The sequence below is a fragment of the Homo sapiens genome, chromosome X (genome assembly GCF_000001405.40).
Source record: "Homo sapiens chromosome X, GRCh38.p14 Primary Assembly".
Classification (NCBI taxonomy): domain Eukaryota; kingdom Metazoa; phylum Chordata; class Mammalia; order Primates; family Hominidae; genus Homo; species Homo sapiens.
The window spans coordinates 77,815,364-78,392,079 of record NC_000023.11 but is presented as its reverse complement, the minus strand read 5'-3'; the positions used below and the strand labels follow the sequence as shown (position 1 = coordinate 78,392,079).

The 576,716-nt window shown below is 39.3% G+C and overlaps 7 protein-coding genes, 2 long non-coding RNA genes and 4 pseudogenes across 15 annotated transcripts, besides 11 other annotated features; 5 read left to right on the top strand and 8 right to left on the bottom strand.

Annotated features, from left to right (window-relative positions):
- Positions 64,248-64,297: an enhancer, noted in NCBI's record as "active region_29787". NCBI's record gives its function as "activates an Ori minimal core promoter by ATAC-STARR-seq in GM12878 lymphoblastoid cells {active_cell/tissue: GM12878}" and the evidence as "EXISTENCE:reporter gene assay evidence [ECO:0000049][PMID:35858748]".
- On the top strand, positions 64,469-120,612 carry CYSLTR1 (cysteinyl leukotriene receptor 1). 4 transcript variants are annotated; one of them, NM_001282187.2, is made up of 4 exons: positions 64,469-64,775; positions 77,063-77,145; positions 108,540-108,626; positions 118,307-120,612. In NM_001282187.2, exon 4 carries the CDS (start codon positions 118,334-118,336, stop codon positions 119,345-119,347), a length of 1,014 nt encoding a protein of 337 aa, NP_001269116.1. In that variant the 5' UTR covers positions 64,469-64,775; positions 77,063-77,145; positions 108,540-108,626; positions 118,307-118,333; the 3' UTR covers positions 119,348-120,612. The 4 variants fall into 4 exon arrangements, with proteins under 4 accessions (NP_001269116.1, NP_001269117.1, NP_006630.1 ...); NM_001282188.2 differs by lacking the exon at positions 77,063-77,145 and adding an exon at positions 73,411-73,470; NM_006639.4 differs by lacking the exon at positions 77,063-77,145.
- Positions 69,016-69,105: an enhancer, noted in NCBI's record as "active region_29786". NCBI's record gives its function as "activates an Ori minimal core promoter by ATAC-STARR-seq in GM12878 lymphoblastoid cells {active_cell/tissue: GM12878}" and the evidence as "EXISTENCE:reporter gene assay evidence [ECO:0000049][PMID:35858748]".
- LOC107985669 (uncharacterized) lies at positions 170,907-188,517 on the bottom strand. The gene is made up of 2 exons (XR_001755899.2): positions 188,428-188,517; positions 170,907-170,993 (listed from the first exon to the last, which is right to left on the bottom strand). It is a non-coding gene; the product is annotated as an uncharacterized LOC107985669 (long non-coding RNA).
- Positions 178,481-178,681: a silencer, noted in NCBI's record as "peak7397 fragment used in MPRA reporter construct". NCBI's record gives its function as "represses an SCP1 promoter by STARR-seq MPRAs in K562 erythroleukemia cells {active_cell/tissue: K562}" and the evidence as "EXISTENCE:reporter gene assay evidence [ECO:0000049][PMID:32103011]".
- FNDC3CP (fibronectin type III domain containing 3C, pseudogene) lies at positions 221,943-226,384 on the top strand (annotated as a pseudogene).
- Positions 233,109-234,308: an enhancer, noted in NCBI's record as "CDK7 strongly-dependent group 2 enhancer chrX:77413269-77414468 (GRCh37/hg19 assembly coordinates)". NCBI's record gives its function as "activates an origin of replication core promoter dependent on BRD2, BRD4, P300/CBP, MED14 and CDK7 cofactors, with strong dependence on CDK7, by STARR-seq in HCT116 cells {active_cell/tissue: HCT116}" and the evidence as "EXISTENCE:reporter gene assay evidence [ECO:0000049][PMID:35650434]".
- Positions 252,430-262,332, top strand: TAF9B (TATA-box binding protein associated factor 9b). Its single transcript, NM_015975.5, has 7 exons — positions 252,430-252,519; positions 253,156-253,237; positions 253,982-254,118; positions 254,197-254,331; positions 255,090-255,165; positions 258,632-258,742; positions 260,307-262,332. Exons 1-7 carry the CDS (start codon positions 252,469-252,471, stop codon positions 260,468-260,470), a joined length of 756 nt encoding a protein of 251 aa, NP_057059.2. The 5' UTR covers positions 252,430-252,468; the 3' UTR covers positions 260,471-262,332.
- Positions 252,432-252,741: an enhancer, noted in NCBI's record as "active region_29785". NCBI's record gives its function as "activates an Ori minimal core promoter by ATAC-STARR-seq in GM12878 lymphoblastoid cells {active_cell/tissue: GM12878}" and the evidence as "EXISTENCE:reporter gene assay evidence [ECO:0000049][PMID:35858748]".
- On the bottom strand, positions 262,785-287,832 carry PGK1 (phosphoglycerate kinase 1). The gene is made up of 11 exons (NM_000291.4): positions 287,675-287,832; positions 282,163-282,213; positions 278,181-278,336; positions 277,920-278,064; positions 274,665-274,768; positions 273,910-274,029; positions 269,131-269,245; positions 268,706-268,885; positions 267,029-267,206; positions 266,655-266,753; positions 262,785-266,290 (listed from the first exon to the last, which is right to left on the bottom strand). Exons 1-11 carry the CDS (start codon positions 287,737-287,739, stop codon positions 266,250-266,252), a joined length of 1,254 nt encoding a protein of 417 aa, NP_000282.1. The 5' UTR covers positions 287,740-287,832; the 3' UTR covers positions 262,785-266,249.
- Positions 285,416-285,505: an enhancer, noted in NCBI's record as "active region_29784". NCBI's record gives its function as "activates an Ori minimal core promoter by ATAC-STARR-seq in GM12878 lymphoblastoid cells {active_cell/tissue: GM12878}" and the evidence as "EXISTENCE:reporter gene assay evidence [ECO:0000049][PMID:35858748]".
- Positions 287,886-287,945: a silencer, noted in NCBI's record as "silent region_20909". NCBI's record gives its function as "represses an Ori minimal core promoter by ATAC-STARR-seq in GM12878 lymphoblastoid cells {active_cell/tissue: GM12878}" and the evidence as "EXISTENCE:reporter gene assay evidence [ECO:0000049][PMID:35858748]".
- Positions 326,791-327,080: an enhancer, noted in NCBI's record as "active region_29783". NCBI's record gives its function as "activates an Ori minimal core promoter by ATAC-STARR-seq in GM12878 lymphoblastoid cells {active_cell/tissue: GM12878}" and the evidence as "EXISTENCE:reporter gene assay evidence [ECO:0000049][PMID:35858748]".
- Positions 337,086-337,596: an enhancer, noted in NCBI's record as "NANOG hESC enhancer chrX:77309981-77310491 (GRCh37/hg19 assembly coordinates)". NCBI's record gives its function as "activates a minimal SCP1, AML or CMV promoter by ChIP-STARR-seq in primed H9 embryonic stem cells {active_cell/tissue: H9 hESC(primed)}" and the evidence as "EXISTENCE:reporter gene assay evidence [ECO:0000049][PMID:30033119]".
- ATP7A (ATPase copper transporting alpha) lies at positions 341,685-481,387 on the bottom strand. Of its 3 annotated transcripts, NM_000052.7 has the most exons (23): positions 481,245-481,387; positions 420,319-420,459; positions 403,349-403,838; positions 402,122-402,847; positions 393,396-393,602; positions 388,844-389,007; positions 382,817-382,978; positions 380,828-380,904; positions 380,406-380,631; positions 378,968-379,201; positions 377,327-377,418; positions 376,199-376,326; positions 371,682-371,836; positions 371,001-371,135; positions 362,636-362,830; positions 360,498-360,680; positions 358,259-358,475; positions 353,098-353,244; positions 351,347-351,489; positions 349,292-349,495; positions 348,646-348,763; positions 346,508-346,610; positions 341,685-345,786 (listed from the first exon to the last, which is right to left on the bottom strand). In NM_000052.7, the coding sequence occupies exons 2-23, from the start codon at positions 420,436-420,438 to the stop codon at positions 345,510-345,512; spliced, it is 4,503 nt and encodes a 1,500-aa protein (NP_000043.4). In that variant the 5' UTR covers positions 420,439-420,459; positions 481,245-481,387; the 3' UTR covers positions 341,685-345,509. The 3 variants fall into 3 exon arrangements, 2 of the variants coding, with proteins under 2 accessions (NP_000043.4, NP_001269153.1); NM_001282224.2 differs by lacking the exon at positions 378,968-379,201; NR_104109.2 differs by lacking the exons at positions 362,636-362,830; positions 371,001-371,135; positions 371,682-371,836; ... (8 more) ...; positions 402,122-402,847; positions 403,349-403,838.
- Positions 416,129-417,642, bottom strand: LOC124905201 (uncharacterized). The gene is made up of 2 exons (XR_007068274.1): positions 417,272-417,642; positions 416,129-416,569 (listed from the first exon to the last, which is right to left on the bottom strand). It is a non-coding gene; the product is annotated as an uncharacterized LOC124905201 (long non-coding RNA).
- On the top strand, positions 422,442-424,131 carry PGAM4 (phosphoglycerate mutase family member 4). Its single transcript, NM_001029891.3, has one exon. The coding sequence runs from the start codon at positions 422,442-422,444 to the stop codon at positions 423,204-423,206; it is 765 nt and encodes a 254-aa protein (NP_001025062.1). The 3' UTR covers positions 423,207-424,131.
- C4orf46P2 (C4orf46 pseudogene 2) lies at positions 426,866-429,539 on the bottom strand (annotated as a pseudogene).
- COX7B (cytochrome c oxidase subunit 7B) lies at positions 484,704-492,612 on the bottom strand. The gene is made up of 3 exons (NM_001866.3): positions 492,487-492,612; positions 489,313-489,437; positions 484,704-486,896 (listed from the first exon to the last, which is right to left on the bottom strand). Exons 1-3 carry the CDS (start codon positions 492,524-492,526, stop codon positions 486,819-486,821), a joined length of 243 nt encoding a protein of 80 aa, NP_001857.1. The 5' UTR covers positions 492,527-492,612; the 3' UTR covers positions 484,704-486,818.
- Positions 492,409-492,658: an enhancer, noted in NCBI's record as "active region_29782". NCBI's record gives its function as "activates an Ori minimal core promoter by ATAC-STARR-seq in GM12878 lymphoblastoid cells {active_cell/tissue: GM12878}" and the evidence as "EXISTENCE:reporter gene assay evidence [ECO:0000049][PMID:35858748]".
- MAGT1 (magnesium transporter 1) lies at positions 496,512-566,333 on the top strand. 2 transcript variants are annotated; one of them, NM_032121.5, is made up of 10 exons: positions 496,512-496,771; positions 516,483-516,652; positions 521,155-521,272; positions 534,583-534,723; positions 535,207-535,347; positions 536,490-536,579; positions 538,116-538,179; positions 550,760-550,834; positions 561,185-561,275; positions 562,845-565,716. In NM_032121.5, exons 1-10 carry the CDS (start codon positions 496,574-496,576, stop codon positions 562,858-562,860), a joined length of 1,104 nt encoding a protein of 367 aa, NP_115497.4. In that variant the 5' UTR covers positions 496,512-496,573; the 3' UTR covers positions 562,861-565,716. The 2 variants fall into 2 exon arrangements, with proteins under 2 accessions (NP_115497.4, NP_001354845.1); NM_001367916.1 differs by having other exon boundaries at positions 496,645-496,771; positions 562,845-566,333.
- Positions 496,649-496,898: an enhancer, noted in NCBI's record as "active region_29781". NCBI's record gives its function as "activates an Ori minimal core promoter by ATAC-STARR-seq in GM12878 lymphoblastoid cells {active_cell/tissue: GM12878}" and the evidence as "EXISTENCE:reporter gene assay evidence [ECO:0000049][PMID:35858748]".
- RN7SL460P (RNA, 7SL, cytoplasmic 460, pseudogene) lies at positions 506,446-506,703 on the bottom strand (annotated as a pseudogene).
- RNU6-854P (RNA, U6 small nuclear 854, pseudogene) lies at positions 554,685-554,791 on the bottom strand (annotated as a pseudogene).

Sequence of the window (576,716 nt, the reverse complement as noted above, 5' to 3'; positions counted from 1 at the left end):
CCTTTGAATTTCCACTGAATTAGTTACAATGTCTCATTTTCATTTCTGATTTTATTTATTTGAATCTTCTCTCTTTTTTTTTAGGCTGGCTAAAGGCTTGTTAATTTTGTTTAATATTTCAAAAAAATCTTTTTTTCATTGATCTTTTTGATTTTATTTTATTGCAATTTCATTTATGCCTGCTCTGACCTTTATGATTGCTTTTCTTCTTATAATTTTGAGTTTGGTTGGCTCTTGCTTTTATAATTCTTTAACATGCATCTTTAATTGTACATTTAAAGTTTTTTCTTATTTTTGATGTAGGCAAGTACAGCTATAAATTTGATGTAGGCACTTACAGCTATAAATTTCCCTCTTGGTATGGCTTTTGCTGTATCCCAAAAGTTTTTCTATATTTAAAAACATTTTTATTACTTTTTAATTTTTTGTGGGTACATAGTAGGTGTGTATATTTTGGGAGTACATGAGATCTTTTGGTACAGATATGCAATGTGAAATAAGCACATAATAGAGAATGGGATATCTATCCCCTCAAGCATTTATCCTTTGAGTTACAATCCAATTACATTTTTAAAGTTATTTTAAAATACACAAATATATCATTTTAGACTATAGTCACTCTACTCTGCTATCAAATAGTAGGTCTTATTCACTCTCTTTTTTTGTACCCATTAATCATCCCCAACTACCCCTAACTCCCCCACTATACTTCTCAGCCTCTGGTAGTCATTCTTCTGCTAAGTCTCTGAATTTAAATGACTGAGTTATCCATTCATCTATTGATGAACACTTAAGCTGCTTCCAAATCTTAGCTATTGTAAACATTGTTGCAACAAACATAGGAGTGCAGATATCTCTTTGATATACTTATTTTCTTTTGTTTGGGTATATACCCAGCAGTAGGATTGCTGGATCATATGGTAGCTCTATTTTTAGTTTTATGGCAGACCTCCAAACTGTTCTCTACGGCGAGTGTACTAATTTACATTTCTACCAACAATGTACCTTTTCTACACCTCCTCGCCAGCATTTGTTATTGCCTGTCATTTGGATATAAGCCATTTTTAACTAGGGTGAGATATCTCACTGTAGTTTTGTTTTGCACTTCTCTGGTGATCAATGATGTTAAGCAGCTTTTCATATGCCTGTTTGTTATTTGTAGGTGTTCTTTTGAGAAATGTTTATTCAAATCTTTTGCCCATTTTTTGATTGGGTTATTCTATTTTTTCCTGTGGAGTTGTTTAAGCTGATTATATATTCTGGTGATTAATCCCTCGTCAGAGTGGTAGTTTGGAAATATTTTCTCCCGTTCTCTGGGTTGTCTCTTCACTGTTTATTGTATTTTTCTACTGTGCAGGAGCTTTTTAATTTGATATAATTCAATTTTTACTTCTTTGATATCAATGATATTAAGCACCTTTTCATATGCCTGTTTGTTAGTTGTATGTGTTCTTTTGAGAAATGTCTATTAAACTCTTTTGCCCATTTTTTGATTGGGTTATTCCATTTTTTCCTGTGAAGTTGTTTAAGCTGCTTATATATTCTGATGACTAATCCCTCGTCAGAGTGGTAGTTTGGAAATATTTTCTCCCATTCTGTGGGTTGTCTCTTCACTGTTGATTGTAATTTTTTTTTTTTTTTTTTTTTTTTTGCTGTGCAGAAGCTTTTTAACTCGATATAATCCAGTTTGTCCATGTTTGCTTTGGTTGCCTGTGCTTGTGGGGTATTGCTCAAGAAATCCTTGCCCAGATCTGTGTCCTGCAGATTTCTCCCAATGTTCCATTGTAGTAGTTTCAAAGTTTGAGGTCTTATATTTAAGTCTTTTATCCATTTTGATATGGGTTTTGTATATGGTGAGAGATAGGGGTCTGATATTATTTTATTTTCTCATAGTAGTTTCATAGTTTGAGGTCTTAGATTTAAGACCTTTAGTCCATTTTGATATAATTTTTGTATATGGCAAGAGATGGGGGTCTAGTTTCATTCTTTTGCACATGGATATCCAGTTTTCCCAGCACCATTTATTGAAGAAACTGTCTTCTCCCCAGTGTAGGTTCTTATCACCTTTATCAAAAATAAGTTTACTGTAAGCATGTGGATTTGTTTCTAGGTTCTCTGTTCTGTTCCATTGGTCTATGATATGGTTTGATTCTATGTCCCGACCAAAATCTCATGTCAAATTGTAATTCTCAATGTTGGGGGAGAGACCTAGTGGGAGGAAATTTGATCATGGGGGTGGATTTCCCCCTTGCTGTTCTCATAGTAGTCACTGAGTTCTCACAATATCTGGTTGTTTAACAGTGTGTACCACTTCTCCCTTTCCTCTCTTTCTCCTTCTCTGCCATGTGAAGATTCTGCCTGCTTCCCTTTTGCCTTCTGCCATGATGGTAAGTTTCCTGAGACCTCCCCAGGCATTCCTCCTGTACAGCCTGTGAAAATGTGAGTCAATTAAACCTCTTTTCTCCATAAATTACCCACTTTCAGTTATGTCTTTATAGTACTGTGAGAAAGAACAAATACAGAAAATTGATACCTAGAGTGGGGTGTTACTATAAAAATACATGAAACTGTGGAAGCAACTTTGGAACTGGGTAATGGGCAGAGGTTGGAACAGTTTGGAAGGCTCAGAAGAAGACAGGGAAATGTGGGCAAGTTTGGAACTTCCTAGAGACTTGTTGAATGCTTGTAACCAAAATGCTAATAGTAATATGGACAATGAAGTCCAGGCTGAGGTGGTCTGAGATGGAGATGAGGAACTTATTAGGAACTGGAGTAAAGGTCACTCTTGCTATGCTTCAGTGAAGAGACTGGTTGCATTGTGCCCCTGCTCTAGAGATCTGTAAAACATTGAACTTGAGAGAGATAATTTAGTGTATCTGGTGGAAGAAACTTATAAGCAGCAAAGTGTTCAGGATGTTGCCTGGCTGCTTCTAAAAGCCTATTCTCATTTGCACAAATAAACGACCTAAAACTGAAACTTCTATTTAAAAAAAAAAAACAGCAGAGCATGAAAGTGGACAAATTGTAGACGGACTGTGTAGTGGAAAAGAAAAACCCATTTTCTGTGGAGAAATTAAAGCCAGCTGCAGAAATGTGCATAAGTAAAGAAGAGCCAAGACAATGGGGAAAATGTCTCCAGGGCATTTTAGAGACCTTCATGGAAGCCCTTCTCATCACAGGCCTGGAGGCCTAGGAGGGAAAAATGGTTTTGTTGGCCAGACCCAGGGCTCCACTGCTCTGTGAAGCCTTGGGACATGGTGCCGTGTGTTCCAGCTGCTTCAACTTTAGCCATGGCTAAAAGGGGCCAAAGTGCAACTTGGACCATTGCTTCAGAAGATGCAAGCCCCAAGCCTTGGTGGCTTCCATGTGGTGTTGGGCCTGCAGGTGCACAGAAGGCAAGAGTTGAAGTTTGGGAGCCTCCACCTAGATTTCAAAGGATGTATGGAAATGCCTGATGCTGGATGTCCAAGCAGAAGTCTGCTGCAGGGGCAGAGCCCTCATGGAGAACCTCTACTATGGCAGTGCAGAGGAGAAATGTAGGGTTGGAGCCCCCACAGAGTCCCCACTGTGGCACTGCCTAGTGGATCTGTGAGAATAGGGCTACCATCCTCCAGACCCCAGAATGGTAGATCCACCTACAGCTTACACTGTATGCCTGGAAAAGCCACAGACACTCAATGCCAGCCTGTGAAAGCAGCTGTGGGGTGCTTTACCCTGCAGAGCCAAAGGGGCAGAGCTGCCCAAGGCCTTAGGAGCCCATCCCTTACATTAGTGTGTCCTGGATGTGATACATGGAGTCAAAGGAGATTATTTTAGAGATTTAAGATTTAATGACAGCCTTATGAGTTTTGGACTTGCATGGTGCCTGTAGACCCATTGTTTTGGCTGATTTATCCCTCTTGGAATAGGTCTATTTACCCAATGCCTGTACCTCCTTTTTATCCTGGAAGTAACTAATTTGTTTTTTGTTTTATAGGTTCAAAGTTGGAAGGGACTTGCCTTATCTCAGATGAGACTTTGGATTTAGACTTTAGAGTTAATGCTGGAATAAGTTAAGGCTTTGGTGGACTGTTGGGAAGGCATGATTGTGTTTTGAAATGTGATAAGAACATGAGATATGGCAGAGGCCAGGGGCATAATGATATGGTTTGGCTCTGTGTTCCTACCCAAGTCTCATGCCAAATTGTAACTCCCAATGTTGGGGGAGGGACCTAGTGGGAGGTGATTGGATCATGGAGGTGGATTTCTCCCTTTCTGTATTCATAATAGTGAGTGAGTTTTCACAAGATCTGGTTGTTTAAAAGTTTGTAGCACTTCCCCATTTGTTCTCTCTCTCTCCTGCTCTTCCATGTGAAGATTGTGCCTGCTTCCCCTTTGCCTTCTACCATAACTGTGATTTTCATGATACCTCCCCAGCCATGCCTCCTGTACATCCTGTGGAACTGTGAGTCAATTAAACCTCTTTTCTTTATAAATTACCCAGTCTCAGGAATGTCTTTATAGTAGTGTGAGAATGACTAATACAGTCTGTGTCTGTTTTTATGACAGTTGCTCTTTGGTTACTATAGCTCTGTAGTATAATTTGAAGTCAGGTAATAGTTTTAGTATATTGTACTTCCATAATAATTTGTTTTAAGAAAATTTTCAATTTCTTTCTTAATTTATTCATTGACATTGTCATTCAGGAGCATATTGCTTATTTTCCATGTATCTCTGATTTCCAAAATTCCTCATTATTAATTTTTAGTTTTACTCCATTGTGGTCAGAAAAGATGCTTGATATTATTTCAATTTTTTTTAAATTTTAAGACTTGTTTGGTAACCTAATATATGGTCTATCCTAGAGAATGATGCATGTGCTGAGGAAAAGGATGTGTATTCTGCAGCTGTTGGATGGGAGTGTTCTGTGAATATCTATTACATCTATTTGTTCTACAGTGCAGATTAACGCTGATGTTTCTTTGTTGATTTTCTGTGTGAGAGACCTATCTAATGCTGAAAGTGGAATGTTGAACTCTTAAGCTATTATTTTATTGGGACCTTTCTCACTCTTTATCTCTAATAATATTTCTCTTATCTATCTGTGTGCTCCAATGTTGGGTGCATATATGTTAAAAATTGTTATATCCTCTTGCTGAATCAACACCTTTATTATTATATAGTGACCTTTTCCCTTTCTTATAATTCTTGTCTTGAAATCTATTTTGTCTGATATAAGTTTAGTGACTCCTGCTATTTTTTGGTTTCCATTAGCATGGAATGTTTTTTCCATTCCTTTATTTTCAATCTACATGTGTCTTTATAGGTGGAGCATGTTTCTTTTAACCAACAGATCAATGAGTCTTGTTTTGTTATTCATTCAGCCAATCTATGTCTTTTGATTGGAGAGTTTAGTTCCTTTGCTTTCAATGTTATTATTAAGCAAGTACTTAATCCCGCCATTTTCTTATTTGTTTTCTGGTTGTTTAATTTTTTTCCTCTTTCTCTCCTTCTTGTCTTCCTCTAGTGAAAATAACTTTTTCTGGTGATGTAATTTAGTTTCTTTATTTTTAATTTTTTTTCATATCCGTTGTATGCTGTTTGGTTTGAGGTCACCATGAGAATTGTAAATGCTATTTTATAACGTATTATTTTAATGTGATAAAAGCTTAACACTATTTTCATAAACAAATAAAGATGCAAGAAGAAAACTAACAAAAACTCTACACCTTATCTTTATCCCCCCCACTTTTTAACTTTCTGTTGTTTCTATTTATATCTTATTGTACTGACTGTGTCTTTGAAAGCTGTTGTAGTTATTAATTTTGATTGGTTTATTATTTAGTCTTCTACTTAGGATAAGAATATTTAAACATCAGAGTTACAGTATTATAATATTCTCTGTTTTCTATCTACTGTACCTTCAGGTGATAATTTATTGATCATTAATGACCTTTTCTTTCTCATTAAATTACTCACTTTAGATTTCTTGTAGGACAGTTCTTATATTGATTAAATCCCTCAGCTTTTGTTTTTCTGGGGAAGTCTTTTTCTCCTTCATATTTGAAAGATATTTTCTTTGGATACACTAATCTAAGGTAAAAGATTTTTTCCTTCAGTTCTTTACATATATCATGCCACTCTCTCCTGGCCTGTAAAGTTTCCACTGAAAAGTCTTCTGCCAGACATATTCAAGCTCCATTGTATGTTAGTTCTTTATTTTCACTTGCTTCTTTTTAGATCCTTTCTTTCTTCTTGATTTTTAGGAGTTTGATTATTAAATGTTTGCAGTAGACTTCTTTGGGTTAAAACTGCTTGCTGTTCTATAACCTTGTATTTAGATACTAATATCTTTCTCTAGGTTTGGGGGGTTCTCTGTTATTGTCCTCTTGAATAAACTTTCCACCCTTATCTTTTTCTCTACCTTCTCTTTAAGGCTAATAAATCTTAGCTCTGCCCTTTTGAAGCTATTCTCTATATGCTGTATGTATGCTTCCTTGTTTTCTATTCTTTTTCTATTTTTCTCCTCAGATTATGTATTTTTAAACAGCCTGTCTTCAGGTTCATAAATTCTTTTTTTCTGCTTGATCAATTCTGCTATTAAATGACTGTTACATTCTTTAATAGGCCAATTTCATTTTTTAGCTCCATAATTTCTGCTTGATTCTTTTTCATTATTTCACTCTCTCTGTTAAATTTATCTGAGAGAATTCTAAATTCCTTCTCCGTGTTATTTTGAATTACTTTGAGTTTCCTCAACATAGCCATTTTGAACATATCTCTGTTTCTCCAGGATTGGTTCCTAGTGATTTATTTAGCTTAATTGGTGAGATCATGTTTTTCTAAATGGCATTGATGCTAGTAGATTTTCTTCAGTGTCTGGGTGTTAAAGAGAAGTCATTATTGTAGTCTTCACTGTGCGGGCTTGTTTGTACCATCCTTCTTGGGTCAGCTTTTTAGATATTTGAAAGGACTTGGGTGTTATGATCTAAGCTATATTTGCTTTAGGGGGCAACAGTACTGCAAGAACGGTAATGCTGTGGTTCTTGCAGAGTCATAGAGATACCACCTTGATGGTCTTGGATCAGATCTGGGAGAATTTTCTGGATTACCAGACAGAGACCCTTGTTCTCTTCTGTTAGTTTCTTCCAAGCATACAGAGTCAGTCTCTCTCTCTCTATCTCTTTCTCTCTGTTCTGAGCCACCTAAAGCTGGGGGTGGAGTGACAGAGGCACCCTTGTGGCCATCACCACTGTGACTGCACTGGGTCAGACCTGAAGCCAGCATAGTGCTGGGTCTCACCCAAGGCAGGCTGTAACAATTCCCTGGTTGCTGCCTTTGTCTGCTCAAGGCCCTGGGGCTCCATAATCCACAGCTGGCAAAGCCAGCTAGGCTTGTGTTTTTTCTTCAGGGCATCAAGTTCCCCCAGTTCCTGGGTGTGTCCAGTAATGCCATCCAGGAGTCAGGGATTAGAGTCAAAAGCCCTAGACATTTCCTTCACATTGTAATATATTGCAGCTGAGCTGACACTCAAACCACAAGATTCATTCTTTCCCACTCTTTTCTCCCCTTTCCAAAGGCAGAGGAGCCTCACCCCATATCCACTGCCACCACAAGCCATAGGACTACTTTTAGCCTACCAGCCAACGTTCCTTTAAGGCCCAAGGTCTCTTAAGTCAGCTTATGGTGAATGCTGCCTGGCGTAAAACTCATCCTTCAGGGCAGTGGGTATCCCGCTGGGTCAGGGAAGGCCCAGGAATTCCATCCAAGAGTCAAGTCCTGGAATTGAGGACCCCAAGAGCCCACTTGGTGCTCTGATCCCCTGTGGCCATGCTGATCCCTAAGGTGTCAGACAAAGTCCCATTTACTTTTCTCTCTGCTCTTCTCAAGCAGATGGAATTTTGCCCCATAGCCACCACAGCTAGTAATGTGCTGAGTCTCACCTTAAGCCAGCAAGTCTCAGAGGCTCACCCAAGGCCCTCAATGTAGTACCTGGGTATTGCTGCTGGTTATTCAGGGTACAAGGTCTCTTCAGTTAGCAGGTGATGAATGCTTCCAGGACTGGCTCCTTTAGTTCAAGGCAGTGGGTTTTCTTCTGTCCCAAGGGGTGTCTAGAAATATCTGGGAGCTAGGTCCTGCAACAGGAGCCTTGAAATTCTGACTAGTGCCCTATCCTGCTGTGGCTGAGCTGATACCCAAGATGCAAAACGGCGTTCTCTGCACTACTCCCTCTCCTCTCCTCAAGTGAAAGTAAGAGGTCTATTTTGGAGCTACAGCTGTGAAGCCTGAGGTTAGGAGAGGAGTGATGCCAGCACTCCCTTGGCTTCCCCAGCTGGTGTCTCAGTATTTCACATGCCCCACCCCCACTCCACTATCTCTGGGCCTACTTCAGCACTAGGACTTGCCTAAGAGTTGCAGTCCTTATGGCCTAGACTGCCTTTCAAGAGTGCTCAGAGACACAGGATGCTATAGCCCTCGGTGGAGAAGTTTGCAGGCACTCAACTTCAGACCTCTGGGATCATATTGGTGATTCCCATCCAACTAGGGCTTGTTTAGGTGCTCCCTCCATGGGCAGGCTTCAGCTGAGTTTGGTCTGGTTTTCCTTTCTGCTCTAACAGGAAAGCACTGAGTTCAATGCCTCACAATTGCTGTCTTCTCCCTACCCCAGCGCCTACAGATGCTCTCTGCATAATGCTGCAGCTGCGGGTTGGGTTAAGAGTGACATTGGTAATTCAGGACTGTTTTTTTCTATCTCTTCAGTGCCTCTTTTAGTGATATTAAGTTAAAACCAGGTACTATAAGTGCTCGCCTGATTTTTGTTTTTTTCTGAAGGTTTGTGTGTGTGTGTGTGTGTGTGTGTGTAGATAGTTGTTAATTTGGTGTCCTTGCAGGCGGGTCAATGGGTGGCAAGACAAAGTCTATTCTGCCATCTTACTCCACCTTGTCTCCCCAGATGACTTTATTTTTTAATACTTACATCTGCTTTTTGTGATTTTATGACTTTTTTCTTCATTTCTCAAACCTCATTCATTGCTTATCTTGAGCATTCCTCATAACAACTTTTAATTTGGCATTATCAATTAGTTATAGGACTAAACCAGATACCCATACTTGACAAGAATTATGGCCCCTACTATGTTAAACAGAAGTGGTGAAAGTGGCCATCCTTGTCTCTTCCACTTCTCAGGGGGAATGCTTTCAACTTTTCCCATTCAGAATAATGTTAGCCGTGGGTTTTTCTCATAAATGGCTTTTATTACCTTGAGGTATGTCTCTTCTATGCCAAATTTGCTGAGGGTTTTAATGAAGAAATATTAATTTTGTCAAGGGCTTTTTCTGCATCTAGTAAGATGATCATAAAATTTTTGTTTTTAATTCTGTTTATGTAACATATCACACTTACTGACTTGTGTATGTTAAACCATCCCTACACCCCTGGTATGAAACCCACTTGATCATGGTGGATTATCTTTTTGATATGCTGTTGGATTTACTTAGCTAGTATTTTGCTGAGGATTTTTGCATCTATGTTTATCAGGGATATTGGTCTGTAGTTTTGTTGTTGTTGTTGTTATGTCCTTTCCTGATTTTAGTATTAGGGTGATACTGGCTTCATAAAATGATTTAGGGAGGATTCTCTCTTTCTCTATCTTTTGGAATACTTTTGGCAGGATTGACACCAATTCTCCTTTAAATGTCTGATAGAATTCAACTGTGAATCCATATGGTTCTGAAGTTTTTTTAGTTGGCATTTTTTAAATTAATATTTAAATCTCACTACTTGTTATTTGTCTGTTCAGAGTTTCTGTTTCTTTATTATTTAATCTAGGAGAGTTGTATATTTCCAGGAATTTATCTATATCCTCTAGATTTTCCAGTTTGTGTGCATATAGGTGTTCCTAGTAGCCTTAAATAATTTTTGTATTTCTGTGGTGTCAGTGGTAATATCTCCCATTTTGTATCTAATGGAGCTTATTTTGATCTTCTCTATTTTTTCTTGGTTAATCTTGCTAATGGTCTATCAATTTTGTTTATCTTTTCAAAGAACCAGCTTTTAGTCAGAGCAATCAGACAACAGAATGAAATAAAGGGCATCCAAATTGGTAAAGAAGAAGACAAACTGTCTCTGTTCACCAATGATATGAGTATATACCTAGAAAAACCTAAAGACTCATTTAAAATGCTCTTAGATCTGATAAATAAATTTAGTAAAGTTTCAGGATACAAAATTCAATGTACACAAATCAGTAGCACTGCTATACACCAACAATGACCAAGCTGAGAATCAAATCAAAAACTCAATCACTTTTACAACAGCCACAAAAAATAATAATAATAAAATATTTAGGAATATACCTAACCAAGGAGGTGAAAGATTTCTACAAGGAAAACTGCAAAACACCACTGAAAGAAACCATTTATGACACAAACAAATAGAAACGTATCCCATGCACATGAATAGGTAGAATCAATATTGTGAAAATGACCATACTGCCAAACGCAATCTACAGATTTAATGCAATTCCCACCAAAGTACCTACCATGATCATTCTTCACAGAACTAGAAAAAAAATCCAAAAATTCATATGGAACCAAAAAAGAGCCTGCACAGCCAAAGCAAGACTAAGTGAAAAGAACAAATCTGGAGGTATCACATTACCTGACTTCAAACTATACTACAAGGCTATAGTTACCAAAACAGCATGGTACTGCTATAAAAGTAGTCACATAGACCAAAGGAACAGAATATAAAACCCAGAAATAAAGCCAAATGCTTACAGCCAATTGATTTTTGTCAAAGCAAACAATAACATAAAGTAGGAAAAGGATACCCTGTTTAACAAATGGTGCTGGGATAATTGGCAAGCCACATGTAGAAGAATGAAAATGGATCCTCATCTCTCACCTTATACAAAAATCAACCCAAGATGAATTAACACTTAAATCTAAGACATGAAAACATAAAAATTCTAGAAGATAACATTTGAAAAGTACTTCTAGACATGGCCTTAGGCAAAGAGTTCATGAGCAAGAATCCAAAAGCAAATGCAACAAAAACTAATATAAATAGATGGGACCTAATTAAACTAAAAAGCTTCTACACAGCAAAAGAAATAATTAGAAGAGTAAACAGAAAACCCACAGAATGGGAGAAAATATTTGCAAACTGTACATCAGACAAAGGGCTAATATCCAGACTCTACAAGGAACTCAAATCAGCAGAAAAAAATAAATAATAATCCCATCACAATGAGGGCAAAAACATGAATAGACAATTCTTAAAAGATGTACAAATGGCCAACAAACATATGAAAAAAATGCTCAACATCACTAAGTATCAGGAAAATGCAAATTAAAACCACAATGAGTTACCATCTTGTTTTGGCAAAAATGGCCATAATCAAAAAATCAAAAAACAATAGATGTTAACGTGGATGTGGTGAAAAGGGAACACTTCTACACTGCTGGTGGAAATGTAAACTAGTACAACCACTATGGAAAACAGTATGGAGATTGCTTAAAGAACTAAAAGTAGAACTACCATTTGATCCAGCAATCCCACTACTGTGTATTTACCCAGAGAAAAAGAAGTCATTATACAAAAAAGACACTTACATACACATGTTTAGAGCAGCACAATTCACAATTGCAAAAATATGGAACCATCCTAAATGCCTATCAACCAACAATTATATAAAAAACATGTGGTCTATGTACACCATGGAATACTACTCAGCCATAAAAAGGAATGAAATAATGGCATTCACAGCAACCTGGATGGAGTTGGAAACCATTATTCTGTGTGAAGTAACTCAGGAATGGAAAACCAAATATTGTTTGTTCTCACTTATAAGCAGGAGCTAAGCTATGAGGATGCAAAGGCATAAGAATGACATAATGGACTTTGAGGACTTCAGGGGAAGAAGGGGGCTGAAGGATAAAAGATTACACATTGGGTACAGTGAACACTGCTCACGTAACAAGTGCACCAAAATCTCAGAAATTACCACTAAAGAAGTTATTCATATAACCAAAACCAACCTATTCCCCAAAAACTATTGAATAAAGTAAAATAAAATAGATGAAATAAAATAATTATGGCTCCTGCAAATTTCTCAGATCTTATCTACTTCTACTCTCTCCACAAGGCCCCGTGTTCTTGTCAAATTTTCAAATAGACTCATATATACATACACATACAAATATATATTTCATATATGTATAATCCATATACATATCTCCATGTATTGTTACCCACTTGGCCTGGAATGCTTCCTATCCTCTGCCTGACTAATGTTTCCTTTTTCAAGACTCTGATACAGCATCACCTCCTTCAAGAACTAGGCCCTGATCATTCTGAGCTAAGTGCCTCATCTCTGCAGCCACAGCACTATATTTTAACATTCTCTACACTACTATAATTGTCTACTCAAATGACTGTTTCCCACTCTGAACTGTGAGCTCCTAGACAACAAGGACCTGGTGCAGTGTTCTACATGTAATAACCAGAGGAACCTAAGAGTGTTTCTATATTCGAGGTGCATATGTTTCAGTACATTGCATTTGTCTATCCATCTTTTCTTGATGTTATGTCCTAAGGCTATTGTAATTTCAGGACTATGCCAGAAGCTAAACATAGAATAATGACAATGGAAGTGGTATGAAAAGAGAGGTGAATCAGAAAACTATTAAGATATTATCTGCTGGAAACTTTTTACTTCTTTCCTAAGTCTTGTGTGTATACTGGAGGGGTAACATTGCTAAACAGTTGAGTTAGGGAAGTTAGAATCTGTCTGATATTACACTTAAGCTTGTGGGAAAGAGCTTGTATCATATTCCCAATTGAAAATGAAAGAGATTAAAAATATAGTTAATAGAGTAGTGAGAATTGAAAGCAATGATTTGGTAACTACATAAAGGGATAGCTGAGATTATGAAAGCTGATAGATCCTTGAGGGAGAAGAGAAAACTGGATATTGAACTTTAGGAGAATACCAACAGTTAGTCAGCAATGAAGGTAAAAAGCAATCAGAGACAGAAAAAAAATGAGAGAATAACGTGGCACAGAAAGCCAAGAAATTTTGCAAGACTTCCGGTATTTAAATATTATATAATCTTGATTAAGGTAAAAGGGCCAGTGGCAGCATTCCAGCTTCCTCTCAGCACCATTTCCAAGAAATGTCAGCTTACCAGAAACACTTAATAAATTGTTTCTTGTTTTGAATGGTTAAAAGACAATAGCAAAGCCTTAACAGATTCAATTGCTTATTTATAAGATGTCTGAAAGACCACAGTGTGGGGTGAGGGAAGCTCCATTTGTCAGGTAGCAGAAGCACTTCTAAACTTGGTGGAGTTCTTAGAACACAGTTAAACACCAGGCATCTGAAGGAGTTTTCAACAAATATGAAAAAAGCTCTGCTGCAGTTTCTCAATAGCCTGCCTACCCTTTCACCCAGTAGTACATCCAAAGAGCATTCATTTGGCATAGAATCTAAAAGCACCACAGAGATTAAAACAGTTATTAAATAATTTTACCTAGTCTCCACATGTCTTAATCCTCAGAAACAGAAAAATGCTGAAAAACATTTCCCAAATAAAATTTTGGCATGTACCTCTGGTGTAAAATACAATCTAGATTTCTCTGCCAATCTAGGCTACATGGAGATTTCTGCATTTTGAGTAGATAATGCATTGCCAAGAGAAGTTGGGTATTTGGTACACAAGTCTACAGTAAGCAACCTGTTTAACCATATAGACTGCTCTCCAATATTTTTCACCCTGATGATTTTTCAAGGATGCCCTTATGTATATTATTATTCACCCATCAAGGCATCTGGGCCAATAGCTTAAAAACATGGTCAAAGATGGGCCAGGCGTGGTGGCTCATGCCTGTAATCCCAGCACTTTGGGAGCCCAGATCACGAGGTCGGGAGATCGAGACCATCCTGGCTAACACAGTGAAACCCTGTCTCTACTAAAAATACAAAAAATTAGCAAGACGTGGTGGCGGGCGCCTGTAGTCCCAGCTACTCAGGAGGCTGAGGCAGGAGAATGGTGTGAACCCAGGAGGCGGAGCTTGCAGTGAGCCAAGATTGCACCACTGCACTCCAGCCTGGACGACAGAGCGAGACTCCGGCTCAAAAAAAAAAAAAAAAATCCGTCCAGGCGCGGTGACTCAGGCCTGTAATCCCAGCACTTTGGGAGGCCGAGGCAGGCGGATCACAAGGTCAGGAGATGGAGACCATCCTGGCTAACATGGTGAAACTCTGTCTCTACTAAAAATACAACAACAACAAAAAATTAGCCGGGCGTGGTGGTGGGCGCCTGTAGTCCCAGCTACTCGGGGAGGCTGAGGCAGGAGAATGGCGTGAACCCGGGAGGCAGAGCTTGCAGTGAGCGGAGATAGCGCCACTGCACTCCAGCCTGGGCGACAGAGCGAGACTCTGTCTCAAAAAAAAAAAAAAAAAATGGCGAAAGATACACTTATTCTCTTTACCTTCTTTTGGGCATATTTTGACATATTATACTTCTTCTAGGCATGTTATTTACATGCTCCTACTACCTTAGGACCTAGGTAATTTCAATTGCTGTAGTATGGTGTTAAAGATACAAGAATTTTCTCAAACTGGATGGTTGCTTCTATAACCATTGACACTCTAACTTCAGTCAACTATCCTCCAAGTATGAGTCATAAATCACAAAAAGGTCATAGTATAAGTCATCCCCACAACTGAAGAACAACCTTAAAAATGTAGCCTACTGATGAAGAGTCAGAAATACCGTCTTTGTATACTGGGGGTAGAATATTAATCTAGAATTCCCATATATATCATGGTTTCCCTTCTCGAATGCCAACCTGGTTGTGATTTTGGTCCAGGAAGACATAACAGGAGTGCCATTTTAGTTTTCTCTACTGATTGTCCGTACACTTGGCTCCCCTGTACTCTTTGATTTATTTAAATAGTTGCTCAGCATGGCTTAATAGGCTCCCTAATTCTATTGTCGTCATCCAGATATGTGGGAATTTTGTCTATGGCCACAGGCTAAGGAGTATGGCAATTGTCTTTGGTTCTCATAGTAACACAAGACAACAACAATCTTGGACCAAAATTTGTTCCCATAATTGATCCATATTTATTTATAGGAAAACAGATACATACAACATATCAGTATACTGATGTTGATTTCAGCATTATGTATAATATTGGAAAGAGTCTAACTGTTCAACAGTATAGGACTGTTTAAATAAATGGTGCTATATCTATAGAATAAAATAATAGATCACTATAACATTATATTGTTATGAAGCATTATTTGCAATATCTAAAGATTGAAAATAATGGTCTGCAACTATAAGACTATTTAAATAAGTTATGATACATTTATACAATGGAATAAACAAAACATAAAAATAGATGAGAAAGCCCTCTAGGTATTACTATAAAAAAGATCTATAAGATACATTGTGGCATGAAGAAAAAAATGTGCAAGACATCATATTTAGAATGCTACATTTTGTTTTAAAAGAGGATATACAATTAAAATATAATTTTATACTTGCTTTTATTTAAATTTTTTAAACTGTGAAAATATGCACAAAAGATCTAAGTAACGTACTTATCTGTGGAAGAGCAAAGAATTGGAAGCTGAATGAATAAGGAACAGTGATAAGAAAAAGAAACACATGTCACTATTAGCCTTTTTATGTCATTTGACTTCTAACTATGTGACTCTATTTTATATTCAAAATATTAAATAAAAAATTATTATAGGAAAACAGCCTGTTGCATGGCAAGAGTAATGCCATCTTGAAATGAAACTAACATAATGACTAATGTTTGACTCCTACATACCAAGGCATTTTCACAGCAAGATCAAGAAAAAATACTGTAGCATAAATAACCCCTCATAAAGATGCTTATCTAACTTCCTCATGGTTCACAAGTTTCACAAGAAGGTCTGAGACATAACCAGCTGCACACATTTTACCAAGAAAAAAAGAGTTTGCTATATAAATACTTTCTAGAAGGCAGATGCAGAGATAAATTTTCTTTTGGCCACCAGAGGCATTGCTTCTGTTCCTGAGTCCCTATTAAAATGTTTCTTTCTGAGAAACTGGATTTGTAAAGCCTCTTTCTTTAACCTCTCAGCTCCCTCAGACCTTGGGTGTAAGCTTGCATGTATTTGCTCACCACAAGTGAGCTAGCCAGTAGCCAAGAGACCAAGAAATGGACAAAGGGTATGAAGCATCTGTGAGAGAAATTCCAGGGTAACCAGCCATTTCTATGTGAAATGAATGTTCATAAATGTCTAGGCATTGAGGAGTTCAGTATTTATTGTAATTTTCACCATCTGGGCTTGTTTTTACCTGTCCTTCTTGGGAAGGCTTTCCAAGTATTCAAAGGGAGTTGAGTGTTGTGATTTAGGGATTGAGTGTTCTGATCTAAGTCTTTGATCATTGCAGCCATATCTGCATTAGGGGGCACCCCCAAAATAATGCCATTACTTTTTCAGACTCATAGCGGTACTGTTTTGGTGGTCTTTGGTAAGATCTGGAGGAATTCCCTGGAGATCCTCAATAGCTGCACTTATTTCAACATGCCCCTCAGGCAATTTGTATCATTTAAGGTTGACAACCCACCTAGGGGCAGGAGATTGTGCAGTTTTCCATTTTACCTCTCCCCTGGGAATAGCCTTTACTACTACACACACCTTTGATCTGAATTCTCCTACTGAAGTTTTCAAAGTCTTTCCTAACAGAATATCCATGCCTAAAATATTGTCTGGAATGGGGGAAATAAACATTATATATGGAGTAAGGGCATCTTTCTCAATACCTAGATGTTTTAAAATTCTTTTACCTGGATTGTTTGTTCCCCATAACCATCAATGGCTGCCTATTGACCAGAGTGTCTTTCTGGATTTCCATGGGTTAAAGTACATTCTCCCTAGTATCTACTAAAGCAGTAGTCTTCTCCTTATATGGAGGACACCAGTTAAAAATCACTCTAAACTCACTGGTGTATTTGGGGCATCCCTGTACTCATGCAGTAGTCCACAAGCACCTTATCCTCCTGATAAATCTTTATTAGGTCAAATCTTCCTCATAACTGCAGAACGAGCATCCACATGTATCAAGACCACCCAAGAAAACATGACCTCACCAAAGAAACTAACTAGGCACCAGTGACCAGTTGTGGAGTGAATAGAAATATGTGAACTCTCAGAGAGAGAATTCAAAATAGCTGTTTTGAGGAAGCTCAGTGAAATTTAAGATAACACAGAGAAGTAATTCAGAATCCTATGAGATATATTTTTAAGAGATTAAAATATTTTTTAAACCAAGTAGAAATACTAGAGCTGAAAAATTTAATTGACATTCTGAAGAATGTACCAGAGCCTCTCAACAAGCAGAAATGATCAAGCAGAAGAAAGAATTAGTGAGCTCTAACACAGGCTAGTTGAAAATACACAGTGAGAGGAGGCAAAAGAAAAAAACACTGGAAACAACCCAGATGTCTTTTAGCTGGTAAATGGATTAAACAAACTCTGACTATCTATACAATGAAGTAATATAGAAAAATAAAAAGAATTCACTACTGAACTATGCAGCAACATGGATGTATCTTAAAATATTTATATTGAGTAAAAAAGCTACAGTAAAAGACTACAAACTTACTTTATGATTCTATTGTCATTCTGGAAAAGGAAGAACTGTATTGACAGAAAATATCAGTGACTGCCAGAAGCTGGGACTAGGAGCAGCACAAGGGAAGCCAAGGAGAAGGAGATGATGGGATTATTCCATATGTTGATTTTGGTGATATTTACATAATTATATGATTTTAAAAACACATAGCACTCACAGAACTTTGTGATAATATATAGCCTGTAAATTATGCCTCAAATTAAAATTTTAAAATGTTAAAATGAAATTAAGATGTTAAAATGAAATTAAAATTTTAAAATATTCAAAATCCAAATATCTGACCTTGGCATTTTGGTTACACTAAATGCTAACTTTGGCAATGAGACTACTGCCTTAGTAGATACTGGGGAGAATGTACTTTAACCCATGGAAATCCAGAAAGACACTCTGGTCAATAGGCCACCATTGACGGTTATGGGGAACAAACAATCTAGGTAAAAGAGCTTTAAAACATGTAACCAAAATGCCAAGTTAGATGTTTGGAATTTGAATATTACAAAAACAAAAGAATGCCACACCTAAGTTGACAAGGTAAATCTTAAATAGAGAGGTTGGTTTTTAATTCTTTGCTTCATTATTCAAGTCAAGCCAAATCTTATACATAAGTATTTATTTTTTGTTTAGTCCTCCCTTACTTTTCCCTTCATTCAAATTGAGCTATCTCTAATTTCCATGACCACCCAGACAGAAATAAACACATACACATGCAGGTACATACACACACACACACACACACACACACACACACACACACCCTCCCTGAGCTTCAGATTCAGTACATAGCAGAGTATCTTGCTCACAGTAGATATTAAATGTTCTTGGTGGTTGATTCTAGGCCCCACTAACCTTTCTATCCTTTGCTTACAGAACAGTATGATGCATCCTGACTATTCCTGGTCCTATTTTTGTTTGTAAACACACTGCCTCTCTCTACTTTCTCTCCAAACCAGGAGATATTCTTACCCCCACTCCTTTGCTCGAAATATTTATTACCCATTATGAAGATGTCTAAATTCCAAATCAGCATATATCCAAGGAAACTGCATAAGAATATTGCCTAGGAAAATACGAAAGAAAAAAGAAAGTATTTCCCCTACTACAGCAAATGAGGTAAAGGTTTAGTTGTCAATGTTTGTTTGTTTTTATTTCATTTGTTTTGTTATACCTCTATGGCTTCCTGTGAACTAGACAGCAGTTGTGGGCATACCTGATGGAGCTGAAAAACACAGCATGGGAAGTTCATGAAGCATACAGAAGTATTAATAGCCAAATCAATCAAGTGGAAGAAAGGATCTCAGAGATTGAAGATCAACTTAATGAAATAAAGCATGAAGACAAGATTAGAGAAAAAAGAGTGAAAAGGAATGAACAAAGCCTCCAAGAAATATGGGACTACGTGAAAACACAAAACCTATGTTTGATTGGTGTACCTGAAAGTGACAAGGAGAATGGAACCCAGTTAGAAAACACACATCAGGATATTATCCAGGAGAACTTCCCCAACCTAGCAAGACAGGCAAACATTCAAATTCAGGAAATACAGAGACAATGACAAAGATACTCCTCAAGAAGAGCAACCCCAAGACACATAATCGTCAGATTTGCCAAGGTTGAAATGTAGGAAAAAATGTTAAGGGCAGCCAGAGAGAAAGGTCGGGTTACCCCCAGAAGGAAGCACATCAGACTAACAGCAGATCTCTCTGCAGAAACCCTACAAGCCAGAAGAGAGTGGGGACCAATATTTAACATTCTTAAAGAAAAGAATTTTGAACCCAGAATTTTATATCCAGCCAAACTAAGATTTATGTGAAGGAGAAATAAAATCCTCTACAGACAAGCAAATGCTGAGGGATTTTGTCACCACCAGGCCTGCCTTACAAGAGGTCCTGAAGGAAGCACTAAATATGGAAAAAAAAAAAAAAAACCGGTACCAGCCACTGCAAAAACAATCCAAAATATAAAGACTATCGACACTATGAAGAAACTGCATCTACTAATGGACAAAATAAACAGCTAGCATTATAATGACAGAATCAAATTCACACATAACAATATTAACCTAAAATGTAAATGAGCTAAATGTCCCAATTAAAAGACACAGACTGGCAAATTGGATTAAGAGTCAAGACCCACCAGTGTGCTGTATTCAAGAGACATTATCTCACATGCAAAGACACACATAGGCTCAAAATAAAGGGATGGAGAAAGATTTACCAACCAAATGGAAAGCAAAAAAAGCAGGGGTTGCAACCCTAGTCTCTGATAAACAGAATTTAAACAAAGTTCAAAAAAGACAAAGAAGGGCATTACATAAGGGTAAAGGGATCAATGCAACAAGAAGAGCTAACTATCCTAAACATATATGCACCTAATACAGGAGCACCCAGATTCATAACAAGTTCTTAGAGACCTACAAAAAGATTTAGACTCCCACACAATAATAGTGGGAGACATTAACACCCCACTGTTAATATTAGAAAGATCAATGAGACAGAAAATTAATAAGTCTATTCGGGGCTCAAACTCAGCTCTGGATGAAGTGGACCTAATAGACATCTATAGAACTCTCCACCCCAAATCAACAGAATACACATTCCTCTCAGCCCCACATCACACTTATTCTAAAATCAACCACATAACTGGAGGTAAAACACTCCTCAGCAAATGAAAAAGAAAGGAAATCATAACAAACAGTCTCTCAGACCACAGTGCAGTCAAATTAGAACTCAGGATTAAGAAACTCACTCAAAACTGCACAACTACACGGAAACTGAAACACCTGCTCCTTAATGACTATTGGGCAAATAACAAAATTAAGACAGACATAAATAAGTTCTTTGAAACCAATGAAAACAAAGGCACCATGTACCAGAATCTCTGGGACACAACTAAAGCAGTGTTTAGAGGGAAATTTATAGCACTAAATGCCCACAGGAGAAAGTGGGAAAGATCTAAAATCGACACCCTAACATCACAATTAAAAGAACTAGAGAAGCAAGAGCAAACAAATTCAAAAGCTAGCAGAAGACAAGAAATAACTAAGATCAGAGCCGAACTGAAGGAGATAGAGACATGAAAAACCCTTCAAAAAATCAATGAATCTAGGAGCTGGTTTTTTGAAAAGATTAACAAAATAGATAGACCACTAGCCAGACTAATAAAGAAGAAAAGAGAGAAGAATTAAATAGACACAATAACAAATGATAAAGGGGATACCACCACTGATCCCACAGAAATACAACCTACGATTAGAGAATACTATAAACACCTCTACACAAATAAACTAAAAAATCTAGAAGAAATGGATAAATTCCTGGACACACAGACCCTCCCAAGACTGAACCAGAAAGAAGTCGAATCCCTGAATAGACCAAAAACAAATTCTGAAATTGAGGCAGTAATTAATAGCCTATGAACCAAGAAAAGCCCAGGACCAGATGGATTCACAGCCAAATTGTAACAGAGGTACAAAGACGAGCTGGCACCATTCCTTCTGAAACTATTCCAAACAATAGAAAAAGAGGGACTCCACCCTAACTCATTCTATGAGGCCAGCATCATCCTGATACCAAAATCTGGCAGAGACACAACAAAAAAAGAAAATTTCTGGCCAATATCCCTGATGAACATCAATGTGAAAATCCTCAATAAAATACTGGCAAACCGAATCTAGCAGCATATTAAAAAGCTTATCCTCCATGACCAACTCATCACTGGGATGCAAGGCTGGTACAACATATGCACATCTATAAACATAATCCATCACATAAACAGAACCAATGACAAACCCCTTCATGTTAAAAACACTCAATAAATGAGATATTGATGAAACACATTTCAAAATAATAAAAGCTATTCATGACAAACCCACAGCCAATATCATACTGATTGGGCAAAAGCTGGAAGCATTTCATTGGAAAACTGGCACAAGGCAAGGATGCCCTCTCTTACCACTCCTATTCAACATAGTATTGGAAGTTCTGGCCAGGGAAATCAGGCAGAAGAATGAAATAAAATGTGTTCAAATAGGAAGAGAGGAAGTCAAATTATCTGTTTGCAGATGACATGATTGTATATTTAGAAAACCACATCATCTCAGCCCCAAAACTCCTTGAGCTGATAAGGAACTTCAGCAAAGTCTCAGGATACAAAATCTGTGTGCAAAATCACAAGCACTTCTATACACCAATAATAGACCATCAGAGAGCCAAATCATGAGCAAACTCCCATTCACAACTGCTACAAAGAGAATAAAATACCTAGGAATACAACTTACAAGGGATGTGAAGAACCTCTTCAAGGAGAACTATAAACCACTGCTCAAGGAAATAAGAGAGGACACAAACAAATGGAAAAACATTCCATGCTCATGGATAGGAAAAATCAATATCGTGCAAATGGACATACTGCCCAAAGTAATTTATAGATTCAATGCTATTCTCATCAAGCTACCATTGACTTTATTCACAGAATTAGAAAAAAACTACTTTAAATTTTATATGAAACCATAAAAAGCCCATATAGCCAAGACAATCCTAAGCAAAAAGAACAAAGCTGGAGGCATCACGCTATGTGACCTCAAACTATACTACAAGGCTACAGTAACCAAAACAGCATGGTACTTTTTACCAAAACAGATATATAGACCAATGGAACAGAAGAGAGGCCTCAGAAATAACACCACACATCTTTAACCATCTGATCTTTGAGAAACCTGACAAAAATAAGCAATGGGAAAAGGATTCTCTATTTAATAAATGGTGCTGGGAAAACTGGCTAGCCATATGCAGAAAACTGAAACAGTACCCCTTCCTTATTATACCTTATACAAAAATTAACTCAAGATGGATCAAAGATAGATTTAAATGTAAGATGTAAAATCATAAAAACCCTGGAAGAAAACTTAGGCAATACCATTCAGGACATGGGCATGGGCAAAGACTTCATAACTAAAACACCAAAAGCAATTGCAACAAAAGCCAGAATTGACAAATGGGATCTAATTGAACTAAGGAGCTTCTGCACAGCAAGAGGAGCTATCATCAGAGTGAACAGACAACTTACAGAATGGGAGAAAATTTTTGCAATCTATCCATCTGTCAAAGGGCTAATATCCAGAATCTACAAGGAACTTAAACAAATTTACAAGAAAAAAACAAGCAACCCCATCAAAAAGTGGGCAAAGGATATGAACAGACACTTCTCAAAAGAAGATATTTATGCGGCCAACAAACATGTATAAAAAAGCCCATCATCACTGGTCATCGGAGAACTGCAAATCAAAACCACAATGAGATACCATCTCATGGTAGTTAGAATGGTGATCATTAAAATGTCAGGAAACAACAATTGCTGGAGAGGATGTGGAGAAATAGGAATGCTTTTACATTGTTGGTGGGAGTGTAAATTAATTCAACCATCGTGGAAGACAGTGTGGCGATTCCTCAAGGATCTAGAACCAGAAATACCATTTGACCCAGCAATCCCATTACTAGATATATATCCAAAGGATTACAAATCTTTCTACTATAAAGACAAGCACACATATGTTTACTGCAGCACTATTTACCATAGCAAAGACTTGGAACCAACCTAAATGCCTATCAATGATACACTGGATAAAAAGAAATGTGACACATATACACCATGGAATACCATGCAGCCATAAAATAGAGTGAGTTCATGGGACATGGATGAAGCTGGAAACCATCATTCTCAGCAAACTAACACAGGAACAGAAAACCAAACACCGCATGTTCTCACTCATAAGTGGGAGTTGAACAATGAGAACATATGGGTACAGGGAGGGGAACATCACATACGAGGGCCTATCGAGGGGTTGGGGGCTAGGGGAGGGATAGCATTAGTAGAAATGCCTAATGTAGATGACGGGTTGATGGGTACAGCAAACCACCATAGCACATGTATACCTATGTAACAAACCTGCACGTTCTGCACATGAATCCCAGAACTTAAAGTGTATTAAAAAAAGGAAAAAAGAATAATAGTTATTATCTTATATTTTTATATTTTCTCACATCACCAAACTCTGAAATTATGAGTGTAAATGGAAAAAGAAAGAAAATGAATACCCTTTAGAGATACCTTTTTTCTAGGCAATCTATAGTTCTTTCCTTAATTTATATTCACCTCATTTTAATTTGCTCTACAAAAAGTTAGGAGTTACCACTTTTATTTTACCAAAAGTATACTGGCTCTTGTCCTCTGCTGGTCAGGATCCTGTATTAATTTCTGTTCTACACTGGTGATGCTGAGACATGAAATATTTTATCTCTGGGACCAATTTTCAACTAGGTTTGAGGTGATGAAAGTTCTATGCTTTCCTCAGGGTTAGTAGAATCAGACCCCAGACACCCTAGCAGTCGCATACCAGTAGATTAAGATAAATATTAAATACCAAAATGTCTTCAGTGATAGTAGAAACAGGGCCTCTTTTGACTCTATCTTTTATTTGTGGGTTTATAAGGACCTGATGATGACTCAGCCTCAATACATCATTGCATGGCTTATCTGAATCAATCTGTAAAAGTGGACACAAAATAGAAGGAAGGCGGGCCTGAAATAAGGTCCTAGTCCTGTCTCTACTCTTGACAAACTGACTTACTTTGTGGAAATCACATTCTTTTCTGAGCCTTTTTTCCCTCTTTATCTAAAAATAAAAGAATTTAATACACAGTCATTTTCAGCTCTAAAATTCCATAGTTTGGCTGGCTTGGTGAGTGTATCTTTCCCTCTCCCACGGTGTGTCTTCTGAAACCATACACTTAGTGAACAAGTACAGCCTTTCCCTCACAAAGAACAATTTTTTCTGTCATGAATATATAATTTCCATGAGGACGGGGACAAACTATGCAATATCTAGATGAATAAAAGTTTAACTTGCAAAAAGTTATTAAATACTAAACCTTGAAAAGTATGTATTTTATTTGTACAACACAGCAGTCCCTAATTTAGAAAAACAAAACTAGCAAACTGGTTTTTGGCAGCTCTAAAATCCATTTGGTTTTCTTCCATTGGTTTTTATACCACAAGAATATAACACAACGCAGGTTTAGCCAAAATGGGATTACTATGGTATCAGTAATGTCATTTTTTAATATTTAAATTCAGTGACACCACCAAACAAGGTCAACAACGTATACCATATATAGGTGCCTATGTGCAATGTGACTTGAGTAATAGTGGAAACATCCCATACAAATGCTCCTTCTCCCTCTTACCTGCCATCCCTCACTAGTTCAAGGCCTGAAAATGTCTGTACAAGGCAAATGGTTCCAAAATTTTGAATTTCATGAACCAATAAAATTTTCAGAAAAAAAGTTGGATGGAGATAGGGATTGGCCACTGATGGCCAGATTTTTATTTCACCAAGTAAGAACAATAAAAAGTGAACTACTTCTACTATTTACCATTATTTCATAAAAGTTAGGACATCCTAACACAAAAAATGTAGAAAGCATATTATCTCATCATTTAAAAGATACAATTATGCATCACTTAATGATGGGGATGCCATTCTGAAAAATGCATTGTTAGGTAATTCATCATTGTTCAAACATTATAAAGTATATTTACACAAACTTGGATGGAATCGCCTACTGTGGTATAGTTTATTGCTCCCAGGCTACAAATCTGCTTGGATCATGGGTGCACCAGAATCTCAGAAATCACCACAGAAGAACTTATTCATGTAAACAAACACTACCTGTTTCCCAAAAACCTATTGAAATAAAATAAAAATAAAGATATGCAAAAAAGAGTTTAGTTGTTTACATAAAATATGGAAAGATGGTCAAAATATATGTAAAAAAAGCCAAGGTACAGACTGTGAAGTGTAGTGCCACTTGCTAAACACACACACATGCACATACTTGCACACATTCTTACACATGCTTATGAATGCATAGACTATTTCTGGAAAGACAAGAAACTTTACAATAGGGCTAGGGAGGGAAGAGACTTTTGCTTTTTAATATCTTTAATTTAGTTTGAATTATTTCTTAACATGTCCATGCACTACTTTTATACGTTAATACATTTTTTAATACAAGTGACCATATTTACTCAGTAAATACTAGTAATTATTCTTGACCTTGCAAGAAACTTCTAAAGGACAGCTTGAATACAAAGATGAGAAGAGGCCTTTAAAATGACCACAGTGCTTCAAGAGTCTGGTTGCATTTTAATACCAATAATTTATAACCAACATAAAGCCATTTTGCTTGGCCTAACAGAAAAAACATATAATTCTATGGTAGGCATACACAGCACATTTGTTGTAAACTTTGGAAGCAGACCCCCTGGATTCAATTCCCAGCTACATCACTAACTAACTGAGCAAACTTAGGCAAGTTACTTAACCTCTTTCCTTCAGTTTTCTCAACTGTAAAATGAGGGTAAAAATTGTACTCTGTTTAGATTGCTTTGGGGATTGAATGAGTTCATATGTGTAAAGCAAATGATATTAATTCTTGGTATTTAGTAAGACCCACTAAGTAATAGCTAATGTAACAGGATGCTAAATCTGACTTTCGCTGTTGTGTCAGTTTAATAGAAGGTCCAAGGCCAAAAACAATGTAATGGGCAATGAAGTGCTAGGTATTCTAGAAAGGCTTGCACAAGGAGTGGCCAAAACTTGATTCTGCCAACATTCACTCACCTCCAGGATACACAAGGATACATAAGAAAAGGCTAAGAATTTGTTGAGAATATAACGGAACAGTAGTGTAGATTTATTTAGAGAAAGTTCTTAATCACAATTATTTTGGTGTGATATTTCTGCAAGTGATTTTTGTTCTTTTTACATTTAGATTTTTCTGTATGAACACATATGTCTTATATAATAAAACAATGCCATTTTTAAAAAGTCATAAACATGCTATTTTTATTATAAAAATATTTTTAAATCATAAATAGTAAAAATGAATATAACAACTTTATGTAACTTACTGCATCTGTTTTATTTCTTGAGACTCTTTGCATCTCCAAACTTCATTCAAGTCTAAACTCTTTTATCTCTAAACTGTGCCCAATAAACTTTCTTGTTTTTGAAGATTGAAGAATTGTTTAGAAGCTTAAAGTTTACCACACTAACTTAAGCACGTGTTTTACAATAATAAATAATTACATAACTCTTGACCCTTGTGAGTGACTTTCACAAGAAAACATCTTAATGTGACTTATCAAAATTTTGGACAAACTCATTAAGTATGATTTATTTTAAATCCTTCTTAATGGTAGACACTGTGGACCATCAGGAGGTGGAGAGAAGGCGTGTGTTTAAAAAAAAATCTATTGGGTACTATGCTCACTACCTGGGTGATGGGATCCATACCCCAAACTTCAGCATCACGCAATATTCCCATGTAAAAAATTTGCATATGTCCCCCTGTATCTAAAATAGAAGTTGAAGTTTAAAAAATAAAAAAAGTTCCTCTGCATCTAAGTAAGTTTGTGAAATATAACCTGCTTTTTTCAAAAAAGGCTTTGTCTGTTCAGACATATGTTGGGCAAATGGCCTTTGATAAAATAAGAGACTCTATTGGTCTTTGATAAAATAAGAGACTCTATTGTCTTGAGTTTTATATACCCACCCTGATATTGAATATTTTGGTTGCTTTGTTCACTTAAGTTACACACTGAAAGCCTACTATGTACCAACCACTGAGTAAGGTAGCAAGGATACAAGACAAAACCACAGCACCTTCCCTTAAGTTCACAATCCCATGGGGAAGAAAGACATGAATACTAGCCATTAAAACACAATGTGGTAAGTGTTGTAATGGATAGTGTAAAGATTTCCTTCGCATGTCATGATGTCAAGATTTTCCTCACTGCCTTTTGATACCTTTTGTTTAGAAGGGTAGATGTGTAGCAATAAAATGTAGATGAACACAGCAATGAGCAATCAAGATGGGAGAGGAAGAATTGAAAACATTGGGGAGAGGAGCCTTTCTCAGACTGGTGAATAATTGAATGTGGGCAAGGAAAAAACCTCCCATACCAATTAGAGTCCAGAACAAGTCCACAGACTGACATAGTCAAGAAAACCTTGGCCTAATGAGAAAATACTATTCTAAGAGCCAGGGTTGAAATCAGCTGCTGTCCAGGCAAACAGTGAGGGAATCATCAAAAACAGTAAAAGAATAGAAACTAAACAATAAGACTGTCAGAGAAGTACCTGAGGAGAGGATGAGAAAGAGGGAGAGGAAGATAAGAGTCCAGGCAGATGATCATAATGGGATTACATTGGTGAAATAAAATTGATTTCAGACTCTCTAAAATAGATTCCTCTCCATTTACCTTGTCAGTCAGCCTCACTTATAAGTGGTGTGCTAAAATTTCCTAGCTCCTCATTTTTCCAGGAAAACAGGAGGACTATTTCTAGTGCTTTTATGGGACTGCTAGGTCACTATATAAATAATATGTGTGAAAACTTGTGCCAAGATTATTATCTTAAGCTTACAATCATTATTATTAACAAAATAGGTAAGACTACTAAACAGGATCCCAAACCCTCCCAAATTCTCTTCTACCTGCTGGCTGATACTTAAAATTGAGCTTCATTACCTTAACTCAAATTATTAGATTACTTACTATGTGCCAGGGACTGCACTAGAAATACAAAGACACCTGAAACCTATTCTTTTTCTTTTTACTTTTATTTTATGTTCGGGGGTACATGTGCAGGTTTGTTATATAGGTAAACCTGTGTCATGGGAGTTTATTGTACAGATTATTTTGTCACACAGGTACTAAGTATAGTACCCAATAGTTATGTTTTCTGACTCTCTTCCTCCTCCCACTCTCCACCCTTAAGTAAGCCCCAGTGTCTGTTGTTGTGACACAAAGTAAGTTCTCATGAGTTCTCAGCATTTAGGTACCACTTATAAGTGAGAACATGTGATATTTGGTTTTCTCTTCCTGCATTAGTTTGCTAAGGATAATGACCTCCAGCTCCATGCAAGTTCTGGCAAACGACATTATCTTATTCTTTTTCTGGGCTGCATAGTATTCCATGATGTATATCTACATATTTTTATTTATCCAGTCTGTCACTGATAGGCATTTAGGTTGATTCCATGTCTTTGCTATTGTGAATAGTGCTGCAATTAACATTCATGTGCATATGCCTTTATGGTAGAATGATTTCTATTCCTTTGAGTATATACCCAGTAATGGGATTGCTGAGTCAAATGGTAGTTCTGTTTTTAGCTCTTTGAGGAATTGCCACACTGCTTTTCATAATAGTTAAAGTAATTTACACTCCCACCAACAGTGTATAAGTGTTCCCTCTTCTCCACAACTTCTCCAGCATCTGTTATTTTTTGACTTTTTAATAATAGCCATTCTGACTGGCATTAGATGATATCTTATTGTGGTTTTGATTGGCATTTCTCTAATTATCAGTGATATTGAGTTTTTTTTCATATGCTTTTTGACCACATGTATGCCTTCTTTTGAAAAGTGTTTATTTCCTTTGTCCAGTGTTTAATGCGTTTGTTTATTTCTTGTAAATTTGTTTAAGTTCCTTCTAGATACAGGATATTAGACCTTTGTCAGATGCATAGTTTGCCAATATTTTCTCCCATTTTGCATGCTGTCTGTTTACTCTGTTGTTAGGTTCTTTTGTTGTGCAGAAACTATTTAGTTTAATTGGATCCCATTGGTCAATGTTTGCTTTTGTTTCCATTGCTTTTGGCATCTTTATCATGAAATCTCACCCATTCCTATGTCAAGAATGGTATTGCCTAGGTTGCCTTCCAGGGTTTTTATATTTTTGGGTTTTACATTTAAGTCTTTAATTTGTCTTGAGTTGATTATTGTATGTGGTGTAAGGAAGGGGTCCAGTTTCAATCTTCTGCATACGGCTAGCCAGTTCTCCCAGCACCATTTATTGAATAGTAAATCCTTCCCATATTGCTTGATTTTGTCAGCTTTGTCAAAGAACAGATGGTTGTAGGTGTGTGGTCTTATTTCTGGGCTCTCTATTCTGTTACATTGGTCTATGTGCCTGTTTTTGTACCAATACCAAGCTATTTTGGTTACTGTGTCCCTGTAATATAGTTTGAAGTTGGGCAATCTGATGCCTCCAGCTTTGTTCCTTTTGCTTAGGACTGTCTTGGCTATGTGGGTTCTTTTTTTTTTTTTTTGGTTCCATATAAATTAAAAAAATTTTTTTTTAGTTCTGTGAAGAAGGTCATTGGTAGCTTGATAAAAATAGAATTGAATTTGTAAATTGCTTTGAGCAGTATGTCCATTTTAATAATATTGATTCTTTTTAACAATACTAGATACCAGCTTTATTGGCTTCAAAGCACTATACATTTTCTATTTTTTTATTTCCAACATTTATTTTAAGTTCAGGGATACATGTGAAGGATGTGCAGATTTATTTCATGGGTAAAAGTTTGTCATGGTGATTTGCTACACAGATCATCTTGTCACTCAGGTATTAATCCCAGCATCCATTAGCTATTCTTCCTTATGCTCTTCCTCTGCCCACCACCCTATGACCAGGCCCAGTGGGTATTGCTGCCCCCGCCATGTGTCCATGTGTACTCATCATTCAGCTCCCACTTATAAGTGAGAACACGCAGTGTTTGGTTTTCTGTTCCCACGTTACTTTGCTAAGGATAATAGCCTTCAGCTTCATCCATGCCCCTACAAAAGGCATGATCTTGTTCCTTTTTATGGCCACATGGTATATATGTAGCACATTTTCTTTATCCAGTTTATCATTGGTGGGCATTTAGGTTGATTGCATGTCTTTGCTATTGTGAATAGTGCCACAATTAACATGCATGCATGTATCTTTATAATGGAATGATTTCTATTCCTTTGGGTATATACCCAGTAATAAGATTGCTGGGTCAAATTTTAGTTCTGTCTTTAGGTCTTTGAGGAATCACCACGCTGTCTTCCACAACTGTTGAACTCATTTGCCCTTCCATCAACAGTGTATTAGCATTCCTTTTTTTCCACAAACTCACCAGCATCAGTTGTTTTTTTTTTTTTTTTTGACTTTTTAATAATAGCCATTCTGACTTGCATGAGATGGTATCTCATTGTGGCTTTCATTTGCATTTCTCTAGTGATCACTGAAGAGCTTTTTTTCATATTTGTTAGCCGCATGCTTGTCTTCTTTGAGAAGTATCTGTTTATATCCTTTGCCCACTTTTTAATGGAGTTGTTTGGTTTTTTTTTTCTTGTAAAATGGTTTAAGTTTCTTACAGAGGTGGATATTAGACCTTTGTCAGATGGAGAAATTGCAAAAATTTTCTCCCATTCTGTAGCTTATATGTTTACTCTGTTGATAGTTTCTTTTGATGTGCAGAAGCTCTTTAGTTTAATTAGATTCCATTTGTCAATTTTTGCTTTTCTTGAAATTGCTTTTGGCATTTTTAATCATAAATTTTTTTGCCTGTGCCTATGTCCTGAACATTGCCCAGGTTTTCTTCTAGAATTTTTATAGTTTTGGGTTTTATATTTAAGTTTTTAATCTACCTTGAGATGATTTTTGTATGTGGCATAAGGAAGGAGTCCAGTTTCAATCTTCTGCATATGGCTAGCCAGTTCTCCCAGCACCATTTATTAAATAGAAAATCTTTCTGTTCCATTGGTCTATGTGTCTGTCCTTGTACCAGTGCTATGCTGTTTTGATTACTGTAGCCCTGTAGTATAGTTTGAAGTTGGGTAGCATGATGTCTCTAGCTTTGTTCTTTTTGCTTAGGACTGCCTTGGCTATTCAGACTCTTTTTTGTTTCCATAGGAATTTCAAAATAGTTTCATCTAGTTCTGTTATGAATGTCAATGGCTGATGTTGGTGTACAGGAATGATTTGTGTACATTGAAACTTTGCTGAAGTTGTTTATCAGGTAGAGAAGCTTTTGAGCTCATACTGTGGGGTTATCTACATATAGAATCATGTCATCTGCAAGCAGGAATAGTTTGACTTCCTCTCTTTCTACTTGGATGCCCTTTATTTCTTTCTCTTGCCTGATGGCTCTGGCTAAGACTTCCAATAATATGTTGAATAGAAGGAGTGAGAAAGAGCATCCTTGTCTTGTGCTGGTTTTCAAAGGAAATGCTGCTAGCTTTTCCCCATTCAGTATGATATTGGCTGTGGGTTTGTCATGGAATGTTCTCATTATTTTGAGGTATGTTCCTTCAATACCTAGTTCATGGAGGGTTTTCAACATAAAAGGATGTTGAATTTTATTGAAAGCTGTTTCTGCATCTATTTAGATAATCATGTGGGTTTTGTCTTTAGTTCTGTTTATGTGATGAATCACATGTTGATTTGCATATGTTAAACCAACCTTGCATCCCAAGGATGAAGCCTACTCGATTATGGTGCATTAGCTTTTTAATGTCCTGCTCCATTCAGTATGCAAGTATTTTGTTGAGAATTTTGACATCAGTGTTCATCAAGGATATTGGCCTGATGTTTTCTTTTTCTGCTGTGTCTTTGCCAGGCTTTGGTAGCAGAATGATGCTGGCTTCATAGAATAAGTTAGAGAGAAGTCCCTCCTCCTGAATTTTTTGGAATAGTTTCACTAGGAATTGTACCAACTCTTCTTTGTACACCAGGTAGAATTCAGCTGTGAATTCATCTGGTCCTGGACACTTTTTTGTTTTTGTTTTTGTTTTTGGCTGGCAGGCTATTTGTTACTAACTCAATTTTGAAGCTTGTTATTGTTATTTATCTTTTCAGGTAATTAATTTCTTTCTGGTTCAGTATTGGGGGGTGTGTATGTGTCCAGGAATTTATTCATCTCTGCTAGGTTTTCTATTTGTGTGCATAGAGGTGTTTGTAGTAGTTTCTGATTGTTGTTATTATTTCTCTGGGATCAATGGTAACATCCCCTTGTAATTTCTAATTGTCTTTATTTGAATCCTCTCTTCTTTAATAGTCTAGCTAGCAGGCTATTTATGCTATTTTTTTTTTCAAAAAACCACTCTTGGACTCATTTATCTTTTGGATGATTTTCTGTGTCTCAGTTTCCTTCAGTTCAGCTCTGATTTTAATTATTTCTTGTCTTCTGCTAGCTTTGGGATTGGTTTGCTCTTGCCTCTGTAATTCTCTTAGTTGTGATGTTAGGTTGTTAATTTGACATCTTCCTTACTTTTTGATGTGGACATTTAGTGCTATAACTTTCCCTCTTAACACTTCCTTAGCTGTGTCCCAGAGATTCTGGTATGTTGTAATTTCTGCCTTAATTTCATTATTTACCCAGAAGTCATTCAGGAGCATGTTGTTTAATGTCCATGTAATTGCATGGTTTTGCACATTTTTTTAGCCTTGCCTTCTATTTTTATTTCACTGTAGTCCAAGAATGTGTTTGCTGTAATTTTGTTTTTTTTTTTAATTTGCTGAGGATTGTTTTATGTGTTGTTGTGTGGTCAGTTTTAGAGTATGTGCCATGTTGTGATGAGAGGAACATATATTCTGTTGTTTTAGAATGGAGAGTTTTGTAGAGGTGTATCAAACCCATTTGGTTTAATGTTGAGTTAAGGTCCTGAATATCTCTAATTTTCTGCCTTGATGATCTGTCTAATACTGTCAATGCAGTGTTGAAGATTCCCACTATTGTTGTGTGGGAACCTAAATCTCTTTTTAAAATAGGGCAACAGAGTTGTGAGGCACCTTTCCAAGCCCTACCTCTGAAACAAAATTTCTAGACACACCCTGGGCCAGAAGAGCATTCACGGCATTGAAGGAAAGGACCCAGTCCTGGCAGCAGTCATCACCTGCTAATTGAAGAGCCCTTGGCCCTGAATAACCAGCAGCACTACCCAGGTACTCCATCAAGGGCCTTGGATGAATCTCTGAGAATTCCTAGCTTCAGGTGAGACTAAGCACATTACCAGCTGTGCTGGCAATAGGATAAAACCTCTTCTGTTTGAGAAAAGCAGAGGGAAAAGTAAAGGAAACTTTGTCTGCACATGAGGTACCAGCACAGCCACAGTGGTTAGGGCACCAAGTAGTTTCTTGGGATTCCTGATTCCAGGACTTGACTCTTGGATGGCATTTCTGGACCTGTTCTTGGCTAAAAGGGAGACCACTGACCTGAAGGGTGGATCCCAGGCCAGGCCAGGAAGCATTCACCACAAGCTGACATAAGAGCCTTTGGACATTAGGGAACATCAGTGGTAGTCTGGCATTACTCTCTGTAGCCTGTGATGACAGTGACTATGAGGTGAGGCTCCTCTGCCTTTGGAAATGGGAGGAAAGAGGAAGAAAGACAATGTCTTGTGGTTTGGGTGGCAGCTCAGCACCCAAACACAAGTACCATACCAGGTAGACCTCTATGGTTTTTTACTCTAGTTCCTGACTCCCAAACAGTACCTCTGGATTCATGCAGAGCCTGTGGAAACTTGCAACCCTGAAGGAAAGGACAGAAACCTGACTGGTTTTGCCACTTTCTGATTGTAGAGCCCCAGGGCCTTGAACAAACATGGGCAATAGCCAGGGAGTTGTTATGGTAGGCCTTGAGTGAGACTCAGGGCTGTGCTGGGTTTAGGTGACTCAGTGCAGTCATAATGGTAGTGGCCACAAGGGTGCTTGTGTCACTTCACCCCCATCTTTAGGTGAATGAGAACAGAGAGAGACTCTGTATATTTGGGAAAAGGTAATACAAAATAACAAGAGTCTCTGTCTAGTAATCCAGAAAATTCCCCCTGGTCTTGTCTAAGAACATCAAAGCAGTACCTCTATGAGTCTGTAAGAACCACAGCATTACTGAACATGGGATGCCCCCTAATGCAAACGTAGCTTAGATCGTAACACCGAAGTCCTTTCAAATATCTGGAAAACCTTGCCGAAAAGGACAGGTACAGACAAGCTCAGGCTGTGAAGACTACAATAAATAACTAACCTAACTCTTCAATGCCCAGACACTGAAGAATATCCACAAGTATCAAGACTATCCAGGAAAACATTACCTCATTCTATGACCTAAATAAGGCACCAGGAACCAATCATAAAGAAACAGATATATGTGACCTTTTAGACACAGAATTCAAAACAGCTGTGTTGAGGAAACTAAGATAAATTCAAGTTAACACAGAGAAGGAATGCAAAATTCCATCAGGTAAGTTCAACAAGATTTTGAGATAATTTTAAAAAATCAAATGGAAGGCCAGGCACAGTGGCTCACTCCTGGCCTGTAATCCCAGCACTTTGGGAGGCTGATGCGGGTGGATTACTAGAGCTCAGGAGTTTGAGACCACCCTGGGCAACATGGTGAAACCCCACCTTTACCAAAAATACAAAAATGTAGCCATGTGTGGTGGTATGCATCTGTGGTCCCAGCTACTTGGGAGGTTGAGCTGGGAGGATTGCATGAGCCCAGAGGGGAAAAGGTTGCAGTAAGCCAAGATCACACCACTGCACTCTAGCCTGAATGACAGAGTGAGACTCAGGCTCAAAAAAAAAAATCAGGCAGAAATTTGGGGGCTGAAAAATGCAATTGGCATACTGAAGAGTGCATCAGAGTCTTTTATTAACAGAATTGATCAAACAGAAGAAAGAATTGGTGAGTTCAATAAAAGGTTATTTGAAAATACACCATAAGCAGAGATTTTTAAAAAAGAATAAAAAAACACTGAAGCACGCCTACAGGACCTAGAAAATAGCCTCAAAAGGGCAACTCTAAGAGTTAATGTTACCAGGCGCATTGGCTCATGCTTTAATACCAGCACTTTGGGAGGCCGAGGCAGGCAGATCACCTGAGGTCAGGAGTTCCAGACCAGCCTGGCCAACATGGAGAAACCGTGTCTCTACTAAAACAAAATTAGTCAGGTGTGGTGGTGCATGCCTGTAATCCCAGCTACTCGGGAGGCTGAGAAAGGAGAATCACTTGGATCTGGGAGGTGGAGGCTGCAGTGAGCTGAGATCGCGCCATTGTGCTCCAGCCTGGTAAACAAGAGTGAAACTCCGTCAAAAAAAAAAAAAAAAAAAAAAGTTAATGACCTTATAAGGAGGTAGAGAAATAGGTAGGGATAGAAAGTTTATTCAAAGGAATAATAACAGAGAACTTCAAAAACCTAGGGAAAGATATTAATATCTGAGTACAAGAAGGTTATAGAACACCAAACAGATTTAACCCAAAGAAGAATACCTCAAGGCATTTAATAATCAAACTCCCAAGGTCAAGGATAAATAAAGGATTCTAAAAGCAGAAACAATTAACATTCAATGGTGCTCCAATATGTCTGGCAGCAGACTATTAAGTGGAAACATTACAGGTCAGGAGAGAGTGGCATGATATATTTAAAGTACTGAAGAAAAAAACTTTGACCCTAAAATAGTATATCCAGTAAAAATATTCTTCAAATATAAAGGAGAAATAAAGGCTTTCCCAGAGAAACAAAAGCTAAGGAATTTCTTCAACACCATACCTGTCCTACAATAAGTGCTAAAGAGAGTACTTCAATCAAAAATAAAGGGCATTAGTTATAAACAAAGAACCATCTGAAGGTACAAAACTCACTAGTAATAGTAAATGCACAGAAAAACACAGAATATTGTAACACTGTAAGTCTTGTGTGTGAACTACAGTTATCTTACGTAGAAAGACTAAATGATGAACTAATCAAAATAATGACAACTTTTCAAGACATGATAAATACGATAAGATATAAATGGAAACAGAAAAACATTAAAAGGAGAAGAGATGAAGTTAAGGCATAGAGTTTTTATTTTCTTGCTTGTTTGTTTTCCAATAAATTGGAAAATATTTTTAAAAATGGATAAATTCCCAGATAATAAAACCTACCAAGAGTGAACCAGGAAGAAATTCACAACCTGAACAGGCAAATAACAAGTAACAAGAATGAAACTGTAATTAAAAGTCTACCAGTAAAGAAAAGCCCAGGACCTGATGGCTTCACTGCTGAATTCTACCAAACATTTAAAAAAGAACTAATCCCAATTCTATTCAAAACCACTCCAAAAAGTAGAAAAGGGACAAATATTTCCTCTCATTCTATGAGGCCAGTATTACCCTTATACCAAAACCAAAGATATATTTTTAAAAAAACTGCAGGTCAATATCTCTACTGAATATTGACATAAAAATCCTCAACAACAACAACAACAACAACAACAAAAGCCATCCAAATTCAACAGTACATTAGAAAGATCATTTATCATGACCAAGTGGGATTTACCCCAGTGATGCAAAATGATTCAACATGCTCAAATCAATCAATGTGATACATCATATCAAGAGAATGAAAGGTAAAACTATATGATCATTTCAATTGATGCTGAAACATTCTCAAAAGAAGACATACAAATGGCAAACGGGCATATGAAAAGGTGCTCAACATCACTGATCATCAGAGAAATGCAAATCAAAAATACAATGAGATATCATCTCAACCATTTTAATATGACTTTTATCCAAAAGACAGGCAATAACAAATTCTGGTGAGAATGTGGAGAAGAGGGAACCCTCATATGCTGTTGGTGGGAATGTGAACTAGTATAACTATAAAGAACAGTTTGAAGGTTTCTCAAAAAACTAAAAATCAAGCTACCATATAATCCAGCAATCCCACTGCTGGGCAAATACACAAAAGAAAGTAGCTGCATTGCTCACAGTAGTCAAGATTTTGAAGCAACCTTCATGTCTATCAACAGATTAATGGATTAAAAAAATGGTACATATACACAAAATGGATTACTATTTAGCCATAAAAAAGAATGAGATCCTGTCATTTGCAACAACATGGATGGAACTGGAGACCATTATGTTAAGTGAAATAAGCCAGGCACAGAAAGACAAACATTTTATGTGCTCACTTGTGTTACCTAAAAATTAAAACAATTAAACTCATGGACCTAGAGAGTAGAACGATAGTTTCCAAGGCTGGAAAGAGTAGTAGGGGGAATGTAGGTGAGGTGTAGATGGTTAATGGGTCCAAAAATATTAGTTAGAAAGAATGAATAAGACCTACACTTTGATAGAACAGTAAGGTGACTACAGTCAATAATAACTTAATTCTACATTTTTAAGTGACTAAAAGAGTGTAATTAGATAGTTTGTAACATAAAGACTAAATGCTTGAGAAATGAATACCTCATTCCCCATGATGTGCTTATTTCACATTGCATGCTTGTATCAAAACATCTCATGTACCCTATAAATACATACATCTATTATGTACCCACAAGAATTAAAAATATTTTTTAATTTTACAAAAATATCCAATAAATTATGAAAATAAATCATAATAAGTCGAGACTTGTGTTGCCATTTATTTACATATTAATCAAAATGTATCACATGCCTGCATCATGACAGGTCCTGTGCCATGTGATGGAATATGATAAGACAGACATGGAGACTGCTCTCATGGGGATTATATTTCAATGTGAGGAAAGCTATAACTAGCAAGTAAACAAATTGAAAGATAATTAGAAACCGTGGCATGTACTACGAAGGAAATACAGAATGATGACACAGAGCATAACTGTTTAAGGTACTTTGGATATTATAACATAGAATCAAGTTATGATAATCAAAAGAGGGTGGTACAGAGTAGACTAATTAAGAAAAATATAAAGTTCAAGAAGAGAGACTCAGAGTGAAATCAGCAAAATGGCAATGTAAACAGCTCCAAATGCACGGTATCTTTACAAAAACATCCCCCCCCGCCCCCGACAAAAAAAAGAAACTGTCAGAAACAACTTCATTAAACCTCTGGACACTAGTTAAAACTACAGCAACCAAATGAATGCTGAATCAAGAAATAGATAAAAAGAGTAGGAAAAAAATCTTTGCATTTTTTACTTGCCCTTGCTCCACCCAGTCTCCAACTAAATGACAGTCTTAAAGATGGATGTCTTATTCTGAGTGTGGGACCCTGTTACCTGACTCTGGAAGAAACATAGCAGACCTTAATCATAAATTATTTGTCTCTTCTAACCTACTTGTGAACTACCTTAAAGACTGACAAAAGATATTCATCTTTATTTCACCTAACTCAGAATTTACTCAGGGCAGAAAAGAAGCATACATCTATAGAATAAAAGGCAAATAAAAACCTGAAACTACCTGGAGAAAAATAAAGCAGTTAAGACATATAATAGAGCACATAAAACAGAAGGAAAAGCTGGAAAGAGAGCTTCACTGGGAAATTAGAGTATTCTAAAGTGCCCCTGAATACTAAGGATTTTAGAAAGCCATGTATGTGCCCAAGGTATAATATATAATCAGAAAAGCCCCAAGAAGACCCTAAGTTTTCACTGCTCACTGATTTCTTTACTCACATGCAAACAGAAAGTAAAGTATAAGGGACAGTTGTAAACACTTTAGCTAAGTGTTAAACAAGTGTCTGAACAACATGCAAAGCCTGAGAGAGAAATTTTTGTTTTATTTTGCTTTTGTCATTCAAGGATGTCTATCGAAACACTAACTGAACATAACTTAAAGGAACAGAAACTTCAATGATCTCAGGGAAGACAATCTCTACAAAATGAGTTGGAAAAAGTCATAAACAAGTGGATGATTGCAGACTTTAACAATTTAAAATAGAAAATCTTGGGGAGAATAATCTGATTTCCAGAGTCACCATATTATAATATTGAAATGGCCACTTCTCAACAAAAAGAATCACAAAGTATACAAAGAAAAAGGAAAGTATAATCTATTCAAAGAAAAAAATAAATTCATAAAAGCTATTACTAAGGAAGCCCAAACATTGGCTTACTCTAACAAAGATCTTAATTCTATTGTCTTAAGACAATATATATCAAAGAATTGAAGCAAACTGTGGAGAAAGAAGAAAACCAGGAAACCAATATATGACTATATGACAATTAAGAATATAAATAAAGGAATATAAATTACTTTTTTGAATAAAATAAAAATTCTGAAATTTTGAAATAAGAAATTCACTACAGAAGTTTAACAGAGGGTTTTCACAGCAGATTTGACCAAGTAGAGGAATCAGTGAACTTGGTAAGACAATGGAAATTATGCAGTCTGAGAAGCAGAAAGAAAAATGAATTAAAAAAATAAACAGAGACTAAAAGACTTGTGGGACACCATCAAGCAGAGCAACTTAGGAGATCGAGACCGTCCTGGCTAACATGGTGAAACCCCGTCTCTACAAAAAAATACAAAAAATTAGTCAGGTGTGGTGGTGGGTGCCTGTAGTCCCAGCTACTTGGGAGGCTGAGGCAGGAGAATGGCATGAACCTGGGAGACAGAGCTTGCAGTGAGCCAAGATTGTGCCACTGCACTCCAGTCTGGGCGACAGAGCGAAGACTCCATCTCAAAAAAAAAAAAAAAGAATATAACTTTTACACATTACACATTACACACTAGAAGAAGAGATAGAGAAAGAACAGAGAGATTATGTTAGAAAAAAAGACTGAAACTTTCCTAAATTTATGAAACACATGAATCTACACATTCAAGAAGCTCGATTAACTCCAAGTAGAATAAACACAAAGAGATTAACTTGAAGAAACATTATAATCAAACTGCAAAAAGAAAAATACAAAAAAACTTGGAAGCAGCAAAAGAGGAGTGAATTGTCACATCCATGGAATCCTCAATAAGGCAAACTGCTAATTTATCATCAGTAACCCTGGAAGCCAGAGACAGTGAAATGACACCTTTAAAATGCTGAAAGAAAAAAACTGTCAACCAAGAATTCTGTATCTGTAAAAATTATTCTTCAAGAATAAAGGATAAATTAAGACTTTCTCAGATAAACAAAAGTTGAGAGATTTGGGTTAACCAGAGCCTTACAGATTGAACTGAAAGGACACTAGACATTAACTCAAAGCTATTCAAAGGTATAAATATCACTAATAAAGATACTACATAAATAAATAACAAAAGCCTATATTATCATATTTGGGGTTGGTAAAATCACTTTTTATTTCCTGCATAATTTAAAAGACAAGTGCATAAGGACCATTTACAAATATATTTTATTGGGCACACAGTATGTAAAGATGCAAATAATGACAATAACTTAAAGGGGATAATGGAGATGTATAGGTGCAGAGTTATTGTATTCTATTGATGGTAAGTTGGTGTCTATTCAAACTAGGTTGTAATAAATTTAGGATGTAAAATGTAATCTCCATGTAACAACTAAAATATTGAGAAAATATTTACATAATAAAGTGAGAAGAAAAATTTTAAAGTACAGTAAAAAGTCAACTAAATACAAAAAGGGCAGTGATAAAAAATGACCAAAAATTATGAGAGATCATAAAAACAAATAGCAAAATGAGAGAAATCTTTTCTTATCAGTAAACAGAAGTAAATTACACTCTCTAATTAAAATGTATAGATGGGCAGAACGGATACAAAGAAATAATCCAAATATATCCTATCTAAAAGTGATTTACTAATCCATAAATATATACACCTACTATGTACTCAAAAAAATTAAATATTTTTTTAAATTTAAAAAATAAAAATAATGTGATTTATTTTATAGATCCAAACACACAAACAGGTTGAAATTGAAAGGTTGGAAAAAAAGACATTTCATTCAAATAGCAGCCAATTAGAAAACCCAGAAATAAATTCACACTTTTACAAGCAGCTAATTTTCAACAAAGGCACCAAGAACATAATTTTGGAAAAGGACAGTCCTTCAATGAATGATTCTGAGAAAACTGGATATCCATATGCAGAAGAATAAAATTATACCCCTTATTACTCATCATTCCAATGTTAAACTCAAAATTTATTAAAAAACTCAAACATAAGACCCAAAAGTATAAAACTACTAAAAGAAAACATGGGAGAAATGCTTCACATCATTGGTCTGGGCAAAAGTTTATGGATACAACCTTAAAAGTGCAGGCAACAGGGCAACCCCCTTTGGGTCCCCTCCCATTTTATGGGAGCTCTGTTTTCACTGTGTTAAATCTTACAACTGCACACTGTTCTGGTCCATGTTTGTTACAGCTCAAGCTGACCTTTAGCTCGCCATCCACCACTGCTGTTTGCTGCCATTGCAGACCCGCTGCTGACTTCCTCCCCTCTGGATCCAGCAGGGTGTCTGCTGTGCTCCTGATCCAGCGAGGTGCCCATTGCCGTTCCCGATTGGGCTAAAGGGTCACCATTGTTCCTGCACAGCTAAGTGCCTGGGTTCAGCCTAATCAAGCTGAACACTAGTCGCTGGGTTCCACAGTGGTCTTCTGTGACCCATGGCTTCTAAGAGAGCTATAACACTCACCACATGGCCCAAGATTCCATTCCTTGGAATCTGTGAGGCCAAGAACCCCAGGTCAGAGAACAAGAGGCTTGCTGCCATCTTGGAAGTGGCCCACCACCATCTTGGGAGCCCTAAGAACAAGACCCCCCACCCGGTAACATTTTGGTGACCACAAAGGGACCTCCAAAGCGGTGAGTAATATTGGACCACTTTTGCTTGCTATTCTGTCCTATCCTTCCTTAGAATTGGAGGAAAATACTAGGCACCTGTCAGCCAGTTAAAAATGATTAGTGTGGCCACTGGACTTAAGACTCAGGTGTGAGGCTGTCTGGGAAAGGGCTTTCTAACAACCCCCAACCCTTCTGGGTTGGGAGCATTGGTCTGCCTGGAACCAGCTTCTGCTTTCAATTTTCCTGGGGAAGCTGAGGGCTGACTAGAGGCAGAAAGCTGTCATCCGGAAGTCCCAGCATTAGCCAGTTGAGATCATGGCACAGCCAGGAGTCTCTACTCAACAGTAACCCATGTGTGTGCCCCTACCTTTCCTTCTGACCCATACCTCCTGGGTCCTGACCATGAATTTCTTGAAAGTATAGCCCCAAAATTCTCCTGACCTCTGAACCTGCTTCCTGAGATCCCTGTCTCCTAGATACTAATGCTTCAGACTTTCACTTCCTCTCCCAAGTATTAGAGCAGTTTGTATCTCCAAAGGGATCTAAGGAAGCTCTATGCTGTGTCCTTAGGCCCCTAGGCTATGAACCCAGGGAGTCTTGTCCCTCGTGTCCCTCCCACTTTAGGCATACAGCTCTCAAAATGGGCAGTTATGTGGGACCCATGCCCCACCACCCTTGCCAGGGCCTTAGAACTGATAGCCCAGTACTTTAACAACTGGAACTGGGTCTACAACAACATAATAGATCAGGATGAAAGAAAATTGAGTAAATAAAAGAGAGGTGCATATTCCTATAGTGGCAAATGGGGCAACGAGCAAACATCTTTCTACTGTGTTTCCAAAATCCATCTACAAAGACAGAAAGGAGAAAGAGAGAAAGAGAAAGATAGAAGTGGTAAAGAAAAAACAGTGTACCCTATTTATTTAGAAGCTGGGGTAAATTTGAAACTTATAATTGATAACTGAAGGTTTTCTCCATGACCCTATAACACTCCAATACCACTTTGTTATCAGTGTAAACAAGGGTGTAGCCCAAAAGCACTGAGGCCACTGACAACCAGTAGCCTTCCTATCAAAAATCCTTAACCCAGGAACCCACAGATGGCCCAAATGCATTAAATCTGTAGTGGCAACTGCTTTGCTAATGGAAGAAAGTAGAAAATTATCCTTTAGAGGAAACCTGTTTGTGAGCACACCTCACCAGTTCAGAACCATCCTAAGTCAAAAAAGCAAAAAGGTAGCTTACTAACTCAAAAATCTTAAAGTATGGGGCTATTCTGTTAGAAAAGGGTAATTTAACATTAACCACTGGAAACTCCCTTAACCCAGCGGATTTCCTAACAGGGGATTTAAATCTTAAATATCATACAAAGGTCCGAGCAGACCTAGGAGGAACTCCCTTCAGGACAGGACAATAGATGGTTCCTCCCAGGTGATTGAGAGAAAAACAAAATGGGTATTCAATAATTGAGGGAAACTCGTAGAAACACAGTTAAGAAAATTGCCTAATAATTGGTCTGCTCAAACGTGTGAGCTCTTTGCACTCAGCCAAGCCTCAAAGTATTTACAGAATCAAAAAACTCTATCTCAATCCTGACTCAAAAGGTTACCTACACCCTTTCTGAAATGAATTTGCATAAGAACTGTTGTTTGTAGGAATGCATCTTGATGGGGCAACTGTGTTATTATGAAATACTCAGGAACCCAGCCCAGCTCTAGAACTCACCCCTGAGCCAAAGGCAATGTTGGGCATACTGGTAAAGGACCACTAGAATCCAGCAGCCTAGATCCCTTTCTTTGTGGTGAAGGGGGGAAAACAGGTACAGGACTGCTACATCAGTGAGCGTAACTAATCTGATAAGCAGAGGTCCATGGGTGGTTACACACCCTGGAAAGGAATAAGCATTAGGACCATAGAGGACGCTCTAGGACTAATGCTCATTGGAAAATGACTAGGGGTGCTGGCTTCCCTATGTTATTTTTTTTCAGATAGGAAACATTCCCCACGAGGCAAAAACGCCCCTAAGATGTATTCTGGAGAAGTCAGCCCAGTCAGAGTGTATGTACCTTTTTCCCTGTCAGACTTGAAGCAAATTAAAATAGACTTAGGTAAATTTTCAGATAACCCTTATGGCTATATTGATGTTTTACAAGGGTTAGGACAATCCTTTGATCTGACATGGAGAGATATAATGTTACTGCCAGGTCAGACACTAACCCCAAATGAGAGAAGTGCCACCATAACTGCAGCCTGAGAGTTTGGCGATCTCTGGTATCTCATTCGGGTCAATGATAGGATTACAACAGAGGAAAGAGAACAATTCCCCACAAGCCAGCAGGCAGTTCCCAGTGTAGACCCTCACTGGGACGCAGAATCAGAACATGGAGATTGGTGCCACAGACATTTGCTAACTTGTGTGCTAGAAGGACTAAGGAAAACTAGGAAGAAGACTATGAATTATTCAGTGATGTCCACTATAACGGGGAAAGGAAGAAAATCCTACTGCCTTTCTTGAGAGACTAAGGGAGGCATTGAGGAAGCATACCTCTCTGTCACCTGACTCTATTGAAGGCCAACTAATCTTAAAGGATAAGTTTATCACTCAGTCAGCTGCAGACATTAGAAAAAACTTCAAAAGTCCACCTTAGGCCCGGAGCAAAACTTAGAAATCCCATTGAACTTGACAACCTCGGTTTTGTATAATAGAGATCAGGAGGAGCAGATGGAATGGGACAAACGATATAAGAAAAAGGCCACTGCTTTAGTCATGGCCCTCAGGCAGCAGACTTTGGAGGCTCTGGAACACAGAAAGCCTGGGCAAATAGAATGCCTAAAAGGGCTTGCTTCCAGTGCTGTCTACAAGGACACATTAAAAAAGATTGTCCAAATAGAAATAAGCTGCCCTCTCGTCTATGCCCCTTATGTCAAGAGAATCACTGGAAGGCCCACAGCCCCAGGGAATGAAGATCCTCTGAGTCAGAAGCCACTAACCAGATGATCCAGCAGCAGGACTGAGGGTGCCCAGGGCAAGTGCCAGCCCATGCCATCACCCTCATAGAGCCCCGGGTATGCTTGACCATTGAGGGCCAGGAGTTTAACTGTCTCCTGGACACTGGTGTGAGCTTCTCAGTCTTACTCTCCTGTCCCGGAAAACTGTCCTCCAGGTCTGTCACTATCCGAGGGGTCCTAGGACAGCCAGTCATTAGATACTTCTCACAGCCACTAAGTTGTGACTGGGGAACTTCACTCTTTTCACATGCTTTTCTAATTATGCCTGAAAGCCCCACTCCCTTGTTAGGGGGAAACATTCTAGCAAAAGCAGGGGCCATTATACACCTGAACACAGGAGAAGGAACACCCATTTGTTGTCCCCTGCTTGAGGAAGGAATTAATGTGCATTAATACTCACCATTCTAACTGGCGTGAGATGTATCTCATTGTGGTTTTGATTTGCATTTCTCTGATGACCAGTGATGATGAGCTTTTTTTCATATGTTTGTTGGCCACATAAATGTCTTCTTTTGAGAAGTGTCTGTTCATATCCTTTGCCCACTTTTTGATGGGGTTGTTTTTTCTTGTAAACTTGTTTACAAGTTCCTTGTAGATTCTGGATATTAGCCCTTTGCCAGATGGGGAGATTGCAAAAATTTTCTCCCATTCTGTAGGTTGCCTGTTCACTCTGATGAAAGTTTCCTTTGCTCTTCAGAAACTCTTTAGTTTAATTAGACCCCATTTGTCAGTTTTGGCCTTTGTTGCCATTGCTTTTGGTGTTTTAGTCATGAAGTCTTTGCCCATGCCTATATCCTGAATGGTATTGCCTAGGTTTTCTTATGGTTTTAGGTCTACATTTAAGTCTTTAATCATCTTAAGTTAATTTTTGTATATGGCATAAGAAGGGGTCCAGTTTCAGTTTTCTGCATATGGCTAGCCAGTTTTCCCAACAACTTTTATTAAATAGGGAATCCTTTCCCCATTGTTTGTTTTTGCCAGATTTGTCAAAGATCAGATGGTTGTAGATGTGTGGTGTTGTTTCTGAGGCCTCTCTTCTGTTCCATTGGTCCATATATCTGTTTTGGTACAAGTACCATGCTGTTTTGGTTACTGTAGCCTTGTAGTATAGTTTGAAGTCAGGTAGCATGATGCCTTCAGCTTTGTTCTTTTTGCTTAGGATTGTCTTGGCTATGCGGGATATTTTTTGGTTCCATATGAAATTTAAAGTATTTTTTTTAATTCTGTGAAGAAAGTCAATAGTAGCTTCATGGGGTTAGCATTGAATCTATAAATTACTTTGGACAGTATGACCATTTTCACGATATTGATTCTTCCTATCCATGTACGTGAAATGTTTTTCCAATTGTTTGTTTCCTCTCTTATTTCCTTGAGCAGTGGTTTGTAGTTCTCCTTGAAGAGGTCCTTCACATCCCTTGTAAGTTATATTCCTAGGTATTTTATTCTCTTTGTAGCAATTGTGAATGGGAGTTCACCCATGATTTGGCTCTCTGATTGTCTATTATTGGTGCATAGGAATGCTTGTAATTTTTGCACCTTGATTTTGTATCCTGAGGCTTTGCCAAAGTTGCTTATCAGCTTAACTAGATTTGGGGCTGAGATGATGGGGTTTTCTAAATATACAATCATGTCATCTGCAAACAGAGAAAATTTGACTTCCTCTCTTCCTATTTGAATGCATTCTATTTCATTCTCTTCCTGATTGCCCTGGCCAGAACTTCCAATACTATGTTGAATAAGAGTGGTGAGAGAGGGCATCCTTGTCTTGCACCAGTTTTCAAAGGGAATGCTTCCAGCTTTTGCCCAATCAGTATGATATCGGCTGTGGGTTTGTCATGAATAGCTGTTATTATTTTGAGATATGTTCCACCAATACCTAGTTTATTGAGAGTTTTTAGCATGAAGTGGTGTTAAATTTTATCAAAAGGTTTTCTGCATCTATTGAGATAATTGTGGTTTTTGTGATTGGTTCTGTTTATTTGATGGATTACATTTATTGATTTGCATATGTTGAGCCAGCCTTGCACCCCAAGGATAAAGCCAGCTTGATCATGGTGGATAAGCTTTCTGATGTGCTGCTGGGGTCGGTTTGCCAGTATTTTATTAAGGATTTTCACATCAATGTTCATCAGGGATATTGGCCTGAAATGGTCTTTTTTTCTTGTGTTTCTGCCAGGTTTTGGTATCAGGATAATGCTGGCCTCATGGAATGAGTAGGGAGGAGTCCCTCTTTGTCTATTTTTTGGAATAGTTTCAGAAGGAATGGTACCAGCTCGTCTTTGTACCTCTCATACAATTCGGCTGTGAATCCATCTGGTCCTGGGCTTTTTTGGTTCGTAGGCTATTAATTACTGCATCAATTTCAGAACTTGTTATTGGTCTATTCAGGGATTCGACTTCTTTCTGTTTCAGTCTTGGGAGGGTCTATGTGTCCAGGAATTTATCCATTTCTTCTAGATTTTTTAGTTTATTTGTGTAGAGGTGTTTATAGTATTCTCTGATGGTAGTTTGTATTTCTGTGGGATCAGTAGCGATATCCCCTTTATCATTTGTTATTGTGTCTATTTGTTTCTTCTCTCTCTTCTTCTTTATTAGTCTGGCTAGTGGTCTATTTTGTTAATCTTTTCATAAAACCACCTCCTGGATTAATTAATTTTTTGAAGGGTTTTTCATGTCTCTATCTCCTTCAGTTCGGCTCTGATCTTAGTTATTTCTTGTCTTCTGCTAGCTTTTGAATTTGTTTGCTCTTGCTTCTCTAGTTTCCTTAATTCTAATGTTAGTGTGTCAAATTTAGATCTTTCCTGATTTCTTTTGGGCATTTAGTGTTCTAAATTTCCTTCTAAACACTGCTTTAGCTGTGTCCCAGAGATTCTGGTACATTGTGTCTTTGTCCTAATTGGTTTCAAAGAACATCTTTATTTCTGCCTTCATTTGGATATTTACCCAGTAGTCATTAAGGCACAGGTTGTTCAGTTTCTAGGTAGTTGTGTGGTTTTGGGTGAGTTTCTTAATCCTAAGTTCTAATTTTATTTCACTGTGGTCTGAGAGACTGTTTGTTATGATTTCCATTCTTTTGCATTTGTTTAGGAGTGTTTTACTTCCAATTATGAGGTCAATTTTAGAATAAGTGTGATATGGTGCTAAGAAGAATGTGTATTCTGTTGATTTGGGGTGGAGAGTTCTGTAGATGTCTGTTAGGTCCACTTGATCCAGAGCTGAGTTCAAACTGTGAATATCCTTGTTAATTTTTTGTCTCATTGATCTGTCTAATATTGACAGTGGGGTGTTAAACTCTCCCAGTATTATTGTGTGGGATTCTAAGTCTCTTTGTAGGTCTCTAAGAACTTGTTTTATGAATCTGGGTGCTCCTGTATTGGGTGTATATATGTTTAGGATAGTTAGCTCTTCTTGTTTCATTGATCCCTTTACCATTATGTAATGCCCTTATTTGTCTTTTTTGATCTTTGTTGGTTTAAAGTCTGTTTTATTAAAGACTAGAATTGCAACCCCTGCTTTTTTTTTGCTGTCCATTTGCTTGTTAAATATTGCTCAATTCCTTTATTTTGAGCCTATGTGTGTCTTTCCATGTGAGATGCATCTCCTGAAGACAGCACACCGATGGGTTTTGACTCTATCAAATTTGCCAGTCTGTGTCTTTTAATTGGAGCATTTAGCCCATTTACATTTAAGGTTAATATTGTTATGTGTGAATTTGATCCTGTCATTATGATGCTAGCTGGTAATTTTGCCCATTAGTTGATGTAGTTTCTTCATAGTGTCGATGGTCTTTACAATTTGGTAGGTTTTTACAGTGGCTGGTGCCATCTTTCTTTTCCATATTTAGTGCTTCCTTCAGGAGCTCTTGTAAGGCAGGCCTGGCAGTGACAAAATCTCTCAGCATTTGCTTGTCTGTAATGGATTTTATTTCTCCTTCACTTAGGAAGCTTAGTTTGGCTTGATATGAAATTCTGGGTTAAAAAAATTTTTTTAAAGAATATTGAATATTGGTCCCCACTCTCTTCTGGCTTGTAGGGTTTCTGCCGAGAGATCTGCTGTTAGTATGATGGGCTTTTCTTTGTGTGTAACCCGGCCTTTCTTTCTGGCTGCCCTTAACATTTTTTCCTTCATTTCAACCTTGGTGAATCTGACAATTATGTGTCTTGGGGTTGTTCTTCTTGAGTAGGCTGTGCGTACTTGCAGATGACATTATTTATATAGAAATTACAAGGAATCTTAAAAGGTCCTAGAACTAATAAGTGAGCTTATCAAGCCCATAGGATACAAGGTCAACATATAAAAATCAACCATATTTTTATACTAACAATGAACTCATGAAACCAAATTTTAAAATACAATCACATTTACAATTACTCCAAACAAAATGAAATACTTAGTTATGAATCAAAAAACACATATGCAGGACTATTATGCTAAAAATTACAAAGTGTTGACCAAAGAAGAACAAAGAAATTGATGAAGAGACAAATTATGTTCATGGAGTAAATGATTAAACATAGTAAAGATATCATTTTTCTGCAAATTAATCTATAGGCATAACACAATATCAAAATCTCAGCAAGGGTTTTTGTAGACAGAGAAAAGTTTATTCTAAAATTTATGTGGAAAGGCATGAGACTTAGAATAGCTAAGACAATATTGAAAAAGAAAAATAAAGTGAAACAATCACTCTACCCAATTTTATGAATTTATAAATTGCTAGATTAATAATCACAATGCGCTATTGGCATATGGATAGACATGTAGATCACTGCAAATAAACAGAAAACCTAGAAGTAGATCCATACACTTATACCCACCTGATCTTTGACAAAGGTACAAAAGCAAGTCAGTGAAGGAAGATAGCCTTTTCAACAAATGACACCAAAACAATTAGAATCCATAGGCAAAAATAATAATAATAGTCTCCATCAATGCCTCATACCTTATACAAATATATATATATATATTTTTTGAGATGGAGTCTTGCTCTGTTACCAGGCTGGAGTGCAGTGACATGATATCGGCTCACAGCAACCTCTGCCTCCCAGGTTCAAGCAATTCTACTGCCTCAGCCTCCCAAGTAGCTGGGATTACAGGCACAAGCCACCACGCCCAGCTAATTTTTGTATTTTTAGTAAAGACAGGGCTTCACCATGTTGGCCAGGATGGTCTCAATCTCTTGACCTCATGATCTACCCACCTCGGCCTCCCAAAGTGCTGGGATTACAGGTGTGAGCCACCACACCTGGCCACCTTATACAAATATTAACTCAAAATGGGTCACAGAGTTAAATATAAAACATAGAACTATAAAATCTTTAGAAAAAAGCATAGGAAATCATCTTCAGGATCCAGGGCTGAGCAAAAATGTCAAAGTTGACATCAAAAGCATAAGCCATAGGAGAAAAAATTGATAAATTGGACCTCATTAAATTAAAAATGTTTGTTCTGAAAAATAACCTGTTGAGAATAAGAAAAGACAAGCTACAGATTTAGAGAAAATATTTGCCAAGACATATCTGACAAAGGACAGGTGTCAACAATATATAAAGGATCCTCCAAATTCAATAATAATAATAGCAATCCAATTAGAAAATGGACAATAAAATTATAAATGAAAAAAGAGTCATTATAACTGTTACCACATAAACAGAAAGAACCATAAGAGATTGCTATAAACAATTATATGCCAACAAATTGTATAATCTACAAGAAATGGATCAATTCCTAGAAACATAAAACCTATGAAGACTAAATAATAAAGAAATAGAAAATGTGAACATACCAATATGGAGTAATGAAGTTGAATTGAATTGCTAATCAAAAACTTCCCAATAAAGAAAACTTTAGGACCAAATAGCTTTACTGGTAAATTCTATCAAACATTTAAAGATTAATTTTTAACAATCTTTCTCAAGATATTCCAAAAAAATTGAAGAGGAGGAAACATTTTTAAACTCATTTTACAAGGCCAGAATTACCCTCATACCCAAACCAGATAAGAATGCTGCAATAAAAGAAAATTCTTTTTTCAAAGAAAAAAATCCAAAAGACAGAAACTTCGAAAACAAGGAACATAAGCCCATACAGATGAGGAAAACAAAATATGCAAGAACTTTGGCAACTCAAGAAGCTACAGTGTCTTCTTACCTCCAAAAACTGCACTAGTTTCCCAGCAATGGTTCTTATCCAGGCTGAAATGGCTGAAATGTCAGAATTCATAATATGGATAGGAACAAATATAATTGACATTCAGGAGAAAGTTGAAACCCAATCCAAAGAACCTAAGAAATAAAAACAAAAAAATACTGGAGATAAAAGATGAGATGATCATTTTAAGAAAAAAAACACAGATGATAGAGATGAAATACTCACTTCAATAATTTTATTATATAATAGCAAGTATTAACAGGAGAATCAATAAAGCCAAGGAAACAATATCAGAACTTGGAGAACAGTTTTTCAAATAAACTCAATCAGACAAAAATAAAGAAAAACCAAAAAGAAGAATAAAGAGAACTTCTAAGAAACATGGGATTATGTAGAGAGACAAAATCTATGACTCACTGGCATCTCTGAAAGAGAGGGAGAGAAAACAAGCAACTTGGGAAATATACTTGAGGATACTATCCACAAAAATTTCCCCAACCTCACTAGGGAGGCCAACATTTAAATCTAGGAAATGCAGAGAACCCCAGCAAGATACTATACAAGATAACCATTCCCATGACACATTGTCATCAGATTCTCCAAGGTCAATATGAAAGGAAAAATATTAAAAGCAGCTAGAGAGAAGGAGCAGCTTACCTACAAAGGGAACGTTATCAGGCTAACAGTGGACTTCTCAGCAGAAACTCTATAAGCCAGAAGAGATTTGGGGTCCATATTCAGCATTCTTAAAGAAAAGAAATTCCAATCAAGAATTTTCTATCAAGCCAAACTAAGAATCATAAGTGAAGGAGAAGTAAGATCCTTTTCAGACAAGCAAATGCTAAATGCATTCATTATCATCAGACCTGCCTTATAAAAAGTCCTTCGGGGAGTGCTAAATATGGAAAGGAAACACTGCTACTTGCCACCACAAAAATATACTTAAGTATGAAGACAATGGACACTATAAAGCAACCACACAGTCAAGTCTGTATAATAACCAGCTAACAATACAATAACAGGATCAAACCTATACATATAAATATTAACCTTTAATTTAAATGGGCTAAATATCCCAATTAAAAGGCACAGAGTGGCAAGCTGAATAAAGAGGCAAGATCCAACTGTATGTTATCTACAAGAGACCTGTCTCACGTGCAGTGACATCCATAGGCTCAAAGTAAAGAGATGGAGAAAAATCTACCAGGCAAATTGAAAACAGAAAATAGCTGCAGTTCCTATTCTAATTTCAAAAAAGTCAGACTTAATACCAACAATGTTTTAAAAAACAAAGAAGGGCATTACATAATGATAAAGGATTCAATTGAATAAGAACACCCAACTATCTTAAATATATATATACCCAATACAAGAGCACCCAGATTCATTAAGCAAGTTCTTAGAGACCAACAAAGACACTTAGATAACCATACAATAATTGTGGGAGATGTGAACACCCCACTGATGGTATTAGATCATTGAGGCAGAAAACTAACAAAGATATTCAAGATCTGAACTCAACATTTGACCAAATGAACATCTACAGAACAGACCAAGTAGACATCTACAGAACTCTCCACCTCAAAACAACAGAACATACATTCTCTTCATCTGCACAGGGCATCTACTCTAAAACCGACCACACAATTGGCCATAAAACAATCCTCAGCAAATTCAAAAAACGAAACAAAACAAAATCATACCAAACACATTCTCGTACCACAGTGCAATAAAAATAGAAATCAATACTAAGAAAATTGTTCAAAACCATACAATTACATAAAAATTAAACAACCTGCTCCAGAATGACTTTTGGGTAAACAATGAAATTAAGACAGAAATCAAGACATTCTTTGAAATTAATGAGAACAAAGATATAATACATCAGAATCTCTGGGACACAGACAAAGCAGTAAGAGGGAACTTTATAGCACTAAATGCTCACATCAAAATTTAGAAATATCTCAAATTAACAACCTAACATCACACATAGAAGAACCAGGGAAACAAGAGCAAACCAACCCCAAAGCTAGAAGAAGACAAGAAATAACCAAAATTAGAGCTGAACTGAAGGAAATTAAAATGCAAAAAAAAAACCATTTAAAAGATCAATGAATCCAGAGGTTGCTTCCTTGAAACAATTAATAAGATTTTTAGATTACAGAACGCTGGCTAGATTAATAAAGCATAAAGAGAGCAGATCTAAATGAACATAATCAGAAATGACAAAAGGGACATTATCACCAACCCTACAATAATACAGAAAACCCTCAGAGACTGCTACAAACACTTCTATGCACAAAAATAGAAAACTTAGAAGAAATGGATAAATTCTTCAAAAGATACAAGATCTCAAGATTGAACCAGGAGGAAATTATATACCTGAATAGACCAAAAATGAGTTCTAAAATTGAGTCAGTAATAAAAAGCCTGCCAACCAGAAAATGCCCAGGACCATATGGATTTACAGCTGAATTCTACCAGATGTATAAAGAAGAGTTGGTACCATTCCTACTAGAACTATTCTAAAAATTTGAGAAGGAGGGACTCCTTTCTTAATTCATTCTGTGAGGCCAGCCTCATCCTGATACCAAAACCTGGCAGAGACACAGCAAAAGAAAACTTCAGGCCAAGATTCTTGATGAACATATATGTAAAAATACTAAAAAAAAAAAAATACTAGGAAACCAAATCCACCAGCACATCAAAAACTAGTCCACCATGACCAAGTAGGTTTTATCCCTGGAATGCAAGATTGGTTCAATGTACACAAATCAAAAAAAGTGATTCACCACATAAACAGAATGAAAAACAAAAACCGCATTATTATATCAATAGATGCAGAAAAAGCTTTTGATAAAATTCAACATCCCTTCATGTTAAAAACCCTCTACAAAGGAGGCATTGAAGAAACATACCTCAAAATAATAAGAGCCAACTATGACAAACCCATAGCCAACATCATACAGAATGGGCAAAACCTAGAAGCATTCCCTTTGAGAACCAGCACAAGACAAGGATACCCACTGTCACCATTCCTATTCAACATAATACTGGAAGTCCTGCACAGAACAATCAGGCAAGAGAAAGAAATAAAAGGTAACCAAATAGGAAGAGAGGAAGTCAAGCTAGCTCTCTTTGCAGATGATACAATTTTATACCAAGAAAACCCTATAGTCTCTCCCCCACAGCTCCTAGCTCTGATAAACAAACTTCAGGAAAGTTTCAGGATACAAAATCAATGTACAAAAATCAGTAACATTTCTATACATCAGCAACATCCAAGCTGAGAGTCAAATCAGAATGCAATCGCATTTACAATAGCCACAAAAAGAATAAAATACCTAGGAATAAAGCTAACAAGGAAGATGAAAGATCTCTACAATGATAATTACAAATCACTGCTGAAAGAAATCAGAGATGACACAAACGGAAAAACATTTCATGCTCGTGGATAAAAAGAATCAATATTGTTAAAATGACAATACTGCCCAAAGCAATTAACAGTTTCAATGCTATCCATATCAAATTCCCAGTGGCATTCTTCACAAAATTAAGAAAAAAACATTTTAAAATTCATATTGAAACAAAACAGAGCCCAAAACCCAAGGCAATCCTAGGCAAGAAGAACAAAGCTGGAGGCATCAGATTACCAACTTCAAATTATACTACAAGGCTACAGTGACCAAAAAAGGATGGTACTGGTACAAAAATAGACACATAGAACAATGGAGCAGAAAACAGAGCCCAGAAATAAAGCCACACACCTACAACTATCTGATCTTCAACAAAGTCGAGAAAAACAAGCAATGGGAAAAGGAGTCCCTATTCAACAAATTGTGCTGGGATAACTGGCTACCCATATGCAGAAGAATGAAACTGGATCCCTTCCTTAATCCATATACAAAAATCAATTCAATATGGATTAAAGACTTAAACATAAGACCTAAAACTATAAAAGCCCTGAAAGATACCTAGGAAATACCATTCTGGACATAGGCCTGGCAAAAATTTCATGATGAAGATGCCAAAAGTAATTGCAACAAAAAGAACAATAGACAAATGGGACCTAATTAAACTAAAGAGCTCCTGCACAACAAAAGGAACTATCAACAGAGTAAACAGCCAGTCTACAGAATGGGAGAAAATATGCATTTGACAAAGGTCTAACATCCAGAATCTATGAGAAACTCAAATGAATGTACAAGCAAAAAACAAACAACTTCATTAAAAGGTGGACAAATGACATGAGTAGACACTTCAAAAGAAGACATACATATGACCAACAAGCATATTAAAAAATGCTCAACATCACTAATCATCAGAGAAATGCAAATCAAAACTACAATGAGATACCATCTCACACCAGTCAGAATGGCTGTCATTAAAAAGTCAAAAAATAACAGATGTTGGTGAGGTTGTGAGGAAAGGGGAATGTTTATATGCTGTTGGTGGGAATAAAAATTAGTTTAGCCATTGTGGAAAGCAATGTAGAGATTTCCCAAAGAACTTAAAATAGAACTACCATTTGACCCAGCAATCCCATTACTGGGTATATACCCAAAGGAAAGTAAACCATTCTTCCATAAAGAATATAAACCATTCTTCCTTACACATATGAATGCCTATGTTCATCACAGCACGAGTCACAATAGCAGAGTCATGGAATCAATGTAAATGCCCATCAACAGTAAACTGGGTAACAAAAATGTGGTGCATATATGCCATGGCAGCTGTAAAAAAGAATGAGATCATGTCCTTTGCAGCAATATGGATGGACCTGGAGGTCATAATCCTAAGCGAAATGAGGTAGAAACAGAAAACCAAATACTGCATATTCTCACTTGTAAGTGGGAGTTAAAAATTGAGTACACATGGACAGAAAGAAGAGAACAACAGACACTGTGGCCTCCATGACTGTGGAGGGTGGGAGGAGGGAAAGGATCATAAAACAACCTATCTGGTACCATGCGTATCACCTGAGTGATGAAATAATGTGTACATCAAATCCCCATGACATATAATTTACCTATATAACAAACCTGCAAATGTACTCCTGAACCAAAAATCAAAGTTAAAAATACAAGAAAATTTTTGAAAAGGAAACCATAAAGAGTCCATGAAAAAAAAACTGTTAAAACTAATAAATTCAGTAAATTTGTAGAATACAAAATCAACATACAAAAATCAGTTGTATTTCTATATACTAACAATGAACCCTCTGAAAAAGAAATTAAGAAAACTATCCTCTTCATGACAGCATCAAAAAAATACTTATTTATATAGAATGCTATCAGCACTTCCTGCTTAAAACAGGAAGGAAGAGAAGAACTGATAGTTATAAACCCAAAATGAGTAAAATGAGGCCTTTTAATCTCGGGAACAAAAAGACAGACTCTTACAGCTACCATTTTGACTACTCATGACTGCAGCTTGTTTGTTAGTTTGTTTAAATTATATTGGACTCAAGACAGCCTGGAGATTGAATAATTGTCAGATTCAAGAATGTGCTTCATTTAGAAATCAAAGTGAGCGTTAGAACCATTTCAGAGGAGAAAGGATGCCAATAATATCTTGCTGCAAAAAAAACGTTCAATGTTACCTAACAAGAGCATTCCATAACTGACACTAAGCTGATAAATAATAATCTTAGAATTTTATAATGCATTCCCATTTTCAAAGTGCTTTCACAGACCTCATTTGATCAACAGTGAGAATCATAAAAGCAATAGTTGAGGCTCTATATTAAGAGATTTGACAAAAGTTATCAGTTTGAGTGCCTGAACACCATAATCCTTCACTCCTCATCCTATTAAGTGTGTTTTCCTATTCTCCTGGTTCTATTATTTCCACAAAGGAAAATGTTCAACCAACCAGTAACCACATATTTGCCCCCCAACCCAGCACACAACACACAATTTGGCCCACAGTTTTTCTGTATGGGTGAGAAATAAATTGTTAGGCATGGAAGAAAAGGCAATCTACAAACTGACAAAATGAATCTGAGGTTAATCCACAGATGCATGACCCAAATCAAAAATGATGAAACTAAACAAGCTGAGCCCTTGTTCTATAACCATAGCTATTATACTTCTAGGGATCCAGCTTAGCCCCATGAGACACATATTTTTATGTGTTCTCTGAAGTCCAGGAAAAAATATCTGCATTTTTGTTTGTTTTAGTCAAGGTCAAAGCCTTGACCAGGCAATACAGACAGAATAGGGATGCACATATTTATTAGGAAATAATCGACATCAGGAAAAGCACTTCTGATCATCTGTAAGCAAAACCAAAAGAAAAATCACCAAACAAGGATAAAATGAAAGGCCTGTGGAAATATTATACCCCCCAAAATATCAAGATTATGTTTTGTATTCAAATTTGTAACCAATGTTCCCTGAAGACTCACCTATACAAACTATCAAGTCAGCAGAGTTAAGATGTAGGAAAGTTCTTAATGCTCCAAACCAGAAATCATTCTTTCAGACAGTGTCTAATTCCAGTCTGGCAACTTTAAAATATAAATAACTCTGAGAGAGCAAAACCATAGTGTAAATAAAAATAAAGCTACATTTACTGGAAACATAATTTGTGCCAGGCACTGTTACATTTAAGGCTTTTAACCACCCCATAACATAGTCAAATTATTGGCCCCATTTTACAGACAAGGAATCTGGGGAACCAAGAGCTGGAAGTTGGATAACTTGTCCAAAATCACAACCAGTAAATGGTGAAACAAAGATTCCGCCCAAATCTATTTACCTCCAAAGCGTAAGCTATTAACAACTAGGGCATACAACCTCTCAGAATGCTGTTTCTTCTGCAGCACTCTACCTCCTCTAGGGGAGGGGATGCTGAAATGAAAAAAGAAAAAGAGGGAGTAGGTGAAAATATATTTGATTTGCTTCAAAAATTTTGCCCAAGCTAGTACTGTTGGTATTTTTTGAAAGCCAGGATGTTTCATCAAGAGAGGTGAAGCTAGGTTAAGGGCTGGGCCCTAAAATCAAATATTTAAATCAATTTCCCTTGGCTAGAGGGTTAGCTGGTCCCTGCTGAGGTAAAGGAAATATGCCAAAGACAACTTCAGAGCATGTCTCTGGGGAATTTCCCCTGTTACTAGGAAACAACAGAGAGGTTGTTTTTACAGCTATTTACAGTTCACAAGCACTTTCATGTGCATTAGCTCACTGTTCCCAGTGCAGTACAGGGTGGATAGCATTATCCCTTTAGTCTTATTAATTACAAATGAGAAAACTGAGACTCATAAGATGTAAGTGACTTGCTGTGCCCCAGGTCATACCAAAAGTGATGGAGCCAAAATAAACCTAGGTCTTGGGATTCCAATTTCAAGCCAAGTGAATGTTTTCCATTTACCTTCAGAGAACTCCAACAGCTAAGGCAGTTTTACAAATAGTACTTCAATTGTCCCTAAGCCTTGTTCTTACACCACTCCCTAACACACAAAAACAAGCAGGAAATACATACAAATAACACCTGGCAGATGCTGCTGTTGTGGTAAACATGGCTCCATATGTAAAAGTGGTCCTTTGCAACTAGATACTCAATGGCAATAATTCCCTGCCCTGGGAGGATAACACCCTTCAAGACCCCAAGTTATCTCAAAGTTACCCAAATATGTCTCTCCAAGAAAATATTTATAAGAAGGCATGCAGTATTTTGGGTGAGAGAAGGCATTGGGTAGGAGAGGAGGATGAAGACATAGGCAATAAAATAATTTTATCTGCATAATACCTTACGGTTTATAAAGCCTTTTCATGTCTTTCATATTATTTGATTTTTAAATTCTGTGAAATAAACAGAGCCAAGATTATTGTGATTATTTTTTCTAATAAGAACACTAAGACTCAGAATGTTGGAATAATCTATCCAAGGATGGAAAAAAAGTCATCTTGAGGGAGCCTCAGGGCTTTTGAGGGATCCTCTCTGGATTCAGTTTCCTCACCTATAATATGAAAGGGTGGGACTAGATTTATTTATTCAACAAATCAAACAAAGCAACACTACAACTAATTTGCATCATAAGTTTCCTCATATGTAGAATAAGAGGAAGACATGGATGCTCTCCCTGGTTCTCTTCAGCTCCAACATTCTATGGAAATAGAATCTGCAGGACTCTAGAACTCACCCAGATTTGCAGGGCAAGCTGAAATTTGGCCCAGGCTCTCTGTCTCCCAAACCTGCCTGGTGAGTAAGAGTGGGGGGGTTGACTCTATAATCTAGACATCCTCTCTGTATCCTTCCCATGCCCACCAACCCAGGGCGTTAAAGTCACCATTACCTGCATCTTCTCATTGTATAATCCATGGTATGTTTTTCACATCCAGTTCTCCCCATCGATAGTGGATGATCTCTCCTATGACAGTCAGTCTTTGGGCCAATTCTCATTAATGAATCTGAATTTTTTCAGAATTTTTATTTATTTTTACTTTTATATTTATGTTCAGGGGTACATGTACAGGTTTGTTACGTGGGTAAATTATGTGTTACTGAGGCTTGGTGTACAAATGATTTTGTCACCCAGGTAGTAAGCATAGCACCTGATAGGTAGTTTTTTGACCCTTGTCCCCTCCCAAACTCCCCCCTCAAGTAGTACCCAGTGTCTATTGTTCCTATCTTTATGTCCATGTGTGTTCAATGTTTAGCTCCCACTTATAAGTGAGAACATGCATTATTTCTAAACTTGACACATTTTTAAGTGATTGTAGATAATCTCCCTAATTAAGGAAAGGCCTAGCTCTCACTGAAGGTCTTTGCCTAATTCCTCCATTACTGTTCCTCTCCTGTAGCAAAAGTTGAGGTAAGAGCAAGTCTAACTGGCTCCAGTTCCTAGGCTTGGAGACCATGAAGCAGGTTTCCTGACCACACACACCCGCAGACTCTCTGTCACCTCAGCTGCCAAAATTTCCTCCAACCCAGCCCACTTCCCCATCCATACTCATCTCCAGCTGAACTCAGGGGCAAACACTAAGCAGCAGGAAGTAAAGCTGGAGCTCATCATAATCATGACACCTTTCATTTGTATAACTTTTTTGTTTTTTTTTGTTTGTTTGTTTTTTTATTGAACCTTTATGAATATTTTCTCTTTTGGTCTTGTCAGGAGAGAAAGGCAAGAACTGCAAAAATTTATGTAAAGGAGCTCTCTCATCCATGCTAACCAGATCCCACGCCCCCCAAAACACTTTAAAGCCCACAAATAGAGTCACACACACTCAATGTGCTTGAACCATGCTCAGAGATCCACACTGAATATAAATAAATATGTAGAGGTAGAAACAAATCTGCTTCCTCTTCATAGATGCCCAAAAGCCTGTATTCTTTTCCCAGCTTTGGCACTTAATTATATGAACTTGTACTGATATTCTTTACCCCAAGCTAGGTATTAATTTTAACAACTGTCCTAACTTTGTGCTGTTCAATGCAGTAGCCACATTCACATGTGGCTATGTGGCTATACTACTGAGTGCCTGAAATGTGGCTAGTGTAATTAAAATACAGAACTATTTATTTATTTTATTAATTTACAGTTAAATCTAAATAACCAGGTGTGGCTAGTGGTTAGTGCATGGCTAGTGGTGACAGCACAAAATAATGTACATAGTAATGTAACATTATTTAGATGATCTGTACCATCCTTCCTAGGTGGTCTGTGCTGTTCTGTTCACAGGGTTCATTCAACCTCATCCAGCACTCTCAGTTAGAGGGCCCTTGCCTCACTAAAAATGACAATCCAGGGTTGTTTTATACCCATGGAATAGGCCCTGGGGCAGGAAAAAGGAAAGTTGTAATAGCCATATTTCTACAGCCAGCCTGATTTTTTTCATTGTCTCCGTGTTTCTATAAGCTGGAACTAAAAGTTGAATCATGGCTATTCTAGTCTCTGTGAATGAATGTGATAAAAGAAAATCCTTAGACAAATTAAAGTTAACAGAGTTTAATTGAGCAAAGAACAATTTGTGAATCAGGCAGTTTCCAAACCAGAAAAGGTTCAGAGAGGCTCCAGTGCTGAGGTATGGTTGAAGATTTATAGATAGAAAAAGGAAAGTGATGTACAGCAAGTCAAAGTGAAATACAGAAACAGCTGGATTGGTTACAGCTTGGCATTTTCCTTATTTGAACATAGTTGGAACAGGTGGTTACCTTCGTTTGGTCAATCTTGATGACTGGTACAAGAGTAGGTTACAGTCTGTTTATACTTCTAGTTAGGTTTTAGTTCACTATGTACAGAGAAATCTTTAGGCTGAACTTAAAATATTTCCAGGAGACAGCTTTAGGCTAAACTTAATTTAACAAGCATATATGTCTGTATAGAGCTGGGCTTTGAGTATAGTCATGCTCTTTACCCTTCCAAAGTGCAATTAGTATTGGCTGTGAAAAAATTTCAGTCCTGGAGAAAGAAAAATTACTATTTTTGATTTTGTGGTAAAATAATGGCATCTTGAGAGAGCCTCTTTCTAGCCTGCTTTTTCATCTATAATATGAAAGGGTTGGACTAGATTTATTTATTCAACAAACCAAACAAGGCAATGAGCTAACAGCTGAGGACACAATGATGAATCAGACATGTCATACCCTCACAAATTCAATTTAATATAAAGTCTGAACCAGATGATGATTTTTCATTACCTCTTTCAGCTCTGAGTCCACATAAGCTATGAATCCTGTCACTTACGTGTGAACGCTGTTGTGACTGAAAATTCTTTATCTTGCTACCCAAGTCTTACTTCATTGAGACAGATTTCCCATCCAACTACATGTTATCCCCCCTCTCCCTCACCACTCCCTATTTGGTCTTCCTTACCTCAATAAGAAAGTAAGAACTGAAGGAGTCTGGGAAAATGAGCAAGAGTAGAGAGACAGCAGCAGACAGGTATCATTCTGGGCACTTCAACCTTTCCTAAAGTGAAAGAGAATGTGAGAGTAGATATGTAATGAAGATGGATGGATGGGAAGAGAAAAGATAAAGAGATGAAGCAAGGAGACAAGGAGTCTGATGTCATTTATAGCAAATGTGGTGTAAATTGATCCAGCTGTACAAGGCAAAGACCCATTTGGGAATGGGTGAATCACTGCCTTCCCCATTGCTCAAGAACAGAAAATTAGCTAATGAAAGAAACAGGTAGGGGAGCACAAAGAAGAACCACAGGAAACACCCTCTCTGCCACAGCTATTTCGGTGCCAACTTGAAGCTCAAGGATTGAAGGGGGCCTGCCCCTCCACGCCTGTGGGTATTTCTCATCAGGTGGTACGAGAGACTGAGAAAAGAAATGACACAGAGACAAAGTATAGAGAAAGAACAGTGGGCCCAGGGGACCGGCAGCCTCAGCATGTGAGGACCTGCACCAGCGCTGGTCTCTGAGTTCCCTCAGTATTTATTGATCATTATTTTTACTATCTTGGCAAGGGGAGTGTAGCAGAGCAACAGGTGGGGAGAAGGTCAGCAGGAAAACGTGAGCAAAGGATCTGTATCATGCATAAATTCAAGGAAAGGTACTGTGCCTGGATGTGCATGTAGGCCAGATTTATGTTTCACTTTATACAAACACCTCAGTGTAGCAAAGAGTAACAGAGCAGTATTTCTGCCAGCATATCTCGCCTCTAGCCACAGGGCGGTTTTATCCTATCTCAGAATAGAAAGAATGGGAATGGTTGGCTTTACAGGAGACATTCCATTCCCAGGGAGGAGCAGGAGACAGAAGCCTTCCTCTTATCTCAACTGCAAAGAGACCTCCCTCTTTCACTACTCCTCCTCAGCAGAGACCCTTTACGGGTGTTGTGCTGGGGTATGGTATCAAAGCAGAAACAATTTTTCCTGGTACAGATCAAAATGGAATTTCTTGTGTCTTCCTTTTCTACATAGACACAGTAACAATCTGATCTCTCTTATCCCCACAAAGGATCTAGCTCCTTTCTCTTTTCTTCATTTCCTGAGTATGAATTGCCCTTCCACTGTAGCTCAAAATGGCTGTAACATTTCAGACTGGAGGAAAAGTGATAATTCACTCTGTGTCTCACTTATAAATTTTCCTGTAGATATTTGGGGATCCAAACTCAGTTGAAGAAATACTAGTTTGAATGTCAGTTTAGTTACTAAAACTCCCTAGGAGAGGATTAGAAAGTCTAGTCTTGAATCCAAATGTTAACATCCCTTCAAATGTGGTTGGATAGCCTTTTCCTCCAACTATCACCATCACCACCACAATCCAGAACTCTGTGAAAAGAGATAAAGATTCAAGGGCCTTAAAGCGATTGTCCCAGGTTGGTTGTGAGGTAATTCTTGTACCTAAAGATACAAAATTTGAGTAAATGACTTTGTTCCTACAGCAGGTAGCAAGCCAGAAGGCTACTGCTGGGCTCATATTTTACAAGTACCTAAAACTAGTTGTTAGTTATGGGGCATGTTTACAAAGTGTTAACATCAACATATTTATGCCCATCTCCATATAGAATCTTCTTAATATAACTCAAGATAATTGATGTAACAAATTCACATCATGATCTTACCAATTTGGTTTTTAACATCAAAGTGCTGCCCCAGGCTTCAATCAGCACATACCAGACTGCTATGTCCCTTTTCTCCAGAAGCCATATTGAGCACCCCACAGCTCTAACACCTCAGAGCCTAGCCAAAGGCCAAGAACACTTGCCTGATCCCCCAAATTTCCAACACAGGACCATTGACAGCAAGCCCAGTCATTCCAGATCATCTTCAGTGGGACAAAAAAAGAAAACAACAGTTTTAATCCAATGGAGGCAATTTATTGTTATGAAGATTTCAGGAAACAAAGCTCAAAAAGGAACCAGAAAGGAAAAGGCTTTTTAGAATGTGGATAGAGCCACAAGTGTCATTAAGGAGAGAGAGAGAGAAACGGAGAGATGAAATTTATGTTACTTAAGATCAAGTTTCACATAATGCCAGTTATATTAGCATATACTGGCAGGATTATCTTTCCCCACCTACAAATAGTCTAATGACCTCACAGTCACAGAAATCACAGAGAACTAAGCTGAAGAGAGAACACTCGTCCCTGCTTCCCATCTTAGAGCAGCTGAATAATTTCCTGAGAATTCTATTCCTGAAGCTAGGAAGAAAAGTTTATTTATACATACACGCAACCTGCAAGTCTCCAGTTTCTATTCTTCCTTCCTCTTTGACCCTTCCCCTCCCCCACTTTGCACCAGAGAAGTCAGACTCCGGGAGTGCTTTAACAGTTTGAAGGCTAATCTGAAAGAGGAAGAAGAATCTGTATATCTGTATATATTGGCTAGCAAATGTGCCCTGCTCTCTCCCCTCTTAAAAATAGCAGCAACCCATCTTTGCAAAGAAGCTTGCCTATAGAGCAGGCACTCTGTGAATGGACTGTGCTTTTACGACCCTACAGGGTATCAAGATACTGTGCAGCTCGCCAACAAGGATTAATTGCAAGGACTGGTAGATCGAATTTACTGAAGACTTGGAGCTTGCTTCTGAGAACAAACGCAAAAGGACAGTAAACTGTGGACCTTGAAGTTAGCAGGTAAGGAGACTCAGTATTCAGTACTAAGACCAGAACAGTATGTAGTAAAATGTTGCTGATGGTAAATTTTAGCAAATTCCCAGGAGTTTGGGGATAAGTTATCTGCCTTGCCTGCTTTAAGTTTGGGTGCTAGTATGAATTCTTTCTGCTTTATTTCTTAGCCAGAAATCTGATAATATGATCAGTCTGTCAACAAATATTGCTCAGTGCTTCTGCTAGGGCTCAACGTGGCAAAATACAGAGGAGACACACTCCGCAAACCTCCTGTGCCTTTGTAATTTAAGCCAGAAATGTAAGATACATTTTCAAATCCCCATTTTGAGGGTTCAGTGGAGTTTCTCTAATGTAGTGACATTTTCCTTCAATATGGAAAATAAATATGTAGTAATTACTGAAGGTAAACCAGTGGAGAGTAAAATTTTCACAAGGTAGTTTCACATTTGTTATCCCACCTGAACCTTTCAACATCCTATAATTTAGACAAGGTAGGTGTTACTGTCCATGTTTATGAATGAGAAAATTGACTCAGAGAGGCTAAAAAATTTTCTTGAAACACACCGTACAACTAGAAAATGGCCAGTTCTGGCCAGAGACTGTAAAAATAAAGCTCTCTCAACTATAAATGAATAGAAGAAAATTGCATGATCTATTTAGTAACTCAGACACATCTGGTGTAGACTAAGTTTACACAGAGCCAAAGATTCATACATTTTAATAAAATCTTTAGCCAGGAACATTTTTCTACTTAGCGACAAAAAAGGCTGTTTTCAAGAGGAAACAAATGGGTTTGTAAGTTCCACCTACTGAATTCAGTGGTTCTGCTTTCCAGTATTCTGATTATTTTGAAACCTAGAGAGAAACTATGATACCATATGTCTAACAAATGATTATTTTAAAAGAAATTGTAACTAAATCTGGACTAGATTGTACACTGTTTTAAAAACAAAAATATTTATATTTTTACAATGCATTATAAAATACAAAGGACTGTATTACATTTAAAATACATTAGGAAAATTTGTTACAAGACAATTTTAACTTTATTACAGAAGTCTTAATCATTCAGAAATGTTTTCTGTTGTTGTTTTACTATTAATGGCTCAATTAGAACTAAAAGCTATCTGTTTTTACATCATAAACAACCTCAAGTGCTATATTTACATTCATCCATGATAAAAAAATTTTCCCCAGTTCCCCTAAGTATTGACTACACCAGCCAATCAGGGTTCCTCCAAATAAAATAAGTCAGTTTGGGAGCCAGTAAGCACACAGATAATGGTAGGTTAAGAAAAGTTTGCTATTTGCTTTTAGACTTAATCTAGCATGTTAGTGTATTCCTAATCAAGAATCATCAATTCTCATTTTCTACTACCTCCCCTTAATGAAATTTTGATGCATTTAGAAACTATTTATCTGTCATAAAAGCAAGACTCTTCCACAGTATAGAAAATTATAAATTTGTATTTTCAGTATAATTGACCAATAATAAAGGATAATAAAGGGAAGGTGCTGATTCTTAAGGTACATACCCAACCTTGTGAATTCAATACTATGAATGGTAACTATCATAATCTCCCAAATAACATTGCCCTGTATGGACCTCTACTTTGGTCCATTTTGTTATTCTCATGTTCCTAACACCTAACAGTGGCTGCTCTAAACTATCTTGCTGCATGGATTTCAATGGGAGAGAAACGGGGTAACTGGGATAACTGGGAGTTCACCCTTGTTTTGACATGTAAACAACTGGGTGTTCTCTGGCAAGTTAACAGCCATTAGTATTTCTTGGTTCCTTTGTGTATCTAATGCAGTAATGAGCTGATAGGAATATTTTCTAAATCTCTTAAAATGATAAATATAAAATCTGAAAGCGACTTGAAAATACAAACCACCATCAGAAGGATTTTGTTTAAATTCCATTCATTCCAGGTGGATAAACATATAACAAAACTGACTGCATGGGGAGACAGTAGGGCTAGCTACTTTCTACTCCCTAGACTATATTGCTAGGTCAGGGACATCACTCTAAGTCTCAGCAACCTCATCCTACTCTTAGGACCTGTCAGTAGCATCAAACACTCTGGATTATAGTTGTCACTAGCCCTACAATACTTATGCACACCTCAATGTGAACTCTAAAAGGAATAAAATATTTAAGAGTAGTATTTAAAAAGTATTTCTGTGAAAGCACTATCCACCTTTTGTTGTTACTACTTTAACCAAGCCCATTGATTCTTAGGATTATATGCTAAGGATTAAAATAGTTTTTTGCAGCAAGTTTTGAATGCAACACAATATCCCACTACTCTTTCATAAAACCACTTGTTCAATCACAGATTTGGTTATAATACAAATCACGTTTTTAAAATATATAAGTATGTCTAGTTGTGTGTGTGTGTGTGTGTGTGTCTAAAATAGAAAGACCTAAAGTCACTTTTATCTCTCACTCCAGTGTTATTTGCGTTTCAGGCCACATGAACATCTATGTGGTATGATTTAAGGGTCAGTGAGAAAAGCTTTCCCAGTTCAATCAGATATGAACAAACTGTTGAAAGATATATTTATATTAGTCAACCCTACAAAAGATAGATTAGTCAGTATGCCAATTTGTTGCTTTGCAGTGCAGAAATAAAACTGTTGGCTGGGTGTGGTGGCTCATGCCTGTAATCCCAGCACTTTGGGAGGCCGAGGTGGGCAGATCACAAGGTCAAGAGATTGAGACCATCCTGGCCAATATGGTGAAACCCCATCTCTACTAAAAATACAAAAATTAGCTGGGTGTCATGAGGCATGCCTGTAGTCCCAGCTACTCGAGAGGCTGAGGCAGGAGAATCGCTTGAACCCGGGTGGTGGAGGTCGCAGTGAGCCGAGATCGCGCCACTGCACTCAAGCCGGGCGACAAAGCGAGACTCCGTCTCAAAAAACAAACAAACAAACAAACAAAAAACTGCTAAGAAGTCTGATAGACTCATAGCAAGAAGTACATATCCTCATCCCTACAGAAAAGGCAATAAAGAAAGCCATTCCTTTATCTAATTTGATTAGATAAATCCAGACATCTTAGGTCCATTAATTCATGTTACAATCAAGGTGCTAAAACACCCTCAGATGGCAATTACTTTTGCCTTTAATTAAGATTTCTTTATGGATTAGTAGAAAAGGCCACTGTATAAATTCTTCTATCCTGCTGCTTCATTCTGTCTCATCCCACTCCATCTCATCATGACCTCTCCTTTCTCTGTGCCCCACAGTCCTTCTTCTAGATTGGGGTGGTGGGTTCATATGGAAGAAAAGAGAAAAAAATACTTTAAATTTGGGGGATAAGTTAGGAAGAGGTCCTTATAGAAATAGAGGAAAAGAGAGAGAAGAGTAAACATAAGCCCTTGGACATTTAACACATAGTTGATTTTCCTTTTGATGAATAAAATGTCATTATCTTGCTTAGAGTGCTTTCAGAATCAATACAACCCAGACATTTGAGCTCCTACATATGTGGAACTGATAGAAAAGAAACAGGAGTTCAGATCTAGACTTGAGGTCCTTGAGCTAAAGAAAAAATAGGAGACATTTGGGCATTCTTTTATTTTTCATCAATCCCTTTTCCCTAAAAGGGAAAGAAAAATCCAGTTTTGAATAGCATTTCAAGATGTCTAAAGTATATGACTTCTTAAGATTTCTCATAAATTTCAGATTAACAGTGTTTGTTTCTACAAAGGGTTGTCTTTGTGTTGTCATGGATTCACCAAGCTAAGTAGAATTGAGCTAATAATAACAACACTCAAACATCTCAGATGTGTCTTACATACTTATTCCAAAGTTCCTAGGAAATACTCAGGCCTCAGAAGGTAATAAGGCTTCTTTTCATTCCAAATTGGTTACCATTTGTGTTTGATCTGAATTTGAATTCTTACTTAAGACAAAGGGCCTTAAATAAAAAGCAATCTCCTAGAGAACAACTCTTTTGCAAGAGCCAGACATCTAAATGCCAAGATGATAGAAGCAGGCCTCAGAGTTAGCTGTAAGCAATGACCTCAGAACATCAGAGGATTCCAAGCTGCTGGTAATTAGGTAGAGAGTTATAGAGGTATTCCTGGAAAAAGGCCCTCTACTTAGTGCTTTACAAAAAGTTCAAAAGTATGTGTGTAGGTTGCAACACATTTCTATCACCCAAACTAGGGGTGAAAGTATCCTCCACTATACACTGTCACCCACACTCATGCACTCCTCAAGATCTCTATTGCCTTTTGTTAACTTTCATTTCCCTTAAGTTCTGGTCTTATGCATCCTTTTAATCTGATTACACAGGATAAAGCATTTTTGGCACAGTACAATGGAAGGGGACACACTGTCATTAGTTCTGAATGCCACAGTCCAAGGTCCTTTTTGGTTTGACAGTGTCATGTGCTTAGATTCCAACTGTCTGACAACAGAATGGCCTGAATTGATGGGTTTGACGTTCTCCTCTTAAGGAGAATAAGAGACTACAGAAGAAACACCTGAGAGCTGTCAGCAACGAAGTATCAGTTCCCCCATAGTTTTTAATACCAATGAGAATACATATCCTTGGAAATGTATTCCCAAAAAGCATATCCCTGTGAGCAGCACATCCCTGGAAATATGAAGTAAGAAAGCTACTTATTGTAATGATAGGGCTAAAGTGATCACAGACGGAAGGATCATTCTGCCCTCCTCCCCCAAATCTTTTACTACGATGGAAGAAAGTCACTGGGATCATTAGCATAGCCTGATGGTTTGTAGATTAAATCTCCATAGAGGATGAGTAGCTTTACTGTAGTCAATCAATAAACAATCACTCAATAAACATCAAATACACATTTTCCTATGTGCAAAGAGAGATATGATTGTGGGGTGGTGTGGTCAAAGTAGGTGAGCCTTATATGAATAAGAAAGAGAATAATAAAAATTTACATTTTAAAGAGCTTTGTAATTTACAAAACATTCATATTTGTTGACTCTCCTATTCATTCAGATATTGATTCAACAAACATTAATGAGTGTCTACTGTATCAAAAGATTAATACAGCATTGTCCCTAACCTCCCTGAGCTCAGAATTACAGGATGGCACAACCAACTTTTTTTCATTTGACAATAATAGGCTACATGGAGAGGAGGAAAGAGGGCACTGGGGAGTTGGTCAAATAAAAACAGGGCTCCACTGAGCTGCACCCTCTTTAAATATGTTTTCTGCATCCTGCCACTGCTCAGCAGCAGAAGAGGAAGTATCGGTTTTAGGAGCCCTGAGTCCCAGCCTCCCCACTTCCTCTTCTGCTTTGGCCCTGCCTTCATCACCCCACTCCTGTTGGCACTCCTCCAACACATACAGACTCTCCAGTGCATGCTAGCATTTACTAGAAAGGTAAAGGAAATCTTGGCAGGCGTATAACTTAATAGAATCATGAAAGTACATCCAGATACTGATTTAATCTTTTTGTCTCTGCTATTGGTTCAATCCAAAAACACCCATCAGTCTCATTCGGACCCTATAATCAAACACATCCTTGAGTCTTTGCATTTCCATTAGTCTCTGAAATATGGCACTTTTGAACTCTCCTCCAGCCCCACCAGACCACTTATGCCTTTTTTTTTTTTTTTGAGACAGGGTTTCACTCTTGTTGCCCAAGCTGGAGTGCAATGGTAAAATCTCGGCTCACCACAGCCTCCGCCTCCCGGGTTCAAGCAGTTCTCCTGCCTCAGCCTCCTGAGTAGCTGGGATTACAGGCATGTGCCACCACGCCCAGCTAATTTTGTATTTTTAGGAGAGATGGTGTTTCTCCATGTTGGTCACGCTGGTCTCAAACTCCCGACCTCAGGTGATTCACTCACCTTGGTCTCCCAAAGCGCTGGGATTACAGGCATGAGCCACCGCTATGCCGTCTTTGTTTTAAGATCTTTGCCTCCCTTTCTGCCCAAATGTGTAGATTCAATCTGCTCCACCCCCTTTCCTTTCTTCTCTGGTGATTTGTAAAATGCCCATCCATGAGTCATGGTCCCCTGCACTCTGTGAATTTTCAGGCTTCTTTTAAATAGATTCTACCCTACTAGATATATCCACATTTTACTATCACTTTACACCATTATTTAGATTCTTGCATAACAGCACCTGCACTTACACACACACACACACACACACACACACACACACACACGTGCTCCTTCCTCTGATCCTAGACATCCACCCTGGGAAATTAGATGCTCTATTACTCAAAAGCTCTTAAGACCACAAAGTTACTCTTCAAAGTTGCCCAATTAGGAGAGGAAAAGAGCAAAAAATGAAGAAAGCAACTCACTGCTACTAATGAGCTATGAGCTTACTGTCTAAATGGGTGTGACAGACATGTAAGCAAAAAGAGTAATTACAGCAATAACAGAAAAACAGAGAGCCAAATCATGAGTGAACTCCCATTCACAATTGCTTCAAAGAGAATAAAATACCTAGGAATCCAACTTACAAGGGATGTGAAGGACCTCTTCAAGGAGAACTACAAACCGCTGCTCAATGAAATAAAAGAGGATACAAACAAATGGAAGAACATTCCATGCTCATGGGTAGGAAGAATCAAGATCGTGAAAATGGCCATACTGCCCAAGGTAATTTATAGATTCAATGCCATCCCCATGAAGCTACCAATGACTTTCTTCACAGAATTGGAAACAACTACTTTAAAGTTCATATGGAACCAAAAAAGAGCCCGCATTGCCAAGTCAATCCTAAGCCAAAAGGAGAAAGCTGGAGGCATCACGCTACCCAACTTCAAACTATACTACAAGGCTATAGTAACCAAAACAACATGGTACTGGTAGCAAAACAGAGATATAGACCAATGGAACAGAACAGAGCCCTCAGAAATAATGCCACATATCTACAACTATCTGATCTTTCACAAACCTGACAAAAAACAAGCAATGGGGAAAGGATTCCCTATTTAATAAATGGTGCTGGGAAAACTGGCTAGCCATATGCAGAAAGCTGAAACTGGATCCCTTCCTTACACCTTATACAAAAATTAATTCAAGATGGATTAAAGACTTAAATATTAGACCTAAAACCATAAAAACCCTAGAAGAAAACATAGGCAATACCATTCAGGACATAGGCATGGGCAAGTACTTCATGTCTAAAACACCAAAAGCAATGGCAACAAAAGCCGAAATTGACAAATGGGATCTAATTAAACTAAAGAGCTTCTGCACAGCAAAAGAAACTACCATCAGAGTGAATAGGCAACCTATAGAATGGGAGAAAATTTTTGCAATCTACTCATCTGACAAAGGGCCAATATCCAGAATCTACAATGAACTCAAACAAATGTACAAGAAAAAAACAACCCCATCAAAAAGTGGGCGAAGGATATGAACAGACACTTCTCAAAAGAAGACATTTATGCAGCCAACAGACACATGAAAAAATGCTCATCATCACTGGCCATCAGAGAAATGCAAATCAAAACCACAATGAGATACCATCTCACACCACTTAGAATGGCAATCATTAAAAAGTAAGGAAACAACAGATGCTGGAGAGGATGTGGAGAAATAGGAACACTTTTACACTGTTGGTGGGTTTGTAAAGCAGTCCAACCATTGTGGAAGTCTGTGGCGATTCCTCAGGGATCTAAAACTAGAAATACCATTTGACCTAGCCATCCCATTACTGGGTATATACCCAAAGGATTATAAATCATGCTGCTATAAAGACACATGCACACATATGTTTATTGTGGCACTATTCACAATAGCAAAGACTTGGAACCAACCCAAATGTCCAACAATGATAGACTGGATTAAGAAAATGTGGCACATATACACCATGGAATACTATGCAGCCATAAAAAATGATGAGTTCATGTCTTTTGTAGGGACAGGGATGAAGCCGGAAACCATCATTCTCAGCAAACTAACGCAAGGACAAAAAACCAAACACTGCATGTTCTCACTCATAGGTAGGAATTGAACGATGAGAACACATGGACACAGGAAGGGGAATATCACACACTGGGGCCTGTTGTGGGGTGGGGGGAGGGGGGAGGGATAGCATTAAGAGATATACCTAATGTTAAATGACGAGTTAATGGGTGCAGCACACCAACATGGCACATGTATACATATGTAACAAACCTGCACGTTGTGTACATGTACCCTAAAACTTAAAGTATAATAAAAAAAAGAAAACTAAACAACTTTAAAAAAAGAGTAATTACAGCACTGTAATAAATGAACCATGCACATGGGAGTATTCATAGAGAATGATAACTTCAACCTAAATCTTGAAGTATAAGTATAAATTTGCCAGGTTCACCTCTTGATTATTTAAGTGTGAAAGAGGATGCATAGATCACCTTCAAGTAGCTAAGGCATAATGAGATAAGGATGCTGAACTAAGTTGGTTAAAAAAAAAAAAAAGAAACAAAGGGTCAGGAGGCATTGCAAAATAAGAATCAACAGGACTCGAGGGATAAAATAAGGATAGGGTGGAGTCAAAGATGACTGCCAGGTTCTATGCCTGACTTACTGGAAGACTATTACTGTCATTGAAAAAATAGAAACATAAGGTGGGGAAGTTAATTTTGAAGAGAAGGTTGTTTTATCTGAAAATATGTTTGAAATTTTTTAAAGGACAAGAGATCCAAGTAGAGCAATCTAATAAGCAGCTGAAAATGATAGACTAAAGTTTAGGTAAGTCATTTGTGGCTGTGGTGGACAGAGATTTGTTATTTGCATGAAAGTTTTCTTTTTATTTTTAACTTCTTCTTAAGTTCAGGGGTACATGTGCAGGATGTGCAGGTTTGTTACATAGGTAAATGGGGTTTGTTGTACAGATTATTTTGTCACCAAGGTATTAAACCTAATATCCCTTAGTTATTTTTCCTGATCCTCTCCCTCTTCCCATCCTCCGCCCTCCAATAGGCCCCAGTGTGTGTTGTTCCCTTATATGTGTCCATGAGTGCTCATCATTTAGCTATCACTTATAAGTGAGAATATGCGGTGTTTGATTTTCTGTTCCTGCATTAGTTTGCTAAGAATAATGGGCTCCAGTTCCATCCATGTCCCTACAAAGGACATAATCTCATTCCTTTTTGTGTCTGCATAGTATTCCATGGTGTATATGTGACACATTTTCTTTATTCAGTCTACCATTGATGGGCATGTAGGTTGATTCCATGTCTTTGCTATTGTGAATAGTACTGCAATGAACATACACATGCATGTGTCCTTATAATAGAAGAATTTATATTCCTTCAGGTATATACCCAGTAATGGGGTTACTGTGTCGAATGGTATTTCTGTCTCTAGGCCTTTTAAATTTAATTTTAATAGTATTGGGGGAACAGGTGGTTTCTGGTTACATGCATAAGTTCTTTGGTGATGATTTCTGACATTTCAGTGCTCCCATCACCCAGGCAGTGTACACTGTACGCAATGTGTAGTCTTTTAGCCCTCACTCCCTTCCCACCCTTCCCCGAGTCCCCAAAGTCCATTATATCATTCTTACATCTTTGCATCCTCATAGCTTAGCTCCCACATATAAGGGAGAATATATAAATGTTTGGTTTTCCATTCCTGATCTACTTCACTTAGAATAATGGTCTCCAACTCTGTCCAGATTGCTGCAAATGCCATAATTTCATTTATTTTTATGGCTGAGTAGTATTCTATGGTGTAGATATACAACATTTTTTATACAGTCATTGGTTGATGGGCATTTAGGCTGGTTCCATATTTTTGCAAGTGTGAATAGTGCTACTATAAACATGCATGTGCATGTGTCTTTTTCATATAATGACTTCTTTTCCTTTGGGTAGAAACCCAATAGTAGTATTGCTGGATCAAATGATAATTCCACTTTTAGTTCTTTAAGTAATTTCCATACTGTTTTCCATAGTAGTTGTACTAGTTTACATTTCCACCAGCAGTGTAAAAGTATTCCCTTTTCACCACACCCATGCCAACATCTATTATTTTTTAATTTTTTAATTAAGTCTTGTAGGAGTAAGGCAGTATCTCATTGTGGTTTTAATTTGCATTTCCCAGATAATTAGTGATGTTGAGTATTTTGTCATATGTTTGTTGGTCATTTGTATATCTTCTTTTGAGAATTGTCTATACATGTCCCTTTTCCACTTTGTGATGGGATTATTTGTTTTTTTCTTGCTGATTTATTTGAGTTGTTGTAGACTTTGGATATTAGTTGTTTGTCAGATGCATAGTTTGCAAATATTTTCTCCCATTCTGTGGGTTGTCTGTTTACTGTACTAATTATTTCTTTTGCTGTGCAGAATTCTTTTAGTTTAAATTTGTCTCATCTATTTATTGTTGTTTTTGTTGTATTTGCTTTTGGGTTCTTGGTCATGAAGTCTGCCTTAGCCGACATCTAGAAGAATTTTTCCAATGTTATTTTTTAGAGTTTTTATGGTTTTGGGTCTTAGATTTAAGTATTTGATACATCTTGAGTTGATTTTTGTGTAAAGTGAAAGACAAGGATCCAGTTTCATTCTTCTACGTGTGGCTTGCCAATTATTTCAGCAACATTTTCTGAATAGGATGTCCTTTCCCAGTTTATGTTTTTGTTTGCTTTGTTGAAGATCAGTTGACTGTAAGTATTTGGCTTTATTTTGGGGTTCTCTATTCTGTTCCATTGGTTCTATTGTGCCATATAGTTCACAAGAGAAGTGGGGGATAGCTGGTAGTGAAAGGCCTCACCCACCTCCCACACAGTTGGCAAGGCCAGCCTCGCTCCTATAGTGCTCCACTAATGGTGCCAAGTTTAGATCCAGGCAGCTTGCTTTTGCAGAACTCAGAACTTTTCCCAGGCCATAAGCTTCCCCGCTGAGCAAGCAAACTTGGCTTTCAGGTCTCACCCCTTCCTATCTGCCCACAGTGTCAGCTGTGGCTCCTGCATTCATATCTGCAGCAGTTCCCATTTGCTCCCTGGCTTTTGCTCAAGAAAGTTAGTGCCCAGTTGAAATTGTTGCAAAATCCAGTTGGAAACTTCTTACACCCTGTGACCCCTCCCTAATTCCACTGGGTGCGTTCCCCAAAGGCCCCTGTGACATACAGTCAGGGATGGCTTCACTGGGCTCAAGCTGGATAATGGGAGCGCCTATAAGGCTCTTCCCACTGCTACTTTTACCTTGATGGTCTTGGATAAGATGTGGGAAAATTCTACAGATTGCCAGGCAGAGATTCTTGTTCTCTTCCCTTACTTTCTTACAAACAAATGTAGTCTCTCTGTCTCTCCATCGTGAACCACCTAAAGCTGAGGGTGGAGTGACACAAGCATCCCTGTGGCTACCACCACTATGACTGTGCTGGGTCAGCACAGCACTGGGTATCACCCCAGGCCTGCTGTAACCACTCCCTGGCTACTGTCTATGTTTACTCAAGGCCCTGGGGATCTATAATCAGCAGGTGGTAAACCCAGCCAGGCTTGTGTCCCTCTCTTAATAGTAGTAAGTTTCCCCATTCTTTGGGTGGGTCCTGTGGTGCCGTTCAGGAGTCAGGGACTAGAATCAAAATGCTTAGATGTCTACCTGGTGTGCTATTGCACTGCACCTGAGTTGGCACTCAAATTACAAAATGCAGTCCTTCCCACTCTTCCCTCCCCATTCCAAAGCAGAGAAGCCTCATCTCATGGCCACCATAACTATAGACCCATGGAGACTACTGCCAGACTACCACCAATGTTCCCTTAAGGGCCAAGTTCCCTTCAGTCAGCTTGTAGTCAATGCTGCCCAGCCTGGGACTCACCCTACAGAACAGTAGGCTCCCTTCCAGCCCAAGAAACATACAGAAATGCCATATGAGAGCCATATACTTGATTTGAGGACCCTGCGAGGTCATTTGGTGGTCTACCTCCCTGTGGCCAAGCTGGCATATAAGGTGTAAGACCAAATTCCCCTCACTTTTTTCTCTCCCTTCCGAAGCAGAAGGAATCTTGCCTCAGCCACCAGAGCTTGGAATATGCTGTTTCACCTGAAGCCAGCAGCTCTGTGTCACCAAAGACCATCAGCAATGTACCTGGATATCATTTCTGTTTATTCAAGGCCCAAGGGCTCTTCAGTTGGCCGGTGATGAGTGTTGCCAGGACTAGGTCCTTCCCTTCAAGGCAGCAGGTTCCCTTCAGAGTATGTCTAGAAATGTCATTCAGGAGCTAGGGCCTGGAAAGGGGGCCTCATAGCTCTAACAGGTGCCCTATCCTGCTATGGATGAGGTGGTATCCAAGATGCAAGATAAAGTCCTCCCCACTTTTCTCTTTTGTCTCTTCAAGCAGAAGGAAGGCATCTATTTTGGACTTGCAAGCTGTGCAGCCTGGGATAAGAAGAAGGATGATATAAGCGCTCTCTTGGCCTGGTTGGTGTCTCTGTAGGTCACATGCTTCTCTAGTCCACTGTATCTGGGCACAGTTTAGCACTAGGACGTTCCTAGGAGTTGCAGTCCTTGCAGCCTAGGCTGCCTTTCAAGATTATTTAGAGCCCCAGGGCACTTTACCCCTGGTGGCAAGGCATGCAGGAACTCAAGTTCTGACTGTTGGAGTGAGTAATTCTCCCCTGACTAAGGCTGGTTTAAATGCTCTCTCTGTGGGCAGGTGTCAGTTGAGTTTCATCCAGTTCTTCTTTCTGCTCTAATAGGACAGCACTGAGTTCAATGCCTCACAATTTCTGCACTCTCCCTCTCTGGCACACAGAAACACTCTTCCCACCACACTGTCACTGCTAGGGAATAGGAGATTAGTGGCATTGGTAATTCAAAGCTGTTTTTTCTACCTTTTTAGTGCCTCTTTCTGCAATATGAAATTAAAACCAGGTACTATGAGTACTCACCTAATTTTTGGTTCTTGTGAAGGTGATTTTTTTGTAGCTAGTTGTTAAAGTGACATACCTGCAGGGAAGACAATTGGTGGAGCCTTCCATTCTGCCTTCTTGCTCCATCCTCTGATACAATTACTATTTTTGAAAAGTACAAAGAAGAGCTAGAGACAAATTAAGTGAAAACAGAAATTTGAATTCTGTGGGTGAATCATCAACTCTCTAGTCAAGTGTTCTCCAAGGTTCTAACATCCTGAGAATACACTGTACTTCCTTCCTCCTAATTCTTCCACATCTGACCTTTCTAACCCTTTATTTACTGTGCCTTCTGAAACACCCTTTCCATTATGAGTAAATTCTCCTATGTCCTAAACCTCTTCAAATAATTCTCTCACCGTGTCCTTGCCTTAAGCTAACCTTGGTCTTTCTCATCAAAAGTGTGCTGCTTATTTTTCTACATCCCATATACTGTGAGCCAGAATCTATTAGCTGTCTCTTGGCTCGCTGATGCTACTCTAAATCATTACTTTTCTACCATAATGCAAAAAGACATTCATCTATGTCACCCTCTAATCTTTCTTATTCACATCGTCTGTCAACCTCTTAGACAGTTCTCCTCTCTACCCCCTAAATTATATGATCACTTTGGTAACGTCATCTTCCATGTGAACAACCAACCCAACAAACTGACTTCAATTTTTCTTACCACCTTATCTGAAACAATGTCCATTCACATTCCATCTTGGTTACTCATTCCATGCCCACGTCCAGGGCCTTATTTGTCACCACAGAACTGAAATTTGGAACTCCAATGTACAACACTCTGACTAAAGCCCATAGACTTTCAGACACCCCCTTTTACCACTACACCAGTTCATACATCTCAGTGAGTCTTCAAGTCTTTTGTGCTCTCCCTTTTCTGCCAATCTATTAAATTTCTTCATAATTTTACTTTTAGCTATTATTTTGGTTGCATTCTATTGTTGCTAATTTTATTTTTTCTGGTTTCAACTTTTATTTAGATTAAGGGGTACATTGTGCAGTTTGTTATATGAGTATACTGCATAATGCTGAGGTTTGGGGTACAAATGATCTCAACACCCAGGTAGGGAACATAGTACCCAATAGGTATTTTTTCAGCCCATGCCCACTTCCCTTTCTCCCCCATCAGGTAGTCTCCAGTGTCCATTGTTCCAATATTTATGTCTATATGTATTCAATATTTAGCTCCCACTTGTAAGCAAGGAAATGTGGTGTTTGGTTTTCTGTTCCTATGTTAATTTGCTTAGAATAATTGCCTCCAGCTCCGTCCATCTTGCTGCAAAGGACATGATTTTGTTTTTTTATATAGCTGCATAGTACTTCATGGTATATATGTACCACATTTTCTTTAACCAGTCTATCATTGATGGCCATTTATGTTGATTCCACATCTTTGCCATTGTGAATAGCAGTTTGATGAATATGTGCATGGATGTATTTTTGATAGACTTAATTATTTTCCCTTGGCTATATAGCCACTAGTGGGGTTGCTGAGTCAAATAGAGTTCCATTTAAAGTTTTTCAACAAATCTCCAAACTGCTTTCCATAGTGACTGAACTAGTTTGCATTCCCACTAACAGTGTATAAGCACTCTCTTTTCTCCACAGCCTCACCAGCATCTGTTATTTTCTAGCTTTTTACTAATTGCCATTTTGACTGTTATGAGATGGTATTTTACTGTGGTTTTAATTTGCATTTCTCTGGTGATTAGTGATGTTGAGTATTTTTTATGTTTGTTGGTTGCTTGTACATCTTCTTTTAAGAAGGGTCTGTTCCTGTTCTTTCCCCATTTTTAAATTGGATTATTTTGTGCTTGTTGATTTATGTTCCTTATAGATTCCGGATATTAGACCTCTGTCAGGTGTACAGCTTGCAAATATTTTCTCCCATTCTGTAAGCTGTATATTTACTTTGTTGGTAATTTCTTTTGCTTTGCAGAAATTCTTTAGTTAAATTAGGTTCTACTTGTTTATTTTTGTTTTTGTTGGAATTGATTTTAGGGACTTAGCCATAAATTATTTGCCAAAATCAATCTTGAGAAGGGTGTTTCCTAGGTTTTCTTCTAGTATTTTAAGGTTCGAGGTTTTCCATTTAAAACTTTAATTCATCTTCAGTTAATTTTTGTATATAGTGAGAGGTATAGGGTCCATTCTTTTGCATATGGCTAGCCAGTTATCCCAGCACCATTTGTTGAATAGGGAGTCCTTTCCCCATTGCTTATTTTTGTCAATTTTGTCAAAGATCAGATGGTTGTAGGTGTGCAGGTTATTTCTGGGTTCTATATTGTGTTCCATTGGTGTATGTGTCTGTTTTTGTACCAGTATCATGCTATTTTGGTTACTGTAGTCTTATAGTATGGTTTGACGTTGAGTAATGTGATGACTCAAGCTTTGTTCCTTTTGCTTACAATTGCTTTGGTAAATTAGGCTTTCTTTGGTTTCATATGAATTTTTAGAATTCATTTTTCTAACTGTGAAAAATAACATTGGTATTTTGATAGGGATAACATTAAATCCATAAATGGCTTTGGGCAGTATGGCCATTTTAACAATATTGATTCTTCCACTCTATGAGCATCGAATATTTTTCCATTTATTTGTATCATCTCTGATTTCTTTTAGCAGTGTTTTGTTATTCTCTTTGTAGAGCTCTTTAATCTTCTTGATTAGATAAATTTCTAGCTATTTCAATTTTTGTGGCTATTGTAAATGGAATTGTGTTCTTGATTTGGTTCTTAGCTAAAATGTTTTTGGTGTACACAAATGTGACTGATTTTTGTACATTGATTTTATATTCTGAAACTTTACTGAATTTTTTGTTAGTTCTGGGAGTTTCTTTGCAGTGTCTTTAAGGTTTTCTATGTATATAATCAGCAGCAGCAGAGAGATAGTTTGACTTCTTCTTTTCCTATTTGAATGCCTTTTATTGCTTTGCCTTGCCTAATTGCTTTGTCTAGGACTTCTTTGGAAGCATTCTTAACTTCCTTACTCCATTGTCCTTTCATAACATTTGCTCTGTGGCCCCCGGTTTTAGATCAATTGAAACATTTGTGTATTTTCTCTCCTACACCCAGGGTGCTTGCTGAGCACTACTGGAATAAATCACACAATCATGCAGACTGGGGCTGTTAAAAATTCACATTCTCAAACCTCAATTGGGCCATCAGTCCCTTCTTGGTCATATTTCTCTCCCATTCTACAGAGCCAATTATTCCAACCTCCACCAATCTTTCAATGAGCTGAACCCTACTGCAGCCCATTTCTTTTTCTCAGCAGATAATATTGTCTCTTATTTTATCAAGAAAATTAAACCTCTCAGGGATGGGCAACCTCTATATTTACAGCTCTACTTCCTCTTTCCCTTATATATCAGTATTCTTTTCTCACTCTGCATGCTGTAGTAGCTTTCAATTCCCTAGAAGATAAACTCAAATTATCTAGAATGGTATATAACACCCTTTAGGATATACTTTCTGCATTTCTTTTCTACCTAATTTCTCACTTTTAAGCCCCATAGTCCAATCACACACACACACACGCCCACACACCCACACACGCCCAAACACACATACACGCACATGCATACTACTTTCATCTTATATTTTAGCCATATCAAAATGTTAGATGTTCCTTAAATATGCCAGGCTACTTCACACCTCCATTCCTTGCTCATTCTACTTTCTCCTCCTACCTAGGATACTCTTCCCCATATGCCCCACCCTTCTCTCTTTCATAAAGCCTTTTCTACAAATACATGCACCCATTTACTACTTTTATGCTCTGTGTCCTTTATCAACTTCTATCACAGCAGCTGTAATAATGCAGTGCATTTATTTGTTAACATACTTGTGTCTTCTTCTAGTAGACTGTAAGCCCTTAGTGGGCAAGGTCTGTGTCTTGTTTTCCAAATATCTAGCACCGAATTGATACATATTAAGTGGCTAATCCATCTCCTTTAATATAACTAGTATTTCAAAGCAATACAGAGCATCTAGAAAGTTTTTAGGGAAGAGGTGATATAAGAGATTGTCTTAACGATGGTTAGAATTACATATAATAGTGATGACGACAAAGGGCATTTTATAAATGGCAATACAGCATTTTGCCATCCCTAAAATGCCCTGAGCAAAGAAAAAGAGACAAAAGGAGAGATGGAGCTATTCATAGCATAATTTGCATGATACACATATGGTAAACAACAGGAAAGTAACTCTATGCAGTTAGGAGGGAATATTATTGTAGTCTTGAATAGTTCTTTGAGGTTAATTAATAGGCCACTGGAGACCTCTGAGAGGGAAAGGATATGATTTGAACTGTGCTTTAAGAATAATTCATCATAAGTGATAAGGACAGATTGAACAGAAGATAAACAAGAAAATTAAAAAGAAATTTGTAAATTTTAAATTCAGCAAACAGTATTCCCACATTGTAAACAAAGAGCAAAAATAATGGATCAATCCTTGCCTTTTGTGCAGTCCTTTGTACAACAGTATATTTAACTGTCATGATTTGTAGCAGTATATGAATTTGTCTTGTGCCAGTGTCTATTGAAAGGCTTTGTGGAATCTGAAACTTAATTATATGGTTTGTCTTTACTCTGCCACTAATTCTGTCTGTTACTTTCAGCAGTCATTTTAACTTTCCGGGTCATGAGGGGAGTGTATTAGATGTTCTCCAAGTGCTCTTCCATCTCTAACATTCTATAAAACTAAGTCATTCAATCCCAAACAGAGATTTTTATAGCCTCTTCTGGTAGCTTCCTTTCACTGAGTAACTCTGCTTGATAATTGTTTTCAGTAACCTGACACATACCCCTTTTTATTACCTGTTCAAAGTGACTTGGTTCACCTCACAGTTGTGTGGGAACATAGCTGTCATCTCTTTTCATATTATTCACTTCGTGATCATATTTGGTCTCAAATCCTTGTGAAAGCCTGAACACCAGAACACTGATAAGTTACTCTTTGTCATGCCATTTCTTATTCTAAAGGGTGCCCAGGAATTACTGGAAGAATTTTTCAAAGAATTGAATACACCTTAGAGAATCAAATTTCATATTATGCTAATAGGTTTATAGTAACAGGAGGGGTCCTGAGAAGTCATTCAGTACCATCGAATGGGACAGGAATTATACCTTTTCCTGTAAACAATAAGGGGCTTCTAAAAAGGGAGAAGGTGTGATCAATGTGGTGTTCAATCAGGACTACCTCTTCATTGCTGATATACTTTGCACACTTATACCAATTTTTCTTCTCTCTCTCCCGCCTTCTCTCTCTAGCTCTACTTGCAACTAAACAGTACATTTCTTGACTGGTATTTGACAAACTACACAAATTTACTTGGCATTCACCTTAGTCCTACCTCCTATCTCATTTAATTTTTCAGTTATTCAGATTTTTAACTTCCATCCACCAGTTGACAACATCTGCATAAAATAATGACTCTCTTTCCTTGCCTATAATTGAGGATATTAATAACGCAGTGGTAGACAAAGCCCAATCCTGTGAAATATAGCTATATCTCTCCCAGGGAAACACAGATCAGGTGTCATCCTCACACATAATCCCTGCCACCAATTCAATGCCAAGCAGTAACACCTAGTGAGGGCTTACCATGTCCCAAGCCCTGAGTTAAGCTCTAAGAGAGCACAAAGATGAGTGAAACCTGCTCCCTGTCCTAAGGAGTTTCAGTTAAGAAGCACTAAGCCAAGTACATAAATGGACATAATAGAGGCTTAGAAAAATATTTTTGAATGAATGCATATAATAACACTAGGCAGAAAGTAGTAAGTTCTATGGTTAGACCATATTTTATAAAATTTAAAGTTTCAAATCAGGCTGGTGGGCTCTTTACAATTCCAGCTTGATTTCTTCTTAGTACATCTTAGTATTTAATATAAGCTGATCTTGTCAGTATCTTTACCAAAATCTTTCTAGATATAAAAATTAAACTTAGAGGCTCCATTTCCAGCCCTATTATTTAAACTTTCACTTGAACCTCAGGAAATTTAGCTGAATTAATTAAATTAATAGTTTGGGGTAATTAAGGCTTAGGTAAACAAGATTCAGCAGACATTTCTTTTTATTTATGACAAAACCATAAATGATTAATCATATAATCAAAATCAGTTTAATTCAATCCAATTTAATTCAATTAATAACTTTTCACGTACCATTTACATACACAGTTATAAGGCCACTTCCATTTCATTCTACTCACTAAGAATGGATACATGGCTATGTATTTCTAAGAGGAATGTAACTACATTACTGTTTTCTGCAACACTTGGGGAAATAAGGTACAGTCTGCTCCTCCACACCAATCAGGCAACTGGACAGTTTTGTTTCCCCATTGATTCCCTCCTTAATGGTACCATGTGCTTTTTTTTTTCAAGAGCTTCTTTCAGCACTACAAAAACCTCCCTTTACCTTGGAAACCTCAACTGCATCCCCAGATTTTGCTATACTTTGGCATAGAAACCTCACCTGGACTCAGGCCAAAGATCCCTGATAAACTCTTTTTGTTTGGAGCATTTATATGCAGACTCTACTCTGTTTCACTCCCACCTTGCCAGAAATATGTCTGAGATAAGTAAATATTCACCTGAAGCACCTTGACTAATCACTCAAACATTTTTATTTACAAGTCCACACTTCTGCTGCTGCCACTCTTAGGGATTTTTATAGCTTGGCTTTAGAACACATTTTCCTCCTCAGAAAATCCCTCCTAGACATTCACTCTTTGGTAGGCAAAATTCAAAGATGACCCCAAGTATTCTTGTCCCCTGATGTACAAGTCCTGTATAAACTCCTCCCCTTGAGTCTGAGTGGGACCTGTGGATATAATGGGATTTCATTTCTTGATTAGGTTACCAATTCATTGATTTTCAGTTTATCAAATAGTGGATTATCCTGGGCCTACTATTCAGATGAGCCCTTTAATAGGAGGTCTAGACATCAGAGAAAGTATCAGAAAGATTTCGAGGAGAGATATCTCTCCTGATGGCCTGGAAGAAAACAAACAGCAATGTTGTAAGATAATAAGACCATGTGTCAAGGGCCTGAAGGTAGCCTTTAGGAGATGAGAGTCATCCCTGGTCAACAGCTAGCAATAAAATGGGACCTCAGTCACACAACTGCAAGGAAAGAATTCTGCTAATGACAAATCATCTTGGAAAAGGACCTTAAGCCTCGGAGGAGATACTAGTTCTGGCTGACAATTTGATTGCAGTGTTGTGAGATGCTAAGCAGAAGACCCAGTTTTTAACTAAACTCCCAACCCACAGAAACCATGAGAAAATAATTGGATGTTGTTTTTAGTTGGTGGTAATTTGTTACACTATAGAAAACTAACACACCTTCACATCTTCTTTCTTTCTTTTTCTCTTTTTATTCACAATGACAATCCAAACAGAGGTTGAAAAGTCACGTTAAAAGTTTTAATCCTTGTAATTTAGTTAAAAATTTATTACTTCATTGAAAATATTTTCTCCCAGATCACCACTGGCCTCCTAATTACCAAGTCCAATTGTCATTTTACAAACTTCATTCTCTTTGGTCTTTTGGAACATTTCAAACCAATGACCACAATCTTTCTTAAAAACCACTCCTTTGGATTCTACAATACTACACATTTTTCATTTTTTTCCTCTCTGATACCCTTTTGCTGTCTTTTCTCCTTTATTATCTTCATTTTACAGATGAGGAAACAGTATCAGAGAAGTTAAGTAACTTGCCCAAGGTCACACAGCTAAGTGAAGAAATAATGATTCAAACTCAGACCAATCTTGGACAAAGACTATTGTGTTATTGCCACTTTATCCATATTGTATTTGCTTCATTAGAAAATTAAGCTAATTTTTCTCCTTTCTTAAAGGAGAAGTCATTTACTATAAAAAGAAGTCTTTATTTATAAAACAGGGCACTTACTATAAATAAGAGATGGTATAGAATAAAACTAAAAACCCTCAATGGAGGCTGGGTGCAGTGGCTCGTGCGTGTAATCCCAGCACTTTGGGAAACTGAGGCAGGCAGATCACCTGAGGTCAGGAGATCGAGACCAACCTTGCCAACATGGTGAAACACGGTCTCTACTAAAAATACAAAAATTAGCCGGGCATGGTGGCGGGCACCTGTAATCCCAGCTACTCAGGAGGCTGAGGCAGAAGAATTGCTTAAACCTGGGAGGCAGAGATTGCCGTGAGCCAAGATCATGCCATTACACTCCAGCCTGTGTGACAGAGCGAAACCTCCTCTCAAAAAAAAAGAAAAACCCTCAACGACCATAAGTTCTAGTGTTTTGATTTTTAGATCCCACAAATAAGTGAGAACATGTGATGTTTGTCTTTCTGTTCCTGGCTTATTTCTCTTTTCACTTAACATAATGATCTCTAGTTCTATATATGTTGTTGCAAATTACTGGATCTAATTTTATGGCCAAATAGTATTCCACTGTGTATATGTACCACATTTCCTTTATCCATTCATCTGTTGATGAACACTTAGATTGCTTCCAAATCTTAGCTATTGTAAATAGTTCTGCCAAATGCCCATTGGCAGATGAATGAGCAAAGAAAAGGTGGTATATGCATAAAATTGAATATAATCCAGCCACAAAAAAGGAAGGAAATTCTGTAATATGCAACTGCATGGATGAGCCTTGAGGGCGTTATGCTAAGCAAAATAACCCAATCACAGAAAGATAAATACTGCACTTATTCCACTTAAATGAAATATCTAAAATAGTCAAATTTATAGAATCAGAAACTAGAATGGCATTTGCCAGGGGCTGCTGGGAAGGTGAGGAATGGGCATAAAATTTCAGTGAAGCAAGATGAATAAATCTTAGGATCATCTTCTAAGCAATGAAATATCCATTTTGATGTTGCTATTTATCCAATCTAGAAAAAAAATAAATTTTTTTCCTTATAAGTAATATCTTGGAAGGTACTCAAGTATATCTGATGTCTCCAACAACCCTAATCAGGGGAGCTGTCAGGGACAACTTTGATCAGAAGGGTGAGGGTGGAAGTTTGTTTGCTTTTAGGGATTTGGACTCTAAAACAATCTGAAGAGATTGCCTTAATTCTGGAATTTGGTTCCCAGAAGACTGTGAGAAAATTTCCAAAAATATACAAAAAAGAGCAATTGTTTTACTAAAGTCAAAGGCTTTATTTATTGCACTTTGTTGGAGCAAAACAAGTTACAAATGTTTTTACTTGGGGCAAAGAGGACTCATTTGTTTAAGTTATTAAGGGCCCAAGAACCAAAATGGTCCACATTAAGGAAGAGATATACTTTCCTGGGAATCAAAGCCTGTTAGAAACTCTATAGAGTAGATTTCAGGCATCAGCTAAGATATGAACAAATGGATCATTGGATTTGGAATCTTGAAGCCATACTGTTTCCAGACCAAACTGAGGGTCGGGCTGATATTTCTCCTGGCCCAATAACAAGATGTAGATGCACTGGGGGAAGAGAGCTTTTATTTCTGTAACCGATTACAGGGAGAAGGCTTAGAAATTATCACCAGACCAACTCAAAATTACAAAGTTTTCCAGAGTTTATATACCTTCTAAGCTATATGTCTATGTGTAAGTGTGCATTCATCTAAAGACATAGCAATTAACTTATTTGAATCTATAACTAAGGTCTGAGTTTTGAAGATCTTCCTCTGGAGCCTCAGTAAATTTACTTAATCTAAATGGGTCTAGGTGCTGAGGTGATTACCCTTATCTTGTCTCCTGCTAAGTCACGGAGGTTTGGGGAGTTCCTTTAGACCCCAATAAACTTCTTTGTGGAGGCCTGGGGAGTTTCTTCAGACCCCCAATAAAGTTTGTTTAATCCTAAATGGGTCCTGTTAAGAATTCCTTCATTATTTTGTCATGCTTTAAGGCCCAGGAAAAGCCTAGGCAAAACTCTTGGTGGACTCTTTGTTAAATTCCAGCTCTCACATAAGGGCACTGGCTTTTAATATTTAACTTAACCACTCAGTCAGTATTGAAATAGTTATTACGGAGGTCTGAGTTAGTGAAACCTGGCACGCCACAATACGATCAAGCAGGATGGACTTCTCATACAACAAATGATAAAAATGAGCTATCAAATACGATTTCAGGAGTTTCTCTCTTAGAAGGCCTGAAGAATGGTGGTGCTATAGTCAGAACCAGAGATGGCATAACTTGTAAAACAAAAAGGATAAGTCCAGGAAGAAAGACCTGTGGGCTTTGACAAGTGAGACAACTTTAAATCATAAATTTAGCACTTTGTTTAGAAATCACTTTCAAATCTAGAACTGTGCTGCCTTTAGAGTGCCTGACCAAGCCTGTATTCTGAGCACAGCTAATACACTCAAAGAAGAATTGAGTCTTTCTCTCAGATATCACCTAGAAGAAGTTCAGGGAACATCTAGTAGTCTTAAGTCAAGATCACAAACAACTTATGTCCGTGTTTCTCTTCATTGAAACTATAAATCTCTTATCCTACAGCTCTCAAAAAACAGAAATACCCTGATTCACAGATTTATAGTATGGTAGGTTAGAAGGGACTTCAGAGATCATATAATTCAAGCCCTATTGTATAACAGATAAGTGAAGAGATCATAAAAAAAGAAGTGATTTGCCCAAGATCACTCAATTAATCATCCACTGAAGCCTGAGGTATAATCCAAATCTTTGGCCTAATAGTCCTATGAATTTTCCACTATGTTTATTGTCTTTGTCCACGCAACAATTGTCACTGATTTTGACAAGACATCAATTAAATCATACAGAAAATGGATTAACTCAAATAAATTAATATTTAAAGGGCACTGTACTACATACAGCAGGATATACCAAAAGAATGACTTATTCATTGCCTTGACAGTCTAGTGGGACTGGGGTAGGATTAATGGGGAAGTTTAAATTGAATGACCAGGGACTCGAGGTGGAGCAAGATGGTAAAATAGAAGGCTCCACTGATTGCGCCCACACACACCTCACAAGGACACCAATTTAACAACTATCTACATTAAAAAAAAACCTTTGTAAGAACCAAAAATCAGGTGAGCTCTCATAGCACCTGATTTTAACTTTGTAATGCTGAAAGAGGCACTGAAGAGGTAGAAAAAACAGTCTTGAATTGCCAACTCATCCCTCCCACATCTCCTAGCAGTGGCAGCATGGTGCAGAGAGTATTTCTTTGTGCTCGGGAAGAGAGAGAGCAGCAATTGTGAGGCATTGAACTCAGTGCTGTCCTGTAACAGCAGAAAGGAAAACTGGATCAAACTCAGCTGATGGCCACCCATGGAGGGGGCATTTAAACCAGCCCTAGGCAGAGGGGAATTACAGACTGCAGCAGTCAGAACTTGAGTTCCCACAAGTCTTGATGCTGTGGGCTACAGTGTTCTGGGGCTTGAAGTAATTTTGAAAGACACTCCAGGCCACAAGGACTGCAACTCCTAGGAGAGTCCTAATGCTGAACTGGGACCAGAAACAGTGGACCTTGGGGGTGGTCTCATGACCTACTGAGACAACAGCTGGGGTGGCTAAGAGAATGCTGGCATCATTCCTCCCCTAACCCCTGGCTACACAGCTCATGGCTCCAAAACAGACCCCTTACTTCCACTTGAATAGAGGACAGAGAAGAGTTGGGAGGACTTTGTCTTCCATCTTGAATACCATCTCAGCCACAGAGGATAGGGCACCAGTCAGAGTCGTGAGGCCCTTTTCCAGATCCCAGTTCCTGGACATTTCTAGATACACCCTGGGCCAGAAGGAAGTCTGTTGCCTTGAATGGAAGGACCCAATCCTGTCAGTATGTACCACCTAATACCTAAAGACCTCTTAGGTCCTGAATAACCAGCAGTAATACACAGCTACTATGTCAAGGGCCTTTGGTGACACTCTGAGACTTGCTATCTTCAGATGAAAATTGGCACATTATCAGCTGTGGTGGCTATGAGGCAAGACTCCATCTGCTTGAGAAAAGCAGAGGGAGAAGTAAAAATGAACCTTGTCTTGCACCTCAGGTACCAGCTCAGCCAGAAAAAAAATGTAGGGCCCCAATGTGGTCTTTAAGTTTCCCTGATTACAAAACTTGGCTCTTGGATAGCATTTCTGGACCTTCCCTGGGCCAGAGGGGAGCCCACTGCCATGCAGGGTGAGTCCAAGGCTAGGCAGCATTCACCACAAGCTGGTAAAGAGCCTTTAGGCCTTAAGGGAACATTGACAGTAGTCTGGGAGTACACCCTTTGGGCTTGAGGTGGCAGTGACCATGGGGTGAGGCTCCTCTGCCTTTGAAAAGGGGAGATGATATGGTTTGGCTGTATCCTCACCCAAATCTCATCTTGATTTGAAACTCCCACAATTCCCATGTGTCGTGGGAGGAACCTGGTGGGAGGTAACTGAATCACGGGGTTGGGTCTTTCCAGTGCTGTTCTTGTGATAGTAAATAAGTCTCATGAGATCCAATGGTTTTATAAAGAGGAGTTCTCCTGCACAAGCTTTCTCTCTTGCCTGCCACCATGTAAGGTGTGGCTTTTGCCTTCTGCCATAATTGTGAGGCCTCCCCAACCACTTGGAACTGTGAGTCAATTAAACCTCTTTTTCATTATAGATTACCCAGTCTCAGGTATGCCTTTATCAGCAGCATGAAAACAGACTAATAACAGTAACTTGGTACTGGAAGAGTGGGGTGCTGCTGTAAAGATACCCAAAGATGTGGAAGCAACTTTGGAACTGGGTAACAGGCAGAGGTTGAAACAGTTTGGAGGGCTCAGAAGAAGAAAGGAAGATGTGGAAAGTAGAACTTCCAAGAGACTTGTTGAATGGCTTTGACCAAAATGCTGATAATAATATGGACAATCAAATCCAAGCTGAGGTGGTCTCAGATGGAGATGAGAAACTTGTTGAGAACCAGAATAAAGGTGACTCTTGCTATGTTTTAGCAAAAAGACTCGTGGCATTTTGCCCCTGCCCTAGAGATTTGTGGAACTCTGAACTTGAGGGAGATAATTTAGGGTATCTGACAGAAGAAATTTCTAAGCAGCAAAGCATTCAAGAAGTTACTTGGGTGCTGTTAAAAGCATTCAGTTTTAAAAGGGAAACAGAGCATAAAAGGTCAGAAAATTTGCAGCCTGATGATGCAATAGAAAAGAAAAACCCATTTTCTGAGAAGAAATTCAAGTCAGCTGCAGAAATTTGAATAAGTAATGAGAAGTCAAATGTTAATCACCAAGACAATGGGGAAAATGTCTCTAGAGCATGTCAGAGACCTTTGCAGCAGCCCCTCCCATCACAGGCCCAGAGGCATAGGAGGAAAAAATGGTTTCATGGGCCAGGCCCAGGAACCCCTGCTTTGTGAAGCCTAGAGACTTTGTGCCCTGCATTCCAGCCACTCTAGCCATGGCTAAAAGGAGCCGAGGTACAGCTTAGGCTGTGGCTTCACAGGGTGCAAGCCCTAAGCCTTGGCAGCTTCCATGTGGTGTTGAGCCTGTGGGTGGACAGAAGTCAAGAATTGAGGTTTGGAAACCTCCAGCTAGATTTCAGAGGATGTATGGAAATGCCTGGATGTACAGGCAGAAATTTGCTGGAGGGGCAGGGCCCTCATGAAGAACCTCTGGTAGAGAGAGCTCATACAGGGGAACTCCAATTTAGAAAAACATCATATTTCATAAGACTTATTCACTATCATGAGAACAGCATGGGATAGACCTGCCCCCATGATTCAATTACCTCTAACCAGGTCCCTTTCATGACACATGGGAATTATGGGAGCTACAATTCAAGATGAGATTTGGGTGGCAACACAGCCAAACTATATCACTGTTTGTTTGGAAGAAAGTAAAGAAAGAGAACAAGTCTCTGTCTGGTAATCTAGAGAATTCTCCTGGATCTTGCACAAGGAACCTCTATGTGTCTGAAAGAACCAAAACATTGCTGGGCTTGGGGTGCCCCCTAAAGCAGATACAGTTTAGATTTCAACACCCAAGTGCTCTCAAATATCTGGAAAGCCTTCCCAAGAAGGGCAGGTAAAAACAAGCCCAAACTGCAAATGCTGAAATAAATACCTAATTTTTCAATGCCCTGACACAGATGAACATCTACAGGTATCAAGACCATCCAGGAGATCATGACCTTGCCAAATGAACTAAATAAGTTTCCAAGGACCAATATTGGAGCAACAGAGATACGTGACCATTCACACAGAGAATTCAAAATAGCTTTGTTGAGGAAACTCTAAGAAATTCAAGATAACACAGAGAAGAAATTCAGAATTCTATCAGGTAAATTTAACAAAGATTAAAATAATTTAAAAGAATCAAGTAGAAATCCTGGAGCTGAAAAATGAAATAGACATGTTGAAGAATGCATCAGAGTCTTTTAATAGCAGAATTGATCCAAAGAAAGGATTAGTAAACTTCAAGACAGGCCATTTGAAGATACATAACCAGAGGAGACAAAAGAAAAAATAATAAAAAACAATGAAGCATTCCTACAGGATCTAAAAAATAGCCTCAAAAGGGCAAATCTAAGAGTGATTAGCTTTAAAGAGGAGGTAGACAAAGAAATAGGGGTAGAAAGCATGTTCAAAGGGATAGTATCAGAGAACTTACTAAATCTAGAGAAAAATATCAATATCCAAGTGCAAGAAAGTTATAGAACACCAAGCAGATTTAACCCAAAGAAGACTACCTAATGGCATTTAATAATCAAAATTTTCAGAGGTCAAAGATAGAGAAAGGATATGAAAAACAATATGAGAAAAGTAACAAATAACATACAATGAAGCTCCAATACCTCTGGCAGCATACTTTTCAGTGAAAATCTTACAGGGCAGGAGAGAGTGGCATTACATATTTAAAGTGCTGAAGGAGAAAAATTCTACCATAAAATAGTGTACCTGGTGGAAATATCCTTCAAACATGAAGGAGAAATAAAGACTTTCCCAGACAAAAAAAAAACTGAGAAATTTTATTATCATCAGATCTGTCCTATAAGAACTGTTAAAGGGATTACTTCAATTATGAAAAGAGTACATTAGTGAGCAATAAATAATCACTTGAATGTACAAAACTTACTGGTAATAGTAAGTACACAGAAAAACACATAATATTATAACATTGTAACTCAGTGTGTGAACTACTCATATACTAAGTAGAAAGATTAAACAATGAACCAATCAAAAATAATAACTACAACAACTTTTCAAGACATATTTTGTACAATAAGATATGAATACAAACAACAAAATGTTAAAAAGTTGTGGGATAAAGTTAAGGCATAGAATTTTTATAAGTATTCTTCTTGCTTTTTCGTTTGTTTGTTTATGCAAATAGTGTTAAGTTTTTATCAGGTTGAAATAATAAATTATAAGATAGTATTTACAGGCCTCATGGTAACCTCAAACCAAACAATGTACAATGGATGCACAAAAAATAATAAGCAAGAAACAATCATATCACCAGCAAAAATCACCTGCACTGAAAATGGGAAGAAAAAAAGAAGGAAGAGAAGAATATAAAACAACCAGAAAACAAATAACAAGATGACAGGATTATCTCCCTACTTATTAATAATGACATTGAATGTATATGAACTAAACTCTCCAATCCAAAGACATAGACTGGCTGAAAGGATGAAAAAACAAGATCCATTGACCTGATGCTTACAAGAAATACACTTCACTTATAAAGGCACACATAGACAGAAAATAAAAGTATGGAAAAAAGACATTCCATGCCAATAAAAAACCAAAAAGAGCAGGAGTCACTATACTTACAACAGACAAAATAGATTTCAACCCAAAAATATAAAAGACAAACAAAGTCACTAAATTATCTTAAATGGGTCAATTCAGCAAGAGGATACAACAATTTTAAATATATATATGCATCCAACAAGGGAGCATCCAGATATATAAAGGAAATATCATTAGAGATAAAGAGAGACATAGGCCCCAGTACAATAATTATTGGAGACTTCAACACCCCACTTTCAGCATTGGACAGATGTTCCAAACAGAAGATCAACAAAGAAAATCAGACTTAATCTGCACTACACACTAAAAGAATCTAACAGATATTCACAGAATATTTCATCCAAGAGCTGCAGAATACACATTCTTTTCCTCAGTACTTAGATTATTCTCAAGGATAAACCATATGTTAGGTCACAAAACAAGTCTTAAAACATTCAAAAAATTGAAATAATATCAAGAATCTTCTCTGTCCACAATGGAATAAAACTGGACATTAATAACAGGAGGAATTTTGGAAACTATACAAATACATGGAAATTAAACAATAAGCTCCTGAGTGACCAGTTTGTCAAGGAAACAATTAAGAAGGAAATTGAAAAAATTTTTGAAACAAACGATAATGGAAACACAACATACCAAAACCTATGGGATATAGCGAAAGTGATACTAAGAGGGAGGTTTATAGCTGCCAGCACCTACATTATAAAAAACAGAAAACTTCAAATGAGCAATCTAAAAATGCATCTTAAACAACTAGAAAAGCAAGAGCAAAGCAAACCCAAATTAGTGGAAGAAAAAGAATAATAAAGATCAGATAAGAAATAAATGAAATTGAAGTGAAAAAACAGTATGAAAGATCAATGAAACAAAAAATCAGTTTTTTGAAAAGTTAAGCAAAATTAACAATCCTTGAGCTAGACTAAGAAAAGAGAGAGATCCAAATAAATAAAATCACAAATGAAAAAGGAGACATTACAACTGATACTGCAGAAATTCAAAGGATTATTAATGGCTACTATAAGCAAGTATATGTCATGAAATTGGAAAATCCAAAAGTAATGGACAAATTGCTAGACACGTGCAACCTACCAAGATTGAACCAGAAAGAAACCCAAAACCTGAACAGATCAATAACAAATAACAAGTTTGAAGTTATAATAAAAAGTTTACCAGTAAAGAAAAGCCTGAGACCTGATGGCATTACTGATGAATTCTACCAAACATTTAAAGAACTCATACCAATCTTCAAACTATTTCAAAAAATAGAGGAGGAGGGAACACTTCCAAATTTATCCTAAGAGGCCAGTATTACCTTGATACCAAAACCAAACAAACATACATCAAAAAAGAAAACTAAAAGCCAATATCTCTGATGAGTATTGATGCAAAAATCATCAATAAAATACTAGCAAACCAAATTTGACAATACATTACAAAGATCATTCATCTTGACCAAGTGGGATTTATCCCTGGAATTCATGGTTCAACATGTACAAATCAATCAATGTGCTACATCATATAAAGAGAATAAAAGACAGAAAACATATAATCATTTTAATTTTATGCTGAAAAATATTTTGGTAGAATTCAGCATCCCTTCATGATCAAAACTCTCAAAAAACTAAGTATAAAAGAAACATGCCTCAAGTAATAAAAGCCCTATTACAACAGACTCACAGCTAGAATTTTACTGAATGAGGAAAAACTAAAAGTCTTTCCTCTAAGATCTGGAACAAAACAAGGATGCCCACTTCCACCACAATTATTCAACATAGTACTGGAAATCCTAGCTAGAGCAATCAGAAAAGAAAAAGAAATAAAGAACATCCAAGTTAAAAAGGAATAAGTCAACTTATCCTTGTTTGCAGATGATATAATCTTATATTTGGAAAAACCTAAAGATTCCACAAAAAAATCATTAGAACTGAAAAATAAATTCCATAAAGTTGCAGGATACAAAATCAACATACAAAAATCAGTAGCATTTCTATAAGCCAACAGTGAACAATGTGAAAAAGAAATTTTAAAAGTAATCCTATTACAAGAGCCACAAATAAAATTAAATACCTAGGAATTAACCAAAGAAGTGAAAGATTTCTATAAGAAAACTATAAGATACTGGTGAAAGAAATTGAAGAGGATACCAAAAAATAGAAAGATATTTCGTTTTCATATTTTGGAATAATCAATATTTTTTAAATGTCCATACTACCCAAAGCAGTCTATAGATTCAATGCAATTTCTATCAAAATATCAATGACATTCTTCACAGAAATAGAAAAAACAATGCTAAAATTTATATGGAAACACAACAGACCCAGAATAGCCAAAGCTGTCCTAAGCAAAATAAGAAAACTGGAGGAATCACATTACCTAACTTGAAATTATACTATTAAACCATAGTAACCAAAACAGCATGGAACTGGCATAAAAACAGACAGGCAGACCAACGGAACAGAATAGAGAACCCAGAAACACAATCACTCACCTATAGTGAACTCATTTTCAACAAAGTTGCCAAGAACATACACTGGGGAAAAGACACACTCTTCAACAAATGGTGCTGGTAAAAATAAATATCCATAGGCAGGAGAATAAAATGTGACCCCCATCTCTTACCATATACAAAAATCAAATCAAAATGGATTAAAGACTTAAATCTAAGGCCTCAAGCTTGAAACTACTACAAGAAAACATTGGGGAAATGCTCCAGGACATTGTTCTGGGCAAAAAAAATATTGAGTAATACCCTACAAGCACAGGCAACCAGAGCAAAAAATGGACAAATGGGATACTATCAAGTTAAAAATCTTCTACATAGCAAAGGAAACAATCAACAAAGTGAACAGAAAACCCACAGATTGGGAGAAAATATTTGCAAACTACCCATATGACAAGAGATTTATAACCATAATATATAAGGAGTTCAAACAATTGTATAGGAAAAGAAATCTAATAATTTAATCAAAAAATGGGCAAAAGATTTGAAAAGACATTTCTCGAAAGAAGACATACAAATGTTAAATAGGCATATGAAAAGGCATTCAACATCATTTATCATCAGAGAAATACAAATCAAAACTGCAATGAGGTATCATCTCACCCAAGTCAAAATTGTTTATATACAAAAGACAGGCAGTAACAAATGCTGGTGAGAATGTGAAGAAAAGGAATGTCTTATATACTGTTGATAAGAATGTAAATTAGTACAACCACTATGGAGAACAGTTTGGAGGTTCCTCAAAAAACCAAAAATAGAATTCCCATATGATCTGGCACTCCCACTGCTGGATATATACCCCACCCCCGCAAAAAAAAAAAAAAAAAGGAAATCAGGATATCAAAGAGATATCCGCACTTCTGTTTGTGGCAGCACTATCACAATAGCCAATATCTGGGAACAACCTAAAGGTCCATCAACAGCTGAATGGATAAAGAAAAAGACGGTACATATACACAATGGAGTACTATTCAGGCATAAAATAATGACTTTAATACTGTCATTTGCAACAACATGGATGGAACAGAAGATCATTATTTAAGTGAAATAAGCCAGGCACAGAAAGATAAACATTGGTTCCATTCCAAGATGGCCAAATAGGAACAGCTCTGGTCTGCAGCTCCCAGCATGATCAATGAAGAAGATGGGTGATTTCAGCATTTCCAACTGAAGTACCTGTTTCATCTCATTGGGACTTGTTGGACAGTGGGTGCAGCCCATGGAGGGCAAGCCGAAGTGGGGCGGGTTGTCACCTCACCTGGGAAGTGCAAGGGGTCATGGGATTTCCCATTCCTAGCCAAGGGAAGCTGTGACAGACTGTACCTGGAAAATCAGTACACTCCCACCCAAATACTGTGCTTTTCCCATAGTCTTAGCAACTGGCGGACCAGGAGATTCTCTCATGTGCCTAGCTCGGCAGGTCACACGCACACAGAGCCTTGCTCACTATCAGCACAGCAGCCTGAGATCAACCTGTGAGGCTTCAGCCTGCTGGGTGGAGGGGCATCCACCATTGCTGAGGCATGAGTAGGTAAACAAAGCAGCTGGGAAGCTCGAACTGGGCAGATCCCACTGCAGCTCAGCAAGGCCTACTGCCTCTATAGACTCCACCTCTGTGGGCAGGGTGTAGCTGAACAAAAGGCAGCAGACAACTTCTGCAGACATAAATGTCCCTGTCTGACAGCTCCAAAGAAAGCAGGGGTTCTCCCAGCATGGTGTTTGAGCTCTGAGAATGGACAGACTGCCTCCTCAAGTGGGTCCCTGAACCCCGTGTAGACTAACAGGGAGTCACCTCCCAGTAGGGGCCGACAGACACCTCATACAGGTGAGTGCCCCTCTGGGATGAAGCTTTCAGAGGAAGGATCAGGCAGCAATATTTGCTGTTCTGCAATATTTGCTGTTCTGCAGCTTCCACTGGTGATACCCAGGCAAACAGCGTCTGGAGTGGAACTCCAGCAAACTCCAGCAGACCTGCAGCTGATGGTCCTGACTGTTAGAAGGAAAACTAACAAACAGAAAGGACAGCCACACCAAAACCACATCTGTACGTCATCATCATCAAAGACCAAAGTCAGATAAAACCACAAAGATGGGGAGAAACCAGAGCAGAAAAGCTGAAAATTCTAAAAATCAGAGCGCCTCCTCTCCTCCAAAGGAACGCAGCTCCTCACCAGCAATGGAACAAAGTTGGACAGAGAATGACTTTGACAAGTTGAGAGAAGAAGGCTTCAGAAGATCAATAATAACAAACTTCTCCGAGCTAAAGGAGGATGTTTGAACCAATCACAAAGAAGCTAAAAACCTTGAAAAAAGATTGGACGAATGGCTAACTAGAAAAAAGAGCATAGAGAAGACCTTAAATGACCTGAAGGAGCTGAAAACCATGGCACATGAACTACATGATGCATGCACAAGCATCAGTAGCTGATTCAATCAACTGGAAGAAAGGTTGTCAGTGATTGAAGATCAAATGAATGAAATGAAGCAAGAAGAGAAGTTTAGAGAAAAAAAGGGTAAAAAGAAATGAATAAAGCCTCCAAGAAATATGGGACTATGTGGAAAGGCCAAATCTACGTCTGATTGGTGTACCTGAACATGACGGGGAGAATGGAACCAAGTTGGAAAACACTCTTCGGGGTATTATCCAAGAGAACTTCCCCAACCTAGCAAGGCAGGCCAACATTCAAATTCAGGAAATACAGAGAATGCCAAAAAGATACTCCTCAAGAAGAGCAACTCCAGGATACATAATTGTCAGATTCACCAAAGTTGAAATGAAGGAAAAAATGTAAAGGGCAGCCAGAGAGAAAGGTCGGGTGACCCAAAAAGGGAAGCCCATGAGACTAACAGCGGATCTCTCAGCAGAAACTTTACAAGCCAGAAGAGAGTGGGGGCCAATATTCAACATTCTTAAAGAAAAGAATTTTCAACCCAGAATTTCACATCCAGCCAAACTAAGCTTCATAAGTAAAGGAGAAATAAAATCCTTTACAGACAAGCAAATGCTGAGAGATTTTGTCACCACCAGGCCTGCCCTAAAAGAGCTCCTGAAGGAAGCACTAAACATGGAAAGGAACAACCAGTACCAGCCACTGCAAAAACATGCCAAATTGTAAAGACTGTTGATGCTCTAAAGAAACTGCATCAAGTAATGGCCAAAATAACCAGCTAACATCATAATGGCAGGATCAAATTCACACATAACAATATTAACCTTAAATGTAAATGGTCCAAATGCCCTCAATAAAAGGACACAGACTGGCAAATTGGATAAACAGTCAAGACCCATCAGTATGCTGTATTCAGGAGACCCATCTCACGTGCAAAGACACACATAGGCTCAAAATAAAGGGATGGAGGAATACTTAGCAAGCAAAGGGAAAGCAAAAAAAAAAAAAACAGCAGGGGTTGCAATCCTAGTTTCTGATAAAACAGACTTTAAACCAACAAAGATCAAAAGAAACAAAGAAGGCCATTACATAATGGTAAAGGGATCAATTCAACAAGAAGCGCTAACTATCCTAAATATATATGCCTCCAATACAAGAGCAGCCAGATTCATAAAGCAAGTCCTTAGAGACCTACAAAGAGACTTAGACTGCCACACAATAATAATGGGAGTCTTTAACACCCCACTGTCAATATTAGACAGATCAATGAGACAGAATGTTAACAAGGATATCCAGGACTTGAACTCAGCTATGCATCAAGCAAACCTAATAGACATCTACAGAACTCTCCACCCAAATCCACAGAATACACATTCTTCTCAGCACCACATCGCACTTATTCTAAAATTGACTGCATAATTGGAAGTAAAGCACTCCTTAGCAAATGTAAAAGAACAGAAATCACAACAAGTTGTCTCTCAGACAACAGTGCAATCAAATTAGAACTCAGGATTAAGAAACTCACTCAAAACTGCTCAACTACATGGAAACTGAACAACCTGCTCCTAAATGACTACTGGGTACATAAAGAAATGAAGGCAGAGATAAAGATGTTCTTTGAAACCAATGAAAACAAAGACACAACGTACCAGAATCTCTGGGACACATTTAAAGCAGTTTGTAGAGGAAAATTTATAGCACTAAATGTTCACAAAGGAAAGCAGGAAAGATCTAAAATTGGCACCCTAACATCACAATTTAAAGAACTGGAGAAGCAACAGCAAACAAATTCAAAGCTAGCAGAAGGCAAGAAATAACTAAGATCAGAGCAGAACTAAAGGAGATAGAGACACAAAAAAACTCTTCAAAAAAATCAATGAATCCAGGAGCTGTTTTTTTTTTTGAAAAGATCAACAAAATTGATAGACCGCTAGCAAGACTAATAAAGAAGAAAAGAGAGAAGAATCAAATAGACACAATTAAAAAACAATAAAGGGGATATCACCACTGACCCCACAGCAATACAAACTACCATCAGACAATACTAAAAACACCTCTATGCAAATAAACTGGAAAATCTAGAAGAAATGAATAAATTCCTGGACACATACACCCTGCCAAGACTAAACCAGGAAGAAGTTGAATCTCTAAATAGACTAATAACAGGTGCAGAAATTGAGGCAATAATTAATAGCCTACCAACCAAAAAAAGTCCAGGACCAGATGGATTCACAACTGAATTCTACCAGAGACAAAAACAGGAGCTGGTACCATTCCTTCTGAAACTATTCCAATCAATAGAAAAAGAGGGAATCCTCCCTAACTCATTTTATGAGGCCAGCATCATCCTGATACCAAAGCCTGGCAGAGAGACAAAAAAAAAGAAAAAAAGATTTTTAGACTAATATCCCTGATAAACATCGATGCAAAAATTCTCAATAAAATACTGGCAAACTAAATCCAGCAGCACATCAAAAAGCTTATCCACCACGATCAAATCGGCTTCATCCCTGGGATGCAAGGCTGGTTCGACATATGCAAATCAATAAACATAACCCATCACATAAACAGAACCAACAATAAAAACCATATGATTTTCTCAATAGGTGGAGAAAAGGCCTTCAACAAAATTCAACAGCCCTTCATGCTAAAAACTCTCAATAAATTAGGTATTGATGGGATGTATCTCAAAATAATAAGAGCTATTTATGACAAACTGACAGCCAATATCATACTGAATGGGCAAAAACTGGAAGCATTCCTTTTGAAAACTGGCTGAAGACAAGGATGCCCTCTCTCACCACTCCTATTCAACATGGTGTTGGAAGTTCTGGCCTGGGCAATCAGGCAAGAGAAAGAAATAAAGGGTATTCAACTAGGAAAAGAGGAAGTCAAATTGTCCCTGTTTGCAGATGACATGATTGTATATTTAGGAAATCCCATCATCTCAGCCCAAAATCTCCTTAAGCTGATAAGCAACTTCAGCAAAGTTTCAGGATGCAAAATCAATGTGCAAAAATCACAAGCATTCCTATACAACAATAACACACAAACAGAGAGCCAAATCATGAGTGAACTTCTATTCACAATTGCTACAAAGAGAATAAAATACCTAGGAATCCAACTTACAAGGGATGTGAAGGACCTCTTCAAGGAGAAATACAAACCACTGCTCAATGAAATAAAAGAGGACACAAACCAATAGAAGAAAATTCCATGCTCATGGATAGGAAGAATCAATATTGTGAAAGTGGCCATACTGCCTGAGATAATTTCAATGCCATCATCATCAAGCTACCAATGACTTTCTTCACAGAATTGGAAAAAAACTACTTTAAAGTTCATATGGAACCAAAAAAGAGCCAGCATTGCCAAGACAATCCTAAGCCAAAAGAACAAAGCTGGAGGCATCACACTACCTGACTTCAAGCTATACTATAAGGCTACAGTAACCAAAACAGCATGGTTCTGGTACCAAAACAGGTATACAGACCAATGGAACAGAAGAGAGGCCTCAGAAGTAACACCACCCATCTACAACCATCTGATTTTTGACAAACCTGACAAAAACAAGAAATGGGGAAAGGATTCCCTATTTAATAAATGGTGCTGGGAAAACTGGCTAGCCATATGTAGAAAGCTGAAACTGGATCCCTTCCTTATACCTTATACAAAAAGTAATTAAGATGGATTAAAGACTTAAATGTAAGACCTAAAACCATAAAAACCCTAGAAGAAAACTTAGGCAATACCATTCAGGACAAGGGATTGGCAAAGCCTTCATGACTGAAACACCAAAAGCAATGGCAACAAAAGCCAAAATTGACAAATGGGATCTAATTAAACTAAAGAGCTTCTGCACAGCAGAAGAAACTACCATCAGAGTGAACAGGCAACCTACAGAATGGGAGAAAATTTTTGCAATCTACCCATCTGACAAAGGGCTAATATCCAGAATCTACAATGAACTTAAACAAATTTACAAGAAAAAAATAAACAACCCCATCAAAAAGTGGGCAAAGGATATGAACAGACACTTCTCAAAAGAAGACATTTATGCAGCCAACAGACACATGAAAAAATGCTCATCATCACTGGCCATCAGAGAAATGCAGATCAAAACTACAATGAGATACCATCTCACGCCAGTTAGAATGGCGATCATTAAAAAATCAGGAAACAACAGATGCTGGAGAGGATGTGGAGAAATAGGAACACTTTTACACTGTTGGTGGGAGTGTACTTTAGTTCAACCATTGTGGAAGACAGTGTGGCGATTTCTCAAGGATCTAGAACTAGAAATACCATTTGACCCAGCAATCCCATTACTGGGTATATACCCAAAGATTATAAATCATTCTACTATAAAGACACATGCACACATATGTTTATTGTGGCAATATTCACAATAGCAAAGACTTGGAACCAACCCATATGTCCATCAATGATAGACTGGATAAAGAAAATGTGGCAAATATACATCATGGAATACTATGCAGTCATAAAAAAGGATGAGTTCATGTCCTTTGCAGGGACATGGATGAAGCTAGAAGCCCTCATTCTCAGCAAACTATCACAAGGACAGAAAACCAAACACCGCATGTTCTCACTCATAGGTGGGAACCAAACAATGAGAACACTTGGACACAGGGTGGGGAACATCACACACCAGGGCCTGTCGGGGGGTGGAGGGCTGGGGGAGGGATAGCATTAGGAGAAATACCTAATGTAAATGATGAGTTGATGGGTGCAGCGAACCAACATGGCACATGTATACCTATGTAACAAACCTGCACGTTGTGCACATGTACCCTAGTACTTAAAGTATAATTAAAAAAAAAAAAGAAACATTGCATGTTCCCACTCATTTGTGGGATCTAAAAATCAAAACAATTTAACTCATGGATATAGACAGTTGAAAGGTGGTTACCAGAGGTTTGGAAGGGTAGTGAGAGGAGGTGGGGATGGTTGATGGACACAAAAACATTAGTTAGAGAGAATGAATAAGACCCAGTATTTGACAGAACAACAGAGTGACTATAGTGAATAATAATTTATTTGTACATTTTAAATAACTAAAAGAGTAAAATTGGATTGTTTGTAACACAAAGGACAAATGCTTGAGGAGAAAGATACCCCATTCTTCATGATGTGATTATTATGCATTGCATGCCTGTATCAAAACATTTCATGTACCCTATAAATATATACAGCTATTATGTCCCCACAGAAATGAAAAATAAAAAAATTTAAAAACATAAATTGAATGACCACAGAGAACACTAATGACAAAGCAACAAATGGAAATTATCAAGAAAGGTACAGACAAAATACTGTGGCATTTCAAAGAAGAGAAATGTAAAATTGGGTTAAAAGGATCAAGAATGGCTTACTACTTCACTAGAAACAAAAAAGAAGTATTATTACAATTTCACTTAGTAGAAGATACCAGTCTGGGGACTACCTGGAGACACTTTTGGATCACTAGCTGTTCCTGGACCTCACTTAGCACGATAGTATATAATTGATTCTTGTTCATACAATTCTATTGCAGCAACAATATAGTTGTATGGTATATGTGTTGGCACCTTATTTTTTTTTTCAAGAGACAAGGTCTCAGTCTGTCACCAGGCTGGAGTGCACTGGTACAATTATGGCTCACTGCAGCCTTGACCTCACGGGCTCAAGTAATTCTCCCCGCCTGAGCCTTCTGAGTAGCCAGGACTACAGGCACTATGCTGCCATACATGGCTAATTATTTTATCATTTTTTTTTTGTTCTTTGTTTTTTTCTGAGAGAACTAATTTTTTTTGTAATTATCTTACCATTCATGTCCCTTAAAAACAGCTGTACTGAGGTAGAACTGACATGCAGTAATCTGCACACATTTAAAGTGCACAATTTGATGAGTTTTCACACATGTATATACTTATGAAACCATCATCATAATCAAGACAGTGAATATATCCATCACCCCAAAGTATCCCCTTTGTAATTTCTCCCTCCTGTCTCTAGTTATGGGCTCTCCCCTTCCTACCCTGTTCCTATTCCCAGGGATCTGCTGATTTGCTCTTCATCACTATGCACTAGTTTATCTAGAATTTTATATAAATGGAATAACACAGTATGGATTCTTTTTTGTCTGGCTTCTTTCACTCAGTATAATTGTTCTGAGATTCATCCACATTGTTGACTGTATCAATAATTTCATTTTTAGCAAAAACTCCAGCGTTTTAAAGGTATAATTTATACATCATAAAATTCGCCCATTGTAAGTGTACAATTCAATTATTTATAGTAAATTTCCAGAACTGTGCAGTCATCACCACAATGCAATTTTAGAACACTTTCACCACCCCCAGAAGATCCTTTGTGTCCAGTTGCAATTACTCCCTGCTCCCACGTGTGGATTCAGGCAACTATCACCTGTCTCTATAGTTTGTCTTTTTGGGATATTTCAGATAAATGGAATAAGCAAAATGTGGTCTTTTGCATATAGCTTTTCCATTTAGCAAATGTTCTTGAGTTGATACATGTTGTAGCATGTATCAGTACTTCCTCGTGACTTTGAGTAAAGCAAAAATTTCTTAGATATGGCACCAAAATCACAATCTATAAAAGAAAAGTTGATAAATTGGATGTTATCACAATGAAAACTTCTGTTGTTTGCAAGACACTGTTAGGAGAATAAAAACGCAACCCATAAAATAGTAGCAAATATTTGCAAAGCATATATTTGATGTAGGTATTGTGTCCAGAACATATAAAGAACTGTCATACACAATAATAAGAAAATAAACAACCAATGAAAAATGTGTGAAATATTTGAATAAGCATTTCACCAAGGGAAATATATGTATGGCAAATAAGCACATGAAAAGGGGCTCAATATCATTCACGCAAATCAAAATCAAAATGAGATATCACAACACACATAGTAGATGGATATAATTTAAAAGACTGACCATACCAAGTGTTAGCATATGGAGCTATGGAGGGGATACCAAGTAGTATACCCACATTACTCACCTTAAAAAGCTGTTTGTCAGTTTTTTTAAAAGTTTAAACACCGCATGTTCTCACTCATAGGTGGGAATTGAACAATGAGAACATATGGACACAGGAAGGGGAACATCACACTCTGGGGACTGTTGTGGGGAGGGGGGAGGGATAGCATTAGGAGATATACCTAATGCTAAATGACGAGTTAACGGGTGCAGCACACCAGCATAGCACATGTATACATATGTAACTAACCTGCACATTGTGCACATGTACCCTAAAACTTAAAGTGTAATAATAAAAATAAAATAAAATAAAAGTTTAACATACACCTACCTTGTAATCCAGCTACCCAAGAAAAGTGAAAACATGCCCATATAGAGACTTGTACATAAATGTTTGTGGAAGCTTTATCTGTAATAGTCAAAACTTGAAAGCAACTCATATGTCCATCAGTGAGTAAATGTATAAACAATTTGTATATCTATATAATGAAATCCTATTCAGCAACATTTTTTTTATTTTTTGTAGAGTGGTCTTGCTGTGCTGCCCATGCTTGTCTCAAATTCCTGACCTCAAGCAATCCTCCCATCTCACCCTCCCGAAGCACTGGGATTACACAACTAACCTGGGGCCTGACATTCTTAGAAAACCTCTGGGCTCTCTTATTTACCTTGCACACTAGAGCTTGACCAGGTTATAGGTTCAATAGCTGCTAAGGGCTGATGCAGAAAAAGTATCCTCTTCCTTATAAGAATAGGGGCTTCTTAAATATTTGTTAACCTGAACTGAATTGGACTTAACATGAGCCGAATAAAAGATCTGAGTAGTTCGTGAATTAAACAATTAAAATCAAAATCATACAACCACATTTGACTTCATTAACTCACCTTTACCCTCCCTATCACCCAGATAACAATGGTAGAGCCCAGTATTGGCAGAGCTCCTGTCAGAGACAAGAGTCCTCAAGGAACTGAAAAGGAAAGAGAAGCAAGGAGTGAAAATATTGAGTGCCTACTATGTGCAAGGCTAATTCATAAAGGAACCATAGAAGACCCTTCAGAATCCCAAACTTGAAAAATACTACACGGTTGCCCAGACAATGTGACATTTACTCGCTTGTGTATGTAAAGATTGGACTAAATTGTAATTGCACAGCCACCATGGAAATGGATAACTAGATAGTGCATTAAGCTGGTAATATTAAACTTCTCATAGGTGGGTCTTAGAAATTCATAAACTTTCTTTCTTGTCCCACGCTAGGGAAAAATATAAGCTTTGTCTAAACACAAAACCAGGACAGAGCCAAGTTAATTTTCTGCACAGATGAGTAGAATCATATAATTTCAGGATCAGAAAGGAATTTTTTTTTTTTTTTTTTTTTGAGACGGAGTCTCGCTCTGTAGCCCAGGCTGGAGTGAAGTGGCGCGATCTCGGCTCACTGCAAGCTCCGCCTCCCGGGTTCACGCCATTCTCCTGCCTCAGCCTCTCCGAGTAGCTGGGACTAAAGGCGCCCGCCACCATGCCCGGCTAATTTTTTGTATTTTTCAGTAGAGACGGGGTTTCACCGTGGTTCCTATCTCCTGACCTCGTGATCCGCCCGCCTCGGCCTCCCAAAGTGCTGGGATTACAAGCGTGAGCCACCGCACCCAGCCAGAAAGGATTTTTATACATTCAACATTCAGTCACTAGAACTTTATTGATGTACGGAGACCCGGGACAAGCTAAACAAACTTAAAAAAAATATGTTTATTGCCTGATTGACAAAATATAAAAGACAACTCTGAGTAATTTTGCACCAGCAACACCAGCAACTTTACCCAGACTGTAGTAGGTTACATATGTCAACTTCTTACCTAGAGAAAAAGGAACAATTTGGAGAGGGAGAAGAAAGTGGAGAAGATCTAAGAAATGATTATCTGAGTACAAGGGGGGTTCGAACTCCAATATTGCAGCTGTAGGTTCAGGTTTCTACTTTTAACACTAGACTATATTTTTTATTTTTGCATTTCTTTTATTTTCCTTTTTTCTTTTTTTTTTTTTTTTAGTAGAGTTCTTTTAGAAAGTTCCAGCCTGTTTCTACTGGTTAAGAATAAACCGAAGGGGCCAGGTGTAGTGGCTCATGCCTGCAGTCCCAGCACTTTGGGAGGCTGAAGCGAGCAGATCACCTGAGGTCGGGGAGTTCGAGACCAGCCTGGCCAACATGGTGAAACCTCATCTCTACTAAAAATACAAAAATTAGCTGGGTGTGGTGGCGTATGCCTGCAATCCCAGCTACTCAGGAGGCTGAGGCAGGAGAATTGCTTGAACCCGGGAGGCGGAGGTCAGAGTGAGTGGAGATCACGCCACTGCACTCCAGCCACTCCAGCCTGGGCAGAGTGAGACTCTGTCTAAAATAAATAAAATTTTAAAAATTTTAAAAAAAGAATAAACTGAAGGAAAGTGTTTATTTTGTTAGCGCTTGGACCACAGATAAAGGAATAGTAGCTAGCCTCTGGAGGCCTTGCAGGCAGGAATTAAAGTTGCCATAGGACAACAAAAACTTAGAAGAAAAGCATTCAAGTTGCTCCTCCTTCAAGAAAGCCCATCTCTGCTCATCTCTTGGAGATTTATTATACTTTGTTAGATTATTGAACATAATTTAATTGAAGAGAAGAGATATATGCTTATGAAAAGTTAACTACAAACAGTTAATCTCCAAAAGTATATAATATATGCCAAATTAGTGATATAAACATTATATGCTATTATAGTTTATAAGGAGAAGAGTGCAAGGTTCTTTAAGCCATTCGTCCTTTAAGGAAAACTATTTCTAAGCCATCCCAGACAATATACTTGATATTTTTAATGTTCTAACACCTATTCCCAGCAATCCAGATCCCTGGATGTAAAGTTCCAAATTACTTCCCCTCTTAACTTTATAACCAAGTGTTTAGAAGAGAAGATAGAGGAAATACCCTGGTTTCATAGAGAGAGGAATATTTTATAATAGTGTGTTCATTTTTAGATACAGATGCTACATGCACACAGCAGCAAACATCTGTGATGAGCCCTTGTCTGTATTCCAAGTTTCCCCCTGGGACTGTAAAAACAGATGGAGAAAAAAGAAGGAGACACAGAATTCAGTGACTAGCCCTAAATCTGTCAGTAAAGATTTGATGCCCCATTACACACTCTGGATCTATACATAAGGCTGCTAAGTTCTTATGACCCTTCTGGACTGCTTCTACAGTTGTTAACTGCCTTTTCAATCTTATGATTTCAGCGTGGGCTTCCTCTAATATTACACCGTAAAAGGCATTGATCACCATAAGAAGGAACATTTGTGAAGGTACTCCAGTGCCAGAAAGAGGTATACCTGAATTTTCCAAATGAACTTTGCTTTTTCAACTTGCAGTTATCTTAACAAAGTAACTTACTTCATTATTCTCATGAAAATAAAATCAATTCTATTTATGTTTGTTGCTAGCTTTTATTAACCCATTTGTTTTCTGCTAAGACGGCTTTTACAATACTGTATTGTAACCTCTTCACACTTCTAGGCTATCATTCCTATCCCCCACTAGAAAATGAGCTGCTTGAAGGCAGGGATGAGGTCTTAAGTATCTTATATTTCCAAAGAAACTCTCTGTATTCATCTAGTGGAGGGTAACATTATTGGGGGATCACGGTAAATTCTAAAAAACAAATTAAATGCTGTTTCATACAAGTAAAGCCATAATCTGTGAAATGAGTGGCTTGTAGTAAATGATCTCTACCATTCTAGGATTCACTACTTGCTTAAAAGTTTTACAATCTTCTTTTTATGGCTTAATACAAATTGTTGACTTCATTATAAATAAACAACTGAACCTAAATATTGAAATTTTAGAAAAGTTTATTTTGGTCTGCAAGGACTGGGAAGTTATTAATGAGACTATAGACCATCTGTTTCTTTGTATATTTTTATAGTTATTTATCAGTTTTATTTAGCATCTTTCAAAGATTTGAGAATTTCAAATTTAATTATAACATGTAATGGACAAATGATTAGTCTATATCAATGATATGGGTGGGATTTTTTATTTTTTAGATACAGGGTCTCACTGTTTTGCCCAGGCTAGTCTCAAACTCCTGAGCTCAAGCAATCCTCCTGCCTCAGCCTCTTGAGTAGCCAGGATTACAAGCATGTGCCACCACAACTGACATTATCTGTGTTTTTTAACATTATGGTTAGCCTTATGACTTAGTAGTTTCCTTGATATATTAGGAAGCAACTTTACTTACACAGCAACTTCAGACTCTGACATTGGAAAGATTTTAATTTATATTGGAATGAAAAGATAACTCCAAATAGTTTTAAATGACAAATAATACCTTCAAATGTTAAACTTGTCCTATCATTAATTTAGTATTCACTCAACACTTACTGAGCATTTATGGGCAAGATACATATGTGCTAGGCCCTGTGTGGGATGCTTTTTTATATATCAACCAGATAGTCTGGGAGATAAGATATACAAATCATTGATTTGGAAGATAGATTTAAGTTTCTCTAGAAGTTCATCAAAGATAGAAATTACTTCAGAAAGAGGCTGAGGGAAGACTTAGTCAAGAAAGTGTAATCTGAGCTGAATGATGAGTAGTTTTTGCATATGCAAAGAAGGAGGAAAGGACATTTCAGGAAGGAGGAAAGGCCATTTCAAGAAGAAAAAAAGACAGTGAAAAAAGCCAGGTGGGAAAGCTTATGGCACATGTCACTGGCATACTAAAATAGTTGTTTCTTCTAACTATACAGTGTACAAAAGAGAGAAGTGAGAGAGAAACTTGGAAAGGTAAATTGCACCCAGACTGTAGAGAGCCTTAAATATCAGGCCAAGAAGTCTAGATGTTATTCTGAAGGCATTCTAAATCACTGAAGATTTTAAGGAAGACATGTCATAATTGAAAACTACAATGTGTAAAAAATTATTCCGGAAAGGGTTTGTAGCAAGATAGATTGAGAGTTGATAGTGGTAGGAAGGCCTGCTGGTAATTATCTAATACCTTTCAAGTGTGGCTCATCTATAATATGAACAAGTTCTGAGGAGTTAATGTACAGTATGGTGGCTGTAGTTAATATTATATTATTTACTTGAAATTATTATATTATTTACTTGAAATTTGATATGGAAGATCTTATTTCAAAACCACAATGAAATACCATCTCACACAAGTTGGAATGGCTATTATTTAAAAATCAAAACATAAGGCAGGCCAGGCATGGTGGCTCACACCTGTAATCCCAGCACTTTGGGAGGCCAAGGCAGGCAGATAACCAGAGGTCAGGAGTTCAAGACCAGCCTGGCCAACATGATGAAACCCAGTCTCTACCAAAAAAATACAAAAATTAGCTGGGCGTGATGGCACACGCCTGTAACTGTAATCCGTTACTCGGGAGGCTGAGGTGGGAGAATAGCTTGAACCTGGGAGGCGGAGGTTGCAGTGAGCCGAGATTGTGCCATTGCACTCCAGCCCAGGTGACAGAGTGAGACCCTGTCTCAAAAAAAAAAAAAAATTAAAACATAATAAAACATAGCAGATGCTGGTGAGATTGTGGAGAAAAAAAAAACACTTATACACTGTTGGTGGGAGTGTAAATTAGGTCAGCCATTGTAGAAAGTAGTGTGGCAATTCCTCAAAGAGCTAAAAATAGAACTATCATTCCACCCAGCAATTCCATTACTGGGTATATACCCAAAGGAATATAAATCATTCTACCATAAAGACGTGTGCATGCATATGTTCACTGCAGCACTAGTCACAATAGCAAAGACATGCAATCAACCTAAATGTCCCTGAATAGAAGACTGGATAAAGAAAATGTAGTATGTATGCACCATGAAATACTATGCAGCCATAAAAAAGAATGACATTATGTCCTTTGCAGGAACATGGATTGAGCTGGAGGCCATTATCCTTAGCAAACTAACACAGAAACAGAAAACCAAATACCACATGTTCTCACTTATAAGTGGGAATTAAATGGTGATAACACATGGACACAAAGAAGAGAACAACAGACACTGGGACCTACCTGAGGGTAGAGGCTGTGAGGAGGGAGAGGATAAGAAAAAATAAGTAATGTGTACTAGGATTAATACCTAGGTGATGAAATAATCTGTACAACAAATGATTGTATAGATAAAAAAGAACACATGACACAAGTTTACCTATATAACAAACCTGCCCATGTACCCCTGAACCTAAAATAGAAGTGAAAAAAAAGAAAGTAGATCTTAAGCATTCTTACCCCCCCCCCAACACACACACACACAAATGGTATATGAGGTAATGGATGTGTTGATTAACTTTGTTAGGGAAATGATTTCACAGTGTATACTCACATGAAATCATCACATTGTACAACTTAGAATACGCAATTTCTATTTGTCAATTATATCTCAATAAAGCCGAAAAGGGCTATTACCAAAATTTTCAACAGCACTATCTAGTGCATTACAAGATAATATTGCCCAGTTTAGAAAAAACACTTGACATGGAACTAAGAAAAAGATTAACTTTAGGCAGTTTTTTTTCTTCCACAACTACACCTGAGTTCACAACCAATGGTGAATGAGCCAGGTAACTAGAAAGCAAACTGAGAAATAATGCAGGAGTTTGGAATAGGAGTTACATTTTTGTCTATGGCCTCAGAATGATTCTTCTTCAATTTTGGGGGGTGGGGAGGATTCAGGGGCTACATGTGCAGGTTTGTTACATGGGTATATTGTGTGATGCTGAGGATTAGGGTACAAATGGTTCCATCACTGAGGTAGTGAGTATAGTGCCCAATAGGTAGTTTTTCAGCCCACAATCCTCTCCCTTCCACCCTACCTCCTATGGTAGTCTCCAATGTATACTGTTCCCATCTTTATGTCCATATATACCCAATGTTTAGCTCCCATTTACAAGTGAGAACATGCAGTATTTGATTTTCTGGTCCTGCATTAATTTTCTTAGGATAATGGCCTCCAACTGCATACATGTTGCAGCCAAGGACGTTATTTAATGCTTTTTTATGGCTGCCTAGTATCAAATAGTGTATACATACCATGTTTTCTTTATCAGTCCACCATGGACAAGCATCTGAGTTGATTCCATGTTTTTGCTATTGTGAATTTTGCTGCAATGAACACATGAGTATATGTGTCTTTATAGAAGAACAATTTATACACCTGTGGGTATTTACCCAGTAATGGGATTGTTTGGGTAAAATGGTAGTTCTGTTTTATGTTTTTTCAGAAATCTCCAAACTGCTTTCCAGTAGCTGAACTAACTCACATTCCCACCAGCAAGGTATAAGTGTTCCCTTTTTGCAAACTCGCCGACATCTATTATTTTTGTTACTTTTTAATAACAGCCATTTTTACTGGTGTGAGATGGTATCTCACTGTGGTTTTGACTTGCATTTCTCTGATTAGTGATGTTGAGCATTTTTTCGTATGTTTGTTGGCTGCATCTATGTCTTGTTTTGAGAAGTGTCTGTTCATGTCCATTGCCCATTTTTTTAACAGGTTTTTTTTTGCATGTTGATTTAAGTTTCTTATAGATTCTGGATATTAGACCTTTGTTGGATGTATAGTTTGCAAATATTTTCTCCCATTCTATAGGTTGTCTGTTTACTCTGTTGATAGCTTCTTTTGCTGTGTGGAAGCTCTTTAGTATAATTAGATCCCAATTGTTAATTTTTGCTTTGCTGCAATTGCTTTTGATGTTTTCGTCATGAAATCTTTGGTAGGTACTATGTCGAGAATGGTATTTCCTAAGTTTTCTCGTAGGCTTTCTTTACTTTTAGGTCTTATGTTTAAGTCTTTCATTCATCTTGAGTTTATTTTTGTAGATGGTGAAAGGATGGGGTCCAGATTCAATCTTCTGCATATGGCACTAGCCAGTTATCTCAGCACCATTTTTTTGAATAGGAAGTCACTTCTCCATGGCTTGTTACTGTTGACTTTGTTGAATATCAGATGGTTGTAGGTGTGCAGATTTATTTCTGGAATCCCTATTCTGTGTCATTGGTCCATGTGTCTGTTTTTGTACCTGTATTATGCTGTTTGGTTACTCTAGCTTTGTACTGTAGTTTAAAGTAGTGTGATGCCTCCGGCTTTGTTCTTTTTGCTTAGTTTGCTTTGGGTGTTCAGGCTCTTTTCTGGTGCCATATGAATTTTAGAAGTGATTTTCTTAATTCTGTGAAAAGTGCTGTTGGTAGTTTCATAGGAATAGCATTAAATCTGTAAATGGGCAGTATGGCCATTTTAACAATATTGATTCTTCCCCTCCAGGAGCATAAAATGTATTTCTATTTGTTTATATCATATCTGGTTTCTTTGAGCAGTGTTTTGTAATTCTCATTGTAGAGATCTTCCACCTCCCTTGCTAGCTGTATTCCTAAGAATTTTACTCTTGTTGTGGCTATTGTGAATGGGCTTGTGTTCTTGATGTTTTCCATGTTGCTTGCTCTCTCTCCCTGTCTTTCTGGGATGCCAATGAGTCATGGGTTCAGTCTATTTACATAATCCCATATTTCTTGGAGGTTTTGTTCTTTCTTTATGTTTTTCCTTATTTTTGTCTGACTGAGTTATTTCTGAGAACTGATCTTTGAGCTCTGAGATTTTTTCCTCACCTTGGTCTATTCTGCTGTTAATATTTCCATTTGTACTATGAAATTCTTGAAAAGAGTTTTTCAGCTCTAGAAGATCAGTTTGGTTCTTTCTTAAAAGGGCTATTTTATCTTTAACTCTTGTATCATTTTATTGGATTCATGAGCTTCTTTGAATTGGGTTTCAACTTGCTCCTGAATTTCAATGAGCTTTGTTGCCATACAGATTTTTGAATTCTATGTCTGTCATTTCAACTATTTCAATCTGGTTAAGAGTCATTCCTGGGGAGCTAGTGTGGTCATTTGGCAATAAGAAGATACTCTGGATTTTAGAGTTGTCAGAGCTCTCCCACTGGTTCTTTCTTGTTTGTGTAGGCTGATGTACCTTTAAGGTTTGATGTTGCTGTTCTTTGCATATGGCTTTTTGCTTTTATATTATTTGATGCCCTTGAGGGTTTGACTGTGGTATAACTTAAGTTTAGTCAATTGACTTTGTTTCTGGATACTTTCAGGGGTCCGAGATTCAGCCCACTCCTCCTGAGCTGTGTGTTTTAACCTTGGTGGGCTGGGACCAGGCCCACAATTTTTTCACTGGTCCCTCAAGATTAAGGACCTGCTGTGCTGGAGGAACCAAGGTGTTCCCAGTATACTGACAACAACACATCAATAGGGACTGCCAGCAAAAGCACTTCAGGGGTGTGGGGGGTTGGCAGTAGGGTCTTTGCACATGTACTGGTGAAGTGGTGGGGAGAGGCTGCAGGCAACTGCATGCTAGTGGCAGTCTATCTACAAAAGCTCTCCGACTGTTATGCAGGGTCATCTGGTGAAAGAGCTATGGTGGTGGCTGCTAGCAAGTTCTTTGGCTGGGCAGCTGAGGCTGTGCTGCAAGCAGGTGTGGCCAGGCAGGGACCCTGGGAGAGTCCAGCAAACAAGGGGGTCCTCAGATCATACTACCCCTACCCTATGAGCAAGATAGCCCTACTCTGTCCAGGTCTGGCAGCCAACAAAGGATGAAGCTACTTAGAGGAGTATGGCGATCCTTGGGGTATGTGTAACCGTGGCCATGCTCCACTATAGTCATTCTGGTGCCAAATACTCTGGGCTCTGTGAAGGCTGGATTTCTGTCTCTGCCAACTCTCTGAGAAGTTCTCCCTGCTAGCTCAAATGTCCGTGGAGATCATGAGGTCTCCTGCAGCTAAGATTCCAAATGTCCATGGCCCAAATGTCCTTGGGGCACTCCATGCCTATTTCACTCATCTCTTCCCCAGGAGCTGCTCTGGGCCAGGAATGAGTCTTAGTACTTGGTACCCCTGTGCAGCATTCTCAGCTTCCTCCCCTTTCAGCCTTGGGTCTCCATCCTCCATCTGTCCACTTTCAATGCCTTTTTTCCAAGGATCAATTTGTAGTGTGCCAATCTCCTTCACAGTCTGGTCTTTTGGTGGAAGAAGCTGTTTCTGACTGCATATAATTGGCCATCTTGGCTCAGATAATCTATCCAATTTTTATCTTATGCCAAAAGTTCTTGGTAATAATAATAATAATAATGACTTTTTTAATGAAAGGGAAAAAATTGAACAACCAGCTGGGATGGCTAGATGGATGGACGCTACATCCTCAATAGCAAATATAATTGTGAGCGGTAGTAAACCTAGGAAGTTACATCCTACCTGCAACAACTACCATAGCTATCTGTTTCTGTATCCCTAGTAAAGATCAGTCCCCTTCATGGCTGGCAGTTTTTGCATACTCAAGCAGTCTTCCCACCTTGCAAACCCCAACACGTCTCTTACAAGGGAGCAGGAGTTGTGTAAAAGGCCAACATCAGACTTCAATCAAAGATTATCTGATATGTTACATACTGAGTCCCTTCAACCTTTGTAAAGAATAAAAGAGGATAATCTAGAGAAATATGAGAGAAATCACTACTTCTACACTACAGTATCTCACCTCAAGCCTTCTCTGATCAGAACTTATTGACTGCCCTCAGTGACAGAGCTGAAATAGACTAGAGTAAGTATCAACTATAAGAGAAATCCTTCCTATAAGAGAAATAACTGTATATTGCTAAACAGTAAAGTCTAGGAAGTCTAGAAAGAGAACAAGAATGAATGGCTACAACGTTTTTCTCACCAAACAAGTATATTCCAACTACTTGTACTACATATTTCTTCAGAGCCTTAAATAATGGTGCAGATTTTAGAAATGTATTTTATCACTCTAAAACATTTTTCTCATCATTAAATAACTATATGGCTTCTAAGGTTTCTCTTACCATGGAGTTCTGCAGTTATAGGTAGAGTCAACCATGTTCTAGATTAATACTCTCCCCCAGGGGAGGGAGTTTCATTAACAGCAAATTAGATTATTTTCCATAGGTATGGGTGGCACTCAACAGATATTACCAAGGAAGCCTTCTTCTCGAGGGAACCAAGCATTTTCTTTTTTTATTATTATTATTATACTTTAAGTTCTAGGGTACATGTGCACAACGTGCAAGTTTGTTACATATGTATACATGTGCCATGTTGGTGTGCTGCACCCATTAACTCATCATTTACCTTAGGTGTATCTCCTAATGCTATCCCTCCCCCCTCCCCTCACCCCATGACAGGCCCCGGTGTGTGATGTTTCCCTTCCTGTGTCCATGTGTTCTCATTGTTCAATTCCCACCTATGAGTGAGAACATGCGGTGTTTGGTTTTTGTTCCAGTTGCAATAGTTTACTGAGAATGATGATTTCCAGTTTCATCCACGTCCCTACAAAGGACATGAACTCATCATTTTTTATGGCTGCATAGTATTCCATGGTATATATATGCCACATTTTCTTAATCCAGTCTATCATTGTTGGACATTTGGTTTGGTTCCAAGTCTTTGCTATTGTGAATAGTGCCGCAATAAACATACATGTGCATGTGTCTTTATAGCAGCATGATTTATAATCCTTTGGGTATATACCCAGTAATGGGATGGCTTGGTCAAATGATATTTCTAGTTCTAGATCCTTGAGGAATCGCCACACTGTCTTCCACAATGGTTGAACTAGTTTACAGTCCCACCAACAGTGCAAAAGTGTTCCTATTTCTCCACATCCTCTCCAGCACCTGTTGTTTCCTGACTTTTTAATGATTGCCATTCTAACTGGTGTGAGATGGTATCTCATTGTGGTTTTGATTTGCATTTCTCTGATGGCCAGTGATGATGAGCATTTTTTCATGTGTCTGTTGGCTGCATAAATGTCTTCTTTTGAGAACTGTCTGTTCATATCCTTTGCCCACTTTTTGATGGGGTTGTTTGTTTTTTTCTTGTACATTTGTTTGAGTTCATTGTAGATTCTGGATATTAGCCCTTTGTCAGATGAGTAGATTGCAAAAATTTTCTCCCATTCTGTAGGTTGCCTGTTCACTCTGATGGTAGTTTCTTTTGCTGTGCAGAAGCTCTTTAGTTAATTAGATCCCATTTGTCAATTTTGGCTTTTGTTGTCATTGCTTTTGGTGTTTTAGACATGAAGTCCTTGCCCATGCCTATGTCCTGAATGGTAATGCCTAGGTTTTCTTCTAGGGTTTTTATGGTTTTAGGTCTAATATTTAAGTCTTTAATCCATCTTGAATTACTTTTTATATAAGGTGTAAGGAAGGGATCCAGTTTCAGCTATCTACATATGGCTAGCCAGTTTTCCCAGCACCATTTATTAAATAGGGAATCCTTTCCCCATTTCTTGCTTTTGTCAGGTTTGTCAAAAATCAGATGGTTGTAGATGTGTGGTATTATTTCTGAGGGCTCTGTTCTGTTCCATTGGTCTATATCTCTGTTTTGGTACCAGTGTTTTGGTACCAGTACCATGCTGTTTTGGTTACTGTAGCCTTGTAGTATAGTTTGAAGTCAGGTAGCGTGATGCCTCCAGCTTTGTTCTTTTGGCTTAGGATTGATTTGGCGATGTGGGCTCTTTTTGGGAGCCAAGGATTTTCATCCAGATTTTATTATCTAAAACAATTCAGAGATTTTCCAATAAATAGGTATAAATATAGATATATTCATACATGTGAAACTGCTTCTTAAAGCTTTTCTCTAATAGAAAAACAAGTTCATTTGAAAGGAAAACCTACCGAATTGTACTACAGTAGTATGATTTAAAATACAGGAGGGCTGTTTCACCTAGGTCTTGAAGATTTAGAGGAAGTCCATCAGAAAAACATGGGTGGGAAAGGACAAAAAAAAAGTTTTCTGGATACCTGTAGGATACGGACTCTTCTCCGGAGGATAAGGTACAGCTGAATCCCTCCTCAATGCCTCACTACTCTTGCTTGCTGCTGTGGTCAAAAAGTATACATAGTGACACTATGAAATAAAACATTAGTACTTCCTGTAATTTATGGTCTAGTTAAAATTGACAATTTTTTTTATTTATTATAGGCACAAAGCAGACATTCGTAGAGAAACATGGATGAAACAGGAAATCTGACAGTATCTTCTGCCACATGCCATGACACTATTGATGACTTCCGCAATCAAGTGTATTCCACCTTGTACTCTATGATCTCTGTTGTAGGCTTCTTTGGCAATGGCTTTGTGCTCTATGTCCTCATAAAAACCTATCACAAGAAGTCAGCCTTCCAAGTATACATGATTAATTTAGCAGTAGCAGATCTACTTTGTGTGTGCACACTGCCTCTCCGTGTGGTCTATTATGTTCACAAAGGCATTTGGCTCTTTGGTGACTTCTTGTGCCGCCTCAGCACCTATGCTTTGTATGTCAACCTCTATTGTAGCATCTTCTTTATGACAGCCATGAGCTTTTTCCGGTGCATTGCAATTGTTTTTCCAGTCCAGAACATTAATTTGGTTACACAGAAAAAAGCCAGGTTTGTGTGTGTAGGTATTTGGATTTTTGTGATTTTGACCAGTTCTCCATTTCTAATGGCCAAACCACAAAAAGATGAGAAAAATAATACCAAGTGCTTTGAGCCCCCACAAGACAATCAAACTAAAAATCATGTTTTGGTCTTGCATTATGTGTCATTGTTTGTTGGCTTTATCATCCCTTTTGTTATTATAATTGTCTGTTACACAATGATCATTTTGACCTTACTAAAAAAATCAATGAAAAAAAATCTGTCAAGTCATAAAAAGGCTATAGGAATGATCATGGTCGTGACCGCTGCCTTTTTAGTCAGTTTCATGCCATATCATATTCAACGTACCATTCACCTTCATTTTTTACACAATGAAACTAAACCCTGTGATTCTGTCCTTAGAATGCAGAAGTCCGTGGTCATAACCTTGTCTCTGGCTGCATCCAATTGTTGCTTTGACCCTCTCCTATATTTCTTTTCTGGGGGTAACTTTAGGAAAAGGCTGTCTACATTCAGAAAGCATTCTTTGTCCAGCGTGACTTATGTACCCAGAAAGAAGGCCTCTTTGCCAGAAAAAGGAGAAGAAATATGTAAAGTATAGTTTAAACCCATTTCCAGTCCAAACCAATGAAAATAGTTTCCCAAATAAGTATTTTGTCAAATCATTTACAAAAAAAATAAAAATTTTACTTAATATTTTACAAATACTTAACTATTTGGGCCTACAACTCTATCTCATTTATGCATCCACATGATTAGATATTTATAGATATTTTAAGTGCTAAAAATTCGGTCCACAACTATGAACTGAATTATAAATAATTTTGACCACTCACCAGAATTTGGAGAATATTTTTATCTTTGCACTATAAAATATGTCTTATATTAAAGTTTTCCTCTTCAAATAAAAGCTTTACAAACGATAAAATATATAAAATTAGTCAATAAAAATACATGCAAGCTAAAAGTTATAAAATATAAAACTAGATATAAAATTGGCAAATAGTTCTGAATCATTCTAACATATTCCTTTGCATGCATGCCATCAGATGAGAACTGGAGATGACTCAGGAGCTACATAAAACGTACTGTCACCCTTCTTTGTAGTACTGATTCGCTAGGCAAATTAGGGCCATTTCTTCCAAAAGAGAATGTAAAAGTGCTAGAACAGACTAGTATTCAGCTAAAGGGTCCTAAAAGCACCATACAATGTTCAATATGGCAACAGGAGAAATCTGGTCAAAAGCCAGTTTGTCTCCAGTTTTCTTCTGCCTTTGCCTCAGGCTCCCAAAATTGAATAGTGGAGTTTTAGCTGCTCAGTGAGGTTCCTGTAGAGATTTCTCTCCATCCATGACATATAATTCTTCCTTAAGAAGCCAGACAACTGGCACTCCTATATATAAATAGAAGTAATTAAAAACTTATCTGAAGAAGAGAAAAGGAAAAGGAATCTACTTTTCTATATGCCAATTGCTGGGATCAAAATAAACTACAAAGGATTTATGAAGAAAATTGTGAATGTTCACATTACAAATTCTTTTAAGAAGTGCATACATTTATGTATATGTATACAACTATATGTAAGAGATTTTGCTGTATGATATGCATTATGGGTGAAAGTTCACGATAAGTTTTATTATTGCTTTATTACTTTTTATTGGTATGTTGACAGGAATATCATGGATATGTTTACAGTGACTTTTATATTACAGTGGACGCTTTGATCTTAAAACAGCCACAACAACTCATCTACGGCTGAAATATAATATGCGTGGACAAGCTTTTGCTGAAGTGTAGTGTGTCCTTTAAGTTTGTTTTTTAAAAAGTAACTTACCTCAGAAGAAATAAATAACTATAAAGAAAAAAGAAAGCTTTGGGAAAATTTTCTATCTGAATCTGCCATGTGTACATTATTTCTATTTCATTTCTAATGTTGTAGTCCCTTGGGGAAAAAAATTACAAAACATAAATGGAAAGGACCTCTAAGGCATAGTAATAGCTTGTGCCCATTTATTTTTAATATACCTGTGACCTGGCCGTTTCTATGCTCTTACCCTATACTATTTTTCCCTTGCTGGAGACAAAGATCAAACATAATATTTATCACAAAATTCAATCCTCATTTCTCATTTACTGGGCCTTCTGCTATCCAGCAAGCAGCATAGTATGGTAGAAGAGCACTAGATTGGAATCCAGAAGACCTGGATGCTAACCTGGTCTCTATTGCTTACAGTTATGTAACTTTAAGCAAATGACATAAACTCTAATCCTCAGCTTCCTTATTTGTAAAATGGTAATAATAATACTTATCCTGCATTTTTTATAGGGCATTTGTAAAACTCAAATGAGATCAGGAATGTTAAAGTTTTTAAAAACATATAACAAGATATAATGTTTAAGTATTTAGAGGTAGTTCTGTTACTTAAAATTACTGAGTCATATTTACTACATGGATTCTCAGATTTGAAAGAATTTGAACAAAAATAGCCATAGTTAAATCCTACTCCACATCAAAGAATCTTGTGGGTTATTTATTTCTTCCAGGCTTTTGCCTATGTTATCATTTCCAGTCATAGTCCCACTTCCTCCCACACAGCAACATACCATAAAACCTTCAATTACTTGCAAGCCCATCATAAATTTGCTTTTTTTCATGTCTTATGTACTTATAGTCTCTACCACACTGCATAGTACTTAATGTTTTCACCAATTTTTCCACATGTTAATATTGTCTCCCAAAGTGGAGTTATCACTTTGTGGAATTATAAATTCCTTGAGGTTGAAAATTATGTATTTAAGTGGTAGTATCTAACATTTAATAAACTCTAATTATATACTATATTCTATTTTAAGTGTTTTACCCATATCAATGAATTTTATGCTTACAACTGCCCTGCAAGGTATGTACCATTATTATGCCTGCTTTGCTGAATTAAAAACTGAGGTGAGGTCATGGAACTTGCTCAGTCAGTCAGCTAGTAAGCACCAGAACCAAGGTTCAAACCCAGGCAGTCTGATTTCACAACCCATGTACTTAATTTGCTATAATATCCTGCGGGACCATTTTCAGGCAAAAAGCTTCAGCTGTGGGAGACAAATAGGTTCTACAGATCTGTTTTTCAACATTATGCCTACAGTTAACAATACAATATTGTATATTTAAAAGTTTGTTAAGAGGATATATTTCATGTAAGGTGCTCTTACCACAGTAAAAGATATACAAATACAGAGAGAAAGAGAAATATAGAAAATTAAAGTTTATTTTTTAATGATGTTTAAATGACTTATTCATTTATTTTAAAAACTAGGTTTAATTAAACTACATGCTTATATCTTTTAATTATATAAACACATGAACCATGACCTAAAGCCTATTATTTTAGTTGGAAGAACACATTAAGAATATTATATCCTGGCCAGGCTCAGTGGCTTATGCCTGTAATTCCACCATTTTGGGAGACCAAGGCAGGCAGATCACGAGGTCAGGAGTTCGAGACCAGCCTGGCCAACATGGTGAAAACCGCATCTCTACTAAAAATACAAAAATTAGCTAGGCGTGGTGGCACGCACCTGCAATTCCAGCTACTAGGGAGGCTGAGGCAGGAGAATTGCTTGAACCCAGGAAGTAGAGGTTGCAGTGAGCCAAGATCGTGCCACTGCACTCCAGCCTAGGTGACAGAGCAAAGCTCTGTCTCAAAAAATATATATATATATAATATATATAATTTTATATATATTATATATAATATATGTTCTATATTTATATATATTATTTATAATATATATTCTATATATATATGATATATAATATATATCCTATATTTATATATATTATATATAATATATATTCTATATTTATATATATTATATAGAATATATATTATATATAATATATATATTCCATATTTATATATATTATATATAATATATATTCTATATATATATAATATATATTCTATATATATGATATATAATATATATATTCTATATATTATATAGAATATATATATTTTATATATTCTATATAATATATCGATATATATTACATGAATATATTTTATATATTTATATTAAATATATAATATATATTTATATAATATACATTATATATTGATATATTATATATATTATATATAATATATCATATATATTATATATTATATATATTATATATAATATATCATATATATTATATATTATATATATTATATATAATATATAATATATTATATATATTATATAATATATATAATATATAATATATATTATATATTATATATTATATACATTATATATTTATATATTATATACATTATATATTTATATATATTATATCCTAGAACATTGACATTAGAAGGAGCTTCACATTTGTGATTCCTAATGGCCTTCACAGTCATTCTTTTGGTTGTAAATGGTCCTTTTAAATATTATCAGCTATCTAAACTCTCATTATATACTTAGTTTTTTATTTTCCTCAGCCAATATGGTTTATGTATATCAAAAACTATTTCAAATCTTGAAAGAATACTCTGCATTTTCACCTACAAAATAAACATAAATAGTTCTGTGTACTCATCTTAACTGTAAACTTTGGTTTTCTTGGTTGTCATAACCTCCTAGCCTTTCACCTTAGTGACATAATTTTGCATTTTAATTGTCCTTTTAAGATAATTAAATATATGTATATATATATTTCAATATCTACTTCTTACTAACACTTTAGTGACTCCAAAGGTAGAAATTTGGAAGCTTGAAAGGTGAGATTAGATCTCAGCAATGTAAATTTGTGGGCTCTTTTTGGTAAGCACTACTGCACAGAAGGTAGGAAAAGAAGCTCATTTATCACATTCTACCTCATATGTACAACCCAGGTTAGATTGGCTTTGCCTGATATTAAAATAGCAAAATGTTTCTGAGAACCAAATCCAAAACATTTTCTTTGATCCACCAAGAGCTCTGTTACTCCAGATAAATCACAAGACAACTTCTAACTCCTCATTCATCTGCTTATTAGTTCCCTTTTCTCTGCACTATATGTAATCCCTTCACATAATCCCCTCCATGGTAACTCTGCTAAATCACAAAAATATATTTCTTTTCTAAATTACAAAGGCATAACTTAAAGTTTATCAAACAGATTTACATGGTACACTGGCTCAAATGACATTTAAATTTGTATCCCCAAGAAGCTGACCCTTACAGTGTCTCTTGATAGCTAGTCACTTGATCTAAGAAATCTTTTGCATGTCACTAGCACTATCTTAGAACTTTAACCCAATTAAATTATCCTTATGGAAAACTGTCCTTTTGGTGCACAAAGTTATTTACTGGCTATCCAAATGGCAAAACAAAGTAAAACTATGCCCTTGCCTCATTGCATTGCACTCTGGGTAAATAAAAAGTAGCATATTCGTTTCTGAATACCCATAACTGCTTTTGGTTTGGTGTTTTTTCACCTTCCTAACTTGAAAGTGTAATGATCTCTTGAAGACCCAGACAGTTATGAAAATTAAAGAATGAAAAATAATGTTTTACATCCCATTAAAAACCAGATTATTCTTTCTGGAACTTGGCAAAGAATAATTCAAATTACTACCTAATTCTAGTTTCCCTTTTAAAAAAAAGTTCAAACAACTGACAAGAAACCAAGAAAATTTATCCCCTTTTACTCTTCCAAATAGTTTTCCCTTTTACTGGATAAAAGTTATAGTAGCTCAGCTAAGATTTAGCTCTTTATTCGCTCCACAGGAGTTTTTGTCACTAAAACAGCACCAACAACTTTTCATGTATATCAGGTTTTGAATTTAAGTCTAATTATAAAATCATTGCAAATCAGATCCTATAGTCCTGCAGGGCTTGATTTCTGACTCTGTGTCTTTTCCCACTATGCCATATTTAGTACTCAGCATAACTGGCATCTTGAATGAACCCTTTCTTCCCCTGTTTTGGGAAGGTCCTGTTGACAATCTATATTCTAATATTGTCAGAATATTGGAAGAAGCCTAAAATTCCTTGATTCAAGGGAGTGATAAGCTAGTGTATTAACAGAGAAATTGGGCCTTTCTCAAGGCTAAAATAATTAGGGACCCTTAAGGTGAGTGTTCATATCATTATAAAATCCCAGGAAGCACCATGGAATGTTTGAAAGAGGCAGTTGAGGTGATATTAGGACAATATATGTACAGGGGCACTCAAGGGAGTGCCCAAATGGATGACAGGAGATCTGGTTAGTTTGTACAGTCTTTTCTCTTGTCAAGTGCATTATTTATCAATAAACTTTAGAATATCCATTTTTTTGCTTACTTGCCAGAAAGACAAAATATTGACTAGTTGATTAGAATATCATCTGCTTCGTTATTTCACTTTTTACTATATATTATTCAACTGGTTTTCTGGTACAGATTCTTTTCTGGTGAGTTTGGGCAAGACGAGCTAGTTTCCCTGTAGCCCAAACCCCATACCCTTTCCTCTCAGCTCCAAACCATCCCTGAAAACATAAATTGACAAAAGATAGAAGTTTCTAATATGAATGCATTGGAAGCCTCAACTCTGGGATAGAGAAATACTGCAACCTCAAAGTCTTGTTTATTAAGCTATTCCTCAATATTGCAAATATGGTTATGGTACTTTAAAAGTAGACACTATAAAAAAAAGTAGATACTATAATCACCTTGACTGTGTCTCCATATAACTGTTGAATAATTTGACTAATTAAGAATCTTACAATCTGGGAATTGAAAGAGACCCTAAAGATTGTGTAGTTCGGACTCCCATACATTGTTTGATTACCCTCTAGGGCTTTCTGCCAAGTGGCTACTTAACCTGTTCTTAAAAATGACAGGAACTCGCTCTCACTCTCCGTCTCCCTCTCCCTCTCCCCACGGTCTCCCTCTCCCTCTCTTTCCACGGTCTCCCTCTGATGCCGAGCTGAGGCTGGACTGTACTGCTGCCATCTCGGCTCGCTGCAACCTCCCTGCCTGATTCTCCTGCCTCAGCCTGCCGAGTGCCTGCAATTGCAGGCGCACGCCTCCATGCCTGACTGGTTTTCGTATTTTTTTGGTGGAGACAGGGTGTTGCTGTGTTGGCCGGGCTGGTCTCCAGCTCCTAACCGCGAGTGATCCGCCAGCCTCGGCCTCCCAAGGTGCCAGGATTGCAGACGGAGTCTCATTCACTCAGTGCTCAATGGTGCCCAGGCTGGAGTGCAGTGGCATGGTCTCTGCTTGCTACAACCTCCACCTCCCAGCCGCCTGCCTTGGCCTCCCAAAGTGCCGAGATTGCAGCCTCTGCCCGGCCACCACCCCGTCTGGGAAGTGAGGAGCGTCTCTGCCCGGCCACCCATTGTCTGGGATGTGAGGAGCCCCTCTGCCTGGCTGCCCAGTCTGGAAAGTGAGGAGCGTCTCTGCCCGGCCGCCATCCCATCTAGGAAGTGAGGAGCGCCTCTTCCCAGCCGCCATCCCATCTAGGAAGTGAGGAGCATCTCTGCCCGGCCGCCCATCGTCTGAGATGTGGGGAGCGCCTCTGCCCCACCACCCCGTCTGGGATGTGAGGAGCGCCTCTGCCCAGCCGCCCCGTCTGAGAAGTGAGGAGACCCTCTGCCCGACAACCACCCTGTCTGAGAAGTGAGGAGTCCCTCTGCCCGGCAGCCACCCCGTCTGGGAAGTGAGGAGCGTCTCCGCCCAGCAACCACCCCATCCGGGAGGGAGGTGGGGGTCAGCCCCCCGCCAGGCCAGCCGCCCCGTCCAGGAGGGAGGTGGGGGGATCAGCGCCCCGCCTGGCCAGCCGCCCTGTCCGGGAGGAAGGTGGGGGGTCAGCCCCCCACCCGGCCAGCCGCCCCGTCCGGGAGGGAGGTGGGGGGGTCAGCCCCCCGCCCGGCCAGCCACCCCGTCCGGGAGGTGAGGGGCGCCTCTGCCCGGCCACCCCTACTGGGAAGTGAGGAGCCCCTCTGCCCGACCACCACCCCGTCTGGGAGGTGTGCTCAGCAGCTCATGGAGAACGGGCCATGATGACGGTGGTGGTTTTGTGGAGTAGAAAGGGGGGAAAGGTGGGGAACGGATTGAGAAATCAGATGGTTGCCGTGTCTGTGTGGAAAGAAGTAGACATGGGAGACTTTTCATTTTGTTCTGTACTAAGAAAAATTCTTCTGCCTTGGAAAAAAAAAAATGACAGGAACTCAAAACCAGAAAAGGAGAAAAAAAGAGTGAAAGATCAAAAAAAAAAAAGAAAAGAAAGAATTGGGGCAATGAATAGACAACAGTTATAAATATAGTAGTTATTAATCCAACTATATTGATAATCACCTTAAATGTGAATAGTAGTCTAAATACACAAACTAAAAGACAGAGACTGTGAGAGTGAATTTCTTGAAAGACCAACTCTATGTTTTCTACACAATACTCACTTTAAATATAAAGACAGAGATAGATTAAAATTAAAATAATGGAGAAAATATACCATGATAGCACTAATCAAAAGAAAGAACATACATATATCAATTCTGAAAAGGAGACTTCAGAGGAAGGGAAATTATCAGGTATTAAAAGGGGCAGGAGTTTCCAAGATGGCGAACTAGAAACCGCTGTGGTCAGAGGCTCCCACTAAGAAGAATGAAAAGAGCAAGTGAATCCTGCACCAGCAACTGAGGTATTCAAGTTCTCTCATTGGGACTAACTAGGCAGATGGCACAACCCATGGAGAATGAGGAAAAGCAGGGTGGTGCGACAGCCCACTTGGGAGCTACAAGGGGCAAGGGGAGCTCCCACCCCTAGCCAAGGGAGGCAGTGAGCAATTGTGCTACCCCACCCAGGAAACCAGTCTTTTTTCCATGTATCTGTGCAACCCGTGGATCAGGAGGTCCCCCTCATGAGCCCATGCCACCAGGGTCTTGGGTCCCAAGCACAGAACTCTGCAGATTCTCAGCAGCCATTCAGCTGGAGACTGCCTAAGATTATTGAATTCCCATGGGAAGGGTTGGCCACCATCACTGTGGCTGCCTGCTGCCTAAGACAACTGAGCTCCTCAACGGAGGGGCGGCAGCCATCACTGCAGCTGCCTGTTTCCTGAGAGGGCTGAACTCCCAGGCGAAGAGGCAGCAGCCATCACTAAAGCTCCAGTCTGCCATTTTTCCCCTGCCAGAGCCAGGGAGATGGGGCAGTTTGGACCCAGGAGGAATTCTCCACGATGCAGCACAGCAGCTGTGGCAGATCGTGGCCAAACTGCCTCTTTAGGCTGGACCCTGACCCATCCCTCTTCACCAGGTGGGGCCTCCCTGTGGAAATTTCAGCAACTCCAGTGAGGGGATTATGAACAGAATTCTGATCTCCCTGGAATGGACCCCCGAAGGGGAGGGTGGCCGCCATCTCCACAGATCAGCAGAGTTAGTCTTTCCCCTGCTGGCACTGAGGAATCCAGGCAGTCTGAATGAGTGGAATTTTTCCCCAGCACAGTGCACCCCCTCCCCCAATGGACAGCCAGAGTGCTTCATTAAGCAGGACCTTGAACACATGCCTCCTGACTGGGTGAGGCCACTCAACAGGGGTTGTCAGACAGCTTACATAGGAGTGTTCCCACTGGCATCAGGTTGGTGCCCCTCTAAGATGGAGCTCCCAGAGGAAGGAGCAGGCTGCAATCTTTGCTATCTGCAGCCTCCAGTGGTGACACCTCCAGGTGCAGGAGGGACCCAGGTGAATAGGGTCTGGAGTGGACCCCTAGCAAACCACAGAAGCCCTACGGAAGAGGGGCCTGACTGTTAAAAGAAAAACAAACAGAAACCAATAACAACAACAGCATCAACAAAAAAGTCCCCACAAAAAACCCATCTGAAAGTCAGCAGCCTCAAAGATTGAAGCTAGATAAACTTATGAAAATGAGAAAGAATCAACGCAAAAACACTGAAAACTCAACAAGGCAGAGTGTATCTTCTCTTGCAAATGATCACAACACCTCCCCAGCAAGGGCACAGAACTGGGCAGAGGCTGAGATGGATAAATTGACTTAAGTAGGCTTCAGAAGGCCACTAATAATGAACTTCCCTGAGGTAAAGGAGCATGATCTAACCCAATGCAAAGAAGCTAAGAACCATGATAAAACACTACACAAGCTGTTAACCAGAATAAACAGTTTAGAAAGGAACATTAATGACCTGATGGAGGTGAAAAACACAACACAAGAACTTCACAATGCAAATACAAGTATAAATAGCCAAATAGACCAAACAAAGAATTTCAGAGCTTGAAGACTATCTTGCTGAAATAAGACAGGCAAACAAGAATAGAAAAAAAAAACAGAATGAAAAAGAATCAATAAAACATCTGAGAACTATGGATTATGTAAAAAGACTGAATCTATGACTGATTGGGGTACCTGAAAGAGACAGAAAGAACAAAATCAAGTTGGAAAACATACTTCAGGATAACATCCAGGAGAGCTCCAACCTAGCTAGAGGGGTTAACATTCAAATCAAGGAAATCCAGAGAACCCCAGTAAGATGCTCCAAGAGAAGATCAATCCAAAGACTCATAATCATCAGATTCTCCAAGGTCAAAATGAAGGAAAAATGCTAAGGGCAGGCAGAGAGAAAGGCTAGGTCACCTACAAAAAGAAGCCCATCAGACTAACAGTGGACCTCTTAGCAGAAACCCTACAAGCCAGAAGAGATTGGGGGCAAATATTCAACATTCTTAAAGAAAAGAATTTCCATACCAGAATTTCCTACCTGGCCAAACTGAGCTTCATAAGCAAAGGAGAAATATTTGTTTTTTCAGACAAGCAAATGCCAAGGGAGTTTGTCACCACTAAGCCTGCCTTGCAAGAACTCCTGGAGGAAGCACTAAATATAGAAAGGAAAAATTGTTACCAGCCACTACAAAAACACACTGAAGTACAAAGACCAATGACACTATGAAGCAATTACATCAACAAGTCTGCAAGGCTGGGCGTGGTGGCTCACACTGGTAATCCCAGCACTTTGGGAGGCTGAGGTGGGCAGATTACGTGAGGTCAGGAGTTCAAGACCAGCCTGACCAACATGGTGAAACCCCGTCTCTACTAAAAATACAAAAAAATTAGCCAGGTGTGGTAGTGCATGCCTGCAGTCCCAATTACATGGGAAGCTGAGGCAGAAGAATTGATTGAGCTTGGGAGGCAGAGGTTGCAGCGAGCTGATATCATGCCACTGTACTCCAGCCTGGGCAAAACAGCAAAAATCCCTCTCAAAAAAAAATACATAAATATATACATGCAAAATAACCAGCTAGAACCATTATGATGGAATCAAATTCACACATAACATATTAACCTTAAATGTAAATTGGCTAAATGCCCCAATTAAAAGACACAGAAGGGTAAGCTGTACACAGAGTCAAGATCCATCAATATGGTGTCTTCAAGAGACCTATCTTACATGCAAAGACAAACAGAGGCTCAAAATAAGGGGATAAAAAAAATTTACAAAGGCAGAAAAAAGATGTTCTTTGAAACCAACGAGAACAAAGACAGAACATACCAGAATCTCTGGGACACATTCAAAGCAGTGTGTGGAGGGAAATTTATAGCACTAAATGCCCACAAGAGAAAGCAGGAAAGATCTAAAATTGACACCCTAACATCACAATTAAAAGAACTAGAGAAGCAAGAGCAAACACATTCAAAAGCTAGCAGAAGGCAAGAAATAATGAAGATCAGAGCAGAACTGAAGGAAATAGAGACACAAAAAACCCTTCAAAAAATCAATGAATCCAGGAGCTGGTTTTTTGAAAAGACCGACAAAATTGATAGACTACTAGCAACACTAATAAAGAAGAAAAGGGAGAAGAATCAAATAGACGCAATAAAAAATGATAAAGGGGATATCACCACCAATCCCACAGAAATGCAAACTACCATCAGAGAATACTATAAACACCTCTATGCAAATAAACTAGAAAATCTAGAAAAAATTGATAAATTCCTCGACACATACACCCTCCCAAGACTACACCAGGAAGAAGTTGAATCTCTGAATAAATCAATAACAGGCTCTGAAATTGAGGCAAAAATGAATAGCTTACCAACCAAAAAAAGTCCACGACCAGACGGATTCACAGCCAAATTCTACCAGAGGTACAAAGAGGAGCTGGTACCATTCCTTCTGAAACTATTCCAATCAATAGAAAAAGAGGGAATCCTCCCTAACTCATTTTATGAGGCCAGCATCATCCTGATACCAAAGCCTGGCAGAGACACAACAAAACAAGAGAATTTTAGACCAATATACCTGATGAACATCGATGCAAAAATCCTCAACAAAATACTGGCAAACCGAATCCAGCAGCACATCAAAAAGCTTACTCACCATGATCAAGTGGGCTTCATCCCTGGGATGCAAGGCTGGTTCAACATACGCAAATCAATCAACATAATCTAGCATATAAACAGAACCAAGGACAAAAAAATATGACTATCTCAATAGATGCAGAAAAGGTCTCTGACAAAATTCAACAATGCTTCATGCTAAAAACTCTCAATAAATTAGGTATTGATGGGAAGTATCTCAAAATAATAAGAGCTATCTATGACAAACCCACAGCCAATGTCATACTGAATGGGCAAAAACTGGAAGCATTCTCTTTGAAAATGGCACAAGACAGGGATGCCGTCTCTCACCACTCCTATTCAACATAGTGTTGGAAGTTCTGGCCAGGGCAATCAGGCAGGAGAAGGAAATAAAGGGTATTCAATTAGGAAAAGAGGAAGTCAAATTGTCCCTGTTTGCAGATGACATGATTGTATATCTAGAAAACCCCATTGTCTCAGCCCAAAATCTCCTTAAGCTGATAGGCAACTTCAGCAAAATCTCAGGATACAAAATCAATGTGCAAAAATCACAAGCATTCTTATACACCAATAACAGACAAACAGAGAGCCAAATCATGAGTGAACTCCCATTCACAATGGCTTGAAAGAGAATAAAATACCTAGGAATCCAACTTACAAGCTACGTGAAGGACCTCTTCAAGGAGAACTACAAACCACTGCTCAATGAAATAAAAGAGGATACAAACAAATGGAAGAACATTCCATGCTCATGGGTAGGAAGAATCAATATCATGAAAATGGCCATACTGCCCAAGGTAATTTATAGATTCAATGCGATCCCCATCAAGCCACCAATGACTTTCTTCACAAAATTGGAAAAAACTACTTTAAAGTTCATATGGAACCAAAAAAGAGCCCGCATCACCAAGTCAATCCTAAGCCAAAAGAACAAAGCTAGAGGCATCACGCTACCTGACTTCAAACTATACTACAAGGCTACAGTAACCAAAACAGCATGGTACTGGTACCAAAGCAGAGATATAGATCAATGGAACAGAATGGAGCCCTCAGAAATAACACCACATATCTACAACTATCTGATCTTTGACAAACCTGAGAAAAACAAGCGATGGGGAAAGGATTCCCTATTTAATAAATGGTGCTGGGGAAACTGGCTAGCCATATGTAGAAAGCTGAAACTGCATCCCTTCCTTACACCTTATATAAAAAGTAATTCAAGATGGATTAAAGACTTAAATGTTAGACCTAAAACCATAAAAGCCCTAGAAGAAAACCTAGGCATTACCATTCAGGACATAGGCATGGGCAAGGACTTCATGTCTAAAACACCAAAAGCAATGGCAACAAAAGCAAAAATTGACAAATGGGATCTAATTAAACTAAAGAGCTTCTGCACAGCAAAAGAAACTACCATCAGAGTGAACAGGCAACCTAAAAATGGGAGAAAATTTTTGCAATCTATCCATCTGACAAAGGGCTAATATCCAGAATCTACAATGAACTCAAACAAATTTACAAGAAAAAAACAACCCCATCAAAAAGTGGGTGAAGGACATGAACAGATACTTCTCAAAAGAAGACATTTATGCAGCCAAAAAACACATGAAAAAATGCTCACCATCACTGGCCATCAGAGAAATGCAAATCAAAACCACAATGAGATAGCATCTCACACCAGTTAGAATGGCAATCATTAAAAAGTCAGGAAACAGCAGGTGCTGGAGAGGATGTGGAGAAATAGGAACACTTTTACACTGTTGGTGGGACTGTAAACTAGTTCAGCCCTTGTAGAAGTCAGTGTGGCAATTCCTCAGGGATCTAGAACTAGAAATACCATTTGACCCAGCCATCCCATTACTGGGTATATACTCAAAGGACTATAAATCATGCTGCTATAAAGACACATGCACACGTATGTTTATTGCGGCACTATTCACAATAGCAAAGACTTGGAACCAACACAAATGTCCAACAATGATAGACTGGATTAAGAAAATGTGGCACATATACACCATGGAATACTATGCAGCCATAAAAAATGATGAGTTCATGTCCTTTGTAGGGACATGGATGAAATTGGAAATCATCATTCTCAGTAAACTATTGCAAGAACAAAAAACCAAACACCGCATATTCTCACTCATAGGTGGGAATTGAACAATGAGATCTCATGGACACAGGAAGGGGAACATCACACTCTGGGGACTGTTGTGGGGTGGGGGAAGGGGGGAGGGATAGCTTTAGGAGATATACCTAATGCTAAATGACGAGTTAATGGGTGCAGCACACCAGCATGGCACATGTATACATATGTAACTAACCTGCACATTGTGCACATGTACCCCAAAACTTAAAGTATAATAATAATAAAATTTAAAAAAAATAACAGATGCTGGTGAGGCTGCAAAGAAAAGGGAATGCTTGTAAACTCATAAACTGTTGGTGGGAATGTGAATTAGTTCAACCAGTGTAGGGAGCAGTTTAGAGATTTCTCAATGAATATTAAACAGAATTACCATTTGACACAGTAATCCCATTACTGGGTAGACACCCAAAGAAAAATAAATTGTTCTCTAAACAAGACACATGTCTTCATATGTTCATTGCAGCACTATTCACAATAGCAAATACCTGGAATTAACCTAGGGGCCCATCAATAGTAAGTTGGATAAAGAAAATGTGGCGTATATATACACCACGGAATACTATGTGGCCATATAAAAGGATAAAATTGTGTCCTTTGAAGCAACATAGATGCAGCTGAAGGCCATAATCCTAACCAAATTAACAGAGGAATGGAAAACCAAATATCACATGCTCTCACTTATAAGTGGGAGCTAAACATTGGGTACATATGGACATAAAGATGGCAGCAATATACACCAGGGACTACTAATGGAAGAAGAGAAAGCAGAAAAAGGGCTAAGAAACTACCTATTGCATCCTATGCTCACTTCGTGGGTGACAGGATCATTTTTAACCCAAACCTCAGTGTCACAAAATATAGCCATGTAACAGCCTGCACATGTACCCCCTGAACTTAAAATAAAAGTTGAAAAGATATTTTTAAAAGAACTGGTTCTTGAAAAGTAAGTAAAATTAGAGAGACAGAGCAAGATGACAGAATAGACAGCTCCATCAATCGTGCCGCCCAGAAGGACACCACACAGAAAAAAAAAAAAAAAAAAACACCTGCATAAGAACCAAAAATCAGATAAGCACTCATAGGACCTTGTTTAAACGTCATATTGCTGGAAGGGGCACTGAAGAAATAGAAAAAACAAACCTGAATTGCTGACACCACCCCATCCCCACCCCAGAGGTGCTGAAAGCATCTCTGGGCACTGGGGGAGGGAGAACACAGTAATTGTGAGGCATTGAACTCGGTGCCCTCCTGTTAGAGCAGAAAGAAAAAGCAGATCCAGCTCAGCTGATGCCCACCCACAGAGGAGGCATTTAAACCAGCCCTAGGCAAAGGAAAATCCCTTATCCCAATGGTCCAAACTTGAGTTATGCCTGAAAACCTCGCCACCGAGGGCCAAAACAAAGTAAACAAAGTTTACTTGTTCCCTAAGTAAACCTGAAAGGCAATCTAGGCCACAAGGACTGCAACTCTTAGGTGAGTCCTAGGCCTGAACTAGGCCCAGAAACAGTGGACTGGGAGGGCACATGACATACCGAAAGACCGGCTGGAGCAGCCAACGGTGTGCTGGCATCACCCCTTCCCTAACCCCAGGCTGCACAGCTCCCAGCTCAAGAAAATATCCCCTCTTTCCGCTTAAGGAAAAGAGACAGAAAAGTGGGGATGACTTTCTTTTGTATCTTGGATACCAGCTCAGCCACAGCAGGATAGGGCTCTGGTCAGAGTCATGAGACCATCGTTCCAGGCCCTAGCTCCCAGATGACATTTCTAGACACACCCTGAACCAGAAGAGAACCTGGTGCCTTGAAGGAAAAAACTCAGTCCTGCCAGCATTTATCACCTGCTAACTGAAGATTTCTGGGGCCCTGAATAATCAGCAGCAATACCAAGGTGCTACATCCAGGGCCTTGTGTGAGCCTCTGAGACTTGTTGGCTTCAGGTGAGACTCAGCACATTACCAGCTGTAGTGGCTATGGGACAAAACTCCTCCTGCTTGAGAAAAGCAGAGGGAAAAGTTAAGGGAACTTAGTCTTGCACATTAGTTACCAACAATACCACAGGGTGTGGTAAAGCACCAAGCAGGCTCTTAGGGATCCCCATTTTCAGGACATGAGTCTTGGATGGCATTTCTGGACTTGCCCTGGGCCAGACGGGAATCCACTGCCCCGAAGGGTGAGTCCTAGGTAAGGCAGCATTCACCACAAGCTGACCAAGAGACCTTGAGGCTTAAGGAAACATCAGTGGTAGTCTGGTAGTATTCCTCGTGACAAGAGTTGGTGGTAGTCACAGGGTGTAACTTCTCTGCCTTTGGAAAGGTGAGAGAAGAGTGAGAAGAACTGCAACTTGTAGTTTGAGTGCCAGTTCAGCCACTACACAGTAAAATACCATGTAAACTGCTAAGGATTTTTACACTAGTCCCTGACTCCCTCCCAGATGGCACTCCTGGACCCACCCAGGGCCTGGGGGTCCTCTCCAACCTGAAGGTAAAGACATAGGCCTGGCTGGCTTTGCTACCTGCTGATTTTAGAGCCCCAGGGCATCAAGTGAACATAGGCAATAATGAGGGAGTGGTTACAGCAGGTCTTGGGTGAGACCCAGTGCTGTGCTAGCTTCAGGTCTGACCCAGAGCAGTCATAGTGGTGGTGGCCACAGGGGGTTTTGTGTCACTTCACCCCAAACATTACATGACTTAGAACAGAGAGGGAGACTGTTTGGGAGAAAGTAAGGGAAGGAAACAACAGTCTCTGCCTGGTAATCCAGAGAATTCTCTGAAATCTTATCCAAGAACAACAAGGCAGTACCTCTATGATTCCGCAAGAAACACAGCATTACTAGGCTGCGAGTGCTCCTTAAAGCAGATATATCTTCGATAACACATAAGTTCTTTCTAATATCTAGAAAGCATTCACAAGAAGAACAGCTACAAATAAGCTCACACAATAAAAATTAAAATAAATACCTAACTCTTCAGTGCCCAGACACTGAAAAACATCTACTAGCACCAACACCATCCAGGAAAATATGACCTCACCAAATGAAATAAATAAGGCACAAAAACAGGTCGAAATCCTGGGACCAATCCTGGAGAAACAGAGATATGGTACCTTTCAGATAGAATTCAAAATGCAATTAGCTTAGTGAAGACTGCATCAGAGTTTTTTAACAGCAGAAATGACCAAGCAGAAGAAAGAATTAGAAAGCTTGAATACAGGCTATTCAAAAATAAACAGAGGAGACAAAGAAAAAAGCATTAAAAAATGAAGCATGCCTACAGGATCTATAAAATAGCCTTTAAAAAGCAAACCTAAGAGTTACTGGCCTTAAAGAGGAGGTAGAGAAAGAGATATGGATAGAAAGTTTATTAAAAAAAAATCAGGTAACTTCACAAACATAGAGAACGATAGCAACATTTATGTACAAGAAGGTTATAGAATACCAAGCAGGTTTAACCAAAAGAAGATTACCTCAAGGCACTTAAATCAAACTCCCAAAGGTCAAGGACAACAAAAGGTTCCTAAAAGCAGCAACACATAAGTAACAAACAACACACAATGGAGCTCCAATAGGTCTAGTAACAGACTTTTTGCTGGAAACCTTATAGGTCAGGAGAGAGTGGTGTGAATTATTTAAAAGTGCTAGAAGAAAAAAAATCATTACCCTAGAATAGTACAGCCAGCAAAGATATCTCTTAAGCATGAAGAAATAGAGATTTTCCAGACAAACAAAAGCTGAGAGATTTTATCAACACCAGACCTATCCTATAAGAAATACTAAAAGATTTCTTCAATCTGAAGGAAAAGGATGTTAATGAGCAAGAAGATATCACATGAAGGTAGAAAACTACTTGCAATAATAAGCACACGGGAAAAAAAACAGAAAAGTATAACAGTAATTGTGGTGTGTACACTTTTCTTAAGTAGAAAGACTAAATGGTGAACCAATCAAACATAGTAGCTTCAACAACTGTTCAAAACATATATAGTTAAAAAAAGACATGAAGAGAAAAAAACAAAAAGTTAAAAAGTAGTGAAAGATAGTTAAAGCTTAGAGCTTTTGTTTTCTTTTTAAGTGTTTGTTTATAAAATCGGTGTTAAATTGTCATCAGTTTAAAATAATGGGCTACAGGATAGTAATTGCAAGTCTCATAGTAACCTCAAATTTAAAAATATACAACAGATACAAAAAATCAAAAGTAAGAAATTAAATTGTACCACCAGAGAAAATCACCTTCACTAAAAGAAAGCCAGGAAGAAAGGAAAGAAGGAGGTGAAGAAATAACAAAATGGCAGGAGTAAGTCCTTACTTATCAATAATACCATTGAATTTAAATGTACTAAACTCTCCCATCAAAAGACATAGACTGGCTGAATGAATAAAAAATAAGACCCAATAGACTGTTGCCTACAAGAAACACACTTCACCTATAAAGACAAACTTAGACTAAAAATAAAGGGATGGAAAAATATATTCCATGCCAGTGGATACCAAGAAAGAGCAGGAGTTACTATACTTATATCACATAAAATATATTTCAAGAAAAAAACTATAAGAAGAGACAAAGAAGGTCACTATATAATGATAAAGGGGTCAGTTCAGCAAGAGTATATAACAAGTTTAAATACATACATACTCAACCATAAAATACCCAAATATATAAAGCAAATATTATTATAGAAAAAGAGAGAGTGTCCAATACAATAATAGGTGGACACTTCAACTCAACACCTCATTTCAGCATTAGACAGCTCTTCCAGACAAAAATATCAACAAAGAAACATCAGATTTAATTGATGCTATAATACATATGGACCTAATAGAAATTTACAGAACATTTTATCCAAAGGCTGGAAAATAAACATTCTTCTCCTCAGCACATAAATCGTTCTCAAGGATAGGCCATACGTTAGGTCTCAAAACAATTCTTAAATCATTCAAAAAACTCGAAATAATTTCAAGTATCTTCTCTGGCCACAATGTAATAAATCTACAAATGAATAACAAGATGAATTTTGGAAACTAAACAAACATATGTAAGTGAAAAATGTTCCATGTTCATGGATTGGAAGAATCAACATTGTCAAAATGTCCACACTACCCAAAGCAGTCTACATATTCAATGCAAATCCTACCAAAAAACCAAAGACATTCTTCACAGAAATAGAAAAGAAGATCCTAACATTTATATAGAACCACAAAAGACCCAGAATAGCCAAAGTTATTCCTAGCAGAAAGAAAAAAACTGGAGCAATCACATTACCTCACTTCAAATTATACTACAGAGCTATAGTAACCAAAACAGCATGGTACTGGCATAAAAACAGACACATAGACCAATGAAACAGAATAAAGAACTCAAAAGCAAATCCACATAAATACAATAAACTCATTTTTGCCAAAGTTTCCAAGAAAATACACTGGGGAAAAGACAGTTTCTTCAACAAATTGTGCTTGGAAAAATGGATATCCACATGCAGAAGAATGAAACGTGACCCCTATCTCACACCATATACAAAAATCAAATCAAAATGGATGGAAGATTTAAATCTAAGAGTTCAAACCATGAAACTACTATATGAAAACATTAGGGAAACTCTCCAGGACATTGGTCTGGGCAAAAATTTTCTAAATAATACCCCACAAGCACAGACAAATCAATTTAAAAGCTCCTGCACCACAAAGAAAACAATATAGTGAAGAGACAACCCACAGAATGGGAGAAAATATTTGCAAATTACCCATCTGACAAGGGATTAATAACCAGAATATATAAGAAACTCAAACAACTGTATAGGAAAAAAAATCTAATAATCCAATTTTAAAATGGGCAAATGATTTGAATAGACATTTCTCAAAAGAAGACATACAAATGGCAAATCAGCCTATGAAAAGGTGCTCAACATCATTCATCATCAGAGAAATGAAAATCAAAACTAAAATGAGATATCATCTCACCCCAGTTAAAATGGCTTTTATCCAAAAGACAGACATTAAAAAATGCTGGAGAGGATGTGAAGAAAAGGTAACACTCATACATTCTTGGGGGGAATGTAAATTAGTATAACCACTATGGAAAACCATTTGGAGGTTCCTCAAGAAACTAAAAATTTAGCTACCATGTGATCCTGAATTCTTACTGCTGGGTATATACCCAAAAGAAAGAAAATTGGTATATTGAAGAGATATCTGCACTCCCATGTTTGTTGCAGTACTGTTCACAATAGCCAAGTTTGGAAGCAAACTAAATGTCCATCAACAGATGACTGGATTTAAAAATGTCGTATATATATACAATGGAGTACTATGCAGCCATAAAAAATGAGATCCTGTCATTTGCCACAACATGGATGGAACTGGAAGTCATTATGTTAAGTGAAATATGTTATACATAGAAATACTAACTTTGCATGTTCTCATTTATTTGTGGTTGCTGAAAATGAAAACAATTCAATTCATGGACACAAAAAAGTAGAAGAATGTTTACCGGGAGCTGGAAATCTTAGTGGGGGGTGGGGAGCAGGGGGAAGTGGGAATGGCTAATGGGTACAAAAATATATAGTTAGAAAGAATGAATAAGACCTAGTATTTTGGAGCTCAAAGGGGTGACAATAGCTAATAATAATTTAATTGTACCTTTTAAAATAACTAAGAGAGTATAATTAGATCATTTCTAACAGAAAAGATAAATGTTTAATGAGATGGATACCCCATTTTTCACAATGTGATTATTGTTTGTTGCATGTCTTATGAAATTTTTAATGAATCCCATAAATGTATACACCTATCATGTACCTACAAAAATTTTTTGAAAAAGAGAGAAAACATTAATACAAAAATATATAGAGAGAGATTGGCAGAATAAATGTTTAAAATGTGATCCAATCATATGCTGCTCACAAAATCTCTCCTTATCTGTAAAAACACATAGATTGAAAGTAAAGAGATGGAAAAATTATTCTATGCAAACAGAAGCCAAAAGCAAGCAGGAGTAACAACACTCATATCAGATAAAACATGCTTTAAATCAAAAACAGTAAAAATAGTAAAAGAAGATCATTATATAATGATAAAAGTGTCAATTCAGCAAGGGGCTATAAGAATTTTAAATATATATGCACCCAACACTGGAACATCCAGATTCATAAAGCAAATATTATTGGACCTAAAGGAAGAGATAGACAGCAGTACAATAATAGTGGGAGACTTTGATTCCCTACTCACAGCATGGGACAGATCATCTAGATGGACAATCAACTTTAAATCAAATAAACCTAACAGACATTTACAGAACTTTCTACCCAACAACTACAGAATATGCATTATTCTCATCAATATAACATTCTCCATGATAGACCATATGTTATGCTACAAAACAAATCTCAACACATTTTTTAAAATCAAAATTATATCAAATATGATCTCAGACCACAGTGAAATAAAAGTAGAAATCAATACCAAGAGAAACTCTGCAAACTATACAAATACATGGAAATTAAACCACATGCTCCTGAATGATCATTGGATCAATGAAGAAATTAAGAAAGAAATTGAAAACATTTTTTAAAGCAAACGAAAATGGAAACAGAACATCCCAAAACCTATGAGATATGGCAAAAGCAGTGGTAAGATGGAAGTTTATAGCATTAAATGCCTACATGAAAAAAGAGGAAAAATTATAAATGAACAACTCAATATTGCACCTCAAGGAGCCAGAAAAGCAAGAACAAACCTAACCTAAAGTTAGCAGAAGAAAAATATAACAAACATCACAACAGAACTAAATGAAATAGAGATGAAAAAAACAATACAAAGGATCAACAAAACAAAAAGTTGGTTCTTCAAAAAGATAAACAGGCCAAGCACAGTAACTCATGCCTGTAATTCCAGCAATTTCAGAGGCCAAAATGGAAGGATTACTTAGCTCAGGAGTTCAAGATAAGCCTGAGCAACAAAGTGAGACTACCATCTCTACAAAAAATAAAAATAAAAATTAGCCAGGTGTGGTAGGACCTGTAGTCCCATTTACATGGGAGACTGAGGCAGAAAGATTGCTTGAGCCTGGGAGGTTAAGGCTACAGTAAGCCATGATTATGCTACTTCACTCTAGCCTGGGTGACAGAGCGAGATGTTTTCTCAAAATAAATAAATAAACAAAATTGATAAACTGCTAGCTAGACTAACCAAGAAAAGAAGAAAGAAGATTCAAATAAATAAGATCAGTTACAAAAAAGAGACATTACAATTAATACCACAGTAATAAAAAAGATCATCACAGGCTATTATGAAAAAGTATATGCTCACAAACTAAAAAGCCTAGAGGAAATGGATTAATTCCTGGAAACATATAATCTTCCAAGATTGAACCAAGAAGAGATAGAAAAGGTGAACAGTTCAATAATGAGTAGTGACATTGAATCAGTAGTTAAAAAACCTCCCAACGAAGAAAATGCCAGACCAGATGAGTTAACAGCTGAATTCTAAAAAAGTAAAATAAAAGGAAAGCTAATAACAATCCTCCAAAAACTATTTCAAAACACTGAGGAGAAACGAATTCTCCAAAGCCGGTATCACTATGATACCAAAACCAGGCAAGAACATACATGAAAGAATAAAACTGCATGCCAATATCACTAATAAACATAGGTGCATAAATTATCAATAAAATACTACCAAACTGAATCCAACAGCACCTCACAAAGATAATACACCATAATCAAGTGTATTTCTTCCCAGGAATGCAAGGTTGGTTCAACATACACATATCAATAAATGTAATACAACACATGAACAGAATAAAGGACATAAACCAGATGATAATCTCAATAAATGCATAAAAAGCATTGATGAGATTATTTTCTATTTAGAAAACACTAAAGACTCTGCCAAAAAAAAAAAAACTCTTAGATTTGACATGTCACTTCAGTGAAGTTTCAGGATGCAAAATCAATGTGCAAAAATCAGTAGCATTTCTATACACTAATAATGATCAACCTGCGAAAAAAATCAAGGAGGCACTCCCCCTTACTAAAGCTACAAAAAAAAAAACCTAGGAATATATTTAATCAGGGAGTTGAAAGAGCTCTACAAAAAAAAAAACTACAAAACACTGATAAAAGAAATTATAGATGAAAAAAAGTGGAAAAAACATTCGTTTTCATGGATCAGAAGAATTACTATTGTAAAAATGAACATACTGCCTAAGGAAATCTACAGATTCAATGCAATCTCTATAAAAACCAATATCATTTATCACAGAATTAGGAAAAACAATCCTGAAATTCATATGGAACCAAAAAAGAACTCAAATAGCCAAAGCAATCCTAAGGAAAAAAGAAAAAAAATAGCTACAGGCATTCCATTGCCTGACCTCAAATTGCACTTCAAGGCTAGAGTAATTATAACAGCATCATGCTGGTATAAAAATAGATGCATAGATCAGTTGAACAGAATAGAAAACCAAGAAATAAAGTCACATGAATACAGCTAACTGATCTTTCACAAAGTTGAAAAGAACATACACTGAGGAAAGGACACCCTTTTCAATAGGTGCTGGGAAAATTCGATTGCCATATGCAGAATAATAAAACTGGACCCCTATTTCTCACTATGTACAAAAGTCAACTCGAGATGGATTAAAGACCCAAATGTAAGACCTGAAACTATAAAAATACTAGAAGAAAACTTAGTAAAAAGTCTTTTGGACATTGGTCTAGGCAAAAAAATTATGAATAAGACCTCAGAAGCACAAGCAACAAAAACAAAAATAAGTAAATGAAACTTAAACTGAAAATATTCTGCACAGCAAAGGAAACAATAAACAGAGTTAAGAGACAACATACAGAATGACATAAAATATTTGCAAACTATGCATCCAACAGGGGACAGATATCCATAATTTACAAGGAACTCAACAAAATAAAAACAACCCCATTAAAAAGTTTTAAAAGGGCATGAATAGATATTTTTCAAAAGAAGACATACAAATAACCAACAACCATATGAAAAAATGTTCAACATCACTTATTATTAGAAAAATGCAAACTAAAACCACAACGAGGTATCATCTTATAGGACTTAGAATGGCTCATTAAAAATGACAAAAAAAATAACATGTTGGAGGATTTGAAGAAAGAAAATGCCAATACACTGTTGGTGGGAATGTAAATTAGTACAGCCTCTATGAAAAACAATATAGAGATTCTCAAAGAACTAAAAATAGGACTACCAATCAATCCAGCAATCCCACTACTGGGCATTTACCCAAAGGAAAAGAAATAATTATATTTAAAAGATAGCAGCATAAATATATAATATATATTATATATTTATAACAGCACTATTCACAATAGCAAAGACATGGAATCAACCTTAATATCCATCAATGGATGACTGGGTAAAGAAAATGTGGTATATATACACAATGGAATACTATTCAGCCTTTAAAAATAATGAAATAATGTCTTTGTCAGTAACATGAATGGAACTGAAAGCCATTATCTTAAGTGAAACCACTCAAACACAGAAAGACAACAATCACATATTCTCACTTATAATGGGAGGTAAATAACGTGTATATGTGAATGTAGAATGTGGAATGATAAGACAATGGAGACTCAGTGATAAGGGGGTTTGAGGCAATGAAGGATGGGAAATTACTTAATTGGTACAATGTACATTATTTGGATAATGGACACTCTAAAAGCCCTGACTTCACCACTACACAATCTATTCATGTAACAAAATTACACTTATACTCCATAAATTTATATAAGCAAAAATTATTACCATTACAATTTAGAGTTTTACTGTAGATTTTAATTAATATTTTATAGGTTATTTATGGATTTATAACTTATAAACCACTAAATATCAATCAATAATTAAAGCAGATACTAAACCTTTTATTACTAAGCCATTGAAAGAGTTATTCCATTTTTATTAACTATTTATAAATTATTTTAGTCCACAGAGACAACATATTATTCAATTTCAAATAAGATTTGAAATTATGATTGTAATGTATAAACAATATTTGTAAAAAAATTTTTGAATAGTTAATGCACTCATATGGTTCAAGAATCAAAAAACAGAATGAGTATTTGGTGCACAGACTTCTCCACCTCTCTGTCCAGCCACCCATTTTCCCCTTCTGGAAGCAGACAATGTGATCAGTCACCTGTGTATCTTTTCACAAACATATTAGCAAATGCCTACATATATGTGTTTTTATACATTCACTCTATACCTTTTTCAGAAAAAATGGTAGAAGACTGTAAATATTTCCCAATTTGTACATGTGTGTTCAATTAACAATGTGTCTTTTTAAATATTTTAACTTTTATTTTAGTCAGGGGTACATCTGCTGGTTTGTTATATAGGTAAACTACTGACTCAGGGGTTTGGTGTACAAACTATTTCATCACCTGGGTACTAAACATAGTACCCAACAGGTTTTTTTTCCCAAATCTCTTTATCCTCCTTTCTACCATTTCTACAATGGTAGAAAGCACTGTGGCAGAAAGCTTATACACCAGCAATGTATAAACATTCCTTTTTCTCTGCAACCTCACCAGAATCTGTTATTTTTGTCTTTTTAATAATAGCCATTCAAACTGTGTGTGAGATGGTATCTCATTGTGGTTTTGATTTGCATTTCTTTAATGTTTAGGGATATTGAGCATTTTTTCATATCATTCTTGGCCGCATGTATGTCTTCTTTTGAATGGTGTCTGTTCATGTCCTTTGCCCACTTTTTAATAGGTTTGCTTGTTTTTTGCTTGAACATTTCAGTTCCTTATAGATTCTGAAAATTAGACCTTTGTCAGATGTATAATTTACAAATATTTTCTCTCGTTCTGTAGGCTGCATGTTGACTCTGTTGACAGTTTCTTTTGCTGTGCAGAACTCTAGAGTTTAATTAAGTTCAATTTCTCAATTTTTGCTTTAGTTGAAATTACTTTTGGCATTTTCATTATGAAATCTTTGCCAGTTCCTATGTCCAGAATGGTATTTCCTAGGTTATATTACAGGGGTTTTATAGTTTTGAGTATTATATTTAGGTCCTTAATTCATATTGAGATGATTTTTGTATATGGTATAAGGAAGGCGTCCAGTTTCAATCTTCCACATTGATAAGGTTTGGCTCTCTGTCCCCACTCATCATCCCATATCGAATTGCAATCCTCACGTGTCAAGGGAGAAACCTGTAATCCCCACGTATCAAGGGAGGGAGGTGATTGGATCATGGGGTCAGTTTCCCCAATACTGTCTTTATGATACTGATTGAGTTCTCATGAGATCTGATGGTTTTATAAGTGTCTGGCATTTCCCTTCCTGGCATTTTTCTTTTCTGCCACCATGTGAGAAAGGTCCTTGCTTCTCCTTCACCTTCCACCATGATTGTAAGTTTCCTGAGGACCTCTCCTACCAGCCATGTGGAACTGTGAGTCAATTAAACCTCCTTCCTTAAAAAATTACCCAGTCTCAGCTGGGCTCATGCCTGTAATCCCAGCACTTTGGGAGGCCGAGGCAGGCGGATCACCTGAGGTCAGGAGTTTGAGAACAGCCTGGCCAAAATGGTGAAACCCTATCTCTACTAAAAATAAAAAAATTAGGTGGGTGTGGTGGCATGCACCTGTAATCCCAGCTACCCAGGAAGCTGAGGCAGGAGAATCACTGGAACCCAGGAGGCAGAGGCTGCAGTGAGCCAAGATTGCACCACTGCACTCCAGCCTGGGTGACAGAGGAAGACTCCATTCCAAAAAAAAAAGAAAATTACCCAGTCTCGGGTATTTGTTTGTAGCAGTATGAAAACAACCTTTACATGCATATAGCTTGGCAGTTATACCAGCACCATTTATTTAATAGGGAGTTCTTTCCCCATTGCTTGTTTTTGTCAGCTTTGCTGAAGATCAGATGGTTGTAGGTGTGTGGCATTATTTCTGGGTTCTCTATTCTGTTCCATTGATCTATGTATGTTTTTGTACCAGTTTTGATCTATGTGTATGTTTTTGTACCAGTAGCATGCTATTTTTATTACTGCAGCTTTGTAGTACAGTTTGAAGTCAGGCAATGTGATACTTCCAGCTTTGTTCTTTTTACTTAGGATTATCTTTCCTATTTGGGCTCTTTTTGGGTTCCAAATTAATTTTAGAATAGTTTTTTTTGAGTTCTGTGAAGAATGCCCTTGGTAGTTTGATGGGAACAGCATTGAATTTGTACACTGCTTTGCTTTGGACAGTATGGCCATTTTAATTATATTAATTTTTCCTATCCATGGGTAAGGAATGTTCTTCTATTTGTCTATGTCATCTTTCATTTCTTTGAGCAGTGTTTTGTAATTCTTATTGTAGGGATCTTTCACCTCCCTGGCTAGCTGTAGTCCTAGGTTTTTTTATTATTATTATTATTATTATTGTTATTATACTTTAAGTTTTAGGGTATTTTATTCCTTTGTGGCAATTTTAAGATTTCACTTCTGATTTGGCTCTTGGCTTGGGGGTGTTCATGTATAGAAATGCTACTGATATTTGTCCATTGGTTTTGTATCCCAGAACTTTGCTGAAGTTTCTTATCAGCTCAAAGAGCTTTTGAGCTAAGACTGGGGGTGGGGGGTGGTTCTTGGTATAAAATCATGTCATCTGCAAACAGGAATAGTTTTAGTTCCTCTCTTCTTATTTAAATGTTGTTTATTTCTTTGTCTTGCCTGATTGCTTTGGACAGAACTTTCAATATTATGTTGAATAGTAGTGGTGAGAGTTGGCATCCTTGTCTTGTGCCAGTTTTCAACAGGAAAGTTTTCAGATTTTGCCCATTCAGTATGATATTGGCTGTGGGTTTGTCATAGATGGATCTTATTATTTTAAAGTATGTTCTTTCAGTGCCTAGTTAATTCAGGGGTTTTAATGAGAACAGATACTGAATTTTATTAAAAGCCTTTTCTGTATCTATTGAGATAATCATAGAGTTTTTGTCTTTAGTTCTTTTATGTGATGAATCACATTTATTGATTTTCCTATAGTGGATTAACTTCTTGATGTGATGCTGGATTTAGTTTGCTAGTATTTTGTTGAAGATTTTTGCATCTACGTTCATCAGGGATATTAGCCTGAAGTTTTCTTTTTTCTTGTGTCTCTACTAGGTTTTGGTATCAGTATGATGCTGGTCTCATAGAATGAATTGGAAATGAATTCCTCATCCTCAATTTTTTTGAATAGCTTTAGTAGGAATGTCACCAGCTCTTTTTGCACATCTAGTAGAATTTGTATGTGAATCCATCTGGTCCTAGGCTTTTTTTAGTTGGTAGGATATTTATTATTTATTCAATTTCAGAGTTCATTATTGGTCTGTTCAGGGATTCAATTTCTTTTTGTTCAGTCCTGGGAAGACGTATGTGTCCAGGAATTTATCCATTTCTTTTAGATTTTCTAGTTTGAATAGAGGTGTTCATAGTAGCCTCTGATGGTTATTTGTATTTCTGTGGTGTAAGATTGGTAACATCTCCTTTGTCATTTCTAATTATCTTTATTTGGATTATCTCTTTTTCTTCTTTACTAGTCTAGCTAGTGGTCTATCTTATTAATTTTTTCAAGAACCACCTTCTAGACTCATTTATCTTTTATAAGGCTTTTTGTTTCTCTATCTCCTTTAGTTCAGTTCTGATTTTGGTTATGTCTTCTCTTCTGCTAGCTTTGAGGTTGGTTTGCTCTTCCTTCTGTAGTTCTTCTAGTTGTGATGTTAGGTTGTTAATGTGAGACCTTTCTAACTTTTTGATGTGGTTGTTTAGTGCTATACATTTCTCTCTTAACACTGCCTTAGCTGTGTCCCAGAGATTCTGGTATGTTGTGTCTTTGGTCTCATTAGTTTCAAAGAAATTCTTGATTTCTGCTTTAATCTCATTATTTACCCAAGGGTTATTCAGGAGCATGTTGTTTAATTTCCAAATAATTGTATGGTTTTGAGTAATTTTTCTGGGCTTGATTTCTATTTTTATTGTGCTATGGTCCAACAGGGTGGTTGATAAGATTTTGGTTTTTTTGAGTTTGCTGAGAATTGTCTTATGTCCAACTTCATGGTCGATTTTAGAGTATGTACTTGTGGCAATGAAAAAAATGTATATTCTATTGTCTTTGGGTAGAAAGTTTTATGGATGTCTATTAGGTCCTTTTGGTCAAGTGTGGAATTCAGATCTGGAATCTCTTTGTTAACTTTCTGCTCAATCATCTGTCTAATACTGTCAGTAAGGTGTTGAGGTCTCCCGCTATTATTGTGTGTAAGTCTAAGTCTCTTTGTAGGTCTCTAAGAATTTGCTTTATAAATCTGGGTGCACCTGCATTGGATGCTAAGAGATTTAGGATAGTTAGGTCTTCCTGTTGGATTGAATGCTTTACCATTATGTAATGCCCTTGTCTTTTTTATCTTTGTTGGTTTAAAGTCTGTTTTGTCTGATATTAGGATTGCCACCCCTACTTTTTTTCTGTTTCCCATTTGCTTGATAGATTTCTCTTCATTCCTCTATCTTTGAGCCTATGGGTGTCTTTGCATGTGAAATGGGTCTCTTGAAGACAGCATACCATTGGGTCTTGCTTCTTTATCCAATTTGCCACTCTATGACTTTTAACTGAGACACTTAGTCCATTTACATTTAAGGTTATTATTGATATGTGTGGATTTGATCTTGTCATTGTATTTTTAACTGGTTATCATGCATACTTGCTTGTGTGGTTGCTTTACAGTGTCACTAGTCTGTGTACTTAAGTGTGTTGTTGTAGTGGCCAGTAGTGATCTTTCCTTTCCATATTTAGTACTTCTTTCAGGAGCTCTTGTAAGGCAGACCTGGCAGTAACAAATTGCCTCCAAATTTGCTTCTCTGTAAAGGATCTTACTTCATCTTTGCTTATGAGGTTTAGTTTGGCCAGATATGAAATTATTGGTTGGAATTTCTTTTCTTTAAGAATGTTGAATATAGGCCCCCAATCTCTTCTGGCTTGTAGGGTTTCTGCTGAGAGGTCCACTGTTAGTCATGGGTTTCTCCTTTTAGGTGACCTGTCCTCTTTCTCTAGCTGCCTTTAACATTTTTCTTTCATTTCAACCTTGGAGATGATTATGTCTTGGGGATGGTCTTCTTGTGAAGTATCTTGTGGGGTTCTCTGCATTTCCTGAATTTGGATGTTGACCTCTCTAGCTAGGTTGGGGAAGTTCTCATGAACAACATTCTGAAATATGTTTTCCAAGTTGCCCCCTTTCTCCCCATCTTTTTCTAGGACCTCAATGAGTTATAGATTTGTTCTCTTTACATAATGCTACAATTCTCTGGGGTTTTGTTCATTCATTTTTGTTCCTTTTTCTTTATCCTTGTCTGACTATCATATTTCAGAAAGCCAGTGTTCAAGTTCTGAAATTCTTCTCTCAGCTTGGTATATTCTGCTGTTAATACTTGCAATTGCATTATGAAATTCTTGTAGTGTCTTTTTCAGTTCTATCAGGTCAGCTACATTATTTCTATATTGGCAATTTCATCTGTCAGCCCCTGCATCATTTAATTGTGATTCTTAGCTTCCTTGCATTGGGTTTCAATGTTCTGAATCTCACTGCTCTTCATTCCTATCCATATTCTGAATTCTATTTCTGTCATTTCAGCCATCTCAGCCTGATTAAAAAACCTTGCTGGAGAATTACTGTGATTGTTTGAAGGAAAGAATGCACTCTGGCTTTTTGAGTTGCCAGAGTTCTTATGCTGTTTCTTTCTCATTTGTGTGGGTTAATGTTTCTTCAGTCTTTGAAGTTTCTGTCCTTTGGATAGATTGCTTTGATTTTTTTCTTCTTTGATGCCCTTGGAGTTTTGATAAAGATATAAGGTGGGTTTCATTGACTGGCTTCAATACTAATCTGCTCCTGGGTCTTGGAGGAACCCCCTCCAATTACTGTCTTTGGGCCCATGTTTCTTTTCTTGAGAGTTCTGGTCCACAGGGCTCCCTCAGGCTGGGGATAAAGTTGCCCAAGTTGTGTCCTTGTCAGGTTGCCCCTAACTTGCCATTTTTTTGCTTCCTGGGACAACATATGGTTATGTCCACCCACAAAGTTCAGCTGGATGTGAAACTGCTGGGTTGGAAACTCCAATGGATGTGGCCCATCTGGCTATGGGAATGAGTGTGGGTGGGGTTGCCAGTCTTACTGTTTAGGTTTTTCCAGGGCAATAGGGGGCTGTGCCCCCTGGGCACATTCAGGCAGATGTAGAACAGTTGGATTGGATGCTCTAGTAACTGTTGTCCACCTAGATATTAGTAATGGGGTTCCATAGGTTTATGCACCCTGACACTGGGACAAGAGAAGGCTGCACCCTTCAGCTGAGTTCACACAGAAGTGGGGCTATTGGGTCAAAAGCTTGATGAAGTGTTGCCCACCTGGCTACCAGCAGTCAGGGCAGTTGGGGACTCATTCTTTATCATCCAGGTGTTTCCTGGAACATCAAAAAGCTGTGCCCTCTAGTCAAGCTCACACAGAAGCAAGGCCACTGGGATAGAAGCTGTAGTAGGTGTTGCCTGCCTGGATACCAGTGGTGGGGGTAGGTGGGCTCTCATGCTCTGCTGTCTGAGTGTTTCCTGTGACAACAGGAAGTGGCACCCTCCAACTAAGTTAACTAAAAAAGCATGCCTACTGTTCTGGAAGCTCTAGAAGGCTTTGCCTACCTGGCCACCAGTGGCAGAGGCAGGTGGGGTCTCGGGCTCTGCCATCCAAGTGTTTTCCACTACAACAGTAAGCTGCACCCTCCAGCTGGGTTTATGCAAAAGCAAGGCTGCTACGCTGGAGGCTCTAACAGCTGTCACCCCCACTGGCTACTAGTGGCAGGCATGGGTTGGGTCATTTGCTCTGCCATTGGGGTGTTTCCTGTGATAACAGGAAACTGGCCATCCAGCTGAGTTCACATAAAATTGGGACCACTGGGCTGGAGGTTCTAGCAGTTGTTGTCCACCTGGCTACCAATGGCAGGGGAGGGTGAGCTCTCATGCTATGCCGTTGGGGTATTTCTTGTGACCACAGGAGCTATGCCCTCCAGCTAAGCTCACACAAAAGCAAGGCTTTTGGGCCAGAAGCTTTAGAAAGTGCTGCCCACTCCTACCAGGGCAGAGTGGGTGGGGTCTCATGCTCTGCCATTAGGGTGTTGCCTGTGAAAAGAGAAAGCTGCTCCTTCCAGCTGAGTTCACACAAAAGTGGGACCACTGAACTGAAGGCCCCAGCAAGCATTACCCAGCTGGATATCAGTGGCAGAGATGGGAAGGGTAGCCAGATGAGTTCAGGCCAAAGCAGCACTGCTGGGCTAAAAGCTGGTGCTGAGCCCTGGCCCTGAGCAGTGGTGGAGCAACGTGGCACTGCACCTGTGGCCTCTGTTGGAGATGTGGCACCACTGCTGGTCTGCTCCAGGGCCCAAGGCTTGTGGAAGTCCCACTGGACTCAGGAGTTGCCCCCACAAAATGTCCAGGTGTCTCTCTGCCTCAGTCTAGAATCATGGTGGGGGTGGGTGCGTGGGAGGGCCAGGGTGGTTCTCCCATTCCAGTCTTACACAGGTGCCTCTGAAAGTGTGAATCCCCCTGAAGGCTCTCATTCACTCACCCTTTCCTGTGTTGAAGAGGTTTTCCTGGCTCTGTGCTGAGCCCAGACAGGCTGACGCTCAGCTTTGCTCCTCTCTGTTCTCTGTGTTTCTTTGCTGCCCTGGTGGATCCTGCTGTGGTTTCTCAAATAATAGGCCTGCAGAGTCTATGTTCAGTAGCCCTTCAATTTTCTCTCTGTGAGAGTGGTGAACATGAGCTCCTTCTAGTCAACAGTCTTAGCCCTGCCACCCCGAATATTTTAATTAGTAAAGGAACATTATTTATGCTTCAGCTAATTAAAATTCAATCAACCTTAGTTTAAGATTGAATTTATATATTTTAGGAATCTCCTGTTTAATGGTTAAATTATCTGTCAGTTAACAAATCTCTCAATTCATATTCTCTGAGTCTTTCAGAGAAATAGTCCCAAACTAAGGCTAAATCCAATCTCTTTGTCTAGGTGGTTTCTGTAGCCCGCATGACAGATGAACCTTCATCTAGAAATAATACTCCTTTCTCCCTGCTTTTCACAGCAAGTTTACAGATCAATGGCTCTAGAGGCTGAAAAAACAGCACTGGAATATAGGAGTACTCACAGTAGCATTTTGTGACAGCTAGTTGACACCTCTACCTTAATCCCATGATGACTCTAGGACTCTTCCATAAAGGACCCACTAGTCCCAAATGCTTTCCAATCCATTTTGGCCTGCCTCCCTACCAAACATTCTATGCATGTACGTAAGTTATTAGCTACCCAGAAAGAACATTTAGGCTACCCAGAAGATGACATAGACAAGAATATTCTTCCATGAACTTAGAAATCATATGTTTCCATGAGTGTAGGGGAAGATAGAACTCATTAAAACTCAATTTAAGTACTTTTTGTAGTGATTTATTTTATAACCTCAGTTAAGCCAGCAGTAGTTTTTTTGAGCAGTCATTTTATTACTTAATTTGTTAGCCTTCATATGCAAAATATGCTATAGCCAGACATGCACAGCCCAACGTGTACAGTAAATCAATTATTTAAGAGTAGTTACAGTCTAGAGTCTATAAAAAGTGACCACAATGATTCATAAAACACAGTTGTCTTTAAGAGCATATTTACCTTATCATGAAGTGAAACAAACTGATATGTGAAAATTGACCATGAATTCAGAAAATAAAATAATACTGTCAGGTATATAAGATCCCAGCCATGGCTGCATTCTCAGTGACAGCCACCAGTAAATTTGTTCTCTGACAAATATAAAGACACATATTCAAGCCTTTTCCTGAACTACACTTACATTGCTGATGATTGTCAATAATACAGAGTAAAACACCATTACAACATGGTTTTTAGAGAAATGGAGCAAGATGGCAGAATACAAGGCTCCACCAATCATCCCCCTCTACAAGTACACCAAGTTAACAACGATCTACAGAGAAAAAAAAAATCTTTATAAGAACAAAAAATTAGGTGCACATTCATAGAACCTGATTTTAACTTCATATCACTCAAAGAGACACTGAGGAGATAGAAAAAACAGTCTGAAGTCACTGATGACACCCCTCTCTTACCTCCAGTGGCAGCATGGTGTGGAGTGCAACTCTGGGCACTAGAGGAGAGAGAACACAGTAATTGTGAGGCATTGAACTCAATGTTGTCCTGTTAAAGCAGAAAGAAAAACCTGATCAAACTCAGCTTATGCCTGCCCTTGGAGGGCACATGTAAACCAGCCCTAGCCAGAAGAGAATCACCAATCCCAGTGGTTGGAGTGTGAGTTCCTGCAAACATCACCGCTGAGGCTACTGCACCCTGTGTCTCAAAGTAAATTTGAAAAGTAGCCAAGGCCATAAGAAATGCAACTCCTAGGTGAGTCCTAGTGCTGAACTAGGCCATAGACTGTGATTTGTGTGGGGGGACATGTGACATACTGAAACACCAACTAGGGAAGTCAAGGAAATGCTGGCATCACCCCTCCCCTAACCCCAGGCTGCACAGCTCACAGGTCCAAAAGAGACCCCTTCCTTTTTCTTGAGGAGAAGAGATGGAAGAGTGGGAAGGACTTTGTCTTGCATCTTGAATACTAGCACAGTCACAGCAGAATAGGGCACCAGATAGAGTCATGATGCCCCCATTACAGGCCTTAGCTTCCAGACGACATCTCTAGACACACCTTTTGCCAGAAAGGAACCTGCCGCCTTTAATGAAAAACCTAGTCATGGCAGCATTCATCATCTGCTAACTGAAGAGCCCTTGGGCCGTGAATAACCAGCAGTGATACCCAGGTACTATATCAAGGGCCTTGGGTGAGCCCCTGAGGCTTGCTGGCTTCATGTGAGACTCAGCACATTACTAGCTATGGTGGCTATGAGGCAAAACTTCTGCTTGAGAAAAGCAGAGGGAAAAGTAAATGGACTTTGTCTGACACCTTAGGTACCAGCACAGGCACAGTGGGACAGAGCACCAAGCAAGTTCCTAGGGTCCCTGATTCCAGGTTGTGACTCTTGAATGGCATTTCTGGACCTGCCCAGGGACAGAGAAGAGCCCACTACCCTGAAGGGTGAGTCCCAGGCCAGACAGCATTCACCACAAACTGACTTAAAAGCCCATGGGCCTTAGAGGAACATTGGCTGGTAGACTGCCAGTACTCCTCATGGCCTGAGATGGCAGTGGCTACAGAGTGAGGCTACTCTGCCTTTTGAAAGGGGAGTGAAGAGTGGGAAGGTCTGCATCTAGTGGTTTGAGTGTCAGCTTAGCTGCAATACAACAGAGCAGCAGGTAGACTTCTAAGGTTTTTTACTCTCATCCCTGACTCCCAGACAGCATTTCTGAACCCAAATGGGGACTGGGGCCCTCACTGTCCTGATAGGAAAGACACAACCCTGGCTGGCTTTGGTACCTGTTGAATGTAGAGCCCCAGGGCCTTGAGACAACATATGCAGTAGCCAGAAAGTGGTTACAGCAGGCATTGGGCAAGACCCAGTGCTGTGCTGGCTTCAGGTCTGACTCAGATCTGAAGGACAAGGATACCCACTTTCACCACTGTTACTCAACATAGTACTGGAAGTCTTAGCTAGAGCAATCAGACAAGACAGAGATTAAAAGGGCATCCCAATTGGAAAGGGAGAAATCAGATTATCCTTATTTGCAGATGATGTGATCTTATATTTGATAAAACTTGAAGTCTCCACAGGAAAACTATTAGAACTGATCAACAAATTCAGTAAAATTTCAGGACAAAAATTTAACATACAAAAATCATCAGCATTTCTATATGCCAATAGCAAAAATGTGAAAAAGAAATGTTGAAACTAATCCCATTTTCATTAGCTACACATAAAATTAAATACATAGGAATTAACCAAAGAAGTGAATGATCTCTGTAATAAAAAGTAAAAATACTGATAAAAGAAATTGAAGAGGAAACAAAAAAATAAAAAAATTATATGTTCATGAATTAGAAGCAGCAATATTCTTAAAATGTCCATACTATACAAAGCAATCCACAGATTCAGTGCAATCCCTATCAAAATACCAATGACATTCTTCACAGAAATAGGAAAAACAATCCTGAAATTTATATAGAACCACAAAGAACCCAGAATAGCCAGAGCTATCATAAACAAAAAGAACAAAACTGGAGGAATCATATTACCTGACTTCAAATTTTACTACTACAGAGCTATAGTCACCAAAACAGCATGGTACTGGCATAAAAACACATACATAGATGAATAGAAACGAATAGAGAACCTAGAAATAAATCCATCCATTAACAGTGAACTTATTTTCAACAAAGGTGCCAAAACATACACTGTGGAAAAGACAATCTCTTTAATAAACAGTGCTTTAAAAAGTAAATATTCAGGCCAGGTACAGTGGCTCAAGCCTGTAATCCCAGCACTTTGGGAGGCTGAGGTGGGTGAATCTTCTAAGGTCAGGACTTCTAGACCAGCCTGGCCAACATGGCAAAACCCCAACTCTACTAAAAATACAAAAATTAGCTAGGTGCGATAGCAGGCGCCAGTAATCCCTGCTACTCAAGAGGCTGAGGCAGGAGAATCCTTCAACCCGGCAGGTAGAGGGTGGAGGTTGCAGTGAGCTGAGATTGCGCCAGTGCACTCCAGCCTGGGCAACAGAGTGAGACTCGGTCTCAAAAGAAAAAAAAAAAAAAACATAAAAATAAAAAGTAGGGCCGGGCACGGTGGTTCACGCCTGTAATCCCAGCACTTTGGGAGGCCGAGGCAGATGGATCACCTGACGTCGGTAGTTCGAGACCAGTCTGACCAACATGAAGAAACCCTGTCTCTACTAAAAATACAAAATTAGCCGGGAGTGGTGGCGCATGCCTGTAATCCCAGCTACTCGATAGGCTGACGCAGGCAAATCGATTGAACACAGGAGGTGGAGGTTGCCGTGAGCCGAGATCCTGCCATTGCACTCCAGCCTGGGCAACAAGAGTGAAACTACGTCTCAAAAATAAAAATAAAAAATAAAAATAAATAAAAAGTGTATATTCATATACAGAAGAATAAAACTATACCCTTATCTCTCACTATATATAAAAATCAAATCAAAATGGATTAGAGTCTTAAATCTAAGACCTCAATCTATGAAACTACTACAAGAAAACATAGGGGAAACTCTACACGACATTCTGGGCAAAAATTTCTTGAGCAATACCCCCACAAGCACAGGCAACCAAAGCAAAAACAGACAAATAACATCAAGTTAAGAAGCTTCTGCACAGCAAAGAATACAATGAATGAAGAGACAACCCACAGAATGGAAGAAAATATTTGCAAACTAACCATTTGACAGGGAATTAATAACCAGACTATATAAGGAGTTTAAACAACTGTATAGAAGAAAATCTAATAATCTAATCAAAAAATGGGAAAAGATTTGAATAGGCATTACTCAAAAGAAGACATACAAATTGCAAACAAGCATATGAAAAAGTGCTCACCTCATTGATCATCAGAGAAACGCAAATCAAAACTACAATGAGATATCATCTCAACCCCCATTAAAATTACTTATATACAAAAGACAAGCAATAACAAATGCTGGTGAGGATGAGGAGAAAAAGGAACTCTTGTACACTGTTGGTGGAAGTGTAAATTAGTACGACCACTATGGAGAACAGTTTGGAGGTTCCTCAAAAAACTAGAAATTGAGCTACCATATGATCCAGCAATCCCATTGTTGGGAATGTACCCAAAAGAAAAACAATTAGTATATCAAAGGGATATCTGCACTCCTATATTTCTCGTAACACTGTTTACAATAGCCAATATTTGGAAGCAATATAAGTGTCCATCATCAGATAAATGGATAAAGAAAATGTGGTACATATATACAATAAAATATTATTCGGCCATAAAAAGAATGAGATCCAGTCAGTTCAAACAACATAGATGGAACTGGAGATCATTATATTAAGTGAAATGCGCCAGGCACAGAAAAGCAAACATCATATTTTATCACTTATTTGTGGGATTTAAAAATTGAAACAATTGAACTTACGGTCATAGAAAGCAGTTACCAGAGGCTTGGAAGTGTTGTGAGGGCCTTTGGTGAGCTGAGAATGGTTAATTAATACAAAAATAATAGTTAGAAAGAATGAATAAGACCTACACTTTGATAGCACAATAGGGTGATGATAGTCAATAATAACTTAATTGTATATTTTAAAATAACTTCAAGAGTGTAATTGGATTGTTTGCAACTCAAAGGATAAATGCTTGAGGGGACAGCTACCCCATTCTCTAAGATGTGCTTAGTTAACATTGCATGCCTATATCAAAACATCCCACATACACCCTAAATATATGCAACTACTATGTACCCACAAAAGTTAAAAATAAAAAAATTAAAGATTCCTGAAAATATAATTGTAACATAAAAAATAAAATCATTTAGAATGGTTTGCTAGTCAATTTTTTCCACTTTATAAAATCAAATTATGTTTTCTATGTATGTAAACATAGTACATCTATTCATTATAGTATAGTGTCCTCCTTTGATGCCAACATTACAAAGGTATGAAAGCAATTATTTTTATAACTGAATATTTATATCTCATTGAAGCTTATTCCTAGACACTGTTCTGTATTTGAAGTAATTTTGATTCAATTTATTGTCATATCTGCATTGTAAAAGTGACAGGTTTCAGGCTAAACATCAAGAATACATAGAGGATAAGAGCTAAGCTTCTTAACATTACATATATAGGTCTCCATGATCTGACCTCTGCCTAATTCTCCAGCCTCATCTCTCACCTTCTCCTGCTTCACACTTTAAAATTCCAGTGAAACTCAACTGCTTACATTACCTCTCCACATGTACAGTACCTCCCTTCTAAATCTTTGCTCATATTGCTCCCTCCATCCCTCCATGCCACCATATCAAGGTAATGCTGGCATTAGGGAATGAGGTAGAAAGTGTTTTCTACTCTTGGCCGGGCGTGGTGGCTCACACCTGTAATCCCAGCACTTTGGGAGGCTGAGACGGGCAGATCACGAGGTCAGGAAATCCAGACCATCCTGGCTAACACAGTGAAACCCAGTCTCTACTAAAAGTACAAAAAAAAATTAGCAGGGCGTGGTGGCAGGCACCTGTAGTCCCAGCAACTCAGGAGGCTGAGGCAGGAGAATGGTGTGAACCCGGGAGGCAGAGCTTGCAGTGAGCCGAGATCGCGCTGCTGCACTCCAGCCTGGGCGACAGAGTGAGACTCTGTCTCAAAAAAAAAAAAAAAAGAGAGAGAAAGTGTTTTCTATTCTTGAGGCTGTTGAGATGGCCAAATAGGAACAGCTCCGGTCTGCAGCTCACAGCAAGATCGTCCCAGAAAGCAGGTGATTTCTGCATTTCCAAGTGAGGTACCTGGTTCATCTCACTGGGGCTGGTCAGACAGTGGGTGCAGCCCATGGAGGGCAAGCTGAAGCAGGGTGGGGTGTCACCTCACCCAGGAAGTGCAAGTGGTCAGGGAATTTTCTCCCCCACCCAAGAGAAGCCATGAGGGACTGAGCCTGAGAAACTCTGCCACAGATACTGCGCTTGTCCCACGGTTTTCACAACCCGCAAACCAGGAGAGTCCCTCCGGTGCCTACCCCACCAGGGCCCTGGGTTTCAAACACAAAACCAGGCAGCCATTTGGGCAGACACCAAACTAGCTGCAGGAGTTCATTTTTTCCATACCCCAGTGGCGCCTGGAACGCCAGCAAGACAGAACCATTCACTCCCCTGGAAAGGGGTGCTGAAGCCAGGGAGCCAAGTGGTCTGGCTCGGCAAGTCCCACCCCCATGGAGCCCAGCAAACTAAGATCCACTGGCTTGAAATTCTCACTGCCAGCACAGCAGCAGCCTGAGATCTACCAGGGACGCTCAAGCTTGGTAGGGGGAGAGGCATCCACCAATGCTGAGGCTTGAGTAGGTGGTTTTACAATCACAGTGTAAACAAATCCACTGGGAAGTTCCAATGGGGCACAGCCCACTGCAGCTCAGCAAGGCTGCTGTGTCCAGATTGCCAAATTTCCCTTCTCTGTGCAGGGCATCTCTGAAAATAAGGCAACAGCCCCAGTCAGGGACTTATAGACAAAACCCCCATCTCCCTGGGACAGAGCACCTGGGGAAAGGGGTGGCTGTGGGCGCAGCTTCAGCAGACTTAAACGTCCCTCCCTGACGGCTCTGAAGACAGCAGCAGACCTCCCAGCTCAGTGTGCGAGCTCTGCTAAGGGTCAGACTGCCTCCTGAAGTGGGCCCCTGACCACCATGTATCCTAACTGGGAGACACCTCCCAGTAGGGGCCGACAGATACCTCACACAGGAGAGTTCTGGCTGGCATCTGACAGGTACCCCTCTGGCACAAAGCCTTGAGAGGAAATATCAGGCAGCAATCTTTGCTGTTCTGCAGACTCCGCTGGTGACACCCAGGCAAACAGTGTCAGGAATGGACCTACAGCAAACTCCAGCAGACCAGCAGCAGAGGGACCTGACTGTCAGAAGGAAAACCAACCAACAGAAAGAAACCAACCAACCATTCAAAGACCCCATTCGAAGGTCACCAACATCAAAGCCCAAAGGTACATAAATCCACAAAGATGGGGAGAAACCAGCACAAAAAGCTGAAAATTCCAAAAACGAGAACACCTCTTCTCCTCCAAAGAATCACAACTCCTTGCCAGCAAGGGAACAAAACTAGATGGAGAATGAGTTTGACAAATTCACAGAAGTAGGCTTCCGAAGGCAGGTAATAACAAACTCCTCTGAGCTAAAGGAGCATGTTCTCACCCAATGCAAGAAAGCTAAGAACCTTGAAAAAAGGTTAGATGAATTGCTAACTAGAATAACAAGAGTAGAGAAGACCATAAATGACCTGATGAAGCTGAAAACTACAGCACGAGAACTTAGTGAAGTATACACAAGTTTCAATACCTGAATTAATCAAGCAGAAGAAAGGATATCAGTGATTGAGGATCAACTTAATGAAATAAAGCATGAAGACAAGATTAGAGAAAAAAGAACAAAAAGGAATGAAAAAAAGCCTCCAAGAAATATGGGACTACATGAAAAGACCAAGTCTACATTTGACTGGTGTACCTGAAAGTGACGAGGAGAATGGAACCAAGTTGGAAAACACTCTTCAGGTTATTATCCAGGAGAACTTCCCCAACCTAGCAAGACAGGCCAACATTCAAATTGAGGAAATACAGAGAACACCACAAAGATACTCCTTGAGAAGAGCAACCCCAAGAAACATAAACATCAGAATCACCAAGGTCGAAATGAAGGAAAAATGTTAACAGCAGCAAGAGAGAAAGGTCAGGTGACCAATAAGGAGAAGCCCATCAGACTAACAGCAAATCTCTCTGCAGAAAACCTACAAGCCAGAAGAGATCGGGGTCCAATATTCAACATTCTTAAAGAAAAGAATTTTCAACCCAGAATTTCATATCCAGCCAAACTAAGCTTCATAAGCAAAGGAGAAATGAAATCCTTTACAGACAAGCAAATGCTGAGAGATTTTGTCACCACCAGGCCTGCCTTACAAGAGCTCCTGAAGGAAGCACTAAAGATGGAAAGGAATAACTGGTATCAGGCCCTGCAAAAACATACCAAATTGTAAAAAAACATAGACACTATGAAGAAACTGCATCAACAAATAGGCAAAACAACCAGCTAGCATCATAATGACAGGATCAAATTCACACATAACAATATTAACCTTAAATGTAAATGGGTTAAATGACCCAATTAAAAGATAGACTGGCAAATTGGATGAAGAGTCAAGACCCATCAGTGTGCTGTATTCAGGAGACCCATCTCACATGCAAAGACACACATAGGCTCAAAATAAAGGGATGGAGGAATATTTACCAAGCAAATGGAAAGCAAAAAAAAAGCAGGAGTTGCAATCCTAATATCTGATAAAACAGACTTTATTTTTTTTTCTTTTCCTCTGATTTTTTTTTCTATTTTTTTTTAATTATACTTTAAGTTTTAGGGTACATGTGCACATTGTGCAGGTTAGTTACATATGTATACATGTGCCATGCTGGTGCGCTGCACCCACTAACTCGTCATCTAGCATTAGGTATATCTCCCAATGCTATCCCTCCCCCCTCCCCCCACCCCACCACAGTCCCCAGAGTGTGATATTCCCCTTCCTGTGTCCATGTGATCTCATTGTTCAATTCCCACCTATGAGTGAGAATATGCGGTGTTTGGTTTTTTGTTCTTGCAATAGTTTACTGAGAATGATGATTTCCAATTTCATCCATGTCCCTACAAAGGACACGAACTCATCATTTTTTATGGCTTCATAGTATTCCATGGTGTATATGTGCCACATTTTCTTAATCCAGTCTATCATTGTTGGACATTTGGGTTGGTTCCAAGTCTTTGCTATTGTGAATAATGCTGCAATAAACATACGTGTGCATGTGTCTTTATAGCAGCATGATTTATAGTCCTTTGGGTATATACCCAGTAATGGGATGGCTGGGTCAAATGGTATTTCTAGTTCTAGATCCCTGAGGAATCGCCACACTGACTTCCACAATGGTTGAACTAGTTTACAGTCCCACCAACAGTGTAAAAGTGTTCCTATTTCTCCACATCCTCTCCAGCACCTGTTGTTTCCTGACTTTTTAATGATTGCCATTCTAACTGGTGTGAGATGGTATCTCATTGTGGTTTTGATTTGCATTTCTCTGATGGCCAGTGATGATGAGCATTTTTTCATGTGTTTTTTGGCTGCATAAATGTCTTCTTTTGAGAAGTGTCTGTTCATGTCCTTCGCCCACTTTTTGATGGGGTTGTTTGTTTTTTTCTTGTAAATTTGTTTGAGTTCATTGTAGATTCTGGATATTAGCCCTTTGTCAGATGAGTAGGTTGCGAAAATTTTCTCCCATTTTGTAGGTTGCCTGTTCACTCTGATGGTAGTTTCTTTTGCTGTGCAGAAGCTCTTTAGTTTAATTAGATCCCATTTGTCAATTTTGGCTTTTGTTGCCATTGCTTTTGGTGTAAAACAGACTTTAAATCAACAAAGATCAACAGAGACAAAGAAGGGCATTATACAATGAGAAAGGGATCAATGCAGCAAGAAGAGTTAACTATCCTAAATATATATGCACCCAATACAGGAGCACCCAGATTCATAAAGCAAGTTCTTAGAGACCAAAAAAGAGACTTACACTCCCACACAATAATAATGGGAGACTTTAACACCCCACTGTCAATATTAGACTGATCAAAGAGACAGAAAATTAACAAGGATATTCAGGACCTTGCAGACCTGGACCAAGCAGACCTAATAGACATCTACAGAACTCTCCCCCTCAAATCAACAGAAAATACATTCTTCTCAGCACCTCATCGCACTTATTCTAAAACTGACCACATAATTGGAAGTAAAACACTCCTCAGCAAATGTGCAAGAATGGAAATCATAATGAACAGTCTCTCAGACCACACTGCAATCAAACTGGAACTCAGGATTAAGAAACTCACTCAAAACCACACAACTACATGGAAACTGAACAACTGCTCCTAAATGGCTACTGCATAAATAATGAAATGAAGTCAGAAATAAAGATGTTGTTTGACACCAATGGGAATGAAGACACAACACACCAGAATCTCTGGCACACATTTAAAGAAGTGGATAGAGGGAAATGTATAGTACTAAATGCCCAAGAGAGAAAGCAGGAAAGATCTAAAATTGACATGCTAATAACACAATTTAAAAAAAATAGAGATGCAACAGCAAAGAAATGTAATATCTAGCAGAAGACAAGAAATAACTGAAATCAGAGCAGAACTGAAGGAGATAGAGATACGAAAAACCCTTCAAAAATCAATGAATACACAAGCTGGTTTTTTGAAAAGATCAACAAAATAGATAGACCGCTAGCCACACTAATAAAGAAGAAAAAACAGAAGAATTAAATAGAGGCAATAAAAAATGATATAGGGGTATCACCACTGATCCCACAGAAATACCAACTACCATCAGAGAATACTATAAACACCTCTACACAAATAAACTTGAAAATCTAGAAGAAATGGATAAATTCCTGGACACATACACTCTCCCAAGTCTAAACCAGGAAGAAGTCAAATCCCTGAATAAACCAATAACAAGTTCTAAAATTGAGGCAGTAATTAATAGCCTACCCACCAAAAAAAAAGTCCAGGCCTGGACAGATTCACAGCTGAATTCTACCAGAGGTAGAAAGAGGAGCTGGTACCATTCCTTCTGAAACTATTCCAAATAGAAAAAGAGAAAATCCTCCCTAACTAACTCATTTTATGAGGCCAGCATCATCCTGATACCAAAACCTGGCAGAGACACAATAAATAAAGAAAATTTCAGGCCAATATCCCTGATGAACATCCAAGTGAAAATCCTCAATAAGATACCGGCAAACTGAATCCAGCAGCACATCAAAAAGCTTATCCACCATGATCAGGTAGGCTTCATCCCTGGGATGCAAGGCTGGTTCAACATATGCAAATCCACAAACATAATCCATCGCATAAACAGAACTAATCACAAAAACCACATGATTATCTCAATAGATGCGGAAAAGTTGTTCATCCCTGGGATGAAAGGCTGGTTCAACATATGCAAATCCATAAACATGATCCATCACATAAACAGAACCAATCACAAAAACCACATGATTATCTCAATAGATGCAGAAAAGATATTCAACAAAATTCAACACCACTTCATGTTTAAAAAGCTCAATAAACTGGGTATCAATGCAAAGTATCTCAAAATAATAAGAGCTATCTATGACAAACCCACAGCCAATATCATACTGAATGGGCAAAAACTGGAAGCATTCCCTTTGAAAACCGGCAAAAGACAAGGATGCCCTCTCTCACCACTCCTATTCAACATAGTATTGGAAGTTCTAGCCAGGGCAATCAGGCAAGAGAAAGAAATAAAGGGTATTCAAACAGGAAGAGAGAAAGTCAAATTGTCTCTATTTGCAGATGACATGATTGCATATTTAGAAAACGCCATCATCACAGCCCAAAATCTCCTTAAGCTGATAAGCAACTTCAGCAAATTCTCAGTATACAAAATCAATGTGCAAAAATCATGAGCATTCCTATACACCAATAACAGACAAACAGAGGGCCAAATCATGAGAGAATTCCCATTCACAATTGCTACTAAAAGAATAAAATACCTAGGACACAAAAAAATGGAAGAACATTCCATGCTCATGGATAGGAAGAATCAATATCATGAAAATGGCCACAATGCCCAAAGTAGTTTAAAGATGCAATGCTATCCCCGTCAAGCCACCACTGACTTTCTTCACAGAATTGGAAAAAACTACTTTAAACTTCATACGGAAGTTTTAAAAAAGAGCCCGCATAACCAAGACAATCCTGTGCAAGAAGAAGAAAGCTGGAGGCATCACACTACCTGACTTTAAACTGTACTACAAGGCTACAGTAACCAAAACAGCATGATACTGGTACCAAAACAGATATATAGACCAATGGAACAGAACAGAGGCCTCAGAAATAACACTACACATCTACAACCATCTGACTTTTGACAAACCTGCACAAACAAGCAATGGGGAAACCATTCCCTGTAAATAAATGTTGTTGGGAAAACTGGCTAGCCATATTCAGAAAATTGAAACTGGAACCCTTCCTTAGACATTATACAAAAATTAACTCAAGATGGATCAAAGACTTAAATATAAGACCTAGAACCATAAAAATCCTAGAGGAAAACCTGGGCAATACCATTCAAGACATAGGCATGGGCAAAGACTTCATGTCTAAAACACCAAAAGCAACAGCAAGAAAAGCCAAAATTGACAAATGGGATCTAATTAAACTAAAGAGCTTCTGTACAGCAAAAGAAACTATCATCAGAGTAAACAGGCAACCTACAGAATGGGAGAAAATTTTTGCAATCTATCCATCTGACAAAGGGCTAATATCCAGAATCTTCAAAGAACTTAAACACATTTACAAGAAAAAAACAACCTCATCAAAAAGCAGGCAAAGGATATGAACAGACAGTTCTCAAAAGAAGACATTTATGCAGCCAATAGACATATGAAAAAATGCTCATCATCACTGGTCATTAGAGGAATGAAAATCAAAACCACAATGAGATACCATCTCACACCAGTTAGAACGGCAATCATTAAAAAGTCAGGAAACAACAGGTGCTGGAGAGGATGTGGAGAAATAGGAACTGTTTGTGGGAAACAGCTGGAGATGATGTGGAGAAATAGGAACTGTTGGTGGTAGTGTAGATTAGTTCAACCACTGTGGAAGACAGTGTGGCAATTCCTCAAATATCTAGAACCAGAAATACCATTTGACCTAGCAATCCCATTACTGGGTATATAACCAAAGGATTATAAATCATTCTACTATAAAGACACATGCACACATATGTTTACTGCAGCACTATTCACAATAGCAAAGACTTGGAACCAATCCAAATGCCCATCAATAATAGACTGAATAAAGAAAATGTGGCACATATACACCATGGAATACTATGCAGCCATAAAAAAGGATGAGTTCATGTCCTTTGCAGGGACACAGATGAAGCTGGAAACCATCATTCTCAGCAAACTATCACAAGAACAGAAAACCAAACACTGCATATTCTCACTCATAATTGGGAGTTGAACAATGAGAACACATGGATACAGGGAGGGGAACATCATACACTGAGACCTGTTGGGGGTGGGGGGCTAGGGGAAGGATAACATTAGGATAAATACCTAATGTAGATGACGGGTTGATGGGTGCAGCAAACCACCATGGTGTGTGTATACCTATATAACAAAACTGCACGTTCTGCACATGTACCCCAGAACTTAAAGTATAATTTTAAAAAAGTGTTTTTTACTCTTAAATTTTTTGAAGAGTTTGAGGATTGGTTTTCCTTTATATGTTTAGTAGAATTCACCAGTGCAACCATCTTGTCTAAAACTGTTGGCCAGGCAGAATGGCTCACGCCTGTAATCCCAACACTTTGGGAGGCCAAGATGGGAAGATCGCTTGAGCCCAGGAGTTTAAGACCAACCTGGGCAGCATAATGAGACCACATCTCTATGAGTAAATGAATAAATATTTTAAAAATGAAACTTTTTGTTGTAGAGAGGTTTTTGATTACTGATTCCATATTCCTACCAGTTACAGTTCGATCCAGATTTTCTATTTCATTATGATTTAGTCTTTGTAGGCTGTTCTTTTTAGGAATTTGTCCATTTCATCTAATGTATTCATTTTGTTTGCAAATAATTGTTCATACTACTGTCTTATAATACTTTTTATTCCTATAAAATTGGTAATAATGTCCCCAATTTTATTTCTGATTTTATTTATTTTAGTCCTTTCTTTTTTTCTTCATCAATTTTGCTAAAGGTTTATCAATTTTATTGTCTTTTCAAAGAACCGCCTCTTGATTTTGTTGATTTTTCTCTATTGTTTTTCTACTCTGTTTTTTCTTTGTTTGTTTTTTTTTGAGACAGGGTCTTGCTTTGTCACCCAGGCTGGGGTGCCATGGCATGACTGTGGCTCACTGCAGCCTTGACCTCCTAGGCTTGAGTGATTCTTCCATCTAGTCTCCAGAGTAGCTGGAACTACAGGTATGTGGCCATCACACCCACCTAATTTTTGTTTTTCATAGAGACAGAGTCCCACTATGTTGCTTAGGCCGGTCTCGAGTTCCAGAGCTCAAGCAATCCTCCTGCCTCAGCCTCCCAAAGTGCTGGATTTACAGGTGTGAGCCACCATACTCAGCCTCTGTATTTTATCTCTTATCTAATCTTTAGTATATTCTTCCTTCTGCTACTTTTGAGTTGTTTGTTTTTCTTGTTTTAGTTCCATGAGATGTAAAGTTAGGTTGTTTATTTGAGATCTTCTCGTTTAATGTATTAATAAATATTTACAGTTATAAATTTCCCTTCTTGGCACTGCTTTCACTGAATTCCATAACATTTCTTATGTTCTGTTTTCATATTCACTTTTTTCACTTTTTTAACTTTTATTCTGGGTTCAGGGGTATATGTGGAGATTTGTTATATAGGTAAACTCGTGACATAGAGGTTTGTTGTGCAGATTAGCACCCAGGATTAAGCCCACTACCCAATAGTTATTGTTTCTGCTCCTCTCCCTCCTGCTACTCTCCATCCTCAAGTAGACCCCAGTGTCTGTTGTTTCCCTCTCTGCACCCATGAGTTCTCATCATTTAGTCCCCACTTATAAGTGAGAACACATGGTATTTGGTATTCTGTTCCTGCATTAGTGTTAGTTTGCTAAGAATAATAACCTCCAGCTCCATCCATGTTCCTGTAAAGGATATGGTGTCATTCATTTTTATGGCTGCATAGTATTCCATGGTGTATATGTGCCACTAGTATTTATACAATCTGTCATTAATGGACATTTAGGTTGATTCCATGTCTTGGCTATTGTGAATAGTGCTGCAATGAACATTCTTGTGCATGTGTATTTATGGTAGAATTATTTATATTCCTCTGGGTATATACCAGTATGGGATTGCTGGGTCAAATGGTAGTTCTGTTTTTAGCTCTTTGCAGAATTGCCATACTGCTTTGAACAACAGTTGAACTAATTTACACTTCCACCAACAGTGTATAAGTGTCCTCTTTTTTCCACAACCTCACCAGCATCTGTTCTTTTATCTTTTATTAATAGCCATTCTGACTTCTGTAGGATGGTATCATGTTATCTGTGATTTTCGTTTCTCTAATAATCAGTGATATTGAGGTTTTTTTCATGTGCTTTTTGGACACGCGATATGTCTTTTTTGAAAATTGTCTGTTCATGTTTTTGACCACTTTTTAATGGGGTTGTTTTTCTCTTGTAAATGTTTAAATTTCTTATAGATGCTGAATATTAGACATTTGTCAGATGCATAGCTTGCACATATTATTCTGTAGGTTGCCTGTTTAATCTGTTGATAGTTTATTTTGCTGTGCAGAAGCAAAGCTCTTAAGTTTAATTAGATCTCATTTGCCAATTTTTACTTTTGTTGGAATTGCTTTTGGTGTCTTTTTCATGCAACCTTTGCTCATTCCTATTTCCACAATATTATTGCCTAGATTTTCTTCCAGGGTTTTTATATTTTCAGGTTTTACATTTAAGTCTTTAATTTATCTTGTGTTGATTTTTGTGTATGGCACAAGGAAGGAGTCTAACTTCAATCTTCTGCATATGACTAGCCAGTTATCCCAGCACCATTTATTGAATAGCGAGTTCTTTCCCCATTGCTTGCTTTTGTCAGCTTTGTTGAAGATAAGACGGTTATAGATACGCAGCCTTGTTTCTGGTCTATTTGATTTGTTTACATGTCTGTTTTTGTACCAGTACCTTGTTGTTTCAGTTTCTCTAGCCCTATAGTATAGTTTGAAGTCAGGTAGTGTGATGCCCCCAGCTGCTTTTTTTTGTTTGTTTTTGTTTTTGTTTTTTGGTTTTTTGGTTTTTTGGTTTGTTGCTTAGGATTGCCTTGGATATTTGGGCTCTTTTTTGGTTCCATATGAATTTTAGAATAGTTTTTTTCTAGTTCTAGGAAGAATGTCATTGGTAGTTTGATAGAAATATCATTGAATCTGTAAATTGCTTTTGGCAGTATGGGCATTTTAATAGTATTGATTCTTCCTATCCATGAGCATGCAATTTTTATTTGTTTGTGTTTTCTTTAACTTCTTTGAGCAATGTTTTGTAATTCTTGTTGTAGAGATTTTTCACCTCTCCAGTTACCTATACTTCTAGTATTTTTTTTTTTTTTTTTTTTTTTTTTTTTTGCAATTCTCAATGGGACTGTCTTCCTGATTTGGCTTTCAGCTTGGCTATTGGCGTATAGGAATACTACTAATTTTTGTACATTGTGTATTCTGAAATTTTGCTGAAGTTGTTTATCAACTGAAGGAGCTTTTGGACCAAGACTATGGGATTCTCTTGCTATAAGGACTTCTTTTAAACTAATGGGAACAAAGATACAACATACCAGAATCTCTGGGACACAGCTAAGGCAGTGTTAAGAGGGAAATTTATAGCACTAAATGTCCCCATTAATAAGTTAGAAAGATCTCAAATTTACAACCTAATATCACAAGTGAAAGAAGGCCAGGCGTGGTGGCTCATGCCTGTAATCCCAGCACTTTGAGAGGTTGAGGCAGGTGGATCATGAGGTCAAGAGATCGAGACCATCCTGGCTAACATGGTGAAACCCCATCTCTACTAAAAATAGAAAAATTAGCTGGGCATGGTAGCACATGCCTGTAGTCCCAGCTATTCAGGAGGCTGAGGCAGGAGAATCACTTGAACCCAGGAGGCAGAGGTTGCAGTGAGCTGAGACCGTGACACTGCACTCCAGCCTGGCAACAGAGTGAGACTCCATCTCAAAAGAAAAAAAAAAGAATTAGAGAAGCAAGAACAAATCAACCCTGTAGCTAACAGAAGAAAAGTATAATCAAAATCAGGACTGAATGAAGGAAATTGAGACTGGAGAAACCATTCAAAAGATCAACAAATCCAGGAGCTGATTCTTTGAAAAAATTAATATAATGGGCCACTAGCTAGACTAATGAAGAAACAAGAGAAAATCCAAATAAACACAATTAGAAACGATAAATGAGGTGTTACCACTGACCTCACAAAAATAAATATAACTGTCAGAAACTACAAACACCAATTTGCACACAAAGTAGAAAACCTAGAAGAGATAGATAAATTCCTGGACACATACATTCTTCCAAGACTGAACCAGGAAGAAATAGATTCCCTTAACAGAGCAATCATGAGCTCCAAAAATTGAATCGGTAATAAATTACCTACCAACCAAAACAATTACAAGACCAGATGAACTCACAGTCAATTCTACCAGATGTACAAGCAAGAGTTAGTAGCATTACTGCTAAAACTATTCTGCAAAGTTGAGGGGGAGGAGAAACTCCCCCCCTACTCATTCTATGAGGCCAGCATCATTCTGGTAACAAAGCCTCACAGAGACATAACAGAACAAAAGAAAACTTCAGGCCAATATCTTTGATGAACATTGATGCAAAAATCCACAACAAAATACTTGCAAACCAAATCCAGCATCACATCAAAAAGCTACCCCACCACAATCAAGTAGGGTTCATCCCCACAATGTAAGGATGGTTCAACATATGCAAATCAACAAATGCAATTTTGACATAAGCAGAACTAAAGACAAAAACCACATGATTTATCAATAGATGCAGAAAAGGCTTTCAACAAAATTCAACATGTCTTCATGTTAAAAACTCAATTAAACTAGGTATTGAAGAAACATAACTCAAAATAATAAGAGCCTTCTATCACAAACCCACAGCCAACATTATAATGAATGGGTCAAAGCTGTAAGCATTCTCCTTGGAAACCAGCAAAAGAAAAGGATGCCCTCTTTCACCACTTCTATTCAACATAGTATTGGAAGTCCTGACCAGAGAAATCAGGCAAGAGAAAAAGATAAAGGGCATCCACATTGGAAGAGAGAAACTTAAACTATCCTTGTTTGCAGATGACATTTACATTTTTCTTAAAGATATTTTCTCACTTACCTTATGATTTCTTCTTTCAATCTTGATTTTTTAACATGTGTTAATTTCCATATTTCTGTAGATTTTCCAGGTTTCCTTCTACTATTGATATGTAGTTCCATTCTACTGTGATTGGAAGAGGTAATTTGTGTAATTTTAGTATTTTTTTAACTTGTTAAGACTTGTTTTGTACTGAAACATATGGTCTATCCTGCAGAATGTCCCATGTGCATTTCAGAAAAAATGTATATTCTGTTATTGTTGGGTAGAGTGTTCTGAATGTGTCTGTTAAATCCAATTTGTTTATAGTGTTTGAGTCCTATATTTACTTATTGATGTTCTATCTGGTTGTTCTATCCACTATTGAAAGTAGGACATTAAAATCCACCACTGTTACTGTAGAGTTATTTACTTCTTCCATCGATTCTGCCCATGTTTGTTTCATATATTTGGGAGTGCTAATATTTGGTACATATATGTTTATAATCATAAAATCATCTTGGTGAATTGACACTTTTATCAATATATAATGTCCTTCTGTGTATCACTTTATTTCAACTTAAAGAATTCCTTTTAGCAGTTCTGATAGGGCAGGTCTAGTGGCTATTCATCTCCTCACCTTTTACTTAACAGAGAATTTATTAATTTCTTTCTCATTTTTAAGAACTGTTTTGCCATATAAAGAATTCTCAGTTGACAGGTTTGTTTTTATTTCTATCAGCACTTTAAATATATCATCCCACTGTCTTCTGGCCTCCAAGATTTTTGCTGAAAAATTTGCTGATAATTATATGAAAGATCGCTTGTATATAACAACCTGTTTCTCTTACTGCTTTTAAAATTCCCTGTCTTTGGCCTTTGGCAGTTTGTTTGCAAGTGTTTCAGTGTAGGCCTCTCTGGGTTTATCTTAGTTGGAGTGCATAGAAATTCTTGGATTTCTAGATCCATGTATTTACTCAAATTTGAGAAATTTTCAGCCATTACTTCAAATAATTACTCTTCCTATTTCTGTCACTCTTCTCCTTCAGAGAAAACGGCAATGCCTATATAGGTTGGCTTTATGGTGTCCCATAAGTTTCTTGGGCTCTGTTTACTATTCATTCTTTTTTCTTTTTGCTCTGCATATTCAATAATTGTAAATGTCTTGCCTTCAAGTTCAATGACTCTTTATTCTGTCTGCTTGAGTCTGCAGTTAGACCTCTCCAGGGAATTTTTCAATTCAATTGTAGTATTTTTCAGATTCAGAAATTGTTTGCTTTCTTTTTATAATTGGATATCTTTGAAGATATTCTCCTTTTGTGAATATATCACTTTCCTGATTTCTTTTTGATCCTTATCCGTTTTCTTTTAGCTCCTTGAGCATATATACAACTGCTGTTTTCCCCTCAACAAACTAGGCATTGAGAAAACATACATCAAAATAATAAGGGACATATATGACAAACCCACAGCCAACATCATACTGAATAGGGAAAAGCCAGAAGCATTCCCCGTGAAAACTGGAACAAGACAAGGATGCCCTCTGTCACCACTCCTATTCAACATAGTACTGGAAGTCCAAGCCAGAACAATCAAGCAAGAGAAAAAAAAATAAAAGACATCCAAATAGGAAGAGAGGAAGTCAAACTATTTCTGTTTGCAGGTGATATGATCCAATACCTAGAAAACCCCATGGTTTCTGATAATAAGCTCCTTGATCTGATAAGCCACTTTAGCAAATGTTCAGAATACAAAATTAATGTACAAAAGCAGTATCATTCCTATACACCAACAACATCAAAGCTGAGAGGCAAATATAAATGCAATTCTATTTACAATAGCCAAAAAAAGAATAAAATACCTAGAAATAGACTAATTATAAAACTCTACAATGAGAATTACAAAACACTTCTCAGTGAAATCAGTGATGACACAAACAGATGGATAAACATTCCACGTTCATGGATAGGTAGAATAAATATGTTAAAAGGGCCAAACGGCCAAAAGCAATTTACAGATTCAATGCTATTCCTATCAAAGTACCAATGTCATTCTTCACAGAACTAAAAATAAGTATTCTAAAATTCATACAGAACCAAAAAAGAGCCCAAATACCCAAGACTTTCCTAAGCAGAAAGAACGAAGCTTGAAGTATCACCTTATACAACTTTAAACTATTCTACAATGCTACAGTAACAAAAACAGCATGGTACTGGTACAAAAACAGACACATAGACCAATGTGACAGAAGAGATAGCCCAGATAATGCCACACACCTGCTACCATCTGATCTTTGACAAAATCTACAAAAATAAGCAATGGACAAAGGATTCCCTATTCAATAAATGGTGATGAGATAATTGATTAGCCATATGCAGAAGACTGAAACTGGACCCCTGTTTTATACCATATATAAAATTAACTCAAGATAGATTAAAAACTTAAATCTAAAACCAAAAACTAGAAATACCCTGGAAGATAACCTAGGAAATACCATTTTTGACATAAGACCTAGCAAAGACTTTATGAAAAAGACACCAAAAGTATTTGCAACAAAAATGCACCTTGACAAATGGGACCTAATTAAACTAAAGAGCTTCTGCACAATAAAAGAAACTATCAACAGAATAAACAGACAAGCTAGAGAATGGAGAAAATGTTCACATACTGTGCATCCATTAAAGGACTAATATCCAGAATCTATCAAGAACTTTAACAAATTTACAAGTGAAAAGCAAACAACATGATTAAAAAGTGAGCAAAGGACATGGAAAGACAGTTTTCAAAACAAGGTATTCATGCAGTCGATGAGCATATGAATAAATGCTCAACATCACTAATCATTAGAAAAATTCAAATCAAAATGACAATGAGATACCACCCCCCTCCAGTCAGAATGGCTATTATTAAAATGTCAAAAAATAACAGATGCCAGTGAAGTTGTGGAGAAAAAAGAATGCTTATACACTGCTGGTGGGAATGTAAACTAGTTTAGCCATTGTGGAAAGCAGGTTAGTGATTTCTCAGAAGAACTTAAAACAGAATTACCATTTGACCCAGCAGGACCATTGTTGGGTGTATAGCCAAAGGAATATATTGCTCCCCTGTAAGAAGCAATAATGTTAATTACCCACAGGTTCTGTTGGCTCCAGGCTTTCAGCATTATGTTTGTATTGAATAAAAGCAAAGAAATCCAGCTTATCGGGACTGCTCACTCTTCAGCAATCCCCTAGCTGCTTTTTCACTTCATACTTGTGTCTGAGTACTCCTTTCATCCGTCACTTGGCCAGGGTCTGCAGGATGGACTTGGCAGGTGGTATTCATGTAAGGGATGCTGCAATAGATCGTGACGGAACCCTCAAAAATGAAGGTGAATAGACTGCATAGTCAGTAAGTCATTGGTGCCCACTCGGGATTTCCAAGCTAGAGGGAATTTTCAAGCTAGGGTTTCATCATGGGACAACAGTTATCAGCTCAACAGAAACAGTATACAAAAGTATTGAAACAGCTACTTAAAGCTAGTGGAGTCTCAGTCTCGCAGGCTTAATTAAGGGACCTAATGCAAACTGTTGTTTCCTATAACCCATGGTTCCTGGAAGAAGGCAGGCTAGACCTAGAGCTCTGGGAACAAGTGGGGAGAAATCTTAAACAACATCATGCACAAGGGCAACAGGTCCCAGTAACATATTTAACATTATGGGCCTTAGGGCTGCTTTGGCCCCACTCTATGCAGAAAAGCCTAAAAAGGGAAGAGAGGAGGAACCATCACCTACCTTACTGCCTCCTCCTCCTCCTTCAGCCCTGCCATTACTGGGTAAAGATACCAAAGAGGAAACAGATTTTTCCTGAGCCCCCTCCTCCAATAAATTGGAAAAAAGACAAGGGATACACTACAGTCATGGGACCTTGTCTTAGGCAAGCGGCGTTAGAAGGGGAGCACCTGGCTTGTCGCATGATGCAAGATCAAGAAGGCAATTGGGTACAGAAGCCTATTACTTTTAACACTTATAAGGAAATAAGAAAAGGAGAAAATGGAGCTGCTAGCCAATTTAGGAAAGGTTTAATTGAGGCCATAGCAAATTTTACTGGCTTATTGGATACGGGGGCAGATATTTCGACCATTAGTGATCAAAACTGGCCAGAAACTTGGCCTTGGGTCACTCAGAAACAAAAAATCGTCGGCACTGGGGAAGTACACACAGCCAAGCAGAGCACGTGCCCCCTAACATCTAGTGATTCAGAGGAAAGGAAAGCAGTCATACAACCTCTAATCATGCCCATCGCTGTTAATCTTTGGGTATGGGACTTATTAGCCCAACGGGGGGTCACTCTGCAGACCCCTTTCTGATAATGGCCACTGTTGCAATTCCTCCACTACCCCTAACATGGCTCCCTCAAAATCCTATTTGAGTAGAACAGTGGGCTTTAAAGGGAGAGAAATTACAAAGAGCCCATGAATTAGGGAACAATTAAAAGCCGGCCATATAGAACCATCAAACGTCCCTTGGAATTTGTCCATTTTCGTCATTCCCAAAAAGTCTGGTAAATGGAGACTTTTGCATGACTTATGTGCTATCAATGCTAATTTGCAACCTACGGGACCCCTTCAACAGGGCCTCCCTTCCCCCGTGGTGATTCCTTGAGGTTGGCCTATGGTCATTATTGACTTAAAAGACTGCTTTTATACTATTCCCCTTGCAAAACAGGACAGAGAAAAATTTGCATTTACAATACTAGTTATCAATAATGAAAGGCCAGCTTGCCAATTTCATCGGAAAGTACTTGCTGAGGAATGCTAAATAGTCCTACCATGTGTCAGTATCATGTAAATCAAGCTTTGCTCCCCAGTAGAAAGGAATTTCCTAATTGCAAGATTATCCATTTTATGGATGATATATTACTGGCAGCCACAACAGAGCCAATACTTTTAAATATATATGCCTCTGTCAAAAATAATACACACTTAAGAGGTTTAATCATAGCACCTGAAAAAGTACAGATGTGCTCTCCTTGGAAATATCTTGGATACATACTAACTACTCAGTCAGTGAGACCTCAGAAGGTTAAATTAAATACTAACAACTTACACACTTTAAATGATTATCAAAAATTACTGGGCAATATTAACAGGCTTCACCCCACCTTGGGCATAACTACTAACAGATTACAAAACCTGTTTTGTATCCTAAAGGGCAATGCGGCCCTGAAGTCCCTCAGGTGTTTAACCCCTGCTGCAAAAAGGGTAATTGAGGAAATAGAGCAAGCTATTCCTCAGAGGCAACTAGATCGCATAGACCCATGATATTCGGTCCAATTGTTTGTTTTTCCTAATAAACATTCCCCAACAGGATTAATAGGACAGATGGCCCCAGGGCTATGCTTCCTAGAATGGGTTTTTTGCTCTCATACCAGGACTAAAACACAATCTCCCTATGTCCAGCTAGTTAGTAAAGTCATCTATACAGGCCACAGATGATGCAATCAATTGCTAGGTTATGACTCTGATATCATAAGAAGTCCCTTAAGTAAAAAACAATTCGAAGCAGTCCTGCTCCTATCTCTAGAGCTGCAAATAGCACTCTGATTATGTGGTCCTTGTAGAACATGCCCTTCCCACTGACAAACTACTCCAGTTCTTACGTCGTACTCCTGTAGTTATGCCTACAAAGGTAGCACACTCTCCCATACCTAATGCTTTAACACTTTTTACTGATGGCTCTGGGAAAAATAGAAAAGCAGCTATCTGGTGGGAACCACATAACTCCCTCACTTGATCTGGATTTACTAGTACTCAAAGAGCTGAGGTTGGAGTCCTAATATTGGCCCTAGAAAACTTTTCTGCTCAGCCCATCAATATTGTTAGTGACTCTCCTTACCCCGTTTATTTATTGCAGAACCTAGAAACAGCCCTCATTAAGTCCACTCTTGAGCCCACCCTGTGTGCACTTTTTCTTTGACTTCAGCAATTGCTAGATCAACGTACACATCCTATTTTTATTACACACATTTGGGCCCACAGCTCACTGCCTGGCCCACTGGCTTATGGCAATGATCAAGCAGATCTGCAGGTTATGATATCACTGCTTGACCAAGCCACCCAATCACATCAATTCTTCCACCAAAACTGGAGAAATTTATCTAAACAATTTCAACTTACCCAAGGACTAGCTAAACAAATTATTTTCCAATGCCCAGATTGCCAGCTCACAGGCACGTCCCCTCCTTCAACAGGTGTTAACCCTAGAGGACTAGAACCTAATCAGTTATGGCAAACATGTTACGCACATCCCTGAATTTGGAAAACTAAGATATGTACATGTATTCACTGATACCTATTCCCACCTAATTAGCACCCATGCTCTTCCTGGAGAGTCCACCCAATATGTCATTAAACATCTTCTCTTAACATTTGCATTTATGGGGCAGCCCACAAAAATTAAAACTGTTAATGATTTGGCTTATGCCAGCTCACAATTTCACCAATTTTGTCACACGTGGAACATCCAACATTCCACAGGCATCCTGTATAACCCCCAAGGACAGGCCATAGTAAAATGTGTCCACTCCACCCTTAAAAATATGCTCAGAAAACAAAAAAGGGGGACTGTGAGTAAGGACCCTGCAACACTATTGGCACAAGACTTATTTACCCTTAATTTTTTAAATTTAGATGATAAATTTCAATCAGCCATAGAAAAGCACTTTGCAAAAATCACTCAAGATATAAAACCTTCAGTGCTATAGAGTGATGTAAATAGTAATGAATGGTGTGGCCCAAATGATTTGCTAATGTGGGGAAGAGGATATGTTTGTGTTCACACCCCCTCAGGTCCTCTTTGGATTCCAGTACCATGCATCAAACCTTACCATAGTGTGGCTAAGACCCAACCCGATACCAGAAATGAAGGAAATGACCCTGCAGAACCTGCAGCTCCAGATGATGTGGCTTCCTCGGACAACAAAGGCCCCAGACATTATGCTGAAGACAACTCAGGAGGCTAAGTGAATCCTGCTCTAGACACAGACACCATTCACTGCAGATAATTTGTTCCTTGCTATGCTTTCTGTTTTACATTGCAACCCTCATAGGGTATTAACCTTTTTTAATTATCTCACTTTGCCTGCTACCAGTACCTGCTACTCTATTAGGCCCATCTTCTAGATCTGCTTTCCTTATGCTGAGTTCCTGAGTGAACACCCCCTTCCTAGCCTCTAATAAGGTAACTACTTGGCTATGAGGGATTGACATACCCCCAGTGGGGCTCCTTAGTAAGGGCACACATTGGACTGAGGTGCCAAGTAACATTACATATCACTCCTTAATTGGAAAAAAACTAATGCTGATTATATTCATGTTTGTCTCATGTTATCTACTAATTTTAAGATGCAAAGCCAGAAAATAAGCTGTAACTGCTACACCTGACAAACCTGTTGCTGCACACATCTGTACTCTTCAATCAACAAGACCTGATGAAAAAAAGGAGGGGGGGAGATGTGGGGAATCGGTTAGAGTGCTGGAAGAAGCTATAGGGAAAGAAGCAGGCCTCTTGAAAGGTTAGAAGGTTCTGCAAAGCTTTTTGGGAGAATAAGCTGAAGGCAACTGTTCTCTTACCCTGAGGCAGAGGGCGAGAAGTAGGTGCAAGGAAATGTAGAGGAGTTTATCTAAATAGCCTTGTTTACTTATCTTGTCTGGGAACTGACCTTTGACCATCAGTGTGCGAGACTGCTCCCTGTAAGGGGGAGCGATAATGTTAATTACCCACAGATTGTGTTGGCTCCAGGCTTTTGGCATTATGCCTGTACTGAATAAAAGCAAAGAGCTCCTGCTTATTGGGACTGCTCACTCTTCAGCAGTTCCCTAGCCACTTTGTCACTGTATACCTGTGTCTGAGTACTCCTTTCATTCGTAGCTTGGCCAAGGTCTGTGAGATGGACCCGGCATAAAGTCATCATTAGTTTTATTTTTGGCTGTTTGTTTGCTTATACAAACAGTGCTAAGTTTTGTTTTGTTTTGTTTCATTTTGGGGGTTTGAGGGCTTTTTTTTCAAAGCTTCCCTGAAGAAAAAGTGTTAAACTGTTGTCAGCTTAAAATAATAAGATAATATTTGTGAGCCTCACGGTAACCACAAATCAAGAAACATAGAACAAATGCAAAATAACAAGAAAATAAATCATATCACCAGAGAAAATTGCCTTCACTAAAAGGAAAACAGAAAGAAAAGAAAGAAGAAAGAAAAGAACACAAAACAACCAGAAAACATATGGTGAAATTGCAGGAGTAAATGCTTACTTAATAATAATATTAAATGTAAAGGGACTAAACTCTCCAATCAAAAGACAAAGAGTGGCTGAATGGATAAAAACACGAGACCTATTGATCTGTTGCCTACAAGAAATATACTTCATCTATAAAATATATAGAGACCACAAATAAAAGAATAGAAAACTATATTCCATGCCAATGGAAACAAAAAAAAAGAGCAGGAGTAGCTATACTTATATCAGGAAAAATAGATTTCAAGAAAAAGACTATAAGAAGAGACAAAGAAGGTCACTATGTAATGACAAGAACTAATACCAATCGTACTGAAACTATTCTGTAAAATAGAAGAGAAGCAAATGCTTTCAAACTCATTGTAGGAGGCCAGAATTACCCTGACCTTAATACCAAAGACACGTCAAATAAAGAAAACTGAAGGCCAATATTTGTGATGAATATTGATGCAAAATCCTCAATAAAGTATGAGCAAACCAAATTCAACAATACATTAGAAAGATCATTCATTATGACCAAGTGGAATTTATCCTAGGGATACAAGGATAGTTCAACATATGCAAATCAAGCAATGTTGTATGTCTTATCAATAGAATGAAGAACAAAAACCATTTATTTCAACTGATGCTGAAAAAGGTTTTGATATATTCGACATCCCTTGATAATATAAAAGATCCTCTCAAAAATACTGGACAGAGAACATACCTCAACATAATAAAATTCATGTATGACATACCTATAGCTAGTATCATACTGAATGGGGAAAAACTGAAAGTCTTGCCTCTAATATCTGCAACAGAACAAGGATGCCCACTTTTACCACTGTTATTCAACATAGTAGTGGAAGTCCTAGCTAGAACATTCAGACAAAATAAATAAATAAAGGACATCCAAAGTGGAAAAGAAGAAGTCAAATTATTCTTGTTTGCAGATAATATAATCTTATGTTTGGTAACATCTAAAGACTCCACCAAAAAACTATTAGAACTAATAAACTATTAATAATTCAGTAAAGTTGCAGGTACAAAATCAGCATACAAAAACCAATAGCATTGCTATATGTCCACAGTGAACAATGTGAAAAAATAATCCCATTTGCAATGACTACAAATAAAATTAAATATCTAGTAATAACTTAAACTGAATGATTCCCCATAATAAAAATTATAAAACACTGATGAAAGAAATTAAAGAGGACACCAAAAAGTGAACAGATATTCTATTTTCATTGATTCAAAAAAATAATATTGTTAAAATGTCTACATTACCAAAAGCAATCTACAGATTCAGTGCAATCCCTATCAAAATACCAAAGACATTCTTCACAGACATAGAAAAAAAATCCTGAAATTTATATAGAACCACAAAAGACTTAGAATAGCCAAAGTTATCCTAAGAAAAAATAACAAAACTGGAGGAACTACATTACCTGACTTCAAATTATACTGCAGAGCTATAGTCACCAAAACAGCATGGTATTAGCATAAAAACAGAGACACAGACCAATAGAACAGAAAAGAGAACCCAGAAACAAATCCACTCACCTACAGAAACTCACTTTTTATGAAGGTGGCAAAAATATACACTGAGGAAAAGACAGTCTCTTCAATAAATGGTTCTGGGAAAACTAGATATCCATATGCAGAAGAATGAAGCTGGACTCCTATCTCTCACCATACTAAAAAAAATCAAAATGGATTAAAGACTTAAGTTTAAGACTTCAAACTATAAAACTGCTACAAGAAAACATTGGGGGGACTCTCCATGACATCAGTCTGAGCAAAAATTTCTTGAGCAATACCCCCACAAACACAGGCAACCAAAGCAAAAATGGGCAAATGCGATCACAACAATTTAAAAAGCTTCTGAATAGCAAAGGATGCAATCAACAAACTGAAGAGACAACCCACACAATGGGAGAAAATACTAGCAAACTACCCATCTGACAAGGGATTAAAGGGGATTAATAACCTGAATATCAAATTATTTCTTATCAACTCTATAGGAAATAATCTAATAATCTGATCAAAAAATGGGCAAAAGATCTGAATAAACATTTCTTCAAAAGAAAACATATAAATTGCAAACAGGTATATGAAAAGGTGCTAAACATCATTGGTCATCAGAAAAATGCAAATCAAAAGTACAATGAGATAGTATCTCAGCCCAGTTAAAATTGCTTATATACAAAAGACAGGCAATAACAAATGCTGGTGAGGATGCGGAGGGAAAAAATAAAACCCTTTTACACTGTTGGTGGAAATGTAAATTTGTACAACCGCTATGGAGAACAGTTTGGAGGTTCCAAAAAAATCTGAAAATAAAGTTATCATATGTTCCAGTAATCCCACTGCTGAGTATATACCCAAAAGAAAAAAAAATCAGTATATCAAAGATGCGTCTACACTCCCATGTTTACTGAAGCACTATTCACAACAGGCAAGATTTGGAAGCAACCTAATTGTCCATAAACAGATGAATGGATAAATAAAATGTGGTACTTATACACAGCAAAGTACTATTAAGCCATAAAAAAAATGAGATCTTATCATTTGCAATGACATAGATGGAACAAGAGGTCACTATGTTAAGTGAAACAAGCCAAAGACAGAAAAACAAATATGGCATATTTTGATTTATTTATGGGATAAGAAAATAAAAAAATTAAACTCATGGAGATAGAGAGTAGGTGGATGGTTATCAGAGATGGGAAATGGTAGTTAGGGTGGGGGAAAGGTGAGGATCATAATGTGCACAAAAAAATAGTTAGAAGGGATGAAGACCTGCTGTCTGCTAGCACAACAGGATAACTATAGTCACATACACAATTAAACAACAATTTAATTGTGCATTTTAAAATTTTATTTTAAGTTCTGGGATACATGTGCAGGACGTACAGGTTTGTTACACAGGTAAACGTTTGCCATGGTGGTTTGCTGTACCCATCAACCCATCACCTAGGTATTAAGCACCGCAGGCATTAGCTATTTATCCTGATGCTCTCCCTCCCCCCAACCCCCTGACAGGCCCCAGTGCGTGTTGTTCCCCTCCCTGTGTCCATGCTTTCTCATTTGTCAGCTCCCACTTGTAAGTGAGAACACAGGGTGTATGGTTTTCTGTTCCTGTGTTAGTTTGCTAAGAATAATAACCCTCAGCTCCATCCATGTCCCTGCAAAGGACATAATCTCAGTCCTTTTTATGGCTGCATAGTATTCCATGGTGTATATGTGCCACATTTTCTTTATCCAGTCTATCATTCATGGGCATTTGGGTTGATTCCATGTCTTTGCTATTGTGAATAATGCTGCAATTAACATATGCATGCATGTATCTTTATAATAGAATAATTTATATTTCTTTGGGTATATACATGGTAATGGGATTGCTGGGTCAAATGGTATTTCTGCTTCTAGGTCTTTGAGGACTCACCACACTGTCTTCCAAAATGGTTGAACTAATTTACATTCCCACCAACAGTGTAAAAGCATTCCTATTTCTCCACAGCCTAGCAGCATCTGTTGTTTCTTGACTTTTTAATAATCGCCATTCTGACTGGCATGAGATGATATCTCAATGTGGTTTTGATTTGCATTGCTCTAATGATCAGTGATATTAAGCTTTTTTTCATATGTTTGTTAGCCACATGAATGTCCTCTTTAGAGAAGTGTCTGTTCATGTCCTTTGCCCACTTTTAACGGAGTTTTTTCTTGTAAATATGTTTAAGTTCCTAATAGATTCTGGATATTAGACCTTTGTCAGATGCATAGATTACAAAAATTTTCTCACATTGGCTAGGTTGTCTGTTCACTCTGATGATAGTTTCCTTTGCTGTGCAAAAGCTCTTTAACTTAATTAGATCCCTTTGTAAATTTTGGCTTTTGTTGTCATGCTTTTGAGGTTTTTGTCATAAAATATTTGCCTGTGCCTATGTCCTGAATAGTATTGCCTAGATTTTCTTCTAAGGTTTTTATAGTTTGGAGGTTTTTTTATTATTATTATTATACATTAAGTTCTGGGATACATGTGCAGAACATGCAGGTTTGTTATATAAGTATACACGTACCATAGTGGTTTGCTGCACCCATGAACCCATCATCTACATTAGGTATTTCTCCTAATGTTCTCCCTCCCATAGCCCCCCACCCCCAACCAGCTCCAGTGTGTGATGTTCCCCTCCCTGTGTCCACGTGTTCTCATTTTTCAACTCCCACTTATGAGTGAGAACATACTCTGTTTGGTTTTCTGTTCCTGTGTTAGTTTGCTGAAAATGATGGTTTTCAGCTTCATCAATGTCCCTTGCAAGGGCTTGAACTCATCCTTTATTATGGCTGCATAGTATTCCATGGTGCATGTGTGCCACATTTTCTTTATCCAGTCTATCATTGATGGAAATTTGGGTTGGTTTGAAGTCTTTGCTATTGTGAGTAGTGCTGCAATAAACATACGTGTGCACGTGTCTTTATAGTAGAATGATTTATAATCCTTTGGGTATATACCCAGTAATGGGACTGCTGGGTCAAATGGTATTTCTGGCTCAAGATCCTTGAGGAATCACCACACTGTCTTCCACAATGGTTGAACTAATTTAGACTCCCACCAACAATGTAAAAGCATTCCTATTGGCCGGGCGTGGTGGCTCATGCCTGTAACTCCACCACTTTGGGAGGCCAAGGCGGGCGGATCATGAGGTCAGGAGATCAAGACCATCCTGGCTAACATGGTGAAACCCTACTACTAAATAATACAAAAAATTAGCCAGGCATGGTGGCAGGTGCCTGTAGTCCCAGCTACTCGGGAGGCTGAAGCAGGAGAATGGCGTGAACCCGGGAGGCAGAGTTTGCAGTGAGCCAAGATCATGCCACTGCACTCCAGCCTGGATGACAGAGCGAGACTCTGTCTCATGACGAGTTAATGGGTGCAGCACACCAACATGGCACACATATACATATGTAACTAACCTGCACGTTGTGCACATGTACCCTAAAACTTAAAGTATAATAAAAAAATAAAATAAAATACATCTATATTTATATAACAAAAAAATAAAAAGCATTCCTATTTCTCCACATCCTCTCCAGTATCTGCTGTTTCCTCACTTTTTAATGATTGCCATTCTAACTGGTGTGAGATGGTATCTCATTGTGGTTTTGATTTGCATTTCTCTGATGACCAGTGATAATGAGCATTTTTTCATGTGTCTGTTGGCTGCATAAATGTCTTGTTTTGAGAAGTGTCTGTTCATATCCTTCGCCCACTTTCTGATGGGGTTGTTTGATTTTTTTCTTGCAAATTTGTTTAAGTTCTTTGTAGATGCTGGATATTAGCTCTTTGTCAGATGAATAGATTGCAAAAAATTTCTCCCATTATGTATGTTGCCTATTCCTGCTGATGATGGTTTCTTTCACTGTACAGAAGTTCTTTATTGTCATTAGATCCCATTTGTCAATTTTGGCTTTTGTTGCTATTGCTTTAGATGTTTTAATGATGAAGTCTTTGCCCATGTATATGCCCTGAATGGTACTGCCTAGGTTTTCTTCTGGGGTTTTTATGGTTTTAGGTCTTACATTTAAGTCACTAATCCATCTTGAGTTAATTTTTGTATAAGTTGTAAGGAAGAGATCCAGTTTCATTTTTCTACACATGGGTAGCCAGTTTTCCCAACAAAATTTATTAAATAGGGAATCCTTTCCCCATTGCTTGTTTTTGTCAGGTCTGTCAAAGATCAGATGGTTGTAGATGTATGGCGTTATTTCTGAGGGCTCTGTTCTGTTCCATTGGTCTATATATCTGTTTTGGTACCAGTACCATGCCATTTTGGTTACTGTAGCCTTGTAGTATAGTTTGAAGTCAGGTAGTGTGATGCCTCCAGCTTTATTCTTTTTGCTTAGGATTGTCTTGGCTATACAGGCTCTTTGTTGGTTCCATATGAACTTTAAAGTAGTTTTTTCTAACTCTGTGAAGAAAGTCAATGGTAGCTTGATGAGGATAGCATTGAATCTATAAATTACTTTGGCAGTATGGCCATTATCATAATACTGATTCTTCCTATCCATGAGCTTGGAATGTTTTTCCATTTGTTTGTGTCCACTCTTATTTCCTTGAGCAGTGGTTTGTAGTACTCCTTGAAGAGTTCCTTTACTTCCCTTATAAGTTGTACTCCTAGGTATTTTATTCTCTTAGTAGCAATTGTGAATGGCAGTTCACTCATGATTTGGCACTCTGTTTATCTATTATTGGTGTATAGGAATGCTTGTGATTTTTGCACATTGATTTTGTATCCTGAGACTTTGCTGAAGTTGCTTATCAGCTTAAGGAGATTTTGGGCTGAGACGATGGGTTTCCTAAATATACAATCATGTCATCTGCAAACAAGAGACAATTTGACTTCCCCTCGTTCTAGTTCAATGCACTTTATTTCTTTCTCTTGCCAATTGCCCTGGCCAGAACTTCCAGTACTATGTTGAATAGGAGTGGTGAGAGAGGGCATCCTTGTCTTGTGCTGGTTTTCAAAGGGAATGCTCCCAGCTTTCGCCCATCCAGTGTGATATTGGCTGTGGGTTTGTCATAAATAGCTCTTATTATTTTGAGATACTTTCCATCAATACCTAGTTTCTTGAGAATTTTTAGCATAAGAAGGTGTTGAATTTTATCAAAGACCTTTTCTGCATCTGTTGAGATAATCATGTGGGTTTTGTCATTGTTTCTGTTTTTGTAACGGTTTACATTTATTGATTTGTGTATGTTGAAACAGCTTTGCATCCCAGGGATAAAGCTGAGTTGATCATGGTGGCTAAGCTTTTTGATTTGCTACTGGATTCGGTTTGCAAGTATTTTATTTAAGACTTTTGCATCAGTGTTCATCAGGGATATTGGCCTGAAATTTTCTTTTTTGTTGTGGCTCTGCCAGGCTTTGGTATCAGGATGATGATGGCCTTGTAAAATGAGTTAGGGAGGATTCCCTCTTTTTCTATTGTTTGGAATAGTTTCAGAAGGAATGGTACCAGGTCCTCTTCATACCTCTGGTAGAATTTGGCTGTGAATCTATCTGATCCTGAGCCCTTTTTGTTGGTAGGCTATTAATTACTGCCTCAATTTCAGAACTTGTTATTGGTCTATTCATGCATTCGAATTTTTCCTGGTTTAGTCTTGGGAGGGTGTATGTGTCCAGGAATTTATCCATTTCTTCTAGATTTTCTAGTTTATTTGTGTAGAGGTGTTTATAGTATTCTCTGGTGGTAGTTTATATTTCTGTGGGATCAGTGGTGACATCCCCTTTATCATTTTTTATTGTGTCGATTTGATTATTCTCTCTTTTCTTCTTTATTAGTCTGGCTAATGTTCTATTTTGTTAATCTTTTTAAAAAACCAGCTCCTGGATTCATTGCTTTTTTATGAAGGGCTTTTCATGTCTTCAATCAATCGTAGGTTTGGGCGTTTTATGAATTCCCATATTTCTTGAAGGCTTTGTTCATTCCTTTTCATTCTTTTTTTCTCTACTCTTGTCTCCATGTCTTATTTCAGTAAGATGGTCTTCAAACTCTGATATACTTTCTTCTGCTTGGTCATTTTGGCTGTTGATACTTGTGTATCCTTCAAGAAGTCCTTGTGCTGTGGTGCTGTGTTTTTCAGCTCCATCTGGTCATTTATGTTCCTCTCTAAACTGGTTATTTTAATTAGCAATTCCTCCAACCTTTTATCAAGGTTCGTAGTTTCTTTGCATTGGGTTAAAACATGCTCCTTTAACTCATCATAGTTTTTTATTATCCATCTTCTGAAACCTACCTCTGTCAATTTGTCAATCTGATCCCCTGTCCAGTTCTGTGCCCTTGATGGAGAGATGTTGCCATCATTTGGAGAAAAGGCACTCTGGACTTTTAGGTTTTCAGCATTTTTTCGTTGATGCTTTCTCATCTTCATGAGATTGTCTAGTTTTGGTTTTTGAGGCTGCGGACCCTTGGATGGGGTTTTGTGTGGGCCCGTGTGTTGTTGTTGTTGATGCTGTTGTTGTTGCTTTCTGCTTGTTTGTTTTTTTTTTCTTCAGTAGTCAGGTTCCTCTTCCATAGGGCTGCTGCAGTTTGCTAGGTGTTCACTTCAGGCCCTATTCATCTGATTCACTCCCGTGCCTGGAGATGTCACTTAAGAAGGCTGGAAAACAGCAAAGATGGGTGCCTGCTTTTCTTCTGGGATATCTGACCTTGAGGGGCACCAACCTGATGCCAGTAGGATTGCTCTTGTATAGGGTGTCTGACAACCCCTGTTGGAGGGTCTCACACAGTTGGGTGGCACAGGGAGTAGGAGATAGGAACAATAGGCACTGGGGACTACTAGAGGGGAGAAGAAGCGAGGGGGCAAGGGTTGAAAAAGTACTCGTTGGGTACTATGCTCAATATCTGGGTAACGGGATCATTCGAAACCCAAACCTCAGCATCACACAATATACCCATGTAACAAATCTGCACATGGACTCTCTGAATCTAAAATAAAAGTTGTAATTATTTAAAAATTACCTATTGTGTATAATCTTCACTATTTGGGTGACGAGTACACTGGAAGCCCAAACCTCATCATTATGCAATATATCCATCTAACAAACTTGAACTCGTACCCCTTGAATCTAAAATTTTTTTAAAAAGAGAAAAATAATAAAAGGCAGCATAATCATGGTTTCATATATTATTTTGCCCTTAACGGGGGGAAATTCTGTGATTTGCCTCAAAATGGATGAATCTCTAGGACATTATGCTAAGTAACATAAGCCAGGCACAGAAAGACAAATGCTGCATGATCTCACTCATATGCGGAATTTAATAAAGCTGAACTCATAGAAGTAGAGAGTAGAATGATGGTTACCAGAAGCTGGAGGATAGGGAGGGAGTGAATGGGGAGTTGTTGATGAAAGGGTGCAACGTTTCAGATGGACAGCAAGAACAGGGTTTAAGATCTGTACACCAGGGTGATTATAGTCAATAATATTGTATTGCATATTTTGAAATAATTAAATTGGCAAATTTCAAATGTCTTACCATAAAAAGATAGGTAAGTGTGGTGACAAATATGTTAATTAGCTTGATTTAAGCGTTCTGCATTTTATGCATATGTCAAAGCATCACATGGTACCTTATAAATGTATATATTTATGATTTGTTAATAAAAGTATTAATTTAGAAAAGAATTTAAACTTAAGGGTACAAAGAAGAAAAGAGGAAACGAAAGTAGAAAATGACACATTAATATTAAAAATGGACTGAGATTCCTAACCATTAAGATGTTTATTCATTGGCAACAAAACCAAACTCTTGATCTTACCTTTATCTGCATTATTTGGTGATGGTCACTTGTTTTGTTTTCCACTTGGTTTCTGCTTGATTTCTTCACCTCCTATAGCACTCTGTTTCTTTCTATGTCTAGTCTCAATCTCAGTACTGGCAGTGTTGGAGTACTGAGAGCATTACCAATGTCAGAAGTGTTGGGAGCATTTTCAGAGATGGAAGTGTTGGGAGCACTGTGAGAAGCGGAAGAGCTTGGCGTACTGTCAAAACTTGATGGTCTGCGAGTACTATCAGATGATCTGGGAGTTCTGTCAGAGGTGGCAGTCTTGGGAGTATGATTAGTGCTAGAAGGGTTCAGAATGCCATCAGAGGTAGCAGGGCTCAGAGTAGTGTCTGAGATGGAAATGCTAGGGACATGGTCAATGGAAGAACTGCTGGGAGCTTTGTCAGCAATGTTAGTGCTTGGAGGGCTGTGAGCAGTGTAAGTACTGGGAGTATTGTCAGTGTAAATGTTTACATTGCTCGCAGTGTAGGTACCTGGAGTATTGTCCACAGTGTAAGCATTCAAAGTATTGTTCACAGTGTAGGTGCTCAAAGTATTGTCAACAGTGTAGGTGCTTGGAGCATTGTCCACAGACTAAGTGCTTGAAGTGTTGTCAACAGTGTAGGTGGTTGGAGCATAGTTAACATTGCTTGGAGTACCAGAAATATTGAAAAAATCATTAGTTTTGTTCACAAGTAAAGAAGTGTTGTTAGCCACATAGCTATTCCTTTGTCCACCAACTTCTCTAGTTTTTTTTCTTCATATGTTCTCCCATTTTAGCAGCTCTTTCATCGAGTTGGTTATAATTTGCTATTCCATGGGAATAGGTTTCTAAAAGAGAAAATGGAATTCTGTTTAATAACTATAATAATTACATATCTCAAGGCTTTTGTTTTTAGAGACAGGGTCTCACTCTGTCACCCAGGCTGGAGTGCAGTGGCGCAATGTCAGCTCACTGCAAGCTCCGCCTCCCAGGTTCACGCCATTCTCCTGCCTCAGCCTCCCGAGTAACTGGGGCTACAGAAAAGAGGTTATTTTTTGACAATAGATAATATATTGACATGGTTCAAAACCATAAAGTATAAATAAGTGTATGATTAAAAGTTTCCCGGCAGGGTGCCATGGCTCACGCCTGTAATCCTAGCACTTTGGGAGGCCGAGGTGGGCGGATCACCTAAGGTAAGGAGTTTGAGACCAACCTGGCCAACATGGTGAAACCCCCTCTCTACTAAAAAAAAAATACAAAAATTAGCTGGGCGTGATGGCGGGCGCCTGTAATCCCAGCTACTCGGGAGGCTGAGGCAGGAGAATCGCTTGAACCTGAGAGGCGGAGTTTGCAGTGAGCTGAGATCGCACCACTGCACTCCAGCCTGGGCGACAGAACAAGACTCTGTCTTAAAAAAAAAAAAAAAAAAAAAAAAAAGTTTCCCTCCTAACCCTATCTGTTCAATACCTTCCCAACAGATAACTACTGTTCTTACTTTCTTATGAATCCTTCCAGAATTTCTTTCTGCCTATACAAGCAAGAATGCATATTCTTATTTTTCTTTTTTTATTACATAAAAGGTAGAATTGTATGATTTTGTAACTTGAACTCAGCATTAATCTTGAAGGCCTCTCTGTATAAGCAGACAGAGCTTCTCTATTATTTTTTTTTTGCATAGTCGAAGAGAGCTCCCTAATGTGAATGTACTATACAGTCACCCGTTGACAAGCATGTGGGCTGTTTCCAGACTTTTGTGGTTATAAACAGTATTGTAATGAATAATCTTGTATATTTTTCATTCCAAATTTGTGAAAATATATCTGTAGGATAAATTTCTTAAAGTGGAATTGGTGGGTGAAAGAATTATGCATTCGTATTTTCATTAGATATTGCCCAATAGATAATTCCATTAAGAATTCAACCACATTAACTTTATTTATTTAGTATGTTATTCATCTCCACAGCTGTGCAATAAACACAACGAAATAAGCCACTAAGGCAAACACTATGAAGAAGCAGAAAAAGTCATATTTTCAATTATAAAAATTTCCTAGGCTATGGAATATCTTATTCGTCTTTATAGGAGTCATAACTTCCTGCTCATTTTAGGCACTTTACAAATATTTAAGGAATTTCTTAAAAGTGCCCCTAGTAGTCTAGGAATGAAATACTTCTGAACTGAAAATGCAAAGTAATTTTAGGAACTAAAGCACACACGTTATCAGAAGACATTAGTGTAACAATTTTAATAGATAAGATGGGTGAAAGTACTGAGAAACCAAAAAAAAAAAGATTAGTGAATATTAAGAGATCCAAATTCGCTGGATGAATTAAACATCGTTTATAAGGCAATCTAAAAGAGGACTGGTTTTAAAGCTTTGGTTAAATGCAATAGCTTTTAGCAATGATGATAACAGTAAAATAAATAAATAAATAACATGCCAGAAGTTCTGATATAGTGACATAATGAAAAATGTTAAATGATAACTTAGAGCTAAACATCAAGTAAAAACCACACTAGCATATCTGAGACGTAGCCAGGAAGAAGATAGACTGATGGCAAAGTACCAGGTGGTGACATCAGAGGTACATCAGCTGATCCTAAAAGAGAATTATTTTAATAAATACTGTAATAACATTAAACAAAGTCCTTTACAGGAGTCAGTTAACTTTGCACAGTCAAAACCAGCTCCAAGCTTTAATAATAGTCAGCTATTTTGAAAATATGTGTTGTTAACTCACAAACATGAGTCAGAGTGTAGATGAGTTGATGAAAATTCATCACAACCAATGGGAAAATAACCAAGGCATGGTTTAAATTTAAATTATAAAAAATATTGGTAATTCCTACTGCTAAGGAAAATCAACTATCATACCAGCCTTCTGGTATAATTGTACCTTTACTTATCTATTGTTTCTCACCCATCATGGTCATATATTGGGTAATAAAAAGTTTATTCTGGAACATAAAATATATTTCTTATAGTGACATTGCCTAATAAAACTTAAATTTTCATTTAAGGCTTTCCATAAATTATACTAAAGTGGTTTTTAGAAAACAGTATATTATAAAGAAGGACCCAATAATACTCATGTGATGCCCTACTTTCATACTATGTATTTTTATTATCTTAAACATATGATTGCATAGTATCTAAAATACAACACAGAATGGAGACTTTTAATGTTGTAATTCTTTTGTTTATCTGAAATTATTATAACTAATGCTTAGTTCTAGAAATGTGGCTTTCAAGTCCTAGAATGGTAATTTACTTTTAATAATGGGAAAATAATAAATATGAATTCATGACAAATTTTGTATAGCAGCAATATGAAATCCATTGCTAGGTGATAATGTTTTTAGAAATTCTTGAGACAGCTCAAAATCCCTTTAGGATACAAAATAATTGGCATAAAACAGTCATCTCATTGAAATAATAATAAAGCTTATATGAAGCAAGTATTTATTTTATATTACTACTGAAACAAGTCTATATGCTATATATTTGCTGTCTACCTATCTATAGAGTGTGTGTGTGGGGGGGGGGGGTGTCTGTATAATCACCCCTTCTACATATTGTTGTATCCTAAGTGTCCAGTAGAGGGCTGGTACATGCTAGACACTGAGTAAATACTTGTTGAATGTATGAATGAATGAGCTGTCTGAAGGCCTTAGCAGTCATCTCCTATAGGAGAATAATCTAAAACTATAATCAGCTATCACTATCTCCAAAATCTGGACTTCAAATAGAATTTTGGAATTAATCTCCTTCAATTTTTAAAAGTACTTTACTTTTGTAGGTCTCTAGTAAGATTAGCATGATTAGCCCTGGTTATTCTATTGATGCTAACCTCCTATGAGGATTATATTTAAGAGCATTTAATCTGTCTCAAACAGTAAGTGGGCTACAGTAAAGTCATTTCACACTAATATTTAAGTTCACTCTATTTGGTATCAAATAACACATGCCTAATTATGCTTTAACTGATCTTGAATATTCTGAATATTCTCATCATCAGACTTGATGGTAAGGGTCTCCCCAGGGTAAACTTGAACCAATATAATCTAGAAATAATTCTTTAATGACTTCCTTTTCTATTACTCTATGAAAAATTATTATCTTTCTGAATGATATTTGGACTCACTAATTATGGGGGTCTCAAAGTGTTCAAGGAGAAGAGTACAATTGGATCAATGGACATTTAGATGAAATTTAATATCCATTAATAGGACCAGATCATTCCCCACCCAAGTAAAATTTAACATAATAAGGTCATTGAAAATGGGTGCATTAGCCAGGTGCAGTGGTTCATGCCTGTAATCCCAGCACTGTGGGAGGCCAAGGTGGGTGAGTTGCTTGAGCTCAGGAGTTTGAGACCAGCCTGGGTAACATGGTGAGAGCCTGTCTCTACTAAAAATATGAAAAATTAGCCGGGTGTGGTGGTGTGTGCCTGTGGTCCCAGCTACTATGGAGGCTGAGGTGGGAGGATCACTTGAACCCTGGGGATGGAGGTTGCAGTGAGCTGACATCATACCACTGCACTCCAGCCTAAGTGACAGAGTGAGACCCTGTCTTAAATAAATAAATAAATAAATAGAAAATGGGTGCATTCCATGGAATACTATGCAGCCATAAAAAGGAATGAGATCATGTCCTTTGCAGGGACATGGATGAAGTTGGAAGCCATTATCCTCAGCAAACTAACGCAGGAACAGACAACCAAACATGCATGTTCTCATTTATAAATGGGAGCTGAACAATGAGAACACATGGACACAGGGAGGGGAACAAGACGCACTGGGGCCTGTTGGGAGAGAGAGGGTGGGGTGGGGTGGAGAGCATCAGGAAAAATAGCTAATGCATGCGGTGCTTAATACATAGGTGATGGGTTGATAGGTGCAACAAACCACCATGGCACGTGTTTACCTATGTAACAAATCTGCACATCCTGCACATGTACCCCAGAACTTAAAATAAAATAAAATGGGTGCATTAACATAGAAAGATCAACTCCTTCTCTGTCCTGAAAAAAACCCCACAAGATGAAACACAAAACAGAGCTTCATATCTGAGGGTAAAATTCAGACATAGTTGTTGCATACAGTACTGAGGACAAGAAGACCATTTGGTATATCTCTTGGGATGAATCAACATTTGTGAATAATTAGCAATATACTGTGTTGCAACAGTGGTGTCTAGATGACTAGATACCAGGACACCAGTTTAAACTGTCTAGACCAGTTTAAAGCTGGACATCTACAATAAGACAATCTCTAATTAGGTTGGGCAGTCAAATTTCATCTTTATAACTCATAGGGATGGATGCATGCTTATTTTATTTACACATGACTTCTGAGAGTATTGCAGGAGTTTTAATCAAAGAAAGCAAATAATAAAAATAGTAGCAGTAGTAATAATAATAACATATATTGCTCTCTTATGACATGCTAGGTACTGTTCTAAACATTATTCATGCATTAGCTCATTTAATCCTTACTATAACCACATGAAGTTATTTTGTAAATGTTTATTATGTTATCATATATTGAGCATCTATTCTGTGATTTGCTTGTTCTGCGATTGTGTGGAATGTACAGTATCTTTCCTTTGCCATCCACCTGCCTCCCCTGAAGTTGCAAAGGTAAGTTTTTCTTCTAAGGAAGGGCATTTAGAAATAAAACAAATAAGGCAATCAATGTAGGTATTTCCCGAGTTCTGGCTTGTACCCTGCACATAGTCCTCCACCCTTACTCTTCGGCCTGCTATTATCATCTGGTGGCCAAAACAAAGAATTGACTTCAGATTTTTTTCCAATTCATTCCCTAACCTAATTCACTCTGTACCCTATTGTTTTCTATATTTATTTTTATTACTTAGTTAATTCTACCACAGACAAGATTTTTCTCACATACCATCTTAATTGTTTGGTCTTTCAACTCTTGCATAATTCCCACAAAAAATTTCTGTCTAATCTGTGAACCTCAAGAGAGAAAAAAAACCTTTTCTTTTTTTGGGGGGGAAGGATGAGGATATTTAATGGCAGCAATATAAGTAAAAATTTTTTTGCCTCTGCATATACTCTTTTTTTTTTTTTTTTTTTTGCTATTACAGCATACTTCTTTTTTTTTTTTTTTAATTCAGGCTGCTCTTGGATCTGTTAACGAGTCTGGGTGCAAGTGGAGGGTACGGTTTGCAACTTGGGGTTATGAAACTAACCACTTCAAACACAATTGTGTGTTCTGAGCCTCTTATGGTTGTTACTCTAAAAATGTAATGACAATTGTAAACTTTCAAATATTTATCCTAACATACATGATAAATTGCAAACTTGGGTTTCAGACATATTTCCTATGAGCTAAGTATAAGAAATTTACTAATAAAAATTTTCTAATAGAGCAAAGTTGAGTCCCTGCAAATAATGATTCTCAAAGCACTCTTACCTGTTCCAAATGAAAGAAAATGAACTAATGCTAGATATTGAGGAGGCTATTTTGAAGCTTGAAGGCAAGGTCACTTTGTTGGCAAATAGTAAGGCAGACTGAAGGAATTATAAGTAGTAACTGATACAGACTGGAGAGTCTGGGGGATATGGGGTGGTGTACTTTGTTTAGAATGAAGTTCTTACCTTAAAAACTAGGCCATGGATGGTTGTAGATCAACTAGGGTAAATGTAACTCCATCACCACTGTGAAGATAATCTTTGTTTACAATGGATCTCACACATATTTAAAAGCTAAGTAAGCAGTGCTAATCGTATATATTCAACTGACAAAAAAAGAGAAGCACAATTGAAATTTGGATAACTTTAACCCATTTTATGTGCATGCAAGATAGTGATTTAATAATTCATTACACTTTATTTGCATACCAAATTAATCCAGCTTTAAGAAATGAAATTTTACTATTTTACCATTGCGCATTCTTCACACTGTAATAGTGCAGACTTCCCTTCAACTAGTTTATTTTAAATAATATAGATATGAAAAGCCTCAAAGAAACCATGAATCATGAAATTTATTCATTCAGTCACCAAGAAAAATTTTCCTGGGGTGGGCACCTATCTGCTACAATGAATAGAGTGACTGCTCCCAAACAAATGCCTTCCTGAGCAAACAGTCACAAGTACCTAGGTGTGTTCTACCACCTTAAGAAACTCCTTCAGGCTACAGACTCTAAAATGTCCTCCAAAAAAAGGTAAAAAGATTGATACTTCCAAGCACAGGCCACTCAGGGTGACCAGAGGTATCGGAAATAATATTTTCAATTAAAAATAATAATTTTTATAAAGTGCATAATACCAGACAAATACCACCATGCAAATTCATACAAAAGACAATTTTACAAATAGCTTTTCATCACGTTACACCTTCCCATCCCCCTATCCAATATAGAAGGTTACATATTGTAATGCTTAGACTTAAAAATTTTAGCTGCTAGTTATAAAATAAATAAAACTGATCATTAAATGCAAATCAAACCACAATGAGATACCATCTCACACCAGTCAAAATGGCTATTATTTTATTGTTTTTGTTTCTTAAATTTTATTTTTACATAAGTTGTTGTGGTACAGGTGGTATTTGGTGACATGAGTAAATTTTTTAGTGGTGATTTGTGAGATTTTGGTGCGTACATCACCTAAGCCATATACACTGCACCATATTTGTAGTCTTTTATCCCTTGGCCCTTCCCACTCTTTCCACCCAAGTCCCCAAAGTCCATCATATCATTCTTATGCCTTTGCATCCTCATAGCTTAGTTCCCACATAACAGTGAGAACATACAATGTTTGGTTTTCCATTCCTGAGTAATTTCACTTAGAATAATAGTTTCCAGTCTCATCCAGGTCACAGCAAATGGTGCTAATTCATTCCTTTTTACGGTTGAGTAGTATTCCATCATATATATATATATATATATATATATATATATATATATATATATATATATATATATATATATACCTACCACAGTTCTTTATCCACTCATTGACTGATGGGCATTTGGGTTGGTTTCACGATTTTGCAATTGTGAATTGTGCTGCTATAAACATGCATGTGCAAGCATCTTTTTCGTATAATGACTTCTTTTCCTCTGGGTAGATACCCAGTAGTGGGATTGCTGGATCAAATGGTAGTTCTACTTTTAGTTTTTAAGGAATCTCTGCACTGTTTTCCATAGCAGCTGTACCACTTTACATTACCACCAGCAGTGTAGAAGTGTTCCCTGATGACTGCATCCGTGCCAACGTTTACTGTTCTTTGATTGTTTGATTATGGCCATTCTTGCAGGAATAAGGTGATATTGCATTGTGGTTTTGATTTGCATTTCCCTGATATTTAGTGATGTTGAGCATTTTTTCTTTTCTAATTTTTAAAGATGTTAAATTTCATTGTCCCAATACCTCTTATTGAATAACCCACATTTTCCTCATGGATATGGAATTTCACATTTATTAAATATCTGTTTTATTTTTATCCATTCATGAACGTTGGTTCTGTTTCATTTCTCTGTGTGTATACTTATTTCCACGCCTAAGAGTTTTAGTTATTCTAGCATTATAAATTTCAATATCTAGGAAAGCACAAATCTCCTGATGGCTTTTCTACTTTTGAATTTCCCTGACTTATTTATGTATATTTATTCTTCAAAAATGTCTTTATTATTATTATACTTCAAGTTTTAGGGTACATGTGCACAATGTGCAGGTTAGTTATACATGTACACATGTGCCATGCTGGTGTGCTGCACCCATTAACTTGTCATTTAGCATTAGGTATATCTCCTAAAGCTATCCCTCCCCACTCCCCCCACCCCACAACAGTCCCTGGAGTGTGATGTTCCCCTTCCTGTGTCCATGTGTTCTCATTGTTCAATTCCCACCTATGAGTGAGAATATGCGGTGTTTGGTTTTTTGTCCTTGCGATAGTTTACTGAGAATGATGATTTCCAATGTCATCCATGTCCCTACAAAGGACATGAACTCATCATTTTTTATGGCTGCATAGTATTCCATGGTATATATATGCCACATTTACTTAATCCAGTCTATCATTGTTGGACATTTGGTTTGGTTCCAAGTCTTTGCTATTCTGAATAGTGCTGCAATAAACATATGTGTGCATGTGTCTTTATAGCAGCATGATTTATAATCCTTTGGGTATATACCCAGTAATGGGATGGCTGGGTCAAATGGTATTTCTAGTTCTAGATCCCTGAGGAATCACCACACTGACTTCCACAAGGGTTGAACTAGTTTACACTCCCACCAACAGTGTAAAAGTGTTCCTATTTCTCCACATCCTCTCCAGCACCTGTTGTTTCCTGACTTTTTAATGATTGCCATTCTAACTGGTGTGAGATGGTATCTCATTGTGGTTTTGATTTGCATTTCTCTGATGGCCAGTGATGGTGAGCATTTTTTCATGTGTTTTTTGGCTGCATAAATGTCTTCTTTTGAGAAGTGTCTGTTCATTTACTTCGCCCACTTTTTGATGGGGTTGTTTGTTTTTTTCTTGTAAATTTCTTTGAGTTCATTGTAGATTCTGGATATTAGCCCTTTGTCAGATGAGTAGGTTGCGAAAATTTTCTCCCATTTTGTAGGTTGCCTGTTCACTCTGATGGTAGTTTCTTTTGCTGTGCAGAAGCTCTTTAGTTGAATTAGATCCCATTTGTCAATTTTGGCTTTTGTTGCCATTGCTTTTTGTGTTTTAGACATGAAGTCCTTGCCCATGCCTATGTCCTGAATGCTAATGCCTAGGTTTTCTTCTAGGGTTTTTATGGTCTTAGGTCTAACGTTTAAGCCTTTAATCCATCTTGAATTAATTTTTGTATAAGGTGTAAGGAAGGGATGAAGTTTCAGCTTTCTACATATGGCTAGCCAGTTTTACCAGCACCATTTATTAAATAGGGAATCCTTTCCCCATTGCTTGTTTTTCTCAGGTTTGTCAAAGATCAGACAGTTGTAGATATGCGGCATTATTTCTGGGGGCTCTGTTCTTTCCATTGATCTATATCTCTGTTTTGGTACCACTACCATGCTATTTTGGTTACTGTAGCCTTGTAGTATAGTTTGAAGTCAGGTAGCATGATGCCTCCAGCTTTGTTATTTTGGCTTAGGATTGACTTGGCGATGCGGGCTCCTTTTTGATTCCATATGAACTTTAAAGTAGTTTTTTCCAATTCTGTGAAGAAAGTCATTGGTAGCTTCATGGGGATGGCATTGAATCTATAAATTACCTTGGGCAGTGTGGCCATTTTCACGATCTTCATTCTTCCTACCCATGAGCATGGAATGTTCTTCCATTTGTTTGTATCCTCTTTCATTTCATTGAGCAGTGGTTTGTAGTTCTCCTTGAAGAGGTCCTTCACATCCCTTGTAAGTTGGATTCCTAGGGATTTTATTCTCTTTGAAGCAATTGTGAATGGGAGTTCACTCATGATTTGGCTCTCTGTTTGTCTGTTATTGGTGTATAAGAATGCTTGTGATTTTTGTACATTGATTTTGTATCCTGAGACTTTGCTGAAGTTGCTTACCAGCTGAAGGAGATTTTGGGCTGACACAATGGGGTTTTCTAGATATACAGTCATGTCATCTGCAAACAGGGACAATTTGACTTCCTCTTTTCCTAATTGAATACCCTTTATTTCCTTCTCCTGCCTAATAGCCCCAGCCAGAACTTCCAACACTATGTTGAATAGGAGTGGTGAGAGAGGGCATCCCTGTCTTGTGGCAGTTTTCAAAAGGAATGCTTCCAGTTTTTGCCCATTCAGTATGACATTGGCTGTGGGTTTGTCATAGATAGCTCTTATTATTTTGAGATATGTCCCATCAATAACTGATTTATTGAGAGTTTTTAGCATGAAGTTTTGTTGAATTTTTTCAAAGGCCTTTTCTGCATCTATTGAGATAATCATGTGGTTTTTGTCTTTGGTTCTGTTTATATGCTGGATTACATTTATTGATTTGCGTATATTGAACCAGCCTTGCATCCCAGGGATGAAGCCCACTTGATCATGGTGGATAAGCTTTTTGATGTGCTGCTGGATTCGGTTTGCCAGTATTTTATTGAGGATTTTTACGTCTATGTTCATCAAGGATATTGGTCTAAAATTCTCTTTTTTTGTTGTGTCTCTGCCAGGCTTTGGTATCAGGATGATGCTGGCCTCATAAAATGACTTAGGGAGGATTCCCTCTTTTTCTATTCATTAGAATAGTTTCAGAAGGAATGGGACCAGTTCCTCCTTGTACCTCTGGTAGAATTCGGCTGTGAATCCATCTGGTCCTAGACTCTTTTTGGTTGGTAAGCTATTGATTATTGCCACAATTTCAGAGCCTGTTATTGGTCTATTCAGACAGTCAACTTCTTCCTGGTTTAATCTTGGGAGGGTGTATGTGTCGAGGAATGTATCCATTTCTTCCAGATTTTCTAGTTTAGTTGCATAGAGGTGTTTGTAGTATTCTCTGATGGTAGTTTGTATTTCTGTGGGATTGGTGGTGATTTCCCCTTTATCATTTTTTATTGCATCTATTTGATTCTTCTCTATTTTCTTCTTTATTTGTCTTGCTAGCGGTCTATCAATTTTGTTGATCCTTTCAAAAAACCAGCTCCTGGATTCCTTAATTTTTTGAAGGGTTTTTTGTGTCTCTGTTTCCTTCAGTTCTGCTCTGATTTTAGTTATTTCTTGCCTTCTGCTAGCTTTTGAAAGTGTTTGCTCTTGCTTTTCTAGTTCTTTCAATTGTGATGATAGGGTGTCAATTTTGGATCTTTCCTGCTTTCTCTTGTGGGCATTTAGTGCTATAAATTTCCCTCTACACACTGCTTTGAATGTGTCCCAGAGATTCTGGTATGTTGTGTCTTTGTTCTTATTGGTTTCAAAGAACATCTTTATTTCTGCCTTCGTTTCGTTATGTACCCAGTAGTCATTCAGGAGCAGGTTGTTCAGTTTCCATGTAGTTGAGTGGTTTTGAGTGAGATTCTTAATCCTGAGTTCTAGTTTGATTGCACTCTGGTCTGAGAGACAGTTTGTTATAATTTCTGTTCTTTTTCATTTGCTGAGGAGAGCTTTACTTCCAACTATGTGGTCAATTTTGGAATAGGTGTGGTGTGGTGCTGGAAAAAATGTACATTCTGTTGATTTGGGTTGGAGAGTTCTGTAGATGTCTATTAGGTCCATTTGGTGCAGAGCTGAGTTCAATTCCTGGATATCCTTGTTAACTTTCTGTCTCATTGATCTGTCTAATGTTGACAGTGGGGTGTTAAAGTCTCCCATTATTATTGTGTGGGAGTCTAAGTCTCTTTGTAGGTCACTCAGGACTTGCTTTATGAATCTGGGTGCTCCTGTATTGGGTGCATATATATTTAGGATATTAGCTCTTCTTGTTGAATTGATCCCTTTACCATTATCTAATGGCCTTGTCTCTTTTGATCTTTGTTGGTTTAAAATCTGTTTTATCAGAGACTAGGTTTGCAACCCCTGCCTTTTTTTGTTTTCCATTTGCTTGGTAGATCTTCCTCCATCCCTTTATTTTGAGCTTATGTGTGTCTCTGCACGTGAGATGCGTTTCCTGAATACAGCACACTGATGGGTCTTGACTCTTTATCCAATTTGCCAGTCTGTGTCTTTTAATTGGAGCATTTAGTCCACTTACATTTAAAGTTAATATTGTTATGTGTGAATTTGATCCTGTCATTATGATGTTAGCTGGTTATTTTGCTCGTTAGTTGATGCAGTTTCTTCCTAGCATTGATGGTCTTTACAATTTGGCATGATTTTGCAGTGGCTGGTACTGGTTGTTGCTTTCTATGTTTAGTGCTTCCTTCAGGAGCTCTTTTAGGGCAGGCCTGGTGGTGACAAAATCTCTCAGCATTTGCTTGTCTGTAAAGGATTTTATTTCTCCTTCACTTATGAAGCTTAGTTTGGCTGGATATGAAATTCTGGGTTGAAAATTCTTTTCTTTAAGAATGTTGAATATTGGCCCCCACTCTCTTCTGGCTTGTAGAGTTTCTGCCGAGAGATCTGCTGTTAGTCTGATGGGCTTCCCTTTGTGGGTAACCCGACCTTTCTCTCTGGTTGCCCTTAACATTTTTTCCTTCATTTCAACTTTGGTGAATCTGACAATTATGTGTCTTGGAGTTGCTTTTCTCGAGGAGTATCTTTGTGGCGTCCTCTGTATTTCCTGAATCTGAATGTTGGCCTGCCTTGCTAGATTGGGGAAGTTCTCCTGGATAATATCCTGCAGAGTGTTTTCCAACTTGGTTCCATTCTCCCCGTCACTTTCAAGTACACCAATCAGACGGAGATTTGATCTTTTCACATAGTCCCATATTTCTTGGAGGCTTTGTTCATTCCTTTTTTTTCTTTTTTCTCTAAACTTCCCTTCTCACTTCATTTCATTCATTTCATCTTCCATCACTGATACCCTTTCTTCCAGTTGATCCCATTGGCTCCTGAAGCTTCTGCATTCTTCACATAGTTCTTGAGCCTTGGCTTTCAGCTCCATCAGCTCCTTTAAGCACTTCTCTGTATTGGTTATTCTAGTTATACATTCATCTAAATTTTTTTCAAAGTTTTCAACTTCTTTGCCTTTGGTTTGAATTTCCTCCTGTAGCTCGTAGTAGTTTGATCTTCTGAAGCCTTCTTCTCCCAACTCATCAAAGTCATTCTCTGTCCAGATTTGTTCCATTTCTGGTGAGGAGCTGCGTTCCTTTGGAGGAGGAGAGGCACTCTGCTTTTTAGAGTTTCCAGTTTTTCTGCTCTGTTTTTTCCCCATCTTTGTGGTTTTATCTACTTTTGATCTTTGATGATGGTGATGTACAGATGGGTTTTTGGTGTGGATGTCCTTTCTGTTTGTTAGTTTTCCTTCTAACAGACAGGACCCTCAGCTGCAGGTCTGTTGGAGTTTTCTAGAGGTCCACTCCAGACCCTGTTTGCCTGGGTACCAGCAGCGGTGGCTGCAGAACAGCGGATTTTTGTGAACCGCGAATGCTGCTGTCTGATTTTTCCTCTGGAAGTTTTGCCTCAGAGGAGTACCCGGCCATGTGAGGTGTCAGTCTGCCCCTACTGGGAGGGGCCTCCCAGTAAGCTGCTCGGGGGTCAGGTGTCAGGGACCCACTTGAGGAGGCAGTCTGCCCGTTCTCAGATCTCCAGCTGCATGCTGGGAGAACCACTGCTCTCTTCAAAGCTGTCAGACAGGGACATTTAAGTCTGCAGAGATTACTGCTGTCTTTTTGTTTGTCTGTGCCCTGCCCCCAGAGGTGGAGCCTACAGAGGCAGGCAGGCCTCCTTGAGCTGTGGTGGGCTCCACCCAGTTTGAGCTTCCTGGCTGCTTTGTTCACCTAAGCAAGACTGGGCAATGGTGGGCACCCCTCCCCCAGCCTTGCTGCCACCTTGCAGTTTGATCTCAGACTGCTGTGCTAGCAATCAGTGAGACTCCATGGGCTTAGGACCCTCCGTGCCATGTGCGGGATATAATCTCCTGGTGTGCCGTTCTTTAAGCCCGTCAGAAAAGCACAGTATTGGGGTGGGAGTGACCCGATTTTCCAGGTACCGTCTGTCACCCCTTTCTTTGACTAGGAAAGGGAACTCCCTGACCCCTTGCGCTTCCCGAGTGAGGCAATGCCTCGCCCTGCTTCAGCTCGCACATGGTGCGCTGCACCTACTGTCCTGCGCCCACTGTCTGGCACTCCCTAGTGAGATGAACCCGGTACCTCAGATGGAAATGCAGAAATCACCCGTCTTCTGCGTCGCTCATGCTGGGAGCTGTAGACCGGAGCTGTTCCTATTCGGCCATCTTGGCCCTTCCTCCTGCATTTTTTCATACGTGGTTGGCCATTTGCATATCTTCTTTTGAGGATTGTCCTTGTCTTTAGCTCACTTTTTGATGGGATTGTTTTTTTTCTGATTCGTTTGAGTTAATTGTAGATTCTGGTTATTATTCCTTTGTCAGATGTATAGATTATGAAGATTTTCTCCCACTCTGTGGGTTGTCTGTTAACTCTGCTCACTCTTCCTTTTGCTGTGCAAAAGCTCTTTAGTTTAATTAGGTCACAGCTATTTATCTTTGTTTTTATTCCATTTGTTTTTGGGTTTTTGGTCATGAAATCCTTGCCTAAGCCAATGTCTAGAAGGATTTTTCCAATGTTATCTTCTAGAATTGTTATAGTTTCAGGTCTTAGGTTTAAGTCCTTAATCCATCTTGAGATGATTTTTGTATAAGGTGAGAAATGAGGATCCAGTTTCATTCTCCTGCATATGGCTAGCCAATTATCCCAGCACCATTTGGTTGAAAAGGTAGTCCTTTCCCCACTTTATGTTTTTTGTTTGCTTTGTCGAAGATTAGTTAGCTGTATTTGGGTTTATTTTTGGGTTCTCTATTCTGTTCCAGTGGTCTACGCATGTATTTTTATGCCAGTACCATGTTGTTTTCGTGACTATGGCCTTATAGTATAGTTTGAAATCAGGTAGTGTGGTGCCTCCAGATTTGTTCTTTTTGCTTAGTCTTCCTTTTGCTACGAGGGGTCTTTTTTAGTTCCTTATGAATTTTAGAATTTTTTTTCTAATTCTGTGAAGAATGATTATGGTATTTTGATGGGGATTGCATTGAATTTGTAGAATGCTCTTGGCAATATGGTCATTTTCACAATATTGATTCTACCCATCCATGAGCATGGGTTGTGTTTCCATTTAGTTGTGTCTATGAATTCTTTCAGCAGTGTTTTGTAGTTTTCCTTGTAGAGGTCTTTTGACTCCTTTGTTAGGTATATTCCTAAGCATTTTATTTTTTCCAGCTATTGTAAAAGAAGTAGAGTTCTTGATTTGATTCTCCACTTGGTCGCTGTTGGTATATAGAAGAGCTACTGATTTGTGTACATTAATATTGTATCTGGAAACTCTGCTGAATTCTTTTATCAGTTCTAGGATCTTTCTGGAGGAGTCCTTAGGGTTTTTAAGGAACACAATCGTATTGTCAGCAAATAGGGACAGTTTGTCTTCTTCTTTACTGATTCGGATGCCCTTTATTTCTTTCTCTTGTCTGATTGCTCTGGCTAGGACTTCCAGTATTACGTTGAAGAGGAGTGGTGAGAGTGGGCATCCTTGTCTTGTTCCAGTTCTCAGTGGGAATGCTTTCAATGTTTCACCATTCAGTATCATGTTGGCTGTGGGTTTGTCATAGATGGCTTTTATTACATTAAGGTATGTCCCTTGCATGCCAATTTTGCTGAGAGTTTTAATCATAAAGGGACGCTAGATTTTGTTGAATGCTTTTTCTGCATCTATTGAGATGATCATGTGATTTTTGTTTTTAATTCTGTTTATGTGGTGTATCACATTTATTGACTTGTGTATGTTAAACCATCCCTGCATCCCTGTTATGAAACCCACTTGATCATGGTGGATTATCTTTTTGATATGTTGTTGGGTTTGGTTTGCTAGTATTTTGTTAAGGATTTTAGCATTGTAGAATGAATTAGGGAGAGTTTCTTCTTTCTCTGTCTTATGGTATAGTGTCAAAAGGATTGGTACCAATTCTTCTTTGAATGTCTGGTCGAATTCTGCTGTGAATCCATCTGGTCCTGGACTTCTTTTTGTTGGTAATTTTTATTTTTTTATTTTTTTATTATTTTTTATTATACTTTAGGTTTTAGGGTACATGTGCACAACGTACAGGTTTGTTACATATGTATATATGTGCCATGTTGGTGTGCTGCACCCATTAACTCATCATTTACATTAGGTATATCTCCTAATGCTTTTTCTTCCCCCTCCCCCTACCCCACGACAGGCCCCAGTGTGTGATGTTCCCCACCCTGTGCCCAGGTGTTCTCATTGTTCAATTCCCACCTATGAGTGAGAACATGTGGTGTTTGGTTTTCTGTCCTTGCAATAGTTTGTTCAGAATGATGGTTTCCAGCTTCATCCATGTCCCTACAAAGGACATGAACTCATCCTTTTTTATGGCTGCATGTTGGTAATTTTTAAATTACCATTTCAATCTCACTGCTTGTTATTAAGATTAGATACCTGTTCAGGGTATCTAATTCTTCCTGATTTAAGGTAGGAGGGTTGTATTTTTCCAGAAATTTATCCACCTCTTTCAGGTTTTCTAGTTTATGTGCATAAAGGTGTTCATAGTAGCCTTGAATGATCTTTTGTATTTCAGTGGTGTCAATTGTAATATCTCCTGTTTCGTTTCCTAGTGAGTTTATTTGGATTTTCTCTCTTATTTTCTTGGTTAATCTTGCTAATGGTCTATCGATTTTATTTATCTTTTCAAAGAACCAGTTTTTTGTTTCATTTATCTTTTGTAATTTTTTTTGTTTGAATTTCATTTAGTTCTGCTCTGATCTTGGTTATTTCTTCTCCTGGGTTTGGATTTGGTTTGTTCTTGTTTCTCTAGTTCCTTGAGGTGTGACCTTAGATTGTCAGTTTGTGTTATTTCAGTCTTTTTGATGTAGGCAGTTATGGCTATGAACTTTCCTCTTAGCACTGCCTTTGCTATATCCCAGAGGTTTCGGTAGGTTGTGTCCTTATTGTCGTTCAGTTTAAAGAATTTTTTAATTTCCATCTTTATTTCGTTTTGGACCCAATGCTCATTCAGGAGCAGGTTATTTAATTTCCATGTATTTGCATGGCTTCAAAGGTTCCTTTAGAAGTTAATTTCCAGTTTTATTCCACTGTGGTCTGAGAGACTGCTTGATATAATTTCAATTTTCTCAAATTTATTGAGGCTCGTTTTATGGCCCATCGTATGATCTATCTTGGAGAAGATTTCATGTGATGTTGAATAGAATGTGTTTTCTGTGGTTGTTGGATGAAATGTTCTGTATATATCTGTTAAATCCATTGGTTCCAAGGTATAGTTTAAATCTATTGTTTCTTTGTTGACTTTCTGTCTTGATGACCTGTCTAGTGCTGTCAGTGGAGTATTGAAGTCCCCCACTATTATTGTGTTGCTATCTATCTCATTTCTTAGGTCTATTAGTAATTGTTTTATAAATTTGGGAGGTCCAGTGTTAGGTGTATGTATGTTTAGGATTGTGATATTTACCTGTTGGACAAGGCCTTTTACTATCATATAATGTCCCTCTTTGTCTCTTTTAACAGCTGTTGCTTTAAAGTTTGTTTTTTTCTGATATAAGAATAGCTACCCCTGCTTGATTTTGGTGTCCATTTGCATGAAATGTCTTCTTCCACTACTTTATTATAAGTTTATGTGAGTCCTGATGTGTTAGGTGAGTCTTCTGAAGGCAGCAGATAGTTGGTTGGTGAGTTCTTATCCATTCTGCAGTTCTATATCTTTTAAGTGGAGAATTTAGGCCATTTACATTCCATGTTATTATTGAAATCTGAGGTATCACTGCATTCATCATGCTCTTTGTTGCCTGTGTACTTCGCTTTTTTTGTTTTGTTTTTTTAACTTGTATTTTTCTTCTATACGTCCTGTGTGATTTATGCTTTAAAGAGGTTCTGTTTTGATGTGTTTCTAGGATTTGTTTCAAGATTTAGAGCTCCTTTTAGCAGTTCTTGTAGTGGTCGTTTGATAGTGGCGAATTCTCTCAGCCATTGTTTGTCTGAAAAAGACTCTATCTTTCCTTCATATTTGATGCTTAGTGCTGGATACAGAATTTTTGACTGATAATTGTTTTGTTTGAGGAGACTGAAGATAGGGCCCCAAACCCTTCTAGCTTGTAGGGTTTCTGCAGAGAAGTCTGCTGTTAATCTGATAGGTCTTCCTTTATAGGTTACCTGGTGCTTCTGTCTTACAGCTCTTAAGATTCTTTCCTTCGTCTTAACTTTGGATAACCTGACGACAATGTGCCTAGCTGATGATCTTTCTGCAATTAATTTCCCAGGTGTTCTTTGTGCTTCTTCTATTTGGATGTTTAGATCTCTAGCAAGACTGGGAAGTTTTCCTTGATTATTCTCCCAAATACGTTTTGCAAGCTTTTAGAATTCTCTTCTTCCTCAGGAACACTGATTATTCTTAGGTTTGGACATTTAACATAATCCAAGACTTCTTGGAGGCTTTGTTCATATTTTCTTATTCTTTTTTCTTTGTCTTTGTTGGATTAGGTTGATTTGAAGGCCTTGTCTTCAAGCTCTGAATTTCTTTCTTCTACTTGTTCAATTCTATTGCTGAGAGTTTCCAGAACATTTTGCATTTCTATAAGTCTGTCAATGTTTTCTGCATTTTTTTTTTCTTTTTTTTTTTTTTTGAGATGGAGTCTCTCTCTGTCACCCAGGCTGGAGTGCAGTGGTGTGATATCGGCTCACTGCAAGCTCCACCTCCCAAGTTCACGCCATTCTCCTGCCTCAGCCTCCCGAGTCGCTGGGTACAGGCGCCTGCCACCATGCCTAGCTAATTTTTTGTATTTTTAGTAGAGACAGGGTTTCACTGTGTTAGCCAGGATGGTCTCGATCTCCTGACCTTGTGATCCACCCGCCTCAGCCTCCCAAAGTGCTGGGATTACAGGCGTGAGCCACCATGCCCGGCCTTTTTCTTTAAGCTATCTATTTCCTTGGATATTTCTCTCCACTTCTTGTATTGTTTCTTTTTTGGATTTCCTTGCATTGGGCTTTGCCTTTCTCATCTGCCTCCCTCATTAGCTTAATAACCAATCTCCTGAATTCTTTTTCAGGTAAATCAGGAATTTCTTCTTGGTTTGCATCCATTGCTGGTGAACTAGTGTGATATTTTGGGGGTGTTGACGAGTCTTGTTTTGTCATATTACTAGGGTTGGTTTTCTGGTTCCTTCTCATTTGGGTGGGCTCTGTCAGAGGGAAGTTCTAGGGCTAAAGGCTGTTAAGATTTTTTTTGTCCCACTGTGTGTTTCTTTGATGTAGTATTCTCCCCCATTTTCCTATGGATGTGGATTCCTGTGAGCCGAACTGCAGTAATTGTTGTCTCTCTTCTGGGTCTAGCCACCCAGCAGGTCTACCTGGCTCTGGGCTGGTACTGGGGGTTGTCTGCACAGAGTCCTGTGATATGAACTGTCTATGGGTTTCTCAGCTGTGGATGCCCGTGCCGTTCTTGTGGACATTGTGGGGAGGGGGTGCAGTGGACTTCATGAGGGTTCTTAGCTTTGGTGTTTAATACTCTATTTTTGTGCAGGTTTGCCTCTTGCTGGGAGGTGGCACTTTCCAGAGAGCAATTAGCTGTGGTAGTATGGAGAGGGACCTGCGGTGGGTGGGACCCTAAAAGTCCCAAGATTATATGCCCTTTGTCTTCTGATACCAGGGTGGGTAGGGAAGGACCATCAGGTGGGGGCAGGGCTAGGTGTGCCTCAGCTCAGATTCTCCTTGGGTGGGTCTTGTTGCGGCTGCTGTGGGGGATGGGGGGTGAGATTCCCAGGTCACTGCAGTTGTGTACCTAGGAGGATTATGGCTGCCTCTGCTGAGTCATACAGGTTGTTAGAGAAGTGGGGAAAGCCAGCAGTCACAGGCCTCACCCAGCTCCCATTCAAACTGAAGGGCCCGTCTCACTCCTACCGTGCTCCACCCCCAACAGCCCAGGGTCTGTTTCCAGGCGGTGGGCAAGCCAGGCTTGAAAACTTGCCCCAGGCTATCCTCCTCCCAGCTGCGAAAGGAAACGGCTTGGTTTTTCCCCTGCCTGTGATGTCTGCATACCGTATTTGCACCTTCCCTGGAGTTGTGTCCAGGAGGCTTCTCTCCTCCTTCAAATTGTTATACAGTTCAGCTAGAGATTTTCTTCTCCTTGTGGAGTTTTATGCCCTGTTCCTCTGGCTGCCCTCCCCATGGATCCCTGCGGTGCCAGGCAGGAATGGCCTGCTTGGGGACCCAGGGAGCTCCCAGGGCCTTTCTGCTGCCTCCTCTACCCCTGTATTTTGCTCAACTCCCTAAATTGACTCAGCTCCAGGTAGGACCAGAAACTTCTCCCACAAACAGAGCTTCAGTTTCTCCAGTGGGGGTGTGTGTTCGGGAAAGGAGGCTCTCCCTGTCCCACTTCTGCAGTTGGGGCACTCACAGTATTTGGTGTGTCTCAAGAGTCCTACAGGAGAAGTCGGCTTCCTTCAGAGGGTCTGTGGGTCCTCTGCTGGTTTGTTTTTGCAGTTGATCTGGAGCTAAATTTCACAGTGCGAGCATCCGTATGCTGCTCTGTCCAAAGCTGCAATCTAGTCCTGCCTCCCATCCACCATGATGATCCAGAATGGCTATTATTAAAAAGTCATAAAATAACAGATGCTGGCAAGGTTGTGGAGAAAAAGGAATGCTTATACACTGTTGGTGAGAGTGTAAATTAGTTCAGCCATTGTGGAAGACAGTGTGGTGATTCCTCAAAGAGCTAACAACAGAAATATCATTTGACCCAGCAATCCCATTACTGGGTATATACCCAAAGGAATATAAATCATTCCATCATAAAGACATGTGCACACGTATGTTCACTGCAGCACTATTCACAATAGCAAAGATATGGAATCAACCTAAATGCCCATCAATGATAGACTGGATTTTTAAAATGTGGTACATATACACCATGGAATATTATGCAGCCAAAAAAAAAAAATGAGATTATGTCCGTTGCAGGGACATGGATGGAGCTGGAGGCCATTATCTTTAGCAAACTAACGCAGGAACAGAAAAACAAATACTACATGATCTCACATATAAGTGGGAGCTAAATGATGAGAACACAGGGCCACATTGAGGGAAACTACACATTGGCACCTTTTGGAGGATAGAGGGTGAGAGGAGGGAGAGGATCAGGAAGAATAATAGATACTAGGCTTAATAACTGGATGATGAAATAATCTGTACAACAAACCCCCATGACACAAGTTTACCTATGTAATAAACTTGCACTTGTACCCCTAAACTTAAAACTTAAAAAAAGAAATAAAACTTTATACAACATATAACCAATTACATTCAAGTTTTTCACTTTGAGCCTCTAAATAAAGATGACAAATTCTAGCAAAAAAAAAGTTGAGGATATTGTGTTTGTTAAGGTAGAGTACAGACAACTCCACAATCTCTGACTTACTTATTAGCTAGTTGTTTGGTGGGAATAGGAATTTCTCCTTCTTCCCCACTTGGGATTTTTTTTTTTTTTCCTACTGTGCCTCTCTCAGCTTGCTGTCTTTCAGATTGTACATAACTCTGCAATGCAGAAGCTATTAGGAGTGGCTGGGTGTGCTCTTGCTGTGTCTTCCACTGTATCCCTGCCCCCAACTTGTTTCTATCTTTGAGCACATTTCTAAGCTCATCTTACTATGACTATAGCCTCCAACTTATAACTAGCTCCTATAATGAAATTCCCAGGAGAGCCAAAGTCTTAAATTTCCATTGCAGTGTAAATACCTCACTTGTGTACCCAAAGGCCTACCATCATGGGAAATTTTATTTTTCCCTAAAATGACCTAAGTGGAAAATGAAAAGGAGGATATGGAAGAGTCTTTCCTTCCTTGAGTCTAAACTTACCTAATAGGAAGTCTGCAAACTAAAGAAAATGGACCAGTTGATATTTAAGGCCCCCCTCAGCTCTAATCTACTTCTGATCCAGTGAATTTTGTGGCTTGGCCTGGCGACCTACCACTATTTGGAAAACTATTTCTGTAGAAAAATGCATTCAGTTGGGAAAAAAATTACAGAACTTTAGAACTCAGAGTAGGTGTAAGTTGGGGTTTATATGTTTAGATAGCATATTTGAATTGAATTATAAGAAATAAGATATGATTTAAAAGAAACCTTCTTATATATGTTATTATATTTTCCATTTTTACCACGGTTAGATATTGCCAATTCAATGTTATAGGAGATTTAGTATGGTCACACATCTCAGAACCATGTAGAGTCCCTGAAATAACAGCAGATCTTGTTTGACTATCAGAAACCTAAAATAACAAAAATTCAAGTAGCATACTTAAAAATTATACTCTGTAAGTTATGATGCAGTCTTTAAGTCTTATTTGATGCTAAGCATATTGTTCTCCTCATATTAGGTGCTTAAATACTGTGATTAAACAATGGACCATTAATTTTATTTTTAACAATGTCACACTTGATCCTTACTTATTGAATTGCTAAAGGAGATTATCAAAGTTTTAACCAGGTAAAGCTTGAAATTAAAACTGTAGTAGAGAATGTGTATGTTTTACACTGACAAATTAAAAAGAATACTTAAATATGCACTTTAATTACTTACTACAGGTTTCCCAATGTTGAAACAACATGAGTTTCCATTTTCTGCTTTGCTCTAAAAGTAAAAAAAGAGCAACCCAAAACAAAATATTACATTGGCAAAAACAAGGGAAAGGAGTTAGATGTCTGTTATGCAACTATAAATACATAATCACCAAGAGTTCTTCCAAACACCTAATAGCAACTAACATTAAAATATTTAAAATGCGAGGGTAGTCTAAAGGATATACTATTAAACAAATTTTAACAAAAGTCCCCAGTTTCAATAAAATCATGTTAACTCGTTAGGACTGTAGAATAACTCACAATCTTTTTACTAGCAGGCAACTAGAAAAAATTATGTGGTATACATATTTTGCATGAAATTCATTTATTCACGATTTTAAGAGGCAGCTTAGATGGAGAACCAGAATATGTAGGGATAAGTACATGAAGGATAAAATTCCTTTCAGTTGAGAACTGAAGCTACAGAACACCAAAATTTGTTGTTGTGGTTGCTATTCTCTAGCCTTTAAATGAGATCCTAATAACTAAAGGATATTTTGGTTTTCTGAATGTAAACAAAATTAACATCCAAAATATAGATGAAAAAGGTGGCTGACTGAGGCAGCTGAGATGTGCCTCTTCCATGAAGAGGAACCACAATATTGACTAAATTTTGATACTTTAAACAGATCTTTTGAGAGCAAACACTGAAATTTAATAGACAGGCAATAGAAGACAGTGGTTGAGGAGGGAAGAAGCAGGATTGCCTGCTCAGTGTTACTGGGTACTGGGAATGGATCCCAGACGCAGACTGGGCTCAAGAAAGGGGCAGTTTAAGGAACCAGGAGGTTTTCCGCATCTATTGAGATAATCATGTGGTTTTTGTCTTTGGTTCTGTTTATATGCTGGATTACGTTTATTGATTTTCGTATGTTGAACCAGCCTTGTATCCCAGGGATGAAGCCCACTTGACCATGGTGGATAAGCTTTTTGATGTGCTGCTGGATTTGGTTTGCCAGTATTTTATTGAGGATTTTTGCATTGATGTTCATCAAGGACATTGGTCTAAAATTCTCTTTTTTTGTTGTGTCTCTGCCAGGCTTTGGTATCAGGATGATGCTGGCCTCATAAAATGAGTTAGGGAGGATTCCCTCTTTTTCTATTGATTGGAATAGTTTCAGAAGGAATAGTACCAGCTCCTCCTTGTACCTCTGGTAGAATTCGGCTGTGAATCCATCTGGTCCTGGACTTTTTTTGGTTGATAAGCTATTAAATATTGCCTCAATTTCAGAGCCTGTTATTGGTCTATTCAGAGATTCAACTTCTTCCTGGTTTAGTCTTGGGACATTGGTCTAAAATTCTCTTTTTTTGTTGTGTCTCTGCCAGGCTTTGGTATCAGGATGATGCTGGCCTCATAAAATGAGTTACGGAGGATTCCCTCTTTTTCTATTGATTGGAATAGTTTCAGAAGGAATAGTACCAGCTCCTCCTTGTACCTCTGGTAGAATTCGGCTGTGAATCCATCTGGTCCTGGACTTTTTTTGGTTGATAAGCTATTAATTATTGCCTCAATTTCAGAGCCTGTTATTGGTCTATTCAGAGATTCAACTTCTTCCTGGTTTAGTCTTGGGAGAGTGTATGTGTTGAGGAATTTATCCATTTCTTCTAGATTTTCTAGTTAATTTGCATAGGGGTGTTTCTAGTATTCTCTGATGGTAGTTTGTATTTCTGTGGGATCGGTGGTGATATCCCCTTTGTCATTTTGTATTGCATCTATTTGATTCTTCTCTCTTTTCTTCTTTATTAATCTTGCTAGCGGCCTATCAATTTTCTTGATCTTTTCAAAAAACCAGCTCCTGGATTCATCGATTTTTTGAAGGGTTTTTTGTGTCTCTATTTCCTTCAGTTCTGCTCTGATCTTAGTTATTTCTTACCTTCTGCTAGCTTTTGAATGTGTTTGCTCTTGCTTCTCTAGTTCTTTTAATTGTGATGTTAGGGTGTCAATTTTAGATCTTTCCTGCTTTCTCTTGTGGGCATTTAGTGCTATCAATTTCCCTTTACACACTGCTTTGAATGTGTCCCAGAGATTCTGGTAAGTTGTGTCTTTGTTCTTGTTGGTTTCAAAGAACATCTTTATTTCTGCCATCGTTTCGTTATGTACCCAGTAGTCATTCAGGAGCAGGTTGTTCAGTTTCCATGTAGTTGAGTGGTTTTGAGTGAGTTTCTTAATCCTGAGTCCTAGTTTGATTGCACCGTGGTCTGAGAGACAGTTTGTTATAATTTGTGTTCTTTTACATTGCTGAGGAGTGCTTTACTTCCAACTATGTGGTCAATTTTGGAATAGGTGTGGTGTGGTGCTGAAAAGAATGTATATTCTGTTGATTTGGGGTGGAGAGTTCTGTAGCTGTCTATTAGGTCCACTTGCTGCAGAGCTGAGTTCAATTCCTGGATATCCTTGTTAACTTTCTGTCATTGGTCTGTCTAATGTTGACAGTGGGATGTTAAAGTCTCCCATTATTATTGTGTGGGAGTCTAAGTCTCTTTGTAGGTCACTAAGGACTTGCTTTACGAATCGGGGTGCTCCTGTATTGGGTGCATATATATTTAGGAGAGTTAGTTCTTCTTGTTGAATTGATCCCTTTACCATTATCTAATGGCCTTCTTTGTCTCTTTTGATCTTTGTTGGTTTAAAGTCTGTTTTATCAGAGACTAGGATTGCAACCCCTGCCTTTTTTTGTTTTCCATTTGCTTGGTAGATCTTCCTCCATCCCTTTATTTTGAGCTTATGTGTGTCTCTGCACGTGAGATGCGTTTCCTGAATACAGCACACTGATGGGTCTTGACTTTTTATCCAATTTGCCAGTCTGTGCCTTTTAATTGGAGCATTTAGCCCACTTACAATTAAGGTTAATATTGTTATGTGTGAATTTGATCCTGTCATTATGATGTTAGCTGGTTATTTTGCTCGTTAGTTGATGCAGTTTCTTCCTAGCATTGATGGTCTTTACAATTTGGCATGATTTTGCAGTGGCTGGTACCGGTTGTTCCTTTCCATGTTTAGTGCTTCCTTCAGGAGCTATTTTAGGGCAGGCCTGGTGGTGACAAAATCTCTCAGCATTTGCTTGTCTGTAAAGGATTTTATTTCTCCTTCACTTATGAAGCTTAGTTTGGCTGGATATGAAATTCTGGGTTGAAAATTCTTTTCCTTAAGAATGTTGGATATTGGCCCCCACTCTCTTCTGGCTTGTAGAGTTTCTGCCGAGAGATCCGCTGTTAGTCTGATAGGCTTCCCTTTGTGGGTAACCCGACCTTTCTCTCTGGCTGCCCTTAACATTTTTTCCTTCATTTCAACTTTGGTGAATCTGACAATTATGTCTTGGAGTTGCTCTTCTAGATGAGTATCTTTGTGGCATTCTCTGCATTTCATGAATTTGAATGTTGGCCTGCCTTGCTAGATTGGGGAAGTTCTCCTGGATAATATCCTGCAGAGTGTTTTCCAACTTGGTTCCATTCTCCCCGTCACTTTCAGGTACACCAATCAGACGTAGATTTGGTCTTTTCACATAGTCCCACATTTCTTGGAGGCTTTGTTCGTTTCTTTTTATTCTTTTTTCTCTAAACTTCTTTTCATGCTGCATTTCATTCATTTCATCTTTCATCGCTGATACCCTTTCTTCCAGTTGATCACATTGGTTACTAAGGCTTGTGCATTCATCACATAGTTCTCGTGCCATGGTTTTCAGCTCCATCAGGTCCTTTAAGGGCTTCTCTGCATTGGTTATTCTAGTTAGACATTCGTCTAATTTTTTTTATAGTTTTTAACTTCTTTGCCATGAGTTCGAACTTCCTCCTTTAGCTCAGAGTAGTTTGATCTTCTGAAGCCTTCTTCTCTCAACTCATCAAAGTCATTCTCCGTCCAGCTTTGTTCCATTGCTGGTGAGGAGCCACGTTCCTTTGGAGGAGGAGAGGCGCTCTGATTTTTAGAGTTTCCAGTTTTTCTGCTCTGTATTTTCCCCATCTTTGTGGTTTTATCTACCTTTGGCCTTTGATGATGGTGATGTACAGATGGGTTTTTGGTGTGGATGTCCTCTATGTTTGTTAGTTTTCCTTCTAACAGTCAGGACCCTCAGCTGCAGGTCTGTTGGAGTTTACTGGAGGTCCACTCCAGACCCTGTTTGCCTGGGTATCAGCAGCGGTGGCTGCAGAACGGCGGATATTGGTGAACCGCAAATGCTGCTGCCTGATCATTCCTCTGGAAGTTTTGTCTCAGATGAGTACCCGGCCGTGTGAGGTATCAGTCCACCCCTACTGGGGGGTGCCTCCCATTTAGGCTACTTGGGGGTCAGGGACCCACTTAAGGAGGCGGAGACTGGGTAATTTATAAAGAGAAGAGTTTTAACTGGCTTACTGTTCTGCAGGATTTACAGGCAGCATGGTTCTGGTATATGCTAGGCTTCTAGGTTGGCCTAAGGAAGCTTACAATGGCAGGAGGTGAAGGTGGAGCAGGCACATCAAATGGCAAAAGCAGGAGCAAACAAGAGAGTGGGTAGGGAAGATGCCACACACTTTTAAATGAACAAATGTGAGAACTCACTCACTGTGGTGGTTAATACTGAGTGTCAATTTGATTGGATTGAAGGATGCAAAGTATTGATCCTGGGCATGTCTGTGAGGGTGTTGCCAAAGGAGATTAACATTTGAGTCAGTGGTCTGGGAAAGGCAGACCCACCCTTAATCTGGGTGGTGGGCAGCATCTAATCAGCTGCCAGCCCAGCCAGAATGTGAAGCAGCCAGAAAAACGTGAAAAAGTTAGACTGGCTTAGCCTCCCAGACTACATCTTTCTCCCATGCTGGATGCTTCCTGCCCTCGAACATCAGACTCCAAGTTCTTCAGCTTTGGGACTCAGACTGGCTTCCTTGCTCCTCAGCTTGCAGATGGCCTATTGTGGGACCTTGTGATCGTGTGAGTTAATACTACTTAATAAACTCATATATATATATATATATATATATATATATATATATATATATATATTAGTATATATGTATATTAGTATATATATATTTACTAGTATATATATTAGTATATATATATTAGTATATATATTAGTATATATATTAGTATATATATTAGTATATATATATTAGTATATATATATTCTAATAGTTCTATACCTCTATAGAACTCTGAGTAATATAGATTTTGTTACCAGGAGTGGTTCTAGAGTATCAGAATATTAAGGATGGAGTTCTTTCATTGATTTGGGGGTTTCTGGAGTTGGCTGCTTAATATGATTAGACCCCAAAATGCTAAGGACTCTACTTCTAATAGTATGGAGAACACTGAGAGTCCATGGCATGAACTGTTTAGAGAGTTATGCAAAATAATGCATTTGACACTCCTGATTCACCACTCATGAGAGGTAAGGAGTTTAGTGACTCTATACATAATACCTTTCACTATATGTGGAGAACCAAGGAACATAATGAAGTTGGCTGGTTGCTCCTAAGCTCACTGGACAAAGTGATGAAAGAAAATGATGAATTCAGGGATTCTAACTCCTGGCTTCAGAAGCAGTTACTGAGCCTCAAGTTTGTTCAGATTGCCCTGAGTGAGAGTATTATCTTCTGTAGAGAAAGAGCTAAAATTGTGGAAAAACAGATACAAGCTCCTATCATGTGAGTGGCTGACCTGAAATGAAAGGTGCATGCACAGCCTTGCCATGTGTCTACTGTTAAAGTGAGGGTATTGATTGGAAAAGAATGAGACCATGCAACTTGGAACAGGGACTCTGATGAAGCTGGGGACACTGAGCTTATAAACTCTGATGAACCTTTTTTGCCAGAAGGAACAGCTTCTCCACCCCTAGTCGTGGCAACATCCCCTCCCCAACCCATGCTGCCATCAGACTTTCCATCTTTGTCTGAGATAAACCCTTCACTGCCTGAGGCAACAGTGATGGCCTCCCGTAAGGTAGCTGCCAGACAAAATAATGTTTATTTTCCTCAGGAGCCACCCCCAACATCCCTGTTTGCTTCTAGACATATAACTAAAGTCCCAGCAGGCCCCTAGAGGTGAGGTTCAGAGTGTGACCCATTTGGAGGTGCACTACACTCAAAAAAAACTGCTTGAGTTTTCTAATCTATATAAGTGGAAATCTGGATAACAGGAATGGGAATGGATATTAAGGATGTGGGATAATGATGGAAGGAACATAGACTTGGATGAGGCTGAATGTATTAATTTGGGCCCAGTAAGTAGGGATTCTGCATTTAATGTTGCAGCTCAGGGAGATAGAAAAGGTTCTAATAGTCTATTTGCTTTGTTAGCTGAAATATGGATTAAAAGATGGCCCACTGTGAGCAAGCTGGAAATGCCTGATCTCCCTTGGTTTAATGTAGAGGATGGGATCCAAAATCTTAGGGATATTGGGATGGTGGAGTGGATTAGTCACTTTAGACCTACTCATCCCAGCTGGGAGGATCCAGAAGATATATCCTTGACCAATGCCTTGCAAAATAGATTTGTGAGGGCAGCACCTGCATCTTTGAAGAGCCCTGTAATTGCTTTTCTCTGTATGTCAGATCTAGCAGTGGGAACTGCAGTCACTCAACTACAAAATTTAAGTACAATGGGAATAATTGGATCCTGAGGTGGCAGGGGCCAAGTGGTGGCACTCAGCTGTCAAAGGCAAGGTAGATGTAGGTACCATAATGGACAGCAGAGGCAAAGCAGCAATCAGAATAGTCTGACTAATGTAGAGCTCTGCCATTGGCTAATTAATCATGGTGTTCCTAGAAGCCAGATTGATAGGAAGCCTATTGCATTCATACTTAATTTATATAAGCAGAAAACTTCCAGGTTGAATGGACAAAAGATTAATTTTTAAGTCTAAGTATTACAATCTGTAACCTTCTATATTGGATAGGGGGATGGGAAAGTGTAACGTGATGAAAAGCTATTTGTAAAATTGACTTTTGTATGAATTTGCATGGTGGTATTTGTCTGGTATTATGCACTTTATAAAAATTATTATTTTTAATTGAAAATATTATTTCCGATACCTCTGGTCACCCTGAGTGGCCTGTGCTTGGAAGTATCAATCTTTTTACCTTTTTTTGGAGGACATTTTAGAGTCTGTAGCCTGAAGGAGTTTCTTAAGGTGGTAGAACACACCTAGGTACTTGTGATTGTTTGCTCAGGAAGGCATTTGTTTGGGAGCAGTCACTCTATTCATTGTAGCAGATAGGTGCCCACCCCAGGAAAATTTTTCTTGGTGACTGAATGAATAAATTTCATGATTCATGGTTTCTTTGAGGCTTTTCATATCTATATTATTTAAAATAAACTAGTTGAAGGGAAGTCTGCACTATTACAGTGTGAAGAATGCGCAATGGTAAAATAGTAAAATTTCATTTCTTAAAGCTGGATTAATTTGGTATGCAAATAAAGTGTAATGAATTATTAAATCACTATCTTGCATGCACATAAAATGGGTTAAAGTTATCCAAATTTCAATTGTGCTTCTCTTTTTTTGTCAGTTGAATATATACGATTAGCACTGCTTACTTAGCTTTTAAATATGTGTGAGATCCATTGTAAACAAAGATTATCTTCACAGTGGTGATGGAGTTACATTTACCCTAGTTGATCTACAACCATCCATGGCCTAGTTTTTAAGGTAAGAACTTCATTCTAAACAAAGTACACCACCCCATATCCCCCAGACTCTCCAGTCTGTATCAGTTACTACTTATAATTCCTTCAGTCTGCCTTACTATTTGCCAACAAAGTGACCTTGCCTTCAAGCTTCAAAATAGCCTCCTCAATATCTAGCATTAGTTCATTTTCTTTCATTTGGAACAGGTAAGAGTGCTTTGAGAATCATTATTTGCAGGGACTCAACTTTGCTCTATTAGAAAATTTTTATTAGTAAATTTCTTATACTTAGCTCATAGGAAATATGTCTGAAACCCAAGTTTGCAATTTATCATGTATGTTAGGATAAATATTTGAAAGTTTACAATTGTCATTACATTTTTAGAGTAACAACCATAAGAGGCTCAGAACACACAACTGTGTTTGAAGTGGTTAGTTTCATAACCCCAAGATGCAAACTGGACCCTCCACTTGCACCCAGACTCATTAACAGATCCAAGAGCAGCCTGAATTTACAGTGGAAAGTAAGGATTTTACTATCAAAAGCACCTGATCATGTTTTTATAATTTAAAAATACTCTTCCTACAGTGTCCTAAATTGTATAGAATGATGCATGCCTCATCCGACTTATTTCCCTAGCACTTTGTATTATTCATAATAATCTTTCCCTTCTATATACCAAGCATCAAGGAAAATTGAGAAATGTTTGTAAGAATTTCAATAATTAATAAAAGTTGGAGTATCGATTTCTACAACTTAATTATTTATCATTGTAGTTACCAATAAATTTACCTCTCAATTTGCTTAAGTTCCAATTTTTTTCATTGTATACAATTTGGAAAACATAACAACACATAGAATCTAAGGATGTCTTGTAGAGTGTAAAAAGTGCGTTTTAGCTTTAAAATCTGGATTGCTTCATAAAATATAAGCAGATTAATTTTAGAGTAACATATAGCTTTAAATTTATATACATATGCATACATGTATTTAGCATATATATATGTATTCCATGTAAAAACAGCCCCTCATGACTTTTTAAAAACATTTTTAGGGTTTCAATGATAATCGTTCCAAAATAAACAGCTTCCTTTTGGAATGGGATGAAGTATACAGTTTTATTTTTAAAAAGCACTTGTTTGTGGATGATTATTAATGTTATGATGAATTTTTGTTGTTAACTGTAGCATTTTATGATATTCTAGTATTTTGTGTCTATTATTAAAGGCAAAGGTGAAGACTTCAAAAGTTGCTATATGAGTACCATGAAACAGCACAAGATAATTGAACTGAGTATTTCTACAAAATACTCATTCAGATTAGCTACCAGAAACAACTTTGGCTTGAAGTATATTTAAATATTTACAATATTTAAGTCTATACTTCAATAAGAATCTGAGACTAATTTTCCATCTTAATCTATTCTTCAGTGATTTCAGTTAAATAGCAGTCTTCCATACATCAGGAACTATGCCTGCAACACCTCCACCTCCTAAGCTAAAAGAAGCAGGAAAGGAATCTGTTGTCAGTAGACTGGTGTGCCCCAACACAAACCCAAATGACACTCCTACTTATGTACTAGAAATGGAGGAAGCAGGATCTGTAAGCTTTTCTTTCATATGCTTTAATCTTCAACCTCAGTTTTAGGTATATGTTATATGGATTCCGCACTTGAGAAGATTTTTAATTTAATCAATTTGCTTTCTACTCAATCGATTCATTCAGGAATTGCATGATTCCCAAGTCCCTGTGTTCTGCAGGGAGCCAATGCAGAGCCAAGGTTGGGCCAGGAATTGCGTGATTCCCGACTTCCTGTGTTCCTGATGGGGCCAATGCGGAGCTGGGGTTAGGCAATTCTGCACAGAAAGATCTAAAAGTACTCAAGTCTCTGCAAATTAGCTAGAAGCAGCAGCAGCCATAACAATAGCATAGAGACTCAGAGAAGCGTGTTAGTTTTTAACTTTGGGCCTATACCAGACAATCTTGCATAGTCACATAAATCTTCAGCACCTCAACATATTTCTACCCTTTGTTCATATAACTGGATTCCTGATAAGGGTGGGCAACTATTTCATTCCATCCTGAACTTTCAAGTCTGTACTGAATAGGCTGGTAAATTTGTAAAGCAGCTGTAAATTACATTATGTATATTTTACCACAGTTTACATAAAGTAGATAAATGTTGAGAAGTGTTCTATGTTGCAAGTAACGTGCTAAGTGCTTTCACATTCATTATCTCATTAAATCCCCCCAAAGGAATGAGGCCGTCAAAGTAGAAATTATCTCCATTTTTTATATAGAGAAACTGAAGTTCAGAGAGACTAAGGGACTTGCTCAGAATCACCCAGATGGAAAATAAGTTGAAGTTGTAATGCAGGCTTGCCCAGTTCCAAAGTTCATTGTATTTCTAGGGTTTAGATTTTAAGCCGAAATACAATGGAGAAGACCTTTCATGCACTACAAGAAGTCTTCAGAGAAGTACTACATACAAGGGTATGTGGCTATACTTTATAAATTTGTGTCATATTTTAATATAAAATTATACTTTTCACCAGAGAAATGAGTATATTTTGTTTGAAATCAAACCTTATTTTGCATTTAGTTCTTAGAAATGCTCACTCAACTTACTTTATATTTGCAAACTGAACATTTTCAAATCAGACGTTTATTTGCAATGGTCAACCATATCATCCTCTTTTATTTAAACAGATCTTTGCCTGCAATATGGAAGGAAGAAGCAACAGCAGTGGAGAAGTAAAATATACAACCTGTCCAGATAAAACCGGATCCCCTAGAAAACCATATATAAAGGGAAAGGTCCATGCACACAGTGTAAAAATTGGATGGAGTAAGTAATGTTTTTGTATTTAAAATTTTCCCTCTGTCTTAATATTAACTATTGAGAAGAAATCTTCCTCTCATTGTCCTCAGCTTTATAAAATGTTCTTTTAGTCATTTATATGTGAGATATTCTGCCATATAAATGAGTTTAGTTGTAAACTATATTATTTTTCTAGTTCTCTCTTGCTATCTCATTAATTTGCAAATGAACACATTATTGAGCTTTATGTGTCCTTAAATAAGATTACATCTAATATGGAGGCCACAATTAGAAGGCCACATCAATGATAAATGTCAGCTTAAGAAATTATATTCATACAAATTATTTTCTCTCTAAACTAGAGAAATCAACTTTATGGCACATATACTTAGCTTTTCAATCTCTTGCAAATAACTTTACAATATTTATTTAAATGCTTCATTTCTAATATTCCAAACATGTAACTCGAATTATGTTTTTATTATCTTTATTAATATGTGGTTATTAATACACTATTGTTTCATGTTTATATTTTTTCCTCTGTGAAAAATGTTTCTTAACTCATGAGATAACATTCCAGTGGGAGACTTTTAAGTTTATTCAAGAATAATTTTGATTTTATTTCTCTTTTCAGAACCATCCAAAGATAATGGTGGAACATACATTTCAAGTTACAGTTTAGAAGTTAGTGAAAATTCAGATGGTAAGGCATCATGATTTTTAAAAATATTTTATTTTGAAACAATTTTAGACTCACTAGAAGTTGTAAAAAAAAAAAGGTATAGAGAGTTCCCATGTAAAATCTTCACTCAGCTTCTCCTAAGATTAATATTTTACATAACCATAGTACAATGATCAAAACTAGGAAATTGGCATTGAGATAATACTATCACCTAAACCCGAGAAATTACTTGAATTTCTGCAGTTTTTAGTAATAAATCATGTTTACTGACTGATATCTTACGATTTTATGGTTAATTCACGGGGCATATATTATTTTACTATTGAAATAGATAACTGGACCAACTTCATTTCCAAAATTGTTATTCTTAGTATATACATGAGATATCATGGAAACCGGTAACATTTATAAGCAAGCTGGGCACAGCGGCTCACGCCTGTAATCCCAACACTTTGGGAGACCAAGGCGGGTGGATTACTTGAGGTCAGGAGTTCAAGACCAGCCTAGCCAACATGGTGAAACCCCGTATCTACTAAAAATACAAAAATTAGCCAGGCTTGGTGGCGCAGGCTTGTAATCCCAGTTACTTGGGAGGCTGAGGCATGAGAATCGCTTGAACCCAGGAGGCAGAGGTTGCAGTGAGCCAAGATTACACCACTACACTCCAGCCTGGACGATAGAGCAAGACTCCGCTCAAAAAAAAATTTTTTTAAATAAGCTACCTATAAATAAATTGAATAAATTTGCTTTTATCCCTTCAGTGAATCTCTGAAACATAATTTACAGTGGCAACAAAGGAATTTCTACATAATCACCTGCAACATGATACTGCATATAAACTGAGAGTCTTTTATACCTCACTTATAGGCCAGACAGGTGAGAAAAGAAGGATGGAAAACATTTTAAATTGAAGACTGAAATGAGCTGTATCATATTACTAAATGTTTTACAAAACTGAACTTGAATCAGTACAGTCATAAGGTATTTTTTCTTTCTCTTAGCCTTCAGATATATTGACTATTCAAACACCTACTCTTTCTCCTGCATCTTGCTGTCCTCCACCCTTGAATGGTAAGACAAAGTCCAGAGAAACCAATCTCCTATGCAGTGAGGCTTCTTTGTGTGATTTGTATGACTAAGCCTACATTTCCTGTTTTGTAACTTTTGGTTTTTTATATATTAAATGATACTAAAGCAGAACCAGTGATTTTCTTTTAGAATATAATCAAATATTGGTCAGCCAATTGTTTCATTTTTTACTTTGTTCATTTTTTAGACTCCGGGTCTCACTCTGTCACCCGAGCTGGAGTGCACTGACAGTAATCATAGCTCATTGCAGCCTTGAACCCCTGGGCTCAAGCAAACCTCCCTCTTCAGCCTCCTGAGTAGCTGGGACTACAGGCATCCACTGTCATATCCAGCTACATTTTTTATTTTTTGTAGAAACAGGGTCTCACTTTGTTGCCCAGGCTGGTCATGAATTCCTGGCCTCAAGTGATCCTCCCACCTCATCCTCCCAAAGCACTGAGATTACAGGCAGGAGCCACCGAGCCTGGCCAGTTGTTTCTTACTTAGTAATTGAAACCACAAATTTTTTTGAAGTCTGTAAATAAAATTTAAAAATTAATTGACACAAATTACTACATTTTGAGTCTTCTGTTACTTTGTTTTAACAGTCTTCTCAAATTATTTTGTATAATTCTAGAGAAGCACCTTTAAAACTATTTACAAAATACTTTAAGTTTGATTTTGTATATTTTTATAGACAATTATCTTGCTAATGGAAACCCTGAAGAACTTGTATATGTCAAAAAAGCAAACGGTAACCAAGATGACACACAAGGGCACCCTGGCTCTGACGTGAAATACAGATTGAGTAAATTAATTCCCGTAGAATCCACAGTTTCTAGTTAAAAACAGCAAATAGGGATAGAGAAGTTATATTGTTAAGTTGTCCCATTTGTAGTCCATTTCACTTTGGATGGATATATGCTGCTACTTCCCGTCAAGGTGGGAAGTGATCATGCCTGCACAATCATTTGTATGTTTGCTTATTTGTTTGTTTGTAGTTTGGATCTTTCAATGAAGTGTGAAACCGCCATCAGTCCCAGGCCCTCCTTCTCAATGTGGTACACCTGTACTAACCTGAAAGGGTCCAAACTGTGCTGTTGTTAGTTGGGGAGTATGTTATCAATGTATTGTTATTAACTTATGATTATTATAAAAGCACAGTAATTTTTTTAGAACCTTTTTTGGAAACTCTGGAACTCCCTAAGGAGTCAGAGTTTAGAATTAGAATCTCACAAATCTTGGATCATGGTTTCTGGAACACACCTAGAACGTAATACTAATGGTATTAGGAAGGCTATAGCAATACTAATCCTGCCCTACAGAGCCTATATTTGAGGAAAGTAATACATTTGGAAAACCAAGTAGAATATCAATAGGTCACTAATTTAATTTTTAAAACTAAAATAAGAGATAAAGTTAAATCAATTTATAGAACTTAGCATTTTTTAAAGCTTCATTGGGAAATCTCTGGTCATGTTTGCTTGCATGTAACTATACAGTATGACACATAAGAAATGTGGCTATAAGTTAATGAAGCTTTAAAAAAAAAAAAACTTTTGGTCAGGCGCAGTGGCTCACACCTGTAATCCCTGCACTTTGGGAGGCCGAGGCAGGCGGATCACCTGAGGTCAGGAGTTCAAGACAGCCTGACCAACATGGAGAAACCCTGTCTCTACTAAAAATACAAAATTACCCGGGCGTGGTGGCGCATGCCTGTAATCCCAGCTACTCGGGAGGCTGAGGCAGGAGAATCACTAAATCACTTGAACCCTGGAGGCGGAGGTTGCGGTGGGCCAAGATGGCACCATTGCACTCCAACCTGGGCAACAAGAACAAAAATCCATCTCAAAAAAAAATAACTAAATAACTTTTTTACATCCATGTAAATATTTTCCCATTCAAACAAAGCTCTTAAAAAAATGACCTAATTATTTAGCCACGTAAGTATCTTTAAATTTTTCTTCCCTTTTCCCCAGACTCTAGCAGGGTATGTGTAGCGTTAACAAAAAGCCTTAGTCTCTTAATAATAGATGACAGGTATGATTATATCACTGTATCACTGTATAAATACCAGAGAATACTGGGGTTTGTGTTTCATCCCAGTAACCAATAGTAATATAAAGCAACATTAGTATATATGTTTGCTGTTTTTTAAGTAACTCACTTAAAAATAATTTTAATAAATTTTTAAAAAGCATTCATCTAATATGTGAATTAGATGATCCTTTTTCTTAATTTTATTTGAGCCTTTTAATGTTAATTATAGTATACTGCCTTATGCTTAACTATTTCTACACTTGTCTGTATCTCATAGCATTTAATAGATTATAAGCTTTGGCACTGAAAGGATCATGTTGTAACTCTCGACAGTATCTAGTATAGTGACTACCTAGAGAAAGAGCTCAATTTCTCTACTGCATCTTTCAGATTCCTGTGTGCAATGGTGCTGAAATCACTGATTACAGGCTAGAGTGTGGACAAATTGAAAAATCAGTGCACTTGATTTACACAGGCCCTTGCTTGAGCTATGAAGTTAAAGGTCTCATTCCTGCAACTACATATTTTTGCAGAGTCCAGGTAAACCTGACAGTTCCTCCAATGTAAACAAGACAACAGCTCATAACCTATGCTATCCACAGTCATAATACTGGCAGCATTTCCAGTGTGGAAACCAGAAGATAATCACAGACTTCCAAATGTTAGCTATTGCTCATATTCGGTGACAACATTCTGAGCTGCTGCACCTGGCATTGAAAGTCTTACATAATCTAGCTCCTACTTTCCATTCCACCTTGATCTGCCATTATTCTCTCTACAGTTCTGTGTTTCCCAAATTTCCCTGAACCTAAGAATCATCTGATATGCTTGTTAAAAACACTGACTCCTATACCCTCACTCAGACCTATTGAATCAAAATTTCTAATCCAGAGGTTTGCTAATCTGTATATTTAACAAGCACCCAAAATGATAATTATCATCAATTAGGAAAAACTGCATGAACTCTCTATTCCAAACAAATAAGTCTACTCCAACATCACCACTAACAAATATGCTATGTGCATTTGTTCATACTGTGCTCTCTGCCTATCTTGTTCCTTAAAACCAAGCTCTTGTATAAATGTTTCCCTGATAACCAAAATGGAAGTGATCTCTTCCTCTTCTGAACTACTAGAACTGTAAGATTCATAACCCGAACCCTGATACTTGACATCTGATGTCCATCCCTCAGATTGCCTTTCATAACTGAAAGTTGTCTTTTTTTAAAAAAAATCCTTTGTCAGATTTGTTGGGTGTCACTATTTTTTGTGTTGGAAAAAATGCTGTCACAATATATATTTATTAATTAGGAGGCCATTGCAATAGCCCAAAGGATAGGTGATGAAAGAAGACATACAAATGGCCAACAGGTATATTTTTAAATGCTCAACATTAGCAAATCAAAACCACAATAAGATATCATCTTAAACCAGTAAGAAGGCTATAATTAAAAAGACAAAGAAGGCCAGGCTTGATGGCTCATGCCTGTAATCCCAGCTTTTTGGGAGGTTGAGGTGGGAGGATTCCTTGAGCCCAGGAGTTCAAAATCAGCCTGGGCTCTGCTGACTGTTCCTTTTGCCATGCAAAAGCTCTTTAGTTTACTTAGGTCCCAGCTATTTATCTTTGTTTTTATTGCAATTGCTTTTGGGTTTTTCATCATGAAATCCTTGCCTAAGCCAATGTCTAGAAGGGTTTTTCCAATGTTATCCTCTAGAATTTTTATAGTTTCAGGTCTTAGGTTTAAGTCCTTAATCCATCTTGAGTTGATTTTTGTATAATGTGAGAGATAAGGGATCCAGTTTCATTCTCCTACATGTAGCTAGCCAATTATCTCAGCAGCATTTGTTGAAAAGGGAGTCCTTTCCCCACGTTATGTTTTTGTTTGCTTTGTCAAAGATCAGTTGGCTGTAAGAATTTGGCTTTATTTCTGGATTCCCTATTCTGTTCCATTGGTCTATGTGTGTATTTTTATATCAGTCCCATGCTGTTTTGGTGACTACAACCTTATAGTATAGTTTGAAATCAGGCAGTGTTATGCCTCTGGATTTGTTCTTTTTGCTTAGTCTTGCTTTGGTTATGCAGGCTCTTTTTTGGTTCCATATGAATTTTAGAATTGCTTTTTCTAACTCTGTGAAGAATGATGGTGGTATTTTGATGGGGATTGCATTAAATTTCTAGATTGCTTTTGGCAGTATGGTCATTTTCACAATATTGATTCTACCCATCCATGAGTATGGGATGTTTTGTGTCATCTGATTCTTTTAGCAATGCTTTGTAGTTTTCCATGTAGAGGACTTTTGGCTCCTTTGTTAGGTATTTTTTTTTTTTTTTTTTTTTTGCAGCTATTGTAAAAGGGGTCAAGTTCTTGATTTGATTCTCTGCTTGGTCACTGTTGGTGTATAGAAGAGCTACTGATTTGTGTACATTAATCTTGTATCCAGAAACTTCGGTGATTTTTTTTTTTTTTTTTGAGATGGAGTTTCAGTCTTGTCACCCAGACTGGAGTGCAGTGGTGCAATCTCAGCTCACTGCAACCTCCACCTCCCAGGTTCAAGCGATTCTCCTGCCTCAGCCTCCCAAGTAGCTGGGATTACAAGTGTGCATGACGACGCCTGGCTAATTTTTGTATTTTCAGTAGAGACAGGGTTTCACCACGTTGGCCAGGCTGGTCTCGAACTCCTGACCTCAGGTGATCCACCTGCCTTGGCCACCCAAAGTGCTAGGATTACAGGCATGAGCCACCGCGCCCACTCTGCTGAATTCTTTTATCAGTTCTAGGAGCTTTCTGGAGGAGTCCTTAGGGTTTTCAAGGTAAACTATCATATCATCAGGAAACAGGGACAGTTTGACTTCCTCTTTACTGATTAGGATGCCTTTTATCTCTTTCTCTTGTTGGATTGCTCTGGCTAAGACTCCCAGTATTATGTTGAAGAGGAGTAGTGTGAGTGGGCATCCTTGTCTTGTTCCCGTTCTCAGGGGGAATGCTTTGAACTTTTCCCCATTCAGTATCATGTTGGCTGTGGGTTTGTCATAGACAGCTTTTATTACATTAAGGTATGCCCCTTGTATGCCGATTTTGCTGAGAGTTTTGATCATAAAGTGATGCTGCACTTTGTTGAATGCTTTTTCTGCATCTATTGTGATGATCATGTGATGTTTGTTTTAAATTGTTTATGTGGTGAATCACATTTATTGACTTGTGTATGTTAAACCATCCCTGCATCCCTGGTATGAAACCCACTTGATCACGGTGGATTATCTTTTTGATATGTTGTCAGATTCGGTGAGCTAGTATTTTGTTAAGGATTTTAGCATTCATGTTCATCAAGGATATCAGTACGTAGTTTTCTTTTTTGGTTGTATCCTTTCCCGGTTTTGGTATTAGGGTAATGCTGGCCTCATAAAATGAATTAGGGAGGGTTCCTTCTTTCTCTATCATGTGGAATAGTGTCAAAAGGATTGGCACCAATTCTTCTTTGAATGTCTGGTCGAATTCTGCTGTGAATCCATCTGGTCCTGGACTTTTTTTTGTTGGTAATTTTTAAATTAACATTTCAATCTCACTGCTTGTTATTGGTCTGTTCAGGGTATCTAATTCTTGCTGATTTAAGCTAGGAGGGTTGTATTTTTTCCAAGAATTTATCCATCTCTTGTAGGTTTTCTAGTTTATGTGCGTAAAGCTGTTCATAGCAGCCTTGAATGATCTTTTGTATTTTGGTGGTGTCAGTTGTAATATCTCCTGTTTCGTTTCTCAGTGGAGTTATTTGGATTTTCTCTCTTCTTTTCTTGGTTAATCTTACTAATGGTCAATCAATCTTATTTATCTTTTCAAAGAACCAGCTTTTTGTTTCATTTATCTTTCACACTTTTTTTTTGTTTGTTTCCATTTCATTTAGTTCTGCTCTGATCTTGGTTACTTCCTTTCTTCTGCTGGTTTTGGTTTGCTCTTGTTTCTCTAGCTCCTTGAGGCATGACCTTAGATTGTCTGTTTGTGCTCTTTCAGACTTTTTGATGTAGGTGTTTAGGGCTATGAACTTTCCTCTTAGCACCATATTAGCTGTATCCCAGAGGTTTTGATAGGTTGTGTCATTATTGTCATTCAGTGTGAAAAAGAAAATTTTTTTTTTAAGACAGAGTCTCACTCTGTCACCCAGACTGCAGTGCAGTGGCACGATCTCGGCTCACTGCAACTTTCACCTCCCAGGTTCAAGCAATTCTCATGCCTCAGCCTCCCAAGTAGCTGGGAATACAGGCACCCACCACCACACCTGGCTAATTTTTGTATTTTTAGCAGAGATGGAGTTTACCATGTTGGTCAAGCTGGTCTCGAGAACTCCTGACCTCAGGTGATCCGCCCACCTCCATCTCCCAAAGTGCTGGGATTACAGGCGTGAGCCACCACGCCTGTCCTGAAAATTTTAATTTCCATCTTGATTTCATTTTTGACCCAATGCTCATTCAGGAGCAGGTTATTTAATTTCCATGTATTTGCATGGCTTTGAGGGTTCCCTTTGGAGTTGATTTCCAGTTCTATTCCACTGTGGTCTGAGAGAGTGCTTGATATAAGTTCAATTTTTAAAAATTTATTGAGGCTCGTTTTATGGTCTTTCATGTTGTCTATCTTGGAGAAATTTCCACAGGCTGTTGAATAGAACGTGTATCCTGTGGTTGTTGGATGAAGTGATCTGTATATATCTGTTAGGTCCATTTGTTCCAAGGTATAGTTTAAATCCATTGTTTCTTTGTTGACTTTCTGTCTTGATGACCTGTCTAGTACTGTCAGTGGAGTACTGAAGTCTCCCGCTATTATTGTGTTACTGTCTATCTCATTTCTTAGGTCTATTAGTAATTGTTTTATACATTTGGGAGGTCCAGTGTTAGGTGTATGTATGTTTAGGATTGTGATATTTTCCTGTTGGATAGGCCTTCTACCATTATATAATGTCCCCCTTTGTCTCTTTTAACCACTGTTGCTTTAAAGTTTGTTTTGTCTGATATAAGAATAGCTACTCCTGCTTGATTTTGGTGTCCATTTGCATGAAATGCGTTTTTCCACCCCTTTACTTTAAGTTTATGTAAGTCCTTATTGTCAGGCCTCTGAGCCTAAGCTAAGCCATCATATCCCCTGTGACCTGCACATACACATCCAGATGGCCGGTTCCTGCCTTAACTGATGACATTCCACCATAAAAGAAGTGAAAATGGCCCCTCCTTGCCTTAACTGATAACATTCCACCATAAAAGAAGTGAAAATGGCTGGTCCTTGCCTTAAGTGATGACATTACCTTGTGAAATTCCTTTTCCTGGCTCATCCTGGCTCAGAAAAGCTCCCCCACTGAGCACCTTGTTACACCCACTCCTTCCCGCCAGAGAACAACCCTGCTTTGACTGTAATTTTCCTTTACCTACCCAAATCTTATAAAAGAACCCCACCCCTATCTCCCTTCACTGACTCTCTGTTCAGACTCAGCCCGCCTGCACCCAGGTGATTAAAAAGCTTTATCGCTCACACAAAGCCTGTTTGGTGGTCTCTTCACATGGATGTGAATGAAACTTATGTGTTAGGTGAGTCTTCTTAAGGCAGCAGATAGTTGGTTGGTGAGTTCTTATCCATTCTGCAGTTCTGTATCTTTTAAGTAGAGCATTTAGGCCATTTATGAATGTTAGTATTGAAATGTGAAGTACCATTGCATTCATCATGCTCTTTGTTACCTGCGTCCTTTGTTTTTTGTTTTTTAACTTGAATTTTTGTTTTATAGGTCCTGTGTACTTTATGCTTTAAAGTATTCTGTTTCGATGTGTTTCCAGGATTGTTTCAAGATTTAGAGCTCCTTTTAGCAGTTCTTGTAGTGGTGGCTTGGTAACGGCAAATTCTCTCAGCATTTGTTTATCTGAAAATGATTATATCTTTTCTTCATATATGATGCCTAGTTTTGCTGGACACAAAATTCTTGGCTGAAGATTGTTTTGTTTGAGGAGGTTAAAGATAGGGCCCCAATCCTTTCTAGCTTGTAGGGTTTCTGCTGAGAAGTCTACTGTTAATCTGACAGGTTTTTCTTTATAGGTTACCTGGTGCTGTGTCTCGCAGCTCTTAAGATTCTTTCCTTGGTCTTAAGTTTGGATAACCTGATGACAATTTGCCTAGGTGAAGATGTTTTTGTGATGAATTTTCCAGGTGTTCTTTGTGCTTCTTATGTTTGCATATCTAGGTCTCTAGCAAGGCTGGGGAAGTTTTCCTTGATTATCCCCCCCAAAATGTTTTTCCAAGCTTTTAGAATTCTCTTCTTCCTCATGAATACCAATTATTCTTAGGTTTGGTGAATTAACATAATCCCAAACTTCTTGGAGGTTTTGTTCATATTTCCTTGTTCTTTTTTCTTTGTCTTTGTTGGATTGGGTTAATTTGAAGACCTTGTCTTCGAGCTCTGAATTTCTTTCTCCTACTTGTTCAATTCTATTGCTGAGACTTTCCAGAGCATTTTGCATTTCTAAAAGTGTGTCCAAAGTCTCCTGAATTTTTGTTTTTTCTTTAAGTTATCTATTTTGTTGAATATTTCTCCCTTCACTTCTTGTATCGTTTTTTGAATTTCCTTGCATTGGGCTTTGCTTTCTCTGGTACCTCCCTTATCAGCTTAATAACTAATCTCCTGAATTCTTTTTCAGGTAAGTCAGGGATTTCTTCTTGGTTTGGATCCATTGCTGTTAAACTAGTGTGATTTTTGGGGGGTGTTAATGAGCCTTGTTTTGTCATATTACCAGGGTTGCTTTTCTGGTTCCTTCCCATTGGGGTGGGCTCTGTCAGAGGGAAGGTCTAGGGCTGAAGGCTGTTGTTCAGATTTTTTTGTCCCACTGAGTATTCCCTTGATGTAGTGCTCATCCCCTTTTCCTGTGATTGTGGCTTTCTGTGAGCTGAACTGCAGTGATTATTGTCCCTCTTCTGGGTCTAGCCACCCAGCGAGTCTACCCAGCTCCTTGCTGGTTCTGTGGGTTTCTGCAGAGTCCTGTGATGTGAACCATCTATGGGTCTCTCAACTGAATACCAGCACCTGTGCTGATAAAGGTGGTGAAGGCTGCAAGAACCCTCCGTGAGTGTTCTTAGCTTTAGTGGTTTAATGCTCTATTTTTGTGCTGGTTGACCTCCTGCCAGGAGGTGATGCTTTCCAGAAAGCATTAGCTGTAGTAGTGTGAAGAGGGACCAGCTGTGGGCAGGGCCCTAGAACTCCCAAGATTACATGTCCTTTGTCTTCCACTATCAGGGTGGGTAGGGAAGGACCATCAGGTGGGGGCAGGGCTAGGTGTGTCTGAGCTCAGACTCTCCTTGAGGGGGTCTTGCTGCGGCTACTGTGGGGGATGGGGTAAGGTTCCCAGGTCACTGGAGTTGTGTACCTAGGAGGATTAGGGCTGCCTCTGCTGAGTCATGTAGGTTGTCAGGGAAGTGGGGAAAAGCCAGCAGTCACAGGCCTTACCCAGCTCCAACCCAACCGAAGGGCTGGTCTCACTTCCACCGTGCTACCCGCAACAGCCCCAAGTCTCTTTCCAGGTGGACAGGCTTGAAAGCTTGCCCGAGGCTTCCACCTCCCATCCGCCGAAGAAAAGGACTTTAGTTCTTCCCCCCACCTGTGAAGTCTGTAAGCCGGATTCACGCCCTCCCCTGAGTTCTGGCTAGGAGAATTCTCACCATGTTCAAATTGTTGCAGAGTTCAGCTAGGGAAGTCCTTCTCCCTGGTGGGGTCTTACCTCCTGCTCCTCTGGCCTCCCTCCTGATGGATCCCTGTGGTGTCAGGCAGGAATAGGCTGCTTGGGGATTCAGCAAGCTCCCAGGGCCTCCCTGCTGCCTCTTCCACCCCTGTATTTCACTCGGCTCTGCTAACTTGAATCAGCTCCAGATAAAGTCTGGAAAGTCTCTCATTAAAAGACCTTCAAACTCTCCAGTGGGGGTATGTGTTCCGGAAAGGAGGGTCTCCCTTTCCCACTTCCACAGTTAGGGCACTCACAGTATTTGGGGTGTCTCCTGGGTCCTGCAGGAGCAGTCTTCTTCCTTCAGAGGGTCTGTGGGTCTTCTCAGAATTGCTGTTTTGTCCTTGCAGTCGATCTGGAGCTAAAATTCACAATGCAAGCCTCCACAATGCTGCTCTATCCAGAACTGCAATCTATCCCTGCCTCTCATCTGCCATGATCCGCCCTCTCTCAAGAAAAGTAAACTCTAGGGGGTGGAGCCAAGATAGCCGAATAGGAACAGCTCCAGTCTACAGCTCCCAGCATAAGCGACGCAGAAAACGGGTGATTTCTGCATTTCCAACTGAGGTACCGGGTTCATCTCACTGGGGAGTGTGGGAAAGCGGGTGCAGGACAGTGGGGGCAGCACATCGAGCATGAGCCAAAGCAGGGCGAGGCATCGCCTCCCCCGGGAAGTGCAAGGGGTCAGGGAATTCCCTTTTTCTTAGTCAAAGGGATGACAGACGGCATCTGGAAAGTCGGGTCACTCCCACCCTAATAATGCACTTTTCCAACAGTCTCAGCAAACAGCACACCAGGAGATTATATCCCACACAAGGCTCAGAGGGTCCTACGCCCCTGGAGCCTTGCTCATTGCTAGCACAGCAGTCTGAGATCAAACTGCAAGTGGCAGTGAGGCTGGGGGAGGGGTGCCTGCCATTGCCAAGGCTTGAGGAGGTAAACAAAGTGTCCAGGAAGCTCAAACTGGGTGGAGCCCACCACAGCTCAAGGAGGCCTGCCTGTCTCTGTAGACTCCACCTCTAGGGGCATGGCATAGCCAAACAAAAGGCAGCAGAATCCTCTGCATACTTAAATGTCCCTGTCTGACAGCATTGAAGAGAGTAGTGGTTCTCCCAGCATGCAGCTGGAGATCTGAGAATGGACAGACTGCCTCCCAAGTGGGTCCCTGACCCCCGAGTAGCCTAACTGGTAGGCACCCCCCAGTAGGGGCAGACTGACACCTCACATGGCCAGGTACTCCTCTGAGACAAAACTTCCCGAGGAACGATCAGGCAGCAACATTTGCTGTTCACCAATATCCACTGTTCTGCAGCCTCCACTGCCAATACCCAGGCAAACAGGGTCTGGAGTGGACTTCCAGCAAACTCCAACAGACCTGCAGCTGAGGGTCCTGACTGTTAGAAGGAAAACTAACAAAGAGAAAGGACATACACACCAAAACCCCATCTGTACGTCACCATCATCAAAGACCAAAGGCAGATAAAACCACAAAGATGGGGAAAAAAACAGAGCAGGAAAACTAGAACCTCTAAAAATCAGAGCACCTCTCCTCCTCCAAAGGAATGCAGCTCCACACCAACAATGGAACAGATTCACCAAAGTTGAAATGAAGGAAAAAATGTTAAGGGCAGCCAGAGAGAAAAGTCGGGTTACCCACAAAGGGAAGCCCATCACACTAACAGCTGATCTCTTGGCAGAAACTCTACAAGCCAGAAGAGAGTGCAGGCCAATATTCAACATTCTTAAAGAAAAGAATTTTCAACCCAGAATTTCATATCCAGCCAAACTAAGCTTCACAAGTGAAGGAGAAACAAAATCCTTTACACACAAGCAAATGCTGAGAGATTTTGTCACCACCAGGCCTGCCCTAAAAGAGCTCCTGAAGGAAGCACTAAACATGGAAAGGAACGACTGGGACCAGCCACTGCAAAAACATGCCAAATTGTAAAGACCATCGAGGCTAGGAAGAAACTGCATCAACTAATGAGCAAAATAATCAGCTAACATCATAATGACAGGATCAAATTCACACATAACAATATTAACCTTAAATGTAAATGGCTTAATTGCTCCAATTAAAAGACACAGACTGGCAAATTGGATAAAAAATCAAGACCCATCAGTGTGCTGTATTCAGGAAACCCATCTCACACGCAGAAATACACATAAGCTCAAAATAAAGGGATGGAGGAAGATCTACCAAGCAAATGGAAAACAAAAAAGGCAGGGGTTGCAATCCTAGTCTCTGATAAAGCAGACTTTAAACCAAAAAAGATCAAAAGAGACAAAGAAGGCCATTACATAATGGCAAAGGGATCAATTCAACAAGAAGAACTAACTATCCTAAATATATATGCACCCAATACAGGAGCACCCAGATTCATAAGGCAAATCCTTAGAGACCTACAAAGAGACTTAGACTCCCACACAATAATAATGGGAGACTTTAACACCCCACTGTCAACATTAGACAGACCAATGAGGCAGAAAGTTAACAAGGATATCCAGGAATTGAACTCAGCTCTGCACCAAGCGGACCTAGTAGACATCTACAGAACTCTCCACCCCAAATCAACAGAATATACATTCTTTTCAGCACCACACCACACCTATTCCAAAACTGACCACATAGTTGGAAGTAAAGCACTCCTCAGCAAATGTAAAAGAACACAAATTACAACAAACTGTCTCTCAGACCACACTGCAATCAAACTAGAACTCAGGATTAAGAAACTCACTCAAAATCGCTCAACTACATGGAAACTGAACAACCTGCTCCTGAATGACTACTGGGTACATAACGAAACGAAGGCAGAAATAAAGATGTTTTTTGAAACCAACAAGAACAAAGACACAACATACCACAATCTCTGGGACACATTCAAAGCAGTGTGTAGAGCGAAATTGATAGCACTAAATGCCCACAAGAGAAAGCAGGAAAGATCTAAAATTGACACCCTAACATCACAATTAAAAGAACTAGAGAAGCAAGAGCAAACACATTCAAAAGCTAGCAGAAGGCAAGAAATAATTAAGATCAGAGCAGAACTGAAGGAAATGGAGACACAAAAAGCCCTTCAAAAAATCAACGAATCCAGGAGCTGGTTTTTTGAAACGATCAACAAAATTGATAGGCCACTAGCAAGACTAATAAAGAAGAAAACAGAGAAGAATCAAATAGATGCAATAAAAAAATGATAAAGGGGATATCACCACTGATCCCACAGAAATGCAAACTACCATCAGAGAATACTACAAACACCTCTATGCAACCAAACTAGAAAATCTAGAAGAAATGGATAAATTCCTCGACACATACACCCTCCCAAGACTAAACCAGGAAGAAGTTGAATCTCTGAATAGACCAATAACAGGCTCTGAAATTGAGGCAATAATTAATAGCTTACCAACCAAAAAAAGTCCAGGACCAGATGGATTCACAGCCGAATTCTACCAGAGGTAGAAGGAGGAGCTGGTACCATTCCTTCTGAAACTATTCCAATCAATAGAAAAAGAGGGAATCCTCCCTAACTCATTTTATGAGGCCAGCATCATCCTGATACCAAAGCCTGGCAGAGACACAAAAAAACAAGAGAATTTTAGACCAATATCCCTGATGAACACAGACGTAAAAGTCCTCAATAAAATACTGGCAAACCGAATCCAGCAGCACATCAAAAAGCTTATTCACCATGATCAAGTGGGCTTCATCCCTAGGATGCAAGGCTGGTTCAATATATGCAAATCAACATATATAATCCACCATATGAACAGAACCAACAACAAAAACCATATGATTATCTCAATAGATGCAGAAAAGTCCTTTGACAAAATTCAACAGCCCTTCATGCTAAAAACTCTCAATAAATTAGGTATTGATGGGAAGTATCTCAAAATAATAAGAGCTATCTATGACAAATCCACAACCAACATCATACTGAATGGGAAAAAACTGGAAGCATTCCCTTTGAAAACTGGCACAAGACAGGGATGCCCTCTCTCACCACTCCTATTCAACATAGTGTTGGAAGTTCTGGCCAGGGCAATCAGGCAGGAGAAGGAAATAAAGGGTATTCAATTAGGAAAAGAGGAAGTCAAATTGTCCCTGTTTGCAGATGACATGATTGTATATCTAGAAAACCCCATCATCTCAGCCCAAAATCTCCTTAAGCTGATAGGCAACTTCAGCAAAGTCTCAGGATACAAAATCAATGTACAAAAATCACAAGCATTCTTATACACCAATAACAGACAAACAGAGAGCCAAATCATGAGTGAACTCCCACTCACAATTGCTTCAAAGAGAATAAAATACCTAGGAATCCAACTTACAAGGGATGTGAAGGACCTCTTCAAGGAGAACTACAAACCACTGCTCAAGGAAATAAAAGAGGATACAAACAAATGGAAGAACATTCCATGCTCATGGGTAGGAAGAATCAAGATCGTAAAAATGGCCACACTGCCCAAGGTAATTTATAGATTCAATGCCATCCCCATCAAGTTACCAATGACTTTCTTCACAGAATTGGAAAAAACTTCTTTAAAGTTCATATGGAATCAAAAAAGAGCCTGCATTGCCAAGTCAATCCTAAGCCAAAAGAACAAAACTGGAGGCATCACGCTACCTGACTTCAAACTATACTACAAGGCTACAGTAACCAAAGCAGCATGGTACTGGTACCAAAACAGAGATATAGACCACTGGAACAGAATAGAACCCTCAGAAATAATGCCGCATATCTACAACTATCCAATCTTTGACAAACTTGACAAAAACAAGAAATGGGGAAAGGATTCCCTATTTAATAAATGGTGCTGGGAAAACTGGCTAGCCAGATGTAGAAAGCTGAAACTGGATCCCTTCCTTACACGTTATACAAAAATTAATTGAAGATGGATTAAAGACTTAAATGTTAGTCCTAAAACCATAAAATCCCTAGAAGAAAACCTAGGCAATACCATTCAGGACATAGGCATGGGCAACGACTTCATGACTAAAACACAAAAAGCAATGGCAACAAAAGACAAAATTGACAAATGGGATCTAATTCAACTAAAGAGCTTCTGCACAGCAAAAGAAACTACCATCAGAGTGAACAGGCAACGTACAGAATGGGAGAAAATTTTTGCAATCTACTCATCTGACCAAGGGCTAATATCCAGAATCTACAATGAACTCCAACAAATTTACAAGAAAAAAACAAACAACCCCATCAGAAAGTGGGCGAAGGATATGAACAGACACTTCTCAAAAGAAGACATTTATGCAGCCAAAAGACACATGAAAAAATGCTCATCATCACTGGCCATCAGAGAAATGCAAATCAAAACCACAATGAGATACCATCTCACACCAGTTAGAATGGCGATCATTAAAAAATCAGGAAACAACAGGTGCTGGAGAGCATGTGGAGAAATAGGAACACTTTTACACTGTTGGTGGGACTGTAAACTAGTTCAACCATTGTGGAAGTCAGTGTGGCGATTCCTCAGGGATCTAGAACTAGAAATACCATTTGGCCCAGCCATCCCATTACTGGGTATATACCCAAAGGATTATAAATCATGCTGCTATAAAGATGCATGCACATGTATATTTATTGCAGCACTATTCACAATAGCAAAGACTTGGCACCAAGCCCAATGTCCAAGAATGATAGACTGGATTAAGAAAATGTGGCACATATACACCATGGAATACTATGCAGCCACAAAAAGGATGAGTTCATGTCCTTTGTAGGTACATGGATGAAGCTGGAAACCATCCTTCTCAGCAAACTATTGCAAGGACAAAAAACCAAACACCGCATGTTCTCACTCATAGGTGGGAATTGAACAGTTAGAACACATGGACACAGGAAGGGGAACATCACACACCTGGGCCTGTTGTGGGGTGGGGGGAGTGGGGAGGGACAGCATTAGGAGATATACCTAATGTTAAATGACGAGTTAATGGGTGCAGCACACCAACATGGCACATGTATACATAGGTAACAAACCTGCACGTTGTGCACATGTACCCTAAAACTTAAAGTATACTAAAAAAAAAACTGAAAAAAAAAGAAAAGTAAACTCTATACACTGCTCATAGAAACACAAATTATTAAAGCCACTATGGAAAACAGTATGGATATTTCTCAAAAAAAAAAAACTCAGTATCAAGGCCTGGATGAGATGAGAGACTATTATACTAAGTAAAGTAACTGAGGAATGGAAAACCAAGCATCCTATGTTCTCACTTATAAGTGCGAGCTAAGCTATGAGGATGCAAAGGCATAAGAATGACACAATAGTCTTTGGGGACTCTGGGGGAAAGGGATAAACTACAAATAGGGTGCAGTGTATACTGCTCTGGTGATGGGTAAACAAAATCTCACAAATCACCACTAAAGAACTTACTCATGTAACCAAACACTACCTGTTTCCCAATAACCTATGGAAAAAAAAAAACTGTTTTAAACCACTAGGTCATTCACATGGTATGGTTTCCTCATACATTAGACCGAGTTTCAACCTCACTTATTCCATTGAGGAATACATTTGTTTGATCCCGTACTCTATTTTTAGAGTTAACTATCAGCCTGATTGTGAATACATTCAATTTCAGTATGTTTATAGCAGCACAATTCACAACTGCAAAAATATGGAACCAGCCCAAATGCCCATCAATCAATGAGTGGTTAAAGAAACTGTGCTATATATGTACATGATTGAATACTACTCAGCCATAAAGGAATGAATTAATGGCATTTGCAGCCACCTGGATGGGATTGAAGACTAATATTCTAAATGAAGTAACTTACGAATGGAAAGCCAAACATCATATGTTCTCACTCGTAAGTGGGAGCTAAGTTATAAGGATGCAAAGGCATAAGAATAATACAATGGACTCTGGGGACTCAGGGAAAGGGTCCAAAGGGGATAGTGATAAAAGTCTACAAATTAACTTCAGTGTATACTGTTCAGGTGATGGGTGCACCAAAACCTCACAAATCACCACTAAAGAACTTACTCATGTAACCAAATACCACATGTTCCCCAAAAACCTATGGAAATAAAAAATAAAAGACATAGAGTGGCTGAATAGATAAAAATAAAGCAAGACCTAATAATCTGTTGCCTACAAGAAACACATTCCACCTAGAAAGACACACATAGACTGACAATAGAGAGATGGAAAAAGGTACTCCATGCCAAGGGAAACCAAAGAAGAGCAGGACTAGCTGAACTTACTTGAAAAGAAATAGGGTTCAAGACAAAAACTACAAAGAAGGTCACTATATAAAGATAAAGGGGCCAATTCAGCAAGAGCTTATAACAAATTAAAATATATATACACCCAACACTGGAGCACCCAGATATCCAAAACAAATATTATTAGAGCTAAAAAGAGAGATAAAGTCTAATAAAACAATAACTGGATACTTCAACATCCCACTTTCAGTATTGGACAGGACTTCCAGACACAATATCAGCAAAGAAACATTGGACCTAATCTGTACTACAGGACAAATGAACCTAATAGATATTACAGAACATTTCATCTACAGAACATTTCATCAGCTGCAGAATATATATTCTTCTCCTCAGCACATGGATCATTCTCAAGGATGTACCATATGCTAGGTCACAAAACACACCTTAAAATTTAAAAAAATGAAATAATATCAAGTTTCTTCTCTGACCACAATAGAATAAAACTAAAAATTAATAACAAGAAAAATTTTGAAAACACATGATAATGAAACCATAACATACCAAAACCTATGGGATAAAACACAAGCAGTAGTGAAAAAAAAAAGTTTATACCTATATGTACCTACATCAAAAAAGAGGAAAAAATTCAAATAAACAACAACAATCCATCTTAAAAAGAACTAGAAAACAAGACAAAACCAAACCCAAAATTAATGGAAAGATAGAAATAATAAAGATTGAAACAAATAAAAATTAAATGAAACTGAAATTAAGAATACAAAAGATTAATGAAACAAAAAGTTAGTTTTCTGAGAAGTTAAACAAAATTGACAAACCTTTAGTCTGACAAAGAAAAAAAGAGAAAAGAGCCAAATAAATAAAGTCACAGATGAAATAGGAAACATTACAACTAATACTGCAGAAATTCAAAGCACCATTAGTGGCTACTATGAGCAACTATATCCAAATAAATTGGAAACTATAAAATAAGTGGATAAATTCCTAGATGCATTCAACCTACCAAGATTGAAACATAAAGAAATCCATAACCTGAACAGATCAATAACAAATAATGAGATCAAAGACATAATAAAAAGTCTCCCACGAAAGAAAAGCCCAGGACCTGATGGCTTTACTGATTAATTCTATGAAATATTTAAAGAACTAATACCAATTCTACTAAAACTATTCTGAAAAATAGAGGAGGATAGAATACTATCAAACTCTTTCTATGAGGCCAGTATTACTCTGATACCAAAACCAGACAACGACACTTCAAAAAAAGAAAACTACAAGCCAATATCTTTGATGAATATTCATGTATAAATCCTCAACAAAATACTAGCAAACCAAGTTGAACAAAACATTAAGAAGATTGTTCATCATGATCAAGTGGGATTTATCCCTGGGATGCAAAAATGGTTCAACAAACACAAATCAATCAACGTGATAGATCTTAGCAACAAAATGAAGAATGAAAACCATATGAGTATTTCAATTGATGGTGAAAAAGCATTTGATAAAATTCAACATCCCTTCAGGATAAAAACCATCAGAAATATGGGTATAGAAGGAACATACCTCAACATAATAAAAGCCATATATGACAGACCCATAGCTAGTATCATACTAAATGGGGAATAACTGAAAGCCCTTCATCTAAGATATGGAACAGGACAAGGATGCCCACTTTCACTACCATTATTCACCATAGTACTGGAAGTGCTTGCTAGAGCAATCAGACAAGAGAAAGCAATACAGGGCATCCAAACTGAAAAGGAAGAAGTCAAATTATCCTTGTTTGGAGATGATATAACCCTATATTTAGAAAAATCTAAAGATTCCATCAAAAAACCATCAGAACTGACAAATTCAGTAAAGTTGTAGAATACAAAATCAACATACAAAAATCAGTAGCATTTCTATATACCAACAGTAAACAATGTGAATAAAAAATAAACAAAAAAAATCCTATTTAAAATTGCCACAAATAAATTTAAATACCTAAAAATTAACCTAAGAAGGTCTATTAGTCCATTTTCACACCACTGATAAAGACATACCCGAGACTGGGCAATTTACAAAAGAAAGGGGTTTAATGGACTTACGGTTCCACGTGGCTGCAGAAGCCTCACAATCAAGGTGGAAGGCAAGAAGGAGCAAGTCATGACTTACATGGATGGCAGCAAGCAAAGACAGAGATTGTGCAGGGGGACTCCTCTTGATAAAACCATCGGATCTCCTGAGACTTATTCACTATTGTTAAAACAGCAGGGGAAAGACCCGCCCCCATGATTCAATTACCTTCCACTGTACCTTCCACAACACGTGGGAATTGCAGCAGTTACAATTCAAGATGAGATTTGGGTGGGGACATAGCCAAACCATATCATTCCAACCCTGGCCCCTTCCAAATCTCATATCCTCACATGTCAAAGCCAATCATGCCTTTGCAACAGTCTCCCAGTCTTAACTCATTTCAGCATTAACTCAAAAGTCCACAGTCCAAAGTCTCATCTGAGACAAGGCAAGTCACTTCTGCCTATGAGCCTGTAAAATCAAAAGCAAGCTACTTACTTCCTAGATACAATGGAGGTACAGGCATTGGGTAAATACAGCCATTCCAAATGGGAGAAATTGGCCAAAAGAAAGGGGCTACAGGCCCCGTGCAAATCCAAAATCCAGCAGGGCAGACAAATCTTAAAGGTCCAAAATGATCTCCTTTGACTCCATGTCTCATATCCAGGTCAAGCTGATGCAAGAGGTGGGTTGCCATGGTCTTGGGTAGCTCTAGCCCGGTGGCTTTGCAGGGTATAGCCTCCCTCCTGGCTGCCTTCACAGGCTGGCAGTGAGTGTGCAGCTTTTGCAGATACACAGTACAAGCTGTCAATGGATCTACCATTCTGGGGTCTGGAGGACAGTGGCCCTCTTCTCACAGCTCCACCAGGTGGTACCCCAGTAGGGACTCTTTGTGGGGACTCTGACCCCACATTTCCCTCCCATACTGCCCTAGCAGTGGTTCCCCATGACAGCTCCACGCCTGCAGCAAACTTCTGCCTGGAGATCCAGGCATTTCCATACATCCTCTGAGATCTAGGCAGAGGTTCCCAAACCTCAATTCTTGACTTCTGTGCTCTTTCAGGCTCAATACCATGTGGAAGCTGCCAAGGCTTGAGGCTTGAACCCTCTAAAGCCACAGCCCAAGCTCTACATTGACCCCTTTCACCCATGGCTGGAGTGGCTGGGATGTGGGGCAGCAAGTCCCTAGGCTGAACACAGCACAGGGACCCTGGACCTGGCCCACAAAACCACTTTTTCCTCCTAGGCCTCTGGGCCTGTGATGGAGGGCCTGCCCTGAAGACCTCTGACATGCCCTGGATACATTTTCCCCATTGTCTTGGGGATTAACATTCAGCCCCTTGTTACTTATGCAAATTTCTTCAGTGGGCTTAAATTTGTGCTCAGAAAATGGGATTTTCTCTTCTATGCCATTGTAAGGCTGCAAATTTTCCAAAATTTTATGCTTTTCTTCCCTTATAAAACTGAATGCCTTTAACAGCACCCAAGTCACCTCTTGAGTGCTTTGCTGCTTATAAATTTCTTCCACCAGATACCCTAAATCATCTCTCTCAAGTTCGAAGTTCCACAAATCTCTAAGGCAGGGGCAAAATTCCACCAGTCTCTTTGCTAAAACATAACAAGAGTCACCTCTGCTCCAGTTCCCAACAAGTTCCTCATTTCCATCTGAGACCATCTTAACCTGGACTTTCTTGTCCATATTGCTATCAGCATTTTGGGCAAAGCCATTAAACAAGTCCCTAGGGAGTTTCAAACTTTCCCACATTTTCCTGTCTTCTTCTGAGCCCTCCAAACTGTTCCAACCTCTGCTTGTTACCCAGTTCCAAAGTCACTTCCACATTTTTGGGTATCTTTTCAGCAGCACCCCACTTCTGGTACCAATTTATTGTATTAGTCCATTTTCACACTGCTGATAAAGATATACCTGAGACTGGGCAATTTACAAAAGAAAGAGGTTTAATTGGACTCAGTTCGACGTGGCTGGGGAGACCTCACAATCATGGCAGAAGGCAAGGAGGAGCAAGTCACGTCTTACATGGATGGCAGCAGGGAAAAAGAGAGACCTTGTGCAGAAAAACCGTAGATTTTTAAAACCTTCAGATCTCATGAGACTCATTCACTCTCACAAAAACAGTGCAGGAAAGACCCACCCCCATAATTCAGTCACCTCCCACCGGGTTCCTCCCATGACATGTGGGAAATGTGGGAGTTACAATTCAAGACGAGATTTGGTTGGGGACACAGTCAAACCATATTACTACCCAAAGAAGACTACCTCAAGGCATTTAATAATCAGAACCCCAAAGGTCAAGGACAAACAAAGGATCCTAAAAACAGCAAGAGAAAAGAAACAAATAACATACAATGGAGCTGCAATACATCGGGCACCAAACTTTTCAGAGAAAACCTTACAGGCCAGGAGATCTGTAAGGTACAAGCAATCTACAGATTCAACAAAATTTCCATCAGTATACCGATGACATTCTTCACAGAAACAGAAAAAACAATCCTAAAATGTTTATAGAACCAATAAAACTCCAGAATAGCCAATGCTATCCTAAGCAATAAGAACAAAACTGGAGGAATCACATTACCTGACCTCAAATTATATTACAGAGCTACAGTTACCAAAACAACATGGTACTGGCATTAAAACGGACACATAGACCAATGGAACAAAGTATAAAATCCAGAAACAAATCCACACAAATACAGTGAACTCATTGTTGACAAAGGTGCCAAGAATGTACACTGGGAAAAAGACACTCTCTTCAATAAATGGTGCTGGGAAAACTGAATATCCATATGCAGAAGAATGAAACTAGACTCATATATCTCTTGCCATATACAAAAATCAAATCAAAATGGATTAAATACCTAAATCTAAGACCTGAAACTATGAAACTACTGAAACAAAACACTGGAGAAATTCCAAGAGGCATCAATCTTGGCAAAGATTTCTTGAGTAATACCCCACAAGCACAGGCAACCAAAGCAAAAATAGGCAAATGAGATCACATCAAGTTAAAAAGCTCCTGTACAGCAAATGGTACAACCAACAATGTGAAGAGACTACCCACAGAATAGGAGAAAATATTTGCAAACTACCCATCTGACAAGGGATTAATAACCAGACAATATAAGAAGCTCAAACAACTCTATAGGAAAACAATCTAATAATCTGATTTTAAAAAATAGGCAAAAGAGTTGAATAGACATTATCAAAAGAAGACACAAAAATGGAAAATGTATATGAAAAGGTGTTTGACATCACTGACCATCAGAGAAATACAAATCAAAACTACAATGAGATATTATCTCATTCCAGTTAAAATGGCTTTTATACAAAAGACAGGCAATAACAAATGCTGATGAGGGTGTGGAAAAAAGAGAGCCCCCTACACTGTTGGCGGGATTGTAAATTATTAATACTCAACCACTATAAAGAAGAGGTTTGGAGGTTCCTCAAAAAACTAAAAATAGAGTACCATGTAATCCAGCAATCTGACTGCTGGGTATATCCAAAAGAAAGAAAATCCATATACCAAAGAGATGTCTGCACTCCCAGGTTTGTTGCAGTACTCTTCACAATAGCCATCATTTGGAAGCAGTCTAAGTGTCCATCAACAGATGAATGGATAAAGAAAATGTGGTACCAAAACAAGGATGCCCTCTCTCACCACTCCTATTCAACATAGTATTGGATTCCTGTCCAGAGCAATCAGGCAAAACAAACAAAGGGCATCCAAATAGGAAGAGAGGACTTCAAACTGTCCCTGTGTGCAGATGACATGATTCTGTGTCTAGAAAATCCATAGTCTCAGGCCAAAAGCTCCTTTAGCTGATAAACTACTTCAGCAAAATTTCAGGATACAAAAATCAATGGACAAAAATCACTAGCATTTCTACACACCAATAACAGTGAAGCCAAGAGCCAAATCAGGAATACAATGCCATTCACAATTGCCACAAAAAGAATAAAATACCTAAAAATATAGCTAACCAGTGAGGTGAAAGATCTCTACAATGAGAACTCCAAAACACTGCTTAAAGAAATCTGAGATGAGATGATACAAACAAATGGAAAAACATTCCATGCTCATGGATAGGAAGAATCAATATTGTTTAAATGGCCATACTGCCCAAAGTAATTTACAGATTCATTGCTATTCCTATCAAACCACCAATGACATTCTTCACATAACTAGAAAAAGATGTTTTTTTCTTTTTTCTTTTTTTTTGAGACAGAGTCTCGCTCTGTTGCCCAGTCTGGAGTACAATGGCGTGATCTCAGCTCACTGCAACCTCCACCTCCCGGGTTCAAGCAATTCTCCTGCCTCAGTCTCCCGAGTAGCTGGGATTACAGGCACCCACCACCGCACCTGGCTAATTTTTGTATTTTTAGTAGAGACTAAAAATCTCTACTAAAAGTGGGTTTCGCCATGTTGGCCAGGCTGGTTTTGAACTCCTGACCTCAGGTGATCCACCCGCCTCGGCCTCCCAAAGTGCTGGGATTACAGGCATGAGCCACCATGCCCGGCCAAAAAAACTATTTTAAAATTCATCTGGAACCAAAAAAAAAGAGCCCGAATAGCCCAGGCAACCCTAAGCAAAGAGAACAAAGCTGGAGGCATCACATTACCTGACTTCAAACTATACTACAGGACTACAGTAATCAAAATAGCACAGTGCTGATACAAAAACAGACACATAGACCAATGGAACAAAATAGGGAACCCAGAAATAAGGTCATACACCTACAACCATCTGATCTTCAACAAAGCTGACAAAAACAAGCAATGGGGAAAGGACTCCCTATTCAATAAATGGTGCTGGGATATCTGGCTAGCCATAGACAAAAGATTGAAACTGGACCCCTTTCTTATACCATATACAAAATCAATGCAAGATGGATTAAAGACTTAAATGTAAAATTCGAAACTATAAAAATCCTGGAAGACAACACAGGCAATACCATTCTGGACATAGGAATGAGCAAAGATTTATAATAAAGATGCCAAAAGCAATTGCAACAAAAGCAAAAAATGACAAATGGGATCTAATTAAACTTGAGAGCTTCTGCACTGCAAAAGAAACTATCAACAGAGTAAACAGACAACCTACAGAATGGGAGAAAATATTTGTAAACTATGCATCTGACAAAGGTCTAATATCCAGAATCTCTAAGCAACTTAAACAAATTTACAAGAAAAAAACAACCCCATCAATAGGTGGGCAAAGGATACAAGCAGATACTTTTCAAACGAAGACATACATGTGGCCAACATGTATATGAAAAAAGCTCAATATCACTGATCATTAGAGAAATGCAAATCAAAGCCACAATGAGATACCATTTCACACCAGTCAGAATGGCTATTATTAAAAAGTCAGGCCAGGCACAGTGGCTTATTTCTGTAATCCTAGCACTTTGGGAGGCTGAAATGGGCAGATCACTTGAGCCCAGGAGTTAGAGACGAGCCTGGGCAACATGGCAAAACCCCACCTCTACAAAAAGTACCAAAATTAGCTGGGCATGGTGGCACACACCTATAGTCCTAGCTACTAAGGAGGCTGAGGTGGGAGGATTGCTTGAGCCCAGGAGGTCGAAGCTGCACTGAGCTGTGAGCGTGCCTCTGTAGTCCATCCAGGGTGACAGAGTGAGACCCAGTCTCAAATAAAAAGAAGTCAAAAAATAACAGGTGTTGACAAGGTTGCAGAGAAAAGGGAACACTTATATACTGCTGGAGGGAGTATAAATTAGTTCAACCATTCTGGAAAGCAGTGTGGCGATTCCTCAAAGAGCTAAAAACAGAACTACCATTTTACCCAGCAATCGCATAACTGGGTATATACCCAAAGGAATATAAATTATCTACCATAAAGACAAATGCAGGCCAGGTGCAGTGGATGCCTGTAATCCTAGCACTTTGGGAGGCCGAGGCAGGTGGATCACTTGAGGTCAGAAGTTCAAGACCAGCCTGGCCAACATGATGAAACCCTGCCTCTACTAAAAAAATACGTAAATTAGCCGGAAATCACTTGAACCTGGGAGGCAGAGGTTATAATGAACCGAGATCACATCACTACACTCCAGCCTGCGCAACAGAGCAAGACTCCATCTAAATATATATATATACACACACACATACATGCATGTGAAAGTTCATTGCAGCACTATGCACAATAGTAAAAACATGGAATCAATCTAAATGCCCATCAATGGACAGATTGGATAAAGAAATGTGGTACATATACATCATGGAATACTGTGCAGCCATAAAAATGAACAAGATCAGGTCTTCTGGGAACATGGATGGAGCTGAAGGCCATTATCCTTGGCAAACTAATGCAGGAACGGAAAACCAAATACCCCATGTTCTCACTCATAAGTGGGAGGTAAATGATGAGAACTCACGGACACAAAGAGGGGAACAACAGACACTGGGGCCTACGTAACGTTGGAGGGTAAGAGGAGGGAGAGAATAAGGAAAAATAACTATTTGGTACTAGGGTGGCAAAATAATCTGTATGACAAACCCCTGTGACACAAGTTTACCTATATAACAAACCTGCACATATACCCCTGAACATAAAATTTAAAAAAATTTTAATGTGGTACTTATATGCAATGGAGCACTATTCAGCCATAAAAAAGAATGAGATCCTGTTATTTGCAACCACATGGATGGAACCGAAAGTCATTATGGTAAGTGAAATAAGCCAAGGACAGAAATACAAACATCACACGTTTTCACTTATTTGTGGGATCCAAAACTCAAAACAATTGAACTCATGGACACAGAGAGTAGAAAGATGGTTACCAGAGGCTGGAAAGGATAGTGGGAGGGTGGAGACGCAGGTAGGTTTATGTGTACAACAAAATAGAAACGATGAATAAAACCTGGTATTTGCTAGCACAACAGAGTGACTATAGTCAATAATAACTTAATTGTAAATTTTAAAATAACTAAGAGTGCAATTGGATTGCTTGTAACACAAAGGATAAATGCTTGAAGAGATAGATACCCTATTTTCCATGATGTGATTATTTCACATTGCATGCATGCATCAAAACATTTCATGTACCCATAAATATATACACTTACTATATACACAGAAAAATTAAAAATTAAAAATATATATAGATAGCCGTTTGTCTTATATTTACATTCCTTTTAAAAGTCTTATATTTCTGTATATGAAGAATACACAATACGACGTACAAAATTTAAATGTGCAAGAGTTAAATTGTTGAGGACAGAAATATAATGAAAAATATTGTCAGATTTTCTCACACATATTATTTAACTTATCCTACTATTAATTACTACTAATGGCCACTGTTTAGTCCTAGTGTTTTGTTTAAATAGCACTTATGTAACAGAAAATAATACATAAAAAACATATAATTTCAAGTGAACACTTATTCTTAAGTAATGATACATATGGACAATTATTTATAATATGTTATGGGTTTTCTTCATCTAGCACATCTATGTCCTGGGTTGGCTCTCTGAAGGTTGGCCACCCTAAGACTATAGTACCATTCTAGTGGGAGGAAAAATATATAAACAAGATACTATTTGTAAATTGCACAGAATAGAAACTGATAAACAATGGTGCCATCTGTGAAAGTGACATCAGTGGCTGGAACAGGTGAGAGAGGCTTTCTTTTACTAGGGTATTTTAAAGTAGTCTTAAATGTTGTACCTTGCAAATATACCACGTATTTTTATTTTATTTTATTTCTTTTTCTGAGATGGAGTCTCGCTCTGTCGCCCAGGCTGGAGTGCAGTGGCGCAGTCTCGACTCACTGCAACGTCCACCTCCTGGGTTCCAGCGATTGTCCTGCCTCAGCCTCCTGAGTAGCTGGGACTATAGGCGTGCCCTGCCATGCCCGGCTACATTTTGTATTTTTAGTAGAGACAGGGTTTCACCACATTGGCCAAACTGATCTCAAACTCCTGACGTTAAGTGATCCGCCCGCCTCGGCTCCCGAAGTGCTGGGATTACAGGCGTGAGCCACCGTGCCTGGCCCCCACCTATTTTTAAATGTACCTTGCAAATATTCAAAAGCAAGGGACTGTTACTAGTTTTACACAGAGGTTGGCCACAGTAAGAGTGGAGAAAGGCACTAGCTCAGCGTGGGAGCACGTGCTCTCACTGGAAACAATGTATTGAGAACACATGGTTCTTGGTTGGGGGGAGTTCCTGCCCAAACTTCAAGATGGCGGCCAGGTGGACTGCTGATTCTGATGAGTCTGATGAGGTGAGCTGCGCCACAAAACTGAAGGACCCGCTAAGCCTGGGAAATTAGTATGTATTTGTGTAAGTGTTTGTGAGGAGAGCCACTGGAGGGTTTTAAGGAAAATAATGATTGGATTTATGACTGAAAGGTCCGTCTAGCTGTGTAAGGAATGTGGGGGGACACTATTTGGGGAGCATATTTCTGTAATCTTGGTAAGGATGTTGGCTTGGACTCGTTAGCATAGTAGCACTGGATGGAGATGTGGAGACATGGATAGAACTTTGGGAGGTCACCCGGACAAGACTTGTTGCTAGGTTGAGTGTGGATTGTGAGGGAAAGCGCCAACATGGCTGCCTGCTCCGTTTCTGGCCTGGGTGAGTCACGGTTCCTGTTCCTGAGGGAGAATCCTAGGGCGTTGGTGGATGTGGAGGGTAAGAATGAGTTATCTGCGACATTTTAAGCCAGAGATAGTTAACTGATGCACATTTTTTGAAAGTCACTGGGGCTGGATGGTAGGTTCTCACGAAAAGTCATTCGGGCTGTTCTGTGGGTGAGGGGCTGGGAAGGGTGTAACTGGGAGGCAAGGAAGGGTCCTGTGTTGGCCTCAGCGGGGAGACAGGAAGCTGCTCCAGGGCCAAGAGAGGCTAGAGGGTCTCTAACGGGCCGAGTGAAGGCTTTAGTTTTTCATCAGTGTGAAATGGGCAGCCACGGTAGGGCTTTGAGTGTGACAAGGGCTGACCAAAGTCTTGCTGTGGGGAGAGCAAGCTATTGGGTAGGATTGTCAGATTTAGCTAATAAAAATCCAGGACACCCGGTTAAATATGAATATCAGAACAATTATTTCGTAGCATAAGTATGGCCTGTGCAAATCTGGGATATACTTATACTAAAAATGTATTCCTTGTTGATGTGACATTCAAACGTAACGGGTCCAACTGTGTTGGACCAAGCAGCCCTAACACCGACTGGGTCTGGAATTCCGGGAGGCCGAAAGGGGCAAAGGTGGTAGCCGTGGAGGTGTGAGGAGGGACCCCCGCAAAGGTGAGGTTGGCCCACTTGGTGCCCTTTGCCGGGAAACAACTCTGGGAAGTCGAGCTTCTCGGCCCCTCTACTTCTTTCAGGCCCCAGCAGGCTCCATGGGGAAGGATTACCTGCCTCTTCCAATACTGAACTCGGGCACCCCAGCGCGTCTCTTCCCCTGGCCAGCGGCTTGCTGAAACTCCCGCCCCCGGCGGCTGGCACGTAACCCCGCCTTCCGTTTCCCTCCTCCCGCTCCCCGCAGGGGTGGAGCCTGAGCGAGGAGCCCGCGAGCTCTCCTCTCTCCTCTGTCTCCGCGGATGACGAGTGGCTGGATAACATGGAGTCGGGCAAGATGGCGCCTCCCAAGAACGCTCCGAGAGATGCCTTGGTAAGTGCGAAGGATAAGCCGCGGATCGCGAAGCCAGGTGCAGCCAGGGACCTGCGAGGCGGGGCCACGCTGAGGGCCTGAGGGTCGGCTCGCACGCTCGTTTCAGTCTAGTCAGGGCCGTCAGGAGGAGAGGGTGATGGGGATGCGCCCTGGCCCCCGGGCCCCTATCTCGCCGCTTGGGCCAAGTCTTGCCAGAGGGTCGCGGTCCAGTGGAGCTTGCGGAACGGCTGCCCAGCTTTGTGTCCTGGGCTTCGGGCCCCTGCCTCCCCCTCGTCTCTAGCTATCTGCCAGCCCTGACTCCGCGTCCAGGGTTCTGATGCTACCTTAACCCGCCGCCACAGCCAAAAATGACAACCAGCTGGAGCTACTTACCTCTGCTGGAGAAGCCAAATTCTGTCTTCTCTTTGCCCCACACCCCGCCCCCAACCCCGCCAAAAAATAAAAATAAAAGTTTTCTGCAAAAGCGTACTATGCGATTTCGTGTGATCACTGACTCACTTGGGAGGGCAAGGGTGAGTAGGACTTTGGAGCCCAAAGAAGGGGAACCTTGTATCATAAATATAAATACTACCCTTCAGTGCAGCCTTGATTTCCAGTACCAAATTCTGCATCTGGTGTTTTTATTTGAATCCACAGGTGATGGCACAGATCCTGAAGGATATGGGAATCACAGAGTATGAACCAAGGGTTATAAATCAAATGTTGGAATTTGCTTTCCGTAAGTTAATGAAACACCAAAAACTTGCCTAACTTGTGAACTTGAAAAGATATTTTTATTGTAAGAACATTTTCTTTTATTTTCTTTTTTGAGACAGGGACTCGCTGTTGCCCAGGCTAGAAGGCAGTGGCGCGATCTTGGCTCACTGCGGCCTCCGCCTCCTGGGTTCAAGCGATTCTTGTGCCTCAGCCTCCCGAGCTGGGACTACAGGCACTTGCCACCACGCCCGGCTAAGTGTTGTATTATTAGTAGAAAGGGAGTTTCGCCATATTGCCCAGGCTGGCCTCGAACTACTGACTCAAGTGATCCCCCCATCTCGGCCTCCCAAAGTGTTGGGATTACAGGCGTGAGCCACCGCACCCAGCCTTGTAAGAACATTTTCAACCAAATTATGTTAACAGTATCATAGAATTCAGCCTAAAGAACGAAAGGAGCTCAAGCTAGGGGACAGTAGTATTCACACTGTGATATCTGTTTAAAACTGATCATATAGACAGGACAATTACTTATTAAAATCAGCATTTAGGCTGAGCACAGTAGCTTACACCTGTAATCTCAGCACTTCGGGAGGCTGTCGCGGGGAGGCCAGGAGTTTCCTGGGCAACATAGCGAGACCCTGTCTCTACAAAAACCCACAAAATTTATAAACCGTCTACAAATTAGTGGAAAGTTTTATTAAGACAAGTAGCCATAAATATTAAGCTGTCTTCATATGTTTAAGAAAAGATTGTTTTGTTCTTATAGGTTATGTGACTACAATTCTGGATGATGCAAAAATTTATTCGAGCCATGCTAAGAAACCTAATGTTGATGCAGATGATGTGAGACTGGCAATCCAGTGTCGTGCTGACCAATCTTTTACCTCTCCTCCCCCAAGAGATGTGAGCAAACTTTGATTTGAAGTTATTTTTACTTACAATTTTTAAAACTGTAGTTCTAATAAGGATTTTTTTTTTAAGTTTTTACTGGATATCGCAAGGCAGAAAAATCAAACCCCTTTGCCACTGATTAAGCCATATGCAGGACCTAGACTGCCACCTGATAGATACTGCTTAACAGCTCCAAACTATAGGCTGAAGTCCTTAATTAAAAAGGTAAGAAATTTTAGTCAACTTTTCTTTTTTTAAAAGGTGGAATATGATAGGGGACTTTGTGAAAAGCAAATTCCTGTAGCTAGTATAGTAGATTAAAGGTTAAGATAACTTACTAGAATTTTTTTAATTTTAAAAAATTTTCGAGCTAGATGGAACTTTAGTGTTCATCTAACTCAACAGTCATTTTTCACATCAGGAAGCAGGGCCTGAACTCATTTATGAAGTTAGTAGCAAAGCTAGGACTGATTCCAAGCCTCATAACTCCCAGTCTTTCCACTATATCATAGTTTTTTAGTGAGGCCTAATAACAGAGGAAATGATACCATCAGGAATTAGGCCAGCTTTCTAAAATATGACATAAAGCTCTCCCACCACTGAAAAAGTTCTCCCCATAATAGGCTGCCTTTTCTGAAGTTCCACTATAAGAGTTTTATTCTTTTTTGGGTTAAGAAATTGACCAGTTAAGATTAAAAATCACAAAGTAGTTACAGTCTTATTTGAATGGGGATAACCGCTATCTTAAACTTTAATACTGCATAAGATTTTATACGTATTCATATCTATTTTTATATAGATAGAGATGTATATATGTTTATACAAACCCCAGATTAAATGTTGGATTTAGAACACTGAGAGAACAAAAACAGGACTTTCTTGCCATGGATTATCCATAATCATTTACATCAGCAATCCTAATTTCATTCCTGGTAAATTTAGGTGTCACATCTTAACATTAATTTGTTTTTTAAATCCCCTAGGGACCTAACCAAGGGAGACTAGTTCCACGATTAAGTGTTGGTGCTGTTAGTAGCAAACCTACTACTCCTACTATAGGTAAGTGAGAGGAGACAATGGCATTTCTGGCTGGTAAAGCAGTGCCTCAGCACTTGGTTTTGAACTATAATGCAAGTCAAAAAGTGAATCAGAAATTCTTGTGTATGTGTTACTATTAATAATTTTACTCATCCTCTAGTAAAGCTATAAACATACATGTTACTGGATTTCAAAATGAGAAAGCCACAAGGAACGTCTGATCTCAAATGAATATAAAATTGGACATTGCCCCCATTGTTGTTGGTATAAACTCTGATACCAAAAACAGGAGTTTACTCTTAGCTGTGTACTTTACGCCTTCTATAAGGTGCCACACACACTTATGGCAGTAGACTACTTATTAGAAATTTAAATTTCCAAATACATTGATGAGAATACAGTAGAAAGAAGATTAAGGTGTACAAAAATCTTAAGGATTTCAAAGAAAAAAATTGTTTTTAATACTAACCTTTTTAAAACATAGTACTGATTGTTTTAGATTGGTCAGTGGGAGCCCCTTCAAGCTGTTTCCTGTGTCCTTTTGACGTATCTGCATCATTCTGTGATCATTTCTTGCTTTCTGATGCAACAAGATGTTCCAAACTCATCTTTATATTTTTCTGCCTAGGTCCTAGAATCATCCACTTGTCCAAAGAGCTCTAGTTCCTTTTAGTGGAGAATGGTATTTAGAAACCATTATTTGTTTCTTTTTAATATTGTTGTTTAGATAATAAGGAAAACAAATAATGGACTTAGATTTCCTGTTTTTTTTTTCCTACATTCCTGCTGGGTTTCTTGCATAGTCTAGTATTCAAAGTATTTTCAGAAAAGTCCCTTTTCACCAGTATTAATTTATTGGCTCTTATTGCTTATAACTTGAGTCCTATAGCTGTCATATAGCTCAGGTATAAACAGCATTTGATTTTTGAGGTGTGTAAACCCTCTCTTCATATTCTCAGGATGTAAATTTGCATTTCAGCATTGTAAAACCAGTTTGGGTATAGTATTAGTTGTACATGTCTAATTACCTACCTGTGACCTTTGTGGACAGAAATCTGCATTATAATCTTTGTAAATTTTCATCATATACTGTTTGTCTGTGGGTTCACATTACTTAAATGAATACCAGCTTTTTTAAACCCCTAGGCTGGTAATCAGTTTCGTGTGTTAGGCAGGTTAACCAATTTTAGTTATCAGTTGTGATTTTTATTCCTAGCTAGACATTTGTTGTACATACTGTTCAGAGATTGTTAAAATCTAGAGTCAGGGCACTACCAAAAAACGCCTGATAGTTTTAAAGATGCAAGTTTTTTTTTGTTTTTATTTTTTATTTTTTGAGACAGACTCTCACTCTGTTACCCAGGCCAGGCTGGAGTGCAATGGCACAATCTTGGCTCACTGCAACCTCTGCCTCCTGGGTTCAAGCAATTCTCCTGCCTCAGCCTCCCGAGTAGCTGGGATTACAGGTGTGCGTCACCACACCAGGCTAATTTTTGTTTTTTTGTGTTTTTTTTTTTTTTCAGTAAAGACGGGATTTCACCATGTTGGCCAGGCTGGTCTTGAACTCCTGACCTCAAGTGATCTGCCTGCCTCGGCCTCCCAAAGTGCTAGGATTACAGGTGTGAGCCACCACGCCAGGCATAAAGATGCAAGTTTTAAAATTTAAAAAAATTAAAATGAGTTGGCCAGGTGCGGTGGCTCACACCTGTAATCCTAGCACTTTGGGAGGCCAAGGTGGGCCTATCACTTGAGGTCAGGAGTTCAAGAGCAGCCTGGCCAACATGGTGAAACCCCGTCTCTACTAAAAATACAAAAATTAGCCAGGCATGGTGGCGGGTGCCTGTAATCCCAGCTACTCGGGAGGCTGAGGCACGAGAATTGCTTGAACCCAAGAGGCGGAGGTCACAGTGAGCCAAGATCATGCCACTGCATTCCAGCTTGGACGACAGAGTAAGACTCTGTCTCAAAAAAAAAAAAAAATTAAAATGATTTATATAGACTTAAGACCTGAGTATTTACTCTGTTCAATTGGGGGAAGCTCCATCTACAGTCTAATGTGTTCAGTTTTAAAGCCTGAACTCCATACCTACTAAAATGTATTAACAATCCTTAGGCCAAGAAAACATCCACCTACTGTGAGTTTTCTTTTTTCTTTATAAAATAAAATACTTACATTGCTTCATTACGCTTCACCAAATTCTTTGAACTGATCCTTAACACATGGGAAAACTTACCTAGGGATGGAGATATTTTAGAGGAAGGTCTCACCTTCTGTGTTTGGGAGAGAAAGCAGTAAAACCCGGATTTCTCAGTACCTTTGGGCTTTATTCCCTTAGACTTTCTTCACCTTTGTCTCTAGAAATGATGATAATTGCAGTGTCCTCAGCAACTCTATCTCTGGGTAGACTGCTGGTTCCAGGGGGAAGGGATGTATTGGAAAGCCTGCATCCCCAAATGAAAAATTGGAAATGGATACATTTCCATAAATGTATTTTTTAAGAGAGCAATGATGTCAGTATATATATTAAGTCTTCGAGTCTTACAAAATACATTTATTAAGCAAACATTTGTTGAGTACCTATTAGGAGCAAGGTAAAAGAGCCATGTGCTCACAAGGATGAAAAATGTTAGTCAAGGCTTGTAATCTAGTCAATGAGATAAGATAATAATGACTCCTATGACGTTAAGGGAACTTCAGAGGCAGGATATAAGACGTTTAACTGAGAAAATTAAGGAAAGTTTTATAAAACGGGGTAGTATTTGAGCTGTACCTTGGAATAATGGGTAGAATTTAGATGACTGGGGGTTTAGACTAGGTTATCTCCAAGATATTTTTCTGCTTAAAAAGTATCTGAACACAGAAAGGGAATAAATTTTCTGGGCCCACCTGGAGACCTCAAGGGGTGTATTTGATCTCTGCTTTAGTTTCATGGGCATAGATGACATCTTCTGATTCTCAGCAGGTGACCAAGATTAAAAGTGCCAACTAAGGTAATAAATAGAAAACCTGGGTCTTTATTCTGGTAGGTTAAACTCTCATCTTTATGTCTTCATCCAGCTATACCTCAGTGCTTACTGTGTACTAGAGGCTGTTTGAAGAGTTTTACAGGGATTATTTTTACTTAATTTTCACAATAATTATATGAAATGGGTGATATATCCCCCATTTTACAGAGGAGAAAACTGAGGCACAAAAATTTAAATAAACTTGCCCAAGGACACTCAGCTAGTAGGTGAGAGCCTGTATTCAAACTCAAGCAGGTAGGCTACAGAGCCTACATTCTTTACCACTATTCTATACTGAATTTTGTAACATCTAAACAAGCTTGTAAATTTTTTTAAGGTTGTTTTGCTCTTATTTCTAATGACTTTTTCCTCACCTTTTATTAGTTTCCTTTGCTTTGAAGATAGTTTGCGGTAAGCTGAGTGTAGAATATAAATCTGTATAAGTCACCTAACAAACATGGTCTGTTTATTGTAACTACAGCAACCCCACAAACGGTGTCTGTCCCAAATAAAGTTGCAACTCCAATGTCAGTGACAAGCCAAAGATTTACGGTGCAGATTCCACCTTCTCAGTCCACACCTGTCAAACCAGGTAATGTGATTGGGAGTGGGGGACAGAATTTGTGAATAATTTGAAATTGTAGGACCGTTTGTATTCCTATAGCAAGAGGTAAATTGTTTTAATACCCAACAGGAAGGTGGCAGTAATGCTGCAAATGAGGGTTCTTCAGAGGGACCTATGAGCCCTCTAAAATTCTGTGAAATTTTACATAAAGTAGTCTCCCCCCTTATCCTTGAGGGATTGTTCCAAGACCCCCAGTTAAATTTACAACCTTTAAAGTTAAATTTATAAACTTTCTAAATTATAAGGTTTAATTTATAAATTAGGCACGGCAAGAAATTAACAATAATTAATTAACAATTACAACAACATACTGTAATAAAATATATGTGAGTGTGATCTCTCAAAGTATCTTACTGTACTGTACTCATCTATTTTTGGATCGCAGTTGACCACAAGTAGCTGAAACTGCAGATAAGGGGGGACTACTATATATGTAACGTTTTGGGGAGGAGGGAAAGAGTATTCAGTGTGTTCATCAGATTTTCAAAGAACACCGTCAGCTAAACAGTTAGGGTCCACAAATCTAAGTCGTCTTCAAGGAAAAGCAGTTAAGGTAAAAGCTCAAGAAAGCGACAAAACTTAGTGATGAATATGTGTATGCAATCCAGAACATAAATGTAAATTCAAATGAAATTGTACCTTTACTTCATAGGATACACACACACACACACACACACACACACACACACACACAGATTGGAATAAGAATTCTGTCATAGCACAGTTTACTAATGTGTATGTCTAGATTTCATATCTTCTGAAACCTAACCACACACAATAAGCAACTAACGTAAAATACTGGCCTATTAGGGAAGTGATTCCTGACCTTGAACATAGGCCTTTGTTTAATATGTTGCATGATGAATCCAGTGCAGTTTCCCATGACTAAATTGAAATTCTAGGTTGTTAAAATACAACAGAACTTCTTCAACCTTGTACTAGATATGTTTAATCTTTATCTATACATAGATCAGAACATCACATTATATCCCGTACATATACACAATTATTGGCAGGGTACAATGGCTCACACCTGTAATCCCAGCACTTTGGGAGACCGAGGCGGGAGGATCACTTGAGGCCAGGAGTTCGAGACCAGCCTGGCCAACGTGGTGAAACCCCGTCTCTACTGAAAATACAAAAATTAGCCAGGTTTGGTGGTACACGCCTATAATCCCGGCTACTTGGGAACCTGAGGCACGAGAATCACTTGAACTCAGGAGGCGGAGGTTGCAGTGAGCCAAGATCACGCCAGCTTGGACGACAGAGCGAGACACTGTCTCAAAAAAATAGTAATTTAAAAATAAATACACAATTATTATTTGCCAATTAAAAATAAAGATTTTTTAAAATTTAATTCAACTCATTGCAGTATAAGTACCTATGTTTCTTCTATGATATAGTTGCACTTCATGCTATTGAAATTGGTATTAGAATTACATTCAGCTTTGTTGTATACTTTTTATCATATGTTTCAGATTCTGGGTAATTCATAGCTTGGTTTTGGGGGGGCTTTCTTCTCTGTTTACAGTTCCTGCAACAACTGCAGTTCAAAATGTTCTGATTAATCCTTCAATGATTGGGCCCAAAAATATTCTTATTACCACCAACATGGTTTCGTCACAGAACACAGCCAATGAAGCAAACCCACTGAAGAGAAAACATGAAGATGATGATGACAATGATATTATGTAAGGAATATAGTCTAGTCTAGATGCATTTCAAAAGGAAAGTTGGTTTTGAGCCCAGTATACTGAACTAGAATATTCTAGATCTTGTTTTACCTTAAAAGACTGAAATGTAGCTGCAGTATTTTTCGTCAGTTAAAACTGTTAGATCTCTTTAGTAAACATACAAATGTGTTTTTCAGTAGGCTTCAATTACAAACAGTTAAGTACTTGTTTCTTAATAGTTTCATTAATGTTGAGTCCTAATATGGCAATTCTGTTTTTGAGACACTTTTCTGCCTTCTATCACTGATAGTAGCATTTAAGTTTCAGATTCTACAGCCTAGTCAGCAGATTTATCTTTGACAGCATAATTTCTGATCTACATTTAAATACTACTTTATTTTATAAGGTAATATAGTTACTTACTGTCACTAGCTAATTTTTTTTTTTTTACCAAATCTCTCAATATAGGAAACATTTTTTGGAAAGGATGGATTTAGAGGAGAGATTCTAAATCCATTTTGGATGTATTTGTTTCTTTGACTTCCTTAACTTCCAAACTCAACTCCCTTTCTAGATCCCATTCATTTTCTGCACCTCCCCCATAGGCTTGTTTCTCTCCATTGCTATTAAATGTAGAAGGCCATACCTGGAATTTTAAAAATATTATTCCTGGTAATACAGCTCAGTGTCATTTTCCTATTTTTAAAACATGCTCTACATGCCTAATGTTTTGTGATTCACTTTAACCTGATGGTTTGCATTTGCTGTTTTTCACTCTTATGTCAGAGCAGTTGGGTTTTACCCCTTAGTTTTTATGCCTGTTAAGCTTTACTGTGCTTTTGACAGGTAGTTTTGGGTCAGTTATATTCAGTTTTAGTATTGTATTCCAAGTTGATAACTCTTCCATGTTTCACATTTCTAAATTTAACAGAGATGCTGTAGCTTAAAACATGTTTTGATAAGTAATTACACTGGACCTAGGCAAAACCACTGAAGAACAAGTGTTCCTTTTTACCACATACATATTATGTTTTGATCACTGCTGCTTGAGCCCCGCTATTGGTATAATTCAGATCATTTTAGCTTGTTGCTGAGGATGTCACATATAAGACAGGATCAAACCTGAAAGACACTAATGGTTCATCCTCTATAAGGCCAACAAAGAAAACAAATTAATGTGATGTAACTTGCATTTATGTGCACTCTGCATAGGTTTCCCAATAATACTGTAATGTTGCTGAACACCTTTCCCTGTTTTCCATTTATACACATATTAAAGTCATATTGGGAAAGATGGCAAAGCTTTTGAGAATATAAACACACCTGTTTTGTTTTTCTTAAGTTCAACATACTTTTGTAGAATTTGTAAAATAAATGTTCGTATCATAATTGAGAATTTATAGCCAAGGATCCTCAAAACAGAAGTTTCATCTTAGGATAGTGTTTGATATATCTAAGAAAGTCCAGTAACAGAGAAGAAATGTCTCAAATGTCTCGTATCAGTTTTAGTGTTTTTCAGTATTAGGGAAAGGTAATATAAAAACAGGTAAAATGTATAAAAATAGACCTGATCAACATCATAGGAGATAAATATTCATTATATAGCATAGGATATTATTACTTGAATGTTCTCAGGGAGGCAGCAAGTCAGAAGGCCTAGGTTCTAGTCCTAGCTCCATCATTTACCAACTGTGTGACCTTACTTCACCTCTTAGCCTTGTTCTCCTCACTAGCAGTAGGAAAGTAACACCTACCCTGCCTACCTCACAGGGCTGTTGTGAGGGTTCAATTGGTATATGTGAAAATTCTTTCAGAATTGTAAAATGCTATATGACTGTAAGGAATTATTGCATTTGTTCCAAGGTTAATAAAAATTTGAGCTTATCAGTGTTTTCATTTTTTAGGATTCAAGGGAGATGAACAAAGCCCAGTAATTCTGATGGCCAAAGACCAGTAAGATTTGTTTAATGGTTATATATCAGAAAATCACTTGCTTTTATCTGGAATCAGCATGTGACACCATCATAGTGAAGCAAATTGAAAATGAGTAGAAGAATATGGGTTTAAATCTGTTGTCCTTCAGCTTCTAGGTGGAATTTTTAAAAAATAATATGTGCTGATGGTAAATGGGATGAGGACACTGTTACCTCCAGTTCTTCCTTTTATGGGTAGCAAACAAGTGTCTATGATCTGAGTACGAATATAGGAATATAGCCAGCATGGGGCGGGGTGAGAATGGAAGATGTGATGCACACTATGTTCTAAGGGATCCAAGGTGACAGGGAATATTCAAGAGGCAGGAAAGAAAACACTAATCAACTACAGAACAGCAGGTATGCCACCATTTACATTTTAATATATCTATATACAGATAGATAGATAGATAGATAGATAGATAGATAGATAGATAGGTACACACATGGGTATGCTCTTTATGCAGAGTCTCACTGTTGCCCAGGCTGGAGTGCAGTGGCGTGATCTCGGCTCACTGCGAGCTCCGCTTCCCAGGTTCACGCCATTCTCCTGCCTCAGCCTCCCGAGTAGCTGGGACTACAGGCGCCCACCATCACGCCCAGCTAATTTTTTGTATTTTTAGTAGAGACAGGGTTTCACCGTGTTAGCCAGGATGGTCTCAATCTCCTGACCTCATGACCCGCCTGCCTGGGCCTCCCAAAGTGTTGTTGGGATTACAGGCGTGAGCCACTGCGCCCGGCCTCTTAATGTATATTAAATAGCCTTAGATTGAAAGAAACTGGTCTTCCAGAGGTTGCTTCTGGGGAGGGAAACTGGTAGGTAGGGGACTGAGGAAGGTGTCTTCATTGTATACTCCTTTTTGATCATGTGTAAACCCCTGTGCTAGAGGGAAATTTTGGAAATGAAGAAAACAGGAAAACACTGAGCTAAAGAACCAAATTGTTCACTTACGACATGGGAATTATTTTTTTCTGCATATAAACACACATATATAGTCTAGGGTTAAAGGTGAATTTACAACTTAAAGCATACACCTTTGCAATATTTTACCAATAATTCATAATTCCAAATTAGAAAGCACATCCTTATACTGTTTTGTGGGGTTTTTGTTTTGAGGCAGAGTCTCACTCTGTCGCCCAAGCAGGAATGCAGTAGCGTGATCTCAGCTCACTGCAACCTCCACCTCCCGGGTTCAAGTGATTCTCCTGCCTCAGCCTTCTGAATAGCTGGGACTACAGTGGCACACGCCACCACGCCCGGCTAATTTTTGTATTTTTGGTAGAAACGGGGTTTCACCATGTTGGCCAGGCTGGTCCCAAACTCCTGACAGGTGATCTGCCCGCCTTGGCCTCCCAAAGTCCTGGGATTACAGGCGTAAGCCACCATGCCCGGCCCCTTATACTGTTCTAGCTTATATGCACACAAGTTATCTACTATCTTCTTTGGTTAGGTTAAAAATTCCTTCAGAACATAAATGCTCTTATATTCCCTCTATCACGTCTTTAAGCACATAGAAGGAACTCAAATATTTGCCTAATTGACAAGTTGTTTATGACTGGAGATTCCCCCATTCATTCTTTAGGTTAACAACCCAAATAAATGAGGGGTGATCCTGGAAACAGTCCAGTAGAAAGTACTTAAAAGGTACAGTCAGAGATTGTTGGATAGATAATGTTGGCAATTGTAGAGTCTAGGTGCTGGGTTTATGGGAGTTTATGCTTCTTTCAGTTCCATTTGAAATAATTTTTAAAACGTTGGAGGAAAGGTAATCAGTAGGAAAAAGTCACAAAAATTGGACTAGAATTCCTGAGTACCCATAGAGGTATGCAGAAACATGGTACAATTTAAAATTAACTACAAATATGGGTACAGTATTAACTAAAATACAAATGAAGAAAAAACTTGAGCTTTCAAATTTCTGTTTTGTTTAGAGCAACCACCAAAATTTTCTTTTGCTATTCTATCCAGGGTTAAACAAAATAGTCTAGAAGCATCATGTCAGGGATAGAGTCTAGAAGCATCTATAGCCTAGAAGCATCATGTCAGGGACGGAGGCACATTGGAAAAGCATCAGCCACTGGAACCAGACAAACCTGGACTTGAATCCCTGCTGTTACTTACTAGCTCTGTGGTCCTGTCCAAAAGTTTATTTCTTTGTCCCTAAAGGTGAAATACATATCTTTCCAGCACAGAATTTCTGGTCAGACATGGCTTTTTCAAATCATGTTTACCTCTGCTCTCTCCCAAAACTCCATTAAAAGGACAGGAAAGAAATAGGAAGGTAAAATTATAAAGATGATGAAAGAATCCGAATGGCCATTTAGATTCTCAATAGTGACAATGAAACAGTGGCTTCGAGTCTCAAAAAGTGATACTCAGGCTAAAATTCTATATATAGCCAAACTAGGAATCAAGTATAAGGGTCGAATAAAGACATTTTCAGACTTACAAAGTCTTAGAGATTTTGCCTCCCAGGCACCCTTTCTCAGGAAGCTAGTAGAGTCTTGTGTTCTACAAAAAGTAGACCAAGAAAGAGGGAAAAGGGGGAATCCAGAAAACAGGAGTCTAACACAGGAGGTAAAAGAAATCCCCAAGAAGGTTATAGGAAATACCAGAGCAACAGCTAGCTGTACACCCTGCCTAGAGGGCATCAAGTACAAATTGGATAAAGGAGCACTAAGGACTCCTGCAGGGATAACTCTAACAAGGATTATTCAATATGTTTTAATATATTGAGACACTTATGCTTCTAGAAGATTTGGGAATGAATCACTGATGGGTATACACAGAAAATTTTTTGAAACACTGTTAATGCCAAAGACAATAAAAGTTACATAAGTAAATTTAATCATAGCATACTACATAGCTCAGCTGTATTAGTTATGTAGACTTTTGATCTAATCTATAATTGTGACAAAACTATACCGAGAGAATGAAGAAGTGGAAATATATGTGGAACAGAGCCTTCCTCCATGGTATGAAATAGATTTCTTTAAAAAATAAAAAAAAAAGAAGTGAACAATATAAGCATATTACTTAGAAACATGGAGGTATATACCTGAAAAACTCAAGAGTTGAAAGTGGTCACCTCTGGGGAGTGGGAATCTTGAATGGGAGGAATGGGCTGGGGCTTTTTTGTTATAAGCCTTGACTTTTTAAATTATGATCATGTGTAACTGATAAAAATAAAAGTTAGAATAAAAGCACTAGCACAATGTCTGCCATAAAGTAGGCCCTTGATAAAGAATGGACATTTATCTAATTGTCCCATCTCTCCACTGCTGCTGCCCCACTTCTTGCATTCAGCAATATAGACATCTGATCCGTTCCTCAAGATTCTATTCTCACCCTTCCTAACAAAGTATGACAGGAAAAAAAAAAAAATCACGGTTTCAATGGACACTTTTATTGTTTACTTAATGGATCATCAATTTTGTCTCACTACCTACAAATGGAATTTCATCTTGTTTCCATGCTGAGTAGTGAAACAGTGACAAAGCTAATCATAATAACCTACATCAAAAGAGAACTAAGCTAACACTGCTCACTTTCTTTTTAACAGGCAAAATATAAATATATGCACTCTAGAATGCACAATGGTTTAGTCACTAAAAAATTCAAATGGGATCTTGAAGAATGTATGCAAATCCAGGGTGCAGTGAAGATGAGCTGAGATGCTGTGCAACTGTTTAAGGGTTCCTGGCACTGCATCTCTTGGCCACTAGCTGAATCTTGACATGGAAGGTTTTAGCTAATGCCAAGTGGAGATGCAGAAAATGCTAAGTTGACTTAGGGGCTGTGCACAGGAACTAAAAGGCAGGAAAGTACTAAATATTGCTGAGAGCATCCACCCCAGGAAGGACTTTACCTGTTTTTGAGAGAGCACACATACATAGACAGCATTACTATAGGGCCCAGTAAGCCAGATTTCCCCCACTTTATCTTCCCAATAACATGCCAGCTCTTTTTTAGGATATATGGCCAGGAGCTGGCCAACTTTTACATTGTGGATTCCAGGTCTACTAGACCATAACTCTCAGACCAAGTTTCTATCTGTCCCTCCCCGCCTCAGTGGATGCCAGGAGCTTTATCTGAAGTTCCTCTGTACTGCCCAGGTAGTAATGACTGCTAATGACAACACTACCTTCTAACTTTCTCCACTCCATTCTACCCACCTCTCACTGCACAGTCCACCCTTATCCCAAACAAGCCAAAAAACAGAAGACCCTCACCTTCCAGGAGCTCCAAACTGGCACCACCCCCAGTGCTCACATGGCTGACTTTATCCTCCGTGTTCCATTTGGCACAGCAAGTGGCAGTGTCTCCACCACCTGTTGAATGAAAGCCAGGTAAAAAGGGAAAAGAGAGAAAAGAAAAAAAAGGGATTGGCACCAAAACTGTAAGGCAGTGTGCTCCCCAACCCAAAAGGTAGCTGATAAACCCCCAACTCTATCTTACCAAGAGGCTCCTCTGTAAATTACCTACCTGTTTACCTCTTAACATTTACCCAGAATAAAGAGACATAGAAGAAGTTCTCCATTCCACCTTCCTCTGATCAGAATTCTGCCAGCTTATATGGGTATTAGCTTTGTATAGGACCGCTTACCTATGATGGTGATGCAGCCCCTAGAAGTGGCTTTCACCACCTCATCCATGAGAGCTTTGGTTCCCCGGGCAAAAGCTTCCCATTCAAATACCCCCACAGGACCATTCCACACAATCTGCTTAGCCCGAGTGACAGCCTCAGCATACTTCTTGCTGCTTTCAGGACCACAGTCCAAGCCCTGAGGGGTAGAGGTGAAAGAGAAGATGAGCTATCAAGAAAAGCTACTTAAACACCACCTCCACCAAGACCAGAACTCAGGGCTGCACACCAAAGTTTCTTCTAGAAACAAATAGTACCCTTCAGTCTTTATAAACCTGTTCATGCCCTTTATACTCAAAAATTCTACTGTATGGAAGATCAAGTCTAACGGAAAACCTCAAAAGTTATTTAATAAAGACATTCTTAGCCACACTATTTATGTTAGTGAAAACTAGATCAATGGTTCTCAACCAGGTCAGTTCTGCCCCTTCATAATAGATAGGCATGTGGCAATGTCTAGAAATATTGTTGTTGCAACTTGGGAGGGTGCTACTGGCATCTAGTGGCCAAGGATGCTTTAAACAACCTTACAATTCAACAGTCCCCCACAAAACAACAGATGTCAATAGTGTTGGGAATGACAGTAAACTAGATCAGTAGTACTCAAACTTTGCCATGCATGAGAATCACCAGGAGGGCTTATTCAAACAGACTGTTTGGCCCCACCCTCAGTTCCTGATTCGGTAGGTCTGGGGTGGGACCCAAGAACTTGCATTTTTAACAAGTTCCAAAAATGATACTGATACTGCTGGTCTTAGGAACATACTTTGAGAAACACTGAACTAAATAATACGTGAATGCCTGAAAAGAAAAATAAGCAAACTAGCATGTAAAAACATGATACAATTTTATACAGCAATCAAAATGATATTTGGAGCACCCTAAAATCAACTATATTAGTCTTTAATATACACTTACATTTCTCCCTGCTTGTAATCAGTATACTTAATTTTTTCATATGAGAAAGTTTTCTTATATAGCTTTCTAGATAGCAACATAATCCAAAACAACCCAAACCATGAAAGTACATGACACTATCTCCAGTACGCAGTAAGTACTTAATACACATTAAACAGATGAAGAAAAAACAGATAAAACTAAAAATGGGCCGGGCACAGTGGCTCACGCCTGTAATCCCAGCACTTTGGGAGGCCGCAGCAGGTGGATCATGAGGTCAAGAGATTGAGATCATCCTGACCAACATGGTGAAACCCCGTCTCTATGAAAAATACAAAAATTAGCTGGGCATGGTGGTGCACACCTGTAGTCCCAGCTACTGGGGAGGGTTAGGCAGGAGAATCACTTGAACCTGGGAGGCAGAGGTTGCAGTGAGCCGAGATCATGCCACTGCACTCCAGCCTGGTGACACAGCGAGACTCTGTCTCAAAAAAAAAAAAAAAAACAACAACAACAAAGTTTTGCAACACATTACTGCATTACTGAAGGCCAGTAATCCAATAGCACTGCTTTTCTCCCATGGATTCTTCCATGAGGGACTCACTGCAACATGCAGAGCCCTCTCTGACAGATCTCCTATAGAGATTGTTTTAAAATGCTTGTTGATTGGCTGAATCAATGAATAAATGACACCACAGAGTTTCTGTTCACTCACACTACCAACCCACTCAAGTGACTCACCATCCAGCCAGCAGGTATGCCAGAAGCCACAGTGGCTTGGCCAGTCTTGGCATTCTCATCAAACTTGTCAGCAGTGACAAAGTCAACAGGCAAGGTAATCTTCACACCATTCTTCTCAGCTTTGGACATTAGGTCTTTGACAATCTTGGCTCCCTCTTCATCAAACAGAGAAGTGCCAATCTACACAGGGGAGCCAAAATGATGGAGGTCAGCATCTATACTAAGAACAAGACTGCCTCACAAAGCAGACAGGAACCAGACACAATACAATATAAAGGAACAATGCAAAGACGAAAGACTTGCCAAAATAAATAAAAATGGGAATTTTCAGGGCTCATGTCAAAAGACTGTTTTCTTTTTACATTTATACAACCTGCTATTATCATGGAGAGCTATTTCACATCCACTTGGCATTTGTTTCCTACCTCCATGTTGTTGAGCACCTTAAGGAAGGTAAAAGCCATTCCACCACCAATAATCATCTCATTGACTTTGTCCAGCATATTATTGATGAGCTGGATCTTGTCTGCAACTTTAGCTCTACAAGAGAAAGCAAGAATCATCACTTAAAGAAGAATGGACTAGAGAAGTGGTATTACATAGAAACTGAGTTTCTATTTCAAGGCACAGGAACAGAGAAAGTCTCAAAGTGACAAAAGTACTGCCTAACTTTGCCCTATGTTTCTCCAACCCAAAAACTCAATCCATTTCTAAGAAATCCTTTTAAGGTATGGCTCCAGACATCAGTGTATCTTTTTAAAAATTCCTCACCCCACTTACCATCAATACATTTTTTTTTAATTCTACCTAGAAGCTGATGGACAACAGATTTAAATCCATATTCTTTTTTTAAGCAGGGCTCAGAAGACCTACTCTTGTCTAAGGAAACTATGGGTTCCACATCTATTTTGCACATTCCCCAACACACACACACACACACACACACACACACACACACACACACAAATTCAGAGCATCAAGATTGCTAATTGTATCTAAGCACGATTGCTAATTGTGGGATCCCAGAGCCACTCAGAATTATCCTAACCTTAGAGCAGGGATTGACTGGACTGTATACTAAATAAATATATACTGAACAAAAATATATATTCCTAAAGTCATACCCTATGCTCAGTTGCTGGGACATTTTTTTCTCTCTCTCTTTTCAACACAAAGTCTCACTCTGTTGCCGAGGCTGGAGTGCAGTGGTACAATCATAGCTCACTGTAACCTGGAACTCCTAGGCTCAAGCAATCCTCTTGCCTCAGCCTCTCAAGTAGCTGCGACCACAGGCGTACAACACTACCCCTGGATAATTTTTCTTTTTAAATTTTTTTGTAGAGACAAGGTCTCACTATGTTGCCCAGGCTAGTTTCAAACTCCTAAGCTCAAGTGATCCTCCTGCCTTGGCCTTCCAAAGCACTAGGGTTACATGCCTAAGCCACCATGCCCAGCCTGGGACATTTTCTTTATGGCATTTATTTTTATTGGGTCACCCAATTCAACACATTTACTGGGCACCTACTCTGTGCCAAGCACTATTCTAGGTCTTTGAGAAACATCACAGGGCAAAGGCAACAGAAAGATCCCTACCCTTTGGGATCTTATTTTCTAGTACATGGAAATAAGATAAATACACATGTATCTTGCATCTCCCTATGAGACAAAAAAGATCCAAACTAAAGAGAAACAAAGTAATAGCCTGCCTTCCATAAACATTCCCATATAACTAAATCCCACTTACGTGGACAAACCACCTTGTGTCTGTTTCCTTCTTCATTCAATAAACAAGATAATGCCTATCCAGTGAGAAACCCTATGCTAGGATTTGTGAAAAGGAGGTATGAAACAACAGTGATGTGGGTGAACAGATGGCAAGAAACTATTTACTATTTATTTCAGTTGTAAAGATTGGTTACCACCAAGGGTAAAGATAGATTGTTTTAAATACACACACACACACACACACACATACACACACAAAGGGAAGAAAGCAGTTAGAAAGGAGTTCAATTTCTTCTAAAGAATAGCTTACAGCTCAAATGCCTGTTTCTTCAACAAATCAACAGAATGAAAGTAATAAATAGGAGATTATTACAAGAGATACCTAACAGCCAAAGGCAATGCATGGACTTCATTTGAATCCTTATTCAAACAAACCAACTGTAAAAAGACACTTCTGAGATGATCAAGAACATCTGAATACAGATTGGGTATTGGATGATAGTAACAAAACTGCTAAATTTGTTAGGTATAATATGGTGATTATTTAAAAGAAATCTGCTTAGCAGTTACAAGATGTATACAGGAGTATTACAGGTTGAGTATCCCTAATCCAAAAATCTAAAATCCTCCAAGATCAAAACTGTTTGAGCTCAAAGGAAATATCATTGGAACATTTCAGATTTCATATTTTCAGATTAGGATGCTCAACTGGTAAGTACCATGCAAATATTCCAAAATCCAAAAATAAATCTGAAATCCAAAACATTTATGGTCCCAAGCATTTCAGATAAAAGATACTCAACCTATGTAAGTGAAAGTATATGATGTCTAAGGCTAACTTAAAAACATTCCTGACAGCAGGGCACAAGCTCACGCCTGTAATCTCAACACTTTGGGAGACCAAGGCAGGCAGATCGCCTGAGCCCCAGAGTTCGAGACCAGCCTGGGCAACACAGTGAGACCCTGTCTCTACAAAAAGATTCAAAAATTAGCCAGGCATGGTGATGCATGCCTGTAGTCCCAGGTACTAGGGAGGCTGAGGTGGGAGGATCGCTTGAGCCTGGAAGGTCAAAGCTGCAGTGAGCTGTGATCATGCCACTGCACTTCAGCCTGGGCAGCAGAGTGAGACCCTGTATCAGAAAAAAAAAAATCTATATATAGATCTAGATCTAGATATATAGATATGTCTATATATCTAAAATATCTATATATGTACACACACACACACACATATATACACATATTTATTTCACTTGTATTCACTTTGTCAGGAATATATACGTGTGTGTGTGTATATATATGTGTGTGTGTGTGTGTGTACATTCCTGACAAAACAGAGTTAGGACATAAAAGAAACAAGATTAGCAAAACTGTCAATTAATTGTTGAAACAGGGTAATGGATACCTGGGAGTTTACTACACTATTCTCTCAACTTCCATACATATGAGTGTTTCTTACAATAAAGTTTGTTTAATAAAATATAAAAGTTTTCCCAAAAACTGTTAATGGCCTAGGGAAACTACACTACAAGAAAGGTGGCAAAAAAATCTCACATCCAATTCCCCGTAACAGCTATTTCAGTCTGAACCTAAAAACCTAACCATAAGGTAGCACTAGGTGGCACTCACTCCCATATTCCAGGTCTACAGAAAGTTGAAGAACAAAGCCCAGGAATAGATACCTTTTTCCAAGAACAAGACACAACAACCTGTATCTACCTGAGTTATTTTTAAGACTCTGAAACTGGGCTCATAAAGCCTAGAAAGCAACTGTATTAGCCCATTTTCACAATGCTATAAAGGACTACCTGAGACTTGGTAATTTATAAAGAAAGGTTAAATTGACTCACAGTTCCGCATGGCTGGAGAGGCCTCAGGAAATTTACAATCGTGGCGGAAGGCAAAGGGGAAGCAAGTCACATCTTACATGGTGGCAAGAGAGAGGCGAGCGAGGGTGGAACTGCCAAACAACACTATCACAAGAACAGTATGGGGTGAACCGCCCCCTTGATCCAATCACCAGGTCCCTCCCACAACACGTGGGGATAATTCGAGATGAGATTTGGGTGGAGACACAGAGCCAAACAGTATAAGCAACTATGCTACCTGAAATTGACACCCAACTCCAGAGTCAATTTTCATCAGGAGATAGTATGTTCACTCCCCTGGGGGAAAAAACCCTGCTCATAGAAGGGTAATGGGCCTCCAGCCATAAAGAGACTGCTACCTAGATCACCACACCAAGTCACAGGAAATTGTCTTATCCAAGCAGTGCTAGCTCTCTCACCTAAAATTTATCCTCCTCTCAACCCTCAATTCTGAAATTTCTATTTTTAACTAACCCATTGGAAAATCATTATCTACTTGCTGCCTTTCCCTATAGGAGAAAAGATAAAATAGGTATGTAATCTGGAGAAATGAGGTCTAAATTATATATTAAACACATATGAAGAGGTTTTCATAGTTATACCCTGCCAGGTTATATGGTTATACCCTGCCAGATTATATGGTTATACCCTGCCAGATTATATGGTTATACCCTGCCAGGTTATATAGTTATACCCTGCCAGGTTATAAGGCTCAAGCACTTCAAAATTGCTAAATGAGCACCTATGGTGGATCTTTCCCATTCTTCCCTGCAGAGCCATCTTCTATCCTTCTCTACCCTGTTGCATCACAGGAGGAGGACCTGCATGGACTACATCAAGGAGCTTTCTTGCGCTCTGGCTTCCATTTGGGTTTCAGCCAAATTGAGGGTGGGAGGGGGTGCAGCAGCAGGAGACTGAAAGGAGATCAGAATATTTATTGCCCTGGCTCCCCCTCCCTACCAGATCTTGTGTCCTTTGACCAAAGGCTACAGTTCCCATCAGATAGCTCTCTCCACACCAACTTTCCTCTCTGAATTCTGATAACCATTCCCCTCCCTTTGTCCCTTCAGGCATAGAAATGGTGATGCCTGTTGGTAGCCCCAAATTACTGTACTGTCCCTTTGTGGTTTCCCTGAACCCTACCCACACCTCTGTATGTAGTTCGTTCGTTTGTTTGTTTATTTATTTATTTATTTATTTATTTAGAAACGGTCTTGCTCTGTCACCCAGGCTGGAGTGCAGTGGCGTGATCACAGTGCACTGCAGCCTCTACCTCCCAGGCTCAAGTGATCCTCCCACCTCAGCCTCTCTGGTAACTGGGACCACAGGTGCATACCACCACCGCCCAGCTAATTTTTTTTTGTAGACATGAGATCTCACTTTGTTGTCTGGGCCCATCTCAAACTCCTGGGCTCAAGCAATCTTCCTGCCTGGGCCCTCCCAATGTGCTGGGATTACAGGTGTGAGCCACCATGCCCAGCCTGTAGTTCCTTTATTAAATTCTCCTCAGTTACCCAGTGTGACTGAGCTATATGACAATAAACCACCCAAGTTATGGCCTACTACCAGGCAAACAATACTTAAAGCATGATCTTAAAGAGTTCTTCATACCCGCCCAGGATGGCCAGGAAGGGTCGCTCTGGGCTCTCCAAGGCCTTTGCAAAGTAGTTCAGCTCCTTCTTCATCAAAAACCCACCAGCCTTCTGTGGCAGATTGACTCCTACCATGGAGCTAGAAAAGATCAAAGACATTCAGATTCTAGTCAATCCCTATCATTCCTCCTAGTCCTAGAGGCCAGCTCCTTATCACTAAAATATTTCTACTTCTGGACTGCAAGAAATCATGGTTTTCATCCCTACATTGCAACAAAAAACACTTAGGTACAAGATAAGATTTTTAACTAATAGTGCAAGGTCAAAGGGAAAGAGTAAAAAAGTAATGAACTTAGGTAGAATTTAAGATACCCAGTTAACACTCTTCAGGCAGGCCAAAGGGCAAATCACAGTAAGTAATTGGCCGGTTGATGATAGCAGAAGAGGATTCCTCAATTTGCTTCCTACTGACAGCATGAGAGTCTGATCTTATAACGTTCATAAAAGGATAACTCTGTACAAAATATCTAAGGTGAGAAAGAGCAACCTCTTCCTGAAACTCCACAAAAAGCCCTACAATTACCAACATTTTTTTACCTTTATTTCCTCTTTGGATGAGAGCTACTCAACAAGAGCCATAGTGGCAGTTCCAATTAGAGAAGCTGAAAGGATTACAGTATAATACAAAACTCTCCAAAAACAACCCAGAGCTTGGGCTACTCAAGTAAATAGGAATACTGTTCTCAGTGTGGTAGTCTACAAGGTTCTTGGTACCTGTGGGCTCTGTGAGCAGTGCCAAAAGCATCATTGACATAGACATCCCCTAGCTTGGAAAGTGAAGCTCGGAAAGCTTCTATTTTGGCTGGCTCGGCTTTAACCTATAGAGAAAAACAAAAACAGAAAATGTGATGGCTCCAAAGACAACTATAAAAGCATTTCATACACCAAGAGTCCTCTTGAACATCTCTAAAGACCCTGAGTAGGTGGGACAGCGATTTTTTACAACCAGCAGTAGGATGTGTTCTTTCTTCCAAATATTCCAGATACTTTGGTCATTTCTGCATGTTTCTGCTCTCCCTTAACTTCCCTCAAATTGCAAACCTAATATTCCTGAACGATGGCTTTACCTCTAATCACATGAAGTTAACCACACCCCACTAGCCTCTCCCCAGCCTTCAGCTCAAGGTTCTGATTATCCTTCCCTCTCCTTGACTTAGTTCCTCATTTTAAACATTCTCCTTGTGATAGTATCATACTTGACTCAAGCTGCTGGCTACCAAGGCCTTTCTGCGAAGTGCAAGGGGCTCTCACACATATTCCTCATAAAAGCAACAAGGGCAAGCTGGGACAGAGAAGGCAGATGGAAACATGACAACAGAAAAGAACCTCAGAAACACTTCACATTGACAAAAAGGTATTTTATGACCTTCTCTGGAAGCTAGGCATCTGAGAAAACAAGAAATATACTTCTACAAAAAGAGAGGAAGAAAATGTAGAAGTTAAACATAGAGCTTTAAAATGTCAGCTTGCCATCAAGGCATACCCCAAAGGGGACAGAAAGCAAGATGGGAGGATAAGCAAACCAGAGAGTCTCTGGCAGGAGATTAAGCAAAGAGGCACAGGAAGCAAGCCAGATGAAAGGGGACAGGACACAGAAGAGTACATAGCACAAAGCAGATGTTCATTTTAAGTCACTGCCCACTCCTATGCTCCTATGTATCAAGGAGGTGAAGGGGACTGCCATAAAAAATGGGGCTTTTCCCTAAAGATCCAAAGAATTGCAGAGGCACTAATGCTAAAATTGAAGATTGTGGCACTCCCATAAGCTCTGTAGACTACAATAACATCTGCCACTAGTGATTGGAAGATGACACATGTAGTAATGATAACAATGCTCAAATGTAAGGAGACCTGAGTTCTATGTCCAGCTCTGACACTAATTCATTGTGTCACCTTTGGGAAGTTGCTCTGAAATTTTCCCTTCTATCAAAAAGGCATAATAACCCCTCCATTTACGAACTATTTAAGGAGGCCAGGGGCAGTAGCTCACACCTATAATCCCAACACTTTGGGAGGCCAATATGGGAGGATCACTTAAGCCCAGGAGTTCGAGATGAGCCTGGGCAACATAGCAAGACCCCGTCTCTACCAGGAAAAAAAAAAAAAAGTAAAGGTCAGTTGGACATGGTGGTATGTGCCTGTAGTCCTAGCTCCCTACAAGGATGAGGCAGGAGGATCACTTCAGCCCTCAAGTTTGAGGCTGCAATAATTAATGTCATGCCACTGCACTCCACCATGGGCAACAGAACAAGACCCTGTCTCTTTAAAAAGATATTTAAGGAAAAACAGGGTAAATTGAAAGCTCTTCATGAAAAAAGGTGCCATGGAAATAATATCAATCAGAACCCATTTCTCATTTACTGATCTGCAAATAACTAGAAGAAAGAGAAGGCCCTTAAAAGATCAATGTGGGCACTTTGGATAAAGGGAAAATGTTTATGTCCTCATATCCTCACTTTGTTTTTGTGGTTTTTTTGAGACAGAGTCTTGCTCTGTTGCCCAGGCTGGAATGCAGTGCTGCAAACTTGGCTCACTGCAACCTCCACATCCTGGGTTCAAGCAATTCTCCTGCCTCAGCCTCCGGAGTAGCTGGAATTACAGGCACTTGCCACCATGCCCGACTTTTTTGTATTTTTAGTAGAAACAGGGTTTCACCATGTTGGCCAGGCAGGTCTCGAACTCCTGACCTTGTGATCCACCCACCTCGGCCTCCCAAAGCGCTGGGATTACAGGCATGAGGCACCGCACCCAGCCTCACTGTTTTTTTAATCCATTTTGAACTTGGGACTGACTCCTGAAATTTCAGGTATTAAAAGCCATTAGATAGTGAATGTCAAGTCAGTTTACTAAAAAAGTCATAGACTACATAGTCAGCTCATCATTTCCTAAATAAAAAGTTTTGCTTCAATATGCCCTTTGCCTCCTGCCACTTCTAAGCCCTAGAGTTCATGCATCATGAGTTCCAGATTAAAAGGACACCAAATTTTAGGTCAGCATTTGACTCCTAATACTGCAGCAAGACCATGCCAAAAGCAGGATAAGGCAAGACCAGCATCTTTGGTGCTAAAAAAAGAAACTGCTTGAAAGCAGGCACTCCCAATGACCTTAATAAATGTGAGAAGCCAAAGGAGACTGAGACACTAGACTCAGAGCATCTTGTTCTCCGAGATACTAAAGACCAGAATAGTGGAAAGTACTAAAAAATGCCTTCAGCTTCCTTTCTAGTCAATGGGCAAATTCAAAATCATCTGCAAAGAGCCAGTTTTATCATTGAATATTTGAATTCTGGTTGTCAGTTCACAGTAATCTGTTTGGTGAGTTATCTATGGCTGCTTTTGCACAACATCGGCAGAGGTGAGTAGTTCCAACAGAGACTATATGCAGATGGAAGTGACTGCACAACACAGAAAGCCTAAAATATTAACTATCTGGCCATTTATAGAAAAAGTTTGCTGATTGAATGGGCTGAGCTCTAAAGACCAACAGCACCACTGCCTCTAACTTTAATCGTATGACTGCCTTTCAGAAACTTAAGTTTTTTTTTTTTTGAGACTTAGTTTCTTTATGAAATAAGTCGATACCTGTACCTCTATCTTAAAGAGAGATTTAAAGGAACATACTTTACACATCTTAAGAAAATGCCTTAAATCCAAGGTGACATCATCATGACCATCATATTCACTGAATACTCTTTCACCTCAAAGGTGTTCACATATTTTTCAAACATATTTAAACACCACCTGAACATGAAGGAGGGCTTCTGGGATGCTGGTAATATTCTATTCCTTGACCTGGGTGGTGGTTACACAAGTGTGTTTACTTTGAGATAACCCATCAAGCTGTGTCGGCATTGTATGCTTCAATAAAAGGTGTCTAAGTTAAAATAAATGAGCTTTCTCTATTCTTCAACCACAGTCTCTTACAGACTCAGGCCCTCACCCCCAATAATGTCAAAATCACAGGTCCTACCTTGTTCCCAGAAGCATCTTTTCCCTTCCCTTCTTCCTCCACATGAAAGCGGAGGTTCTCCAGCAGGATGACAGACCCAGCAGCTGGGTTGGCACAGGCTTTCTCCACTTCTGGGCCTACACAGTCCTTCAAGAACAGAACATCCCTGAGAAGAGGAAGAGATGAAGACACTTGAGCAGTATGAAAGTTAAAAACCAGTAACAACGTGCTTGACAACTTCCCCCGCCACAAAGTCTACCAGCACCAGAGCCTGGCACTTACTTGCCCAGCAGAGATTTGAGTTCTACAGCAACTGGCTCTAAGGAGTACTTGTCAGGCATGGGCACACCATCAGGCCGGCCTAGGTGGCTCATAAGGACTACCGACTTGGCTCCATTGTCCAAGCAGAATTTGATGCTTGGGACAGCAGCCTTAATCCTGCAACCAAAGAGAGACAACAAACAGAATGAAGTTACTCCTAGAAATTAGTGGGAACTAGCTTATTGATAACCTCATAAAGCATAAAGCTCCTTTTCTTCTCCAAGTTCCTTCAAATCTACTATCAGTAATTCAATGGTGGTCCTTAAGAAGTTAAATGCAATGCCAACCCTCCACCTAGGATTGTACAATCTCATTATGTATCTGCCCCTTTCACAGACAAGAGTTAACACAGCAGGCCTGAGGCTACTATCTACAGAAGGACCTGTCTGCAAGATTAGATCCTGGCTGGTATCTGGGAACTTGGCTTTCAAAGTTAACTGACAAGACCAACAAGGGCTATTCACTCTTCCTAGACCGTCTATACAAACATGGTGATTTATGCTGAACACCTGCCCCACTCTAGAAGTCTAGAATTTTTTTTTTCTTTTCCTTTTTTTGTTGAGACAGGGTCTCACTCTGTCACCCAACAGGCTGGAGTGGAGAGGCACAATCTCAGCTCACTGCAGCTTCAACCTCCCCAGGGGCTTAGGTCATCTTCCTACCTCAGCCTCCCAAGTAGCTGGAACTACAGGAATGCACCACCATGCCCAGCTAATTTTTGTATTTTTTGTAGGGGTTTTACCATGTTGTCCAGGCTGGTCTTGAACTCCTGGGCTCAAGTTATCTGCAGGCCTCAGCCTCCCAAACTGCTGGGAATACAGGCGTGAGCCACCACACCCAGCAGAAGTTTGTAATTTTGGTAGTTGCTAGGCAGAGGATCCCTATGTTACCAGTTCCCAACAAAAATCTTGGGATCTGAGTCTCTAGCATGCTTCTCCAGGCAGAAACACTGCAGACAATTACTGCATTTTTCACTGCTGAAGAAAGGAAAACACTTGATGTGTCCCCTCACAGGAAACTGGAAGCCCATGGATTTCTCTAGACTCCCCCATGTCTTTTCCTCTTCCTAATCTTGTCATGCATTCTTTCACTGTAATAAACTTTAGCCATGAGAACAACTCTGAGTCCTAGCAAATCATCATGAGATATGTGGGTGATCTTGGGGACCCCTGAAAACACTTCTTATATGACTATGGAAAATACATAAAATTCTCAAATCTTGAAACCATCAAAGGAAATTTGGGGAAAAATAAAAAACATGTAGTAACTTTTCTGCACCTATTAATAGATCCTAAGTCACTTTTTTATGTAGGAAAAAATAATTGCACTGTCTAGAGCTTGGTTTCCATAATGTATCACATTCATTACATTATAAATTAATCAAAAAATTAACTCCCTTTAAACATTTAAAAGTTTTGTTATAAACCTGCTACTAACTTGCCATTTTGCCAGTTTATAAGAAATTAAAATTGATCAAGAAAAGCATTTATTTATTCATCAAATATTTATTGAATGCTTCTTTTGTGCCAGGCATCATTCCAGGTTCTGAGAATGAAACAGAAAACTTTTTTAAAAACTCTCTGTTCTCATGGAAGTGAAATTCTAATGGAGAGAGACAATAAACATGTATGTGTGTGTGCGTACATGTAATATATCAGATGGTGAGATACAGAAAAAAAACAAACCATTGTTCCCCATTTTTGTTCCCCTACTTTTGAGGACAAAAATGACCGGGGAACAATGGTAGAGGAGATTTTTAGACAGGATGGCCAGGGAAAGTCTGATATGATGACATCTGAGCAAAGAATGGAATGATTAAAAAAGTTATACTTTTAAAATATCTTATGTTATTAATATTTAGCAGATATAAGAACTCCTTTATATCAAATTTAAAAATCTGTATCAGGTACAAAGTTTGTGCAATGGAACCAATTAGTTTTCAGGACTATCCCTTATCAGCAAGTTTTATTATTTCTAATGCTTCATTTTGTTAATCAACTCCATGGATTTCCGGAAATGAAAAGATTTCCAAACATGTTTCTTTACTCTTAAAATAACTTGATAGGCATATTTCCAATCGTTTCTGTGTGTTGCACAATAATGAAGATCAAGCGGGATCAGATCTGCCTTATACAAAGACCCTGCCACTATGGTACAGCAGGGATGTGCTTGGCAAAATGACAGGCTCTATTCTAGGACCAATACCTGAAAATGTTCTGGGCTAGACCTGCACTGTCCATTACGACAGTCATTTAGTCATGTGTGTCTGTTGAGTACCAGATATATAACTAGATCAAATTGAGATGTGCTGTAGTATAAAAACACATGCCAGATCTTGAAGACTTAGTACCAAAAAAGTTAAATGTCCCTTTAATTTAATTAACACAATTTGGCTCACATTGTATTTCTATTAGATACCACTGGTCTAGATCATTAGAAAGCACCTTGCCAACACAAACCCTTCATTTAAAATTTAAAATAGGCGGAGCACAGTGACTCATGCCTGTATTCCCAGCACTTTGGGAGGCCAAGGTGGGCGGGGTCCAGGAGCTCAAGGCCAGCTTGGGCAAAAGGGCAAAACGCTGTCTCTACAAAAAAAATATGAAAAAGTAGCCAGGTGTGGTGGCCCACGCCTGTGGTCTCAGCTCCCTGGGAGGCTGAGATGGGAGGATCGCTTGAGCCCAGGAGGCAGAGATTGCAGTGAGCCAAGATCGTGCCACTGCACTCCAGCCTGGGCGACAGAACGAGGCCCTGTCTCAAAAAAAAAAAAAAATTAAATAAAAACCTTCTTGATGGATACCCCATTTAACCTGATGTGATTATGTATTGCATGCTTTTATCAAAATATCTCATGTAACCCATATATATATATATATAAAATCTACAAAAATTAAAAATTAAAAAAATTAAAAAGAAAGTAAAGACAAAAATAAAGACCTTTTATAATCTAGTCAAAAGCAAGAGCAGTACTCTCACTTAAAATTTGTTTCTGAATCTAGGATCCAAGACACTGGAGCAGCTAAACTGACTGAAAACGTACTTCTGAAGTCTTTCCTGTTTGTTTTTTTGGAAGCAAAAACAAATGAAAATTCTCAAAAATTGACTTATCTGAGCCATTTGAATGGGGGCTTGTAAAACTACATATAACCTTAGTAACTACTGGTACTTTTAAAATCCTTCTCTTACATAGTTCTTCATTTTGCAAGAGAAGCCAAGTAACCTTAAATTTTTATATTTTTTGTGTGTGTTTTATAGAGATGGTGTCTTACTATATTGGCCAGGCTGTTCTCGAACTACTGGCCTCAAGCAATCCTCCTGCCTCGGCCTTCCAAAGTGCTGGGATTACAGATGTGAGCCACCGCACCCAGCCAACTTTTATATTCTTTAAAAATGAATAACTCTGCCAGGTATGGGGGCTTACACCTGTGGTCCCAGCACTTTAGGAAGCCAAGGCAGGAGGATCACTTGAGTCCAGGAGTTTGAGAACAGCCTAGGCAACATAGTGAGACCCCATCTCTACAAAAAAAAATTTTTTTTTAATTTAACCAGGTGTAGTGGTGTGCACCTGTTGTTCCAGCTCCTCGGGAAGCTGAGGCCAGAGGACTGCTTGAGCCCAGAAGGTTAAGGCTGCAGTGAACCGTGATCACACCACTACACTCCAGTCTGGGTGACAGAGTGAGACCCTATCTCAAAAAAAGAAAATGAACTCCAAATTCTTCTAATTTTCAAAAAACAAGGGAAGGGGAATCACTTTCTTAAGATTTTGCTTATATTTGTATATTCTCATAAATAAGAAAGCAGATCAGAGAGTGGGTTGATAGAAAGCCAAAATCATTTGTTTTAAGTTGCTACAGTTCCATAATACAATATGAAAGGAAAAACATTTCATCCTGTGTACCTACACACATCTTAAACCCAGCCCAAGGATTAGCAGGGACCTTACCTCTGGTTGTTTGTTATCTGGTTGTTCTTCATAGGAACATTGAAGTCGACTCTAAAAAAGAAAGATGCAAGACCATGATCAACTTACTGTTCCATCAAAGACTAGGAGATGCATTTTTAATGAACCAGTTAAATAAGTCAGAAATTCAAATCTCATCTTAAAAATAATCAGTGGCATTAAAAGTCAAAATAGTGGTTAGTCATGGGGAGGATGGCGGGAGTGGTGACTGGGATAACGACACCAGAGGCTTTGGGGTTCTGGTAATGTTCTATCTCTTAACCTCAGTGACCATACAAATGTGCTCATTTTGTGGTAATTCTTTGAACTTGTGATTTGTGCCCTTTTAGGTATGTATTCATACTTTAAAAAGAATTTTAAAAAAAAAACCTAACTTAAATCACAGGAACTAGCCCTGAAGATCTGGGAAGCTAAAGCTAGTTCCACCTAAAAAGATATCTGTCTGGGCCTGGCACAATAGTATCCGGGTAGCAGCTAGAGGGGTGAGGAATAATAAGGAATGCATCTTGATCCTAATTCCCTTGATACTATTTCTGGGTCCTCGTGAAACTAACATGACTCGAGAAAAAAATTAAAATAAAAATAAAACACACTAAGAGAAAATCATTCTTTTTGGAGAAAGCCTGGGGCCTTAAGACTAGGGGTCCTTCAAGCAATACACACAACATAAGACAGCCTCTTTCAAAAAGCCTGAGAAGAGAGGGTGGGACATGTGCCCCAGCCCACCTGACAAACAGGCAAATTAGAAGGGAAGTAATCAAGACGACACAAGAAAATAATGTACTGCAGTATCTCTTACCCAACAGATTACTATGTTATCATTCTTAAGAACCAATTATTCTGAACTCCTTGGAACCTCAGCCTACTTCAATGTGAATGAAAACAATAATGTATGGCAGCTATTTTTAAGGTTTAAGAGTTGTGCCTGCCATGATTATTTTTAAGTGATTTTTTTCTCATCGGGATGACAGTATCTACCTCGTAGTTACTGAGAGAATTAGTAAGTCAGCAATTTGTAAAGTGCTTAGAAGTGTACCTGACACACAGTAAATGCCATAAAAGTGTTGTTGTTATATGTTTCTCCAAAATGTAATTCTGTGATTTGACAAGTAAATCAACCACTACTAAAAACAGCTAACATCACTTGCAAAGGGACTACAGTGAAGTATGACCTAATCAAGAAGACTGCTGCTATCCTTGATTATAAGCCTCCATCTTTTTCCTCTGCCTTTTTAAATACCCCTTCCTCTCTAAGGCTAAGGCAATTACAAACTCCTACAGACATACTGAGAAGACCACCAATTTCCTATATCCACTAGGCCTGAACTCCAATCTACCTCACTGAAGAACAGCCTTTCCAAAGGTAGGCTGAGGAAAAATAATTCTATAGTAAAACATGTTTTAAAGTCTTCAAAATTAAAGGCAGTAAGCCTCTGATGAAAGAAATACACTCTACTTTGTTTCAGGCCACTTGATTCTCTGTCTTCTTTAAATATCCTGAACAAGGAGCCTGCCAGCCTTAAAGTACATTCCAAAGAAGAGAGAATATCCCATTACCATGGGTCATTTTCCCCCATGCAACCTCCCAGAAGGCCTATGCTCAAAAGGACTAATGGCAAAAGGATGGGCACAAGCCACTTCTTGCAGTGCTACTCTCTACCCCCAACCCTTACAGGGAGGAATATCTTTGGACAGAGACACCTAAGAAACTGTCTCATCTATCCAAGCTGCCATGGTGTCAGCTTACTAATGAATTAGACTTGGTTGATACTCTCTCCTCAATGCCCTCTGGATTACCTCCCCTTATCTCCTACACTCACAACAGCTCTGCTTTTAGCTTCTCCTCAGAGGACTCCAACACAGGAACTGCTCTTGCCTACAGATTCTACTTGTTCCATTTTACATAAAATATGCACAATTTTCTTTTTTTTTTTTTTCGTTTCCTTATAACACCCCTGAGCTTTGCTTCAGGCACAAAGTCAGTTATTACTACATATCCATCAGAACGAAAAATAACTAAAATAGCTGGTAATGAAGCAGAGAAACTGATTACTCAAATACTGCTGGTAGAAATGTGAAATGCTGCAGCCACCTTGGAAAACAGTCTGGGGATACCTCAAAAGGACGTGGCCCAGCAATTCCACTCCTAGGTGTTTACCCATGAAAAATGACAGCGTATGTCCATACCAAGACTTGTATACAAATGTTCACAGCAGCTGTATTTGTAATAGCCCCAAATCAGAAACAACCCTAATATCCTTCAATGATAGTTAAACAAACTATAATACAACCACACCATGGAATACTACTCAGCAATACACAGGTATGAACTTTTGATACATGTGACAATGTGGATAAATTTTGAGGACATTATGCTAAGTGAAAAAAGTTAATCCCAAAAGGTTATATACCATGTGATTCAATCTGTATAGTATTTTTGAAGTGACAAAATTTTAGAAACAGTGGACAGATCAGTAGTTACCAGGAGTCAGGAAGGGGGGTGGTTATTATTATAAAGAGGTAGCATGAAGGAGATCTTGGTGGTGATCTAATAGTTCTGTATCTTGATTGTGGTGGCGGTTACACAAATCTACGCACGTAATAAAATGGCATAGAACCATACACACTTTATACCAATGTCAATTTCCTACTTTTGATATTGTTCTATAATTAGGTAAGATGCATCCATTGGGGGAAAATGGGTTGAACACAAGACCTCTCTAACTTTGTAACCTCCCATGAATCTTTATTTCAAAATAAAACATTAAAAAATATACTGATTTAGCTGGAATAAGAATATCAAGTCTCTATCACCTGAAATCTCAGGTCCCAGGTCCAGTTCCATTAAAAACTCTCAAAGGAACCATGTCCATCAATGCTTCACTGCCCCAGATGGAAAACTGGGATATTGTGGGTGTCTTAGTGACTTTTTCTCTGCTCTCAATTTTTTCCTGTTTCTCTTCCCACTACATCAAAGCAGTTTCTTTACAAGTTACAAGTTGGAGAAAACCAGTAAGGTTTAAAAAAAAAGGCAGGAGCAAGCAAAAAGGAAGTGCTTTACAAGCAGGCAAAGGATGACTGGCAACCTATGAGAGAAAGAAAGGAAATTACCACAAAAATAAGCAGAAGTGTATTCAAAGAGGCTGTAAAGTCAACTGCGGAGTCCTAAAAAACTAAGATGGAACCTGGTAATTAACAAGTCAGAGGTTTCTGGCTATCCCATGTTACCTCAACAAATCAATTTCCCTTGGCAATCCAAACCAGTGGACCAGAAGAGTCAGCAAATACCATAGTTCACTTCTGCAGGACAAAGACGACAAATGAGGCAGCCACTACTCAGGAAGCCCCATTCCGGAAACACCGCCAGCAACCACCACGTTGAAACAAAAAGGAATTGAGCTGACACCACATGGCTGCCTAAGCACCTCCAAAAAAGTAGGCCTACAATGTGACTCTCTGTTCAAAAGAAATACATTAATAATCAGGGAACCATGTAACTTCCTGTCCTCAGCCTAAATAAGTAGAAGGTATCCAGGTTACGGGAGAAAGTTCTATTTCAACGTATCCTTGGTCATTGTCTCGAATATTCAGAGGATCTAGTTGATAGCCAAGGAGACCTAAATTCTACTCCTAGCTCTGCCACCAACTTGGTAGTTCAGTAACCCTGAACAGGTCATTTTCCATCAGCAAAACAGGACTAGCCAATCATTTCAAGGCTTTGGGTTAGCGTGTGCTAAATGAAACTTTATTAGGTCCAGAGGGAGAAAAGTTAAGCAGCTCCTCCAATCCCGCCCCCAGCTAGCTTCCTCAAGCCAGTTTCCCTAGAGAGAGAGGAAATAAAGCCCAAGACTGCAATTACAGGAAGGTTATCAGCATAATGTCCCACTCCTTGTCTGTTAGTTGGTCCATGCATCTGGAAGAATCAGCGTCGAACACAGGGGAGATGCAAGGAACTAATTAAAACCTAAAAGCTAGTTGCATGCCAATGTCCACCTGTCCTGTTTTTTACAGGGTCTATCCCCTTTTTTTAGGATTGTATGAGGGCCAGAAAGGGCACTCCTCTAGTACTAACATGGCTGTGACTCCTACTTTGTCCAGATTACAAAGGCCTATGTCATTTGGGGAAATGTGGAAACCAGGTATTTTTCATGGACATAAATTATTGGGTTCTTCTATCTCCACAGCAGGGCAGCGGTTACCTGCAAAAATATTGACCAAAGTGAAATTAGAGAGAAGAGGAGAGCTACATGTCCTTTTAGGGTACCCATACAGTTCCCTAACTCAAACGTGTCCTCATATGTTTAAAGTTAGAGTAAAGGGAGATCTCCTACTGACTTACGTGTCTGTTAATATCCAACACAAGCCCTCATTTGAACCAGCCCAAATTGGAAAAGGGGCTAGATTACACCAGCCAAATAAATACCTACCCATCAATCAACCACTTCCCAAAAAGGTCAAGGTTGCAAAATGCTATCAACAGAAACCTTTATGACCCCTCAAAAACACCACTCTTGGATCCTGTTAAGGTATATGAACAGTCAAGTCCATCAGTTACATACCGACTCATCCTCCTGCACCTTGCTCCTGGTATGCACAAATATATCACACGTGACAAAAAGGATAAATGTAAAAGCTGCCCACTCTACCAACAATTCTGGCAGATAAGAGAGAAACCGTGTTGGCAAGTGACTAGAGATCCACATGCGCAGAGTAAGAGACCCAAAGTGCACGAGGAAACTTCCCCCAATTTTAAAATTCTACTTTTCTAGCCACACGTGGGGATGAGATTGGAGGCCAGCAAGTATGAGCAGCCACACCCTGCTCTACCATTACCTAGTATGTCACAATCCTGATGCAAATCCTGTGCCCAAGAGTCCAACGATACCGCGCTGCAGGGCAGCAGACGCCTGTTACGTAAGCTCTGCAGGGCCTCCTCCAGTTCGCCCCGCCCTACCCTCCCACCCCAATTCTTTAGTGGCGGGGGGCGGGGGGGTCTACTCCTGAAGTTAAATCAACATCCTCTTGGAAAAATATCCTTTTGTGCAGGAACCTGTGAGATGTGGGCCGTTTCTCATTTGGCTGCGACGGTCTAGGAGCGTGGGGGAAGGGAAAGTAAAATGACCTTTCAAGGTCCCTTCCTTGAAGCCTAGAGATTTGCAGGATAAGCATTAAGTCCCATCTCGCCGACTGGGAGCTGGAGGCAACGGAACTGCATTTCACCAATAGGAAAAAGGACAAAATGGGTCCCAGCGGCAATCTCAGCCCTTCCTCAGTGGGATCCATCCCCGAAGGGTGACTTCGGGTGCTTTCTGGGCTGGGGAAAATGCGGCTAGAAACCACCAAACCCGTGAGCAGCCTCGCCCTCCAAGCCTAGGACCCCTGGGGCCCAGCCAAAAGCTAAAAGAACTTAGAGCAGACGAGAGAACAAGTCGGCTCCGGCCAAAGAGGTTTGCGACAGAGCACAGAGAGCACGCGGGCAAACGTGCAGAATTACCTCATAACGACCCGCTTCCCTTTAACGTCCAGCTTGTCCAGCGTCAGCTTGTTAGAAAGCGACATTTTGGAAATACAGCTGGGGAGAGAGGTCGGTGATTCGGTCAACGAGGGAGCCGACTGCCGACGTGCGCTCCGGAGGCTTGCAGAATGCGGAACACCGCGCGGGCAGGAACAGGGCCCACACTACCGCCCCACACCCCGCCTCCCGCACCGCCCCTTCCCGGCCGCTGCTCTCGGCGCGCCCTGCTGAGCAGCCGCTATTGGCCACAGCCCATCGCGGTCGGCGCGCTGCCATTGCTCCCTGGCGCTGTCCGTCTGCGAGGGTACTAGTGAGACGTGCGGCTTCCGTTTGTCACGTCCGGCACGCCGCGAACCGCAAGGAACCTTCCCGACTTAGGGGCGGAGCAGGAAGCGTCGCCGGGGGGCCCACAAGGGTAGCGGCGAAGATCCGGGTGACGCTGCGAACGGACGTGAAGAATGTGCGAGACCCAGGGTCGGCGCCGCTGCGTTTCCCGGAACCACGCCCAGAGCAGCCGCGTCCCTGCGCAAACCCAGGGCTGCCTTGGAAAAGGCGCAACCCCAACCCCGTGGAATTCGAGGCTGCCCTACCAGGATCAATGCAAATGCCACCTCCTTTTGGAAAATCCTGGTTTCCTAGCTCCCTTCATGGAATTCTGCTTCTTAAGGCTTACTTAGTAATAGAGACCTCTCAGAAGTTGGAAGAGGCCCAGGTCCACTCTGGCCCCCACCTTTTTTAAAATAAAAAATGCAATGTAATTTTTCTGGTTATGGCATGATTGATGCTAATGGCAAACACGTGGCATTTTTCATATATTAACCAACGCTCACAAAACGCAGTAGTGACTACTGTTATCCTCATTAGGCAAATGAAATAACTGATGCACAGAGAAGTTTAGTGGGCCAGGCGCGGTGGCTCACGCCTTTAATCCCGGCACTTTGGGAGGCCAAGGCCGGCAGATTGCTTGAGCCCAGTGGTTCGAGACCAGCCTGAGCAACATAGCAAAACCCCATCTCTACTAAAAATACAAAAAATTAGCTAGACGTGGTGGCGGGCACCTGTAGTCCTGTTACCCGTGGAGGGTGTCCAAGTTCTTAGCGTCTTGAACTAAGAACTGGACGAAATGCACAAAGCAAAGAAAGAATGAAGCAATAAAAGCAGAGATGTATTGAAAACGAAAGTGTAACCGCCCAATGGGTTCACCTTGTCCGCTGCCTAGACAGAGCTGATTTATGAAGACGGGAATTGCAATGGCGAAAGAATAATTCACGCTGAGCGCTGTGCGGGAGACCAGAGTTTCATTATCACTCAAATCAGTCTCCCTGAGCATTCTGGAATCAGAGTTTTTAAGGATAATTTGGCAGGTATGGGTTCGGAAAGTGGGGAGTGCTAGTTGGTCGGGATGAAGATTAAATCACGGGGTCGAAGTGAGTTCTTGCGAGTTCTTCCTGGGTGGGATCGTGGAGCTAGTTGAGCCAGATTATCAGTCTGGGTGGTGTCCTCTGCTGCATGAGAATGCAGGGTCTGCAAAATATCTCAAGCACTGATCTTAGGATTTGCAATGGTGATGTTATTCCCAGAAGCAATTTGGGGAGGTTCAGATTCTTGCAGCCAGAGGCTGCATGGCCCCTAAACTGTAATTTATAATCTTGTAGCTAATTTGTTACACCTACAAAGAAAGGCAGACTGGTCCCAGCAAGAAGGGGAAAGGGCTGTTATCAATTTTGTCTCAGAGTTTACACTATAAATTCTTTCCCAAGGCTAGTTTGGCCTATACCCAGGAATGAACAAAGACATTTTAGAAGTTAGAAGGAAGATAGGGTAGGTTAGGTCTGATCTCTTTCACTGTCATAATTTCCTCAGTTATGATTTTTGCAAAGGCGGTTTCAAAAGTATACTCCACAAGGTGAGAGCAGGCCTGAGCAAGCAGCTCAAGAGCTTGGTTACAGAATTTTCTGGGGTCTAAATACCCGGTAGAGGTTTCCCATTAGCCACTTGGTGTATACCCCATGCAAATGAAGTAGTGGTCCATGGTCAGTCTGATTGGTTGCAGAAAGTGACCAATCAGAGGCTGAAGTGAAGTTACAAAGTTACACTCCTATACAAATGAAAACTTGGCCTGCCACCAGCCTGATTGGTTGCAGGAAGGGACCAATCAGAGGTACTTTCAATTTCTCATTCAACTGACTTTTATTCACAGTGCTGGGAAAATATATATACTGACTGAGGAGATATTCTAGTTAACCAAGTGTGATGATGATATATCACTCAGATTCCCTCTTTCAGAACTGAGGCACTTATTATTAGCTGCTGGGAGTATTAGTTGCTGACAGCTCACAGCTGAGTTTCTCCCCAGAAACTGCCCTCTGTTGAAGGAAGCTGCCTTGCCTAAGGTTATACCGACTTCCCAGGGGCATCCATTAGTGATTGCTTAATGCCGTTCCAAAGGCCTGGCTTCTTTGCTTCATTTCAGGACGTCTCTAAAGGACCAGCTCTGCTTCAGAACTGTCTGTGGGGTTGGCTGAAGCCTCTATTGAGACTTCTCCCTTTTCTATCCAAATCTGATTTCCTTACTCCTTTACAGGACTTGTTCCCAGAAGCAACCCCCAGTGATCCACCTGCACACAAATCTCAATCTCAGAGCCATTTCCCAATTCTAAGATGGTGCCCATGATCTCTGCCCTCTAGTGTTCACATCTTTCTATAATTTCCTCCCCTTGAATGTGAGCTGGAACTATGACTGGCTTCTAACCAATAGAATGTGGCAGAAGTGATGAGATATAACTCCCATGATTAGATTATGATGTATATAGGAGATTCCATCTTTCTAGTTTGCTCTAGAGAGACACCCTTGTTGGCTTTTTTTTTTTTTTTTTTTTTTTGAGACGGAGTCTCACTCTGTTGCCCAGGCTGGAGTGCAGGGACACAATCTCGGCTCACTGCAACCTCCGCCTCCCGGGTTCAAGCAGTTCTCATGCCTCAGACTCCTGAGTAGCTGGGATTACAGGTGCATGCCACCACGCCCAGCTAATTTTTGTATTTTTAGTAGAGACGTAGTTTCACCCTGTTGGCCAGGCTGGTCTCGAACTCCTGACCTCAAATGATCCGCCCGATTCGGCCTCCCAAATTGCTAGGATTACAGGTGTGAGCCACCACACCCAGCCCAATGTTATTTCTTTAAACCAATGAGAATTCTTGACAAACAACTTTGCAATCACCCCCACTCCTGATTCATCCTTTTTTCTTAAAAAATTTGAACCTCCCCATTGTTCTCCAGAGTACTCTTCAAGGCAACCTGGAAGTGTGTCCCAGGCTGCAGTTCTCAACCATGGCCCAAATGACCTTTCCATATTTTGCCTACACTTCTTCCTTTTAGGTCGACATGATCTATGGAGAAAAATCAGTTGAAGATATCTGTAATGTTAAATTTGTTAACCATAAAATGCAACTGGGAGACAGATTGCAGGCAATTTTATGAAAAAACTTAATAAGACCATATTGAAAAAAAATACATTTTTCAGAAAAATACCAGTAACATGGTATTAGAGACAGATATAGCTAAGAAACTGATCAAAATATGTGTATGCCCCAAAAAAATCTGCTTGTGGTTATTTTTTTTGGAGGGAGCGGGGAGGGTTGTTTGTTTGCTTGTTCTAAAGACAGGACCTCGCTCTGTCTCCCAGGCTGGAGTGCAGTCCAGCAATCAGCTCACTGCAATCAGGCTCAACCTCTGGGGTTCAAGGGATCCTCCTGCCTCAGTCTCCCAAGTAGCTAGGACTACAGGCATGAGCCACCACGCCCAGCCTCCTTAAACTCTTTAAAGTATCCCAGTTTAGGTGATAAATCATATGGTCTCTCTAAGGCTATAGGATCTTTCTTTTTGTGGCTTTTTCCTATCCTTTAGTTTAGTTATCTATTACCCAGATCCCCTTTTATATATAAGTGTAGTCTTCTGTAAATATAAAAGACCCACTTAAATTGTCTATTCTTTATCACATTCAAGGGAGATATCAAAGGAAGGGAGATAGGAAGTTCAGAGGTATAAACGGGGTCGGGCTTTTGTTCCCTGAGAGGCTTCTTTTTGCCAATTAATTCATTAACAAGCCCCAATAGTTGCCTCAGAAATAGATTGATACCTCCAGGGACATGTGAGTAAAGCAGTGAGAAAAGAAAAAAAAACGCACACATACAGCAACATATACAGAAAAAGAGAAAGAGCATGCAAGAGCTCTAAAAATAGTAAATACAATTCTAATCAAAGAGAATCCCACAAATATGAAGGTAAGAGGTAGAGCCTATATGAATCCTAGACTCCTCTGCACCAATCCTCTATTGTGAATTCCTGGAGGAAAGTTTATGCCATTATTTACGTTACAATGCCCCAATACCTTCTACATTGGGGTCTTTACCATCAGGTCACCATTGTAACAGAGACCATTTTCCCTTTCTTTACTAATAGAACTCCTAAATTTTAATCAAACACATGGCTCTCCAACAAGAGACTACATTTCTCCATCTTCCTTGTGGCTTGGAGTGACCATGTGAGCAAGTTCTGGGCAACTGATATAAGCCATTTCCACATAGTGACCCTAAAAAGGAAAGTTCATGCTGTCTTTAGGCCCTTTTCTGCCTTCTGCTGACTGGGAGATGGCAGAAGCTGGGGCAGCCACCTTGGCCTCAGTGATGGTAGTGCTTCCTCACCAGCCCTGGACCACTCACCTCTATACTGTTAACATGACAGAGAAATCAACTTCTATCTTGTTTAAACTACTTGTGTACAATCTTTGTTACAGTACCAGTCCCCTCCCTAATAAAACTATGGTGAGCTAACCTTGCAAAATGAAAAAAGCACACATTGAGTCACTGGAACATGAGTAGAAAGACCAATGGGACAGAATAGAAAGTCTATAAATAGAACCAAATGCATGTAGAAAATTAGTACCGAGTCAAATCAGTGGGGTAATAATGGACTTTTATTTTAAATCAATGGTCTTGAGACAACTGCATAGCTATATAGAAAAGATAAAGTTTGATCTCTTCTTCACACATATGGCAGGCAAACTCTGAGTGACACAAAGATCTAATAGATTTACCCTTTGAGCCAGCAGTTCCATTTCTGTGAATCTAATGTAAGGATAGATCTCTGGACTTTATGTATTTCTGTATGTACATTTTCTCATTTGTCATAGCAAAGGACAGGAAAAATCCCAAGTGTCTGTCAATAAAGGACTAGTTAAACTATGGTACATGAATACAATAGAATACTGTACTATATGAAGCTTAAGAATGAGGGAGCTCATTCCATATCAAGGCTGCAGTAAGCTGTGATGGCGCCACTACACTCTGGTTTGGGTGGCAGAGAGAAACCCTGTCTCCTGTCTCTACAAATATATATATATATATATTTGTATGTATATGGCTTCTTGGCTTGTGTTTGCATAATGAAACACTGGCAGGACACAGTGGCTCACGACTGTATCCCAGCCCTTTAGGAGGCCAAAGCCGGATAATCGCTGGAGGCAAGGAGTTCGAGACCACCCTGGGCAACATACCAAGACCCCTGTCTCTACAAAAAAAAAGAAGAAGAAACACTGAAAGGATATATAAGAAATGAATAACATTGTTATTTATGGGAGTAGGAAGTGTAAGTTAGATGGGGACAGGAGTAGGTATGGGGGTTCTAAATGTAAATCTTGTTAGTTTATTTTTTGAACCATGTTAATGTATTACTTATTCAAAATAAGTAACTTAAAAAGAAATCGGGGTTAGACAAACAAGATCATCCATAAGCTACATTAGGAAAGCCCAAGATTTTCTGAGAGGCCAAAGCTATCAGTAGTCGCTGCTACTTAAACAACTCACTGAATACCACTGTGCCCCCAGTGAACCTACAGAAAAGGAAATCAAGAAAAATGGCATGTCTTTGGGCTGTAAACTGGCTAGAGAATCCAGATACCATGAAACAACAGTAGAAATTCATACAGAAGTTGATGGGTTTAGCATTCTCTATGGTGGTAGATGAGACTTCTTTCTGTCCCTTTTCTTGTCATCAAGTATGGTTTCATGTGCAGTCACTTTAGACCACATAGTAAAATGGCAGAGATCATCAACAATGAGATCACAAAATGCAATGAGCTTTTGTTGAATCACTTAGCCTCTGGGACATGTGCAAAGACAGCTAGATGTGTAGAGAGAATTCATAATGATGGCTAAGTAGCTGCCTTGCTCAGATTTTCTGCACTGAACTACCAAGGATACAAATGTTACCCTTTAAGGCAATGATTGAGTAAAAGGTTGGAATGCTCTGGCTAAATAGTGAATTGGGGAGTTATCATATTAGGTAGTTACCACCCAGTAATACCTTATTATGCATTAACTAGTTAACTAGAGTTCTGAAATGTGAACAATAAGTTATTAGGTTTTCATGCTGAAATAAAGGCTAAAAGGAATAGTGCAATGAATAGTATCAGAAGAGGGCAGGCTTGGGAGAGTAACAGTAATGGGGGTTTAGGGAAGGGGATGAAGCATGAGAGTCTGGGAAATGACAAGGTACAGACCTGGTCATGGAGGAGCCATTACAAAAACAGCCTAGTTCCATGTAGCTTGCCACACAGATGTCCAAGCGCCACCTAGGTTTAGTGTTTTGTTTATTTATTTGTTTTGTTTGTTTTTGTTTTGAGACGGTGTTTTGCTCTTGTTGCCTAGGCTGGAGTGCAATGGCACGATCTTGGCTCACTGCAACCTCCGCCTCCCGGGTTCAAACGATTCTCCTGCCTCAGCCTCCCAAGCAGCTGGGATTACAGGCACCTGCCACCATGCCCAGCTAATTTTTGTATTTTTAGTAGAGACAGGGTATCACCATGTTGGACAGGCTGGTCTCGAACTCCTGACCTCGTGATCCACCCGCCTCAGCCTCCCAAAGTGCTGAGCCACCGCTCAGCCACCGCTCCCGGCCTCACCTAGGTTTATTAAATCATATGTCCTGTGAAATTCCAAATGGAACAACAATGTAATGCACTTAAAGGGAAGTTATAAAACTTCTTAAGTACCCCCAGGTGAATCTAATGCACAATAAGCCTCGCAAACTGCAACTTTCTGGTATCTACTGGCCATGACAGTTATATTTCTCACTGCAAATAAATTTATTTTTTCTGTCAGGCAGTTTCTCGAGGGATCAACCCTGGACATGCCTAATTCCCCAATGAGAGTGGGGTAGCCAAATAGCTCATGATCGAAGACTGGAATTAACACAAATGAAAACAGAGAGGGCAAAATAAACATTTTAAGAACAGTTTAAAGTAAGGCAAGTTTGCACAGACACTGGCCTAATCATAAGATGAAGGAATTGAAACTGGCTTTGCAAAAATTATATCAGTGTGTAATAGAGCAGCTTAGCTTCAAACCATGTTTTAAAACTTTTTTTTTCTTTTCTTCTTTCCCCCCAGTCTCAAGACATAGCTTTGACATAAACTACAGAAGTGTTTTCTTTTTCCTTGAAATACAGCCTGGGGATGTGCTTTAAAATTCCACTTCCTCCCCTTTCCCACCTTATGCTCCCATGCCTTATGCATATTTATTTACCTGGATGCTTGTTAAGTTCACACTGGCTCACTTACCTGGTCATATATTTCCTTAGAAGCTTCAAGGACTGAATCCTGACAGGAAACAGGCACCTCCAGGATTCTCTCCCCAGCAGAAGATTACTTCAAGACCGGAGTTCCCTCTGGACTGACTGCAAGATTGAATGTGATTGATTTGTAACCTGTCAGGTCCACAATGGTGCCATGGAACAATAATTCAAGATAAGCCATCAGAGCAAGTCACACCATTTGGCACCTCCTAGCCCCCTTCCTCTCTTGCATTCCAAGCCCCTCTTCTTAAACCCTTGCCGTCTCTCCAGAAATTGGAAATTGGCAATTTTTGGAAAGGATTCCAGCCACTTTCCCCCTCGCTGGCAACGGATAATAAAATTCACTCTCTTTTTATCATACCTGGCTCCTGTTATTTTAACTTCTTACTGCAACCATCAAGCAGCCAGACCCTCTTTTGGTTATAAGACATACTCACAAATTCCAGCAGAATCTACTATTATGGTTACAAACTAAAGGATAATGTTCACATATGCATAGTATTAAAATAATTAGTGGTCATACACTGAACCATCCACCACATCACATTTCTCTCACTATTAGCCATGTTATCATTAAACATAAAGGACAATAAATTAAATATATGTAATTTAAGTACTTTTACCAATGGAGGTGAGCAATGTTAGATAATTCAAGCTATCAAATAATTCAAAACAAATATCATTTTGGCTGTGGAATATATTTTAAAATGTGCTCTGCTTTAACAAAACCAAATATATATCAAAGCTCAGATGATAAGAGGTAAGTGTTTACTCGAATTACAAAAGATTTTTTGCGTTATAGCAAGTGTGCTTAGAGTATGATTCTGTTTATAATAATTCCTCTTGTTGCCATCACTTTAAATCTGTTAAATTTATTTTAATTATTTGGGGAGTTGAGGAGCAAGTAATGACTGAAAGGGACACAAGGAGGCTTCTGGGTGCTAACAATGTTCTGTTTGCTGATTGGCTGCCCATTACATGGGTGTTTTCAGTTTCTGGAATTTCATCAGCTTACAATATGTTTGCTTTTATGTATGTATACATCAATCGAAAGGTTAAAAATAAAAGATGGAGGCTGAGTGTGATGGTGCACTTCTGTAGTCCAGTGACTCAGGAACCTGAAGCAGAAGGATTGCTTGATCCCAGGAGTTTGAGGATGCAGTGAGCTATGATCGCACTACTGCACTCCAGCATGGACGAAAGAGTGAGACTTTGTCTCTAAAATAAAATAAAGGATGGACAGAAGTATAGCAGAAAAACAGTAAGAACACACAACAAAACATAAACAATGCTAGGGCATTATATCTAAACAGATGCTATCTCATTTTCTTTTCTTTTCTTTTTTTGTTTGTTTGTTTTCTTTGGAGAGACAGTGTCTCGCCCTGTTGCCCATTCTGGAGTACAGTGGCATCATCATAGTTCACAGCATCCTGGAACCCCTGGGCTCAAGCCCTCCTCCAGGCTCAAGCCATTTTCCTGCCTCAGCGTCCCGAGTACCAAGGGCTATAGGCACACACCACCACAGTCAGCTAACTTTTTAATTTTGTAGAGACGGGGTCTCGCACTATTGCCCAGGCTGATCTTGAGCTCCTGGCTGCAAGCAACCCTCTCTCTTCAGCCTCCCAAAGTGCTGGGATTACAGGCATGAGCCACCACACCCAGCCGATGCTGTCTCATTTTCCTGTGAGTTTCATCAAAACCAAACAATCCTGTCCCACTCACCAATCTAGAAATAACTGTGAACTGCATGTGGAAGAAAATTTGGATATGGATGTGAATGACTGAACAAATGGGAATTAAATTTTTGACAGTACTTTCTTTTTATTTATTTTTTTTTTTTCAGACAGAGTTTTGCTCTGTTGCCCAGGCTGGAGTGCAGTGGCATGATCTCGGCTCACTCCAAACTTTGCCTCCCGGATTCAAGTGATTCTCCTGCCTCTGCCTCCCAAGTAGCTGAGATTACTGGCATGCACCGTCATGCCCTGCTAATATTTGTATTTTTAATAGAGACAGAGTTTCACCATGTTGGCCAGGCTGGTTTCAAACTCATGACCTCAGGTGATCCACCCGCCTCGGCCTCCCAAAGTACTGGGATTACAGGTGTGAGCCACCACGCCCGGCCAACATTACTTTCAAAAACAATAAGACAAAGCTTTTCGGCTATATGTATCCTCTCAGATTTTCTAGAAGAAAATTATATTGTTTGCAAACAATGACAGTTTTGTCTCTTTCTTTATAATATTTATACATTTTTCTTTCTCTTTCACATTGACTGGAACCTCCAAGAAAATGTTGACAAGAAGCAGTGTTATTGAACATCTTGCTTTTGTTTTTGACTTTATAGATACTTTCACCATCTACATAAAAGTTTCCAACTTTTTTTTACCATGTCCCACAGCAAAAAACAAACAGAAAACATTTTAGTTTTGCAATCCAGCACACACACACACACACACACACACACACACAGACACATTTTCAAGAAATAATGCTTACCCTTTCTACATGCAACACACTCTAATATTTTATATTCTAGTACATGTTTTCATGCTGAGTGCATTAAAGACATTTAGAGGCTATTGGGGAAGTATGCATATGACTAGGTTTTAGATGATATTAAGGGATTGCTGTTAATTTAGGTATGATAATAGTATTGTGATTATGTGAGGAAATGTCCTTGTATTTTAGAGATGCATACTGCTGTGGTCTGAACGTCACTTCCAAAACTCATGTTGAAACTTAATCCCCAATGTGGCAGTATTGAGAGGTGAGGCCTTTAAGAGGTGATTGGATCATGTAGGCTCTACCCTCAAGAATGGATTAATCCATTCATGAATTAATAAATTAATGGGTTATGAGTTATCATGGGAGGGGAACTGGTGGCTTTGTAAGAGAAAGAAGAGAGACCTGAACTAGCATGCTAGCACAGTAAGCCCCCTTGCCACATGCTGCCCTGTGCCACCTTGGAACTCTTCAGGGAGTTCCTGCCTGCAAGAAGGCCCTCACCAGATGTAGCTTGTCAATCTTGGACTTCTTTGCCTCCATGACTGTAAAATATACATTCCTTTTCTTGATAAGTCGAGGCAGAGCAAGATGGGGGAAGAGAAAGCTCCACGGGCCATCCCCCCCAGTCTGCAAAAACACAAAATTAACAACTATCTACACAGAAAACAACACCTTCATAAGAACCAAAAATTAGATAAGCACTCCTAGTACCTTGTTTTAACTTCGTATTACTGAAAGACGTACTGAAGAGATAGGAAAAACAGTCCTGGATCTATAACGCCACCCCTCCCCTACCCTGGTAGCAAAAGCATGGTGTGGAGAGCATCTCTGGGAGGTGGGGGAGGCAGAGCACAGCAATTGTGAGGCACTGGACTCAGTACCATCCTGTTAGAGTAGAAAGGAAACCTGAATCAAACTTAGATGACACCTGCCCACAGAGCGAGCATTTAAACCAACCCTAGCCAGAGGGGAATTGCCAGTCCCAGCGATCCCATCTTGAGTGCATGCAAACCTTGCCACCGAGGGCTACAGCACTCCGTGTCTCCAAGCAAACTTGAAAGACTGTCTAGGCCATAAGGACTGCAACTCTTAGGCAGCCCTAGTCTTGAACTAGGCCTAAAGGCAGTGGAATGAGGGGGCACGATGTGTCATACCGAAACACCAGCTGGGGCAGCCAAGGGAGTGCTGGGATCACCCCTCCCCTAACCCCAGGCTGCACAGCTTGAGGCTCCAAAAGAGACCTCTTCATTCCACTTAAGGAGAGGAGAGGGAAGAGTAGGGAGGACTTTGTCTTGCATCTAGGAAACCAGCTCAGTCACAGCAGGATAGGGCACCAGTCTGAGTTGTGAGACCTCTGTTTCAGACCCTAGCTCCCAGATGACATTTCTAGAAGGGAACCTACTGCTTTGAAGGAAACGACCCAGTCCTGGCAGCATTTATCACTTGCTAACTGAAGAGCCCTTGGGCCCTGAATAACCAGCAGCAATACCCAGGTACTACATCAAGGGCCTTCAGTGAGCCTCTGAGATTTGCTGGATTCACATGGAACTCAGCACATTACCAGCTGTGGTGGTTACCAGGAAAAATTCCTTCTGCTTGAGAAAAGCAGAAAGAAAAGTAAGGGGGCTTAGGTACCAGAACAGCCACAGGGGGGTAGTAGAGCACCAAGCAGGCACTTGGGGCTCTGATTCCAGGACTTAACTCTTCGATGACATTTCTGGACATGCCCTGGCCCAGAGGGAAAACCACTGCCCTGAAGGGGCAAGCCTGGGCAGTCCCAAGCCAGGCAGCATTCACCACAGGCTGACTTAGACCTTGGGGCTTAAGAGAACATCGGCTACAGCCTGACAATACTCCTCATGGCCTAGGGTGGCAGTAGCTACTGGGTGGGGCTCATCTTCCTTTGCAAAGGGGAGGGAAGAGTGGAAAGGACTGCATCTTGTGGTTTGAGTGCCAGCTCAGCCGCAATACAGTAAAACAACAGGTAGATATCTAAGATATTTGATTGTTGTCCCTGGCCCCTAGACAGCACTTCCAGACCCAACTGGGGCCTGAGGAACCTTGCTGCCCTGAAGGAAAGAATACAGGCCTCACTTGCTTTGCCACCTGCTGATTGTAGAGGCCCAGGGCCTGGAGGGAACATAAGCAGTAGCGACGGACATAAGCAGTAGCGACGGAGTGGTCACAGCAGGCCTTGGGGAAGACGCAGTGCTGTGCTGACCTCAGGTCTGACCCAAAGCAGTCAAAGTAGTGTTGGCCACAGGGGTGCTTGTGTCACTCCATCCCCAGCTTTAGGTGGCTCAGAACAGAGAGAGAGACTCAGTATGTTTGGGAGATAGTAAGGGAAGAGAACAAGGGTCTCTGCCTGGCAATCCAGAGAATTCGCTCAGATCTTATGCAAGACCATCAAGGCAGTACCTCTATGAGTTTGCAAAAACCACAGCATTACTGAGCTTGGAGTGCCCCCTAAAGAAGATATAGCTTAGATCACAACACTGAAGTTCTTTCAAATATCTGAAAAGCCTCCCCAAGAAGGACAGCTACAAATAACCCCAGACAGTGAAGACTACAATAAAGACCTAACTCCTTAATGCCCAGACACCAAAGAATATCTACTAGCAACAACAACATTCAGGAAAGCATAGCCTTACCAAATGAACTAAATAAGGCACCAAGAATCAATCCTGGAGGAACATATATGTAATCTTTCAGACAGAGAATTCAAAATATCTGTGTTGAGGAAACTCAAAAAAATTCAAGATAACACAGAGAAGGAATGCAGAATTGTATCAGATATATTTAACAAAGAGATTGAAATAATTAAAAAGAATCAAGCAGAATTGCTGGAGTTGAAAAATGCAATTGGCATACTGAAGAATGCATCAGAGTCCATTAATAGCAGAATTGCTCAAACAGAAGAAAGAATTAGTGATCTTGAAGACAGGCTATTTCAAAATACACAGGAGACAAAAGAAAAAATAATAAAAAACAATAAAGCATGCCTATAGGATATAGAAAATAGCCTCAAAAGGGCAAATCTAAGAGTTATTGGCCTTAAAGCAGAGGTAGAGAAAGACATAGGGGTAGAAAGTTTATTCAAAGGGATAATAACAGAGAACTTCGCAAACCTAAAGAAATATATCAATATCCAAAAACAAGGTTATAGAATACCAAGCAGATTTAACTCAAAGAAGATTCCCTCAAAGCATTTACTATCAAACTCCCAAAGATGAAGGATAAAGACAAAATTTTAAAAGCAGCAAGAAAACAGAAACAATTAAAATTAAATGGACCTTCAATACATCAGGCAGCAGACTTTTCAGTGGAAACCTTAAGGCCGAGAGAGTGGCATGACATATTTAAAGTGCTGAAGGAAAAAAAAAATGTTTACCCTGGAATAGTACGTTTGGTGAAAATATCCTTCAAACATGAATGAGAAATAGATTTTCCCAGAAAAACAAAAGCTGAGGGATTTCATTAACATCAGACTTGTCCTATAAGAAATGCTAAAGGGAGTACTTCAATCAGAAAAAAAAGGACATTAATGAGATATAAGTAATCATCTGAAGGTACAAAACTCACTGGTAATAGTAAGTACAAAGAAAAACACAGAACATTATAACACTGTAACTGTTTTGTGTAACTACTCTTATCTTAAGTAGAAAGACTAAACAATGAACCAATCCAAAAATAATAACTGCAATGACTTTTCAAGACTCAGACAGTACAATAAAATATATATAGAAACAATAAAATGTTAAAAAGTGGAGGTATAAAATTAAGGCATACAGTATTAGTGGGTTTTTTTTTGCTTGTTTATGCAAACAGTGTTGTCATTAGCTTAAAATAATGGATTATAGTATCTCCAAGCCTCATAGCAACCTCAAACCATAAAACATACAATTGATACACAAAAAATAAAAAACAAGAAACTAAATCATATCACTAGAGAAAATTATCTTCACTAACGAATTCAAGAAGGAGAAAAAGAAGCAAGAGAAGACCACAAAACAACCAGAAAACAAATAACAAAATGACAGGAGTAAGTCCTTACTTATCGATAATCACATTGACTGTAAATGGACTAAACTCTCCAAACAAAAGACATAAAATGGAGGCTAGGTGGGGTGGCTCACGCCTGTAATCCCAGCACTTTGGGAGGCTGAGGAGGGCAGATCACTTGAGGTCAGGAATTTGAGACCAGCCTGGCCAACATGTTGAAGCCCCATCTCTACTAAAAATACAAAAATTAACTGGGTGTGATGGCAGCCACCTGTAATCCCAGCTACTCGGGGGGCTGAGATGGAAGGATCACTTGAACCCAAGAGGTGGGGAGGTTGTAGTGAGCTGAGTTTGTGCCACCGCACTCCAGACAGAAAATGGCTGAAGGGATGACAAAACAAAAGCCATTGATCTGTTGGCTACAAGAAACATACTTCACCTATAAAGACACATGTAGACTGAGATTAAAAGGACAGGAAAAAAACATTCCATACCAATGGAAACCAAAAAAGAGCAGGAGTAGCTATACTTACAGCAGACAAAAGAGATTTCAAGACAAAAACTATAAGAAGAGAAAAAGAAGGACACTATATAATGATAAAGGGGTCAATTCAGCAAGAGGATATAACAGTTTTAAATATGTATGCACCAAACACTGTAGCACCCAGATATGTAAAGCAAATATTATTAGAGATAAAGAGAGAGAAAGGTTCCAATACAATACTAGCTGCATACTTCAACACCCCACTTTTAGCATTAAACGTATCTTCTGGACAGAAAATCAACAAAAAAAAATCAGACTTAATCTATATCATAGATCAAATGGATCTAATAGATTTTACAGAACATTTCATCCACAAGAGCTGCAGAATACACATTTCTTTCCTCCCCACATGGATCATTCTCAAGGATAGACTATATGTTATGTCACAAAACAAGCCTTAAAACATTCAAAAAATTGAAATACTATCAAGCATCTTATCTGAACAAAATGGAATGAAACTAGAAATTAATAAGAGGAATTTCGTTATACAAATACATGGACATTAAACGATATGCTCCTGAATGACCAGCGGGCAATGAAGAAATGAAGAAAGAAATTGAGGCCAGGTGCAGTGGCTCACACCTGTAATCCCATCACTTTGGGAGGCTGAGGCAGGTGGATCATGAGGTCAGGAGATTGAGACCATCCTGACTAACACAGTGAAACCCCATCTCTACTAAAAATACAAAAAATTAGCTGGGCGCGGTGGCACACACCTGTAGTCCCAGCTACTCGGGAGGCTGAGGCAGGAGAATTGCTTGAACCCAGGAGGCAGAGGTTGCAGTGAGCCGTGAGCGTGCCACTGCACTCCAGCCTAAGCGGCAGAGCAAGACTCCATCTAAAAGAAAAGAAAAAGAAATTTTAAAATTTCTTGAAATGAATAATAATGGAAACACAACATACCAAAGCCTATGGGATACAGCAAAAGCAGTACTAACAGGGAAGGTTACAGCTATAAGTGCCTACATCAAAAAAGAGGAAAAACTTTAAATGAACAATCTAACAATGCATCATAAAGAACTAGAAAAGTAAAAGCAAATCAAACCCAAAATTAGTAGAAGAAAAGAAATAATAAAGATCAGAGCAGAAATAAATCAAATTGAAATGAAAAAATAATACAAAAGGGCAATGAAACAAAAAGTTGGTTTTCCAAAAAGTTAAACAAAATTGACAAACCTTTACCAGACTAAGAAAAAAAGAGAGATGGTTCAAATAAATAAAATCAGAAGTGAAAAAGGACACATTGCAACCAATACTGCAGAAATTCAAAGAATCGTTAGTGGCTACTGTGAGCAACTATATGCCAATAAATTGGAAAATCTAGAATAAACGGATGAATTCCTAGATACTAGACCCTAGAAATCCAAAACCTGAAGAAAGCAATAACAAGTAATGAGATCGAAGCCATAACAAAAAGTCTCCCAGCCGGGCAGAGTGGCTCATGCCTGTAATCCTAGCACTTTGGGAGGTTGAGGTGGGCAGATCACTTGAGGTCAGGAGTTCGAAACCAGGCTCTACTAAAAATACAAAAAAAATAGCTGGGCATGGTGGTGGGTGCCTGTAATCCCAGCTACTCGGAAGGCTGAGGCAGGAGAATTGCTTGAACCTGGGAGGCAGAGGTTGCAGTGAGCTGAGATCGTGCCACTGCACTCCAGCCTGGGCAACAGAGCAAAACTCCTTCTCAAAAAAAAAAAAAAAAAAAAAGTCTCACACACACACACACACACACACACACACACACACACACACACACAAAGCCTGGGAACTGATGGCCTCATGACTGAATTCTACCAAACATTTAAAGGAGAATTAATACCAATCATCCACAAACTATTCTTAAAAATAGAGGAGAAAGGAATACTTCCAAACTCATTCGACACATTCAGTATTACCCTGATCCCCAAACCAGACAAAGACACATCAAAACAAGAAAACTACAGGCCAGTATCTCTGATGAATATTAATGCATAAATCCTCAACAAAATACTAGCAAATCAAATTCAACAGTACATTAAGATGATTCATCATGACCAAGTGGGATTTATGCCTAGGATGCAAGGTGATTCAACATTCACAAATCAATCAATGTGATACATCATATCAACAGAATGAAGGATAAAAACCATATCAGATCATTCAATTGATGCTGAAAAAGAAGTTGATAAAATTCAACATCGCTTCGTGATAAAAACTCTCAAAAAACTGGCTATAGAAGGAACATACCTCAACATAATAAAAGCCATATATAGCAAACCCACAGCTAGTATCATACTGAATGCGGAGAAACTGAAAGCCTTTCCTCTAAGGTTGGGAACATGGCAAGGATGCCTACTGTCACCACTGTTATTCAACATAGTACTAGAAGTTCTTGCTAGAGCAATCGGACAAGAGAAAGATATAAAGAGCCTCCAAATTGAAAATGAAGAAGTCAAATTATCCTTGTTTGCAAATGATATCGTCTTATATTTGGAAAAACCTAAAGACTTCACAGGAAAACTATTAGAACTGATAAATAGTTTAGTAAAGTCACAGGAAACAAAATAAACATACAAAAATCAGTAGCATTTCTATATGCCAACAGTGAACAATGTGAAAAAGAAATTTTAAAAGTAATCCCATTTAATGTTATGCCACACATAACACTAAATACCTAGGATTAACCAAAGAAGTGAAAGATCTCTATAATGAAAATTATAAAACACTGATGAAAGAAATGGAAGAGAATGCCGAAAAAGGGAAACATATTCCATGTTCATGGATTGGAAGAATCACTATTGTTAAAATGTCCATACTACCCAAAGCAATCTATAGATTCAATGCAATCTCTATCAAAATATCAGTGACATTCTTCACAAAAATAGAAAATCCTATCCTAAAATGTATATGGAACCGCAAAAGACCCAAACAGCCAAATCTATACTAAGCAAAAAGGACAAAACTGGAGGAATCACATTACCTGACTTCAAATTATATTACAGAGTTATAGTAACCACACATATCAGCTCTAACTAAACTGGAGATAATTATTGAGTACTTAAGATTGAACAAGCATTGTGCAAAATGCTTTACACGTTGTGTTAGTTTTCTCAAGCTGCCGTAACAGCTGGATGGTTTAGACAACAGAAATTTATTTTCTCACAGTTCTGGAGGCTAGAATTCCAAGATCAAGGTGTTGATAAGGTTGATTTTACTCCCAGGCCTCTCTCCTTGGTTTGCAGGTGGCTAACTTCTCACTGTGTCCTCATATGGTCTTTACTCTGTGCACACACAACCCTGGTGTCTCTTTGTGTGTGCAAATGTTCTCTTCTGATAAGAACACCAGTCAGATTGAATTAAGGCCCACCCTTACAGCCTCATATTAACTTGATTACTTCTTAAAAGCCCTATCTCCACATACGGTCACATTCTGAGATACTGGGGGTTAGAGCTTCATCATATGAATTTTGAAGAGACATAATTCTGCCCATAACACATGTATTATCTGGTTATTCAACAATATTATGAGGTATATTCATTCCTCATTTTACCTCTGAAATTCTCCCTTTCCCATCAATGCTTCCTAACCTTCTACCATCTCCCTTTATTTCCTCTTCACATTCCCGTCCAGACATAGGCCCACAGTAGTCTGCTTATATAAAAATGTTAATATCACAATTATTTATTTCACATATTTGTTCTTGTTTAATATCAGGAAGTGCATGGTTAACTCTATCACTTTTGCTTATTCTGATACATTTCCATCCTTGCCTGGGTGCAAAACCTATGGAAATCAAAGGAAGACCATCTGTTGAATTGCACAGGACACTGCACACCACAGCTGACAAGAGATGCCTGTCAAGGGCACTGGATATGGGCCTCGAATCTGCAGCTTCACAGAGCTTGAAGAGAGGGTCAACTCTGCCACTTAGGAACTTCTCCATGATTTTCTTCATGTGTGGTAATTTACCTTTATTTAAAAAAAATTAATAGACTTCATTTTTAGAACAATTTTAGCTTTATAGAAAAATTGAGCAGTAAGTACAGAAAGTTCCCATAGACATCCCCCTTTGCCCACACCCTCACATATACATAGATTCCCCTACATTAATATCTTGCATTAGTGTGGTACATTTATTACAAGTGATGAATCTATATTGAACACATTGTTATTATTATTATTATTATTATTATTATTATTATTATTAACTAAAGTGTATAGTTTACATTAGGGTTCACTCTTTGTGTTGTATGTTCTGTGGGTTTGACAAATGTATAATGACATATATCCACCATTACAGAATCATAAATAATATTTTCACTGCCCTAAAAATCCTCTTGCTCCACCTACTCATCTCTCCCTCCCTGTTCCCTAACCCCTGCCAACCACTGATCCTTTTACTGTCTCCATAGTTTTGCTTTATCCAGAATGTCATACACTTGGAATCATACAGTGTTTTAGTTCGTTTTCTGTTACTATAGCTGAATGCCCGAGACTGGGTAATTTATAAAGAAAAGGAATTTATTTCTTATAGTTCCGGAGGCTGGGAAGTCTAAGGTTGAGGGGCCACATCTGATGAGGGTCTTCTTACTGCATCATAACATAGCAGAAAGCATCACTTGGCAAGAGGGCAAGAGCATGCCAGCTCAGGTCTTTCTTCCTTTTCTTATAAAGCCACCAGTCCCACACTAATGACTTTATCTAACCCTAATTACCTCCCAAGGCTCCACCACCAAATGCCATCAAAATATGAATTTGGGGATTAAGGTTTCAACACATGAAATTTTAACGACACATTCAAACCATAGCATACAGTATGTACCATTTTAAGGTTGGCTTCTTTCACTTAGCAATACATGTTTAAGGTTCCTTCACATCTCTTTGTGCCTTGAGAGGTCATTTCTTTTTATCATTGAATAAATAAATATTCTATTATCTGGATGTATCACAGTTCATTCATCTATTGAAGGACATTATGGTTGCTCCCAAATTTTGGCAATTATGGGTGAAGCAGCTATAAACAAACATTTGTGTGTAAGTTTTTATGTGGTTGATTTATCTTTTATTTAAAAATGAGAGTTTTTCTGAAATACTTTTTTTTTTTTGAGGTGGAGTCTCACTCTGTTGCCCAGTCTGGAATGCAGTGGCCCAATCTTGGCTCACTGCAACCTCCACCTCCAAGATTCAAGCGATTCTCCTGCCTCACCCTCCTGAGCAGCTGAGATTACAGGCGCGCCACCACACCCGGCTAATTTTTTGTGTTTTTAGTAGAGAGGGGGTTTCACTATATCGGCCAGGCTGATCTCAAAGTCCTGACCTCATGACCCGGCCGCCTCGGCCTCCCAAAGTGCTAGGATTACAGGCGTGAGCCACCGTGCCCGGCCTGAAATACATTTTTAATGTTAGTTTTTCATTACAAAATAATACATGCTTGCTGCCACAAATTCAAATGACATGGAAGTAAATAAAGTAAAAAGTGAAAGCTGGTCCCTGATTCTGCTGAGAGATCATTAAAGAAAAAATAATTGGCCGGGCGCAGTGGCTCACACCTGTAATCCCAGCACTTTGGGAGGCCGAGGCGGGCGGATCACGAGGTCAGGAGACCGAGACCATCCTGGCCAACATGGTGAAACCCTGTCTCTACTAAAAATACAAAAATTAGCTGGGTGCGGTAGCTGGCGTTTGTAATCCCAGCTACTCGGGAGCTTGAGACAGGAGAATCGCTTGAACTCGGGAGGCGGAGGTTGCAGTGAGCCGACATCGTGCCACTGCACTCTAGCCTGGCGACAGAGTAAGACTCCGTCTCAAAAAAAAAAAAAGAAAAGAGAAAAAGGAAAAAATAATAAACGATAATAAAATAAGATGGTCCCTAACATCACTTTCCAATCATTCCTTTTGTAATATAAAATAAGACTGTGCGCACTGGCTCACGCCTGTAATCCCAACACTTTGGGAGGCTGAGGTGAGAGGATTGTTTGAGGTCAGAAGTTCAAGACCAGCCTGGGCAACATAGGGAGACACCATCTCTACAAAAATTTCTAAAAATTAGCCGGGTGTGGCCGCCTGTGCCTGTAGTCCCAGCTATTCAGGAGGCTGAGGTGGAAGGATTGCTTGAGCCCGGGATGTCAAGGCTGCAGTGAGCTGTGATCGCACCACTGCACTCCAGCCTGGGAGACAGAGAAAGACTCTGTCTCCAAAAAATAAATAAATAAAATATAGATATTCATTATAGCAAATTTGGAAGACACAAAAAGTAAAATGAAGAATTGTCCCCCAGTTCCACCTCACAAAGACACCCACTATTACTAATATATTGGTGTATTTCCAGTGCTAAGGGCTTAAACAAATATATATAATATATAATATAAATAAAATATTTTATATATTAAATAAAATTATATAAATTTTTATATAAAATTTTATATAAAAAATAAATAAAATTTATATATATTAAATTTTAAAATATATATATGTACACACACACACAAACCATACACACAAATAATACAGATTGAAGAAAAATTAGAAAATACAGGTATATTAACAGAAAAATTTTAAACCACCCAAAGTTTCACCATCCAATGATCATCTCTGTTAAAATTCTGGGCTGGGCACGGCTCACGCCTGTAATCCGAACACTATGGGAGGCCAAGGTGGGCAGATCATGAGGTCAGGAGTTCAAGACCAGCCTGGCCAACATGGTGAAACTCCGTCTCTACTAAAAATACAAAAATTAGCCAGGCGTGGTGGCACACCCCTGTAATCCCAGCTTACTCAGGAGGCTGAGGCAGGAGAATCACTTAAACCCGGGAGGCGGAGGTTGCAGTGAGCCGAGATCACGTCACTGCACTTCAGCCTGGGCGACAGAGTGAGACTCCATCTCAAAATAAATAAATAAATAAAAATTCTAGTATATATCCTTATAGATATGCTCCTTCACATATAGACATATAAATGCATGTACATGAAAGTGAAATCATGCTTGACATACCATTTTTGACTTGCTTTTTTAGTTTACAATATACTGTGACATCTTTCCATTTCAATAAATATATAAATTAATACTGTCATTTATGAAGCCTCTGTCACATTCCATTATATGGACATATAATTTATTTTATCAGTGTCCTGTGGCTGAACATAATTACAGCTTCCAAGTTTTCACCATTGAACAACGCTTCAAGAAATAGCCCTGTCTTTAAGTATTTTCCAGTTACTTCCTTACTATAAATTCCTGCATTCAAAATACTAGGTCAAAGAGTATGGGCATTGAAAAAACAATGGAAAACACATACATATATACATAGATTGACTAAAATTCAAACAAAACAAAAGGATAAGCAATGAAAATAAGTCTTCCTCTTACTCCATACCTTCCAAGTGCCTCTTCGTTTTTCACAAAATTACAGGATAATATACACATGGTTTTGCTATTTTTCACTCAATATGTGTTAGAGAGATGTTCACGGTAGTACACATAGATCTTATTTTTCTTTTTTCATATTAAAAATAAATAATGATCCTTGAATTTATTATGCTAAGTGGAATAATCCAGATACAAAAGGACAAATAGTGTATGATTCTGCTTATATGAGGTACATAGAGTCACCAAATTCATACAGATAGAATGTAGAACAGTGATTACCGGGGGTTGGGGGAAGGAGGAATGGACACTTATTGTTTAGTGAGTACAGAGTTTCAATTTCAGTTTAAGGATAATAAAAAGTTCTGGAAATGTAACCGAACACAGGTCCAGTTGCTTGCTGCTTGCAGAGTCCAATCATTACAAGAGCGAGGGCTGGGCACAGTGGCTCACACCTGTAATCCCAGCACTTTGGGAGGCTGAGGTGGGTGGATCACCTGAGGTCAGGAGCTTGAGACCAGCCTGACCAAGATATAGTGAAACCCCATCTCTACTAAAAATTACAAAAATTAACTGGGCATGGTGGCACACGCCTGTAGTCCCAGCTACTTGGGAAGCTGAGGCAGGAGAATCGCTTGAGCCCAGGAGGTGGAGGTTGCAGTGAGCCAAGATAGATTGTGTCACTGCACTGCAGCCTGGGCGACAGCGCAAGACTACATCTCTCAAAAATAAATAAATAAATAAATAAATAAATAAATAAATAAATAAATATAATAACAAGAACAAGGTCTGTTAGGAAAAATAAGTGACTTTATTAGCCAAAACTAGTAAACCCCACCTGTACGTCACCATCATCAAAGACCAAAAGTAGATAAAACCACAAAGATGGGGAAAAAACAGAGAGGAAAAACGGAAAATTCTAAAAATCAGAGCACCTCTCCTCCTCCAAAGGAACGCAGCACCTCACCAGCAACGGAACAAAGCTGGAAGGAGAATGACTTTGACGAGTTTAGAGAAGGCTTCAGGAGATCAAACTTCTCCGAGCTAAAAGAGGAAGTTCGACCCAACGCAAAGAAGTTAAAAACCTTGAAGAAAGATTAGACAAATGGCTAACTAGAATAACCAATGCAGAGAAGTCCTTAAAGGACCTGATGGAGCTGAAAACCATGGCATGAGAACTACGTGAGGAATGCAGACGCCTCAGTAGCCGATTCGATCAACTGGAAGAAAGGGTATCAGTGATGGAAGATGAAATGAATGAAATGAAGCAAGAAGAGAAGTTTAGAGAAAAAAGAATAAAAAGAAACGAACAAAACCTCCAAGAAATATGGGACTATGTGAAAAGGCCAAATCTACGTCTGACTGGTGTACCTGAAAGTGACGGGGAGAATAGAACCAAGTTGGAAAATATTCTGCAGGATATTATCCAGGAGAACTTCCCCAACCAGCAAGGCAGGCCAACATTCAAATTCAGGAAATACAGAGAACGCCACAAAGATACTCCTCAAGAAGAGCAACTCCAAGACAGATAACTCTCAGATTCACCAAAGTTGAAATGAAGGAAAAAATGTTAAGGGCAGCCAGAGAGAAAGGTCGGGTTACCCACAAAGGGAAGCCCATCAGACTAACACGGATCTCTTGGCAGAAACTCTACAAGCCAGAAGAGAGTGGGGACCAATATTCAACATTCTTAAAGAAAAGAATTTTCAACCCAGAATTTCATATCCAGCCAAACTAAGCTTCATAAATGAAGGAGAAATAAAATCTTTTACAGACAAGCAAATGCTGAGAGATTTTGTCACCACCAGGCCTGCCCTAAAAGAGCTCCTGAAGGAAGCGCTAAACATGGAAAGGAACAACTGGTACCAGCCACTGCAAAAATATGCCAAATTGTAAAGACCATTGATGCTATAAAGAAACTGCAACAACTAACAAGTGAAATAACCAGCCAACATCATAATGACAGGATCAAATTCACACATAACAATATTAACCTTAAATGTAAATGGCTAAATGCTCCAATTAAAACACACAGACAGGCAAATTGGATAAAAAGTCAAGACACATCAGTGTGCTGCATTCAGGAAACCCATCTCATGTGCAGAGACACACATATGCTCAAAATAAAAGGATGGAGGAAGATCTACCAAGCAAATGGAAAACAAAAAAAAGCAGGGGTTGCAATCCTAGCCTCTGATAAAGCAGACTTTAAACCAAAAAAGATCAAAGGAGACAAAGAAGGCCATTACATAATGGTGAAGGGATCAATTCAACAAGAAGAGCTAACTGTCCTAAATATATATGCACCCAATACAGGAGCACCCAGATTCATAAAGCAAGTCCTTAGAGACATACAAAGAGACTTAGACTTCCACACAATAATAGTGGCAGACTTTAACACCCCACTGTCAACATTAGATAGATCAATGAGACAGAAAGTTAACAAGGATATCCAGGAATTGAACTCAGCTCTGCACCAAGCAGACCTAATAGACATCTATAGAACTCTCCACCCCAAATCAACAGAATATACATTCTTTTCAGCACCACATCGCACGTATTCCAAAACTGACCACATAGTTGGAAGTAAAGCACTCCTCAGCAAATGTAAAAGAACAGAAATTATAACAAACTGTCTCTCAGACCACACTGCAATCAAACTAGAACTCAGGATTAAGAAACTCACTCAAAACTGCTCAACTACATGGAAACTGAACAAGCTGCTCCTGAATGACTACTGGGTACATAACGAAATGAAGGCAGAAATAAAGTTGTTCTTTGAAACCAACAAGAACAAACACACAACATACCCGAATCTCTGGGACACATTTAAAGCAGTGTGTAGAGGAAAATTTATAGCACTAAATGCCCAAAAGAGAAAGCAGGAAAGATCTAAAATTGACACCCTAACATCACAATTAAAAGAACTAGAGAAGCAAGAGCAAACACATTCAAAAGCTAGCAGAAGGCAAGAAATAACAAAGATCAGAGCAGAACTGAAGGAAATAGAGACAAAAAAAAACCCTTCAAAAAATCAATGAATCCAGGAGCTGGTTTTTTGAACAGATCAAGAAAATTGATAGGCTGCTAGCAAGACTAATAAAGAAGAAAAGAGAGAAGAATCAAATAGATGCAATAAAAAATGATAAAGGGGATATCACCACCAATCCCACAGAAATACAAACTACCATCAGAGAGTATTATAAACACCTCTATGCAAATAAACTAGAAAATCTAGAAGAAATGAATAAATTCCTCGTCACATACACCCTCCCAAGACTAAACCAGGAAGAAGTTGAATCTCTGAATAGACCAATAACAGGCTCTGAAATTGAGGCAATAATTAATAGCTTACCAACCAAAAAAAGTCCAGCACCAGATGGATTCAGAGCCGAATTCTACCAGAGGTACAAGGAGGAGCTGGTACCATTCCTTCTGAAACCATTCCAATCAATAGAAAAAGAGGGAATCGTCCCTAACTCATTTTATGAGGCCAGCATCATCCTGATACCAAAGCCTGGCAGAGACACAACAAAAAAAGAGAATTTTAGACCAATATCCCTGATGAACATCGATGCAAAAATCCTCAATAACATACTGGCAAACCAAATCCAGCAGCACATCAAAAAGTTTATCCACCATGATCAAGTGGGCTTCATCCCTGGGATGCAAGGCTGGTTCACCATATGCAAATCAATAAATGTAATCCAGCATATAAACAGAACCAAAGACAAAAACCACATGATTATCTCAATAGATGCAGAAAAGGCCTTTGACAAAATTCAACAGCACTTCATGCTAAAAACTCTCAAGAAATTAGTTATTGATGGGACGTATCTCAAAATAATAAGAGCTATCTATGACAAAACCACAGCCAAGATCACACTGAATGGGCCAAAACTGGAAACATTCTCTTTGAAAATTGGCACAAGACAGGGATGCCCTCTCTCACCACTCCTATTCAACATAGTGTTGGAAGTTCTGGTCAGGGTAGTCAGGCAGGAGAAAGAAATAAAGGGTATTCAATTAGGAAAAGAGGAAGTCAAATTGTCCCTGTTTGCAGATGACATGATTATATATTTAGAAAACCCCATCATCTCAGCCCAAAATCTCCTTAAGCTGATAAGCAACTTCAGCAAAGTCTCAGGATACAAAATCAATGTGCAAAAATCACAAGCATTCCTATACACCAATAACAGACAAACAGAGAGCCAAATCATGAGTGAACTCCCATTCACAATTGCTAAAAAGAGAATAAATACCTAGGAATCCAACTTACAAGGGATGTGAAGGACCTCTTCAAGGAGAACTACAAACCACTGCTCAATGAAATAAAAGAGGACACGAACAAATGGAAGAGCATTCCATGCTGATGGATAGGAAGAATCAATATCATGAAAATGGCCATACTGTCCAAGGTAATTTAAGGATTCAGTGCCATCCCCATCAAGCTACCAATGACTTTCTTCACAGAATTGGAAAAAACTACTTTAAAGTTCATATGGAACCAAAAAAGACCCCACATTGTCAACTCAATCCTAAGCCAAAAGAACAAAGCTGGAGGCATCACGCTACCTGACTTCAAACTATACTACAAGGCTACAGTAACCAAAACAGCATGGTACTGGTACCAAAACAGAGATATAGAACAATGGAACAGACAGAGCCCTCAAAAATAATACCACACATCTACAACCATCTGATCTTTGACAAACCTGACAAAAACAAGAAATGGGGAAAGGATTCCCTATTTAATAAATGGTGCTGGGAAAACTGGCTAGCCATATGTAGAAAGCTGAAACTGCATCCCTTCATTACACCTTATACAAAAATTAACTCGAGATGGATTAAAGACTTAAATGTTAGACCTAAAACCATAAAATCCCTAGAAGAAAACCTAGGCAATACCATTCAGGACATAGGCATGGGCAAGGACTTCATGACTAAAACACCAAAAGCAAAGGCAACACAAGACAAAATTGACAAATGGGATCTAATTAAACTAAAGAGCTTCTGCACAGTGAAAGAAACTACCATCACAGTGAACAGGCAACCTGCAGAATGGGAGAAAATTTTTACAATCTACCCATCTGGCAAAGGGCTAATGTCAAGAATCTACAAAGAACTCAAACAAATTTGTGAGAAAAAAAATCAAACAACCCCATCAAAAAGTGGGCAAAGGATATGAACAGACACTTCTCAAAAGAAGACATTTATGCAGCCAACAGACACAAGAAAAAATGCTCATCATCACTGGCCATCAGACACTTGCAAATCAAAATCACAATGAGATACCATCTCACACCAGTTAGAATGGTGATCATTAAAAAGTCAGGAAACAACAGGTGCTGGAGAGGATGTGGAGAAATAGGAATGCTTTTACACTGTTGGTGGGACTGTAAACTACTTCCACCATTGTGGAAGACAGTGTGGTGATTCCTCAAGGATCTAGAACTAGAAATACCATTTGTCCCAGGAATCCCATTACTGGATATATATCCAAAGGATTATAAATCATGCTGCTATAAAGACACATGCACACGAATGTTTATTGTGGCACTATTCACAATAGCAAAGACTTGGAACCAACCCAAATGTCCATCAATGATAGACTGGATTAAGAAAATATGGCACATATACACCATGGAATACTATGCAGCCATAAAAAATGATGAGTTCATGTCCTTTGTAGGTACATGGATGAAGCTGGAAACCATCATTCTCAGCAAACTATCGCAAGGACAAAAAACCAAACACCGCATGTTCTCACTCATAGGTGGGAATTGAACAATGAGAACACTTGGACACAGGGTGGGGAACATCACATGCCTGTCATGGGGTAGGGGGAGTGGGGAGGGATAGCATTAGGAGATATACCTAATGTAAATGACGAGTTGACAGATGCAGCACACCAACATGGCACATGTACACATATGTAACAAACCTGCACGTTGTGCACATGTATCCTAGAACTGAAAGTATAATTTAAAAAAAATCAATATGTCAGTATGTTCGATTATTTGCCTTCTACTTTTAAACTTAACTTTCTTATAAAGCAACCTTTTTCCATCACCTGCTCTACCCTGACTCACTCTGATTACCTGCTCCACCCTGACTCATTTTGATTACCTCCTCCACCCTGACTCATTCTCCACCCTGACTCATTCTGATTTCCTGCTCTGCCATTACCATTTTCCCACCAAACCACTCACCCCATCACTCTCTTTAAATTAGCCAATCGGAATTAGATTAGCCTGTGTGGTCTAACCCTAGTCAATAGGGGAATGACACAGCAGCAGGGGCCACGTGCATCAGGAATAAGAACTCCTTCCCCTCCCTTGTCCAGGTGTATGCTCACCGTTGTTCCATCTGTGAGAGCGCACCCTTCTATAGAAGTAAATTGCCTTGCTGAGAAGAAAAAATGAAAACTTTTTATTCAAGTGCTATTTCTTTTGCAGCACCAAAACTTTATTTATAACACCAAGATAATTGAGGTATTCATAAGAGTATAAATGTTTTAAATGCATACATTCATTTGTTAATTCACTCCACACACATTTGCTAAGTATGTACTTTGTTTCAGCTACTATGCTAGGTGATGCTCACATCAGCAAAGCATGTGAGGGATGGTCCCTGCCCTGAGCAATAATTTACAGAAAGATGGATTAACATACACTAGTAAGTTATGTTACATGGAAATAAGCTCTCTGATAAATGAATAAGGAAAACATTATAGGAGTTGAGGTCTCCAAGCCCAGATCAAAAACAATTTAAGATATTAAAAAGACTTCTTAGATATAATTTTGAAAAAAAACTGCTGGTAATCTTTGAGAAATTATAACAACTAAAGATTTTTGTTTAGTGAACCAAACATGTCACAGAATTGCTCAAGCAGCTAATACAACCTTGGATTAAATTAATAATATATTGTTCCCCTGGTCAGACCATACCTAGAATTTTTCTGTTCACCATGTTTTAAATTAAATAAGCTCATTTGGAAGTTTGCCAAAATGAAATGGGTATCTAAAGAAAGGTGACTAGCATGAGGAGGGTTCTGGAAAGGAAGTTATTGTGAGTGACCATTGTGCCCTGATGTATGCCTAATGCTCTGTCATTCCATCCCATTATTACCCCCTTCCCCCTTTTCATTCTCTTTTTTTTTTTTTTTTTTTTTTTTTTTTTGAGGAGTCTTGCTCTGTCTCCCAGGCTGGAGTACAGTGGCATGATCTGGGCTCAATGCAACCTCCGCCTCCCGGGTTCAAGTGATTCTCATGCCTCAGCCTCCTGAGTAGCTGGGATTACAGGTGTGCACCACCACACCTGGCTAATTTTTGTATTTTTAGTAGAGACAGGTTTTCACCATGTTGGCCAGGCTGGTCTTGAACTCCTGATTTCAAGGATCTGCCTGCCTCAGACTCCCAAAGTGCTGGGATAGCAGGCGTGAGCCACTGTGCCTGGCCTTTTTTTTTTTTTTTTAACACAGAGTGTTGCTCTGTCTTCCAGGCTGAAGTGCAGTGGCATGATCGGCTCACTGCAACCTCTGCCTCCCAGGTTCAAGCAATTCTTCTGCCTCAGCCTCCCAAGTAGCTGGGGTTATAGGTATATGCCACCATGCTCAGCTAATTTTTGTATTTTTAGTGGAGATGGGGTTTCAGCATGTTCTTCAAGCTGGTCTCAAATTCCAACCTCAGGTGATCCACACGCCTCAGCCTCCCAAAGTGCTGGGATTACAGGCATGAGCCACTGTGCCTGGCCAGTTTGTTTTTAAAGAAGGAAGGGACCCACAAATATAAAAGTGCATAGGGTCTACAAAAGTTATAATGTGGCCCTGGTAATGAGTGGCTGAACTGGGATCCAAATGCAGAACCTATGCTCTCAACCTCTATATGAAAAGCAAACCAGCTAAGGGGACAAGAGAAAGATAGACTCAGAGCATCATGCTGGCTGTCTTCAGCTAGCCAGAGGGTGGCCATAGAAAGAGAGTACCTCTGTCCTTATTTGTTGTTTCATTTCTGCCTTTCTGCTTCAGCTGTGCTTACTGAAATCTTATCCAAGCTTCAAGATACAGCTGTTACTGTCTTTAGGATACTTTACCTAAACCACCTTTGCTGGAATCAGTTTCACTTTCTTCTGTACACCTGCAGCTCACCTTTGTACAGTCAGGCACTGCATAACACCATTTCAGTCAACAACATATCACATATATTATGGTGGTCCCATAGGATAATAATGAAGCTGAAAATTTCCTATCACCTAGAGATGTCATAACTATCATAACATCATAGTGAGAGGTGAAACCAGCTGAGCTTCTGGGTTGGATGGGGACTTGGAGAACTTTTGTGTCTAGCTAAAGGATTGTAAATGCACCAATCAGCACTCTGGGTCTAGCTAAAGGATTGTAAATGCACCAATCAGCACTCTGTAAAATCACACCAATCAGCACTCTGGGTCTAGCTAAAGGATTGTAAATGCACCAATCGGCGCTCTGTAAGATGGACCAATCAGTGCTCTGTAAAATGGACCAATCAGCAGGGTGTGGGTGGGGCCAAATAAGGGAATAAAAACTGGCCACCTGAGCCAGCAACGGCAACCTGCTTGTGTCCCCTTCCACGCTGTGGAAGCTTTGTTCTTTCACTCATCACAATAAATCTTGCTGCTGCTCACTCTTTGGGTCTGCACTACCTTTGTGAGCTGTAACACTCACTTTGAAGGTCTGTGGCTTCACTGCTGAAGTCAGCGAGACCACAAACCCACCAGGAGGAGCAAACAACTCCAGACACACCAACTTTAAGAGCTGTAACACTCACTGCGAAGGTCTGCGGCTTCACTCCTGAAGTCAGCAAGACCACGAACCCACTAGAAGGAAGAAACTCTGGACACATCCAAACATTAAGAACTGTAACATTCACTGTGAGGGTCCGTGGCTTCATTCTTGAAGTCATCAAGACCAAGAACCCACCAGAAGGAACCAATTCTGGACAGAATAGCACAATGCGTTACGCACGTATTTGTGGTGATGCTGAAGTAAACAAACCTACTGTGCTGCCAGTAGGTTTGCACACACCATTGTATACAGTACATATTACTTGATAATGATGATAAACAACTATGTTACTGGTTCACGTATTTACCGTACTGTCCTTCCCATCATTATTTTAAAGTGTACTCCTTCTACTTATATATAAAAAAGTTAACTGTAAAACAGCCACAGGCAGGTCCTTCAGTAGGTATTCCAGAAGAAGGCATTTTTATCATAGTAGGTGACAGCTCCATGCATGTTCTTTTACCCCCAAAGACCTTCCAGTGGGACAAGATATGAAGGCAGAAGATAGTGATATTGATGATCCTGACCCTGTGTAGGCCTAGCCTAATGTGTGTGTGTCTTTTTTTTTTTTTTTTTGAGACAGTCTTACTCTGTCGCCCAGGCTGGAGTGCAGTGGCCTGACCTTTGCTCACTGCAACCTCTGACTCCTGGGTTCAAGTGATTCTCCTGCCTCAGCCTCCAGAGTGGCTGGGATTACAGGTGCCCACCACCACACCTGGCTAATTTTTGTATTTTTTTTACTAGAGACAGGGTTTCACCATGTTGGTCAGGCTGGTCTCGAACTCCTGACCTCAAGTGATCCACCTGCCTCAGCCTTGTGTCTTTGTTTTTTTTTTTTTTTTGTTTTTTTTTTTTTTTGAGACGGAGTCTCGCTCTGTCGCCCAGGCCAGACTGCGGACTGCAGTGGCGCAATCTCGGCTCACTGCAAGCTCCGCTTCCCGGGTTCACGCCATTCTCCTGCCTCAGCCTCCCGAGTAGCTGGGACTACAGGCGCCCGCCACCGCGCCCGGCTAATTTTTTGTATTTTTAGTAGAGACGGGGTTTCACCTTGTTAGCCAGGATGGTCTCGATCTCCTGACCTCATGATCCACCCGCCTCGGCCTCCCAAAGTGCTGGGATTACAGGCGTGAGCCACCGCGCCCGGCCCGTGTCTTTGTTTTTAACAAAAAAGTTTAAAAAGTAAAAATAAAATATTTTAAAATAGAAAAAAGCTTATAGAATAAAGATACATAGAAAGAAAATATTGCTGGGCACAGTGGCTCACACCTGTAATCCCAGCACTTTGGGAGGCTGAGGCAGGCAGATCACGAGGTCAGAAGTTCAAGACCAGCCTGGCCAACATAGTGAAACCCTATCTCTACTAAAATTACAAAAATTAGCTGGTCATGGTGGTGGGCGCCTGTAGTCCCAGCTACTTGGGAGGCTGAGGAAGGAGAGTCGCTTGAATCCGGGAGGTGGATGTTGCAGTGAGCTGAGATCATGCCATTGCACTCCAGCCTGGGCGACACAGTGAGACTCTGTCTTAAAAAAAAAAAAAAAGAAGATGAAGAAAGAAAATATCAAATATTTTGTAGTGCTGTACAAGGTGTTTGTCTTTTAAGCTAAGTGTCAGTACAAAAGGGTCAAAAGTGAAAAATATTTAAAAGTTTATAAAGTAAAAAAGTTACAATAAGCTAAGGTTAATTTATAATTATTATTATGATTATTTAAAAGAGACTTACTCTGTTGCCCATGCTGGAGTGCAATGGCATGATCAGCTCACAGTAAACTAAAAGTCCTGGGCTCAAGCAATCCTCCCACCTCAGCCTCCCGAGTGGCCTGGACTACAGGCACCCCGCTATTTAAAAAAGTTTTTTTGTAGAGACAGGGTCTCACTATGTTGTCCAGGCTGGTCTTGAACTCCTGACCTCTAGTGATCCTCACGTTTCATCCTCCCTAAATGCTGAAATTACAAGTGTGAGCCTGTGGCAGGCCAGGTCTCACTAACATAGGCCTCCTTAACAAGTGTTTCAGCACTGACTGAGTGGTTAAGTTAAATATTAAAAGCTAAAAGAGCCAGTGCCCTTATACAAAGGCTGAGATGTAACAAAAGTCCACCAAGAGTTTTGCCTAGGCCCTCCTAGGCCTTGAAGCATGACAAAATAATGAAGGAATTCTTAACAGAACCTGTTTAGGATTAAACAAGTTTTATTGGGGGTCTGAAGAAACTCCCCAGACCTCCACAAACAAGTTTATTGGGGGTCTGAAGGAACTCCCCAAATCTCCATGATTTAGCCAGAGACAAGATAAGGGTAATCACTCCAGCACCTGGACCCATTTAGATTGAATAAATTTACTGAGGTTCCAGAGGAAGGTCTTCAGGACTCAGACCTTAGTTATAAATTAAAAGAAGTTAATCACTTATTTCTTTAGATAAATGCACACTTACACGTAGAAATACAGCTTAGAAGGTATATAAGCGCTGGAAAACTTTGTAATTTTGAGTTGATCTGGCAATATTTTCTAGGCCTTCTCTGTAACCAGGTACAGAGATAAAAACTCCCTCCTTTCCCAGTTCATCTGTATCTCGTTAGCCTGTGAGAATAAGCAGCCCGACCCTTGGTTTGGTCCGGGAACAAGCTACCACACCCAGCCTCATTTATTATTGAATAAATAAAATTTTAAAAATAAATTTAGCAAAGCCTAAATGTACAATGTGTATAAAGTCTACAGTAATATACACTACTATGTCCCAGGCCTTCACATTCACTCACCACTCACTGACTCAGCCAGATCAACTTCCAGTCCTGTAGGCTCCATTCAAGGTAAGTGCCCTATACAGGTATACCATTTTTTGTCTTCTATACTATATTTTGACTGTACATTTTCTATATTTAGGATATGTTTAGATACACAAACACTGACCATTGTGTTCCAATTGTCTACAGTATCCAGTACAGTCATATGCTGTAAAGGTTTGTAGCCTAGGAGCAATAGACTATGATATATAGGCTAGGTGTGTGGCAGGCTATACCATTTAGGTTTGTGTAAGTACACTCCATAATGTTCACACAAGGACAAAATCATATAGTAATGCATTTTCGGAACATATCCTCATTGTTAAGTGATGCGTGACTGTAGTCACATTATAGCATGTAGCATAGTCTGCCATATATAGTAGCCATTATATGAATGTTTATTTCTCTTAAGAGTCCATAAGGTACAGGGTATATCCTTTTCTTTGTATATACCAAATAGAATGGTTTGAACGTAATACAAGTTCAGCAAACACGAGCTGAGAATATTTTCTTCCCCAGCTTCCCCAGTTTATTGTTAAGTTAAACTTCTTAACAATCAGAGACAATCCATATTGGAATGATCTACTTTTGAGATACCAAGCTCCTGACACTGAAAATTTTCAAGCAGGGCAGGGAGGGCATACAAAGGATTCCTCTATTGGTTGGAAGGTTGGACTAAAAGTCCATTAATTGCCTTTCCAACTCTGAGTCTGTGGTTTTAGAATTCTTCTTGTAGCCTCAAGAAGCAGCACAGTATTATGGCTGAAAGTATGGGGTCTGGAGCTAGACTGCAAAGGTTTAACTCTGGGCTCTGCCACTTATTGACTTTGTAGCCTTGGGTAAACATTTCACCTCTCAGAGCCTCAATATCTTCATCTGTAAAATGGGGATAATAATTGTACCCACTGCATAACATTGTTATGAGGATTAAATGAGTTAATACAGGTAAAATATTTAGAACAGCACCTAGCACAAAGTAAGAACTATGTAAAAGCTTTTCAAATAAATAAATATATTTATGATTGCTTTTCTGCCCCCTTAACTTTGTCCACTTATATTTTGAAATCCAAAGCTGAAGCTTTAAGAAACCTGGACAAAAGTATAGCCCAAAGAAAGCTGAATTCCCTACTCCGGTACCTATAGTCCCTGATAATATGACCCCATATCATTCTTGCTATTTGAACAGCTTTGCAAGGACCTTCTTTTGCCCATCTGAAACGTCAGAATCCTATTTCAGAACCTAAGGAGAAGGGGAGACATGCTAATCCCTTTCTTGTTTTCTTGGTCAGTGTCGGTGTTGCTGCAGCTGAGGAGAGAGGCCATTTCTCCTACTCTCCCCTGTCTCCAAAGAAAAAGGAGGAAGTGAAAACTGAAAAATAATAGACTGATTGGGGCCACTGGCCAGGCCTGTAGGTTAAAGATTAATCCCCACCCTAACCACTTGTGCTATCTATAGATCACAGAAAATGGTATGGAAAAATACTTGCCTTGCTCACAATCCTCACCTAGTCACCTACCCCATGCTTGCTCAATCTATCCCGACCCTTTCACATGGACCCCTTAGAGTTGTAAGCCCTTAAAAGGGCCAGGAACTCTTTCTTTGGGGAGCTCGGTTCTTGAGACGCAAGTCTGCCAATGCTCCCGGCCAAATAAAGCCTCTTCCTTCTTTAGCCCTGTGTCTGAGGGGTTTTGTCTGCGGCTCATCCTGCTACACAGTAAGAAGAGGCTCCCTCATCTTTTGATCTAAGATGTACTTTCTGGTTTGGCAGATGGTCAAGAAAACTAGATTCCAGTCTTAGCTACAGTGAGTCATCTGGAGCAAATCGTTTATTTGCCCTGCATCGATATGTCCATCAGAAGGATCTCACTTCAGCCTGGCTGGCTTTCAAAACCAACAGCATTAATGTGAGGGTCAGGGAAGTGACAACTCTGGTGATCATAGAAGAAGAAAAGGGCCATGCACAGTGGCTCACGCCTGTAATCCCAGCACTTTGGGAGGCCAAGGTGAGTGGATCATCTGAGGTCAGGAGTTGAAGACCAACCTGGCCAACATGGTGAAACCTCGTCTCTACTAAAAATACAAAAATTAGCTAGGTGTAGTGGCTCACACCTGTAATCCCGACCACTTGGGAGGCTGAGGCAGGAGAATCACTTGAAGCCAGGAGGCAGAGGATGCAGTGAGCTGAGATCACGCCATTTCACTCCAGCCTGGGCGACACAGCAAAACTCTGTCAAAAAAAAAACAAAAAACAAAAAACAAGAAGAAAAAGCCAGGCATGGTGGCTCATGCCTGTAATCCCAGCACTTTGGGAGGCTGAGGCAGGTGGATCACCTGAGGTCAGGAGTTCAAGACCACACTGGCCAACATGGTGAAACCCTGTCTCTACTATAAATACAAAAATCAGCCAGGCTTGGTAGCACTCACCTGTAGTCCCACCTACATGGGGGGCTGAGGCAGAAGAATAACTCAAACATGGGAGGTGAAGGCTGCAGTGAGCAGAGATCGTGCCACTGCACTCCAGCCTAGGCAACAGAGTTAGACTCTATCTCAAAAAAAAAAAAAAAAGAAGAAGAAGAAGAAAAGCTCCCTCAAATCATGCATATCCAAGTTCAAATCCTGGTTCTGCCTGACATTGTGTCTCCTTGGGGAAGTCAGATCACATAAAGCTCAGTCTTATCTGTAAAAGGCAATAAGAATCTCACAAGATTTTTGTAAGGATTAAATATGGTGAGATAAGAAATGTAAATATCTAGCACACAGTCCTGCAGTTGATGTTACCATATGTACCTGTATTCAATATACTTTCCGCCAAATGTATATGTACATTACTCAGTGTCTATAGCATACTGTTATTATGACAGGAAGCCAAGAGAAGGAGATATGAAATGACAGATTGGCTTAACTGCAAACACAAGTTTGTATTATCTCACCACTGCTCCAGAATTCAATATTTAAATGAATGAACTAAATTTTGCCCCTGAAAAACACTATTAAATCACTTTTAAAACAAGTATGATAAAGAGTTGAGACCCCCCCCACCAACACACACACACACACACACAAATTCACTGTGTAATGGAGATAGTTTTACTGTCTTGTGCATCTTAAACATTGGCAAATGTAGGTAGTCTCCCCTCATTGGTCCTTCCCTCATCCCTGCCTGTCCCCTTAACATTTTGAGTGATAACAGGCATTGTTCCTGTTCTAAAATGTAGAAATGAAAGCAAAAGAAGCCCAAGGTCATATACCACGTGTCTAATGGAGTTGGGCATAATAGGGAGAAGGTGAAAGAACTAAAATAACTAGAGATGCCTAGTTTGAAATAGAGAAGGTTCAGGGGCTAACATAACTGTATCTTGGCAACCATCATCCACCATTCACTATTTCTGCAGAACCTCTTCTTCCAGGCCTCTGTACAAAGAAGGCCAACTGCTTCTTCTAGATTTTTATTTATTTTTTATTTTTAATTAATTAATTAATTATTGAGATAGAGCCTCACTCTGTTGCCCAGGCTGGAGTGCAGCAATGCGATCTCAGCTCACTGCAACCTCCACCTCCCAGGTTCAAGCAATCCTCCTGCCTCAGCCTCCCGAGTAGCTGGGATCACAGATGTGTGCAACCATGCCCAGCTACTTTTTGTATTTTTAGTAGAGACGGGGTTTCACCATGTTGGCCAGGCTGGTCTCCAACTCCTGACCTCAACCAATCCGCCCGCCTTGGCCTCCCAAAGTACTGGGATTACAGGCATGAGCCACCGTGCCTGGCCTTCTAGAGTTTTTGTTTTGTTTTGTTTTGTTTTGCTTTGTTTTGTTTTTTGAGACAGAGTCGCACTCTGTCACCCAGGCTGGAGTGCAGCGGTGCAATCTTGGCTCACTGCAACCTCCGCCTCCCAGGTTCAAACGATTCTCCTGCCCCAGGCTCCCGAGTAGCTGGGATTACAGGTGCGTGCCACCACGCCTGGCTAATTTTTGTGTTTTTAGCAGAGACAGGGTTTCACCATGTTGGTCAGGCTGGTCTTGAACTCCTGACCTCTTGATCTGTCCACCTTGGCCTCCCAAAGTGCTGGGATTATAGGCATGAGCCACCACACCTGGCCTAGATTTTTAAGGGAGGAGAGAGATGGGGGACCAATAGCCAGACAGACCCTAACTTCTCTATCAAGAAGCACAGCCATCACTTTTTAACTCGGCCTCAATTCCATCACAGAGACAGGCCCTGGGCCAGGAAACTCCATGTAATCCTAAAACTCCAACCTATAATCCCAACAAGGAGATGAAAGGCCCATGACAAAAACTTCCCATAATCCCAAGTAACTTGCCCCTAAGGAGAGAATGTGCTTGTGGTTCTCAATCCTGCCTGAACATCAGAGTTATCTAGGGATACTGGGCCCCATCCCAGAATTTCTATTTTAAAACAAACAACTTGGGTATGCAGCCCAGGTTGAGAACTAAAGCTCTTAACCCAGTAGTTCTCAAACAATAGCATGAATCAGAATCATGCTGGAAGGCTTGTTGAACTGTGAATTGCTGGGCTCCACCGTAGAAGCTGTAGATTCACTTGTCTGGAGAGCAGCCCAAGAACTTGAATTTTCATCAATTTCCCAGGTGATGTTGATGTTACTGGTTCCAGAGACCACACTCTGTAAACAACTGGCATAACCTATCAGAGTTTGGCCTTGATATCTTTTTTCTTTTCTTTTCTTTTCTTTTCTTTTCTTTCTTTTCTTTTCTGTTTTAGACAGAGTCTCACTCTGTCGCCCAGGTTGGAGTGCCACGGCATGATCTTGGTTCACTGAAACCTCCATTTCCCAGGTTCAAGCAAGTCTCATGCCTCAGCTAGTAGCTGGGATTACAGGCATGCGCCACCATGCCCAGCTAATTTTTGTATTAGGTTATTGCAAAAGTAATTGTGGCTTTTGCCATTAAAAGTAATATTTTTAGTAGAGACGAGTTTTCACTATGTTGGCCAGGCTGGTCTCGAACTCCTGGCCTCAAGTGATCTGCCTGCCTTGGCCTCCCAGAGTGCTAGGATTGCAGGCATGAGCCACCGTGCCTGGCCCGGCCTTGATTTCTAACAATTCCCATGGCTTCCTCCTCAGTTTGCCCCTGCACCAAATCATTGCTGAGGATATTAGAACTAACCCCAACCCTCAGTTATCAAGTCAGTCTCTACCTTGTGTATCACTACAGAAAATAATCAGCTCACAACCCTCCCAAGGTCACCACAGCTTAAGCAGAGGGAAACACAAACACACACATCCCTCAAGCTAAATTTTCCCCTCAACACTGAAACCTTCACAACTGGCTTCTGAAGAGAAGGGCTGACCCATCAGGGAATAGCAGTCTTTGACCTCACTCTTTCACTGGAGCCTACATAATACAGAGTGCACAGATTTGTCAGCAGTCAAATCAAACACTTTTCCAGCAGGAGATAAACTTAACTCTGAGATCAGAAACCTCATCTTGTCACACTTACGAGGTTTATCATACCTCATGAGAACTTCTGAGTTTCTTTCCAAGGCTGATGACCCCATTGCTTTTGCCAGCATCCTTCAAAGGCATTGTGAACTTGTAGACAGGGGCAGAGAATAAGGGTCTGTGGAAAGCTCAAAATGTGTAATGGAGTCATAGTGAGAGTTTAAAAAAAAAACATGACTCATATGGAACTCATGACTCACTCTCATGAGGAGTGTGACATTCCTTCAAATAACGCCTTATACCATCTGTGAAAAGGGACTTTAAGAGTCTCAGTCAAAAGCTCATTATAGGCCAGGCACAGAGGCTCATGCCTGTAATCCCAGCACTTTAGGAGGCAGAGGTGGGTGGATCACCTGAGGTCAGGAGTTTGAGACCAGCCTGGCCAACATGGCAAAACCCCATTTCTACTAAAAATACAAAAAATTAGCTGGGCATGGTGGTGGGTGCCTGTAATCCCAGCTACTTGGGAGTCTGAGGCAAGAGAATCGCTTGAACCCGGGAGGCGGAGGTTGCAGTGAGCCGAAATTGCACCATTGCACTACAGCCTGGGCAACAGAGCAAGACTCTGTCTCAAAAAAAAAGCTTGCTATAAAGTGTAAATAGCTTATTTTTTAAAAAATATTCTAGGCTTTCTCTGTGGAAGTGGAAGGAATGGATACTTCCATTTCCACCCTTGGCAGTTTTTTGACAGTGCTACTATTTAGCATTAGCGTGGGAATGGAAGAAATGAGAAAGGAGGTGACCCAGGGTCCATACTCTAGTCTAAGGGATCTAATGGAACTTGATGCCCAGAAAAAGCACTTCAGAATTGCTTAGCATTGACAATTTTCAGTCTTGTCACACGATTTTCCATGACGTTTTACAGAAGAGAAAAGGAGGCCCAGAGAAGTAGTGAGACTGGAGGACAGGAGAGTTCCCTGACTCCCTCAAGGGACTTGCAAGGGTGTGGGTGGGGGGACTCATTTTGCTCAAATTGACCTCAAACCCCTTGAGGGAGGGGGAGCACGCAGGTGAGTGGGTGCAGGAGCCAGGTCAAGTGCCTTTAGATGCTGGCAGGAACAAATCCTGTACCAGCTTGCAACAGTGTCTAGCAGTTGCCCATGACCTCTGGAGCCCCAGAAGATGTGCGTTATAAATAATGCCCTTTTAGCAGTTGCCATCTGTGGACAAATGGCTTCCCTGAAGCCTGGCCTTCTTCCTGCTCCATCCCCCTTTCAGCTCCCCTTCTGCTGAGGGCCACTTCCACTGCTTAATAAAGTCTTCACATTCAACACTCTTCAAGTCCATGTGACCTGATTCTTCCTGGACACTTGACAAGAACCCAGTTACCAAGAGGGTATGTATGACTGAAATTCAAATCCAAGCCTCCTGACCTCAAATCCAGTGCTCTTACCACCTCAGCAGAGGTGGTGCAAAACAGAACTTGATGCCTGTTCCCCAAAGGCTACTGCATAGACTGTGGGTAATTTGAGCCCAGAGTTCTGTGTAGAATTCTACCTGCTCCTTTTAACTGCCTGCTCCTGGCATATCTGAGGTGTGGTGAAACCCAATCAAGAATGACTGCAGTGGTCAAAATGGAAATTAACCCTAAACTTGTATATGCTGTCTTAGAGAGTTTATTAGACTGAGCTTGGAATTACATTTTTAAAGCATTATAATAACTTGTATAGCAGATTTTGCACAGTAGTTACGGCAACACCCATCTTGGGATGTATGTGGGGACCTCAAACTCTTAAGAAATGCTTAAGCTGCTGGGTATGGGCAGAAAGGTATAAGTATCAGGGATCAGAGGCTTATTGGGCAATATTAAAATAAATGCTTGTCTGCCTCTATGTAATGCCAGTGTCTATGGTGGAATTTCTGAAGTGAGTTACTTTGAAGAAAAAATTATTTTTTCTTGATCCCTCAGTCTCTAGCAATGCTATCTATTTCTTGGTACCATTCTGAGAAACCAAGGACTTCTTCCCATAATGCCCTGTATATTGCTGGGATGCAATCAAGAGTCAAGGAAAACAACATACCTGTTAGAAGCTCTTGGTACATGTGATGGTTAATACTGAGTGTCAACTTGATTGGATTGAAGGAGGCAAAGTATTGATCCTGGGTGTGTCTGCGAGGGTGTTGCCAAAGGAAATTAACATTTGAATCAGTGGGCTGTGGAAGGCAGACCCACCCTTAATCTGGTGGACACAATCTAATCAGCTGCGAGTGAATATAAAGCAGGCAGAGAAATGTGAAAAGGCAAGACTGGTCTAGTGTCCCAGCCTACATCTTTCTCCTGTGTTGGATGCTTCCTGCCTTCAAACATTGGACTCCAAGTTCTTCAGTTTTGAGACTCAGACTGGCTCTCCTTTCTCCTCAAGCTTGCAGACAGCCTATTGTGGGACCTTGTGATCACGTAAGTTAATAAACTCAGATATATATATATATATCCTATTAGTTCTGTCCCTATAGGGAACCCTGACTAATACAGTACACTTGGTACACGTTCCTGTTGTTCCTCCTTCTGTAGTCAGATTTTTTCTAAAATAAGGACCTTCTCTTGGGAATCTTCAAAGCCTTATGATGGTTGCTCTCACATATCAATCAGCAATCAAGATGATTGATTCACATATCTCTTCAGACACCTCTTAGGACATGTGGCCAAAGGCAAGAAGCATTCTCTTCCTTTTCAGATTTCATCTTTTTCTCCAGGCTCTGGGGAGCTTCTTCGCAAGTGTCAAAATCCTGCTTGTCATGTGTTACAAAAGCAAACAGGTTTCTAATGAGATTTCACCTTCTGCCCATTACAGATTCCTCCAGATTTCTTGCTCCCTGGAAGCTCTTGGGGTTGCTCAGCTGGTTCAGGCCCTGTTTTGGGAGCAGTTCCAGCAAATGTGCCTAGAATTGCACAGTTGACTGGTAGAGAGAGGCCTGTCTTCCCCTCTTTCCTTCCTGAAACCAGTGTGCTACTTTTACCTCTAGGTTCCAGCTGTGTTCAAGTCTTGTGACCAGGCTGTCTCACCTTACTCCTTTCCCATCTGACCCTTTAATTCTACCACAAATTTGGCTGCCTATCTGAAGAGATTTTCCATTTTGTCCACATTTAGTTTGGTTTAGGGTACAGAATTTGTTTTTTCCCCTAAAATTATCCCCAAGAGAAGCTTGCGAGGAGACTGAATCCTTAAACTGCCATGCAATCAACAACTGATTTGAGACAACTACTATATAGAGGGAAGAAGAAACACACAAAAACCCAGTTACAGGGCCAGCCCTTGGCAGAACTGAGAAATTTCTAGCCAGGTCTTGGTAGTTTAACCTTCACATATCTCTATTGTATCAGGGACCAAAATTGCCTTCTACCAGGTATGTCACCCTCCAGAAACTTGGGGATGCACCTCCCTTTGATAGCCCAGTGCTCCTCACATTTTTTTTTTTTTTTTTTTTTTTTTAGACAGAGTCTCGATCTGTCTCCCAGGCTGGAGTGCAGCGGCACAATCTTGGCTCATTGCAACCTCCGCCTCCCGGGTTCAAGTGCTTATCCTGCCTCAGCCTCCTGAGTAGCTGGCATTAAAGGTGCCACCCACCACACCCAGCTATTTTTTTTTTTTTTTAAGTAGAGACAGGGTTTCACCATGTTGACCAGGCTGGTATTGAACTCCTGACCTCAGGTGATCTGCTCGTCTCGGCCTCCCAAAGTGCTGAGATTACAGGCGTGAGGGCACCCGGCCTGGGTTTTTTTGTTTGTTTGTTTGTTTTGTTTTGTTTTGTTTTGTTTTTGTTTTTGTTTTGAGACAGTTTTATTCTTGTTACCCAGGCTGGAGTGCAATGGCACCATCTCGGCTCACTGCAACCTCTGCCTCCCGGGTTCAAGCGATTCTCCTGCCTCAGCTTCCCAAGTAGCTGGGATTACAGGTGCTCACCACGATGCCTGGCTAATTTTTCTATTTTTAGTAGAGACGGGGTTTCACCCTGTAGGCCAAACTGGTCTCAAACTCCTAACCTCAGGTGATCCACCTGCCTCAGCCTCCCAAAGTGCTGGGATAACAGGTGTGAGCCACTGTGCCCAGCCCACTTTTAAGCACTGGAGCCACAAGGTTTTAGTAAAGGTGTAGTTCAAAAAAAGAGATGAAGATGGAATCATATATTCTGCAATAACTTCATAATGGGGAGGAGGTGAGCTACCCCCAGACAAGGTCTTTTGTTTGTGGATGAGGAGACATTCTCTACCAGGATCCATGAGATTTGTGGCAGTGTCCTCATTAGGGGTGGGAGAGGGACTCTCTTTTAGCTTTTTAACACTCTTGCTCATACTATGTATCCTCTCTTGTTTTCTAATAATTATAATAGCTAATAGTGAAAAGTATAGCACATATATCGTACCAGACATTGTAATAAGTGCTTTATATGCATTTACCCAGGTAACAAACAACTCTATGTGGTAAATATTATCACTGTCTCAGTTTTTAGATGAAGAAACTAAGGCGTGGAATGATTAAGTGGCTCAAGGACACCTAGCCAGTGAGGAGCAGAGCTGTTATGGCATGCCCCATTCGTCCAAGCTCCTATGTGGCTTCTGTTGATCCAATGTACTGTCTGCTGGTGGGTTAGGCTAGTGCATTCTTCTCTTTGGGAACCTGGATCTCTCTTGCTCATGGCACTGCCAGCTTTTCTGAACACTCTGGATATGCTTTGAGGCCTATGCCTTAAAAAAAATTACTTGTTTTGGCTGAGACAATTTAGAAAACCGCAAACTTTTTTTAAAACAATTACAGTCACACTAAGTGATACCACTCCTAAAACTGTCTTTTCATTAATTGTTCTGGGAATACTATTCCCTATCAGACTTTCATTCATGAAAAGGTCTTTAGAAGCTTACCAGTAAGATATCCTCCCCTTCTTTGCCACTCAGAGACGACTTCTTTATGAATTTTCTTCTAGAAACCATTTGTGCTTAGTTCTCCCAATTAAGTTACCAAGAAAGGTTGAAGTGAAAGCCAGCCATACTTTAGCCCATTTTGTAAGTAATTTATGAAATAACTTCAAGTGCTAGTGAGTGCTATTTTTTGCAGGTGAATATACCAGAATGCTGAACTGGACACTCTCAGAATTGCACATTCTTCCAACCAAGCACAGCCTATAAACCAATGAAGTCTGATGCCACAAAGAAGAAACATTTATTTGAATGCACTGTTTTATCTCCCTAAAATAATAAAATGAATTCTATTTTTGTCAGATGCTTAATCAGTAGACAACTCCCTCCTCCCTCTCCTGGGTCTGAGATGAGGCCATCTAATTTCCCAGTCTGCCCTACTGGAGAAATACCTGGAGGGAGGAAGAAGAAGGGAAAATGGCAGATTGAGGATTGATTTATTTATGGTACTGCGATAACTCTTCCTGGAAACAGAAATGGGTGTGGGAAATGACCTCTTCTTTACTTCTCCCCTATTGAATCCACTGACAATGAAGGTGTCACTGCATGGTCTTTCAAGAACAGGATCAAGGTATGGGATTTCTTGTAAGTAGTACTTTTTTGTTTTATTTCATGAGAAAATAAAGGGAAGACATAAAGAAATTAGATAGGAAGCCCCAGAGAGCATGTCCTCTAGATGGTGAATAATAATTCCATTCTCCTTGCTTGCGATTTGCTTAGGAATAGGTATGTGATGTGATTCTGACCAATAAGACACCAGGTGGATTCTTCTTGGGCTTCTGGGAATGTTTTCTTACCCTTAAAAAGTGGCACAAATAAGATACTGCTACACATCTATTTAAAACATCTTAGTTTGCTGGTAAAGATGTGAAGCAACTAGAACTCTTCTATAGCATTGGTGGAAATGTAAAATGGTACAGCCACCCTGAAAAACAGGGTGTTTCTTATAAACATATACTTTCCATGTGATCTAGCAATTGTACTCCTGGGTATTTACCCAGGGTTTCTCAATCTTGGCACTGCTGACATCTCAGGCCGGCTAACTCATTGTTGTGGGACGCAGACTGATAAGGTTTGGCTGTGTCCCCACCCAAAATCTTATCTTGAATTGTAATCCCCGTAGTCCCTATAATCCCTGCGTGGCAAGGGAGAGGCCAGCTGGAGGTAACTGAATCATGGGGCTGTTTCCCCTGTGAAAGAAAAATATCTTGGGCCCCCAGGATCACTAAGGAAAACTCAAGCTAGAAAATGCTTAGGGGAATATGCGGTGTTTGGTTTTTTGTTCTTGCGATAGTTTACTGAGAATGATGGTTTCCAATTTCATCCATGTCCCTACAAAGGACATGAACTCATCATTTTTTATGGCTGCATAGTATTCCATGGTGTATATGTGCCACATTTTCTTAATCCAATCTATCATTGTTGGACATTTGGGTTGGTTCCAAGTCTTTGCTATTGTGAATAGTGCCACAATAAACATACGTGTGCATGTGTCTTTATAGCAGCATGATTTATAGTCCTTTGGGTATATACCCAGTAATGGGATGGCTGGGTCAAATGGTATTTCTAGTTCTAGATCCCTGAGGAATCGCCACACTGACTTCCACAATGGTTGAACTAGTTTACAGTCCCACCAACAGTGTAAAAGTGTTCCTATTTCTGCACATCCTCTCCAGCACCTGTTGTTTCCTGACTTTTTAATGATTGCCATTCTAACTGGTGTGAGATGATATCTCATAGTGGTTTTGATTTGCATTTCTCTGATGGCCAGTGATGATGAGCATTTCTTCATGTGTTTTTTGGCTGCATAAATGTCTTCTTTTGAGAAGTGTCTGTTCATGTCCTTCGCCCACTTTTTGATGGGGTTGTTTGTTTTTTTCTTGTAAATTTGTTTGAGTTCATTGTAGATTCTGGATATTAGCCCTTTGTCAGATGAGTAGGTTGCGAAAATTTTCTCCCATGTTCACTCATAGGTGGGAATTGAACAATGAGATCACATGGACACAGGAAGGGGAATATCACACTCTGGGGACTGTGGTGGGGTCGGGGGAGGGGGGAGGGATAGCATTGGGAGATATACCTAATGCTAGATGACACGTTAGTGGGTGCAGCGCACCAGCATGGCACATGTATACATATGTAACTAACCTGCACAATGTGCACATGTACCCTAAAACTTAGAGTATAATAAAAAAAAAAAAAAAAAAAAAAAGAAAATGCTTAGGGGAAATCTGCCTCCCATTCTATTCAAAGTCACTCCTCTGCTCACTGAGATAGATGTATATCTGATTTGCCTCCTTTAGAAAGGCTAATCAGAAACTCAAAAGAATGTAACCATTTGTGTATCACCTACCTGTCACCTGGAAGCTCCCTCCCCCTTCCAGTCTTCCTACCTCTGCTTCAAGTTGTACCGCCTTTCCAGATGGAATCAATGTACTCCTTACGTATATTGATTGATGTCTCATTTCTCCCTAAATGTATAAAACCAAGCTGTTCCCTGACCACCTTGGGCACATGTCATCAGGACTTCCTGAGGCTGTGTCACAGGTGTGTCCTCAACCTTGGCAAAATAAACTTTCTAAATTAACTGAGACCTGTCTCAAATTTTCAGGGTTCACACCCCCATGCTGTTCTCATGATAGTGAGTTCTCACAAGATCTGATGGTTTTATGAGTGCTAGGTATTTCCTCCTGTGGTCCTTTTCCTTCCTACCTACCATCCTTCACCTTGTGAAGAAGATATCTTGCTTCTCCTTCGCCTTCTGCCATGTAAGACGTACCTGCTTCCCCTTCACCTTCCACCATGATTGTAAGTTTCCTGAGACCTCCCCAGCCATGCTGGACTGTGAGTCAATTAAACCTCTTTGCTTTATAAATTACCCAGTCTCAGATATTTCCTTATAGCACTGTAAGAACAGACTAATACACAGACCCATGCACTGTAGAATGTTTAGCAGCATCCCTAGCCTCTATCCACTAGAGGCCAGTAGCACTGCCCCCACCCCAAGTCTCTAGATATTGTCAAATATCCCTTGGTGGGGGCAAAATAGTCCCCAGTGAAGAACCACATCCCTAGAAAAATGAAAACTTATCTTCAGAAAAAAAATCTGTACCCAAATGTGTATAGGGGTTCTAATCATAATTGCCAAAAACTGGAAACAACCCAAATGTCCTTCAGTGAGCGAATGGCTAAACAAATGGTGGAAATCTATTCAATGAATTAACACTCAGCAATAAAAAGGAAAGAGCCGTTAATAGGCATAACAAATTTAATGGATGTCAAGAGCATTATGCTGAATTAAATAAGTTAGCCTCAAAACATTACACACACTATATGATTCTATTTATATGACATTCTTGAAATGATAAAACTATAAGGCCAGAAAACAGATCAGTGATTACCAGAGCTTACATATAAAGGAAGGTGTGACAGAGGGATAAAATCAGGGAGTTTTTTGGGGTGATAGAACTATTTGGTATACTCATTCCGGTGTTGTTTACATGTATGAAAGCTAGTAGAACCACATGCTTTCTGTTGTATATTGCATCCCACATCAATCCATTAATTCCCTTGTACTTCCCTGTCAGAGCTCTTACATGGCTACATGCATTGTCAAGAAACAATAATATTTTGAAAGGAATCTATTTTTCTGAGCAGCAGATCTCAACAGTGGGTTTAAAATATTCAGTGAACCATGCTATAAACAGATGTGCTATCATCCAGGCTTTGTAGTTCTATTGATAGAGCACAGACAGAGTAGATTTAGCATAACTCTTAAGAACCCTAGGATTTCAGAATGGTAAACGAGCATTGGCTTCAGTTTAACATCACCAGCTACATTTTATCACCCAACAATTGAGTCAGACTCTCTTTTTAAAGCTTTAAAGCCAGGGATTGACTTCTCCTCTGTAGCTATGAAAGTCCTAGATGGCATCTTCTTCCAATAGAAGGCTGTTTTGTGTACATTGAAAATCTGTTGTTTAGTGTATTCACTTTCATCATCTTCTGGACAACTTACTGCAGCTTCTTCATCAGCACTTGCTGCCTCACCTTGCACTTTTATGTTATAAAGATGACTTCTTTCCTCAAACCTCATGAATCAACCTTGGATAGCTTCCCATTTTTTTTGAGCAGGTCCCTCACCTCTCTCAGCCTTCATGAAATCAAAGTGACTTAGGGTCTTGCTGTGGATTAGGCTTTGGCTTAAGGGGATGTTGTGGCTAGTTTGATCTTCTATCCAGACAACTAAAATATTCAAATTTACTCCATATCAGAAGTAAGGCTCTTTTGCTTTCTGATATGCTTGGATTTGTGTCCCCACCCAAATCTCATGTCCAGATTGTAATCTCCAGTGTTGGAGGAGGAACATGGTGAGAGGTTATTGGATCATAGGAACGGACCTCCCCCTTGCTGTTCTCGTGATAGTGAGTTCTAATGAGATGCAGTTCTTTAAAAGTGTGTAGCGCCTCCCTCTTTACTCTCTTTCTCATGTTCCCACCATGTAAGACATGCTTGCTTTCTCTTCACCTTCCAACATAATTTTAAGTTTCCTGAGGCTTCCCCAACCATGCTTCCTGTACAGCCTGTGGAACTTTGAGTCAATTAAACCTGTCTTCTTTACAAATTACCCAGTCTCAAGTAGTTCTTTATAGCAATGTGAAAACGGACTAATACAAAAAAATTGGTACCCAGGAGTGGGGCATTGCTATAAAGATACCTGAAAATGTGGAAGTGGTTTTGGAGCTGGATAATGGGCAGAGGTTGGAACAGTTTGGAGGACTCAGAAGAAGAGAGAATGATGAGGGAAAGTTTGGAACTTCCCAGAGACTTGTTAAATTGTTGTGACCAAACTGCTGATAGTGATATGGATAATGAAGTTCAGGCTGAGTTGGTCTCAGATGGAGAAGAGGAACTTATTGGGAACTGGAATAAAGGTCACTCCTGCTATGCTTTAGCAAAGAGACTGTTGATATTGTGTCCCTGCTCTAGGAATCTGTGGAACTTTGACCTTGAGAGTGATGATTTAAGGTGTCTGGCAGGAGAAACTTCTAAGCAGCAAAATGTTCAAGATGTGTGTATTAGTCCACCCTCATGCTGCTATGAATAAATACCTGAGACTGGGTAACTTATAAAGACAAGAGGTTTAATTGATTCACAGTTTTGCATGGCTAGGGAGCCCTCAGGAAACTTACAATCATAGTGGGAGGCACCTATTCACAAGGCAGCAGGAAAAAGAATGAGTGCCAGCAGGGAAAATGCCAAACATTTATAAAACCATCAGATCTCATGAGAACTCACTCACTATCATGAGAACAGCATGGGGGAACTGCCCCATGATTCAATTACCTCCCACCAGGTCCCTCTCATGACATGTGGGGATTAAGGGGATTATAATTCAAGATGAGATTTGGGTGGGGACACAGCTAAACCATATTAATTTGGCCTGGCTCCTTCTAACAGCATATGGTCATATGCATGACCAAAGAGATAATCTGAAACTGGAACATATTTAAAAAGAAAGCAGAGCATAAATGTTTGGAAAATTTGCAGCCTGACCATGTGGTAGAAAAGAAAAACCCATTTTCTGGGGAGGAATTCAAGCCAGCTGCAGAAATTTGCATAAGTAAAGAGAAGCTGAATGTTAATATCCAAGACAATGGGGAAAACGCCTTGAAGACATTTCAGAGACCTTTGCAGCAGCCCCTCCCCTCACAAACCTGGAGGCCTAGGAGGGAAAAATGGTTTTGTGAGCCAGGCCCAGGGCCTCACTGCACTGTGCATGCAAACTCAGGACATGGCACCCTGCATTGTGGTCATTCTAGCACCAGCCATAGCTAAAAGGTGCCAAGGTGCAGCTCAGGCCATTGCTTCAGAGGGTACAAGCCTCAAGCCTTAGTCACTTCTATGTGGTGTTATGCTTGCAGATGCATAGTGGGAAAGAGTTGAGGCTTGGCAGCCTCTGCCTAGATTTCAGAGGATGTATGGAAATGCCTGGATGTCCAGCCAGAAGTCTGCTCCAGGGGTGGAACCCTCATGGAGAACCTCTACTAGGGCAGTGCAAAGGGGAAATGTGGGGTTGGAGCCCCCACATAGAGTCCCCATTGGGGTGCTGCCTAGTGGAACTATGAGAAGAAGGTCACCATCCTCAGACCCTAGAATGGTAGATTCACTGACAGCTTGCACTGTGTACCTCAAAAAGCTGCAGGCACTCAATGCCAGCCTGTGAAAGCAGCTCTGGGGACTGTACCCTAAAGAGCCACAGGGGCAGAGATGCCCAAGGCCTTGGGATCCCACTTGCATCAGTGTTGCCTGGATGTGACACATGGACTCAAAGGAGATTATTTAGGAGCTTTAAGATTTAATGACTGGCCTGCTGAGTTTTGGATTTGCATGGGGCTTGTAGCCTCTTTGTTTTGGCCAATTTCTCCCTTCAGGAACAGATGTATTTACCCAATGCCTGTACCCCCGTTGTATCTTGGAAGTAACTAACTTGGTTTTGATTTTACAGGCTCATAGATGGAAGGGACTTGTCTCAGATGAGACTTTGGACTGTGGACTTTTGAGTTAATGCTGAAATGAATTCAGATTTTGGGAGACTGTGGAGAAGGGATGATTGTATTTTGCAACGTGAGAAGAACATGAGACTTGGGAGGGGGCAAGGGTGGAATGATATGGTTTGGATTTGCATCCCCACCCAAATCTCACATATGAATTGTAATCTCCAATGTTGGAGGAGGTGATTGGATCATGGGGACAGACTTTCCCCTTGCTGTTTTCATGATAGTGTGTTCTCATGAGATCTGGTTGTTTAAAAATGTGTAGCACATCCCCTTTCACTCTCTTTCACCTGCTTATGCCATGTAAGATGTGCCTGCTTCCTCTTTGCCTTCCATCATGATTGTAAGTTTCCTGAGGCCTCTCCAGCCACACTTCCTGTACAGTCTGCAGAACTGTGAGTCAATTAAACCTCTTTTCTTCACAAATTACCCAGTCTCAGGCAGTTCTTTATAGCAATGGAAGAATGGACTAATACACTTTCTTTTTTTTTTTTTTCCTTTTCTTTTTCAGAGATAGTGTCTTGCTCTGCCACCCAGGCTGGAGTGCAGTGGTGCAGTGGTGCAATCATAGCTCACTGCAATCTTGAACTTCTGGGCTCAAGTGATTCTCCCACCTCAGCCTCCCAAGTTGCTAGGAATACAGCATGCACTACCACATGCAGCTAATTTTTTAAATTTTTTATAGAGTCTCACTATGTTTCCCAGGCTGGTCTTGAACTTCTGGCCACAAGCAATCCTCCCATCTCGGCCCATTTCAGACTTCACCTTCAAAACTGTAAGATAATAAGTTGGTTTTAACACACTACATTTGTTGTAATTTGTTACAATAGCAATAAGAAACTAACATAGTCAGTCACCCAGCTGGTAAGTAGCAGAATTGGTATCTTGCAAATAGGTGTGATGGATTCCAAAATCAGCACTCTTTCCGTCACTATGGGGATGTGGTGATTTTAAAGAAACTGTGGATTCAAAAGTGGAAGGCAATGAGCTGTAAAAAGCAAGAAGAGCATTGGAGTGCTGATAATGGGGTCTACTTGCCTTCAAATAACTTCTTCCATATGGCCTGATGTTTTTCATTTCAATAATTATGAAGTCATTTGGGTTCAAAAGCAGTCTTTTCAAATTATTGCAAATACTACTAGCAAGATCCAAAGGTCAGTGGCACTTTAGGATGTATTGAGTTAATCTCAGTTTTTCTCCTATACTCGGTAATAATAACTTCAATGAAGAAATTGGAGTTTTGATAATAGTCATCCTAACTGGAATGAGATGGTATCTCAATGTCATTTTGATTTGTATTTTCCTGATGATTAGTGATGTTGAGCATTTTTTCATATACCTATTGGCCATTTGTATGTTTTCTTTTGAGAAATGTCTGTTAACATCTTTTGCCCATTTTTAATAGGGTTTTTTTGTGGTTAATTTCTTATATATTCTGAATATTAACCCCTTGTTAGATGTATAGTTTGTGAATATTTTCTACCACTATGTAGGTTGTCACTTCACTCTGTTAATTTAGAATGGCTATTATTAAAAAAACAAGTGTTGGCAAGGATGTGGCAAGAAGGGGAAATGCTTACGCACTGCTGGTGGGAATATAATACAGCCACTACAGAAAACAGTACAGATGTCCCTGAAAAAATTAAAAATAGAACTACCATATGATCCAGAAGCCCCACTACTCTGTGTATTTCCAAAGGAAACAAAATCAGTACATCACAGATATCTGCACTTCCATGTTTACTACAGCACTATTCACAATAGCCAAGACTTGAAATCAACCTAAATGCCTGACAACAGTTGAATGGTTGAAGAAAAAGTGGTATATCTACACAATGGAATACTATTCAGCAATAAAAAGAATGACATCCTGTCATTTGAGAAAGATGGATGATCCTGGAGGATGTCATTAAGTGAAATAAGCCAGACACAGAAAGACAAATACTACATGATCTCACTCATTTGCAGAAGCTAAAAAAAAGTTGATCTCATAGAAGCAGAAAGTAAAACAGTGGTTACCAGAGGTTGGGTAGGGGTGAAAAGAGGGGATGATGGAGAGAGGCTGGTCAACAGGTACAAAGATACAATTAGATAGGAGGAATAAGTTCTGGTGTTCTATTGCACAGTAGGGTGACTATGGTTAACAGTAAGGTAATTGTATATTACAAAATAGCTAGAAGGGGGGCTTTTGAATGTTCTCACCACAAAGAAATAATAAATGCATGAGGTGACAGATATGCTAACTGCCCTGATTTGATCATTATGCAATGTATACATGTATCAGAACACTGAATTGTACCCCATAATATGTACAATTAAGATTTTTTTAAAAAGAAATTGGAGTTTTGATTGGGTGAGGTGAAGCAAATAATTTTGAAGTATTGGCAGCACTTCAGTTTATAGGCAGGCCTTAGTGGGCAGAGAAGGTGATGTCAATGGAAAGCTTGGGGCCATTGAGGGCAATAGGTACAGTATGCCAAAGACTACTCAACCTATTTCAAACTTTCCAGAGGGTGACTGACCGTATAGATGTTTTCAGATTTCTTAAACTGCACAAGACCCTCTTTATACTAGCAACTTCACTTAAACCTCACCTTCAAAAGCCTTGCCTTTTGTCTCTCACTTCATTTGTACAACCAGGGGTCACATCTAGGATGGTGAAGCTGTTAAAGAAGTAGGGCTGGCTGGCCCTAGTCAAATTTGTGAAAGATGCAGCTCTATTTCCTTTTAATTTGAGCAGGGACTTTGATGCCTTAATCTAGCAAGGATTCTCCAACAGAAAGGTTTTTGTTTTGTTTTATTGATCTGGAAGGTTTTGAAGGTTCACCTGGGAGGTAGCCATCAGTACACATCCTTCTCTGAGGTCAGGATACCAATAAGAAAGGGAGGCTGGCAAGCTGAGTGGATGCCTTGGGGATTTTACTCTTATTTTGCCATTTCCCATCCTATCTCCTCACCCTGAGTAACCCCAAGGATTTGGGGGGAAATGAAAATTAGTTTTTCCTCACAAGTTTACAATGGTTTCCTTAACTCAAAAAGGAGTGTTCGGGTATGGGAATGTATCTTGGGTGGGAACTTCAAACACTCTGTATAGGGCTCCCCAATGGCAAGAAAATCTCTTTTCTCTGTTTAGCTCATTTGGAGTAGACATTCTATCAAGAATGTATTAGAGACTACAAAGGAAAGCAGAACAATAATATTCCTTCCTTTATTTCTCATCCTCACTGAATGATATGGCAGGTGTAGTGGAGTCCGAAGGAAAATAGATTTCTTCCCTCCCATCCTAACCGAAAGTGTAGTGATGCCTATAATCCACCTCCATCATAGATGAAAAGTTGAAAAAAATAAAAATATAACAAAGGTAGTTCAGAACTGCTGATAGAGGGGGTTGGATGATTTAACAAAAGAGACAGACAAAAATATTTTACAACACTATAATTATAAAGTTGAAGGCACATCCTTGGCAGAAATATGATCAATTACATGCTTATGAAAAACAAACTACTGAATATCTTAACTACAGTAGATGGATATTGCACAACATCGTCCACTGCTGTTTTCGGTACCAAACAATCAATGTTCAACAACGTTTAGCTAAACATTTCTTTAACTAAAAACGTAAGGTTGAGACGCCTGGTTTTGGCTACAAAAGGCATTTGTTATCAACACTGTGAAAGAAGCTCTTTTAACTGAAGAACAAGAACTCATGCTTTGTGCTCTATCTGGTTACTCATACCAGATGGAGGGACTGCAGAAAGTTAGTGTAAAAATAGGTAATAATTTGGCATGAATCTATATTTTTTCTATTTTGTAAAATAATACTTAAAAATGTAGAAAAGAAACAAAACAAACAAAAACCCAAAAGGAGTGATTCCAGGAATGTCTTTATTCTTTTTAAAATAACCAGTAACCAGATGCCTCACCCAGAGAAAAAAACAAAATGGAGTAAAATAAATATCAAGAAAAATCATTTTAAAGCATGATCCATAAGTAATAGAAAAAATTCTCTTAACATACATTTTTGATTTTAAGCTGTATACAGAAAAGATATGCGCACTTAAAGTTTTGGAAACATCTTGTCTACAGTGCTATTTTAAGCATTCTATACATATGAATAAAGAATACTTTTTAAAAAATTAAAGCACAATATAAAATTACTTGTTCACAAGGCATCAAATTTGACATTCTAAAATGTTGATACTAAACTAGGAAAAATAACGTTTCTATTTTCACAAATGACACACCATACATCTTGAGACTACAATACTACTACTCTAGCTGTGTTTTAATCTTTGAAATTCAAAAGGCATCTTTGGATATTTAAGTTTAAGGTGCCACATAGGTGAGTCTGAACCGGCACTGGATATTAAAGTATCCTTGTTATCTTCAGACTAAGGGCATGGTTGCTGAGTGAATACAGAAGAGTGATAAATGAAATATAAATAGAGAACTTCAAATATTCAAATATCAAATTCAAATATAAATCCATTTCCCTTCAGTATGGTAATATGTATGTATGTGTATGTACATATATATGTGTGTATATATATATGTATGTGAATACACAGAAATACACATTTATAAAATTTCTCATTACTAACTCCTGACTTAAAGCTAGCTACTAACTGAAAGCAGTATTTTTGATTCCCTCCATAATCACCTCTTTCTCCTGTAAATACAGCTTCTCTTTGAAGCTAATGAAAGTTCAAGATTGCAAAAAAGACTTGTGGTAGAGGATTCAAATGTGGCTACATATTACTTAAAGCAGGACTTTTTCTAATTAGCATGTTTTCTGTTCTTGTTGTAAGAGCTGAAATTATCTCTTTGATTATTTCAATACTACAAGCTGCTATTCCCACTGTCCCACAATATGAATACAAGACCAAGAGGATGACTCCAAGGTACACATAATAATGGAAGAATAACTGGCTGTGTTCAACTGCTTGAGGTGGGTGGGAGGGAGAAGGAGGCATGCTTCTTTTTTCAACATTTACCCTATCAGCTCTGTCTTCTAGAAGAAACAAGTTGTATTATAAGATGGGCCACTGGAATTAAAATAATAAATAATAAAACTCAAACTGAAAGCATGGAGGATGGCATAGGCATTGGTCTAAAAAAAGGGCCTAGATATGCAAACCCATTGATATTTCAGTGAAATGGGTTTGCCTTTCTAGATTAATAGCACCTTCATCAAAAGCTTCAGTTCTCTCTTTAAGACAGCTGAGACAGAAATTAGATCTTTTCTAAATCTGAAAGACAGCATGGAATAAGGTTGTAAACTTTGCATGTGTATATATGAAAGGATAAAAGAGAAAAGGGGTAGGAAAGGAAGAACTCCATCCCCTACCCCCACCTGATTTTAAGACTCTGCTCTAGAAAAATGATTTTTTTGTATTTATTACTGACCTCAAGGGGAGAAAAGAACTAACATTTACCGAGTACAAATCCTATGTGCCAGATGTTGGGTTAGCAGCAGCTTTGCTTCTGGTAATGGGAACAAAATGTTAGGAATTTACTTATGAGTCCTCTTCATTTACATATTCTGCATATGAAATCCATCTTGCAACTAACAAAGAAATTTAAATAGTCTTACAAGTACCAGATCTCTGACCAGTGTATTAGCTACCAGGCACTCACAAGGGAATTTCTAAATCCATTTGGCAATGGGAACAAGCTCCTAAATTTGCCAACCACACTAACTAGGCAAGTTCAAATGTTTTAAACTAGAGAAGAGTATATATTTAGCTAAAAAGCGTCATAACCTAGGGAAATTTTAGTTTCTGTATTATGATTTTACTGTATTTTTTGGTAAATGCAGCTTTGTGTAATAGCATTATTTTAAAGTCTTTTTGAGAGGTTATCTGAAACACTAAAAGATAAATAAAATCTATTAAATTATATATACTAGCAAAGTGATTATACTCAATTCAAAAAATACAAATTTAGGCTGGGCATGGAGGCTCACACCTGTAATCCCAGCACTTTGGGAGGCCAAGGCGGGTGGATCACCTGAGGTTAGGAGTTTAAGACCAGGCTAGCCAACATGGCGAAACCCCGTCTCTACTGAAAAATATGAAAATTAGCCGGGTGTGGTGGCAGGCACCTGTAATCCTAGCTACTCAGGAGGCTGAGGCAGGGAGAATTCCTTGAATCCGGTAGGCAGAGGTTGCAGTGAGCCAAGATGGTGCCACTGCACTCCAGCCTGGGCTGCAAAACAAGACTCTGTCTCAACAACAACAACAACAACAACAACAACAACAAACAAATTTAGTGAATCCAGGTAATTTTATATGACCTGTATATGTATAATAGTTTTAATCTTTGAAAATTTTTTGAGCAGAAAAGGCTCATAATGTTAAGTTTCCAGACTGAGATCAGCAGACTACATGAAGAATAACTTAGAGTCCAACTTGGCAGGAGTGAACTGAAACTGAGCACAGAGCTAGGAAACTTGAAGGAATAATTTGATATACTTTTTACAACAGTGGAAAGATGGGAGGCAGGGAACCCTACAGACCTTTAAGGTCTTTTGAGCTACAAAATTTAAAAAGGAGCAAAATATTAGAACAGTTGTCAGTTATTTTTAATCAATGAAAAACCACCTAAACTTGGTTAGCTCGAAAGAAAATAACAAAAGAAGACATATTGGAGCATCTAAAAAAGCACCTGCAAGGACAAGGATGCAGGGAGAATGGGGGAAAGAAAGCCTGCAATAAATAAGGCACATCTATTTTTAAACAGTTTCAACTGTTTCCCTTCTAAAACTAGATGTTTTATACACAGTGCTTTGAAAGTCATTGCTCCCCAGTGGGGCAGGGATACAGGCTTGAGAGTATCTTCAATATTTTGAGTTCAAAAGCATGAATATCTTCATGCTCTCAAATCTTCAAATTTTTCATTTTCTTCTTCTTGGGCCTTTTTTTTTTTGGTCAAATAAAAAAAAAATCACTTTAGCAGCAGTTCAGCAATCTCTAATTGTAGGGCTTGTTGTAAACCTCACTGCTCTACCTTATCTGTTGTTAGTGAAAACAAAAATATACTGGAAATTCAGTTTAAATAAAGCTAGGTTCAGAGCTGATGCCTTGAAAAAGATATTTTTGCCAACAGATAAACGCAACTCAAATAGAATCCCTAATATAAGAGCATGAGAAAAATCCTTCTACAATATTTTGAAAAGTGAAGGTAACATCATGAATGCTGTGTCAGTGCATGACAAGTTAAACTGGCAGCACTCTCCATGGCCTTTTATAATGCAGTGTCATCATCTTCCCTGAAGTCTCCCACCAGGAGTGAGTGCTTGTCAGGTTCACTGGTAACAACACTGTTTAGGGAGCGTTTATCAGACAGTAGTGAGTTTATAGAGGCTCTGCTATAATTAACAATCCGGTCCAGCAAACCCAGTTTAGGAGAATTCCTTGAGGTATCATCTATTCCAACATGAACGCTGATTTCTGAAGGACTCTTCTGTCCTATCTGGCTCCGGGCAGGCAGTTCATAACTCTCGTAAGTTGGTTTCCTGTAACTGGACATATGCAAAAGTATGCTAGTTTCAAATAACCAAAAGTAAATGAGATGCTCGCTACATGCAGAAAAGAAAGAAGATTTGCTCATCCACACTTAGTTTTGGTATGAAATGTATAAAGGTGATCACTGGTAGGAAAATAGCTTGAAACGAATTGTGTGGAGTTATATCATCAGAAACCCTACTTCTCAGAATTAGTGCACTATATTTTATCCCACTCAGTGCTTGTGGTTGCTATGCATAAAGTACACGAAGTAACAATTACATAGCTAATTATTACTGTTAGCTAATAATAATTCTTTTCTTTTTTTGAGATGGAATCTCACTCTGTTGCCTAGGCTGGAGTGCAGTGGCACGATCTCAGCTCACTGCAACCTCCACCTCCCAGGTTCAAGTGATTCTCCTGCCTCAGCCTCCCGAGTAGCTGAGATTACAGGTGTCTACCACCATGCCCAGCTAATTTTTGTATTTCTAGTAGACATAGGGTTTCACCATATTGGCCAGACTGGTCTCAAATTACTGACCTCAGGTGATCTGCCCACCTCGGCCTCCCAAAGTGCTGGGATTACAGGTGTGAGCCACCACGCCCGGCCGCTAATAATAATTCTCATTAAGAATGGTTTGGGCTTATCATTGATCAATACAAGAATAAAACCTACCAAGAATGACTAGATGATAACAGGAATACAAAATACAAATGTGAGCAAGCTATCATACTTACAGTTTAAGGAAGAGAGAAGAAAGTACTACAGAAACAGATGAAGCAGCCATTGCTGCAGATCCCATCCAGGGCTGCAAAACCAAACCAATGGGCATAAAAACTCCTAAGAAACAAGTATGGATTAGTTAGAGTAGATAATACTAAACAGATTATTAATGTGTTTCTAACATACATACAAATCATTTCTTTGTTTGATACTTCTTCAGCATTTATCCTCTTGGTGGTAGAGATTTTTGTTGTTGCCATTTTTTTCACTAACAGAGTGTTGCTGTTAACATTCTTGTACATGTCTCCCCGTGTCCATGTTTGAGAGTTTCTGTGGGGTATATACCTAGGGGTGAAACTACTGGGTCATAACATGGGCACATCTTCAACTTTACGTGGATATTCCTCAGCTGTTCTCCAAAGTGGCTGTAGTGATTCAAAATCCAACCAATAGCGTATGGGAGTTCATGTTCTACAAACTCATCCACACTTGGTTTTCACAGACATAAGAATGTTTGCTCACATGATGAGGATGAAATAGACTCATACTTTTAACTTTTTATGTGCTTCTTTATATTTTTCTACTTTTTCTATGGTGATCATATATTACTTGTATAATTATTTAAAAATCACTTGCTCCATGAATTAATCTTACTGGACTTAGATTGTTCTTTTGTTCTTTGTTCTCTCAGTATTTGTGTGTCCTTGCTGATAAACAGTTTTGTAATTGTTCTCATGTCATTTCTTGTCTTTCCTTGGCCCTCAAACCAGAGAGAACAAGAAGAAAACAATACTTATTTCTTTTATGTCATCATTACTAACTCCTACCAGGTCCCTAAGTTTAGGAGATTCTCAGATGCTTATTAAATAACTCTAAATTCTTTTTTCTCAGTTATATTGCTTTGTTCACTCTCTCTGTCATCTGGTCTCTCAACCTAAAAAAAATACCAGCTGACTATAATAGAATATTAAGTGAAGAGCAGAAAATTCTCCATAAGCTACAATCACAACTATGTAACAAGACAAAAACTGATGTAGAGTAAAAAAAAGACTAGAGGAAAATACTTGTATAATTCTTTAAAAATCATTTGCTCCATGAATTAATCTTGCAAACAGTGTTGGGTTTGGGTAGTCAGATTAAAGGTAAATCTATTTAGAAAAAAATTAATAAGCAAACAAATACATATCTCTGTGCAAATATATGCAGAAAGAGATGAAGCAATGTGGCAAAATACCATCAGTTGGTGAGTTTAGGTGAAAGGCATACAGATTTTTATTGTACCATTTTTTTCAATGTTTTTGGAGGTATGAATTTTTTTTTTTTTTTTTTTTGGAGACGGAGTTTCGCTCTTGTTGCCCAGGCTGAAGTGCGATGGCGCGATCTTGGCTCACCACAACCTCCACCTCTTGGGTTCAAGCGAGTCTACTGCCTCCGTCTCCCGAGTAGCTGGGATTACATGCATGTGCCACCACGCCCGGCTAATTTTGTATTTTTAGTAGAGACGGGGTTTCTCCATGTTGGTCAGGCTGGTCTTGAACTCCCAACCTCAGGTGATCCGCCCACCTCAGCCTCCCAAAGTGCTGGGATTACAGGTGTCAAGTTTGAAATTTTTCAAAATACAAAGTTGAAGGCTGGGAGTGGTGGCTCACAGCTGTAATCCCAACACTTTGGGAGGCCGAGGTGGGTGGATTACCTGAAGTCAGGAGTTCGAGACCAGCCTGGCCAACATGGAGAAACCCCGTCTATACTAAAAATACAAAAATTAGTTGGGCGTTGTGGCGGGCACCTATAGTCCCAGTTACTCAGGAGGCTGAGGCAGGAGAACTGCTTGAACCCAGGAGATGGAGGCTGCAGTGAGCCGAGATTGTATGACTGCACTCCAGCCTGGGCAACAGAGTGAGACTCTGTCTCAAAAAAAAAAAAAAAAAAGTTGGAGGGAAAAAAATAAATCTGTCAGAATGCTTATATATTCTTAAGCTATAACAAACATTACTGAAAATTAAAATGATTGATTTTAACATTACCTCTCACCATACCAGTAGGCTACAAACAAAAACTAAGCTCAAAACTAATAGTAAGAAGACAGGCTTCCAATATGTTAGGTCTCTAATAACTTTAGTGGAAAAAGCAGTACTAGTTAAGAGTCACATACCAGCAGCTATGGGAATTCCAACCAGATTATAAATTAGAGCAAAGACAAAATTTATCCGAATCCTCTTGACTGTCTTTCTTGATAAGTCAATACTTGCCACTACATCCAGAAGATCATTCTAAGAACAGAAATATTTGTGATATTAGTAAGAGACTCTAACTTAACCAGTAACTTTTACATTTGATACTGTGTATGTTGAAGATTACGTCTACCTTAGGGTAATATGTGAATTAATTACAAATCTCAGATAATGCTAAAACTTAGACTCAGCTTCCGAAGGTGTTTTTCAAAAATTTTCCTCAGGGTTCTGAAAACACTTTTAGGGGTGTATGCTGGTACTATGATTAAATCTACTTAAAATAATCTCAGCAACTATTTGTTGAAGATCATTTTATTCCGAATCCATTCTTAAATCTTCTTCTTCACTTCAGAAACTTATAATTCTCACTTGCTTATGAGCTGGGTTGAGAAAGTCAGGGGGTAAATTAGCATGACTTCCCATAATCCCACTCCATATTCTTAAACTCTTAATGGCTGATAGCATGGAACTTAAGACAGAATTGTTATGCTCAATATACTTTATGACATTATCATTGACCACATAGGGCAGTCTCATACTCCTCAAAGGTCAAGCCATGGCACTTACCCTTATCAAAACCACATCAGCTGCTTCAATGGCTACATCTGTGCCTGTGCCAATAGCAATTCCCACATTAGCCATTGCCAGAGCTGGGGAGTCATTGATTCCATCTCCCACCATTGCTACCCGTTTCCCCTCCTCTTGAAGTTGCTTCACTTTAGCAACCTTGTGAGAAGGTAGAACTTCAGCAAACACCTTAGTAATGCCAACCTATGTGATGAAAATAAACTCAATTCATTTAAAAAATAATGAGTACGTGAAACATAACTGAGCAATAACAAGCCATCAGTTTTCACCCACAAGATGTCCACATTTTAAAAGACTGATAATATCTAGTGATAGCAAGGATGTGGAGAAATGAGCTCTCTTATACACCAGTGGCTGGTGTGTAAATTGTAACTCTTTTTGGAGGGCATCTGGCAGCATCTATCAAAATGTGAGCATCATTTGGTCTAGCAATTCCATGTCTAGCTCTATCTTGGACAGGCTTGCACATGTACAGAAAGATACATGTCCAAAGATGTTTATTATTGCCTTGTTTGCAAAAAGAAAATTTTCAAAACCACCCAAATGTCCATCATTAGGGAAATGGTTAAATAAATTATGATACATCCATACCATGGAATTCAGTATAGAAAGAATAAAGTAACTTTGTAACTTTTTTTTTTTTTTTTTTTTGAGACAGAGTCTTGCTCTGTCACCCAGGCTGGAGTGCAATGGTACCATCTCGGCTCACTGCAACCTCCGCCTCCTGGTTCAAGCGATTCTCCTGCCTCAGCCTCCTGAGTAGCTGGGATTACAGGCATGCGCCACCACACCCGGCTAATTTTTGTATTTTTAGTAGAGACAAGGTTTCACCATGCTGGCCAGGCTGGTCTCAAACTCCCGACCTCATGTGATCTGCCCACTTCAGCCTCCCAAAGTGCTGGGATTACAGGCGTGAGCCAACAAACCCGGCCAAAATAACTTTATGTTCAGATATGGATGAAGCTCCAAAGTATACTGTTACGTAAAAAAAGCAAACTACTGAACAATCTGTTCAAAATGATCTGATGTTGAAAAGACCAGAATTATACTGTATATGTACTCTGTATATGCACATATATGCATATGAAAAAGTGGCAGTGTGAGGGGCAGTAGGACTGAATGGGGAGCATGGGGAAAAGAGGACATTTTTACTTTATATCCTTCTGTATTTTTTACATAAGAAGGTGTTAATAGGCCGGGTGCGGTGGCTCACACGTGTAATCCCAGCACTTTGGGAGGCCGAGGCGGGCGGATCACCTGAGGTCCGAAGTTCACGACCAGCTTGACCAACATGGAGAAACCCTGTCTCTACTAAAAATACAAAATTAGCCGGGCGTGGTGGTGTATGCATGTAATCCTAGCTACTCGGGAGGCTGAGGCAAGAGAATCGCTTGAACCCAGGAGGTGGAGGTTGCGATGAGCCGAGATCGCGCCACTGCACTTCAGCCTGGGCAACAAGAGCGAAACTCCGTCCCAAGAAAAAAAAAAGAAACAAAAGAATGTATTAAAAGATTACTTGCATTATTTATTAGAAGAGGGGAGAAGGCATTCCAAAGTTAAAAAGATTGAAAAATTTTAGAGATAAGGCAGATGTGGGAGTCAGGAGCAGAAAAATGGTATGTCAAAGTGGTGCATTAGGAAAATAGTTCCATTGGTGGTGGTATTTAGGATGGACTAGAGAGGGATGTGTGTGGAGCTATTGCTGTGTTTCAGGCATGAGATCAGGAGAGCCCAGCTTAGGTTGGCAGCACTGGTAAAGAATATGAGCAACATTTCAAAGGGCACATCAACAGAAATTGGTGTACAGTGTCACGCAAGCATCCCATGAACTAAGCAAATACCTTTTTACGTATAACAGCAACACACAAAGCCCAAAGTCTTTCCAGCAAAGCATGGTAAATTTTCTTGAAGGAACCAGATAGGACTACTCAGTGATAATGAAAATAGTAGGTAATGTAAATTTCTTAGCATTTGAAGGCAAGATATAAAATGTATATCAATAATTAGAAGTTATCACATACCCCTATCAATTACCTGAGAAGCAATAGATCTAGCTGTTTTACTGTTGTCTCCAGTCATCAGAACTACTTCTAAGCCCATAGATTTCAGAATATGGATAGCCAGTTCTGCTTCAGGCTTCACTGTGTCTGCAATGGCTATCAAGCCACACAGCTCATCTAATATAGGGGCAGCACAAAATAAAAGAACTTGGAATATAGTGAAAGGAGAATAACATTTTGACTTGAAATTTCAGAATGAAATGAATTTTCTCAAGTAAAGTTGTTCAGGGCATGGCTTAACTTAAAATATCTCTAAGCCCACACAGACTTTATACTACAAACTCTGTAACAAGCCTCCATATTTGGTTATGAAAATTTCAGAGTGAGGTAGGGGTTACTAATAAAGTAATCACAGGAAAATAAAAAGAGAGACCTTACTGGATATTAGAAGACCCTTTTTGTTCCTCAGAAAGGTATTTGCCAACAGCCTCAAACACTTTATCTAATTTATAGGCAAATGAAACTGAAGATTAATACTTTTTTTCTTTTTAAGGTAAGGGGGGGGGGGCAGAGAGAGACAAAATGGGCACTTTATAGTGGGAAAAATATTACCATAAATCTTATTATTTTATTCTATTTACAAAACAAAAGTAAAATGGTATTCTCTGCTTCTTCCCAGACCTAAAAAGGCCATAGTAAAAGACTGCCTTCATACTTAGCAGACATTATAAATGTAGAGTGGAATTAATCTCACAACTAGAAATTTACCCTAAGAAATAACAAAATAAAGCACATACAACCTCAAAGATATTTATTGTAGTGTCATTTACAATAGTGAAATATTAGGAATAGCCTAAATTTCCAACAAGAGGGGAATGATTATAGTGTGTAAGATTGATAAATTATGCAGTATTATAGTAAAATTATATAGCAACATTAGAAAGCATTAAGTAAAATAAAGCATAATAAAATAGTATGTGTACAAGTGATTTTAACTTTATTGAGGTAAAATTTACTTACGATAAAATGTACCCAGTAAAAAATGGTATATGTACTAATACTGTAATTCTGCAAACACACACACATTTCAAGAAAACTAGGAATGGAATATACAAAATTAAAACTGACGTTGTGGGCTGGGCATGGTGGCTCACGCCTGTAATCCCAGCACTTTGGGAGGCCGAAGTGGGTGGATCACCTGAGGTCAGGAGTTCAAGACCAGCCTGGCCAAGATGGTGAAACCCCATTTCCACTAAAAATACAAACAATTAGCCGGGCATGGTGGTGCGCGCCTGTAATCCCAGCTACTTGGGAGGCTGAGGCAGGAGAATCGCTTGAACCCAGGAGGCGGAGGTTGCAGTGAGCCGAATCACATCATTGCACTCCAGTTTGGGCAACAAGAGAGAAACTCCGTCTCAAAAAAAACAAAAACAAGAACAAAAACAAAACAAAGAAACAAACAAAAAAAACCTGACATTGTGTTAGGATGATGGGATTACGAATATTATTTTACTTTGCTATTATTTTACTGTTGCTATTTTTAGGTTTTAAAAAATCCTTGATTAGCCTTCATTTAAAACATAGGCTAGGGAAGAAAGTAACAAAGGCAGGCAAATGCGAGAGAATTTTAAATTAATCAGTAATAATCATGTGTTGTTGACATTTTCATTTTGCATTCAAGATGCTTTTGAATAACCCTCATAGTTCAGAGGTCTCTCAAAAATAAATAAATTAATAAAACAATAACAAAACATTGAGTTATAGCATACTTATGGAAAACCTTACCATCAACTGCTACTAATACAGCAGTCCGACCTTTTCTCTCATGTTCAGTCATGAAATCATTTACATCGTTATTAATGACAAGACCATTTCTAATCATCCACTCCCGGTTACCAATGAGGACTTTATACTGCTGAGCATTAAGAGCATCTGAAAGTAGGCACAGAAATAACATTTAGTAAGTTCAATTAATCTTTATAAAACCCCATGAAGCAAGTTCTTCCTGTCTAACCTTGCACAGTCACTACATTGTATTGCTCCTAGAACATAGCCTCCAACAGTGATGTTCAAATTTTCTAAGAACATACTCTGTTCTTCCATGCCTCTGGGCCTTTGCACACATTGCTGCCTTCATCTGAAATGTCCTTATCCCTCCTCTCCAGACAGCAAACTCAATCACATTCTTCAAGAGCCAGTTCAAATATTACTTTCTTGGTGAGGCTTTCCCTTTGACCTTCCATAAAAATTCAATCAAATTTAAAAATACTTACTGTGCATCAGTAGCTGAATGTGGCTAGATGAACATGTACAATCATGCTGACATCTCATTTTCTTTAAGTGGGCTCTTAGTGCTATCTGGCAACTTAACTATATTTCCCTAGTCCATTCATTCTCCATTTCTTCTAGGTGGCTATTTCATACCTTCTCATCTCCCTTCAAATCTCCAACTTCTCCTGCCCCATCCTAATACCATATGATGACTCTGCTTCCTACTTCAGAAAGAAAATAGAAGCAATCAGAAAAGAACTTCCACAGCTCTCATTGCCGCATCCACTCAACTACCTGTGCCTCCTGTGTCTGTGTATCTAGCTTCCCTTCTGTTATTATAAACTGATTCTGCTCCTAATTTAAGGCCAACCTTTCTACTTGTGCACTAGACACCCCCGCTCCTTTGCCTATTCTAGAACATCTCTCCAACCCAACAATTCTCCCCGCCCACTCCTGCACAACTTTTCTCTGCTGTACATTGTCCTATCTTAAAAAAAAAAAAAAAAAAAAAAAAAACCTTTCTTGATCTCACCCACCTCTCTAGCTACCACATTTATCTGCTTCTGTACATAGCAAAACTTTCCAAAAGTATCTCTATTGGCTGTCTCCAATTCATATCTTCCCATGTTCTTGTGAACCTACCCCATTTATTGGGGTAGTCAAAAGCTTTATGCTTTTGACTCTAATACTCCAGTGAATTATTACAGCCAGTGACCTTTACTTTAATAATCCTAATAGTTAATTCTCATTCCTCATCTTACTTGTCCTATTAGCAGAATTTAACACAGCTGTTCACTCCCTCCTGGAAATACGTTCTTCATTTGGCTTCTAGGATACCACATTCTTAGGGGTTACCTCCTAATTGGCCACTTCTTGGCCTTCTTTGCCCATCCCTCCTCATCTCCCTAACTTCTTAATTTATAGTGCTGCAGGATTCAGTACTTAACTCTCTCTTTCCCTTTATCTACTCTCACTCCTTGGGGTTCTTATCCAGTCTCATGGCTTTAAATACCATCTATACCACTGCAGTCCAAGAGAACTTTCTGTGATATTAGAAATGTTCTATATCTGCTATGTTTAATACAATAGCCACTAACACACAGATGTGGCTATTGAGCACTGAAATGTGGCTAGTATGACTGAAAGATGAATTTTAAATTAAATTAAATGTAAATTAACTAATTTAAAGAGTCACATATAATTAGTGGCTATTTTCCTAGACACCACAGATCTATAAGCAGAGGACTCCCAAATCCATCTCTCTGATTCAGTCTGTTTCCTGGAATTCCAAACTTATGTAGCCAACTGCTTACTTCATATTTCCATTTATATGATATCACCACTTGGGATATCTCTAATAGGTACTCAAACTTAACATGTACAAAACTGAACTCCTGATCTTTTTCCCAATACCGTCCCTCCTGTGGGATCCCCCATCTTATTTAAATGATAACTCCATCCTTCTAACTGCTTAGGCCACAAACCTTGGCATAATTCTTGACTCCTGTTTGTCTCATACGCCATATATATCCAACCCATGAGAAAAATCTGTGACTCTCCTTTTAAGACACATCTAGAATTCTATCATTTCTTACAACCTCTGCTATACTGGTCCAAGCTACCATTATGTTTCACCTCGATTATGACAATGTCCACCAACTCATCTCCCTGCTTCTGCCCTTGCCCCGAATCCCCGCAAGATTCTCTCCTGCCTCAGCCTCCCGAGTAGCTGGGATTACAGGTGCCTGCTACCACGCCCGACTAATTTCTGTATTTTTAGTAGACACAGGGTTTCACCATGTTGGCCAGGCTGGTCTCGAACTCCTGACCTGAAGTGATCCACCCGCCTCAGCCTCCCAAAGTGCTGGGATTACAGGCGTGAGTCACCGCGCCCGGTTTACTTTTAAAATGTTAAGTCAGATTTTGTCCCTCCTCTACTCAAAACTGTCATATTGGTTTTGTCCTTACATATCTAGTCCCAAACCACCTCTCTGACCTTGTCTTATACCCCTTGCCCATCCATTTACTCTGCGCTTGCCACACTGTTCTCCTTGCCATTCCTCAAACAAGTCAAGCACACTCCTGACTAAAGGCTTTGGTACTTACTATTTCTCCTGCCTAGAACGTGTTTGCCACAGAAATCCACATAGCTTTTTCTCTCATCCCCTCAGATCTTCGTTCAAACACTACCTTCTCAGTGAGGCCTACCCTGATCACCCTATATGAAACAGAACCCACTACTCCCAGCACCCCTATGCCCCTTGCCCCACTTAATTTTCCTCCACAGCACTATCTCCATTGGAATTATTGTATTTTCTTATTTGCTCACTCTCTTGTGTTCTTCCACCAAGAATGTAAGCTCCATGAAATAAGAACTTAGTTTATCTTGTTTACTGCCGATTCTTTAGTGCCTTGAACAGTGCATGACACACAGTAGGTGCTCAATAAAAGCTGTCAAATGAATTTCCTATTTGTCACTGTGCTTGATACTAGAAGTTCATAGACAAATAATAAAGAAGTCACAGACTAGTAGAAACAGGCAGGTAAATATATAATTATCATACACTGTCCTAGTACAGTAACAGAGATTAAGTACAGTTATGATTCAGGAAGAAGAGCAAATACCTCTGTCAATATATGTCAGTCAATGAGGGTGTCACTGAAGAGAGAGATATAAGCTGGGTCTTGAAAGATAAGCGTAAGTTCACGAGATAGATGCCATTTGTGAACAAGAACATTACATAGAGAAAATGGTAAATGAAATGATCTAATAAGGAAATGACACACCGTAAGGAAGAACTGTAAGTAGTTAGGTAGGGATGGAACATGGAGTACATATGCGGTAGTGGAAAAAGAAGATGAGTGATGCAGGGAGGCAGGAGACATATCATGGGGAACAGATCTAAAACAAAGTCCAGAGAGACTGGACTTTGTCCCATAGGAGAGAGAGACCCATTAAAGCTGGGATCCTTAACAGAGACCCGTGGATGGGTTTCAGGATACATGTGCATCTCTTGAAACAAAAATTTTCTGAGGGGTGGGCCCATAGCTTTCATCATATTCCTCCAAAGGTCTATGGCTCAAAAACAGCTTATAAAACACTGTAATAAAAGGTACTGGTTAGAGAGTGACACGACTAGATTTCCATGTTAGCAAAATCACTCAGGCACAAATCGGGAGGGAGGTGTTGGAACACTTAGGTGGGTAGATCATGTTTTGGGGGCAGATAGATAGATCGGCATGGAGCCAAGGAAACAGGACTTAGCTAAAGATATGGATTTTAGAGCGGTAGTGGAAGTCTGTGGGTGGTAGACTAAGTGATGAGCATGAATAAGATTGTACAGAGAGAGTATGTATTATAAAATGAGAAAAAGACAAAGAACAAAACCCTGACGACATACGACATTTGAAAGCAAGAGAAATGAGGAACCAAAGGACAATTAAAAGGAACAGCCAGGGGTGCAGTGGCTCACACCTGTAATCCCAGCACTTTGAGAGGCTGAGGTGGGTGGATCACTTGAGGTCAGGAGTTTGAGACCATCCTGGCTAACATGGTGAAACCCCATCTCTACTAAAAATACAAAAAATTAGCCAGGCATGGCTGCGCACACCTGTAATCCCAGCTTCCTGGGGGCTGAGGCAGGAGAATTGCTTGAACCCAGGAGGCAGAGGTTGCAGTGAGCTGAGATTGCACCACTGCACTCCAGCCTGGGTGACAGAGCAAGACTCCTTCTCAAAAAAAAAAAAAAAGGAACAGCCAGGGAGGTGAGAGGAGAATCTAGACAAAGCAGGGTCATGGAATCATCCTTTAGGAAGGAAGGGATGGTCAACATTGTCAAATATCTTAATGAGGTCTTGCAGGATGAGGACTGAAAAGTGACCACTGGAGAGAGCAGTGAGGTCAATGGTCATCAGTTAACTTAGAAAGAACGGATTCAGTAGTATGGATGGGGGAGAAGCCAGACTGCAATGAACTGAGGCATGACTGTGGAGTAAGTGAATTCAACAAACCTAGATTACCATTTCTAGAACTTGGATATAAAAGAAAAAGACAGAATCTATATGGGAATATAGATGGGAAAGGACAAAATCTAGATGGGAATATAGTGATTTTGATGGAAGAAATGTTTATATGTTTAAGAAAAGAAGCTAAAACAGAAAGAGATGAAAAATAAAGCAGCAAGGGGACCTAACAGAAAGAGGGAGGTCCCTGATGAATCAAGAGAGGGTGGGATCTAGATGAAGGGATTCATTAGGCAAGATGAAGGATACTGCTTTCCCTGAAAAAAGGAATGATTCTGGGCAAAAATATGTAAGAACACATGCCCAAGAACCATAATTTTCTATATAAAAAATAAGATAATTTGCAGAGGGACAAAGGAGAGAGTCACAGGATCTTGTGAAAGATAGAAAAGGTTTGGAGTAGTTGTAGTGACAAAAGAATGATCATGGATGATCAGCTAAGGCTAGACCTCATCACCCTATGGTGGTGTCAATGACCACAGTTGGGAAATATTCTTGACTAATTTAAATGATCAGAAGGCATAGGGTATTGACTTGAGGAAATGAAATTATGATGCCAATTTTTGTTTCTTCTATAACAGTTCAGGGTTATAAAGTTAGCCATCTGTTCATAACTGCCCCATAATTGGTACTACAAAGAAAATTAGCTTACTTGAGATCTGGGCATCAATAATCATGGAAGACGAAGTTGATGACTGTTCATTACTGGCATCAATTTGAACCAGGGATGCATTTTTAATATTATTGTCCTCTATATTCCAGTTATTCTTATGTAGCAAGCCTTCAATATTGGTGACTTTACAGCTAATACCACAGCCTGGCACAACCTGGAAATCTATGCAGGTACCCAAGGTTTCAGTGTCCAGCTCCTAACAAACAGAAACAAAAGGATTTCCTCTACTGTTCTGATAATGCAAGGTCATTCATTAGCAAGATAAAAACCCCTAGTTAATTCTAAATGTTTATAATAAAATTGTCACATATTGCCTACTTGACAGTGGATTTTGATAAGGACAAAGGAATAGAGCATCAAACATAACATTCAAAGTTACAGAAGAGCCTCAAAGTCTTTGTTTTGACCAGGCACAGTGGCTCATGCCTGTAATCCCAGCTGAAGAAGCCGGCTGGGAAGCCGAGGTGGGCAGAGGGACCAGGCTGGCCAAAATGGTGAAACCCTGTCTCTACTAAAAGTGCAAAAAAATTTAGCCAGGTGTGGTGGTGCACACCTGTAATCTCAGCTACTAGGGAGGCTGAGGTAGGAGAATCACTTGAACTCAGGAGACGGAAGTTGCAGTGAGTTGAGATTGCGCTATTGCACTCCAGCCTGGGTGACAGAGTGAGACTCTGTCTCAAAAACAATAATAAAAAAAAATCTTTGTTTTAATCCCACTCTCTAAAATTTATAGAAAACATGGAAAGCTTATCAGTATTCTCTGCTCTTTCCAGTAGATAATTACAAATTAAATTTTTAACTCCATAGTCAAGTCAGGTTTTCTACTCAGTACAGGGCAAAGAGTAACAAAGTATAGGGCCTTTAGTTACCGGAGGCTCTCCATCTGCTCTATAGTCTACATCTTTAGCAAGCCGAAAAGTTCTGGGGGCCCTCATTGTTTCCTAGCTTTTTATAGCTTCATCCTCTCTGCTGTTTGATTTGGGTGTAAGGAAGCCAGGTCAGTAATAGGTAATAGGTAAAAGAGAAAGAACAAATAAATAAATGGCAACACCAATGGTAGAAACTGCCACGTTTTAAGTGTAAAATTAATGTGAGACAATTCATAAAGAACTCATGCAAATGAATAAGAAAAAGACAAACAACTCTGTGGAAAAATAGGTCATAGATACAAACAGGTTAGAGGAAAAGAAATTCAAATGGTCAATACATATATAAAAAGATGCTCAACCTTATTCATAATTAAGGAAATGCAAAGCAAACCATCAAGTAAATATTTTTTCACCTATTAAATTGAGAAAATAAAAATAAAGCGTTGGTAAGAATGTGGGGAAATGAGCACTCATAACTTTTGGTGCAGGTATAAATTGGTATAACCCCTCATGTATATTGGTAATATTCATCATATGGGTATTGGTAGCATTCATCAAAATTTAACTGCATGCATCCTTTGACTTAGCAATTGCATTGATAGGCATTTAATGTAGAGACAGACTTGCAAAAACTGATAAGGATGTTGAGTATATACTGCAAAAGTCAAAAAAAAACAAACACTCACACTATAGAGTATAATACAGCCATTAAAAACAATGAGGCAGATCTGCATTTCCTGACAGGAAAATTCACTTAATAAAATAAAAAAGCAAGGTAACAAAGATTGATCATTGTATGACCTTTCTGTATAAAGTTTAAAAGATGATAAATACGTATATGTGGCTATATGCATTAAAAACGGTTAACAGATGCACACCTTTATGACTATACTAAAATTATTGAATTGTACACTTTAAAAAGGTGAACTTTATAGTATATGAATTATATCTCAATAAAGCTGTCATTTTAAAAGACTGTTAATAGGTTAACAGTTGTTAAACTTTGGAGAGAGGAATTATGGAAGGGGGCAGGGAATGAGGTTTACAATTTTCATTATGTAATTCTCTGAACTATCTGAATTGTCCTACCACAAATATGTATAACTTCTATTTTAATTTTTTATGTCAACAGGAGTTATCTGTGTGATAGGATTATAGTTCATTTGTTTTCATCTGTATACTTGTCTGTATGAAGAAATAAGTTACATACAATTAAATGAGAAAATACAAGTCTTTTTAGCCTCATACCAACTATATATGCAAATCACAGTCAAACACCAGACTAGATTTGATCCGGGGAATTCCTACAGGAGATGACTACACTAATAAACAAGAGGAAAAAAATGTACCTGTTTGCAATATTTGGTTATGGCTGTTCCTAGAGGGTGTTCACTGTTACTTTCAGCAGTTCCCACAATGGCCAAGATTTTATGGTGTGATATTCTGTTACTTTCAGTTAGAACCTTTACTTGATTCACCACTGGGGTTCCGTGAGTAATGGTTCCAGTCTTATCAAATACCACTACCTTTACCTGTAAAAAAATTAAGATACAATGACTTGATGATCCTCCACATCACCTTTCCAGAAATAAGAAAAAGGTCTGTTTTGACAAAGAGATGACTATTTAGTTTCTTAGTAAACTGACCTTTGACTTAATTTGACTTAAAAAACTGATGGTCTTCGGGAAAATAAAAGAAGAAATACTCTTAGTTATACACAACAGCTCTCCTCTGCCAATGCTGAACTGTTTGTTCATGCTAAATAACTGTGAATATATGTTAAACAACTAGAGCTAATTTTTAAGGGTTGACTGTTAATAGGTAATTAAGAGACGCCTCTAGTGCCTCAAGGTAAAAAAGAAAGGCTTTCAATATAATGAATTATAGATCTGATGAGGAAATCTAAGCAGTAGGGAAATGATTATAAGAATAAAGGTAAATGGCCAGGTGCGGTGGCTCAAGCCTATAATCCCAGCACTTTCAGAGACTGAGGTGTATGGATCACCTGAGGTCAGGAGATCGAGACCAGCCTGGCCAACATGGTGAAACCCCGTCTCTACTAATAATAAAAAGTTAGCTGGGCATGGTGGTGCATGCCTGTAATCCCAGCTACTCGGGAGGCTGAGGCAGGAGAATCGCTGGAACTTGGTGGGTGGAGGTTGCAGTGAGCCGAGATCGCACCACTGCACTCCAGCCTGGGCCATAGAGCGAGACTTCATCTCAAAAAAAAAAAAAAAGAAAGAAAGAAAGAAAAGAAAAATAAACCAACAAAGTATGATTCTGGACAGGGGAAAAATAGCTATAAAGCACATTATTGAGACAACTGAGGAAACTGGAACATGGACTACAGATCAGATAACAACATATCAATATTAATTTATTGATTTTGATAGTTGTACTACAGTTTACATAAGAGAATGTCCTTATTCTTAGGAAAAGAGCCCAACGACTGCAGTAAAGGGCATATAGGAGTTCTTTGTACTAGTCTTGCAACATTTTTTTTTTTTTTTGAGATGGAGTCTTGCTCAGTCGCCCAAGCTGGAGTGCAGTGGCGCGATCCCAGCTCACTGCAACCCCTGCCCTCCGGGCTCAAGCGATTCTCCTGCCTCAGTCTCCTGAGTAGTTGGGATTACAGGTGTGCCAACTCGCCCAGCTAATTTTTGTATTTTTAGTAGAGACGGGGTTTCACCATGTTGGTCAGGCTGGTCTCAAACTCCTGACCTCGTGGTCCGCCTGCCTCAGCCTCCCAAAGTGCTGGGATTACAGGCGTGAGCCACTGTGCCAGGCTAGTCTTGCGACTTTTAAGTTTGAAATTATATCAAAGTTTAAAATGTCTATAAAAATTACTAGCCTGTATTCTCTGGCGAGGTGAGTTTCCAGATTTGTTCTAAGATATGTTCTATGTTTACTATATACCTCTGTACATAGCTTACATCCTCATAATAAGAACATACTAGTAGAAACATGGTTTTAGTTGAAGTCAAGTAGCTTTGAGATGATTATGGAAATCCTAATATGAGATCAGAGATAGGATTATATTCCTAAAGTCATAGCTGCAAACTGTCGGCTGGTGGCAGCAAAGGCAAAGAAACGGCACTGCAATTGAAGGTCCCAGTGAAGAAAACAAGTCACACACAAATAGGTTAGAAGGCTGCTGGAGTTTGGCAAATTTTCCTGGGCAAACACCTATTCTGTCTTTCTGCCACAAAGACTAGTCTAGTCTGAGCTAGGATAGGAGTCCAGGTTTTCCACATTAGGGTCTGCTCTAATAAATAGGCCTGGAGTAGTTTTAGGAATCTTAGGTAACAAAGGCCAATCTGAAGCAGAACCAAAATAACACCTTTCCTACCTCAAATCTCTGGATAGTCCTAGAAGCAGCTCAGCTCATGGACCACAGAGAAATAATTTAGGAGTATGTGTTTCTCACATGTGAGGGGTGCTATTGATAGTTTGGTGGTACAGGTTTTAGTTCTGGGGACTGTCTTACCTTATGAGCCATCTCCAATGGCTCTCCACCTTTTATTAGTATGCCATTTTGAGCACCTACTCCTGTACCCACCATCACAGCAGTTGGAGTGGCCAGTCCCAGTGAACAGGGACATGCAATACACAGAACTGTGATAGAGGCTTGGAAAGCAAATCGTATTATCGTTTCTGTTCGGGAGATACTTCTATTGTAGCCCTTTAGAAGAAAGGCATAAATTTTGGTTATTGATTTAGAGCTGTACAAAACAAAAGACACAAAACTTAACACTATTTAAATAAAACCACAATTTAAAAAGTGACATATCCTACCTAGCTACCTACATATATTTTTTAGTTACAGGTAAGAAAACACTTTCTTTCTTTTATGAATATAAGAAATTGGGACATACTGAGATTCCAGAATTACAAACTATGGACTGAATATAAGTGCTCCATATTGAGAATGAATGTTTTTATTAGAAATTTTCAGAAATAGCTGCAAATGTGAGACATAATTTTCAAAAAATTTGATACTGAATAAACAGAATTCTCAATCTCTGTAGAGTAAAACCATAATTCTGCCTTTCACACTATTCTTGAAAGACAATGAAAAAGAATCACATGGCATGCAAAGGGACCTTAGTCATATTTCAACAAAATCCTTTTGGACATAACAATGTGAACCAAGTATATCTGCTAATTAAGCTCTTAGTGACGTTCAGTGTTTGCTCATGTGGGAAAAATATAATTGGTAGTTTTAGAAGAAATCTAAGACATCCTGAACTCATGAGAAAAATTCCTGAAGGAAACACATTCCAAGCTACTTGCTGGTCTGTGCACGGGCTCACATCTGTAATCCCAGTACTTTTGGAGGCTAAGGCAGGAGGATCATTTGAGGCCAGGAGTTTGAGACCACCCTGGGCAACATGGTAAGACCTCATCTCTACAAAAAAAATTTGTGAAAAATTAGCCAGGTATGGCCGGGCACAGTGGCTCACGCCTGTAATCCCAGCACTTTGGGAGGCCAAGGCAGGTGGATCACCTGAGGTCAGGAGTCCGAGACCTGCCTGGCCAACATGGTGAAACCCCGTCTCTATTAAAAATGCAAAAATTAGCTGGGCATGGTGGCACATGCCTGTAATCCCAGCTACTTGGGAGGCTGAGGCACAAGAATTGCTTGAACCTGGAAGGCAGAGGTTGCAGTGAGCCGAGATCATGCCATTGCACTCCAGCCTGGGTGACAAGAGCGAAACTCGGTCTCAAAAAAAAAAAAAAAATTAGCCAGGGATGGTGGTGCATGCCTGCAGTTGCAGCTACTCGGGAGGCTAAGGTAAGAGAATCGCTTAAGCCCAGAAGTTTGAGGCTGCAGTGAGCCATGATTGCACCACTGCATTCCTGCCTGGGCAACAGAGCGAGACCCTGTCTCAAAAATAAATAAATAAATAAATAAATAAATAAATAAATAAATAAATACCAAAAAAACTTCCCAACAATCCTTTTGTTCAGTGTGTACTAAACAGACATGAATCACTTAAAGAAACTTTTTAATATTACAGTAGTGGGCTGGACACAGTGGCTCATGTCTGTAATCCCATATAATAATATCATATATTGAATAGGGTGTCCTTTCCCCATTGCTTGTTTTGGTCAACTTTGTTGAAGATCAGTTGGTTGTAGGTGTGTGGTTTTATTTCTGGGTTCTCTATTTTGTTCAATTGATCTACATGTCTATTTTTGTATCAATACCATGCTTTTGATTACTATAGCCTTGCAGTATAATTTGAAGTCAGGTAATGTGATGCCTCTAGTTTTATTCTTTTTGCTTAGGATGGCTTTGGCTATTTAGGTTCTTTTTCCATATGAATTTTAGGATTGCTTTTTTAATTCTGTGACAGAGGACATTAGTTTTATAGGAATTGTGTTGAATCTATAGATTGCTTTGGACAGTATGGTAGTTTTAATATTAATGCTTCCAATCCATGGGCATGGAATGTTTTTCCATTTGTTTGTGTCTTCTTCAGTTTCTTTCATCAGTGTTTTATGCTTCTCTCTGTAGAGATCTTTCACCTCCTTGGTTAAATGTATTCCTAGGTATGTTTTGTGTGTGATTATTGTAAATGGGATTGAGTTCTTGATTTAGTTCTCGAGTTGGACGTTGCTGGTGTATAGAAATGCTAATAATTTTTGCATGTTGATTTTATACCCTGAAACTTTACTGAAGTAGTTTATCTGGTCTGGGAGTCTTTTGGAGAAATCTTTATGGTTTTCTAGGTATAGAATCATGTCATCAGGAACAGAGATTTTTTTTTTTTTTTTGAGACGGAGTTTTGTTCTTGTTGCCCAGGCGGCAGTTCAATGGCGTGATCTAGGCTCAGTGAAACCTACACCTCCTGGGTTCGAGCAATTCTCTTCCCTCAGTCTCGCAAGTAGCTGGGATTACAGGTGCGTGCCACCATGCCTGGCTAATTTTTGTATTTTTTAGTAGAGATAGGGTTTCACCATGTTGGCCAGGCTGGTCTTGAACTCCCAACCTCAGGGGATCCACCCGCCTCGGCCTCCCAAAGTGCTGGGATTACAGGCATGAGCCACCGCGCCCGGCCGAAATGCATTAACTTCATTGTTTACCCAAAAGTTATTCAGGAGTTGGTTGTTTAGTCTCCCTGTACTTGTGTGGCTTTTAGAGTTCCTCTTGGTATTGATTTCTAATTTTATTCCACTGGAGTCTAGGAAGACGCTTGATCTGATCTAGTTGTTTTTTAATTTATTGAGACTTGCTTTATGATCAAGCCGATGATCAATGTTAGGGAATGTACCATGTTCATATGAGAAGAATATATACTCTGTGGTTATTGAGTGGAGTATTCCGTAGATATCTATTAGGGCCATTTGGTTGAGAATCCAATTTAAGTGCAGAGTTTCTTTGCTAATTTTTGTCCTTGATGATCTCTCTAGTGCTGTCAGTGGGGTACTGAAGTCCTCCACTATTATTGTATGGCAGTCTACCTCTTTTTGTAGGTCTAGCAGTATTTGTTTTATAAATCTGGATGCTCCAATGTTGGGTGCATATGTATTTAAGATAGTTAAATCTTCTTGTTGAATTGAGATCTTTATCATTTTGTAGTGCCCTTCTTTGCCTTTTTTTAAAACTATTGTTGATTTAAACTCTGTTTTATGTAATACAAGAATAGCAACCCCTGCTCTTTGTTTTCCATTTGCATGATAGATCTTTCTCCATCCCTTCACCTTCAACCTATGAGTTATTACCTTTGAGATGGGTCTCTTGATGACAGCAAAAGGATGGATCTTGTTTTTTTATTCCAATTTGCCACTCTATGTCTTTTAAGTGGAGTATTTAGGCCATTTACATTCAAGTTTAATATTGATATATGAGTTTTTGTTCCTTATGGTAGTGTTTGCTAGTTTCTTTGTAGTCTCAATTGTGTAATTGCTTTATAGGGTCTGTGAGCTTTGTATTTATATATGTTTTTGTGGTAGCAAGTATCATTCTTTTGTTTCCATGTTCAGAACTTCTCTGAACATTTCTTATAGCTCTGGTCTGGTGGTGATGAATTTCCTTACTGTTTGCTTGTCTGAGGAAGACTTTGTTTCTACTTCATGTATGAAGCTTAATTTGGCAGGATATGAAATTCCTGGTTGCCAGTTTTTTTTTTCTTTAGGGAAACTAAAAATAGGCTCTCAATCACTTCCAGCTTGTAACATTTCCACTGAGAAGTCTGCTGTTAGCCTGATGGGTTTTGCTCTGTAGGTAATTTGGCCCTTTTCTGTAGCTGCCTTTAAGATATTTTTCTTTTGCATTGACTTTGGATATTCTAATGCCTGTGTGCCCTGAGGATGGTCATCTTGTATAGTGTCTTGCAGGAGTTCTCTGGATTTGAAATTTCTTTACTGAATTTTTCAGTTCCAGCAGTTCCATTTGTTTTTTTTCTTAATATGGCTACCTCGTCTTGCATATCCTGAATCGTTTTTCTGGTTTCTTTACATTGGATTCCAACTTTCATTTGGATCTCATTGAGGTTTCCTTGCAATCCATATTTTAAATTACTTATCTGTCTGCTTAGGATCCGTTGCTAGAGAGCTATTACAATCGTTTGGCGGTGTGAAAACACTTTTTGTACTGCTAGAGTTCTTGCACTGATTCTTTCCCATCCAAGGGAACTTTTGCTTCCTGTTTTTGAATTTGCTATCATTTCCAAGGGACGTTTTCTTTCCTTCTTTTTTTTCCCTTGGGTGCTTTACTGTGGTGCATGTTGTGTGTGATCATTTAGCTTTGTTTTTGGTGCTTTCAGGGGTCCAAGGTGCTGTACAGATTACTTGGTTGTGGATAGCTTCTATGCCATAGCTTTCTCAGATGCTGCTTTTTGTAGTGAGGTATTAGCCATTAGAGCTAACAATCTCCTATAGGGTTTAGGGTGCAGAGGTCCCTGTGGACTTATCTTAAGGGCTAGAACTAAGCCCTTCTGTTAGCAGATTTTAAATTTTATGATGCAGTTCAGGATACACACCAGTAGATGGCACTCAAGAGTAAGAGACAGCAGGTAGGTTGGTGCCAGGTAGAAGCACCTGCCCTGATGCAGGGGTGGTGGGAAGAGATTATATTAGGGTGCACTCGCACTCCTGATCCTGTGCCAGCAAGAACATGATCAGCTTCTCTTTTGTGCCCTTGTTATAGGGCTCCTGACCTTCATTTCATAAGGACTTTGTCCTTTGGTTCCCATGAGTATGCCCCTCTGATAGCTACCACTAAAATGGGTTTGGGTTAGTCTTTTCCCCCAGACCAAAGCAGGCAACTCAGTGATTTGTCTGTCCCTCCTTGCTGGGACAGTGCCACTCTGTCGGGAGAGGGAGTTGAGCCTCGCCCTTGGAAAAAACCCAAGCGGCACGTGACTCACTTGCAGTAGGGGTGGAGCCACCATGAAAAGCATGAAATATGCTTTGTCCAAGTGTGCGCTAGCTGGCCCCTGGTGGGAAATAGCACTGCTGCATCCGCAGCACTGTAGGTGTGGGGGAAGGGTGTGGCAGGAGATGATCTTCTCTCCATGTCTAACCCTAATCCTATCTACCATACTGTCCAAAGCAATCTATAGATTCAACACAATTCCTATAAAACTACTAATGTTCTCTGTCACAGAATTTAAAAAGCAATCCTAAATTTCATATGGAAAAAGAACCTAAATAGCCGAAGCAATCCTAAGCAAAAAGAATAAAACTAGAGGCATCACATTACCCGACTTCAAATTATACTAAAAGACTATAGTAATCAAAACAGCGTGGTATTGATACAAAAATAGACACGTAGATCAACTGAACAAAATAGAGAACCCAGAAATAAAGCCCACACCTACAACCAACTGGTCTTCAACAAAGTTGACAAAAACAAACAATGGGGAAAGGACACCCTATTCAATATATGGTGCTGGGAAAACTAGCTAGCCATATGCAGAAGAATGAAACTGGACTCATATCTCTCACCATATAAAAAAATTAACTCAGGATAGATTGAAGACTTAGATGTAAAACCTCAAACTATAAAAACCCCAAGAAAACCTGGGAAAAACTCTTCTAGACATTATCCTAGGGAAAGAATTTATGACTAAGACCTCAAAAACAATTGCAACAAAACCAAAAATTAATAAAGGAGATTTAATTAAACGAAAGAGCTTCTGCACAACAAAAGAAACAATCAACAGAATAAACACAGAACCTACAGAATGGGAGAAAATATTTGCAAAGTATGCATCCAACAAAGGACTAATATCTAGACTCTATATGAAACTTAAATCAACAAGGATAAAACAACCCTATTTAAAAGTGGGCAAAGGGCATAAATAGACACCTCTCAAAAGAAGACATACAAGTGATAAAAAAAAACACATGAAAAAATACTCAACATCACTAATCATCAGGGAAATGCAACTTAAAACCACAATGAAATACCCCTTCACACCAGTCAGAATGGCTATAATTAAAAAAATCAAAAAATAACAGATGTTGGCAACGATGCAGAGAAAAGGGAACACTTATATACTGTTGGTGGGAATGTAAATCAGTTCAACCTCTACGGAAAACAGTCTGGAGATTTCTCCAAGAACTTAAAATATAACTACCATTTAACCCAGCAATCCCACTACTGGATATCTACCCAAAGGATTTTCTTATATTTATTTTAAATTGTTTTATCAAAAGACAACTGCATGTGTGTGTTTATCACAGCACTCTTCACAATAGCAAAGACATGGAGTCACCCAGGTGCCCATCAATGGTGGACTGGATAAAGGAAATGTAGTACATATACACCATGGAATACTATGCAGCCATAAAAAAAGAAATCATGTCCTTTGAGTAGCATAGGTGAAGCTGGAGGCCATTATCCTAAGTGAGTTAACGTAGGGACAGAAAATCAAATACTACATGTTCTCACTTATAAGCAGGAGCTAAACAATGGCTACACATGGACATAAAGATGAAATCAATGAGCAGTGGGGCCTCCAAAAGGTGAGAAGAAGGGAGGGGGGCAAGGGATGAAAAACTACTTATTGAGTACTATGTTCACTGTTTGGGAGATGGGGTCACTATAAGCCTAAACCCCAGCATCACCCAATATACCCATGTAATAAACAATATATCCACGGGCCGGGCACAGTGGCTCATGCCTGTTATCCCAGCACTTTGGGAGGCCGAGGCAGGTGGATCACCTGAGGTCAGGAATTTGAGACCAGCCTGACCAACATGGCGAAACCCCATCTCTACTAAAAATACAAAAATTAGCCGGGCATGGTGACATAAGCCTGTAATCCCCGCTACTCAGGAGGCTGAGGCATGAGAATCACTTGAACCTGGGAGGTGGAAGTTGCAGTGAGCCGAGATCGTGCCACTGCACTCCAGCCTGGGCAACAGAGCAAGACTCTGTCGCAATAAATAAATAAATAAATAAATAAATAAACAAACAAACAAACAAACATGCACATGTACCTCCTGAATAAAAAATAAAATAAATAAATACAACAAAGTAAGACTTTATTTACTTTGAGTAGGAGTCTCGCTCTGTTGCCCAGGCTGGAGTACATTAGTGCCATCATGGCTCACTGCAGCTCTTATCAGTAACAGTTTTACAGTGTTAGGTTAAGTTCTCAAATACTTAAATATTCATCCAAGAATTATAGATCTATATAGAAACACAGCTGGAAGGGGCTTTCATAGATTTCTAGGCTTATGCTTCCATAAACTTCACATATGTATACATGTTGTTATAGAAAAAGAACAGATTCTTGTCACACGACCAGGAAAAGATTAGGTCTGCAGACACTTTGAAGGGCGAGGGGAAAGGAATTTATTGGCCAAAAAGGAAAAAGGAAAAACAACTCAACAAAATGAGATTGAGTCCTGTTAACAGGCTCTCCACCTCACCGACTGAACCCCAGGTACCACCCAGGAACAGGTCAGTCCAGACTCCTTCCCTATACAAACGGGGTGAACTTCCAGGGGCCCCACCCCATCCTCCCAGTGCGTAGGTGGACATTATTTAGAAAGAATCAGTCGGGGGTAGGGGAGTAGGGCAGGCTTCATCTGGGACCAGCAGTCCGGTTTTTCAACCTTCAGGATGTTTTAGGCTTGAAAGTTTTCAACCTTCAGGGGTTTCGCAGGGGGACCCTTGGCTGTCACCTGCATCTGTCAATATGTTAGATGCTTTCACCTATACTAATTCCAATCCTGTATCTTAGGTACTATTTTCCCTATTTTACAGATAAGAGAACTGAGGATAGTAAAACTTACATGACTTAAAGTTTATATATCTAATTTGAGGCACAGTCCAGTTCTGCTTTACCACTTTACAACACCATAGACAGCATCAGAGAACTAGATGAGTAGACACTAATAATATCTTATATTTGTAAAGCATTTAATAAGTTACAAATTATTTCTAATATATTATTTAACCTTCACAACAACCTTAAGTTACACAAAATGGGTATTATTAAAACCTCACTTTATAGTTGAGGAAACTGAAGCTCAGAGAGCAATTAAGTAGTCTAAGATCATATTGACAGTAAATGACAGAGCTGAAATCCTGAGGTTTTCCTCAATATATCTATAGTCCTCTGTGAAAGCAAAACCATGTCAGAAATGAGACTAAGCATAACATGTAAAAGTTTGGTATTTGCTTTTGGAAAATCACCAGTCATAATAAAATTTTTTTTCCAAAAGGAAATTTTTTATATTTATAAAAATGCAAATATTATTCTTATCACTCTCCCACTCCAAACCTTTAAAGATCCTGGTAATTATTAAAGTTATTTCCAATGAATTACTAATGCAAAAGACTCACAAATTGTTCTGCATATAGTAACGAGTTATTACAAGTCACTTACAGGAAAGTAGGTTTCCACAATTTCAAAATTCAGAAATCCAATTACAATCCATACCAAGAGGGTGGCAATGGAAACAAAAACAATAAAAGGAACAAAATAGCCACTGAGTTTGTCTGCAAACTGCTGGATAGGAGCCTAGAATTAAAAATAACAACAATAATAAGAAGAAGAAGCATATCAAAGTCTTTTCTGATACTGAATGCAGAGTATATTTAGTAGTTAGCACAAATAGAAATATTTTAACAAACTTCATGTTAATGGCCAGGTGTGGTGGCTCACACCTGTAATCCCAACACTTTGAGAGACTAAGGCAGGATGATAGCTTGAGTCCAGGAGTTCGAGACCATCCTGGGCAACTTAGGGAGACCCTGTTTCTATAAAAAAAAATTTTTTTAATTAGCTGGGTGTGGTGGCATGTGCCCACACACAGTCCCAGCTACTCGGGAGGCTGAGGCAGAAGGATCGCTTGAACTTAGGAGGTCAAGGGTGCAGTGAGCCATGATGGTGCCACTGCACTCCAGCCTGTGCAACAGAGTGAGACCCTATCTCAAAACAAAAACAAACGAACTCCATATTAATGCAACTAAAATTTTTATTGGAAAACGTAAAAACTAGGTGAAGATTTATACTGAGAAGGCTTTAAAGAAAATAGTTTGTGTTTCTCCTAGGGAGTTAAGTTACCTTTGATGTTTGTGCCTCTTCCACAAGTTTGACAATTTGAGAAAGGGTTGTGTCTGCTCCAACATGTGTTGCGCAGATAAGCAGTGACCCGTTCTGGTTAATGGAACCAGCAATCACTGTGCTGCCAGGTTTCTTAGCCACAGGCATTGCCTCCCCTGTATGGAGAGTAAAGATAGATTTAAGGAGCATAAATGATCACTATCATGAAACATATCATTATTTGTTACTTGTCAAAAATATCTAGATATAAAATAGAATCTGAACAAATGCCTAGGTGAAAGTTGCTTTCCCTTTTTCCTTATATCAGTTCTAGGCCAATGCCAGGAATATAAACCTTGAACTGGAAAAACCTGTATGGTAGCTCTTGTTGGCAGATACTTTTAGAGTTTCACCCTAGTCCTAGAACATTGGTTCTTAACCTGTTCTCAAGGAACATTTAGAAATGTGGGAGGGAGTTTTCGTTTGTAATAATGACTGCACGGGATGGGGAAGGGGGTGCTACTACTTCGATTTAGTGTGCCAGTGCCAGGGTCAGGGGCACTGAATTGTACTACAGTATGTAAGAGAGTCCCCGAGAACTAAGAATTGCCCCATCCAAACTGGCAATAGCACCCCTATTGAGAAACACACAGTCTTGTTGGGCACAGCGGCTCATGCCTGTAATCCTAGCACTTTGGGAGGCTGAGGCAGACAGATGGCTTGAGCTCAGGAGTTCGAGACTGGGCAACATGGCAAAACTCGATCTCTACAAAAAAATACAAAAGTTAGCCAGGCATGGTGGCATGCGCCTGTAGTCCCAGGTACGTGGGAGGCTGAGGTGGGAGGATTGTTTGAGCCTGGGAGGCAGAGGTTGCCATGAGTCAAGATTGTGCCATTGCACTCCAGCTTGGGTGACAGGGTAAGACCTTGTCTCAACAACAACAACAACAAAAAAACAAAAAAGAAAGAAAGAAAGAAACACACAGTCCTAAATTATTTCCACATGGTTCATAAACTGAGCTTCTTCTAGGACTATCAGAGAGTTGAGATTGGAAAGGTATCATTTTGATTCTGCCTCAGATTGGCCTTAGTTACCTAAAATTTCTAAAACTATGCCAGGCCTATTCCCTTAGAGTAGACCCTGATGTGGAAAACCTGGACTCGTGTCATAGCTCAGATTAGACCAGTCTTTACAGCAGGAAGGGCAGAATAGGTATTTGCCCAGGAAAATTTGCCAAAGTCCATCAAGTCTACAGGAAACTGAGACAACTTCCTTTGGTTATGCATTCTAGCAGCTAATAATCTCCAGTGATAAAAGTCTTCAATAGTTGATACGGTTTGGCTCTGTGTCCCCACCCAAGTTTCATCTCTAATTGTAATCCCCACATGTTGAGGGAGGGACCTATAATCCCCACATGCCAAGGGAGGGAGGTGATTGAGTCATGTGGGGGCATTTCCCCTATGCTGTTCTTGTGATGAGTGAGTTTTCACGAGATCTGATGGTTTTATAAGTGTCTGGCATTTCCCCTGCTGGCACTTCTCTCTACTGTTGCCTTATGAAGAAGGTCCTTGCCCCCTTCACCTTCTGCCAAGATTTTAAGTTTCCTGAGGCCTTCCCAGTCATGCAGAACTGTGAATCAATTAAATCTCCTTCCTTCATAAATTACCCAGCGTTGGGTATGTCTTTAGAGCAGTGTGAAAACTGACTAATGTAGTAAATTGAGTAAGTTGTTACCACAGGGAGTAGGACACTGCTATAAAGATACTTGAAAATGCGGAAGCGACTTTGGAACTGGGTAATGGGCAGAGGCTGGAACAGTTTGGAGGGCTCAGAAAAAGACAGGAAAATGTGGGAAAGTTTGGAACTTCATAGAAATCTGTTGAATGGTGTTAGGTTTTTTTGTTTTTTGTTTTTGTAACAGAGTTTCGCACTTCTTGCCCAGGCTGGAGTGCAATGGTGCAATCTCGGCTCACTGCAACCTCTGCTTCTTGAGTTCAAGTGATTCTTCTGCCTCAGCCTCCCAAGTAGCTAGGATTACAGGCATGCTCCACCACACCTGGCTAATTTTATATTTTTAGTAGAGACGGGGTTTCACCATGTTGGTCAGGCTGGTCTCAAACTCCAGACCTTAAGCGATCCACCAGCCTCAGCCTCCCAAAGTGCTGGGATTACAGGCATGAGCCACTGCGCCCAGCCAAACTTGTTGAATGGTTTTGATCAAAATGCTGACAGTGATGTGAACAATGAAGTCCAAGCTGAGGTGGTCTCAGATGGAGATGAGGAACTTATGGGGAACTGGAGTAAAGGTCCCTCATGCTATGCTTTAGAAAAGAGATGGGTGGTGGCCGGGCGCGGTGGCTCACGCCTGTAATCCCAGCACTTTGGGAGGCCGAGGCCGGCTGATCACGAGGTCAGGAGATTGAGACCATCCTGGCTAACATGGTGAAACCCCGTCTCTAATAAAAAATACAAAAAATTAGCCAGGCGTGGTGGCGGGTGCCTGTAGTCCCAGCTACTCCAGCGGCTGAGGCAGGAGAATGGGGTGAACCGGGAGGCAGAGCTTGCAGTGAGCCGAGATTGTGCCACTGCACTCCAGCCTGGGCGACAGAGCGAGACTCCGTCTCAAAAAAAAAAAAAAAAAAAAAAAAAAAAAGAAACAAGAAAAGAGACGGATGGCATTTTTCCCCCACCCTAGAGATCTGTGGAATAGTGAGCTTGAGAGAGATGATTTATGATACCTGGCAGAAGAAATTTTTTAAGCAGCAAAGCATTCAAGACATGACCTACATTATTCTGAAAGCATTCAGTTTTATGTGTTCACAAAGAGATGGTTTGAAATTGGAACTTATGTTTAAAAAGGAAGCAGAGCATAAAGGCTTGGAAAATTCACAGCCTGACAATGCAATAGAAAAGAAAAACCCATTTTCTGGGGAGAAATTCAAGCGGGCTGCAGAAATTTGCATAAGTAACGAGGAGCCAAATGTTAATCGCCAAGACAATGGGGAAAACATCTCCAGGACATGTCAGAGATCTTGGCAGCAGCCCCTCCCATCAAAGGCCCTGAGGCCTAGGAGAAAAAATGATTTTGTGGGCTGGGAACCAGGGCCTCTGATGCTCTTTGCAGCCTCAGTGGCATCGTATCCTGCATCCCAGCAGCTTCAGCTCCAGTCATGGCTAAAAGGGGTCAAGGTACAACTCAGGCCATTGCTTCAGAGGGTGCAAGCCCCAAGCCTTGGCAGCTTCCACGTGGTGTTGGGCCTGCAGGTGCACAGAAGTCAAGAACGGAGGTTTGGGAACCTCTGCCTAGATTTCAGAGGATGTATGGAAATGCCTGGATGCCCAGGCAGAAGTCTGCTGCAGGGGAGAAGCCATCATGGAAAACCTCTGCTAGGGCAGTGCAGAAGGGAAATATAAGTTTAGAGCCCCCACACAGAGTCCCCAATGGGGCACTGCCTAGTGGAGCTGTGAGAAGAGGGCCACTATCCTCCAGACCACAGAATGGTAGAGATCCACCAACAGCTTGTACTGTATACCTAGAAAAGCCACAGACACTCAACACCAGCCAGTGAAAGCAGCCAGTGGCAGGGGCTGTACCCTGCAAAGCCACAGGGGTGGATCTGCCCAAGACCTTGGGAGCCCACTTCTTGCATCAGCATGACCTGGATGTGAGACATGAAGTCAAAGGAAATCATTTTGGAGCTTTAAGATTTAATGACTGCCCCAACGGATTTTGGACTTGCATGGGGCCTGTAGTCCCTTTGTTTTGGCCAATTTCTCCCATTTGGAATGGGAGCATTTATCCAATGCCTGCACCCCCACTGTATCTTGGAAGGAACTCGTTTTTGATTTTACAGCCTCATAGGTGGAAGGGACTTGTCTTGTCTCAGATGAGACTTTAGATTGTGGACTTTTGAGTTAATGCTGAAATAAGACTTTGGGGGACTGTTGGGAAGGCATGATTGGTGTTGAAATGTGAAAAGACATGACATTTGGGAGGGGTCAAGGGTGGGATGATATGGTTTGGCTCTGTGTCCCCACCCAAATCTCATCTCAAATTGTAATCCCCACATGTCGAGGAGGGGAGGTGATTGAATCATGGGGGCGGTTTCCCCTATGCTGTTGTCATGATAGTGAGTGAGTTCTCATGAGACCTTATGGTTTTATAAGCATCTGGTATTTCCCCTGCTAGCACTTCTCTCTCCTGCTGCCTTGTGAAGAAGGTCCTTGCTTCCCCTTCTCCTCCACCATGATTACAAGTTTCCTGAGGCCTCCCCAGACATGCAGAACTGTGAGTCAATTAAATCTCTTGGCTTTATAAATTACCCAGTTTCAGGTATTTCTTTATAGCAATGTGAAAATGGACTAATAGCATAACTAAAGCCACAAAGTAAATCTGAGGAAATTGATTTAATACAGTCTTAAAAGAACTTATTCTCTCTGTTCATAATTTAGTTATTCATAGCTTCTACAAAAAGTGCTTCATCTTTCATGTCTATTTTTCTTAACATTTTGGTCATGATCCTTTGAAAGAACATACCTGTGATGAGGGACTCATCTACCATAGAATGTCCTTCAATAACACGACCATCCACTGGAAATTTGCCTCCTGGAACTACTTTAATGATATCTCCACGTTGTACAAGTTCCACATCCACTTGTTCTTCACTGGATATAAGTTAACATAAAAAGCACCATGATAATATGCTTCCTACCCTGACCTCTCCATGTAAGCTCTTTAGTTCACGTCAAGCTTGTGGCTCCATAATTACTGCCAATGGAAGCTAGAACCAACATTTAAACTAGGAACTAGTATGTCAGTCTTGCTTACTGTTAGTGAACAGCACAGTAGCTAGCACAAAGTAGGCACTCTATTTTTTTGAACAGTCATTAAATTAAAAATGAAAGTTTTAAAAAATAATGTAATGGGTTTCATTTAACTAAAAATTTCTTTATTATGTAACTTTGCCTAAACAATTTTATTAGTATAAAAATGAGAAATACAAAAGAATGAAATATAATCAAGTCTTTAGCTTTATCTTCCAATTTACAAGTAACATAGGAGTTATAGAACAAGTTAAATGAAACCAAAAGGAAACAAAGGATAAATTCACATTGTGGGATATTCTACAGAACAACTGATGGCTATTTCTTCAAGTCAATTGTTTTGTGGGGAGGAGGGAAGGAAGGACAATGAGGAGAAAGAAGAGAGGCGCTGTTTTAGATTAAAAGAACATAAGCCATATGATAGTCAAATGCTATGATGCATGGATCTTGTTTGAATTCTATTTCAGGCAAAGAGACTTAAAACATTTTGGAGACAACAGGAGAAATGTGAATATGAATTGGGTCTTAGGTGACATTAAGGAATTAATGTTCATTTTGTTAGGTACAGTACGGTAGTATAGTTATATCAGAATATATCCTTTTTTAGAGATAACACAGAATATTTAGCCGTAAAACAATATGACTGAAATTTGGTTTAATACTACTGCAACAAGAAAGACAGACAAAATGGATAGATGAAGTATGGCAAAATGTGGATAATTTTTATATCTGGGAGACAGATTATGTGAATTCATGATAGTCCTTTTTCTACTTCTGTATATATTTGAAATTTTTCTTAAGAAGTTAAAAAAAGAGAAGAGGGAAGAGTGAAGATAAATACCTGAGGAGGATATTATCAGAATCAAGAGTTACAATAGTTGCTTCTGTAGCTTGTAGTGAAATTAACTTTGCAAGAGCCTCTGATGTTTTGCCCTATAAATTAAAACAAACACATTGAAAATGCTAAGGAAGAAAAAGTTCAGGTCTTAACTAAAATAAAAATACAATCTTTAGCATTTACCCAAAAGACAGCTTTAGGAATATTAATTTGTTTAAAAATTAATATGAAAATGTTTCACTTCAAAATGTTTGAATGTTTCACTTCAAAATGTTTCACTAGAAAATGTTTCACTTCAGAAAGACGAAGTACACAAAATATTTTATTATTTATTTATTTATTTATTTATTTTGAGACAGAGTCTCACTCTGTTACCCAGGCTGGAGTGCAGTAGCATGATCTCGGCTCACTGCAACCCCTGCCTCCTGGGTTCAAGCAATTCTCCTGCCTCAGCCTCCCGAGTAGCTGGGATTACAGACGCGCGCCACCATGCCTGGCTAATTTTTGTATTTTTAGTAGAGATGGGGTTCACCATGTTGGCCAGGCCGGTCTCAAACTCCTGACCTCGTGATCCACCCACCTCGGCCTCCCAAAGCGCTGGGATTACAGGCATGAGCCACCGCGCCCAGCCTAAAAGTACACAAAATATTTTAAAAGTATTATTAGGTATAATTTATGAAGAAATTATATAAATTAATAAGAAAAACATGAACCCAATAAACACACAGGCAAAGGACATATATAAGCAAATCATTCAAAAGGAAATATAAACATCCGATGATGAAAAAATGTTTATCCCCACCATTAATGGAAGAAACACAAACTAAAGTTACCCTGTAATACCATTTAATGTCTATTAACTTAGAAAGAATTTGTGGGGGGGATGCAATGCTGGTGAAGTTGTAGTAAAAATACTTCACTGACATACCCCTGCTGGCAAAAACTGTTACAACTTGTACCATGAACCAGAGAAATATTTATGCCCTTTAACCCAGTAAACACATCCTTTGTAATGTCTTCTAAGATATTAGCTCAATGGAAATGACTATTAGACATGAGTATGTTCAATGCAGGATTATCTAAAAATAAAAAATTAGAAACAATCTAATGGTGAAAAACACCTGAATGGTTTATTAAATTAAAGCAAACTGATGTGACAGACTTAGTCAGAAATATTAGATAATAATCTAGACTGCAAAAATGGTGAAAAACTTTATAGTGTTAAGGGTACAAAGTAGTATGAATACTACATTTGCAACTCTGTTAAGTAGAAAGGTATGTAGAATGGAATTAGAAAATGATTTACATTATAGCAAGGGAATATGGGTGAATTTTTTCTATCATTATTTTAAACCATGTGGTCATGTCAATTTTTCAATTAATAATGTAAGTAAATAAGTGATAAGTATTTCTCATTTGTCTCTCTTAAAATAAACAGACATACTGTACTATCTACAGTATTAATTCCATATTTGGTAAATCTTCTAAACTGATATTTAACTTAAAATATTGCCAAAATGAAAATACGTCTTTCAGTAAATGGTTAACTACATAAAAGCATGTATTTCCAATGATTGGCCTAAAAAATACTAAGGTCATTTATCCACCCAACATTTTAACAAATGTCACCCTTTCTTACTTTACCTTTGCTATATGTTCCAGCCATCGGCCTAGTGCAATAAACACAAACAGCATAGGGGGTGTGTCAAAGAAAGTAATAGGGTTCACTTTGGCTCTCTCATACATTGCAACTAGAAGAATAATCAAAGAGTAGGCAAATGCAATGGTGGTTGCCAGCACAATCAGTACGTCCATATTTGCTGTCTTATGCTTCAGTGCTTTATAAGCCTGAATGTAGAAGTACCAGCCTCCGAAAAACTGCAATATAGGAATGATAATCATTGAATTTTAAAAAATGCTGAAATTCACATATATATCTCAATAACTTAAAGTATCAATAGTCACTTTCTTTGGCTTTTAGCTAATCCATAAACACTAAAGGGAGATTAAGCCAAAACAATCGTGTTTGTATTTCAATAGATGTACATGCAGAGGGAGGTATTCAAATTGCTGCACAAGCCTGTGGGGCTATCATCTATGATCCAATGGATATTCCATAATACAAGGAAAATCAGATATTTCTTCCTTTTTTTTTTTTTTTTTTTTAAGAGACAGTCTTGATATGTTGCCCAGGCTGGTCTCAAACTCCTGGCCTCAAGCAATCCTCCTGCCTCAGCCTCCCAAGTAGCTGGGATTATAGGCATGAGCCATCACACCAAGCAGATTTTTCTTTCTGAGGCTAGCAAAAACAAGAACTAAGAAAGGAATTACATTTTCTCAAGGATTTTTTTGTATAAAACTCACCCATCTTTCCAAAACTCAAACTAACTGGTATATCACAAGCTACGAAATCTGTTGGCCGTTTTTGTTGGTAAATATAACTGGAAAGCTTATTTCATTAAAACAGAGAAACTAAGATGTTTTTTAAAATCATTATTGCCTTTTATAAGGATCAGATAAAGGAAAAGATTTATTTGATAGAAGTATTCTATTCCAAAGTAAAAGTTTATCTCGAAAAAAGAGTTTAAAACATACAGAAAGTAATGAACTGAAGTGCCAGGAAGAAATAACAAAAATAAAGTCATTGAGCTGGGTGCAGTGGCTAGTGCCTGGAAGTCCCAGCTACTCAGAATGCTGAGGCAGAAGGAATGCTTGAGCCCAGGAGTTCAAGACCACAGTGAGCTGTGCTTACACCACTGCATTCCAGCCTGGGTGACAGAGCAAAACCCCATCTCTAAAAAAAAAAAAATAGATAAATAAAAATTTAAAAATAAAATAAAGTTATATACAGTAGCAGATATAAATACCAAACCCAAAAAACTTGAACTCTTTCTTAGGGGTTAAATGGCATCTATTATCAACTTAAATAACTACCCAGTTGAAGATTATTTTTGTAAAGCATATGGCATAAAATGATCAGACTTCTAGCTAACATCAGTTTTGTAGCTGAAAATAAACCTTGCCTGCCAAATTTTGCTTATTTTTTATTATTAACAAATATATTTGCTAACAATTCACTTGCCTGTACAGGTACACACAATAAAAAGGACAGCAAATTCATAACAGACAATCCTGGAAGAATCTGGCGCTCCAGGAACATAGAAGAATGAAGGTTGATCATTTCTTCTTTACTCATGTTTTGATTATGGTGAAGAGTTGCAAAGTGGTGGTCCATAACCATCATATATATCATCAGCCCCATTACAGGAATACAGAAAAACAGACTCACAAGAAAAGACCGTCTCCATCTTATATGGAAAAAATAAAAAAAGAAAAATCATGGTCATAAATAGCTAATGGGTAAAGATTCTACATACTACAGAGAGATATACATTGTGACCATTTCATCCAGTATAAGGATGATATTATAAAAACTGACATGCAAAAAAAAATTTGTAATAAGGAGTCAAAATCTGTTTTTTACTGACACTCCAAAGTACTTACTGTCTTATTTCTCGTTTATGATCTAAGTGACTTGCTGACCGATCCTTCTTGACCAAAGAAGCTTCAAAACCTAAGCTCTAAGGAAATTCATGAGAAAAAAATTATTTCACTGAACATATAAATATTGTATAGAGAAATTCTAAGCCATGGTATTGTCATTAAGAACAGTTCAATTACTGAGGGCAAGTCACTCTGGGGAATACAAAGATGAAGATGTGCTTCCTGCTCTTGATTGCATTTGTTTCCAATCTTTCATCAAACAAATAAATATTTCCTTAATGCTAGTTAATATGTATCCTATATATAAGAGTTTAACTCAAGTACAACTGTCCTCAGTAGAGGTTCTCATTAATAGGCCATAAAAGCTAGCACCAGGCCGGGCACGGTGGCTCATGCCTGTAATCCCAGCACTTTGGGAGGCCAAGGTGGGCAAATCACAAAGTCAGGAGTTCGAGAGCAGTATGGCCAACACGGTGAAACCCCGTCTCTACTAAAAATACAAAAAATTAGCTGGAAATAGTGGCAGGTGCCTGTAATCCCAGCTGCTCGGGAAGCTGAGACAGGAGAATCGCTTGAACCCAGGAGGCGGAGGTTGCAGTGAGCTGAGATCGCACCACTGCACTCCAGCCCAGGCGACAGAGTGAGACTCTGTCTCCAAAAAAAAAAAAAAAAAAAAAAAAAAGCTAGCACCATACTAAACATATTATTCAAGGCCTTGCATATGCAGTATTTAGTCTTGTTTTATCAGAAAAAGAACATGAACAAAAATCATTTTCCCCAATAAAACAAAGTATAAAAAGGAAACTACCCCTAAGCAAGACTTATCTGACCATAGATAGTAATACACATTACATTTCCAACTGCTAGGGGAAATGCTGCCATCTTACATTTGTTGGCAGTGCACAGTGAATAGAACAAGCATGAGCTTTTGGAGTCAGAGTAATTAGGCTCAAATCCCAGTTATGACAGTTATTAGCTATGTGACTTTGGATAAGTAACTTAACTTCTCTTAACCTGGGTTTCCTCACCTCCAAAATGAATATGACCACATTGCTGTGGGAATTAAGGGTTGAAGCTTTGCAATCTTGGTAACTGGCACATAGCAGGTACTCAGTAAAACTAGTTTCACAAAAATGGTAATGATAATGTCATCTATACAAATAGGATCTTAACTGAACTAATAAAATGCTTTAAATCACTTGAACACCAATTCTATAGCATACTGAAACTTTTAAAATACATTCACATGTATTACCACTTAAGACTTATTGAAGAACACAGGATGAATCTGTCACAAAGAAAGGATTGTGTTTGTTTGTTTGTTTGTTTTAGAGACAAGGTCTCTCTCACAGTAACCTTCAACTCCTGGACTTAAGCAATCCTCCTACCTCTGCTTCTCGTGTGATTAATACTATGGGTGCGTGGCACCACACCTGGCTAGTTATTTTAATTTTTGTTGCAGAGACAGGGTCTCGCTACATTGCCCAGGATGGTCTTGAACTCCTGGCCTCAAGTGATTGTGCCCTCTAGGCCTCTCAAAATGCTGAGATTATAGGCATGAGCCACTATGTCCAGCTGGGTTTAGTCTTTTAAATTTCTTACTTTAACTTAAAAATAGGTCTTTTGTTTTGACCTAACAAACAAAAAGCCATCAAGCAGGATCCTTCACTTTCTTAGTAACTAATATGAATCTTATTTATAACAAATTATACTTTATTTCCATTTTCTAAATATTTTAAGTGTTTTGTGGTTCTAACTTGTTTGCTCCTGATTAATAGTGTAAATGTACCTTTGCCTAACTTTTCCTGAAAAAGACCAAAAAAAAAAATGCAGACACGTTTACATTAAATTTTGAGACAGATCTTGTTTGAAGTGTTCAAAGGAGTTAGATTTTTTTTCATTGCCTCTATCTGATGCAAACCAGAAATGATTCACGGGAGTGCTGATTAAATAGGTAAGAACACAGAAACATAAATTCTTGGCACTTACTTCAATTGTATGGATAATATCTCTAGGACCAATAATTTCTGGGTCATATTTAATATGTGCTTTGTTGGTTGCCAGGGCCACGGAGCAGTATAGGATCCCTCTGTGTTTTGTGAGACTAGACTCTATTTTATGTACGCAGGAGGCACACGTCATTCCCCTCACCTGTTAAAGACAAAGCATTTGTTCTTCAGGAATATACTTTTTCCACCATTAAACATGAGTTACCACTTTTTTTTTTTTTTTTTTGAGACAGAGTCTCTCGCTCTGTCGCCCAGGCTGGAATGCAGTGGTGCGATCTCGGCTCACTGCAACCTCCGCCTTCCAGGTTCAAGTGATTCTTCTGCCTCAGCCTCTCAAGTAGCTGGGGTTACAGGCATGTTCTACCATGCCTGGCTAATTTTTTATCTTTTTTGTAGAGACAGGGGGTTTCACCATGTTGGCCAGGCTGGTCTCGAACTCCTGACCTCAAGTGATCCACCATGCCCAGCCCGAGTTACCACTTTTTACTAAAAGGACTCATGGGTTTGCCACACAAGATCTTAATTGCACTACTAGTATGCTTTAGATATGATCATTAGGATACCATTTTTATACCACATTGAACAAATATATGGTCCCAGATAGAAGAGGATCTCATTAAAAGTCTCCAAATTCCTGTCACTACTACTCAGTGATAGAGGATTTGACATTTATTATTGTTTCTTGTATCCAGTCTTGCTTCCCGCTGGATTTTTTTTTCATCCTGCTGAAGTATATAATCACTAGTATAGCTTTCAGTGAAATTAATGGATGGCAAAAGTGTTTTGACTTTGTATGTCTAAAAATGTATCTTTCCCTATATCTTGAGTGGGGTTATAGTTTAGCTGGGCGTTAAATTATAAAATGGATGGGCATGACTTCTAGAATGACTGCGTGAGGAGCTCAGCAAATCCTTTCCTCAAAAAGCAATGATAAAACTGACAAAAGTATCAAAAAACAGCCATTGAAATACTCTGGAAATTGACCAAAGGGCATACCACAAATTAAGAAGGATTTATTCAAGAATATCTGCTGAAGGTATATCAGTGCAAATGGTGCAGTAAGACCTCTAAAATTCTCTCCTCTGTAAAAGCAATGAGAAAACTGGCAGAAATTGTAAGAACCATCTTTTTCCAGAAATCTGGAAATCAAACAAAAGCTTGCAGCAATCTAGGAAGCATTTATTCAAGAAAACAACATGGAGTACAAAAAATAGAATGAATAAGACATAGTATTTCATAGCAGAACAGGATGACTATAGTCAATAATAACTTAATCATACATTTAAAAATAACTAAAAGAGTATAAATGGATTATCTGTAACACAAAGTATAAATGCTTGAGGGGATGGATACCCCATGTTATATGATGTGTTTGTTACTCATTGCATGCCTGTATCAAAACGTCTCATATACCTCATAAATACAGGCACATGCACCTATGCTGTACCCAGAAAACTTCTGTGCTCTAAACAACACCGCCAACGAAGAGGCAATACCAGAATGGGAGAAAATATTTTAAAATCATATATCAGATAAGGGACTTGTATCTAGAATATATAAAGAATTCTTACAACTCAGTAATAAAAAGACAAACAATCCAATTAAAAATGGGCAAAAATGGTCGGGCGCGGTGGCTCACGCCTGTAATCCCAGCACTTTGGGAGGCCGAGGTGGGCGGATCACGAGGTCAGGAGATCGAGACCATCCTGGCTAACACAGTAAAACCCCATCTCTACTACAAATACAAAAAATTAGCCGGGCATGGTGGCAGACGCCTGTAGTCCCAGCTACTCGGTAGGCTGAGGCAGGAGAATGGTGTGAACCTGGGAGGCGGGGCTTGCAGTGAGCCAAGATCGCGCCACTGCACTCCAGCCTGGGCGACAGAGCGAGACTCCGTCTCAAAAAAAAAAAAGGTAAAAATTCGAATTGTTTCTCCAAAGAACATTTATGAAAGGCCAATAAGCACAAGAAAAGATACTCAACATTATTAGTCATCAGGGAAATGCAAATCAAACCAAAATGAGATACCAGTTCACTTCCACTGGGATAGCTATAATAAAAAGGTAATAGCAAGTGTTGACATGCATATGGAACAATTGGAACGTCAATACAATGTTGGTGGGGATATGAAATGGTACAGCTGCTTTAGAAAACAGTCTGGCAGTCCCTTAAAAGGTTAAATATAGAGTTACTAGATGACTTAGTAATTCCACTTCTAGGTATATCCCCAAGGGAATTAAAAACATAAGTTCACACAAAAACTTGTATATGAATGTTCATAGCAGCATTATTTATAATAGCAGCAATATTCATAAAGTGGAAACAACCCAATTGTCCATCAACTGATGACTAAATCAACAAAATGTAGTATATTCATACATTGGAATATTATTTGGCAATAAAAAGGAATGCAGTAATGATACATGCTACAACATGGATCAACCATGAATACACTATGGTAAATAAAAGAAGCCGGTTACAAAGGACCACATATTATATTATTCCATTTATATGAAATGTCCAGAATAGGCAAATCTATACAAATACAAAGTAGATTAGTGGTTGCCTAGGGTAGAGAGAGTAGAACCAGTACAGGTAAGAGATTAGGACTAAAGAATGACTACTAATGAGTTTTATTTTAATGGGGATGAAAATGTTTTGAAATCAGATAGTAGTGATAGTTGCACAAGTCTGTGAATATACTAAAAACCACTGGGTTGTACACTTTAAAAAGGTGAGTTTTATGGTATTTCAAAAAAGCTATTATTTTTTAATCCTTAAAAACATATAAAAACCTACTCATTCTTTTTCATTGTTTTTAATAGCTACTCAGTATCCCATGATATGATTGTATCATAATTTTAGTCCCTAATGACTGAAATTTAGTTTTTCCTCATATTTTGCTATTGTAAACAATACTATAATGAACATCTTTGCATACATGTCATTTCATACATATGCAAAAATGTCTGTTGGATAAATTCCTACAAGTGGAACTTCTGAGGCAAAGGCTATGTGCAATTTCACCTTTGACAGATATTGCCAAATTCCTCTGTTGGCATCTTGTATCAATGTACACACCACCAGCAATACATGAGAGATCAGAAACATAGTGTTAACAAAATTGTTAACTTTACCAATCCAATAAGTGAAAATGGTATTTCAGTGCCATTTTAATTTGCTTTACTCATTACGAATGAAGTTGAACATCTTTTCATGTTTAAGAGGTATTGTTTTTGCTTTTCTGTGAACTGTCAGTTCATATCCTTTATCATAGAAAAGAAATTTTGGGGTGCTGACGCTTGTCTTATTGATGTATAAAAGTTCTTCGTATATGAAAAAATTAACCTTCATCTATGATATGAATTATAATTATTTTAATTGCCTTTTGACTTTCCATTTGGTGTCTTCATCCCAAGAAGAAATGTTTAGGTATCTGAATTCATCAATCTATTAATCTTTTCTTTTATTGGTTTTGTATCATATTTTAGAAAAACGCTTCCAAATCCAATATTGTTTTTTTCTTCTTTTTTTTTCTTTTTTTTTTTTTTTTTTTTTTTGAGATGGAGTTTCACTGTTGTTGCCCAGGTTGGAGTGCAATGGCGTGATCTTGGCTCACTACAACCTCCACCTCCCGGGTTCAAGTGATTCTCCTGCCTCAGCTTCCCGAGTATCTGGGATTACAGGCGCGTGCCACCACGCCCGGCTAATTTTTTGTATTTTTAGTAGAGACGGGGTTTCACCATGTTGGCGAGGGTGGTCTTGAACTCCTGACTTCAGGTGATCCACCCACCTCAGCCTCCCAAAGTGCTGGGATTACAGGCATGAGCCACCGCACCCAGCCTCCAATATTGTTTTATAAATGAATTAGATGTTATCATTGGGAAAAGCTAGATGAAGGCTACATGGAAATTTTCTGTACTTTTTTTTACTTACTTGTGAGTCTAAAATTATTTCAGTGATGTATTGATGGATTGATGTATGATAAAGCAAATATAGTAAAGTATTAATTGTAGAATCTAGCTGGTGTATATAGGATATCTACTGTACAATTCTTCTGACTTTTCTGTATGTCCGAAAGTTTCATAATATTGAAAAAAAATGCTCCAAATATTTCTTCTAGTAATTTCATGGTTTCATTGTTTACATTCAATTTTGGGAGGCAGGCAATGTCTCACTCTGTCACCTAGGCTGGAATGCAGTGGCATGAACACAGCTCACTGCAGCCTCAACCTCCCAGGCTCAAGCAATCCTCCCACCTCAGCCTCCCAAGTAGCTGGGACTACAGATGCACACCACCACACCTGGCTAAATATTTACTTTTTAAATTTTTTATTTTTATTTTTATTTTTTTATTTTTTGAGATGGAATCTCACTGTGTCGCCCAGGCTGGAGTGCAGTGGCGCAGTCTTGGCTCAGTGCAACCTCTGCCTCCCAGGTTCAAACAATTCTCATGCCTCAGCCTCCCGAGTAGCTGGGATTACAGGCGCATGCCACCACACCCAGCTAATTTTTGTATTTTTAGTAGACACGGGGTTTCACCATGTTGGTCAGGCTGGTCTTGAACTCCTGACCTCAAGTGATCTACCCACCTCGGCCTCCCAAAGTGCTGGGATTACAGGCGTGAGCCACCATGACTGGCCTAAATTTTTACTTTTTGTAGAGGCGGGGTTTCACCTGTTGCCTGGGCTGGTCGTGAACTCCTGGGCTCAAGTGATCCTCCCACCTCGGCCTCCCAAAATGCTGAGATTACAGGCGTGAGCCACCACACCCAGCCTACATTTGAATTTTTGCTTAAACTGGAACTTATTTTGGTACAAGATTTTTTGTTTTAATTTTTTAAGTTATACAAATAAATTTAAATACATTCTAGCTGTAAAAATTTCAATGTTGAAAAGATGCAAGTTTCTCTTTGATCTTCTCCCTCAATCCCGCTCTCTTCCTGAGATAAACAGTGTTAATCATGTGTATATACTAGTCCTTTCTCTAGGTGTTTATATACATATGTAAGTACACATACATGTAGTTTTGCATTTTTTACTAAATGAGATTATGCCATAAGTATTACACTGCAACTTGTTTTGCTTAAGTAAATAATACATCCTGGAAATCTTTACTTGTCAGTTAATATTGATCTATTTTACTCTTTTAACATCTGTATTGTATTCTATAATATGTCTATACAGAATTTATTTAAACATTCCCTATTAAAGGACATTTAATATAGATTGGTTCTAAATTTTTGCTCTTAAAATTATATAATAAATATAATCTTATGAATGTTCACATTCCTTTTTTTAAAAAAACAAAGTCTCATTCTGTCACCCAGGCTGGAGTGCAGTGGTGTGATCTCAGCTCACTGCAACCTCCGCCGCCTGGGTTTAAGTGATTCTCATGCCTCAGCCTCCCAAGTAGCTGGGACTACAGGAGCACACCATCACACCTGGCTAATTTTTGTATTTTTCATAGAGATGGGGTTTCACCATGTTGGCTGGGCTGGTCTCGAACTCCTGACCTCAACTAATCCACCCACCTCAGCCTCCCAAAGTGCTGGGATTTACAGGTGTGAGCCACCATGCCCAGCCCTATATGATCATATTTCCACAGGAAAGAATCCTAGCAGCTGATTTGCTGGGTTGGAGAAAGTGATCACTTTAAATCAATATGCCTTACACAGGTTTTATGACTTTATAAAATTTGAGTCTTTAATGCACTGGAATTTATTCAATTACATGCTACTAGATAGGAATCATATTATATTTTAAATGTTAATTTTCATTTATTCATTCATACCCAATTCTTTTTTGGTTAACAGAGATACGACAATTATCTTTTTAAATTCCATGCTTGAAGAGTACCATTAGATCATACCTTATCCTTCCATTTTCCAGTTTCCTTAATTTTCATAATATTTTCCCCACCTTTAATTATCTTCACAACTCTTCTCTGAACCTTACCAAGTTTTTTTTCTGGAAGTTTTATTAATCACACAAAAAATCTTACTTACAACAAGTTCCAAAACACCATCTCCTTCATCAGCATTTTCTATCACAGTGGCTCCAAATCCAAGTTCTCGGATGAACTCTGCTATCATTGGGGGTTGTATAACAGCAGGATTATACCTTACTTCTGCCTTGCCAGCCATCAGGGCCACAAGTATAGAATATATTCCTAAGAGCATTGATAAGAAAAACAATACAGATAACATTCTTTTTAAAAAGAGTAATGTTATAATTACTTCTTAGTATTATCAAGTATGAAAGGATTTCTCTTAAGTATTAAAGGATTTGAATCTGGAGAAATTTAACTTTTATACCAGTCTTGACCCCAAACAATTAGAACTATTCCAAAACATAGCCTGATTTTTCTTAAACTTTTTATTATGGAAATTTTCAATTATGTGTGTGTGTGTGTGTGTGTGTGTGTGTGTGTGTGTGTGTGTGTATAAGAACATAATAAACTTGACGTACCTATCACCTTGCTTCATAATACTTGGCTAATCTTATTTCATATACATTCCTACACCCTCCACTCGCTGCTCTCTACCTGGATTATGCTGAAGCAAGTCCCAGACATCACATCATTTCATGTGTAAATATTTAAATATGTATCTCTAAAAAATAGACTCTTTTTAAAAAACCATAATACCATTTTCACACCTAAAATAATTCTTCAATATCATCAAATATCCAGGCAGTATTCACATTTTTAAAATTGTCTTATAACTGTTTACTAGTTCAACAGTTTTTTGTTTGACTTGGATGCAAATTAGGCCTATGAATTGAAATTGCTTGAGACTGTATCTTGTAAATATAAAGCATTTTTAGAAATTAATAAGACAGAGTACTAGAGAAAGGGACTCGGCTGGGCATGACGGCTCATGCCTGCAATCCCAGAACTTCGGGAGGCCGAGGAGGGCAGATCGCTTGAGTCCAGGAGTTCGACACCAGCCTGGGCAATATGGCAAAACCCTGTCTCTACAAAAAAAAAAAAAAAAAATACAAAAATTAGCTGGGCATGGTGGTGCATGCCTGTGGTCTCAGTTACTCAGGAAGCTGAGGTGGGAAGATCACTTGACCCTGGGAGGTGGAGGCTGCAGTAAGCAGTGTTCATGCCACTGCAATGCACCATGTGTGACAGAGTAGGATCCTGTCTCAAAAAAAAAAAAATAGAGAAAGGAACTCATGCACTTATGAAATCATAATTGTAGCAAAGAATCCAATAATATACCAACATACACATTATAATATTATCAAATAATAGTCATTTATTTAAATTATCAGGTTTTAGTGTCTGGCACACAGTAATCTAAAAAGCTCTTATTCCTAGAAAAAAAGTCCCACGCAACTTGTTAACCAAAAAAAGGAGTTCATTTTATGGCAGTCATGCTGTTCACTAGTGCAAACCTTTTTTTTTTTAACAACCATTCCACTTTTCTAGGCCAGCTATTGCTGTCATTGCCAGGAAGAAAATTAATTCTACATAGCAAAAATAGAAGTTCTTTCTAGGATTCTGTGGCATTTGATGGCTACCTGACAGGGAATGGGGATCAACAGTCCATAGGTCAAGTCTGAGGTTTGATAAAAAAAGAAAAAATGATTAAATATTAATTTAATAGCTTTAAATAAGTAAACAGGATAGTGGGGGTTGTAAGGGGAAGTGGGGATGGTTAATGGGTACAAATAAAAAGAATGAATAGGACCTAGTATTTGATGGCACAACAGTGTGACTATAGTCAATCATAATTTAATTGTACATTTAAAAGTAACAGAATATAATTGAATTGTTTATAACACAAGGATAAATGCTTGAAGAGATGGATACCCCATTTTCCATGATGTGATTATTATGCATTGCATGTTTGTATCAAAACATCTCATGTAACCTATAAATATATATACCTATTATATACTCACAAAAATTAAAAATTAAAAAAGTAGATAAACGTATACACAGTGAAAAAAAGAAAAAATACCTAATATAATCTAATTTTTCTATATAAAGTGCTTACATTTTGGGCTTTGTTGGTATCAAACAATTCAGGTGATCAGTTAATGGGAAAGTGTCAGTAATATAGGAAAGGTATAGAGAAAGTAGGAAAAAATCTTTTTGCTTCAGCTGAATGTAATCTATGGGCAAACAGAAATAGAAGGGAAAATTTGATTTTTCAAATGTCAAAAACATAAGTTCAATACTTATGTAAATTGCAGATAATTTAAAAAAACTCTTCAAACTATAATAAGAACTCTTTCTGTTCATTTTTTAAAAATATAACGCAGGGCCAGGTGTGGTGGCCCATGCCTGTAATCCTAGCACTTTGGGAGGCTCAGATGGGTGGATCACTTGAGGTCAGGAGTTCAAGACCAGCCTGGCCAACATGGTGAAACTCTGTCTCTACTAAAAATACAAAAATTAGCCAGGCATGGTGGCATACACCTGTAGTCCCAGCTACTAGGGAGGCTAAGGCAGGAAAATCGCTTGAACCCAGGAGGTAGACGCTGCAGTGAGCTGAGATGGTCCTACTGCACTCCAGCCTGGGCAACAGAGTGCGATTTGTCTCAAAATATAAATTACATATATATTTATATATTATATTAATATACATTTATATATTTATATATAACATATATTATAAAATATATATAAATATATATGTATGTTGCAGACTAAATTGAGAGAAGACCAATGCTACTTAGTTAAAAACAAAATGAATGTAGTGACTCCAGCTAGGCTAAAGTTATTTCTAACTGGGCTAAGAGGTTGTAAAGGGGATAATATGGAAGTAATTGGAAAAATCAGCTTAACAGACTTAAAAAAAATTGTAACTGGCATAGGCATTGCTTGTCTCATGAAGAAAGCTATTTCTGAATTGCCCCAAAATAGTTGGTTCTTAAATTAAATAGAAACCTTGAATGCTTCTTTTCATTTTCATTTGCTTGGCAACCTCCCTCCTTTTCTTTTTTAATTAATCTAAAAAAAGAATAATAGAAGCTTTAGCCTTGAGTGCATTCCAGTTAGAAATAATGGAGGCTAAACTGAAGCAGAAATCATAGAATGCAGACAAGGTAATATTGAACTGAAGATGACTCCGTATACCATACATTTTATTATAATAATGTTCTGCCCTTAATATATGAGGTGAGGTGATTACTACATACATTTTGAGTAATTTTCTCAATGGTGGGGATAAGCTTATACTAGTCCATACTTCTTTATTTAGCTCTGTGACTAACCATATGTATCATTAAGACACCTAGGGCTAGGGCAGCCAAAGTACCAAATCTATGACTTTGATCTCATGAAACCTCATCACATATCTTTTTTTTTTTTTTTTTTGAGATGGAGTCTTGCCCTGTTGCACAGGCTGGAGTGCAGTGGCTGGCACGATCTCAGCTCACTGCAACCTCCGCCTCTCAGGTTCAAGAGATTCTCCTGCCTCAGCCTCCCAAGTAGCTGGGACTCCAGGCATGCGCCACTACACCCAGCTAATTTTTGTATTTTTAGTAGAGATGGGGTTTCACCATGTTGGCCCGGCTGGTCTTGAACTCCTGACCTCAGGCGATCCGCCCACCTCGGCCTCCCAAAGTGCTGGGATTACAGGTGTGAGTCACCGTGCCTGGCCATCATCACATATCTTTATGGTTAACAAATCTACTGTGCTATACTGGGAAGTCTATAAATATGAGTGCAAATTAATAAGCTAAAACATCTGAGTGTGACTGAATTTAAAAAACTGTGGTATACATTTTCTAAGATTGTGTAACCTAAAATTAACACTTGTATACAATATTAAGTAACTTGTGAACATTTTTACCACAAGCAAAGAGAAAAATATAATTCTAAACAAACTTGTTTTTGGTCTGGTGCTTGGTCTGGGTATAGTAATAATGAAATTCTTAAATATTCTATTTGTCAGTTTTAGGCATAGCTTTAGAAGAAAATTTATGGGCCGTGTGTGGTGGCTCACGCCTGTAATCCTGGCACTTTGGGAGGCCAAGGTGGGTGGATCACCTGATGCCAGGAGTTTGAGATCAGCCTGGCCAACATGGTGAAACCCCATCTCTACTAAAAATACAAAAATTAGCTGGGCGTGGTGGTGCATGCCTGTAGTCCCATCTACTTGGGAGGCTGAGGCAGAAGGATCGCTTGAACCCAGGAGGCAGAGGTTGCAGTGAGCCGAGATCGCGCCACTCCACTCCAGCCTGGGCGACAGAGCAAGACTCGGTCTCAAAAAAAAAAAAAAAATTATGTTCCTTAAAATCCAACACAACCATGATTGATCTATAAAAAATAGTAATCTCGTGTATTTCTTTCTGCTATTTTTTTTTAACGAATTTCATAGATATACAAATGTGATCATGAGGTAAACAAGAGAGGAACTTTATCTAAGGCAGCAAAACACTAAGGCTTCCAGGACATCGGGGTTGTCCCACACATTACTGAAAATCTTTATGAGGCCTTACCAAGAATCATAACATAGTTACAAAACATGTAAGAGAACAAAAAAGATGGAGCTCCCAAACTAGCACATAAAATAACAAGCTTCAAGAGTGTCTCACCTTCTTCCCGCCTTAAATTCCGTTCAATGTTTGCTACACAGGAAGCGCAAGTCATGCCAGTGACCTGTATGTAACACTTAGATGAATTCTTTCCTTCCTCCTTGTCTTGAACTGGTGTCATCCCTTTAGTATAAAATTCATTAGTTGAAGTCAAAAGCGGCATTTCCGATGAAGGCTGAGCTATTACTACCAACGGCTCATTCGTGTCTGGTAGAAAGGGAAAGATTCTTTTCATTTGCAGTATTGATCATTCAATTGCATCCTTGCCTTGCATCACAATCCATACCTCCAGGCACTGACAATCTATTCCTTTAAAACGAGCAAGTTCCTACTATCCGTTAGCATTAAGTTATCTCTACACTTTCCTCCGCAGTGACTTCCAATTTCAATACTTCCCATCCCAATTCCCAGGAAAATCTGAGCTACCTGAATAAACAAAACTTTTTTTCTTCTAGCCATTATCTCTACTCCCAATCTGAGAGACAGAGTAGTTTGTTAATGGATAGTTCTTATTTTTATAATGAAATTTTACCATCATGTTGATGATTGGCATACTGGCATCAAAGCAATTCACAGTATATTAAGTGGAACAAAAAGCAATTTGCAAAACAGCATTGCAGTGTGCTGATTTTTTTTTTTAATTTTAGTGTATGCATAGATGAGAACATGCATAAGAAAGCTGGGCGGGGGGGTTACATACCAAACTATTAACAGTGGCTACTTCTGGGGAATAGGGTTAAGGCAGGAATAGAATGACAGACAGATGAATAAATTTCCTCTATCTATACTTCTATATTGTTTGAATTTTTAACATACATATATAATATTTTTAAATTTTAATATGTCTGTGGACAGTGGAAGAAGAGGCAAGGAATAAGTCAGCAAAAAGTCTATTTTGCACAATGGAGTATTCAGAGAATCTTTATGGACTGTGGAAGCTCATATCATCCCAGAAGCTCCCCTGAAGTCTCTGAAATTCTGCTATTTTGTTTTAGTTTATCCACTGCAGTATTAGTTACCTCCCAAGAAAGGAGAAATTATTCTAACACATCCCTGCACCTGAAAAAAAAAAAAGCCAAAGATTTTCTCCTCCCCTGTAGAGAAAAGGAAGAAAAGAGCAAATTTCCACTAGTCTATCTAATTTGTTCATTCTTGTCCTTGGACAAAATACCAGCTCATGTCTATTTAGCTAGCAGACAAAGGAACCCCTGCACAGAAGAGCTGGTTTTCAGGATGTTGAAGATGAGCAAGTTTGGAAGAAACTTTAACAAAAGCCTGACCACTTCCCTACAGAATAATGTAGACTTCTCAAATAAGTATATTAATGCCTCTTAAATCTGAATGCATACACAATCACCTGGGGGAGCTTGTTAAAATGCAGGTTCTGACTCAATACATCTAAGGTAGGGTCTGAGATTCTGCATTTCCACCAAGCTCTGAGTTGATGGCAGTGCTGCCAGCCTAGGTCTGAGTATAGCAAAGGACACTTTAAAAAAATAATTTCAACTTTTATTTTAGATTCAGGAGGTACGTGTACAAGTCTGTCACATGGGAACACCACATGACACTGAGGTTTGGATTTTGGATGATTCCAGCAAAGGACACTTTGAATAGTAAAGTGTTCCTTAATTAGCCTGTCTCTGGTCTTAATTGAATCACTTCAGAAAGATACTGATTCAGATTGTGAGAACTTTATTTAGAACACAGACTGTGAAATTTACCAAATAGTACTGCTGTTATGCTTTTTTAAAAACCAAAGAAAAACAAAAAGGAGGCTGAGTAGCCAAAAAAAAAATCACTTTGGTTTTGAATAAAACCACCATTTTAATCCAACCAGAAGGTTCCTTCATTCTCTCATAATTACTATTGAGACTTAATTATGAACTTGGACAATGAAAAAAAAAGTTTTTTCTGTTCATCACTTTACCTGTTGTTCCAGAGCAATTTCGTTATTTTAGGTACCAGAGGTAACCTGGAATACCATCTGTAATTTTCACACTCTGGAAATACAGTATTATATTAAAATAAGTCATAAGAGGTAGTCCCTTTTAGCTACCTTAGCATGACCTCTAAATAAAGATCCATAAAATTGTATCCTTTAGCTCTGTGAGTGTGGCAAGCAAAAGAGCAAAGCCTTCTTCATCCTCCACAGAGACAGTAAGGGTGTGAAAAGGTCACAATGAATTTTAATTTTTTAATTTTAATTTTAATTTTTCTACAGGCTGTAACAACACTACTTAAACTTTTAAATAAATTCAAAGGAAAATTGATTTTCCTGCACTTGAGGCAACAACTACAAATGATTCCAAATATTTCAAGAAAGAATTTCCAGTCTGATACTCAAAACCGATGTGAAGTTCAGCCTCTGGTGTAGTGTGAAGAATACATAAATAATCTAAAAATGGCTTTAAAATAATCATAAACATCATGTCTGCAGCTTACTCTCAAATAGTTCAGAAAAAAATGTATGTATGTGTGTGTGTATATATATATATAAATGTATATCTATCTATTAAGAGAGAATGATAAACGATGTAAAATATTAACTGTGGAACCTGCATGAAATTGGTAAACAGGAATTCTCTACTATTTCTTGCAGTTTTTTTGTAAGCTTGAAATTAGTTAAAAATAAAAAGTCACGGCTGGGCACGGTGGCTCACGCCTGTAATCCCAGCACTTGGGGAGGCCGAGGCGGGTGGATCACAAGATCAGGAGATGGAGACCAGCCTGGCCAACATGGTGAAACCCCGTCTCTACTAAAAAAAATACAAAAATTAGCCGGGCATGGTGGCGTGAGCCTGTTATCCCAGCTACTTGGGAGGCTGAGACAGGAGAATCGCTTGAACCCGGGAGGCGGAGGTTGCAGTGAGCCAAGATTGTGCCACTGCACTCCAGCCTGGGCGACAGAGCAAGACTCCTTCGCAAAACAAACAAACAAACAAAAATAAAAAGTCACAAAATGGAAGGAATTTAATCAAGTATTTAGATTGCTTTAATTGGTTAGTGATTACTTCATATATCATGCCTTTTTACTTTAAGGAAACGATAATACAGATAGTCAGGATAAAAGGCATCTCCCATTTTTCTCACTACCTCTTTTTTTTTTTTTTTTTTTTTGAGATGGAGTCTCGCTCTTGTCACCCAGCTGCAGTGCAGTGGCGCAATCTCGGCTCACTGCAACCTTCGCCTCCCACGTTCAAGCGTTTCTCCTGCCTCAGCCTTCCGAGTAGCTGGGATTACAGGCGCCCACCACCACGCCCGGCTAATTTTTTTTGTATATTTAATAGAGACAGGGTTTCACCATGTTGGCCAGGCTGGTCTCGAACTCCTGACCTCAGGTGATCCACCTGCCTCGGCCTCCCAAAGTCGTGGGATTACAGGCGTAAGCCACTGCGTCTGGCTTCTCACTACCTCTTTTAAGATTTATAGCTCACCTAGGACTAGTATGATACAAAGGCAAAATGTGTCAATCCTTCTGTCTGAGAATGGGTGGCAGAAGTAGGCTGTGAGACCTGGATCAGCACTGACACTTACACTTAAAAAATGGGTAGTTACAATTCTGGTGAAATCTTAAACTCTAATCTCTAGCAGAATCACAGAATGCAGTCACTTCATGTCCCGATAATATGGGTCACTGTAGTTAAGCTCTATCAATTCTTTTATGGTGACATTCACTATGCCAAGGTTTTTTACCTACCCATCATGGCCATTAGTATGTATGTTATAAGCCCTAACAGATGCAGGGCATATAACTGGCTCCTGATAATCATTTGTTGAATAATTGATTCCCGGGGCCCTTAACAATAGTAGGTTGAGGTAAAAGACATTGTTAAAAGTTACTGAGGCCAGGCATGGTGGCTCAAACATGTAATCCCAGCACTTTGGGAGGCCAAGGTGGGTGGACTGCTTGAGCCCAGGAGTTTGAGACCAGCCTAGGCAACAAACTGAGACTCCATCTCTACAAAAAATAGAAAAAAATTAGCCGGGTGTGGTGGTACACGCCTATAGTCCCAGCCACTCAGGAGGCTGAGGTGGGAAGATCGCTTAAGCCCCGGAAATTAAGGCTGCAGTGAGCTGTGATCGTGCCACTGCACTCCGGCCTGGGCAACAGAGCGAGATTGTGTCTCAAAAAAAAAAAAGTTACTGAACTTGCTGCAGTCATAGTTCCTAAGGACTAGGTAGATGCTATACATGGTGCCAGAGACTGATCAAGTACTCTTGAATTCCATTTACTAGTTTGATCAGCTAAGGTAATTGAAAAGTTGCTTTTACTCTGCTCACATTTGTTATATAAACCTTCATAAAATGCTAGCTTTTTTGGCTGGGCACTGTGGCTCACACCTGTAATCCTAGCATTTTGGAAGGCTGAGGCAGGCAGATCACCTGAGGTCAGGAGTTCAAGACCAGCCTGGCCAACAAGGCGAAACCCTGTCTCTACTAAAAATACAAAAATTAGCCGGGCATGGTGGCATGCGCCTGTAATCCTAGCAACTCAGGAGGCTGATGCAGGAGAATTGCTTGAACCCGGGAGGCAGAGGTTACAGTGAGCCGAGATTGCGCCATTGCACTCCAGCCTGGGCAACAGAGTGCAACTCTGTCTCCAATAATAATAATAATAATAAAATGCTAGCTATTTTAGCTATCCATATTGTGCTAAATCTAAGCACAAAAATGGGCAGTTTCTCCTGTATCTTTGGGTCTTCATTCTGAAGGCTCCCATGTCATGTAAAACTATGATCAAATAAATTTATATGGCTTTTCTCCTAAAAAAATGCTAGCTATTTTAAATTATAATATTTAATATTATACAGTCATGAGTCACTTAAACGATGGAAATATGTTCTGAAAAATGCTTTAGGCAATTTCATCATTGTGTGAACATCATAGAGTGTACTTACACAAAACTAGATGCTCTTTATATTTGTATTTATATATATTTTTTCAGATGGAACACCAAATGTCCTAGCACCATTAATGAATATCAATCATTTCTCCTACTTGATCTGCTATGCCAATATCAAATGCCTTATATGAGGTTTCTATATATGCTCCATTATAATCTTACGGGACCACCATCGTCTATGTGGTCCATTGTTGATCGAAATGTTGTTATGACTGATATTATTGCCTTCAATCAAATTTCTGGACTTGTTTATGTAAACAAAGTTAATGTAGATTTAATTTAGAATTTAAAGGTCAATGAATCACATTATGTAGATCAGTGTTCTCAAACTTTAATGTGCAAATGGATTACCTGGAGAGCTCATTAAAATTAAAATGTAGAATTTGATTTACTGGGTCTGCAGTGGGCCAGAGTCTGATTTCTAACAAGGTCCTAGGTGCTGCTGGTCTGTGAACCACACTTGCAAAAATGTGAGTTGCAAAAATATAAACCCAAGTGAATAGAAAAAAATTCTGTTTTTGAATCCAATCTGAAAGTTTATGATGCCCTTGCTTACTGTAATGACAGATACCACATTTGAACATGAAAAATATTTCAGTTTTATACCATATGTGATGTAAGATGATTATAATTGTGTTCCTATATGTAAGAGGCATAGGAATATTATAATGTAAGTAACTTGTTTTGGTGATACTGATATAACTAATTTATGTGGTGCTCATTATTGACAACATAATCCATTATGCATATCAAAGTATTTTAATTTAATAGAAGCTCTGAGAAATAATCCAACATTATGAAGTAGTGAAATGTGAATCAATATAATTTCAAACACTGTCATTTTCAAAAATTTAAAAAAATGTAAGTGGGCCAGGTACAGTGGCTCACGCCTGTAATCCCAGCATTCTGGGAGGCCGAGGCGGGCAGATCACCTGAGGTCAGGAGTTCAAGACCAGCGTGACCAACATGGTGAAACCCTGTCTCTACTAAAAATACAAAAAAATTAGCTGGGCATGGTGGCGTGCACCTGTAATCCCAGCTACTCAGGAGGCTGAGGCAGGAGAATTGCTTGAACCCGGGGCACAGAGGTTGCAGTGAGCCGAGATCATGCCATTGCACTTCAGCCTGGGTGAAAGAGCAAGACTCCATCTCAAAAAGAAAAAAAAAATTAAGTGGTGATAGGTAAAATGAAATTTTGCTGAAACCAATTTTAGTCATTTTTATGGCTCCCTGATATAACTGCACTTATTTCCAACTTAAATTTTTCTTCTGGTTTCATAATTATTTCCTTCAGCAATTATGGATTTCCTACACTTCGTTCAGACTTTTGGTACTAGAGTCCCTTTAACATTTTAGTGTTCTGTATGAATTTTCTAATAGAGAACTATGTATCTCTTTTTTAGAGCAAAAGAATCTAAAGGCCAGGCATGGTGGCTCACGCCTGTAATCCCAACACTTTGGGAAGCAAAGGCCGGTGGATCACGAGGTCAGGAGTTCAAGACCAGCCTGACCAAAATGGTGAAACCCCATCTCTACTAAAAATACAAAAATTAGCCAGGCATGGTGTCAGGCGCCTGTAATCCCAGCTACTCAGGAGGCTGAGGCAGGAGAATTGTCTGAACCTGGGAGGCCAAGGTTGCAGTGAGCTGAGATCATGCCACTGCACTCTAGCCTGGGTGACAGAACAAGATTCCGTCTCAAAAAAAAAAAAAAGAATCTAATTTTTTAGATTAGATTCTAATCTAAAATCTATTTTTTTAAAGACAGGGTCTTGTTCTGTTACCCAGGCTGGAGTACAGTGACACGATCACGGCTCACTGCAGCCTTGACTTCCGGGCTTAAGCAATCCTCCCACCTTAGCCCGCTGAGTAGCTGGGACTACAGGTGTGTGTCACCATGCCCAGCTGATGTTTTGTATTTTTTGTAGGGACGGGGTTTCATCATGTTACCAAGGCTGGTCTCGAACTTCTGGGGTCAAGTGGTCTGCCTGCCTCAGCCTCCAAAAGTGCTAGGATTACAGTTGTGAGCTACCGTACCAGGCCAGATTCTAATTTAAAAATCTCAAAAAATTGAGATTTTCTACATTAGAGTGAGAATTTGAGATGGTAATGTAAAATGGAACAGCTACTTTGAAAAACAGTCTGGCAGTCCCTCAAAAAGTTTAGCTGCCATGTGACCCAGCAATTCCACTCCTAGATATATACCCAGGAGAAATAAAAACATATGTTCATACAAAAATTTGAACTCAAATTGTTCATAGCAGTGTTATACATAATAGGCAAGAGAGTGGAGACAATCCAAATTCCCATCAACTGTTGAATGAAAAAACAAAAATGTGATATATCCATACAATGGAATAATATTCAGCAATAAAAAGGAATGATGTTCTAATACATACTACAACATGGATGGACCTTGAAAACATTATGCTAAATAAAATAATTCAGGCACAAAAGGACAAATGTTGTATGATTCCACTTAAATGATGTCCCTAGAATAGTCAAATTCAGAGACAGAAAGTAGAACAGTTGTTATCAGGAGCTTGGGGAGGGGAAGGAGAAATGGGCAATGACTGCTAATGGATATGTGATTTCTTTTGGGAGTGATAAAAAGTTCTAAAATTATATAGTGATGATGGCTGGAAAACTCTGTAAGTATACTAACAACCACTGGGTTGTGTACCTTAAATGGGCAAATTTTATGGTATGTGAACTATGTGTCAATTTTAAAAAGTGAGAATTCTATAATTTCTACCATTTGTCACCAACAGAAAAATTAAGAACTAAAAATTAATAATGGTATGTCTCTAAGTCCTCTCTCACTGACATTAATCTACCATAACAATTTAGACATGTGTTTAGTAAAATTTTTTACTCAGATTTAGTGAGCCTAAAAAGGGAATACTACTATTTGATATCTTTCATTCTAATCAGGATAGCAAAGATTAATTATATTGTCCAGAAATTGGTTGTAAAACGTTTCAATTGTTATTTCAAGCAAAAAATTTCATTTGGGCATTTTCCAGTTTAATTCAAGGCCAGGTTCAATTCTGGTTCAAAAGAACAATTTCACATAATTAAATTCCATTGAATATACATTTTTTGTTTCAGTTCAAAGGTAAGAGCTGTCAGGAAATACGAAAACTTTGGGACAGCTCTGGAGTCAGTTTAATTTGAATGCCTAAATATAAAATTATAGTTAAAATCCTATTATTTATTTCAACTACTTTTGTTTTTAAAAGAGCACTGGCTTCCCCCATTATATAAATACATAGCTACATACATACATTCTTATTGTAAAAACAACTTATAAAACCAGGAAACACAATGGAAACAAAAATCACATTTATCCTACCACCCAAAGATAATCACTGTTAAAATTTTGGTTCATATCCTACCAGGAATCTTATTCATATACATAAACAATATATACATGGCGTAAATTCAGATACATTTCTTTATAAAATTTTGATCACATTGTATATATAGCTTTTCAGCTTTTTTTCATTTAACAAAATACCTCAGACACCTTCCTGTGGCATTAATTATCTTTAATACCATAATGTTTTATGACTTCATAGCATTTCATCATGAGTTATTTATTGTTGCACCACGAGTTATTGTTTCCAGTTTTTAAATATCATAAGCAATTATACAAACATCCTTATGCATCTTTGTATATACTGCTGGCTACCTCCATAGGACATATTTGCAAAAGTGGAATTACAGTGCCTATGAATCATTTCTCATTGATAAATGCCAAAAGAAGCAGCAAAATGGAAGTAAAAGAACATTAGGGTAATCAAAGAAAAAATGATAATTACCTGACAAGGTAGCATCAAATCCCATGTCTTCTATTGCTCCTCTCAACGTTTCTGGAGAGGTTAGTAGAGGATCATACTCAACAGTCCCATTGCTATTTGCAAGGGAGACTCGTATGGATTTTACACCTGGCTTTTTTGATATGACACCCTCAATAGACTGCACACAGGAATTACAAGTCATGCCATCAATGTTTATCACAGTTTCTTGTGTCAGAGGCTGGCTAACTACATTCAAAGGAATCTTCTGAAGAGATGAGCTGGAGGGAGAGTTTGAGGTACTCTCAACTTCACTTGTGATACTAACTCTATATAGCCCCGGTGATACAGCCTCTATTGCTTTTCTCAGGGATTCTGGAGTGACTGAGCTTGCATTATACTTCACAATGGCAGACCTATTCTCTAAAGAAACTACTATGCTGCTTACATATTGGAGTGCAGATAAAGTACTTTCAATATTTGACACACATGATTTACAATGCATGCCATCAATGATGAAAGTGGCTGTTGAATCATTGGTATATGATGGACTCCTTTGCTGTGACCCTTCTGAGGATTTAACTGGTGTGTTCTTTAGACGTTCTACATCAATAGCTCCCAATTTGAGGTACTTGGGCTGCTTTTTGACAAATGCTGGAAAGCCCATAGCTTCAATCTGCTTTTTCATTTCCTCTACTGAGATAAGATGAGGTTGATAAACAATAGTAGCTTCTTGATTGTCCAGGGAGACTAGTTAATAAAAAGAAATATAATTAATTCAGTTATTCCTGGGCTACTTCAGAAAACATTCTGTTTTCTAAATCAATAACCACAAATAATTGTTTCTCTCTCATTCTTGTCATCATATTTTCTTAATTTTTTTTCTTTTCAGAAAATGTTATTGGCATAGACTAGAAACAAGTAAGAGATATGACCACTGTAGCTATGGTCTCCAAGTTTCTCCATGCCTAAGTAAAATATATTAGAGGTAAAGAGTACCCTAGTCATGTTGTGTTAAGAACCTTGAATTCCATGAATTGCCAACCCAGCTGCCTTTTCTTCAGTTCAAGGTTTATGTAACCTTTAATTATAATCATTAACTTTTAATCCTGGGAATATGCTGTACCTCAATGATACAGCAAGCACTCTAGTCTCATGGATTCAAAACTCATGCTTAAGAAGAAAGCAAAAAGTTAAAAGATCAAAACAGACACCTAAGCCTTACAAAACAATCAACACCAGACACATTACCTTTAATTCGCTGAACACCTTGCAGTTTCCCAATTTTTCCTTCAATAGTGCTAGTACATGAATGGCAGGTCATCCCTTCCACTTTCATCTTCAGCACGACTTCACCAGCTTGAGCCATACTATGATCTTCACAAGCTCCTGACTTTTTCTCCAGTGTCCCAGTATCTAAACTGAGTTCTGGAACCAGCTCTTTTATCTGATTGGCATTCACTATAGAAGGGATTATTGTCACTGCTACAGTTCTTTTCTGAGGGTAAATTTTAATGTCTGTCACACCCTTGGTCTTCAGCAATGTGCTTTGGATATGGTCCCATGGCAAAGTCAGTGACGCCGTAACAGTCAGAAACAAGGTGTCAGTTAAAACAGGGAGAGGGTCAGGATTATGGATAACAGCATCAAAGCCCATGTCATCAATAGCTTCCTGTAGGGTCTTTGGAGTCTGTAGTTTAGGGTCATAAATAATAGTTGCATTTTTTTCTTCCAGTGATACCTTTTGGAAGGAAATTCCAAAAGTCAGTTTAATTAAATTCTATCACACAGGATTTAAAATAATAATCATCACACCACATTCAAGAAGAGTGAGACAACTCAATCTAATGGAGTTTCCCTATTAGTTTTCATTTTTACTCTTCTTGTTAGAAAGAAACATAAAATGTCTTGTGTACCTACAAGAATGGTAAAGTTATATATGCAGACATATGTGACTGTGGTACCTATCAGGCATTTGAAACATGTATATTGACAAACACACCCAAGAATTTCACAACAGAGTACAAACTACTCTTTCCTTCCATTCCTTTCATAAATTACTCCAACACTTCACACTCTACCAACTGAAAAGGTTATACATGAAACAGGATCAGCTACAGAAAAATAAAAGGTAATATGAAGTTTAATATTTTAAAATGTCCAATTTCCTAAAAATATGTATAACTATTATATGTCAATTTAAAAAAATAAAAATAATGTTCAATTAGGATAACTTTGTTGGCAAGAAAAGTATAAGCCTGCCGGTTTATGAGTGAAGGCAGTATTCATAGGATTTTATAGCATATACTCCTATATCCCCCTAAGTCACTAGAGCATACTATTAATTTTGTTCAAAATAAGAACATCTTTATTGTTTTGCCCAATTAGATTATAAAACAATGATTATATTCTTGTAGCTTAGTTACTGCATATAATTTAACTACTGTCATGATTGCATCTCTTTGGCTGACATCTTACAAAGATTCATGATGAAGACACACACACACACACACACACACACACACACACACACACACAAATACTGGGTTGGGAGTCAGAAGATTTAAGTTCCAGCATCAATTCTCCACTTATTAGCTAACCACACCCATTAGTTCTACCATCTGAAAAATGAGAAAATATGCCCTATTATCTTCCAGGGCTATTACAAGGATCATACGAGTAAATAGGAAAGTTCTTCGTAACAGCAGTGAATTATATAAAATTAAACATTGAGCAACTAATATTTATTGAGCACTTATTATGTGCGTCAGGAACTGGGATTCTCAGGATACAAAGCTGAACATGTCACAGGAACAATAGGACAGAGAATACAGAAAAGGGATACCCATTCATCCCTGGGAATATGGGTCAGAAAAGTATTCTTAGGAGAGATAATACCTGAATGTTAAAGGACAAACAGGAATCAGCAAGGATATATGAGGCAGAGAATTCCAGATGAATGGAAACAAAAAAGTAGAGAAAGATAAGAGGCTTGAAAATTAGGCAACTGCTCTATTATGGGGTTCTATATGCCAATAATGGTTGTGATTTATCCTATAGGTAATAGGAAGCCATGGAAAAGTTAAGCAGAGAATTATGTGATTAGATTTTCATTTTAGAGAAGGATCATTCTGGAGGCAGTGTGGAAGATGATAGTGTAGTAGGGTGGAGTGATACAGGAGGGAGGACTATCAGCTAGGAGGCTACTGCAATTGCAAAAGTAGTGCAATAGAGGGTCTGAATTAAGACATGAATACTGGGGGCAAAGATAAAAGAGGCAGCTCCAAGATACATTCAGGAGGGTAGGGCCTCCTAACAAGATGTATAGGATAAAGGAGACGACTAGGATGACTTAAAGGTATCTGGCTTGGGCCAGTGGATAGATAGATGGTGGCGTCATTAACTGATATCAGAAAGAGAGGAGGAAATCAGGAGGAAATTAAGAGGTTAAAGTGGAGGGAAAGGAGAGATGATAAATTCAGTGCTGGACCTATTGATTTTTGAGATGGCCATAGGATATTAATATTCAAAAAAGCAGTTAAATATAGGTGTTATTAATTTCTAGTGAAAAGCTTTGCTCTATAAAATAAAAACTCAAAATTATAATTAAAAGTAATTCAGCATAGAAAATCTCTCTTTAAATTGTCTACAATAGTTAAATCTTTCACTTATTTTAATGAACATATTTTTATTTCTTCCTTTAGCTTGATAATTGATGACTGTGTATTTGGGTGAAAATGTGAAATGTACCCATGGCATGGAAAGTTTCTAAGACTCTGATAATTCTAGTTGGCTAGCTGGTTCTTAGGGATGGAGGAAATCACTAGCATAAATGATCCAAAACAGAAGTGGGGAAATAAATTATATTTGGTTTTGGATAATACTATATAACATTTTCCATGAAAAAAAAATGCAGAATAGTCAAACCACGTATAGTTGAGACATATAGTATTGAAAGACATGCAATATAAGAGTAGCCACCATCAAATGAAGGCTTTTGTGTCCTTGTGTTTTTAAAGAAGGCCTCTTTTAAACTTTAATTTCCCTCCCCTGAGGTGATTTTAGGGTTAAGAAAATGACTGTAAATAATTTAAACTTTCCAACTAAAGGGGAAGATGGAGAACAGAACAGTGGTTTCCAGGGGTTAGAGGTAGGGAAAATGGTAGCAAGAGGGAGTTTTTTAGGGGTAACAGGGCTGCGCTATGTCCTGGTTGTGTTGGTGTTAAACAAATCTATACATGTGTTAACATTCACAAAACTAAAAAAAAATTTCATAGAACTATATACCCAAAAAAAGTCTATTTTACTAGATGATTATTTTTTAAAACAAAAAAAACTATTAAATAAGATTAAAAATTCAGTTCCTCGGTTGCACTAGCCACATTTCAAGTGTTCATTGGCCAATGTGGTTAGTCCTACCAGACAGGGCGGATACACAGTATTTCCATCATCACAGACCATTCTTGGGTGGTATTGCTCTAGGTACTACTATACTTTTTCTGATAAAGTACCAACGTAAAGGATTCTTGCCCTTTAAATACGTTGTATCCGGTACATCTTAAACAAGACCTGGTTCCCCCGCACCCACCCCCCCCAAAAATGTCAATTTACCAACATAGCCAATCAGAAATTGTTCTCATTTTAAAAGCAAAAATCACTTCCTCAGGCCAGGTGGCACACGCCTGTAATCCTAGCACTTTGGGATGCTGAGGTGGTTGGGCAGATAGCTTGAGCTCAGGAATTCCAGACCAGTCTGGGCAACATGGTGGAACCCTGTCTCCACAAAAAATACAAAAATTACCCAGGCATGGTGACACACTCCTGTAGTCCCAGCTGCTCAAGGGGCTGAGGTGGGAGGATTGCCTGAGCCTGAAGGTCAAGGCTGCAGTGAGCCAAAGTCGTGCCACTGCACTCCAGCCTGGGTGACAGAGTGACACTGTCTCAAAAAAAAAAATCACTTTGTCACTGGATGGTTTGCTATACTTTCTAACTGCTTTAGCCTATCTTTTATTTATAAAAGGCATAAGAAAACTATGCATAAAATACTACACAAAAGAGAAGTCAAAGTACCCTACGCTATTTGCATGCTGCAGATGAGAAAACACTTCCTTTAGTAAATTCTATTTCTGTTTTAAAAGCTGACCAACCACACTCAGCACAAACAAAAGTATCCCTCTTTGGGGTAACAGCACTCAACTTTGCCTCTGAATGTTAGATAGCAAAGAGACTTTTCAAACCTAAGGTCTCAAAGGAAACAAATTCACAGTACAGCTCTGGGTGCTAAATCTTTGGGCAGGAAGTCAAAATGGTACTTATTGGCTGGGCGTGGTGGCTCACACCTGTAATCCCAGCACTTTGGGAGGCTGAGGTGTGCGGATCACTTGAGGTCACAGTTTGAGGCCAGCCTAGCCAATGCAGGAAAACCCGTCTCTACCAAAAATACAAAAATTAGCTGGCCGTGGTGGTGGGTGCCTGTAATCCCAGCTACTCGGGAGGCTGAGGCAGGAGAATCACTTGAAGAACCACTTGAAGAACCACTTGAAGAATCACTTGAAGAACCTCGGGAGGTGGAGGTTGCAGTGAGCCGACATTGCACCACTGCACTCCAGGCTGGGCGGCAAAACAAGACTTCGCCTCAAAAAAAAAAAAAGGTACTTATGTATTCAACAAATATTTATTGAATGTCCATTATGTGCCCGGCACTATGCTAGCTGCTAGAGATACAGTGATGAGCAAAACCAGGCAGACTCCATAGAGCTGGAAAGTGCTGGCGGCAGTCTGATTCCGGGTCTGTGCTGCTCTCCTTTCATATGTCCTCTAACCCCAACCCCTGCTCCAAAAATAACTTCCCTTCTCTGCCCTACCCCACCTTCCTCATTCCCCACATTGCTCCAATATTTCGACAGCTTGTCTTTTTCTCTTAATCTTTTATTAGGAACCAATGTTGTTATTTTTATTTTCAGAGGAACTATTTTTCCATTATATCAATCGTTCCTCTGGGCCGGAGTGGTGGCTCATGCCTGTAATCCCAGCACTTTGGGAGGCCGAGGTGGGTGTATCACTTAAGGCCAGGAGTTCGAGACCAGCCTGGCCAACATGGTGAAACCCCGTCTCTACTAAAAATGTAAAAATTATCTGGGCATGGTGGCGGGCGCCTGTAATCCCAGCTACTCAAGAGGCTGAGGCACAAGAATCGCTTGAACCCGGGAGGCGGAGGTCGTGCCACTGCACTCCAGCCTGGACAAGAGAGTGAAACTCCGTCTCGGAAAAAAAAAAAAGTTCCTCTGAAAATAAATGTAACAGCCTACAAATTATAAATATAGCTCATAGGAAAGACTGAAGATGGAGGACTATTCACTGTATTTTGATGAAGGCAGTAGTGGGAGAGAAAAAAGGAAAATATACCAAACGTACTCTGTGGCCTTCATAGTATTAATGGTGGTGTAGAGTGCTGACTGTCACAGAGATTGTAAAGATCGATTCTTTTAATTTTTGTGGTGTTCTGTGTCTCTTGAAATGTCAAACATGAAATTCAGGCACAGTATACTTTATTTGCATATGATTTCTGTATAATTTGCATAAACCCACAAAGACTGCATCTTCTATTCTTAGGCAATATGAAAGCTAGAACCTTAAACAAATTACCCTACCTCTGAGGGCTTCAGTTTCCTGAGAGACTAGATAAAATAATCTTTTCAGTTCTAACTTTCTATATAAGCTAAAAAACTATGTTACTACCACTTCTTAGGTTGTCATCAGTACATGTTTTCTCTTCTGTATTCTTTCTTATTTGATAGGGAAAGGTCCCTCAAAAATTCATGTGCTGAAATGCTAATTCCCAAGGTAATAATATTGGCAGGGGGCCTTTGAGAGGTGATTAGGTAATGAAGACAGAGTCCTCAAGATTGGGATTTGTGCCCTTATAAAAGAGGTCCCAGAGAGCTACCCTGTCCCTTCCACCATGTGAGGACACAGGGAGAAGGCGCAATACATGAACCAGGAAGTCAATCCTCACCAGACATCAAATTTGCCAGCACCTTGATTTTGGACTTCCCAGCTTCCAGAATTGTGAGAAATACATTTCTGTTGTTTATAAGCCACCCACTTTATGGTATTTTCTTATAGCTGCCTGAACAGACTAAGACAAAGGTGATCCAGGTTCCTATATGAAGGCCAGGAAATTGAATAAATTGCCCAAGGAACCCAACAAGAAAATGAAAGAGCTAGGATTCAAATGCAGGTGTATGTAACTCCAAAGTCTACACTCTTTACATCTATAAATGATTATGCTAAATAATCTACAATTTCCTTGGAAAACTAAAATTCTATGCCTATGATTTGAGCAATTTATGGCTTATAAATAATCTGAAAAGTATACAATATTTCTAGTGTTTGAACCAAATTTTAATTGTTTGTTTTTTCCTCTCACATTTCACATATTCTCCCATGCTAGTTTAAATTTGAAATGATTTTAAAACACATTTGAGTTTTTAACAGAACTGACAATCAGAACATTCTAATATTTCCACATTTTTAAAAGTCACTATGGGAAAATAACTTAGCTCAAGTTTTAGCACATTGAAATTCCTTTTTATCCCCCAGGAATCAATTTATATATGATCATAATAAATTCAGGTTAGCATGCTGCTCAGTGTGGGAATCTTCAGACAGTTTAAAGCTTACTTTCTTACATTTTCATATAACAACTCAACATAAAGGTTATAAGAGATTTTTCACAGCTTGAAAGGATTCTGTTATTTTACAGATGTGGAGACTGAAGTCAGAAAAGTGACATGATTAATCAATTATCCTGAATTTCTAATATGTTTGATTCACCACCCATAATATATTTTTGAATCAACTAAAAATTATTTATAATATACAAAAAGATCATCACTTATAATACATACAGTCTCAATACAAATTCCATTATGGTTTGCTGAAAAATATAATGTATTTACATTAATAGGGTAACACTCTATTTGATGCTTCAATATAGAATATTGAAAATTAAAATATTGTAAGAGGAAGCCATCAAGCTCCATGAACATTTATCCTATTTGAGTAACCTAAATAAAGGTTATCACTTTAAAACTATTATATCAGATTATAAACTAGAAAAAGACAATCCTTAGACACTAAATAATAGTCCAAAATCAATCTAAAAATTCAAAAATCAAATGTTTTAAGATGAAAAAGATGCAGACATTCTGTTAGTTTTTATTACATTGTAGCATTGTTTTTCATGAACTAAACCATCTTTAAACTGAGTACTTTGTCAGAATTCTCATTTCTAATATATTCTCATTCTCTCTCTCTCTTTCTCTCTTTCTTTTTAAAAGACAAGGTCTTGCTATGTTGCCCAAGCTGTTCTCAAACTCCTGGTCTCAAGCAATCCTCCCACCTTGGCCTCCCAAAGTACTGGGATTACAGCATGAACCACTATGCCTGGCCATTTCTAATGTATTTTCACTTTGCTTCAAACATTATATGACAAATGTATGATTGTTCGCTATAAAAATTTAAACACAAAAATATACAAAAGAAATAGTGAAAGTCCCTCTTTACACCATTCCTTCACTGCTAAATTTTTTATCTTGGATTTGACCTTCCTTTGGTCCTCAGAATAGAGTTCAGCTAAATCAGAAACCTAATCCTCTTTGAAGCTGACTCGACATCTTCATGGATAAATGATTATTACCTACTAATTTATAATAATAAAAATGCCTATGTTACTCTAATATAGTATTGGTGACAGAGCACCAGTTTGAAAAACAGAATATTCAATGCACTGTCATTTGCCAGAAAAAGCTAAGAAGCCAAAAAAAGAGTCCCATATAGAAAGAAAAATATTAGATGGGGCTCTGTATATTGATGTGGAACAATATCTAAGATATATTTGCTAATTTAAAAAAAAGCAAGGTGCAGAATGATGTGCATAGTATGCTTCCATTTTTAGAAAAAGTGGACACACACACATCAAGTATATATACTTATGTACATGTAAATAGCTTTGGCTGGGCACGGTGGCTCATGCCTGTAAGCCCAGCACTTTGGAAGGCCGAGGCAGGCGGATCACCTGAGTTCAGGAGTTCGAGACCAGCCTGGCCAACATGGCAAAACTCGTCTCTACTAAAAGTACAAAAATTAGCCAGGCATGGTGACAGGCACCTGTAATCCCAGCTACTCAGGAGGCTGAGGCAGGAGAATCAGTTGAACCCGGGTGGCGGAGGTTGCAGTGAGCCGAGATCGCACCACTGCACTCCAGCCTGGGTGACAAGAGCGAGACTCCATCTCAAAAAATAATTTAAAAAAAAGTTTTATATTAATAGTCTTTCTGGAAGGATACATATACATAGGACAACTGGTTTTCCTTGGGAGAGGAATTTTACTCTGTGTATGTGTTACTTTTTCAATAATAAAAACACCAATTAATTGTAAGGGGAGTAAGGAATGTATTTATTGATCCAAAGGAGGAATTTAGTAACTGCTAGCATTGATGTGGTCATTTTTATTTTATTTTATTTATTTACTTTTTGAGTTGGAGTCTCGCTCTGTTGCCCAGGCTGGAGTGCAGTGGCATGAACTCGGCTCACTGCAACCTCCACCTCCAGGGTTCAAGCAATTCTGCCTTGGCCTCTTGAGTAGCTGGGATTACAGGTGCGCGACACCACGCCCAACTAATTTTTGTATTTCAAGTACAGACAGGGTTTCACCATGTTGGTCAGGCTGGTCTCGAACTCCTGACCTCGTGATCCGTGAGGTGGTCATTTTTCTAAAGGATAGTCTCTATTAAGAGAATGGACTATAGCCTTTATCTAATTAAAAAGGAAAAGCACTCAAAAAGTTAGTGTTGTAAGTTTCAGGGACAAACTAATTTGTTAATAAGGCATTAACCTTTGGAATCATTCAGTACTTATATCTAATTAAATTTGTTTTTATACTTCCACTTTCAAAAAGGCCAAACAACCCCGGAGAAAGATCTTCACATTATCTGCCTATTTTACTTTTCCTTTGAACAGACCACCAGGGTGATTAAATTAAACTTCAGGTTAATCCCTTTAAAGTCTACAGTCTTAACACTGGCAGTACAAACAAGAAAATTACATTTATTTACTGTATAACTTAGGACACAATTCCCAAAATGCATTTAAATTCTAAAGTTGCAAAGGCAAATAGTCATATTCTATTTATTCCAAAATTAGAGATTTCCTGACTATTCACTCTTTTTGAATTCTGTTAATTAATCTGTTCTGCTGTTGCATTTTCCAATAAAACAACTTTACTCAATTTAATATCACAATTATATTACTTCATTCCAAACACTACCAAGAGCTCCTTGACTTAGTTGAAACACTCTTCTCCCCAAATCTGATTTCTAAATTAACTGCACCTGAGGCTTAATTATAATCCTAGAAGTTATGATTCAGAAATATTCTTTTTTGTGTACATTTCTTTTTTAACTTTTCTTTTAAGTTCAGGGGTATATGTGCAGGTTTGTGATATAGGTAAACTTGTGTCATAGGGGTTTGTTGTACAGATTATTCTGTCACCCAGGTATTAAGCCTAGTTCCCATTAATTATTTGCAGAAATTTTAAGCTTTAACATTCTTTAAAAAGTAATCAATATTTATGTATGATCATGTTGAACTACATTCTGACTATAAATTATGTTTGGGCAAAGACAGCTTTCTATATGATGTCTAGAAAGAGGTGAATTCACACTTTGTGGTGTCTGAAACTTAAACAATTTGAAGGGCCTTCTTTAAAAAAAGGAATAAAAAACCATAAACACAAAATTTTGTACAAAAGAAAATATTCTGAGCGCATAACAAAAATCATAAGTTATATGGCCGGGTGCAGTGGCTCACACCTGTAATCCCAGCACTTTGGAAGGTGAAGGGGGGCGGATCATCTGAGGTCAGGAGTTTGAAACTAGCCTGGCCAACATGGTGAAACCCTGTCTCTACTAAAAATACAAAAATTAGCCGGGCATGATGCCACGTGCCTGTAATGCCAGCTACTCGGGAGGCTGAGACAGGAGAATCACTTGAACCCAGGAGGCGAAGGTTGCAGTGAGCCGAGATCGCACCATCGCATTCCAGTACAGATGACAGAGCAAGATTCCGTCTCAAAATAAAATTTAAAAAAATTTAAATCACAAGTTATAAATTTTTAAAGCTAACAAATATCATAAAAATCCATAACAATAACATTTTTATTAATAATGCCTGATATACCTCTCTGATAGTTTCTTTTCCTATGTTTTTGGCTGTATATTCTTTAGTGCTTCATTTGACGACTTTATAAAATCACTTGTATATAAAGAAAATAAAAATAGTTCAGTCTTTTCTCTAGATAAAAATTTTTAAAATTAATGATAGTTTAGAAAAGTTCCTTTCAACATAACAACTAGGCATTGATACATTTTTAAAGCTACTGTCAAATTTGAGAAAACTGTTGAGTTTCTTTCATATATGAGCTGTAAGATTTCAGGGCATTTCAAATTTACTTGTGAAGTGACTAATCTTACATATTCTTTGAACTGGTAACATTCATTTACCAGTTTTACACTGAGCCCTGCATCTTCATGTCATGATGCTTAGTGAGTTGGCCCCATGAGTAGTAGGGGTGTTCCAAGAAGCCATCCCTATATCAGAATTCCTAGCAAAAACTCCACTATACACAGAAGTGACAAAGAACCACCTATAGCCAAATAGCCTACTAACCCCAAACTAAACATATCCCCAACTCAACCTCCCCTTAGTCACATCCCCAAAAAGCTCATGGCCATTCCAATATCACACTAACACAAAGGGGAGGTCTAACAGAAGAGTCATTGAAGTAGAAATGGACAATGGCCTTGAAGGGTTGTGGTTAAATTTTTTTTTAATTTTTCAAATTGTACAAAAACACATGACCATATAAACACATTGCTGATACTCCTTCCAGAGTCTTAGAAGAAGGTCACTGCAAATGAGGAGCTCTGAAACTTAAGCTTCATTAACTTCACAGAAAATCTCTCTCTGGCCCCAGAACACTTCACACTTAGTAAAATATTTTTTTAAAAAAGAATAAAGGTTACTAACATAAGGGCTTTTGACTGAAAGAGGAGAAGCAGAGCTGAAAAAGGCAGAACAAGTGTGTTTTCTTTTATTTTTAGCAATCAAATTATGAATGTGCCCTGGAAAGTAGTCTTGAGTATCTGTCACTGGAATTTGTATAAATCACTGTTGACAACACAAAGTGCTTTCACATTATATTGCTGCTATTCTTCATTTTCAGTGTAATCAAAATTCAATTGCATTTGTTTGACCTTAAACAGACCTTATTAAGCAGTGGTGAACTTTGGGAAGATGCAGCGGAAATAGCCATCTTACATATGAGTGTGATGCAAACAGGCTGTTTTGGGAAGCAAGAATGTATTTGCAAACATCAAAGCAGAATCTAGTTTTATAGTTATACATGGATATGTTGGCAGAGACAAATATTCACCTACAATAGTTTGCTAGACAGAGAGTTGAGGGTTTTGGAAAATACTTTAGCTGTCAGTGGACAATAAGTACCTAAGTCATTTGGCAAAAAATTACATGAACTAGTTTCCAAATGGTTAAAACAGCTTTACTGCAATTAGCACAGACACTACTATATAATTAGTAAGGTTCAGCTTCTGTTCTGGCCCTCAACACCAGCCCCACCTCAGATCAAGTGGAGGAGGTTTAATTAGTTTCATCTGAGGATAAATCAAATTCATGTGTCATACTTATTACTCAGTGAAATTAAGCAACTCATTTTTAAAGCATTAGCATTGAGTTTGCAGAGCTACTTTTACTATTCTCTTTACTAATCAACAAACTGCAAAATATGCCTAACTTTTGCATAGATATGATTAGGGGAAAATATTTTTATATAAATTTGAATATTTTGAAGATAAATACGTAAAATAATTACCTGTCATCTCTCAGCTTTTCCAACTTGGCTCTTTCCCCAAAGATCATTAAAGGCAACCGTATCCCTGTTCGGGGATGTTGCCGGGAAGAAGCAATGTGGGAGCCTCTAAGACTGGAATTACGCCAAGGTAGATGGTGAATACAAGAAAAAAAAAATCTACCTTTGGAGCATGTGAAAATGGAAAGTTCATATCTAAGTAGTCACATGGATGTCAACAGTACAGAAAACTTAGGAGAAGGAATATATGCTATGTAAATAAAACTTTTCTAGCCACAGCTATCAACATAGTCTTAGCTAATCAGAGTGTAGAGTCAACAAACAAGAAATACTGCTTTTTCCCTCATACAAATAGTAATATGGATCCAAAGTTTACTCTCTGGCCAAGATGACTATAAAACTTAGACATGGAAAAAATCACCTACAGTTTCAGATTAGGAAGAGAAGAATTGTCCACATATTAGCACCACACTTCATAGGACTCTTGAATTAAGGAAATGTATCAGACTTCATAGAGAGTAATGATGGGCTAATTAGCCAATTTTGGGTAATAAAAACAAGGCAAACTGAAACCAATCTACTCAAGATCTTATAATAAATCAGAATTTTAGGTAAGAATACTGCAGAGATAAAGTATAAATTCTGTATTTCACTAAAGAGCCAAAACCATTTTGAAACCTCTGAAAAATAAATGGTAAAAGTTAATGTTTAGATCAAGAATAGTTAAAAAGTAGAGCTCTCACAAGTATCTGATCTGGAGACACAAAATATTCTAGTTCCAATGTAATCATTCACGCCCTTAAAAATATGATGAGCTTCTGATAATTAGAAAGAATCCATCTTGTCCCTAATTTTGAATTTTGTGCTAAATCTGATGTCCAGTTGGACAAAGCTTTCATTATGATATTAACATCTGCTCCTGGTAGTATGTCAAAAAATGTATTGCATGTGGATCTCAACTAGTCATAGGAAAACCATTCTGGTAGTGATGCAAGCTGATCAAATTCCAAAGTGGCATTAACTTCCCGCCATTACTGTAATGAACATTGCATAAAAGCAAAATTACAGAGAACCTCCAGCAAATAGAATTACCACCAATATAAGGTTGTTTTAATGATAAGATAACATTAAAATGATAAGTATATTACACAAATGAGAATACAACTCAGCTAAAATGACATATCCATTACTGACTCATTAAGGCCTGGCAGTAAAAATAAACATGTTTAAGGGTAAGCAATTCAGGCTGGGCGTGGTGGCTCATGCCTGTAATCCCAATACTGTGGGAGGCCGAGGCGGGCGGATCACCTGAGGTCAGGAGTTCCAGGCCAGCCTGGCCAACATGGTGAAACCCCGTTTCTACTAAAAGTACAAAAAATTACCCAGGAATGGTGACGTGCACCTGTAGTCCCAGCTACTTGGGAGGCTGAGTCATGATAATTGCTTGAACCCAGGAGCCAGAGGTTGCAGTGAGCTGAGATGGCACCACTGCACTCCAGCCTGGGCGACAGAGTGAGATTCCATCTAAAAAAAAAAAAAAAAAAAAAAAAAAAGTAAGCATAATATTTAAGCAAAGCTTCTGTATGTTATTGTCAATACAGTAGGAATCCTCAAGCTTTTGGCATGAGATATTGTTAATTCTTTGGATCCTGAGATACAAGTTGGAGAGAAATGAGAAAAAAATATGTTCAAAAACAAACTAAATAAAGCATGGGAAAGAGTACTGAAATTATATACACTACAATTAGTGCTGAGAATTGCGAAGAGTGACAAGGGAAAGGGGCGGGCAGGGGTGGTGGCAGGGGGTGGCCAAAAGGCTTAGAAATGGCAACTGGTATGGAGATATACTAGGAAGTTCCAATCCACTAGTCAGAGACATCTACCTTAACAGAATACAATAGGCAGGAAGGCCTGGACCAACTCTTAGAATCATCAGCAAAACACATTATAAAATTCAACTGATGAGAATGGCATGCAAATAAATAGCAAGGATTTTTCTAGGTGATGGGTATAGGGTAGATTCTTGTACTATTAATAGTTGCTAGATGACGAGTTAGTGGGTGCAGCGCACCAGCACGGCACATGTATACATATGTAACTAACCTGCACAATGTGCACATGTACCCTAAAACTTAAAGTATAATAAAAAAAAATAGTTTCTCCACCTTTGTGTATGTTTGAAATTTTTAATGGAAAGTAAGTCTTCTTGGACCAAGTGAGGCTTACCCTGGGAATGCATGGCTGGCTCAACATTTGAAAATCAATCAGTGTAATTCACCATCTTAACAGACTAAAGGAGAAAAACCATATGATCATCTCTATATGCAGAAAAAGCACTTGACAAAATTCAACATCCATTCATGATGTTTAAAAAAACCCTCAGCAAACTAGTAATAGAAATAACTTAATTAATCTGATAAATAGTATTTACAAAACTCTACAACTAACACAATGCTAACTGTAAATGACTGAATGTTTCCCCCAACCATCGTTCACTCTCACCACTCCCAATCAAAATTGTAATGAAGGTTTGATAATACAAGGGAAAAAAAAAAGATATACAGACTACAAAGGAATAAATAAAACTATGTGGCCAGGTGCAGTGGCTCACACCTGCAATCCCAGCACTTTAAGAGGCCGAGGTGGACGGATCACTCAAGGTCTGGAGTTCAAGACCACCCTGGCCAACACGGCGAAACCCCAACTCTACTAAAAATACAAAAATTAGCCAGGTGTGGTGGCATGTGCCTGTAATCCCAGCTACTTGGGTGACTGAGGCATGAGAATTGCTTGAACCCAGGAGGTGGACGTTGCAGTGAGCCAACATTGTGCCACTGTACTCCAGCCTGGGTCACAGAGTGAGACTATCTTAAAAAAAAAAAAAAACTATATACCTTGATGACATAATTACATAGAAAATCCCAAGAAATGTACAAAAAAGCTAATAGGTTTGATAAGTCAGTTTGGCTACGTTCCAGGATACAAAGTCAACATATAAAAACCTCATAATGAACACCTGAAATTAAACTTAAATTTAAAATTTAAAAACAGTACCATTTATAACAGCATTCAAAAACATAAAGTACTTAAATATAAATCTAACAAAATATGTACAGAAACTGCATGCTGAAAACTATTGATTCCTGATAAAAGAAATCAAAGAATACCAACATAAATAGACATATACTATGTGCATGGATTGGAAAACTCAATATTGGTAAGATGTTACTTCTGTCCAAATGGATCTGTAGAATCAACACAATCTCAACGAAAATCCCAGCAGATATTTTTGTAGAAACTTATAAACTGATTCTAAAATTTATATGGAAAGTAAAAGGGCCTAGACTAACCAAAACAATTTTGAAAAAGAAGAAATTCAATAACAACAAAACAAAAAACCCAACTAAAAATTTGGCCAAAGGGTTTAACACACATTTCACCAAAGAAGGTATACAAATGCCTAATAAACACATGAAAAGATGCTCAATATCATTAGCCATTAAGGAAATGAGAATTAGTGATGTAATATTACACACCCATTAGAATGTCTATAATTTAAAAGACTGACAATACAAATTGTTGGAGGGAATGTGGAGAAAATGGAACACTTTCAAAGTGGAACACAAACACTGCTGGTGGGAAGATAAAATGGTATTTCCACTGTGGTAAATCATTTGGCAGTGTATCACTTACCAATGAGGACACCACGTATGGGCTCTGTCACAACTATTCAACTCTCTTGTAGTGAAAAAAGGGCTGTACACAATACGTAAATGAATGAGTGTGGCTGTGTTCTAATAAAACTGTATATTACTAAAACTTTACTTACAGACACAAAAATTTGAATTTCATGTGCTTTTCATAAGTTCCTAAATATTTTTTTAATTTTTTTCAATGGTGTAAAAATGTAAAAGGCATTCTTAGCTTATGAGCCATATGAAAGCAGTTGGCAAACTGGGTTTGGCCTGCAGATCACCATTTTCCAATCCCTGCCATATATGCATGAAGTTTCTTATGATAACCACAGGTACTTCATGCAGTATTCAGAAGGCTTTTTTATAACCTGAACTACATCTTTAACCACAGTATATCTAGAATGCTGTTGATGCTCAAGTAATGTTAAACAACAATAGAGTCTTCAACTTAAAGCCCTAGAGTCTGAAAAACAAACAAACAAAAAACCAATAATAGAGTCTTCCTTAGGCATATCATACAAGGTGTACTAGTAATTTTGGCTGGGCATGGTGGCTCACACCTGTAATCCCCGCACTCTGGGAGGCCCAGGTGGGAGGATCACTTGAGTCCAGGAGTTTGAGATCAGCCTGGACAACATAGTGAGACCCCCATCGCTACAAAAAATAAATTAAAAAATTAGCTGGCATGCAGCCGGGCACAGTGGCTCATGCCTGTAATCCCAACAGTTTGGAAGGCTGAGGTGGGCAGATCACCTGAGGTCAGGAGTTCAAGACCAGCCTGACCAACATGGAGAAACCCTGTCTCTACTAAAAATACAAAATTAGCTGGGAGTGATGGCGCATGCCTGTAATCCCAGCTACTCGGAAGGCTGAGGCAGGAGAATTGCTTGAACCGGGAGGTGGAGGTTGTGGTGAGCTGAGATCGTGCCACTGCACTCCAGCCTGGGCAGCAAGAGCAAAACTCCATCTTAAAAAAAAAAAATTAGCTAGCATGGTGGTGCACGCCTGTGGTCCTAGGTACTTGGGAGGCCGAGATGGGAGGATTGCTTGAGCCTGGGAAATCTAGGCTGCAGTGAGCTGTGATTTTGCCACTGCAATGCAGCCTGGGTGACAGAGCAAGACCCTGTCTGAAAAAAAAACTAAAAATAAAAACCAAAGTATACTAGTAATTCTCTAGACATTTTCCCTTCAAGTTTTAATTGCAAAATAATCACCATGTTATAAAAGAAAAAGAAAACCCTAACCCATCCCCTGAAAACATACATTTTAGTTCAGTATGAGATTCAGAGTAATAAACAGTATATAAATACTCATATACTTATAAAATATAAATCTATAAATATACAACCACAATATCAAGATTCCATGTTCAGATGTTTTTAAATTGAAAATATATCTTTTTTCTTTATGAGAGGAATTAATGGGTCAAAGAAAACTTATTTAGCTTCAAGATAAGAAGTACAATAGTTTTTATTGCCAAATGTGTCAGTGTGTCTGCTTCTATCTCATTGTTAGAAGTAATTTCTAGTAGAATTCTCTTCAATGGCATTTGACTTCAGTTTCCAAAGAGTAACTTACCTTAATGTGATGCACACCATTCACTTTTCCAATCTGCTGCTCAATGGTCCAAACACAGGAATTGCAAGTCATACCCTCAACAGAAATGGTAACAGAATTCACACCCATACTTGGATCCATTTTGATTTCCTCATTACATTCCTGTTAGAAACAATAAATTCATTAATTTCAGCCATGCAAATAATCTTTCCTCAACTTTTCCCCCACCTCCCCAATTAAAAATATGCTACATTTTATATATGCTCAAGTGTCATGTTTAAAAAATTAAAATGTGCTAGTAATAAAATATGGTAAGCATTCTTCCTGCTTAGAAAAAAAATTCTTATCACCTTAGATGAAGTAAAGGAAAGTTGTTTCTATGGATATGCTAACTAAAAATAAAAATTTCAATACTTTAATACAAGTAACTAGCTTTCATAGAGTGCTTTCCTGATTACTAATGTTTCCCATACATAATCTCATTTAACATTTGTAAGTACGAATTAAGAACTAATCAAAAATGCCTCAAATCCTTACAACAGCCAACAAGGTCCCACATGATTTCCCATGCCTGTCCCCCTCAAGTTTACCTGGCCTCCTCTTCTACCACTCACCAAACCCTTCTCTGTGCCAGTCATACTGGCCTCCTGGCTGTTACGCATGCAAGGATGACTCCTACTTCAAGGCCTTATTTTAGCTATTCTCTTGCTTTGGGACTTTCTTCTTCCAGATAACTGCTTGGCTAACTTCTTTGTCTCCAAGTCTTTGTTCAAATCTAACCTTAATGAGGACTATGCTGACCACCCTATTTAAAACTGCAACCTACATCCCTTCCACACAAACATACTCTGATTCCCCTTACCTCTGCTTTTTCTTTTGTTTTCATAGAACGTACCACCTTCTAACATACTCCATAACTTGCTGATTTATTCTGTTTATTGCTTATTGTCTGCCTTCCTGTGGTGGTTTTAAAATACGCCCACAAATTCTTTGCTACTCCTTCCTTCAAGAGGTGGAATTTAATCCTTTCCCCTTCGGTGTGGCCTGAACTTAATGACTTGTTTCTTGTTTTTTGTTGTTGTTGTTGTTTTGGTTTTTGTTTTTGTTTTTGTTTTTGAGACTCAATTCTGTCTCGCAGGCTGGAGTGCTGTGGCACGATCTCAGTTCACTGCAACTTCCGCCTCCCGGGTTGAAGTGATTCTCCTGCATCAGCCTCCCCAGTACCTGAGATTACGGGCGCATGCCACCACACCCGGCTAATTTTTTGTATTTTAAGTAGAGACAAGGTTTCACCATGTTGACTAGGCTGGTCTCGAACACCTGACCTCAAGTGATCCACCCGCCTCGCCCTCCCAAAGTGCTGGGATTACAGGCATGAGCCACCACACCTGGCCTAATGACTTGTTTCTAATGAATAGACTACGGTAGAAGCGACAAGGTGTGACTTCCAAGACTAGGTCATAAAAAACATTGCAAGAGGAGAAAAAAGCATTGTGTTTTCCTTGTTGTCCTCTCTCCTGAATCACGCAATCTGGGGGAAGCCACCTACCAAGTATGAAGACATACAAGCAGCCTTATGGAGAGGTTCATATGGTGAGGAACTGAGGCCTCATGTCAAAAACCAGCAAAGACCTAAGGCCTCCCGCCAATAGCCAGGTAAGTGAACCACCTTGGAAACTGCTCCTTCAGACCTAAGTTAAGCCTTTAAACTACTACATCCCCAGACACCATATTGACTACAACTTCATGAGACACCCTGAGCCAGAACTACCCATCTAAGCTGCTCCCAAATTATTGAGTCATAGGAAATGTGAGATAATAAATGTTTGTTGCTTTAAGCCACTAAATTTTGGGGTTATTTGTTACACTGCAATAATTAAGTAATACACTTCCCACTAGAATAAAAACTCCATGAAGATAGGACTCTGTTTTTTCACTGATATTAGGCTGAACCACATGAAATCATCATAGTCAAACACCGGCAATTTCATATAAATCAATCTAATATATCCCATGGAAACAGTGGTTCCTCTGGTGAGGGGAAATGAGTGGTTAGGGAATAAGGGTGGGAAAAAGAATTTTCAGCGTATAACCTTTTGTACCTTTTACTTCAAATGGTATAAAAAGTATTGCAGCCCACCGCCATGGCCGCCTACAAACTGGTGCTGATCCGGCACGGCGAGAGCACATGGAACCTGGAGAACCGCTTCAGCTGCTGGTACGACGCCGATCTGAGCCCGGCGGGCCACGAGGAGGCGAAGCGCGGCGGGCAGGCGCTACGAGATGCTGGCTATGAGTTTGACATCTGCCTCACCTCAGTGCAGAAGAGAGTGATCCGGACCCTCTGGACAGTGCTAGATGCCATTGATCAGATGTGGCTGCCAGTGGTGAGGACTTGGCGCCTCAATGAGCGGCACTATGGGGGTCTAACCGGTCTCAATAAAGCAGAAACTGCTGCAAAGCATGGTGAGGCCCAGGTGAAGATCTGGAGGCGCTCCTATGATGTCCCACCACCTCCGATGGAGCCCGACCATCCTTTCTACAGCAACATCAGTAAGGATCGCAGGTATGCAGACCTCACAGAAGATCAGCTACCCTCCTATGAGAGTCCGAAGGATACTATTGCCAGAGCTCTGCCCTTCTGGAATGAAGAAATAGTTCCCCAGATCAAGGAGGGGAAACGTGTACTGATTGCAGCCCATGGCAACAGCCTCCAGGGCATTGCCAAGCATGTGGAGGGTCTCTCTGAAGAGGCTATCATGGAGCTGAACCTGCCGACTGGTATTCCCATCGTCTATGAATTGGACAAGAACTTGAAGCCTATCAAGCCCATGCAGTTTCTGGGGGATGAAGAGACGGTGTGCAAAGCCATAGAAGCTGTGGCTGCCCAGGGCAAGGCCAAGAAGTGAAGGCCAGCGGGGAGGATACTGTCCCCAGGAGCACCCTCCCTGCTGGTCTTGTCCCTCTGCCCCTCCCACCTGCACATGTCACACTGACCACATCTGTAGACATCTTGAGTTGTAGCTGCAGATGGGGACCAGTGGCTCCCATTTTCATTTTAGCCATTTTGTCGCCTGCACCCACTCCCTTCATACAATCTAGTCAGAATAGCAGTTCTAGAGCACAGGTTCTCAGTCTAAGCTGTGGAAAAGCTCCCCTTATCCAACAGAGTTTAAAAGTAGTGACTTGGGTTTTTGTGAGTGCTTTGTTTACTAAGGACTTTGGGGAGGAACATGCTAAGCCACGACCAATGAGGAGAAGCAACAGAGCCTGTCTGTCCCCATGAGCAGAGTCTGTCCTCTGCTCTTCTGCAGTCAGGCCACTGCCTGGGGGCTCTAGTCATTCCAGTGGAAGATGAATGTAATCTGCATGGTGATGTGACAACTGTTTCCTCCTTGACCCCAGAGGATCTGGCTCTAGGTTGGGATCAATCCTGAATTTCGTTATGTGTTATATTTACTTTTATTAAAAAAGTATAGTATATATTAATAATACAAAACAATAACCCTTCTGGGGTTTCTTGTGGCGGTTGAAATAGTCCCACATGTGGTCATCAGAAAATAAGCCATTCCTCATACCAATATAGGATCAGCTCCTTGACCTCTGAGGGGCAGGAGTGCTTCCTGGTGTGTGTATTAGAATCCCTTCCTGCCTTGTTTCATGGCAGTGAAATGCCTCTTGGTCCTGTCCAAGTGTGTCTTTCACTGATTTCTGAATCATGTTCTAGTTGCTTGACCCTGCCACATGGGCCCAGTGTTCATCTGAGCATAACTGTACTAAATCCTTTTACCAGATCAGTATAATAAAGGAGTGATGTGCAATTAAAAAAAAAAAGTATTACAACATCATTTTAGTTTTGGTGAGCTCAGAGAAACTTAAGCAGAAAATGCTGAACCATGCCCGCTGCTACTAACAAAGCAAGATGATTAATGGACTCTTGTAACTTCTCCAACTAATTTCTGTGGAGCTTTGAACAATTAGACCACCCAGTCTATGGTATTATGTTATGGAAGCCTGAACTAAGACATATGCATTCTTTTTTAAATTGGGATATAATTCACATGCTATAAAATTCAGCCTTTTAACCTACAGAATGGGAGAAAACATTTTGCAATCTACCCATCTGACAAAGGTCTAATATCCAGAATCTACAAGGAACTTAAACAATTTACAAGAAAAAAACAACCCCATCAAAAAGTGGGCAAAGGATATGAATAGACATTTCTCAAAAGAAGACATTTATGCGGCCAACAAACATATGAAAAAAAGCTCAACATCACAGATCATCAGAGAAATGCAAATCAAAACCACAATGAGATACCATCTCACACCAGTCAGAATAGCAATTATTAAAAACTCAGGAAACAATAGATGCTGGTGAGGCTGTGGGGAAATAGGAACGCTTTTACACTGTTGGTGGGAATGTGAATTAGTTCAACTATTGTGGAAGACAGTATGGCGATTCCTCGAGGATCTAGAACCAGAAATACCATTTGACCCAGCAACCCCATTACTGGGTACATACCCAGAGGAATATAAATCATTCTACTATAAAGACACATGCACACGTATGTTTACTGCAGCACTATTTACAATAGCAAAGACTTGGAACCAACCCAAATGCCCATCAATGATAGACTGGAGAAAGAAAATGTGGTACATATACACCATGGAATACTATGCAGCCATACAAAGGAATGAGATCATGTCCTTTGCAGGGATATGAATGAAGCTGGAAACCATCATCCTCAGCAGACTAACACAGGAACAGAGAACCAAATGCTGCATGTTCTTGTTCATAAATGGGAGTTGAACAATGAGAACACATGGACACAGGGAGGGGAACATCACACACCGGAGCCTGCTGGGGGGTGAGGGGTGAGGGGAGGAAACTTAAAGGATGGGTCAATAGATGCAGCAAACCACCATAGCACACATGTACCTACGTAACAAACCTGCACGTTCTGCACATCTATCCTGGTTTTTTTTAGAAGAAATGAAAAAAATTCAGCCTTTTAAGGTATCCAGTTCAGTACTTTTTAGTACATTCACAAGGATGTGCAACCATAATGACTATGTAGTTGCAAAACATTTTCATTACTCCAAAAAGAAATCCCATGTCCATTAGCAACACTCCCCATTTCCTCTCTACTCACAGCCCCTGGCAAACACTAATTTTATTTCCTATCTCTACGGATTTGCCTATACGGCCATTTCATATAAATTGATTCATTCAATATGTGTCCTTGTGTGTCTGGATTCTTTCACTTAGCATAATGTTTTCAAGGTACATTGATGTGTAAAATGTATCGGTATTCCATTCTTTTCACTTTCTTGATGGTGTCCATTGAATCACAAAAGCTTTTAATTTGTGAAGTCCAATTTATCTTTTTTCTTTTGTGTTTTTTGTGTCATATCTAAGAAACCATTGCCACATTCAAACTTACGAATATTTACTGCTATGTTTTCTTCTAAGAGTTTTTGTAGTTTTGGCTCTTATATTTAGGTCTTTAATCCATTTTGAGTTAATTGTTGTACATGGTGTATGGTAAGGATCTGACATACATTGTTTTACATGTGGATGTCCTGTTTTCCCAACACCAGTTTTAAAACATTCTTGAGATGTAGTTCACGTATTATATAATTCGCACATTTAAAGTGTAGAATTCAATAGTTGTTAGCATATTCACAGACATGTGCAACCATCACCACAGGCAATTTCAGAACATTTTCATCACCTAAAAACAACAACAACAACAACAAAACATACCCCTTACCTATCAGTCATCACCTCCTAAGCCTTCTGTCCTGGGCAACCACTAATCTACTTTGCTTGTATAGATTTTCCTCTTCTGGACATTTCAGATGAATGAAATCATGTAATATGTGGTCTTTTGTGACTGACTTCTTTCATGTAGCATGTTTTCAGTGTTCATCCATGTTACAGCACATATCAGTACATCATTCCCTTTTATGGCTGAATAATATTCCACTGCATAGATACACCATAATTTATCTATTTGTCAGTTGATGAACATTTGGGTTGTTTCCATCTTTTGGCTATTATGAATAATGCTGCTATAAACATTCATGTACAAACTTTTGTGTTTTCATTTCTCTTTGGTAATACCTAAGAGTAGACTTGCTGGGTCATATAATAACTCTATGTTTAATTGTTTGAGGATCTGCCAGACTGTTTTCCAAAGTGACTGTACCATTTATACTCCCATGAGCAGTATATAAGGGCCCCAATTGTTCCACCTCCGATACCTATTATCTTTTTTATTCTACCCATCCTAGCAGGTGTGAAGTGGTATCTCATTGTGGTTTTGATTCACATTTCTCTGATTACTGATGATGTCAAGCATCTTTTCATGTGCTTATTGGGTATTTGTATATCTTCGAAGAAATGTCTATTCAAGCACTCTACCCAATTTTTAATAAGGTTATTTTGTTGTTGTTGTTGAGTTGTAAGAGTTCTTTATATTCTTGGATATTAATCCCTTATCAGATATATGACTTTCAAATACTTTCTCCTATCCAGTTGGTTGTCTTTCACTCTTTTTTTTTGAAATAAAATTTGCTTTTAATAAAAATTTATTTTGTACATTTTTAAAATTGCAATTTTCAGGACATGTAAGAAAAATATTTTTCCTCATACTGAAATAAGCATATCTTTGGTATAGAAATCACACCCTGTGTGTGATCTTTTAACTTAAAAAAAAAAAAGTCCAGTGCTTTTACATTGTTGGCGGGAGTGTAAATTAGTTCAACCATTGTGGAAGACAGTGTGATGATTCCTCAAGGATCTAGAACTAGAAATACCATTTGACCCAGTAATCCCATTACAGGATATATACCCGAAGGATTATAAATCATTCTACTATAAAGACACATGCACATGTATGTTTATTGAGGCACTATTCACAATAGCAAAGACTTGGAACCAACCTAAATGTCCATCAATAACAGACTGGATAAAGAAAATGTGGCACATATACACCATGGAATACTCCGCAGCCATAAAAAAGGATGAGTTCATGTCCTTTGCAGGGACATGGATGAAGCTGGAAACAATAATTCTCAGCAAACTATCACATGAACAGAAAACCAAACACTGCATGTTCTCACTCGTAAGTGGGATTTGAACAATGAGAACACACAGACATAAGGAGGGAAGCATCACACACTGGGGCCTGTCGGGGGGTGGGGATTAGGCGAGGGATAACATTAGGAGAAATACCTAATGTAGGTGATGGGTTGATGGGTGCAGCAAACCACCATGGCACGTGTATACCTATGTAACAAAACTGCATGTTCTGCACATGTACCCCAGAACTTAAAGTATAAAAAAAAAAGTCCAGAACTAGACCTAATATGCTAAACAAAACTATTCTTTGGCCATCCATCTGCAGCCTTTCAATGCACCATTGTGGAGCTTCAGAATATCATTCTGTACACATCACCATATCTACAAAGAATTAAGATGTCATATCAAAGATATCCAGAAGTTATATATGGTACAGAATTAGTTGGCTTAATCATTCACACATAATACAAACTACCAAAAAGCGACATAAGATACAGAACAAATAAAATAGGACATTGTCACTAAGGTCAAATAATATAAAAACAATCATGTTATTTAAATTTGATGTATTGGAAGCAAAGTAACTTAGAGTTATGTAAATAACTTGTAAAGCTCCAAAATTCATAGTACAGAGCCATAAATCTGATAAGGCACTTTAAAGACAGCAATCAAACATATAAAAATACCGAAAACAAAAAATATTAAGTGTAAAAGCAGTAACCATAGAAATAAATAGGAAAAAAAATTCGTTCTTTCTAGACAGTCTTTCATTTTCTGAAATAAAGACTTCTTAGCTGGGTGCAGTGGCTCACGCCTGTAATCCCAGCACTTTGGGAGGCCGAGGCGGGTGGATCACTTGAGGTCAGGAGTTCGAGACCAGCCTGGTCAATATGGTGAAACCTTGTCTCTACTAAAAATACAAAAAATTAGCCGGGTATGGTGGCACACGCCTGTAATCCCAGCTACTAGGGAGGCTGAGGCAGGAGAATCACTTGAACCCAGGAGGCAGAGATTGCAGTGAGCCAAGATCGCACCACTGCACTCCAGCCTGGGAGACAGAATGAGACTCTGTCTCAAAAAAAAAAGACTTTTTAAAATAATCATTTGAGGACAAAAGTATTTATCATGTTTTTAAAAGCTATCATCAAAGTTAAAATCTCTGTGAAAAAGATAACATTTTCCTTCAAGTCAACAAAGTCCTGATTCATACATTTTTAGAGAAACAATTATAGTCTTCCTGCTAAATACAGGAAGAAAAAATAGCTTTGTATTATGTTAATCAACTCTTCTTTTCAATAAACATTTAGTGAATGCTATGTGACACTGTTTTAGGTGCTGGGGATATCGAAGTAAGTAAGACAATCATTTGCCTAGAGAACTCAGCCTAATGGAGCTGGAACCTTAAAGTTATCTCCCTTGGTCCATAAGATGAAGCTCAACTTCTAATTCTGCCATGCTTGGCATCTTACTGCAAAACAAATAATGGTCCACTTAGTTTGCTACTGGTAGCACTGTGGCACAATTAATATTAACTATCTACTGATAAAATTAAATTTTGTAAAGGATTTTATGAAAGTTTGAAGGGCAGAAAGTGTAAGAATAAACAAGTACTGATCAACATCAAAAATAGAATCAGTATTCTGCTTTTACAAAGGTCAAGAAAACCAAGAAAAACTTCATTCTGAAGATATAGAGAACTGCTAGATATTATCCTATATATGTGGCACATGTGAAATGATCATATATGAGGAAGTATGAATTATTACACAGTCACTATCAAAGAGCTAAGTATGCCAAATCAATTGTCAGGTTTCCAAGAATCACAGCATTCTTTCAAGAGGTCCCGTCATGTTTTAAGGAAACGTGCATTTTCCGTACATTTGACGGCAAGCTCTTCCACTTGAGCTGATACTGTAGATATGGCTTCAAGAAGTTTGGTTGACGAAAATGCTGTGTCTCTGATCTGCAGCCCCACTTCCTCCAGCAGGTCTACTGTTCCGCTGCTGCTCCTGCTCAAAACGGGCCGGCCTAAACTCACAGCAATGCCCAGGGAAGATGCTGAAGAAGGGTCTGAAAATGAGGGAGAAGAGAGAGGAAGTAGGGCTGTGAAGAAACTCATAACACCTCAGGGTCAGCCACAGGGAAGGGCTGGTGTTAACAGTGGAGGGTGTCCAGGTTCTTGGCGTCTTAAACAAAGAATTGGACAAAACGCACAAACAAAGCAAGGAAGGAATGGAGGGATTTGTTGAAAATGAAAGTACACTCCACAGTATGGGAGCAGGCCTGAGCACAGGGGCTCAAAAGGCCCTCTTACAGAGTTTTTTTGAGTTTAAATACCCTCTACTTGGAGTACACCCTATGTAAAAGGAGAGGATGAAGTAAAGTTACAAAATCATTTACTTGGCCTATGCTCTATGAGAGGATATTTCCTGTCATAGCTGAAGTGTGAATCAGCCTTATGTTCCTGCCTCTAGACCCTATTTTCCAGCCTCACTGGGACGGCAGAATCCGACCAGAGCAGCCAAACCATCTTTCAACCGCTTGTACCCAAATCCTCCATTCTCTTGATAGTGTCCTTTTGTGTACAAGTTTTCAAGTCTGAAGAAGTCCAATTTTACTATTCAGGACCCTCACAAGGTTCACACATTGCATTTGGTTTTATGTCTCTTTTGTCTCATTTAATCTAGAATAGCTCCTTCCATATCTCTTTTCCCCCATGAAGTGACTTTTTGAAGGTCAGTTGTCTTAACATCCAGTGTATCTTCTTTTTAAAATATAAACTCTTTTTTGATAATCAGGGGGGTGATAGTTGGAATTATATCTCTTAATACCTACATAAGGTCAGTTACTACAAGAGAACAAAAGCCCAGATAGGACAGGAAAGGCAAGTTTGGGAGCAAAGGACAAATAGGATGAGTTCAGGTGGCGAGTCCAGGATGGAGTACTTAAGGCAAGCATGAAGGTATTAGGAGCCCAGGAGGAGTCAGTGGGAAGCAGTACAAGGGTATAAAAATGGAAGTAGAAGAATGTCTAAAACAAACAGATCCTATCAAAATTTTATCTAAGGATAGTCCTGAGCCTAAAAAAGGAAACTCTTCCTTATTCTTCTTATAGCTTTGGCTGTCTACCTCCAGAACACAGAACTCAGACTTGCTCCTGTATCTTATGGGTCAAATGGGGCTTTTGAGGGCTGATCTTGCAAGATTACCAAAGTTGACTAAATCGTTTTATGGGAAAACATCAAATTCAACAAACAGAATTGGCAACAAACTTTTAGAATACAATACCTTTGGTAGGTGAAGGCTAGTTTACCTGTTTAGGAATGTAAGACTGAAATACAGTTTTATCATGGGGTATGTCCCAGACCAAAGCACTGGACTAACTCTCAGGCTTACTGAGGAACTGAGAGAGATCAGTCAGGCAGAAAGGCACTGGATAATTCACCCAGGAAGTAAGTATTGAGGAGTCCACAATGTGTGAGCACAAACAAAAATTATACTAATTAAGCCACTTTTCCCACTACATCTTAATTTAAGTCATATCAATTCTGAATACATATTTCTTTCGCTTTCGTAATTCACCTGCATTGTTTTTTTTTCAAAACTCTACTTAAATTGGACTTTACACATGAAACCTTGGAGGAATTCCATCTCACTCTCACTACTTTATTACATATACACACAACTCTAATTGACTTTGTTATATATGTTATGTCCATCGTTTTCATTTTAAATCTTAAAGGTAGGTACAAAACCAGGAATATCTTTTGTAACATCCTACTGCATTTAGCAAAATGACTCAGAAAACAGAGTAAGATCATAAACAGTTTCATATAGTATGGAAAAAACATGTAGGCTTCTGGGAAACGACAGTATCAAAGAGACAAATTTGGCATCCAGCTGTTAGTGATGAGTGACTCTGAGAACAAAAGCATCCAACAACACTGAGGGAAATAACTTCAAGTTATTAATATATTTTGAGCCATTCCCTAAGTAGAGATGGTAATCACCATCAGTAATATCATTTTCTAAGATGAAGAACAATATTATGACTAGATGATCATCTCTGGTTTGGAAATAGAAACTACAGAAATTGAGTAGAAAACATGGCACATATGAAGTCTGATTGTTCAAAACCACTTCTTAAAGCTGGTCACAGAAGCTCAAACATCATTCTAAAATTCCCCTAAAATAATCAGCACTTATAATTTGGGAAAGGCTCCTGTATTCTCAATAATCATGCAGTAAGATTTAATTCTTTTTTGGGGTTTTGTTTTGTTTTGTTTTGCTGTTGCTTTTGTTTTTGTTTCTTGAGACAGAATCTTGCTCTGTCGCTCAGGCGGGAGTGCAGTGGAGCAGTCTCAGCTCACTGCAACCTCCACCTCCCAGGTTCAAGTGATTCTCCTGCCTCAGCCTCCTGAGTAGCTGGGACTAAAAGCACATGCCACCAGGCCCCAGGTAATTTTTGTATTTTTAGTAGATATGGGGTTTCACCATGTTGGCCAGGCTGATCTCGAACTCCTGACCTCAAGTGGTCCACCCGCCTCAACCTCCCAAAGTGCTGGGATTACAGGCATGAGCCACCACGCCCAGCCTTAATCCTTTTTTGGATACAACTCTATCTGCACAATTTGTGATCCTTGTGGTAATCAAGGAATATAATGTACCTCCATCAGGTAGATAAAAATCTCAAAATCTGACAATACCAAGTGTCGGTGAGGATATGGAGAAACAGGATCTCTCTTGTTCCGTTGGTTAGAGTATAAATTAGTACAATTATGGAAACTGCTTCATGATAGCCGGTAGAGTTGAAAATATGCATATATTAAAACTCAACATTTTCTCTCCTAAGCATAGTACCTTAGACAGAGTCTCACACATGTGCACAAGGAAACAAGAACAAAAATGCTCATTGCAACAATGTTGCTAATAGTTAAAACTTTGGAAATAATCTAGATGTCCATCAACAAGGAAATGAAAAAATTGGTTGTGGTATATTTATAATGAAACATAATATAGAAGTTAAAATGAATGAACTAGAAATGTGATTCTCACTGAGAGAAGGGGTGATGTCACCACCAATAGGACATTTCAAAATGTCTGGAGACACTTTTGGTTGTCACAACTCAGAGTGCAGCAAGGGAGTACTACTGGCATCTAGTGCATAGAGGCCATGGATACTGCCAATTATCCTGTAATGGACAAGAAAGCCCCTCACAACAAAGAATGATCTGGCCCCAAATGTCTATAGCACTGAGAATGAGAAAGCTTGAAGTAGAGCTGCAAGTAGCAACAGGGATAAATCCCATTAACATAGTTTAGAAAAAAAAGTTTCAGAAGAAAGTCAGATTGTCCCTGTTTGCAGGTGGCATGATCTTATATACAGAAAACCCTAAAGAATCTACTAAAAAACAGAACTAAAAAATAAATTCAGTAAGTCACAGGATACAAAATCAACTTATTAAAATCAGTAGTGTTTCTATATGCTAATAGCAAACCACCTGAAAAAAAAATTCCATTTACAATTGCTACATAAAAAAAAGATACTTAGGAATAAACTTAACCAAGGAGGTGAAAGATCTCTACACTAAAAGCTATAAAGCACTGGCTGGGTGCGTTGGCTCACACCTGTAATCCCAGCACCTTGGGAGGCTGAGGGGAGCAGATCACCCGAGGTCAGGAGTTCGAGACCAGCCTGGCCAACATGGAGAAACCCTATCGCTACTAAAAATACAAAATTAGCTGAGTGTGATGGTGCACACCTGTAATCCTAGCTACTTGGGAGGCTGAGGCAGGAGAATCACTTGAACCCTGGAGGCAGAGGTTGCAGTGAGCTGAGATCATGCCATTGCATTCCAGCCTGGGTGACAGAGTGAGACTCTGTCTCCAAAAAAAAAAAAAAAAAAAACTATAAAACATTGATGAAAGAAATTGAAGAAGACATAAACAAATGAAAAGCTATCCCATGTTCATGGATTGGAAGAATTAATATTGTTAAAATGGCCATACTACCCAAAGCAATCTATAGACTTAATGCAATCCCTATAAAAATATCAATGACAGTCTTCACATAGGAAAAAACTACCCTAAAATTCATATGGAATGACAAAAGTCCCCAGATAGCCAAAGCAATCTGAAGCAAAAAGAACAAGGCTGGAGGCATCACACTACCTGACTTGAAAATATACTACAAGGCTATAGTAATCAAAGCAGCATAGTATTGGTATAAAAACAGGCACATACACAATGGAACAGAATAGAGCCCTAAAATAAATTCATGCACCTACAGCCATCTGATTTTCAAAAAAAGGTGCTAAGAACACTGTTAGTCCATTTTTGCATCACTATAAGGAAATACCTGAGACTGGGCAATTTATAAAGAAAAGAGAATTTATTTGGGCTCATGGTTGTACAGGCTATACAGAAGCATGATGCTGGCATTTGCTTCTTGTGAGGGCCTCAGGAAGCTTACAATTATGGCAGAAAGCGAAGGTATGCCAGCATGTCACATGGCAAGAGAATGAGCAAGAGAGACAGGGGGAGGTACCAGAATCTTTTAAACAACCAGATTTCTCCTTCCTGTAAGAGATGGTGAAAAACAAACTAACAAACAAACAAAAACAAACAAAAAAAACCCCCCACCATATCTTGCTTATCACCAAGGAGATGGTGCCAAACCCGTCATGAAGGATCTTCCCCTATGATCCAATCGCCTCCCACAAGTCCCACCTCCAACACTGGGAATCACATTTCAACATGAGATTTGGAAAGGACAAACATCCAAACCATAACAAACACACACTGCTCTCTTCAATAAGTGGTGCTGAGAAAACTGAATAGCCACATGCAGAAAAATGAGACTAGACCCCTACCTCTCATCATATACAAAAATCTACTCAAAATGGATTAAATGCTTAAATATAAAATCTGAAACTATGAAACTACTAAAAAAAAACATGCAGGAAATGCTTTACAGCACTGGGCTTAGCAAGGAAGTTTTGAGTGGACCTCAAAAGCACAGACAACAAAAGCAAAAGTAGACAAATGAGATTACATAAAACTGAAAAGCTTTTACACAGCAAAGGAAACAATTAACAAAGTAAAGAGACAATCTACAGAATGGGAGAAAATATTTACAAACTATACATTTATCAAGGGGTTAATATCCAGAATATATAAAGAACTTAACAACCACAAAATAAGACTCGTCATTTGGTCATTTTTTAGTCAGGTTATTTTGTGGTCATTAAGTTCTTTATATATTCTGGATATTAACCCCTTGATAAATGTATAGTTTGTAAATATTTTCTCCCATTCTGTAGATTGTCTCTTTACTTTGTTAATTGTTTCCAATGACGAGTTAATGGGTGCAGCACACCAACATGGCACATGTATACATATGTAACAAACCTGCACGTTGTGCACATGTACCCTAAAACTTAAAGTATGATAATAATAAATTTTTTTAAAAATGACCAAAAGACTTTAATAGACATTTCTCAAAAGAAGACATACAAATACCCAACAAGCACATGAAAAAACACTCAACATCACTAATTGTGTTAGGCTGCTCTTATATTGCTATAAAGAAATACCTGGCCAGGCACAGTGGCTCACACCTGTAATCCCACCACTTTGGGATGCCAAAGCAGGCAGAATGCTTGAGCCCTGGAGTTTGAGACAAGCCTGGGCAACATGGCAAAACTCAGTCTCTACAAAAAATACAAAAATTAGCCAGGTGTAGTGGCACACACCTGTATTCCCAGCTACCTGGGGGCTGAGGTGGGAGGATCACGTAAGCCCAGGAGGTCAAGGCTGTAGTGAGCTGTGACTGGGCCACTGCACTCCAGACTAGGTGAAAGAGCAAGACCCTGTGTCAGTTAAAAAAAAAAAAAAGAAAGAAAGAGAAAGAAAGAAAGAAAGAAAGAAAGAAAGAAAGAAAGAAAGAAAGAAAGAAAGAAAGAAAGGAGACTGGGTAATTGATAAAGAAAAAAGGTTTAATTGACTCACAGTTCTGCAGGCTGTACAAGTATGGTGTCAGTATCTGCTCAGCTTCCAGTGAAGCCTCAAGGAGCTTTTGTTCATGGTGGAAGGTGATGTGGGAGCAAGAGAGACAGAATGGGAGGTGCCACACACTTTTAAACAACCAGATCTCATGTGAACTCACTCATCACCAAGGGGATAGTGCAAAGCCATTAATGAGGGATATGCCTCCATGTTCCAAACACTTCCCACTAGGCTCCACCTCCAACACTGGGGATTACATTTCAACATGAGATTTGGCCAGGACACAGATGCAATCCATACCACTGATCACCAGGAAAATGCAAATGAAAACCACAAGGAGATACCAACTCACTCCAGTTATTATCAAAATAACAAAAGAAAAGAGGGGTGGTGATGATATGGAGAAAAGGGAACCCTTATACACAGTTGGTGGGATTGTAAATTAGTATAGCCACTATGGGAAACAGTATGGTGATTCCTCAAAAAATTGAAAATTGAACTACCATATGATCCAGCAATCCCACTACTGGGTATTTATTCAAAGGAAATGAAATTGGTATGTTGAAGAGATTATCTGCATTGCCATGTTTATTGCAGCAGTATTTGCAATAGCCAAAATATGGAATCAATCCATGTCCGACAATGGATAAATGCATAAACAAAATGTGGTGTATATATATACATGGAATACTATTCAGCCATAAAAAAGAATAAAATTCTGCCATCTGTGACAACATGGATGGACCTGGAAGACATCATGTTAAGTGAAGTAAGCCAGACACAGAAAGACAAATACCACATGATCTTGCTCATGTGGAATTTCAAAAAAAAAAAAAAAATGGTTGATGTCATAGAGTAGAACAGTGGTTACCAGAGACTGGGGAGGGAAGGATGGAAAGAGTCTGGTAAATGGCTACAAGGTCACATTTAGATAGAAGGAATAAGTTCTGGTGTTTTTATTGCACAGTAGGTTGAGGATTGTTAACAGTAAGGTATTGTACATTACAAAATAGCTGGATGAGAGGCTTTTGAATGTTCTCATCACAAAGCACTGATAAATGTATGAGGTGATAGATATGCTAAATACCCTGATTTGATCATTGTACAACATGTAGATGTATCAAAACATCAAATTGTACCCCATAAATATGAATAATTATAATGTGCCACAAAATAATTTTAAAAACAAATGAACTAGAAGTATTTTTATGTATCAATATATGTTGATAAATAAATGCATGTTCTAAGAAAACAATGTTCTAAGAAAAATGTTCTAAGAAACATTGTTCTAAGAAAACAATGTTCTAAGAAAAATGCAAATGACAAAGTGATAGTTTGATACCATCTAATACATTTTAAAATATGCAAGACAAAAGAAAACAATGCTTATGAATAAAAAATAAAATAAAATGTTGATGTTATGTCCAAAAAAAGGATACAAAGGTTTAAAAACATAAAACAATGTTATACATTGTTTTTGTATGCACACATATATAGTTGTGATAGTAAAAATATAAAAATGTGCACAGACATGATAAACTCCAAATTCAACAGATTGAGGGGAGAGAGGGGAGAGGAGTGACTTGAGAGGAGCACAAAGGGGAAATGCAACTATATATTTAATGTTTAACTTCTTAGGCTGGGTAGTAAATACACAGGTATGTCATAGGACTACCTATACTCATTGTAGGCCTAAATTATTTCATCTCATAAAGCCAACTCATTTTAATGGGAAATGAAAAAGAAAAAAAATACAAAGTACGTAGAAATTAAGAGAAAAGTTACTGAAACTGAAATAATTCAATAAGTAAGACCAATGATAAATTCATATATATAAAAAGCCCAAATAACCCATTTTATTATACCAAGGCTATAAAAACGTGCTTATTTTATTAAATAAATAGATGATTTCTAGCTATGCAAATAACAATCAACTAGTTGCCTTCAAGGTATCTATATAGTATTTCCAGATCAATTAATTTTTTTCCTACCCATTCACTTTTATTTAAAATTGCTACCACATTCTAAAATGAAAACAAAAGGGGAAAGCATTAGCTTCTCTATTATTTTATATAATTCATCCTTTTCTTTTAAATTGTATAAACCTTTAAAATGAAAATTAATCTTATTACTTAACTTGTTTCCAAAATACTAAGTGTCTAATTTCTTTCATCAAACAACCAGTATTATATAAACAGAGGACTAAGATTCCAGATGAAACAACTGAAGTAGGCAGGTGTATGTTTGCCAGGCACAGTTGCTCACGCCTGTAATCCTAGAACTTTGGGAGGCCAAGGTGGGCAGATAATGAGGTCAGGAGTTCGAGACTAGCCTGGCCAATATGGTGAAATCCCGTCTCTACTAAAAATACAAAAATTAGCCGGGCATGGTGGCACACGCCTGCAATCCAGCTACTCGGAGAGTGAGGCAGAGGCAGAAGAATCGCTTGAACCCGGGAGGCAGAGGTTGCAGTGAGCTGAAATCACGCCACTGCACCCCAGCCTGGGTGACAGAGTGAGACTCCATCTCAGGAAAAAAAATAAAATAAATAACAGTTTTTTTTATTTGACCATTCCTAAAAGATTAGGTAGTAATACTTAAACACAGTAATAAGGTCAAAAAAGAACAGAACATTCAAATTAAAAGGCAATGTACTTCACTGGTCATTTTTGTGACTCCTAGAGTAGTCATAGCATCTCTACAAATAAGTTGTCCTATGATAACAATACAGATGCTTCAGATTCCTATAGCACTGCATGTGTCTCACACCAATCCTGCTACGTAAATAGAATCATAACCTCCTTTTAAAATTAAGGAAGCTAAAGCTGAGACTTGTCTATGTTCATACAGCCAATTCAGGCTGGAGTCCAAAGCTAACAATAACCTCAAAAGGATTAACTTAACAGGGCAATGTGTGCAAAAGTCATAAAGTAAAACCAGCCAAAGGTGAGAGTGGTGTGGAGAGAATGCTTGAAAAATACCAATACCCTGCAATAAACACAGGTAGAGACAGGTTCCCCAAAAGTGAGAAATATGCCTCAAGTATATATGTGCCTTTCCAACAGGGGCTAAGCAATTGCTGCCATGTCAATAATAGACAAAAGGTAGAAACATGTTTTTAGTGTGTGTGGAACTTTTCTTGCAAGGCAGCTATCATTATCTCAGGAAGGTAGGGGGAAGTAGAATTCAACTACTTGAAATTACAAATGAGTCAGCTACTTTTCAACAATGTTATGTGTTAAATATGGTCTTGGTGCAGGAATCTTTGAGTCTATGAAGGCTATTTGGTGATTGGAATGCCTCCTCTCCCTCATCAAAACAATCACCTGATTACACATGTAATACCCATGTAACAAACAAGCACATGTACCCCCGAATATAAAAATATTAAGAAAATTTATTTTTAAATCATCTGATTCAACTTGTCAGACACAATCTATGTCTAAATCAAGAACTGCCTGTAATGTTATTGCTTTCTTCTAAGACAAATTTACTTCTAAGACAAAATAGTGCCAAAACCAACAAATGCGAAAACATTAAATGCCTATGAAAACGAAAATAACTGTCAGTATTTAACCACTTATGTAGAATAAGTTGAAAAAACAGGCTAGACATGGTGGCTCACGCCTGTAATCCCAGCACTTTGGGAGGTCGAGATGGGCGGATTGCTTGAGCCCAGGAGTTCGAGACCAGCCTGGGAAACATAGTGAAACTGTGTCTCCACAAAAAATGCAAAAATTAGCTGACCACGGTGGCACACTCCTGTAGTCCCAGCTACTCAGGAGGCTTAGGTGGGAGGACGGCTTGAGCCCAGGAGGCAGAGGTTGCAATGAGCCAAGTTCATGCCACTGCACTCCAGCCTGGACAACAGAGCAAGACTATCAAAAAAAAAAAAAAGGAAAAAGAAAAAACACTTATTTTATATTTATCATAACTTGTTAAGAATAAACTACAAGAAAACAATAAAAGTTTGGTGAGGCTGAAAAGGACAACTCAGTTTGGCCAAACATTTCAAGTATACCATTAATTTTATAAAAGTCATTACTAAAAAATAATGATGCTAAATGCTAATTACCCAACCAGACATTAAAGAGTCTTTAAAAGTTTTAATTATTAAAAAGTCTTGTGCTAAGAAAACAACCTGATGTTATGGGCTAAGGACCTTAAAAGACAATTCACCAAAGAAGATATACAGATAATATATAAGCATATGAAAAGATGCCCCACATCATACGTCATCAGGGAAATGCAAATTAAAACAATGATGAGACACTACTACATATCTATTATTAGTAGAATGGCCAAAATCCAGAACACTGACAACACCAAATGCTAAAGAGGATGTGGAGCAATAGGAATGCTCATTTAATGCTAGTGGAAATGCAAAATAGTACAGCCACTTTGGAAGACAGTTGGGCAGTTACTTACAAAACTAAATATAATTTACCATACAATCCAGCAATTGCACTCCTTGGTATTTGCCCACAACAGTTGAAAACTTATGTCTACACCAAAACTGCACACAGATGTTTACAGCAACTTTATTCATAATTGCTGACACTTGGAAGCAACCAAGATACCCTTTAGTAGGTGAATGGATAAATAAACTGTGGTGCAGCAAGGCAATCAAATATTATTCAGCACACACATTAAAGATGAGCTATTCATAAAAAAACTTGGAGGAAACTTATATGTGCATTACTAAGTGAAAGAAGCCAATCTGAAAAGGCTACATACTGTACCTTCTGTTCAATTTTGCTGTGGACCTAAAATTACTCTAAAAAATTGTCTATTAAAAAAAGTATTGGCCAGGCACAGTGACTCACGCCTATAATCCCAGCACTTCGGGAGGCCAAGGCAGGCGGATCACCTGAGGTCAGGAGTTTGAGACCAGCCTGGCCAACATGGCGAAACCCGTCTCTACTAAAAAAATACAAAAATTAGCTGGGCATGGTGGTGCATGCTTGTAGTCCAAGCTACTTGGAAGGCTGAGGCAGGAGAATCACTTGAACCTGGGAGGCAGAGGGTGCAGTGAGCCAAGATTGCACCATGGCACTCCAGCCTGGGTGACAGAGCGAGACTCCATCTCAAAAAAAAAAAAAAAGGTCTTGTGCTGATGTCAGAATAGAAAGATCCTTGCAACAGAACAGAAAGTTCCAGAAACGTACATATGTGTGTATATAAGAATTCAGTATATAACAAGGGCAGCAATTCACATCACTGAGAAAATCAGTAAGTAGTGCTGGGATAATACGCTAACCATTTAATAATTGTGAACATTTTTAGAAACCATCTTACAATCTATAAATTAATTCCAAGTTAAAGAACAAGATGTAAAAATAAAAAGTAAAAAATACTAGGAAAATATAAAAATAAGCATTACCTAACAACAACAAAACATTGGGTGGGGAAAGCATTTCTAAGCATAAGCCAAAACAGAAACTGTAAAGGAAAAGAGATTAAAATGTAATTAAATGAAATTTTAAAATTTTGTGTGGCAAAAACCACCATGTAAACAAACTGCAAAAACATATACATGGAATTTCTTTTTGTATTAATAAAAATATTCTGTAATTAGATAGTGATGATAGTTGCACAAGTCTGTGAACATACTAGAAATCGCTGAATTTGACTTTTTTAAATTTTTTTTAATTTTTTTCTTTTTTGAGACAGAGTCTCACTCTGTTACCAGGCTGGAGTGCAGTGGCGTGATCTTGGCTCACTGCAACCTCCACCTCTCGGGTTCAAGTGATTCTCCTGCCTCAGCCTCCCAAGTAGCTGGGACTATATGTATGCGCCTCCACACCGGGCTAATTTTTGTATTTTTAGTAGAGACAGGGTTTCACCATGTTGGCCAGGATGGTCTCGATCTCCTGACCTTGTGATCTGCCTGCCTCGGCCTCCCAAAATGCTGGGATTACAGGCGTGAGCCACTGCGCCTGGACGACATTTTTTTATTAATGAATTTATGGTATGTTAAATTATATCTCAAAAAATATATATGCCAGACAATTGACAAAATAAGAAAACCAAAATGCCAATACACATGAAGTTACTGCACCTCACTAATAACTTTTAAAATCTAAATTAAAACAGCTAAAATTAAAAATTAAAATAATTAATTAAAACAGCTAAGATACCTCATTCCCCCAGTAGATTGCTCACATGTGTCCATTACTATGTGGCTTAAAACAGAACAAAACTGGAAACGATCTAAATTTTTTATAATAGGATATTAATTAAATAAACTCTAGTGCATCACAGTGTAACACTTGTCATATTTTTGGCTACCCAGCATTCAAACACACATCCCATGCCAAGAAAATGCCCCCACCGCAAGCGTCTTAGAAATAAACAGTACAACCCTGGCTCCCATTATTAAAGCCAAAGCATGTGTGTTGTGGGAGGAAGGGAGAAGGGAGGAGACAGATATTCCTTTTCCCTGTCCCCTTGAAGCTGAGATGCTTCTAAATGATTCTAGACTTGGCTAGTCAGACACTTCTGCCCAGGATTTTGAATCATGAGAAAGTGACATGAATACACAAGGACAGATGAAGATAATTCTCAGCACAGGCAGCAATACAGTCAAGATGCCAGAAGTGGCCCTGGCAAAAGTCCTGAGAAAGCCAGTGCCAGTGAAGAGGTCCTCACTAGACTTCCTGGGGCATGTCCTTGGCCTGTTTTAGTCTCATTGTGTTCCTACCTATTTTCCAAGCCTGGTTGACTCTGATTGACTTCTGTTGTCTCTATAAACAATCCAAATAGCCTAACCAATAAATTCCGTTTCTGGTTAAGCGAGTCAGAACTGCTTTATGTTGTCTTCAAGTAAGAACCCAGCCTAATGCATGTATAATAAATACCATGTGTCCCTTAAAAACAATGATGTAGATCTCTATTTTCATACAAGAAAAATGTTAGGATACATTAAGAAAAAGCAAATTTTACCCTGCAAAAATTTATCTTAACCAACCTCCAATGGGTTAACTGATGGTCTCTTTTCTATCACTAAAATATTCAGATGCCCATAGCATGCTTAGTACTTAGATGCACACTCCTTGTTCCCACCAGTAGAATTGTTGGCATATAGAAATTCAGCTGTGTTTGCCCTCAAGCTGTTTATGTCCACTGAACTTCTCATGGCCAAGTGATTTAATTAAATATTATGTACGTTGATTAAATAACAGCAAAAAGGAGAGTTGTTCTTTCTATGAAAACAAAGTTGAATGCATTAGGAATGTTCAATAAGGTGAGTAGCAAAGTTACTGCTAAAATAGCTGTACGTGAAGCGACTTTAAGAGATTGGGGGGTAATAATAAAAACCTAAAAGAACTCTCATCTCTTAAATTTGTTCTCTATTTTAATAAAACCAAACTAGGAGATAGAAATCTGGAATGAAGCATTATGGGTGTGGTTTATACAGGGAAGGAAAGGAAGAATTCCAAAGGACCCACATGCAAAGAAAAGGTTGTGGCCCTACATATAAATATTGGAGAATAAGGCCGGGCGCAGTGGCTCACGCCTGTAATCCTAGCATTTTGGGAGGCCAAGGTGGCAGACTGCCTGAGCTCAGGAGTTCGAAACCAGTCTGGGCAACACGGTGAACCCTGTCTCTATTAAAATACAAACAATGAGCTGAGTGTGGCGGCATGCGTCTGTGGTCCCAGCTACTCGGGAGGCTGAGGCAGAAGAATTGCTTGAACCCGGGAGGCGGAGGTTGCAGTGAGCCAAGATCACACCACTGTACTCCAGCCTGGGCGACAAAGCAAGACTCCGTCTCCAGAATAAAAATAAAAATAAAATAAATACAAATAAATATTGGAGAATAAATGAACATGTTTTAGGTTTAAAAAAATGACTAGGCTATATTTACATAATTTTTACGATTCCCTTCTTCAACTGACCGACCATGGTAGAGAGTTTCTACCATGTTTCCATTGTCTGTGAGGAAAGAGTCTGGACCATATCACAGAACAAAGAAGAAAAAACTACCGACGTCCACTTTGTTCTTCCCATCATTGCATTTTCCCCAGTGTTTGCCCTATAAAGCCATGGCTGCAATGTCCTATTATAAATGGATATGTCCATTAGGTTTTGCTGCTATTCTTTAAGTTGCTGCCATTCAGAATACTCAGTGGAAGTCAGAGATGATTTTCCTCACACACAGTTTTATACAACATTTGTCTTTTCTCTCAAAATATGTATGGGCTATAGCAAAATGACTATTTTCTGAGAAAGGCAGACACTTTTTTAAAAGACTTTTTAGCCAGGCGCGGTGGCTCACGCCTGTAATCCCAGCACTTTGGGAGGCCAAGGCAGGCGGATCACGAGGTCAGGAGATCGAGACCTTCCTGGCTAACACGGTGAAACCCCGTCTACTAAAAATACAAAAACATTAGCGGGGCGTAGTGATGGGCGCCTGTAGTTCCAGCCATTACAGGAGGCTGAGGCAGAAGAATGGCATGAACCTGGGAGGTGGAGCTTGCAGTGAGTCGAGATCGTGCAACTGCACTCCAGCCTGGGTGACAGAGCAAGACTCCGTCTTGAATGAATGAATGAATGAACGAATGAATGAATGAATGAATGAATAAATAAATAAATAAATAAATAAATAAATAAATAAATAAATATTTTTAAATTGTGGTAAAATGGCCAGGCATGGTGGCTCACGCCTGTAATCCCAGCACTCTGGGAGGCTGAAGAGGGCGATCACCTGAGGTCAGGAGTTCCAAACCAGCCTGGCTAACATGGTAAAACCCCGTTTCTACTAAAAATACAAAAAATTAGCTGGGTGTGGTGGCACACACCTGTAATCCCAGCTACTCAGGAGGCTGAGGCAGGAGAATCGCTTGAACCCAGGAGACAGAGGTTGCAGTGAGCTGAGATCGCACCATTGCACTCCAGCTTGGGCAACAAGAGCGAAACTCTGTCGCAAAAAAAAAAAAAAAAAAATTGGCCAGGCATGGTGGCTCATGCCTGTAATCCCAGCATTTTGGGAGGCCGAGGCGGACAGATCACGAGGTCAGGAGTTCGAGACCAGCCTGGCCAACATGGCGAAACCCGTCTCTACTAAAAATACAAAAATTAGCCAGGTGTGGTGATGGGCGCCTGTAATCCCAGCTACTCAGGAGGCTGAGGCAGGAGAATCACTTGAACCCGGGAGACGGAGGTTGCAGTGAGCCAAGATTGTGCCATTGCCCTCCAGTCTGGGCTACAAGAGCAAGACTCTGTCTCAAAAAAAAAAAAATGTGGTAAAATACACAATAACATAAAATTTACCATTTTAACCATTTTTATATGTAAAATTTAGTGGAATTAAGTACATGCATATTGTTGTGCAACCATCGCCACCATCTGTCTTCAGAACTTTTTCATCTTCCCAAATTCAAATTTTGTACCTATTAAAAAATAACTCCCTATTCTCCCTCCCCTTCAGACCCTGGTAACCACGGTACTACTTTATATCTCTATGATTTTAACTACTCTAGGTACTCCACATAAGTAAACTCATATAATATTTGTCCTATTGTGGCTGGCTTATTTCATTTAGCATAACACATTCAAAGTTCACCCATGTAGTATCATGTGTCAGAATTTAATTCCTTTTTAAAGCTAATGTTCTATTATATCATATATACATATTCATACCACATTGTGTTTATTCATTCATCTGTTGATGGACATTTGGGCTGCTACCACCTTTGGGCTACTATGAATAATGCTGCAATGAACACTGGTATACAAATATCTGTTGAAATCCCTACTTCAAATTGTTTTGGGTATACGTCCAGAAGTGGAGCTGCTAGATCATGTGGTAATTCTATATTTAATATTTTTAGGAACCACCATACTGTTTTCCACCATGACTGGACCATTTTACATTTTATCAACAATGCACAAGAGTTCCAGTTTCTCGCCAACACTTGATATTTTCTGAGGTTTTTTTTTTTTTTTTTTTTTAGTAATAGCCATCCTAGTGGATGTGAAGTGGTAATACACTTATTTTTTATATTTCAGAAATTTCAATGAAGAATTGAAGAATCAAAATTAACTATGAATAAATGGAAAGATACATTTCATTGTCAGTCATTTCCTTGTTATTTTATTTCATTTGTAATGTATTTTTATAATTTTTCTTGACTTTGCCCTCTCTTCTGATTTTCTGGCAAGAACTGGTTGTTATATATACTTTAAATGTGAAATAATTGGCTTTGATTTCTATTTCATGAACAATCAGCTTAATAGGTTAGTACAATAACTTGGAATGAGTTCAAAGGGATCAAGATAAAAGGATGTAACAACTGGTCATTAGTGGATGTTCTTGGCTCATCATATGCTTATTTTTAGAATGGATATAAAAAAGGAAATGGAATTTTTTTTTTTTTTTTTTGAGACAGAGTCTCGCCCTGTCACCCAGGCTGGAGTGCAATGGCGCAATCTCGGCTCACTGCGATCTGCCTCCCGGGTTCAAGTGATTCTCCTGCCTCAGCCTCCTGAGTAGCTGGGATTACAGACACGTGCCACCAACACCTTGCTAAGTTTTGGATTTGTTTGTAGAGATGGGGTCTCACTATGTTGCCCAGGCTGGCATCAAATTCCTGGACTCAAGCAGTCCTCACACTTAGGTCTCCCAAAGTGCTGTGATTACAGGTGTGAGTCACAGTGTCCAGCCTACCTCATCTTTTTTGACAAATATGTCTGTGATTGAAATGCAAAATCTAATGAAAAAAGCATTACCGCATATGAACACATAAGATGACCTTAGGGGTAGGAACTAGCCATCAAAGATCCTGAGGTTAAAAAATTGTAACTCAATCCATCTTATCCCACCTGTAAATTTATTTTATGTTACACCTTTGGATGAACAGTAAAACTCATAATTAAACATATATTTTTATTCTTGAAAAAAACTTGTAACCTTAGAAATATAACACTATAGAATCTTAATATAGGTCTTAATAAAAGTCAGCAAATAATATTATCCTTTCAGTATTGACCTATTAAAATAATTTGGCAAATTACTATTCTGCTACTATGTAGCTCTGCAATTTTATTGTGTAATTCTGGTCAATTAGTACATGTGTCTACAGGGACTCTGGCCTATAAACACAACATAAAGAGTTATCAAGGCAGATAAACATTAAATAGTAGTGAGCTATATCAGTTATCTAAAATATAAGAAAGATTTATAAAGTCAAAGATAATTGCCAGGCCAGGCATAGTGGCTCACACCTGTAAACCCAGCACTTTGGGAGGCCAAAGTGGGCAGATCGCTTGAGTCTGGGAATTTGAGACCAGCCGGGGCAACATGGCGAAACACCGCCTCTACAAAAAATACAAAAAAGTTAGTTGGGTGTGGTAGTGAATGACTGTGGTCCCAGCTATTCAGGAGGCTGAGGTGGGAGGATCACCTGAGCCAGGCAGGCAGTGGTTGCAGTGAGCCAAAATGTCACCACTGCACTCCAGCCTGGGTGACAGAGTCAGATCTTATCTCAATAAAACAAAACAAAACAAAACATTAAATAACATCCTCGGCCAGGCGTGGTGGCTTATGCCTGTAGTCCCAGCACTTTGGGAGGCTGAGGCTGAGGCAGGCAGATCACCTGAGGTCAGGAATTCAAGACCAGCCTGGCCAACATGGTGAAACTCCATTTCAATTAAAAATACAAAAATTAGCTGGGTGTGGTGGCAGGCGCCTGTAATCCCAGCTACTTGGGAGGCAGAGGCAAGAGAATTGCTTGAACCTGGGAGGCAGAGGTTGCAGTGAGCCAAGATTGTGCCAGTGCACTCCAGCCTGGGCAACAAGAGCAAGACTCCATCACAAATAAATAAATAAATAAATAAATAAATAAATACACACATACATACATACATACATACATACCATACTGAGGAATGACACAACTGTCCACAAAGCTAAGTCACTTTCACTGGCAGACTTGAGCCTGTTCAGCCAGACAACAAGTGAGAGAGCAGGGTAGAAAAGAGCCACTTGGGGCCGGGCACAGGAGGATCACTAGAGGATTGGCATTCAAGATCAGCCTGGGCAACACAGAAAGGTCCCGTCTTTAAATAAACTTTTTAAAAAAAATTATCTGAGCGTGGTAGTGCACCTGTAGTCCCAACTACTCCAGAGGCTGAGGAAGGATCACCTGAGCCCAGGAGTTCGAGGTTACGGTGAGCTATGATCATGTCACTGCACTCCAGCCTGAGCTAGAGACCCTGTCTCTAAAAAAATTTTAAATTAAAAATATCACTTGGCCTATCATCCCAACAGATGCTAAAGTCTACCAGTTGGGAGTTCTTTATAGGCACCTGAAAAGATGATCAGTTCATATATTATGTTACTTTATCCCAAACATATGCAGAAAAAGAGGGATAAACAATTACAAACTTTCTTCTGTGTACACTTTTTTCTTGCTGAAGGTTTATAGCATATGCTCTAATTTACAAACTTTTTTATTTGACATATAATGTAGTTGTTACAAGATGTTCAACTAAACTAGTTAAAAACACAAATTTGAGAAATTTAAATACAAACTAAAACAATGACATCGTGTTTTTTTCTTATAATGTTGGCAAAAATTTAAAAGACTTATGTATCTATTAAGCATGGTCAAGGGTATAGAAAAATATTTTATCATACTGTTAATGAAGTGTAAATCACTACGGCCTTTTTTGAAAGGCAAATTTGCAATACTTATCAACATATGATGTGTACCTAACTTGACCCAGCAATTTTACTTAAAAGAATCTAGCTACAAAAATACTTACACAGATGTATAAAGTTATAGGTATAAGCATATCTAAAATAGTTAAAATTTGGAGACTCTCTAAATGCCTATCAATTAGGGAATAGATAAATAAATTATGGTGCATCCATACTATAGAATACTATACAGCAGTTAAGAACAAGAAGCTAAATCTGCATATACTGACATGGAAGCATATCTGTGACTAGTAAAGGGTCTAGAAGAATACAAGCTATTAATAGTGATTACCCTTTGAGGGAGTGACTATCTTTTTACTTTATGTAATTCTATATTACTTTAGTTTCATTAAAACAAGCATGTATTTTTTATTTTTTTAATTTCTTATTTTTATTTTTTGCATGTATTACTTTATTATTCAGGAAAATAATTAAGAAAATGCTGAAATTAGCCAAACATTTTCTTTGTCTGAATTGGATGCATTTATTGTCTTCTATAGCTTTGGACATTTGTAGATAGCTTTTTCCCAAACCCAAGATTAAGCAGGTCATATACAGTTCCTGTTTAAAGGCAGAAATGAGCAAAGGTTAAAGATAACAAAGAGGAAACTGCAATTAAGGAAGTGAAGAAAACAACAGTAAGAGAGGGCTGACAGAAAACATACCAAAAAAGGAATTCTTTTAGTGCTGGGCACTAAAATAATTAGCAGAATGTGATTCTTTAATTTTCAAATCTGTAAGATTAATCTTAAATTTATAAGAGAATCAAAAAGAAAATCAGACAGTTTTCTTCAATCATAAAAGGATAATTTTTAAAAAGCAGCACCAACAAGTCTCACTATAATTAGTTTAAAAGCTTAGAAAGGCAGGGCACATTGACTCATGCCTGTAATCCCAGCACTTTGGGAGGCCCCAACACAGGTGGATCACCTGAGGTCAGGAGTTCGAGACCAGCCTGGCCATGGTGAAACCCCGTTGCTACTAAAAAAATACAAAAAGTTGCCAGGTGTGGTGGTGCTTGCCTGTAATCCCAGCTACTCAGGAGACTGAGGCACGAGAATCAAGAATCGCTTGAAACTGGGAGGTGGTGTTTGCAGTCAGCCGAGATCATGCCACTGCTCTCCAGCCTGGGTGACAGAGCAAGACTGTGTCTCAAAAAATAAATAAATAAACAAAAAACAAAAGCTAGAAAAATCCATTTGTGAAAAGAAAATAATACTTTCAGAGAAAGAGGGCTGGATGCGGTGGCTCATGCCTGTAATCCCAACACTTTGGGAGGCCAAGGTGAGAGGACTGCTTGAGCACAGGTGTTCAAGACCAGCCTGGACAACAAAATGAGACCCTCGTCTCTACAAAAAATAAAAAAAATTAGCCAGTCATAGTGGCACGTGACTGTGGTCCCAGCTACACAGGAGGCTGAGACAGGAGGATCACTTGGGACCCGGTCAAGGCTGCAGTAAGCCATGCTCGCCCCACTGCACTCCAGCCTGGGTAACAGAGCTAGATGCTGTCCGCTCCCCTACCCCCCCCGCAAAAAAAAAAGGAGTTCCTAAACTGGTTGAGGAAAACAGCATGTCCTGTTCTGACTTTGGGGATAGATTTAGGACAAAGGAATTTGTAACATTTGAATTAAATCTTCTACTCCAAAACTAGTAATATAGAAAATTTATCAAATTAGGAACAAGACATGGGTAAGTTACATTAAAACCCCATGGATGAGCAATTACAGAGGTTAGTATGTTAAATGAAGATTTTGATATTAGAAGATAATATGATGGTTTGGAGTTGAGAAAATATTCTTTTTTAGACTCAATCCAACAACAACAAATACCAATCAATCTGCATTGGGCAAAATAACGTTAGAGGTCTTAGAGGTCAGACTGCCTGGATAACTAAGACAATATGGTCATCTCAATCTGCCTAAAAATAGTAAACCTGAGAGAACATCTTTCTTTTTCTGAGAAAAATCTACTCAAAAGGCTCAAAGATCTGAATCTCTACCCTGGCATATCATTTCCATCTGGGTCCTATGAGTTAACATTGTTCCCACAGAAATAAATTCTGTTAGTGTGATATACTTAATTAATAAGCAAAGGAATGCAGTAATTTTATTCTTATGTTCTCATAAGCTTTAAATTGTCTAATAATTTAAATATATTTTCTATTTGGATTTTATAACATGTGATGTTAGTTCTCAGATCCACAATCAACAGAGCTTTTAAGATAACTGGGAAAAAAAATGGAAAAGAATTCACTCATGAACTATACTCTAAAGATAAAAATGAAAACTTTATTATTCCCAGTGCATTTTAAAGCCTCTGTAATGCCCATCTTCCCTATTTTTTCTTCTTTACACACATGGGATCATACTATATGTACTATTTTGCACCTTGCATTTTCCATTTAACATATCTTTTACACCTTGTATCAAGACATATAAACCTCCTGCCAGGTGCAGTGACTCATGCCTGTAATCGCAGCACTTTGAGAAGCCAAGGATCACTTGAGGCCAGGAGTTCAAGACCAGCCTGGGCAACATAGTGAGACCTCATCTCTAATTATTAAAAAGAAAAAAAAATTTTAAGGACATATAGACCTCCACAATAAAAAACAAAACTGAACTATCCCCAAAGAAGATAGATAAACGTACCATTTTATAAAATGGTTGTAATATTCCCTTATGTGGATATGCTATATTTTATTTAATTAGTTCCTTTTTGATTAACATTTAGGTTGTTTTCAGTTTTGTGCTATTATAAACCCTGCTTCAATGAATATCCTTGTATATACATCTTCATGAGCATATCTTTTAGATAAAATTCCTGGAAGTGTTATTGCTAGGACAAAGGGCATGTACATTCTAAACTTTGATAAATAGTTCCAAACTGCCCTCCAGAAAAACTGTATCAATTTATATACCCACTAACAACATATATAAATAGTACTTATTTATTTTTTATTTTTCCACATGTTCTAAATATAAATAGTACTTCTTAAGGCTTGTGATACATACTGTAAATTACCCTCTGGAAAGATATCATTTCACACTTACACTAGCAGTATAGGAAAGTGTCTAGCCACACTTTTATCAGGTACTATGAAAATTCTTTTTAAGCTTTGTCAATCTGTTATGTGAAAAATGATCATCTGTTTTTTATCTCCAATAACTTTGTGAGATTTTTTGACCATTTGTATTCTTCATTTGTGAACTGCCTGTTTACTTCCATTGTGCATTTTTATTTTGGGTGTTTACCTTTTTTGTTACAGATAGGTAAGAGATCTTTGCATATTAAAGATATTCATCATTTACCTGTCACATATTGTTAGTCTTTTTTAAGTTTCTTGTTTATCTTTTATCTGTTTGTGGGGTTTTTTAATTTTTAAGTACCATGCCTTTGGTGTCAGGCTTTGGAAGGCCTTCCTTACCTCAACTTACACTCTCTTCTAGTACCTTTTGTACTTTACATTTACATCCTTAACTCATCTAGAATTTATTTTAGTTTAAGTATATAACATAAGAAACTAACTTTTTTTCTTCAAAATCATTAACTGATTGTCCCAATGCCATTTGTTAAGTAAGCCACTCTTTCCTCATCTACCTGAAAAGCTACCACTATTAAATATACAGTATACTAAATTTTTATTTGGGGGTCTCTTTCTGGATGTTTTCTTGCATTGATTTGTTATTCTATTTTGGTGCCAGTACTTTTGGAGGGGGGATGAAGAAATTCTTTAAAATTTTATTTATTGGAGTAAAAACACTTACCATGAGAGTTACCCTCTTAACACATATTTAAGTGTACAATATATTAGGTACAATGTTACTTTTTAAAATTGTTGTACATTTTAATGCATTTTTTTGTCTAATAAGGCACATCCCCCTTGTCATCCTTCTTTTTCAGAATTTCTCTGTGTGTTTTCAAATATTTACTCTTTCATATGAACCTTAACATCATTGTGTCAGATCCTCCCTCCATCAAAATCTCTTAAATTTATAGACTAACTTAAATAGAGTTAACCTCTTTTTACAATATTGAATCTTACTGCACATTTCTTAAATTTATTCCTTAGTATTTTTTTGTTTTTGGGGGGTCCCCCCCAAAAAACAAAAAAAAATACTAAGGAATAAACTTAATAAGAAGATATATACGAATAAGAGCTTTTTTCATTATATTGTCTAGATGATTATTGTTGGTGTATATGTGATATAATTGTATAACTGCATAATTTTGATATATTTAACTGCCAACCTTATTAAACTCTCTAATACCTCTCTATATTAACTCTGTAACCTTAGTAAACTCTGTAATTAGAGTGGATGTTTCAAGAAAACAAATATATCATCTAACACACATGAATTTTCTATAGAATGTATAAATTAATGTAAATGTATATCTGTTTATTTTACAGTTCCTCTGAGAGGGGAACTGTTAAGTCAGAGCATTTTCTGTTTACCTTGTACCTTTTTGCACCTTGTGTCTTCTCATTACTATGAGCATATATACTACTTTGATAATAAAAAATAAGTTTTTAAAAAGTGCCACTCTCTGACCCGGCCATACTGCTTTCAGGAATATATCCTAAGGAAATAAATGGAGGGATAATGGAAAGATACTCAAAGATACTAATATAGGAATATTCATCAGAGCAAAAATAAGTGGATATATGTACTTTTTTTTTTTTTGAGACAGTGTCTTGCTCTGTCACCCAGGCTGGAGTGCAGTGGTGCAATCTCAGTTCACTGCAACTTCCGCCTCCCAAGTTCAAGTAATTCTCGTGCCTCAGCCTCCTGAGTAGCTGGGATTACAAGCACACACCACCACACCCAGCTAATTCTTTGTATTTTTAGTAGAGACAGGGTTTTGCCATGTTGGCCAGGCTGATCTCGAACTCCTGGACTGAAGTTGTCCACTTGCCTCGGCCTCCCAAAGTGCTAGGATTACAGGTGTGAGCCACCACGCCCAGCCAAAATAAGTGGATATAAGTTAAAAGACTAATAAAATGGGAATTGGTAAAATAAATAATATTCCATATATTCAGTAGAATACACAACTATTATATTTAAATTTTCTCACATACAAAGACAGTCAATAATATATTGAATATTAAAATGAGGTTTTTTTGTTGTTTTTAAAAGGAGACATGGACAGACACACATGTATATACCTACGTAGCAAAGTTTGGAAAACTAAATAAACAGTTATCTTAGGAGTAATAATCCTGGTAGTACTCTTATAATCTGTGCTGTGCATTGTGAAGTTTTCTACAATAAACATGCCTTAATTATTTACAGAAATAAACAGGGTGACAACCCTTGTAGTGTTAAACCCATAAATTCTAGGAATTAAAAGGTTCAGCTCACTACCCATGTATATTCCTCAAACAAGTTCAAATCCCACTTTGGTTACCCCAGTCCTCTAAGAATCCTGAGACATGTCTAGTTCTAGCAGACTGTTTCACAAGGGTGGTATGGCATCTGATGGTTATGAAGAGATTTAAGTTTGTAAAGAAAAAAAAGGAACTAGAACTGAATGAGGCCTTTTGAAAATTTATGTTAATATCTTGTTCCCTATTACACTTGAAATTTCAGGATACTTATAAAAAGAAAGCATTTACCTTCCATCCCAGGCTGCCTGAACCGCAAGATAAATGCTTTTCTGTAACAGATTCTGAGAAACTTAAGTAGGTGTTATGCTCACGAAATTTATCATTAACTTGCACAATGGTCTACTGAAAGCTCAAGCAGTGGAAAAAGTTTATCTGGTATAACCAGCAAATTCCAGTAAAGTAAGACGCTTACGATAAATAAATGTGTGTGTGTATATCCATACCCATATTTTTAAACTAAAATACACATTCTATGACTTTTCATGTGACATATTAGTTAATAAATCATCATTTATTTTCTTTAATGAAATTGTACTATATATGCTACCAAGCTGATAATATAGATTTTGGGAGGGGTGGTAATTAGTACACCAGACCAAATATTAACACTGACAACATGCCCATCAATTTGGTGACAATTGGCGAGAGAGAGAGGGGTAGTGGGGTGTGTGTGTGTGTGTATGTGTGTGTGTGTGTGTGTGTGTGAGAGAGAGAGAGAGAGAGAGAACCATCCCATCACCTCCAAAATCCCTCATGCCATGCCTTTATTTTATAACCAATACTTCCCTATACCCCCAAACCCTGGCATCCACTGTTTTCCTCCCTATAGTTTTGCTTTTTCAGATTTTTATATAAATGGAATGATTATTCATATAAGTGGATAAATGAAATGATACATAGCCTTTTGTATCTGGTGTCTTTCACCTAGCAAAATGCATTTTAAGATTAATCTGTTATTGCACGAATCAAGGAGTATATTCCATGGTATAAAAATACAACAATCTATTCATCTTTTTCACCAGTTGAAAGAACTGGGTTGTTTCCAATTTTTAGTGACTAATGCTGAACAATGCTACTATAAACATTGATATACAGGTTTTTGTGTAAACACAGGTTTTCATTTCTCTTGGAGAGATATCTAGAAGTAGGATTGCTGAGTCATATTGGAGATACAGGTTTAATTTCATAAGAAACTGCTGGCAAACTGTTTTCCAAAGTGGCAGTATCATTTTGTATTCCCATCAGAAACGTATAAAAGTTCCAGTTGCTCTGCACACTTGCCAACAACTGGTATTTCCGCTTTAAGTGTACAGTGGTATCTCACTTTAATTTTATTTATAGATGATGTTTAGGATCACAACAAAATTGGGCAGAAAGTACAGAGATTTCACAAATACCTCCTACCACCATATACATACAACCTCCCTCGTTAGCAACATCACATACCAGAGTGGTACATTTGTTATAATTGTTATTTTGGTTTTAATTTTCATCTGCCTAATCTGCATTTCCTTTATTTGCTATTTTCATATCTTCTAGGTGAAGTGCCTATTCACATCTTTTACCCATTTTGTTATTTGGTTGTTTCCTCATTGTTAAATTTGGAGGCTTTTAAAAGTTTATTATGGATACAAGTCTTTGTCAAAAATGTGATTTGCAGCTGGGCACAGTGGCACATACTTGTAGTCCCAGCTATTCAGGAGGCTGTGGTAAGAGGATGGCTTGAGGCCAGGAGTTCAAGTCCAGCCTGGAGAACACAGACTGCATCTCTTAAACAAAAATTTGATTTAAAATATCTTCTCCTAGTTTATGGCTTGTCTTTTCACTTTCTTTCACAGAGCAAAAGCTTTCATTTTAATTAAGTCCAGTATATCCATTTTTTCATTTATGGATTATGCTTTTGGGATAATATAGATTTCTAATCACATTTCTTTCAAAGTCTTTCTTTGTACAAACAGAGTAACATTTCTCCTAACTAGCAGCCTTGGTCACAAAGCTAAGAATAATAAGCAAAAACTGCCACTAGTGTTGTTTAATGGGTATAGAGTTTCAGTTTGGGAAGATGAAGAAAGTTCTGGAGGTGGATGGTAGTGATGGTTGCACAACAGTATGGCTATACTTAATGCCATAGAACTGGTATAGTTAAACATGGTTTAAATGGTAAATTTTATGGTATGTGTATTTTACTGTAAGTTTTTAAAACTTGAAAGTGAGCAACAAAAATATGTCAGGAAAGTCTATACTCTAAGTTCATGCACACTATTTGTCAGAAGAATACTTCAGGCACTGATAAAACCAAGGCAATGGAGCCAAAACTTCACTTTGGATTCATGAATGATGAATGAGGGGTCCATTTCCAAGAGAAGAGATGGCTGGCCAAAAGGCACCATGCCTTGCACTTTGTAGAGAGGTTGTCTCATTTAGTCCTCATACTTATCCTATGAGGAAGATACTATATTAGCTTCTTTCACAATTAAGGGAACTAAGACTTGGAGGGCAAGGTTGCCTGTTCAAAATTATATTAATACTTGAATCAGTTAAATCAAGAAGTGAAAATTAGCGTAAGCCACCAGACAATCTGACCCAAGAACTCTCACTCTGGGCCACTGCTCCATACTGTCTCCAAGTCTGTAAAATAAAACTGTCTTCACTCAGCTTTTGTTTTGAGAAATTTAGAAGTTTTAAAAAACTAAAAATTATTTAACAAACATTCCTTGGGGACTGTTAAAATGTAATTTCACTAGATTGGCTTCCCACAGTACCTTGAACAAAGATAAGCTACATGTTATCATTTACTCTGCAGTGGAATGGGTAACAGCTCTACATCTTAAGTCAACTGGCCTGGTGTCAAATCCTGGCTCTGGCTTTGTGCTAAAGAATCTTACGCATCTTAGTTCATATGAACAAAATTGCTAATTTGGGGTGATAAAATCATACAACCCTAGAAGCTTCTTTACTCAAAATGTATTGTTTATGTCCTGTCTTGAAGCCTCCAAAATATAGGTAAGCTTCACTGTTACTGTGAAGACCCAGTAATGCTTACAATATTTTAAATCTCTATAAAAGTCAGCTATTTTTTATAAAAAGAATTACCTTGCACATATCACTTCATCAATAAAATAGTTAAGTATTTAACAGCAGTGGTTCTGGAATCAGGCTACCTCTGTTCAAATCCTGGCTCTGCCACTTGCTAAATTTAAAGCCCTGGGCCTGTCACTTGTCTCCTTAAGCTTTAGTTTTCCATGACTGAAAAAGAAAAGAATTGTTATAGCATTGCTATGAGCATAAAATGAAACAATCTATATAAATTGCTTAGTATAGTCCCTCATACACAGTAAGACACCAGTGCACATGAACTATTCCTGCTTTTTATTAGTAATATTAAAACGTGTGGGAGTAGCATTATAAATCAAATCATAGAAAGGGCATTTTGCAAATCTGCAGAGACAGCAATACTCTAAGTAATTAATTCTTAAAGAACTCAGCCAAGCGTGGTGGCTCATGCCTGTAATCCCGCATTTGGGAGGCCAACGCAGGGGGATTGCTCAAGCCCAGTAGTTCAAGACCAGCCTGGGCAACATGGTAAAATGCCATCTTTACAAAAGACACACACACAAAAAAAAGCCAGGTGTGGTGGTGCACACCTGCAGTCCCAGCTACTCTGGGGGCTGACACTAGATCACACCACTACACTCCAGCCTGTGCAACAGAGTAAGGCTGTTTAAAAAAAAAAAAAAAACTATAACTTATCTCACTTGGTGCTCATAAACATTGACCACCCCAACTAATGCTACCCTCTGCCAGTCCCTCTGTATCACAATCCCTTGTTTTATATGTTATCAGACAGGTTGAGCATTCCTAATTTGAAAATCTAAAACCTCAAATGCTCCAAAATCTGAAACTTTTAGAGTGCTAACATGATGCCACGAGTTGAGAAATTCCACCCCGACCTCATGTGATGGGTTGCAATCAAAATGCAGGCACACAACAGTTTATTCAGCATCCCTAAGGGGGAAAAAAAGGCCCTCCCAGCTCCCTTCAGCTGCAATGTACCTGCGTGCATTCATAACAGAACAAGACATCATATCTGTCCAAAATATCAAAGAGAGACTTCTAAGAAAAAACCATTGTTAATGAGGCAGAAGACTGTAGAGGAAACTTCAGGGTTTTTTTTCGATACAGGGTCTTGCTCTATCACCCAGGCTAGAGTACAGTGGTGTTAACATAGCTCACTGCAGCCTCAAATTTCTGGGCTCAATCAATCCTCCCACCTCAGCATCCCAAGTAGCTGGGACTACAGGTGTGTGCCACCACGCCCAGCTAATTTTTTTTTAAATGTTTAGGAGAGACGAGGTCTTGCTATGTTGCCCAGGCTGGTCTCAACCTCGTGAGCTCAAGCAATCCTCCTGCCTCGGCCTCCCAAAGTGCTGGGACTACAGACATGAGCCATCACGCCTGGCCTAGAAAAGACATTTTAAAAAGCCATACAGCAGAATGCCTCCTCATCCCTACAGGACCTACTTCTAATGTTTCTTTTCACCTAAAAACATAAAATATAGTATATAGTAATCTTTTAATCAAAACACAGTATCATAAGTAGAGACTGAAAACTTGCTGTTGTTTGTTGCTGTGGTTTAACAGCTAAAAAAGGAACTCTGGTGATGCTACTGTACTGCTTGCTACCCTGAACACCTTGTTTTTTCACTGTATTAATGGTATGTCATGTTTTTTAATTGATTAAAATTTACAGTTATGTGAATAAGTGCAAGAAAATGATTGCTTACCAGTAGCATATAAATTCAGAGTCAGGAACAATGGTTAGGTCGATCACAGATTGTCCACATGGGTGGCTGAGATAGTGACACCTTTGCTTTCTAATGGTATATTGTACACAAACTTTGTTTCATGCACAAAATTATTTAAAATATTAATAAAATTAACTTCAGGCTATGTGTACAAGTTATAGATGAAACATAAATGAATGTCATGTTTAAACCTGAGTCCCATCCCCAAGATATCTCATTACATATATGCTAATATTCCAAAATCCAAAAATTCCGAAATCCGAAACACTTCCGGTCCTAAGCATTTCTGATAAGGGATACTCAATTGGTACCACCTATTGCTACTTGGTCTCTATTTTCTTTGTTTACTTATTTACTGTCAGTCTCCCACTTCCAGAACATAAGCTCCATGAGAACAGGGAGGCATAATGGTTAAAAACAGACTCAAGTTCCAGTCCAGCCTGGGTAACACAGCAAGACCCCTGTCTCTACAGTTTTTTTTAAACAGACTCAAGAGCAAGACTGTCTGGATTTGATTCCTATCTCTGCTGCTTGCTAGCTGTGTGGCCTTGGCAAGCTATTTAATCTCTGTGCCTCAGTTTCCTTATCTGTAAAACAGAGATCATAACATCATCTGTTTCAGAGGGTTGTTTCGAGAATTCAACAACTTAATACATGTAAAGCACACAGTAAGCATTCAGTAAATGTTAGCTATTATGACAGACCTGGTTCACTGCTGTCATTCCAGCAGCTTGAGCAGTACTTGCACAGAGTAGGCACCTAATAAACATTTATTGAAAAAATGAACAGTAAGAGTTCAATGCTGCAGTTGGAGACAGTCTTAAGAATGTTCCTGCTCTCTCCCTCTCCCTCTCCCTCTCCCTCTCCCCACGGTCCCCCTCTCCCTCTCTTTCCACGGTCTCCCTCTAATGCCGAGCCGAAGCTGGACTGTACTGCTGCCATCTCGGCTCACTGCAACCTCCCTGCCTGATTCTCCTGCCTCAGCCTGCCGAGTGCCTGCGATTGCAGGCGCGCGCTGCCACACCTGACTGGTTTTCATACTTTTTTCGTGGAGACGGGGTTTCGCTGTGTTGGCCGGGCTGGTCTCCAGCTCCTAACCGCGAGTGATCTGCCAGCCTCGGCCTCCCGAGGTGCCGGGTTTGCAGACGGAGTCTGGTTCACTCAGTGCTCAATGGTGCCCAGGCTGGAGTGCAGTGGCGTGATCGCGGCTCGCTACAACCTCCACCTCCCAGCCGCCTGCCTTGGCCTCCCAAAGTGCCGAGATTGCAGCCTCTGCCCGGCCGCCACCCCGTCTGGGAAGTGAGGAGTGTCTCTGCCCGGCCGCCCATCGTCTGGGACGTGAGGAGCCGCTCTGCCTGGCTGCCCAGTCTGGAAAGTGAGGAGCGTCTCTGCCCGGCCGCCATCCCATCTAGGAAGTGAGGAGCGCCTCTTCCCGGCCGCCATCCCATCTAGGAAGTGAGGAGCGTCTCTGCCCGGCCGCCCATCGTCTGAGATGTGGGGAGCACCTCTGCCCCGCCGCCCCGTCTGGGATGTGAGGAGCGCCTCTGCCCGGCCGCGACCCCGTCTGGGAGGTGAGGAGCGTCTCTGCCCGGCCGCCCCATCTGAGAAGTGAGGAGACCCTCCGCCCGGCAACTGCCCCATCTGAGAAGTGAGGAGCCCCTCCGCCCAGCAGCCACCCCGTCTGGGAAGTGAGGAGCGTCTCCGCCCGGCAGCCACCCCATCCGGGAGGGAGGTGGGGGTCAGCCCCCGCCAGGCCAGCCGCCCCGTCCAGGAGGGAGGTGGGGGGGTCAGCCCCCCGCTCAGCCAGCCGCCCCGTCCGGGAGGGAGGTGGGGGGGTCAGCCCCCCGCCCAGCCAGCCGCCCGGTCCGGGAGGTGAGGGGCGCCTCTGCCCGGCCGCCCCTACTGGGAAGTGAGGAGCCCCTCTGCCCGGCCAGCCGCCCCGTCCGGGAGGGAGGTGGGGGGGGTCAGCCCCCCGCCCGGCCAGCCGCCCCGTCCAGGAGGGAGGTGGGGGGGGTCAGCCCCCCACCCGGCCAGCCGCCCCGTCCGGGAGGTGAGGGGTGCCTCTGCCCAGCCGCCCCTACTGGGAAGTGAGGAGCCCCTCTGCCTGGCCAGCCACCCCGTCCGGGAGGGAGGTGGGCGGGTCAGCCCCCCGCCCGGCCAGCCGCCCCGTCCGGGAGGTGAGGGGCGCCTCTGCCCGGCCGCCCCTACTGGGATGTGAGGAGCCCCTCTGCCCGGCCACCACCCCCTCTGGGAGGTGTACCCAACAGCTCATTGAGAACGGGCCGGGATGACAATGGCGGTTTTGTGGAATAGAAAGGGAGGAAAGGTGGGGAAAAGATTGAGAAATCGGATGGTTGCCGTGTCTGTGTAGAAAGAAGTAGACATGGGAGACTTTTCATTTTGTTCCGTACTAAGAAAAATTCTTCTGCCTTGGGATCCTGCTCATCGGTGACCTTACCCCCAACCCTGTGCTCTCTGAAACATGTGCTGTGTCCACTCAGAGTTGAATGGATTAAGGGCGGTGCAAGATGTGCTTTGTTAAACAGATGCTTGAAGGCAGCATGCTCGTTAACAATCATCACCACTCCCTAATCTCAAGTACCCAGGGACACAAACACTGAGGAAGGCCACAGGGTCCTCTGCCTAGGAAAACCAGAGACCTTTGTTCACTTGCTTATCTGCTGACCTTCCCTCCACTATTGTCCTATGACCCTGCCAAATCCCCCTCTGCGAGAAACACCCAAGAATGATCAATAAAAAATAAAAAATAAAAAAAAAGGTAAAAAAAAAAAAAAAAAAAAAGAATGTTCCTAAAAGACAGAGTTAAGAATGAGAGAGAGGAACTGGGGAAAGGTGTCTTCTGTGGGGTCAAAGCCCCTGTTCAGACCCCATGTACCACCTATGTAGAAAAGGCTGCTGGTCACCATTGGGGCATGATCTAAAGTCGAGAGCTGCCTTTGACAGCTAAGGAAGTCCCTGGGTACTTCCTCCTTCCTCAGCTAGTATTTACCAGAGCTTACCATCAGCAGTGCTTTGTTAACTCATTTAACCTTTACAACAATCTTGAGGTAAACATAATTTTCCCCATCCTAAAGATGGGAATACTGAGGAACAAATAGGTTAAGTAACTTGCCCAAGGTCATATAGCTGGTAAGTAGTTAAGTCTGAGTTCAAACTCAGGAAGCCTAACTCTAGAGCCCATGCCTTTAACCACTATGCATTTCAGTATTGAGTGAATGGCAGCTAGCTATCTTTTTCATTGCGGAACCCTATCATGTTACCATCTGGAATTCTTTTCTCTGGGATCATTCATTTTCCAAGAAAAGAATTCTCCAATCTCCTATCTGCAAAGCAAGGTATATTTGCTGCTATATTTGGGAGCAAGGTGTGGGGAAGGGGCTGACCACGCAGTATGCAGACTTCCACTGAATTTCCCTGTTCTCAACCCAATGCTTTAGTATCCTCCACTCTACCCCACTGTCCAGGAGCTCAGAGCCTTTCAGATTCACTTAGTACTGAGACTATACTCCTGGTCTCCTGAGAAAAACTAAGAGGTCCAATCCCTTCCTGTTCAGTTTTTAAAACATTTCCCTTATTTTCAGCCCTGGGTCTCTTCTTCACCTTTCAGGATAAACAACTTACCTTCAAATTCTGAGCCTATCATGGGTAATGTGAGATTAAAGAGCTCACTTCTCATTAATATCCTCCTCTGCTGGAAGGTTCTCCCTCTTCATGTGCTTCTTATCTTCCAAAAATATATTAAATTCATCCCTCTGCTGATTTAGCTCTCCTGTTTTCTTTTCCTTGCAGGTGTAACCTTTTTAAAATCTTTTCACTGTCACATTAATGGAGTTTTGTGAAGGACGAGAGCTAAACATATGGCCAGGTGGCCACGTTTAACCTCAATATACTACTTTTATAATGTTATTCTTTCAGACGCAGATTTTTAAAATAGAAGATGATTCTGGTAGTGGGTGGAAAATGAGGTGGAGGAGAGGAGAATAAAAGAAATTAAGATTTAGCTGAGCACAGTGGCTCATGCCTGTAATCACAGAAATTTGGGAGGCCAAAGCGGGAGGATTGCTTGAGCCCGGGAGTTCAAGACCAGCCTGGGCAACATAATGAGACCCTGTCTCAAAAAAAAAAAAAAAGAAAAAGAAAAGAAACAAATTAAAATTTATTTCGTTCCTATCATACTCCAGACATTTTAAACACTTTAATCCTAATAATCACATAAAACTTTTCTCCTTCTAGAGAAGATTCAAGTTCGAAGACATAGTGAGAGCTCCTTTGCCTAATACAAATAAGTTAATGAATGATAGAATCTGACTCTAACTCAGGCCTCTGAGATTCCAAAAAGTAGGCTCTTTTCCCCTACCTTACGTTGTCTGAAAAGAATACAGCCTAAATTAATGAAAAGTAATAGTCATTAGAGTTGAAGTAATGAAGGGGATGGGTTCAAGCAATTCTTTGGGTACATGGCAGCAGCAGTGTGGCACTGTCCTCAAGCAAAAACACAACAATGGCAGGTCAGCTTTGTTAAGTTATATGCAAAGACTAATATTCCTACACAAGGCATTTTGATGGCAGAATGTCAGCCTGAATGTCCATCCTCACTCATCTCGAGAAGACAAACAGTACCCTCTTCTCCCCTTAATCTAAAAGAAACACATTAATCTTTCCAACTTTCCCACTTCCTTACCATTTCCTGTATGTTTTTCTCTTCTACCTCTTCTGAGCAGCTATTCCTTCAATCCTGGCCTCCAAAGTTCTGCAGAAACCCTTGTACGTGGTCCCCTGCCTAGCAAACACACTCCAGTAATATTTTCTCCCTGGGTTACAATTGCAACTGGTTGTCCTGACCTGACCAAAATGATGACTAGGGGGCAGGGGTACCTTAACATTGCATCATCAAGAAAAGAATTACCCATTGACGGCCTAGCACATTTATCTTCACACATACAATAAGCCCTCAATATATACTTTTTGAATGTGTACCTTCAATTTAAAAATGGGTTTCTTGAACAGTTGTTTCTCAATTTTGAAGATGAAACATGTTTTCTCATAAGAACAACTTTATAAATGATGGCTAGGTTCAAAGGTCCATTTCTTAGGAGTTTAGACAATAGCACAGTTGGACTATATATTAATAGTGCTATAACACTGTTTCGTGTGGGGAAACATATAGTAAATTCCAATTAGGAAGTCAAGATGCCAAGGAACATATATCTCTTACTGACATTCTCAGCTCTGGAAAGGACCTCTCTGCCCCATGGAGGCAGTGGTAGAAGGAAGAACACTACTCTCAACTCAAGGACAGTGAGCAATAACAGGTCGAGCACATGTCATGTCATATATATATATGAGTGTGTGTGTGTGTGTATGTGTGTTATAATTAAATCAGGTACAGGTATTCTGCTTAGAAAAGCAATAAAGCACTAAAAATACTTAATGTGTTTTAGAAAGTCTTTTTTTTCAAAATCATTAATATCAAAATAGTTTTGAGTTAACGAACTATGATATACTGCTGATGGTAGTATAAACTAACACCAATCCCTACAGAGTTTCCAAAAGACAAGTTGGCAATATTTATCAAAAGCCTTAAAATAGGCAGCCTGGGCAATATAGTAAGACCCTGTCCCTACAAAAAATTTTTAAATTAGCCGGGTGTGGTGGTGCATACCTGTAGTCCCAGCTACTCGTGAGGCTGAGGTAGGAGGATCACTTGAGGCTGCAGTGAGCCATAATTGAAGCTCTGCACTCCAGTCTGGGTGACAGAGTGAGACCCCGTCTCAAAAAAAGCCTTAAAATATACATACCTTTTGATGAGTTCATGTCCTTTGCAGGGACATGGATGAAGCTGGAAACCATCATTCTCAGCAAACTATCGCAAGGACAAAAAAACCAAACACCGCATGTTCTCACTCATAGGTGGGAACTGAACAATAAGAACACTTGGACCCACGAAGGGGAACATCACACACCGGGGCCTGTTGTGGGATGGGGGGAGGGATAGCATTAGGAGATATACCTAATGTAAATGACGAGTTAATGGGTGCAGCACACCAACATGGCGCATGTATACGTATGTAACAAACCTGCACATTGTGCACATGTACCCTAGAACTTAAAGTATAATAAAAAAAATGCATACCTTTTAACCCAGAAATTCCAGTTCTAAGAATATATTCAAAGGGGAGGAAAGGTACAGACAACTGTACTAAGATGTATGGCTAAGGATGCTTATCACAAGGTTGTTTATGTGATTGAAAAACTGGAACCAACCTAAATATCAATACAGAATTGGTCAAATATATTATCATATCTCCATTAAAAACACATAATTGTTTGCTTAATGACATCATGTCTGTGATGAGTTAAGTGAAAAAAGAGGCTACAAACAATTGACGATAGTCCTATTTCTATTAAAATGTTGTATAAATTTATATATACACATGAGAATGTGTATGTAAGAGAAAAAACTTTTGTTAGAAATCATACCAGATCAGTTAATAGGGTTGCTCTTTAAAAAAGAAAAAAAAAGAAAGAAATGATACCAGAATCTTAACAGTGGCTAATCCCTGGATGGTGGAATTAAGAGTGATTTCTACTTTCTTCATTTAGTTAGCACATATTTATTGAAGTCCCATTATGTTTCAGGTACTAATCTACGTGCTGGTGATACAGCAGTGAAGAGGGGCACTGTCTCTTCTTTCATGGGGCTCATATTCTCTTGAGGGAGATGGACAATAAGCAAACAAAGGAATGTATAAAATCAAGTAGTGAGCCAGGCGCAGTGGCTCATGCCTGTAATCCTGGAACTTTGGGAGGCTGAGGCAGGAGGATCACTTGAGGTCAAGAGTTCAAGATCAGCCTGGCCAACATGGTGACACCCCGTCTCTACTGAAAACACAAAAATTAGCTGGGTATGGTGGTGTGCACCTGTAATCCCAGCTACTTGGGGGGCTGAGGCAGGAGAATCACTTGAACTGGGGAGGTGGAGGTTGCAGTGAGCTGAGATTGCGCCACTGCATTCTAGCCTGGGTGACAGAGCAAGACTCCATCTCAAAAAAAAAAAAATTGCAAAAGTCAAGTAGTGATAAATGCTGTAAGAAAAAATAAATCTCAGAAAGGAGAGATATCTAAATATTGACTGGGGCTGGGCGTGGTGGCTCATGCCTATAATCCCAGCACTTTGGGAGGCCAAGGTGGGTGGATGACTTGAGGTCAGGAGATTGAGACCAGCCTGGCCAATGTGGCGAAACCCTGTCTCTACTAAAAATACAAAAATTAGCCGGGTGTGGTGGTGGACGCCTGTTGCCCCAGCTACTCAGGAGGCTGAGGCAGGAGAATCATTTGAACCTGGGAGGCAGAGGTTGCAGTGGGCTGAGATTGCCCCCACTGCCTGGGCGACAGAATGAGACTCTGTCTCAAATAAATAAATAAATAAATATTGACTAGATTTTGTTTTTACATTGACCATTTATCAATGTTCTAATCAGAAATAAAAGTATTTTTATTTTGGAAAAGTAAATGTATTTCAAGGATGCCTTTGTAGGATGCATGCATCAGATCCCTGAATGACAAAAATGTAAAGGGTATACTTCAGTTATTTGGAAATTCACTTCTGCAAAATACCTCATTCTTTAATGATACTCAATGAAAGATACTATAGATTTGTATAGATTACAAACGACTATGAGCCACACTGGAAGCTCAGTTTCATGAGATTCCCAGAGGCTCACCTAAAACTGCTCTACTTAATATAGAAGAGTCTAATAAACCACGAAAGAGTTGTTTAGTTTCAGTTCTGAAACTGTAGATTTGTCACTTTGCTGAGATCACTTTATGGCGTTAAAAAAAAAAAAAGCCTTATTACTTTCTGCAAATGCATATAGTGAGCCAAGTCTTTCCTTAGTTCTCTGAGACCATAAAGTTTTGAGACAAAAGAGTCTGGAGATAAAGGCAAAAAGGGATCTACAGTTGAAACCACAGAAACACTTTATAAGCAGAATATTGCAGAAGTCCAAAGAAATAAATTTCTAAGTGCAGCCTCCACTGATTAATAATAAAAATGTATATGTGAGTTTGAAAGCCTGGACATTAAAGACCCTCCTCCCCCTATCAGGAGGCTAAGGGCATGGGTACTGATGATGGCTTTTTGCTGAGCTATTTTTACTCTGTACTAGCCTCCCTTTCTTAATGAACAAACTGCATTCGGAAAACTGTGGAGCAGAGTTAGTGGCATACCTAATGACTCCAAAGAACAAGTGACTCCCACAGAGATGAAGTCTATAACCCTGGCTTCATTAGCACCATTTAGTCAGCAAAACCAAAAAGGTACCAGGTAGGTTTATACTACCAACCCTATACACGCTAGCATTTGACTCATGTTGGTGAAGACTGTAATACTCAGTATACGTGGTGTATGTTGGTAAACCATCTTGGTGATTATGCAAAGTTATCTTTCCTCTTAGGAAAGAATATAATCAATCTTGCCAATACTTTTTTTTAAAGCAGTTAACATATTGGGAGAAAATTTATTTTGCATTAATTTTTATAGCTGAAATATTTATATGGTATGATTATAAAGTAGTATACTAATGTATTTTTCAGAATACTTAGACTTTTCATAACATTCTTATTTTTCATATATTTTCTCTTTTCATCCCAAGGTCCAAAGAACAATTTTCAGCACGAAGGAAGCAAACATTCCATAAATATAGTCTAGATCTACAACCCCACCCATACCCAACCCTTCAATTCCTTTCATGTCCTGTTTTAAAGATTTAGGCTGGCTGGGCGTAGTGGCTCATGCCTGTAATTCCAGCACTTTGGGAGGCCGAGGTGGGTGGATCACCTGAGGTCAGGAGTTCGAGACCAGCCTGGCCAACATGGCGAAACCCCGTCTCTACCCAAAATACAAAAATAAGCTGGGCGTGGTGGCGCGTTCCTGCAGTCCCAGCTACTCGGGAGGCTGAGGCAGGAGAATCACTTGAACCCGGGAGGCAGAAGTTGCAGTGAGCCGAGATCATGCCACTGCACTCCAGCCTAGGCGACAGAGCAAGACTCTGTCTCAAAAAATAAACAAAGACTTAGGCCAATAAAGGTGAAACTCTGGTAACATTCTCTCTTATTCAAAGCTGAATCACTGTCAGGACAGATAAGGATGAAAAATTATGTACTGGAAATGTACGGGAGATCAGCTTCTGGAAAGGAGTTTTTAAGAAAGGAAACAGTAATTTAAAATTGTCAAAGACAACTGTTTAGCCAGGTATTTTATACAGATAAAGGGGAATGAATTCACTGAAGGCCCATATCATTTCACACCCTTGAGAATTTTCAACTGGCAGGTTTCAAGTGATTTGTAATCATAAGCAAGCAGAATCCCAAATATTGATGGCTATGAAAAATATACTAAATTGCTAGGAATAAAATAAACTGTGTGCTAATTCAAATGTATACTTCTTGAACAGAAATCAAGACAAATAATTATCAACAACAATATTAACTATTTATGGAATTTAAATATTTACTATTTCTGTAAATTCATCATAATTTGCAGGAAGTTTCCCTTTCCAGAATCCATTCCTCGTTTCTGTGGTTGTGCTTTCTTAGTTAGAAATCACTAAGATGAACTTTGTCATCTCACAAAACTGAGACTATAAAAATAGGTTGAAATCTTTAGAAACCAGGTTCTGGTAGAATAAAAAAAAGTGCGGTACTTAAAAGGGAGTTATTTCCCACCCCATTTTAGACAGGCAATTTTCACAAAGTAGATGCTTCCCTTCAGTTAGTTTGCTTTAAAGGGGATTCATCTTTTTAATTCTGAAAAAATTGTAGGGAGTCAAGCTATAATCAAATTCTAAATTTTGGTTTAGTATATTCTGTTGTAGCTGTGATATAAATTATTAAAACACCTCTTGACTATCTGCCTTTTTTCTTTTGATGAAGGCTGCATACACATACACACAAAACATAAACTTAAATGATGAAGGCTGTGCACACATACACACAAAAACATAAACCTAAATAAGACATAGGCTGAACTTATTAACATCCTCTGTCTAAAAACTATTTCTGTCTAATGTTTTATCATTGACAACACCTTCTTTTGAAAGCGGTATGAATATGAATGTAGGAAATTAAATGTGGACATATCAGCACACAAAAAAAGGTAAACAGACTCTGTCTCAAAAAAAAAAAAAGAAAGAAAGAAAAAAAAAGAAAAAGGTAAACACATTAAACTAGGAATTACCATACTTTGGCATCACTGAAACAAATTGTATCTGGCCAGATACTTTCTAATTAGTTTTCTCAACATGTACACACAACAGTAAATCTGATGGACATGGCTAGATTAATCTGAAAAGCTTAATATCATAATTATGAGTCAGGTTCCTAAAGAGTGGAAAGAGCATGGGCAGTATAAAAAGACAAATGGAGAGCCAAAATTGCCAATTTATACTAACAGAGGGAAAAAATTGTGCATGGGGAGAAGGAAAGCTCATTTGCCTAGTCAGAATCTAGGGTGCAGATGAAAATATAGCAGAAAATAACAACAACATATCTTTACATTCATATAGCATATTTGTTTACCAATAAGTCTTTCATAAATTATGTCATCTGAGACAGCAGATATATTCATTAGATCATTCAGTCATTCAATATACATTGAAAAGACCACCTTTGGCATCAGACAGACTTGGATTTGAATCCAAATTCTGTTGCTTACTGTTGTATACCTTCAGCAAATTGTTTGGTCTCTTCTGATGCTCAGTTTCCTCATCTGAAAAACACAGATAACTCTTACTCATGAGACTGCTGAGTGCTGTATATGAGATAACATGTGTAAAGTGCTTGCACATAATTCCATTTTCACCTTACTAATATGGCTAAGTTCATGTATCTTTTAGGCTCTGCACTAGTCCCAGTTGGGGATTAAAATGTAAATGAATATAATACAGGCTTTAAGGAGTTCAGGGATGCAAGGTATTCTGGTGCCCTAAAGGACGAAGGAAGGGAAATCAGGGAAGGCTTCACAGAAGAGATGCTTTAACTGTGTCTTTTTTCATGCTCCCCAAATGTAAGAAATAAATGTCAAATGGAGAAAAACAGGAAATACAGATAAGCAAATATAAAAAATAAACAACCAATTGGTCTATCACTGAGAAATAATGAAGGCTAACATGTTGAGGGTTGTGTATGTGGGGTGGGGTGGGGTGTGTGTATGTAAGTCTAGGAGGGTATTATATGTGTGTCTACATATAAACACACATTTTTTTGAGACAGGATCTCACTCTGTTGCCCAGGCTGGAGTGCAATGGCACAGTAATAGCTCACTGTGGCCTCGACTTCCTAGGCTCAAGCAATCCTCTCACCTCAGCCTCCTGAGTAGCTGGGACTCAAGGCATGCACCACATGCCCAGCTAATTTTTTATTTTTTGTAGAGATGAGGTCTCCCTATATTGCCCAGGCTGGTCTCAAACTCCCAGCCTCAAGCAACCCTCCTGCCTGGTCCTCCCAAAGTGTTGGGATTACAGGCGTGAGCCACCACACCCAAGAACACACACATTTTTAACAAAAATGATATACTATTCTATTTTACAGCATGTTTCTTTTCATTTAACACTATATAATAAACATTTTTCTATGACAGTAAATATTAATATATAACAATAGCTAATACTTTTGACCGAGCACAGTGACTCACGCCTGTAATCCCAGCACTTTGAGAGGCCAAAGCAGGAGGACTTCTTGAGGCCAGGAGTTCAAGATCAGCCTGAGCAACATAGCGAGACCCCATCTCTACGAAAAATTTAAAAACTAACAAATAAATAAAACATAATAGCTAATATTTTTATTTTTATTTTTATTTTTTTGAGGCAGAATCTAGCTCTGTTGCCCAGACTAGAGTGCAGTAGCGTGATCTCAGCTCACCACACCCTCCGCCTCCTGGGTTCAAGTGATTCTCCTGCCTCAGTCTCCCAAGTAGTTAGGATTACAGGTGCCCACCACCAAGCCTGGCTAATTTTTATCTATTTTTTAGTAGAGACAGGGTTTCACCATGTTGGCCAGGCTGGTGTCAAACTCCTGACTTCAAGTGATCCATCCGCCTGGGACTCCCAAAGTGCTGGGATTACAGGCGTGAGGCACTGCACCTGGCCTAGCTAATACTTCTAAGTAATTAAATGTTCACAGCAACCTGATGGGATAGATACAATTACTATCCCTGTTTCATAGATGAAAAAATTGAGATACAGAGAGGGTAAGGAACTTTCCCAAGGTCACATAGTTAGTAAGTGACAGATTTGAAATTCGATCCCAGTAAGCCTGGTCCAGAGCCTGTGCTTTTAACCACTAATATATATGCCATAATTTTAAAAGGCTGACTAGAAGTCCACTATATGAACGTATCATAATTTCACCCATCCACTATTGTTAGGTAAACGGCCTTGAAGATTGAGTAGGAGTTCTCCAGAAGAATGGAAATAAATTTCAGACAAAAGAGCCATGAATAAAGTTACAGAGTTGTCAAACAGCATGCCATATTTAAGGACCACCACTGGTATGGCTGAGGCATATGGCATGAATGGTAACAACAAGGAGATTGTAAAGGTAAGTAAGGTCAGATCACGAAGGACAAATTTGATAGGGCAAAGCCTGGAGTTAGGAGGACCAGTTAAAACGTTATTACCCAACAATGGAATATTATTCAGCCATAAAAAGGAAAGAAATTCTCACATATACTACAACATGGATGAAATTTTGAGACATTATGCTAGGTAAAATAAGCCAGACACAAAAGGGCAAATATTGTATTATTCCATTTATTAAAAGTACCTAGAAATGCTTAGGTACTGTTGGTGGGAATGTAAATTAGTTCAGCCGTGGTGGAAAGCAGTACAGAGATTTCTCAAAGAACTTAGAACTCAATTCGACCCAGTAATCCCATTACTGAGTATATATCCAAAAGAAAATAAATTGTCCTACCAAAAAGAGACATGCACTTCTATGTTTAATGCAGCACTATTCACAATAATAAAGACATAGAATCAACCTAGGTGCCCATCAATGGTGGATTGGATAAAGAAAATGTGGTACATATACACCATGGAATACTATGCAGCCATTAAAAAAAGACCAAAATCATGTCCTTTGCAGCAACATGGAATCAGCTGGAGGCCATTATCCTAAGCAAACTAACGCAGACCAGAAAACCAAATACCACACGTTCTCACTTATAAGTGGTAGCTAAACAATGGGTACTCAGCCGGGCGCGGTGGCTCACGCCTGTAATCCCAGCACTTTGGGAGGCCGAGGTGGGCGGATCACGAGGTCAGGAGATCAAGACCATCCTGGCTAACATGTTGAAACCCAGTCTCTACTAAAAATACAAAAAAAATTAGCCAGGCGTGGTGGCGGGCACCTGTAGTCCCAGCTACTCGGGAGGCTGAGACAGGAGAATGGCATGAACCCGAGAGGCAGAGCTTGCAGTGAGCCGAGATCACACCACTGCACTCCAGCCTGGGCGACAGAGCGAGATTCCGTCTCAAAAAAAAAAAAAATGGGTACTCATAGACATAAAGATGGCAACAATAGATACTGCGGACTACTGGGTGGGGAGGGAGTGGGGCAAGGGTTGAAAAACTATTGTGCACTCTGCTCTGTACCTGATTGCCAGGATCAATTGTACCCCAACCTCAGCATCATGCAATATAGCCAGGTAACAAACCTGCAAATGTACCCTCTGAATCAAAAATAAATGTTGAAATTATTTTTCAAAAAGTACCTAGAATAGGTAAATTCATAGAGACAGAAAGTAGAATGAGGTTACCAGGGGGTGAGAGAAGGCAGAATGAGAAGCTATTATTTAATGGGTACAGAGTTTCAGTTTGGGATGATGAAAAAAATCTGGAAATGCATAACAGTGATGATTGTACAACACTGAGAATGCACTCAATGCCACTGACTTGTACCTTTAAAAATGGTTAAAATGGGGCCGGACACAGTGGCTCACGCCTGTAATCCCAGCACTTTGGGAGGCCAAGGCGGGTGGATCATTTGAGGTCAGGAGCTTGACACCAGCCTGGCCAACATGGTGAAACCCCGTCTCCACTAAAAATACAAAAATTAGCCAGGGGTGGCGTGTGCCTGTAATCTTAGCTACTCAGGGGGCTGAGGCAGGAGAATTGCTTGAGCCTGGGAGGCGGAGGCTGCAGTGAGCAGAGATCACACCATTGCACTGCATCCTGGGTGACAGAGTGAGACTTCGTCTCAAAAAAAAAGGTTAAAATAGTCAATATTATATTATGCATATTTTACCACAATTTTTTTTAACAGGCTGCTGCCCAAAAGGGAAGTGATTAGGAACTGAATGGAGATAGAGAGGGCAGGACCAACTTAAGAAATTTTAAGAACTAGACAACAAATTTGGTGACTGAATGTGGAGGTGAGGAAAAAGTAGCTCTTAGGTGTCTGGGTAGATAGGAGTGGCATTATAAGTTTCCTCTTATAGGTAAGGAAACAAAGTCCCCAGAGCACAAAGTAATTTGTCCAAAGTCACAGTTTGTTAATAGCAGAAAGAACTGAGATGCCAGACATCTGATTGGAATTCAGTATTCTTTCCACAACATAATATATCTGAAAAGAATATTATATTTGTGTAGTATTCTTTAATTTATGAAGTTTTTGCATACATTATTCCACTTGATACTGATAAAAACCTATGAATTAGACGAGGCAGTTATTATCATTTTCTTGATGAGTATACTTAAATAGAATAAGAAAATTTATGCAACACCTTGAAATCCTTAGACAAAGATGTAATTTTTATCTGTTGGATTAAAGGGGAGCCTTCAAGTGGGAGGCAAAGAGAGTCAAATGATAAACGTGTTGGGACTATCACGGCTGCTGGATGTAGTAGGTATTGAAGGGAATACAGGACTAGAAATAGAAGTGGTTTGGGTAGTTTCCAGGGCTGCCACATTGTGTAATTCCATGTCATAATTTTTACAGACTGTGGCTGCTGCCCACTAGATTTGTACAATGCAACAGCCATGGATGAAATAAGGTAGGAGTCTCAAACCTGCAAATCGGGATCTACTGGTAGATCTAGACACCTCACCTCCTATAAAGCTCCATGCTGGCTCCCCATAATGTCTTCTCTCTGCTACATGTCTCAGCTAAGATTCCCATTGGGAAAGGAAGAACAGCACAGCCAGCAACTACTTCTCAGGAACTATACTGTCAGTATCTGCCCTGATCTCATGACTCTGAGATTAAAAGAAGCTCCTCCTTATAACAAGGTTGGACATCACCATAATAAAAGATTGGGAGGAGACAAAGGTAGTCTGGTATGATCATTTCTACTTTTCTGGTGGAAAAAATTTCTTAAAAGCACCTGAATAAGCAGCTATGCATGATGGCTCATGCCTGTGTACTCCTAGCACTTTGGGGAGGCTGAGGCAGGAGAATCACTTGAACCCAGGAGTTCAAGACCAGCCTGGGCAACAAAGTAAGATCCCGTCTCTACAAAAAAAAAATTTTAAAAATTAGCCAGGCATGGTGGCACATGCCTGTGGTCCTATCTACTTGGAATGCTGAAGTAGGAGGATTGCTTGAGCCCAGGAGGTTGAGGCTGCAGTGAGCTGTGATCGTGCCACTGCACTCCAGCCTAGGCAATAAAGCCAGACCCTGTCTCAAAAAAAAAAAAAAAAAAGTGCCTGAACAATACTGTCAAATGTTCTTAGAGCATTATTATACTTACATTAAATCCAAAGGTAACAAGAAAAAATACAGGTCATAACAGGTATTCATTTGACAATCCATTCATGCTTTAAGCCATGTTAAGAGAGTACTAACACAGGTTACAAACAATACTTACTACATAAGCTTCTGACCAAGTTGAGTTTAGGTAAAATAGAAAACTGGGACACAAGTGGTCTAGCCAGATGCTTCAAATATAGAAGACAATCTAAAACTGACCAGATGCTTCAAATGTAGAACATAACCTAAGCCAACCATTGGTAGCTCTCAGATGCCCACGTCAAGTAGCTGCAGTTTAGTTTCTCTTTCTCATATTTAGACAAGGAAAACACACTACCATTAAACGCAACTAGAAACAAAAGACAGGCAAATGTATTGTTTTGCTTGAAGACATTTCTGATGACATTCTACCAACTATCACAGAATGTATTTATTTCTCTTTCCTTTACTAACCTCCTTTTATTTCTCCCAACCTTTCCTTGGACTTCCTACTGGCACTTCATGTGTACATTGCTTAACTGATACAAGGGTTACTGACCCCAACCACTCTGTAAATATCAGTTTGTTGCCTATAGAGTTGTGTCACTGAGAAAACTTACTATAAAATTCTAAACTTAAACAAATTAGAGTAGAGATGAGATCAAACCAAGGCAGTATGACCCCAAAGCCCCAAACCCTCTCCAGAACAGTGTATCCAAAGGACTTTTAGACAGACTTAAATAGTTCTTCAAAGCATTCAAAAGATGGTCTGCATCTATCACTTGCAGTGCTCCTCCCCAACATAAAATCTCTACTACAATCAAGCAAGTCCCTTCACTGATTGCCATATAGTCCATGCTCTTATCATTTATTTCTATGACTTTGTTTAGAACTGGTCCCCTCACCTAGAATGTTTTCTTGCACATATTTAAGTTCTATTACTTCACTAGTCTGTAAACTCCACAGAAACAGGACCATATCTGCTCTGTTCACTATCATACCACCAGTGAACATGGTGGCTACTCAATAAATCACTGTTGAGTAAGTAAATGAACTGAAGTCCCACCTCCTTCATGAAAAATCATGTCAAATACTCCTAGCCACTTTCTTTTTAAATTCCGAATACCCTGGAATCAGTTTCATAGTTTAGTAGTACCTAATTTCTCTCTGCTTGGTATTAAACTTCTTTCTCTTGCTAGACATTGGAACATATGCCTTATGCTTCTTTGTATAGCTCACAGGAAACACTGAATATGCAATAAGCACACAATAAAAATGTACTAATCAAAGTGCTGACATGCTTTGTAAAAATTCAATTTACACACAACTTTGTAAGAATGCAGCTATTTGCAGAGTAGGTTAGACATACATAAGGCCTTTTCCCTTGCTTACACTGTATCACAACTTATTCAGTACAAGTATGGTTCAGCATTTGACAATTAGGGAATGTGGAAAATCTCGATGGCCTAGAGTCTGTGGCTCACTAATTACAGAAGCAGATTGTTATGAGTTTTCTTGATAGGGAAATAGGATGAGCACATCACAGTGATTTGATTTGCCAGCTGTAATAATGAGCTTTAAGATGCCATGTTAGCATATGTAGGTGTACTATAGGCTACTGGGGGACCCTCTCAATCTGAGTTTTCCATTTTCTTTCTCTTTTTTTTTCTTTTTTTTTTTTTTTTTGAGACAGGGTCTCACTCTGTCACCCAGGCTGGACTGCAGTGGCATGATCTCAGCTCATTGCAGCCTCAACCTCCCAGGCTCAAGCAATTCCCCCACTTTAGCCTCCCCAGTAGCTGGGACTATAGGCGCATGCCACCACACCTGGCTATTTTTTGTAATTTTTGTAGAGATGGGGTTTCACCTTGTTGCCCAGGCTGGTCTGGAACTCCTGAATTCAAGCAATCTACCCACCTCAGCCTCCCAAAGTGCTGAGATTACAGGCGTGAGCCACCGCACCGGCCAATTTTCTATGGTGTAAGTTAGAAATTAAGTATTGTGCCGGGCGTGGTGGCAGGGCCGGGAGCGGTAGCTCAAACCTGTAATCCCAGCACTTTGGGAGGCTGAAGCGGACAGATCACCTGAGGCCAGGAGTTTGAGACCAGGCTGGCCAACATGGCGAAACCCCATCTCTACTAAAAATAAATAAATTAGCCGGGTGTGGTGGCACACGCCTGTAACCCCATCTACTCGGGGGGCTGAGGCATGAGAATCGCTTGAACCCTGGAGGCAGAGGTTGCAGTGAGCCGAGATCGTGCCATTGCAACTCCAGCCTGGGCTACGGAGCAAGACCCTGTCTCCAAAAAAAATTTTTTTAAAGAATTTAAATATTGCTTGCAAGTATTGATTGATTAGTATATTGATCCTGTAGTCTACTAAATTTATAGTACAGCAAAACTGTAATTTATAATTTTATTATATAGGATGTTAAAATTACTTTTACAGTAAATAATATATTAAAATATTAAAGGTAACTACATTTTATTGTATGTTTACTATCTGCCAGACACCGTACATGTATTAGATCATTAACAATCCTGTGAGACAGGTACTGTTATTGTCCCCATTTTAGAAATTTGAAGGAACTGAGGCACAGAGGAGTATGAAATCTGCGCAGGGTCATACAAGTAGTAAGCAGAGGGGCTGGGATCCCACCTAGACAGTCTAGCACCTGGACTGAGCCAGACAAGACAGGCTTTTTTTTTTTTTCCGGACAAGACAGGGTCTCACTCTGTCACTCTCTCATCCAGGGTGGAGTGCAGTGGTGTGATCTCAGCTCACTGCAGCCTCAACCTTCCAGGCTCAAGCGATCCTTCCACCTCAGCCTCCTGAGTAGCTGGGACTACAGGCACGTGCCAACACACTCAGCTAATTTTTGTATTTTTTGTAGAGACAGGGTTTCCCTATGTTGCCCAGGCTGGTCTCGAACGCCTGGGCTCAAGCAATCCGCCTGCCACGGCCTCCCAAAGTGCTGGGATTACAGGCGTGAGCAACTGTGCCCCACCTAGCCTCCACTCTTAATCCTATATTATACTGTCTCTCCAAAACAATATATCGCAATACAATGGTGAAGTTAAGATACCTTGAAGCATCAAGAGAATAATATCTAATACTCCAGAAAATGTTCAAAGATATTACTGTCAAGATGAAAAAACAAACATAGACCATTTCACTCCAGCCTAGGTGACAGAGCCAGACTCCATCTCAAAAATAAATAAACAAAAATAAACATTAGGTGTTTTAGTATATCTAAATATACATTTAGTATATCTTTTCTTTCTAGGAGAATCTGAGAATACAATTAAGACACCATTTTTAACACTAGGTGTTTTAAGGCCTGGCACAGTGGCTCATGCCTGTAATCCCAGCACTTTGGGAGGCTGAGGAGGGTGGATCACTTGAGGTCAGTCAGGAGTTCGATACCAGCCTGACCAACATGGCAAAACCCCTTCTCTACCAAAAATACAAAAACTAACCAAGTGTGGTGGCGCGCACCTGTAATCCCCGCTACTTGGGAGACTGAAGCAAGAGAATCACTAGAACCCAGGAGGCGGAGGTTGCAGTGAGCCGAGATAGCACCACTGCACAGCACGATGCTGTCTCTACAAAAAGTTTAAAAATTAGCTGGGAGTGGTGGCACACACCTATAGTCCCAGCTACTCAGGAGGCTGAGGTAGGAGGATCGCTTGAGCCTGGGAGATCGAGACTGCAGTGAGTTATGATGGCGCCACTGCACTCCAGCCTGGGTGACAGAGCAAGACCCCATCTCTTAAAAATAATATTATTTAAAAAATAATAATTAATTAATAAATAAGTAGCTAGGCATGGTGGCATGCGCCTGTGGTTCCAGCTACTTGAGAGGCCAGAGGATCATTTGAGCCCAGGAGATTAAGGCTGCAGTGAGCTATGATTGTGCCATGGCACCCTAGCCTGGGCCACAGAGCGAGGCCCTGCCTCTAGAAATAAATACATAGATAAATAATAACAATAACATCTTTTAAAATAAAAATAAAATAAAATAAGGTTAATGGCCAGTCTAAAACAATATCCCTACAATGTGAAATAACCCATTTATTTCAACTGGTAAATTGTTAAAAATGCACTCCTGATTATAGGTCTGAAAAACTGGACTTCTACACTAGAGATTAATAGTAAAAATAAGTAAAACTCTTTTTTCATCCTTGAGACATAGCTGTATAATTTTAAATGTGAACAGAAAATATGGTACAAAGTACACATAACTGACTCAAAATGGGGTATTTTACCCTCATTTCCTTCAAGGAAAGAGGTATCTGTGAAAACTGATGTAGTCTACCAATATCTCATACATTTGGGCACAAAAAGATTAGGAAATCACTTCAATTTGCAAACAGTGCTGGAAAAAGTAAGAACATTTTATAAAATCAGAAACACAGGACCCTTTTACTTTAATGAAACACATTCTAAAGGAATTTTGATATTTTTCCTGCCAAACTATCTCAGCAAGTTAAGTAAGCAAGTAATATCACATTAAATCAACCTGAAGACTGAGATTTAAGAGGGAAAAACATGATTGCTGGGATGGTAGAGTGAACTAAAATACTCTGCCTAACCATTGCCTATCACTCATCTGTCCCCCAGCCTCCCCCTTGCCCCGGCCCCATGTTGAGCTATATCCTAAGAAATATCGTTGTCTAAAAACAAAACGCTAAAACCTGAACTGCCCTTTAACAAAGATGAATAGAAGGAATTTTGAGACAAAACTCCCAAATACTATTCTCATCTATGCTAGTGCTTCTATGAGTTCAGACAAAAATCTCTCCTTGCAATTTACTTTCCCAACTGGCAAATGAAGATTATTTTCACTCATCAGGATGTCCAAAGTCTTGATTAATAAAGTTTGCCAAGAGCTTTTAAATATATAGATAAAAGGAGTTATAACAAGGAATTTATTTTTTTAAAATGTATTTCCTTTAGCGCCCTCACAGAAGTGAAGGTTGTGGTGTGTTAGCTGGGGTTATTTTTGCACTCTTTTCTCTCTCTCTCTTGTTTTGTAAGCAAATTTTACTGCTTCTGCAAGCATTTTTCAAAGAAAATCAACCTTCTGCTTTAGAGAACAGAGATGTTAACCTATCCTTTGGAGGGATTAGTGTTTAACCTTATCTTGAGGGCAGGCATCAAGATCTTTCTAAGGCTGTGATCGGAATAGAATAGTTCCTATCAAGTTAAGAAGATCAATAGAGAGAAATCAATTTAGAGGAAAAAAGGAAAAGCAGAGATTCCTTGGGGAAAACCTGGAACAGTTGCTCACTTCAGAAAATGTTATTCATTCCCAACAATTTTAAAAATGATTCCAAATTATATTTAAGGCACAACACTCAATCAGAATTAAAGTATAGCGAGTTTTACATTTTTTCTCTTTTAGATTTGAGTTTACATCAGAATTAAGCCTCATACATTAACATTGCTTTTGTCATTTCCATGTATTTTTTTCTCTATATAAGCTTTCTTATTGGCTGGAGGGCAGTTGGATATGTTTGTGAGCTGACTAGTTTTGTATTCTATATTTTTTCTAATTTTAATCAGTGACATCTTGGAAGATGTGGCTGTTAGAAATAGGAATATTGACTTACAGTGTGTTACTGGATGTCGGGCAACTTTCCAGACCCCCATGGCTTTGCTCACATTATTTCTTCTATCTATCAGTCCAGATAGATGTCTTCCTCTTCCTCCATTCCTGCAAAGCTAAATCCTATCTATTTTTCAAAGCCCAGTTCACATGCTCCCTTCCCTGCACTCTCATAACACCTCCTGTTTCTAATATATAACGTTAGTGAGATTTTTTAAATGTTTAGGTAATCGTGTATCTTTCTTTCCTACTACATTGAGATCCTCAAGTACAAAAAAAACTCTCTCATGTCATGACCTTAGACACCAGAAAATGTTAAATATAATAAAATGCCAGTTCAAAAATAACCATTGAAAAGGATGTGATAAGCAACCTAGTAATTCAGTCAGTGGGGCTGCTAGAAACCGTTGTCTTCATAGCTGAATTCAACTGACTCAATTCGGACTCAATTGTATGTAAACTGTTTATTTTTCTTTCTTCTTTTTTGGAGACAGTTTCGCTCTTGTAGCCCAGGCTGGAGTGCAGTGGCACGATCTCGGCTCACTGCAACATCCGCCTCCCAGGTTCAAGCGATCCTCTTGCCTCAGTCTCCCGACTAGCTGGGATTACAGGCGCCCGCCACCACGCCCAGCTAATTTTTGTATTTTTAGTAAAGACAGGGTTTCGCCATGATGGCCAGGCTGGTCTCGATCTCCTGACCTCAGGTGATCCACCCTCCTCGGCCTCCCAAAGTGTTGGTATTACAGGTGTGTCAGACACTGCGCCCAGCCTACTGTAAGTAAACTCTTTTGAGGCCAGGAACTCTGTCTTATTTCTTGTGCATCACCCCCTCCCCACCACCCCCCCGCACCCGGCAAAAAAAAAAAAAAATTAATAACCTCAGTATCATCTAATTCAATGTTCTGCACATATTCTCAATACAAAGCCATACTATTGTAGATAAAGAGTCTGTGATTAAAATAAAGATCAGATCCTGGACAAACGCTGAATTGTGAAACGATAAGTGTTTGTGCTTAAGATAATCTCAACGTCTACAACGAAGAAAAGTGTCAAAGATAAGATGCCACAGGGTCGGACAATGGACAGTAACTTTACTGGAAAGGGGGCACAATGAACAAAACTAAGTGGAAACAAGAGTTCTCTCAGTTTACCTTACGCTCCCAGAGCAAGACAAGAAGCCAAATATCTATTTTTCAATTATTATTTCATCAATTATGGTCATTTTAGTAACCTTAGCTTCCAAAGTATAAAGAGGTGTCACTAAGCAAAGACCCCAGTCCATGTGACTTTCAATGCCAAACACAAACTTTCTTGTACCCTCAATTAATTGGGTAACGTAGGCCATGGATGATCAGGACATTCTCTCCAAGAGGGTACAAGAAAGTGACACAGGTCAGGATTTAATTTCCCCTCCTCTATCCCCTGTTAGGGGAGGTAAAACATAAATGTAGTTAATACCTGAATTGTGAATAAGTGAAACTTTCGAGACTGCCCCAGACTAACATGACCTTCTCACCACACTCGTAGTACAAACTGACAGCACAGAAGACCCCCTCCAGGAGAAAGGACGACGGGAAGCCAATGTAGGACTTACCTGGTTTCTCTATCCTATGGTTAAACCTCTGGAGCTACGCAGACCGTGGCAGCGATAAATCCACGTACGCAGGCTCCAACAAAGCTCACACAATCGGAGAAGTCACAGTAGCTGCGGCTGCGGCGGCGGCAGCAACAACTCCTCCCTCTGCTTCTCTTTTCCCACCCCCCGCCGCGGCGGCCAGCCGCCTTTACCCCTCCCTCCCTCGACTACCCCCACTTCCGGGTGATGCCCCTGCCGGAAGCAGGGCCGCCACGGGAAAGAGAGCGACTGGTCACGTGAAAAGGAACGCGTGGTCTAGAGCCAGCTTCTCCTGCCCCCTGCTGCCCCCGGGCCGACACGCAGCCTCGAGTGGGTCTTTGTTAGGGTACGAGTCCACTATCCCACCCCGCCCCCACGACAAAAGCGAAACCAGAAAACCCATACTAAAACAGTGCCTTTGTCATCTTTAGTTTCCTAACCTCAGGCCAAGATGTAACATAAAAGATCCTTATAAGTCATCTTCCACATAGTTCATCTTTGCCTAGCATGAAATTCACGTGCATCTGTTAGACTGTGTTAACTGCCAAGATGTAACATAAAAGCTCCTTATAAGTCATCTTCCACATAGTTCATCTTCGCCCAGCATGAAATTCACGTGCATCAGTTAGACTGTGTTAACTGCCAAGATGTAACATAAAAGCTCCTTATAAGTCATCTTCCACATAGTTCATCTTCGCCCAGCATGAAATTCACGTGCATCTGTTAGACTGTGTTAACTTGCTTCCCGTAGACTGTGTAGCCTAATTCCAGATGTAAGTGCCAGAACTATGAATTTATCCTCTTCCCTCCATTGAAAAATTACATCAAGAGGAAAATGTTTATAAATTCATAATTTTTATATGTGTGTTGAGGGGGTAGGGACGTCACTTCACCACCTTCATAGCGCCATTCCAAGCTCTGAACCACTCCCCCATTTATTCATTCACTCGTCCATCATTTTACACACCTAGAAGATTCCGGTGATGCAAAAGTGTTACAGTCTCTGTTACCATGAGTTCATTTAGAAATGAGATGCATAAAATGTAAACAATGCAATAAATGGTACAGAAAACATTTGAAAAAAGGGTCATTTTATTCTTGCTTTCCAACTTAACATTTTGAAAAGCAGCAAAATTCTAGGATTTTTAAAACTATGAACATTAACAGTAAAAAGAGGGAGAGGCTCCATCTCACTTATTTCAAAGCAAGATGTGGCCTTTTCATATTTCCTTTCATGAAGTATCTGTCATAAGATGTAGAACAAAACTAATCACAGGACTATTTGTATTTTCATCTGGAACCATTTGAACCCAGTTCCCACAGAAGAGTATGAAGCCTAATAATGTTGCAGAAATCAAAATAGTACACAAAATACAAATATCAAGTAAATATTTGTAAAAGACTTAGAACAGCGTCCGGCACAAAGTAAGCATATTTAAGTGTTGAAATAATTTCCATCCTAGCTGTTGTCAAGTCCCTATTAAGCCTTGACAGGCAACATTTAAAATTACCCATAGATCTACATTTTAGGTCTGTGATTAAGTATTTCAGAATTATTATCCCCCTCCACACTCATCCACATAAATATAAAATTAGCCTCAGGACTCATCTTCCCAGGCATTATTTTGTAGTTGTCAATGTGTGCAGCCTTAATTATTAAGATACAAACTCAGCCCCAAATTTAAAATCTTAAAAATCACATCATATGAAATGAAGATAGCTTTTAAGTGGGTTTCCAAATATTAGCAAGTTGGTTTGTAACTATATTAACATTGTGTTAAGCATCCAAAAGAAATTCACTAAAAGGCAAAACCAAAAATATATCTTTTTCAGAAGCAGAACATTGAATCTACTAGCTATCTAGTATTTTTATGTAAATACTAAAGTTTATCACTATGAGCTGCAAGATCCTCTGCCAACCATGTACATTCTTAGGCACTCTAATATTTAACATAAAAACCTAGAGAGCTATATATATATTTTGTTGTTGTTTGGTTTTGAGAGTCTTGCTGTCACCCAGGCTGGAGTGCAGAAGTGTGATCATAGGTCCTTGTAACCTTAAACTCCGGGGCTAAAGCGATCCTTGCACCTCAGCCTCCCAAGTAGTTGGAACTATGGGCACACACCACCACACCTGGCTAGTTTTTATTTTTTTGTGTGTGGAGATGGGAGTCTCCCTTTGTTGCCCAGGCTGGTCTCGAACTCTTGGCCTCAAATGATCCTCCCACCTCAGCTGCCCAAAGTGCTGGGATTACAGATATGAGCCACCAGGCCCAGCCTAAAACTCTTGTCTTTAAATGCATCATCCCTAATCCTCCTTACCAATGCACAAGCATAGAAGGGAATGTCTTCAAGAAATAATCAGGTTTGCTGGGGGTTGAGCAGACAGCAGGTGTCCCTAAAATGCTTATGAAGTGTATTAATAACCCCAGTGACATTAAGCCAGGAGGATGGGAACTCAACATCTGTACCTCTACAACTACCACAGTACCCGTGTCTAGGTAAGTTAAAATGAATCTAAAATAACAGAACACAGGTGCTACAATAATTCTGTCCTAGAGTGAAATTAAGAATGAGATTTATGAGGTTGGGCACCGTGGCTCACGACTGTAATCCCAGCACTTTGGGAGGCCGAGGCAGGTGGATCGCCTGAGGTCAGGAGTTCGAGACCAGCCTGGCCAACATGACAAAACCCTGTCTCTACTAAAAATATAAAAATTAACCAGGTGTGATGGTGGGCGCCTGTAATTCCAGCTACTTGGGAGGCCGAGGCAGAATCCCTTGAACCCAGGAGGCGGAGGTTGCAGTGAGCCAAAATCACACCACTGAACTCCAGCCTGGATGACAGAGCAAAACTCGGTCTCAAAAAAAAAAAAAGAATGGGATTTATGACATTAACCCTAATGTTAAAATATTTCACAGCCATCCAAATAGAGTTTAAAGGATTGGCAATGATTTTAAGGTAAGTAACTTACCTAAATTCTTCAGACTTACAGATACTTGAGGACAGAGGACTAATTTGACGACTTTCCAACTCTAGGTATGACTGAAACTCAAAGCGATGTTACGGGTAAGTTGAGAAAATTTGTGTGAAAGGATATTTTCATGGCTCTGAGAGCACTAGGAAAGCTCCAAGGTCAGTATATACTGTGATGGCACACACACACAAAAAACTGCTTCATTTCTAGTAGTGGTCATAAGTTTTAGAATTACTCATCAGGATAAGATTAACTACAAAATTAAGTTCAAAAAGTGTGTTCAAAGTTACTACCACCACCAGGTTTTATCACACAAAGCAACATATAATTTTGATCACAAATGGACACAGAAAACATTCTAAATTGTCATACAGATGACAACTATCACTTAGCTTAGTACAAACCATACTGAAACTGCTTCCACGTCGTGAGAAATAAGTGTTAATTCAGTGACAAAAAGGTATATAATTGAAGGTTGACACTTCCTTAAATACATGTTTATTTTACTTCAATATCGCTCAGGGTTGTATGTATTTGAATACTTCAGTACTATTTTGAACATTCTAAATATGAAATACCATAAAGCGTTCAAATTTATCAAACAGTGGTACAATATGGTTACTAAACTTGCAACTTAATTTACAATGACGTTCAATTTTTCCTCTTCAAATAAAATCACTGACTTTGGTCCATTTGATGAGAAACTAGGACATATGCCATGACAGCATACTTCTAGCACTCTATGTAATAAGCAAAAGATAATTTAGCTAATATAGACAGGTTACCTGACTGAAATTCTACTTTCTGCTTAATTGATCACGATCAAGAAAACTACAAAAAAAAAACAAAAAACAAAACAAAACAACTACCACAGACTACAGCTCTCAGCCAAGAAAGTAATGATATATAAGCCGGGCGCGGTGTCTCATGCCTGTAAGCCTAGCACTTTGGGAGGCTGAGGTGGGTGGATCGCCTGAGGTCAGGAGTTCAAGACCAGGTTGGCCAACATGGTGAAACCCCATCTCTACTAAAAATACAAAAATTAGCCAGGCATGGTGGCAGGCGCCTGTAATTCCAGTTACTAGGGAGGCTGAGACAGGAGAATCACTTGAATCCGGGAGGCAAAGGTTGCAGTGTGTCAAGATCACACCACTGCACTCCAGCCTGGGCAACAGAGTGAGACTTCATCTCAAAAAAGAAAAACAAAGAAATATGTGGTACAGATATTGCTCTTCTTCAGGTAACATACATAAAATCCAATGTTATATACTAAAATAATAATCCACAAATCCAAACATTGTTATAATTATACAACAGGTGACTGATAGTAGATAACTAGGAACAGACTGCATTTGACAAGATTTTCTTTAATAACATCATAAACATCCCTAATATGATGAAAGACCAAGAGCTATAATCAAGATGAATATGCCAAAACAGCCAAGGAGCTAGTAGCTAGTCTTCAGACAGGCTACGAGTTTGTTTTATAGGACCACTCCGCCCTTGGGTCTGGTGACACTTTAAGTTTTCTAGGCAGGAGTGAAAAGGAGTTAATAATGCCAATTCCAGGTATAAATACAAATGAGAGGCACATAGTAGTAGGCATAACCAAAATCCAGGCCAAATTTTTGGCTCAAAGGTGATCTGCAATAGTTCCATGATCAGTTATTTATAATTTCAGCTTACTATAAAGTTGACTTCCAGGTCAAAGGCAAATTTTCCTTTCACATTACCTCATAAAAGCCATTTAAGGGCTGGGTGCCGTGGCTCACGCCTGTAATCCTACCACTTTGGGAGGCCAAGGCAGGCGGATCACCTGAGGTCGTGAGTTTGAAACCAGCCTGACCAATATGGTGAAACCCTGTCTCTACTAAAAATACAAAAATTGCCGGGCACGGTGGCTCACACCTGTAATCCCAGCACTTTGGGAGACCAAGGTGGGTGGATCACGAGATCAGGAGCTCGAGACCAGCCTGACCAACATGGTGAAACCCCGTCTCTACTAAAAATACAAAAATTAGCCGGGCCTGGTGGCGTGCACCTGTAATCCCAGCTACTTGGAAGGCTGAGACAGGAGAATCGCTTGAACCCGGGAGGCGGAGGTTGCAGGAGCCGAGATCACGCCATTGCATTCCAGCCTGGGCAACAGAGTGAGACTCCGTCTCAAAAAAAAAAAAAATTAGCTGGGCGTCATGGCATGTGCCTGTAGTTCTGGCTACTCGGGAGGCTGAGACAGGAGAATCACTTGAACTCAGGAGGCAGAGGTCGCAGTGAGCTGAGATGGTGCCACTGCACTCCAGCCTGGGGGACAAAGTGAGACTTCGTCCCAAAAAAAAAAAAAAAAAAAAAAAAAAACCTATTTAAGAAGCTGCACAGCATTTGACTTTAATATTAACATAAAGGCTAAAGTGATCAAGCTTAGTTTCATTTACAAAGAAACAAAACCTACAATGAAGGTTTCAAATGTACTTTATTTCTTCAATAATGCCATATCTTAATGGGTACACAGTGCTTTAATTTGGCATCAATTATGAGCTGTTTTTTAAACAATTCATTATTACACCAGCTGGGATGATTACTGATTCCTCCATTCCTTTGGGGTAACTCTGCCAACAGGGGACAGGTTCCATTCTATTCCGACTTGTGTTGCTACCTGTAAGAATTAAAATGCTGTCAGTTACGTGTTTAAACCAGAGTACACTCTCTCGGAGACTATTTCTTGAAAATGACAGATATTCTGTTCTATAGGTTAAAAATACACAGAAACTCACCTGGGATCTAATACCCTCCATATAGGCCAAACCTGATTGCTGTCCTAATTTTCTAGAGCAGTCCTGTTGTTCAATAGAACTTCTTGAGCTGAAGGAAATGTTCTAGATCTTCACTGTTAAAAACAGTAGTCACTAGCTACATGTGGCTACTAGCCACCTGGAATATGACTAGTATCACCAAGGAAATGAATTTTTAAATTTTATTTAATTCAAATTTATACTTCACATTTCTATACTACCCACTCAATACACTGATTCCCTCAACCACAACTACCTAAGTAACTGCCAGAGTATTTTATATTCTCTGTATCACTAAGGAACATTTCACCTCCAAAAGCTCCTCTGATCAAACATTTGTTCAACATCTGTTTATCCTTCTAATTAAGCACACTTTAATTTTTTTTTTGAGACTTTTTTTTTTTTTGAGACAGTCTCGCTTTATCGCCCAGGCTAGAGTACAGTGGCACGATCTCAACTCACTGCAACCTCCACCCCCTCCAACTTCAGGCGATTCTCCTGCCTCAGCCTCCCAAGTAGCTGGGACTACAGGTGCCCACCACCACGCCCGGCTAATTTTTGTATTTTTAGTAGAGATGGGGTTTCACCATGCTAGTACCAAACTCCTGACCTCAGGTGATCCACCCGCCAGGGCCTCCCAAAGTGCTAGGACTACAGGCGTGAGCCACCATGCCCAGCCTAGGCACACATCTTAATATTTGATTTCAGGAAGATCAAAACAAAAACTAAAAAGGCCTATTTATTTAAATAAAGTTTATTACATTAAGGATTAATTTGTATCTTTTTAAACCAACTTATGCATTTATTAAGACTTCGGGCCGGGCGCAGTGGCTCACGCTTGTAATCCCAGCACTTTGGGAGGCCGAGGTGGGTGGATCACGAGGTCAGGAGATCGAGACCATCCTGGCTAACACGGTGAAACCCCATCTCTACTAAAAATACAAAAAATTAGCCGGGCATGGTGGTGGGCACCTGTAGTCCCAGCTACTCGGAAGGCTGAGGCAGGAGGATGGCGTGAACCCGGGAGGCGGAGTTTGCAGTGAGCAGAGATCGCGCCACTGCACTCCAGCCTGGGCGACAGAGCAAGATTCCATCTCAAAAAAAAAAAAAACAAAAAACAAAACAAAAAAAAAAAACACAGACTTCAGGACTCCTACTTTTAGCCAGTAAGTAACAGTGACTGAAAGATAGATTGTTAAATGTAAGATGTAAAGAAACTAAAATATAAAAAGATACATTACATCTCATCTGTCACGAATACTGTGCTAAGTTCTGAGTGTAAAATTTTAAAAGAAAAATTGTTAAGTGAAGTTATGTCCAGGAAGGCGATCCAAGACAGTAAAAATCCTGGAAACCATGAACAAAAAAATTACTGATAGAACTAAGGATGTTTAATTTGAAAAAGAAAATTGAGGAGATATGATAGCAATTTTCTATTATCTGATGGCTGTTATATGGAAGTGGGTCAGAATTTCTGTGCTTCAATGAACAATGGGTAGCATAGGAAAAAGGCAGATTTTAACTCACCATATGATCCTTTTAACAGCTACACAAGGCTGGGCACAGTGGCTCACACCTGTAATCCTAGCACTTTGGGAAACCAAGGCGGGCGGATCACCTGAGGTCAGGAGTTCAAGACCAGCCTAACTAACATGGTGAAACCCCGTCTCTACTAAAAATACAAAAATCTGCCAGGCGTACTGGAGGGCGCCTGTAATCCCGCTACCTGGGAGGCTGAGACAGGAGAATCACTTGAACCCAGGAGGCAGAGGTTGCAGTGAGCCGAGATCGCGCCACTGCACTCCAGCCTGGGCAACAGAGCAAGACTCCGTCTCAAAAAAAAAAAAAAAAAAAAATAGCCAGGCCTGGTGGCACACACCTGTGGTCCCAGCTACTTGGGAGCCTGAGGCAGAAGAAGTGCTTGAACCCAGGAGGCAGAGGTTGCAGTGAGCCAAGATCGCACCACTGCACTCCAGCCTGGGGGACACAGCAAGACTTCTTCTTAAAAAAAAAAAAAAACAAAAACAAAAAAAACAGCTACACAAGATGGAAAGGGCTGCCTTGTGATCCAGTAAGCAATTTATTACTGGGAATGTTAAGAACAGAAGATGGATGAATGCTGGGGGGAAAAAATCCCCTGCACTGTGTGGGTAATTAGATTACACAATCTCTCAAGTCCCTCCTAACTAGATATGTACACTACTATGTTAAGACACTTTGAATGCATAGACTGAGAATGAAAAACATCTGAAACAGAAATTATTAATCAATAGTACTTACATATGTCCATGTAACAATACAGAAAGTGGCTCCACTAGCTAATACAGCATTACCGTATTTGTCATGAAAATCAGGTGTACGTTTCTGGTGGCTCTGCCTTGCCATTGTTTGCTGAATGCTTCGAACTTACAGGAAAACGAAAAAAGAATACAGAAGCATATTATCAATTGTCAGGTAAAGAAAACATATGTGATTGATACTGCCAATCAGGAAAGCCAAGGAAGTTAATTTTACAGTATTATGTAGTTCAATAAAATGTTAAAACATATTGTAGCTATTAAAGCAGTGTACTTTGAAATGCAACAAAAATAAGATGAATTGACAGATGGACAAATACATGATAAAACAAATAGCAAAATGTTAACTGTAGAATCTTTGTGGTGGGTATATGGGTGTTCATACGATTCTTCCAACTCTTCAGTATGTCTGAGAGTTTTCATAATAGTGTTGGGGGAAAAAAGCAAAGAATGAATGATGTCAGTAACATTCTCTACAAAGTGGTATTTGCATAACCCCTGAAATTTTGGCTCCCATTGATTAATTTGAATACTTATGACTTAAATTTTCATTAAAGTTTACTCAATAGAGCCCAACAACTTACAACATACAAGGGCAAATGAACTCAAATGAACTTCAAATTAAAGCACACTAAATGCTTATGACTGTAAAATTACTACAGTAACAAAAAAACTCGCCACAACTAGAGTAATCTTGATTTTTAAAAAATTAATGGGCCAGGCACAGTGGCTCACATCTGTAATCCCAATACTTTCGGAGGCCAAGGTAGGAGGATCGCTTGAGGCCAGGAGTTTCAGACCAGTCTGTGAAACATAGTGAGACCCTGTCTCTACAAAAAAATTGAAAATTAAAAATTAGCCGGGCATGGTGGTGCATGCACACCTGTAGTCCCAGCTACTCAGGAGGCTGTGGCCGGACGATCACTTGAGTCCAGGAGTTAGAGGATGCAGTGAGCTATGATCACACCACTACACTCCAGCCTGGGTAACAGAGCAATTCTCTGTCCCTAAAAATAAAAAATGAGAAATGGGGTATATAAAAAAGTATAAGACAGAGATCCTGTCCTCAAGTAACTTCCAGTCTAGAGGATTACACATGTAGATAAAAATCAGTATCGTACAAGGAAGCAGAATTAGCTAAGGACTTAGTTTTTGAGCAGAATGATAAAGTTTGCTGTTAGTATTATACCAGTAGAAAGAGAAGAACAAAAGTTTTCAAACGGCCCCTGGAAGAACTAAAAAGGAGGGCTTGGGAAACAGCCGAGACTGGAAAAAGCTTGTTTCTAGCTGTTTTTTTTTTTCTTCCTGTCCAATTTAAGGGGCAGGTTCTTATCGTTTTAAAGAGCCTCCAAAGGTACTTACATATATAATGAAAAGCTAGGGAGCCTGAGGCAGGAGAATCACTTGAACCTAGGAGACGGAGATTGCAGTGAACCAAGATTGAGCCACTGCACTCCAGCCTGGGCAACAAGAGCGAAACTTTGTCTCAAAAAAAAAAAAAAGAAACTGCAATGTTGCCCATTCACTAGCAATGAATATTTCTACATGGTACAATGGGTTACTTCATGATAGTTATTAGACCATTATCAGATCTTCTAACTGTCTTACATAGCTTTCCCTTTTCATCTTTTAGTCACACCGGGATAGGCAAATTTACAAATATTTCATAATATATTCTGCTCCAGAAAAGATAAAAAGTGGGCATGTGAATTCCACGCTGAAAAAAAAACAAAAAACCTTTCCTGAGGTACAAGGTGGCCCTATTTGCTCAAAGAGCAAAGAAATTAAGACTACCAAAAAATTCTGCAACATCTCATAACTTCAACACACTCATGTAACTCTGGTGGATTTCATCAGACCTCTCCTCTGTGACAACTGTTTAATTACCACACATTGGTGATCTCATATAATCCTCAACAACCCCATGAAGTAGGCATTATTTACAAATTACTTATTTTACAAAGAAGGAAACTGAGGTTGAGAGAGGCTAAATCATATGCCCAAAGTAAAAGAGATAATAAATGCTACTTTGGGAATATGAAAATAGTCCAGCTAATATTTTGTGGTTATTTTCAAAGTTGCTTAAGAGTTTAGGACACAATCTAATAATATCCTCCAATGATTCTATTAAGTGAAAATCAAAAGATGGCTAAACAAACTAAATAGTAATTACGGGTCACCTTCATTGTGTAACAACTGCCCACGTTACTCAAGGTCACCTTCGGTGCAAATCAAGTATGAAAATTAATTTGTTCTCCTCAATCTATTGCATTTTCTCTACATAATGCTGGTCTCAAAACTCCCTGTACCTGCCCAACCTTTGGATAAGAAAAAAATGACCACGATTGCCTTCAGGACAGCTAACATTGTTTTGTTTTTGTTTTCGAGACGGAGTCCCGCTCTTGTTGCCCAGGCTGGAGTGCAGTAGCAGTCTTGGCTCACTGCAACCTCCGCCTCCCGGGTACAAGCGATTCTCTTGCCTCAGCCTCCCAAGTAGCTGGGATTACAGGCGCCCACCACCACGCCCGGCTAATTTTTGTATTTTTAGTAGGGACGGCGTTTCACTATGTTGGCCAGGCTGGTCTCGAACTCCTGACCTCAGGGGATCCGCCCGCCTTGGCCTCCCAAAGTGCTGGGATTACAAGTGTGAGCCACCGCGCCTGGCCAGCTAACATTGTTAATCCACAAATAACTTCAAAGCTGCATCGATACCATTTGGGTTGTTTCCCTGCAATTAAACCAGGTGAAGAGCTAGATTTACAGTTTCCGTCTATTACAGTAATAGGAATTGGAGAAGATATTTTTCTATACAGGGTTAGGAGTAAACATATCCCCAAAGCTAAAATGTAGGACATCACTTAAGGAACGAGGTGTCTACCAAGAATGTCCTTCCCTGAAATCAAAGGTTACTGAAGAATTAAAAAGCAGGGCTAGACTATCACTCCGATAACAGAAAGAGAGCTGGAAACCGAAACAGAAATACTGGGTGATAAAGCCAATGCTAAGGACATCATCCCAATGACTTGGGACGAGATGGGAGACAGACAGCATTCAAGATTAGAAGGCCGAGATGTTCGTAAAAGGAAAGCACACGAGAGGCCGCGAGGACACATTGATATAAGGTTGTTGTAAATGATTTGTCATAATTTTTGCTCACCTTGGAGACGATTTAGTGCGCTTTTGACCAAGGGAAACATCGTGAAGGTGAAGCTAGAACTGCGGCAATACAGCTGCTGCTTTGGTGCCAATTCGCTTCAGGTACCCTTGAAGTGAGCTGAAAAACAAAATGGCTTTCAGCCGGGATCCGTAATGAGATTTGACGAAATCTCGCGATACCTGTAAAACCTATAGTAATTGCAATCCCTTTTCCCGCGAGGAAAAATAAAGGCCTTTTGGGAAATGTAGTTTCCGGCTTTATAAAATGACGTATGGTGGGTGGTATCTAATGAAGAATGAAAGAACTCCTTGAAGCCAGGTTTAGAGCTCTATAGAGGGCAGCCGAGAGACAGATCTTCGACCGAATCGTCTAAGGAACTAGCTTCAAAATGGCGTTCAAGTTCCACAAGCTTCGGTTTAGTATCTCCACACTAGCTCTTTCTTCTTTCTGTTCCCCCAAAACTTCCTTTACTTCTCTCATTTTTTTTGTCTGCTATTACTACTATACTAATTGGCTTAGCTTTTAGTTTTCAAATAACGTCAAGTTTAGAGAAAAGTTGCAAGAACAGTAAAAACTTCTGTAATATGTAGATAAATACGTGATAAAATAACTTTGGAAAGCTATTGGCCGGGCGCGGTGGCTCACGCCTGTAATCCCAGCACTTTGAGAGGCCAAGGTGGGCGGATCACGAGGTCGGAGTTCGAGACCAGCCTGGCCAAGATGGTGAAACCCCGTCTCTACTAAAAATACAAAAATTAGCCGGCGTGGTGGCGCGCGCCTGTCATCCCAGCTACTCAGGAGGCTGAGGCAGAATAATCACTTGAACCCGGGAGGCGGAGGTTGCAGTGAGCCGAGAACGTGCCACTGGACTCCAGCCTGGGCGACAGAGCGAGACTACGTCTCAAAAAGAAAGAAAGAAAAGAAAGCTGTTAGGCCTGGCGCGGTGGCTCACGCCTGTAATCCCAGCACTTTGGGAGGCCGAGGTGGGCGGATCACGAGGTCAGGAGATCGAGACCATCCTGGCCAACATGGTGAAACCCCATCTCTACTAAAAATACCAACAATTAGCTGGGCGTGGTGGCATGTGCCTGTAATCCCAGCTACTCTGTAGACTGAGGCGGCAGAATCGCTTGAACCAGGGAGTCGGAGGTTGCAGTGAGCCAAGATACCACCACTGCACTCCAGCCTGGTGACAGAGCAAGACTCCGTCTCAAAAAAAAAAAAGAAAAGAAAAGAAAAGAAAAAAAAGAAAGAAAAGAAATGGCAACACGGCAAAACCCCGTCTCTACTAATATACAAAAAATTAGCTGGGCATGGTGGCACATGCTTCTAATCCCAGCTACTCGGGAGGCTGAGGCATGAGACTTGCTTGAACCGGGGAGGCGGAGGTTACAGTGAGCCAAGATCGCACCACTGCACTCTAGCCTGAGACCTGTCCCAAAACAAAAAAAATAAAATACATACAGTTCAGTGGCATTAATGGCATTCACATTGTTGTGCAACTATCACCATTATTCATCTCTAAGACTTTTTCATCGTGTAAAACTAAATGCTTTGATTATACATTTTGACTATTGAAAATATTAACATTATTCCAAAAGTCAAAACTAAACAGACTAGTGTACTTAGAGAAGTGTCATTCCCTCCCCTAACTGTTGCATTCCATTTCCACCAATTCCTATAGGTAACCGATTTCATTACTTTCTGGTTTATCTTGTGTGTTTCCTTTTGCAAAAATAGGCAAATACCTGTATGTTTTCTTATTTCTCTATTTTATACAAATGTAGCATAAAAATCCATTATCATTTTACATAAGTCTTCCTCATTCCTTTTTTACAGCTGCAAAATCTGTGGTGTATATGTGCTATAGTATATTCAGTCAATCTCCTATGTTGGAATATTTAGGTAGTTTCAAGAATATTTCAATTTCAATAATGCTGAAATGAATAACTTTGTGCACACATATTTTCATATTGCTGGATGTCTCTCTCCAAGGTAGGTTACTAGAAGTGGGATTGCTGGATTAAAGGATAAATATATGTGTAGTTTTTTTAGATATTGCCAAATTATAGATGTTGTAACGTTTTGCCTTCCCACCAGCAACGTATTAATATAAAGGGTGCCTGACTCCCCACAGCCTTGCTAATAGCATGTAGTGTCAAGCTTTTGGATTTTTGCCAATATGATAGGTAAGATATCCCTTTTAAACTTTAAAATTTTTATTTTTAAAACATACACATAGTAAAATTCACTTTTTGGTGTACAGTTCTATGCGTTTTGACAAATGCATACAATTGTGTCACCACCACCACAATTAAGGACAGAATAGCTCTAGCATCATAAAAACACCCTTGTTTGACCTCTTTGTGATCAACCCTTTTCCCTACCCCTAGCCCCTGGCAGCCACTAATCTGTTCTCTGTACCAATGAGTTTGCCTTTTCCAGAATGTCATATATAGATTGAATCATACAGTATGTCTCAGTGTACTTTTATTTTGCATTTTTTCTTTTTTCTTTCCTTTTTTTTTTTTTTTGAGATTGAGTTTCGCTCTTGTTGCCCAGGCTGGAGTGTGATAACACGATTTCAGCTCACTGCAAACTCCGCCTCCAGGGTTGAAGCGATTCTTCTGCCTCAGACTCCCATGTAGCTGGGATTACAGGCCTGCGCCACCACACCGGGCTAATTTTTAAATTTTTAGTAGAGACGGGGGTTTTGCCATGTTGGTCAGGCTGGTCTTGAACTCCTGACCTCAGGTGATCCACCCACTTCGACTTCCCAAAGTGCTGAGATTACAGGCATGAGCCATCGCACCCGGCCTGCATTTTCTTAATATAAGTTTCCATAAATGATTTAACTTTTTTTCACATCTGTATTTCACATCTCTTCACTTCGGAACCAGCTATTTTTCTTTCCATCCCATCTCCTTGTCTCTCCAACATACTGAAATTAATTTCCTGGTTTTTTTATCCAGTAGCGCCTAAAATAATAGTCATATAATATTTTCCACACCATCAAAATAAATCCAAATTGTAGGCAGATTGATTTTATCTTGTTGGTGTTTTCCTTCTTTACAACCTTACTTTTGTACCCATCCCCCAAACAAAATAATGAATAAAAAGAAGGAATTTGCTGTCTATAACCTGCAATTAAAGTCCTTGTTGGTGCTTTAAATATTAAGTCAAGGAGTTTAACTGAAAAAACAAACAAAAAAAGCCGGCCGGGCTTGGTGGCTCACGCCTGTAATCCCAGAACTTTGGGAGGCCGAGGCGGGCGGATCACCTGAGGTCAGGAGTTCGAGACCAGCCTGCCCAACATGGCGAAACCCCGTCTCTACTAAAATACAAAAAATTAGCCAGGCGTGATGGCGGGCGCCTGTAATCCCAGCTACTCGGGAGGCTGAGGCAGGAGAATCGCTTGAACCCGGGAGGCGTAGGTTGCAGTGAGCCGAGATGGCGCCACTGCACGCCAGCCTGGGCTACAAGAGCGAAATTCCATCTCAAAAAAAGCCATAAATAAACAAAAACTTTAAAAAATAATCTTTGATGTCCTCTTTTTTCAGCGCTCCTGGCAGTTTCTAGGACACAATAGGTATTCAACAAGCTCTTGTTCATATTTACCTTTAAAAATTTCCCTCAGTGGTATTAGGTATATTTTTGCTTTCCTACTTTTATTTTTTCACTTTGAAGTACTTTGGAGGCAGGATAACGGACTAAATAGCTCTTATCCCTCACGCGGCTAGGTCCCATTTTTCTAGAATATTACATGAAGGCGGCGAATTTCAAGGACTTCTAAATGAGTCTTTGAAAGATTCTGTTCTAGCAACTTCAAGCCATTTTGGACTCCGAAAACTCCGCAATATTTCACAACTGCGCATGCGTGCTTGGAAAGCGTCAGCGCGCTAGATGTTTACGTATCGAGAAAGGGGCGGGTCATTATCTTTAGCGGACCAATGAAAACGCTCCAGATTATCTTTTTTCTATTGGCCGACCGGGGCCAATTAGAAATCAACCTTCTTTTAGCGGGCGTGTAGCGCCAGCGCGCTGTGACGTAATGTGAGGGGTCTCCCGGCAGGGCTGAGCTGGACCAATGAGGAAAGGCAAGGGGCCGATTTGCCTGTTCTCACGCCCCACCCTCAGACCTAGCCGGAGCAAAGTTTCACTTATAGAAGGGAGAGGAGCGAACATGGCAGCGCGTTGGCGGTTTTGGTGTGTCTCTGTGACCATGGTGGTGGCGCTGCTCATCGTTTGCGACGTTCCCTCAGCCTCTGCCCAAAGAAAGAAGGAGGTGAGAACGCGGTTTCCAGCAGCATGGGCTTTTCCCAATGACTGGGGCTTAAGAGGGTCTGTTCGCCTCTTCCCAGCCCCCTTTCCCTGCCGCTTCTATGCCTTTGGTGGCTTCAATTACGCGGTTTTCGGAGTTGTGGAATTCGTGAGAGAAGGAACTGTAACTCTTTGTCTTCTGGGGATGTAGAATCTGAGAGTGGAGTAGCGTAGGTGACAGCCCGACTTCTACAGTCTTGTGAATGTGCATAGCTATGAGTTTTGACACTTTTGAGTGTGGGCCCCGTCAGGTGTTGGGGGTGGGGAGTTCGACTTTAGATCCCAGGAGTAGGATATCTGAGACTCTATACTGCTGGCCGATGTAACTCCCTGAATGATGTGTAAGAGTTCTCTATTTTCTAGCATTTTCATTTCAGGAGTGTGAGAGTTAGACCAAAGAGTGAAATTATGCCAGATTTATTACTTTGTCCAAATAATTGTTTCAAGGCAATTTACCAGATTGAAAGCTCCTAACCATTTTCAATCATTCCACAAATGTAAGCATGCTAGGCAATGTTCTAGGCACTTGATATACATAAATGAACAAAACTAAGATCTTGTGGAACTCATAGGCTTTAGGAAGTGGAGGAGATACAGTATTCTCACCATTAAGCAATCCAGGTAGAGGAATTTTAACAATGCGTTTTCAAACGTTTGTGATTTGGAGTCCTATACTCTTAGGACTTTAAGACTACTAGCAATTACTTATACCCTCTAATTTTATAGATGAGAAAAAGAGTCTTAAATTTAGAAAATGAACGAGGACTCAAACCCTACGTCAGTCATTCTAACTCTATTTCCTGTACATTCTGTGCTTCCTCTAATAGAGAAAAACTGTGCACATACTCTAAAAATACCAGTTAAGCACTTCAGATACTTGTCTACTTGAGCTGAATTAAGAAAGAAAGCTATCTTCTCTATGTTTCTAAGTATTTGAACTATTCCATAAGAAGAAAAACTAAGCTAGGAAGTTAAACTTAATGAGTTGCTTATTAGATTGGCAAAGAGTACAATAAAAATATACAATTGTCAAAAGTATCGTGAAGTGAGCAGGCTCAGACACTGAAACTAGAAATTGATGTCCTTCTTTGGGAGGATCCTAAGCTATGGTTATGTGGAAAAGAAGATGCAGAGCAATGCATAATTTTATGTCTTAGAAATTTTTTATGTTAAAAACAACAGCATCCCCTATATATAAGTATATGTGTATGTATAGAGAAATCTCTGTAAGGATACATGACAATACCTTAACAGTGGCTATCTCTAGGCAGTTGGGATTATCGATGAGGGGAACGTTTTCACGTTTTACTTTACATGCTGGTATTGCTGGTATTACCTGAATTTCCACGATGACCACTTTTTTTTTTTTTTGAGACCGGGTCTCGCTCTGTTGCCCAGGCTGGAGTTCAGTGGTGGGATCATGGCTCACTGCAGCCTCGACTTCCTGGGCTCTAGTGATCCTCTCACCTCCACCTCCACCTCCCGAATATCTAGGACTACCGGCATGTGCCACAATATCCCTGGCTACTTTTTTATCTTTTTGTAGAAACGGAGTCTCTCTGTGTTGACAGGCTAGTCTCAAACTCCTGGGCTCAAGTGTTGCTTCCGCCTTGGCCTCCCAAAGTGTTGGGATTACAGGTGTGAGCCACTGTGCCTAGTCCACTTATTCTTTTTAATTAAAAAGTGAAGGCTTTTTAAAACTTAGCATTTCTACCAGTGAAATTATATTTATTCATTGACTCTCTCACTGAACTGGAAGCACAACAGCCTAGCTGAAAATAGGTTTTGTTTTTTTTTTAAAGGAATCAGCACTGAATTGTATACTTTAAAATGGTCAATATGGTGAATTTTATGTTAAGGCAATAAATTACATGCCTTCCTTGATCTTTCTGTACTCTCTTGGAAGTACATTCACCCTTTTCATGCATGTACAAGACTTATGCGAGAATATCTTCCTTTTCTCTTACCCCACCCTTTCATTCACCTGAAGATTCCTACTCTTCAAGTCTTAGCTCAAACAGTATCTTCTTTCTTCCTCGGCTAAAGTTTTCTTGGTGCCTCCAGGTGAACTGAGATGAATTCAGCACAGCATATAGTCATTGTAGGTATGTATGTATTTATTTGGAGACAGGGCCTCTTACACAGGCTGCATGCTGTGCAATGGCACTATCATGACTCACTGCAGCCTCTACTTCCTGGGGTCAAGTGATCCTCCCACCTTGGCCTCCCAAAGTGCTGAGATTACAGGAGCGAGCCTCCATGCCTGACCTGTATTGTCCTTGTTTATATGCCAGTCTTTGCCCTAACACTGTAAGCATCTTGAATGCAAAAACTTCTTAATTTTTCTTTACCTCACATCCAGCATTTTCTGTCAAAATGTCCTCAACAAACATCAGATTAACTGTGTACTTATATAAAATCAGGAATCTGTTCTTTCTTTTTATAAATGTATATATATATTTAAAAAAATTTTTTTTCAGACAGGGTCTCACTCTGTTGCCAAGGCTGGAGTGTAGTGGCATGATCATAGCTCAGTACAGCCTTATGACCTCACTGGGCTCAGGTGATCCTCCCACCTAAGACTTCCCAGCTGGGACTACAGGCATGTGCCACCATGCCTAGTTAATTTTTATATTTTTTGTAGAAATGGGGTTTTGCTGTGTTGTCCAGGCTGGCCTTGAACTCCTGGACTCAAGTGATCTACCCACCTTGGCCTCCCAAAGTGCTGGGATTACAGGCATGAGCCACTGTGTTCAGCCGGGAATCTGTTCTTTCAGTTGTAGGTTTTCTTAGATTTCACAACATAAAATTGGATTTTCTCATCAGTAAGCATGGAATTTATATAGGCTGCTAAAGATGATTTAGTTTTTCCTCCTTCCCTCTCTGAGAATGGTTTAGGCTGTCTTTAAAAAGACTACTATGATACTCCTTAGACACAGTTTCAAAATATGGGTGTTCTGTTGCAGAACATTTTTTTGTCAATTTTTGAAAACATTATTTAAAAAAATTCCAGGTCTATCTACTATAATAAATTTGACTTTAAATAATAGGGTAATGTCTGATCTTAAAATCTATTTTTTGCTGGGTGCAGTGGCTCACGCCTGTAATCCCAGCACTTTGGGAGGCCGAGGCGGGTGGATCACTTGAGGTCAGGAGTTCAAGACCAGGCTGGCCAACTTGGGGAAACCCCGTCTCTACTAAAAATACAAAAAAAATTAGCCAGCCAGGGTGGCACATGCCTGTAGTCCCAGCTACTCAGGAGTCTGAGGCATGAGAATCGCTTGAACAAGAGAGCGAGACTCTGTCTCAAAAAAAAAAAAAGTGTGCATATATGTATATTCTTTTTAAAAGATACCTCCCCTAAATAAATATGATTAAAAATCACTCAAGTTCCTCATAGTTGTCTATTGCTAAATGGAATGCTACCCTGCTTATTATTTATACCTTTAACAATGTTTTCATTGGAACGTGGACTTATTTTTCTTTTTAAATTTTTAAAAATGTTTTGTGGAGACCGGGTCTCACTATGTTGACCAGGCTGGTTTCAAACTCCTGGCCTCCAGCAATCCTCCTGCTTTGACCTCCTAAAGTGACAGAATTACAGGCGTGAGCCACTGAGCCCAGCCATTTATTCTCTGATATTTATCGAATGCATTCTACATGCCAGGCACTATAGTTTACACTCATTATCTATAATACACACATTAACATTGCAGAGTAAGTATTAACCCCTTCGAAAGATAAGGGGACTTTAAAGATGAGGGGACTGGCCAGGCATGGTGGCTCATGCCTATAATCCCAGAACTTTGGGAGGCTGAGGTGGGAGGATCCCTTGAGGTGATGGGAGGATCCCTTGAGGCCAAGAGTTTGAGCCCAGCCTGAACAACATAGCCAGACTCATCTCTACCCACCCCAGATAGATAGATAGATAGATAGATAGATAGATAGATAGATAGATGAGGGAACTGACAGTAAGCAAGAGGGTGGTTGGGGGCTTGCTCATAGAAGCACAGCTCTAAGAAACTGAGCTGGGATCCCACACTGGTCTGTCTAGTTCCAAAGCCTATGTTTTGTGCTAGGCAACAAAGGCTTGTTTTTGCAGCGACTGGTTTTATTTTATGGTGAATCCTTTCCCCCTGTTGTGGAAGGGAAGTTGTTCATCCTCGCATCTGGTGTTATCTTAGAGAGGCAGCATGATAAAAATGAAGAAGCATGGTCTTTGATAAAATTATTCATATTTCTTTACTTCTGGGAATCTATAATAATAATAATAATATGAAATGTGGAAAGTGATGAACACGCAATGCATACTGAAGCATAATAAAAATGGTCATCATAATGCTAGGATGGCAGATAGATCTCCCTCCCCAGTTTTCCAAAAAAGTCTGTAGTTTTAAAGAGGATATGCTTTAATCCACCCCCAATGATGTTTAACAAGTTACTCTGAGTCTCATTTTCCTCATCAGTAGAATGGAAAAAATGCTGATTTCTTTGGCTATTGTGAAAATTAAATGAGATGAGGGATGTGAAGTACCTAATGCAGTACCTGGCATATAGAAGATGTTAAGTAAATGTTAGAAAATAAAGTGAGATTATATTCCTCTGGGTGGTAAATGTTTTGCAGTTGATCTTTTTGGGATGTTTAACAAGGCAGGCTATCATTGGAAAAACTTTGCTTTGAGAAATGACTCATGAAAGTATCACATGTGCAAAAAACCCTGCAGTTCTCTAGAAAATATCTGATTAGAGAAACAGGCTTAGTAGCAGTTGCAGAACAATTAAATGGAGACACCACCAAAAAATTAAAAACTAAGGAAAGGGGACAAGGATAGATTTTAGCTCTATCCAGGAAGTACGTGAACTGATAATGGAGCAGATGGCATTTAAGGATTAAAAATGCTCACTTCTCTGTTCACTGTCTTCTTCAGTAATTATCTGCCCGTTATATTTCCAGATCTGTTCCAGATCTCTTAATTTAAGGAGGGAGTTGGAAATGTATACCTTAACTAAGAATTTGTTTTGTTCTACTTCATACTAACATCTGAAGACTGGTAGATGATTAGGAAAGGTGAAAATATGAAGAATTTTTATGAATAAACCCTGATGGTTAGAACAAAGACACGAATAAGTTTTGGGAGTACTATTCAGCCATAAAAAAGAATGAGATCCTATCATTTGCAACAACATGGATGGAACTGGAAGTCGTTATGTTAAGTGAAATAAGCCGAGCACAGAAAGACAAACATTGCATATCCTCACTTACGTGTGGGAGCTAAAAATCAAAACACTTGAACTCATGGAGATAGTAGAATGATAGCTACCAGAAGCTGGGGGTGGTGGTGGGAGGTGGGGATTCTTTATGAGTACAAACAAAAAACAAAAAACATAATGAATAAGACCTACTGTTTGATAGCACAACGGAGTGACTATAGTCAATAATAATTTAATTGTAGATTTAAAAAATTAAGAGTATAATAGGATTGTTTGTAACACAAAGGATAAATGCTTGAGGAGATGGATATCTCGTTTTACATGATGTGATGAGTGCACATTGCATGCCTGTATCAAAACATCTCATGTACTTCATAAATATATACACCTAAGGCCGGGCACAGTGGCTCACACCTATAATCCTGGCACTTTGGGAGGCCGAGGCAGGCGGATCACGAGTTCAGGAGATCGAGACCATCCTGGCTAACACGGTGAAACCCCGTCTCTACTAAAAATACAAAAAATTAGCCGGGCGTGGTGGCGGGCGCCTGTAGTCCCAGCTACTCAGGAGGCTAAGGCAGGAGAATGGCGTGAACCCGGGAGGCAGAGCTTGCAGTGAGCCGAGATCGCCCCACTGCACTCCAGCCAGCCTGGGCGACAGAGTCATTCCATGTCAAAAAAAAAAATATATATATATATATGTACATATATATGTACACATACATACACACACACCTACTATGTACCCACAAAAATTTAAATTTAAATTTAAAAAAGAATGAGGCCAGGCGTGGTGGCTCACACCTGTAAGCCCAGCACTTTGGGAGGCCAAAGTGGGCAGATTGCTTGAGCCTAGGAGTTTGAGATCAGCCTGGGCAACATGGCAAAACCGTGTTCCTAGCAAAAAAAAAAAAAAAAAAAATAGCAGAGCATGGTGGTGTGTGCCTGTAGTCCCAGCTACTAGGGAGGCTGAGATGGGAGGATCACCTGAGCCTGGGAGGTACAGGCTGCAGTGAGCCAAGATGTACCATTGCACTCCAGCCTGGGTGACAGAGCCAGACCCTGTCCCAAAATAATAATAATAATAATAATATAATGTAGTTGTGTATTTTAAAATAATTAAAAGTATAATTGGATGGTTTGTAACACAAAGGATAAATTCTTGAGGGCATGGACACCTCATTCACCATGATGTGATTATTATGCAATGCATGCCTATATCAAAGTATCTCATGTACCCCATAAATATATATACCTACTGTGTACCCACAGAATTTTTTTTAAGAAACATGCTTTTGGGGAAAGTTGCATTTTAGAGGAATTCAGACTGGTAATACTTAGCTTTCTTGCTTCTGAAATTCAAAAGAAATTTGAATGGCAGGATCAGATTTTAGCTTTAAATCGTAATTAATAGATCCTATATTCCATTTTTGATGAGTGATAGTGACAATAGGACAATTTCTGGTTATTAAAGCTTAAGCTACTTTGGTAGAGCTAATCAAGTTAAATATTATGCAAGCAGGTAAGATGAAATTAAACTGATGTCTCACTGCCCTTTCTTGGTCCTCTTAATCTCTTATAGTTATAGATTTCTATAACACTTGATTATTACAAATAGGATTAGAGACATTGCCTTCTAGTAGTGAGGTGATTTTTTTTGGACATACTAGTTAAAATGTTTCAAGAGAAGAGAAAGACTTTAAACTTACTTTACTTTGTTGGTAAGTATTTCAATTGGGAGTATTATTGCTATTTTTGTTTTATTTGAATGGTAGAAAATAGACTAATGTACGCCAAGGAGAAGGAGGGAAATAAATTGATTGTGAATATCTTGTAAATTCAATGTGTTTTTTCATAGTAAGCCTGTAATTTGTTTTATAAAAAATATATCCAATACAAATTGAAAGCTTTAGATCAGTATATTTTCTTGAATGTTTAACAACTATTAGTGGAGGCCGGGCACAGTCGATCATGCCTGTAATCACAGCACTTTGGGAGGCCGAGTTGGATGGATCACCTGAGGTCAAGAGTTTGAGACCAGCCTGGCCAACATGGTGAAACCCTGTCTCTACTAAAAGTACAAAATTAGCTGGGCGTGGTGGTGCACGCCTGTAGTAGTCCCAGCTACCCAGGAGGCTGAGGCACGAGAATCACTTGAACCCGGGAAGCAGAAGTTGCAGTGAGCCAAGATCGTGCCACTGCACTCCAGCCTGGGTGGCAGAGCAAGACTCTGTCTCAAAAAAACTATTAGCGGGAAAAGTATTTGCATTAGGAGTTGTTTGCGAATTAATTGCTTTTTTGGAGTTGCTGAGCAGTTCACTTGATAAACCTCTTATCTTTACATGTTATAGTCTTTGGAAGATATGTTTCTTCCTAATAATTTTCAAGTATTATTAGAATGATCTGAAGTGCACAGGTGAAATTTTTAACTTTTCCATTTGAAGGTTGTGACTTTGGAAGATAAAGAAGAATCTGGAAAATGAATAGTGGGATTTAGTGTAGTGGCAATAGAGGAACAAAATTTTTATTTCTCAACCATGCCTTTCCATACCCAAATAATGGGCTCTTGACAAAGAACCAGAGGCACCCTTAGGAAAAAGCTTCTTTAGGAATAGAGATTTACCCTGATCAAGAAAGCTTTCAATTCAAATTTGAAGAAATTCCTGGCCACACATAGTGGCTCCCACTTGTAATCCCAACACTTTGGGAAGGCCAAAGTGGAAGGATTGCTTGAGCCTAGGAGTTTAAGACCAGCCTGCGCAACATAGCAAGACCCCATCTCTGCAAACAAATAAAAGAAAATAACCAAGCATGGTAGCATGCACCTGTGGTCCTAGCTACTCAGGAGGCTGAGGCAGGAGGATCATTTGAGCCCAGGAGTTCGAGGCTGCAGTGAGCTAACAATCATGCCACTGAACTCTAACCTGGGTAACAGAATGAGACCCTGTCTCTAAATTGAAACAAAAGAGAGAGAGAGAAAACAAGAAATTCCCTTATAAATCTATTAACTAAAGAAGACAAAAAAGAGGACCAGTGAAGGAAGTGTCTAGGAAGTATTAAGGCATTATATTTGAGTTAAGTAGAATATCACATTCTTCAACCGTTCCAGGAGGATCACGGGTTGGTTTATTATTAGAAATGGCATGCTTTTTCCTGTTATTCATCATTTGGTTCACTTAATGTTTATTTAATTTCCCTTTGCTGTCCATAGAAATTTATATAACATGTAGTCCTAACCCATAAGAATCAGAATGTAGAGCTGTGATTCTCAAACTTCAGTGTATATAAAGAATCACATGTGTAACATGTTAAAATTCAATATTCTTGGAATCTGCCCTGGACTTACTGAATCAAATGTACTGGGGGATGAAATCTAGAAATATGGATTTTGATTTTTGTTTTTTTTTTAGAGATGGAATCTAACTATGTTGCTCAGGCTGAAGTGTAGTGGCTATCACCAGGTGCAATCATAGTGCACTACAGCCTCAAATTTCTGGGCTCAAATGATCCTTCTACCTCAGCCTCCTGAGTAGCCGCAACTACAGGCCCATACCACTATGCCTGGCCAGAAGTCTGCATTTTTTTTTTAATTTTATAAAATACAGACAGAGTCTCACTATGTTGCCCAGGCCGGTCTTGAACTCCTGGGCTCAAGCGGCCTCCCAAAGTGCTGGGGTTACAGGCATGAGCCACTGTGCCCGGCCAAAGTCTGCATTTTTAACAAGCTCCTTTATACCAACCACACTTTGAGAAACACAGGTTTAAAAAGTTTATTATCCATTATGATAAAGGCTTGCTCTAGGAAGTTTTGGGTTACTTTATCACTAAATCTTTCTTTTATGTTGTATTTTGATCAGTAATGATTTTTAAAGATTTTTGAATACATAAAAATAAGATTGTAAAATTGTACATTCTTTTCAGTTCAAAACAGTTGTTCTTGAGCTAGGCATAGTGGTTTGAGCCTGTAATCCCAGCCACTCAGGAGGATGAGGGAGGAGTGTCTATTGGGGCCAGGAGTTTGAGACCAGCCTGAGCAACATAGCAAAACCCTATCTCTAAAAGAGATTTTTTTATTTTATTTTAGAGACGGAGTCTCGCTCTGTCACCCAAGTTTCAGTGCAGGGGCTCAATCTCGGCTCACTGCAACCTCTGCCTCCCGGGTTCAAGCGATTCTCCTGCCTCAGCCTCCCAAGAAGCTGGGATTACAGGCACGTGCTACCACACCTAGCTAATTTTTGTAATGTTAGTAGAGACAGGGTTTCACCATGTTGGTCAGGCTGGTCTTGAACTCCTGACCTCATGATCCGCCCACCTCGGCATCCCAAAGTGCTGGGATTACAGGCATGAGCTACTGCGCCCAACAAGAGTTTTTAAAAATTAGCTAGGCATGGTGGCGCATACTTGTAGTCCCAGTTATTTGGGAGGCTGAGATGGGAGGATCACTTAAGCCCAGGATTTTGAGGCTGCAGTGAGCTATGATCACGTCACTGCACTCCAATCTGGGTGACAAAGTGACACCCTGTCTCTCTTTTTTTTTTTTGAGACAGAGTCTCGCTCTGTCGCCCAGGCTGGAGTGCAGTGGCGTGATCTCAGCTCACTGCAAGCTCTGACTCCCGGGTTCACGCCATTATCCTGCCTCAGCCTCCCAAGAAGCTGGGATTACAGGCGCGCGCCACCACGCCTAGCTAATTTTTGTGTTGTTAGTAGAGACAGGGTTTCACCATGTTGGTCAGGCTGGTCTTGAACTCCTGACCTCATGATCCGCCCACCTCGGCATCCCAAAGTGCTGGGATTACAGGCATGAGCCACTGTGCCCAACAACTTTTAAAAATTAGCTAGGCATGGTGGCGCATACTTGTAGTCCCAGTTATTTGGGAGGCTGAGATGGGAGGATCACTTAAGCCCAGGATTTTGAGGCTGCAGTGAGCTATGATCACACCACTGCACTCCAGTCTGGGTGACAAAGTGACACCCTGTCTCTCTCTTTTTTTTTTTTTTTTTGAGATGGAGTCTCGCTGTGTCACCCAGGCTGAAGTGCAGTGGCATGATCTCGGCTCTCTGCAAGCTCCGACTCCCGGGTTCACGCCATTCTCCTGCCTCAGCCTCCCGAGTAGCTGGGACTACAGGCACCCGCCACCGCGCCCGGCTAATTTTAGTAGAGACGGGGTTTCACCATGGTCTCGATCTCCTCACCTCGTGATCCACCCGCCTCGGCCTCCTAGAGTGCTGGGATTACAGGCCTGAGCCACTGCGCCCGGCCTTTTTTTTTTTTTTAAGAACAATATTGTGGGATTGGGGGTGATTTTGCTCCCCAGGAGATATTTGGCAGTGTGTGGAGATATTTTTGGTTGTTGCAGCTGGGAGAGGAGGGTGCTACTGGCATGTAGTGAGTAGAAGCCAGGGTTGCTATTCAACATCCTACAGTGCACTGACAGGATCACTCCTCACAACAATGATCTGGCCTAAGACGTCGGTAGTGTTGCTTTTGAGAAACCCTGGTTTAGAATGATCATGGCCTGTTTGAGTTTCTACCTCAGTATCTTACTAACTGTGGCATTTTGGGCAAGTTGTTTAACCTCTCCAATCCTGTTTTCTCAACAGATAAGCAAATGTAAAAAGAGTACTTACCTTATAGTGTCGTTTTGAGGATTGAACTTAATTATATATTCTATAAAGCAAGAAGTAACTGCCTGACACCCGCTAGACATTCCAAATAGTAGCTATTATTTTCTCCATAAATCCAAGAGAGGCTTGCTTTAGAATATCTTAAAATATTACGTCATTGTGAATAAGGATTATAGCATCTAATTATAATGTTCCAGGCTATGTTCATGTAATTTTATTGTAAAAGTTTTTGTTTGTTTGTTTTTTAGACAGAGTCTCACTCAGTCACCCAGGCTGGAGTGCAGTGGTGCAGTCTCAGCTCACTGCAACCTCCACCTCCCAGGTTCAAGTGATTCTCGTGCCTCAGCCTCCTGAGTAGCTGGGACTACAGGCGTGTGCCACCACACCCAACTAATTTTTGTATTTTTAGTAGAGACGGGGTTTCACGATGTTGGCCAGGCTGTTCTCAAACTCCTGACATCAAGTGATCCATCCGACTTGACCTCCCAAAGCACTGAGATGACAGGTATGAGCCACCACTCCCAGCCTGTAAAAGTTTAAAACTAGTTCATTTGTTGTGATCTGTTTTCAATTCATTTTAAAGAAAATGAACCCAGTCGGGGCAAGGTGGTTCATGCCTGTAATCCCAGCACTTTGGGAGGGCAAGGATCATTTGAGCTCAGGAGTTTGAGACCAGCCTGGGCAACATGGCAAAACCCCGTCTCTACAAAAATTAGTGGGGCACGGTGGTGCACATCTGTAGTCCCAGCTATTCAGGAAGCCGAGGTGGGAGAATCACTAGAGCCTGGGAGGTTGAGGCTGCAGTTAGCCAAGTTCACACCACTGCACTCCAGCCTAGGCAACAGAGTGAGACCCTGTCACCAAAAAAAAAAAAAAAAAAAAAAGAAAATGAATTCAGGAAGTAATCTAATTGCCTCTGCATTAAGCAGCCTTTTGAAGTGATTTTGTTTTATAAGAGCCTGAAAAAAGATAATTCCTTTGAACTAGTTTCTTCTACTTGATAAATTATTTCGAGAAAGAATAGCCAGAAGTCTGGTCTTTCTAGTCTGTTAATAAACAGGAAGAGGAATAACATATATTATAATATATATTACAATAATTATTATACATGGTCTCGATCTCCTGACCTCGTGATCTGCCGGCAGATGGGATGACCCAGCCATCCCATTACTGGATATACACCCAAAGGAATATAAATCATGCTGCTATAAAGACACATGCACACGTATGTTTACTGCGGCACTACTCACAATAGCAAAGACTTGGAACCAACCCAAATGTCTAACAATGATAGCCTGGATTAATAATAATATATATTATAATATAATTATGTTATTATATTAATATAATACATATTATAATTATATTATATTATTATATTAATATAATATAAATTATATATAAATAACAAATATATAATTTATATATATAAATATATATAAATTATATATATAAATATATATTTATTAGAGACAGGGTATTGCTCTGTTGTCCCCGCTAGAGTTCAGTGATGTGTGATCGTAGCTCACTGCAGCCTCTAACTCCTGGGCTCAAGTGATCCTCCTGCCTCAGCCTCCTGAGTATCTGGGACTACAGGCACATGCCACCACATCCGACCAATTTTATAATATTTTGTAGTAACTGGGTCCCACTATGTTGACCAGGCTGGTCTCGAACTCCAGGGCTCAAGCAGTCCTCACTCCTCAGCCTCCCAAAGTGCAGGGATTACAGGCTTGAACCACCATGCCTGGCCATAAATTTTTTATGTAGACCTGCTTGAAAACGTTTATTCAAGAATTTTTGTGTAGGAAAACTCCACATATTGATAACTAATTCAAAGCACTTATATTTCTTTTGTTGGCATGATTATATATCTATATGGTTGAATAGAGATAGGAGGATGTAAAACTGTGTAAATACCTGTTACTGCTTCACACTTGTTTTTCTCAGCCCCATACAGAATATGTAGTCACCCTGAATAAAATAGTCAAATCATATTTGTATTTGCTGGTAACTGTCAAATTTAACTTGAAAATATGGCAAAATTAGATATACAATCATGTCATCTGCAAACAGGGACAATTTGACTTCCTCTTTTCCTAATTGAATACCCTTTCTTTCTTTCTCCTGCCTGATTGCCCTGGCCAGAACTTCCAACACTATGTTGAATAGGAGTGGTGAGTGAGGGCATCCCTGTCTTGTGCCAGTTTTCAAAGGGAATGCTTCCAGTTTTTGTACATTCAATATGATATTGGCTGTGGGTTTGTCATAAATAGCTCTTATTATTTTTAGATACGTCCCATCTATACCTAATTTATTGAGAGTTTTTAGCATGAAGTGCTGTTGAATTTTGTCAAAGGCCTTTTCTGCATCTATTGAGATAATCATGTGGTTTTTGTCTTTGGTTCTGTTTATATGCTGGATTACATTTATTGATTTGCGTATGTTGAAGCAGCCTTGAATCCCAGGGAAGAAGCCCACTTGATCATGGTGGATAAGCTTTTTGATGTGCTGCTGGATTTGGTTTGCCAGTATTTTATTGAGGATTTTTGCATTGATGTTCATCAGAGATATTGGTCTAAAATTGTGGAAGACAGTGTGGCAATTCCTCAGGGATCTAGAACTAGAAATACCATTTGACCCAGCCATCCCATTACTGGGTATATACCCAAAGGAATATAAATCATGCTGCTATAAAGACACATGCACACGTATGTTTATTTTGGCACTACTCACAATAGCAAAGACTTGGAACCAACCCAAATGTCTAACAATGATAGCCTGGATTAAGAAAATGTGGCACATATACACCATGGAATACTATGCAGCCATAAAAAATGATGAGTTCATGTCCTTTGTAGGGACATGGATGAAGCTGGAAACCATCATTCTCAGCAAACTATCGCAAGGACAAAAAACCTAACACCGCATGTTCTCACTCATAGGTGGGAATTGAACAGTGAGAACACCTGGACCCAGGAAGGGGAACATCACACACCGGGGCCTGTTGTGGGGTGGGGGGAGGGGGAGGGATAGCATTAGGTGATATACCTAATGTAAAAGACTAGTTAATGGGTGCAGCACACCACATGGCACATGTATACATATGTAACAAACCTGCACATTGTGCACAAGTACCCTAGAACTTAAAGTATAATAAATATCTATATATAAAAAAAACAAAATATGGCAAAAATTAATGATTGCTTCAAAATATAGATTGCATATTTTAAAATGTGAACCCATATTTTCTGTGCTCTGAGAATCATTAAAACGGTATCAAATAATAGCAATTCATTTTGTTGGAAAAACAATAAATTTGATCTGTGCAGTCTCAATTTAAATCAAATATTCTCTATCTTCCTCCTGGTTCATTCTCTCCCACAGCCTTTACCAACTACTTGTTTCATTGTTCCGCAGTCTTGTTAATTATTTGTTATAACCAATCTTTCCTTCTTTTTTTTTTTTTTTTTTTTTTTTGAGACAGATTCTCACTTTGTTGCCCAGGCTGGAGTACAGTGGTGCCATCTTGGCTCACTGCAACCTCGGCCTCCTGGGTTCAAGCGATTCTAGTGCCTCAGCCTCCCCGGTAGCTGGGACTACAGACATGTGCCACCACGCCCAGCTAACTTTTATATTTTTAGTAGAGATGAGGTTTTGCCATGTTAGCCAGGCTGGTCTCGAAGTCCTGACCTCAAGTGATCCACCCACTTCAGCCTCCCAAAGTGTTGGGATTACAGGCGTGAGCCACTGCACCTGGCCTGTTAACAACCAATCTTTCAAGAGTGTATATCTTTTTCTGTGGGTTTAGAGTGTGTTCGGTTTTTCGTGTGTGGCATATTCTTTTTGTGGCCCTTACCAGAATTTTTTCGTATTTGCTACAAAACTAATGTTTTTTTTGTTTTGTTTTGAGACTGAGTGTCGCTCTGTCACCCAGGCTGGAGTGCAGTGGTGCGGTCTCGGCTCACTGCAACTCCACCTCCCGGGTTCAAGCAATTCTCCTGCCTCAGCCTCCCGAGTAGCTGGGATTACAGGCACCCGCCATCACGCCCAGCTTATTTTTTGTATTTTTAGTAGAGACGGGGTTTCACCCTGTTGGCCAGGCTGGTCTTGAACTCCTGACCTCGTGATCTGCCCGCCTTGGCCTCCCAAAGTGCTGAGATTACAGGCGTGAGCCACCGCGCCTGGCCTACAAAACTAATTTTTATGCAGCTTTTTTCCATCATTCATAGAGATGTACTTGTGACATAAAATTGTGGTCAGTATTAGATGAATTCAGGTATGCTTAAAGGCAGACCAGGCTGGGCATGGTGGCTCATGCCTGTAATCCCAGCACTTTGGGAGGCTGAGGCGGGTGGATCATTTGAGGCCAGGAGTTCAAGACCAGCCTGGCCAACATGGTCAAACCCCGTCCCTACTAAAAACACAAAAATTAGCCGGGGGTGGTAGTGCGTTCCTGTAATCCCAGCTACTTTGGAGGCTGAGGCACGAGAATCACTTGAACCTGGGAGTCAGAGGTTGCAGTGAGCCCAGATCATGCCATCGCACTTCAGCCTGGGCATGACAGAGTGAGACTCTGTCTAAAAAAAAAAAAAAAAAAAAGGCAAATCATGCATTTTTAGAATCCATGTTACTTTCTAAAGTGAAAAAAAAAGTTTTGTTTCTATGTAAGTGTTTACGTGTGCAGTTAATCATTTCTTTCTTACATGTTAATGTAAGCAAGTCAGTCAATTCCCAGTTAAATTTCACTGATTATAAATTTAGTACACATTTACTGAGTGCCTACTGTATGGTAAAGAATTGTGGGTCTCTGTTCTCTTGTAGCTAATAGTCTAGAAAAGGAATCAAACGTCAAAGTGTCTTAAAATGGTAAGTGCTAGAATATAGGTAACGGGAAATATAACTGGTCAAATGGTTCTGAATGATGAACCACTGCATGATTTCCCAGCTTTTTCTATACATATCTCTATAAAGATGAGCAAAATCATAAATTAGCATTAACTCTACATTGAGATTTTTGTTTTCTTTGTTATCCCTTCCTGCCTTCTTACTACTCATGGCAAGGATTAAACATTGAGGGTGGGGCTGGACACAGTGATTCACGCCTGTAATCCCAGCACTTTGGGAGGCCGAGGCGAGCAGATCATGAGGTCAAGAGTTCCAGACCAGCCTGGCCAACATGGTGAAACCCCGTCTCTACTAAGAATTCAAAAATTAGCCAGGCGTGGTGGCGTGTGCCTGTAATCCCAGCTACTTGGGAGGCTGAGGCAGGAGAATTGCATGAACCCAGCAGGGGGAGGTTGCAGTGAGGTGAGATCGCACCACTGCACTCTAGTCTGGGTGACAGAGCAAGACTCCATCTCGAGAGAAAAAAGAAAAAGAAAACATTGAGAGTGAAGATGAGGGGAATGATAAATATGATGGCATTTAATTTCAAACTTAAATCCTGTCGACTAACCATGCTTCTCTTCCACTGCCTCATGATGATTAGCCAAAAAGGAACAAACTCTAGCTCTTTTTTGTGTGTAGACATAAATTTTCATTTCTATAGGACAAATGCCAAATAATGTGGTTGATGGGTTGTATGGTAAATGTATCTTTAGTTGCCAGATTTTTTTTTCTTTTTTTTTTTCTTTTTTTTTTTTTTGAGATAGAGTTTCACTCTTGTTGCCCAGGCTGGAGTGCAGTGGCACGATCTCGGCTCACTGCAGCCACCGCCTTCCCAGATTCAAGAGATTCTCCTGCCTCAGCCTCCTGAGTAGCTGGGATTACAGGCACCCGCCAACACACCCAGCTAATTTTTTTGTATTTTTAGTAGAGACGGGATTTTATCATGTTGGCCAGGCTGATCTCAAACTCCTGACCTCAGGTGATCTACCCATCTCGGCCTCCTAAAGTGCTGGGATTACAGCATGAGCCACTGCGCCTGGCTTTTTTTTTTTTCTTTTTTTCTTTTTTTTTTTTGGAGACAGAGTCTTACTCTGTCACCCAGGCTGGAATGCAGTGGCGTGATCTCAGCTCACTGCAACCTCTACCTCCTGAGTTCAAGTATTTCTCCTGCCTCAGCCTCCCAAGTACCTGGGATTACAGGCGTGCACCACCATGCCCGGCTAAATTTTTTTTTCTTTTTTTTTTTTTTTTTTTTTTTGCATCAGAGTTTTGCTCTTGTCGCCCAGACTGGAGTGCAATGATGTGATCTTGGCTCACTGCAACCTCCGTCTCCCGGGTTCAAGCGATTGTCATGCCTCAGCCTCCTGAGTACCTGGGATTACAGGCATGTGCCACCATGCCCAGCTAATTTTTGTATTTTTTTTTTTTAGTAGAGATGTGGTTTCAACATGCTAGCCAGGCTGGTCTTGAACTCCTGACCTCAAGCGATCCACCCGCCTCGGCCTCCCAAATTGCTGGGATTACAGGTGTGAGCCACTGCACCCACCCAGTTGCTTGATCTTTTAAGACTGCCAAACTGTTTTCCAAAGTGGCTGCACCATACTACATTCCCACCAGTGATGTATGAGAGATCTAGTTTCTCCACATCCTCACCAGCATTTGATATTGTCAGTATATTTTATTTTATTTTATTTTATTTTATTTTATTTTATTTTATTTTATTTTATTTTATTTTGAGACAGAGTCTCACTCTGTCGCCCACGTTGGAGCGCAGTGGCGTGATCTCGGCTCACCGCAACCTCCGCCTCCCAGGTTCAAGCGATTCTCCTGCCTCAGCCTCCCGAGTAGCTGGGATTACAGGCACCCACCACCATGCCTGGCTAATTTTTGTATTTTTATTAGAGACAGGGTTTCACCATGTTGGCCAGGCTGTTCTCGAACTCCTTACCTCAAGTGATCCACCCACCTTGGCCTCCCAAAGTGCTGGGATTACAGGTGTGAGCCACCGCACCCGGCCCAGAGAGTAAAATTTTTTATTTTATTTTATTTTTTTTTTTGAGACAGTGTCTCGCTGTGTCACCCAAGCTGGAGTGCAGTGGTATGATCTTGGCTCACTGCAATGTCTGCCTCCCAGTCTCAAGCAATTCTCATGCCTCAGCCTTCTGAGCAGCTGGGATTTTAGGCATGTGCCACCATACTCAGCTAATTTTGTATTTTTAGTAGAGACTGGGTTTCGCCATTTTGGCCAGGCTGGTCTCAAACTCCTAGCCTCAAGTGATCTGCCCACCTTGGCCTCCCAAAGTGCTGGGAGTAGAGGCATGAGCCACCACATCCGGCTGAATTTTGATGAGGTCCAGTATATCAATTTTTTTTTTTTATGGATCCTGCTTTTGTTGTCAGGCCTAAGAAACCTTTGCCTACCCTTAGCTTCTGAATATTTTCTCCTATTTATTTTCATAAAAGTTTTATAGTTTTACAGTTAAGTATATGATCTATTTTGTATTAGTTTCTTTTTTTTTTTTTTTTTTTTTTTTGAGATGGAGTTCCACTCCTGTTGCCCAGGCTGGAGTGCAATGGCACGATCTCGGCTCACTGCAACTTCTGCCTCCCAGGTTCAAGCGATTCTCCTGCCTCAGTCTCCCAAGTAGCTGGGATTACAGGCATGTGCCACCACCCCTGGCTAATTTTGTATTTTTGGTACAGACGGGGTTTCTCCATCTTGGTTAGGCTGGTTTCGAACTCCCAACCTCAGGTTATCCACCCGCCTCAGCCTCCAAAGTGCTGGGATTACAGGCGTGAGTCACCATGCCCGGCTGAGTTAGTTTTTATATAAGGTGTGAAGTTCATATTTTTGGCTATGGATGACCAATTGCTTCTGCACCATTTGTTGAAAAGGCTATTCTTCCTCCACTGAGTTGTTTTTGCACCTTTGTGCAAAATCATTTGACTACACTTGTATGGGTCTACTTCTGGGTTGTTTTTTTGTTCTGTTGTTCTGTGATACTATCCCTTCATCTGTACCACACTGTCTTAATTATTGTGGCTACATAGTAAACCTTAAAATTGAATAGAGTGATTCCTCCCACTTTACTCTTTATTTTCAAGATTTTCACTGTATGTTTTTTGAGAGAAGTAAAATTGTATATAAAACTGGCCATTGGTTTAACTCAACATTCTTTGGAATTTTTGGCAAATGAAAGGTTTTGTTATTTTTATCTTATTAGTAAATAATAAATAATTCTGTCTGGGTGCAATGGCTCATGACTGTAATGCCAACACTTGGGAGGCTGAGTTGGGAGGATCATGTGAGCCCAGGAGTTCAAGACTAGCCTGGGCAACATAGTAAAACCCCCGTCTCTACAAAAAAAAAAAAAAAAAAAAAATATATATATATATATATATATATATATATATAAAGGCCAGGTGTGGTGGCTCATGCCTGTAATCCCAGCACTGTCGGTAGCTGAGGCGGGCAGATTGCTTAAGCCCAGGAGTTCAAGACCTGCCTGGGCAACATGGAGAAGCCCCATCTCTACAAAAAATACAAAAATCAGCTGAGCATGGTGGAACACGTGTGTATTCCAAGCACTTGGGAGGCTGAGGTGGGAGGATCCCTTGAGGCCAGGAGGTCAAGGCTACAGTGAGCCCTCATTGTGCCACTGCACTGCAGTCTGGATGACAGAGCGAGACAGTGTCATTCATTCGTTTATTCATTCATTCATTCATTCATAATTAATTACATCAAAAGTGTAATGTCTGACAAAATATTATGAAATAATGTATTTTAAGAATAATTATCATCCAGCCCAACTACCAAATTTTGGCTTTAGGTCTCACATTTTCTGTATACCTCTGCTTGTTAGTATTGGTTTTAAGTAAGCTGCCTCATTAAAAGAACTTTAAATGCCAAGTTGAGTATATTAATAGCATGCTCACTTTGTCTTTTTTAGATGGTGTTATCTGAAAAGGTTAGTCAGCTGATGGAATGGACTAACAAAAGACCTGTAATAAGAATGAATGGAGACAAGTTCCGTCGCCTTGTGAAAGCCCCACCGAGAAATTACTCCGTTATCGTCATGTTCACTGCTCTCCAACTGCATAGACAGTGTGTCGTTTGCAAGTATGAACTCCAACTACGCTTTAAAATTAAATAACTCATATAACGTTAACCATTTCTCAATCCCAGAAGGGCCAAGTTAGTGCAGTAGGTACTTAAATAATGTGTATACCTTACTCAGGATGTCTATGGTAGCAATACTACTGCTCTTTTATAGTCAATTCTTGATTATCCGTATCAGTGGGGGAAGCATGGATAAATAATTGTGGTAGCCATCATAAAAGTAACTTAAAGATCAAACAGTCATCTTATAAATTAGTATCAACTTGGCGGGGCATGGGGGCTCATGCCTGTAATCCCAGCACTTTGGGAGGTCGAGGCAGGTGGATCATCTGAGGTCAGGAGTTCAAGACCAGCCCAGCCAACATGGTGAAACCCCATCTCTACTAAAAAAAAAAAAATACAAAAATTAGCTAGGCATTGTGGTGCATGCCTGCAGTCCCAGATATTTGGGAGGCTGAGGCAGAATAATCATTTGAACCCGGGAGGCAGAGGTTGCAGTGAGCCAAGCTTGCGCCACTGCACTCCAGCCTGGGCGACAGAGCGAGACTGTCTCAAAAAAAAAAAAAAATCAGTATCAACTTATGTAACTGTATGCCAGTAGCATTGATGTAGTATTTTTTTATTATTTGTAAGTGCTTTCAGCTTCATACTCTTGTATTGTCAAAATCCCAAAAGGTAGGTAAAGCAAATATCCTACTATTTTTGGAAGAAACAGGCTCCACAATTTTAACTGGTCTACCCAATGCTTAAGATGTTTACTAATGCAATAATGGTGGCTTCATCCAAGTTTGGAATTCAAGAAAACTGGTAATTTTCTTTTTTTTTTTTTTTTGAAACAAAGTCTCGCTCTGTCACCCAGGCTGGAGTGCAGTGGCGTGATCTTGACTCACTGCAGCCTCCACCTCCTGGGTTCAAGTGATTCTTCTGCCTCAGCCTCCCGAGTAGCTGATACTACAAGTGCACACCACCACGCCCAGCTAATTTTTGTATTTTTAGTAGAGACGGAGTTTCACCATGTTGGCCAGGATGGACTCGATCTTTTGACATCGTGATCAACCCACTTAAGCCTCCCAAAGTGCTGGGATTACAGGCGTGAGCCACCACACCCAGCTGGTAATGTTTTTTTTTTTTTAAAAAAAAGATGCAGCTGGGTGTGGTAGCTCATGTCTGTGATCTCAGCACTTTGGGAGGCTGAGATGGGAGGATCACTTGGGCCCAGGCATTGGAGACCAGCCTGGGCAACATAGTGAAACTTTGTATCTATAAAAATAAACAAAATTAGCTGGGTGTGGTGATGTGCCTGTAGTCCCAGCTACTCCAGAGGCTGAGGTGGGAGGATCACTTGATCCTGGGAGGTCGAAACTGCAGAAGGCTATAATCATCCCACTGCACTCCAGCCTGAGCAACAGACCAAGACCCTGTCTCAAAAACAAACAAAAAAAAAAGATGCATGGGATCTCATGTGAAATCTAAAAAAGTTGAACTCCTAGAAGCAGAGTAGAATGGTGGTTTTCAGAGTCTTAGGAGAGGATGTGGTGAAAGTGTACAAAGTTTTAGTTAGATGAGGGGGGTAAGTTCTGGTGATCTATTGCACAGCATGGTGACCATAGTTAATGTATTGTAGATTTTGAAATTGCTAAAAACATTTTAAATATTCTCACCACCAAAAAATAATAAATAGGTAAGGTGATGGGTATATTAATTATTATTTTTTTAATCCCAAAGATCCATGATTTAGCGATGTTTCTAATTTCCCAGTTGTTTTATAGTGATTGTAAACCTTGGAGATGGAGACTAATCTTGCTTAAGTTTTCATCAAACAATGGTTTCTTGATTTTATTTTATTGTTTCTTAATGATCTTAGGAGCAAAGATTGCTATTCTGTTAAATAAAAACACCATGAACAATTCAAAATGGTGGATACTAAAAAATAAAATAGCTTTTGCTTTTTAGTGTCTTTTTATTTATATTTTTAGATCAGTGTATCTGATCTGGTAATTAACTTTAAATAAAATGACAAAGCTACTGTATGAAGAATTAGTTTAGTAAAAACTTGGAGGTTCTCCAGATTCTGACAGCCTGATAGCCATGCAAAGGAATAGACAGCTTGTTTCAGAATGGTGTGTTCTGCCACCCCAAGCCTTGATAACTTTTCTTTAACGATTTTCTCCCTGGAGCTAGGGTATAGTCAAGGTATTTGGTTCCATAGTGCTTATTTTGTGGAGTATGTGCTGAATATAAATTAAAAATAAATAAAAGAAGAAAAAGGAATCGTAAGTAATAACTATGAATAAACTTGAAATCTAGAATTACTTCTAATTCCGTCAGTTCACTCAGTAGCAATCAAGAGTATACAAAAATAGCAGGGAACAAACACAAACTCCTTCATAATTCTCTATTAAATGCAAATTAATGGAATTCTTACTAACCTAAGTTTTTACTGGCATCTTATTTTCTATGAGACCAAATTTAATATTAACTCAAATTTTTCTACACTCATTCAACAAATAAAAATTAAACAACAGCAACATGAATTATACTGTAGTTGTGGTGCTGTTGGGATGAGAATTGTAAAATAGATAACCTACCCTTATCATCTGGTTAAGGAAATGAGTTACACATATGAAAATTTAGATGGCAATATAAGGCAATTTGTGATTAAGTACCAGATCAACTGTACATATAATAAATACTGTAAAATTTCAGGAAAGAAGGTTAATAGGAGTGATTTGGATTGGCCTGATGGAGGAAATAAGACTTGTGCTAGGGCTAGACAAATGGATAAGATGTTGATACAGGCAGGATATTCTGGTTAGAAGCATGATGTACACAAGGGTACAGGGATAGGAGTAAATAAAATATTGGGACTAAAGGTTACTGTTTGAGATTGATTAGTAGTAAGACTAGATAAAAACTAGATGTATTATTTGAAGCTATGTGATAAAGAACCTTCAATAACTAGTGAAAGAGATTAGAGAATGTATTCTGAAGGTAATAAGAAAGCAACAGTGATTTCTGAGAAGTGTTTCAGGAAAGTAGTAATTTAGGAAGATGGATGTATATTGCAGTGTAAGGATTGGAGGAGGGCCGGGCACGGTGGCTCACACCTGTAATCCCAGCACTTTGGGAGGCTGAGGCAGGCGGATCACCTGAGGACAGGATTTCAAGACCAGCCTGGCCAACATGGTGAAACCCTGTCTCTACTAAAAATACAAAAATTAGCTGGGCATGATGGTGGGCACCTGTAATCCCAGCTACTTAGGAGGCTGAGGCAGGAGAATTGCTTGAGACTGGGAGGCAGAGGTTGCAGTGAGCCAAGATGGAGCCACTGCACTCCAGCCTGGGCCACAGAGCGAGACTGTCTCAAAAAAAAAGAAGGATTGAAGGAGGAGAAACCAGAGTCAGTATTTTTAAATATCCTACTATTAGATAACAAAAATCTGACCTTAGATGATAGCAATAAAAATAGGAGGATATGGAGTGAAACTTTTATCGCAAATGAGAATTGACAGATCATGAGAACTGAAAGCATATGGGAGATATGGAAAAATTCAAAGATGACTTGAGGTTTCAATAATTTTTTTTTGAGATGGAGTCTTGCTGTGTCGCCCAGGCTGGAGTGCAGTGGTGTGATCTCGGCTCACTGCAATCTCCGCCTCCCGGATTCAAGCCATTCTCTTGCCTCAGCCTCCCGAGTAGCTGAGACTACAGGTGCCTGCCACCATGCCCGGTTAATTTTTGTATTTTTGGTAGAGATAGGGTTTCACCATATTGGCCAGGCTGGTCTCGAACTCCTGACCTTGTGATCCGCCTGCCTCAGCCTCCCAACGTGCTGGGATTACAGGCATGAGCCACTGCACCTGGCCTAATTTTTGTATTTTTAATAGAGACAGGGTTTTGCCATGTTGGCCAGGCTTGTCTTGAGCTCCTGACCTCAGGTGATCCACCCACCTCAGCCTCCCAAAGTGCTGGGATTACAGGTATGAGCTGGCCTCAATTAATTTCAATTCCTAGACTCTTCTTATCTTTCATCCTAATAATTTATCTGATTGTGTTATTTACCAAGTAGCTTTTGCACTTTAGATTTTTAAAAATGAATTAATATTGTATTTCTGCTTTCTTTAGGGAATACACTTCTGTCTTGTCTTTGAACTCTTAGAAGTAATTTAGGGTATGGAAAGTTATTGTAGAGGCGATTAGCTATATATTTCCAATGATTGTTGAAAGAGTTTTGGGATAAGAAACAGGCACAAAGTATGAAGCGGAGTCAGGTAATTACTACTTCTCATGAAATCCCTAACTTGGGATAAGGCTTCTCTTATGCCAAAACAAGATTTGTCTTAACCCTGTCAGCAGAGTCTGACCTACTTGTCAGTGTTTTTTATTATTTCTCCCATTGGAAAACCTGCTATTGCTTGCTTGGACCTGTTTTACTGATGATAAACGAGATTGCTTTCAAAAATTGTTTTATATGTTATCTTTACGAATCTCATTGCATCCAGGCAAGCTGATGAAGAATTCCAGATCCTGGCAAACTCCTGGCGATACTCCAGTGCATTCACCAACAGGATATTTTTTGCCATGGTGGATTTTGATGAAGGCTCTGATGTATTTCAGATGGTAAGATCTTTGGTTTATTCTGCTATATAAAAATAGGTAAAATATAGTGAAAGTGGAATATATTTTTTTCAGTGGCTATAAGACATTAAATGGGATTGCTCTTATGTAAGATCTAGAGTAGCAAACTAAAAGTTAAACTTGAGCTAACCATAAAATGTAGTTATCAATGCTAACCTACTAGAATATGGAAATTGAGTAGTATTTAAATAACATACATTTTTATTGTAGTAAAATATATAAAACAAACTTTATCATTTTAACCATTTTAAGTATATAATTTATTAAGGAATTTTTTAAATCACAGCACGAGTCCCACCATTATGTAATATTGAAGTCTTTAGTATAGCTATCTATACTATAGATATCTTTATCCCCTTACCTCTTTTTTAAAATTTTTATTTTTATTTCAATAGTTTTGGGGCAACAGGTGGTTTTTGGTTACATGGATAAGTTCTTTAGTGGTGATTTCTGGATTTTGGTACACCCATCCCCTGAGCAGCGTACACTGTACCCAAATACGTAGTCTTTAATCCTTCATCCCCCTCTGACCCTTTTTCCCCCAAAGTTCCCAACGTCCATTATATCAATCTTATGCCTTTGCATCCTCATAGTTTAACTCCTACTCATAAGTGAGAACATAACGATATTTGGTTTTCCGTTCCTAAGTTACTTCACTTAGAATAATGACCTCCCGCTCCATCCAAATTGCTGCAAAATACATTATTTCATTCCTTCTTATGACTGAGTAGTATTCCATGATTTATATGTACCACATTTTCTTTATCCACTCATTGGCTGATGGACACTTAGGTTGGTTCCATATCTTTGCAATTGTGAATTGTGCTGCTATAAATATGCATGTGTATGTGTCTTTTTCATATAATGACTTCTTTTCCTTTGGGTAGATACCCAGTAGTGGGATTGCTGGGTCAAATAGTAGTTCTACTTTGAGTTCTTTAAGGAATTTCCATACTGTTTTCCATAGTGGTTGTACTAGTTTACATTCCCACCAGCAGTGTTAAAAGTGTTCCCTTTTCACTACATCCACACCACATCTTTGTTTTTTTTTGTTTTGTTTTTTGTGTTTTTTTTTTTGCTTTAATTATGACCATTCTTGCGGGTGTAAAGTAGTATTTCATTGTGGTTTTGATTTCCCTGATAATTAGTGATGTTGGCCATTTGTATATCTTCTTTTGAGAAATGTCTATTCTTGTCCTTTACCCATTTTTTGATGGGATTGTTTGTTTTCCTCTTGCTGATTTGTTTGAGTACTTTGTAGATTCTGGATATTAGTCCTTTGTCAGATGCACAGTTTGCAAATATTTTCTCCCACTCTGTGGGTTGTTGGTTTACTCTGCAGATTATTCCTTTTGCTGTGCAGAAGCTTTTTAGTTAAATTAGGTCCCATTTATTTATTTTTGTTCTTGTTGCATTTGCTTTTGGGGTCTTAGCCATGAATTCTTTGCCTAAGCCAATGTCTGGAAGAGTTTTTCAGCTGGGCATGGTGGATCATGCCTGTAATCCCAGCACTTTGGGAGGCCAAGGTGGTCAGATCACTCGAGGTCAAGAGTTTAATACCAGCCTGGCCAACATGGTGAAACTCCATCTCTACTAAAATACAAAAATTATCCGGGTGTGGTGGCGGGCGCCCGTAATCCCAACTACTCGGGATGCTGAGGCATGAGAATCACTTGAACCCAGGAAGCGGAGGTTCCAGTGAGCCGAGATTGCCAGCCTGGGTGATAGAGTGAGACTCAGTCTCAAAAAAAGAGTTTTTACAATGTTATCTTCTAGAATTTTTATGGTTTCAGGTCTTAGATTTAAGTTTCTGGTCCATCTTGAGTTGATTTCTTTTGTCCCCTTACCTCTAGTCTTAGTAGAAAAGTAGATCTTTTGTTGTTTGAAACTGAACCTTTTTCCTGGGCCCTGGATCACATACCCACCTGCTCTGTCAATCATGACCTCTCACAACTATTTTTTGTTTTTGAGACAAGAGTCCCGCTCTGTTGCCCAGGCTGGAGTGCAATGGCACAATCTTGGCTCACTGGCAGCCTCTGCCTTTTGGGTTCAAGCAATTTTCCTGCCTCAGCCTCCCAAGTAGCTGGGATTACAGGCACTTGCCACCACGCCTGGTTAATTTTTTAATTTTTCTTTTTAGTTTCAGGTTTTTTGAGATGGAGTCTCGCTCTGTTGCCCAGACTAGAGTGCAGTGGCTTGATCTCGGCTCACTGCAACCTCTGCCTCCTGGATTCAAGTGATTCTTCTGCCTCAGCCTCCTGAATAGCTGGAATTACAGGTGCCCACCACCACGCCTGGCTACTTTTTGTATTTTGAGTACAGATGGGGTTTCACCGTATTGGCCAGGCTGGTCTCAAACTCCTGACCTCAGATGATCCACCCACCTCAGCCTCCCAAAGTGCTGGGATTACAGGCGTGAGCCACCACACCTGGTCCATTTTTAGCTTCAGCATCTCTACTAGTTCTTTCCCCTTGCATATAAATACTTAAGGACATAGATTCAATTTTGTCTTTGTTTATAAATGTGTCTAATTCATATATTTGAACATATTTTACTCAATTGTATCAAACATAAAAGGAAAAAGCTGGATATAATGCCTTGCTATACATCTTCATATGAATGACTTCCCAATCTAAAAATTTATTATATCCCAAATTAAACTGTTTTCTCTTCCACTTTCACCCAAGCCTCATCTTATGTTCTGTATCATTAATGACACTTCTTTGTCATCTTCATCTTCTTGTACAACGTGTGTCATAGCCATACCCCCTTTACATTCCAAGGCTCACATTCATCTCTCATTCAAGCTAATGCAGTAACCTTTTAACTGGTCCACTTACCTTCCATTTAGCGCTCTGTCCATATTGCCTGCTATAACATTTCCCAGAGTTTTTTCTACATGGTATTAATAAGTATTCTTGGAAAAAAATAAACTTGGGAAACCCTGGTTTAAACAAAATTAAGTTTTCTTTTTACTTCAGGGTTCAAAAGCTGGGAAGGATCTAAGTTCTTACCCTACTTGCAAGCTAACAAGTTAACCTGCCACAGTTTCATGGATGCTGGCAGAAAATATGACACTCCTGAGTCAGAGTCCAGCAAAGGACTTTTTGCTGTTTGTTTTTGAGATTGGGTCTTGCTATGTTGCCCTGGCTAGTCTTGAACTCCTGGGCTCAAGTAATCCTTGCACCTTAACCTTCTGAGTAGCTGGGATTACAGGCTTGTGCCACCATGCCTGGCTCAAGTTAAAGGACTTTACTACTCACAACAAGTAGCCAAAATGTCATAGGTTCCCCAAACCCCATTTCCCATAGGGCAATCCAAAGAGGGCCAGTGGTCAGCTACTCGGAAGGCTGGATCAGGAGGATTGCTTGAGATCAGTTTGAGGCTGCAGTGAGCTGTGATCGTGCCTCTGCACTCTAGCCTGAGCAGCAGAGCCAGACCCCAACTCTTAAGAAAACAACAATAACAAAGAGGGCCAATGGGCTGCATTATGGGAGAGGAACACCAAGCTCTGGGAACCCACATTTTCTGTAATGGATAGTAAGTGTGCCTCCCCTTTGCTGTGGAGGGAGACTGTGTAACCGCCCAAGGGGTTCACTTTGCTGCTGCCTAAACAGATCCAATTCATCAAGACAGAGGAATTGCAATAGAGAAAGTATTTCATGCACAGCCAGCTTTGTGGGAGACTGGAGTTTTATTATTACTCAAGTCAGTCTCCCCGAGCATTCGGGGTGCAGAGTTTTTAAGGATAGCTTCGTGGGTGGGGGGAAGCCAGTGAGCCAGGAGTGCTGATTGCTCAGAGATTAAATCATAGGGAGTTAAAGGTGTCTTCATGTGCTGAGTCAGTTCCTGGGAGGGGGCCACAAGATCAGATGAGCCAGTTTATTGATCTGGGTGGTGTCAGCTGATCCATCAAGTGCAGAGTCTGCAAAATATCTCAAGCGATGATATTAGGAGCAGTTTAGGGAGGGTCAGAATCTTGTAGCCTCTAGCTACATGACTCCTAAACCATAATTTTTCATCTTGTGGCTAATATTAGTCCTACAAAGGCAATCTAGTTCTCAGGCAAGAAGGAGGTCTGCTTTGGGAAAGGGCTGTTACAGTCTTTGTTTAAACTATAAACTAAGTTTCTCCTAAAGTTAGTTCAGCCTATGGCCAGGAATGAACAAGGACAGCTTGGAGGTTAGAACCAAGTCGGAGTCAGTTAAGTTAGATCTCTTTCACTGTCTCAGTCATAATTTTGCGAAGGCCATTTCAACTATCTTCCAAAGATATACAAATATCCTTGAGAAGATTGTCCAGAACAAAGGCAGTTAGGGCCCTTGTCCACAAGATGTGCAGAAACATGAGAAACTCATGAAGAATTGTCTCCCAACACAGCTTTTGAGAGATCAGAGATGTTAACATGCTGATGCTGATATGTGTTATACTTTCCAATGGGGGCTCTAATACACAGAATTTCTCATATTATTGGACCACTTAATGGAGCATTTGGCTAGATTCCATAGAACACACTTTTGAAAGGAGTAGTGTATAGACTGAAGCCAGAATTCCTTAGTCCTAATTTCATGTGCTCTTTACTCCAGTCACACCTTTCCCATAATCATATTCTTTGATGCACTCTTTTTTTTTTTTTAATTGAGGTGGAGTCTTGCTGTCACCCAGGCTGGAGTGCGGTGGCGTGATCTCGGCTCACTGCCAACCTCTGCTCAAGCGATTCTCGTGCCTCAGCCTCCAGAGTATCTGGGATTACAGGCACGCGCCACCACACCTGGCTAATTTTTTTTAATTTTTAGTAGAGACAGGGGTTTCGCCATGTTGGCCAGGCTGGTCTCAAACCCCTGACCTCGGGTGATCTGCCCGCCTTGGCCTCCCAAAGTGCTGGGATTACAGGCGTGAGACACCACGCCTGGCCTGATGCACTCTCGTATGTCAGCACTGTTGATTGTTGGGTTACAACAATTTTCTTCCCTGTCTGCTTTCTCTCCACTCTCAAAATTCTGCTTACATTTTAAGCCTTGTTTCAGATACTCCCTGTAAGCTTTCTCAACTTTTCCAGATAAAAAGTGAGTCACTCCTTTTCTTGTATTGTTATATCACTTGCCTTAAATTTCTGTTATACATTTATCCACATTTTGTCTTACAGTAGAGTTAGCTCTGTAGTTGTTTGACAGTCTCCCTTAGAATATAGTTACAGCCAGGTGCGGTTGGCTCACGCCTGTAATCCCAGCACTTTGGGAGGCCGAGGCAGGCAGATCACGAGGTCAGGATATCGAGACCATCCTGGCTAACACGGTGAAACCCTGTCTCTACAAAAAAAAAACAACAAAAATTAGACGGGCATGGTGGTGTGCGCCTGTAGTCCCAGCTACTCGGGAGGCTGAGGCAGGAGAATGGCTTGAACCCGGGAGGCGGAGCTTGTAGTGATCTGAGATCGCGCCACTGCACTCCAGCCTGGGCGACAGAGCGAGACTCCATCTCAAAAATAAATAAATAAATAAATAAAAGAATATAGTTACTACTTAGTTAATGGCAGAGCCATATCCTGTAGCTATCAGTGCTAAGCACATAACGGGTATTCGGTAAATGTTGAAAAAAATGGCTTAATGTTTCCATTTTACAGTATATCATTCATTGTGCTATTCATATTCCAGTCTCACTTAGCCATCTCCACAAATCAAAATCAGTGCATTTATAAAAATGTTGTAACCTAAAAGGTTAGTGCATTTAGGATTTATTAGACTAAAGGAAACAATTTCTGGAGTTTAAGAAATTGAGGCCAGGCATGGTGGCTCACACCTGTAATCCCAGCACTTTGGGAGGCCAAGGCGTGGGGATCACTTCAGGTCAGGAGTTCGACACCAGCCTGGCCAACATGGTGAAATCCCATCTCTACTAAAAATACAAAAATTAGCCAGGTGTGGTGTCGGGCACCTGTAATCCCAGCTACTTGGGAGGCTGAGACAGGAGAATCGCTTGAACCCAGGAGGTGGAGGTTGTAGTGAGCCAGGAGGTTGTAGTGAGCCGCTGCACTCCAGCCTGGGTGACAGAGCTAGACTTTGTCTCAAAAAAAAAAATTGCTTTTTAATTCTCTACTATTTAGGCTGCAGTTATTTTTGGAAATTACAATTTTTAATTCCATTTATTTTAACAAGGTAACACATAACTTCTGTTAGTGATTTGTAAAAATAGAAAACCCATTTTTTTCTACCTTAGTTTTTTTACTGATAACATAATATTTGTACATATTTATGGGGTACATGTGATATTTTGTTAGATTCATAGAATGATCAAGTCAGGATAGTTGGAGTATCCATCACCTTGAGTATTTATCATTTCTATATGTTGGGAACATTTCAAGTCCTCTCTTCTAGCTGTTTTGAAATATGTAATACATTTTTGTTAATTATAGTCACGCTACTCTGCTATGGAACATTAGATCTTACTCCTTCTAACTGTATGAGTGTACCCATTAACTGACCTCTCTTCATTGCCCGCTCCCGCACCCCTCCCCCCCACCCCGCCCACCACAACACACACACATACACTCTTCCCAGCCTCTGGTATCTGCCATTCTACTCTGTACCTCCCTGAGTTCAATTTTTTTAGCTCCCACATATGAGAACATGCCATATTTGTCTTTCTGTGCCTGGCTTATTTCACATAATAACTTCCAGTTCCATCCATATTGCTGCAAGTAACATGATTTCATTCTTTTTTATGGTGGAGTAGTATTCCATTGTGTATACACACCACATTTTTTTTTTCTTTGAGATGGAGTCTTTCTCTGTCGCCCAGGCTAGAGTGCAGTGGCACAATCTTGGCTTACTGCAACCTCCCAGGTTCAAGCCATTCTCCTGCCTCAGCGTCTCGAGTAGCTGGGATTACAGGTGTGCGCCACCACGCCTGGCTAATTTTTTTGTATTTTTAGTAGAGATGGGGTTTCACCATGTTGGCCAGGCTGGTCTCCCTCCAACTCCTGAGCTCAACTGATCCACCTGCCGCAGCCTCCCAAAGTGGTAGGATTACAGGCGCAAGCCACTGCGCCTGGCCTAATACCACATTTTCTTGATCTGTTCGTCTGTTGATGGATGCTTAGGTTGATTCCATAACTTTGCTATTGTGCTGCAGTAAACATGGGGGTGCAGGTATCCCTTTGATATACTGATTTCCTTTCCTATGGATACATACCCAGTAGTGGCATTGCTGGATCAAATGCTAGTTCTATTTTTAGTTTCTTGGGAAATCTTTATACTGTTTTTCTTTTTTTTTTTTTTTGAGACGGAGTCTCCCTCTGGAGTGCTGGAGTGCAGTGGTGTGATCTCGGCTCACTACAAGCTCCGCCTCCCGGGTTCACGCCATTCTCCTGCCTCAGCCTCCCGAGTAGCTGGGACTACAGGTGCACACCACCACGCCCGGCTAATTTTTGTTGTATTTTTTAGTAGAGATGGGGCTTCACCGTGTTAGCCATGATGGTCTCGATCTCCTGACCTCGTGATCCGCCCACCTCGGCCTCCCAAAGTACTGGGATTACAGGCGTGAGCCACCACACCTGGCCTTATACTGTTTTTCATAGTGGCTATACTAATTTAATTTCCCACCAACAGTGTATGAGTTCCCTTTTTTTTTGAGATGGAGTCTCACTCTGTTGCCCAGGCTGGAGTGCAGATTTCGGCTCACTGCAACCTCCGCTTCCTGGGTTCAAGCGATTCTCCTGCCTCAGTATCCTGAGCAGCTGGGATTACAGGCGCACATCACCACACCCAGCTAATTTTTGTATTTTTAGTAGAGACAGGGTTTCACCATGTTGGCCAGGCTGATCTCGAACTCCTGACCTCAGGTGATCCACCCGCCTCGGCCTCCCAAAGTGTTGGGATTATAGGAATGAGCCACCGTGCCTGGCCGTGAGTTCCCTTTTCTCCATATCCTTGCATCTGTTTTTGTTTGTTTGTTCGTTTAAGGTAAAGAAAGGCAGATTTATTAGAGAAAGTAGGAAAATGTATTGCAAGGAGGCAACAGACAGATGAGCAGAAAAGGAGCTTTTCTAATAATAATAATAATGGCCATTCTAACTGGGAGAAGATGATATCTCACTGTAGATTTGATTTGCGTTTCCCTGATGATGAGTGATGTTGAGTATTTTTTCATACACCTGTTGGCCATGTGTGTCTTCTTTTGAGAAATGTCTATTCATGTCCTTTGTCCACTTTTTAATGGGATTATTTGCTTTTTTACTGTTGAGTGATTTGAATTTTTTTTGTTTTTGTTTTTGTTTTATTTTCTTTTTAGAGTTGTTTGAATTTTTTGTATATTCTGGACATTAGTTCCTTGTTGAATGAATAGTTTGTAAATATTTTCTCCCATTCAACAGATTGTCTCTTCACTTTGTTGTTTCCTTTGCTTTGCAGAAGCTTTTTAGCTTAATATAGTCCCATTTGTCTATTTTTGTTTTTGTTACGTACACTTTCGTACCTTGAATAGTTTTTAATATTAATTTCCATTACTCTATTTTAGAGCTAGATTTTAGAGCCAAAGGTATAAGGATGGTAGTGTGTCCATCTGTGGAAGAGATTCAAATCTTTCTCTAAGTAACAGTGTCATATGCCACAGTATGCAAAAGCTAAGCGTATGTGAAAACTGATACCTACCAAAAAATAGTGTATCTTATTTTGGTTCATTAACCTCCAAGGAATTTCAGAGTCTACAAGGGGTTTTGGTGGGGTTGTTTTGTAAATATATATAATATAAAATTTATTATGTTTACCATTTTTTAAATGTACAGGTCAGTAGTGCTAGATACATTCACATTGTTGTACAACCAATCTCCAGAATTCTTTCATCTTCCAAAACTGAAACTTTATAGCCATTAAACAACTTCAGTTCCCCACTCCCCCAGTTCCTGACAACCACCATTCTACTTTCTGTCTCTATGAATTTGACTACTCTAGGTACCTAATATAAGTGGAATTATATAGTATTTGTGTTCTTGTGACTGGCTTATTTCACTTAGCATCATGTCCTCAATGTTCATCCATGTTATAGCATGTGTCAGAACTTCCTTCCTTTTCAAAGCTGAATAATATTGCATTGTATGTATACACCTTATTTTGTTTACCCATACATCTGTCAGTGGATACTTAGGTTGCTTCCAGCTTTTGGCTATTGTGAATAATACTGCTATGAACACGAGTGTTCAAATAATCTCTTCAAGACCCTGCTTTCAGTTCTTTTGGTTATATACTTAGAAGTAGAATTGCTAGATCATATGGTAATTCTATTTTTAATCTTTTGGGGGAACCTCCATGCTGTTTTCCATAGCAGATTCACCATTTTACTTCCCACCAATGGTGCACAGGGTTTCCAGTTTCTCCACATGCTCGCAACCACTTCTTGTTTTCTGGGGTTTTTTGTTTGTTTGTTTGTTTGTTTTGGATAATAGCCATCTTTATGAGTGTGAGGTGGTATCTCATTGTGGTTTTGTTTTTTATTTCCATAATGATAGTAATATTGAACATTTTTTCATGTGTTTTGTTGGCCATTTGTATATCTTCTTTGGAGAAATGTCAAGTTCTTTGCCCATTGTGTGTGTGTGTTGCCTTTTTTTTTTTTGAGATAGAGTTTCACTCTTGTTGCCCAGACTGGAGTACAATGGCACGATCTCGGCTCACCACAACCTCCGTTTCCCGGGTTCAAGCGATTCTCCTGCCTCAGCCTCCCGAGTAGCTGGGATTACAGGCATGCGTCACCAGGCCCAGCTAATTTTTTTCATATTTTTAGTAGGGGCGGGGTTTCTCCATGTTGGTCAGGCTGGTTGCGGACTCCCGACCTCAGGTGATCCACCTGCCTTGGCCTCCCAACGTGCTAGGATTACAGGCATGAGCCACTGCACCCACCTGTGTTGCCCATTTTTTAAATCAAGTTTTTTGTTGTTGTTGAGTTGTAGGAGGTCTTTATATATTCCAAATTTTTGTTGTTGTTTTTATTTTGTTTTTGTTTGTTTGTTTCTTGAGACAGAGTCTCACTCTGTCGCCCAGGCTGGAGCGCAGTGGCGCAGTCCTGGATCACTGCAACCTCTGCCTCCCAGGTTCAAGCAATTCTCGTGTCTCAGCCACCCAAATAGCTGGGATTATAGGCATGCGCCACCACACCTGGCTAATTTTTGTATTTTTAGTAGAGACAGGGTTTCGCCATGTTGGCCAGAGTGGTCTCAAACTCCTGGCCTCAAGTGATACACCTGTCTTGGCCTCCCAAAGTGCTGGGATTACAGGCATAAGCCACCATGCCCAGACTATTCTGAATATTAACTCCTTATTAGATAAATGATTTACAGATAATTCCTCCCATTTCACAGGTTTTCTTTCTACTCTGTTGATTGTATCGTTGGGCTACAAGATGTTTTCAGGCCGGGCATGGTGACTCACGCCTGTAATGCCAGCACTTTGGGAGGCTGAGGCAGGCGGATCACTTGAGGTCATGAGTTCGAGACCACCTTGGCCAACATGGCGAAACCTTGTCTCTACTGAAAATACAAAAACAAAGTAGCTGGATGTCATGGCGCATCCCTGTTATCCCAGCTACTTGAGAGGGTAAGACAGGAGGATCGCTTGAACCCAGGAAGCGGAGATTGTGTGGGCCAAGATTGCGCCAACGCACTCCAGCCTGGACAACAGAGTGAGACTCCTTCTCAAGAAAAAAAAACAAAGATGTTTTCAGATAACTAATTTGTTTTAAAGATGTTTTATTAGTAAACAGGGAAACACAAATTAATAGTATGATAATGATAAAGTACAGTCTTCACCCATCACATCAACTTTTGGCAAGGATGTAGGGAAATGGATACATTACTGCATTGTTAAGTAGAAGTATATTTTGGCACAGCCACTTTGGAAGACAATTTGGCTATATCCATTTTTTTTTTTTTAAAGACAGAGTCTCACTGTGTCACCCAGGCTGAAATGCAGTGGTGCAATCTCAGCTCACTGCAACCTCCGCCTCCCAGGTTCAAGTAATTCTTGTGCCTCAGCCTCCTGAGTAACTGGGATTACAGGCACCCACCACCACACCCAGCTAATTTTTGTATTTTTAGTAGAGATGGGGTTTTACCATGTTGGCCAAGCTGGTCTCGAGCTCCTGACCTCAAGTGATCCACCTGCCTCGGCTTTCCAAAGTGCTGGGATTACAGGCGTGAGCCACCGTGCCTGGGCACTATATCCATTTTAATTAAAAAATATTTCTATCCCATGACCTAACAATCCCATTTCTAGAGAATCACTTTCACATGGGTACAGGGAGATATGTGCAAGGATGTTCACTGCAACATTATTTTTAGTTGCTAAAAAGGAAGACAACCAGGAAAATACCATTAATATGATACCATTTATGTTAAAACAGCAATATTATATGTTTTCTGGTGGTATAAACATATATATGAATAAATTCAAAAATATCTGTAAATGGTAACTGTGGCTGCCAGAATGTACTAGAATTGGTCCTTATAACCATGTAATGTTTTTAAAAATATTTTTTACAAGAGAAGTGTATTTATATGTTACTTATTTTTTATTTTTTATTTATTTATTTAGAGACGGAGTCTAGCTCTGTCACCCAGGCTGGAGTACAGTGGCACAATCTCGGCTCACTGCAACCTCCGCCTCCCGGGTTCAAGCGATTCTCCTGCCTCAGCCTCCTGAGTAGCTGGGATTACAGGTGCCCACCGTCACGCCCAGCTAATTTTTGTATTTTTAGTAGAGACAGGGTTTCACTGTGTTGGCCAGGCTGGTCTTGAACTCCTGACCTCATTATCTGCCCACCTCGGCCTCCCAAAGTGCTGGGATTACAAGTGTGAGCCACCGCACCCGGCCAGTTTTTATTTTTTATACACATTTTCAAAAATGTAGAGGTGGTGTAACTAAACAAATATTGAATAAAGAGTTTGGCCTAAAATTTGGGCAGCATTTGGTAGACTGAACATTGTATAAGATTTGGTTCCTAGCTTTGCAATCACAGAAATTGAATTTTAACAGGATAGCCAGAATTTATCTACCTCTAGGGATTTTGTGCCTACTGACCAAGGCATATAAATCTATGGACATTGGTAACCAAAGGAGTAATCTATTAATTCATTAATTTACCACATTATACAGCCAAAGAGACCAAAATAATGATAAGCAACAGTCAGTACATGCTCTCACCTTATGGGAAAGCTTGAAAACTTACTGTTAGAAGGATTTTAACTAAAGAATCAAAGCATGGGAGTTGGATTATTTTATTGGCTGAGGTTTTAAAATTATAATTGTAAGGCCAGGCACGGTGGCTCACGCCTGTAAACCCAGCACTTTGGGAGGCTGAGGCGGGGGGATCATTTGCAGTCAGGAGTTCAAGACCAGCCTGGCCAACATGGTGAACCCCTGTCTCTACTAAAAATACAAAAATTAGCTGGGTGTGGTGGCACATACCTGTAATCCCAGCTCCTTGGGAGGCTGAGGCAGGAGAATCACTTGAACCTGGGAGGCGGAGGTTGCAGTGAACCGAGATCCTGCCACTGTGCTTCAGCCTAGGCAACAGAGTGAGACTCCATCTCAAAAATAAACAAATAAATAAATAAAAATTGATTTGTGCAAGCCAATCTCTATAAGATTGTCACCAGTCTGGGTGACAGAGCGAGACTCCATCTCAAAAAAATAAAAAAAGATATAATGCAGATGAGATGGTTATGGTTTCTTTACCTTAGTATTTCCGGTGTTGTCTTCTCAAATATATCATGATGTCATGATGGAGAATAGAGAAATGTGGTGCTCATCAGTAAACATTTATGGACCTTCTTAGAATAGACTATTTCTGCATATAGCCACCATTTTGTATTGCTTTTCACTGCTGTTTTAGAGCATTATTTTATTATCTTGGTTCCTCCAAATTGAGAATATACTCTATTTGGAGCTTACTCAGCTACATAAGATTATTTTAGTGCTCATAAATGTATTCATTTTGCATAATCTCTGAACAGATTAAAATATCTGTGGTATGGCAAAGTTTCCATTCTAGTGGAGTAAAATACAGGTTTCTTAGCGAGGAATGTGTATTTGGTGAGTAGTATGTAATACTTAAGGTCACAGGCAGCTTTGCTTTTAAAGCCTGCTCCACCACTTACCACTTTCCTTGGGCAAACCAAATCACTTAACCTACCTAAACCCAGGCCTCCTCATCTTTGTAAAATGCCTAAATTTCAAGATGTTAACTGCAATTAAGATTATTTTCCTGATAATGTATATTTTCATGGCTCGTTTTTATTCAGCTAAACATGAATTCAGCTCCAACTTTCATCAACTTTCCTGCAAAAGGGAAACCCAAACGGGGTGATACATATGAGTTACAGGTGCGGGGTTTTTCAGCTGAGCAGATTGCCCGGTGGATCGCCGACAGAACTGATGTCAATGTAAGTTTCCCAACTATGTAGACTGTTTCTTGGCCATTATCCCCTTTGAATCTTACTGGGAGGCCCTAATTAGTCTTGTCCCCATATCACTGAGGTGGTACTAGTTTGGCAGTCACTTCATAAGTAGCATTAAACAGAATCATCTTGATGAATGAGTGAAATTACAGAACACTCTCTATTACCCTATTGAATTCAGCATGGAAACCACTCTTTCGACCTTAAGTCCATGGATTATCTAGTTGTACTTGGCAAATCCTTCTTAATCTAAAAGATGTTATGTTGTGGTTAAATAGAATATTGTACCTATTCTATCCTATTTTAGGTTATATTATAGACTAGTTTGATTGGGATAACATAAAAAGGATCATTTTTCCGAAAGTAACCACAATAATTTTGATTGCTTTCATTTCAGATTTTATTTTGACCCATATAATTAGTAAAAAAATTTTATACTTTAACATGTTTTTCTCTCCTTTCCATTAGATTAGAGTGATTAGACCCCCAAATTATGCTGGTCCCCTTATGTTGGGATTGCTTTTGGCTGTTATTGGTGGACTTGTGTATCTTCGAAGAAGTAATATGGAATTTCTCTTTAATAAAACTGGATGGGCTTTTGCAGCTTTGGTGAGTGAATTTCAGAAGACAAAAAATTATTTGAATAAAATTCCTAATAGTGTATTTTTAGGTAAGCTTTTATTTATGTGAGAAGTAGCATTTTATTTCTTACCTGAGGAAAATAGTTTTATATATTTTAATTTTCTGTCTTAAAATCAGTTTGTTTCATTCATTATCTCATAAGGATGGCCAGAACTTCAAGGAACTGATTGTACCTGCCTTTTATTCAACCTAAATGACAGACTGTCATCTCTATGAAAATCTCTAGTTGTTCTGAAAATATTATTCTTTTTTTTTTTTCTTTGAGGCGGAGTCTTGGTCTGTCACCCAGACTGGAGTGCAGTGGCACCATCTTGGCTCACTGCAACCTCTGCTTCCTGGGCTCAAATGATTCTCCTGCCTCAGCCTCTCGAGTAGCTGGGATTACAGGCGTGTGCCACCACGCCCAGCTAATTTTTTTGTATTTTTAGGAGAGACGGGGTTTCACCATGTTGGCCAGGCTGGTCTTGAACTCCTGACCTCAGGTGACCCGCCCACCTCAGCCTCCCAAAGTGCTGGGGTTACAGGTATGAGCCACCATGCCCAGCCTGAAAATTTTATTCTAAAAAGCCTTTTCAGTATTCAATTTTGAAACTTGTGTCTGCATAGTTATAATTTTTAAATAGTGTTTTCCTGGCCAGGCGCAGTGGCTCACACCTATAATCCCATATCTTTGGGAGGCCGAGGTGGGCAGATGACGAGGTCAAGAGACCAAGATCAACCTGGCCAATATGGTGAAACCCTGTCTCTACTAAAAATACAAAATTAGCTGGGCGTGGTTCCATGCTTCTATAGTCCCAGCTACTCAGGAAGCTGAGGCAGGAGAATTGCTTAAACCTGGGAGGCGGAGGTTGCAGTGAGCCGAGATCGCGCCACTACACTCTAGTCTGGGCAAAAGAGCGAGACTCCATGTCAAAAAAAAAAAATAGTGTTTTCCTTTTGAAGTATTATCGAATTGTGATCCTTGGGATGAAATATAAGCCTTAATAAATCATTTATCTGCAAAAAATTCTATGTCTTAACTAAACAGATGCACATTTTCATATTCCTGTTATCTAATCAAGACAAGAACAGTTTGACCATGAATATTTTATTATTTTTTTGTTTCCTAGTGTTTTGTGCTTGCTATGACATCTGGTCAAATGTGGAACCATATAAGAGGACCACCATATGCCCATAAGAATCCCCACACGGGACATGTGGTAAGGGAAGTCTGGGATTTCTTTCCTTTGTAGACCAAAGTTAACTCAATGATTATTACCCTGTGAGAACAGTGCCAGCATATGAAGGAGCTGGATTTAGTCTTCACTTTTCAATCTCTCTTGTGTTAACAAGCTTCCATCACTGATAAGACCATGCAGTGCTCTTTTTTTTTTTCTTCTTTTTTTCGAAACGGAGATTTGCTCTTGTTGCCCAGGCTGGAGTGCAATGGCGTGATCTCGGCTCACTGCAACCTCCACCTCCCTGGTTCAAGTGATTCTCCTGCCTCAGCCTCCTGAGTAGCTGGGATTACAGGCATGCGCCACCACGCCCAGCTAATTTTGTATTTTTAGTAGAGACAGGGTTTCTCCATGTTGGTCAGGCTGGTCTCAAACTCCCTACCTCAGGTGATGCGCCTGCCTCAGCCTCCCAAAGTGCTGGGAATACAGGCCTGCAGGCATGAGCCACCGCACCCGGCCGCAGTGCTCTTAAAAGTGGGAAGTTCCTTTTCCCATTTGGTGAATCCTTCTAACCAAGCTAGCTAAGAATGAAAGACAGCCTTCAACTAAATAGAAAAATTGATCAAGTACCTGAGCATCCACTGTTTCTAAGCACTGTGCTAATTATTATTAAATATAGTGATAAGAAAAACATGATCCCTGTCTTCATGGAGCCTACATTATTGTACCTCATGGTCTTGTACACTTAAATACTAGTTTTCTCACCCAGGTGCAGTGTTTTGCATTTGTAGTCCCAGCTACTTGGGAGGCTGAGGCAGGAGGATGACTTGAATCCAGGAGTTCTAGCCCAGCCTGGACAACATAGCAAGATCCATCTCCTTAAAAAAAAAATGGGGCCAGGTGTGGTGACTAATACCTGTAATCCTGGCACTTTGGGAGGCTGAGGCAGGAGGACCACTTGAGGCCAGGAGTTCAAGACCAACTTGGGCAGCATAGTGAGACGTCATCTCTATGAAAAACAAAAAAGAAAAGAAAAAACAACAACAACAACTAGTTTTCTGACATATTCTGTTGTTGAAAATATAAGTACAGTATTCAAGCATTTGGGAGGCTGAGGTGGGAGGATTGCTTGAGCCCAGGAGTTTGAGACCAGCCTGGCCAACATAGCAATATGTCATTTCTAATGAAAATTTAAAAATTAGCTGAGCAGGCATGGTGGTGCATACTTGTAGTCCCATCTACTTGGGATGCTGAGGCAGGAAGATCACCGGAGCCAGGACTTTGGGATTGCAATGAGCTATGATCATGCCGCTGCACTCCAGCCTGGGCAACAGAGCAAGACCCTGTCTCAAAAATAAACATAGTATTAGTACAATGAAAAGACAAATCGAGAATAGATAATACAAAAATAGCCTTATAGTAACCAGACTTACTGATGAATGCCACAGACCCGGAGTATGTCACATGGTTTATCAGGTGAATTAATAATTTCATAGTTTAAAATACCCCGTTTTAGGGTTAGCATACCAACATTTAATGTATACTTAAAGATTCCATTTTGTCTTTTTTCCCTCCTAGAATTATATCCATGGAAGCAGTCAAGCCCAGTTTGTAGCTGAAACACACATTGTTCTTCTGTTTAGTATCCTTTTACAATAAGTCTTTCTTGCTGTATTTTGTCTGTTTTCTCACAGTCTAGTATTCTCTCTACAGCATTTGGCTGGGGCTGTTCTCTTAATGCAAGTCACAATATCCTTTGAAAATCATTACTGTATCATCCTCTCCAGCCCAATAAACCAAAGACTACTAGGGACAAATCTGTAGTCTGATAGGGCCAGGTTTATTGGCTCATTAATATGAGGAATACTGTACATTAGAAGAACCATGGAACATCTTAACAAAGAAAAGATAGAGTTGTAATAGGATTTGGGAGAATAGTGGAGTTTATGTGAAATTTAAACAAAGCATTGTTTTGATAGGCTAAAAGCAGTGTAAGGCTGTGTAAAGGGGTCAACATCAGGTCTGAACTGTCAATCAGACCCAGGGTTCTGTTTGCTTGGAAACTACAAAGTTAACATAAATGTGGGATTTTTGTCTTCAAAAACTTCTTCTTTGAAGCTCTATACCTTGGTTGTAAATTGAGGCTACTTAGAAATTATACGTGTAAATTGAGTGACTTAGATCTGCCAAGCAAGAATATTTCATTTTTACTCATATAATTGCAAGAAGTCTATTTAAAGACCAATATTCCTCAGTAAGAAAACAGTAATTACTCAAAGATGGGGATATTTTGACATTTTACAGCTGAAGTGTGTGCTAGGGAAAAATACTTCCTGTGGACTTTGCAGCTGCTTTATGTTTGTGTTGTTCCATTCTCTTGAATGACAAGGAATATTTTTACTTTCTTGGCCCAAGCTAATTTTTATTTTCTTATATCTAAAAGTGGATGCCTCTGTAAGCTGCAAAGACAGGTAAAAGCGATGTCAGATAAGTAAGAATCTAAATTTCATAATATGACTAAACATAGTTTACCCACCTGAGTACATAAGCACTGACTCTGGAACAAATCAACAAGGTGAACAAATGTAATGTTCCTGGAATTGTGCTTCTCAGCCAGGGTGTCCTGACATTGATATACAAGAATCAGCTGGGCATGGTGGCTCACACCTGTAATCCTAGCACTTTTGGAGGCTGTGATGGGTAGATTGCTTGAGCCCAGGAGTTTGAGACCAGCCTGGGCAACATGGCAAAACCCCATCTCTACAAAAAAATACACACAAAAAATTAGCCAAGTATGGTGATGCATGCCTGTGGTCCCAGCTACCAGGGAGGCTGAGGTGGGAGGATCAATTGAGCCCAGGAGGTCAAGGCAACAGTGAGCTGATATCACACCACTGCACTCCAGCCTGGACGACACAGTGAGACCCTGTCTCTAATAAAAAAGGGAAAAAAAACGAAACTTAAATATATTTTTTTCTGATTGCAAAAGGAATATAAATTAAAGAAAATTTAGAATACAAATAAGTATAAAGAAAAAAATTCAAAACCACTGAAAATTCTATCTTTAGTAAATGTTTGTGTATGTCTTTCCCAGTTTTATTATACTATGTTGATGATTAGAGAGATTTTAAGGAAAGCATTCTAAAAAAATATTAAGCTTTTGATTTTAACTGATTTTAATTGAAGGATATTTGGGAAAATGTTCTTATGCACTATGGAAAATATACTTACTGCTTCACATCCAGCCCAAACCTGGGAGAATTAATCTATTCAACCATGAAATGGTGGGCTGAAAGATTAACAATATACACCTAGTCCATATGAGAAGAAAGAAGACTGAGGCCAGGCGTGGTGGCTCATGCCTGTAATCCCAGCACTTTGGGAGGCCAAGGCGGGTAGATCACCTGAGATCAGGAGTTCGAGACCAGCCTGGCCAACATGGTGAAACCCCATCTCTACTAAAAATACAAAAAAAAATTAGCTGAGCGTGGTGGCGGGTGCCTGTAATCCCTGCTACTCAGGAGGCTGAGGCAGGAGAATCTCTTGAACCCAGGAGGCAGGGGTTGCAGTGAGCAGAGATCGTGTGATTACTCTCCAGCGTGGGCAATTAGAGCAAAACTCCATCTCAGGGGGCGGGCGGCGGGGCGGGGGAAGACTGAAAGAAAAATATTACTCAAACTTTATTTTTTTTAATCCTAAAATTTTAGTTGAAAATGTTCGTTTATGGGCTGGGTGTGGTGGCTCACACCTGTAATCCCAGCACTCTGGGAGGCAGAGGCAGGTGGATCATTTGAGGTCAGGAGTTCGCGGCCAGCCTGGCCAACATGGGGAAAGTCTGTCTCTACCAAAAATACAAAACTTAGCCAGACGGCCAGGCGTGCTGCCTCACACCTGTAATCCCAGCACTTTGGGAGGCTGAGGCAGGCGGATCACCTGAGATCAGGAGTTCGAGACCAGCCCGGCCAATATGGTGAAACCCTGTCTCTACTAAAAATACAAAAATTAGCCAGGCATGGTGGTGCACGCCTGTAATCCCAGCTACTGGGGAGGCTGAGGCCGGAGAATTGCTTGAACCTGGGAGGCAGAGGTTGCAGTGAGCCGAGATGGTACCACTGGACTCCATCCTGGGCAACAGAGTGAGACTCTGTCTCAAAAAAAAAACAGCCAGGCATGGTGACGGGCGCCTGTAATCCCAGCTACTCTGGAGGCTGAGGCAGGAGAATCGCTTGAACCCAGGAGGTAGAGGTTGCAGTGAGCCAAGATGGTGCCACTGCACTCCAGCCTGGATGACAGGGTGAGACTCTTGTCTCAAAAGAAAAAAAAAGAAAGACAATGTTCATTTATGGTTTGATGGATTCAGCCTGGCCAACATAGCGAAACCTCATCTCAACAAGAAATACAAAAATTAGCCAGAAACGGTAGTGTGCACCTATAATTCCAACTACTCAGGAGGCTGAGGCATGAGAATTGCTTGAACCCAGGAGGTGGAGGTTGCAGTAAGCCGAGACTGCCACTGCACTCCAGCCTGGGCAACAGAGCGAGACTCTGTCTCAAAGAAAAAAAAAAAAAAAGAACAGAAAAGAAAAGTATGGTTTGATGGATTAACAAATTATTATACCTTAGAAAATTTTCAGTATCTTGAATCAGTTCTTCTCACTAGTACTTTGAAATTGAATAATGGAGCAAAAGAGCAATTAAAATTGTAAAGTATTAATTAGTTGATTTGGGGTTTGTTGGTCTTTTAGCTTTGTCTTAAACTTTTAAATATATAAGAAGTTTAAGAAATTAGAAAATTGTCATTTTACCTCTGCTTTAAGACTGAGCATCAGCCTAAGGTTTAGTATACATTTGGAACGGATTACAATCCTGTTGGGATATAGAATGTCTTGTGTTTGGTTATTAGGATGCAAAAAGTGAACTTTTTTCAGAGTCAGACATGTATACAGATTATAAGACAGTGACTTAAGTGCTGTGTACCAGAAATAGTGAGAAAATGAATAATTTTGTCAGAGGTAAGGAATATTAGAAAAGGCCTAACCACTCCCCACCCCCCCCCCCTTTTTTTTTTGAGTGGAGTCTCGCTCTGTCACCCAGACTGGAGTGCAGTGGCACCATCTTGGTTCACTGCAACCTCCACCTCCTGGGTTCAAGCGATCCTCCTGCCTCAGCCTCCTGAGTAGCTGGAATTACAAGTGTGCACCACCTCACCTGGCTAATTTCTTTATTTTTAGTAGAGACAGGGTTTCACCAGGTTGGCCAGGCTGGTCTTGAACTCCTGACCTCAGGTGATCCACCCATCTCAGCCTCCCAAAGTGCTAGGATTTCAGGCGTGAGCCACCTCACCCGGCCCCCACTTTCTTTTAAAGTAAATATGAAACCTCAAGACCGGTAACATTGTTTACAGCTTCCAGGTTGATAATAATTAATAGACTGAGGCCACCTCTAAGTAGTAGTTATGATTTTGGAAAATATTCACATATTTATTATTAGTTTAATGTACAGTTTATTGCATGATTAATAAAGCAGACTATATAATCAGTTGCCTGATCTAAGCAACCTTTAAAATTACATTTTAAGTGTTGCAGTTATGCAGAAAAGTTTACAAAAGTTTACAGTTTGATGAATTTCCTTTTTTTTTTTTTTTTTTGGTTTTTTGTTTTTTGTTTTTGAGATGGAGTCTTGCTCTGTTGCCCAGGCTAGAGTTCAATGGTGTGATCCCAGCTCATTACAACCTCCACCTCCCAGGTTCAGGCGATTCTCTTGCTTCAGCCTCTGGAGTAGCTGGAATTACAGGCACCTGCCACCATGCCTGGCTAAGTTTTTTTGATATTTTTAGTAGAGATGGGGTTTCATCATGTTGGCGAGGCTGGTTTCGAACTCCTGAGCTCAACTGATCCGCCTGCCTCGGCCTCCCAAAGTGTAAGGATTACAGGCGTGATCCACGGTGCCCAGTCCAGTTTGATGAATTTTCACAGAATTAACACACTTATGTAACCAGAACTCACATCAATAAATAAAATTTTACCCACATCTCAGAGCATTTTCCATCATCATTCCTCCTGATTGCCACCTTCCCACCCAGAAATAACTGCTATCCTGACTGCTAACACTATGGGTTTATTTTACCTATTTTTTTTTAACTTACATAAATGGAATCCTACAGGGCTGGGTGCGGTGGCTCATGCCTATAATACCAGCACTTTGGGAGGCTGAGGCAGGCAGATCACCTGAGGCCAGGAGTTCGAGACCAGCCTGGCCAACATGACAAAACCCTTTCTCTACTAAAAAAAGTACATAAATTAACTGGGTGTGGTGCTGCGTGCCTGTGGTCCCAGCTACTTGGGAGGCTGAGGCAGGAGGGTGGCTTGAGCCCAGGAGGTAGAGGTTGCAGTGAGCTGAGATCACACCACTGTGCTCCAGCCTGGCTGATAGAGCCAGACTTTGTCTCAAAATAAAAAAAAAAAAAAAGAAAACACAATAAATGGAATCCCAGAATAAATATATATGGATTTTTTTTATGTTTATTTTTTTAGAGATGAAATCTTGTGTTGCCCAGGCTTGAGTACAGTGGGGTCACCATAGCTCACTGTAACCTCGACCTCCCAGAATCAAGCAGTCCTCCCACGTCAGCCTCCTGAGTAGCTGGGACTATAGGTGAGCACTACCACACCCAGCTAATTTTTGTATTTTTTTCTAGAGATGGAGTCTCGCCCTGTCGTCCAGGCTGGTCTCAATCTCCTGGGCTCAAACAATCCTCGTACCTTGGCCTCCTGAATTTTTAAAATAAAGTAGCAGTCTGGAAAATGTTCACCTATAACCTGAAACCCTAATAGTATAAACTACATTTACTTTTGCATATTATCTTGCATTCATTTCTATATGAATGTTTCATGGTAAGGGTGTTCATTTTTTATACTTGTAGACATGTTGTGTATGGAGTTTGCTATCTTAATATATTATAAGCATTTTCTATGTTGTATGGCCTTTATATTTATAAAAATACATAAAAATTACAAAGAAATCTGAAAATACGAAGAAAAAGAAAAGTAGTCAATATTTTTAATGTTTATATAATGGATATATCATATCCATGTTGCCCAGGCTGGTCTCGAACTCCTGACCTTAGGTGATCCACCCGTCTTGGCCACAAGCGTGAGCCACCACGCCTGGCCTTCTACTAGCTTTTAATAGCCTAGTTGTTGTATGTTATGGAATAATGTCTCCTCTATTTCTGCTCAGTTCTCCTGGAGTAACATTTAATCAGGACTGTGTAATTTATGTATTTCATTGTTTGTATTCCTCACTAGAGTGTAATCTTCTTCATGGTAGGATCTTTATTTTGTTCAACTTTTTATTTCCAACAGTTTATAGTGCCTGCCATATAGTAGGCAGTGTTAGTAAAAATTTAAAGATCAGTAAATGAAATAAAACAGTATACATAGAACTGCATCATAGCTCTTGACAGCTAAGAAGAGTACACAAAAGACCTTGAGGTATTTAGCAAGAAGGAAAGCTCATTCAAAGCAAAAGCACATAAACCATGATAAAAAGACAAGCTTTCCCCAGAGCAAGTCTCAATCATTAATCAGAGAGTACCCAGAAATCAAAGCCTGTAGAAATGATCAATCTTTGGCCGGGCATGGTGGCTCATGCCTGTAACCCCAGCACTTTGAGAGGCTGAGGTGAGTGAATCACCTGAGATCAGGAGTTCGAGACCAGCCTAGCCAACATGGGTAAACCCCGTCTCTACTCAAAATACAAAAATTAGCCAGGCGTGGTGGCATGTGCCTGTAATCCCAGCTTACTCAGGAGACGGAGGCAGGAGAATTTCTTGAACCCGGGAGGCAGAGGTTGCAGTGAGTCAAGATGGCTCCACTGCACTCCAGCCTGAGTGGCAGAGCAAAACTCCATCTCAAAAAAAAAAAAAAAAAAAGAAAGAAATGATCACATTAACAAAAGACCTTTGTGCAGCCAAGATGGCCTAATAGGAACAGCTCCAGTCTACAGCTCCCAGCGTGAGCAACACAGAAGACGGGTGATTTCTGCATTTCCAACTGAGGTACTGGGTTCATCTCACTGGGGATTGTCAGACAGTGGGTGCAGGACAGTGGATGCAGCGCACTGAGCGTGAACCGAAGCAGGGCGAGGCATCGCCCCACCCGGGAAGCGCAAGGGGTCAGGGAATTCCCTTTCCTAGCCAAGGAAAGGGGTGACAGATGGCACCTGGAAAATCGGGTCACTCCCACCCTAATACTGTGCTTTTCTGATGGTCTTAGCAAACAGCACACCAGGAGATTATATCCCACACCTGGCTTGGAGGGTCCTACGCCCACGGAGCCTCGCTCATTGCTAGCACAGCAGTCTGAGATCAAACTGCAGGGCGGCAGCGAGGCTGGGGGAGGGGCACCCACCATTGCCGAGGCTTGAGTAGGTAAGCAAAGTGGCCGGGAAGCTCGAACTGGGTGGAGCCCACCGCAGCTCAAGGAGGCCTGCTTGCCTCTGTAGACTCCAGGTCTGGGAGCAGGGCATAGCCAAACAAAAGGCAGCAGAAACCTCTGCAGACTTAAATGTCCCTGTCTGACAGCTTTGAAGAGAGTAGTGGTTCTCCCAGCATGCAGCTTGAGATCTGAGAACGGACAGACTGCCTCCTTAAGTGGGTCCCTGACCCCCAAGTAGCCTAACTGGGAGGCATCCCCCAGTAGGGACAGACTGACACCTCACACAGCCGGGTACTCCTCTGAAACAAAACTTCCAGAGGAACAATCAGGCAGCAACATTTGCTGTTCACCAATATCTGCTGTTCTGCAACCTCCACTGTTGATACCCAGGCCAACAGGGTCTGGAGGGAACCTCCAGCAAACTCCAACAGACCTGCAGCTGAGGGTGCTGACTGTTAGAAGGAAAACTAACAAACAGAAAGGACATCCATACCAAAACCTCATCTGTATGTCACCATCATCAAAGACCAAAGGTAGATAAAACCACAAAGATGGGGAAAAAACAGAAGAGAAAAACTGAAAATTCTAAAAATCAGAGTGCCTCTCCTCCTCCAAAGGAATGCAGCTCCTCACCAGCAAAGAAACAAACCTGGACAGAGAATGACTTTGATGAATTGAGAGAAGAAGGCTTCAGATGATCAAACTTCTCCGAGCTAAAGGAGGAAGTTCGAACCCATGGCAAAGAAGTTAAAAACCTTGAAAAAAGGTTAGACGAATGGCTAACTAGAATAACCAATGCAAAGAAGTCCTTAAAGGACCTGATGGAGCTGAAAACCACGGCACGAGAGCTACGTGATGAATGCAGAAGCCTCAGTAGCCGATTCGATCAGCTGGAAGAAAGGGTATCAGTGATGGAAGATCAAATGAATGAAATGAAGCAAGAAGAGAAGTTTAGAGAAAAAAGAATAAAAAGAAACGAACAAAGCCTCCAAGAAATATGGGACTATGTGAAAAGACCAAATCTACGTCTGATTGGTGTACCTGAAAGTGACAAAGAGAATGGAACCAAGTTGGAAAACACTGCAGGATATTATCCAGGAGAACTTCCCCAATCTAGCAAGGCAGGCGAACATTCAAATTCAGGAGATACAGAGAACGCCACAAAGATATTCCTCGAGAAGAGCAACTCCAAGACATAATTGTCAGATTCACCAAAGTTGAAATGAAGGAAAAAATGTTAAGGGCAGCCAGAGAGAAAGGCCGGGTTACCCACAAAGGGAAGCCCATCAGACTAACAGCTGATCTCTCAGCAGAAACTCTACAAGCCAGAAGAGAGTGGGGGCCAAATTCAACATTCTTAAAGAAAAGAATTTTCAACCCAGAATTTCATATCCAGCCAAACTAAGCTTCATAAGTTAAGGAGAAATAAAATCCTTTACAGACAAGCAAATGCTGAGAGATTTTGTCACCACCAGGCCTGCCCGACAAGAGCTCCTGAAGGAAGCGCTAAACATGGAAAGGAACAACCGGCACCAGCCACTGCAAAAACATGCCAAATTGTAAAGACCATTGATGCTAGGAAGAAACTGCATCAACTAACGAGCAAAATAACCAGCTAACATAATGACAGGATCAAATTCACACATAACAATATTAACCTTAAATGTAAGTGGGCTAAATGCTCCAATTAAAAGACACAGACTGGCAAATTGGATAAAGAATCAAGACCCATCAGTGTGCTGTATTCAGGAGACCCATCTCACGTGCAGAGACACACATAGGCTCAAAATAAAGGGATGGAGGAAGATCTACCAAGCAAATGGAAAACAAAGGCAGGGGTTGCAATCCTAGTCTCTGATAAAACAGACTTTAAACCAAAAAAGATCAAAAGAGACAAAGAAGGCCATTATATAATGGTAAAGGGATCAATTCAACAAGAAGAGCTAACTATCCTAAATATATATGCACCCAATACAGGAGCACCCAGATTCATAAAGCGAGTCCTTAGAGACATACAAAGAGACTTAGACTCCCACACAATAATAATGGGAGACTTTAACACCCCACTGTCAACATTAGACAGATCCACGAGACAGAAGGTTAACAAGGATATCCAGGAATTGAACTCAGCTCTGCACCAAGCGGACCTAATAGACATCTACAGAACTCTCCACCCCAAATCAACAGAATATACATTCTTTGCAGCACCACACAACACCTATTCCAAAATTGACCACATAGTTGGAAGTAAAGCACTCCTCAGCAAAAGTAAAAGAACAGAAATTATAACAAACTGTCTCTCAGACCACGGTGCAATCAAACTAGAACTCAGGATTAAGAAACTCACTCAGAACCACTCAACTACATGGAAACTGAACAGCCTGCTCCTGAATGACTACTGGGTACATAACAAAATGAAGGCAGAAATAAAGATGTTCTTTGAAACCGAGAACAAAGACACAACATACCAGAATCTCTGGGACACATTTAAACCAGTGTGTAGAGGGAAATTTATAGCACTAAATGCCCACAAGAGAAAGCAGGAAAGATCTAAAATTGACACCCTAACATCACAATTAAAAGAAATAGAGAAGCAAGAGCAAACACATTCAAAAGCTAGCAGAAGGCAAGAAATAACTAAGATCAGATCAGAACTGAAGGAAATAGACACAAAAAACCCTTCAAAAAAATCAGTGAATCCTGGAGCTGGTTTTTGAAAAGATCAACAAAATTGATAGACCGCTAGCAAGACTAATAAAGAAGAAAAGAGAGAAGAATCAAATAGATGCAATAAAAAATGATAAAGGGGATATCATCACCGATCCCACAGAAATACAAACTACCATCAGAGAACACTATAAACACCTCTACACAAATAAACTAGAAAATCTAGAAGAAATTGATAAATTCCTGGACACATACACCCTCTCATGTCTAAACCAGGAAGAAGTTGAATCTCTGAATAGACCAATAACAGGCTCTGAAATTGAGGCAATAATTAATAGCTTACCAACCAAAAAAAAGTCCAGGACCAGATGGATTCACAGCCAAATTCTACCAGAGGTACAAGGAGGAGCTGGTACCATTCCTTCTGAAACTATTCCAATCAATAGAAAAAGAGGGAATCCTCCTTGACTCATTTTATGAGGCCAGCATCATCCTGATACCAAAGCCTGGCAGACACACAACAAAAAAAGAGAATTTTAGACCAAATATTCCTGATGAACATTGATGCAAAAATCCTCAATAAAATACTGGCAAAAAAATACTGGGGGAGGGATAGCATTAGGAGATATACCTAATGTTAAATGACGAGTTAATGGGTGCAGCACAGCAACATGGGACATGTATACATGTGTAACAAACCTGCATGATGTGCACATGTACCCTAAAACTTAAAGTATAATAAATAAAAATTTTAAAAAACGAAATGATCAATCTTTGCACAAACCTGCAGATAAAGAACTCAGAAAAAATTGCTGGAGAAGAGACTTGGCTGAACAACTGAAAACATGATGAATGGGCATCATCCCTAACAAGAGGCTATTGAAGAAAGAATGCAAGATGGGGCACAGGCACATTGGTTCACGCCTGTAATTCCAGCACTTTGGGAGGCCCAGGCTGGAGAATTGCTTGAGTCCAGGAGTTTGAGACCAGCCTGGGCAACATAGTGAGACCCCGTTTCTACAAAAAAATCAACAAAACGAACGTGGCGTGGTATGCACCTGTAGTCCTAGATACTCAGGAGGCTGAGGCAGGAGGATCTCTTGAGCCTGGGAGGTGGAGGTTGCAGTGAGTTGTGATTATGCCATTGCACTCCACCCTGGGTGACAGAGTGAGACCCTGTCTCAAATAAATAAATTAAATTAAAAAATTTAAAAAAGAATGCAAGATGGTAATGAAGGGATGACAAGTCAAATTTTAGAGCCAATTATAAATTCAGGCCTCATCTAAAGGGCACATATTTTTCCCTTTCCGCTTAATGATACCCACATGCGGTAGCATACAACATGTATGTACATATGTATAATTGATTTGGGAGTGTTTTACTGCTGTTAGTATTCACTAAACTGCAGGGTGAATCTGTCTCTCTTTTCTACTAGAACACATTCTATTTGCTTTAAAATTTGAACTTGCTTATTTTAATATTCAACCATGCCATCTGTTACCTATTTGTATGGGTTGTTGTATTTTGTATTTATGCAGCTCCTATTAAGCTGAATAAAAGTGTGGTCATGGCACATGTGGGATTTTTCTTTTTCTTTTTCTTTTTTTTTTGAGATGGAGTCTTGTTCTGTCACCCAGGCTGGAGTGCAGTAGTGCCATCTCGGCTCACTGCAACCTCTGCCTCCCGGGTTCAAGTGATTATCCTGCCTCAGCCTCCCAAGTAGCTGCGATTACAGGCGCCTGCCACCACGCCCGGCTAATTTTTGTATTTTTAGTAGAAACGGGTTTTTGCCATGTTGGCCAGGCTGGTCTTGAACTCCTGACTTAAGGTGATCCGCCTACCTCTGCCTCTCAAAGTGCTGGGAGTACAGGCGTGAGCCACCACGCACGGCCAGGATTTTTCTTTTTTATTAGAATAGGATAAAATTAGATAGGTTAGTAGTAATTTGTGCTTTAAAGGCTAATTATTGATGTACTTTTGGCATCTTGGCATGGGAAAAATTTAAAAAATAAAGTATTATTGAAAATATGGAGAATTTTTTTTTTGACACAGTCTAGTTCTATCATGCAGGCTAGAGTGCAGTGGTATGATCACGGCTAACTGCAGCCTCAACCTTCCAGGCTCAAGTGATCCTCCTACTTCAGCCTCCCAAGTAGCTAGGACTACAGGTATGTGCCACCAGCCTGGCCAATTTTTTGTATTTTTTGGTAGAAACAGGGTCTCACCATGTTGCCCAGGCTGGTTTTGAACTCCCAGACTTAAGCAATCGGCCCGCCTCGGCCTCCCAAACTGTTAGGATTACAGGTGTGAACCGCTAAACTAGGCCAGGAGAGATTTTTCAGAAATTAATTTTCAAATAAAAAGTAGTTACTGTTCTCCCTAAATGATATATATTTCAAATGTGTTCTTTAGGGAGGTGGGGTGAAATATTCAAAATGGCTATTTAGGGCTGGGCGTGGTCATTCACACCTATAATCCCAGCACTTTGGGAGGCCGAGGCAGGTGGATTGCTTGAGGTCAAGAGTTCAAGACCAGCGTGTGCAACGTGGCAAAACCCCATCTCTACAAAAAAAAAAAAAAAAAAATTACAGAATTTAACTGGGCGTGGTGGTGAGCACCTGTAGTTGCAGCTACTCAGGAGGCTGAGGTGGGAGGGTGGCTTGAGCCTGGGAGGTGGAGGTTGTAGTGAGCTGAGATTGCGTCACTGCACTCCAGCCTGGGTGACAGAGCCAGACCCTGTCTCAAAAAAAAAAAAAAGCCATTTAATATTTTTAAATGTGTTTGAGGTCAGGGCAATAACTGAATGTCCAGACAGGTTATTTCAAAGTACAATTTCGGGAAAACTCATATTTCATCTGTAAGTTATGGTGGGACATTTGTTTAAAATATCAATTTTTCTTTGCACAAATGAAGTAATCTTCCAATTTTAATTTTTTGTATCTTCATAGTAAATAATTGTCATGCCGTATAGATACAAGATTCCTTATTTTGGTTTTTTATAATGAAGAGTTGAAGGTTTATATATTCATTTTAATTTTCTTCATGAGAAACTGGAAATAGTAAAATGGTATGTCTTTTTTGTCTGTGCGAATTTCTCCTTAAACAATTTTTCTTAGATGGTGGAGTTACCTTAGGAATGGTGCTTTTATGTGAAGCTGCTACCTCTGACATGGATATTGGAAAGCGAAAGAGTAAGTCACCTTACTCAAAATGTAACAGTGCTGCCTGTACTATGGAAAAAGAGTGATCTCTTAATCACTTTTCCTCTTACTTATAGGATAAGTAGGTTATTTTACCCCTTTACTATTTTTTTCTTTAAATGTCATATCTGTTATTAAACTCCTTTACTATTTTAAAATTAATATATGCTCATTATAGAAAATGTAAAAAAACAGGAGCATGAAACATTCCACCACTGAAAAACTAATTATTTTTAAATTGTAATATATTTCTTTCCACTTATAAAAACCTTAAAAACTGTATATATAAAATTTTGACACTTCACACCCCCTTTTTAAACTGGAGTTAAATAACTAATAACTTTTTCTATATACATAATTTTAAACTTATACTCTGTTATTGTTTGTTTTCTTTAAGATAGGGTCTCACTCTGTCACTCAGGCTGGAGTGCAGTAGCATAATCATAGCTCACTGCAACCTCCGCCCCTAGGCTCAAGCTGTCCTCACACCTCAACTTCCCTAGTAGCTGGGACTACAGGCATGTGCCACCATGCCCAGCTTATATTTTGTACTTTTTGTAGAGATGGGGTTTTGTCACTTTGCCCAGGCTGGCCTCAAACCCCTGGACTCAAGTGATCTTCCCACCTCAGCCTCCCAAAGTGTTGGGATTACAGGCGTGAGCTGCCGTGCCTGGCTGACTTATACTCTATATTATAATTTAACTATTCCGATTTTTTTCAATGTTTAGTTTTTTCCTAATTTTAACTATAATTATTCTTCAGTAACTATCATGATACATTAAGCATCATTTTTTTTTTTTGAGACAGAGTTTTGCTCTTACTACCCAGGCTGGAGTGCAGTGGTGCAATCTCGGCTCACTGCATCCTCTGCCTCCCAGGTTCAAGTGATTCTCCTGCCTCAGCCTCCTGAGTAGCTGGGATTACAGGCGCCCACCACCACGCCCGGCTAGTTTTTTTGTTTTTTGGGGTTTTTTTTTTCTTTTTTTTTTTTGTATTTTTAGTAGAGACGGGGTTTCACCATGTTGGCCAGGCTGGTCTTGAACTCCTGACCTCAGGTGATCCACTTGCCTCAGCCTCCTGAAGTGCTAGGATTACAGGCATGAGCCACCACGCCCAGCCATCATTCTTATTTAATATTGTTTCCTTAAGGTAGATTCCTAGAAGAAGAATAACTGTGTGGTCCTCTGTCTGAGTATTTTCAATTCTCTTGATGTTTTAATCATTACAGATTATTTTGGCAAGTTAAAATAATTTAGATTTCTACTACTGGTATTTAAGAATGTTTGTTTTGGCCGGGCGCAGTGGCTTATGCCAGTAATCCTGGCACTTTGGGAGACCGAGGCGGGTGGATCACTTGAGGTCAGGAGTTCGAGGCCATCAAGCCTGATGAACATGATGAAACCCTGTCTCTACTAAAAGTACAAAAATTTGGCCAGACGCGGTGGCTCACGCCTGTAATCCCAGCACTTTGGGAGGCCAAGGCAGGTGGATCACAAGGTCAGGAGTTTGAGACCAGCCTGGCCAACGTGGTGAAACCCCCGTCTCTACTAAAAATACAAAAATTAGCTGGGCATGGTGGCGTGCGTGTGTAATCTCAGCTACTTAGGCAGCTGAGGCAGGAGAATTGCTTGAACCCAGGAGGTAGAGGTTGCAGCGAGCCGAGATCACGCCACTGCACTCCAGCCTGGGTGACAAAGCGAGACTCCATCTCAAAAAAAAAAAAAAATTAGCCAGGCGTTGTGGCGCATGCCTGTTATCCCAGCTAGTTGAGAGGCTGAGGCAGGAGAATCGCTTGAACCTGGGAGGCAGAGGTTGCAGTGAGCCGAGATCGTGCCATTGCATTCCAGCCTGGGCAACAAGAGTGAAACTTCATCTTAAAGAAAAAAAAAAAAAGAATGTTTGTTTCATTGGTTTTGTTGTTGTTGTTGTTGTTAAGACAGAGTCTTGCTCTGTCGCCCAGGCTGGAGTGCGGTGGCGCGATCTCAGCTCACTGCAAGCTCTGCCTCCCAGGTTCACCCCATTCTCCTGCCTCAGTCTCCCGAGTAGCTAGGACTACAGGCACCCGCCACCATGCCTGGCTAATTTTTTTGTATTTTTAGTAGAGATGAGGTTTCACTGTGTTAGCCAGGATGGTCTTGATCTCCTGACGTCGTGATCCGCCCGCCTCGGCCTCCCAAAGTGCTGGGGTTACAGACATGAACCACTGTGCCCAGCCATTTCATTGTAATTTTATCAGCATTAATCTCATTAATATGTATCTGTTTTATAGATACATATATATTTGCCAATCAGATAAGGTGGAAATGTATTATTTTGTACTCCTTTTATTTTTATAAGGTCAAATATTTTCCTAAATGTTTACTAGTCATTTGTGTTTATGTTTTTCCTTCTATAAATTGTCCTTTTGTCTTTTGCCATTTATCTGTTAGAGTCTTAGCCCTTTTATTTGGTTTGCAAGGAATTTTTTTTTTTTTTTTTCGAGACGGAGTCTTGCTCTGTCTCCCAGACTGGAGTGCAGTGGTGTGATCTTGGCTTACTGCAACCTCCGCCTCCTGGGTTTAAGCAATTCTCCTGCCTCAGCCTCCCATGTAGCTGGGATTACAGGTGCACGTCACCACGCCCAGCTAATTTTTGTATTTTTAGTAGAGACGGGATTTCACCATGTTGGCCAGGCTGGTCTCGAACTCCTGACCTCATGATGTGCCTGCCTCAGCCTCCTAAAGTTCTGGGATTATAGGCGTGAGCCACCGTGCTCAGCTGGACATTTTTTTTTTTTTTTTAAGGCCAGGCCTTACTCTGTTGCCCAGGCTGGAGTGCAGTGCCACAATAATGACTCACTGTAGCCTCGAACTCCTGGGCTCCAGCAGTCCTACTGCCTCAGCTTCCCAGGTAGCTATGACCACAGGCTCATGCCACCACTCCCAGTTAATTTAATTTTATTTTTTGTAGAGATGGGGTCTCACTTTATTGCCGAGGTTGGTCTGTATCTCCTGTGCTCAAGCAACCTTTCCCACTGTGGCCTCCCAAAGTGCTAAGATTACAGGCGTGAGCCACCATGCCCAGCCTGCATGAACTTTTTATATATTAGAATATTCACACATTGTTATCTGTTGCAGAGAGAATCTAACAATGTAATTTGGTTTTACTTTCATGAAATAAGTCAAGATTTTCCTTTTATGATTAAAAAGTTAAATGTCAACCAGGCGTGGTGACTCACACCTGTAAATCCCAACACTTGGGAAGCCAAGGCAGGTGGATCACCTGAGGTCAGGAGTTCGAGACTAGCCTGGCCAACATGGCGAAACCCCGTCTCTAAAAAAGCAAAAATTAGCCAGGCATGGTGTCACGTGCCTGTAATCCCAGCTACTTGGGAGTTTGAGGCATGAGAATCACTTGAACCCAGGAGGCGGAAGTTGCAGTGAGCCGAGATCGCGCTACTGCACTCCAGCCTGGGCGACGGAGTGAGACTTCATCTCAAAATAAATAAATAAATAAAAAAGTTAAATGTCATAAAAATTACCCTACCTAAATAAAGTCTAATATTTACTTTAACTTCTAGAAAAAAGATGAAGATACTGAACTTAAAATTTGAGAAATACTTGTTTTGCTCAATTAAAATAGATTTTTTTTAGCTGGATGTGGTACAACGCACTTGTAGTCCCAGCTACTTGTGAGGCTGGGACAGGAGGATGGCTTGAGGCCAGGAGTTAGAGGCTGCAGTGAGCTATGATCACACCACTGCACTTCAGTCTGGGCAGCAGAGCGAGACTCAATCTCTAAAAAAATGAATTTTTACGTGTTAGAAAAATAATTAATGTATCAGTTTTTAAAATTTTTTTAAAAAAATATGGAACACTTCACGAATTTGCATGTCATCCTTGCACAGGGGCCATGCTAATCTTCTCTGTATGATTCCAGTTTTAGTATATATGCTGCCAAAGTAAGCATTTTATAGTTTTTAATCCAGTCAGTATATGTCCTTTCACTGCCTGACTTTTTACGAGATCAGGCGCGTTCAGGGTGCTATGGCTGTAGACTTTGCCTGACTGTTTAAAAATTGCCTATTTCAGTGTTTATTCTTGGGAAAAGGCCATCAAAGTACATTACTGACATGAACTTAAATTGTTAAACATTTTGGCAACATATACTGAAATAGTCACAATTTGATCTCCTAAGTTTCTTACCTAACAAAATGATCACAAATTAATAGACGTTTCTTTAGCATGTTCTGGGAACTGCTCTAAGCACTTTTAGATGTATGAAAAGAGGAGGATACAAATATATACAGAGTGATGCTGTATATACGTATGTGCACATTTTCTTTTTCTTTTTTTTAAATCTGAGACAGGGTCTCACTCTGTCGCCCAGGCTGGAGTGCTGTGGAGAGATCATAACTCACTGCAGCCTTGACCTCCCTGGCTCAGGTGATCCTCCCACCTCAGCCTTCCTAGTAGGTGGGACTACAGGCATGCACTGCCACACCTGGGTAATTTTTTGTAGAGATGGGGCCTCGCTACATTGTCCAGGCTGGTCTTGAACTCCTGGGCTCAAGCAATCCTTCTGCCTTGGCCTCCCCAAATGCTGTGATTTACAGGCGTGAGCCATCACACGCAGTCTATGAGTACATTTTCTTAGAGAATAAAAGGCTAACTTGTCTACACTCAGCATGTGTTAATACTCAGGAAAAGTATTTTATTTTTAATTTTTGTGGGTACATAGTAGGTGTATATATTTATGGGATACATGAGATGTTTTGATATATAGGCATGCAATGTGTAATAGTCACATCACGGAGACTGCAGTATCCATCCTTCAAGTATTTACCCTTTGTGTCATAAACAATCCAATTATACTTTTTTAGTTATTTTAAAATGTACAATTAAATTATTATTGACTATAGTTATCCTGTTGTGCTATCAAATAGTAGGTCTTATTTATTCTATTTTTTTTGGTACCCATTAGCCATCCGTACTTCCCCCGGCATTCCCCAACTACCGTTCCCAGCCTCTGGTAACCATCCTTCTACTCTCTGTGTCCATGAGTTCAATTGTTTTCATTTTTTGATCCCACAAATAAGTGAGAACATATGATTTTTTTTTCTGTACCTGAATTGTTTCACTTAATGACTTCCAAGGCTGGGCATGGTGGCTCACTCCTGTAATCCCAGCACTTTGGGAGACCAAGTGGGGCAGATTATTTGAGGTCAGAAAGTTCTAGACTACCCTGGCCAACGTGGTAAAACCCCGTATCTACTAAAATACAAAAATTAGCTGGGCGTAGTGGTGCACACCTGTAATCCCAGCTACTCAGGAGGCTGAGGCAGGAGAATTGTTTGAACCTGGAAGGCAGAGGTTGAAGTGAGCCAAGCTGGCGCCACTGCACTCCAGCCTGGGTGACAGAGCGAGACTCCATCTCAACAATAATAATAATGATTTCCAGTTCCATGTTGTTGCAAGTGACAGGATCTTATTTTTTTAATGACTGAATAGTACTCCATTGTATATATGTACCACGTTTTCTTTATCCATTCATCTGTTGATGGACATTTAGGTTGCTTCCAAATGTTGGCTATTGGGAACAGTGCTACAACAAACATGGGAGTACAGATATCTCTTCGGTATACTGATTTATTTTTCTGTGGGTGTATACCCAAGCAGTGGGATTGCTGGATCATATGGTGGTTCAATTTTTAGTTTTTTGAGGAACCTCCAAACTGTTCTTCTTAGTGGTTATACTAACTTACATTCCCCCCAACAGTGTACAACAGTGTACAAGGGTTCCCTTTTTTCCACATCCTCGCCAGCATTTATTATTGCTTGTCTTTTGGATATAAGCCATTTTAGCTGGGGTGAGATGATAGATATCTCATTGCAATTTTTATTTGCATTTCTCTGATGATCATTGATGTTGAGTAGTTTTTTTATGCCTACTTGCCATTTGTATGTCTTCTTTTGAGAAACGTCTATTGAAATATTTTCTTTTTTTGCGGTGGCTCACGCCTGTAATCCCAGCACTTTGGGAGGCCGAGGCAGGTGGATCATGAGGTCAGGAGATCGAGACCATCCTGGCTAACACAGTGAAACCCCATCTCTACTGAAAAAAAATACAAAAAAATTAGCTGGGCATGGTGGCAGGCACCTGTAGTCCCAGCTACTTGGGAGGCTGAGGCAGGAGAATGGCGTGAACCCGGGAGGTGGAGCTTGCAGTGAGCTGAGATCACACCACTGCACTCCAGCCTGGGCGACAGAGCAAGACTCCGTCTCAAAAAAAAAAAAAAAAGATTTTATGTTTTTTCGATCAGATCATTAGTTTTTTTCCTGTAGAGTTGTTTGAGCTCCTTTTATATTCTGGTTATTAACCCCTTGTCACATGGGTACTGTGCAAATATTTTCTCCCATTCTGTGGATTGACTCCTCACTTTGTTGATTGTATCCTTTGCTCTGCAGAAGCTTTTAAACTTGATGTGATCTCATTTGTCTATTTTTGCTTTGGTTGCCTGTGCTTCTGGGGTATTACTCAAGAAATTTTTGCCCAGACTAATGTCCTGGAGAGTTTCCCCATTGTTTTCTTATAGTTGTTTCATATTAATAGTTTGCAGTCTTAGGCCAGGCACAGTGACTCACACCTGTAATCCCAATGCTTTGGGAGGCCAAGAAGGGCAGATCACTTGAGGCCAGGAGTTCGAGACCAGCCTGGCCAACATGGTGAAACCCTGTCTCTACTAAAAATACAAAAATTAGCCAGGTGTGGTGGTGTGTGCCTGTAGTCCCAGCTACTTGGGAGGCTGAGGCAGGAGGATTGCTTGGCCCAGGAAGTGGAGGTTGCAGTGAGCCAAGATCATGCCACTGCACTCCAGCCTGAGCAACAGAGCAAGACTCTTGTCTTTTATTTATGTGTGTGTGTGTATATATATATGCATATATATACACACATGTATATATATATATGCATATATATACATATATGCATATATACACACATGTATATATATGCATATATATACATATATGCATATATATACACACATGTATATATATGCATATATATACATATATGCATATATATATATATGGTGTACAGTCTTAGATTTAAGTCTTTAATCCACTTTGACTTGATTTTCCTATATGGCAAGAGATAGGGGTCTAGTTTTGTTCTGCCTATGGATATCCAGTTCTCCTGGCACCTTTTATTGAAGAGACTGTGTTTTCTCCAGTGGATGTTCTTGGCACCTTTGTTGAAAATGAGTTCACTGTAGGTGTATGGGTTTGTTTCTGAGTTCTGTCTTCTGTCCCACTGGTCTGTATGTCTGTTTTTACACCAGTACTATGCTGTTTTGGTTACTATAACTCTATAGTATAATTTGAAGTCAAGTAATATGATTCCTCCAGTTTTGTTCTTTTTGCTTAGGATAGCTTTGACTATCATTGGTCTTTTGTGATTTCATATAAATTTTGTTTTTTCTATTTCTGTGAAGTTGTCATTGGTATTTTAATAAGGATTGCATTGAATCTATAGATTGCTTTAGATAGTATGGACATTTTAACAACATCCATTCTTCCAATCCATGAACGTGGAACATCTTTCCATTTTTCGATGTCCTCTTCAGTTTCTTTCAGCAGTGTTTTATAGTTTTCATCATAGAGTTCTTTCACTTCTTTGGTTAAGTTAACCCTTTTCCCATTTGCCCTGAGAATACTCACTGGCAGTGCTTGTGGCTGCAGTGTTTACGCTGAGATAACTCTGCCACAAAATATCGTGCTTTAATTATTGTTTTCACATCCACTCTAGTATATCAACTTTGGAAACAAAATTGATATGTTAGATATCACTGGGTTCAAGTGATCCATTACCACTACTGAAAACAGAGTGCTGTAAATAGAATAATATACTAATATACTAGACATCAGTCCATTTTTATTTCCATTATAGTGGTATTTCCATTTACAAAATATAGTAATTCTTGATCACTGAAAATGTCAAATCCTAGAAAATGTAGCATTCCACGTGTAATGTTTACACCATTCTCGAACAGTTGTTGGCCAAAGATTCATTTGATGAATTCAATTTTTCTGAAATAGACTATTGTGATGATTCAGACGATTCTGATGTTAGTTCTGTTTAGTAATAACTCCAACAACAGTTTTTGTTTTATTTTCACATTGAAAATCAGTCAGATTTACTTCAGCCTCAAACAGCGTGATTATATAAAATTAAATGAGCATTGGCAGCAAGCTGCACTTCTTTTTTGTAAATTAGAAAAGAATTAAAGAGAAATATTGTTTAACATTTACACATTAAGCCCTAGTCATATTGTGTAACAATTAGAAAAGGCAAAAGAATTGTTCCATAAGTAAAACAAAACTGAAAGTTGATTTTCTTTTCTTTTCTTTTTTTTTTTTTTTTTTTTTTTTTTTGAGACAGAGGCTTGCTTTTTCGCCTAGGCTGGAGTGCAGTGGCGCGATCTTGGTTCACTGCAAGCTTTGCCAAGCGATTATCCTGCCTCAGCCTCCCGAGTAGCTGGGATTACAGGTGCCTGCCGCCACGCCTGGCTAATTTTTTTTGTAGTTTTTAGTAGAGATGGGGCTTCATCATCTTGGCCAGGCTGGTCTTGAACTCCTGACCTCGTGATCCACCCGCCTTGGCCTCCCAGAGTGCTGGGGTTACAGGCATGAGCCACAGCGCCCGGCCGAAAATTGATTTTCTTATCAGTCACTAAGTATGTTACCCTAGAACAAACTTGTCCAGTCTGTGGGCCACATGCGGCCCAACACAAACTTGTCAACTTCCTTAAAACATCATGAGGGTTTTTTTCTGCAATTTTTTTTTTTTTCAGCTTATCAGCTATCATTAGTGTTAGTGTATTTTATTTGTGGCCCAGGACAGCTCTTCTTCCAGTACGGCCCTGGGAAGCCAAAAGATTGGACACCCCTGCCCTAGAGCTTCCTTTGCTGTTGGACACATGCTTCCCTACATCCCTATCTCTATAGTTCTTAGCCATTTTTAGTCCGGGGATTGAAAGAGCTTCACATCATGACAATCCATACTTGCGCATTTGGGGATTAGTATTTGTAGTTCACTTTAATAACTGCTGTGCTAATGTAGGACATGACATGTGGGATTAGTGGAGAGAGCTATGAATCTAGGGCTAGGGATCAGATTTTTTTTCTCATTCAAATAAGAAATCCATGTTTATTGAGTTACATATATAAGGCTGTGTAGTTATCTGTGCATGAATAAAGTACTTTCAAGTGAGGCTATCACAATGAAGTCATCAGATGTCTAAGTTAATGTTTATCAATACTACAAGGCCACTTTTAGGGGTTTTAAAGTTCAATAAATAAGTAAGCCGGGCACCGTGGCTCATGCCTGTAATCCCAGCTCTTTGGGAGGCTGAAGCGGAAGATCACTTGAGCCCAGGAGATCAACACCAGCCTGGGCAATGTAGTGAGACACCGTCTTCTCAAAAAAATTAAAAAATTAGCCAGGCATGGTGGCACACATCTGTAGTCCCAGCTACTCAAGAGGCTGTAGTGGGAGGATTGCTTGAGCCCAGGAGGTTGAGACTGCAGTGAGCTGTGATTGTGCCACTGCACTTCAGCCTGGGCAACAGAGCAAGACCCTGACTCAAAAAAAAAAAAAAAAGAAAACCAAAAAACCAAATGGGTGATTTTCTTGTCGATTGTAACAGTGTTTCTAACAGTAAACCTTTCAGTGTGATGACTTTAAAGGAATTCATTATTTCATACATTTGAATTGCATAATTATGTAAAGGAGTTACTCTATTACATTGTAATGGAGCAAATTAAAGGGGAAGGCAGATTCCTGAAGATTAAGAAATAGGGATGAAAATTGTTGAAAAGTTGAGATTTATCAATAATGTATACCCCTTCCTTTTCACTCTCTGAAAGTATAGACTGCCAGGCCGGGCATGGTGGCTCAAGCCTGTAATCCCAGCACTTTGGGAGGCTGAGGCAGGCGGATCATGAGGTCAGGAGATCGAGACCATCCTGGCCAACAAGGTGAAACCCCGTCTCTACTAAAAATACAAAAAATTAGCTGGGCGCAGTGGCGGGCGCCTGTAGTCCCAGCTACCCTGGAGGCTGAGGTAGGAGAATGGCATGAACCCAGGAGGCGGAGCTTGCAGTGAGCCGAGATCGCGCCGCTGCACTCCGGCCTGGGCGAAAGAGCGAGACTCCGTCTCAAAAATAAAATAAAATAAAATAAAATAAAATAAAATAAAATAAAATAAAATAAAATAAAATAAAAAAAGAAAGTATAGACTGCCATGGTTATTTATTATACTCAACCTGCTCATTTTACTCTCCTTTTATTTTTCTGCAGTAATGTGTGTGGCTGGTATTGGACTTGTTGTATTATTCTTCAGTTGGATGCTCTCTATTTTTAGATCTAAATATCATGGCTACCCATACAGGTATGATTCTTATTTTTTGTTTATACAGTGATTACCAATACCTGGAATGATTAGAGTTGATATTGCTTTATAATATCCTTCTTTTTGCTTTGCTTCCAAACTATTTTAGCTTATAAAGGAAAGATATAGGCTTTATTTTTATTTATTCATCTATTTATTTATTATTTATTTATTTATTTATTTATTTTTGAGATGGAGTTTTGCTCTTGTTGCCCAGACTGGAGTGCAATGGCGCAATCTCGGCTCACTGCAACCTCTGCCTCCCGGGTTCAAGCGATTCTCCTGCCTCAGCCTCCCAAGTAGTTGCGATTACAGGCGTGTGCCAGCATGCCCGGCTAATTTTGTATTTTTAGTAGAAACGGGGTTTCACCATGTTGATCAGGTCTTGGACTCCTGACCTCAAGTGATCCACCCGCCTCATCCTCCCAAAGTGCTGGGATTATAGGCATGAGCCACTGAGCCCGGCCTATTCATTTATTTTCAGAGACAGGGTCTCACTCTGTCACTCAGGCTGAAGTGTAATGGCGTGTTCATAGCTCATTGTAACCTTGAACTCCTGAGCTCAAGCCATCATTTCACCTCAGCTTCCCAAGAGGCTAGGACTACAGCTGCACATGACCACACCCAGCTAATATTTTTATTTTTTGTAAAGACAGGGTCTTGCTATGTTACCCAGGCTGGTCTTGAACTTCTGGCATCAAGCGAGTCTCCTGCTCAGCCTCCCAGAGGGCTGGGATTATAGGCATTAGCCAGCCACCATGCCCAAACAGCTGTAATTCAGATATGTTCCCATATAAAAATTAATTATAGTATAATGGACAATATTAGTATGTGATTTCTCAGGAACATCTTTTAGATTTATTTTGCCATACCTAATTTATTCTAGAAATCTCATATGTATTCTAGAAATACATAATGATTAGAACATTTTATGCCATTATCTATTCACATAGCTCCTTGTCTGCATATTATACTTCCTTTTGAAGAAGAAATGATTTTTTTTAATGTTAAAAACTTCTTCTCGCCTCTACTTTTTTTTAAGAAATAGAGTGCCACTGCACTCCAGTCTGAGTAATAGAGTGAGACCCCATCTCAAAAATAATAATTATAATAATTTATCCTCTACAGAATACTAATTGAGATGTGAAGGTAATTTTGCTGGGACTTCTGTTAATTATTTGATCAGCAGAGTTGATTCAATAGCAGTGTCATGTGCCTGTAGTCCCAGCTACTCAGAAGGCTAAGACAGAATGATCACTTGAGCGTGGGAGTCCCAGACCAGACTGGGCAACACAGTGAGACCCCATCTCTAAAAAAATGAAAAAATAAAATTATTAATTAGTGTCTCTATTCAGGAGATATTTTAACTTGAGGTTATTCTATTTCCTTTTGTCATAAGACTAACGGGTCTCTCAGTGTTTCTCACTTTTTGTTATTGATACCCAAAGATTATCATGTACGTACCAAAATGCTCTTTTATCTGTTAAAACCAACATACTGCTTATTGATTAAAAGTAAATCCTACTTTTCTTTCAGAGACTAATAGATTGGAATATATTTTTGTTTCAGCTTTCTGATGAGTTAAAAAGGTCCCAGAGATATATAGACACTGGAGTACTGGAAATTGAAAAACGAAAATCGTGTGTGTTTGAAAAGAAGAATGCAACTTGTATATTTTGTATTACCTCTTTTTTTCAAGTGATTTAAATAGTTAATCATTTAACCAAAGAAGATGTGTAGTGCCTTAACAAGCAATCCTCTGTCAAAATCTGAGGTATTTGAAAATAATTATCCTCTTAACCTTCTCTTCCCAGTGAACTTTATGGAACATTTAATTTAGTACAATTAAGTATATTATAAAAATTGTAAAACTACTACTTTGTTTTAGTTAGAACAAAGCTCAAAACTACTTTAGTTAACTTGGTCATCTGATTTTATATTGCCTTATCCAAAGATGGGGAAAGTAAGTCCTGACCAGGTGTTCCCACATATGCCTGTTACAGATAACTACATTAGGAATTCATTCTTAGCTTCTTCATCTTTGTGTGGATGTGTATACTTTACGCATCTTTCCTTTTGAGTAGAGAAATTATGTGTGTCATGTGGTCTTCTGAAAATGGAACACCATTCTTCAGAGCACACGTCTAGCCCTCAGCAAGACAGTTGTTTCTCCTCCTCCTTGCATATTTCCTACTGAAATACAGTGCTGTCTATGATTGTTTTTGTTTTGTTGTTTTTTTGAGACGGTCTCGCTGTGTCACACAGGCTGGAGTGCAGTGGCGTGAGCTCGGCTGACTGCAAACTCTGCCTCCCAGGTTTAAGCGATTCTCCTGTCACAGCTTCCCAAGTAGCTGGGATTTACAGGTGTGCACCGCCATGCCAGGCTAATTTTTGTGTTTTTAGTAGAGACAGGGTTTCGCCAAGTTGTCCAGGCTGGTCTTGAACTCCTGGGCTCAAGTGATCCGCCCGCCTCAGTCTCCCAAAGTGCGAGGATGACATGTGTGAGCTACCACACCAGCAATGTCTATGCTTCTCGATAGCTGTGAACATGAAAAGACATCTATTGGGAGTCCGAGGCAGGTGGATTGCTTGAGGCCAGGAGTTAGAGACCAGCCTGGCCAACAAGGCAAAACCCCGTCTCTACTAAAAATATGAAAATTAGCTGGGCTTGGTGGCTCATGCCTATAATCCTAGCTACTTGGGAGGCTGAGGCACGAGACTTGCTTAATACCTGGGAGGCGGAGATTGCAGTGAGCCGAGATCACGCTACTGCGCTCCAGCCTGAGTGATAGAGTGAGACTCTGTCTCAAAAAAAAGTATCTCTAAATACAGGATTATAATTTCTGCTTGAGTATGGTGTTAACTACCTTGTATTTAGAAAGATTTCAGATTCATTCCATCTCCTTAGTTTTCTTTTAAGGTGACCCATCTGTGATAAAAATATAGCTTAGTGCTAAAATCAGTGTAACTTATACATGGCCTAAAATGTTTCTACAAATTAGAGTTTGTCACTTATTCCATTTGTACCTAAGAGAAAAATAGGCTCAGTTAGAAAAGGACTCCCTGGCCAGGCGCAGTGACTTACGCCTGTAATCTCAGCACTTTGGGAGGCCAAGGCAGGCAGATCACGAGGTCAGGAGTTCGAGACCATCCTGGCCAACATGGTGAAACCCCGTCTCTACTAAAAATATAAAAATTAGCTGGGTGTGGTGGCAGGAGCCTGTAATCCCAGCTACACAGGAGGCTGAGGCACGAGAATCACTTGAACTCAGGAGATGGAGGTTTCAGTGAGCCAAGATCACACCACTGCACTCCAGCCTGGCAACAGAGCGAGACTCCATCTCAAAAAAAAAAAAAAAAGTAAGAAAGAAAAGGACTCCCTTAGAATGGGAAAGAAAAATCATAAAATATTGAGCTGATGCCTGTATATAGAAATTAAGCGTTTCTCGAAAGCTGTTCTATGTTTTGCTGTTATTTTAGTCTTTATTCTCTTCCTTTAGGTGGAGAAACAAAGTACCAATTTGAAGGGATTTTTTTTATTTTGTCTTTTGGTTTCTGTCAGTAGAAATAACCATATGTGCTAACCAAATTTCTGTGAAGAATGTTTTCATGGTTATCATTATATCTAACTATAACCTCCCCCATAGTTATGAAGAGTAACCTGAAATGCCACTATTGTGGAAATAGGATAATTGTAATTGTGAAAAAATAATTTTAAGGAAATCTTACAAGTATTACATTAAAAAGATACTATGACTGCCACCTGCCATTTACCTTCTAATAACCCTGCCATGTGGTTTGCAGAAAGAGATGGATATAGTAGCCTCAGAAGAAATATTTTATGTGGGTTTTTTGTTTTTCGTTACTAGATTTCATGGATGAGGGGATATGGTTGACCTTTTACTTTTTAATGGAGCAGCCAGTTTTTGTTAATTACTCACTTGTAAATTGTGAGATTCTGAATTCCTTACCTGCTATTCTTGTACTTGTCTCAGGCCAAATCTATGCTGTGGTTCTTATGAGACTTGTATGAAGATGCCCTGATTTGTACAGATTGACCACGGGAATACTACTGCCATGTAATCTGTATAGTTCCAGATAATTTGTCATGAACATTGACAGAATGACAATTTTTTGTATTTGCTTTTTCTCCCTTTAAGAGCACATTCTTCTGTAAGGAGAAAGGCAGCATTCTGGCTAAAATGTGTAGAAGGTAATTTACTACACTTATAAAATAGTGTGACTTTTGTGAAAATTTTGAATTAGCTTTCATATGAAGTGCCTTAAGTAGACTCTTCATTTACTTTTCTGGTAATGGTTTAAATATCATTTGTTATGCATTTTTAAGATACAGTTCAGAATGACACATTGTAGTGGCAAAGATAACCAAATGTCTGGCTGTTTGCTTTTTGACCATATCAATAAACTTTTACAATCTAAATTCTGAGTTTTTGATTACCATCTAAAGAGGAGTGAGTTTTAAACACTAAACTAGAATTGTAAAATTAGGATTTTACATTTTGAAGTTATAATTAAATTAATTTAAATTTCATATTGTCCTAAGGACAGTTTGATGGGACAGTTTCTTTAAGTATTTCTGGATTGGGATATATTATTCTAGGAATCTATACATGGTCCCTCATTCTTAATGTTGTTACCCATTAGGTGAGTCAAAACAACCAAGATGAGTAGATAAATGACTGTTTGCAACAATTGATCTACCTTTCGTCCCAGACAGTGAACATTCCTTGACTAGGTAATTTCCTTTTGATAATAAAAACTTGATTTGAAAGTTACCCTGGCAGATTATAAGTTATATGAAACTAGACAGCAGCTCTTTTGCAAACATGGAGTAGAAACACTGCACAGGAAGTAAAGAGATCTGGCTTTTAGCCCTTGCTCTGTTTCTGTCTAACTATATGACCATAGGTGTCACCTGAACCTCTCTGAACATATTTCTTTATACTAAGTAAAGTGTATTAGGCTAAATTACCTTAGTAGTCCTTCCTGCTCTATTGTTCTATTATGCAAAATATTAAAGATGCACTTAAATTTGAATAGATAATATTTTTATATCCAGATTTGGTGCTGAATTAAAATCAATTGAAATGGAGGATATTCTGCAGTCAGATTTCTGAAGAAGCTAGGAAATGCTGGTGGAGGCCATTATAACTACAAATTGCTTAATATGCATTGAAATATTTTTTGGAAAGGATGCACTTGGAACTCTATTAGACCGTTATTGCATTGCTCTAAAGAAATACCTGAGATTGGGTACTTTATAAAGAAAAGAGGTTTAATTGGCTCACAGTTCTGCAGGGTGTACAGGAAACATGATGCTGGCATCTGCTCAGCTTTTGGGGAAGCTTCAGGAAACTTACAATCATGGTGGAAGGCAAAGGGGGAGCAAGCACATCACATGGCCAGAGCAGGAGCAAAAAGGTGAGGGGAGTTGGCAGACACTTTTCAATGACCAGATCTCGCGATAACTCACTATCACAAGGACAGTACCAAAGGGATGGTACTAAACCATTCATGAGAAACCTGCCCCCATCCAGTCATTTCCCACCAGGCCCCACCTCCATCATTGGGAATTACAATTGAACGTGAGATTTGGGTGGGGACAAAGATCCAAACCATATCGGAACCCATATGTTAATAAGATTTTTTTTTTTTTGAGACGCAGTCTCGCATTGTCACGCAGGCTGAAGTGCAGTGGGGCAATCTCGGCTCCCTGCAGCCTCCACCTCCCGAGTTCAAGCGATTCTCATGTCTCAGCCTCCCGAGTAGCTTGGACTACAGGCAAACACCACCCCACGCCTGGCTAATTCTTGTATTTTTAGTAGAGACGGTTTCACCATGTTGACAAGCCTGGTCTCAAACTCCTGACCTCGGGTGATCCACCTGTCTCGCCCTCCCAAAATGCTGGGATTACAGGAGTGAGCCACCGCGCCCAACCTCGAGGTCTTGATTTACATGGGTTCTGCCCAATTCTGAGCAAGAATGAGATCAGCAACTGTAATAGTATGCTGTTACAACAGAAAGTCAAAGCCAAAAGGATCTTAGATACCATTTAAATCAGCCCCTTCATTTTGACTGCTGAAGAAACCTGCCATAGAAAAGTGAAGCAATTTACTGAAGTTTATTCCAGGGAAGTACCTACAGGTTTCCTCTTTAGCTGCAAATTCCCTATGGATTACATTTCAAGTGTAGATGCAAATTACTCCCTTGACGCTTGGAAACCATACTGTAGTTCAAGCTTATCCAACCCTCAGCCCATGGGCCGCATGCAACCCAGGATGGCTTTGAATGCAGCCCAACACAAATTCATAAACTTAATTAAAACATTATGAGTTTTTTTCTGATTATTTTTTAGCCCATCAGCTATCATTAGTGTTAGGGTACTTAATGGGTAGCCCAAGACAATTCTTCCAATGTGGCCCAGGGAAGCCAGAAGATTGGACACCCCTGCTGTAGTTTGTGCTCACTAGGTTTGCTTCCTGACATCTAGATTGCCTGGAGAAGAGTCCTAATGAGAGAGAGATTTCCCTAGAGGAGCTGAGCAGACTTCCTAAAGAGGAAGGAGTTTAATCTACCTTTAATCTGTGAATGTAGAATTTAGGTGGGGAGACTGTATATTAGGGTTCTGTAGAGGAACAGAACTAATAGGATAGATGTGTATATGAAGGGGAGTTTAGGCTGGGCACAGTGGCTCACACCTATAATCCCAGCACTTTGGGAGGCCCAAGTGGGTGGATCACTTTGAGGCCAGGAGTTCAACACCAGCCTGGCCAACATGAAACCCTATCTCTACTAAAAATACAAAAATTAGCCGGGCATGGTGGCATGCACCTGTAATCCCAGGATTACAGGAGAGGCTGAGGCAGGAGAAATCGCTTGAACCCGGGGGGCGGAGATTGCAGTGAGCCAAGATTGAGCCATTGCACTCCAGCCTGGGCAGCAGAGCAAGACTCTGTCTCAAAAAAAAAAAAAAAAAAAAGAGTGGGGGAGTTTATTAAGGAATATTGACTCACACAATCAAAAGGCGAAGTCCCACAATAGACCATCTGCAAGCTGAGGAGGAGCAAGGAAGTCAGCCCATGTCCCAAAACCTCAAAAGTGGGGAAGCCAACAGTGCAGCCTTCGGTGTGGCCGAAGGCCCAACAGCTCCTGGCAAACCACTGGTGTAAGTCCAAGAGTCTAAAAGCTGAAGAACTTGGAGTCCAATGTTCCAGGGCAGGAAGCATCCAGCACGGGAGAAAGATGAAGGCCAGAAGACTCAGCAAGTGAAGTCTTTCCACGTTCCGCCTGCATTTATCCTAGCCATGCTGAGAGCAGATTAAATGGTGCCCACCCAGATTGAGGGTGGGTCTACCTCTCCCAGTCCACTGACTCAAATGTTAAATCTCCTTTGGCAACACCCTCACAGACACACTCAGGAACAATACTTTGCATCCTTCAATCCAATCAAGTTGACACTCAGTCATCACAGAGGGAGGTAGCTGGCAAGATGGCCAAATAGGAACAGCTCTGGTCTGCAGCTCCCAGCGAGATCAACGCAGAAGGCAGGTGATTCCTGCATTTCCAACTGAGCCTCCTCTAGTGATACCCAGGCAAGCAGGGTGTGGAGTGGACCTCCAGCAGACTCCAGCAGACCTGCAGCAGAGGGGCCTGACTGTTAGAAGGAAAACTAACAAACAGGAATAGTATCAACATCACCAACATCAAAGACCGAAGGTAGATAAATCCACGAAGATGGAGAGAAACCAGCGCAAAAAGGCTGAAAACTCCAAAAACCAGAACACCTCTTCTCTTCCAAAGGGTCACAACTCCTCACCAGCAAGGGAACAAAACTGGACGGAGAATGAGTTTGATGAATTGACAGAAGTAGGCTTCAGAAGGCAGGTAAAGACAAACTCCTCCGAGCTAAAGGAGCTTCATGTTGTATTTATGTTTAGAGAAGAACATAAATGACCTGATGGCGCTGAAAAACACAGCACAGGAACTTCATGAAGCATACACAAGTATCAATAGCCGAATCGATCAAGTGGAAGAAAGGATATCAGAGATTGAAGATCAACTCAATGAAATAAAGCAGGAAGACAAGATTAGAGAAAAAAAGAGTGAAAAGAAATGAACAAAGCCTCCAAGAAATATGGGACTATGTGAAAAGACCAAATCTACATTTGATTGGTGTACCTGAAAGCGACGGGGAGAATGGAACCAAGTTGGAAAACACTCTTCAAGATATTATCCAGGAGAACTTCCCCAACCTAGCAAGGCAGACCAACATTCAAATTCAGGAAATATAGAGAACACCACAAAGATATTCCTCGAGAAGAGCAACCCCAAGAAACATAATTGTCAGATTCACCAAGGTTGAAATGAAAAAAATGTTAAGGGCAGCCAGAGAGAAAGGTCGGGTTACCCACAAAGGGAAGCCCATCAGACTAACAGTGGATCTCTCAGCAGAAACCCTACAAGCCAGAAGAGAGTGGGGGCCAATATTCAACATTCTTAAAGAAATGGCAAAGACTTGGAACTAACCCAAATGCCCATCAATGATAGACTAGATAAGGAAAATGTGGCACATATACACCATGGAATACTATGCAGCCATAAAAAAGGATCAGTTCATGTCCTTTGCAGGGACATGGATGAAGCTGGAAACCATCATTCTCAGCAAACTAACACAGGAACAGAAAACCAAACACTGCATGTTCTCACTGCTAAGTGGGAGTTGAACAATGAGAACACATGGACACAGGGAGGGGAACATCACACACCGGGGCCTGCTGGGGGGTGAGGGGTTGGGGGAGGGATAGCATTGGGAGAAATACCTAATGTAGATGACGGGTTGATGGGTGCAGCAAACCACCATGGCACATGTATACCTATGTAACAAACCTGCGCGTTCTGCACATGTACCCCAGAACTTAAAGTATAATAATAAAAAAAATCATCACAGAGACAGACTTTTATTTAGAAGAGAGGCAGGAACAATCGCCTAGAGATTACTGTTCAGAAGTTTGTGTTTGTACATCCCTTAAACTCTGTGTTCTCAACTTGGCCTGTGCATAATAAAGGAGTTAATTATGACTGCCTGTCACTAATAATAAGGGAAATGCAAATCAAAACCAGAATGAGATACCACCTCATACCATTAGGATGGCTACTATCAAAAAACCAGTCACCTGTAGTCCTAGCTACTCAGGAGGCTGAGGCAGGAGGATCGCTTGGCCCAGGAGTTTGAGGTTACAGTGAGCTATGATCACGCCACTGCACTCCAGCCTGAGCAACAGAGCAATACCTGTCTCTAAAACAAACAAACAAAAAAAATGTTGGCAAGGATATAAAGAAATTGTAACCCTTGTGTACCGTTGGTGGAAATGTAAATTGGTGTAGCCACCATAGAAAACAGTCTAGAATTGCCTCAAAAAATTAAAAATCAAATTACCATAGAGTCCACCAATTCCACTTTAGGGTATATGTTCAAAGGAATTGAAAGCAGGGACTTGAAAAGATACTTGTACACTCATGTTCATAGTAGCATTATTCACAATAGCCAAAAAGTAGAAGCAACCCAAGTGTCCATCCACGGATGAACAGATAAACAAAATGTGGTATATACCTACAATGGGACATTATTCAGCCTTAAAGAGGAAGAAAGTTCATTCTGCAACATGGAAGAACCTTGAGGACATGATGCTAAGTGAAATAAGCCAGTCACAAAAACAAATACTGTATGATTCCACTTATATTAGGTACCTAGAGTAGTCAAATTCATAGGAACAGAAAGAAGAAAGGTGGTTGCCAGGGGCTGGGGAGAAGGGGGATTGGGGTGTTGTTTAATGGGTATAGAGTTTCAGTTTTGCAAGATGAAAAGAGTTCTAGAAATTGGTTGCACAACAATGTGAATGCACTTAACAATAATGAATATATATTTTAAAATGATTAAGCTGAGCACAGTGGTTTGCATCTTAGTCCCAGCCACTCAGGAGGCTGAGGCAGGAGGATCGTTTGAGCCCAGAAGTTCAAGGCTGCAGTGTGCTATGATCCTGTATGTGTATAGCTGCTGCACTCCAGTCTGGGCAGTGTAGTGAGATCCTCATCTCTTAAAAAATATATAAATAAATAAAAAGAATGGTAAATTTTATGTGTATTTTACTACAATTATTATTTGTTAATACCAGTGCCTGGGCCCCAAACCTGTATTGGTACATCTCCACTGACACCACCTTGTATTTGTTCTTTCATGTGGGTCCTGAAAATATGAATACAGCTGAATAGAGTATGACTCATGGTGGAAAAGTTGAGAGATGGTCTTCAGCCACTTTTGGGTGATAGTTTAAGCACATTCGGCTAAACCTTGCCTACAGCATCAGTGATGATTTGTATTAATATATTCCAATGAGTGCTTCCTAAATAATGACTTCCAGCTGGGAAAATCTCATTAAGATGTGTTGGCTCCATCCGACATCCAGGCTCAGAAATGATCCATTTGGTCTAAACCTTCCAGCTTATCGTGCCTGCTCCTGGCTTTGTGACCAGTAGATGTGTCAGAGGCGTTTCTGAACTCCTACTAAAGGGAATAATTCCTAGATTTGGGCTGCGTAAGAGCTTACAGAGCGATAATGGCCCATCTTTCACAGCGACAGTTACCCAAAACATATCTTCAGCCCTAGGAATTCAGTACCGCCTTCACTCGGCATGGAGACCATAGTCTTAGGGAAAGTAGAAAGTGTTAATCAAACCCTAAAAAGGACTCTTTCTAAACTATGCCAAGAAACATCAGAAACCTGGCTGTCTTTATTACCTACAGCTTTATTACAGGCTAGAATGGCCCCTAAGGGAAATCTGCAGCTCAGCCATTTTGAAATAATGTATGGAAGGCTTTTCGTAACTACTGACTTCCTAATAGATATAGATACTTTCAAGCTACAGAATTGTGTGATCAACTTAGGGCAAGTGCAAAAGGCACACCTTGAATATGGAAATCGAAGACTCCCTTCCCCCACTAAGGAAGAGAATCTTGTTAAAACTCAGCCGGGAGATTGGGTCCTATTATAAACTTGGAAGGAAGGATCCCCAGCAGATCAACTTTCCCCAAAATGGAAGGGACCCTATCAAATTCTCCTTAGTGCCCCAACTGCAGTTAAACTTCTGGGAATAAGCAGCTGAGTTCACCTATCTTGAATTAAACCTGTCTCTTATGAAGTCCCATAGGCCGACAGAACACAAGAGACTGATTCTGTTTATTCCTGTGAGCCAATCAGTGACCTCCGACTACTGTTCAGAAGATATGAAAGGGATGGGTAACATAAAGATATGGATTGGCATTCTACTTTTGGGTTTAAGTTGGAATCATGGAGCGAGTAACTTATTTACTGAGTGGGCACAGACTTTGTCTTCTCTATATAATCAAACTATTGGGTATGTGGACATTTTAACAGCAGCCCAAGGGGGACTTTATGCTTTGATCAAAACCAAATGTGTGTATGTTCCAGACTATTCACATAATATTACCCAGGCTGTGAAAGCTTTAGACACTCATATCTGCCATTGATGTAATGTCAGTCGACCCTATATCGGCTTGGTTCCAACAACTGCTCAGTTCTTGGACAGCCTTCCTGTTTAGTTTACTTGGAATGATTTTACTTATTTTGCTTTGCTGTTGTGGAATATATTGCGGTTGTATTCTTTATGTAGGAATGCAAGATAAGCTCATTCAATGCTTTCTTAAATTGGACACGTATTAATCTTCCAGATATCACCTTTTGTCAGAACTTGGAGTTATGAATGACCTTCACCATACCAATGCTCTCTGACTGAGCTTCGCTCTACCCTAAATGCAAGAGACCCTAACATTTAAGCAGGAATATCATTGCCCCTATTCAGCCTGAAGTTACAGAATATGGATCTTGGTCCTTCTGCAACCCTTAGGATTAAGGGTCCTCTTGTAAAGGGAGGGGGGAGATATGTCAGAGGTGTTTGAACCAGAGCGACTCCATTTTGAATGAGGGCTAGGAAAATGAGGCTGGGGCTTGCTGGGTTGCATTCCCAGAAACTCAGGCATTCCTAGCCTCTAGATGTTTAAGGTTAAGGGAACAAATTAGTAATGTTTACTAAGCACTCCCAGACTTGGGAGTTTCCAGATATCCCGATATCTGGAGAACAAAGGCATTCCTAATTTTGCTTTAAAGATAATAATATTGATTCTTGCAAAATACAGTAATTAAGTCCGGGCGCAGTGGCTCACGCCTGTAATCCCAGCACTTTGTGAGGCCTAGGTGGGCGGATCACCTGAGGTCAGGAGTTTGAGACCAGCCTGGCCAACAAGGCGAAATCCTGTCTCTACTAAAAATACAAAAATTAGCTGGATGTGGTGGTGGGTGCCTGTAATCCCAGCTACTCAGGAGGCTGAGACAATAGAATCACTTGGACCTGGGAGGCGGAAGTTGCAGTGAACTAAGATTGCGCCACTACACTCCAGCCTAGACAACAGAGCAAGACTCCAACTCACTCTCACTCTCTCTCTCTCTCTATATATATATATACACACACACACATATACATACATATATACACACACATATATATACACATATATACACACACACATATATATACACACATATATATAAAGAAAATTAATCCTTTATCACAAACCCTTGTAGCAGAACACATCTCCCCATATATACAAGCATTGTACCTAGCATGGACACGTTCCTCCTCTTACTTTCAGGAGCACCCTACTCTGTCTATGTAGTAGTTGTACTTTCACCACTTTACTTTCTTAATAAACTTGCTTTTACTTTGCACTGCGGACTCACCCAGAATTCTTTCTTGAGCAAAATCCAAGAACACTCTCTTGGGGTCTGGATTGGGACCCCTTTCCTGTAACAGATGCAGCTACAGAATTTAGGGTCTGAAGGGTTTTTTTTTTTTTAATGTTTTTCAAACAAAATTAATGAAATGCTTTCTCCCCCTTCAAACATACCTTAAACATAACTTCTGGGCAGCTTTCCTGACTTCCCAGTTTGGGTTCTATATCCTCCCTCTGTTCTTCAGTACATGTTCATCTTTGTTACTCCATCTTGTAATGGTCCCGTCTCCCACTTGAGAAGAGGGGCACTGTCTTACTCATCTTTAGATGCTCACTTTCTAACATGCCTGCATAGTACATGTTCAGTAAATTTTCTTTTCTTTTCTTTTCTTTTCTTTTTTTTTTTTTTTTTTTGAGATAGAGTCTTGCTCTATTTCCCAGGCTGGAGTGCAGTGGCACAGTCTCGACTCACTGCAACCTCCATTTCCCAGATTCAAGTGATTCTCCTGCCTCAGCCTCCCGAGTAGCTGGGATTACAGGTGCCCACCACCACGCCCGGCTAATTTTTTGTATTTTTAGTAGAGATGGGGTTTCACCATGTTGGCCAGGCTGGTCTCAAACTCCTGACCCCGTGGCCCGCCCACCTCGGCCTCTCAAGTTGCTGGGATTACAGGCATGAGCCACCGTGCCCAGCCCATGTTCAGTAAATTTTCACTGATTGAATGAAGACGAAAAAATAGATATTTACTCTCAGTTTCTTTCTGTCTGGTGGTAGAGACAAATGTAAACAAATGCAATATTCTGCACTAGTGGAAAAATATGTGTTATAATATGGATACAGAGAAGGTTGTGATCACTTTCTTGAGGTAGGAGGGGAAGGGAGAAGGCTTCAGTGACCGTAGAATGAATTTTTAAAGGATGATTAGTTCACAAGTTAGATTTTTTTAAGTGCTAAACTGCCAAGATACATTTTTTTATTGATATAGTATCATTTCAATACTTAAAAATCTTAAGTCTGAGTCATTTATATCCTGAGTCATACTCAAAGAGTTACATGGTACTTGAAAATTTATTTTTTTTTCTTTTTCTTTTTTTTTTTTTTTTTTTGAGATGGAGTCTCACTCTGTCACCCAGGCTGGAGTGCAGTGGCACAATATCCGCTCACCACAACTTCCACCTCCTGGGTTCAAGCGATTCTCGTGCCTCGGCCTCCCAAGCAGCTGGGATTACAGGCACACACCACCACGCCTGGCTAATTTTTGTATTTTTGTAGAGACGGGGTTTCACCATGTTGGCCAGGCTGGTCTCAAATGCCTGACCTCAAGTGATCCACCTCAGCTTCCCAAAGTGCTGGGATTACAGGCGTGAGCCACCGCGCCCGGCCTATATCTTCCGGAATATACATCATATCATGAAATTTATGCTCTTTTTATGAAATCCATACTCTTATAAATTCAGCATCCAACTGTTAAATGCATCCAGTCTGAGAAAGAGTTGTCTATGCTAGACATCTCATGAAATCTTCATCTTGGTATTATTGTCTCCACTGCACAAATGAAGAAACAACTCAAGTGCTGGGTAAATTTCCCAAGGTTACACAGCAAGACAACTGGATTTGAACCCAAATCTGACACCACATCATGCAGTTCCAAATTAAATGAAGTTGAGACTAGAGCTTAAATTATCTGAATTTTAGTCCAAAGGATTGGAGATGAATCCATTTCTTCACTATTTCCTTTCTCCAAAACTAAAAAACATCAGATGCAAATGGAACTCTTACTGAAGTTAAATGGCAATCTCTAAATGATGAATAATCTCTAAATAAATAATAAATAAATAAAATAACCTCTAAATCAAAAAATATTCTTTGAGCCAGGCATAGTGGCTCACAACTATAATCCCAGTGCTTTGGGAGGCCAAGGCAGAAGGATCACTTGAGGCCATGAGTTTGAGACCAGCCTGGGCAACATAGGAAGACAGTCTCTACAAAAAATAAAAATAAGAAAATTAGCTGGGCATGGTGGCATGTGCCTATAGTCTCAGCTACTTGAGAGTCTGAAGGTGGGAGGATCACTTGAGCCCAGGAGTTCGAGACTGCAGTGAGCTATGATTGTACTACTGCAGTCCATTCTGGACAACAGAGCAAGAGCCTGTCTCAAAAAGAAAAAAGAAAAAGAAAATTGAAGAGTAAGGAGCTCCAAGGGCCTGTTCTTGCATAGAAATATGAAAAAATGAGCAAAGATGGTCAGAATCAACTTTGTCAGTCTCTAGAAAATAGTCAAAGATTCAAACAAATGCTGAATCAAGAAAATGATGACTTAAGTGCAGTAGGAAAGCTTTGTGGTATTTTCCCTTAGCCTCACCCCCACCAACTTTAGTGTGGCAGGAGTCTGAAAGATGGCAGTCTGTGTTCTCAGTGTGAGTACCTGGTCCCAGAGAGGGCAGAGCAGACCTTGTTCTCAGAAAATTGTGTTTATCTGTTTGATTCGTCTGCAGAGGGGATAAGAGTGAAGGAATGACACAAGAGGATTGCCTTAGTTTTGACTAACTCAGAACTCTCAGGGCATAAAAGCAGCTATGCACAGTGTATTCCTTGAAAACATTGAAAGGCAAAT

Coding starts and splice junctions, on each gene's coding strand:
- CYSLTR1 (NM_001282186.2), top strand. CDS start 118,334: ATGGATGAAACAGGAAATCTGACAGTATCTTCTGCCACATGCCATGAC.
- TAF9B (NM_015975.5), top strand. CDS start 252,469: ATGGAGTCGGGCAAGATGGCGCCTCCCAAGAACGCTCCGAGAGATGCC. Junction 252,520..253,155: donor ACGCTCCGAGAGATGCCTTG/GTAAGTGCGAAG, acceptor TTGAATCCACAG/GTGATGGCACAGATCCTGAA. Junction 254,332..255,089: donor TGAAGTCCTTAATTAAAAAG/GTAAGAAATTTT, acceptor TAAATCCCCTAG/GGACCTAACCAAGGGAGACT.
- PGK1 (NM_000291.4), bottom strand. CDS start 287,739: ATGTCGCTTTCTAACAAGCTGACGCTGGACAAGCTGGACGTTAAAGGG. Junction 269,246..273,909: donor TTCCTGGCCATCCTGGGCGG/GTATGAAGAACT, acceptor TTTCTCTTGTAG/AGCTAAAGTTGCAGACAAGA. Junction 267,207..268,705: donor GCATACCTGCTGGCTGGATG/GTGAGTCACTTG, acceptor TCTACCCCTCAG/GGCTTGGACTGTGGTCCTGA.
- ATP7A (NM_000052.7), bottom strand. CDS start 420,438: ATGGATCCAAGTATGGGTGTGAATTCTGTTACCATTTCTGTTGAGGGT. Junction 402,848..403,348: donor AGGTGTTCAGCGAATTAAAG/GTAATGTGTCTG, acceptor TTTATTAACTAG/TCTCCCTGGACAATCAAGAA. Junction 353,245..358,258: donor TATTGATGCCCAGATCTCAA/GTAAGCTAATTT, acceptor GCCTACTTTCAG/ATGCTCTTAATGCTCAGCAG.
- PGAM4 (NM_001029891.3), top strand. CDS start 422,442: ATGGCCGCCTACAAACTGGTGCTGATCCGGCACGGCGAGAGCACATGG.
- COX7B (NM_001866.3), bottom strand. CDS start 492,526: ATGTTTCCCTTGGTCAAAAGCGCACTAAATCGTCTCCAAG. Junction 489,438..492,486: donor CGCACTAAATCGTCTCCAAG/GTGAGCAAAAAT, acceptor TTTTCCTGTAAG/TTCGAAGCATTCAGCAAACA. Junction 486,897..489,312: donor GTATTGTTACATGGACATAT/GTAAGTACTATT, acceptor TAATTCTTACAG/GTAGCAACACAAGTCGGAAT.
- MAGT1 (NM_032121.5), top strand. CDS start 496,574: ATGAGGAAAGGCAAGGGGCCGATTTGCCTGTTCTCACGCCCCACCCTC. Junction 534,724..535,206: donor CCGACAGAACTGATGTCAAT/GTAAGTTTCCCA, acceptor CCTTTCCATTAG/ATTAGAGTGATTAGACCCCC. Junction 535,348..536,489: donor GATGGGCTTTTGCAGCTTTG/GTGAGTGAATTT, acceptor TTTGTTTCCTAG/TGTTTTGTGCTTGCTATGAC.